General features: G+C 43.2%; 2 protein-coding genes across 2 annotated transcripts; one reads left to right on the forward strand and one right to left on the reverse strand.

Moving 5' to 3' along the window:
- Positions 1-112,861: 112,861 nt before the first annotated feature.
- On the reverse strand, positions 112,862-361,841 carry LOC115462644. The gene is made up of 17 exons (XM_030192642.1): positions 361,757-361,841; positions 361,590-361,663; positions 341,227-341,338; positions 333,436-333,510; positions 315,565-315,653; positions 314,385-314,547; positions 309,754-309,837; positions 281,306-281,370; positions 258,877-258,954; positions 228,584-228,644; positions 222,662-222,803; positions 211,537-211,619; positions 204,957-205,020; positions 180,780-180,823; positions 141,377-141,427; positions 128,909-128,947; positions 112,862-113,514 (listed from the first exon to the last, which is right to left on the reverse strand). The coding sequence occupies exons 1-17, from the start codon at positions 361,775-361,777 to the stop codon at positions 113,281-113,283; spliced, it is 1,479 nt and encodes a 492-aa protein (XP_030048502.1). The 5' UTR covers positions 361,778-361,841; the 3' UTR covers positions 112,862-113,280.
- A 90,644-nt stretch (positions 361,842-452,485) lies between these two features.
- Positions 452,486-517,814, forward strand: EXOC1L (exocyst complex component 1 like). Its single transcript, XM_030192207.1, is given in 5 exon segments — positions 452,486-452,606; positions 501,004-501,033; positions 501,036-501,132; positions 514,281-514,476; positions 517,405-517,814. Coding segments are annotated over 5 exon segments (708 nt in total). The 3' UTR covers positions 517,669-517,814.
- Positions 517,815-558,073: the final 40,259 nt, after the last annotated feature.

Here is a 558,073-nt window from a genome sequence, read left to right on the forward strand (position 1 = left end):
CAAGATCATATGTCAAGATTTATACCTGCTTCCAGGCACATCTAGGATTCATAAAAGTGCACTTTTTGGGCAGTGCTCTACAGGAGGGATTAGGGCAGGTAGCCCTCTTAATCTTCCTGTTCTTCCCCTCACAGAATCAATAGTACCACATTATTATGGGCTGTGTACTTAACTGGGAGAACACAGACATACATGTCTGAGAAATTACTTGTGTAAGTTCAGAAATGCCCAAATATACATGTAAGTGCCGACACTTAATGTGAGTTGCCTTACTGCCCCTATTGATGTTTTAGATATTGACACAGGTGCAAAATGGGTGCTGCCACTGCTTACAGCCAGCACATGCATTGCCATTCCTGCGTGTATTTTAGAAAAGGCTCTATGTCAGCAGATCCTTTACTAAAATACTACCAGAATTTGACCAATCTGGGTGTCTCTATTCCAGTTTGCATGTTCTATTTAAAATCTGCCTTCACATTTCATTAAGGCCTTGTAACTGATGAGGCTAACTACTCTAAAAGGGACTTACTCAAACCCTTGATAGCAATCTTTATAGAGTTCAAAGAAAATGTCAGATCCATATTTATTTATTTTTGCCTGAAGCAGGAACAAGCAGGAATATATTTGCTAGATCTTTGATGCATCTACATACTGTATCCAGGGTCTCACCCCCAGGCTAGAGCTCAGTTTTCCAGCAACCTGGGCTGAAAGGGGCCATTCCTCAGACTCACCCACACTCCAACACTCAGTACTCTCAGTCTCAGTTTACTCTCTGGACAAGCTTGGGAGTGGGTTTACAGTTCCAGAATTATGATCTGGGCAGTTTGGGAAGCTACAATCCTCAGTCCGACCGGGTTAGGGTCCTGGTTCTTTCAGAGCAACCACATGGTACACGAAAGTCTATGCAAAAAGAGAATTCAAACTCTATTTAGAAATCTGCAACGGCAGCAATTCAAACAGTTGGCAACTCAGAGTAAACCAATTCCAATTCTTCTGATATTCCTCCAAGGGAACTCTGGTTCTCCCCCTCAGGCTTATTTACAAGGGTCCTCATAGATTCAGGATATTTACAAGTGTACAAATCTCCTGTCCATGTCTATCCCCAGAAAAGGTATAGGACCCGAAGGCTATTTCTCCTCCTCTCCACACAAATTTAGTTCAAGTGGGATCAGACCTCTCCTCCAGCAGCGACCCCTCTTCTGGATCCACTCTGGTTTTTGGGGATGAGGTCTCCCTAGCTCTGATCCCCTTGCTCCCGGGCTGGGATTCTCCTCTATCCACCCATAGTAGAACCTCCTTCCTGGTAGCCACTTTTTGTAGCCACCTCCTTTCACAGCCAGTGGCCACATGCTCCCCTTGGGACTCCCTTTCTCTCCTCCTGGTCTCTTGGTAGGGTATACTTAGGCAACCAAAAGATCCCCCCCCCTCCCTTGGGCATAACTCACATCTTTATCTCCCTGGATAACCCCCCTTTGTCATTCATTCTCCCAGGGAACTCCTCATTTCCTTGCTATTCACATCAATCACTTCTCATAGACTGGGTCTCCTTCCACCCAGGGCCACCTTGGTCACTCCTTCCAGTGACTCTCCAGGGACGTTCCCTTCTGGTAATCCCCAACCTAATAGGGGATTACATACCATTCCTTCTTGTTAACCTGAGCATTTTGGTACTATTAAAACTTTTCTTGCTTGGGAGAAAAATTGGACATCTTCCACTATCATATCCTTATTTCAGAGTGGTGTGAAGGTAATAAAAGATTATAGACAATGAATCAAAGAATAAAGGGACTAAGTGAACGTGAATATAGTGAAGAACAAGTAAAAGGTGTGACATCTTTTTAAATTGCTTAAAGCAAGCGAGAAAATGAGTGTCAGCTGAAATGGACGGTGTTTAAGAGAGACAAATGAATAAATAACGTGAGGTGTCTTATGAACAAAATGTTAAGGTGAAAAACATCATCAAGAGTTGTAAAGGTAAAAGTATGGACAAATGAACTAGCCTTAGTGAAAATATTTGACAAATGCAAATATTTTCAATGATGTATCTTTAAAATACATAGCTGGTGACCTGCTAACGTTTTGACCGCTCAATTCCTATAAAAAACTCTTTGTAACTAATATATACTCCATTTCTTAACATCTTGTTCTCAATATGTGGACTTGAGCGAGAAATTTCAATATTTTGCCTTTGTTTATTATATTCTTGTCAAACTTTAATAGGAAATGTATTGCTTTTCAAACAAGCTTTGCTTGATTATAATTGTAAAAATGTTATAAATAAATTAAAAAAAATACATAGCTGGTCTAAAAGAATAAAAAGTGGGATGATGTGAACCTTACGTTTGAGTAGATCGTGAAACCACAGTGTAAACACAAGCCACGTTAAAAATATGCTTATTGAGGCACATGAGATGAACATGAATACATACTGAAAGCTAAAAAGGTAAATGCAGAGTACCGGTAGAAATGTGCTATGCAATAAAAAGTTATGGGATGTTTGTAATCATCTTATCATGAATTTATTAGAGAAACATAAAATCGTTGCTGGTGCTCTCTTGGTAGATTCAAAATGTTTTTTTACCATCAGAGCATTCTATTAAACTTATTGATAAGTCATATGAGCCAAGAGAGCTAAATGTGCGGCATAATTTGTGCATAAAAAACCTGCTAAATATGTGTCTTGAGCCTTTGTGAACGTAGGATGTAAGATGCTAAATATTGTTACGTGTTTATTAATACGACTTTCTTTCATTACCTTACCTGATTCTAGATGAGAGCATGCACAGTCAGTTCATTAATGCTAGGTTTCCTTCATTCACCAAAATAACATCTTTTCTTGTGTAGGGTGTAGAAATAAATAATTAACTGCAGATTCAGCAGAAACTAGGAAAGGTGGGAGGGGGTCAGCTAGAAGTGAAAAAAAGAAGGGTATATAAATAAGACTAAAGAAGGGGGGGGGAACTTTAGTAAAGCTGATCAGCGACTTGCTACAGATTTTGCTTTAGTTCCCCTCACAGGAAGGAAGAAACCTAATTGCTTGTTACAGAATATATATTTTATGTACTTGCAATGTAATTGGCTTTATCTGATTGGTGTCTAAAATAAAAGTTTAAAAAATAATAATTTTCTTTTACAAATTGATTCAGAGTATATCTCTTCCTGTGATATAGAATAGATAGGATAAAACCAGGGAGGAGCACCCTCTGAAGGTTTACCTATATAGCCTTCCACTGATTATCCTTCCCAGGGATTTGGGGAAAGGGGGGGCTAAACATAGCCCACTCTGAACCTATTTTAAGGAGAGTAGCGGGCTATGAGTACCTATCATCATCATCATCATCATCATAATGGAATAATTAGTAGGAACCTGTAGTGTATTAGTATTTACTAGCTAAGATAAATAAACTACAATATTTTTCCAGACACAGAATGTCAGTCTCTGTTGTCAGGACACTGGGGAGGGCTTTTGGGCCTGGGTTTGGGGATAGATGTGAGTACTCCTGGACATCTTGGGAGCCACACTCAGGCCTATCTTTCCCACAGGCCCATGCTACAGTCTACCACGTGGTAAAGCCTGCATTAGCTGCGTAATGCAGCTTATTACATGGGCCCCTAAGTCTTTATACTTCTAAATATATAAAAAGAGTCAATTATGGAACCACTGGCAAACATTTATGTTTCTCTGATTTTTGCATGATTACTTGAATTCAATTTGTTATTGAGTGCTTGCAATTTTTTCTTTAAAGTTGAAATTCTGTAATTAGGTATAAAAATGGCTTAAATTGTCCTTTCTTTATTGTAAATTGTCCTGAGCAATTGGTAGTAGACAGTATATTAAAATGTTGCTGTATTGTATTGTAAATGATATTATTCACAGCACTTACAGCAGTAGAACTCTGAAATCATGCTGCCATCTTGAGCCAGCTAATTGAATTCTACTGTGCCAATCCTGAAAGAACAACCCCCCCTAAAAAAAAAACAGGTTAACTAGAACTAGGGGTTCCAGTTTATAGACTGACAGTAAGATTTATTTATCTTTGAATTCACATTTATATAATTTTTTTAGGATGCCAGTCTTCATAGTGTTCAGGTCTTGGGTTTGCTATTTGAGAAGATTAAAAGGGGTCTCTAAATTTGAATGCAGTTTATTTTGAAAATTTTGGGTCCCTGTTTACTAAGCTATGCTATAGGCACGTTAGCATTTTTAGTGTGTACTAAAAATTAGTGCACGCTAACGCTAGAGACACCCATAGGAATATATGGACATCTCTAGTGTTTAGCGTGCACTAAAAATGCTAGTGCACCTTAGTAAAGAGGGCCCTTAGTTTTTAACAATATTTGTTATAAATGCTTTGATACTGTGAATAAAGACTAATACCATGAAAAGGAAACTCTGATTATAATGAGATAGGAAACCTGAGTACATCCTGCCATGCTGTGGAAATTTATAATACAGAACAGTACTAAATTACATCTGGACATCAAAACAAATGGGAACAATGACAAAGCTAATGACTTTTTAACAGTAACATCCTTGGTGTGCTGTTATATGATTCAGTGTGCTGGAAGCTCACCATAAGAATAACTCAGAAGCCAGAATAGTCACTTTTGGGCATGCTATCATGAGTCAGCCTGCACTCAATATCATAGTGGGTCCTACATGAGGAATGGGGAGGAGGGGGAAGTGGCATTCAATCAGGCCCCACCCCCACAGCAGCAGGTAAGATGGTTTTGGGGGAAATACCTCAACAAATTGGGGAACAGCCATTGGGAAGAGGGACCAACAGCTAGTGGAACAGTTACCTGACAGTATGGGCTGAGACATTCATTGAGCAGATATGTGATTTGCAGAGGTTTTATCAGCTGCCCTGGACACCTGGTATTCTTTTTGGCTTCCTTCCATGTATGTTCTCTGCATCCCCAGATGATTATGTCCAGGAATGGACAACATATTAATGCTTGTAATTGATTCACAAGGCAGCTTGGAACATAATTTTCTGACCTCAGTATTAGCTGTGAATAAAGCCTGGCTACCCTGTAACCCAAAGGTTGTCTCAGCATAAGTCTCACCACATGTCCATCTGGAAGAGAGTCAATGGTTATATAGAATATATGGTGCCTAGTCTTACCATGCCGCCTGTGGGCTATGTCCTGGCCTCCAACTCCAGCCACTGTTCTGGGGCCAACTGTGGCTAGTACCTCCCTCTCCAGGGTATTCAAGGTTGTGCTGTTGGGTCACTCTGCCTCTCTCTGGTGGTGTTTGTGGCAGACCTTGTAATATCTTAATCCTAATAGGGGATATATATATAATAGGAAGTACCTAAAACATTAACAACAAACAGTACTCCTGTTCTATATAAATTACAAAATCTTTATAAGTGAAAACAAACCAGTGCATTAAAAGAATTACCAAATAGTATCCCTGCAACTCACTCACACTGCCATCCACACCAGACTTATACCCTGATCACATATGTAAATCCCACAAAGAACATTGAACATAAACCCTAAATTGCAGTTTCTTCAGTCTCTGTGTATCATCAGAGCACAATCTCAATAAAGATCAGTCAGTGAGCCCTAAAAAAACACAAGGGCACACAAAACCCAGTTCTTAATAATTATAGCAGATATTGAACATTGCTGATCTTTGTATCCAACGAGTTCTCAAGTGAAGAAAGAAAAAGCTCCACTGCAATATAAAGCCACTGTTCTTATCCCTGTGATAAAAAAAAAACCCCACAGAGAAACACTGGGAATTGCAGAGTCACACAAATCTTCTGTGATCCTCCTGCACGCAGTCAAACCTTTAAATTAAAGGCAGCCAAAGAATGTTTCAGGTAAGTGGGAGGCTTCCAGGGATAGGTAAATTATGTTTAAATATTTTTATTGGTGCAAAAAATAAACAAACACAATGTTGTCCTTGTAAAAACACTCCATACACCACTAAAGTCATGTCATATTGGTAGAATACAACTCAGTACAAATACATTTTTGCTTTTTCCCCCCTCCCGCCTCCCTCCCCGTCCCCTTGAACAACTCAACTCCCCCCACCCCACCCCAAATCCCCTCCCCCCATGTCACACTTAGGAATTCAAAATTCTACTACGCGCTACTGCAGTCAATGAGTCCCAGAAGGGGGACCAGACTTGGCAAAGCCAGTCTCCTTGTGGCGAGGATAGGTCTTCCACGCCCCTGCGCTCCAAAGCGCAGAGGTGAATCATATTGGATCGCCAGTGTTGTAGTGTGGGCGGATCTCCGGTTATCCACTGTTGAAGAATCGATTTCTTTCCAACCAAGATTGTTTTTTTCAAGAAGGATCTAAGGCCCCGAGGAGCAAACGGGGACACCCTGAACACCTCAAATAGCTGAGATGGAGTTGGTCCCCAAACAACCCCCCAGAGGCCAGACACATGCTGACAAACCTGGCGCCAAAAACCAAGAATCCGCAGGCACCTCCAAAACATGTGTCCTAGATCAGCTGGGGATTGGACACACTTCTTACACCTATCCTCCGTCCCCATGGATGCCCTATATGCTCTATGAGGGGAAATATACATCCGCATCAAAAATTTATAATGTGTTTCTTGCAACGTCACATTCTCCGTCAGTCTTTGGGTTCCCAAGAGACAGACCTTTACCGTTTCCGTCTGGAGGTTTATCGCTAGCTCTTTATTCCAGCAATTGGTTAATTTACCATATTCCACCTCGCCCAGGTGCTCCCGCAGGGAAGCATGATAGTATTTGAGCGGGACCCTTAATTGTGCGTCTAACTCCAATATAGTGACTAATTGTTCTCACACCTGCGCTGTCATAGTGGGGGCCGGCAGGGATCTTAAATAATGGCGCAGTTGGAACATAGAAAAGAAATTTAGTCCCCTAGTCCCATATTCCAATTGCAGGTCCTCTTGAGATTTAGTGTGCCATCCTCATTATATAGCTGGTATAAATACTGTAAATGTTTTGTCCCCCACATGGCAAAATCTGCCGAGGTGGAACCAGGCATGAAGTCTCTGTTACCCTGGATTGGCAGCAACGGAGAGGATTCTGCGGATAGGCCATAAAACCTACAGACCCACCGCCATGCTTTCCTCATAGGCACAAATATTGGTGCATAAGACGGAGGTGTCCGCAGCTTCCCCGGCGCCGCATGCAACCAGGCACTAAAGTGCTCTGGGGCAAACTGCCTCGTCTCAGCCCCGGTGCATGAGAAATAGGACAATCCCCGGAACCAATCCGTGAGGTGACGCATGTTACTGGCAATTGAAAGGAGCCTGATACTCAACAGTCCCAACCCGCCCCCCCCCCCCCAGATCTTGGTAAAAAGAGCTGAGACGCTCGTATCCAAGATTTCTTACCCTGCCATATGAACCTCGCTACTAACCGTGTCACCCAATGGTCGTCTTTTTGCGACAGGCACAGCGGCACCATTTGTAGCACATAAGTCCACTTAGGCAACAATATCATGTTATAAAGTGCAATTCTTCCTGAGAGGGACAATGGAAGCGAGTGCCAACTCTGCAGTGCGTGCCATGTACTTTGTCGAAGCGGTTCAATATTCACGTCGTACAGATCAGATAAATCAGCAGGGATTAACACTCCCAGATATTTTAAGGGCCCCGTAGACCACGTAAGGGGAAACTCTCCCTCCCAAGTCTCCCTAATCGAGCTCTGCACTGGAAACGCCACTGACTTCTGTAGATTAAGGGTAAACCCCGAAAAATAGCTAAATTCTCCTATAGTATCAAGGAGGTGTGTCAACGACCGGCAGGGGTGTGTCAAGGTCAGCAGAATATCGTCTGCGAATGCCAAAGTTTTTACCAGAAGCGAAGGCATCTCAACTCCTGCAATTTCAGGGTCTCTTTGAATCGTATGCAATAGAGATTCCAGATAGAGCAAAAACAACAACGGTGAAAGTGGACACCCCTGCCTCGTCCCCCTCGCTATCGGGAACGTGGCTGAATGAATTCCATTTACTAATATAGCGGCCTGAGGGCAAAAATACAGAGCCGCAATCGCGTGCGCAAACCAGCCCTTTAAGCCCACGTAGTCGAGAACTCCAAACAAGTAATCCCAGCGTACTTTGTCAAACGCCTTTTCGGTGTCAAGGTTCACCAAAAGCAAGGGTTCCTGTGACAGTTGACTATAGGCCACAGCCATTCAAACTTTACGGACATTAATAGAGGAATGCCTGCCCCTCACAAATCCCACCTGTCCCTCTCCCACCAATGTGGTCATATGTGGACTTAGCCTTTCTGCTAACACCCTAGCTAAGATTTTGAGATCCACATTAAGGAGAGAGATCGGTCTGTATGACTCCGGACGTTCTGGGTCTTTCCCCGGTTTCGGTATCAGTGTAATCCAAGCCTCATTAGAGCTCCATGGAAACCCACCTCCCTCCACCGAGGCGTCAAAAAAGGAAACCAGGGCGCCACAAAATTGTGGCAACATACACTGATAGTATTCCATCGTGTACCCATCTGGGCCCGGGGCCGTACCTCTTTTCAGCGCTTTGACCACTTTCTGAATTTCCTTAGCTCTCAAAGGGGAGTTCAACTGATCTATTACCTCCGCTGTTAGTCGTGGGATGCCCGAGTCTTCTAAATAGTCTACTAATGCAGGTCCACTCCGCTCGCCTGGGTTGCTATAAAGGGATGCATAGAAATCATGTAGAATCTGTACTATCCCCTCAGGCCGGGCCTCGCGCGAGCCATCTGGCTTTACCAAAGATGGGACAAACCTATTACCCCCCCAATTCCTTACTACTCTTGCCAGCAATTTCCCTGATTTATTGCCAAATCTATGGAAGGTGAATGATAGGTGAAAAAGCTGTTTTTTAGTGCGCTCGTGGATGAGAGAATTCAATGCCGCGAGCGTCGACACCATCTCTTCCCTACTCCTAAGTGAGGAGGCTGCTAGATGTTTACGTTTTGCTGTCTTAAATTTATGCTCCAGCTGGACAATACCCTGTGCTAACCTCTTTGCCCGGGCACACATGTAGGAGATTACCTCCCCCCTCATAACTGCTTTTGACGTTTCCCAATAGAGAAGGGCCTCACCCTCATGCTGTATGTTGGTGTCCGCAAACAATTGCCATTTCTGTCTAAGATATTCTTGAAAATGTACATCCCCCGCTAGATGTGATGGAAATTTCCACTGGTGTTCTCTAAGTCTACCCGCTCCGAGATCCATGTCCACCCATATCATAGCGTGGTCAGAAATCTCCATTGGCCCTATCTCTGCTTTCACGATCTGTGGGAAAAGTGTACCCTCCGCTAAAATATAGTCTAACCTAGACCACGTGCCGTGCGCTCGGGAGAGATGGGTATAGTCACGCGCAGTAGGATTGACCAAGCGCCATGGGTCAACTAAGTTCAGTGCCCTGCACAGGTGTTGTATGCCCTTACCCCTATCCAGTGCCATCCCCGTTGAAGGCGCGGACCGATCTAATTGCCCATCCATCACCTGGTTGAAATCTCCCACTAAGAGCCAGGGGGCAGTTGTATGTTGGAGACCCAGACGAATTATGTGCTGACAAAATGTATGCTCATATACATTTGGCCCATAGATATTAAGCAAGAATACTTCCTGTCCCATTATATTCAAGTGCAAAAGTATATACCTCCCCTGTGCATCCCGAGTTACTACCCGGGCCTTACATTGTAGAGTTTTGTGAATCAGGATTGCCACTCCCCCCCTTTCGTCCCTGTGCTGGTGAGAAAAAACATTCCCCCATCCACCTTTGCTTGAGCTTTTGACTTTCCTCCTCAGACAATTTTGTCTCCTGTAGACATGCTATAGAGGCTTTGTGACGCTGCAAGGCTGTTAAAATTTTTGCTCTTTTTATTGGCGATCCAATCCCAGCCACATTCCACGAGATTAATCTAGGCGGATGTATCTAACCCGGGTCCCAGAACTCCATCTCAGCTTCCTTCAAATTCAATGGTGTTGTTAAGGCCCCAGGGTGCCCAGCCACCACCCCGGATCCATCCTCTCCTGACCACTCAACACAGTGCGTAGTTTCCCCTTCCGCCAAATACAAGCTTCTGTGCGACACTCTCATCCCCCATAATCCCCAAATAAAACCCGTCTTCCCAGCCCACCCACCCACCTCCTCCCCCTCCCCCTCCATTAACCCACAACTGAGAGACCCCCATGGTAACTGAGTCATAACATGCTGCGATCCCCACCCCACCCCTCACCCATCAACCGCACTTTTTAACCATACAGAATTTTTCTGAACTCAAACTTACAAAACAGTACATAATTGCCCCTGCTTTCCGCAATTATATAATTTCTTTCATGCCCGACTGACCCAACAGTCCAATGCTTTTCTTTCAAATAGGGGTCTCAGTTATTTTCAGTTCCCTATTGATAAACTGCATGGCTGCTTGATCTGATACAAAAGGGATCCATTTCCCCTCATGCTGGATTTTCAGAGTAGCTGGATACAGCAACATGAAGCGCTGATTTCTTTCCCCCAGCGAGGTGCAGACTGGGTGAAACTTCCATCTCCTCTCTTGCAAGCTGGTTGAATAGTCCTGAAAGATTCGTATTTGTACTCCAGCATATGTCAGTGACTCCCTTTTTAAGCGATATCCCCTAAGGATCTCTTCTTTATGTATGTAATTCAGCACTTTAATGATAACAACTCTGGGGCGCTGGCTGTTCTGGTGTTGTCTCCCGATCCTGTGTGTTCTCTCTAAACAGAGCGGCCCACGGCTGTCTGACAAAGCAAATTCTTTCACGAGCCACCCCTCCAAAACCGTGCTCAAATTTTTATCCGGGATAGTTTCTGGCAACCCCACTAACCGGAGATTACTCCGTCTAGCCCGGTTTTCAAGCTCGTCCAGCTTCTCTGCCTGCTGGTTCAGTTTTTCTTTAAGGCTCTTCATCTCTGGGTCACACTGCTGCCATGCGTCCTCCAATGCGGACACTCTCGTTTCCACCTCCGTTGCGTGGCTCACAAGTGTTGCCATCAGCCCATCCACCTTTCCAAGTCGGTCATTCAGCGACGTGAACCTGGGTTCCAGCGCTGTTTCCACTGCCGCTACCAGCTGTGACAGTTGGTGGGCCGAGAACTCCGCTTCGCTTCTCGGCGTTCCGGACGCTATCTTGGATTCGCCGCTAGCGCCAGCCGTTTTTTCTTTCTCTGGCTTTGCACTTTTCACGTTGTTCCCGGTGACATGGACACCAGATATTGGTCCATGCACTCTCAGCCAGCTATAGTTGACCAGGTCAGTCTATTTCGGGGCTGTTTGCAGGCAGTATCGGGCAGGAATCGGGCAGGGATCCCGAAGCAGTGCTAAAGCGTGGCTACTGCTCCCTCAGCATCACGTGACCCAACCGGGATAGGCAAATTAAACCCACATAGTTGGTATACTCCAAAGTTCCCCAATGCGAGACCGCATTTCGTAGCTGTTCCTCAGGGGGGACCACCCTTGATCACCAACAGGACTAACGTCCAGGCAGGGAATCCCAGCCCCACCTCCAAGCTTCCAGACCTTGTAATATGCCATCATTTCTTTTTTAGATCCTCTGCCTTCCGGTTCTGGTGGTAGATGGCATTAAACCTATGGCAGATGTGCTGCCAGAAAGCAAGTTGCTTATTGGCGCTGGTTCTGTTTGCTGAGTCCTCATAGAGGACATTGTAATTGGCCTTCACCTTGGCCACCAAGAGGTGCAGTTCGCCAGGCAAAAAATTGCCCTTCCTTTTAGTTGCCATTGTATCTGTGCCTAAAGGTTCTGCGTGGAGTACAGTGCTATTTATAATCTTAACGTTACGTTTTGGCACAAAATGGCATGGTGTGATAATGTCAGCGCTGATCTGTCATAAATGGTTTTCAGGTGTAGGTGAATTTGTCCTTGGGACTTAGAGCGTGTGTTTGCGTTCTCTGGTGCTTCTTGTGATATTATGCAATTTTGGTGTGTGATCTGACCCTACCCTATACCCATTCCTTAGGTTACTATCCCTGCTGCTTCTGTTCCCTACCTTCTCTCCTCTACCCCTTCCACTTATGTCTGTTTATCCCTTCCCAGTACCCTGCTGTCCTTTTTCCCCTCCCTGGTATTCCCCTCAATCCTATATCCCATCCCTGTGTGCAAGTTATTGACTTCTACTACCACAAGGAATCCTAGTCCATCCTGTTAAAATGTCCAGGGGTACAAAATACAAACCGTATTGTATGCCTTAGAGGGCAGAAATATGACCTATGAAACACTGTTATGATATTTTAATCTGTGAATGAATAAGAAGTCATCAACAATTTCAGGATTCAGTCTAGCTCTCCTGTCTTCCACAGTCCCTTGTGCAATAGGAGATGTCATAAGTACATAAGTATTGCCATACTGGGGAAAAACAAAGGTCCATCAAGTCCAGCATCCTGTTTCCAACAGTGGCCAATCCAGGTCACCAATACCTCGCAAGATCCCAAAAAAGTTCAAAACATTCTATACTGCTTATCCCAGAAACAGTGGATTTTCCCCAAATCCATTTAATAATGGTCTATGGACTTTTTCGTTAGAAAGCTGTCCAAACCTTTTTTAAACTCCGCTAAGCTAACCGCCTTTACCACATTCTCTGGCAACGAATTCCAGAGTTTAATTACACGTTGAGTGAAGAAAACATTTCTCTGATTCGTTTTAAATTTACTACATTGTAGCTTCATCGCATGCCCCCTAGTCCTAGTATTTTGGAAAACGTAAACAGATGCTTCACATCCGCCCGTTCCACTCCACTCATTTTATAGACCTCTATCATATCTCCCCTCAGCCGCCTTTTCTCCAAGCTGAAGAGCCCTACTCGCTTTAGCCTTTCCTCAAAGGAAAGTCACCCCATCCCCTTTATCATTTTCGTCGCCCTTCTCTGCACCTTTTCTAATTCCACTATATCTTTTTTGAGATACGGCACCAGAATTGAACACAATATTCGAGGTGCGGTCGCACCATGGTGCGATACAAAGGCATTATAATATCCTCATTTTTGTTTTCCATTCCTTTCCTTTCCTAATAATACCTAACATTCTATTTGCTTTCTTAGCCGCAGCAGCACACTGAGCAGAAGGTTTCAACGTATCATCAATGACGATGCCTAGATCCCTTTCTTGGTCTGTGACTCCTAACGTGGAACCTTGCATGATGTAGCTATAATTCAGGTTCCTCTTTCCCACATGCATTACTTTGCACTTGCTCACATTAAACGTAATCTGCCATTTAGATGCTCAGTCTCTTAAGGTCCTCTTGTAATTTTTCACAATCCTCCCACAATTTAATGACTGGAGTCTTTCATGAGTACTTTGTCAAATGCCTTCTGAAAATCCAGATATACAATACCAATCGGCTCACCTTTATCCACATGTTTGTTCACCCCTTCAAAGAAATGTAGTAGATTGGTGAGGCAAGATTTCCCTTCACTAAATCCATGTTGACTTTGTCTCATTAATCCATGCTTTTGAATATGCTCTGTAATTTTGTTCTTTATAATAGTCTCTACCATTTTGCCCAGCACCGACGTCAGACTCACCGGTCTATAATTTCACGGATCTACTCTGGAACCTTTTTTAAAAATCGGTGTTGCATTGGCCATCCTCCAATCTTCCGGTACCATGCTTGATTTTAAGGATAAATTACATATTACTTACAATAGCTCCGCAAGCTGATTTTTCAGATCTATCAGTACTCTGGGATGAATACCATCTGGTCCAGAAGATTTGCTACTCTTCAGTTTGTAGAACTGCTCCATTACATCCTCCAGGTTTACAGAGAATTCATTAAGGTTCTCTAACTCGTCAGCTTCGAATACCATTTCTGGCATCAGTATCCCACCCAAATCTTCCTTGGTGAAGACCAAAGCAAAGAATTCATTTAATCTCTCTGCTATGGCTTTGTCTTCCCTGATCCCCTCTTTTACTCCTCGGTCAACTAGCGGTCCAACTGATTCTTTTGCCTGCTTCCTGCTTTTAATATACCTAAAAAATTTTTACTATGTGTTTTGGCCTCCAATGCAATCTTTTTTTCAAAGTCCCTCTTAGCCTTCCTTATCAGCGCTTTGCATTTGAGTTGACATTCCTTATGCTGTTTCTTATTATTTTCGTTCAGTTCCTTCTTCCATTTTCTGAAGGATTTTCTTTTAGCTCTAATAGCTTCCTTAACCTCACTTTTTAACCACGCCAGCTGTCGTTTGGTCTTGCGTTCTCCTTTTCTAATATGCGGAATATATTTGGCCTGGGCTTCCAGGATGGTGTTTTTGTACAGCATCCATGCCTGATGTAAATTTTTGACCCTCACAGCTGCTCCTTTAAACTAGATCCTGCAGTGCCTGCTACAGTCTATCTGTTAATGCTGTGGTACAAATTTTTAAATCTAAGGGGAAAAGACTATGGAGATTAGTTAATAAAATTTGCTTTTTTTTTTTTTTTTTTCACTTACCAGAGAAATTTCCTCTTCTCTCAGAACTTCTCAGAAAGAAAGTTCAGTGGGACCTTTCCTCTTTATATAGTTTTGAATCTAAGGGACCTTTTTTAAAACAGTCTCTTTGAAGCTAACTCAGCAACCTATGCAAATATTCTACTTCCCCACACCTTAGCTAGCACCTAATTGAGGTCGCTGGACTTGCTACCTCTCCAGCAGCCAAAGAACAGAAAATAACTGCCAGAGAAATGTCCTCTTCTCTCAGAACTTCTTAGAAGATGTGCTGGTAGCAGGATGTACAGGATCCCCCATGCAAATTTTGCTATCTGTGGCCAGCCGGTTTGCTTGTTTTTCCAAAAAATGAAAATATTGTTGTCTGCATCAATCATACAGTCCAGTTCATTAACAGGCTTCAAAGTAGAAAGTGACACAAACACTGGACAAAGTTTGTCCCCATCATCATGGGCTTTGTCCCCTTCTCCACCCCGTCCCCTTGGGATCTGTCCCCGCTCCGTTCCCGTGGACTCTGTCCCTGTCCTCGTCCCCATGGTTACTGCGGGTCCCCGTCCCCATGTCATTCTCTAGTGCTGATACCACGTTACCCTAATATTCTATAACAGAATATGGGTACCCAGATGCAATTATAGAACTGGCTCTCAGCATGTGGTATCAAGGCACCTAAATGCCCACTTATAAAATTGCCTCCTAAAAGGGGTGGCAAAAATATGGGGGAGAAGTTTGTCTAGAGGAGTGTAGATAGAAGCTGAGATTCTATAACAAGATGGTGAAAAAAGCAGAGAAAGCATATATGGCTAGTGCAGGGTTGGGCAACCATGGTCCTTAAGGGCCAGAACCCAACTGGATTTTCAAGATTTCCACAATGAATATGTATGAGATTTGTTTGCATACAATGGAAGCAGTACATGCAAATCAATCTCATGCATATTCACTGTGGAAATCTTGAAAACCTGATTAGACGTGGTCCTCGAGGACCATGGTTGTCCACCCCTAAGTCAGTAGTTTGGAGAGATCAGGAAAAACAGTTATTTTGGGACTGTTCGTAGGATGGGTGGAGAGAGGGAGAGGAGTCAGATGAATTGGGTTGGCATGTTTATGAGTGAGGAGCTAGCTGAATTTTAGGGAGAGATCAAAGCTACAAGAAAGAGTTGTATGGTGTGGAGAAATGGATAAAGGACAGGTGCTAGGTCAGGAGAAGAGGTTGGAGATGCTTTGGCTTCCTTTGATAGAATGTGAGGGAGGTTTGGGAGTGTTAGCACCAAAGCTCAGCAGTTGTGATATCCATCGAATAGACACCTTTTTCCTCAGCTTGTTGAGATCTAAAACTTCCCTGAAGTTACAATGCATTTGCACACCGAGAGAATATAGGTCATGTAAACAATAAAAATTGAAACTGTGTTGAAGCCTTCTGTAGTTGCCTGTAATTTTATTTAAGTGGTGAACTGCGTTCCTGTCGTGAATATTAATATTCCACTTAAATTCCTAGTAAAAAAAATCATAGAAAATGATTTGTAGATAGTTTTTTTTTTCATAGCACATATTGTTTTCTAGCTGTTCACTTTTTTCAGGTCCTAAATTTCCCCGGGGCTTATCCTAATTAGAGGCAGATAGAATATACAGTAACATCAACCTCATTGTTTAGGTAAGTCATTTTCAGTAAAAATTCCAGGAGTTTCCATAAAGTATTCTGTATATTTTATAACACAAAAAATCAAAAAATTAAAGCAAACCCTTATATCATGACTGTACCGAAAACTTCTTTGCAGCAGCAGTAGCAGCAGCAGCAGCAGCAGCAGCAGCAGCAGCAGCAGCAGCAGCAGCAGCAGCAGCAGCACTGAAGTAGATTTTTACCATAACTTTCTAGTTTCTTGATTCTATTGTGGGTCCTTTCCATATTAATACCTCCAAGGGCTATATCTGTGAAGGGAAAGACAAGTCTCCTTACTTTCTGGCTCCTGAGTGGTGGAAGGAAGATTCACTTCAAGGTTCAATGTTTGCTGGTTATGGTACCCCTCATTCTAGAACTTGGCACCTAACTATGAGTGTTAATTGTACGCTTATGTTATAGAATACCACCACTTATGTGGGTAAGTGTACACTTGCACGCTTAAGTACTAGGTGTATGTTCACTTCTAGTCAATAAATAACATGCTTAAGTTGCTTAGAGTGGGATATTCTATATATGGCACTGAACATTAGTCTTAAATCTGCGCTGTGGAAGTATTCTAATGGATGCAAAGCCCCAAAGCTGGGTAGAAATGGCAGATCTGTGCGAAAACACACTTACATGCCCATTTATAGAATAGCATGTAAACATTTCTGTGTGGCTTTGCAAAGGGACATGGCCCTGGGAGTGGCATGGATGAGTCAGGGGCGCTCTCTTAAAATGCACACAATATTATAGAATTCAGGGGATCTGCACTCAAATTGTATTCCGGGATTTACACCTGGTTTCAGTTGGTGTAACTCCTCATACCCAAAGTTGAGCACAGATCTCAGAGATACGTGCTATTCTATATAGGGTGCCAATTCTAGAACAACCATTATAGAATACCATTCAGCACTGAATTTTGAATGCCATTTATAGAATTTTCCCCTTAGTGTGTAAATGCAAGGAAATGTCCATAGGGAAGGAGTGAACCAATAGTTAGGCAGTAAAGTAACACATTTATGCATGTGCATTTACATCTGCTATTGGCATGTGTAAGTGTGTGTACCTAAATGTAGGTGGGTAGATGCCGGCTTACGCTAATCCTATATAATAAAACGCACCTCCAACATTCTGAAGCTGACTGCATGGCTGAGGCATTCCTGCTTTCTGTATCCATCTCCTGAATTGACATCACATACTTCCGGGTTCGTCACAAGCAGAAGTGACCAACCACACGAGGTTTCTCGGCTTCAGAATGTTGGAGGTGCATTCTATTAAATACGATTGGTCAGTTCCTTGAAGCACAGCCAGAGCTCAGTGTCCTGCACAGTAACGTTCAGACACCAGAGAGAGAGAGGGGGGGGGCCTGACACCAGAGAGGGGGGGAGGTATCTCTGACACACACACACACTCTCTCTCTCACAGTCAATGTCTTTCTCTCTCTCACTCTCACAGACTGTGTGTCATAGTAACATAGTAGATGACGGCAGAAAAAGACCTGCACGGTCCATCTAGTCTGCCCACGATAAACTCATATGTGTATACCTTACCTTGATTTGTACCTGTCTTTTTCAGGGCACAGACCGTATAAGTCTGTGCAGCAGTATTTCCCGCCTCCCAACCACCAGTCCCGCCTCCCATCACCGGCTCCGGCACAGACCCCGTATAAGTCTGCCCTCCCCCATCCTAGCCTCTCAACCACCAACCCCTCTTCCCCCCGCCACCCAATTTCAGCTAAGCTTCTGTGGATCCATTCCTTCTGCACAGGATTCCTTTATGCCTGTCCCACGCATGCTTGAATTCCGTTACTGTTTTCATCTCCACCACCTCCCGCGGGAGGGCATTCCAAGCATTCACCACCCTCTCCGTGAAGAAATACTTCCTGACATCTTTCCTGAGTCTGCCCCCCTTCAATCTCATTTCATGTCCTCTCGTTCTACCGCCTTCCCATCTCTGGAAAAGATTCGTTTGCGGATTAATACCTTTCAAATATTTGAACGTCTGTATCATATCACCCCTGTTCCTCCTTTCCTTCAGAGTATACATGTTCAGGTCAGCAAGTCTCTCTTCATACGTCTTGGAACGCAACTCCCATACCATCCTCGTAGCTTTTCTTTGTACCGCTTCCATTTTTTTAACATCCTTCGCAAGGTACGGCCTCCAAAACTGAACACAATACTCCAGGTGGGGCCTCACCAACGTCTTATACAGGGGCATTAAAACCTCCTTTTTTCTGCTGGTCACACCTCTCTCTATACAGCCTAGCAACCTTCTCGCTACGGCCACCGCCTTGTCGCACTGTTTCATCGCCTTCAGGTCCTCAGATACTATCACCCCAAGATCCCTCTCCCCGTCCGTGTCTATCAGGCTCTCCCCACCTAACACATACGCCTCCCTTGGATTTCTACTCCCTAAGTGCATCACTTTGCATTTCTTCGCATTGAATTTTAATTGCCAAACGTTAGACCATTTTTCCAGCTTCTTCAGATCTTTTTTCATGTTTTCCACTCCCTCCAGGGTGTCCACTCTGTTGCAAATCTTGGTGTCATCCGTAAAAAGGCAAACTTTACCTTGTAACCCTTCGGCAATGTCACTCACAAATATATTGAACAGAATGGGCCCCAGCACCGATCCCTGAGGCACTCCACTACTCACCTTTCCCTCCTCTGAGCAAACTCCATTCACTACCACCCTCTGGCGTCTGCCCGTCAACCAGTTCCTAATCCAGTTCACCACTTCGGGTCCTATCTTCAGCCCTTCTAGTTTATTCAAGAGCCTCCTGTGGGGTACCGTGTCAAAAGCCTTGCTGAAATCTAAGTAGATGACGTCCATAGCACATCCTTGATTTAATTCTCCCGTCACCCAGTCAAAGAATTCAATGAGATTCGTTTTGGCACGACTTCCCTTTGGTGAAACCATGTTGTCTCGGATCTTGCAACTTATTGGCTTCCAGGAAATTCACTATCCTTTCCTTCAGCATGGCTTCCATTACTTTTCCAATAACCGAAGTGAGGCTTACCGGCCTGTAGTTTCCAGCTTCTTCCCTATCCCCACTTTTGTGAAGAGGGACCACCTCCGCCATTCTCCAATCCCTCGGAACCTCTCCCGTCTCCAAGGATTTATTAAACAAATCTTTTAGAGGACCTGACAGAACCTCTCTGACTTCCCTCAGTATTCTGGGATGGATCCCTTCCGGCCCCATGGCTTTGTCCACCTTTAGCTTTCCAAGTTGTTCATATACACTCTCTTCCGTGAACGGTGCTCTATCCACTTCGTTTTCAGGTGTACTTTTGCCAGTCCCTCTCGGTCCTTCCCCAGGATTTTCTTCAGTAAAAACAGAACAAAAGTATCTATTTAGCAAATTGGCTTTTTCTTCATCATTTTCTACAATGATGTGTCACACACTCTATGTCTCACACTATATCACATTCACTCTCTATGTGTCACACAGTCACTCACACACTCTCTTGGTCTCATACACTCAGTCTCACAGAGAGTCTATGTCTCACACACACTGTCTCTCTCTCGCACACACTGTCTCTCTCACACACACTGTATCTGTGTGAAACACACTCTCTCTCTCTCACACTGTGTCTCACATACGCACCTGCACACACTCTCATTCTCACACACAAACTCTCACTCTCTCGCAGACACACTCGCACCCAGACTCACTCTCTCTCTCTCTCACACACACACACACACTCGCACATTCACTCTCTCTCTCACACACAGTCACTCTCACATACACTCTCTCAAACATACACACTCCGTGGAAAACCTTGCTAGCACCCGTTTCATTTGTGTCAGAAATGGGCCTTTTTTACTAGTCTTCTATAATGGAATCTTGGCACCCAGGTATAGCACTTCCCCCCATATGTTGATTCAGTATTTTGTTCTCTCACTCTTCACTTCTTAGACAGAAAAGGAAGATTGGATATTGGCCTGTAATTATTGACAACAGAAAATATTAGATTTAGCCTAGTAGCCTAGTGGTTAGTGCAGTGGACTTTGATCCTGGGGAACTGAGTTCAATTCCCACTGCAGCACCTCGTGACTCTGGGCAAGTCACTTAACCCTCCATTGCCCCTGGTACAAAATAAGTACCTGAATATATGTAAACCGCTTTGAATGTAGTTTCAAAAACCTCAGAAAGGCGGTATATCAAGTCCCATTTCCCTTTCCCTTTAAGGAGGAGGGTAACAGTGGTCTGCTTCCAGGACATGGGAAAAGTGCCCTAGGAAAAGACTAGAGGTGACCATGGGAAGGAGGAATGGAAAAAAAGGCTGGAGAAATCTTTGAAGGAGAAACGCAGGAACAAGGTCATCAGAAGGAGAAGAAGGGCAAAGAGAAGCACTTGTATTCAGATGCCAGCCAGTACTGAATATCTAGGTATAAGCTATCTGGCACTATTTATCTAGGCATATGCATGTTCATACTTCTTACATATATATGTAGCTGCATAATTTTATAAAAGCCCTGTTCTGCATGTATAGCAGGCTTTACTTACAGAAAAAGCTTTATACAATTACCTGCAATATGCATGGAAATCTAGCCACTTAGATAGAAACAGGCTGCAGAACTTATAAATGTATAAACTCAAACGTAATTATGATGAAAGGCTGCCCTAAGTTAACCAGCTACGTTCCACTGAATATACACAAAGTTTCGGAATATCAGCCCGTATGTTTGTACTTTGTTTCTAAACATCAAATAATCACTCTGAAGGCCCATCTCTCTCTTTGAAACTGTTCCAAAGATATAAGGCTCTAGATGAAAATGTTCTTTTTTGTGAGTCTCTACTAACCAAGATACCTTTGAAGAATTGCACAATTTTATTATTTCACATTTGTTTCTCACTGAATGCTGATTGCTGCAAGTGAGCTACAACATCATGAAACCAAATTCAATCTAAAACCTATAACAATTCATATTATAAATATAGAATACAATACATTAAAGTCATGCACCAGAAAATAGATGTCAGCATGAACATTCAACATACTTAAATATAATGACATTCATAAAACTGTTTATAATATTGCAGACAGACAAATTTCGTCATATGAAGATCTCAAAACAGTGTGCAACAAAGCAGGTAGAAAACCTGTGCTGCCTTACTCTGGGCATATGTCGCAAAAAAGGAATATGGAATAATCGTTTCAATTAGGGGTCTTCACTGACATTTTTTTTAAGGAAATGAAATGGAAAAAAATGTTGAGCTTTCAGTGCCACCTCCCACCTTCCTAATTCCCAGACCCTTCCTCAAAACTCGAGTCCCTCCAGCTCCTCTTACCCTAGTGAGAAATCTTTGTATTCCGTGGTTGCACCTGTCTCTGCAAGTTTGATATTACAAGTGGCACGAACAGACTAACTCAGACACTTTTGTGAATTTTTGCCTTACAAAAGGATTCTGGCCTAGGCCAGACCCAGTCAAGTGCCATTTTCTTGTATGGAAGAAATTCACAATGGTGCCAACCTCATCCTACCAGTACCATGTGTAGTAGCAGCACTGGAGAGGCAGGAGCGACCTGGGACATCTAGACCTCTGCAAAGAATCATCAAACCTTTTGAATATCAAACTTGCTTTGGTTTTCTATTGTGATCTGCTGAGAGCAATATTTCTTAGGATAGGTAGTGCATAACTTCAATGTCTTCATTATCAACTTTTAAACTGGTGGTTGTAACTTAGTCATAATTTTTTTTATTTAAGGTGTGGGGGAGTTATCAGCATAGGCTAACAATATAGGCCTTAATTTTTGTATTTTATGGGACCCATATTGAGGAACAAGATACCCCCAACAATTAGATCAGTTCAAAAGAATATTAATGACATATCTCTTTCAGTGTACCTTTTCAGATCATTTAAATATTTAATGAGGCTGAAGAATGTGTAATTTTGCTCAAGTCAGGTTGGTGATGTGATATTTAGAACTATAATAAGAAGGGAGCGGATGTTTGTTTTATGTTGATTTTATATTGCCTTTGATGTATACAATGATTTTGTATGTTTTATTGTACATTGCCAAGAATGGTGATTGTGTGGTATAGAAATTTATAAAATAAATAAATAAATACTAACACCCCCTACACCCCTGTTTAATCTCCATGGCAGCAAATGATCCCCTGATCATTCCAATCTCCTTCACATCAACAGGCAGTTACCAGGGGTCTCTCTGCTAGTACCCAGGTTCAAAATGTTGCCTTATTTAGCAGCTTGACATCTAGTAGTAGTACCGCAAGAGGTCACTAGGATGACACAGATACTATTTTGAACCCAAATACCAACAGGACAGGAGCATTCAGAGATCCCTCCTAGCTCCCAGTAGCTACCAGAGAGATCCCCAGTAAGAGCTGAGAAGATCGGGGAGTAGAAAGGTTATCCATTGCTAGAGTGGGTGAATTGGGGTGGAATTGAGGCAGAATTTTTCCCTATTGCTCCTTTAACAGATAGCAGACCCAACTTGGTGTTGTTAACAGCCTTACTGCAGTCAGGAATAAGTGATGTTCCTGGCTGAAATGCAAAATTGTGAGATCAGGATGCTCTATTTTTTCTACATGGAGGTTTTTGAAATTGTTGTCGCCGCTGGACATCGTTCTAGCAATTTTGCAAAAGGCTCCATGTTCAGCCTTATTCCCCAAATTCTATATAGTGTGACTTGAATTGCGTGCACAATTCAGTTTATATTCTGTATTGAGCATGCAACTTATTTATCATAACAAGCCAATCAGTGCTGATAATTGCCAATTAGGCAATTATTGACACTAATTGGCTTTAATTAGAATTTACACGCACAACTTGCCAAGCGTATTCTATAACATCATGTGCGTAAATTCTGATGTTTGCTGCCAAAAAGAAGGTATGGCCATGGGCTTGGAATGGGTGGATTGTGGGCATTACTAAAAATTATGCATGTGGTTATAGAATATACCCGCTCTGTACCTAACTTAGTCGCCAGCATTTACTTGCCATAAATTCCTGCGACTAGATTTAGTTGCATAGACAGGATCTAAGCATATTCTATAAACTGCACCTAAAATTAGGTGCAGTTTATAGACGACACCTAGGCGTATTTATTTTCGGTGCCATTTTTTACAGTGCCATATATAGACTCTAGCCCTATATGGCTCAATCCCCATCTCAACTGTTTATGTAAAATGGGTCTTCATAGGAATTAGTGTAACTAATCACTGCTTACATACCTTTTGTTAATGCAGAACCATTGGGAGAGTGTCTTACACTTGATCAAAGTTAAAAAAAGAAAGTGATAGAATGGAATTGCAGCTAAGGAGTGTATAATTATAGTACAGCAAGAGGCCCTCACTGGATGCCCACCGGAAGGGTGGAAGGCCAGATTTTAGGACTCAGGCTGTAAAAATACCAGCTAGGTTTAAAAATCTATGACTGGCTGAGCAAGGACTTGCTTTTCCTGCAAGTTAATATGTGTCCCAGCTTGGGATCCATCTACTGGAATAGTGGTGGGTCAATTTACATACCTTAAACAGCTTAAACTGCTAAAAGGCACTGACTAGGCCTAAAAATCTGATGATGGCCTTGTTGCTGAGCACCTGCAGAAGCAGGGCTGCTTGATAAGCCTTATTAGAATTTAGTGTGACATTCAAAAGCAGTGCAAAAGCCAAGATCAAGGAATTGATGGCTAAAATCCTAAAAAGTTTGGTTCAGAACATGGAGTCTGTTGCAGTTAAAATGGCAGCCAGAGTCACAAGATATGGAACTGATCTCTTCATCTTAGAAGAGATGGTTGCACAAGATGAGGAACAACAGTCCATGTTAGGAGTTGACCATATTAGGAGTTTACAAGACAGGAAAAAGTTTGAGAAACAGGTGGACACCTGACCTGTGGTTAAGATAAAAAAAGTCCCTCTCCATAGACTTGTATGGGGACCAAATACTATATAAGAAATGCAAATCTGAGCTAAAATCGGACTCTTTCCCCACCAAATCTCAGAAGGCGAAGCTCTGGCCGTTTGAACCCAGAATCTGACTGATGTATGTACTAACTTGAAGTCCTGATTGGGTGAGAATAAAAGACTATTTCTTTCACTAAACTTTTCCAGTCTCAGTTTCAATCTCTTCTCTTTAAACTGTTTCACAGAAATTCTATCTCACTATTCTCTAGTCTCTGTGTTAATTTCTCTGTTTCATTTCACACCTTATATCACATAAATAGACTATCTTTTAAACTCTAGTACATCATGTGGGAAAATAGATGCCCTAGGATGTCCTTGGAAATTAGGAGCCAGAAAACAAAGGTCATATTTAAGAGACTTATTATGAGCCTTCTGAAACCCTCTCTCCACCTCCGTGGGCAAGGGTCCTGTGGGGGTCTAGAGAGGGATAATTAAAAACAGGAGGTAAGGGGCCCTTTTACTAAGCCATGTAAGCTGCAACAGATCTCAAGGCTGATACAAGGGCAGAATAGCAGAGATGACAGATGGTACAGTATTAGTTACTACTTTAAGTACTAGTAACAATAATTTATGCTGAATCTGAAATTCTATCGGCAACCAATGCAACTTCATCAGTATCGGAGAGATGTGGTCAAAATGACTCAATCCAAATAAAATTCAAGCAGCAGCATTCTGCATTATGTGTAAAGTTCATAATGTCTTTTTAAATACTCCAACTTAAAGACTATTATAATAATGAAAAGGAGCATCACAATACTTTGAATGATTAGCCTAGAATTCTCAGTTGTCAAAAAAATCCCACAAACGCCTAATTAACTTCAATTTCATGAACAAGTATTGATATTGGGGGGGGGGGGGGGGGTCTGGGGGAAGTTGGTGATCGTGTGTCACTGGGGGTGGGGGTTGGCCCTTTGAGTTGGACCCCAGGTCAGATACAAATGTATTTCCAAAATGGAAAGTGCAGGTCTATTTTGTTGCTATACCTAAACCATAGGGAGGGACACTCCTATGAAGTTTGGTGTTTTGGGATTTTTTCAAACCATACCTAAGCCACACCTCTACCATGCCCCTTTTACATTTCTGCATCTTTGGTATGTACTATACATGTCCAAATAGAGGCTTCATAGAACTGCTGCTTGCACATGTAGGTGGTCTAGAGGTGTAAATTCTGCTATTTAGACATCATGCTTGTAGAATAACCTCCTTATTCTACTACTACTACTACTATTACTTAACATTTCTAAAGCGCTACTAGGGTTACGCAGCGCTGTACAATTTAACAAAGAGAGACAGTCCCTGCTCAAAGAGCTTACAATCTAATAGTCCTTTGTTTTGATCATATTCCCTAAAATTAACATTTGAAATGTAGAGGAGAAGGTCTTCCTCTCCAAAAGTTTGTGTATTTGTTTACACTGTCCCAGAGGTTCAGATGTAGAGGGAGGGGGTTAGTGACCACTAGGGGAGTAAGGGGAGGTCATCCCCAATTCTCTCCGGTGGTCATCTGGTCAGTTTGGGCCCCTTTTCGTGGCTTGGTCGTAAGAAAAAAAGGACCAAGTAAAGTCGTCTAAGTGCTCGTCAGGGATGCCCTTTTTTTTGATTATGGGTTGAGGTCGCCCATGCGTTAGGCATGCCCAAGACCTGCCTTCATTATGCCTCCGACATGCCCCCGTGAACTTTAGTCATCCCCGCGACAGAAAGCAGTTGGGGACACCCAAAATTGGTTGACGCCCATCTTCTGATTTGTGTCGAAAGATGGGCGTCCTTCTCTTTCGAAAATAAGCCTGATTGTGTACTTGAAAGTAACTTACCTTGAGTTACTACTGAAAAAGGTGTGAGCAAAATCCAAATACATAATTATATGTGCCTAGGCACCCAATTATAAATTACCTTCCACAAGAAGAATTGTGAGAAAAAAAGATTCCTTCTCAAAACTGAACAAATTTAACTTGTTTTTCATTGTTCCCTAAACTGACAGTAAGGGTGATTGGACAGCTCAGTAGATTGGCAAAGGCTAGAGCCTTTCACATCTAGATTACTGGTGCAATTACAGCTCAGGTGAGTGATGACTGAATGTCCTTATCAGCTGAAAGTCATTTGGAAGTTTATGTGAAGACAGTTGTTGGTCTCAGTCCTTTTTCCCCAAGGAGAAATATCCACAGTACTAAATAGAATCTGCCACAATTGTTACCTTGTTAGTCTCACTCAAACATACAAGGAGTGATTCGGGCTGCACATGCTGCAGCAGGGCATTTTTATCCACCTCTACCCTCATTGAGATAATATTTAACCGTCTCTCTGACCTCATGTACAACTTTCTTTAAATCAGTCACCTTTCTTTCTCTTATCTATCTATATGTTCCATCTTTGCTTTACCCTTTACTATCAATTAAAATGTTCTATTATGTATTGTGTTGACATTGTAAGTAGTATACTATGCCATACTTTGTATTGTCATTTGAATATTTTTACTGCTGTAATTGCCTATTGCTCATGTTTGATCTATTCTTACTGTACACCGCCTTGAATGAATTCCTTCAAAAAGGTGGTAAATAAATCCTAATAAATAAATAAATAAATAAATAAATAAATTGGGCTGTAATGGGCACCACAGCTGGCAGCTTCAGAATAGACACCAGAGTGGCATGGAAACTGAATTATCTGATCACCTTTAGAGGTAGTTCCTCCAACACAGGGTTGATGAATGTTGAGAAGGCTGTGATATACCTATTCTAAATAGAGGGCTTTGATTCAGCACCTTCAATAAGCTTTAAAATCCCTAGAAAATGAAATTCAAGATGTTGGTTGTGACTTTAAACTACATAAGAAGGAACGAGGAATACCACAGTGATCCAAAACACTGCTCATATTAGACTCCTAGATCTGTTGATGTTGTCATCTCTTCTGAAGAAGTGAAAACATTTTAATCTTCAAATAAAATGTTTGTTCTATAAACATAAAAACATCAAATTATTTTTGCAGTGCTAGTGCTCTGTCACGCTCGTATCATTAAAAATATATTCTTTGGCTCTAGAAAGTCTTTTCTCTTGCTATTCAAATGTGTATATGGCCATAAAAAATAATAGCTGCTTAATGATGACTCAGAGAAAGATTTCAGAGAAAATGTTCCAGGGCAGATTTTACTAGAATTCCAGGTCATTTTCTACCAGCTACATGAAAGCAGATGTGAAAATAAATAAATAAATAAATAAATAAATAAATAAATAAATAAATAAATACATACATACATACATACAAAAATAAAGCAATCAAATCCCCTTTTTGTTTGCAAAGATGTTATTCATCTTGGGCTTACTGCACAAATGTTTGTGTCTTAGGCTCCAATAGCTTGTAGAATTTAGTAATGGCATGTATCTGACTAAACAGGGGTAATGATCATTTTCAATATGTTAAGGATTTGCATTACTTTTCAATGCAATAGTAACTCATTTACATTATGCACAGATATTAATTTAGCCTGGTGTTACATTAAAAACTCTCCATTACAAGGTGCTTTCTCCCTTTTTATGATACCTAATTTGTTGCACACAGCTGTGTATGATAAATGATCCCACTAACAGCTCAGGATGTAGAATTGTAATTTATTTTTAAATGCTATCTTTGTGGAAATTCTTTTCAGCATATTCAGCTATGATATACTTTCTTAGACACTAATAGTAGGGATTTATACTGTACCTACATATTTTGTCAAGCATATTAGGCTTTCTAGTACAAAATACAGAGGAGCTTGCATATTCTTGGTTTTTCTCCCTTACCTTTCTTTACAGATGGCTGAATAAGCAAGAAACTGCAACTTGCTACAATATGCCACTGCAAAATCATTATGTTATAACTGCATAGACCCTATTCATCCAAATTGAAAGGGAACAACAAACCAGCACCGTTTTGGTTTGATGAATACCTAATGTAAAACATGCATTGGCCTCAAAATTAGAGTGTTCATAGACCTCTTGGCTCTACCCCCGATCAACCAGTTCAGAGTCATTTGTTTGGATATGTTTATTCCATTCCTTTCAGAAGAATATACAATATTTACTCCTATCTTCAGCAGCAGTCACTCTGGTATGGCTTGCTCCTGGTGTCAATCATTTTTTACTCTTTATTTATACGAAATTTGCATATATGACTTGGATGAATCTCTTCATAAAGGCAGTTATTAATTTCTAGTACATACATAAGAAAAGCCTTCAGAAAAAAAGTGAACTGTAAGTCACATGTAAAAATACATAAGGTAAATGTCCTCATTAAAAAGGTATTTTTTAGATTAAGACAATTATAAACAATTAGGCCAGTTCTTTATGCCCAGAATTTTAAGATTGTTGTTGAAACTATTATACTTCCACAACTTGATTACTGGCGTTCCCTTTGAATTGCAAGTCATAGAATTTAGGCATACATGTTATAGAATAGGGTGCAGTACAAATCATGCGTAAATCCTAATGACTGCCAATTAATATGAATTATTGATTGTTAATTGTTCATTAACTAATTTGTTTGCACATGGATCTGGAATCCATGCCCATATTTGGGCAACCTATATAGAATCTGGAGGTTGATGGCTGCTTTGCAGTCTTTAGCCTTGTGATTAGAGGAAGAGCAACATCTATAGCAGATTCTGTACTTTTTTTAACCATTCTTTGCATTTTTTAAGGGTTTCTTCCTGAACCCTCAACATTTTCTAAGAGGATGAGGTTTCTTGTGTATAGGGCACTGTCAATTTGGATCCTCTGCTTTATCTGTAGTGGGAGGAAGATCAGAAGGTATGGATTATGTGGGTGATACCTCTGTCTTATGCACAGATGAGGGCTTCCTGGTATTGCCATACTTTCTGGCAGGCCTTTCATTCAGAAAGTGGCTTATTTGCTTCCGGTATATCAAAGAAAAAGCTAGGATCATTTCTTCTCTTTGCCAAATCTCAAATAAACTTTGTGAAGACTTTGAAAGGAGGATATTTCTCTTGATTGTTTCTTTATATTTAGTTCCATATGATGATCATTTCTTCCTTATGTCACATGATAGCTTTGCTAAGATGGACCTTGTGCCCTGAGCTGTGTCCAAATGATAGAGATCTGGGAGGCTCGGCTCAGTTTTAGCTGAATGTAGTCATGGAGGAGGACTCTAGTTCTTGCAACTTATAGCTGTCTTTATCGAATATTTCTGGAAAGTTTGTCATTGAACAGTGAATCATCAATAGAATGGACCAATAGAATAATGACATACCTGTAATATCCTGGTGATGGTTTTGCCTATAATTTGTTTGTTTACATTGCTGATTGTTTTGATGCAAAGTCTTATAGTATTTTGTTTGTGATATGGTGTTTTATTATGTATGTAATCATGTTCCTCGCTTAGAATTTTATGATAATGCAGGTTACAAATAAATTTTATTATTATTATTATTATAGGTCTGGGCTGCCATAGTACTGTTTGAGTCTCTCCCACATCTCATTCAGTCCTTTAGAGGAGTCATTCATATGTGAAAATTTTAATCTTTTCACGTATTCAGTTGATTCACTTTCCAGCCATTTCAGCATCAGATTTTTTCTTTAGCATGAGGTTCCTCTCCTTCGTCCTTCTGAAGATTGGGTACTGATTGCCAGTAGCCTAGCTGCCTATATTTCCCTATCTTTATCCCTTTTTGCTTCTATTTATTTACCTTTACTTGCTCTTTCCTGTCATTTAATTGTAGTTCCTTTCCTACTTTCCTTTCCTTCATTTTGGAATGTTACCCACTCAGATGGTATATCCCAGGGCAGTATATCAAATATAGAATAAACTTGATATATGATATGGCATCTTAAGTCAGCTTTCCATGCCTTGGAGCTCTTGAGATGATCATTGAACTGGGTAAGCTCCCAAATTATTGGCCTTTGCATGTGGCTGTAATGAGACCTATGCCCTAGCTGAATGTTTGCTTTGATTTCTTTGAAAAGATGGTGCAGGGTGTGACTGCTCAGGTGCCTTTTGTTTGAGCAAAGGATGTTTAGTTGATACCTTCTCTGAGAGCAACTGCCCAGCTTTTCCTTGTGCCCAATTCCCTTAGAGCACTAGAATCTGTGGCTGAAATTAAGTGTCTTCCCTGGTGCGCATACCTGGAGCATAAGCCAATGGTAGAGCATCTATATGAACCTCGAGGGTGTGGATCACTGTAGTGGAACTGGCGTCCATGGCATGATATATCTTAGGCTTGCATCTCTCAGGTAAAATAGTCACTGGTGAAAAAGGATTTGCTTCCTCAGAATCTGAGGACTCCTCTGTATCACATTGCTCTTTTGCTCTAGCATGTACTGAGGCATGCGCCAACACATAATCTTTGGTTCGCTGAGCAGGATCTTTGGCAGTAATGTTACTAAGTTGGCATTCCCCACCATCCTGCTTTGTAGCTGGCTATGCATACTTTCCCTTACTCTGTCCCATGAAGGGCTATGCATATTACACAATCTATTTTATTAAACATTCACAGTTCTTAGACTTATATTCACAAAAGAAATGCTTCCTTAAGGCAAATGCAATCTTTTCTGCTCCTTACAGAGATGCCCCAGCATTCATCTATCACCAGTAAATGATGCTTTGAGAGAATGTCACCTCACAACTGTGCTATAGTTCAATGCTTTTTGAAGCTCCCTGAAGGAATGTTCTCACTGTCTTACCCTTTCAAAAATGCCCAGCACAATGATTGACAAGGAGTTAAACCAGTATCTTAAATTACCATAAAGAGACTTGACTAATTCAATTATTTTTTTAATGCAAATAGTAAAAAATAAAACAACATGATTGGGATGCTCCTGAAATAGAGTTGTCACTCATACAGAAAGAGTTATCTTTCCTTCAGTCCAGCACCCTCAAACTGGAGGGGCTGGACTATCAGCTACAGAGTTTGCTGGTCACTGCTGTATAACACTGGTGAGAACACAATACACCCACATGGGTTTTGTAGAAAGCAGAAGGATTGCAGGGCTAAAGCAAGATGAAATCTGCTTCTTTTATTTCTCACTTGCACACAACGGGAGGGAGGACTGCTTACCCAGCATAAGTCAGTGGGAGCAGGGAACATGAGCCTTGAAAGGGCCAATAACAGTAGGACTACAAAATATAGGAACTGGAAGCTAGCAATACCTCGCGACCTTAGAATAGCTAAGGCACCAACTATGTTTTTAGACAATCTTTTCTTGACAAGTGGTGTGCAATTCTCAATAAATGTAGTCTTGATCTTATGATTTTAATAGCCGAAACTTCTCATTCTAAAAGTAAAATATTGCATGAGTCTTTAGAACCAAAATTAACTGCTTTAAGTAATTTAGATCCAAATTATGATATCATATTAAAAGATGTTAATATAAAGGTTGATAAATTTAAAAAGGAAACGAGAGATATTAAAAATGGCAAATTCAGGAGGGATGAGGCAGACTACAAAAGAGGATCTATCTATCCTTTCTCTAAATCAAGACCATATTTTCAACACAAAAAACAAACAAAGCAACCTATACACAACAATGCCAGACCTTTTCATATACATACCAATATCACCAATACTAATATGGAACATAGACGAAAAAGAATAAGAAGTGACTCAGGGGATGAATATACATCTCCCCTGGGCAGTCCTATCACCAGACCAAATCCTCCCAGAACCACGAGGCACTCAACGGAACGCGACACTTCACTGATGGCCAGTCAAGAATTACAGACTCATTCTTTTTTAGAAGAACTTTGGAAGAAAGACATGAGATTTCCACTGCAACGCCATCCACTTCAGACTCAAGATCGATACTCACAGAGAGGACGAGGCAGAGGACGAGGAAGAGGACAGAATACATATCAACGGCCATTTCAGAACAGAGACCACCGCCATTACCCACACCGTCAGTAGATGAGGCCATTCCTATTTTCAATCTTTCAAGTTATATACCTACAGAAACAGAGTTGCGTATTCTTCAAAAAGGCTTGTCTTTTGTTCCAACCAAGGGCTACAATGCGTTCCAAACACGTGTAGACCTACTCAAATGTAATCGCAAGCTCCCGATAATACATGCTTTTTCCAACAATCCCCAGACATTTCAAGAAGTTTCAGTAGTTAAAAAACCATCGATTTGGATTCCACCGTGTCCCGTTCATCCACTCATCACTGCGTTTAGTCAATGTGTAGAGAGAGATCTTAAAAAAGTAGAGAGGAACAAAAAACCACGATATTACAACACCACAATTTCCAAACGTAATGCCATTAAAGAACTTTCACTCAATACCTCAATTGTTATTAAACCCGCGGATAAAGGTGGTGGAATAGTTATCATGGACCGCGACAAGTACACTAGAGAAGTCCAAAGACAATTAGAAGATCGCAATTTTTACATTCCTCTACAGTATGATCCCACAGAAGACATCCAGAAAGACATAAATGAACTCATTGACATTGCATCAAAAATGGGTTTCTTGACTCAGAAAGAAAGGCAGTTTTTACAGGTGAAACATCCAGTCACTCCGACCATCTATATACTTCCTAAAATACACAAATCCATCGAGAATCCGCCCGGAAGACCGATCGTTTCAGGAAATGGTTCAGTTTTGGAGCCATTATCTATTTTTGTTGACTTTTTCTTACGTCCTTTTGTCCCCAAAATTCCATCATTTGTACAAGATACCACCAACGTGATCAACATTTTGAGTCTTTATACCTCAATAAACATCTTTATTATTATATATCCTTTCAGTCTTTCGAATCCTTGGTCGCCCTCCCACTTTTATTTCACAGCTCGCAATACAACATAACATGCACACATTTAAATGGGGGCAGAACAACATAAGCTGAAGTTATTGCAAAACACCGCAGCCAGACTTTCAGTCTTAAGTATGACAGGGCATCTCCTCTATTGCTAGAATTGCATTGGTTGGCAATTAAGGCTTGTGTTGAGTTTAAAATTGCATGCCAAGTTTTTAAGATATTGTGTGGTATGGGTTTGCTCTACCTCTCAGATAATTTCTTATCCATCAAGAAAGCGTGTGATGCATTTAGCTACTATATTAACTTTGAAGAGGATTCACTATCAACAAATTTTGGAGCTATTTTTTTTTATATCAAGGGGCTAAAGTTTGGGGAGATATTCCAATACAGATTAAATTAATTCCATTTTATGCTCTTTTCCTTAAAGCTTTAAAAACACATTTATTTTTGAAGATTTTGAAGGTGTGATTGTATAGGTTATTGAAATGTTTGCTGTATAATTTCATAATTCTCAATTAAATGAAGTTGATTTCTTATCTGTAATCTTCTTAGAATCCACATGGAACCGGATGGAATATAAATCCATGGAATAGAATAAGAAATAAGAAAACAAAGGTATACAATAACTATATACCCAGATCATCACAAGTCCTTGTCTGAAGGCATCCAAGATCAATAGATGCAAAGTATCTGTAAGGATCCTTGCAGGACCCTCATTAATCCTATACGTATATCTCTACACCTAGGATCATACCAAATCAGAGTAGAAAGAAGGTGTATATTACAGTTTGGGATGGCTGCAATTTTACTGTCTGCCCTTTTGTTAATCAAAGATCCCTAGTAAGCAGTGGTGATAGTGGACTGAGAGAACAAAGTATAAGTTTCCTTCATAGATGCTGCATGTGTTTAGGTCCTCCCTCTTGTGGGCTTGGTGTGAAGACTTCCTTGACTTTTTTTATTTGTGACAAGTGTGAAGTGAATGTGACAGGACAGAGGTTTTATCATCTCTTTGGCTAGTGTTTATTCAAGGAGTAGAGCAGGATCTTGGCCTTCAAGCACACAGGAGCAGGAAAGAAAAACTCCACTCAGGTGCTCGACTATGAGGAGGTACTGTGTACAAGATTATTTCTCTTTGGAAGAGTCTGTGTGGAAGTGGATCCCTCAAAGGAGAGATCACAGACAGGACATAAAGACTACTTCAAAGCAGTAATTGCATTGCACTTAAGATCATTTGGAACACCCTATATCTCTCTGCGTTATCTTTTGAAAGAACTTCTATGCCAGGGCCTTGAAGGAAAATCCCTTATCCCTGGAGAGTCTGTATGCTGAGCGTGAAGTGAGGTGAGGATAGGAAGAAATAGTGTTCTTGTTCTGTCCCCACTTGCCCCCAGATTCTATATAGTGTGACTTGAGTTGCGTGCACAATTCTGATTGCATTCTATATTGCGCGCACAACTTAATTATCTTAACAAGCCAATTAATGCGGATTACCACTTAAAAAGCAATTATTGATACTAATTGGCTTTAATTAGAATTTATACACACAACTTGCTAAGCGTATTCTGTAAAGTGATGAACGTAAATTCTAATGCACATTGCTGAAAAGGGGGCATAGCCATGGGTGTGGAATGGGCGGTTCATGGGTATTTGTAAAAATTATGCTTTGTTATAGAATACACCTGCTCCGCACCTGTTAGTCACCGGCATTTACACCAAGTTTTACTTGGCGTAAATTCCCATGACTAGATTTAGTTGTGTGGACATGCTAAGTAACCTACCAGTGAGAGGATGACTCATCCTCTTTTATTAGAGGTGGCATCTCTTAACCTCCGACTGTTTGGGTGCTACATACTTTACAGCATAGTTATGCTATGCATTAAGATAAAAGACCTCCTGACCATCCATCAAGAGAATTTCATTTCATCTCCCTCCAGATGACACTACTTCAAGAGGAACTCTCAGCCCTCTTTTGGCAGAATGCAATAGAGCCAGTTCCTCCGCTAAACAGGGGTCGAGGGCTCTACTCCAGATAATTTCTCATACCAAAAAAGATGGAGGGATAACATCCAATTCTCAATTTGTGAGGCTTAAACAAGTTTCTACTCAGACAAATTTTGCCTGGTATCCCTGGGATCACTACTTCTTATGATACAGCTCAATGATTAGCTTTATTCTCTAGATCTAAAAGAGGCACACATGCATATGCCTATTCTCCATGCACACAGAAAGTTCCTCTGTTTCTGCTATGGAGCTCTACACTACCAATACAAGGTCTTACGCTTCAGCTTGGCTTTGGCTCCTCGAGTCTTCACAAAGTGTCTGATAGTGGTAGCTGCAACAATTAGCAGGTGGGGCAAACATGTCTTCCCCTACTTAGACAAATGGTTAATGATAAATGGGATGGGACGACTTCCCTATGAGGAAAGGCTAAAGCGGCTAGGGTTCTTCAGCTTGGAGAAAAGGCGGCTGAGGGGAGATATGATAGAGGTCTATAAAATAATGAGTGGAGTGGAATGGGTAGATGTGAAGCGTCTGTTCACGCTTTCCAAAAATACTAGGACTAGGGGGCATACGATGAAGCTACAAGGTAGTAAATTTAAAACGAATCAGAGAAAATGTTTCTTCACTTAACGTATAATTAAACTCTGGAATTCATTGCCAGAGAATGTGGTAAAGGCGGTTAGCTTAGCGGAGTTTAAAAAAGGTTTGGACGGCTTCCTAAAGGAAAAGTCCATAGACCGTTATTAAATGGACTTGGGGAAAATCCACTGTTTCTGGGATAAGCAGTATAAAATGTTTTGTACATTTTGGGGATCTTGCCAGGTATTTGTGACCTGGATTGGCCACTGTTGGAAACAGGATGCTGGGCACGATGGACCTTTGGCTTTCCCAGTATGGCAATACTTATATACTTATGACTTGGTGGCCTGATGCTCCAGGGCAATAAAATAGCCCCAGCTTTTATCTGGGGTTATTTTACTGGCTATACTGCGGCTTGCAGTGTGCACTGGGTGCAAGCCATGATATAACATTTACGTAGTAACGAGCTGCATTACATGTTTCCACCTCATTATTATGTACCCTGCAGTGATTTAAATATCACTACATTAGGGCAAGACAATCTGTGTTAGTGCCCTTTAAATCATGTTACGTGGCAAATAATGCAGCTTGATAACTTTGCCCCCTTATTTTCCTTGGTTGAAACATGAATTTTTCAAACACTTTTATAGCAACTTTTTCAAACGACATTACCTGCCTCACTTTAGCTAGTCAATCAGTTAGTGTAGGACCCATAGCTGGCATTTACATTTGCACAGTTGTAATTCCAGCTCTTAAATATATTTGCAAGAGTTTTGCAGGTCTAGAAGCAAGAATATTCATTGTACAATTTAATTAAAATAACGTAGAATCAGGTTGCTTATTAATTTTCTTCTTACTAAAAATGTTTCAAAGAAATACGTACACATTTTATTTTGAAATATTGAAACACTGTAATTTGACATTGGTATAAATGCATGGAAAGTTCTTTTTGTAATGTCGACTTACCCTACTTGTATAAAGCATTCCATGCTATGATGATTGGCAAGTTTACTCTTCTTATAATACAATTTAAGTTAGAAAAAAATTCAAAGCAAGGTTATTAAACTTATATTGGAATTTGTCAAATCTGTAGAAACTACGTGATTGCCATAATATTATATTTTCAAAGCACTTAGATTTACAAGTTAGTTATTTATTTATTGCATTTGTATCCCACATTATCTCACCTATTTGCAGGCTCAATGTGGCTTACATAGTTTTGTTAACATTGTCATTGCAAGGTAACAACATGGTAGCCCATGGAACTTTGTAAGTCTAAGTACTTTGAAAATGAGCCCCTTAAGGGTCATACCTTGTTTGCTGACCTTCAAAATTGCAATGGATCAAGTGCAATGAATTCCCCCAGCTTTAAGAAAAATACAACCAACTCAAACCAGACTACAATCCACCTAGTTTTATTTTGACCTTGAATAGCCTACACCCCTCTAGGTATTAATTGGCATGGTGAAAATACTTCTAGATTTTAATAGACTTTTCATTGTGACAAGGTATAATCAAAGCATGATGGTATTCTGTGGGAGAATTATTACAGAATTGTTGGTGGAGTTATGTGAATTTTCTAGCATCCAACCAACAATTGCTTCAGAAATGTAAATAATTTTGAATTATTACACACTTCAGCATATACTTATGATTTATAATGGGAGTGCCCTTGTGAACCCAAAATGAGTGGTTTTATTGTGTTTGATTTTGTCAGACTGTTTGCCATGCATGCTTTCCCAGCATCAGAGAGAAAACAATTTTTTTTTTAGAAAGGGAAGATGTAAAACCATCTGATTATTTAGAAAAATGCAATATGAAAAATAGCAGCTGGTAATAAAAGCTGGCTAAAACAATCAAATATTAAGTTCCAAAAAAGTACTATTTAATATGAACTTTTCCAAGACCATGAGATTGCAAATGATGGATATTGTTTACATACTTGTTTTAAAGGTGCAGTGCACACCTGGAAAATTCTGGGATAGCTCACCTTGAGATTATCACACTTGCAAGAAATGAAGCTTTTAGTAGATAAGATGTGAGGGTTTGGTACAGTGGCACATGTCCCCTTCTTCCTTTGGCAGACTCAGTCCCCTCTGTGTCATAGACTCAATAGGGAAGTGTGTGGTGATATCAGGGGCATAGCCAGCAACCCATTTGTTTTTTGGGGGGAGGGGCTCAGAGTGGACTGGGGGGCCACCCATTTCTCTCTGCTCTCTCCTTTACCCCTGTTAAAAATTTTACCTTTACTGGCAGCGGACCCGTTCTCGAAGATAAACGCCCATGGAGATAGGCGTTTCCGTTCGATTATGCCCCTCCACATCTAGATTTTCAGAAAGCTTTTGACAAAGTCCCTAATGAGAAACACCTGAGAAAATTAAAAAGCCATGGGTTAGGAGGCAATGTTTTAAGGCTAGTCTTAGGTAGGGGTGGTCAAACAGGGCCCTGTTGCCCTTGCACATCTGCCCCCCTATCTGGGAGACCCCCTCCCCCCCCGCTTCATACCCACTGCATCCATATCAGGGTTGGTGCAACCCGGTTAGCGCAGTAAGCGCAGCAGGGGTGCTGAACTTTGGAGGGCGCCAGAGGCTGGCGGAAAGCACCAGCACCAATGACTGTTGTTCTGGCCCCCTGCCACTGCCATGGCAACATTAGATTTGAGCGGAGGTCCAGCCTCCCCTCCTGCCTGATGATGCCTTAATTTGTACTTACTACTGCCACTGACGCTGACTGCCTCTGTTCCACCTCCATAGGCCCGCCGATGGCCAATCACAGCAGCATTCAAATTATCAACACTTCAGACAGGAGTGCCTTCCAGCCCCTGTGCTCTTAGCTCCTGAAGGCAAGGACCTGCTCGTCCCACCCTCCTCTGGGCTTGTTAAATATTTATGAGTGTAAAATGGATGCACCCCTTTGCAGCAGGAGGAGCTATGTCTGTGCATTAGGGGTGTGCACAGAGCAAAAATTGCACTTAGTTTTGGGAAGTTTTCCCAATTTTCAGACTTTTGTCAGTTCCTTTCACATAAACATTTAAATAAAGCATTTTATAAGTACATCTTAAAACTTTCAAGATTCGCTAAATGACTTAACATGCATTACATCTGTTTAACGTGCACATAGGAGCCAACTTTTCAAAATTATTGGGGGTGCTAAGCCCACCCATCCCTGGACACATACAAGGAATTTTCTCAATATTGGGGGTGCTCAAGCACCAACAGCGCCCACAGAGTCGGCTCCTACTGTTGAAGCAACACTATTGAAACTGATGCTAAAGTCCACCTTAGGAGTCAGCACCCAAGAAAACGATCTAGGTGTCATTGTAGACAATATGCTGAAATCTTCTGCACACTGTGTGGCAGCAGCCAAAAACAAAACAGGATGCTAGGAATAATTAGGAAAGGGATGCAAAATAAGACCAAGAATATTATAGTGCCTCTGTATTACTCCATAGTGTGATCTCATCTTGAGTATTACGTTCAATTCTGGTTGCCGTATCTCAAAAAAGATATGGAGGGGCATAATCGAACAGAAACGCCTATCTCCATGGGCGTTTATCTCCGAGAACGGGTCCGTGAAGGGGCGGACCCAAGCGTATTTTCGAAAAAATTAGACGTCCATGTTTTATTCGCCAAGTTGTGAGCTGGGCGTTTTTGCTTTTCAGCGATAATGGACAATGAAATCGCCCAGCTCAAAAACGAATAAATCCAAGGCATTTGTTCGTGGGAGGGGCCAGGATTCGTAGTGTACTGGTCCCCCTAACATGCCAGGACACCAACCAGGCACCCTAGGGGGCACTTTTACAAAAACAGAACAAAAGGTAAAAGAGCTCTCAGGTGCATAGCACCCTTCCCTTGTGTGTAGAGCCCCCCAAATCCCCCTCAAAACCCACTGCCCACAAGTCTACACCATTACTATAGCCCTAAGGAGTGAAGGGGGGCACCTACATGTGGGTACAGTGGGTTCGGGGGGGGGGGGGTTGGACGACTAAGCATTAAGCAGCACAATTGTAACAGGTAGGGGGGGATGGGCCTGGGTCCACCTGCCTGAAGTCCACTGCACCCCCTAACAACTGCTCCAGGGACCTGCATACTGCTGCCAGGGAGGTGGGTATGACATTTGAGGGTCAAAATAAAAAGTTGTGAAACATCATTTTTTGTGGTGGGTGGGGGTTTATGACCACTGGGGGAGTCAGGGGAGGTCATCCCCGATTCCCTCCAGTGGTCATCTGGTCATTTAGGGCACTTTTTGGGGCCTTATTCGTGAAAAAACAGGGTCCAGGAAAAGTGCCCTAAATTCTAGCTAAAAACGCATACTTTTGTCCCATTATCTGTGAAATGCGCCCATCTCTGTTCGGCAGATAACCACGCCCCAGTTCCGCCTTCGCCACACCTCTGACACGCCCCCATCAACTTTGTCCGCATCCGCGACGGAGTGCAGTTGAAAACGTCCAAAATCGGCTTTCGATTATACCGCTTTATTCGTTTTTGTGAGATAAACGCCCATCTCCCGATTTAGGTCAGAACTTGGGCGTTTTTCTCGTTCGATTATAAGCTGGATAGTGGAATTAGAAAAGGTTCAAAGAAGAGCGACCAAAATGATAAAGGGGATGGAACTCCTTCCATATGAGGAATGGCTATAGCAGCGGCGTAGCTACGTGGGGCCTGAGGGGGCCTGGCCCCCCGTAGATTTGGCCCTGCCGACGATCCCCTTGAACCTCCCTTCCGCCACCAACCCTCCCCTGCCATCGCTGCCCGCCCCGCCGCCGCATCAGATACCTTGTTTGCTGGCGGGGGTCCCCGAACCCCGCCAGCCAAAGAGAGTCTTCTTAAGTGCCGGAGTAGCGCCTTCGTTCAACGAAGTTCCTGGTGTGATCAGCTGTTTCTGATGCCTTACGTCCTGCACGGGGCTACATGCATGGTGCAGGACGTAAGGCATCAGAAACAGCTGATCACACCAGAAACTTCGTTGAACGAAGGCGCTACTGCGGCGCTGAAGAAGACTCTCTTCGGCTGGTGGGGTTCGGGGACCCCCGCCAGCAAACAAGGTATCTGATGCAGCGGTGGGGCGGGCGGCGACGGTGAGGGAGGGTTGGTGGCGGGAGGGGGGTTCAAGGGGGTCGTCGGCAGGGGGGGGCCCAATGTGGTGGCGGCGGCGGCTGCAGCAGGCGGCGGGGGAGGGGGCGGCTAAACAGTGCCCCCACCTCGGGCTCTGGCCCCTCCCTCCTGCCGAGGTCTGGCTACGCCCCTGGGCTATAGAGTTTAGAGCTCTTCAGCTTGGAAAAGAGACAGCTGAGGGGGAGGTAGGATCGAGGTCTATAAAATCCTGAGTGGTGAAGACCGAGTAGAATTGATTTTTTACTTTTCCAAAAAGTACAAAGACCAGGGGATGCTCAATTAAATTACATGGAAATACTTTTAAAACAAATAGGAGGAAATATTTTTTCATCAAAGAATAGTCAAGTTCTGGAACTCGCTGCTGGAGGATGTGGTTACAGTGGTTAGTATATCTGGATTTAAAAAAGGTTTGGACAAGTTCCTGTAGAAAAAGTCCATAGTCTGTTGTTGAAATGGACATGGGTAGCCACTGCTTTCTCTGGGATTGGTAGCATGGAATGTTGCTACTAATTGGGTTTTCTGCCAGGTACTTGTGACCTGGATTGGCCACTATTGGAAGCAGGATACTGGAAAATCATAGAAATCGACTTAATCATCCCTCTTTTCTTTTACTTTATCCAATTCAATTAGAAAGGGATTAGAAAAACGTCTCAGGAAAGAAGAACTAATAAAAGGCCAGTTTGGAGCCACTTTTTGCCACTTTTCTATTGAAAATCAGCTTTGTTAGACCCTGCCCACTGCACAGATGTCTCTTTAGCCTGCATTTGCTCTACTCATTTATCTTTCCAATGTTATCTATCACAAGTATACACTATCATATGCTTCTCCACTCAGACCCATCATTCCTGGGCGGACGCATTTCGGCTAAAACTCAATGCAGAAAAAACCCAGTGCCTAATACTCACCTCCCAGCACAACAAGAAAGAATTTACCGCCATTAACACACCAACTTTAAACCTTCCTATTTCAAAAACCCTAAAAATTCTTGGAGTCACCATTGATCGACACCTAACTCTAGAGAGCCACGCGAAAAACACAACCAAGAAGATGTTCCACTCAATGTGGAAGCTAAAAAGAATAAGACCTTTCTTCCCAAGGAGTGTTTTCCGCAACCTGGTACAATCAATGGTGCTCAGTCATCTAGACTACTGCAACGCACTATTTGCCGGCTGCAAAGAACAAATAATCAAGAAACTACAGACAGCCCAGAACACTGCAGCTAGACTCATATTTTGCAAACCAAAATTTGAAAGTGCCAAACCTTTACGAGAAAAACTACACTGGCTCCCACTTAAGGAATGCATCATGTTCAAAGTATGCTCACTAGATCACAAAATCATCCATGGAGACGAACCAGCTTATATGTCTGACCTGATAGACCTACCACCTAGAAATGCCAAAAGATCATCCTGCACATTCCTTCATCTACACTTCCCCAGCTGCAAAGAAATGAAATACAAACTAATGCATGCGTCAAACTTTAGCTACCTGAGCACACAGTTATGGAATGCACTGCCGCGCAGCTTAAAATCGATCTACGAAAGAACGAACTTCCGCATATCACTGAAGACCCATCTCTTTAATAAAGCATACCACAAAGATCAACCAATGTGAATATGCACAACTCGCCTATCTATGTTTAGAACTGTTTCTCAAATATCTGCTTGTATACTATAACTTTGTTTAATTATCATCATGCTGACCAATACTCTGCAATACTAAATGTTTATTTACTAGCATTTCTCCACTACTCATGGGAGGGGCCTGGTCCAGTCCGGTCCGGGGGGACTAAAGGAAAGCAAATTAGCAGGTAAGATCTAATTTCTCCTTCCTTAGCGTCCCTCCAAACCGGACCAGGATTGGACTGATGGGAAGTACCAAAGCAGTAATGTTACGGGAGGGACCCTATGAAACCTGGTGGAACTACTGGAGTTGCCAAGAGCGGCTACCGGCGATAGTGACCATTCAATGTACAAAAGTACTCTGAGGACCCCAAAACAAATCACTGAAACGCCTGATCGGTGAGAGCCCACTCCCCTGGATCGAGAGTGTGACGACTGAGAAAGTCTGCCTGGACGTTGTCCACTCCTGCTACATGCGAAGCTGATAGGTTCGTGAGGTGCATCTCTGCCCAGGCGAGAAGACTTTCCACTTCTCGACACAGCAGATGGCACCTCGTTCCTCCCTGACGATTTAAGCCACTTTGAGCCTGCAAAGAGGTGGGATAAGGTGGGATACAAATGCAACAAATAAATAAATAAATAAATTCATGCACACAGACCAGTGGCCTCTGGAGACTCTGCAAATGGCATCAAATGTGAAACAAAAAAATAGGTTTTATATAATATTTTGCTCCTTCCTATGAGGGGAGAGCATACAGTAAGGACCCCTAGGTTGGATTAAGAGTTCTTCACTGAGGCTCCCTTAATCCCTGCATTTATGCCTTCCATTATCCAAGATATGCTATATATTTGCTGGAAATATGGAAAGTACAGTGCATATAAATGAGGGAACAATATTCAGTATTTATATTTAATTGGATAACTCAGTCCTGGGAGATACACTTCTATAGAGATTCCTTTAGTGGCCTCAAGCCACAAAACTTTCTGCTGTATTACTTCAATTTGTGGAGAAACAGCTTGTTTTTCAATATGACTCACCTTTTCTGACAATTGCTAGTCACAAAATCCCACACATCTGCTACAATTTGCCCTTTCTCAGATAAAAATATTTTAGATGACTAGAACCCATTCTTTACATCTCATAGACAATTCAGAGATTAGTGTATGTGATGTCATTTGTGGGGGGTCTGGCTAACATATCTGGTTTTATAGGTGACAGAGAATTGATGAAAACGTTAATGACTAGAATGGTGGGCTAAGAATCAGGAAGGCCTGCTTCAAATCCCATTAGAGCTCCTTATATTCATGGACAAATCACTTAAGGGTCCTTTTATTAAGGCACGCTAATGGATTTAGCACGTGCTAATGATTAGCATGCGCTAAATGATAAGCAGCCCATTATATTCCTCTGGGCATCTTATCATTTAGTGCAGGCTAAATCTGTTAACACACCTTAGTAAAATGTCTCTTTAATCTCCACTACTTTAGGTACAAGTTTAGATTGCAGTTTCTCCAGGGAGAGTCAAATGCCTACTGCACCTGAATGTAATTTGCCTTGTGCTGCAACAGGAAAAACCATGAACTAAATAAATCTAGCTATTTAAGAACAAGAAACAAAGAACCTGAGTTGAAAAATCTTAAATGTGGGGCAGACAATTTCAAAGCCCGTTGTACAAGTAAAAAGCATTTTTTAGCCATGGTAAACAGCAATCTAAAAATTGCCCTCCCACAATGTGCTCAAAAGTCTGTTGGCATCTCACACAGTGCATATGTTTTGCTGTATTGAAAGAAGGTACTAGAAAAGGTTTAGATTGGGTGAAGAAAGGCACATGCATAGATGGAATTTTCAAATCTTCACACATACTTTTTCAGCAAATATCTACCCAGAGAAGAAGCATGTGCAACAGTGCAGCTGTGTGCCAGTAGCAAATTTCAAGCAAAAAGTACAATATGGAGGACATTCTATTTATGGTGCCAAATGTTAGGTGCTAGTTCAGTGTTGAATTTTAGGTGCAAAAAAGCATTTTAATGGATGCAAGGTGCCGAAATGGTGAAAAAAACAGCAGATCTGCACAAAAGCACACACGCCTATTTATAGAATAATGCCTAAGGGCCATGTTTACGAAACAACAGTGTAGGCACACTAACTTTTTAGCGTGTGCTAAATTAGTGTACACTAATGATAGAGACACCCATTATATTCCTATGGGTGTGTCTAGCTTTAGTGTGTGCTAATTTTAGCACACACTACAAAGTTTGTGCTCCTACAGCGCAATTTATTAAACAGTGCCCTAAGGGTTTCCATGCAAATCTGCAAAAGAGGAGTGGCCATGGGAAAGGCATGGGCAGGCCAGAGGGTAGTGTTATAGAATTCTGGGGATCCATGCCCAACTTGTGCACCAGTTGGTGTAACTACTAAAGCTGAGCATGAATCCCGGCACTATGTGCTTGTCTTTAAAGGTCGCTGATCTCGAAATGTCCATTATAGAATACCATTGAATTTTGAGTGCCATTTATAGAATTTTCCCCCATGTGCGTACTTCCATTTTGAAAGCTGGTGCATAGCTCATGGGTATAAAGTGTGGTCTTCAGTGCTGGATTTAAGATGTTGCCACTCATAGGCAGGACCAGAGAGTGGTGGAAGGTGTGGAGGGACATAATCGAATGGGGCACCCAAGTTTTCCTGAGGACGTCCTCGCAGGACATCCCTACGAAGGGGCTGGGAAACCCATATTATCGAAACAAGATGGGCAGCCATCTTTCGTTTTGATAATACGATCGGGGACACCCAAATCTCAACATTTAGGTCGACCTTAGAGATGGTCATCCTTAGAGATGGTCGTCTCCAGTTTTTGCCGATAATGGAGACCGAGGACGTCCATCTCAGAAACGACCAAATCCAAACCATTTGGTCATGGGAGGAGCCAGCATTCCTAGTGTACTGGTCCCCCTCACATGCCAGGACACCAACCGGGCACCCTAGGGGGCACGGCAGTGGACTTCAGAAATTGTTCCCAGGTGCATAACTCCCTTACCTTGTGTGCTGAGCCCCCCAAGTGAGAGTTGAGGGCGGGCCTGTGAAATAACACAGCTGGAAAAAAGGGATATAAATGAAAACCAGTGTTTATTTAATTGAATCCTGAGGTTTATTGCATCACAGGACCAGGAACACAAGGTAAAACGCCTTTGTAGTTCAAGAGTCACAGTCTTAAGCAGTCCTCTGGCTGGCAGGCATGAAACACAATCTATGGTTGGTGGGGTGCCACGCCCCAAACACAGCCTGTAAGTCCTTGTTGGTTCTTCTCCGAGTTGTAGGGTCTGACTTCAGTCAGACTTCAAAGCAAGGCTCGTAAATCTCAAACAAGAACAAAAATGGCTTATTTCAGCCAGGTCACAACATTAAATGTCTGTTGTAGTGGCATATGCTGGGGCTTTGATTCTTTCATCCCTGGGCCTCTATAACCTCACTCTGGCCCTGTCCTTTATACTCCCTGGTTCTGACTCCACCCTTTCCCGGCTCACTTCCTCCAGGGTGGGACTAGTGTTCTTAAGGTGGCTCAGGCTATCTGAGGAACTATTCTTAAGGGTGAGGAACAGTTTTCTATAAACCTCCTCACAAAGTAGCATAGCCCATAAATGCACTGGAGTGTTTACATGGATGGAGCTGCCACTTACATGCTTAGTTTACAGAATAAAGTTACATGTGCTCTTGCCATATATGGGTGCTCACAATTGTACCAGGTCTACGCCTGACGTTAACTGCAGTCACATAAGCGTATGGCACACTGATACAGGGTTATGCTAGTATTCTATAATGGAATCAGGAAAGCACATGTGCCATTATAAAATAGGTTTTTACTGTACAGCATGGGGTAACTAAATTAGGCTCTCACTTATGGAATTACCCCCTTTGTACCTTCAGAATTTGATGTCCTAGACAGCTGCCTATGGTGCCTGTGCCTGAATCCAGGCCTAGTGGTCTTGTTCCAGTGTAGACAGTTTGAAAATTACTTCCTTCTTGTTCATCATTGTAAAACCTTGTTGCATGGATATATTATTTTAATTTCCTCCTGAATCACATTCTTTTAGATTAAGGAAGGCAATATGCTGTGGGTGAATAAGTGCCACTGGACTTTCTTGTGCTGATTAAAGTTTGAAATGCCCAGAGCAGATAAAGATAATTTCTCTTTCTTCTGATGTGGTGTAGGAGATACTGTTCTGTAAGACTAAATGTAATCTACTGGATAAAAAATGGTAGAAATAGCTTTCTTATATGCCAAGCAGTGGATCTATGAACAAAGACAAAGCAGGTTATTTGTTTCTTGACTTATCTGCAAGAGTACAAAAGCAACTTCTATCAAGGATAATCCTTGTCTGTTTGGAAGTAGAATTTCAGACTAGTTTGGCTCCCAGTCTTCAAAGTGACTTTGGTTAACCCCTGAATTTGTAATGAGCAACCTACTGCATTTTGACACTTACATTCCTACTCCCTTCTAACAAGAAAGAGCAAAGGCAACCACATCTAAGTGGGAGCCGACCACAAGTGGGCAGAGGCCTCAGAAGAACACAAGGGGAGAGGGATTGGGGAACAAAGGCAAGGGAGTGGGGAAAGGGTGGGTAAGAAAGACTTATGAGGCTTAGGTAGGAAGGGCTAGGAGAGTAGGGAAAGGGAAGGGTAGACTAGTTGCTAGGCAGATAGGAAGTGGAGGAACTAATCAAAAGCACAGAAGGTCCCACTAGAGCAGGTAGGCGTGAAGCAAGGTGGGGGAGCAGAAAAAGAGTGTGAGAAGGAGTAATGCCAGCTTGCTGCCATTGGTAAGGTAAGGGATAATGCGTAAAATAAGTAATGTGATCTATGGAATGGTCCACTAACGTGATGTTGGTGGACAGTGAATGAGAGTGGGAGAACATTGTACACTGTGTTTTTGCGTGGGTCCTCTCATACACAGTCCAGGGGTGTGTGGCTTTCAGAGGTGGGGTTTTTGTATTCCATCGGGGGCCCGGGCCAGAAAATAGATCAATATGGCATGGGGCCAGTGAGACAGCAGTTGCAGGACATAGTGCAGCTATGGCTATCAGTGCTCCTACCCCAGCTAACAGTCAACCACAACCTAGTGATATGCAACTACAGCCAACAGATGCTGCTATACTTATGGTTTGTTCCATGCTGGCTAAGTCATCTTTTGACTCATTGTCCATGACCTTCTCCTTTCAGCTAACACAGAATAGTGAAGATATGTCTTTGGCTGATATGATTAGGAATACCTTACAGACATATGAAATGAATAAGAAAATTTCTGCTACCACTGGACATAGCCCAGCTAGTGCCAACCCCCCCCCCCCCCCCAAATTAACCAATTCAACAATAACATCTCATTGGTTACCCAATACAGGGACAACATTAAAAGTCCCAATGGCCAGGAACACACTGCCGATTCCATTGATGATGTTCTATGTGGTGTCACCTCCCTCACAAGAGGGGTGCAAAAGAAAAACAAACATGAAAGAAAAGATATGGAGGAGAGAATTCATTGATATATTCTCACTGCTATTGAGAAACCAAGAGGAGAAAGGGAGAGATATAAAAGATAAGATTGTTAACCCATACAAAAAAAGATAGAAAACAAAAAATATTTAAGTCAGTTAGCAATAAGATCTCAGCATTCCATATTTTCATGAGCGTTGTAGTAGAAAAGGAACCTGAATTGAACGCTGATCTTAACTGTTGCCTGGATACAATAATTAGAGCACATAGGTGTTAAGGGGGTTGGGCCTGGCTCAACTATTTATTTATTTATTACATTTCTACAAGACAATTGATATTAATACAAGAATACAACTAAACACAGATCTAAAGAAGTGGGCTTTAAGTAAACTTCTAAACGACATATAATCGACTGAGTGTCTGATATACTTGGGTAATGAGTTCCAGAGTTTGGTACTTTGGTAAGAAAAATTAGCATTATGGATAGTTTTGCAGGTTAAGTTTTTACAACTTGGGAAATGTAATAAGAAATATTCTCTAGATGATGAGGTGGCATTTTGTGGTGATAAATTAATGAGCTCTATCATATAAGATGGTAAGATACCATAAAGAATCTAATGAATAAGAACACAGAGCTTAAATGAAATTCTTTCATTGATAGGTAACCAATGTAGATTCTTAAGAAGAAGAAATGCTTTAACGTATTGCGGTGATCTATATATAAGGCGGGCAGCTGTGTTTTGTGCAGTTTGTAGTTTTCTTAGGAGACTCCACTTAATACCTGCATAAATTGAATTGCAGTAGTCAAATTTGTTTAAGACTAATGACTGAACTAAAGTGTGAAAGACTGATCTTGAAAACAATGATTTTACTCTTTTAAGTTTCCACAGGGAATTAAAGACATAACATTAAGTTTAGAAAATGTATGGTGGATGACAGGTCCATTAAATGGAAACACAGAGTGGTGGATCTTTGGTTCGATGAAATATCATCCCACAGACCTTTTCAGACAGACAGATTTTACAACCAGTTTCAGGCAGGGGGTTACAAACAGAATGGCTCAGGAGCAGGAAAAAGGTTATGCAGACAGTTCAATAGCAGCCACTACATCTGGAACCCTTGTAGATTTTGACATTCCTATTCTATCTGCGGGGCATCACATCCAGCATCACATTGCAGAGCCACTAAGGACAGGTGACTCCAAGGATACCAAGCAACCCTTAATACAAATGGAGCTAGCACTTTTCCCCAACAACCTTGAGGTGCTGCATCCATTGTTGATGCGTTACTCAGAATGCACACAGGCGGAAGCAATCTGGACAGGTTTCTTGGAGGGTTTCCACATCCCTTACAAAGGACCACAGGATATCACTATTATACAACCCAGAAATGTATCCTGTTCATGCATATGACAGAGTGGTGCTCAAAAAAATCCACAAAGAAATGTTCTTGAGATTGATGGCAGGCGTCTTTAAAACACCTTCATTTTCAAACATGATACTATCTCCGATTGTTAAATCATTAAAAAAAAAAAAAAAAGAACAAAGCAAATTCTGCCTCATCCACAATCTCTCACATCTTCTAGGAAGTTCAGTCAATGATTTCATAGAACCACATTTATGTTCAGTTCAATATGCATCTTTCGATCAGGCTATTCAGCTCATAAAACAGCATGGTAAATAGGCTAAACTGGCAAAAGCAGACATTGAATCTGCATTCTGGCTTCTTCTTGTGCACCCTGACTCATTCTGTTTGCTAGAATTCTCATTTAACGGTGAATTTTACTATGACAAATGCATCCCAATGGGCTGTTCCATCTCATGCACCTACTTTGAACAGTTTAGCACGTTTGTACACTGGGTGATAGAACACCTAGCAATGTCTGGGACTGTTATCTACTTCCTTGATGATTTTTTTTCTTACATTTGTACCCCGCGCTTTCCCACTCATAGCAGGCTCAATGCGGCTTACATATTATATACAGGTACTTATTTGTACCTGGGGCAATGGAGGGTTAAGTGACTTACCCAGAGTCACAAGGAGCTGCCTGTGCCTGCAGTGGGAATCGAACCCAGTTCCCCAGGACCAAAGTCCACCACTCTAACCACTAGGCAGCAATGAGCAGGAATGTGAGTGTATTTTGCAAACTTTTTTCCATGTGGCAAGTATACCCTTAGCAACTGATAAGACTGTGGGGCCATATAGTGTGTTGACATTTTTGGGCATTGAGCTAGACATCCACAAGTAGTCATCTAGACTCCCTTGGGAGAAGCTGGACAGACTCCAGAATGCAGAACCTGCGATGCAGAAGGTCAAAAAACCAACACTGAAGCAATTTCAGGAAATGCTTGGCCTATTATGCTTTGCAATAAGATCAAACCAATGGGGTGGGTGTTCTCCAGGAGACTGGCCTTGGCAACCGCAGGGGTTGCCAGGGCCGATCACCATATAAGGGTCACAAAGCCCATCAAGGAGGACTTGACAGTATGGGACAAGTTCCTTTCTAACTTCAGTGGGCTAGCATTATGGCAAGTCCCTTTGGTGCAGTCCAATAAGCTTGGATTGCTCATGGACGTAGCTGTAGGGGAAGGTTTTATCATCTATTTCCAAGGAGCATGATGCACAGTATTTTACAACCAGTTTCAGGGGGTTACAGGCACCACAAAGGACATCATATTCTTGGAACTATTCCCTGTTATGGCGACATTTCATATTTGGAGTTCTCACCTTACTAACAGAGCTATTTTTAGATTTGATAATATGGCTGTAGTTGAGGCCTTAAACAAGCTTTCCTCCAATATATTACCTACTATGAACCTCTTGAGAGAAATTGTTCTGCAATGTCTTTGTTATAATGTAAGAATTAGGACAAAACACATACCATCCGTAAGACTTTCTCGTTCATAGATGTCAGCATTCTGAGTCCTTGCTCTAAGTACATAAGTATTGCCATACTGGGACAGACAAAAGGACCATCAAGCCCAGCATCCTGTTTCCAACAGTGGCCAATCCAGGTCACAAATACCTGGTAAGATCCCAAAAAAATACAAAATATTTTATGCTGCTTATCCCAGAAATAAGCTGTGGATTTTCCCCGTCCATTTTAATAATTGTCTATGGACTTTACCTTTAGGAAGCCATCCAAACCTTTTTTTAAACCCCACTAAGCTAACATCCTTTACCACATTTTCTGGCAATGAATTCCAGAGTTTAATTATATGTTGAGTGAAGAAACATTTTCTCCAATTTGTTTTAAATTTACTACTTTGTAGCTTCATTTAACGCCCCCTAGTCCTAGTATTTTTGGAAAGAGTGAACAGTTGCTTCACATCTACCCGTTCCACTCCACTCATTATTTTATAGACCCCTATCATATCTACCCTCAGCCATCTTTTCTCCAAGCTGAAAAGCCCTAGCCGCTTTAGCCTTTTCTCATAGGGAAGTCATCCCATCCCCTTTATCATTTTTGTCGCCCTTCTCTGCACCTTTTCTAATTCCACTATATCTTTTTTTACATGTGGCGACTACTACTACTACTATTTAACATTTCTAAAGCGCTACCAGGGTTACGCAGTGCTGTACAATCTAACAAAGAAGGACAGTCCCTGCTCAAAGGAGCTTTCAATCTAAAGGACAAAAAAGTGCAGTCAATCAGATTGGGGGCAGTCTAGATTTCCTGGATAGAGGTACAATGGTTAGGTGCCGAAAGCGACATTGAAGAGGTGGGCTTTGAGCAAGGATTTGAAGATGGGCAGGGAGGGGGCTTGGCGTATGGGCTCAGGGAGTTTATGCCAAGCATAGGGTGAGGCGAGGCAGAAAGGGCAGAGCCTGGAGTTGGCGGTGGTGGAGAAGGGTACTGAGAGGAGGGATTTGTTCTGTGAGCAGAGGTTACGGGTAGGAGCGTAAGGGGAGACCAGAATTGAACACAATATTTGAGGTGCGGTCGCACCATGGAGCGATACAAAGGCATTATAACATCCTCATGTTTGTTTTCCATTCCTTTCCTAATAATACCAAACATTCTATTTGCCTTCTTAACCGCCGCAGCACACTGAGCAGAAGGTTTCAACGTATCATCAATGACGACACCTAGATCCCTTTCTTGGTCGGTGACTCCTAATGTGGAACCTTGCATTACGTAGCTATAATTTGCGTTCCTCTTTCCCACATGCATCACTTTGCACTTGCTTACATTAAATGTAATCTGCCATTTAGATGCCCAGTCTCCCAGTCTAGTAAGGTCCTCTTGTAATTTTTCACAATCCTCTTGTGATTTAACAACTTTGATTAAAATTTAATTACCTCACTAGTTACTCCCATCTCTAGGCCATTTATAAATATGTCATAGAGGACACACTAGCAATACCTATTTTGGACATAAGATAGAATTTTGGCCCACCAAAGTTTGGGAATTAATGCTGCATTCCCTTGCAGAACAGACCAGGAAAATATATATTCAGTTACTTCTCTTTTTCAGGAATACCTCCTTGGTCTTTGGTTTTCAGGACATTTTCACTGTAAATGCTCTAGTCAGGTTCATACTCCATTCCAAGCGGGGGGGGGGGGGGGGGGGGGGGGATGTGAAGAAAATGAAGGTAGCAGTGACTTGCCAGGGCCCTAGGCTTGGATAACCCAATTAAAAAGTTTTGATTACTACAATGATGAAAGGTTGGGAGTGTGTAAGATCAGCAGCAGTAGATAGGAGATTGCCTATTACTCATGATTGCCTTATATATCTTTTCCAAGTACTAGGTGTAGTATGTTTCAATGATTACAGGTCAGTCTGTTCAAATTTGCCCTATTCTCTGGTCTTTAATGGAGCCCTGCACGTTGGTGAGCTGGTCCCCAGTTCTAAGCAATCTGGTACCTACCAGGGCATTGTTGTACATGATGTCATACTCAAGGGGAGCAGTTTAGATCTCCTCATACAAAAATCCAAAACAGACCAATTGGCAAAAGGTATGCGAGTGACACTAAATTGTTCTAGTAATGATTTGGCTTGTCCCATAATGAACTTTCAGGCTTACATAGCACACAGACCGTTGGGCCACTATTGGCTACTCATTTACAAAAACGAAACACCACTATCCTGTTTCCAGTTCTCCAGAGTACTCCAGCTATGCATGTAGAAATTATGCCTGCAACAAAAGAGAGTTATGGGATGCATTCATTCTGAATTGGGGCCTTTCTAGGGAGCCTTTCTAGGGAGCAGATTTTAGCTATTGGTAGATGGAAATCCAACAAATATAAACTATACATCAGACCTGAGCCTACATTGGACACTCAGGCTTATTGGATGCTTAACAATTCATTCATTTCTTATATGTCTGCATTGCAGGTAGCCACAGGGGCCAGCGGCACATTTGGATATGTGGGCACTTGTTTATACGTTGGTCCCAGAGAAGAGCACAGTCCAGACTGACCGGTGGGAATTTTGGGTTCCCCATGACAGATGTTGTGGTGATTTGGATGGGTCTTCAAGGGATGAGGTGGGACCAGTTCATGCCAACAGTGTTATGGACATTGAAGAACCAAAAACACCAAGAAAGGCCAATTCCCTATGAGAACAAGTCTACAAAAACCAGAAGACTAAATAACAAATATAGTCCAGAGGTAGGTTGCAAGGCAAATTTATTAGATAGATACCAAAGCACATATAGACTTGCTTTTCAGTGTGCATACCACAGCTTTTGTTTGGCTCATAAAAAGCTTTACCTGTGCTTTTTAAAGTCTTAAAGATTGCATATGATACAGATATCACATATCAGATATATTGACTCCTGAAGCAGGCATCTTGTTGCCAAACATGGTTCTGTGTCGAGTCTGTATGTGCTTTTGTATCTATCGAATACATTCACCTTGCAACCTACCTCTGGCCTATATTTATTATTTGGTTGGTCATCATCCCTTCCCTACTCTTCTGGTTTTTATGGACATTGAAGAGCCATTCTACCCTGTGAGCGCTAATAGCGCATCTAGGTGGAAATGATCTTACCACAACCAATAGTATATTGCTGATGAAAAAAATTCAGAAAGATTTTCTAACTTTGGCAAGCCTCACTTGGCCTGGTCTGACTTCATCCCAAGAATGGTTTGGAAGGGCTCAAGATCCCACCTGTCGATAGAAAAGACAAGAAGAAAAATAAATAAATGGATGCTTAAGTTCATGTGTAAGATAAGCCGGTTTACTACCAAAATCTCAGAGGCCCGTGAGGCATTTGGAAGCTCTCTGAAACTGAAATAGGGAAATAAATACTTTTGTGAATTGATGAGTTACATAATATTGTCAACCACAGTCTTGTGTACAAGAAATTTTGTCACTTTAGCACCCGTCTTCTGCCCCTTTGCAGTAGAAAAATGTCAGCTTGGTGTTACAAAAGCTTTCTCCCTTTAAACTGCCCTTGTAGCTTTGCTTGGACAGATGTCACATGACATCTACAGATTCAAATGAACAACCCACCAGTGGAGCACTGTCATTATGATGTACATTCAAAAGGTCAAGCTCCATTAAAGGCTTGTACAAATTCAGTGAATCTAATAACACCAAGGGATAAATTTAACCTTTTGTGCAAATAGTTGACATGGCTCTAAGAGGCAGCAGCAGCAGCAGCAGCAGCAACCCACTGTTCCTGATATTGTATGGGATTCAGATGCACATTATGAAGACCTCTTCTGTTTAGGAGATCTCAGTGAAAGGGCTCCTCCTGCCAAACAGAGCAGTTAAGCCTCATGGAAAAATACTCGAATATGGCCATTGCAGGGAAAAAGATTTTAGAACTATGAACACGTGGCAAACTCTGAATCCCATCACTCAGGTATAATTGCTTTGTTTTTGTCCCCCCCCCCCCCCCCCCACCTTGTTTGGCTTTAAACTTTCAAGGATAGTGAGGAACATAGTTAATGTTATTTATTTAGATATCAAGAAAACATTTTTACCTGAGTAGTTTTAGGAGCTTAGCTCAGATATTTTTTATTTTTTTATTTACGTCAATTTATATACCGTATCTTATTGCTACTGCAAGACAGAACGGTTTACAATTTATAAAAAGAAGCAATACAATAAGTACAAATTGGACAAACATTAGAACTCCAATCATTACAGGAAAGCACAGCAAACCCACAAACTAGCTACATAAGATGTAAACAATATAACTCATGATTAGTACACAGGAGAACACCGCAAATACAAAATTAAATACATAATATAATCTACACAAACAAATAATACAGTTTTGACTTAATATATATTACAGATGCCCATTGAGAAATAAATTGTAAAGAGCAAGAATGGGGCTGAAAGAAGAAAGCAATGTGACAGGACAGAACCAAAGATCAGCTGTAAACTGTTTATTTATAATTTATGTATAACATTTATAATTTGCCTAGTCACCACAGTTCAAGGTGGAGTACAGTAAACATATATAGTAATAATAAACATATCAAATAACATACATAAAACAAATTTCAGTTCACAAAACATTATATTAACCCAAATGTGTTATTAGATAAAAAAAAGCCTTTGAAGGTCTTTGAAACTCAGAGATGTCCACAATAGCCCTCAACTCATCCATTAAAACATTCTGTAGTTGTAGATGCTAAACTTATATGCCTTAGAATGAGTATTGGTATTTTCACACATATAACACATGTGTTATATGTGTTTTTACAAACCAGGTAAAACCCCTATGTGCTATATGTGTGGGCATGCTATTCCAGTATAGTTTAATTAAGACAAATTAGCACATTTGTTTTTAAGGCTTTTTCTTTTTAGTTTTTTTTTTTTTTGCAGGTTTTGTGCAGTAATAATGCCTGCAAGAACCTAAAAAGAAAAGCCCTTAATAACAAATGTGTTAGTTTGGCAATTAGCACGTCTTTGAAAAATAAACTATTATAGTGTGCGTTATATGCGTGGGTGTGTTATACCAGTTTATTTTTACTTAGACACATAATTTGAGTGCAATATATGTGTGTGCAGATTATGGACTAGATTCTATATATCACGCCAAAAAATTCAGTGCCGAAATGAAATTTGCCTAAGAGCATCCCATAAAGTGTGCATTAATTTAGGCATACTTTATAGAATAAGCCTAAATTTCCATGTGTTCAATAAAATACACCAAGCACCAATATGAGTGGCTAAATTTAGTCACGGGCAGTTATTCCAAGTAAAACCTGGTGTAAATGCCGACGTCTAATTTAGTGCAGAGCAGATGTATTCTATAATGTGAATAGTTTTTAGTAATGCCCATGACCCACTCATTCCATGCCCATGGCCATGCCCCCTTGTCAACTATGCAACTTAGAATTTATGCATAGCAAATTATAGAATATACAAGCTCTTTGAGCAGGGACTGTCTTTCTTCTATGTTTGTGCAGCGCTGCGTATGCCTTGTAGCGCTATAGAAATGCTAAATAGTAGTAGTAATATACGCCAATTAGTGCTGATAACTGGTTGTTACTTGACAATTATCAACATTGATTGGCTTGTTAACCGATTAGGTTATGCACATTGTTATGGAATATGCTTCAATTTCCATGCAGAGATCTCAGCACAATAATAGAATCTGGGGGTCCATGCATGGGTGCATTATGGAGGGAATTCAATCAGTAGCTCTGAAACTTAGGTGTCGAAAAACTTCAGCACTAAATGCTATTCTATAAAGGGCAAGTCACGCAATACGCACTACCACTATATTACTCATGCCGGAATGAACTTTCTATAGTTGATTATCCAACTTATTTTATAATTCAGTCTACCATGCAGGAACTTCAATGCTATACCACTCTGTATTCTACTTTACAATTTATGAGCCTTAATGCAATGCCACTTGAAATTCTCTTTCCGGAAATGGCGATCGCCATTACGGCATACTGTAAGCCACATTGAGCCTGCAAATTGGTGGGAAAATGTGGGATACAAATGCAACAAATAAATATATAAATAAATAAATAAATATAGACTAGCATTTAGCATGGATTCCATACATAACTTTTGGGTGAAACCTGATGTAAATGCCAGCACCCAAGTTAAGTGCGGTTAGCCTGTATTCTATAATTCTGCATGCAACGTTTAGCTCCAACATACATGGCTGTGCCCCCTTTTGAGATATGTGCCATGAGAGTTATGCTCCATGCCTAATAGAATAGTGTTCATCCAGATGTGTGCGCAAACTTTAACAAGTGCCAATTAACATCAATAATTTGTTGTTAGCACCTAATTATTGATGGTTCAGAGATCATTATCCAACTTATTTGCGCATGCATCCAGAAGCACATCCAAAGTTGGATGTGCAACTTCGAGCGCCATATATAGAATCCGTGGGGTATATTGTAAAAATAAGGAAATCTGAAATTTACCCATTCTTAAAGAAGGAATAACAAGTAAATTCTGAAGGTATGATCTAATTCAATGAATAGAAGTGAACCTAGTGGTTAGGGTGGTGGACTTTGGTCCTGGGGAACTGAGGAACTGAGGAACTGAGTTCGATTCCCACTTCAGGCACAGGCAGCTCCTTGTGACTCTGGGCAAGTCACTTAACCCTCCATTGCCCCATGTAAGCCGCATTGAGCCTGCCATGAGTGGGAAAGCGCGGAGTACAAATGTAACAAAAAAAACCACAGCAGCAGCGCACTCAAAGTTTAGAATACTGTTAGTTGTGTGCATTGCTTGTCACCCTTAGGCGAACCCATTTACATCTGCTATTGACCTGGCATACATGGGCGCACCTATATTTAGGCACGATGATGCAGGTTTATGCTAGTATTTTATATCAGAATCAGTCCATGTCCTGCCTATGTGCTGCAGTTTTAGAATTGCCCTTTTGAAAGGTACAGGGAAATAATCCTTGATACCATTAGCTGCAACAGCCACATCGACCACCCTGGCTCTTATAACCCTAAGGGTCTTCCAGCATCCAATAGGGCACCTTTGTCCCCTTGACCTTGGCCATTTGCTATCCAGGAGGCAAGGTGGCCAACACCAGTTCTCAGATCAGTGGCAGGTTTATGTTTATGTATATTAGAAGATCTAATATAACACCATTTATAAAGAATCATATCGATTTACAAAGGTAAAAATTAATAGTAATCACCAAAAGTACAAAAAAAAAGCATGAAAAGAGAGTAAGGGGGTTCTCTCGCGGGGTCGTCAACAGTCCAGCTGCCCACCAGCTTCACTCACCAAAAGCAGAAGTAAAGAAAAATATTTAGGTCCTGATTTAAATCTAATCAGGAACATTCTCCCCCAGATTTTATATATGAGGCTCAAAATTGGGCACTGATCCACAATGTATGCCCAACTAAACTGGTTAATGAGCCAATTAGTACCAATAACTGGGGGCTAGTTTGCACTAATTGACACCAGTTTGAATTTGTGTGCACATCTTGCTACATGCTATTCTATAACAATGTGCGCCCCAATCCCGTAGGGGGAAATTCTATATATGGCGCCTTAAAAATTGGCGCTATAAAACCACACAGTTAGTGCATTTAGGCCACCTAAAACCAGGCCTAAATACTTGTGCCTACGTTAGGCGCAGATCAGGTGCTTTCTATAATATTGCACATAATTTTTTGAAATACCCACAACCTGCTCATTCCACGCCCATGGCCTCACTCACTTTTTGAATGTGCACGTTAGTATTTATGCAATCCATGTTATAGAATATGTCTAGAAACAGAAAAAAGCAACACTAGGCTTCCAGGATTGGGATAATCAATGTCCTCCTTTATTGAGTGATGACTCGATACGGGCCGTGTTTCAGCGCACAAGCGCCTGCCTCAGGGGTCAGAAAATCCTGTTTGTGACTTTCTGTGTACTGATAGCGTTTTTTGAGCCAAGATATACCACCCATATCAGAGATATTTCATCTTTCCTATTTGGTTATATATACATCTCTGAGAAAGTCACGAACAGGATTTTCTGACCCCTGAGGCAGGTGCTTGTGCGCAGAAACACGGCCCGTGTCGGGTCATCACTCAATAAAGGAGGACATTGATTATCCCAATCCTGGAAGCCCAGTGTTGCTTTTTTCTGTTTCTGTATTATTTTCTATGCTGTTTTACCCTCTCTTTTGTGACTATAGAATATGTCTAGAAAGTTGTGCACATAAATTCTAATTAAAGCCGATTAGTGCTTCTAATTGGTTGTTAAGTACCAATTATCAGCACTGATTAGCTTGTTAATCAATTAAGTTGAGTGTGCAATTTGGTAGCGCACAAAACTTAAGGCACCAATATAGAATTTGGGGGATAGAGTGCAACCCAAAAGGGGGATTTCCTAAAACTTGCGAACAGTGTTATAGATGCTGGGGATGCGCACAGACAAATTAGGCGCCAGGAATTACACCTGAGTTCTGCAGGCGTAAGTCAAAATTGGCAGTCAATGCTAATTCTATAATGGACGCTCATCTTTGAGTGCCCATTATAGAGTGGCATTGAGCGCCAATTTTTTTTTTGGCGATGATTTTTCAGTGCCATTTACTGAATCTAGCCCTCTATGTGCAGAAGGGGGGACTAAAAAAAGCTTATCATTTTGAGAGCACAGAGCCTGAGCTAGAATATGAAAAAGTAAATTATTGAAAAGAAAGACTGGATGCCCAGTTTGCAAGACCTGTAACACTACAACCAGGATCTTAAATTTAACCCTATAAACTACTGGGAGGCTCTCTGAACCCCAATTAGTCTACAAAATATTTACAAATCAAAGTCTTAGGGCTCCCTTTACAAAGCCGAGCTAGCGATTAGCAGCATGCAAAATGCAAAAAGCCAATTCAATTCCTATGGACTTCCATCACATTTAGTGCATGGTAATCACTACTGTGGTTTTGTAAAAGGAGCCCTTAATCTGAAGTCAAGATGTAAATTAACTCTAGCAGCATGCACACATGGCTGACCTATCAAAGTTGGAAGAAGGATCCTCCTCCCAATAATAGTTCGGGTGATCAGATGATAGAAGAAGGGTCAGTGATTGTCCTTGTGGCAGCAGTGCTGGAGATTGCTATTGCAGGTTTTCAATCACGCAATCAGGGCCAGCATTAGGGGGTACAATGAGGTCAATTGCCCTGGGCTGTATGCCAGAGAGTCCCAAACATGTCCAAAGTTAAAGAAGATACAGATTGTCAGTGAGCTTTGGGGTTTTCTCCTAAATGTGTCTTTCCCTGGGCCCCAACTTTTCTAACACCAGCCCTGCATGCAATCAACATGATTATGTCATGTCACCATTTTAATACTGTCTCTAGCATTGACAGTAAGGTCACCCCATTTAGTCCTTAAAAATCTCATCTCTGTTTCTTCTGCTGAGACAGAGCTGAGAGACATTCTGTGGTGTTTTTGTGCATTGTCAGAACAGGCTTGAAAAAAAAAAACAGGCAAGATGAAGGAGCATCAGCGTGAGCACTGGTTGTTGTTTTGTATAATTTGATCCTTGAGCAGTGGCCTGCATTTTTATTGAAAGCTGTAAAAACAGATGTTCTGGGATGAATGATGGTTAATCTCCATTGTGTACACTGGCTGTATTATAGAACGTGAAAGAACTTTTTACAAGAGTGGGATAGGATTGTGGATGTAAAAAACTGTAGTTGTACACTTTTGCATGCACACTGACTTTGCCTGCCAATTGCTAATGTTCTACAGGTTACAATAACATTTGTGGGTCATTTACTGACTGCAATAAGTATGTTTTTTCACACGTGTTCTAGTGCAATACTTCCTCCCCATAATAGGCCATGCATTTCATTTCATTTATTACAATTTGTATCCCACTGACCAATGGAATCAAGTTCTCTTTTCTTGGCCTTATAAACTACTAGCAAAAAAGGCCCGTTTCTAGGAAAGAAGTCTTTCTTTAAGCGACCCTCCTCTCCCCCTGCGCCCACTGCAGCCACCCATGTCCAGTGAACCTCCTCTCTCCCCTGCCCCCCCTCCTGCCACCCATGTCCAGTGACCCTCCTCTCTCCCTTGCCACCCATGTCCAGCAACCCCCTGCCCCCCCTGCAGCCACCCATGTCCAACGACCCTCCTCTGGACATGGATCAGCTGTGAGGCATGTTCCCCCCCCCCCTCCAGGTTCTGAAGTTGACATCATAATGGCTACGGTGATGTCAGCCTAATTTACGGAGCCTAGTAGACCAACTCGGAATGAGCCAAGTCTCCCAGACAGCAAGTCAGAATGTTGGAGGTAAGAATTATTATATAGGATAACCATTCCATTCATTTAGAGATATAAGGGGGGAATTCTATTTCTGGGCATCACAATTGAGGTGCCTAGATGCCATGTGCTGAGCAGTAATTCCGTAATAGAATCTGAGCACCAAGACTCTGTTATAGAACACAAGAGTAAATCGGCATCAAAGTGCTTACATGTAGGTCCTCCCACTTATACCATGTCAATAGCATTCTGTAAGTTATGAGCGTAAATGTTGGTCCTGCTCAGGCACTGACCCCTGTGAATGCCCCCTTACATTTATGCGCTGAGTTTTGCGTGTCATTTATAGAATAGCACTGAGTGCTAAGCTAGCACTTATGCCCATATGTGTTCACTTACCTGCATAATTGCTAGTATTCTATATATTACACACATAATCGACACATACATTTAGGAGCCATATTATAATATGGGGGGGATGGAAACTGAAAATAGCCTCATCTGACCAAAAAACAAATGCACATCTCTATTCTTACTTTTCCTAGATTTTCCCAACTAGCTAATGGCTTCTGTAGGATTCCCTCCATCTTAACAAAGTTAGTATTCCTGAAATCTAAGACCCCCCCCCCCACCTTTGAAAGAGGGGCTCACATATAAAACCTCATTTAAGATAGTTGGCATGCTTGACTTTATGAGAGATAAAACCACCAGAAAAATCATTGCAAACAGAGCTGTAAGATTTTAGAGAGAAAATCTGTTCCCATTAAATTGCTTTAAAGCTGCTCATGTTTCTCTGGCGTGAATCATTCATTTTCCAAATTACCTCTGAAATGCTAATGGTAGTTTCCTTTTGTCATTAAACATTACTCGCCTGTTCATACACTGCCTTGCTTGTTATGAAAGTCTTTATCATTTGTATGTGCTAAATGAATTTTTATACACCAGGATTTCCATATTGATGAAAATCAGAAAGAAGATACTGAGTAATACAACTTAATTTTTCAATAGTGTTTGCAGCCTTCATAGAAAAATAATGGATAAAGGTTAAAATATTTGTGGAGCAGGACAGGAATCCTTCTGATTAATTTGTGATATTCTGTAAGATTTCATTTCTGGCCCCGTTTTTAAAGATGTGTTGTGTATAAAATCCTGTAGCATGATGTTTAATAGATTATAGTTGCTTTTAATGAGAAAGGGAAAATATTATTTCGTTTCTGTTTATTTATAGACTTTAGAAAAAGGTTTATTATTTTGCTGAATGTCTCAGTTGTACTAGGGTCTGCAGTACATGAAATATTTTTCTCATTGTACTGTTGAATTCCAATCTTATACATTGCTCTCTGATCATTGTGCTTCATTCTAGATAAACAGAGTTCAAAGCCATTTACATAGGTGAACTAGCTTGTTTGAAAATTACCCTAAGAGTCAATCACACTACAAGTATAGCTGGGCTTCCACAGTGTGTAAAACTTTTAGTTGAGGGGGGCATTCCCAGGGGAGAGGAGAAGGAAGGGGTGGGGAAGCAATGCATGTAGAATACATTTTAAAATCTATGCATCTTGTTTTTCTGCACAATTCTGCATAAAAAATAGCATAGGTACAAAGTCCATGCTTTTTTTGTATCTACAAACAACACAGCAAACCAGGATATAGAAAAAAATCTGGAAGAATAAGAGAAAGTGTTGATAATTAAGTGGTTACAAAGGAGAAATTCTCAGAGTAATAACTCACCCAGGCGGTGTGCCACCATAAGGTAAATGGCACTACCTAAAGGGTGGATAAGTTTCTTAATCACTGAAAATCTCCTAGTAATAAATGTGGGCAGTGTCCAGTTCTGTAATATCCACAGCCAAACCCAACACTAAATATCACAACCAAGTGACCTAATAGGAAATAGATAACCATGATAATATATAAATATATGCATCATATCCTTCCAGCTAAAGAAAACACACTATTACAAACATACACTCACTCCAAACATACAAGAATAGCTAAAGAGTTGAGATAATCTGTACCCCTAAATTGTAATCCCCATGATCAATACTATTAGTGCTCAACCTAATATCTGATATCTCTATTGTAATATACAGTTAGATGTCACATATACAATATATTCCTCTGCCTTAAATATCAGCAGTAAACATTTCAGTGTCACAGGTCTATCTTATTCGCAAAAGGGTTCAAAAAGATACAGTTATTGACTACTAAGCTCAAATGAACACAAAATACTCTGTAGTTAAACATGATATTCTGTAGCTAAACTCTGTAGAAACACACAGTATTCTATAACTACATGCAATGCAATTACAAATACTGAAGATATATTCTAAATAAAGGCGAACTTATCTTAAGGCTGTCGGGTGTGTGCACTGCACCCAGCAGCCACCTTGTTTCTCACACAGGATCTTTCAAAAGAAGACTCCCAATTCCAATCTTCCAATGCTAGTGGAATCCATGTGAAGTCCAACCCCTTTGATGCCACTTCAGGGCAACTTTGGGCTTCCTTATTAAAGGTTATCTCTGGTCCTCTGGTATGGGGAAGAGGAAGATCAAATTCATAGAAAGTCCTTCAACAGTTGCTACAGGAGTAAGAGGCACTATCGTCCAACATATTTTCCCCTTCAAATTTCTCCTCCTATGATGACTAGCCAGGAAACTCTAGAGTCTCCCCAACTATCTGGCATTCTTTGAGCTCCATTTCAAGGACGCCTCCTTTGCCTTCAACTGAGAAAGATTGGCTGGTAGTCAGTTATCCTGGGATGGAGCAGGCTCTGCAGTCCTCTTCTATTTTGCTGACTGGCTCAATACATCCATCTGTATGTACCATTTTTGAAATTAAAACATCCCAGGGACAAACCTAGAAAAACAAGCCAAAGGGAGGTCTGTCTGATAAAATTCCTAGTGAACTGGCCACAAGGACATCCTAGCAATGCAGAGGGGCAGCCTAGTGGTCAGTACACTGGACTTTACATAAGGGGACCCAGGTACAAATTTCACCTAAACTCCTTCATATTGTATGATGAGTCCTCCAGGAACAGAGAAAACCAAGGAGATTAGATTGAGAAAGGAGACGGCATGATGTCATAAAGCTGAAGCCAATTATGTTGGTCTCCCCTTCCCTCTTCTCTGTACTCCCAAAACAAAGCAAACAAACCTATCAGCTGCTGCATCCATGTTGTTGTTCTTTATTGTTGGTAACATTTTATTTGATCTCACTTGTATTTTTAAACATGCTGGCTTATGCAGCATATGGATTTACACAGAGGAAGTATTGGTTTCATGGGTTAGGGTAGTAATTAGTTCTAAATTGTAATCATTATGTCATTTGGAAGGGCTGGTTATAGGGACTCCCTGTATTTGTGCAGAGATGTTTTCACCTACTAAAGGGCCACCAAAACAGAAATGTTATAAAAATCAGGTGCTCAACGATCAGTTGCTATTGATAAGTACAAAGTTTTATGTAAACATTAATTAGGTTGAAAGCAAACATTTAACATCTTTTTTCCTGTGTGTACATCAAAAGAAAAAAATGGTATGTAGGATCTTGCTCCTTTTGTTTTATGGAATGCAGTGGTATATTATAAATATGCACTTGCATTTTTTGTTACTACTATTTCATAGAAAGGTATTCAATAATAAGGGCAGAATTTCCTTCATACAGAAGTTCTGTCCAGAGTCAGTCTAAATGTTCCAACATTGTCCAGTTCAGCACACTATTAGCCGCCAAGTTCATACAAAGTTAATTATGTTCAGTGGAAAATAAATCTGTTGGCTGCCTGCTATTTGAATATTCCATCACTATTTCATTATTGCTACCAAGTATTACATATTATGGGCACTTGCTTTAAACTTTGTTTTAATTTGTTTATCCAGACCTTACATGTATATGGTATTGTTTTTTAAACCTAAAGGTGAATCCTAAGGGTGGTAGAACAATTAGGTATAAATTGTGTTGTTTCTGACTTTACTTGTTATGGACTGCTTTGGGTCCTACTGATCTATACATCTGCTGTCTAGAATTTTGGAAGATGGAAATGAGGTTAAAAATTAAGTTTTGGATATACTCTGTAGAAGTTGTTTACTTTTGCAATGTGTGTATGGATGCCTGTGTGCATGTGATAATGTTTGAACTACTGTCTATACTTATAACTATGATTTCTGAACATTTGGCATTATTACAGGACAGACTTTTAAATGCCCAGTTGGGTATATATGCTAATCTCAACTTTGTTAAACGTTTCAGACATATCCATCTACTTGCTCCTATGATGATACTGAATTCTATTATTCTGTCTCATTATATTTTCAAATGTAAGCCACATTGAACCTGAATTTGCTTGGGATAATGTGGGATATATATATATGTCAAAAAATAAAATCCATTATCCTCCACCTTTTAAGGTACTGCCTATCCAATTAGATGGTGATAGCACAAAAAAAGTAATTTTGGTCCAGTGAAGACTATCTCAAAATAACCTGTTCCTCAGCTGGGCTGTAGTATTACCATATTGAAAATGTGACCATACCACGCCTTTGTGGTTATGTTCCACTAATAAGTTAAATGATTAACTGGATTTCTTGAAAGGATTATATAACCTTTGGATACATGACTATGAATACAAGCATACACTTATTTGTTCAGTATCACAATTCTTAATATACAGCCACAAAACAATCTTATAGGGTAGATAGTTTTCACAATGAGCTCCTTTTATTATTGACCAGATAGAAAAAATGAGTTTTCAGTTTTGGCACAGTATAAGTCATCACAAGAGCAAAATATAAGAAAACCTTATAACCCATTTAGTTATGTTAAACAAATGAGAGATCAGCATGAAACAAAATATTTATTTTTATTATTTTGACTTATAAAACCACTTGTCCCTGAAACATGCTCAAAACAGAATAATCCATTTGTGTATCTAAAACGTAAACTTGTACAAAACAGATGAGGTAAAGATGTGATTCCATGTGGCCCAGTAAAAGGAGAGCTTCCATTTAATTACAATGTATTCCATATTTATAACACCAGGCTTCCCAAGGCACATTTCAACAACAGTTAAGATGAACATATCAGGAAACAGGATATCCTCACTTAAATTTGCTGTATAGTATAGAACAGTGTAGAAAAATGAGCACAAAATACAGAGTTTATTACTGCTGTTTCTACCAGATACAATAATTTTAAACTGTTTTATTGCTATTCAATTTTATTTCATGATATATATCTAGATATGGAAAGCTTTCAAATAAATAAAAACGTCAAATAAGTTTAAAAAAATTCTTGTATTCTCCACCTTTTAAGGCACTGCCAATCCAACTGGAACACCTGTAGACATTTTACAGATAGACCACGCATAGGCAGTCCGCTATTTCTAATAAACATTTGCTGTTGTTTTCAATAGTGTTTGCTATTGATTTGGGTGAACTAAACTGGCAGAAAGCTCCACCTACTGCCGGCAAGCACCGCCTACTGGCTTCACCCCACATAATGGGTTAGATAGGCTCATGACGTCTCCTATCTCAATCTAACCTCCTTGGAGGAAACCCTCAGGCTTGCAGGTCATTTATCTATTTAGGTACAGGAGGTGTTTCTATGTTCCAGGAAGGCACACATTTTTGTATTGAAATTAAAGAGCTAAACTGGGAACTGAACATTGTCCACTATCCACTGTATTGACCACTAGATTACTCTATCCACTTACTTGCTGATTTCTTAGGTATGACCATAATATCTGGCGCTGTCATAGAGCCTGGTATCTACTGTCTCTGTCACATCTTTGGAGGGTCAGAGGGGTCAGTGACCTCTAGGGGATTAAGGGTGGTCATGCCTCTCCAGTAGTCAGTTGGTCAATTAGGAAACCTTTTTCTAACAGTCATAACTGAAACAGGTCTAGAGAAAAATGTACATCTTTACTGCTTTAGACCTTTTTTTTCTGTTCCATTATAGCAGAAAAACATCCAGATTTAAAGCCTGCAGAAGTCCCACCCAAAATATGCCTTCAACACACCCTCTTGCAATTTAGATGAACTACAGAGTAAAACCTCCCAATTCTGAGTTTTGAAAATCGCAATTTAAATGTTTTGGCGAGAAAAATGTCTATCTGCTGATTTTGAGATGTTTGTCTTTTTTGAAAATGAGCCCTGTTTTCTCCACAATGCCCAGAAGTAAACAGGCAATTTTAACGTGTGCATTACACAAGAAAATCACATCCAGGTCTACGGTAGTGTAGAAGGGTAAGTTGAGAAGATATTTATGTCAGTTTTCTTCTTATTTTTCTGAGATAAAACAGAAGTAACACCTGTGCACGGAGGTAAAAGCGGCTTCACTGTATGTGTGCCCAAAGAAAATGAAAGTACCAGCACATATCTCTGTGTGTTGCCCTGCACATAACTATTAGCCTCACAAAAATTTGTGACCCGCTGAGCAAGGGCAGATTAAGACCAACTGATGCCCTAAGCACAGCCCAATAATGGTGCCCCATCGTCCTATTGCTTAATTGACATTATTGTATGAAACAAAACATCATATATATTTATAATGATTTGAAAAGCACTGAAATTCATGTTGGATAATGGGTGTGGCAGACAGCGGTGAAAGATTTAAGAACATGATAGCTAAGGGAAAAACTCTATGGTGCCTCCCTTATCTTGGTGCGCTAAGCACGTGCTTATTTTGCTTAATGGTTAATCATGGCTGTGGTGGGCAAACAGGTACCAAAAGTGAGGTATGTGACTTATTTAGATAGAGGGATATCAACTGCATAATCCTGCCAAATTTCAGTCTCAGGGATGGACTAATTCGTTCTTTAAAAAATTAGAAATGTTTATCAACAAAAAGTAATTAACCCCAGAAATCACATACCTCATTTTAGGTATGTTTTAGACACTTTATTTAAGTTGTAGAACCTGAAAAACATTAAAGTTGTGAAAAAAATTGCATAGTCCCACTCTATGACTATATAGAGCACAAAACTTTCAAAAATGAAAGTTCCACAAATTTACCCCTTCAATTTTTATAGCCTTTATCTCTGTTATTTATAACCCCATTTTTGGTTCCTTTTCACTCAGTGGGTCACATTTTGGACTAGATTCAGTATATGGTGCCCAAATTTGGGTGCCATAAGCTAAGTACTAAGAACTATTCTATAAATGGTACCCCACAGGGGCAGACTGAGGGTGGTCTGGGTCCCTGGGCACTGGGGGTAATCTGGGCCCCCTGCCCGGCTGCTGCCCGACACCCCCCCTGCTGCCCCTGCCACCGCAGCTGATGCCCATGCTGCCCCAGTCCTACCTGAGAGGTCCTGGTAGTCTGGTGGTCTCTACGGGGAGGCATGTTCTTCCGTGCCTGCTGTGCTGCTGCTATTCCCTCACCTGCCAGCGCCGCCATGTTTTCAACATGGCGGCTGAGACTTCTCATGGTAGTCTCGTGGGTCTCAACAGTCTCACAAGACTTTCACAGGGAGTCTCGGCTGCCATTTCTAAAATATGGTGGTACCGGGCAGGGGGGAATAGCGCCAGCCCAGCAGGCTGGGCAGGAAAGAATGTGTTCCCCTTCGTTGAGGCCACTGGATCACCAGCGGTGCGCCGGACATCCGGGCAGAGCCTCTGGGCCCTTGGGCACTGCCCGGTTGCCCAAATGGTCAGTCTGCTCTGGTACTCCAAGTTGGGCATCACTTATAGAATAGTGTGTAGTGCCAGGATCTGTGCCCAACTTTGAGCGCAAGGATTTATACCAACTGAAATCTTATGTAAATCCTCGCACGTAAATTAGGCACAGCTCCCCTGAATTCTATAATAATATGCACATATTTAGTTAATGCCCCTGACCTGCCCATGCCCCTCCCTAGTTCACGCCCCATTTTAAGTTACACGCTAAAAGATTTACGAGCACATCTTTATAGAATAGTACATACAACGGAGGCAGCTCATGCCAATAGATCGCATGTATATTCATAGGGGAAATCCTGAAAATTCAACTGGGTTGCAGCCCCTGAGAACCGAGGTTGCCCACCCTTGATCTAAATGGATAACTTGATATTGACAGTGGCTGAGTATCACCGCTATCCAGATAAGCTTTGGCCCATCCCTAGACCCTTCTAATTTTAGATACATAAATATTGACCAGATATCAAGTTATCCAAGCTAAATTTATGCATTAGATGGCAAGGAATTTAAAAACAAAACTCTTACAACATCAATCAAGAGGAGCTGGCAAGGAATATTAAAACAAAAGCCCTTACATGGTTAAAAACAGTTATGCTGCTAACATCAGTAATTAAATATCAACCTGATTATTATTATTTTCAGCAAGGTGAAAACACAGTAATAGAATTCTAAAATACATTCAGCCAGGTTTAATTCTATAGTGTTCATATATGTACATGAAAAGAAGGAAGTTTGTAATAAGGAATTAAAACACAGTAGTAAATTATGATCCAATGCTCCTCAGTGTGCACATTTATTTAATTTTGTATACTATCTGCATGTTTGTCTTTTATATAGTGGGGTTAAGCTGATGATATCATATTAGGTGTATTTGCACAATATTAGAAATACAATTGCTGGAAGCAAGTTTCATGTCTCTGTGCAGGACTGTGCCAAGCTAGTCTATACAGAACAGTTTTGAGCTCCTAGGGCTTTGATACTGGTGAATGTATACCTTACTTGCTTTCTATTTCTGCGTGTGTGCTACAGACCTGACAACTTACCCATTTCTAGTAGGGAGATTTAGACCAGTCCTCGATTTCTGACAACCCTGTTCTGATACATTATGAGACTGGCAGCACTGATTTCACTTCAGGGACTAGAAATTCCACACTGTTATTCTTCTTGCAACTCCAATTCTCTTGTTAATAAAAGCAGTACCATTTTACTGCTCTTATAACAAGGAAACTCATTTTCTTGTTGTCTTCGGAGAGTATTTTCTTATCAAAACAAATCTCCCATTCTGTTCTAAATCTCTTACAACCAGGGCTTTTTTCAGGGGGTACTCACTGGTACTAAGTTTAGAGACCCTTAGGGTTCTGCCTTGTTTAGATAGCAGAGATCTCTAGCAGCGCTTCTAAAGTTTTATGATTTAACCTTCTTAAACCCCTGCAATTTCTAAAACAAAAGGAGGGCTTTCCTGACCAGTGAGGAAATGATGAGAAGAGGTCCCTTTCGTAAGGAAACTTGGGAATGGGGTAACACTACAGTCCCATTATAATCTTTGGGGCCTTTTTACTAAGCCATGTGTCTATGCGTGCCCAATGTGCGCCAAAATGGAGTTACCGCATGGCTACTGCGTGACTCTTGTGGTAATTTCATTTTTGGCACGCATCTGCTACACGCGCCCAAAAAATATTTTTTATTTTCTGGTGCGCGTCAGCTATGCGCACCAAATGGCATTTGGCGCACGTAGGTCATTATCACCCAGTTACCATGTGAGACTTTACCACCAGGTCAATGGCTGGCGGTAAGGTCTTAGACCCAAAATGGACACGCGGCAATTTTCATTTTGCACACATCCATTTTCAGCAAAAAATATTTTTTGCAGGTGCGCTGAAAAATGATTCTGTGCACACCCAAAACACACATCTACACTGCTGCAGGCCATTTTTCAGCGCACTTTAGTAAAAGGACCCCCTTATCTTTAATTCTCTGGCCATTGTACCATACTACAAGGAGAAAAACAGTCTTTGGCTGGTCAACCCATTGGACTTCGGTGCCTGGGTAATCAAGTGAACACTAAGGTAACAGGAGAGAAGGAGAAAGAAACTAGGTATCTCTGCAGTATAAATGAGTAGCAGGGAGCCACTGATTCTGATGATCACCTAACACCTTAAGAACAGTGTTGCATGTATTGTGACCTTTTTTATACAGAAAGCACTTCTTACAACAATATTAGATTATTTTATTTGTTACATAGTTGTTACACAGGAAGAATGGACTGGGCAATAGAACTTGGATGGGTAATCTGTTTATGAAGTGCCTGTGGACTTTGAACTGGGGAACTGAGTTCGATTCCCACTGCAGCTCCTTGTGCCTCTGGGCAAGTCACTTAACCCTGCATTGCTCCTGGTACAAAAATAAAAAACTGAATATATGTAAACCACTTTGAATGTAGTTGCAAAAACCTTAGAAAGGCAGTATATCAAGTCCCATTTCCCTTTCCCTTTCTTCACCCACAGTTGTTTATGCATTTGTTTTTGATATTGTAGTTCTAATATGTTCGGAAACGGATCAACATTGAATATTCGGGCTCAGTGCCGACTGTAGCATTTAGCCAGCCTGCCTCCTGTGGGCTGAATATCAGCCAGTGTGCATAATACCCTAAAAACCAGAGGTACTAGAGGGAGGCAGCTGATACACAATGAAGAGGTTCTTCCATGCTGGGTTCAAACCTACTGTCCCTTTACTGCTGACTGGGAGACTGGGCGTCTAAATGGAAGATAACGTTTAATGTGAGCAAGTGCAAAGTGATGCATGTGGGAATGAGGAACCTGAATTATAGTTACGTCATGCAAGGTTCCACGTTAGGAGTCACCAACCAAGAAAGGGATCTGGGTGTCATCGTTGATGATACGTTAAAACCTTCTGCTCAGTGTGCTGCTGCGGCTAAGAAAGCAAATAGAATGTTAAGTATTATTAGGAAAGGAATGGAAAACAAAAATGAGGATGTTATAATGTCTTTGTTTCACTCCATGGTGCGACCGCACCTCGAATATTGTGTTCAATATATAGTGAAATTAGAAAAGGTACAGAGAAGGGCGACGAAAATGATAAATGACTTCCCCATGAGGAAAGGCTAACGCGGCTAGGGCTCTTCAGCTTGGAGAAAAGGCGGCTGAGGGGAGATATGAAAGAGGTCTATAAAATAATGAGTGGACTTGAACGGGTAGATGTGAAGCGTCTGTTTACGCTTTCCAAAAATACTAGGACTGGGGGCATGCGATGAAGCTACAATGTAGTAAATTTAAAATGAATCGGAGAAAAGTTTTCTTAACTCAACGTGTAATTAAACTCTGGAATTTGTTGCCAGAGAATGTGGTAAAGGCGGTTAGCTTAGCGGAGTTTAAAAAAGGTTTGGACGTCTTCCTAAAAGAAAAGTCCATAGACCATTATTAAATGGACTTGGGGAAAATCCACTATTTCTGGGATAAGCAATGACATGGATTGGCCACTGTTGGAAACAGGATGCTGGGCTTGATGGACCTTTGGTTTTTCCCAGTATGGCAATACTTATGTACTTATGTAGGTTTTGCCCCCCCCCCCTCAACCTAAAGATTTTAACTTGCCCACCCCATTTTAGCCCCACCTACCTTAGCCTCTCCAAACATTTGTCCCCAACGTCTATGCCTCTAGCCATGTGGGTCTTCTTGCCCCCTCTACCTTGCAAGACATATTCTCCAACTTGGCTCAGAACAAGCAGCATTGCTCTGCCCCCCTCCTTCAGGAAAACAGACTCTTTTTTTTGTCAAACTCCCTTTTAGCCCAACACAAACTTTCTTTTGCTAAGCCTTTTGAGCATCACTCTTTTGAAGCCCATCTTATTTCTCCTTTTTTTTCACAGTTTCCTCAGTTTTATGTTCTATGTAGTTCCACCTCTGCAATAAATCCACTCATTCTTCCTACACTCCATATCCATCACTCTACAATATTGACAGCCTGTCTGCAACTGTGAATATCCAGTAAAAGGACTTGCCCTAGGGGCAGAAAGACTTCCAGTTTAAGCTTCTACATACAATAAGTAAACTGTTCATACTTACTTTGCAATAAATAGTTGAAATTCAGGAAAAACAAAAGTTTTCCTTGTGGACATAGGGCTACTGGTTGAACTGGCTGAATAACATTGCATGCACATGTGATGTGAGATCAGCACAGTGTCTCCGGTCTTTTCCCATTGAATCCATATCCATAAATATGACCAGACATACTTGATCCATTTTTCTGTGGAAACAGGTGCAAACTGTTAAGTTGGGCAGGAAATTCACTAAATTCAGATGAACAATGTCTGTGTACTTTCATCTTTTGAATAGGGACGTTGAGTAAATGGCAGATGGAGAATATAGGAGACAGTAATAATAAATACTCTGCCATGAATTGTGCAAAAAAAAGGTATCTTTCTCGTCTTAGTACAATATATATTTTACATTTAGATTTTGACTTATTTTCATTATGAAAGAGTTATTTTGCTTTGCTTTCTCGCCTGCTTATTGCAGGCTATCAAGAACTGCTGGCCAATGAATAATGCATCACCTGTAATCCTGTGTACAATTCAAATGTTTGGGCACACGCTGTCACATCTAGACATCTTTTTGAATGTTTCCACTTTTTGCAGATTTAGTTTTAGATACTCCTTCAGCAATATATTTTCATTTAGGCAAATCATTGTAACTAGAGCAATCAACACCATAATATGCTCAGAAGAACCCTAAGAAACCTTTTTAAATCAGAAATTAAATTGTGCTTTTCTGCATGTTAAAAAATATAGGTGCTGCTTTTCTTGAACAAAATAGTTTGCTGAAAACCCCCCAATTGAAATGATTGCTTCAAATAGTTTGCTGTAAGATGAAACAGTCTGTGGAATACGATTAGCCTCTAGTATAAAGGAAAGGAGCTGTTCCTTACGAAATATAATTTTAAACAGTCAGAACAGTTATTATATACTAGTTTTAAAGTTTCATACTAGTTACCTCGTAATGGTATTAAAGGCAGCACAGAGATATATTTATGTATAAAATCTTATATTCTGACCCCTCTGATCAAAAGACGCTCAAGGTAGTTTACATATAAAAGAGATCTCACAATATAATTCCCAATAAAAACATACAATAAAACAATAAAAACACATCCATTCAGCCCAGAGAATCTCAGACAGTTAAATGCCTCTTCCCTAGACATCAATCACCCATCTTCTGCGCAGCTAAAATTCCATGCATTGTTCAGAGATGAAGCATTCCCAAGGGCACGCTTGGGTAAGGCAAAGTATGCACATAGATGACATTTTTCAATCTATTCGCACAGGGCCAAATTCTATAAATGGCGCCTTAAATATTGGCGCAAAAAAAACATGGGACCCTTTTACCAAGCTGCGGCAAAAGGGGGCCTGCGCTGGCATTGGTGTGTGTTTTTGAAGCGCGCTGAGGTACCCTTTTACCACAGCCGGTAAAAGGGCAGTCTTTCTTTTCTGCAGGAAATGGCCGTGCGGCAAGTAAAGCACTTGCTGTGCGGCCATTTCAGGTGGGAGCACTTACCGCCACTCTGAGCCATTGAGGTGGTAAAGGTTCCCACGCTAACCCCGTGGTAACTGGGCAGCGCACAGCACTGCCCAATTACTGCCGTGTACACCCTGGTGCTACAAAAATAAATATATTTTTGTAATGGCGGATATGACAGTGTGCTGGGGGGTGGGAAGTACCACAGGGCTGTTGCGGTAGCCCCGTGGTACTTCCTGTTTAGCAAGCGGTAAGCCCGCATTGGGCTTACCACCGCTTTGTAAAAAGGGCTCCATGCGATTAGCGTGATTCCATAAACTACGCTTAAAGTTAGGTGTAGTTTATAGAATATGCGCACGCGCCATTCTTGCGACTAAAATTTAGGTGCATCTATTTAGGCCACCTAAAACCAGGCCTAAATACCTGTGCCTAAGTTCAACGCAGATCCAATGTATTCTATAATAGTGCATATAGTTTTTTGAAAATTCCCCAACCTGCCCATTCCACGCCCATGGCCACGACCCCTTTCCGACTGTGTGCATGAGAATTTACATGCACTGCATTATAGAATACATCTAGAAAGTTGTGCGTGTATATTCTAATTAAAGCCAATTAGTGCTGCTAATTGGTTGTTAAGTACCAATTATTAGCACTGATTGGCTTGCTGTACGTGCTAATTTGGTCACATGGCTTGATTGGTCATGTTTCCAATTTGTGACCAAATTAGCACGCGCAATTTAAGGCGCCATATATAGAATTTGGGGGATAGTTTACTAGCAAAATTCTACCTGCACAAAAAGGCAGATACAAGCAGATGCGTGTGTTCTCACAGGGGGCATTTTCTCTAAATTGGGGAACATGAACTATGATCTCAGTCTCTCAAATTTACTGCTAACATGCATTATGCCAAAGAGATGCTCCTTCAGGAGATAATGTGTTACATGTATAGGCAACCAGGACACTCTTTTTAATCAGGCATGTGGTACCCAGAACAATGGGGCATATTTCTGTATCCTTCTGCCACATTTCTTGGTCTCAGACTGCATTTCTGGATATTTGAAAATCTTTTCTGTCTCTACACAATTCACTGAGTAGTCTCTTGGGTCTGACACCTTTCTAATCAATGCTGTTCTAGTATTGCAGGTACTCTGTGCCTGTCACAGTGTTCTAAGTGAAAGTCCCTGCAGACTTTCCTTTAAAGCTGGTATAAAAACTTCAGGTAAAAAGTGCCTGTGGACTTTGCACCAGTGCCTGCAGTTTTAAAACAATCCTGATATTGGTTAGTTGAAGAAAGAGTCTGGGTTTTTTTTTTTTTTCAATTTAGTTACATTTCATCAGTGCAGCAGAAAATAGCAATCTATCCACGTTTTGTAATTTATAAAGGAAAAAAATAAGGTCAAGAACGGTTTGAGGATTACAATGTTCTCTCCATTTATTTGTAACTAGCCGTTAAGCCTGTTAAAACGGGCGAGATTTCCAGCTACCCTCCTCGCCGCTGCTTCCTCCCCCCTCCGTGCCAGGCCCCCTGCACTGACCTGACAGTGCCTCTCACCTCCGTGTGAAAGCGCTGCAGGCAGCAGCAGATCACTGTGCTGCTGCCTGCAGAGCTTCCACACGGAGGTGAGAGCCGCTGTCAGGTCAGTGCAGGGGGCCCGATACGGAGGAAGGCAGGAGCAGCGGCGGGGATGGTGGGGGAGGGTGGAGGTTGGTGCGCGCAATGTTCGTTTCCAGGCGGCAGCGTCTGACAATGACTCCAACTCCGTTTCCCTCTCTGTTTCGCCCTCTGATGTCATCACGTCTTGACGCGAGGGCGGGACAGAGAGGGAAGTCTGTACTGCGCATTTGCAGGTGTCGGTCACTTGCCGTTGATATGTTTGATTTGTCTAATTTCAAAGTCATTGAAATGTATTGAATACCATCATACTTATAATGTAAGATCTGACTTCTTTTGCTATGTGATCCAAAGTGAGAAACCTGCATGTCTACAATTAAAATAAAGTTAAATGTTTCAGTATAAGTTTGGACTGTACTTCCATTGGATGGTGAGGTCCTTTATTGATTCAGAGCAAGTGAAGAAATTTCTAGTGTCCATGGGACAACCGTTATGTTTTCTGGTTGGGGCTTATCTGATTAGTTCAGGATGGCATAGATCTATCAGTTTTACTCTGTAGGTCTGCCTTTAAAGATATGGAGTCAGCTCCGTCCTTGTTTGTTTGGTTGTTTTAATCATTTTTTGAGGACTTTAATCTCTGAAAGTTTAGTGAGTAAGTTTTTTCTGTTTGTGTGGGCTGTATTCATATTAATTTTTGCTGTATTAACTCTCAGATGTATTTCCTGGCAATATTTATTAATGCTGAATTTTAAGAAAACTTTAATAAAAGTAAATTGATCAGCAGAGTCTGCTTTTGGAAAACTCTGACAACTGATATTCATGCCTGTATTATATCTTTCATCAATTGCTGTAATTCCCTATGTTACAGACTGGCAACCCCCCCCCCAGAATGTAATAAAATTAAAATTGTTATAAAAGGCAGCCATCTGCCTGTTTACAGAAGAGGGTATTGTGATTATATTTGCCTTTACCTGAAAGGGTTACATTGGATGCTAGTACATTATTGCACACAGTTTAGTCTTGTGTTTGCAAGTGGTAAAGGACACATGGGGTCTAGTTATTAAGCTGTATTATGGTAATGACAGTGGTGTACTAAGGGAAGGGTTGTGGAAGTGGTCTGCCCTGGGTGCAGGCAATAAGAAGGTGTATCATAGACACCCAGTATAAGAGGCTTGGCAACCATGTCTTGTACCATCCCAACCTCCTTCCTGCTGCTTTTCAACACCAGCAAGAAGCTCAGGGACTACAGTCTCTGTGCCCCCTTCAACATCAGCTACCTATTTTGGAGAGGGCAGGACCAACAGCTATGTGTGTGTGTGGAGGCAGAGGCTCTGTGCTTTATTATTATTGTCACTGCTGCTTTGAGAAACAGCAGAAGTCTGGGTGTGTGTGTGGGGGGGGGGGGGGGGGGAGGGTAGAGAGAAGAAATACTGGCGGCAAGGGGAGAGAGAATGAATGGCTGGAAGAAGGGAAGAAACATTGGGGAAAGGTTAGATGGAAAGTGTGAACAGAGAAAAAGGGGATACATTGGATAAAAAGAGGGAAGAGAGGAGACACTGGCTGGAAGATGAAAAAAGAGAGGAAGACACTGGTTTGAAAGAGAGGGGGGAGATGTTGCATGTTTATTTTTTCTCCCTACCTATGAATGGAACAGGACTCCTACCTCATACTTATAATAAACCTTATTTCCTTTCACCTGCAACTGCTGTGTGGCGCTCTCTCTCTTTCACTCAAAGAATAGTTAAGCTCTGGAACTCATTGCCGGACAATGAGGTAATGGCGGTTAGTGTATCTGGGTTTTAAAAAGGCTTGGACAAGTTCCTGGAGGAAACGTCCATAGTCTGCTATAGAGACAGACATGGGGAAGCCACTGCTTGCCCTGGGATTGGTTGCATGGAATAGTGCTACTAATTGAGTTTCTGTCAGGTACTTGTGACCGGGATTGGCCACTGCTGGAAGCAGGATACTGGGCTAGATGGACCACTGGCCTGACTCAGTATGGCTACTCTTATGTTCTCTTGGTAAAACTGCATGTACATTATTCTGTAATTTAAGCACCTAACTGTGCACCCAATCTGTGCTCCAACTCCACCCATGTGTATGCCCACCTCCAAACTACATGCCATTGCATTTAGGCAGTATTTTAAAGAATAACGTGTAGCTAGACTATTGGCATTTACGTGCATATGTTGCTGCCTTCCTTTTAGAATTACACCCATGAAGGATAATTTTATACTCCAAGCCTCAAGTCATTTATGAAAGCTACCCCTCTGTTCCTATTTCAGCTGTTTGTGTTTTATTTTAATTGTGAGCTCTTCAGGGACAGAACAATACCTACTGTACCTGAATATACACCACTTCAATAGCCTTCAGGCTTGCAGGATTCTTATACATTCAGATACAGTAGGTATTGTTCAGTCCCTGGAGGGCTCACATTTTAAATAAACACATACACACAAAGAATTGAAGTGGGATCTGAACCAGGGTCCCTTGGGTCTCAGGCAGCTGCATTAATCAGCAGGCTACTTCTTAGACCTGAATAGAGGTTATTAAGAATGTCCATGGTTCCTGAAGCTGTCATACAGCCTGATATCCCTTGCCAGTTTCACATTTGGGAGAGGGAGGGGACAGCAACCACTGGGGGATTAGGAAAATGACTTGCCTTATTCCATCTAATAGACAGCTGCTCAATCAGAGCACCTTTCTGTAACCTACACTTGACAAGGACCAGGTCTAAATAATAACATCCATCTTTTTAGATACAGACGTCCCTTCCCTTTCTGAGACTGCAGCTGAACGTCCATATTTTGGTTCCTTCCTAGTCCTGCCCAAAACATGCCCAGACCACATCCCATTGCCATGTGGACATACTGCAAGTTTAGAAGTCCATATCTTGGCTTTATAAAATCGGGCTTTGGGGACGGAGGAAGGCAAGATGGCGTCTGAATAGGACGTGTGTGAAACAGCTCCTCACTCAACTCCCTCTTGCTGTTTTTTTTTTCCTTAAAAAATACATTTCCATGCCCAAGAGACGGGGCAAACAGAGGGCTTACCCTGCTCCCTCTGCAAGACAGGAATTGGGACCGATGGACCGTTTCACTGTTCCCAGAGTAGAATTGACTGGGCAACAACCCTTGCTGCAGGAGGGATCGATGAGAGGAGAACCGACCTACCTGCCTGAGGGAGAGACCACTCTGAGCCCAGAGGAACGGAGTCCTCCTTCGATGCCGGCAATGCTGGCAGACCAGAGCCCTGGATTGACTAGACCCGATGAGGAGATGTCTGATCTGGGAGCAGGGGCAGACTCTGCTAGCAGAACGCCGAGTGCAGCAGTGCTGGTGGTTACTGCTGAGAATACCGAAGGAGCAGGAGTTGAATCACAAGAGAGCAAGACTGGCTCTAAGAAAGGAGCTCAGGAAGAGGTAACATTGAAATTATTTCCTAAAAAACCGGAGAAAATAACCCTAGAAAAAATTTGGGATGCTTTGGAATGTTTAGAAGATTCTTTAACCCAGAAACTATCTCCAATAGTTAAAGTTACTCAATCAAATCAAGCTAAAATAGCAGACTTGGAAAAACAGTTGGAACAATCTAAAACTTTTGAACAAACAATTATACTTGAAACAAATCAAATTAAAGAGAGTCAAATAACTTTAATAAAAGAAAATGTATACTTACAGAGGAAAATAGAAACTTTAGAAAATTTACAAAGGATGAAAACATTGAGATTTATAAATTTTCCTAAAGTTCCAGCAGTGGCTCCTTTAATAACATTCAAAAGATATCTTTCTGAAGTATTAAAAATTACTGAACAATTGTTTCCACCTGTAGCAAGGATTTATTATTTGGCTCCCTATGTTAAGAAACCAAGTGAGCGCATAATACCATCTATGGAAACCCCATTTGAGGAGCTAAATTTGAATTTATCACAAACAATTGAAGATGAACTATGTGGAGTACAACCTGCTACATTAATTATAGACTTTGTTCTGTTGCAGGAATTACCACTATTGTTAGCAGAATCTGTGGTACTTCAAGAGTCAAACACCACACACCAGAATGAGAGAGAAGTCTTCTTTATTTGCCAGCAAACAAAGTAGGACATCAGCACTAGGTCTCTTCTTCTCTTTCTCAGCTCTCTGGACCCTGCGTCTCCTGTCTGTCCTTCTCTCCTTCTGTTGTCTCTCTTCTAATGTAAGCTGCTTCTGCTCCCAGTTATATAGGGTCTTACACCTCTCTAGTCCCCCTTTCTCACCAGATGGTAAAGAATAGATTGATTACCCTGCCTTGAACTAATTATTACTTACACATTACTTAAAAATATCAGTTACATAGGTTTGATATTTCCTAAACTGACCTATGACCTGGGGCCTCTCACACTAGACATTGTGGCACCTATCTCTTGCATTTTATTATGATTAAATTCCCAGCTAACTTCATAACTTAGGTTCATTGAGGGGCTAAGGGGCCAATCTTGCTCAATGGCACACATACATTTATTATTACTTTCAGAAAACCAGTCCTTCACTTAGCTATGATTAATCAAGACTTTCCCTGACCTCTTTCACCTATTAGCTTCCTACACAGAACTCGCTAGGACTGTGGATAATTCAAACCAGATGATGACCTTGAAAAGTCAGCCACTGGATTTAAAAGATATTCTACATAGAAATAGAACTTACTAATTACACAGAATAAAACATATTCTAAAATAAGCAGAAATCAGAATTCCTTATAAGACAAAATCTAAATCATCAAGAATATCTAAACTATCTTCTTCTAAACAACGTTCAATCTAATCCTTTTTAAACTGCCTGCAATATGTCTTGCTTGCTGATCCCCTCGAGATTATCCAGATGTGGTAAATAATACCTATGAACAGTCCATCACTCAAAAAGAGACAAAGAAAGTTTCATTTCTCACTGACCTTTCTAACCTCTTAGTCTAGCAAAAGTTAGACATTTGAGTAATTAAAACCAGATGGCATTCCTCCACTTTACAGGACTGAAAAGTTAAAATAGAATTAACAAATATGACTTCTTTGCCCAAGCTGCCTCAGTTCTACAGCCGGATCGGGACTGGATCTTGAAAACTTTCTTTAAACATAGACATGAAGTCTTTCTGAATTGCAAAGTCAAAGTATTTCCTGATATTGCTAGACAAACTCAGAAAAGATGTCAGTCTTTTTTGAAACTTCGTGATCGTGTATTGTCACAGGGGGGAATTTTCTGGCTTAATTTTCCTTGCAAATGTGTTGTTAAATTTCAATCAATTAAATATGTTTTCTTTGAGAGTGATCAGTTAGCAAAATTCCTGGACTCCAGACAAGAACCAGCCGTAAACTCTATTGTGCTTCCTCCATTAGTATCTACTCCGTGATAGGATAAGTGGGAACATGTTCTACTCATTTTTTCCTATGTTAACCAATTTTTGAATTGTGCTTTGCCTACAATTGTGGACTTTAGCAGTAATTATCATTTAATAGATTTTCTTTATAAAATATTTTCTTGTATGGTATGGTAATACTCCTTTTCTGTACAAGTGTATCTTGTAAAATTCATTAAAATTACAAATAAATTAAAAAAAAAAAAAAAAAAAAATCGGGCTTTGGACGTCCATACAGTATGGATACCTAAATGCTGGTTTTCAGACATTCAAAATTTATTTATTTATTTGTTGCATTTGTATCCCACATTTTCCCATCTCTTTGCAGGCTCAATGTGGCTTATATTGTTCCGTCATGGCGATCGCCATTCCAGAGTGAAAGATACAAGTGGTACTACATAAAAAGCATGAGTGACTTAGAGGGGCATAATGGAACGGTGCCGGCGAAATAGATCGCCGGCAATCTATTTTGGCAGCAGCAGCGCAACAGCTGGCCGGAACCGTATTATCGAAAAAGATGGCCGACCATCTTTTGTTTCGATAATATGGTTGGAACCGGCCAAATGCCTTGGAGTTAGCCGGGTTTGAGATGGCCGCTTTTGTTTTTCAGCGATAATGGAATCTAAAAGCGGCCATCTCAACCCCGGCTACATCCAAGGCATTTGGTCGTGGGAGAAGCCAGCATTTGTAGTGCACTGGTCCCCATGACATGCCAGGACACCAACCGGGCACCCTAGGGGGCACTTCTAAAAACAAATACACAAATAGCTCCCAGGTGCATAGCTCCCTTACCTTGGGTGCTGAGCCCCCCAAATCCCCCCAAATCCACTGCCCACAACTCTACACCATTACCATAGCACTTATGGCTGAAGGGGGGCACCTACATGTGGGTACAGTGGGTTTTGGGGGGGGGTTGGAGGGCTCAACACTTAGCACCACAAGTGTAACAGGTAGGGGGCAGGATGGACCTGGGTCTGCCTGCCTGAAGTGCACTGCACCCATTAAAAACTGCTCCAGGGACTTGCATACTGCTGTCAGGGAGCTGGGTATCACATTTGAGGCTGGCAAAAAAGTTTTTTTTGGGTGGGAGGGGGTTGGTGACCACTGGGGGAGTATGGGGCGCTGATCTCTGATTCCCTCTGGTGGTCATCTGGTCAGTTAGGGCACCTTTTTGTGACTTGGTTGTGAAAATGAAAGGACCAAGTCACGCTGGTAAAATGCTCGTTAAAGCCGCTTTTTTTTCCATTATGGGCTAAAGCCGGCCATCTGTTAACCCCGCCCATGCCCGCTCATGTCCCGCCTTCGCTTCACCGCCGACACACCCCCCTGATCTTTCGCTGGCTCCGTGACAGGAAAGCGGTGATGGTGTCACAAAAGCGGCTTTCAATTATACCGATTTGGCCGCTTTTGAGAGATCACCGGCGATCTCTTTTGAAAATAAGCGTGAAAGTAGAATTCAGCAATCAGGTATAAAGAGATCACAATCGGAATAATAGATATAGTGGTAATGCATTAAAGTTCATATGATGGATCATTGCAGTATGCCTTGTTGAAGAGGCAAGTCTTCAGTGATTTCCAAAAGTTGGTTAGGTCGCGCATTATTTTCACGTCAAGTGGTAATGCATTCCATAGCTGCGTGCTTATGTAGGAAAAGCTGGGTGCATGTGTTAATTTGTATTTTAGTCCTTTACAGCTGGGGAAATGGAGATTCAGGAATGTACGTGCTGATCTTTTAGTATTCATAGGCACATATGTTGTGCCTGTTTTATAAAGGCACTTTATGCACCTATGTGCCTTTATAAAATTCTTATTGTTAGTTCAGGGGTGGCTTTAGGAGCTACAAGCTATGGAAAGTCAGGTAAAGTAGGTTTTGCTAGTTGGCTGCTAGAAACCAGGCCTGAAATGTAATATTTATGAAAAAGCAGGTGCACACATTTACATTTGTCCCAAGTCCGGTGTAATTGTGTGCATATATATGCATGTATTAATAGGTGCATTAGTGCCAATCCTGCTCACACTCTCCCGATGCTTCTTCTCTGGGAACACTTATGCTTATATCATTCAGAACTAGGTGCTATGGGGTTAATATTCACTGGTGATATTTTACAATATATGTATATTCTATACGGCTAGCCAGATAAGCAGTGGCACTGAAAATACATATATAAAGGGGATACATTTATATAGTTATTTATGTGTGTGTGTGTGTGGCCACATATGTGTAGCAGTGATCTGTTAAAAAATTTTTGACTGGCATAAAAATACATGTGTTGACATGATAGAGCGTATTTTGCTGGTGGGCATCTACAGGGCAGAGTATGAGTGGAATTTGCAAGTATATGTGTAGATTATAAGAAAGCTAATTTATACACATACCTAAAGAATCTAGGTAAGGACCTTTACACCTGCTTGAGAGCAGTTGTAAATGTTCATTCCTGTAATATAGGTACAATGTTTGCCTCTTACACTACAATTTTATAAAAACATATAAGCTCCTATTTGTCTTTATAAAATAGTGCCTAAGTAGTCACCTACTTGCCCTCTTAAACCAGGTGCCTCCTTATAAAAATAGCTGCCGGCTAGAATGTAGCCACCTAATTTCCTTTATAGAATGCTAGCGTATCTGGAAAAATATGTGCTTGTAAGTTAGGTGCATATGCACTTACATCAGACATAGAACTCACATAAATGTGTGCACTCATGCTCTGCCCAGACTCTGCTCTCCTCATCTCTTTCTGCACATCCTACCTACTGTATGCCTTCCATGGCACTTTCTTCAGCACCCTCCCTGTCCTGCTTCCCATCACCCATGATGTCTTTCTGACCACCCTCACTGTGAGCCCTTTCTCTTCTATTTCTCCTATCCTAACCTTATGGCCCCTTCACAAGTGCTCTCTTTCCTGCCTTCCTCCTCCTGAAGGCCCCTTCCTGTTTTCTATCTTGTACTACTTTCTCCTCATGCCCTCTACCCATTATCCCTTCTATTGTCCTCCTTTCATCCAGTGCCACAGTCATACTACTTATTCATCATAGTAGAGCAACCAGAGCATATGTATTAATGTCTGGAAATGCTTTTTAGGAGTGTTAACCTGTTGGCCTCCTCTGGTCATATAGAGCAGCAGTTGATGAAGATTCTGGTGGCAGCATGGCTTACCTCCTCTTCCAGCATGGTTTCTGTCTCCTGGTGACAGTGATCAGCCATGTTCTTGCCCACTTGTTCTCCATCCAGTTCAAGCACTCGGTGGTGGCGATCATCCTTGCTTCTTCTTGTTAATGATTCAGCTCCTCATGCACAATCAGTTGTATTCTTTCTCACCTACTCTTAAAGGTATCACAGTTCCCACAGCAATAATCAGCTTCATGTTTCCCCTTCTCCTTTCTGCACAGAATTGGGTTCTTCAGGCTGTGACCCTCTACTCTTGGAATGGGCAGCATGAGATTAGGTAGCAGCAGCCTTAGAGCACAGCTCTTTTTCTCAGCAGTTGCATTTTAATTTCTTTCTTCATGGACCTTCAGGGGTCCATGAACCCCAGGCTGTGAACCATCACTCTACAGCTGTCATGAAAAAACCTTCTCTCATGAATGTTCTGCACTCACATACACTTTATACTTAAGGTTTTAGATGTCTTTTTATACCATTTGTACTTGACTTTTTGTTATAGGCAGATTATTTTATTTTCACTGTGACAGACTCCTATTTCCTACAGCAACAATAATGGTCTCTTTCTGTAGCTGGGAGAAACATGTTACTGTGTCTGGACAAGTGCTTTCTATTTGGTCATGACAAGCTTGTTTTGCTGTCTGAATAGAACATTTTGTGCCTGTCGAAAAGACAGCGTACCTTAATAAATACAATTTTATAGCAGGTTTTGGCATTTTCGAGACCAAAGCATTTTTGTTTTTTCTTCAATGTGACTAGAAATAGCTCTGTATGATAGGGAAAAGGATAGATTTTTTTGAAGGTCTTTCCCAATTATAAAAAATAGAGACCATATCATTTTTTTTCTCAGAGATTAAAGTTCATCTATCCAGACCTTAATATACAGTGAAGTTTAACATGCTGAAACATAGTAGGGAGGTACACTCTGTTTCTAATTTTGGTTCAGAAAATGTTATGTTTGTAAAGAATTTGTACTAAATTGAATTTACATGTATAAAACCTCCTCACTAATGTGCATAAATCTGATTTATGTGTGTGAAAGGGGAAGTACTACTAATAGGTGATTTTAATTGCCAGACGTTGATTGGGGTATCCTTATTGCGGGGTCTTGTACTTGTATATAATGCGTACAGCTTTGCTTACATCTAGTAGCGTGATAGAAATGATTAGTAGTTCTAGTAGTAGAAGCAGAGAGATTCTGGATTCTCTACAGGGGAATTGTTCTAGTAGTTGTAATGAAGCCCATGTGAGATGAGACCATACTGGACTTAGTGCTTACTAAAGGGGAGAGTGTTTCTGATGTTATAATAGGTGACCATCTGGTTTCCAGTGATCACCAGAAGGTGTGGTTTAATATTAAAATAGGTGTGGAGAGGGTTCATTCAAAAGTGAAGGTCCTAGGCTTTAAAAAACTAACTTTGCTCAGATGGGGGATTGGCTCAAGAAATTGTTGTCTGGATGGGAACACCTGGAAGAAGATGGAAAGCAGAGGGCAAAACTGAAAGGCGCTATTGTAAGGGCAACAAACATTTTTGTAAGGAAAGTAAAACAGTAAGAGGAAAAGGAGACTGCAGAAAAAGTAAGGAAAAAGAGGTTAGCTTTTATAAAGTACAAGAGATCACAGACAGAGGATGACAGGGAACAATATCTGGAAAAGCTGTAAGAAGCTGATAGAGTAGTCAGAAAAGTAAAGATGCAAATGGTCATATTCAAATCTAGGCTAAAAGCCCACCTTTTTGATGCTGCCTTTAATTCCTAACTCTTACTCACTTGTTCAGTGCCCGTATTTTATCATTCCCACCTTAGTAATTCCCTTATCTCTTATTTTTCCTGTTTGTCTGTCCTAATCAGATTGTAAGCTCTGCCAAGCAGGGACTGTCTCTTTATGTTCAAGTGTACAGTGCTGTGTACGTCTTATAGTGCTATAGAAATGATAAGTAGTAGTAGGAATTACAAATAGCCAATACGGTAAAATGGGGGACAATGTTAATGATAGGAGGAAGTGCAAAAGTGGCATTGTGAGACTCAAAGGTGAAGGGGAGGCATATGTAGAAGCTGATAAAGATAAGGCAGAATTACTTAACAAATATTTCTGTTCTGTATTCATAGCTGAAGGGCCAGGAACAGGACCACAGAAGACAAACACAATTAGAAATGGAAGGGTGGTAGTCCCCGAACAATTTTCAGTGGACTGTGTTTGTTAGGAGCTTGATAAACTAAAGGTGGACAAAATGGCTTTGCCTATGGTTTTTGCCTCTTCTTTTTTTTTTTGCTCCTTTTATCTAAGGTTTTTCCCTATATGTACTTTATTTTGGAATGTACACCAAATATAGGTGGTTTTACAGAAAAGTTACCCCTTGGTATGTTGAATATTTTCTAATGTTATGAATATTTTTATTCTTGGGCATCATTCCAGTGAAGCATTTTGCCTCCCCCATCTACCATAATCTTTACTTTTTCCTTTTATCATCAAAATTATCTTTGATGTACACCCTCCAGGACTACCATCCACCGCCTCATGAAGGTGGGCTACATAATATAGCCATGAAAGATAAGCAATAAAAAAGTAATAAATAAAAGCAATGTACAGTAGTTGAGGTTCTTATCCTGCATTACTAGCGTATTAAAGGCTGTACACTTTTCCATTGCTATCTATAAAATGACATGATCTGTACTCAGACTCAAGGTCCTATTATTTCCTATTTTATTTAGCTCCGTTTTATTGTAAGTTATATAAATGTTGATTGCAAGTGTAACTGAATTCTCGGACTTTGAATGTATTTACCTTTTATATTGTTATGGAGCTAGAGTAAAAGCCCATTTTGTGGTAATTGACTTCAGAGTTATTTTACCGTACAAATATTTTCCTGTCAAAAGAGAGAGTCAAATAATATGGAGTGGTGCATTAGGCAGTGCGTTTGATACGACAAATCTTCTGAATTGTTTTTTTGTAAACACAATGCATCAAATGCACTCACAGTATAATTGACTACTCCATATTATCTGACTCTCTTTTGTCTAGAAATATTTGTAAAGAAAAGCATTTTGTGGGTGTCTGAAAAATGTTTTTGCAAGTGTCTTCTAGTACTGTATATAGATAAGTAGCAGCCTGCTGTTCAGCTTTGAAAAAAGAAAGAAGGAGGGCTATGTATAGAAGACAAGAGCTTGATTCCCCATTATTCAACTTACGGAAGTCAGCATTTTTTTTTAAATGCTGGTAGCTGTGGATTTTTTATACCCAGATATTCAGCACCAGTATCTGGACACTGGCTGGCACTGGGTCTAAGTTGGCTGCCGCCACTTATCTGGGTAACAGCGATATTCAGACTAGATAACCATCTGTTCCAACTTTATCTGATTAATTAACTGCTTAGCGGATATTGCCGAGTTGGTCTGTCTGGATATTTAGTGGCATTATCCAGATAATAGTGCTGGAAATCTGAGTATGGACCTGGTCAGCAGGACTTTATCTAGATATTCCTACTCAGCTACGTCTTGCTGAATATCAACCCCAAACCCCCATATTCTATAAATGGAAACTAAAGTTCTGCACGCAAATCAGCACAAGCTTCCAATTTGTGCATGTAACTTAATTGAGTTAAAAGCCAATCAGTGCTGGTAATTGGATGTTAACAAGCAATTACTGGTACTAATTGGCACTAATTAGGATTTATACACATAGCTCCCTAAGTGTAATCTATAAAGTGATGTATGTAAATCAGATCACATGGATCTCAAAAGAGGATGTGACCATGGGCGGGATATGGGTGGGTCGTGGGTGTTTCTAAAATTTACATGCAGTGGAGTAGCCCCCATGATCTGGAATTTACTCCCAGAGGGGCTACATATAACTTGAGACTACCTCTACCTGAGGAAGCAGGTGTAAGCCTGGCTCTTCTCCCAAGCGTTTAATACATAGGGTGACTGTCTATACTCCCATTCTGCACATGGACTAGCGTGCTGCACACACTGTAACTTAGATCAGTTCCTTATCTCTTGCTTAACTATACAAAGAGCTTGCCTTGATTTTAGCTAACCATCAAATTATCCCAACTGACTCTGTGCCACGTATCTTGTTCCCATTATATTCTGCTCTTGGTCCCTCAGCTATATGGCAAGCCATATTGTAGAAATTATTTAGCATCATATCTATGTTAGTTGAATGCTCTAATGCATGCTTATTAGGTGTATCATTAGTATCATGCTAACATTGTATTATATCTCTGGTATTTGAATTCCACTGCTGTTAAATGTATATATTTTTAATATTGTTTCACAGTAGTTCTATTATTATGTTTCAATTTACTGTTTTCAAGTTTAGTTCATTTATTGTATTTATATTTATTCTTGGTTATTTTACACTTGCTATGCTGTTAACAAAATTGTAAATTTTATGTTAAACCGTACCTGCTGTACACTGCCTTGGGTGAATTTTTTCATAAAGGCGGTTAATAAATCCCAATAAATAAAATAAAATAGAATATGCCCAATCTGTGCCTAAATTAATCATGTGCTTTTACACCACATTTTATTTGGTGTAAATGGCCATGACTACATTTAGTCACAGGAACGAGTGCTACACATATTCTTTAAACCACACCTAAGTTTAGGCGAAGTTTAAAGAATAGAGCTAAGCATGGGATTTTTGGCACTGATATTTTAGGCACCATATATAGAATCTAGTCCTAAATGTATAATGGTAATTAGTTTTAGATGAAAAAGTTGTTTGTGGCAAGAGAGAAGCTGTTCTTGAAGCAGGGTAATTGAAAAGAAGAATTAGAGAAAGTGTATACAGTAGAATAGATAATAGCAAACATATGCAAAACATTTGCAGTGGCCCCAGCATTTGTCCTCCTCCAACCTGAACCAGGCACTGTCTCCTTTCTCCGACACAGTCTCTCTCTGGCTTCCCTTCTATCTCCCTCCTCTTCTCCCACCTTGCTACCATGTCTCTCTCTCATCCCTCCTCTTCTCCTGTGGCGCTATGGCTCTTCAGTTCCTGCGGTGCACCTACTTCTCGATGCTTCAGCTCCTGTGGTTCTTCAGCAGTGACTCCAGTGGCTTTCTTGGGCATGTCTGTGTCTTGCTGGCTAAATGCACTTGTGTATCTCACCAAAAATCAACAGACAGTTACTATTTGTGGCCCCAAATTTGTTGTATACATGGATGAAATACACTAGTTGAAATGATTTTACCAAAGGATTCTTGAGCATAAAACTCTCACTGTGGAAAATAATTGCCTCATTAACATTAGTTGATTAATGGGTCACATTAGCTATCTAGCTTATTTTCGAAAGGGAAGGATGCCCATCTTCCGACTCAAATTGGGAGATGGGCGTCCTTCTCCCGAGGTCGCCCAAATCGACATAATTGAAAGCTGATTTTTTGCGTCCTCAACTGCTTTCCGTCGCGGGGGCGACCAAAGTTCATGGGGGCGTGTCGGCGGTGTACTGAAGGCGGGACGGGGGCATGGTTAAGAGATGTGCATCCTCGGCTGATAATGGAAAAAAGAAGGGCATCCCTCACGAGCATTTGGTCGACTTTACTTGGTCCCTTTTTTTTTTTACGACCAAGCCTCGAAAAGGTACCCAAACTGACCAGATGAGCACCGGAGGGAATGGGAGATGACCTCCCCTTACTCCCCCAGTGGTCACCAACCCCCTCCCACCCAACAAAAAAATTAAAAAACATTTTTCCAGCCTCTATGCCAGCCTTAAATGTCATACCCAGCTCCATCACAGCAGTATGCAGGCCCCTGGAGCAGTTTTTAGTAGGTGCAGTGCACTTCAGGCAGGCGGACCCAGGCCCACCCCCCCACCTGTTACACTTGTGGTGGCAAATGTGAGCCCTCCAAAACCCACCACAAACCCACTGTACCCACATGTAGGTGCCCCCCTTCATCCCTAAGGGCTATGGTAGTGGTCTACAGTTGTGTGGAGTGGGTTTTAGGGGGGGGTTGGGGGGGCTCAGCACCCAAGGGAGCTATGCACCTGGGAGCAATTTGTGAAGTCCACTGTAGTGCCCCCTAGGGTGCCCGGTTGGTGTCCTGGCATGTGAGGAGGACCAGTGCACTACGAATGCTGGCTCCTCCCACAACCAAAGGGCTAGGATTTGGTCGTTTTTGAGATGGTCGTCCTTGGTGTCCATTATGGCCGAAAACCGGGGATGACAATCTCTAAGGACGACCTAAGGACAACCATCTCTAAGGTCAACCTAAATGTTGAGATTTGGGCATCCCCGACCATATTATCGAAACGAAAGATGGACGCCCATCTTGTTTCGATAATACGGGTTTCCCTGCTCCTTCGCCGGAACGTCCGTAGAGATGGACGCCCTTAGAGATGGTCATCCTCGTTTGATTATGTCCCGCTATGTACTCCATCTGGGTAATTTTGCTGACGTAATTGCCTCTATTTAAAGGGAGGGAGGCAGGAGTCCTGTATTTTCTTTTTCTATGAACTTCCTGAGGAGGAGAATTTTCAAAGCAATTTACAAGATAAAAAATGTTTTCTCTTTATTGGCGATATGTAGACTGTTCTCCTTGCATGTGGTTAAAATTGGATATGTTTTAGTTACTCTTTGTCTCAAAATCTTGTGAAGGTTAATGCTATGTAGTAAATATTATCCTTTTATGCTATTTTGTATTGTACTGCCTTCTAAGGATGTATTTATTTTTCTTATGTAAATATTATTATTGAAAGTTAATTTTAAAAAGTGGGTATGTTTTTTTCATAACTGTCACACTTAGCAGCTTTGAAGGAAGGAGTTCCAAAGTAAAGGGAGGAGAAATCTAAACATAGATGGCATTTCAAAAGTGTATTTATTTATTTATTTTAAAACTTATAACCCCCACTTAAAAAGACTAAGCAGCTTACAATAAGGCACACATAAAATAAAACATTATAATAATCACAGATATCATAAAAACTATCATTTTTTTTGTTGTGCCATCAAATTATTACATTTAAATTCCCAGAAAAGCCTATAAAAAGAGACGCCTTTTTAAAGCTCTTTTAAACTGAAGAAGAGGGACCAGGAAGAGCATTCCATAACATTGAACCTGCAATGGAGAAAGCACTCATAAGGGTAGGTGTTGTGTATATGTTTCAAATCTTCTTTGCCATATCCGATCTCAGTGGTCCAGTAGCCTGATAAAGCAGAACTGCATTTTTCAAATACACAGGAGAAGGACAAAACAGACTTTGATATATCTGCACTAAAATCTTATATTGTATTCTATACTTAACTGGCAACCGATGTAATTGTTTATTCTTTGCTAGCCATTGCATGCAGTATATTGTAGCACAGAATAAAAAGAACCTCAAAAGGTTTCTAACTCATTACAGAAAATTATATTATAGAATTTTGATGCTTTCTCTCTTTATGAGAACGTTTAGACATATCATCTACAAGCATATGAATGTGATTTCCAAAACATGAACCAGACCAAATGGAAAACAATCTCTACTTTCTAAATTAAGCACAACAAAGGATGATTCTCTTACTAAATTTTTATAGCTCATATTATTGTTTTCATTTTACTGTTACAATTATATTGTAATCTGCTTTAGAATTTCTATTGTAGGCAGTATAGCAAATTTGATATAAAAGAAATACATGTTGCAGTATTATTGAGATAGATGGTTGTATGCCTGATTTTAGATGTGCTGAAATGCTATCTAAGGGGTCCTTTTACTAAGGTGCGCTGAAAAATGGCGGTAGTGTAGGCGTAGGACTTGGGTGTGCGCTAATCCATTTTTCAGCACGCCTGTAAAAAAGGCACAGACTGTAGAAGTAAGCCCAGCACCAATTTTCCTACCTAATCTCCCCTAAGCTTCTTTGGATCCAATCCTTCTAAACGGGATTCCTTTGTGCTTGTCCCACACATTTTTGAATTCTGTAACCGTTTTCATCTCCACCACATCCCGCAGGAAGGTGTGACAGAACAGTGTGTTTTAAGCCTGTAAAACTGCCTTAATTAATTCTTGAAGTATATTTCTCGAGCTTGGCCAGCAGGTGGTGCATGTTATGTTTTAAACTGTTACAAAGAACTGACCTTTTCTTCCTTAGTGTAATCTTCCAAGATCCCCTTGAGAGGGGAAGACTCTTCAGCCCTCGGAGACAAACTCCTTGGCTGGTATAAGAGAGACAAATCTGACTCAGATTTAGCGCAACCAAGTAAAACCTTTATTGGTATTTCTCTAAGCCAATACAAAATGATTGTTCTCTCTGGAGCAGAGTTGGCACACAGTCAGCAAGACATTCAGGCTGAGCTACAAGGCTGCTCAGCTAGGCTTTCTCATTCTGAACTTATATACTGTTGAAAAGTTTCATTTCTTCTAAATCATGTGATTTCTTCTTATTCTAACTTATTGTTCACATAAGGATATTTCCTGTTCCTGTTTTCTTACCAACCTCTCCTGCTCCAATCACATGCACACTATGTGCTCATTGGCCATTTCCTTATACCATACACGTGATCCCCAGCAACAGCAAACAAGTTGTATGAAACACCTGGCTTCTCTTTTCCCTAAGCACATATTTGTAGAGGAACATCTCCTTCTTTGGAGGGTCCTCAGCCTCACTCACCATCATGTGTTTCTCCTTGTCATGTGATTTATCAGAAGTGCCTAACAATATTTGCTATTTACTGATAATCAAGGCTCATGGCTACAGTAAGGAGAAACAAAACTTATGCTGATGACAGAAAATCTGAGTGCTTGCAGGCCAAGCTTACAGACCAAGCAGAGGAAGGAAAATACATGAGTTAACACAGATAAAGGAAATGTCTGCAGCAATGTATCCACCTATTTTCAAACTTGTTCTGGGCTCTGATTGGCCAAGGAGCTCATATCATTTGGATTTTACTGGCTTTTCTCTCAGTCTTAGCCAGGAAGAAAAGAGAGCAGGATGTCTTTGCTGAGGCTCAGTGAACAATTATATTTCCTGATCTTCCCAGGTACTTTTTAGAAAGTAAACAAACATTTAGTTAGTGTTATAATTGATCCATATTTTAGTTTGTTCCATATTTTTAGGACAATAAACAATTTTCAGTTTGATGACTCTCAGGCTTATTTTCGAAAGTGATCACCGGTGATTTTCCGACATAAATCGGGAGATGGCGGGCGATCTCGCAAAAGTGCTAATATTGGTATAATCGAAAGCTGCTTTTTTGACACCATTGCTGCTTTCCCGTCGCTGTGCAGGCAAAAGTTCAAGGGGGTGTGTCAGTGGTGAAGCGAAGGCTGGACATGGGCGGGCATGGGCGTGGCTACCAGATGGCTGGCTTTTGCGGATAATGGAAAAAAAAGCGGCGTTAATCAGTATTTCGCTGCTTTTACTTGGTCCTTTTATTTTCACGACCAAGTCTCAAAAAGGTGCCCCAACTCAGCAGATGACCACCGGAGGGAATGGGGGATGACCTCCCTGTACTCCCCCAGTGGTCACCAACCCCCTCCCACACTAAAACAATAAAAATATAAACCTTTTTTGCCAGCGTCTATGCCAGCCTCAAATGTCATAACCAGCTCCCTGACAGCAGTATGTAGGTCCCTGGAACAGTTTATGTTGGTTGCAGTGGACTTCAGGCAGGTGGACCCAGGCCCACCCCCCTACCTGTTACACTTGTGGTGGTGTTGAGCCCTCCAAAACCCCCAAAACCCACTCTACCCACATGTAGGTGCCCCCCTTCACCCATAAGGACTATGGTACTGGTGTAGAGTTGTGGGGAGTGGGTTTTGGGGGGGATTTGGGGGGGCTCAGCATCCAAGGGAAGGGAGCTATGCACCTGGGAGGTAGTTGTATATTTTTTTAAAATTTTTAGAAGTGCCCCCTAGGGTGCCCGGTTGGTGTCCTGGCATGTGAGAGGGACCAGTGCAGTACAAATGCTGGCTCCTCCCATGACCAAATGCCTTGGATGTCGCCGGGTTGGAGATCACCGGCATTGTTTTCCATTATCGCTGAAAAACAAAACCGGCCATCTCAAACCCGGCGAACTGTGGCATTTGGCCAGGCTAAACCGTATTATCGAAAAAAAAAAGATGGCCGGCCATCTTTTTCGATAATACGGCTCCGGCCAGCTGTAGCGCCGCCGCCAAAATAGATCATCAGCGACGTTCGATTATGCCCCTCTCTGCTGTCTAGACTGAAAAAAAATCCTGGTGGTTTGTGTGTTGGGTCTGTGAATGCTTTCTAGGAACTGTGGGACCACTGGCCTCCAGTAATCTAGAAATCGCTGGGGATAACTTGAGAGCGGGAGACTTGCCCAGAGGTAGTTGGGACCCAGACGGTGAGAGGAGGGTGCTAGTGTAGAGCACAAGCAACAGGTGCAGGCAGACCTGAGCTGCGCTGGGGATAGACCTTCTAAGTGGCCATGAGGTAACCCCAGGCAGGTGGCTAGGATTTTCATGACAGAGGGCATTCCAGGTATCTATCACCCTCTCAATGAAAAAATACTACCTGACATTATTCCTGAGTCAGCCCCCTTTCAGTTTTAATTCGTGCTCTCTAGTTCTACCACCTTCCCATCTCTGGAAAAGGTTTGCTTGCAAAATAATACTTTTCAAATATTTGAACATCTGTATCATATCACCCCTGTTTCTCCTTTCCTCCAGGGTATTGTAGAATACTAGCACTTGCCTTCTGGGAAATACAGGTCAAGAGGCTCACAGCTGCCAGCTAGGCCTCAAAAATCATAAACTGTCTCTGACGTAAGATTTAACAGAATTAGTGTAACACAGAATTGCACAGGATTGTGACAGTCTGAAGGATAAGTGAAACTTGGCAAGTTTGCAAAAAGAGCTGAGCTGAGGTAAAAATGCCAGATGTACAGGGGCATAATGGGAAGCAGCGGTCAAAGATATCTTGCAAGAGATGGATGAGTAGTTAGCCAGGTGCAAGAAAACAGTACTTTGAGGGGGACTGATCGAAACTTGGAGGACAGAATAGTTATCTTGGTTGAAACTAGGACTGCCTAATCATTGCGGTTGAAACTAACATGTGTTACAGATATTGGCTAATTATTATTAATAGATGTTAATATTAAAGATAGGACTTAAAAGGGTATATAAACTTACAGCTGGAACAATCTTTGGAGAATTCAGGATAGGTGACATCTATTGATTCACTATCTGACCTCCCTGTGAGAAAACATGCTTTGAATGCTATTACCAATAATTGTATAGATACTGCCTGGTGAGTATAGACTTGCATTAATAATAAATAAACTTGAAAGCTGATTTCTCATATATAATGTTTTCTTCTGGTTAATGTCTCCTGACTTATTCAGAGTGAGTGCACAACTTTGGTAATGTGGGAGTCTAGATAAACGAAGAAAATATTCAGCAACAGCCTTGGGTTGTTTGTTCATTCCTAGTATTGGTGGCTGGACCACTATACTAGGAGGGATAAATACACCCTAAATCAATTCAGTATACATGTTTAGGTCAGCAAGTCTCTCCATGTACGTCTTGCTCCCTAAACCCCATACCATTTTTGTCGCTTTTCTCAGAACTGCTTCAAGTCTTTTTACATCCTTAGCAAGGTAAGGCCTCCAAAACTGAACACAATAGTCCAAGCGGGGCCTCATCAATGACTTGTACAGGAGCATCAACACCTCCTTTCTTCTGCCTAGCAATGTTCTGGCCATGGCTACCGCCTTGTCACACTATTTCGTCACCTTGAGATCCTCAGACACCATCACCCCAAGGTCCCTCTCCTGAGCTGAGCTTACCAATCTCTCCCCTCCTATCTGGTACATCTCTTGTATTTCTGCACCCACAGTGCATGACTCTGCACTTCTTCTCACTACATTTTAACTGCCAGACCCTTGACCAGAGGCGAAGCCAGGTTTTCATGTCAGGGGGACCAGACCTTTGTAAATTAGGCGCTGGTCGGTGTTGGACAGGCAGCAGTGCCAGTATTGTTACTCAGGTACAGTGACTATGGCCGGCAATGATTAATACAGGCTGCCTCTGCTGCATCCCACCTACAAGGAAACTGGAAGTTACATCAAGAGGCGGGAGGTAGCAGAGGTCCTGGGATCAGTCAGAGCAGGTAGCCTGTCTTAACTGCAAGTAAAATTATTCAAATTGTGACCATCACCTCAGAATACTCCTTCCACTGGTAGACACTTTGTTTAAATCAGATGGGCTTTTGTTTGTGTGGTGACTCTATAGGATGTAGAGCCCATTAGTCCTGAGCATTTTTATTTTTGGTGACAACGGCCACCAAAGGCAGCCCTTGCCCCAGAGCCTACTTTCAAATAGAGCCAAACAGTTTATGAAATAAACCCTGCAAAAAGACAGAGAACACTTGTGGGGCCAGCCAGAGGCAGTTTGCTTTACTTGTCCATGCTCCTAGCAGATATAGAAACACTGGAGGTCTGCCAAGGAGAAAGGCCAAGAGAGATATAGGACCAGGGGCGTAGCCAGACAACAGATTTTGGGTGGGCCTAGGCAAGAAGTGGGTAGGCACAAATGGTTCTCCCTCCCCCCCACCAAAAAATATCTCAGCTGGCAGAAAAATGCTTCTTTCCAACTTGGCAGTCTGCAGCATGCATGCGCTGAAAACTAAGCATGCGCAGATGCCAGTATCATGGACAGTAGCGTTTTCGTTAGCATCAGGGGGAAGTCTTCAGCTGGTGGAACTTAGGATCCCCACCAGCTACCACTAAATGTGTGCTACTGTTGGGTGGGCCTGTGCCCTAAGTGGGTGGGCCCTGGCCCACCCAGGCCCACCTGTGGCTACGCCACTGGATAGGACTATGCAGGACAGGGGAAAGAGGGAGAAATGCTGGATCAAGTACTGTGCAGCTCCCCATGTGACCCTGTAGTGATGTCTAGGCCAGTGGTTCTCAAGTGTTTTTCAGTCAGGACACACATGATGGATGATGCTTGCATCCATTACACCCTGCACACATAATCCCCATGGACCTTGGTCTAAAACAGTATATCAGCTCTTATATGTTAAATGTAAACATGCTCTACATCCACAAAAACCTTATCTCCTCCACAACAACAGATGTAGATCATAACTAGCACATTTTCTCAATGGAAGTTACCATACAAAAATGTAAAAAAAAAAAAATGACGACTCTTACATCATCTCAATAATAGTGAAATAAATCCACTACTAGGCACATTGTGAAATAACACAAAACTTGAAAAAAATCCTAACTCGGCATACATGAAGCAAATCAAACCTATAAATGGCAAGTGACCAACTCACCTGCAAATGCGCAGTAGAGACTTCCCTATCTGTCCCGCCCCCGCGTCAAGACGTGATGACGGGGGGAGGGGGGAGGGACAGAGAGGGAAACTGCGCGGAAGGGGAGGGAGGGAACCGCTGACGTCGCTACCGCTCCCCCCCCAAGGTAGCCGCTACCGCCCCCCCCCCGGAGTCGCCACCACCCCCCCTTCACCCGGCCTGGGCCCTCTCTTCATTATTCAACTTACAGCAGCGCCGAAACAGCAGCAAGCAGCTCAGCTTCAGCTCCCATCGGCCTTCCTTCCCTGCCTGTGCCCCGCCCTCGCCGACGTGACGTCACACGAGGGCGAGGCACAGGCAGTGAAGGAAGGCCAATGGGAGCTGCTGCTTGCTGCTGTTTTGGCGCTGCTGTAAGTTGAATAACGAAGAGAGGGCCCGGGGAGGGGGTGACTCCGGGTGGGGGGGGGGCGGTAGCGGCTACCTTGGGGGGGGAGGGGACATGGGCGGTCTCAGAAGGAGGGGGGGCCTTGGAGCTGGGAGGGCTGGACTGAAGGGGGCCTTCCAGCTGGCTGGGAAGAAGGCACGGGCGGGGGCAGGGGGCCTTGGAACTGGGAGGGAGGGCAGGGGGGTCCTTACAGTTGTGAGGGAATGGGGCCCCTTACAGTTGTGAGGGAGAGCAGGGGGCCTTGGAACTGGGAGGAAGGGAAGGGGGCCTTGGGAGCTGGGGGGGAGGGACTGGGGCCTTGGAACTGGGAGGGAGGGCGGGCAGGGGGCCTTGCAGCTGGGAAGGGGGAGGACTGGAGCCTTGGAGCTGGGAGGGAGGGACAGAGGGGGCCTTGGAGCTGGCAGGGAAGGAGGATGGCAGGGGGCCTTGCAGCTGCAACGGGAGGGGGGCCTTGGGAAAAAAAACATTCCAATACGCGCCCGTTTTAACGGGCTTAATGGCTAGTATGATATAGAACGGTAACACTGATTTAAACAAGAATCCTACTTAACATGCAGCACTACAAATATTTTATGGGGCCGAGTTCCAGTTCCAGCCAAGAAGCTGAGTCCAGGCCGAGTTCTAGTTCCAGCCAAGATGCTGAGTCCAGGCTGAATTCCGGTTCCAGCCGAGATGCTGAGTCCAGGCCGAGTTCCAGTTCCAGCTGAGATGCCGAGTCCAGCCCGAGTTCCAGTCCGACTTCCAGTTCAAAGTCCAGTCCTGATTCCAGTCCGGGTTCCAGTCTTGACTCCTGTTCAAGTTCTAGCCCAGCTCCTCCTGGTCATGTTTTGAAGCTCCTTCTTAGGTTTCACCATTGTTACCCATGGAGACCAGAATTCCCCATGAAGGTCGGGGGGCCTTGAGGGGGAGGTACTGTCACGTTTGTGATCATTTCCTTGTCTGTGCTCACCTCACCCTCTGGTGGCCAGAACCGGTGGCTGCTATGAACTGTCACCCATTCCAGACTTCAGCCCAGTCCGGCCCGGATTTTCTGGGCTGCCAGACTTGCTTCTCTTGTTTGTGCCTGAACAGCACCTATAGCTGCCTTGTGATTCCTGCAGCTGAACTTCAGCAGCTGATGGGCTTTATTAATCACCTGGAAACTTCTGTGTTTGCCTTTGCATCGTCTAAGGTCCCTGGTTTGTTGGTTCTTTGTTGCACTTCTGCCTAGTCTGGTTTCTTGTATAGTTCCTTTTCTGTTTGTAGTTAGTCTGTGTGTAGTTTAGCTTAGGTTTATTGCTTGTTTCCTAGTCTTGTTTCTTGTTTGTATTTCTGTGTCTAGTTCTTGGTTGTCTGTGTCTTTTGCTTAGTGGCTGCTCTGCAGCTTTCAGTCCTGTCTCTTGTCTGTCAGTATTTGTACCCTGTTTCAGTGGCTGCTTGGCAGCTTTCAGTTCCTGTCCTTTAGCTTGTCCATTTTCCTGCCTTGTGGAGTATTGGCTGTCTGTGAGTCCTAGCCCAGTTTCCTGCCTTGCTGCCCATGTATATTCCCTTCCCCTCTGACCCTCAGTCTCTGTTCAGCCTAGTTGGTATCCAGTTCCTGCCCAGTCTGTTAAGTCCTGCCGGCCGCCTGCACCCAGGGGCTCAACTCCTGGGGAAGGGCGGTCAAGCGCAAGTGAAGTCTCTGCCTGTCCCAGCTTGTTTGCCTCTGCTGCAACTCCAGTCTGGGGTTCCAGTCCTGTTCTGCCTTGTCTCTGGTGTGGGGTGGTTTTGCCTGCCACTGCCACTCCTCGGCAGTGGCCCAAGGGATCACGAACCTAGCTTCTGCCTTGAAAGCCTGACAGGTAGATAGAAAGCACTGATAAGTTCCAAATGTGATTCAGGACCTTTGTCATGTAGGTCCTTAAGTAAATGTATATCTGTTATGGAATTCTAAGCTTGTATCAGGACAGGAGTAATTATTAGTTGTACTCTTTTGCTGTTTCATTACTGTGCTAAGTTTTGCCAAATGCTTTGCCAAACTAATATACATGTATTTTTATATTACCAATAAATTCTAAAATATATATATATTTTTTAAAAAATGAGGAAATTCTTCCCTTATACTTCCAGCAAACGTTTGTAAGAATCTAATTTTGTGTTTTGGTGCCACATAAAGGTACAAATCATCCTCTAGACTATATCTAATAATTAGTGTAATTATCTAACCCAAAGGCACCTACATAACTTTGAAGGCAAGATGGCAGAATGTAAAGGAATAGGGGATGGCCAAGGATTGAGTGCTGGTAGGGTTGGGTGGTTGGGGATGAGCACCAGTGGGGATAAAGGGAAGAATGGTGGAAAATTCAACATCATATCTGAATGGAGGAGCACAATTGCAATTGCCTTTGCTGGGCAAGAACATGTCACTTCGCTGGGCAATAACATGACACTTTCATTGATAACTCCCCTTTACATGGAGAGAGCTTCATCTATCATTGCCTTCTTTGTCTGTCACTCAGCCCTGCTTCTAACCTATTTTTCCATCTGAGGGCCAACCCCTGGGCTTCTTACCATATTATAAGACTTTTCTGTGGGATAGTAGCAAAGGACATACATCCACTGCTTATCTCCAAACAAAATCTTTATCTTCATTTAGCCAAATAAATGTATTACATTTATTTGTGTAATCCAAGCACACATAACCCAAATTTACTGGATGACTCAGCGTACCTCCACGGTAAGCCATTTTTTGCTGTGGTATGCATGTGTTACTACTACTACTACTACTAATCATTTCTAAAGCGCTACTAGACGTACGCAGTGCTGTACACTTGAACATGAAGAGACAGTCCCTGCTCGACAGAGCTTACAATCTAATTAGGACAGACAAACAGGACAAACAAGAGATAAGGGAATATTGAAGTGAGGATGATAAAATAAGGGTTCTGAACAAGTGAATAAGGGTTAGGAGTTAAAAGCAGCATCAAAAAGGTGGGCTTTTAGCTTAGATTTGAAGACGGCCAGAGATGGAGCTTGACGTACCGGCTCAGGAAGTCTATTCCAGGCATATGGTGCAGCAAGATAAAAGGAACGGAGTCTGGAGTTAGCAGTGGAGGAGAAGGGTGCAGATAAGAGAGATTTACCCAGTGAACGGAGTTCCCGGGGAGGAATGTAGGGAGAGATGAGAGTGGAGAGGTACTGAGGAGCTGCAGAGTGAATGCACTTATAGATCAATAAGAGGAGTTTGAACTGTATGCGGAAACAGATAGGAAGCCAGTGAAGTGACTTGAGGAGAGGGCTAATATGAGCATAATGACACTGGCGGAATATTAGTCATGCAGCAGAATTTTGAACAGATTGAAAAGGAGAGAGATGGCTAAGTGGGAGACCTGTGAGAAGCAAGTTGCAATAGTCTAAGCGAGAGGTGATAAGAGTGTGGATGAGGGTTCTGGTAGTGTGCTCAGAAAGGAAAGGGCGAATTTTGCTGATATTATAGAGAAAGAAATGACAGGTTTTAGCAGTCTGTTGAATATGTGCAGAGAAGGAGAGGGAGGAGTTAAAGATGACCCCAAGGTTACAAGCTGATGAGACAGGAAGGATGAGAGTGTTATCCACAGAAATAGAGAATGGGGGAGGTGGAGAGGTTGGTTTAGGGGGAAAGATGAGAAGCTCAGTCTTGGTCATGTTTAGTTTCAGATGGTGCTGAGACATCCAGGCAGCAATATCAGACAGGCAGGCTGATACTGTGGCCTGGATTTCGACTGAGATTTCTGGTGTGGAGAGGTAGATCTGGGAGTCATCAGCGTAAAGATGATACTGAAAACCATGGGATGAGATCAGAGTACCAAGGGAAGAAGTATAGATGGAGAAAAGAAGAGGTCCCAGGATGGATCCCTGAGGTACACCAACTGACAGTAGGATAGATGTAGAGGAGGATGCACTAGAGTATGCACTAAAGGTACACTGGGAGAGATAAGAAGAAAACCAGGAAAGAAAAGAGCCCTAAAATCCAAGTGAGGACAGCGTATCAAGGAGTAGGCTGTGATCAACAGTGTCAAAAGCAGCAGATAGATCGAGAAGGATGAGGATAGAATAGAGACCTTTGGATCTGGCCAGGAACAGATCATTGGAGACTTTAGTCCTAGTTTAATGAAGGGGGCGAAAGCCAGATTGAAGTGGATCAAGAATAGCTTGAGATGAAAGAAAGTCAAGGCAACGGCGGTGAACAGCACGTTCAAGTATCTTGGATAGGAAAGGGAGGAGGGAGCATTATAAAAAATATATAAGTAGTAGTAGTACTAGTGGACTGTGCCCATGAGCATATAGAAATAACTAGAGATTTCAGATTTGTTTACTAATGGGAGTCACAAAGATGACAAGGGAGCTACTGTGTTTGGGGAGCAGCTACTGACCCAAAGGCACATCTCTGTGAACTCTGCCCTCTCCTAAGGAGTCAGGGAGGGAAAACAAAACAGAGGTTTTCTTTTAAATTTGTATTTCCTACTATCTTAAGGTCAAGGACAAGCAAGAGTGAGAGTTTTCAAAGAAACAAAATACAGCTCTTGCTCTAGGTATTTCACTGGAGTGGGAAAGTTCTAGCTGGGTTCTTCAGAAGGGATGTGAGATGTTTTGACAATATTGTAATATTTTGTGTGTACAGGATTAACCCTTTTTCTTCTATTCAGTAAGGGAAGATTTTCAGGGGGTTAAACATGAAGGAGAGGCTTTTGACTGCTTAAATCTCGATCAGAGGGCCATCCCTGGATATTCAGCAGCTCTTCACCACCTCTTCTGTCCAGAAAATATTACTCATGGACACCTTCGCTTCAGTTTTGCCAGATCAGGCTCCTCTGCTGCCTGAAAAGATGTCCTGGTGACCTTAGCTTAACTAGTGGTTTCCCTTCCGACAGGAGCGTGCTGTGAAAGCTCCCATAACCATGGAAGCACTACAGTAGGAGCAGATGGAGCAAGATACTTAGCCAGGCTAAGCAATGTATCACACTCCAAGGAGGCTGCCACTTAGAGCACTCCAGCTCTGGAATCATCACCTGGCTATAAAGGAAGAAAATCTATGATTTCAAAACAAAATCTTACACCTTCCCCTCATACTTTTCCATATTCTATCTCCAGTAGGGGACTGCTGCCAACATTTTCAGAGCCAGAAGCACACATGTAACCTCTCACTAACTGGTGGATAATCATACCTGTAGCACTTGGTTCAAAATACTGAATAGCCCTCATCTCACTGCTGGCTGTATCTTAATGGTGTTTAGGTAGTTTACATTACTTTGTCAACGGCCTGTAAGGGGGCAATAAATCGTATTGTGAAAGTCAGGGTTTCTCACTTGTGAATGTAAATTCCTAATTGACTCTTGTGAATTTTTTTTCTAAAATTTCATAACTGGAGTAAATGTCTATAGATCATAGAAATGTGCCTCGGGTGGGTAGGCAATGGGGAGGGAAAGTGGGAATCAAATATGTAGATCACTACGTATTAGGAAATGCTCTCTTTTAAACAATAACCTTTTGCTACATATTTACAGAGCAAACACATTGTCATCCTATAGCCCCAAACGAAATCATTGTCCTTACAGTTTAGCCTCTCCTTGCCTTGTTCTGCTCCAACACGTAACATAACATAGTAACATAGTAGATGACGGCAGAAAAAGACCTGCACGGTCCATCCAGTCTGCCCAAGAAGATAAATTCATATGTGCTACTTTTTTATTTGTACTGTCCTCTTCAGGGCACAGACCGTATAAGTCTGGCCAGCCCTATCCCCGCCTCCCAACCACCAACCCCGCCTCCCACCACCAGCTCTGGCACAGACCGTATAAGTCTGCCCAGCACTATCCCCGCCGCCCAACCACCATCCCCGGCACAGACCGTATAAGTCTGCCCAGCACTAGCCCTGCCTCCCAACCACCAGCTCTGCCACCCATTCTAGGCTAAGCTCCTGAGGATCCCTTCCTTCTGCACAGGATTCTTTTATGTTTATCCCTTGCCTTGCTATTTCCTTCTTTTTCTGTCCTATCTGGTTTGTAGTTCTTTTTCTATAGTTGTTATTGTGATTGTATTGTAAAGCGCTATGACAGGCTTGTTTCCCTTGGTGGTATATCAAATAAAATGAAACCTGAAACCTGACAATCTTCCTCCCTCTTTTAAAGCCCAATTTACAGCCTGCTCACCTACCAATACAGACAGCTTTTGCTATCAGCTTTCACCAGAAAGACGGATGTGGGAAGCTGAAGTGGTAGCTCTTAATTCCCTCCACCACCCATACTGAGGCAAGGCACCTTTGTTCTATTCTGCAATCAAGAGACAAGAAAGCAGGGCGTTCATTTCCTCCCTCTGCTATTTTTGCCCTTTGCAAAACTTCTAGTGAACAATAGCAGGTGAGGACTATTCTGGGTTTTTTTTTTTTCTTTTTCTTCTGCAAACAGTTTTGCTGGAAGTACAGTAGAGACGTACTGGACAGAGCTTTTCTTAACATTTTCCCCCTGTACAGAAAACTGGTAAGGGGCATAGGTTAAACACTTTCCACCATAACACTTCAGAAGTGTCGCACTCATCTAAGGATAGGATGTGAGATCAGGGCAGAATGTGACAAATATAACAAATCAGAACCAGTGAAGAGATACCAGTGGTAAAATCATAGCAATTAACTGAATAATTTAAAAAAATGCTTTATGTGGTGTCCATTCATAATATTGCCAATATGGCTGCTGAGCAAGCCATGAATTCTATTGGATCCGATATTCAGACTGTGGGAAGCAGCCTGCATAAATGCCATGATCAGCGCTGACCCTGGATATTCAATGTCAGACCGTGTCCAGTGACCAGCATTGAATATTTGGGGGGGGGGGGGGTGTTTGTTGGCTCAGGCTTAACTGGTTAAATGAATACTCCGAGCTGGCCAGTTAAATTTATTTAACTGTCAAAAAATCCTCTGGCACTTCTCTACTCCAAAATACAATTTGGATGATGATTTGAGGCGTCACTTGTAGGAATTAGACGGTATGGCTCCCCCTTGATGAAGCATGTATTGCGAAACAGGCAACCTGTCGGGGTTTGTGAGCATGCCGGTGCCTACAAGATAAGTGACATATAGCCTTACCATTAATATTGTGGTGTTATGCTATGAATAAATAGTTATATATATTCAAGCATTGGATGTTTGGGGGTATAGTCTGTGATTAAAACACTTTCATGGATTGAGGTTCGCCATGAGGGTGAAGAGACATCAGCCTTGGTGATTATATGAGACTTCTCCCATACCATATAACTGAACTTGTAACCTTTTCTCTACTAGTTTGTTTTTCCAGTTAAATTTATAGCAGCCAAAGATAGGACTGCTATTTAGGCGATCTGATTTGGCCGCTAGACTTAGCTGTCTAGCGCTTGAATAATTGCAGATAGCTGGCTATATCGCGTGATATAGCCAGTTAGCCACTATCCCATGGATTCTATGTAGCGTGACCAAAATTGCATCCTCAAATCTAATCATATTCTGGATTTGCACATGCAGCTAAATTAGTTAAGTCAATCAGTGCCAATAATTGCCACTTAAAAAGCAATTATTGATACTAATTGATATTAATTTGAATTTACACACACAAAATGCTAGGCGTATTCTGTGAAGTGGTGTACATAAATTCTAATGTACGCTGCCAAAAAGGGGGTGTGGCCATGGGCATAGAATGAGCGGGTTGTTGATGTTTCTAAAATCTATGCATGCTGTTATAGAATACACCCAGTCTGTGACTAATTTATTTTTCTTACAATTGTACCCTGTGCTTTCCCACTCATAGCAGGTTCAATGCAGCTTACATATTATATACAGGTACTTATTTGTACCTGGGGAAATGGAGAGTTAAGTGACTTGCCCAAAGTCACAAGGAGCTGTCTGTGCCTGGAGTGGGAATTGAACCCAGTTCCCCAAGACCAAAGTCCACCATTCTAACCACTAGGCCACTCCTTTACATCATGTTTTACTTGGCATAACTGCCTATGACTAAATTTAGTAAAATGGACGGGCGCTCGACGTATTCTATAAACTGCATGGAAATTTAGGTGTATTCTATAGTGTACACCTAAAAAAATGCCTAGGCATATTTTTTTCCGGTACAGATTTTTAAGGCATGATATATAGAATCTAGTTCTATGAGCTTACTGCGAATATTCAGCAGACATAACCAGCTGTCTCCCACTGAATATTAGCAGTTTGCTGGCTAAATGCTATTTAACTGGAGAGGAGATATTCCTGGCTGATTAAATAGTGCTGAATATTGGCCGGCTTGTGTTTATTACATATACCTAAGATTCTTAAATAACATTAATATCAATACAAAACAGACAATCTTTCATAGAGTGGACACACTGTAAGTAAACTAGCCATTATGCCATGTCTCAGTTAGGCTGATTAACATTGTGATTCAGTGTGTTTTGAGACTTAATGTTGAGAGAGCTTGGGATTGCTGTCAACTTAATGGGACAATGCAGGAAGTTGGTTTCTGTATCTGTCAGAAGCTCCATGCTGATTTTTGTATTCTGTCATTTTTCATAACAATTATGTGGACTACATTTTAGGATACACGACAAGTTACATGACATTCTAGAATTGCTCATGCTTTTTGTTATTATTTGCAGCTACCTTTGGGGTTATTTGTCAATCGTCAAAGACACAAATGAAATCACATTGAAAGTGAGAACAATTGCAGCCAGGGCACCCAGAAAAGCTGAAATCTTTCTGGTGCATCATTTTTTACTGGGTTACTCATCCTTTGAGATGGTAAACGTTTATTCTCCCACTCTACTCTGGACCTGCTTTTCGATTTGCTGTCAGGTGGCAAGTATATAATTCATGTATACATATATTTACAATCATTTTGGAGGTAAAATCTGGCTATTTAATATGTTAAGTGGTCAAAATTTTCCCATATAAGGGAACAGGTTTGAGGAGGAGAGAAGGCAGAGTGGCAGTTATCTCTATTCTGGCAATTTTCAGCTTCTCAATCAATAAGTTATTCATATTTTATTTATTTATTTGTTGCATTTGTATCCCACATTTTCCCACCATTTTGCAGGTTCAATGTGACTTACATAATACTGTGAGGTGTTCACTAACACCGGTAAAGAAACAAATACATTCAGGTGTTGTGGTCGAATAAATTACATGTTTGCAGACACATTAAGGAATCATAAAGAGGAGCAGAAGAGTTAGTTTATGATCATTAGTTGTCAGAGCGGTCACTTCTTATACCAAGGGTGCTCCTTAAATGAACCTTTTACAAAGCAGCGGTAAACCCACCATGGGGTTACCACGCGGCAATCCGAAGCTACTGCCAGCCCAACTCAGGCTGCCATCCCGTGCTATTACCGGCGCTAGGGAAAATAGGTCCCTATTTTTTACTGCAGCAGTTACCCAGTGGTTATCGCTGACCATTTACCATCGGGTTAGCGCAGGAGCCCTTACTGCCACCTCAACAGGTGGAGGTAATTGCTCCCCTCCCTCATGGCCGCGTGATAAGTGCAATCCAGGGACGTAGCAAGACTTCGGCGGGAGGGGGGGTCCAGAGTCCGAGGTGAGGGGGCACATTTTAGCCCCCCTCCGGCACTGCCGACCCCCCTGCCGCCGCCACCGCCGCCGCCGCCACCAACTTTGACCCCCCTGCCGACGACCCTGCTGAGAGTCTCGACCCCCCTCCCACCGCCAACCCTCCCCCGCCGTTGCCGTCGGCTACCTTTGCTGGCGGGGGACCCCAACCCCCACCAGCTGAGGTCCTCTTCTTCCGGCCTGCAGGACATCAGACTCACAGAAACAGAACGAAGCCTTGCGCTGGAAGAAGAGGACCTCAGCTGGTGGGGGTTGGGGTCCCCCGCCAGCAAAGGTAGCCGATGGCGGCGGCGGGGGAGGGTTGGCGGCGGGAGGGGGGTCGAGAGGGTCATCGGCAGGGGGGTCCAGGGACAAATCTACGGGGGCCCAGGCACTGCGTAACCCTGGCAGCGCTATAGAAATGCTAAGTAGTAGTAGTAGTGTCATCCAGTGACTTTCAATAGGTCCCACTGTCTTGACCTTGAGTCTTAATGTAGAATTTTCCATATTTTGAGGTTATGGCTATACAAGGCTTGTTTTCCTTTTTCATGTTTTATTTATAAGCATTTTAATATTAATATCACATTTCAATTCAAGAAAAGAATAGAAAAGAAATGAAAAAGGAAAAAATATAATCATCTACACTAACACTTCAAATTTCATCAAAAAAGGGGGGTAAGAAAATAAATAAAATATAGGAAAAAATATGGTTAAAGTTCACCAGGAGAAAGCCATACAACCAGCTCTTATGTAGCGCTAATCTTTGGGATGCCACACCAAGATCTTTGAATACTTCATGTAATCTCAAACACTCTAGATGCTGTCGGGAGTCAAAAAACCAAAAAAGTCTTACTCTCAATCATAATCAAACAATTGCAAGGAAATTTTAATAAAAGCTTTGCCCCATGACTAGGATTCTCAGCTTATAAGCCAAAAATTCATGTCTCCTTTTCTGTGTAGCTTTCGAAAACTTGGGAAAAATACAAATAGATAAGCCCTAAAACCGTTACGTGGAGGGGCATAATCGAACATCGCCGGCGAAATAGGTTGCCGGCTATCTATTTTGGCGGTGGCGCAACAGCTGGCCGGAACCGTATTTTTGAAAAAGATGGCCGGCCATCTTTTTTTCGATAATACGGTTTAGGCCAGCCAAATGCCAGAGTTTGCCGGGTTTGAGATGGCAAGGCATTTGGTAGTGGGAGGAGCCAGCATTTGTAGTGCACTGGTCCCCCTGATATGCCAGGACACCAACCGGGCACCCTATGGGCACTTCTAAAAATTAAAATGATATATACAAATAGCTCCCAGGTCCATAGCTCCCTTACCTTATGTGCTGAGCTCCCCAAATACCCCCAAAACCCACTCCCCACAACTCTACACCATTACCATAGCCCTTATGGGCGAAGGGGGGCACCTACATGTGGGTACAGTGGGTTTTGGGGGGGTTGTAGGGCTCAACAAATGTAACAGGTAGGGGGGGATGGACCTAGGTGTGCCTGCCTGAAGTGCACTGCACCCATTAAAAACTGCTCCAGGGAGCTGGGTATGACATTTGAGGCTGGCATACAGGCTGGCAAAAAAGTGTTTTATTTTTATTTGTTTAGTGTGGGAGGGGGTTGGTGACCACTGGGGAGTATGGGGAGGTCATCCCCCATTCCCTCCAGTGGTTATCTGGTCAGTTGGGGCACCTTTTTGAGGCTTGGTCGTGAAAATAAAAGGACCAAGTAAACCCGGCGAAATACTGCTTAATGCCGCTTTTTTTTTTCCATTATCCGCGAAAGCCGGCCATCTGGTAGCCACGCCCATGCCCGCCCATGTCCCGACTTCGCTTCACCACCGACATGCCCCTTGCACTTTCGCCGGTGCGGCGACGGGAAAGCGGCGATGGTGTCAAAAACGCGGCTTTCGATTATACCGATTTCGCCGCTTTTGCGAAATCGCCGGCCATCTCCCGATTTATGTCGGGAAGATGGCCAGCGATCACTTTCAAAAATAAGCCTGATAGTAACATAGTAAGTGACGGCAGATAAAAACCTGAACGATCCATCCAGTCTGCCCAACAGTCACACTCATTATTAAGTCATGATTAAATCAACAATGAATGTGATATTATATAATTTATCATGAGTCTTTCTTTGGCGTTTCTGGGACATAGACCATAGAAGTCTGCCCAACTTTATCGTTATATTACACCTACTGGAGTTGCTGTCAAGGCCCACTCCAGCCTATCCAAATCAGTCTTATAATTCGCAAGACCAAGACCAAAAGAGTTTGCCCAGCATTGTCCTCAGTTCTAGCTACTGAAGTTGCCACTGAAGCCCTTTCCAGCGTATCCTAAACTGGATTGTCATATACAGACACACAAACCTGCAAAGTCTGCCTAGCACTGGCCTTAGTTCTTTACAGACGGAGTAGCCGCCAAGCATCACTCACACATCCACCCCCTGCAGCCATTTTTTTTTTTACTTATTTTTGTTTTCTAGCATCTATTTTCTAAACAGAGTTCCTCTGTGTTCATCCCACGCCTCTTTGAATTCCATCACTGTTTTTGTCTCTACCACCTCCTTCGGGAGGTCATTCTAGGCATCAACCCACCATCTCTGTGAAAAAGAATTTCCTGACATTACTCCTAAGTCTACCATCCCACAACCTCAGCTCATGTCCTCTAGTTTTATTATTTTCCCTTCTCTGGAAGATATTTGTTTCTATATTAATACCTTTCAAGTATTTAAAAGTCTGTATCATATCTTCCCTGTCCCTTCTTTCTTCTAGGCTATAGTTATTCAGGTCTTCCAGTCTCTTTTCATACGTCTTATGGTGCAAAGCCCCATATATTTTTGTCACCTGTTCCTGCATATGTCTGAAATAAAAATGTACATCATGTTGCAATCAATCTCAGGAGCAAAGGTAACCACCAACATCATTTTCTAGGTGAATAAATCCAATGATGACGCTTAAAATTTTGTAAGCCTAAAGCTCTCTTGGCTTCTTACATAAGGATAGATTCTAACCTTGAACAATAGGTGGTAAAGAGGGGCATAATCGAACTGAGCACCCATCCTTAAGGGCGCCCATCTTTACGGACACCCCGGCGAAGTGGCGGGGCATCCCGTATTATCGAAACAAGATGGGCGGCCATCTTTCGTTTCGATAATAAGGTCGGGGATGGCCAAATCTCAACATTTAAGTCGACCGAAATGTTGAGATCAACGACCTTCGAGATGGCCGACCTCGGTTTTCGCCTATAATGGAAACCAAGGCGGCCATCTCAAAAATGACTAAATCCAAGCCATTTGGTCATGGGAGGAGCCAGCATTTCTAGTGCACTGGTCCCCTCTCACCTGCCAGGACACCAACAGGGCACCCTAGGGGGCACTGCAGTGGACTTCACAAATTGCTCCCAGGTGCATAGCTCCCTTACCTTGGGTGCTGAGCCCCCCAAAGCCCACTCCCCACAACTGTACAGTGGGGAGTGGGTTTTGGGTGGGTTTTGGAGGGCTCCCATTTACCACCACAAGTGTAACAGGTAGGGGGGGCTGGGCCTGGGTCTGCCTGCCTGAAGTGCACTGCAGTACCCACTAAAACTGCTCCAGGGACCTGCATACTGCTGTGATGGAGCTGGGTATGACATTTGAGGCTGGCATAGAGGCTGGAAAAATGTTTTTTAATTTGTTTTTTTTGGGTGGGAGGGGGTTGGTGACCACTGGGGGAGTACGGGGAGGTCATCCCCGATTCCCTCTGGTGGCCATTTGGTCAGTTTGGGCACCTTTTCAAGGCTTGGTCATGAACAAAAAGGGACCAAGTAAAGTCGACCAAATGCTCGTCCAGGACGCCCTTCTTTTTTCCATTATTGGCCGAGGATGACCATCTCTTAACCACGCCCCCGCCCTGTCTTCGGTACACTACCGACACGCCCCCTTGAACTTTGGCTGTCCCCGCGACGGAAAGCTGTTGGGGATGCCCAAAATCGGCTTTCGATTATGCCGATTTGGGTGGCCCTGAGAGAAGGACGCCCATCTCCCGATTTGTGTCGGAAGATGAGTGCCCTTCTCTTTCGAAAATGAGCTGGATAGTCTCTTCAGATATTACCAGTATCTCTTTCATATATTTCCTAACCATTTCAAGTGGAGACTTAGAAAATTCAGAAATCAGATTATTTCTTCTTAACTGATGCTCCATAATTTCTAACTTTTGATGTAGAAACTCCTTATTCTTAACCATACCAGCATATACATCTTGCAGCTTTAACGTAAGTATTTCTAACAATTAATTACCACTTTCCCCTCCAAACCACCACATCCAAACCACCCAACCCTCACCCTTCCTTTCCAAAAATCTCAAGATCTCACAGTCCTGGTGTACTCTTATCCAAGCCTGGGTCAGGTCACTGTCATTTTCAGCTTTTCTCCAATTGCTCCTACTCATTGCTGCACTGGGTTCAAAATGATTACTTGGTCTCTAGTGGTAATCTTGCAGTATTATTGCTAGGGGTCAAGCTGGAAAATAGGAAAGCCCTTTTTTGGCAACTTGACCCCTTGCGGTAAAAACCACAAGATTTCCACTAGAGGTTAAGAAGCCATTTTGAACCCAACACAGCAATGAGCAGGAGTGACTGGTGATCGCACCTGCTCCCTTTGGAGCACCAAGAACACTGGTAAGATCTGGGGCTGGAATTGGGGGGAGAGGGAAGAAAGGAGGAGGATCGACTGCCTCTTTTGTTGGGAGGGGAAGGTGGTGATGATTCTGACATGGTGATGAGGAGAGGGATTAATGCTGACACTAGGGAAGGATCGTAGGGGATTGGGTAATGATTATGGGGGGAGGGTTCAAGTTGTGATGGGTGGGGGTTGCTTGGATGGTTTGCCAGCACCATAATATGTACCAATAATGAAAATAGAAAAAAAAAATAAGGGTTAGATATTCAAAGCATTTTAAATGGCCAGGAGAGTAGTTTGTGGGCAGTCCAGGGTGGAGCAGAAGCTTAGCCAGTTAGCGGTATTTTCAGTCTGCTAACTGCATAAAGTTAAGACAGAAAAAAGGCTGCTCTAACTTTACGCATGGAATTAACTGAGCACCATTTTGAATATCGGCCATTTCCTGGTTAATTTCTGGGTCTTGCCAAATGTACTGCCAGCCCCCTCCCTTCTCCCATCCCACAGAAGCACACAGCCCCCATTCTAATTCCCCTCCCTCCATTCCACCCCTCTAATGAGACAAGCCCCCCTAACAGCCCCCCTCAGGTTTATACTTCCTTCCAACCCCTCCCCCTACGTAAAGCTCCTGGTGGTCTGATGGCGAGAAGAGTGAAACCCACTCACTCCTGCCTGTAGCAGCTGCATCTAGAAAATGACTGCCAGGAGCTCCAGCAAAGCACTGCTGCTGACCAGGCAGGTTGACCCTGCTTTATATGTTTTAGTCACTAGGCTTCAAAGACCTTTTATCACAGCTTCCATGTTGACCTCTATACAAGAATATGAGTTCAGAAATAGGCATATAAAAACAACAGTAAGGTTAACATATTTATTTATTTATTTACAGTATTTAAACACAAACTACAGAAAAGATTTTAAAAATTGGGACCTTTGAAAAAGATTCTAGTGAAAAAAAAAAGTTATGCTTTATATATAAATACTAACTTAGAGTCAGTGAATTTAAATCGTGACTGGAGGAAAAGGCCACAGTAGCTCTGCTACTAAAAGTATTCCTCTGGCTTTGAGCCTTTCAAAGCAGCACAGCTCATTACTGCTAGCTTCTTCCTGGAAGCTCAGTTTCACGTTTCGTTTGGTAGACAGCGACAGCAGTGAGAACTAGTTCTTTTCATGTGGTGGATACATCACACAGTTTTCACTTCCAACTTGCCGAAACAGGGCTCTGCAGTTTGTTTTGTTTCCAGTTAGTATCGGCAGGTTTTTTAAAAATCAATTTCCCAATTAATTCGGAAACTTCTATTCATCCTAACACTTGGACCTTTTCCACTTCTTGGTAAAAACTTACTTGGTATAAACAATTAAATGCTAACCACAACTTCTTATCTTTGGAAAAAAGAATAGCCTGAGGAAGGTCTAGCATTTCTTCCTGGCCGCTCTCCAACAAGCACAGCCTTGTAATTCTTCCATACTTGCTGTCTCTCATAGTTCTCCCCTATCATTTTCTCTGTGGGGTAGATGTTCACTAGTTCCTGTGCAATATGTTTGGATTTAGCAGGGGCTTCCTCCAAAAAGATCTTTCGTGGGATGAAAATACACTCAGCTCCTTCACTGACCTGTGGAAGAAAAGAAACACCCAGTTTAACTCTTACCATTGGTCCTGCATTGTCCATGCTGTTATTTTTGTCCTTTAGTCATATTTATAGGAGAGTTCTGGAGAAACAGGGAATCTACTTGTTTATGCTTATTAAGAGAGGATTGTCAGCATTCGTTGTCTAGGTATGGTCCCGGGTCCAGACCATAGAGACAGTGGGTTCTCAATAATGCACAATCCACACGGGTTTGGATAGAAAGTATATAATATTTGCATATATATAGGCTCACAGCACTTAGTATAGATAAATATTGCATTGCTGTATCTGGGTGTGTGTTTAGATGAGAATCAATGAGAGAAAAGTAAGTATAGGGGTGTTCAGAGGAGGAGAGAGAGAGAGAGAGAGCTTTGGGGTAGGGCTGAAGGAGAAGAGGGGCCAGCGCCAGGGGCTCTGGTGGCTGGAGATGGGGGTGTGCAGAGAAAGAGAAAGGAAGAGAAGCGAGAGCAGACCCATGCGCCCTGCTATATATATATATATATATATATATATATACAGTGGGGGAAATAAGTATTTGATCCCTTGCTGATTTTGTAAGTTTGCCCACTGACAAAGACATGAGCAGCCCATAATTGAAGGGTAGGTTATTGGTAACAGTGAGAGATAGCACATCACAAATTAAATCCGGAAAATCACATTGTGGAAAGTATATGAATTTATTTGCATTCTGCAGAGGGAAATAAGTATTTGATCCCCCACCAACCAGTAAGAGATCTGGCCCCTACAGACCAGGTAGATGCTCCAAATCAACTCGTTACCTGCATGACAGACAGCTGTCGGCAATGGTCACCTGTATGAAAGACACCTGTCCACAGACTCAGTGAATCAGTCAGACTCTAACCTCTACAAAATGGCCAAGAGCAAGGAGCTGTCTAAGGATGTCAGGGACAAGATCATACACCTGCACAAGGCTGGAATGGGCTACAAAACCATCAGTAAGACGCTGGGCGAGAAGGAGACAACTGTTGGTGCCATAGTAAGAAAATGGAAGAAGTACAAAATGACTGTCAATCGACAAAGATCTGGGGCTCCACGCAAAATCTCACCTCGTGGGGTATCCTTGATCATGAGGAAGGTTAGAAATCAGCCTACAACTACAAGGGGGGAACTTGTCAATGATCTCAAGGCAGCTGGGACCACTGTCACCACGAAAACCATTGGTAACACATTACGACATAACGGATTGCAATCCTGCAGTGCCCGCAAGGTCCCCCTGCTCCGGATGGCACATGTGACGGCCCGTCTGAAGTTTGCCAGTGAACACCTGGATGATGCCGAGAGTGATTGGGAGAAGGTGCTGTGGTCAGATGAGACAAAAATTGAGCTCTTTGGCATGAACTCAACTCGCCGTGTTTGGAGGAAGAGAAATGCTGCCTATGACCCAAGAACACCGTCCCCACTGTCAAGCATGGAGGTGGAAATGTTATGTTTTGGGGGTGTTTCTCTGCTAAGGGCACAGGACTACTTCACCGCATCAATGGGAGAATGGATGGGGCCATGTACCGTACAATTCTGAGTGACAACCTCCTTCCCTCCGCCAGGGCCTTAAAAATGGGTCGTGGCTGGGTCTTCCAGCACGACAATGACCCAAAACATACAGCCAAGGCAACAAAGGAGTGGCTCAGGAAGAAGCACATTAGGGTCATGGAGTGGCCTAGCCAGTCACCAGACCTTAATCCCATTGAAAACTTATGGAGGGAGCTGAAGCTGCAAGTTGCCAAGCGACAGCCCAGAACTCTTAATGATTTAGAGATGATATGCAAAGAGGAGTGGACCAAAATTCCTCCTGACATGTGTGCAAACCTCATCATCAACTACAGAAGACGTCTGACCGCTGTGCTTGCCAACAAGGGTTTTGCCACCAAGTATTAGGTCTTGTTTGCCAGAGGGATTAAATACTTATTTCCCTCTGCAGAATGCAAATAAATTCATATACTTTCCACAATGTGATTTTCCGGATTTAATTTGTGATGTGCTATCTCTCACTGTTACCAATAACCTACCCTTCAATTATGGGCTGCTCATGTCTTTGTCAGTGGGCAAACTTACAAAATCAGCAAGGGATCAAATACTTATTTCCCCCACTGTATATATATATATATAAATATTTATAAAACAGGAACAGAGAGGGATCAAATAACTTCTTCCCTTCCCAGCCTTTATCAGTTATTTCCTTTGCAACCTCCATTTTAATTTCCTGATGTGAGCATTTTCACAGGTTCTACTCTTTGAAGTCCCTTGTTTTGGAGCCTCTCTGCTGGCTTTCATTATTCTCAGAGAGCCCTGCTCCCAGATGCCCAGAGAGGACAAAGGTATGTTAATTAGGGGTACTTGCGAAAACAAAGGGCTAGCAAGCAGCTGGGCAACATTTGGTCCATCTGCCATCCTCAGGGCTTCCTGAGGGAGGGGGGAGTTATCAGAACCTGGATTCATATTAATCTAAGTATGTCCAGCAATCCTGACATCCAGCAATCCTGACAAGGATCATTTAACAAAAAAAATGGATATAATAAAACAAATTATTATGTTATTAAAGAGCTCTTCAGTGTCCTTGATGAGCAGCACAGCAGAAACATTAACATCATAGCCCTGGACAGATTTGTAAGAATCTGCAGATTTTGCTGCACCTCTTGTACCTGCCTACAATGTCACAATTTTGAGCCCTTCTCAGGACCAATAGTGACAACTGTCAAGAGTATCCTATTTATAATATGATCAGACACAATCCAAAAGGCAAGTACAGAGACACATCTGAATACATCTGTGCTGTATTTGTCTTAGCCCACATATAACTGCAAGTCAAATCTTTCCATATGAGAAACAGTTTCTCATTGCTGATTACCATAATTACACAGAAAAAGTCTCCTAAAAGTCTCCAGGAGTAAGCTCTTATGAACGAAAGACTCTCTGAACTCTTAGTCATAAACCAAAATATATTCCTTGGCATCATCAGGGGTATGTTAAGGGAAATAATTTATAAAGCTTTTCCCCACATGTAAAGCATCATTTACATGTAGCAAATGGCTGCTCTAAAAACTGCACAGATATATGCACACATGCATACATACAGATATGCATGCTTCCAAGAGCAATGGAGGACCCCAGTGATAGACCTCTTCGCTTCTTCTCAGAACAACAAGCTTCCCCGCTTTTGTTCAATTACTCCACTGCGGAACAGACCTTCTATATGCCTTTCCTCCACTAACTCTCATAGGGAAAACTCTTCTCAGATCATGATTCTAATTGCTCCCTACTGGCCACATCAAATCTGGTTCCCTCTTCTCTTAGAGTTATCGTCCAAAGAACCATTGAGGTTAGATCCTTTTCCAACCCTAATAATGCAGAACAAGAGGTCCCTTCTCCATCCAGACCCTCGCTCTTTAACCCTGATGGATTGGTTTCCGATGACATAGATTTATGTTCCTTAAACCTTCCGGAAGGAGGCTCTAGGATACTCCTGCCTCTAGAGAACCTTCTACATAGAAATGTTATGGTTTCAAGTGGAAAAGATTTTCCAAATAGTGTGCAGCCAGAGCACTCAACCCTGCTAGGAGCTTGCTACCTACTTCCTCCATCTTTCAGATTCTGGCCTCAAAACTATCTCAGTCAGAGTACATTTGAGTGCCGTTAGCGCTTTTCCCTCTAGGGTTGCTAATAACCAATTTTCATTCATCCTTTGATAGTTAGATTCATGAAAGGTTTATTTGATACGAAACCTCCTATCGAACCATCTCTGGTGGGTGTCATCTTCACAGCTCTCATGAAACCACCTTTTGAACCTCCTCATTTCTGTTCTCTGAAGTTCCTCACATATAAGCCCTTGTGGCAGGCCCACCTTACACCAGGTTCCACCACAACAGGGTTGTACTCCTAACCTACCCCAAATTCCTCCCTAAAATGGTATCGGAGTTCCATTTCAATCATTCTATTGTACTTCTTGTCTTCTTCCCTAAGCCACACTCTCATCCTGGAGAAGCAGCACTGCAAACCTTAGACTGCAATTGTGCTCTAGCATATTATCTGGAGCGTACCAAACCTAATAGGAAATCCTCCCAGCTTTCACATCCTTCAACCCTAACAACTTAAGGATACTCACAGGGCCAGCAGAATGTGGTAAGCTACTACTACTACTACTATTTAGCATTTCTATAGCGCTACAAGGCATACGCAGCGCTGTACGAACAAGAAGAAAGACAGTCCCTGCTCAAAGAGCTTACAATCTAATAGACAAAAAATAAATAAAGTAAGCAAATCAAATCAATTAATGTGAACGGGAAGGAAGAGAGGAGGGTAGGTGGAGGCGAGTGGTTACAAGTGGTTACGAGTCAAAAGCAATGTTAAAGAGGTGGGTTTTCAGTCTAGATTTAAAGGTGGCCAAGGATGGGGCAAGACGTAGGGGCTCAGGAAGTTTATTCCAGGCGTAGGGTGCAGCGAGATAGAAGGCGCGAAGTCTGGAGTTGGCAGTAGTGGAGAAGGGAACAGATAAGAAGGATTTATCCATGGAGCGGAGTGCACGGGAAGGGGTGTAGGGAAGGACGAGTGTGGAGAGATACTGGGGAGCAGCAGAGTGAATACATTTATAGGTTAGTAGAAGAAGTTTGAACAGGATGCGAAAACGGATAGGGAGCCAGTGAAGGGTCTTGAGGAGAGGGGTAGTATGAGTAAAGCGACCCTGGCGGAAGATGAGACGGGCAGCAGAGTTTTGAACCGACTGGAGAGGGGAGAGGTGACTAAGTGGGAGGCCAGCAAGAAGCAGATTGCAGTAGTCTAAACGAGAGGTGACAAGGGTGTGGATGAGGGTTTTGGTAGAGTGCTCGGAAAGAAAGGGGCGGATTTTACGGATGTTGTAAAGAAAGAAACGACAGGTCTTGGCGGTCTGCTGGATATGAGCAGAGAAGGAGAGAGAAGAGTCAAAGATGACCCCAAGGTTTCGAGCTGAGGAGACAGGGAGAATGAGAGAGCCATCAACAGAAATAGAAAACGGGGGGAGGGGGGAGGTGGGTTTGGGGGGGAAAATGAGAAGCTCGGTTTTGGTCATATTTAATTTCAGGTGGCGTTGAGACATCCAGGCAGCAATGTCAGACAAGCACGCTGAAACTTTGGTTTGGATGCAAGGTGAGATATCAGGGGTAGAAAGGTAGATTTGGGAGTCATCAGCATAGAGGTGGTAGGAAAAGCCATGGGATGAGATTAATGAACCAAGGGAAGAAGTGTAGATAGAAAAGAGGAGGGGACCAAGAACAGAACCCTGAGGTACACCGACAGGCAGAGGGATAGAAGTAGAAGAGGATCCACCAGAGTGAACACTAAAGGTGCGGAGGGAGAGGTAGGAAGAGAACCAGGAAAGGACAGAGCCCTGGAATCCAAGTGAGGACAGGGTATCGAGAAGTATGCTGTGATCGACAGTGTCAAAAGCAGCGGAAAGATCAAGAAGAATGAGGATGGAATATTGACCTCTGGATTTAGCCAGTAATAGGTCATTGGAGACTTTAGTAAGCGCAGTTTCAGTTGAGTGGAGAGGGCGAAAACTAGATTGTAATGGGTCAAGAATAGCATGTGAGGAGAGAAAATCAAGGCAGCGGCGGTGAACAGCACGCTCAAGTAATTTGGAGAGAAAAGGAAGGAGGGAGATGGGTCGGTAATTAGAGGGACAAGTAGGGTCAAGTGAAGGCTTCTTAAGGAGAGGTGTGACCACAGCATGTTTAAAGGAAGCAGGGACAGTCGCAGTGGAAAGTGAGAGGTTGAGAATGTGACAGATAAAAGGAATAAGAGTAGGAGAGATGGCATTAAGAAGGTGGGTGGGAATGGGATCAGAGGAACAGGTGGTACATTTTGAGGAAGAAAGGAGAAGTGTAGTTTCCTCAATAGTAACTTCAGGAAAGGAGGAAAGGGAATGAGGGGAAGGAGAGAGAGGGGTATGCATGGCAGGGGGCACCAACATTTGAGGGGCTCCAGAATAGAAACTGTCATGCTTACACTACAGCCCTCCCAAGAAGACCTACCTTGATCCTTGAAGGCCACCCTGGTGGTTTAGTGGCCTCTGCGGCTGCAGGAGCAGGAAAGAATCTTACTCCTTCCTGCCCTCTGCCGCTCCTCCATCTCTGTGTTGCTCTTCTGTACCGTGGGCACCACCGCCGTATATTCAAAATGGTTGCTGAGGTTTCTAGTGGCAGTCTCACCAGCTTCTATGTGTGAGTGGGTTCCTGAGAGGCCTCCAGCTTCTGTGCGTGAGTGGGTTCCTAAGAAGCCACCAATTTCAGTGTGTGGGCTCCTGAGAAGATGCCAGCTTCTGTGTGTGTTATGATTGGGGTCTGAACCCCTCTCAAACTTACCTCTTTCCTGGGGGTCAGCTTCTTAGCTGGCTTCTGTTTCTTTTCTCTGTCCTTTCTGAGCTGGCTCTGTCTCTCTGTGCTGGCAGCTTCCAGCAGCAGGGCTCTAATTGTTTCACTATACTGCACCTGTGTGGGTAGTCTGAGTTGTTCTAACTCTCTTTGGGTGTACTGGCTTCAAGTGTTTCACGGTTTTGCATTGGTGTGGGTTGGGCCTCTCTGGGTCAGTGTGCTTTTGCCTAGGTCTAGGGAGTGTGACATCATCAGGGAGGGCCTTGATAAGGAAGTGGTGTTGTTTCCTTCAGAGCCTTTGCAACGGTGGTCAGTGTTGCCAGGTGGGCGGTTTTACCGCCCAATTGGGCGGTTTTCCGCAACCCGCCGCGGGAAATTTTTGCCCGCGGCGGGTTGCGGTTTTTGGGCGGTTTTTTGTGCGGCTTTTTCGGCCGTGGGGGCGGGGTTAGTGACGTTTTTGGGCGGGGTTAGTAACGTAGGAGGCGGGGCCGATGACGTAGGAGGCGGGGCCGGTGACGGGGGAGGCGGGGTTGATGATGGCGGGGGCGGGGTTGATGACGCGGGGGTGGGGGTGTCAGGGGCGGGGTTTGAGTTTGGGTGGGTTTTGGGCGGTTTTTGTGCTGGATTGGGTGGGAAAAAAATTTTCCACCTGGCAACACTGACGGTGGTGTTTGCTTTAGGTAGGGTGGTGCAGTGTGCACTTCTGACTTTGTGTCTAGTTTCCCTGCTTGCTTTTGCTAAGGGCCAGGTTAGTGTTAGTGCAGTGTGCACTGGTGACTGTGTGTTTAGCTTTCCTGCTTTTCCCTTTGGTTCCCCTGCTTTTCCCTCTTGGTTTTGGAAGCATTGCTGTGTGTAGGGCTTTGGAAGCTCTGTTGCTGATAGAAGTACTTCAGGGTTTGGTGTTGTTAGGAACACTGCAGAGTTTGCTGTTAGAAGTACTTATGGTGTTTGGGCTATTGGGAGCACTGAAGTCTTTGCTGTTGGTGTTTGGTGCTTTAGAAGCACTTTTGGCGTATGTGTTAGCTTCCCTGTTTTTTCCTTGTGGCTCCCTTGTCTTCCCTTTTAGTGCTAGGAGCTCTTCTGGTTGCTTACCAGAGTAGTGCTTAGGAAGCACCTTGTTAGTTGTATCTAGCTTGCTAGAGCAGTGCTTAGGTAGCTGGTTAGTTTTGTGTTTAGCTTATTAGTGTAAAGCTCTGCTTGTAGCTTGGTGCTTAGTAGCACCTGTGTTAGCTTTGTGTTTAGTTCCCTGCTCTGTTAGTTTAGGGCTTAGGAAGTCTCTTTCTTGAGCAGGGATTAGGAGCTCCTGTTTAGTATAGGGCTTTGGAAGTCCTTTTGTCAGTTTACTGTTAGGAACACTCCTGCTGGTTTAGGGCTTGGGAGCACGTAGATCAGTTTAGGTTTAGGAGCACTTCTGTTTCCAGTCCTGGTCCCTGTGTCATCCGGTATCCAGTAAGTCCTGCCGGCTACTCGAACCCAGGAGCTCAACTTCTGGGGGGCTTAGTAGCTAAGTGCAGGTGAAGCTGTACGGACCAGTCCAGTGTGCTCCAGTCCAGTGTGTTCCGGTCCGGTGTGTTCCAGTCTGGTGCGCTCCAGTCCAGTGTGTTCTGGTCCGGTGTGTGTTCCAGTCCTGTGTCCTCCAGTCCGGGGGATTCCAGTCCATGTGTTCCGGTTTGCTGGGCAGTGCCTGCAGTCCCTGCCGGTGTGCTTGCCCAGTGTTGGTTGGTGGGTTTTGCCTGCTGCTGTCGCTCCTCGGCAGCAGCCCAAGGGCTCACGTTTGCTCCAGAGCCCGGCCCCGCGGGCTCTGAACCTGAGAACCTGACAGTGTGTGTGGGTTCTGGATACACTCTCATCCTCTTTGTACACCTAACTTCTGGCTGCCCAGTTCCTGAGCTATTGAAGCATTGCTTCATTCCTGCCTAGTCTAGTCCCAGTATTGCTACTAGATGTAGACCCTGCGTGGTTCCAGCCATGTTTTCCTGCTTGTTAGAGATCAGTCTTTCATAGTATTCCACCATGAACTAACTGAAACATTGAGTTAGCCTTCCTCCAATCTAAATTCATGTCCTCTAGTTCTACCACCTTCTCTCCTTTGGAAATGGCTTGTTTGTATATCATTACCTTTCAAATATTTGAATGTCTGTATCATATCACCCCTGTCTCTCCTTTCCTCTAGGGTGTACATCTTTAGGTCATCAACAGGGGCATTTTCGAAAGGGACGTCCAAGTTGCGATTTGGACATCCTTGCAAAACGGCAAAATCCAGGGGCGGGGAAACCCGTATTTTTGAAACAAGATAGACGACCATCTTTTGTTTCGAAAATACCATCAGAGACGTCCAAATCCTTAAATTTGGACATCCTTAGATTTGGTCATCCCTAGACATGGACATTTCTGACTTATGGCGATTTTCGAAACCAAAGACGTCCATGTCAAAAATGTCCTAATGCAAGTCATTTGGTCATGGGAGGAGCCAGAATTTGTAGTGCACTGGTCCCCCTGACATGCCAGGACAGCAATCAGGCACCCTAGGGGGCACTACAGTGGACTTCATAAATTGCTTCCAGTAACATAGCTCCCTTACCTTGTGTGCTGAGCCCCCCAAAACCCCCAAAAAATCCACTACCCACAACTGTACAGCACTACCATAGCCCTTACGGGTGAAGGGGGGCACCTATATATGGGTACAGCAGGTTTGTGCTGGGTTTTGGAGTGCCCGCTGTTCCCTCCACAAATGTAACAGGTAGGGGGGGTATAGGCCTAGGTCCGCCTGTCTGAAGTGCACTGCAGTACCCACTAAAACTGCTCCTGGGTCCTGCATGAGCTGTCATGGACCTGAGTATGACATCTGAGGCTGGCACGACATATTTTTAAAGATGTTTTTTGAGGATGGGAGTGGGTTAGTGGCCACTGGGGGAGTAACGGGAGGTCATCCCCAATTCTCTCTGGTGGTCATCTGGTCATTTCAGGCACCTTTTTGTGCCTTAGTTGTAAGAAAAACAGGTCCGGGTGAAAACGTCCAAGTGTTCATAAGTACATAAGTATTGCCATACTGGGAAAGACCAAAGGTCCATCGAGCCCAACATCCTGTTTCCAACAGCGGCCAATCCAGGTCACAAATACCCTGCAAGATCCCAAAAATGTACAAAACATTTTATACTGCTTATCCCAGAAATAGTGGATTTTCCATGTCCATTTAATAACGGTCTATGGACTTTTCCTTTAGGAAGCCATCCAAACCTTTTAAAACTCCGCTAAGCTAACCGCCTTTACCATATTCTCTGGCAACGAATTCCAGAGTTTAAATTACACATTGAGTGAAGAAAACTTTTCTCCGATTTGTTTTAAATTTACTACATTGTAGCTTCATCGCATGCCCCCAGTCCTAGTATTTTTGGAAAGCATGAACAGACGCTTCACATCTACCTGTTCAACTCCACTCATTATTTTATAGACCTCTATCATATCATCAGGGACATCCTTGTTTTTTTTCGATTATAGGTCAAGGACGTCCAAGTGTTAGGCACGCCCAAGTCCTACCTTCGCTACGCCTCCAACACGCCCCCTTCAACTTTGGCCGTCCTTGCGACGGAGTGCAGTTGGAGACGTCCTAAATAAGGGTTTCAATTATACCGATTTGGATGTCCCTAGGAGAAGGATGTCCATCTTCCAATTTATGTCAAAAGATGGACATCCTTCTCTTTCGAAAATGAGCCCCCAAGTCTCTCTCATACATCTTGTGGCACAAACCCCGTACCATTTTCGCCACTTTTCTCTGAACTGCTTCAAGTCTTTTCATGTCCTTAACAAGTTGCAGCCTCCAAAACTGAACACAATACTCCAAGTGGGACCTCACCAACAACTTGTACATGGGCATCAACACCTCCTTTCTACTGCTGGTTATACCCCTTTCTGTGCAGCCTACCATCCCTCTGGCCATGGTCACATCCTTGAGGCATTGTTTCATCATCTTGAGATCCTCAGACACCATCACCCCAAGGTCCCTCTCCTGAGCTGTGCTTATCAATCTCTCTCTTCCTATCTCATACATATCTTTGGATTTCTGCACCCCAAGTGTATCATTCTGCACTTCTTCGCATTAAATTTTAATTGCAAGACCGTTGACCGTTGACCATTCTTCTAATTTTTGGAGATCCCTTCTCATGGTTTCTATTCCCTCCGGGGTATCCACTCTGTTGGCTATCTTTGTGTCATCCTCAAAAAGGCAAACTTTTCCTTCTAACCCTTCAACAATGTCTCTCACAAATATATTAAACAGAATTGGCTCCAGTACCAACCTCTGAGGCATTCCACTACTAACCTTCTTTTCCTCCAAGTGAATTCCATTTACCATCACCCTCTGTCACCTGTCGGTCAACCAGTTTCCAATCCAGTTCACCACTTTGAGTCCTAAATTCAGCCCTCTCAGCTTATTCAAGAGTCTTTTGTGACCTTATTGAAGAGTCTTTTGTGAGGAACTGTATTAAATGCTTTGCAGAAACCCAAGTAAATTACATCTAGCGCATGTCCTTTATCCAGTTCTTTGGTCACTCAGTCAAAGAAATCAAGCAGATTCATATGGCAGGATTTTCCTTTGGTAAAGCCATGTTGCCTCAGATCCTGCAAACCATTGGATTCTAGAAAGTTAATTATCTTTTCCTTCAGCAGCGACTACATTATTTTTCCTACTACCAGCCTGTAGTTTTCCACTTCTTCTCTGTCCCCGCTTTTGTGAAGAGGAACCACATCTGCTCATTTTCAGTCCTAAGACCAATAAAAACCACAATAAAATATTACTTAGGTACTGGTTCATTATTATTTTCTTAACATTATCCCCCTTATGAAATGTTCTTAAGTTAAAAGGAAGGAAAGCCTAATCTGAACAAGTGTGTCTTCTATTTTTTTTTCTAAACATCAGAAAATGACCTGGTGTTCCATAGTACAGGGCCTGTGATTGGGAATGTACATGACTCAGTTTCAGTCAGCTGCGAATGCTGGACTGAAGAAACATTTAACATATCTCCTTCTTCTGACTTAAGTGTCTGAGTGGATTGATAACTGTTTAATATAGTAGAAATATATCCAGTAGCTTTGTCGTTTAAAGCTTTTTGAATTAGCAAAGGGACTTTGAAATTAACTGTCTACACTACTGGGAGACAATGTAAAGAATACAACAAAGGGGACGCAAGCTTAGACTAACTTGCCCCCTATGTCGTATGAGCTACAGAATTGTGCATTATTTGCATTGAACAAAAAAATTAAATTAGAGAGTCCCAAACAAGATCCTACTACAGTAATCAAGATATGACCTAGCTAATGATTGAATCACCATATGGAAATTTTCAGCATTAAAAAATAGCTTTAATGTGTGACTGCAGTGACAAAGAAGAATCAATAATAAGTTCTAAATTCTCAGAATCAGAAGTAATTGGAATAGAATAAACTATGCATCTATTTTAAAATGCATTGGCTTGTTTATAATTGGAATCCTACTTAATAGCATAATTACAGTCTTATCAATATTTAAGCATTTTTTGTTTTCTGACATCTAGGCATTTATTGATTTCATACAAACATAATATATGCTTCAGGGCTGCTGTGATGGAACCAGAATACTGAAGAGGTGAGGTCTTTAAAATTCAAAAGATGACTTTCCTATAAATTGCAGTAATAAATGAGTCTCCAGAGAACTCATTATTTATGAACAAGAAAATATTTCAAAAGGTTAAAAACATAAAGTCATTTATAGTATTTTGTTCACTGCAGCAAACTATAGCAACTTTGAACATAAGAACTGCCATATTTGGTCAGACCAAAAGGTCCATGTAGCCCAGTATTATTCTTCTAACAGTGGCCAATGCAGGTTGCAAGTACCTGTCAGACTCCCAAAGAGTAGAAAGATTCTAGGCTACCAACTGCAGGGGTAAGTAGTAGATTTCCCTGTATCTACCTTAATAACAGAACATAAGCGTTGCCATACTGGAACAGACCAAAGGTCCATCAAGCCCAGTATCCTGTTTCCAACAGTGGACAATCCAGGTCACAAGTAGGTGGCAAGATCCCAAACTAGTAAAACAGATTTTATGCTGCTTAACCTAGAACTAAGCAGTGGATTTTCGACAAGTCCATCTTTATAATGGCTTATGGACTTTTCTTTTAGGAAATTATCCAAACCATTTTAAACCCTGCTAAGCTAACTGCTTTTACCACATTCTCTGGCAATGAATTCCAGAGTGTAATTACATGTTGAGTAAGGAAATATTTTCTCCAGTTTGTTTTAAATTTACTACTTAGAAGCTTCATTGCTGGCCTCCTAGTCCTAGTATTTTTGGAAAGAGTAAACAAGCGATTCATATCTACCCATTCCACTCCACTATCATATCTCCCCCTCAGCTGTCTCTTCTCCAAGAGGAAGAGCCCTAGCTGCTTTAGCCTTTCCTCATATGGGAGTCATCCCATCCCTTTTCTCATTTTCATCAACCTTCTCTGTACCTTTTCTAATTCCTCTATATCTTTTTTTGGATGCAGTGACCAGAATTGCACACAGTATTCGAGGTGCAGTCACATCATGGAACGATACTATAACAATCTCAGGTTTGTTTTCCATTCCTTTCCTAATAATTCCTAACATTCTATTTGCTTTCTTATCTGCCACTGCACACTGAGCAGAGGGTTTCAACATATCATCAACAATGACATTTAGATCCTTTTTCTGTGTAGTGATTCCTAATGTAGAACCTTGCATCACATAGCCATAGTTTGGGTTCCTCTTTCCCACATGCATCACTTTGCACTTGCTCACATTAAACATCATCTGCCATTTGGATGCCCTTTTGCCCAGTCTCCCAGTCTCATAAGGTCCTCTTGCAATTTTTTACAATCCTCTTATGATTTAACAACTTTGAATAATACACGTGTCATCAGCAACTGTAATGACCTCATTAGTATTCCCATCTCTAGATCATTTACAAATATGTTAAAAAGCAGCAGTCCTAGCACCGATCCCTAGGGAACCCCACTATCTACCCTTCTCCATTGAGACTACTGACCATTTATCCCTACTTTCTGTTTTCTATCTTTTAACCAATTTTTAATCCACAATAAGACATTGAGGGGCATAATCGAACGCGAACGCCCATGTGTAAAAACGTCCATCTCCAGAGACGGCTCCAGGAAGAGGCGGAGCGAACCATAAAATCGAAACAAGATGGCCGTCCATCTTCGGTTTCGATTATACGGTTCGGCCCGCTGAAATCCCATCATTTGTGTCGACTCTAGAGATAGACGATACAAATGGTGAGATCGCTGGACCTAGAGATGGCCATCCGCGGTTTTCAGCTGACATCAGGCTCACTAATCAATAATTTCCTGCATCACCTCTGGAACCCTTTTAAAAAATTGGCGTTATCTTGGCGACCCTCCAGTCACTGTGCCTCTGCAAAGAGATCCTGCTCTTTTCTTCCTGGCTAGGATGGAACTCAAAACCAGTAACTGCTAGTTAGCGTCAAACTCCAGGCCAATCAGAGCCCAGCACACACCATTTAAAAAATATACTGCACCTTGCTTCCTGTTTGTGTTAAACTAAAGATAAATTACATATTACTAACAATAGCTCTGCATGTTCATTTTTCAATTCTATCAGTACTCTGGGATGTATACTATCCGGTCCAGATCGATATAAGACAAACAATAGTTTATTATTGTAAATCTAATGTACAGATCAGCCCGACACAGGCCGTGTTTCACCCAACAGGGCTGCTTCAGGGGCTAAAAAACAAATAACATAACATTTAAATTCCTAATATAAAAATCTATATAAAACAATGTTTGGTCTATAGGTAAAAGCATGAATAAAAACATAGATAAAAACATATATATTACAAAAGTATCCCATAGAAGGAAAGAATGTGTTATACTTGTGGTGGTAAATGTTGAGCCCTCCAACCCCCCCTAAAACCCACTGTACCCATATGTAGGTGCCCCCTTCACCGATAAGGGCTATGGTAGTGGTGTACAGTTGTGGGGAGTGGGTTTTGGGGGGGCTCAGCACACAAGGGAAGGGAGCTATGGACTTGGGAGCAATTTAGGAAGTACACTGCAGTGCCCCCTAGAGTGCCCGGTTGGTGTCCTGGCATGTCAGGGGGACCAGTGCACTACAAATGCTGGCTCCTCCATGACCAAATGCCTTGGATTTGATCATTTTTGAGATGGGCGTCCTTGGTTTCCATTATCGGCGAAAACCAAGGTCGCCCATCTCCAAGGTCGACCTAAATTTCATGATTTGGGCATCCCCTACTGTAGTATCGAAACGAAAGATGGACGCCCATCTTGTTTTGATAATACGGGTTGCCCTGCCCCTTTACAGGCTGTCCTTAGAGATGGGCGCCCCCGTTCGATTATGCCCCTCCATGCTGCCTGTTAAAATGTTTTATTACATATTGTGTTGACATTGTAAGTAGTATACCATGCCATACTTTTTATTGTTATTTGAGTATTTTTACTGCTGTAATTGTCTATTGCTTATGTTTGATTTATTCTTACTGTGCACTGCCTTGAGTGAATACCTTTCAAAAAGGCGGTAAATAAACCCTAATAAATAAATACATTTAGCATGTACTAAATCTGTTAGCACGCCTTAGTAAAAGGACCCCAAAGTGTGTATAAAACAAAACGCAATTTTACCCTCAAAAGAAATACAATCAAATTTACAATCCAGACATCAAACAAAAAAAGAATATATATTAAAAAAGGGGATGAATAGAACATATCTGCATTTAGTATATACTGTAAAAATAATTTCAATATCCAAATATAAACAGTGAAATGCGGAGGGGGAAAGAGAGACAAAAGAAGAAAAGAAGGAAGTGGGTGGTGGGAGAAGAGAAGGGATGGTCGCCTGCGCTGCTTCTTTTTCTTGTAATTTATCCAGGTACGTACATGGCAAACAATGCAGATTGTTCATCCTTGTACAAATGCCTCAGATTTTAAAGATTTTACTTTAAAGAAAAGTATTGTCTTACCAGACTAAATTCCATTTTATGGCTCATCTCGGCCATACCCTAGAAAAAAGATAACAGGTGTATGAAGCTTAATAAACTGAAACAATTTTTATTTGGCTGAAATTCAAGAACTGTACTTCCACTGCTTGTCTATTATCTTTTAGTATTATTTATTATGTTGGCAGTTCCAAAAGCTGTGGGACTCACTTCCAATGTGTTTATGTCACTCTCAGCTAGTGTTCTCCTTCGGGAAACAGTTAAAAGCCTTTCTTTATCAACAGACTTTTGATGGTTTTTGATTTTGCTTTGTAATGATTTTATTTGTTATGTATTGTTGATGTGTCTGTTTCAGTTATTATTTCGATATTATTGTGAATGTTATTTTCTGTACTGCCTGGAATGGTAGATGGTGTGGGTTGAACATTTTTTAAAATAAATAAATAAAAATAAATACATTTAAACAGTAGTAGCTCGCTGCTGAATATTAACATGGTATTTGTTTCATAAAATTCTGAGAAAGACCCATTTCAATTCTTTTACTATAACACCACATAACAGGTGCACATTTGATTACATTTTTAGGCTGGCAATCAACCACACTCCATCTTTGAATGCAGATATATTTTATTTTAAATAAACATTTCCAAATCTAAAAATGAATAAGCATTATTAACTATGTATGATGCTTAAATACCTCAGGAGATGTTTTACTAAGGCGCGGTAGCATTTTTAACACACGCTGATTAGCATGCGCTAAATGCTAGAGATACCCATAGGAATATATGGGCATCTCTAGCATTTGGTGCACACTTATTTTAGTGTGTGCTACAAACGCTAGCGCACCATTGTAAAAGGCCCATAGAATGACATAGAGGGACATAATCGAACGGGGCGCCCAAGTTTTCCTGAGGACGTCCCCGCAGGATGGCCCTGTGAAGGGGCGGGGAAACCACTATTATTGAAAGAAGATGGGCGTCCATCTTTTGTTTCGATAATACGGTCGGGGATGCCCAAATCTCAACATTTAGATCGACCTTAGAGATGGTCATCCTTAGAGATGGTTGTCCCCGATTTTCGGCGATAATGGAAACCGAGGACGCCCATCTCAAAAATGACCAAATCCAAGGCATTTGGTTGTGGGAGGAGCCAGCATTCGTAGTGCACTGGTTCCCCTCACATGCCAGGACACCAACCGGGCACCCTAGGGGGCACTGCAGTGGACTTCCTAAATTGCTCCCAGGTGCATAGCTCCCTTACCTTCGGTGCTGAACCCCCCAACCCCCCCCCAAACCCCACTCCCCACAACTGTACACTACTACCATAGCCCTAAGGGGTGAAGGGGGGCACCTACATGTGGGTACAGTGGGTTTTGGGTGGGTTTTGAAGGGCTCACATTTACCAGCACAAGTGTAACAGGTAGGGGGGGATGGGCCTGGGTCCACCTGCCTGAAGTGCACTGCACCCACTAAAACTACTCCAAGGATCTGCATACTGCTGTCATGGAGCTGGGTATGACATTTGAGGCTGGCATAGAGGTTGGCACATAATTTTTTTTAATTTTGTTTTTTTAGGGTGGGAGGGGGTTGGTGACCACTGGGGGAGTAAGGGGAGGTTATCCCCGATTCCCTCCGGTGGTCATCTGGTCAGTTTGGGCACCTTTTTGAGGCTTGGTTGTGAAAAAAAATGGACCAAGTAAAGTCGACCAAATGCTCGTCAGGGACGCCCGTCTTTTTTCCATTATCGGCCAAGGACGCCCATCTCTTAAGCACGCCCCAGTCCCGCCTTCGCTACGCCTCTGACATGCTCCCATGAACTTTGGTCGTCCTTATGATGGACTGCAGTTGAGGGCGCCCAAAATCGGCTTTCGATTATGTCGATTTGGGCGACCCTGAGAGAAGGACGCCCATCTCCCGATTTGTGTCGGAAGATGGGCGCCCTTCTCTTTCGAAAATGCCCCTGATAATAAACCAAATTTTATGAGGATAACATCTAGGTCAAGAAAAGGACATTCAAGTCATGATATCCAGACTAGTGGTACTATTTCACAAAAGGTGTGCTGAGCTTACAGCTTTTTGTAAAATGTGTTTACTAGAACTTGACATATAGTAAAAAAAAACACATGGTGCAACAAACACTGTTTGAGTGGTGCCGAATGTCACCACTTGCACATGCAGATGGTGGTAGCCAGAATATAGCATGAAGATGTGAAGAGCATGGCACAGCATGACCTGCACATGTAGACGGCAGACCACCACTGCTTCAACATCCAAGGGCTGCTGCTTGGGCTGCCATCTACATCTGCAAGTGCTGATATTTTGTACTTCTTAAAGATATGGCAGTCTACACATGTAACTGCCAGTTTGCTGGCACTTGCAAGTGTCTTTCTGTTACATAACACAAGAATTGCCATACTGGGACAGACCGAAGGTCCATCAAGCCCAGTATCCTGTTTCCAACAGTGGCCAATCCAGGTTACAAGTACCTGGCAAGATCCCAAAACAGTACAAACCATTTTATGCCACTTATCCTAGAAATAAGCAGTGCAGGCCAGAAGGATGTGTCTTCAGACCCTATGAGTCCATCAGCCTCTAGTGAATCTCTTAAGAGAGTACCACAATGACTAGCAGGAGGGAAATAAACTTTCCTGAGGAAGACAGCCTCTGGTATTGATTAACAAAGGCACCTCATACTGGCCAGGTGTCCAGAGCTGAATCATGCTGCAGTCAGGAAGGTCTAGGAAAGAATTCAGGAGATCCTGCTAATTTAGAGCTGGATATTCAGTGTTGGAAGTTATGCAGGTACAACCAATATTAAGTGCTGTAGCGGCACAGCTAACTAGTCAAAGATAGGCCTCCTTCTTGAACAGTTTGCTAGCCACACTGAATATCACTGGGGCAGACATAACTGTGGCTTCACCCAGACTCTGCTCCCAGATCACCCTGGCACTGCCTGAACAGTACTGCAGCAATCAAAGGAGATAGTCAGTGCTACTACCCAGTTAAGTGCCACTAAACATCTCCTCCTGACCTACTGATTGACCCTAGAGCAGATATTCAGCAGCACCGAGACTATTACAAACACTTCAAAACCTAGCCATCCGTCAGCTATGCCATGTTCACCGCCAGGGCTTTTTTTGAGGGAGTACTTGGGGGTACTGAGTACCGGCACCTTTTTCATTGTCTGCTAAAATTAATCCATGGAACCCAAGTTTTAATGAAAGAGCTCAGGTTCTACACACCAATTCTGTCTTGTCATAGATTCTGTGACTGGTTGCAGGGGGCCTGGCTATTGTGGGGTGCATCCCTTAGTGATCACCTCACCCCTGAAGGGTGGCTTAGCATTTGAGTACCGACACCTTTTTTGCTAGAAAAAACACACTGTTCACCGCAATACTATTACTTATGTGGTACCATTGGCTACCTAACAAATATAGAATCCAGTTCAAAATTCTACTCCTTACTCATAAGGCAATTCACACTGACACCCCTCTGTATTTATCTTTGCTGATTACTTTATATAAATCAACAAGATTATTCCATTCCCTGTTTGAACACAGACTTACAGTACCATCACCATCAGTGGCTTGACCTGTCAGTGCACGATCTAGCACTTCTTTCTTTGTAGACCAACTTTGTGGAATTGTCTTCCTGAGCCTCTTAGAACTGAACCTACTCACAAAAGATTTAGGGCACTCTAAAAAAACTCATCTGTATAATACACAGGCTTTTGGCGTACAAATAACCTCAGCTGGGGGAGGAAGGTGTGCCACACAATAACATGGATATAGTATTTATGCTGTGATTGAACTAAAGTGTCTTTTGGCTGAGAGTGTGAGTACTAGATTTAGTATGTTTACATGACCTGTCTGTTAATTTATAGTTTGCATGTGGGGGCATGTTCTGATATGAATGCTTAGGTACTTTTAACTGATTAAAAATGCAGTTTCATTCTCTTTTTTACAAATGTTTTATATTATGTATGAACTGTTCTGACATGTTTATTGAGAATGGTATATTAAATACCAATAAACCATAAACCACGACTTAAATGGAGAGTGCCACTGAAGATCTGCTTTAACTGATGCTACACTCGATGGTTAGTGCCAGGGTGGTCTGGGGAAGGTGGGGAGCAGGGGTGAAATCAAGACGGGGTAAGCACTGCAGGGGGACACCTGCCTTCAAGGGCACCGCTGCGGTGCTGTGCCGCCATACCACGCCACCCTTGGGGGTTTAAATCTTTTATTTACCTCAGTCCCAGCGGCCGCGTCATTTCAAAGCCCTGCCCGTCTCTAGCCTTCCCTCCCTTCGTGAGTTTGTTCCCACAGAGTCCCGCCTTCTGATGTCATTTCCTCGAGGGCGGGACTCTGCGGGAACGAACTCACGAAGGGAGGGAAGGCTAGAGATGGGCAGGGCTTTGAAATGACGCGGCCGCTGGGACTGAGGTAAATTTTTAAAAAGACTTAAACCATGCAGGGTGGCAAGAAGTAAAAGAGGGATGTTGGGGGGAGAAGAGGGCGGGCAGGTGGGCATAAATGGGAGGGGGATGGAGGCAAAGAAGAATCGCTGGACAGGGGCAGGGTGGGAGAAGAGAGGATATGGGGGGGGGGGGGGGGGGCGCCAACTGATAGTCTGCAGGGGGGCGCCAGAGACCCTAGGACCGGCCCTGGACCCAAATGTTTTCCAGGCACTATCAATATTCAGTGCCAGTGAATAGAAGTCTGCTCAGCACTGGCCTTAATTCTTCACAGCCAGAGTCATCATCTAAGCATCCTTTGACACATCAACACACATGAAGTTGTTTACATTTTTGTTGTGTTATACCATCCATTGTCTAACTAGGGATCATTTGTGTTCATCCCATGCTTAAAACATATTTGTAAAACGTTTATTAATACAGTCCCTGGCTCAGCAGCAAGGTTCCATCCCACTCTTACTGGGAAAATCCTGAGCCATTCCTACAGTCTAAGACATCAAGATTCTCCCTCCAAATCACAGTCTCACCATTCATAAAAATAATGGTGTGCGATGACATCTATAGTGGGGGATTCAATAGATGTGCTGAATATTCTATGCGAACAAGCAGACTGTCATATTCTCACAGATAGGTGACATCCTCCAAAAGAGCCTGGCGCGGAAGCTGACTAGCTACTTGTAGAACTTTCTAGCAGCACCACACTGCGCATGCGCAGGTGCCTTCCTGCCCAACACATGAGTGCCATCACTTCAGTGTTCATTTTTTCACAGAGCTGACAGGACCCTTCTTTTCTTCACAGCGCATCTGTGATTTTTTTCAAGTGCCTTCCTATGTGGTTATTTCCTGCATTTTTTTTCTTATTTTCTTTATGCTTTTCAGTTATTTCTCCATTTCCTGTTTCATTTTATTTTCTTAGTCTTTTGCAACATTTCTAAGTTTTCTTAACTTTCCATGTTTGGCTAGGCCCACAATTTGGCCAGAGCCCCGACCTCAATTTGACCACTGCCCCTGTTTTTTGGTGCCAAGATTGAAGAGTTTAATTTGGCCTCAATTCTTTTCGATGTCCTAGAAGGCACCCAGTGTGCTTCAAAAGGTGTAGTGTGATTTCCATGATGGACCTGCACTCATGGTGCATTGGGTGCCTCTGGTCTGACCATGACCCTAATACTTGCTCTCTGTGTTAAATATGCAGTTGAGAACACAGAGAGCTCAGCAGACCCAACAGGAGAGATTTTTTGGCTCCTCGAAGTCCAGTGCATCAACATCAACCTCGATGGCTGTGCAGACTTCAACAACCACTGGGAGTGCACAGGTATCAAGAAGATCTCCACATCTCTTGACATCAGGTGCTGATAGTAAGCCCTGGGACCATTCAGCATTGGGTGTGCTTGGGTTCGGATTTGTCATCAGCAACAAAGGACCACAATGCAGTGCCTCAAGCAAAGCCCAAGAAGCACAAGCATTGGTCTTCCTCGATGCATGGTGCTGGGAGTCCCAGGACATCGGATGCACCGATACCCAAGAAGCGCTGACACCAAGAGGAGCACTTCTTTGTGGAAGAGGTGTTGATGTGCCTGTCTCCATATATTCAGGTCCCAGCTTCCAGTTCGACACTGATGCCTGCTTCAACTGCCACCCTACTGGTGCTCCCAACATTGCCAACTCCTGCCTTCGATGAGTCGTTCCAGGCTATGCTCAGAGAGGAGCTGGCACAGTTACTGCAGATGCAGACTGCTCTGGCATTGAGAGCACTTGTGCCACAGGCAGACCTGTCCCAACCTCTCTTTGAGGAGCCACCGATACCTGATCAGAGATCCTCGATGCTGGCACCTTGGTAGGTGTCGACGTTGACATTGAAGCACTCAGGATTCCCCTTCACATTGGGGGAGGAAGCTTCCCTGGGGTCAGAAGGCAGGACTCAGCATCAGGGCCCTTTGAGGCATGGACAAAGCTCCACCAGGCCGAGTCAGGTACAGACCGCAGCAGCTGACTAAGACTATGCTGAGGAGTCTGAATGGGATCACTCCTGGGATTCAGAGGAGGATCCACATTATTTTTCAAAGAAGGAATCATATGGACTACCCTCTGATCCATCTCTACCCCAAGAGAGATGAACATCCCCACCTAGGCACTCTCTTTCACAGGTTTTGTGAGGGAGATGGTGGCCGCCGTCCCATTTAACTTGGAGATGAGGAAGAGCCCAGGGCGGAGATGTTGACTGTTCTGGGCTACATGTCACCTCCTATGGAAAGGGTCACTGTGCCGTTGCATCCTATCCTTCAGGTTGCACTGATAAAGAACTGGGATCTCCCCTCTCAGTGCAGGTGGCATCCAAGAAGGTGGATACGCAATATCATATCCAGAAAGCTCCCAGATTTGAAAGGGCACAGTTGCCACACCATTCTATGGTAGTCAAATCTGCTCTCAAATGGGCTAGGAGTTCCAGGTCTCATACCTTGGTGCCCCCTGATAGAGAGGCTCAGATCTTAGACTCATTTGGGAGAAAGACTTTCCAGTCCTCAATGCTCGTTGCCCGCATCCAGTCCTACCAGCTCTACATGAGCCTATACTTGGAGTCTTTGGTAAACAGTACACTAAAACTTGCAGATACTCTCCCTCAGGAGCAGGTCAAAGAGCTTCGCTAGTTAGCCAATAAGTAGATGGAGTGCAGAACATACCTGACCAGGAGCGCTTATGATACTTTTGATGTTGCATCCAGACTCTCCGCCATGGATGTGGGAATGTGCAGACTCTCATGGCTGCACGTTTCTGACCTAGAACCAGTGATTCAGGAGAGATTAGTGGATGTGCTGTGCTGAGGGGACAATCTGTTCAGGGATAAGGTGGAACAGGTTTCTGATCATATCATGAAGCATCTCAACACCATCCACATTTTATCTCGGCACCCTCCATCTGCTACATCTTCCACTAGAAGAATTTCGAGTGGGCCTAGGTGGCGGACCTATTACTCTCAAAGGTGTAGGTTTCCGTTCCTTCTCACTCAGGCCTCATGAACCCAGCGCCGAGAAGCCCTGGTAGGCTCCTCAGTCAAAGCAGGGAATGGGAAAAAGAACTGGTAGACAGACTGAGCAGGATGCTGCAACTGCATGAGTGGTCTCTCAATAAGGATGTAGCCCGCAAGATCTTCCGAGCATGGAGCACCCCCTCAGTGAATCTTTTTGCCACTCATCTCAACAGCAGGGTCCCTCAGTTCTGCTCCAGGCTCAGCTCTCACGGCAGACTAGCATCAGATGCCTTTCTTCTTCATTGGAAGGAAGGTCTTCTGTATGCGTATCCCCCAATACCCCTCATAAAGAAGACTTTGCTGAAACTCAAGCAAGATCACAGGATCATGATCCTAATTGCCCTTTATTGGCTGAGGCAGATCTAGTTTCTTCTTCATCTGAAGTTATCTTCCGAGGATTCATAGAGATTGGAATGTTTTCCAACCCTCACTGTGCAGAATGATGGTTCCCTTCTGCATCCTAATCTCCAATCCTTGGCCCTTATGGCTTGGATGTTGAGAACATAGAATTCAAATCCTTGAGTTTGTTGGAGGGTGTCTCTCACATCTTACTGGCTTCCAGAAAAGATTCCAATAAGACGGTATTATTTTTTCAAATGGAGGTTTGCCATCTGGTGTGAGGGCAACGCCCTAGATCCTTCTTGTGTCCTATATAAAATCTGCTTGAATACCTCCTGCACCTCTCTGAGTCTGGTTTGAAAACCAACTCTGTAATGGTTCATCTCAGTGCAACTGGTGCTTATCATCATGTAGAGAGTAAGTTCATCTCTGTACCACCTCTAGTTGTTTGCTTCCTGCGAGGTTGTTATTAACAATGCCCCCTGTCAAACCTCCAATTCTGTCATGGGAACTCAACGTTGTTCTTACCCAGCTGATGGAAGCTCCTTTTGAGCTGCTTGATTCCTGTCATCTGAAGTATTTGACCTGGAAATTTGTATTTTTGGTGGTAGTCACTTCAGCTTGAAGGGTCAGTGAGCTTCAGGCCCTAGTATTGGATACACCTTATACTAAGCTTCACCACAACAGAGTAGTTCTCTGCACGCACAGTAAGTTTCTTCCTAGGGTAGTGTCGGAGTTCCATCTTATGGTCAATCTTTCTTCCAACATTTTTCCCAAAGGCACGCACCCATCCTGGCAAACATGTACTGCATACCCTAGACTGCAAACAAGCTTTAGTCTTCTGTCTGGAGTGGACTAAAGCCCATAGACAGTTCACCCAGCTTTTTGTTTCTTTTGACCTCAATTGGATGGGTGTGGCCATCAGCAAACACACTATTTCCAGTTGGCAAGCAGATTGTATTTCCTTCATTTATGCCAAGGCTGAGCTGACTCTAGAGGGTCATGTCAAGGCTCATAATGCCAGAGCCATGGCAGCATCGGTCACCAACTTGAGGTCATCCCCCATGGATGAAATTTGCAAAGCTGCGACATAGTCTTCTGTCCGCACATTCACATCTTATTACTGCCTTGAGCAGGATTCCCGATGTGACAGCCAGTTTGGGCAGGCAGTTCTGAAGAATTTGTTCAGTGTCTAGAATCCAAATCCACACACCTGGGCCAGGTTTCTGTTTTGTTCCAGGTTGCATATCCACATCTAGTACTCTATGTAAATAGTTTCTGGTTAATCGACTACCAGGCCTCAACATTTTGAGTCCCTATTCTCCTTGCATTGTTGTTTTTGGTGAGCCAGGTATCTAGGGATTCCCATGTGTGAGAATGACCTGCTTGTCCTGAGAAAAAGCAGTTACTTACCTGTAGCTCTCTGAGGACAGCAGGCCAAGTATTCTCACACACCCTCCCACCTCCCGTTTGAGTTAATTAATTAATTAATTTATTTATTTATGACATTTATAGTCCACATTATCCCAAGCAACCTGAGGTTCAACGTGGCTTACAAAGCACAGTGAAAACAGCATATAAGAAAAATAATGTATATAATACATTACACCTAAAAACAAAAGTACAAAACTATTCCAAAGATAACACAAATTTGTGTAAAATGGTTGTATCCTTTAGCTTTTTCATATGACTGAGGTCATGGCACTCGCGCTTTGGGCAAGAAGGTAACCATGCATACTTGATGTGATGCTGCTAGAAAGTTCTACACATAGCTAGTCAGCTTTTACGTCAGACTCTGTTGAATGTCATCACCAATCTGTGAGAATACTTGGCCTGTTGTCCTTGGAGAACACTTGTTACAGATAAGTAACTTTGTTCTAATGCAATGCGTACCCTTAACCAAGGTGGGCTTAGCAGCTCCATCACATCATCTCTCAATGGGAGGTGATAGGTTGGAACTGGCAAGCCCCTCTTGTTTTTCTAAGGTTTGGATGCTCCCACCCCAAGAGAAACAGCAAGAAGGGCTCAGCAGCCCCAGTATATCACCTCTCAAGCCCAAAGCAACAACAAGAGGAGCTCAACAGCTCTATCATATCATAGCTCAGTGGGAGGTGATATGTTGGGGCAGCCAATTCTCCCTTGCAGTTTCTGTGAAGCTGAGAGGATCCCCCCCCCCCCCCCGAGTCACAGCAAGAAGGGCTCAATGACCCTAGCATATCAACTCCCTATCCCACCCTCAAATAGACCACAAGAGAAGCTGAAATTGACACCTACTCCACATTCTCCACTCTCTCCCTCCTGCCTTCTCTATTGTGCTTCCTGGTTCCCCAAACTTCCTTTGCTCCACACACTTACTTATTCTGTCTCCCCTCCTGCTCCCATCCTCTCCTTTTACAAATGCACATTCAAACATTTCTCTTTTTCCATCCTGTCCCTTTACTCCAAATTCTCCCTTTGTACCCCACCTCATCCTGTCCTCACCACCCCCTCTCGTTACCCCCTTACTCCCTCTCTAGCATCCCAATGACCGCAACAGTTTTAAAAAAAGATTTTTCTCCCCTCTGTACCCCACCTTTCCTGTCCTGAATTTTCCTTCTCTCTTCTTGCCCCCACCTTCTCCCTATCATCCCCCACCAAAAGTATCTTCCCCTTCTGTACTCCCTTCCTTCCTTTCCTACTATCCCATCTCTTTTGTTGCCCCCACTCACTCCATATCCCAACAACCTCAACAGTAAAAAAAAAAAAAAGTCACTTTTTTCTCTGGCTGTAACTCACCCTTCCTGTCCTCATCATTTCTTCTCTCCTTGTACCAACCCTTTCTCTCTTCCTTTCCATCATCCTAACCCCCCCCCCCCCCCCAGTTAAAATAAATACATAAATAAATAAATAAAATAAAAGTTAATCTTTTGTTAATCCCCGCTGCAGCTTTTCTACCATATCTGCTGAGACTAGAAGCTAAGGAGGCAGAGGCGCGAATACTCCTTTGCACCACCTGTTTGTGCTGTTGTGCTGACAGTGTAGTTTCTGTAGCTGCTCTAGCCAAAAAGAAGCATGGCCCTGAGGGATTCTTGAGCTCCCCTGAAGGCTCTGAAGACATGTTGGCCCCACTCATTCCCTATCCCAATGACTGTCACTCCAACAATTTTTTTCTCCCTCTGAAAGTCTCTGTACCACCACCTCTCTCTCTCTGCTCACCATCCCTTCTCTCATTGATCTCCACTCTTTCCCTCTCCATGACATACCCCAACAGTAAAAAAAACCATTATTTTTTGTCTCCTCTGTCCCGCCGCCCATCCCAGCCACCCTGTCCTTCTATGTACCATCCCTTCTCTTGCCAGTTGTCACCCTGATTCCAAAGACCCCAACAGTACAAAAATGGTATTTTTCTCCCCTCTATCATCATCCCTTCTCTTCTTGCCCTCAGCCCCACCTCCTATCATTCCAATAGCTCCTAACTGTACAAGAAAAATAGATTTTTCTCCCTCTTTCACCTCCCTTCTCTTCTTGCCCCTAGCCCTCCCCTCCACTCCTTATCAATTCCAATAACAAAACCCCAACAGAAAAAGGAAAACACATCAATATTTTTCTCATCAAATGATGCTCAGTACTGAAGTTTGAAGGTAATTCCAACAAGGAACCTCAATGCCTCCCGCCAGGGCCCTACTTGCAACTGAGTCGAGGCAGTTGGCCAAGGCTGCAACCTGCAGCCCTAAGAGTCCTGGGGCAGGTTCCCAGTTGCACAGAGCATGAAGCTGTTTGAGTGCCTGGTAGATAGGGGCAGGCCAAAGCTGCCATGGGTGGAACTGCTATTATGAGCTGAGGCAGCTCCTATCAGACTCGCAGTTACACGGTTGGTGATTTGGAGGAGGCCACAGGCATGGGAAGGTGCAGCTTTCCAGGCAATGACTCACAGTGACACTGGCAGCTATATACTCTACTGCTCATCAAAGTGTGTGACACTATCTACAGCTGCTCAGCATGAGGAGCTATAGAGGTGGATTGCTCCTTTGTACCATGTGGTGTCCTACTCTGAGTCTGCTCTACCAATCTTCTGCTATCAAGGGCCAGATCACAGCGCAAAAAGCAAACAACCAAAAAAAATTAAAAAGCATGGATGTAGGTCACGGCATAAAATGAACCACCTACATTCACACAAATAAATATTTTACAAATAGTAATAGCATCCACATCTTCCACTTGACAAAACCTTAAACAAAACCCTCTAGCAATCAAAGGCAATTTGGCCTAATCTTAGACTTCAAACACCATAACTAAAATGCACTCTTCCCTATTTGCTCAATGCCTCAGCACTACTGCCTACATCAGATAGTTTACTTGTTTATTTATTTACTTATTTAGTTTATTAACTGCCTTTATGAAAAGATTCATCCAAGTTGGTGTATAATATATATGGCTTCACATACTGTAAACATGAATTCATAGCATGACAGTAAAATGACCAAATGACAACACAAAACACAATTAAAGCAACTTGGAGATAGGCAAATTAAATCCTAGTGATAGCAATCCTATGATACAGTGTCAGAAATATGCACATTAAAACAGCACAGTAGAACATTCATATAGCAGTTACATTCATTACAATCTCAAATGCTAATATTCCGCATATTAGACTTCTAAAATACACTCACAAAGATGCCACCATGTTCTAGGACTCCTGTTGATATGAATTTAGAATTCATCTGTAGAGAAGAAAAATAACATGTGTCAAACCGTTTTCTGCATAAAGACAACCAATAGCTCAGTTTGTTTATTTGATAGACCTCTCTTCATCCATCGACATCACATTAAAAACCTCTGTGATAAGCATCTGGAAAAAAGAGCATGGCAAACAAAACAATAATCATATACAAAACGCAGAGGAGGGGGATAGCAAATAGCACAATAGTAAGCACCAGAAAAAAGAGGCATAACTGAGGAGTACAAAAGGAAAGAAGAGAAAGAAGGGAAAAGCTATCTGCTGATTAAAGTAGGCCCTGCAAGGACTGGCCAAAGAGCCATGTCTTAATGGAAGCTTTAAACTTTGCAAAGGAAGATTCCAAACAAAGATCTAATGATAGGGATTTCCAAAAGGACAGGGGCAGTACCAACAGTAGAGGCTAAACAGGTCTGCAACAAGCAGCAAAGAACAGAACACAGAGCAGACCAGGAGTCCAGAAAATTCTTTATTGATAGAGATCCAATGTGGACATGTTTCGTCAAAATGGCTGCATCAGGGGTTGAACGATACACAAATCTGGGGTAAAAAATATATGTACCCTAGCCGACAGGAAATATATGTACCCCAGCCTCCTTTCTTTTCTCTCTCCCACGATAGAAGCCTTTTTGGCAAAGTGTGGTCCCGTTGGGTCTCTATCAATAAACAGTCAAAAGGACAGGGTGACACAGCTGAAGGCTGTATTTCAGGAATAGGCTAACCTAAGTTTGGCCTTGGAAAATTGAAGAGAGTGGCACTGGTGATAAGGAATGGGAAAAGAGATTAGATAAATGGGGATTCCTGTATAATAAATACAATGTGTAATCACCAGTTAGCAGATATACATAAATTGATAACTAAGGGGTCCTTTTACTAAAACATGCTAAGAAGTTTGTGCATGGCTGCAGTTACTGTTACTGTCCTGGCCTGCTAGTGCATACTGATTCACATGCTGTTTAACCTGCTATGTGGTTGTGTTCAACAGGTATAGACAGTACATTGCAGTTAGAGCATTTATTTATTATTTTATAGGTTCTTTATATACCACCTTCTGAAGTACAATCAAAGTGGTTTACATATTGCATTCAGGCATTTTCTCTGTCCCTAGTGGGCTCACAATCTAAGTTTTGTAGCAGGAGCAATAGAAGGTTAAGTGACTTACTTGAGTAACAAGGAGTTACAGTGGGACTTGAACCCAGTTCTCCAGGTTCTTGGCCCATTACAATAACTATTATGCTTCTTCTCCACTCCATGGTACTTTACTGTATGCCATCATTGATGCAGATAGCACAGATGCATTTATCATCTCTGATAAAGAATTATAGGGGCCCTGTTATTAAAATGAGGTATAATTTGCACTTACTGCCTACTAAATTCAAAATTAACATGTAATTAGTGCACAGCCTGTGTGCTGACTATTAAGGCTGTTCCTAGCATGCTCCCATACAGTTATCACCCAGAAAAGTACTTCATGCTAGCTGAAACTTTGGTTATTGTACAGTGAAGTATTTTTCTGTGCAGTAAATGTGTGGGAGCATGCTGGGAACACCAATAGATGGTGCACAGGCTTTTCATTAATTTTTGCATACAGGGTAATTGTATAAGTTGAGCACTAATATTTACCCACTGATTACACACATAAATATTTAGAGTGACATATATGTACATATGCACAAATGCCAAAATTCCATCTAAGCGTTATTCTGTAAATTCGCATTTATGTTTATTGGCACTTGATATATCGCCTTTCAAGGCATACCGATCAAAGTGGTTTAAATTAAAAAAGAGAAAAGAAGCACCATAAGAACATACGACCACCTAAACTTCTGGAAATCACTAAAACCCAACCTGTTTAAAAAGGCATACCCTATCGATCCAACTTAAATGCCTAATCTCTGCAACACAACCAAACTAAAGCACATAATGGACATAACACAACTCTTCCATTCTCCGATTCCCTAATGTGGCTGTGCCACATGAACTTGATCTTACCACAACATCACCCTGTATTTGTTCACACCGGAGCCTGCAAAGGCCTCTCCGGTACTATGTAAGCCACATCGAGCCTACAAATAGGTGGGAAACTGTGGGATACAAATGTAACAAATAAAATAAATAAATAAATAAATAAATAAATAAATAAATAAATATTGCCATACTGGGTCAGACCAAAGGTCCATCAAGCCCAATATCCTATTTCCAACAGTGGCCAATTCAGGTCTCAAGTACCTGGCAAGATCTTAAAAGAGTAAAAACAGATTTTATATTGCTTATCCCAGGAATAAGCAGTGGATTATCCCAAATTATTGATAGAAAAAAAGACCCAAAAGAAATGAGGCCAGACAGAGGAAATAAGGCTATAGTTCAAGGAAAAAGACAAGCACTCTCTCCTACAGTGTGTCCATATCTCAGAGTGTAATGCCAAACGCCTACGTGAAAAGATAGGTTTTCAGACCAGAATGGAATTTCTCATAGGGGGATTCTGTGTGAAGAATGAGAAGTAGTGTATTCCAGAGAGTTGGAGCAGTAAAGAGAAAGGCACTTTGGTGAGTGGATTCTAAACAAGTCTAATAGACAGAGGGAATGGTCAAATGACTATCTCAGTCAGAATGCAAAGCCCTTGATGGGGTGTATATTGAAATTGGAGATGCCAAGTACAATGGTTTATTGGAGAGAACAGCTTTGTGCACTAAAGTCAAGATTTTAAATTGGACTCTGTAAGATATGAAGAGCCAGTGAGATCAAATGAGGAGTGAGTCAAAGTTCATATAATTGTACATTATATGATTGTTATTTCATTGTTTAATGTAAGTCATATTGAACCGAAACTAGTTTTTGGATAATGTGGGATATAAGAATAAATGAATAAGAATAAAATGTATTTTACACATAGGGGGAGGCTGGGCGGTACTTGGACAGGACTCACACGTATACCCCCTAATTTAATAAAAGTTGCCAAAAATTGCGTGTGAAAATTTAGGTGTGCGCCCAATTTGCGAATGTAATTTTGATTGAATAATGAGCTAATTAGCACCAATAATTGTCTTTATAACAAGCAATTATTGGCACTAATTAGATTTAATTGGCATTTACCTGCATAAATTTAGGCACGGGATCTGCACCTAAAAATTACATGCAATCTGAAAAAGGGGGCATGAAAATGAGAGGGACATGGGTGGAACGGGGGTGTTCCTAAAATGATGAATGTGTGTTGTTATAGAATCCTTAAATCACAAACAATGGCTGTGCAATTCTAGTTCTCTCAAACATTTGCTCATAAGGGGAAAAAAGGACCTCAGATATCGCTAGATGTTCAAACTGCTATTTTGTTTTGTGGCTCTTAAGCTCACAATGCTTTTTAAACATTATAGAAAGACAAAAATTTTTAAAAATGAGCGATTGACATTATTGAAAGACTGGATATACAGTTTAAGTTTTGAAGAAAGATTTTTGCTGGGGAGTTTTTGGACCAATGATTCAGTTTGCACTCTAGATGTGTTTAAGAGCCACAAAACAAGATGGCAGTTTGAATATCTACCGGTATCTGACATCATTTTTCCCTTTTTAAGCAAATGTATTAAGTGGACCTGGGTGGTTCTCTATTTATTATAGTGTTGTTATAGAATAACAGGGACATTTGCACAACGTTTCAGTTGGTACAAATGGCCATGCCTAAAGTTAGGTACAATTTGTGGGCATAAGCGCTATTCTATAAACCATGCCTAACTTTAAGCATGAATTATAGAATAGAGCTTTTTATGGCACCAATGTTTTGGTGCCATATATAGAATCTAGCCCATAGTATATGTGCAATTTATGGAATACTATAAGTTATGCTTGTATTTCTGGCTCTTAGGTGCGAGCATTTATGCCAGCCATAGAACTGGTGTAAGCGCTAATACCTAAATTATAGGCACGCATTTCACCTGTATTCTTTAAAGGAGCATAGGTGCCTACTTTCCTTTATAGAATAGGTGCCACATAGGCATTTTCTGGGTGCTTCTATATAGATGCACTGTTATAGAATTACTCCCTTAGAAGCCCACACTTTTCTAGAATGCTGTGTCCAAGCATAATACTCAAAATCAACTTCTTTTGTGTTTTCCTGATACAATTAAGTTAAAATCAATTAAACATTTCTCTTCTTCGTTACATTATCAGATGGCCAAACTGTGGAATTCCTTACCATTATCACTGAGAACTTATCGGCACTATCTAACATTTAGGAAAAAACTGAAATCTTTTTTATTCCGTGATATTGGTCTTGCACTTTCTGAATCCAATTAATAGGATTGTACTGATTGTGTTCTGTGTTAATTATCAACTATTTACATAGTAATTCCTGGATTTTTGATCTCGCTTCTTTTGATGTATTCCATCCTTGAACTACAGAAGTAAAGGTGGAATAGAAGTCCCGGCATAAAATAATATAACACGGAGAGATGCTGGATTGAGGTAAGGAAAGGAGGATATGCTAGACAGAAGAGTGTGAGAGAAAAAGGAAGAAGATACTGGTCAGAGGAATGAAAATATATAGAGAGGGTGCTGTACAGAAGGGAGGAAATAGAAAGAGAAGGTGCTGGAAGAAGAGAGAGTTAGCAAAAAACAAACAAACAACAAGAATAACAGGATGAAGAATGGGATGGTTGGGGTAAGGGAGATGAAAAGCTGTAGATAGATGTGGTTAAAAAAGGAAGATTGAATACTAAGAATGAATGAAGTCTGAGCAGATTGAAAGATGGAAAAATAAATGAAGGAAAGCTGAAAGGAAAATATCAAAGTCAGAGATGGATATAGAAGAAGTGAAGAAGACAGGAAGGGAGAGAAATAGGAGATGGACTGGAGATCTTGTAAAGAAAGCTAAGAAAAGATAGAGGAAAGCAGAAACTTGAGACTGGAACAAACATGATTGGAAAAAACAAAACAACCAGACAACCAGGTAGAAAGGAGGATTTTATTCTTTATTTAGTGAATGGAAAATGCCACTTTTATAGTAAATTTACACTGCTTTCTTGTTTGAAGAGTGCAGGGTGCTGTTTCTATTTCTCTTTCTTTAGTATTGCACTGCCTGCAGAGTGTGGCTTCTTGGGGTTTAAGCTTAATTTTTGTCTATGTATTCATATTTTAAGTTTGTGGTCACTTATTTTGTACCTGGCAAGGGTCTTTGTATTCAATGTTTCTGATGGAGCTCAGGTAGTCTGTTTGAATCCAGTTTCTGTTTAAGCCTCTGTAATAATTCAGCTTCTCAGTTTCCCAATAGGCGTATTGATGTTCTAGGCCTGACTGCAATATTTATTGTGTTGCATTATCCTAGGTAGGGTCCTTCTTGTGTTGCTTCTGTAAGGGGCCCTTTCACTAAGCCGTGAAAGTGTCTACATGCACCAACATGCGCCAAAATGGAGTTACCACCCAGCTACTGCGTGGCTCTTGCATTAATTTCATTTTTGGCACACATCCAATATGCACATCTGAAAAATATTTTTTATTTTCAGTCACGCGTATCGGACGCACGCCAAGTGGCATTTGACACGCATAGGTCATTACCGCCCAATTACCGTGTGAGACTTTACCACTAGGTCAATGGCTGGTGGTAAGGTCTCAGAACCAAAATGGACACGCGGCAATTTTCAGTTTGCCACGTGTCCATTTTCTGCAAAAATTTTAAAAAGCCATTTTTTGCAGGTGTGCTGAAAATGATTCTGCGCGCCCAAAACACGCTCCCACACTACTGCAAGCCATTTTTCAGCACACCTTAAGGACCCCTAAGTTAGTGGTGTTATGGTAAAGTAGATTAACTCCATAGGTCCTGAGTGATTTTTGTAGGCCTTGTTTTACAGATACTTCACAGTATGCTTGGGACTGGAAAGGATCTACGTTTTTATTGAGATTACAACAAAATCAGCTCTTTTTTGTATAGCAAGCTCCTAGGGAAATGCCCTTTTTCTCCTTTGCATCCATTCTTAGAGAAGGAGCTATGGAGGTTTCTGTGGATGCAAAATATATGATTAAATTAACAGTCCAGTGTGCAGTGTTAAGGGCTGGTATTTTTTATATTATATTTTAGCCTACATATTTAAACTGTTACTTCAAAAGTATTTACCTGCTTTATTAATACAGCTTATTAAGGTGTTTATATTTGTTATAAAGCAAAGTTGAAGAATATGTAGCATTGTGGTAATTATTTTGCAGGATACTGTGATGTCTGTTGAGATGCTGACCAGACTCAACTCTGCTATAATGGCAAAGTTTAAGTTATGGGATAATGCAACTTTATTTTAAAATGCCAGTGTTTCCAAAGGGCTCCTTTTGCAAAGCTATAGTAGTGATTCCCATGTGGCAAATGTGACGAAGTTTATAGGAACTGAATGGGTTTCATCGCATTTGCCACACCACTACTGTGGCTTTCAAAAAGGAGCCCAACGTTTCCATAAGAATGTGAGGGGTTTATGTTTGATGCAGGATAAACTGTTTACTTAGAATCTGTCATCAAGTGCACACTAAGGAATTATCTAGGAGTATACCAAGTACTACTCACACCTATATATCTAGTATCCCCTCATGTCAAGTCTGGCTACGCCACTGGAGCAAATTATCCAATTTATTTGCATGCGCATTTCAGAAGTATGTGTGTGTATATTCTTTTTAAATTATGGGCCCTGTTTACTAAGACACGTTAGCATTTTTAACGCACCTACAATAAGCGCACACGCTAACTGTGTAGGTGCCTATAGGGATATTGTAGGCGCATACATGGTTAATGCGCATTAAAGATGTTAACGCGGCTTAGTAAACAAGGCCCAATATTATGTATGCTATCACTGAGAGTTGTAGGATCAAGTGGAATAGAAATTTTTTAAATAAATAAATACAGAATCCTGGGACTAATGTACAAGTAATAGCAAAATGTTATCATACTTTTGAAACAGGGTCCATAACATTCTTCATTGCAAATAGCGTATTTGACTTAAATAGATATCCATCTGGATTTCTTGTTTAACTATCTGTTAAGGAACTTTTCCCTTTAAGAGCTTTCTGATTACATTTGTTCCTTTCTCACAATATACTAGAGAACGACATGAGGGCAAAGTTTGTCCCTGTCCGTGGCCTCGCCAAGCAAGCAATTGAAGGCAATGGGGCCTATTTATTAAAATGGATTAAGGAAGCGGGGAGTTTTGATTACTGTAATGGCCTGCTGGTAGACTGCACAGAGAATCTCTGAAGACTCTACAAACTGCACAGAATGCCGTGGCCTGGGGTCTTTTTGGTTACTTGCGATATTGCCACGTTACTCCTGTTTTGAAGAAGGTTCACTAGCTTCCCAAAAAAATCAGAGAATTACATTTTAAGATTTTATTTTTAGTCTTCAAAAAGGTTGAACAATTTGATTTCACCTATTTTTGGTTTAACTTTATTTATTTATCAACCTGCAAGAGCTTTGAGATCTTCTGTTATCAGTGCTATCAGGGCCCTCTTTTATAGTGGTTAGAGTAGAAGAATATTGTTCTACAATTTTTAAAGTGATTGGTCCTAAGTTATGGAATGAGCTACTATTGAGTCTGAGAACAATGAAGAATATTGACCTGTTTAAAAAAGTAATTAAAACTGTTTTATTTAGGAAGGCTTTTGATGAATAGAATACTTTGATACTCCTCCAGTGGAGGTTAACAGAAGTCTATGGTTTGTATGAGAATATTGTAAACATTTGCATTTTGCTTTGTTTGCCCTGTTTATATATTTTATTGTGATTGCTTTGTTGTAAACCTACGAGTACTTTGGAATTGTGTGGGTTATAAATATTTTTAAATAAAAACAAATAAATAAATAAAAGAGAAACCCATTTTTAGACATCAAAATGCACCTAGCATTTGTGCATATAACTTCTAATTTATGGTGCCAATCATGCATGTTAGTATAACTGTTCTATAAACATGGCATGCAAATTAGTGCACCTTATAGAATTGTCTCAGGTGTCATTATTATGTAGAGCCTAAGTAGGTGCCTGATTGCCCTCTTAAACTAGGTGCTCTCTTATAAAATTAATGACCCTGAGAACATTTATGAGAAAAGATTTGCACCATCCAGAAAGGAGTATCAGGGGTTAAAGATATGAGTAGGGAAATAGAAAAGAGTGAATTAAGCAGTTTTGCAAGTTTCATGGGTCCTTTAACTAAGCTGCAGGAAAAGGACCCTGCAGTAGTGGCAGGGGACGTTTTTCCCATGCACAAGGGTCCTTTTTACCGCAGCGGGTAACCCCCCCCAAAGGAATGACCATGCGGCAAGATAATTCTTATCGCATGGCCATGCGGTAGAGAGCACTTACCGCCACCCATTGAGGTGGTGGTAAGGGTTCCCACGGTAACCCGGTGGTAACTGGGCAGCACACAGCAATGCCCGATTACCGCCGGGTTAGCACCACACTAGAAAAAACATTTACGGTGCACCGGACAGGGCATGCACTCGAGCTGACATGTTTTGACGGATACTGCTGAAAGAATCAGAAGTGAAACTTTTAAAACTGTTATGAGCAAGCTCATCAGTGTATTATGACAAAATGAAATCATTCTGGGAATTATTTTTTCTCCTTTTCTATTTATATTGTTAAACAACTGAGCAGCAAAAGTAATTCATATTGCCCAAGGAATCAGTTGTGAGATTTCCCAATATACCAAATATTTGCCAAAAAAGAAAATGAAAATTTTTGTCTGAAATGCTCAAATCCTTACTTTGGAAGGGAATGATAATCTTGGTAAGCTTTTTTTAAGATACATTTTTATATAATTGCTAGCCAAAGTACCCTGTTTCGCATCAGGTTGCAGTAAGTCAAATCAGTTATAATAAATTATGTGTAGGTGTATAGCAATTACCACATTTTCATTGTGGGATAGAGCTCTAAATCCTTGAACTGTTGTTCAAGGGAAAATAGAATGAAAGTGAATCATTTCAAAGACCATTTGGAGCAAAAATATTTATTCCTTTATATTGGGTATTTGACAATATTTTACTCATACATCTTCTATGTAGAAAATTCTGTATATTTTCTGAGACCTTTGTCATAAGTACATAAGTATTGCCACACTGGGACAGACCAAAGGTCCATCAAGCCCAGCATCCTGTTTCCAACAGTGGCCAATCCAGGTCACAAATACCTGGCAAGATCCCAGAAAACTCAATACATTTTATGCTGCTTATCCCAAAATAAAATGGTAGAGATATCATGATCGGATCACTCAATGAGTGTATTGAGGGGAAGTCTCATACCGTTGCTTCAGATAACCAGCTGACGCTGGTTTAATGCGACAATTCTAATCATAGATGACCCCCTACCATCCACATCAATTTTTTACTTTTTTTTTAACTTAATGTGCTCAAACTTAACTCAAACAACTTGAGCAAATGAGTGACCACTATCAAATCAGTGGAAGTCTTCTTGTACTACAACAATTTAATGCAAATGGTCCTATTTTTTATAGGAACTTTCAAAACACTTATCTGTGTATGTATGTCTTGAGCGATCCCAGGAGCTCTTACTATCCCGACAGGTCCTGTTTCGCTATGGAGCTTTGTCAAGGGACAGTCGGTCTTGTCTCCTTGGGATATTTATCGCTCACTGATAGAATTGTCGCATTAAACCAGCGTCAGCTGGTTATCTGAAGTGACGGTATAAGACTTCCCCTCAATACACTCATTGAGTGATCCGATCATCATATCTCTACCATTTTGTTTTTTTTGTTGAGTTATACACACACACAAGGTAGAGTGCCATTTCGAAGTTTAACAGTATCCCAGAAATAAGCAGTGGATTTTTCCCAAGTCCATTTAATAATGGTCTATTGACGTTTCCTTTAGGAAGTTGTCCAGACCCTTTTTAAACCCTGCTAAGCTAATCGCTAACTGTCATGATCAGTTCTGGTGTAAATAATATAGATCTGACCATGAGAAAAGTATAGGGGGCCCTTATACTAAGCCGTATACCAATGCGTGACAATTCCAAGTTACCACCTGGCTACTGCGTGGCCCATGTGGTAATTTCATTTTTTATGTGCACCTACTATGCACTCTGGAAAATATTTTTATTTTCTGGCGCGTGAGAGGTTATCGGGCAGTAATTGGCATTTTATGCATGTAGACCATTACCACCCGGTTACCGTGTGAGACCTTACTGCTAGGTGAATGGCTGGCGGTATGGTCTCAGACCCAAAATGGACACGGGGCAATTTTCATTTTGCCGCACGTCCATTTTCTGCAAAATTTTAAAAAAGCACTTTTTTACAGGTGCGCTGAAAAATGATTCTGCCTTAGTAAAAGGGCCCCTAGGTTTTGGAAGCTGAGGTGAAGAACTTTATGGGACTAAAGTCATTTTTACACTTATGTGGCCATATAAGCATGTAAATGGCCTGTTATAAATTTACAATTGGTGTAGAAGAGCACATATTGCAGAACAAAAGGAGGTTGTGATCTGCAAATGCTCGAGCAGTTAAAAAAAAAAAAAGAGCAGACCAAGAACACCAGAAGATAAAAGTAGTAGGTAATTTATTAAACGGTGGAAATAAAAGACAGTGCCCAATGTGGGATTTGGGAAGGGGGGGGGGGGGCTAAACAAACTCTAGGCTTAATCTTGAAAATGTCCATGACCTGCCCATGTCCCTCCCTTGGGCACATATCTGTGGAGTTGTGCATGAGAGAGGTTAGGCGCTCAGTTGCCTTTTACGCATACAACTGCTAATTAGTGCCAACTAGTGTTTGTTAAAACTGTTTATTGATATGTATCTCTAAGTGCCAATTTAGCTCCAATTAGATAATTATCGGGTCCTTTTACTAAGGCGCGCTGAAAAATGGCTTGCGGTAGTGTAGATGCGTGTTTCGGGTGTGTGCAGAATCATTTTTCAGTGCAGCTGCAAAAAATGCCTTTTTTAAATTTTTGCCGAAAATGGACATGCGGCAAAATGAAAATTGCTGTGTGTCCATTTTGAGTCTGAGACCTTACCGCCAGCCATTGACCTAGTGGTAAAGGGAAGGTCAGAAGGTAAATTTGTCTGCCCTGATATTCTATGCGGCCCTTTACCTTTTAGATTGTGATCCAGTGGTGTGCTGGTAAATTTTTAAGAACAGGCTCTCTCCCTGGTCCACCTCTGTGCCCCCCCCCCCCCCCCCCCCCCCCGTCCACCTCTGCATCCCCCCATCCAAATTGCAGAGCTGGCTATTCCCAGGGAGAGAGTTAGCTGGTAAAAGTTTTAACAACTGGCTCTCTCTCCAGGCATAGCCTACCTGTACTAAGTGGCTATGGATTTCTGAACATATGGTATCATTAACAGACAAACTTTTAAATGCTCAGTTGGGTATATATGATAAGTTATCACAAGAACAAAATATAAGAAAACCAATATGGGCTACATTAGGGGCTTATATAGCCCATTTATGTGTAAACAAAAGAAATCTGCATGAAACAAAATATTTATTTTGACTAATAAAACCACTTCCCCCTGAAACATGTTCAAAACAGAATAATCTATTCCTTTTCACATTTTATGCCCCCCCCCCCCAGGCCCCGGCCCCCCTAGCTGCAGCTTGCTGCTCGTGTCAAACTAATACTAGCAGCAGCAGAAAATACAATGAAAAATGTTTTTAGTCAATTTAAATAAATATTAGATCGCCGCGGGGCCTACCTGGCTGGAATGAAGATCAGTCTCCAAGATCCTTCTGCCGACGAGGAGGAGGGAGGACGATATAGACAGACACAGGCTGGTGTCCGGCAGTGGCAGGGCAGGGTGTGAGGAGACGGACACGGAGTGCACTAGCAGTGCAGGAAGCAGAAGAAGGCGCCAAACACCTGCAGGACTCAGGATCCGTTACAAGCAAGAAGGCATAGGGTGCCGCAGGGGGAGGAAGACGTCGTGACGTGAGTCATGGGCGGGACTCAATACTAGAGAGGCGGGGAGACAGCGAAAGGAGCTGCAGAGGGAGGGAGCGGCATCGTGACGTCGACAGATGGATCATGGACGCGACTCGGAGACTGTGGAGAGGCGGAGAGAGAGTGAGAGGAACCGCAGGGAGGAGACAAGTGAGCTGTAGAGGTGGTAGACATGCGCCGGTGCAGCACGGACGAAGTTAGAAGGACACCCCCCCTATATTGGGTTGCGTTTTCACCCGGGGTCGGTCCCGCCCTCAGTACGCCACTGGATACTGGAACCAGCCCAATTCAACACGAGGAGGCCTCCCAGCTGCGGGGAAAAAAAAAACTTTGCTCCCATCCCTGCTGACAGAGCCAGGCAGCTGAACAACCGGCTCGCAAAATTCGTCAAGAATTAGAGCCGGTGCGAGCCAGCTCCAGCACACCACTGTTGTGATCCCACTAGGGTCAGAGAAAGTACCTGTATATATTACATAAACCACTTTGGTTGTACCACAGAAAGGTGGTATATCAAATGCTTTAATCTTACCTCCTGTCCCTGAGTGAGGCCAAGGAAAAGAATACCACACACAGACAACTTTTAGTTAAATGGCAAAAGCTCTTGGAAACAGTCAATGGTGATCACTTAACAGCAGTGAATTTGTACTTGACTGGCTCAACCCACCTTATAACTCCTGCCGTTTTAATGAGGCTTGTTACACAAATCAACAGGTCAGCAGTTCAAATATTATAAACAGTAAAGCAATAAGAGGAAACAGATACTGATGAAATATATACATTGAATTCTGATTACATATGCAATGTTCTAGTAGTTAGGAAGTAAGCAAAGCTAAAAAAATAAGTTCCATGTACTTGTTCTGTTTGCACAAGATATGTTTACAACTTTTCAGAAAATTTCCAAATTTCCAGCATCTGCACAGGATGCACTTGTCACGCACTGAGGGCCCTTTTACAAAGCATCAGTAAGCCCAATGCTAAATCAGAACTACCTCTAGCCCGACACTGCCGCCAGCAGTAGGTCCACCTTAACTCAAAAGGTCTTTTGTGTTATGCGAAACCTTGATCATTTTCGACAATATTTTGACCAGGAAAACTTCCGTCTATTGGTACTGTCTCTTGTTTAAGTCTTTTAGACTTTTGTAATATCATTTATCTGTGTTGCTCCAAACAAGTATTTAAAAAGCTTCAAACTATACAAAATACTGCTTTATGTTTAATCAAATTACAAATCAAGGTAAGATATACACAAAAACTAGCACATATGAGTTTGTCTTGTTGGGCAGACTGGATGGACCGTGCAGGTCTTTTTCTGCCGTCATCTACTATGTTACTATGTTTAATCTATTCCTTGAATAAATATGACAGCTTATCACCTTCCTATATGAAAACTCATTGGCTACCAGTATAAGCAAGAGACTTTTTAAAATTCTTATGTCTAACTTTTAAGACAATTTTCGGTGCTGCACCGTTCTATCTACTTACCCATTACTCTTTTCAAATATCTACCAAATCTACTAGGAATTTTAAGTTTTGTGCCTATCCCTCTTTCAAAAATTGTTGATAATCTTCTTTCATTTCTAGCAGCAAGACTAGATAAGGAGCTGTTAGGACTTTTGTTAACTGCAGCTGATTATATGCAATTTAAAAGCAGCCTCAAAACACACCTATTCAAGAAATACATCCTGAATGCTACAGAATGATATCCTAAAGTGGTGTTATTATACTGTTTTTAGTGAGTGATTGTACTTAGCTTTTCGTACTGTATGTTCCTGGTGACTGTCCAGCCTCTTCAAAAAGTATAATCCACGCAGAGCTGAGAGGTTAACTGCGGAATATAAGTCATGCCAAGGGCGGACAGACAATGAACGGGGCCCCTGGGCAGTAAAGGCCATTGGGCACCCCCTGCTGCTGCCACACTGCTGCTGCCCCCTGCCCCTTCCACACACGACAGCCCCCCTATCATCACAGCTGCCACCCCTCTCCTGCATACTACAGTCCCCTGAGCTTCAGTGGGATCTTCCTGGTTCAACTTTGAAGGGCCCTGGTGGTCTAGTGGCTTCTTCGGGGGCAGGAAAGAACCCCACTCTTTCCTGCCCACTACTGCTATTCTGCCCGGCACTGCTGAGACTTCCCAGGGTAGTCTCATGGGTCTTGATAGTCTTGCAAGACTGCCAAGGGAGTCTCGGCAGCCATTTTTAAAACACGGCGGTGCAGCACTGAGCAGAATAACGGCAGTGGGCAGGAAAGAGTGTTGTTCTTTCCTACCCCCACAGAGGACACTAGCCCACCAAGGCCCTTCAAGGTGGGACCGAGGAGGGCCCACTGAGGCTCAGGGGCTTTAGTGTGTGGTGGCGGCAGCAGCAGGGGAGGGGAAGCTTCTGGGCCCCATGGAACCTCCGGGCCCTCAGGCACTGCCCAGTTGCCCGAATGGTCAGTCCATCCCTGAGTCATGCTGTAATGTACCAGTAATGTACCAGTACACCCGCACTCTGCCCTCACTCAATCCTGACACTATCTGGAATGCTGGGGGGGGGGGGGGGGGATTCACAGATGGACCACTTAATAATGGCTGATGCTGTCCCCCAAATTTTATAAAAGGCACTCAAAATTGCATGCACAATTTAATTGAATAACGAGCCAATTGGTGCCAATAATTGGCTGCTAGCAATCAATTATTGGTGCTAATTGGCAACAATTTTACTACGGATCCAAAAATGGGATGTGGGCATGTGAGGGGCAAGGGTAGATCAGGGGTGTTCCTAGAAATTGCACAGATTTGCGCCTAATTTGGGCACAAGGATTTACTCTTGGTTTCAATCGGTGTAAATCCTAGTGCCCATGCTAAGCATTATTCCATAAACGGTGCCCAACTCAGAAAGCCATTTACAGAATAGCGCTTAGCGCTAATTATTTGGCACCATTTTCTGAATTTAGCCCTATATGGATAAATGCTTTTGAATATCAGGCCCTTGAGACTAAGGGGCCCTTTTACTAAGCCGTGTAGGCGCCTACACATGCCCAACATGTGTCGATTTTGAGTTACCGCATGGCTACCATGTGGCCCTTGCGGTAATTTAATTCTTGACATGCATCTGCTACGCGCACCAGAAAATATTACCGTACAGGCGGTAATCAGCATTTTACATGTGTAGACCATTACCACCTGGTTACTGCGTGAGACCTTACCGCTAGGTCAATGGCTGACAGTAAGGTCTCAGACCCAAAATGGATGTGTGGCAATTTTCATTTTGCTGCACAATTGGCAAAAATTTTTAAAAGGCATTTTTTACAGGTGTGCTGAAAAATGATTCTGCGTGCGCCCAAAACATGCATCTACACTACCACAGGCCATTTTTTATGCATGTATACCCATGGGTAGTTTAACAAGAGCCCTACCTGATCACATACAACACTGTTCTACGTACTGTAAGGAATATGATGGGGGTAGGAGGGAAGACAGGGCTAGAGAAAGGAGCAGATCCTATTCCCCTGAGAAGTGTAGAAAGGAGAAAGACTACAACTCCCACCAGTCCCCAAGAGGAGCGCAACCTAGAATGCAGGACTATGTTTCCTAGCAGTCCCGGAGGGAGGCATACCATCACAGCAGGGACTTCCATTCCCATCAGCCCCCGGAAGAGGTTGAGAGAAGGACAAGGGCAGGAAATGGGAAAACCCTGACACAGAGAACTAGGCTAGCGGAGGAAGTTAACTGAATCTGCCCAATCAAGGAAAGGAGGGGCAGCTGGGAGAGGGGTGTGGGGAAAAACCCATGGACTGGCAAGGGGCAGAAAAGGGAGAGGAAAGAGAACAGGAGGAGCCGATGGATACCTCAGCTCTAGCTAAACTAAAAGGTGAGATAAAGCAGCAGTTGGGAGCTTGGTATGGGATCTGGGTGAAAAAAGGAAGAAGGTGGTTTTCTCCAAAGGGGAGTTGAGAAGCTGTTTTTCCTGGAGGGTCCAATGGGGAGAGGTGGCTGGAAGATAGTGCTGGCCCAGTGGGTGGTGATTTTGAACCCTGGGGAAACTGCTTTACATGAACTGCTGGGATTTTGAACCCTGTGGCACAGTGGCGTACCAAGAGCGGGGCGGTGGGTGCACGCTGCTGGAGGGTGCAGAGAGCAGCCGTGTGCCTGTCGGCTCCACTGGTTCCCTGCTCCCTCTGCCCCGGAACAGGTTACTTCCTGTTCCGGAGCAGAGGGAGCAGGGAGCCAGTGGAGCTGACAGGCACGCGGCTGCTCTTTGCACCCTCCAGCAGCCAAGAATGCACCTGGGGGGGGGGGCTTGATGCACCGGGGAGGGGGGGGTCATTGCGCCGGGGGGGGGGGGGGGGGGTGCTGTGCTGCACCCTGGGGGGACGGACGTCACTGCACCTGGGGAGGGGGTGCGCAGCGGTGATCTGCCCCGGGTGGCAGCCGACCTAGGATCACCACTGCTGTGGAAACTGCTTTACTTGAACTGCTGGGTTTTTGAACCTGTGGAAATTGCTTTCTCCGAGGACAAGCAGGCTGCTTGTTCTCACTGATGGGTGACGTCCACGGCAGCCCCTCCAATCGGAAACTTCACTAGCAAAGTCCTTTGCTAGCCCTCGCGCGCCCGCGCGCACCGCGCATGCGCGGCCGTCTTCCCGCCCGAAACCGGCTCGAGCCGGCCAGTCTTCTTTTGTCCGCACTCGGTACGGTCGTGTTTTCGCCGTGTCGAGCCCCGGAAAGTCGACCTCGCGCGTCCAATTTGTTTTGAACGTGTTTTTTTCCTTCGGGAAAGCTTTGTCCTAGTCGGGAAGTGCTCCGGAAACCCCCCGCCGGGTTTCGTGTAAATCCTCCCCGTACTTCCAGCTTTTTTGCCCCGGTAAGTTTTCTTTCGTCGTCGGGGTAGGCCTCTTTTCGGCCTCGGTCGAGATTTTTTCTCCCTCTAAATTTGGTGCTTCAAATTTCGCCATTTCGGCTTTTGATTTCGCCGGCGTGATTTTTCCGCCCATGACATCGAAGCCTTCCAGCGGCTTCAAGAAGTGCACCCAGTGCGCCCGGGTTATCTCGCTCACTGATCGACACTCGTCGTGTCTTCAGTGTCTGGGGGCCGAGCACCGCCCTCAGAACTGCAGTCTGTGTTCCCTGCTTCAAAGGCGGACTCAGGTAGCGAGACTAGCCCAGTGGAACGTGTTGTTCTCGGGCTCTTCGTCGGCATCGGCACCGGGATCTTCGAGTGCATCGACGTCGTCAGCGTCCAGACCTTCTTCCTCGGCCGCCCCTGCATCGAGTGCATCGAGGCATCGGGCCTCTGCATCGGCGCCGAGACATCGGATAGCTGCATCGACGTCGGTGGTACCAGGACCTCGTCTGCTGATGTCGTCGGACGGTGGTGCATCGGGTGGAGTGCAGGTGAGGGCTGTCCATTCCCCTGCTGGTGGCGGTGAGCCCTCGGGTGGGTCTCCGCCTACCCTGAGGGCTCCTGCGGTACAGCCCCCCCGAGATCGACCTTCTTCAGTCTCGGCCCCGAGGAAGCGACGGATGGATTCGACGTCCTCCTCGTCGGTGCCGGGGAGCTCCGGTGACATGCTTCGGAAGAAATCGAAGAAGCATCGACACCGGTCTCCTCCCCGTGTCGGCACCGAGAGCTCTGGGTCGCCGAGGGATTCGGCACCCAGCAGGCATCGGCACCGAGAGGACCGCTCACCCTCTGTTCAGGAGGTGTCGATGCGCTCCGCTCTGGACAGCCCGGAACAGCCTCCACGCCCGGAACAGGTACTGACGTCGACGCCTGCATCGACCTCTCAGCCTTTCTCTGCAGCCGCTCTAAACGAGAGCCTCCGGGCCGTTCTCCCAGAGATTCTGGGAGAGCTGTTGCGCCCTACCCCTCCGGTACCGGCGGTGCTTGCGCCACCGGTACCGTCGAGCGTGGCGCCGGCTGGCCCATCGCCCAGGTTGAGGTCCCCGACGTCGGTACCGCGTGCGGTACCGACCGCGGCCACCTCCCAGGAAGGCTCCCCGACTACGTCGGCGGAGGGAGCTTCGCCGATGCGGGCGAGGGAGTCTACCTCTCGACGCCCCCATCGTGGACGGGGTTCCACGGAGTCGAGCAGGGCGAGGTTGCAGACACAGGTCCGTGAACTTGTGTCTGACACCGAGGGTGAGGCCTCGTGGGAGGAAGAGGAAGATCCCAGATATTTCTCTGACGAGGAGTCTGAGGGTCTTCCGTCTGATCCCACTCCCTCTCCTGAGAGACAGCTTTCTCCTCCCGAGAGTCTGTCTTTTGCCTCCTTTGTCCGGGAGATGTCTACGGCCATCCCCTTCCCGGTGGTTGTGGAGGACGAGCCCAGGGCTGAAATGTTTGAGCTCCTGGACTATCCTTCTCCACCTAAGGAAGCGTCCACTGTTCCCTTGCACCATGTCCTGAAGAAGACATTGCTTGCGAACTGGACCAAGCCATTAACTAATCCCCACATTCCCAAGAAGATCGAGTCCCAGTACCGGATCCATGGGGACCCAGAGCTGATGCGCACTCAGTTGCCTCATGACTCTGGAGTTGTGGATTTGGCCCTAAAGAAGGCTAAGAGTTCTAGGGAACATGCTTCGGCGCCCCCGGGCAAGGACGCTAGAACCTTAGACTCCTTTGGGAGGAAGGCCTACCATTCCTCTATGCTCGTGTCCAAGATCCAGTCTTACCAGCTCTACACGAGCATACACATGCGGAATAATGTGCGGCAGTTGGCGGGCTTGGTTGATGCTCTTCCCCCTGAGCAAGCCAAGCCTTTTCAGGAGGTGGTCAGGCAGCTGAAGGCGTGCAGAAAATTCCTGGCCAGAGGAGTTTATGACACTTTTGATGTTGCGTCCAGGGCCGCTGCTCAAGGTGTGGTGATGCGCAGGCTCTCATGGCTGCGTGCCGCCGACCTGGAGAATAGAATCCAGCAGCGGATTGCGGACTCGCCTTGCCGTGCGGATAACATTTTTGGCGAAAAAGTCGAGCAGGTGGTAGAGTCTCTCCACCAGCGGGACACCGCATTCGACAAGTTCGCCCGCCGGCAGCCTTCAGCTTCTACCTCTACAGGTAGACGATTTTTTCGGGGGAAGGAAGACTGTTCCCTATACTTCTGGCAAGCGTAGGTACAATCCTCCTTCCCGACAGCCTGCGGCCCAGGCTAAGCCCCAGCGCGCTCGCTCTCGTCAGCAGCGTGCGAATCAGCAAGGCCCCGCGGCTCCCCAGCAAAAGCAAGGGGCGAGCTTTTGACTGGCTCCAGCAGAGCATAGCCGACATCCAAGTGTCAGTGCCGGGCGACCTGCCTGTCGGAGGGAGGTTGAAAGCTTTTCACCAAAGGTGGCCTCTCATAACCTCCGATCAGTGGGTTCTCCAAATAGTCCGGCAAGGATACACCCTCAATTTGGCCTCACAACCTCCAAATTGTCCACCGGGAGCTCAGTCCTACAGCTTCCAGCACAAGCAGGTACTTGCAGAGGAACTCTCCGCCCTTCTCAGCGCCAATGCGGTCGAGCCCGTGCCATCCGGGCAAGAAGGGCTGGGGTTCTATTCCAGGTACTTCCTTGTGGAAAAGAAAACAGGGGGGATGCGTCCCATCCTAGACCTAAGGGCCCTGAACAAATATCTCGTAAAAGAAAAGTTCAGGATGCTTTCCCTGGGCACCCTTCTCCCCATGATTCAGCAAAACGATTGGCTATGCTCTCTGGACTTGAAGGATGCCTACACACACATCCCGATACTGCCAGCTCACAGACAGTATCTGCGATTTCAGCTGGGCGCACGCCACTTCCAGTACTGTGTGCTACCCTTTGGGCTCGCCTCTGCGCCCAGGGTGTTCACAAAGTGCCTAGCTGTGGTAGCAGCGGCGCTTCGCAGGCTGGGGGTGCACGTGTTCCCATATCTCGACGATTGGCTGGTGAAGAACACATCCGAGGCAGGAGCCCTGCAGTCCATGCAGATGACTATTCGCCTCCTGGAGCTACTGGGGTTTGTGATAAATTACCCAAAGTCCCATCTTCTCCCAGTGCAGAAACTCGAATTCATCGGAGCCCTGCTGGATTCTCGGACGGCTCGCGCCTATCTCCCAGAGGCGAGGGCCAACAACTTGCTGTCCCTCGTCTCGCGGGTGCGAGCGTCCCAGCAGATCACAGCTCGGCAGATGTTGAGATTGCTGGGCCACATGGCTTCCACGGTTCATGTGACTCCCATGGCCCGCCTTCACATGAGATCTGCTCAATGGACCCTAGCCTCCCAGTGGTATCAGGCCGCCGGGGGTCTAGAGGACGTGATCCACCTGTCCACGAGTTTTCTCGAATCCCTGTATTGGTGGACGATTTGCTCCAATTTGACTCTGGGACGTCCCTTCCAAATTCCTCAGCCTCAAAAAGTGCTGACCACGGATGCGTCTCTCCTGGGATGGGGAGCTCATGTCGATGGGCTTCACACCCAAGGAAGGTGGTCCCTCCAAGAAAGCGATCTACAGATCAATCTTCTGGAGTTGCGAGCGATCTGGAACGCTCTGAAGGCTTTCAGAGATCGGCTGTCCCACCAAATTATCCAAATTCAGACAGACAATCAGGTTGCCATGTACTATGTCAACAAGCAGGGGGGCACCGGATCTCGCCCCCTGTGTCAGGAAGCCGTCAGCATGTGGCTCTGGGCTCGCCGTCAAGGCATGGTGCTCCAAGCCACATATCTGGCAGGCGTAAACAACAGTCTGGCCGACAGGTTGAGCAGGATTATGCAACCTCACGAGTGGTCGCTCAATTCCCGTGTGGTGCGACAGATCTTCCAGGCGTGGGGCACCCCCCTGGTGGATCTCTTCGCATCTCAAGTGAACCACAAGGTCCCTCAGTTCTGTTCCAGGCTTCAGGCCCACGGCAGACTGGCGTCGGATGCCTTCCTCCTGGATTGGGGGGAAGGTCTGCTGTATGCTTATCCTCCCATTCCTCTGGTGGGGAAGACTTTGTTGAAACTCAAGCAAGACCGAGGCACCATGATTCTGATTGCTCCCTTTTGGCCGCGTCAGATCTGGTTCCCTCTTCTTCTGGAGTTATCCTCCGAAGAACCGTGGAGATTGGAGTGTTTTCCGACCCTCATCACGCAGGACGAAGGGGCTCTTCTGCATCCCAACCTCCAGTCCCTGGCTCTCACGGCCTGGATGTTGAGGGCGTAGACTTTGCCTCTTTGGGTCTGCCAGAGGGTGTCTCCCACATCTTGCTTGCTTCCAGGAAAGACTCCACTAAGAGAAGTTACTTCTTTCATTGGAGGAGGTTTGCCGTCTGGTGTGACAGCAAGGCCCTAGATCCTCGCTCTTGTCCTACACAGACCCTGCTTGAATACCTTCTCCACTTGTCTGAGTCTGGTCTGAAGACCAACTCCGTAAGGGTTCACCTTAGTGCAATCAGTGCATACCATTACCAAGTGGAAGGTAAGCCGATCTCAGGACAGCCTTTAGTTGTTCGCTTCATGAGAGGTTTGCTTTTGTCAAAGCCCCCTGTCAAGCCTCCTACAGTGTCATGGGATCTCAATGTCGTTCTCACCCAGCTGATGAAACCTCCTTTCGAGCCACTGAATTCCTGCCATCCGAAGTACTTGACCTGGAAGGTCATTTTCTTGGTGGCAGTTACCTCGGCTCGTAGAGTCAGTGAGCTTCAGGCCCTGGTAGCCCAGGCCCCTTACACCAAATTTCATCACAACAGAGTAGTCCTCCGCACTCACCCTAAGTTTCTGCCAAAGGTTGTGTCGGAGTTCCATCTGAACCAGTCAATTGTCTTGCCAACATTCTTTCCCCGTCCTCATTCCTGCCCTGCTGAACGTCAGCTGCACACATTGGACTGCAAGAGAGCATTGGCCTTCTATCTGGAGCGGACACAGCCCCACAGACAGTCCGCCCAATTGTTTGTTTCTTTTGATCCCAACAAGAGGGGAGTGGCTGTAGGGAAACGCACCATATCCAATTGGCTAGCAGATTGCATTTCCTTCACTTACGCCCAGGCTGGGCTGGCTCTTGAGGGTCATGTCACGGCTCATAATGTTAGAGCCATGGCAGCGTCGGTAGCCCACTTGAAGTCAGCCACCATGGAGGAAATTTGCAAAGCTGCGACGTGGTCATCTGTCCACACATTCACATCTCATTACTGCCTGCAGCAGGATACCCGACGTGACAGTCGGTTCGGGCAGTCAGTTCTTCAGAACCTGTTTGGGCTTTAGGATCCAACTCCACCCCCCGAGGGCCCTGTTTGTTCTGTTCCAGGCTACACTCTCAGTTAGTTGGTAAATTTTTTAGGTCAATCTCAGTTATGTCCTCGCCGTTGCGAGGCCCCATTGACCAATGTTGTTGTTTTGAGTGAGCCTGGGGGCTAGGGATACCCCATCAGTGAGAACAAGCAGCCTGCTTGTCCTCGGAGAAAGCGAATGCTACATACCTGTAGAAGGTATTCTCCGAGGACAGCAGGCTGATTGTTCTCACAAACCCGCCCGCCTCCCCTTTGGAGTTGTGTCTTCCCTTGAAGTGTATTGTCTTGCTACATACTGGACTGGCCGGCTCGAGCCGGTTTCGGGCGGGAAGACGGCTGCGCATGCGCGGTGCGCGCGGGCGCGCGAGGGCTAGCAAAGGACTTTGCTAGTGAAGTTTCCGATTGGAGGGGCTGCCGTGGACGTCACCCATCAGTGAGAACAATCAGCCTGCTGTCCTCGGAGAATACCTTCTACAGGTATGTAGCATTCGCTTTACATGAACTATTGGGGATTTTTGAACCCTTTGAAATGCTTTACACGAACTGGTGTGATTTTGAACCTTTGTTGAACCTTTGGGAAATTGCTTTGCATAAACTGATATAAATATATATGGCCCTGACTGAGTTGCTGAGTCATTATTTTGAGTCGGGGTTGAGAGGAGACTAGGAGAGTGGAGCAGTGCATGAGCTTCTGCGGGATTTCCTGGAAAATTTCTTGGACGTCTGTGGGGGAGGGAGGCGTTCCTGAACAAACCAGAGCGCAGGTCCTTCACAGTACTCATTATACAATTACCTCCTTATACAGCAACTATATTATTTTTTTTCAAGGATACTCGGCTATAGGATTCTGCTATAAGAACATAAGAATAGCCATACTGAGTCAGACCAATGATCTATCTAACCCAGTATCCTGCTTCCAACAGTGGCCAATCAAGCTCACAAATGCCTGGCAGGAACCCAATTAGTAGTAACATTCCATGCTACCAATCCCAGGGCAAGCAGTGGCTAAATGCATTGACTGCTGAAAAAAGAATATCAACTAGGAGTTTGCATAGGAAATGTCATCTCTTTTTATTTTTTTTCCTATTTATTAGATGTATGCTAAAATCAATTGGCACATGGTAAAACTATGTGAGATCATTTTAAAAAGCTTTCCCCTTGACCAAAGCCTGGTTTACACATGGAAAAGGGCTCTCGTAAAATTGTGTGGGGATATATGCGCATAAAAAGGTGTATGGGAAGAATAGACATTCCAGGGGATATAGTTTGGGCAGAGCAAGGGGAGCTGTGATATATGAAGATACTTTATAGAATATGCAAGTACACATATAGAAAGCACATATTTACACCATCTTTTTTTGTTGTTGTTACATTTGTACCCTGCACTTTCCCACTCATGGTAGGCTCAATGCAGCTTACATGGGACAATGGAGGGTTAAGTAATTTGCCCAGAGTCACAAGGAGCTGCCTGTGCCTGAAGTGGGAATTGAACACAGTTCCCCAGGACCAAAGTCCACCACCCTAACCACTAGGCCACTCCTATCTTTGCAGCAGGTGTAAATTTGTGCATGTGAATTCACATGTTATAGGGGCTGGTTCTAGGTGTGTCTTTTATAAAGACACGTGGAGAGGAATTTTCAATATGATACCGAAGTCCAAAAGTAAATGCCTATCTGAAAATGACCAGAAAAGCATTGATATAATGGAACATCATGAAAGATGTTTATAAAACATGTTGGAAAATACCTTGAAAAATTGTCCAAAATAAAGAAGCACTGCGGACTGATAGAGACGTCATCAGATAGTCGTGTCCGCCAATGGAAAATAACCCTCAGGATACATCTGTATGCGAAAGTGGTCCCACATTGAAAAAACGTCATTTGCCAATGTCCCCTCCACCTGTACCACGTCTATATATGGTGCTGCCTCAGCCATGTGACTGAGAAGAGAGCTATATGCTCAATCTTTAGTTTTCCATGCCATTAGAATTTGGAACCTTCTTCCACAGGATATTTGTTCTTCTCCCTCCTCTCTGTTGTTTCGGAGAAAACTGAAAATGTATCTTTTTGCAAAGTATGTTTTATGCTTTGTCTTTTTATTACCCCCTCTAGTATAGTAAAGTGTAGTAACTTCTCACCAGAGGAGTCACAGCTCCTTGTCCTCCTGTGCCTCAGACACAGGAGGGAATAACAAAGAGGAATCACCACCTGCCACCACAAAACATCACCCCGAGGGCCTAGAGACTAATTAAAAAGACCATGGCCTGGTGAGATTTCTATAGTGCTGCTCGGAACCCAGCATCAGCCATGTACATAAAAACATAAGAATAACCATACTGGATCACACCAATGGTCCACCTAGCCCAGTATCCTGTTTCCAACAGTGGCCAATCCAGGTAACCAATCCAGGTCACAAGTACCTGGTAGAATCTTGAGTAACAAGATTCCATGCTGCCAACCCCAGGGAGAGGTGGCCTTCCTCATCTTCACCTTAATAGCAGTTTATGGACTTTTCCTCCAGGAACTTATCCATCTGCTTTATCATTGCGGTTGCTCCTTTTTGAACATTTTCTAATTCTGCTATATCTTTTTTTTGAGATATGGCGACCAAAATTGAATGCAATACTTTACTACTACTAATCATTTCTATAGCGCTACTAGATGTACGCAGCGCTCTACACATTATATGCAGGTTTTTTTTCTGTCCCTAGAGGGCTCACAATCTAATTTTTGGTACCTGGGGCAATGGAGGGATAAGGCCCCCTTTTACTAAGGTGCACTCATGTTTTTAGTACGCACTAAACGTTAGAGATGCCAATGCATTCCTATGGGCGTCTCTAACGTTTAGCACGCTCACAATTTTAGTGTGTGCTAAAAACGTGAGCGTGCCTTAGTAAAAAGGGGACCTTAGTGACTTTTCCAAGTCACAGGGAGCTGCAGTGGGAATCAAACCCAGTTCCCCAGAATCGAAGTCCACTGCACTAACCACTAGGCTATTCCTAGTGAGTTTGCACCATGGAGCAATACAGAGGCACTATAATATTCTTGGATTATTTACCATCCCTTTTCTAATAATTCCTAGCATTCTGTTTGCTTTTTTGGCCGCCGCCACACACTGGGCAGAAGATTTCAACGTATTATCTATAGTGACACCTAGATCTTTTTCTTGGGGGCTGATTCCCAAGGTGGACCCTAACATCAGGTAACATTGATTTGGATTATTCTTCCCAATGTGCATTACTTTGCATTTGTCCACATTAAATTTTATCTGCCATTTGGATGCCCAGTCTTCCAGTTTCCTAGGGTCTTTCTGCAATTTTTCACAGTCCACATGTGTTTTAACAACTTTGAATAGTTTTGTGTCATCTGCAAATTTAATCACCTCACTTGTCATTCTGAATTGCAGATCATTTATAAATATGTTAAACATCACCAGTCCCAATGCTGCGGCACACCACTATTCACCCTCCTCCATTGAGAAAAATGGCCATTTAACCCTATCCGTTGTTTTCTGTGTAATAACCAATTCATAATCCACAACAGAACATTGCCTCCTATGCCATGACTCTAATTTTCTCAGGAGTCTCTCAAGAGGGACTTTGTCAAAAGCTTTCTGAAAATCTAATGTACTGCAACAACCCTCTCACCTTTATTGATATATTTATTCATGCCTTCAAAGAAATGTAGCAAATTCGTGAGGCAAGATTTCCCTTGGCTGAATCCATGCTGACTCTGACCCACTGAACCATATATATATGTTCCATAATTGTATTCTTTACTAGTAAAAAAAGGCCCATTTCTGACACAAATGAAATGGGCGCTAGCAAGGTTTTCCTCGGAGTGAGTATGTTTGAGAGAGTGTATGTGAGAGAGACTGTGTGTGAGAGAGAGAGTGAATCTGGGTGTGAGTGTGTGAGAATGACAGTGTGTGCAAGTGCGTATGTGAGACACAGTGTGAGAGTGTGTTTCACACAGATACAGTGTGTGCGAGAGAGAGAGTGTGTATGAGTCACATTCACTCTCTGTGTCACACAGTCACTCACACACTCTCTTGGTCTCATACTCAGTCTCACAGAGAGTGAATGTGATACAGTGTGAGACATAGAGTGTGTGACAGACAGTGTGTGAGAGTGAGAGAAAGAAAAACATTGACTGTGAGAGAGAGAGAGAGAGAGAGAGAGAGAGAGAGAGTGTGACAGAGATACCTCCCCCCCCCCCCAACCTCTCTGGTGTCAGGCACCTCCTCTCTCTCTCTGGTGTCTGAGCGTTACTATGCAGGACGCTGAGCTCTAGCTGTGCTTCAAGGAACTGACCAATCCTATTTATTAGAATGCACCTCCAACATTCTGAAGTCGAGAAACCTCGTGTGGTTGTTCACTTCTGCTTGTGACGAACCCAGAAGTACGTGTTGTCAATTCAGGAGATGGATACAGAGAGCAGGAATGCCTCAGCCATGCAGTCAGCTTCAGAATGTTGGAGGTGTGTTTTATTATATAGTATAATTTCATTTATTTTGCCTTACTGGTCTGTAATTTTCTGAATCACCCCTGGAACTCTTTATAAAAATCAGTGTTATATTGGCCATCCTCCAATTTTCAGGTACTACAGGTGATTTTAATAACAGGTTACAGATCACTAACAGCAGATCAGCAAATTCATATTTGAGTTCTTTCAGTACCCTAGGGTGCATGTCATCCAGTCCAGGTGATTTTCTACTCTTTAATTTGTTGATTTGGCTCAGAAGAACAGCTTCCAAGTTCATCACAATTTCTTTCAGTTCCTCTGCATTATTACCCCTGAAACCATTTCTGATACAGTTTTAGATCTCTTATATCTTCTTCCATAAAGACCGAAGCAAAGAATTCATTCAATCTCTCCGCTATGGCCTTGTCCTCCCTGAGTGCCCCTTTTGCTCCTTCATGATCTAACAGTCCCATGGATTCCCTCAAAGGCTTTCTGCTTCTGATGTACCTGAAAAGGTGAGTTTTTGCCTCTCTGGCAAGATTCTCTTCATATTCTCTTTTTGCCTTCTTTATTAATGCTTTGTATCTAACTTGTCCGTGCTTATGTTGCTTCTTATTTTCTTCATTCAGGCCCTTTTTCCATTCTTTGAAGGATGCTCTTTTGGCTCTAATAGCCCCTTTCACTTCATCTTTTAACCATGTTGGCTATCATTCGCTCTTCTTTCCACCTTTGTAAATATGTGGAATGTATCTGGTCTGGGCTTTCACGATGGTATTTTTAAATAATGTCCATGCCTGATTTAAAATCCTAACCATTGCGGCCAATCCTTTTAGCTTCCTTTTAACCATTTTCCTCATTTTATCATAGTTGCTTTTTCGAAAATTAAATGCTGCTACAATAGATTTCCTTTACAACTTCACTCCAGATATTAGCTCCAATTTGATCATATTATGATCACTGTTTCCCAGTGGAAATAACACTGTTACCTCTTGTACTATGCCCTGCATTCCACTATGGATTAGATCTAAAACAGTGCCTCCTCTTCTCGGGTCCTGGACCAGTTGCTCTAAGAAGCAGTCATTTATTATGTCTAGGAATTTTAGCTCCATAGCCCTCCATGATGTAATATTTATCCAATCAATATCGAGGTAATTGAAATCACCCATTATTATACTGTTGTCCAATTTGCCAGCTTTCCTAATTTCTGTAAACATTTCTTCATCTGTCTGTTTGTTCTGTCCTGGCGGATGGTAGTACAGCCTTATCAGTATACTCATTCCCTTCACATATGGAATTTTTATCCACAAGGATTCCACGCTGCTATCTGTTTCAAGAAGCATGTTTATTTTATTTGATTCAATTTCCTCTTTAACATATAGTTCAACCCCCCTAAAATTTGATCCATTCTATCATTGTGATATAATTTGTACTCTGTTAACACAGTTTCTCATTGATTGTCCTCTTTCCACCAGGTCTCTGAGATGCCTATGATGTCTACCTATATACTCTAACTCTCACACTTTGTCAGGATCACATGCACTGAATTGGTGAGAAGGCCATCAGGCCCCCTCCCCTGTTTACAACACCAGAACATGTCCCTCATGCCCAGAGGCCCCCCTCCCATCCAAGTTTGCAATAAGGGCCTGCACATTTCTGATACTCCCCCACCTATGCAGAGATGCCAAATCACCCAGTTCCAGGCTGTATACTTTGGGACATTCCTGGATGTATCACCACCCCATCCTGGTGCCTTATAGGACTTGCAGCACTGATTTCAATGGGCAGCATCAAGCACTACTAATCCCACTGTGCTTTAGAATGTAAGGTCGAAACCAGGACTGGTCAAAAATCTCCATCCTGGAACTGGTTAACTAACCATCTCTGCCAATGCTCTAAATTGCTGGTTCACAGCTACATACATGTTATGAATGGTGGCAGCAGCTCACCAATACAGATCCTGGAACCCTAGGTCACACCTTCCATAGCTGACTGCCCATCACCACCTTCCTGCTCAAATGAAGATTTCTCAAAAAACGTATCCCCAAACCATCCACTAGTTCCCTGCCCACCTAATGCCAGGTAGCACCTCTGGTCGTGCAGAGATTGCATGGCTCCTACCAGGCCCCCAATCTGGCTCCCCACACTCTCACAGGCTGTCTGAGGAAGCATAACAAAATATGTGCAGCTACCAAGGGCCACCACCTGAACTTGTGTTTTGTAGGTGAGTTGGAATCCACCTGGACTTGTCCAGCACCATTACCGGTGTATCCAGAGGGAGGACCCAGTGCTGATCTAGCACATGAGGGCAGAGATAAAATATGTGCCTTCTTGGACTTTCATCATAAGTGTACTGTTACAAAAATTACCTCCTTAATGAGTTGTAAAATGTAGAAGAAATGAAATAAAATTTAATAGTTTTTATGTCTTTTCAGAGTTCACTTTTCACTGTTCCCATGTTGTTTTATAATGACAGTATCAAACCACTTTTATACTGCAGTTAATGGCCTCAGATTCCTAGAACACAGACTTGTTGTCTGCTCGCTTTGATTTCTGTTCTGTCTTGAATTAGAAACTTCTTCCCTGTTTTTCCCATCTGCTAGAAGTTGTTGTGGACTTGATCAAGAATTCTTACATAGGAATCATATCTCCTTCCTAAGTGAGCATCTTATTTTGGAGAATTCCAAGTGGTCACTTCCAATTCATTTTAACTTATTCTCCAAAGGCTTCATCCTAATCTAAAAATCTAAATGTAATACTTGGAAATATTTCTGGCAGATAATATTCATAAACTTCCAGCTAATCAACAAAAAACAACAGCTCCACGAACATCATTCAGATGCCCAGACCATCTTCTGGCTGCACCTGTCTGCTGTACATCATTGTGAGGGAGTCTATAGGATTCCCCTGAAAGTTACCCCCCTCACACCCCCCACATTAAAATTCACAGTCCCACCTAGGAGGGAAATGATACAGGAAGGATGGAGATGTAAAAAATCCCCAAGGAGTCTACTGATAACCAGAATAGTGAGGTGTATAACCACTATTCAAAATAACCAAAACAGACAAGGAACACAATGGCCTTGTCCTTAGAAAGAGTCTTTATTCAGTCAAGCCACAATGAGGTACATAAGTAGATGGCACAAGGATCAGATCTGACACAGCTGTGTTTCGGCAATAATACCTGTGCCAGGAGTCTAAGGATCCATGAAGTGACACTTCTGCGTCTGTTCTGACAGCTTGCATTCAAAACCAAGCTGTTAGAACTATTGCTGAAACACAGCTGTGTTGAATCTGATTCTTGTGCCATCCATTTGTACCTCATTGAGGCTTGATTGAATAAAGGCTCTTTTCTAAGGACGAGGCCATTGTGTTCCTTGTCTATTTGGGTTCACCATCTTACTATTCTGGTTAACAGGAAGGATAGAGCCAGAAGGGCATGGTCCAGGCAGTATAAAAGCTCAGGGCACAGATAGGTTAAGGAGGTCCAGAGGGAAGCAGCAATGCCTAACTGCATATGAGTAAGAGGGAAGAATGATCAATGTCCAAAAAATGGAATTCTGACAAAAATGACTAAAGTTCTAAAGACTCTATTATATATATTAAAAGGGTATTTTTAAAGCTGCTTGACATAATTTTTGATGCGCTGCCTATTAATGACAATACCGATGACAAGTTCTGAGGATGAACATTAGAATGAAGCAACATTAACTACATTTTTGAAAAATATGGACCTTGATCATTTTTCCCTCTGAGTCTCCACCATGTATGTGTGAACTGCGATCGCAACAGACAGTTAGGCCAAGTTCAACTTGGAACCTTGTAAACTTGTATCTTTCACCTGGTCAGATGCAGGCCGGCTTATCTTAACTGCTAAAGATTGTACTGGTAACTCTGGGGAGCCAGACCAGAGCCAAGCAGAGTATACTGGCCTGCTGATGGACAGTAGCGCATGCCCTGGCCCTACAGGAGCAGGCCATGAGAGAACATTCTTACATCTAAGGACTAGTTTTGTGTTTACTCATGCGAAGAGATCAGATCATGTTACCTCATTGTTTAGAAAGAATCAATGGTTACCTGTTATGCAAAGAATCATTTATAAAATGCTTTTCTTACTTTCAAAGCATTTAAAATGGGTGTCCCAGATTATTTAGCTGCCCTTAACATTTCCTATACCCCAGCAAGGGTTCTTCAGTCTATTAATGACTATTGTCTTATCCTTCCTGGCCCAAATAGTGCGAGGTTGGAAAGTACGAGGCATTCTGCCTTTTATTTTTTGGCCCCTACTACCTGGAATAATTTGCCATTAACCCATTGAAAGAATTTAAAACTGCAATCCTGGAGGGGGCGTGACAAGATGGCGCCGAGAGCGGAGGTTTGGTAACTTGCTCCAGCTTCGACTCGATAATTCTCCTTTTTCCTTTTACTAAAAATGCCTCATTCGAAACGCAAAGGGGTCGTCCGAACAGCTCCCACACCTACCGGTACGTCCATGCCGATGAGGCTGGGTCTGGAGCGTTTCTTCCCTGTTCTCTCTCGTGAAGTCAGCGGGTTGGAGTCCATAGCGGGAGGAGCCGGTGAAGCGGCTGTCTCGCTGGAAGCGGAAACATCTCTATCTCCCCCGCCGGTCTCTATGATTCCTCCGTGCCCTGCGCACACAGCGAATCGAGAGGGGAACCCATCGCAAGCCGGAAAGGCTGAAGCTGGAGGCCCCTGTGGGGTAACCGACCCTGTGAAGTTAACAGCTGCTGCGGGGAGAGAACCGGAGGTCAGCCTAGGTCAGATATGGCTGAAATTGTTGGATATGGATAAAACCTTGCAGCAGTCCTCAATGGAGGTAAAAACTTTAAATACCACTGTACAAGAATTGAAGGATTCTATAGAAATCGTCAAACAAGATTTTTCCTTAAAGATAGAGACCTTACTGAAAGAGATGAATCAAACTATAGAATTTAAAATGGCTGTAATAAAAGATAATATGGAGCTAAGAAGAAAAGTAGAGCAAATGGAGAATTGTAATAGAAGACTAAACCTCCGTCTACTTAATTTTCCTAAATTAGTAGGGACTCCTCCATTAGAAATTTTTACAAGATTTTTGAGAGAAAATCTAAATTTTCCACATGAGGCAATCCCGCCATTGAACAAAATATATTTTATACCTAACACAATTAAAAAAGTAGAAGGCGAGAAATCAATGGACTTAAATAATATTACAGCCATTTTGGAACAAACCTTAGAAGAGGCTACGGAAAGAGCAACGCTGCTTGTTTCTTTCGTCTTCCAGCAAGATTTGAACTCAGTAATGAGAATTTACTTTAAATCTACAAATCGTATATTTGGAGGACAAAAAATCTGGATTTATCCAGATGTGACTAAGACTACTCAACAAAAAAGAAAATTGTTTCTTTCTATGAGGTCTAAAATAATAGAATTAGGAGGATCCTTCCTTCTTGTGTATCCATGTAAATGTCTTGTAAGGTTAAACCAAACAAAATATGTGTTCTTTAATCCTGATCAGTTTAAATCTTTACTAGACTCTAAACAACGATAGAGAATTTGTAGGAGCAAACGAGAATGCTGGCGGCATCAATTTCTTAATTTAGAAATATTATAGTATTAATCTTCACAAATTCCTACCCCCCCCCCCCTTCCTTACTGTGGTCTAATGAAGCTAAATACTATGTTTTCTTTGAGGAAAGTAAATTCCTGTTTTGTTTATTTCTTTTTTCTTGTTTCTAAAGCTGTATTTCACTTAGCAGTTCTTATGTCTGTTTAAGTTGCAAAATTCAATAAACAAATAATCAGTAAAACTGCAATCCTGGCTTTTTGGGTAGGCATTTGCTACTGATGAGAGAATTGGATGAGGGCTTTTGCTTCTGGGCTACAGCAATCCTGCGATTTTTAGTCTTTTGTTGATGTAATTTTTGTTCATCTTTTATTCATGCAATGGTTTTAGATGTGCTCAACTTTTTTCCATGTGTGCATGTTTTCTGTACTATCACATATTGTAGTTCTTTTTCTATCTTTTGATTTTCTATATATTATTTGTACACCGCTCAGTTCTACTAGCTAGCTTGGGCGGTATAGAAAGTTTAAATAAACCATAAACCGTACTTTCTCCCCCCAACTTTAATAAATATTATTTATGTTCACCTTAACCTACTGTGTGGCTCCATTGTATCTGTGCTCTGGGCCCACCCTTGTTCATATTACCACAATCATCTACTAGGTCCTGCTCCTGGAACAGCTAAGCTCCGTCCACATTGACATCATTGAGGGGTGTCAAGACATTAGGTGGTTTTCCCCACTGACATCATTGAGGGGACATAAGAAAGTGAACCACGCTGGACAGGAGATTCCTTTGAGATTCCCATTCTATGTACCGATATGAAGCAGCACAACCTTCCTCCCTCCCTCCTCCTGCTGCTCTACTGGCCTGCGCTAATAAATAACCCAAAGAAGAAATGCGGGACCGCAGCTCTCTGCCTGTCACTACTGTTTCCTGTGCCGGTTCCACCTCCTCTCATGTAAACTTCCGGTTACGGGGCCAGCACAGGAAACAGTAGTGACAGGCAGAGAGCCATAGTCCCACATTTCTTCTTTGGGTTATTTATTAGTGCGGGTTGGCAGAGCTTCAGGAGGAGGGAGGGAGGAAAACTGTGCTGCTTGATGTCGGTACATGGAAGGGGAGAGAGAAAAAAAACGGGTTAATACGGGATGGGTGGAGAGGGACAGAGAAATAGGCTAAGACTGAATGGGAGCAAAGAGGCAGTGGACGCATGCACGCTGGGGGGCCTGAGCCAACATTGGTAGACCTGGGCCCCTGAGGCCCCCTGTGACTATGCCCCTGCCTTAACCCACTGTGTGGCTCCAGTTTGTTCTGGCTCCAAGCCCACCCTCATTCACAATACCAAAAAAGGATACAAGTATCATCTTTGCCTTTTTAACAAAGATTTTTGAGAAAGTGGTGTTTTGTCAATTATCGGATCATATAGAGAACATGGAGGCATATTTTGAAAGCACATAGACTTACAAAATTCCACAGTAGCCTATGCAACTTTGTGAGTCTAAGTGCTTTGAAACTGAACCCCATAGTAACATAGTAATGTAGTAGATGTCGGCAGATAAAGACCTGGACGGTCTATCCAGTCTGCTCAACAAGATAGACTCATTACATATGGTATGCATACCTGTTCTTGATTTATCCTTGCCATTTTCAGGGCATAGACCATAGAAGTCTGCCCGGCACTGGCCTTATTCTAAATTTTCTGAAGTTGTTGTCAAAGCCCTCGAAAAACTCCACTCCAGCCTATCCAAATCTAATTCAGCCTCCATCAGGGCACAGACCGTAGAAGTCAGCCCAGCACTGGCTTTCCTACCTAATCTCCCCTAATCTTCTTTGGATACGATGCTTCTAAACAGGATTCTTTCTGTTTGTCCCATGCATTTTTGAATTCCGTTAGCATTTTAATTTCCACCACCTCCTGTGGGAGGGCATTCCAGGCATCTACCACCTTCTCAGTAAAAAAATTCTTTCTGACATTTATTCCTGAATCTGTACCCTTTCAACTTCAATTCATGCCCTCTAGTTCTACCACCTTCCAGGCTTTGTGAATTAATACCTTTGAACATCTGTATCATATCACCCCTGTTTCTCCTTTCCTCCAGGGTATATTTTTTTGCAAAATATCCAAAATCAGTTTTAGACATCATATTGAAAATGTCACTCTAGATGTCTGAATTTATGTATGTTTATTGTAACCCACTTACCCCCTTGTTTACCATGCTAGTGGCTGCTGCACGGCAACGCCAAAACACCCCATTCAAAGTGAATGCTCTGTGTCAGCATTAGCACATGGCAGCTGCTAGCACGGCTTAGTAGATGGGGGGGAGGGTTAGATTTTAAAGATATTGCAGGATAGAAATTTGATAAATAAATAGCTATATATTCAAATCATATGTTACAAAAACCTTAGAGGCCTTGATGGTGTGGATAACATAAGGAAGGACTTAGCAAAGCTAGAGGAATGGTCTAGAATTTGGCAGTTTAGGTTTAATGCATTAAAATGCAGGGTCATGCATTTGGGCTGCAAAAACCTGAGGGAACGATGCAGTTTAGGGGGTGAACTTTTGTGTATGAAAGAGGAGCGAGACTTGGGTGTGATTGTATGTTATTATCTTAAGGTGGTCAAACAGGTAGAAAAGGCAACGGCAAAAGCTAGAAGGATGCTTGGGTACCAAGGGAGAGGAATGGCTAGTAGGAAAAAAGGAGGTGATGATGCCCCTATTTAAGACTCTGGTGAGACCTAATTTAAAATATTGTGTACAATTCTGGAGACCGCACCTTCAAAAAGATATAAACAGGATGGAGTCAGACCAGAGGGTGGCTACTAAAATGACCAGTGGTCTTTGTCATAAAGCATATGGGGACAGACTTAAAGATCTCAATATGTATACTTTGGAAGAAAGGTGGGAGAGGGGAGATATGATAGAGACATTTAAATACTTATGCACAGGAGGTAAGTCTCTTTCAATTGAAAGGAAGGTCTGGAATGAGGTGGCATAGGTGAAGGGGAAAGGGGATAGACTCAGAAGTAACCTGAGGAAATTTCTTCATCATGGAAAGGGTGGTGAATTTGTGGAATGGCCTCCTAGTGGAAGTGGTGAAGATGAAAACAGTATCTGAATTCAAGAGAGCTTGGGACAAGTACATAGGATCTCTATGGGAGTGATAGGGAGAACAAATGGCATGGAAGGGTAGACTGGATAGGCCATATGGTCTTTACCTGCCTACAGTTTTCTCTGTTTCTATGTATATCCTGGGATGTGCAAATAAATTTTGCTTTGCAATTCATTATTAGTTTCATTACAATATGCATGATTCTTATTAGTTTGTCTTCAATATGCAAAGTCATTCTATTATGATCACCACAGGAGCCAACTTTTGATTGGGGGTACTAAACCCAACAGTAATTATGCTTCTCTGGACACACTCAAGAATTTGTCTCAATATTGGGGGTGCTCAAGCACCCACAGAGCTGCACCTCTGATCATCACCAATATCTAGAATGTGGTACAGAACAAATATGGAGAAGGAGATGTGGTAGATCTGAATATTACAATCAGCATATGATCAACAAATCCAACCAAGAATAAAAATAAGTTAAATGTAATTCAAAAATGTAAATAGTTTGAAATGTAGATACAAAATGGACCATACAGGTCTTTATCTGTCATCATTTACTATGTAAAATGTTAAAACAAGGATACCTATACACTAAGGGGGTCTTTTTACCACAGGCTAAATTGGAACTACTGCCGGCCCAATGTGGCCGGCTGGAGCACATGCCATTTTTTCTTTAGCACGACGCTAACCCGGCAGCAATTGGGCATCATCTCGTGCTGCCTGGTTACCATCGGGTTACCGCGGGAGCCCTTACCGCCACCTCAATAGCTACACAGTAAGGGTTATCTTACCGCATGGCCATTTTGGGGGGACTTTTTACCCACCACAGTAAAAAGGGCCCTGGTGTGTGGGAATAATGGCCCCTGCTGCTACAGCAGGGCCCTTTTTCCTGCAGCTTAGTAAAAGGACCTCTAAGCCTCAACATGGCTATGTTTCAGCATATGCCTGAATCAGGGATACATAATCTAAAAGTAAAAAACAGTGATCTAGTTTAGCATAATATATACTACTTTTCTCCCCTTTCATCCCTTTCCTATTATTATTTGTAGTTCCTTTCTTTTTCTATTTCTATATTTTTAAATAACTGTAAACCACTCAGATAGTGTGATCCAGGGTGGTATATCAAAACTAAATAAAGCTTGAAACTTGAAAACAATAAAAATATCAAATATACAAATTCAAAAATAATCTAAACATTAACAAAATCCTCCTTACACATTTAAAACTGTGGTACTGCAGAATCTCTCAATACATAAGGGAAATGGGGACTTGATGTACTGCTTTTCTGAGGTTTTTGCAACTACATTTAAAGTGGTTTACATATATTCAGGTACTTATTTTGTACCAGGGGCAATGGAGGGTTAAGTGGCTTGCCCAGAGTCACAGAGAGCTACAGTGGGATTTGAACTCAGTTCCCCATGATCAAAGTCCACTGCATTAACCACTAGGCTACTCCTCCACAGTAACATAGACTATTGCTAAAGTCAATATAAAATAGGTCCAAAACTTGCTAATGTTAAATAAAAATTTAGTATTACATACAAAACATCCTATCAATCATTTTAAATTAATTGATAACCATCTCAAAATACTTCATATTCCATTCTTAATAGCAATTCTTCTATATCTCTCCTCCATGATATAACATTGGTAAAGCTGATGGCACAAACATGTCCCTAAGGTTGCTTCCTGTCTTATTTGCTATAGTCATTTATCTCATAGAGAAACATCAAGACTTTGTATAATATACCCCCTCCCCTGCCCACAAATATACCACCCTACCCTAGCTTATCAAGCAACTAAGCTCCGACCTTCCTTTTATTCTCTGATGGCCATTGAGAAAATAGCATCAGATTTAGCTGAGTTCACTGTCCTTAGCTGTTGGTATGAATTGTAGGTGTAATCAATTAACTTGATTTCAGCACGTAGGAAGGAGAATCAAGAGGGCTTTTAGACTTGTGCATATCTTTTTATTTGGACAGGAGGGAGGGAAAGATTTGGTGCGTGCTAGCTGGTAATATTTAGGTCTGCTATTGCAGTATCTACATTTGGTTGGACAAAGTAGGTATCTGGAGGGTAATTTTGTAAAAGATAAACCAAACACAGTGAAGAGATGAAGCTCCGACAGCTGCCTCTCAGACTGCAACAATAATGTGGTCATTATTATTATAGTCTGCCTAAGTTTCACACAATTCTTCGCCTAATCGCTTGCCATTATTATACTTGAGAGGCAGTTATCAGAGCAGTTCTTAAGTGTAAATGCCGCCCTTTTACACCAGCACTCTATGTGATGAGACCTCTGACACAGGCATTTTCTATACTGAAACACAGCCCTGTCGGGCCATCAATTTTATGCTGCTTACGCTGGTTGGAATAAAGACTGTTTGGTTCTACAAAGGGACTCCATCTCCTCACTGAGTTTGGTTTATCTGATCTCTTCCGTGAGATGTTGGTCCTTCTCCTTTGTTTTCTTTGGAAATTTTGTAAACCATTTTTGTGCCTCCAATGCAGTTTTATATGATTAAATGTGCTGTTATAAAATTAGGCCATGCCTAAAAGTAGGCACGTGCTCAGGGTAGGAGTTACGAGGATCATGGGGGACTTACAGTTTACATGCATATTTTATATAACACATGCATGTGCAAACATTTACACATGCTCTTCATTCGCTACTTACCTTGGTGCCCTATTAGAAAATACGTCCCTTGTGCAGAAAATCAGCACTCTGCAACCAACTTATTTTCTCAGATGTGATCCTACCCTTAGCTACTTTTTTAGACACTTAAACATAGGGTCCAATTGAAAATAGGCCACTAAATTTAGGGACTTACTCTAGTCAGTTTTCAAAGAATGCTGATCTAGGGTTGACCTTACCAATTACATGGCTCTTTGATGACCAGTTTGGGAGGACCCCCCAGCAATCTAGTATGTCCCCCTGTTTCTGAACCCTCCTCTACCTTAAAACATGCACTTTCTCTGTAGAGGGCTCAGTGCTGCATTCTGCTCTTGCAGAAGCAGGAATTCATGTCAGAAGGGGGTGGGACGCAGCAGAGGGCAGGCTCTGGGGTCGGCAGCAGTAGTGATTCATGTAGGCTATCTGCTGCCCAGAGCCCTCTAAGGAAAAACATTCATTTTAAGGTGGGAGGGTTTAGAGGCAGGGGGACATACTGGACTGCTTGGGGGGGGGGGGGGGGGGGAGAGGCCCAAGCTGGTACCTTTAAAAACTGACTATAGTAAGTCTTCCCAGAGGATCCTGTTCAGCTGCCCCTGTTGCCCCTGCTTAAGGCTGGCCCTGTGCCTAAATCCCTAAGTTAAGCTCCTAAACCTTTTGAATATTGATCCTGTTATTTCTGTGGCCTCTTTCATTTCCATTAACTATATCTCTTCCAGTGTACTCTAGCATTTCAGTAGCTTTGACTACTGCCTAGTTGCATTGTTTTGAAGTCTTGAAATCATCAGATGTGATCATCCCAAGAACCCTTCCCTTCAGTTGTGCATATTTTTTCCTTGGCTTACTGCATCCAAAATGTTTGTCTCTACATTGTTTTTTGCTTTGAACCTTAGCAGCTAAGCACGTTAAATGACTCCTCAAGTTTCTTAGGTCACTCCTCATTTTGTCTTTTCTAATCAGGAATGTCGATTATTTTGCCAATCTTAGTACCATGTGTTGAAAGATAAGCTTTTCCTCTTAACTTCTCAACAATATCATTTTTGAAAATATTAAACTATATTGGAGTTTATATCTTTGAACACTACCCTCTACTATTCCTCAACCAAATACTAAGCCAGTCAATCATCTTTGGACTCCCTTATCACTGCTCAGTTTCTTCAAGAGCTTTGTATGTGGAAAATTATCAAAGCCTTTATTGAAATCCAAGTTAACTCAATCCAGTGCATGCCCCTGACAGAACTCTTTGGTCATCCAATCAGAAATTGATCAGATTTGTGTGATATGATGTCTAGCTGGTAAACCATGCATTGTGTGATCCTTAAACCTGTTGAGTCATTAGGTAACACTAAATGAAATATCATCCTTTATCTGAAAATTTTAAATATAATCATAGATTATTTCCTTGCCTTTTGCTGTCTGCCACGTCTCCTCATCTCATCTTTCTTTCCATCTAGGCATATAAAAGAGAACATAGTCAGGATAGATTACCAGCTATCTAAGGACATTTTTTTCATGCTTGTGAAGTGTGTAAACCATATGAACTAATCTATTCAGTCACATTCCGGTCAATATTGAGCCAGTAGTGTTCAGCATTTTTATAAATGCTGACCATTGCTAGCTAATTTAAATCTGGATATTCAGTGCCAAACCATATCTGGGCACCGGCTGTGAATATTTGGGTCAGTGACAGAACCTGGAAGTTATGCTGGTACAGCTAATATTCAGTGCCATACCCACATAGATAACAGGCAGATATATCTGTTATGTATGCAGTCCTACTTGCCTGATTAAGTATGCAGGCACCAGCACTGAGGGGCCCGCACCAAAAAATGGGCTGTGCTAGTGTAGGCATGTGTTTTGGGCGTGTGCAGATCCATTTTTCAGCGCCAAAAATTGACGTGTGGCAAAATAAAAATTGGCGTGCATTCATTTTGGGTCTCAGACCTTACCGCCACCCATTGACTTAGTGGTAGGGTCACACGCATTAACCGTGTGGTAATCATCTATGCACATAGAACTATTTTCTGGCACACATAGCGGACGTGCGTCGAAAATGAAATTACCGCAAGGGCCACACGGTAGCCGTGCAGTAACTCCAAATTGACGCACATTGGGCGTACGTAGGCGCCTATGCAGTTTCGTAAAAGGGTCCCTGAGTACTGCCAGTGCTCACATAACTCCTGGATCTACCCAGACTCTGGTATTAACAGGTGTATACACAAATCCTGGCTTGCTGCTTGCAGGTTTTAAATTTAGGTTTAGGCTCTCTTCAATGATTACCTAGATTACTTAAGCAGAGGTAGATGCACTAATCACAATCAAAGATTCATTCCAAGGGTCAAGTTATTTATACACCGGCCCATTTTCAAAGCGATTTAAACGAGCAAGAGCCTCTCCTGCTCGCTTAAATTGCTTCCCACTGACTAAGTGGGGATATTCAGAGGCATTTAATTGGAGACTGCTGCTGAATATCTCTAAAGACCACCCAAAAAAAAGTGGGCAGGTGAGGGGCGACACTGGGGGTAGCACTGGAGAGGAGCCCAAGGTTAAGCAGCATTATTCAGTGCCGGCACCCACATAGCTAAGTTGCTTAATTTAGACTGTTTAGCTATGCGGGTGCCAGCACTGAATAATGGCGTCACCTGCATAACTAATTTTTTTTCTAAAACCCTCCTGATTCTCCTCCTGACCTCTCTAATACCCCTCCCTCCTATCCCCTGACTGTGGTGCCCTGTCCTTCCCCTCCCCTGAACAAACCCCTCACCTCCAACCCTCAATGTCTAGGTAGGCCCCCTCCCCAGGCCTACCTGTCTCCATGGGGGTCTTTAGGGGAAGGAGTGCAGCAACCGCGCTCCTGCTTCCTCACCCCTCACAGCTCCCTGTCAAAATGGCTGCTGCGATCTCTTACGACTCAAGAAAAATAGACAAGTCCAAGCTATCAGATGATATCTGTGACAAATCCAATTGATCCCCCACTGATGCTTCATCTTTCAAGCATGGGACATAAAAAGCTGAAGAGATAGGTGCTAATGTCTCAATCTTCAATATCTCAACTAAATATTCTTCAACATCTCTTTTGAGGATCTCTTAACCATTTTAGGAAAAATAATTAAATGAAAATTCTTTTTGTTTAACTTTTTTGAATTTTCATTTTTTTCTGCAATAATGTACTGTCTTTAATCAAGAAACTTGCTTCTTGAATAAATGTATCAAACTTCAGTTCTACACTATCCAGAAAAGCCTTACACCAAACCACCTCAATAGCTTGAGTATCCAGTGAGTTAGATAGAAAGTGAACTTGGTTAAAAAGATGACACAGTTGCCTGGAGAGGACTTTACCAAGATCTTCCATTGCAGTCCAATCGCTAGCAGTCTGATAAGCTGAAACACGATCTGCTGAATAGTTCCAAACCTCATCGACTTCACTTAAGAAATGGCCAAATTGAAAACATAGAGGGGATTCAAGATGGCGGCTAAGTAGGAAGCACGGAAGAAAGCTCCGCTGTTAACCACTCTTACTCTTGATTTTTTTTGCCTTCGATTGAGTTTCCTAAACGATGCCTAAAAGGAGAGGTAAATCGCGAGGAGGTCCCGCTACTCCCCTTTTACCTGGAGTTGGAACAATGGATCGCTTCCTTTTACCGGGCACACCGACGGGGACTGGTTCGCTGCTGGAGGGATTAGGGAGAGGTCTGCCGTTTCCCCAGCTTGAACAGGAGACATCTTTTAGCCCCGAGATGAGGATTCCTCCTCCCATGCCGGCTATGGCGCTGAACTCGGACCGGAGACCCCTCGATGCGCAGGACGTGACGGGGTTTCCTGGCACGGGTGCTGAGTCGACGCCTGAGACGCCGGCGAACCCTGCTGTGGATACAGCAGAAGGGAGTGGAGGAGAGGTTGTCCCTGCGGAAGAACGTGGAGCAGTGGGAGGTCAACCAGCTTTAACTTCAACTCCTATAACGGATATACTAAGTAAGTCGTTTTTACCTGGAAAGCCTCAACAAATAACGTTGGATAACATTTGGGAAGCACTTGTAGGTTTAGAAGCCTCATTTACTCAAAAATTTATTCAGTTAAATAAGAAATTCATATCTGATAATGAAAAAATTGTGGAAATGGACATGAGATTAAAATCCTTGGGCAAAGATGTGGAAACTAACTCTTCAGTAATCAAAAATTCTCAACAAATACAAGTTAATTTAATTAAGGAAAATTTACATCTTCAAAATAGAATTGAAATATTAGAGAATTACCAACGTTCAAATGCCCTCAGACTGATAAACTTTCCTAAGCAGGTTGCTATTTCTCCATTGATAACCTTCAAGCAGTATTTAACAGAGGTTCTAAAAATCCCAGAAAAATCACATCCACCAATTTCAAAGATTTTCTATATAGAACCATCTCGGAAGAAAGACCTAGTACAAAGAGAGGAAGTAAATGCCCAATCTTTGGATTTAAATTTGACTCAAATTATTGAAGGAGACAATGTGGGCCTAACAACCGCTACACTTAAAGTGATTTTCATACTTCAACCGGACAGAGACTGGATACTTAAACAATTCTTTTTGAATAAAAGACCAGATTTCCTAGAGTGTAAAATTAGAATGTATCCTGATGTCTCAAGAATAACGCAAAAGAAAAGAAAAGAATTTCTTAAACTGAGACCAAAGGTAATGCAACTTGGAGCACTATTTTGGCTGAACTTTCCTTGCAAGTGCGTGATAAAATTAAATTCAATTAAATATGTATTTTTTGAGGCAAACCAATTGAACTCTTTTTTAGAAGCAAAGCTGAGAGACTCACAGCTTCCATTACCAGGGATACTAACAACTTCAATCCCATAAATAGTTTATATTGCCTGGAATGCTTATACTAGCCTTCATGTTTTGATTTAGAAGTTGGTTTCTAAAAATCTTATTTGATTTCCTGAAAATTGTGATAATCCCCTAGTATTGTGGACTATAGACGAGTAATGGTTTCTTTGTTAATTATACTTATTTCTATAAAGTTTATATTCTTTAAAAAAAAAAAATTTTCTTTAAGACACTAAATCGTCTTTATCTGTATTCAAGATATAATACTTGATGTAATTGAAAAATTTAAATAAATAAATAAATAAATAAAAAAAAAGAAATGGCCAAATTCAGCATCAGCTGTCCCACCTTGTTGTCATCTGAAACAGCAGTGCTTGCCCCAGGCAAACCTCAAGTCTCTGCAATCAAGTCACCCGCAGATGCATCCGCAAACCTCCTGGGGGATGCATTATTGCTCTGCGCTGGGGTTGATACTACCTCTTCCAACAGCAACACCATGGGTGCTGGAGACGGCCTTGGATCCTCATAGCTGGTCATTGTTTCAAAAGTCCAAGGAAGTCATTGAGTTGTCTTCCCCAGAAAACCTTCCAGTAGCCCTATCCTTAGTGTAGTTTACAGTACATAAGTACATAAGTAATGCCACACTGGGAAAAGACCAAGGGTCCATCGAGCCCAGCATCCTGTCCACAACAGCGGCCAATCCAGGCCAAGGGCACCTGGCAAGCTTCCCAAACGTACAAACATTCCACACATGTTATTCCTGGAATCTTGGATCTTTCCAAGTCCGTTTAGTAGCGGTTTATGGACTTGTCCTTTAGGAAACCGTCCAACCCCTTTTTAAACTCTGCTAAGCTAACCGCCTTCACCACTTTCTCCGGCAACGAATTCCAGAGTTTAATTACACGTTGGGTGAAGAAAAATTTTCTCCGATTTGTTTTAAATTTACTACACTGTAGTTTCATCGCATGCCCCCTAGTCCTAGTATTTTTGGAAAGCGTGAACAGTGGAGAGTGGCAGATGACTAAGGAATCCATAGGGCCAGTCAAAGAAAGGAAATCAGGCTTATTTCTGCCTCCATATACAGTAGCACAGGAATCATGCATTCACCATTTTGTTCCACCCCTAGCTTTGTCATAACTGCAAAATGTTAATATACTTTAGTAAAAAGGCTTTCAAATTCATTAAATGGGCAATTGTTTCACCAATCTACACAACACACACTACACTTTCAACATGAAAGACCAATTATATAAATATTCAAAATGTGGCAGAGTAGCCTAGTGGTTACAGCCCAGGCTGACAACCAGAGAAGCCCACTTGAAATCCTTCTGCTGCTCCTTTTGATTATGGGGAAGTCACATATGTCTTTTGGTACAAACCCCATACCATTTTCGTCACTTTTTCTGAACCACTTCAAGTCTTTTTAAGTCCTTAATAAGATTGTTTCCAAATCTGAACACAATACTCCAAGTGATCTTAGGCCTCACAGTGGCCTTCCTCGGCAATTTCCTTAATCCATGCCTACTGCTAATAACTTTGAAGGGATTGCTTGATGAAGGTAGTGTCTTCTATTTCTACTTTATAGTGACGGACCTGAAAATTTCTTGTAGCCTTTCCCCAATCTATATGTTTGAACAACTTTATTCCAGATTTCTTTCAACAGGTGCTTGTCCAGCATGTTTAGGACATGTGCATCAAATTGATTTCATTTAAAAGAAATGGCTTGATGAGTATTTAAATTAGCTTAACTACTGTGCCTACTTTTCCTTATACAATAATAGTGCAAGTGACAGAAAATGTGCGAACAATTATACCTGCTCTGTACTGTACCTGATGTAAATGCCCATGCCTAGATGTTAGTAGTTACTGCATAGTAAACGGCACTTATCAGGTGGTGATTGTAAATCTTTACCACAATTTAGTAAAAGAACCCTAAAATGTTTTGATTTTTCATTCTTAATTATTTTTTGGCATGTTGAAAGTGAATAGTGTACTGTTTAGATCTGTGAACCAAGCTCTGACTTTAATACATTTTGAACTGCATTTTTTTAACATGAGAATAAGAAAAATGTAAAATGATGTGAAGATTACAAGTTAGTGTATATATGTTTACACATAAGAACTTTCATAGAGATAGTGTTTTTATTAATACTCACGCAGCACCTTGCATGCTCAAAGATAAGGATATACCCACTTAGATGGCTTGCAATAAAAGTATTTGTTTTTCCATATTGCACAACAAATCAGGATTGAATCTATGACATTACAGTTAATGAAGTATTTCTGCAGAGCATGTTGATATCATTTGGAATGCTGTGTGGGAATAATGCCTTCAGAAGGACAAAGTAGATAAAATAGTTTCATAGTCTAACTATAACCTTTGCATTTCTGTTTTGTTTTGTCACTGAGCACTTTTTATTGTACCAGAAGGTCGAAGTCTAGTTTTCAATTTTATTTATTTACACATCCTGTGGTAAGTTTTAATGTCTGCTTAGTAATCATCCCCAATTTAAAAAAATGTTTTGTGCTTCATATTCTGTAAGTAATTCACTTTTAATGCTGTCATAGTAAGGACAGAGTTCCTGGCCTTTGCAAATACCATTACAGAAGTTAGTAAAATCAAAATCATAGCTTCTTCCTATCTGCCAAACAAATGCCTAAAAATCTAACACACAAAACCCACCATTCCTTTACTCATTCATAAATGGCTTTATTAATACAAGCTTTGTTCATAAAAGATTTACTTTTACTAAGCGTCAGTAAGCCCTACACGGTCTTACTGCTCACTAAACAGGAAGTACCGCCGGGCTACTGCAGCAGCCCAGTGGTACTTCCCACCCATAGTGTGCCGTCATATCTAGTGCTACAAAATATATGTTTATTTTTGTAGTGCTGGAGTGTACCCGGCGGTAACAGGCAGTGCAGTGCGCTACCCACTTACCACTGGGTTAGCGTAGGAGCCCTTACTGCCACCTCAATGGGTGACAGTAAGGACTCTGCCCTGAAAATGCCACACAGCAAGTGCTTTACTTGCCGCATGGCCATTTCCTGCAGGAAAGAGAAACTTCCCTTTTACCTACTGCAGTAAAAGGGGACCTCGGCACGCCCCAGCGCAGTCCTCTTTTTGCCACAACTTGGTGAAAAGGGCCCTTAATGATATAAACCACAAAAAGGGGCATAATCGAACGGGGAGCCCAAGTTTTCCTGAGAACGTCCTTGCAGGACGTCCCCACGAAGGGGCGAGGAAACCTGTATTATCAAAACAAGATAGGCGGCCATCTTTTGTTTTTAATAATACGGTCAGGGACGGCCAAATCTCAACATTTAGGTCGACCTTAGAGATGGTTGTCCCGATTTTCAGCGATAATGGAAACCGAGGATGCCCATCTCAGAAACGACCAAATCCAAGCCATTTGGTCATGGGAGGAGCCAGCATTCCTAGTGCACTGGTCCCCCTGACATGCCAGGACACCAACCGGGAACCCTAGGGGGCACTGCAGTGGACTTCAGAAAAAGCTCCCAAGTGCATAGCTGCATTACCTTGTGTGCTGAGCTCCCAACCCCCCCCCCCCCAAACTCCACTCCCCACAACTGTACACCATTACCATAGCCCTTAGGGATGAAGGGGGGCACCTAGATGTGGGTACAGTGGGTTTGTGGTGGGTTTTGGAGGGCTCACATTTACCACCACAACTATAACAGGTAGGGGGGGGGATGGGCCTGGGTACCCATTAAAACTGCTCCAGGAACCTGCATACTGCTGTCATGGAGCTGGGTATGATATTTGAGGCTGGCATAGAGGCTGGAAAAAATATTTAAACATTTTTTTAGGGTGGGAGGGGGTTAGTGACTACTGGGGGAGTAAAGGGAGGTCATCCCCAATTCCCTCTGGTGGTCATCTGGTCATTTAGGGCACATTTCTGTGGCTTGGTTGTAAAAAAAAAGGACCAAGTAAAGTCAGCCAAGTGTTCGTCAGGGACGCCCTTCTTTTTTCCATTATCGGCCGAAGACGCCCATGTGTTAAGCCAGTCCTGCCTTCGCTATGCTTCCGACACGCCCCCGTGAACTTTGGCCGTCCTCGCGACGGAAAGCAGTTGAAGATGACCAAAATCAGCTTTTGATTATTTATTTATTTATTATTACATTTATATCCCACGTTTTCCCACCTGTTTGCAGGCTCAATGTGGCTTACAAAGTACCATATCGGCGTTTGCCGTTTCGGTTAATAATAAATACAAGATTATGTTGTGGTCAAAAGAGGTAGAAGTGAATCAGAGGTTAGGGGTCGAGGGGAAGGAAGATAGTAAATTGTCCAGTACGATCATTGATTATGTTGTGTTGCTGGGTGTAGGGGTTTATGTTGGATCGGTGGGATATGCTTTGTTGAAGAGGTGGGTTTTTAATTATTTCCTGAAGTTTAGGTGGTCATGTATTGTTTTAACTGCATACGGGAGTCCATTCCATAGTTGTGCGCTTATGTAGGAAAAGTTAGATGCATAAGTTGTTTTATATTTTAGCCTTTTGCAGTGCTGATTATGCCGATTTGGGCGACCCTGGGAGAAGGACACCCATCTCCCGATTTGTGTCAAAAGATGGGCGCCCTTCTCTTTCGAAAATAAGCCTGAAAGTATACCAATAATAGAGAGCATTGTTTTAAGACACAATGAAAATGGGGTAGGCTCCAGTGAGTAAGCTATTATGATGCACCATTTCTTTAATTAGATGGTGCAAATATAACAAGTGAAGTCTGATTGACAAGTTACTTTTCGAGGAAAATGGCACTCCTATCATGATGTGTTCTGCTGATGAATGTGCCTAGTGACACTCAGCTGAACACACATAAAAAATTTTACGTACACTTGCGTAGGATAATCACTAGTTTACTTACACAGTTTTTAGGTTGTAGGAGAATAATTTTCAAAACTGTGTGGGCAGAGGCAAAGTCAGCAGGTGCTTAAAGTGATGGATTTTATACTATTTTGCAAAGGGAATGTTTATACTTTATATATACTCTTCTTTTGACAATTGCACATGTTAAAAAGTACTTCACAGAGATTTGCACCTGCTTTTTTCTGTGGGCACTTTTGCTATCCAGAACTCAACTTCCATGACAATGTGAATAAAAGTCTGCACATTGTGGAACAAAGTACATATTTTTACCTACACACGGAATGGGCAATTTACAGATGGCTTATGTACCAGTTTAGTGGACCTTTCAGGGAATGGTTGGGCTGAGGTGACCCTGAGGTGGGTATATAACAATTCAATGGTGTATGTAGCAAAAAAAAAAAACCTGTTCAATCTCTTCAAGCATTCACACCAATATATGGATCCCCTGAAGGCCGGCTATAAAGACTATAAAATTAAAACAAAATCTCTAGGCAGGCATACCAAAATCACTCTGAGAAAATGAATAAGGGAGGCTGGTATACTAAAAAAAACCCCATATAATTTATTTCATCCTTTCCAAGTACAAAAATATACACAGTAACAGAGATATGAAAATAATGAAGGAGACAATCCATAAAACCAAAATAAGATTGGTTGTTTATTTTTGAACCTATTGCAACTAAGTATTTTCGGTCATTGGTCTCCTTTGAGGTGTGCTATCTCCTTTTGCATTTCTTAGACTCCTTTATAAGTAGGCAGATATTGCACTTTCTCTGCTTCTGGGTAAGTGCCTTCTTCACTCTCAGGGCTTTTAGCAGCCAATGCTCCCCTTTATGTCTACTTTGGTGATAATCAGTCCTTAGGGCACGGGATATATACCCTAGCCTCCAAATTTTCTTTTCATGATACACTCCTCTCATTAATTGCTGTCATTCAGTATTCCAACTGTCTTTCTCTCTCCATTAGAATGCATGTCTCTCTGTTCCCCATGCTTCACCTTAACCTCTAAAAGGAAAAAGCCCTAAACTAAAATAGTGTGTGGTGGCCTTCCCCTCATGATTCTCTCTCCCACCCTAGCAGAAAAAATGGCTGCCCCAGCACACCCCCACCTCCCCCTTCTGTAGGCTCCCTGGGCCTACCTGGTGGTCTAAAGGAAATTGGGCAGGAGCAATGCCCACTCGCTCCTGCCCAGCACAGTCCTGCAGTTCAAAATGGTTGCCACAACATACATAATTAGCCCTAGATATTCAGTGCTGGTGCCCAGGCGTGGCCCAGCACTAAATATCCTGGGCTAATTTAGCTGGCAACAGTCAGTGTTTAAAATAGTGCTGATTGCTGCTGTCTGAATATCAGCCGGATAGTGACGTGGAGGGGCATAATCAAACTGGGCGCCCATCTTTAAGGGCGCCCATCTCAAAGAATGGCCTGGCAAAGGGGCGGGGCATCCTGTATTATCGAAACAAGATGGGTGTCCATCTTTCGTTTCGATAATACGGTCGGGGACAGACAAATCTCAACATTTAGGTCGACCTAAGAGATAGTCAACTTAAATGTTGAGATCGCCGACCTTAGAGATGGCTGGCCTCGGTTTTCGCCGATAATGGAAACCGAGGACGGCCATCTCAAAAACGGTCAAATCCAAGCCATTTGGTCATGGGAGGAGCCAGCATTTGTAGTGCACTGGTCCCCTCTCACATACCAGGACACCAACTGGGCACCCTAGGGGGCACTACAGTGGACTTCACAAATTGCTCCCAGGTGCATAGCTCCCTTACCTTGGATGCTGAGCCCCCCAAACCCCACTACCCACAACTGTACAACACTACCATAGCCCTTAAAGTGTAACAGGGGGCACCTAGATGTGGGTATAGTGGGTTTCGGGTGGGTTTTGGAGGGCTCACATTTACCACCACAAATGTAACAGGTACGGGGGGGATGGGCCTGGGTCCGCCTGCCTGAAGTGCACTGCAGTACCCACTAAAAACTGCTCCAGGGACCTGCATACTGCTGTGAAGGAGCTGGGTATGACATTTGAGGCTGGCATAGAGGCTGGAAAAAATATGAAAATTTTTTTTTTAGGGTGGGAGGGGGTTAGTGACCACTGTGGGAGTAAGGGGAGGTCATCCCCGATTCCCTCTGGTGGTCATCTGGTCAGTTTGGGCACCTTTTCGAGGCTTGGTCGTGAACAAAAAGGGACCAAGTAAAGTCGGCCAAATGCTCGTAAGGGACGCCCTTCTTTTTTCCATTATCGGCCGAGACATGCCCCCTTGTACTTTGGTCGTCCCCGCGACGGAAAGCAGTTGAGGAACGCCAAGTCGGCTTTTGATTATGCTGATTTGGCCGACCTTGAGAGAAGGACACCCATCTCCCGATTTGTGTCGAACGATTGACGCCCTTCTCTTTCGAAAATGAGCTGGATAGTAACATAGTAGATGACAGCAGATAAAGACCTGTACGGTCCATCTAGTCTGCCTAACAAGATAAACTCATAAGGTATGATTGATACTACATATGTATACTTGATCTTGATTTGTCCTTGCCATTTTCAGGGCACAGACCATAGAAATCTGCCCAGCACTGTCCTTGTTTTCCAACTTCTGAAGATGTCATCAGGGCACAGACCATAGAAGTCTGTCAGGCCCTGTCCTTGTTCTCTAGCTACTAAAGCTGAATCTGTCCAGCCATGATCAGGGTACAGTTTGTAGAAGTCTTTCCAGCACTGGCATTGCTTCCCAATTACTGGCGTTTCCATCTAATCACTGCTAAGCTTCTCTGGTTTCTTGTCTTCCATACAGGATTCCTTTCTGTTTATTCCACTTATTTTTTAATTCTGTTACCATTTTCATCTCCACCACCTCCTGCAGAAGGGCATTCCAGGCATCTACCAAACTCTCCATGGAAAAGTACTTCCTGACGTTATTCCTGAATCACCCACCTTCCAACCTCAATTCATATCCTCTAGTTCTACCACCTTCCCATCTCTGAAAAAGGTTTGTTAGTAGATTAATACCTTTCAAATAATTGAATGTCTGTATCATATCACCCCTGTCTCTCCTTTCCTCCAGGGTATACATGTTCAGGTCCTCAAGTCTCTCCTCATACGTCATGTGACGCAAACCTCATACTATTTTCATCGCTTGTCTCTGAACCACTTCAAGTCTTTTTATATCCTTAGCAAGATGCAGTCTCCAAAACTGAACATGTTCTGCCCCCATATTATTTGTATTCAATTACAATATGTGTGTAATAACACTGTGTATTAGAACTGCTTTTTCTATAGTTTGCAGTATCCTGTGATTGAATCCTTGTGATATTTCCCTATTGCTGTTAGCTCTGAGCTTGGGCCAGCCCTCTGTCTCTGCCCCTGTGGGTTGTGTGAGAGAATCAAGTCTTCCTTTCATGTTTTTGTGATCAGCAGCTGTTCTAGGGGCTGATCCATCCTTAATTTACTGTAATTCCACCAAGATTTTTCACCATCTCCCCAAGTCATTCCCCTTTATTTACCCTGAGTTTCTCCCTTTATCTCCTTTGAGTGTTACAACTTTTCCTCTCAGCTAGGCTGAGGTTCTGGCCATCTCCTTGCTTCTGGGGTGGCTAGATACAGACTCTATAAGAAGAAGGCAACAATTCTTTTCTAAGCAACTGGACTGTGTGTTGGATTTTCATTGTTTATTCTGAGCACTACAATAAAGATTTGCTTAAGAATTGAGAGTCTACTGGTAAAGCTTCTACTTTAATCTTGCTGTTTAGCTACACTATACTTTGCCTAGAACAGTACAGTGAAAAAGTTTGGACACTACAGTACAAATCTCAGGGGGAGTAAAAATCCTGGTCACTTAGTGGATTCTACTGACAACCATGCAGGATAATTCTTTCACAAAGAGCATTCCTCTATGTAAAAGAAAGAGCAGAGTTACAAGTGCATTGCTTAAAAGTGTCTGTGTGACCTCAAGTGAAAATTAAATAATTCTGCAAAAGAACTGTGCGGTGTGAAAGCCTAAGCCTCCATTCTATCTCTAGCAGAGTAAATAAAAGCAGAGTTATATAGAAGGCAGTTCTGGTACACTCAAGGAAACACTCTCTCTGAGGAAGTTTCGGAAAGCTAAAACGTTGTATGGCTTGGAATGTTGCTGTGTGAATTTGTGTGAGAAACTGGTCTGTTTGAATAAACCACATGTAACCACTCACCTCCACCTACCCTCCTCTCTTCCTTCCCGTCCACATTAATTGATTTGATTTGCTTACTTTATTTATTTTTTGTCTATTAGATTGTAAGCTGTTTGAGCAGGGACTGTCTTTCTTCTATGTTTGTGCAGTGCTGCGTATGCCTTGTAGCGCTATAGAAATGCTAAATAGTAGTAGTAGTAATTGTGGGGCTTGCATTCAAGTCTATGGGCAAAGGATTTATACAGATTTCAAAAGCCTTCCAGACAGTGTGGTGCCAGCTTTCCTGTTTGCGGATTAATACCATTCAAATATTTGAACGTCTGTATCATGGCACCCCTGTTTTTCCTTTCCTTCAAGGTATACATGTTCAGGTCGGCAAGTCTCTCCTTGTATGGTTTGCAACGCAAATCCCATACCATTTTTGTACCTTTTCTTGTTTGGTTTCATTGCTGCTGCCAAGGAGGTTTAATGACAGGAGATGGCATGATGTCAAAAAGCTGAAGCCCATTCCCCAGCAGCTGCCATCTCAGTATGTCCAAAACAAACTATCAGCTGCTGCATCCACGTTGTTCTTGTGCATTGTTTTATCTCAGTTATATTTAGAAACATGTTGGCTTGTGCAGCATAGGGATGTACACAAAGGAACTACATATGGAAAGCTTTCAAATAAATATCAAAGCTGTCAGAGAGCATGTGGAGCAGAGAAAGACTTCCAGGAGGAAGGGGGTTCTGCGTGCAAGACAATTAGTATAGTCCCGGAGACAGACTGGTCAATATTCAGTCCACACCACAAGTGATTTAACAGGGTAGGAGCCTTTCCTGCCCAGTTAAATCGCTTTGCATCAGGCGGTTGGAATCTAATCCTAGGATAGACAGAGGCACCCAGGCCAGGAAAGGCATATAGCGCAGCACTGAAATCCACAATACAGCATTGCAAATAAGAAAGGAAGCTCGCCACAATTGACTTTTAAGGAGTACAAGACTGCTATGGGATAGCAGGAGAGTCCAGGAGAATAGTCCACAGTGTTAGAAACATTTAAAAATATTTAAAAACACAAAACAAAAGGGAAATATATGTTAAAGGTCTGTATCTTAACGATTGTGGAACAGAAAAGTGAACTTTAAAGGGTTTACTAAGAGGATCCTAGAGAATCCCGAGGATCCCACAGTATACTTTGTTTATCTTTTGCTGCTCTGGAGCACTGACAAAAACATTAACCCTCCCCCTCTTCACAGTCCCCTCAAAAACTCCCCAATCCCCCAACTCCCTTTATATCCTCCTCTCCTAATTCCCTCCTAACAGAGAAAATGCAAAACCTAGGAGGTTTAATAAAACAATATAAACCTCACATGTTTGTTATTGTTTTCAATAGTGTTTGCTATTGTTTTGGATAAACCAATATGGCGGCAAGATCCACCCACTGGATTCAGCCCAGATAATGAACCACATAGGCTCATGTCGACTCCTGTCATTATACCTCCTTGGCTGCTGCTCTTCGCCACACCCCAGAAACTGCTACCATAGACAACCTCCCAGTCTGCTTATTGGTTAAACCAGCTCTGTTAGCCTGTTATTTGTCAAACATTATAATTGTCAACTTGTTTAATCCCGTTCCTGAAATGCATTCTAAAATAATGTTATTGCCATCTGCATGATCTATAATGTTAGTGCAAGTTTATAAATATTTCCTAATTACTGGTGCTTTCAGTTCGTTTTCAGCAGAGGCTACCGGAGCAAGCATATTAGGGCTATATAGTAGCTTTTCATTCCCCTTAGGGCCCGCTGGGATTTTGAGAAGCTTGGCAGCTGTATGTAGTAAGTGTGTGAGTTGTGTTATGGTGCAATTAGGAGGATGGCAAATAGTAGTTCTAAATCACTAGGGACAGGCAATGTAGTAATGTTTTATTAATTCTCCTCTGAAGGGACAAATGTCCTCAGCACTAAAAGCAGGGTTTACAGTTGCACAATTCTTTGGCTTTGAAGTACAAGAAATAAAACCCAATCAAGCCATGACTGACTAGCCTGTATCTAGTGACCTGAGTCTATATTGCTGTGTTTGATCACCTAGCTATAATAGGTTTAAGAACTCTGTTGGGATATCTGAAACAGGGTAATGTAACTATTTATTGTACAACGAATGACTGGAAGACAAATGTATGTGGCTGCCGCAACCTAAGACGAGTTTTCAGTTGACGTTGATTCTGAGAAAATGACTGGCGAATTACAGACATGCTGCTTTAGGAAGCACATATAATGTAACTGGCTCATTATAGGAGATGTTTCTTCATGAATCCTAGCTACAGTTACTTAAAAAAAAACCACATCAATTTTATTGTGAATTAAAATTAGATCTGGGGTTTGCAAATGCACAGCAGAATTTCAAAGCATCTCAGTTCCACACTTTTATAGGCAGTATTTGAATTAGCATCACTAAAAAAAATTACTGTAAATTGTAGTTTGTTTAGAATTTGTTAATATCACAATAGAAACATTGATCACTGTGAATATTCCAAAGGTGAAACATAATTTAAAATAAAGAATGAATCTAATGATTATGATTGATGGTGGTAGCATTCCTTTAACAGCCCAGAGGTGGCAAAAGCTTATTTGATAACTCTTCAAAGAAGTGTTCAAGATGAAGGTGGGCTGGATTCCACCCTCTCCCCCTTCACAGTTAGGATGTGCCTAGAAAAGGCAGGAGTAATGTTCACTCTCTCCTACCGCCAATGCTGACATCTTGTAAAAAGGTGTCGTGTCTGACTTTGCGAGGTGTATCCTGGTATGCATCAGACGAGGTCAATCTATCAAATAAGGGAATTATTAGGCAGACTGATCCCGCTCGGTACATCCCAGGTGGTGTCAGGTGCTGCCATTTTCCAAGGAAATAGTGCCAGAGGCAGGAGCAAGTGGGCATCGTACTTGCCTCTTCCAGGCACATCCTAATGAGGGTGGGAATGTCATGGGGGCCTGGGTGCACTAGACACCAGGGGATTTCTTTTAAGTAAGTCAGCAGGAAGGAAAGGTTCGGGGTAGGGATGCACTAAACACCATGGAAAATATTTTTTAAGTAAGTCGGGGGGGCAGGGGGTTTAGGTTGGGGTGGAGGGGTGCACTAGATACAAGGGACATATTTTTAAGTAATTTGGGAGGAAATGTGGGTTGGATCGGGGAGGTGAGTGCTGCTACTTTTTTTTTTATTGTTGGGGGGAGGATGCAGTACAGAAACTTATGCCAGTGGCTTGCTTTTTTAATAAATGTCACCCTATCAGTCCATGTGTAAGCCAATCATCTCTCACACACTGACAGGAAGGGGGCATTTTTCAATCAGCTGTGGATTACTGCCACAGATTTAAAGCAGCAGCTCTAATATGCGGCTTTCTGCATTGACCCTTATGTCCCTGACAGAGATGTGGTCGTTACTTTTTAAAAGTACTTAAATAAAAAGTTAAAGTACTGGTTTCAAAAGTAGTGAAGCAAAAGTAGAGACTCTTATCAAAAAAAAAATACTCAAGTAAAAGTAATAAAGTGCAGCTCAAAACTACTTTTTTTTACTACAAAGTAAAAAGTATTCTTAACAAGTTGGACCACAAAATCTAGTATGTTTACAAGCAAACTTCCAGGGGGTCATACAAGGTCCTTCCTAGAAAACAATAATACACCCCGAGCATTAAGGGCCCTGTTTACTAAGCCACTCTAGAGGCGTGTTAGTGTTTTTAGCACATGCTAACCATTAGCATGTGCTGTGTAGGCACCCACAATATTCCTATGGGCGCCTACACAGCACACGCTAATTTTGTGCACACACAAAAAACGCTAGCACACCTTAGTAAACAGGGCCCTAATACACCTATTGGAAAACAAAACAAGCTAGATTAGTACAGATTAGTCCTACACAGACACTTGATGCTAACAGAATACCTGGCCTTTTTCGAGAGAGGGAGCAAAGCACAAACAAAAAGCAGAAGAACAAAAAATGCACCAAGGGCCTTCAAAAAAAATGGGAATCAGAACCTTTAAACATATATGTTGATGAAACAATTCCAAAATGGACCCGACATGGTCCGTGTTTCGGCGCACAGCACCTGCGTCAGGGGTCACAATAGATTGTAAATGAACGTGTAGCAGTGTTGTGATACTCAATGCTGTAGTAAAGAGCAATGTAATGCAATGCCGTGTGGTTCCTTTACGTACGGTTAAACAGAGAAATTTTCTATTGAACAAACGCACTCCTTCAATCACGGATTGATTCCGTGATTGAAGGAGTGTGTTTGTTCAATAGAAAATTTCTCTGTTTAACCATACGCAAAGGAACCACACGGCATTGCATTACATTGCTCTTTACTACAGCATTATCACAACACTGCTACACGTTCATTTACAATCTATTGTGACCCCTGACGCAGGCGCTGTGCGCCGAAACACAGACCGTGTCGGGTCCATTTTGGAATTGTTTCATCAACATATATGATTAAAGGTTCTGATTCCCATTTTTTGAAAGCCCTTGGTGCTTTTTCACATATGAACAGAAGTAGCCCCTCATGAATCATAGAATAATTAACCATAAACTAAAAATAGAAATATGTAGACAAAAATTAAACTGAACCCCCAAGAAGCCATACTCTGCATACAGTGCATAACCAAAGAAACAGTGACATATCCCTTTGTACCATGCAAAATATAAAGGGGTTCTTTTACTAAGGAGCACTAAGAGATTTAGTGTACGCTAAATGATAAGATGACCATTATATTCCTATGGGCGTCTTATCATTTAGTGCAGTGTTTCCCAAGTCCGGTCCTGGATACCCCTTGCCAGTCAGGTTTTCAAGATATCCACAATGAATATACATGAACTTGATTTGCATACACTGTCTCCATTATATGCAAATCTCTTTCATACATTTTCATTGTGGATATCCTGAAAACCTGACTGGCAAAGAGTATCCAGAACCAGACTTAGGAAACACTGATTTAGCACATGCTTAATTGTTAGTACGTGCTAAATCTGTTAGCGTGCCTTAGTAAAAGGACCTCAAAGACAGCAGATGTAAATTTCAAAAACTTACATATTCAAATTGCTACATTAAAAATAACAAGTAACACAAAAACAGAAAATAAGTGATACATTTTTATTTGACTAACTTATTATTATTTATTGCATTTGTATCCCACATTCACCCACCTATTTCATTTTTTGACTAGTTTTTAGAGGTGAAAACCTCCTTCCTTAAATCAGGACAGGCATACTATTATAGCAGTATACTGTCCTGACCTGAAGAAGTAGGTTTTGGTCTCCGAAAGTTAGTCAGAAAATCTATATAGTCCAATATAATGGTGTCATCTTTTTTTTTCTTTTCTTTATATTTATTAACTTTTAAAGTGGACTAACATGGCTACTGCATTACTTCATCCTAAATTAAAAACAACATTCTTTTTTCTACCTTTGCTGTCTGGCCATTTAATTTTTTCTAATTGTGTTGGTCTCAGTCTCTGGTTACTGCTTTTCTGTCTTCTTGCAACTCTCTTTCGAAGGGTCTCCTTTCCATGTGCCATTTTTTTCTCTTCCTGTCTTCTTCACCTTTTCCACCAACTCCAACACTGATCTGTTCCAGCTCTGCAGATCCATGAGCACCCCCGATATTAAACAAACCCTTTGACTGTGTCCAGGGAGGGGGTCATTTCTATTGGGTTTAGTGTCCCCCAATCATTTTGAAAAGTTGACTCCTATGTCCCCACCTATCCAGTTTTGCCCTATTCCTCTCTCCTCTCCCCCTTTATCCAGTATAGTCCCATCTTTCTCTGTCTGTCTCTCCCCCTCCCCACCAATCCAGTCTTGCCTAATTTCCCTTTCTCTTTCTCTCTCTCTCTCCCCCTCCCATCCACTGCAGCCCTGAAGCACAGTATTGCTCCCTCCCCTCCGTGCACCTCCTCCAGAACCGCGCTAATAAACTACTATGGGAGACATGCGGGACCCGGCTCTCTGCAGCGCCACTAGTGCTTCCTGTGCCAGTCCCAGAAGTTTACATCAGAGGAGGCGGGCTTGGTACAGGAAGCACTAGTGGCACTGCAGAAGGCTGAGTCCCACATGTCTCCAATGGTAGTTTATTAGTGCGAGCCTGGCAGAGAAGTAATGGGAAGGAGGGAGCAAGACTGTGCTACAGTGATATTATGGATGGGAGGGGAGAAAGAGCAGGCCCTGCACGCATTGAAGGTGTGGTTCAGGCTGGGGAGGCAGCTGAGCCTGACAACAACAAAGTAATAGCCAATCAATAGCTGTTCTGAGCAGGGTTAGAGGGTATGGATTAGGTTTCCAAGTGATGTCAGACCCTATGGGTGTGTCTAGTGTTAGCGTGCGCTAACTTTTAGCATGTGCTAAAAACTTTAGCGCACCTACAGCGTGGCTTAGTAAACAAGGCCCTAATAGTAAATTTAAAACAAATTGGAGAAAATTTTTCTTCACCCAACGCGTAATTAAACTCTGGAATTCGTTGCCGGAGAACGTGGTGAAGGCGGTTAGCTTGGCAGAGTTTAAAAAGGGGTTAGACGGTTTCCTAAAGGACAAGTCCATAAACCGCTACTAAATGGACTTGGGAAAAATCCACATTTCCGGGACTAACATGTATAGAATGTTTGTATGTTTGGGAAGCTTGCCAGGTGCCCTTGGCCTGGATTGGCCGCTGTCGTGGACAGGATGCTGGGCTCGATGGACCCTTGGTCTTTTCCCAGTGTGGCATTACTTATGTACTTATGTAGAGGTGGGGCCAATATACTTAGTATGCGCTTTTGAAGGTAATTGGTTACACCAGAGTTTTTACAGCATTTAGGACTGCTAGAGTAGCAAAAGATGGGTGGCACATTCCTAAGATATTCCACGTTTTTTTTCTACTTCATTTTCTAAGAATTTCTGTAATATATTTTTTCACATGGCTATTGTGGAATATGGTGTATGGATACAGGAAACAAACATGCATTTAGTGCATTTTACTTCTAGGTTATAAGACAATCAAAACTGAGGGATTGATATTCAGCTGGTGCTACTCAGTATTTTGCTGACTGCTGCCAGCATTATGTCCGGAAATTCAATACCAGGCCATGTTTGGGCTTTGGCATTAAATTTATGGATTTGTTGAGCACCTAAATCATAGCCGATTATGGCGTCCTTTTACTAAGCTGCGGTAAAAGGGGGCCTGCGCTAGTGTCAGCACATGCTTTTGATGCGTGCTGAGACCCCCTTTTATTGCAGTGGGTAAAAGGCTTTTTTCTCAAAAAAAAAAAACAAAAAAACGGCAGTACGTTAAGTGAACCACATGCCATGCAGCCATTTCAAGGGGAGCACTTATTGCCATCCAGTGAGGTGGCGGTAAAGGATTCTGTGTTAACCCAGTGCTGCCCAATTACCACCAGGTAAGCACCAGCACTACAAAAATAGAAACGTTTTTGTAGTGCTGGAAATGGTGCACACTGGGGGTGGGAACTATTGCCGGGCTCTTGCAGTAGCCCAGCGGTAGTTCCAGATTGGCACACGGCAAGCCTATAGCTGTGCACTAACCCTTTAATAAAAGGGCCCCTAAGTGCAAAAAAAAAGCACTTAGGGGTCCTTTTACAAAGGTGCACTAGCGTTTTTACCGTGTGCTAAAAATAAGCGTGCACTAAATGTTAGAGATGCCCATATATTCCTGTGGGTGTCTGTAGCATATAGCGAATGCTAATCATTACTAAAAACGCTAGTGCGCCTTTGTAAAAGGATCCCTTAGGGCCTTATTCAATAATGGTTATGCTCCTAAATTTATGCTCTTAAATTTATGCTCCTAATTGTAGGACTATAATTGTTTAGCACATGCTTATTTTTAGTTTGCACCAAAAACACTAGCATTACTTTGTAAAAGGGGCCCTAAATTAGGAGCATAGATTTACACTTGTAATTTAGACCGTAAATTTAGGAGCATAAGTTTGGGGGCATAAATTTTATAGAATAAGGCCCTTAACAAACTGCCCAAAACACTGCAGTCAGACTCGTATTTGGAAAAGCGAAATACGAAAGCGCTAAACCCCTAAGAGAAAAACTACACTGGCTCCCACTGAAAGAGCAAATTGCGTTCAAAATCTGTACCCTGGTTCATAAAATCATTCATGGTGAGGCCCTGACATATATGTCTGACCTCATAGACTTACCAACCAGGAACACTAAAAGATCAGCACGTGCATTCCTGAACCTCCAGTTGCAAAGGACTAAAATAAAAATCAATATATGCATCTAGTTTCTCCTACATCAGCACACAACTGTGGAATGCACTACCAAAGGCCTTAAAAACAATGCACGACCTAACAGCCTTCCGGAAGTTACTAAAGACCAACCTGTTCAAGAAGACATACCATAATGAGCCATCATTAATGACCTAACATCAAAACTCTATCAGAACCAGATAAAATTGAATTCTTTACACCTGGTTGCTTGAATCCATTTGTCACCAATGAACATTAACGCATTACCCTCTTTCTTTTATGCCTGAAATGAACTGTTTATCCAACTTTCTTTATAATTTACTGTAACATTTATGAACTTTAATGTAATAGTACTTTGTATTTCTCATTCTGGAAATGGCGATCGCCATTACGGCATAATGTAAGCCATATTGAGCCTGCAAAAAGGTGGGAAAATGTGGGATATAAATGCAACAAATAATAATAACAACTGTGAGGCACCATATAAAGATAAGACTGACATTTATGTGGTCCTATTTATGTAATGTGGAGGGGCATAATCAAACGGCGCCGGCGAAATTGATCGCCGGTGATCTATTTTGGTGGCGCCGCAACAGCTGGCCGGAACCGTATTATCGAAAAAGATGGCCGGCCAACTTTTGTTTTGATAATACGGTTGGGGCCGGCCAAATGCCACAGATCGCCGGGTTTGAGATGGCTGACTTTGTTTTTCAGCGATAATGGAAACTGGAACCGGCCATCTCAAACCTGGTCAAATCCAAGGCATTTGGCCGTGGGAGGGGCCAGCATTCATAGTGCACTGGTACTTCTGGATGTTTAGATCTTGCTGATCAGTTATGTTATGACTTACTTGTTCTGGAGTGCTGTATTTTGTGATACTGTTTTGAGAAATGTTCAAGAAAGACTTCATACAAATGAAAAAAGTCCCTGCCTTGCATTTTCCCTTGATAGCCATCCCTGACGTGCACTTCCCTTAATAGCCGTCTTTCTCCCCAAACAGGGAAATCAAAACAGTTTTTGCACACTGCTTTTTTTGTAGTAACACTGGGATTTGAACCAGCCACCTCTGCATTACAAGACCAGTGATGTAACCACTTGGCAACAGCTCCACTTACTTGGGTATCCCTCCCTTTTGATTATATCCCTCCAGGGATCTCTCAGCCGCTCACAGACAGCTTAATGCACTGTGATTGGCTGAGAGAGACCTGAAGGTGTATAATCCAAATAGAGGGACAGGCAAGTAACTGGAGCTGTGGCCAAGTGGTTACATCATGGCTCTTGTAATGCAGAGGCGGCTGGTTCAAATCCCACTGCTACTACTAAAAAAGAACTGTGAGTAAAAATTGTTTTGATTTCCCTGTTTGGGGAGAAAGACGGCCATTAAGAGAAGTGCACTTTCGGGGCCATCAAGAGAAAGACGGCTATTAAGGGAAGTGCACGTCAGGGACGGCCATCAAGGGAAAATGAACGGCAGGGACTTTTTTAATTTGTATGAAGTCTTTCTTGAGCATTTCTCAAAACAGTATCACAAAATACAGCACTCCAGAACAAGTAAGTCATAACATAACTGATCAGCAAGATCCTTTTTTTTTTTTTACGAGCTGGCCGACTGGCTTCCCCTCATAGGAAGGAAATGTTTTAAAGTTTTTTTTTTTGGGTGGGAGGGGGTTGGTGACCACTGGAGGAGTATGGGGAGGTCATCCCCGATTCCTTCCGGTGGTCATCTGGTCAGTTTGGGCATCTTTTTGAGACTTGGTCGTGAAAATAAATAGACCAAGTAAAACCAGCCAAATGCTCGTCATCGCCGGTTTTCTTTTTTCCATTATCAGCTGAAGCCGGCCATCTCATAAGCACGCCCACATCCCGCCTTCACTACCCTGCCGACACGCCCCCTTGAAGTTTAGCTGCCTCCGCGACGGAATGCCGGCGAGTGTGTCCAAAAATTGGCTTTCGATTATACCGATTTGGCCGGTTTTAGGAGATGGCCGGCCATCTCCCGATTTGTGTCGGAAGATGGCCGGCTATCACTTTTGAAATTAAGCTGGATAGTGACATAGTAGATGACGGCAGAAAACGACCTGCACGGTCCATCCAGTCTGCCCAACAAGATAACTCATATTTGCTACTTTTTGTGTATACCCTATTTTGATTTGTACCTGTGCTCTTCAGGGCACAGACCGTATAAGTCTGCCCAGCACTATCCCCGCCTCCCAACCACCAGCCCCGCCTCCTGATCTTGACTAAGCTCCTGAGATGTGTTGACCTTTGCTGGTTAAGTGCTGAATATTGGCACTTAACTGGCCAAGTGGTGACTTTACCCCCTGAACACCCCCAAAATAGCAGGTTTTGAGTTCAGCGTTAACTGGACATTTTCAGCACCACTAACTGATTAAGTGCCATTGAAAACAACCAGTTAGTCTTGAGCAAGCAATTTAACTGGCCAGGAACCTGAAACTTAATGCAGAAAAAACCCAATGCCTAATACTCACCTCACAACACAACAAGAGCGAATTCACCACCATAAACACACCAAACCTGACACTCCCCATTTCGGACACCCTAAAAATTCTTGGTGTTACAATCGATCGACATCTAACACTGGAGAGCCATGCGAAAAATACAGCCAAAAAGATGTTCCACTCAATGTGGAAATTAAAAAGAGTAAGACCTTTCTTCCCAAGGACAATCTTCCGTAACTTAGTATAATCAATGGTACTCAGCCACCTAGACTATTGTAATGCACTATACGCTGGCTGTAAAGAACAAATTATCAAGAAACTCCAGACAGCCCAGAACACCGCAGCCAGACTCATATTCGGAAAAACAATATATGAAAGTGCGAAACCCCTACGAAAAAAAATTACACTGGCTCCCACTTAAAGAACGCATCATGTTCAACATCTGCACCTTAGTTCACAAAATCATCCACGGAGATGACCCAGCCTATATGTCAGACCTGATAGACCTATCAACCAGGAACGCCAAAAGATCAGCCCGCACATTCCTTAATCTTCATTTCCCAAGCTGCAAAGGTTTAAAATACAAACTTACGCAGGCATCAAATTTTTCCTAAGTGAGTGCCAAGTTATGGAACATACTGCCGCGGAACCTAAAAATAATCTACGATCTAACAAACTTTCGTATATCATTAAAGACTCATCTCTTTAACAAGGCATACCACACAGAGCAACAAATGTAATTGCATACATCTCCCATACCTATATTCAGAACTGTTTGTATAACATATACTTGTTTTAAACCTCTACTTTGATACTCAAAAATCTCTATGTAGCAATAAGTGATTACGCTATAATCTATATACCACCAAGAACGACACATTGTAAGCCACATTGAGCCTGCAAAAAGGTGGGAAAATGTGAGATACAAATGCAATAAATAAATAAACCACTTTGAATATTGACTCCTGTACATTTTGGGAAGGGGTCTAGACTTTCTATTGCCACTGTATATCCATACATGATGTTTGTTACCTTTCCAATCAACGTTGCTGAAATTGTTCCTGTCTCTGTGTGAGTAACGCCATGGTGCAGCTGTCTAACAAATCAATTAAATACAGATTTAGAGGAACAAGTTATTTACAACACAAATCTACTTTTTTTCAATAAAATTAGGATTTGAGCTCACACAATACATGTGGTACATAAAGCACAACTGGGGCTCCGTACATTTGCAATAAACTTGCAGAATGACCAATGTAAACTTGTCTGACTTGGTGATAATCCAAGACTAAGAATTAGAAACCTTGGAGCCCTTTTACTAAGCCACGTAAGAATCTACGCACACCCAATGCATGCCAAAATGGAGTTACTGCCCAGCTACCATGTGGCTCTTACGGTAATTTCATTTTTGGTGTACGTCTGATACGCACATCTGAAAAATAATTTTTATTTTTGGACGTACGTATTGGACACATGCCAAGTGGCATTTGATGTGCATAGGTCATTACCGCCCAGTTACCGCATGAGTCTTTACCGCTAAGTCAATGGCTGGTGGTAAGGTCTCAGACCCAAAATAGACACACGGCAATTTTGATTATGTCGTATGTCCATTTTCTGCAAAATTTTTGAAAAGGCATTTTTTAACGGTGCGCTGAAAAATGATTCTGCGCGCACCCAAAACACACATCTACACTACTGCAGGCCATTTTTCAGTGCGTCTTTGTAAAAGGGTCCCCTTGGTTTTACCTCTCCCCTCTGGTTAATGTTTCTCCTCTATTATTCCACTGTCAGTCAGTATACCTGAGGGCTCTATACTGTGCACTTTTCTTGTTTCTCTATTTACTACTACTACTACTTAACATTTCTAAAGTGCTACTAGGTTTACGCAGCGCTGTACAGTTTAACAGAGAAGGACAGTCCCTGCTCAAGGAGCTTACAATCTAAAAGACAAGTGTACAGTCAGTCAAATAGGGCAGTCAAATTGGGGTAGTCTGATCATTTCTACAGTGCTACTAACATACACAATGCTGTACACATTATAAGCAGGTAGTTTCTCTGTCCCTGGTGGGCTCACAACCTAAGGGGCCCTTTTACAACGACACAGTGATTTAACCATCCAAGAGCCATTTCTAACCAGTTAAATCACTTTGAATATCGACCCTTGTATTTATTGCAATGATGTCTGGACCTACTTTTCCGCTCCTGAAATTTCACCACAAATTCAGTTCCAGACGTCTATCTTGTACAACATTGTCACTTGAATGTCTCACTGCCTCCTTAAACTTAATGGGCCTAATATTCAACAGACAGTCAGCGATTGCTTAAGGTGCCGACTGTTGTGGGCTCATTTTGACCAAGATATTCAATGCCAGACCTAATCCAGGGACTGGTACTAAATATCTGAGTCTTGCCTGGTCACCGGAAGTTCTTCAGGTAGTAGCCAATATTCAGCACTGGAATTCGGATAACTATCCAGACAAGTTAGGACAGTCCTTTCTGTGGTTCTACATGCCCAGCTAGTTATCTGGGAAATGGCACTGACTATCAGTGGTGCCTGGATCACCCCAACTCTGCTCTTAGACCACCCTGGCACTAACCAGATAGAGCTGAAGAAGTCTCCTGGATCTTCAGTGGCACTACCCAGTTATGCTCAGCTGAAAATCCAGGATCACCTAGTTAGCTCTCTTTGAACACTGGCCATAACATAGTCAAGATGAAACTCTCTGTCTTTCCTCTCACACTTACTTCCCTTCTACCCTCTCTGTAGATCTCTGTAGATGATACTTTCATCCTAGGTATCGGCCTGCTTAACCGACATTGCTACATGGATGTCCAACTGCCACCTGAAACTGAACATGTCCAAGACTGAGCTCATCGTCTTTCCACCAAAACCCACTTCTCCTCTTCCTCCACTCTCTATCTCAGTTGATAACACCCTCATCCTCCCCGTCTCATCTGCCCGCAACCTCGGAGTCATCTTCGACTCCTCCCTCTCCTTCTCGACACACATCCAGCAGATAGCCAAGACCTGTCGCTTCTTCCTCTTCAACATCAGCAAAATTCGCCCTTTCCTCTCTGAACACACCACCCGAACTCTCGTCCACGCTCTCATTACCTCTCGCCTTGACTACTGCAACTTACTCCTCACCGGACTCCCACTTAGCCATCTATCCCCCTTCAATCTGTTCAGAACTCTGCTGCACATCTTATATTCCGCCAAAACCGATATACTCATTTCACCCCTCTTCTCAGGTCACTCCACTGGCTTCCAATCCGATACCGCATTCAGTTCAAGCTTCTCCTTCTTACCTACAAATGTACTCAATCTGCTGCCCCTCACTACCTCTCTACCCTCATCTCCCCTTATGTTCCCACCCGAAACCTCCGTTCACAGGACAAATCCCTCCTCTCCACCACTGCCAACTCCAGGCTCCGCCCATTCTGTCTCACCTCACCCTATGCCTGGAACAACCTTCCTGAGCCCTTACATCAAGCCCCCTCCCTACCCATCTTCAAGTCTCTGCTTAAAGCCCACTTCTTCAATGCTGCCTTCGGCACCTAACTCTTACCTTCAGGATATCCAGACTGCCCCTATCGAATTGACTACTCACTTGTCCTTTAGATTTGACTACTCACTTGTCCTTTAGATTGTAAGCTCTTTGAGCAGGGCCTGTCCTTTTATGTTAAATTGTACAGCGCTGCGTAACCCTAGTAGCGCTTTAGAAATGTTAAGTAGTAGTAGTTCCTTTGGCCTTAAACCTCAAAGTTATGTTTCCTCTCTCCTTCTCTAAAAGCATTCAAAACATTACTAAAGCAGTATTTCTTCCTCTTTAACATGCTAACACCCATCCTTTCTATGCATGCTACCAAAATTCTCATCTACTCTCTTATAACTTTATATTTAGACTACTGCGACCTGATCCTCAACAGTCTCTCGCTGAACCATCGTTCTCTACTGCAATCTATTCAAAATTTAGGTGCATGACTTATCTTCCTTGAATGTTCCAGTAACAAAATAAACTATCTCCTCAAGCCATTTCATTGCCTCCTCATCTATTTCCACTTGCAGCTCACACTTCTCGTATTCATTTACAAAAGCATTAACTCTGCAGCTCCCAAGGGATGAGTGCAGAGCAACAATTTTTGATTCTTTTAAGCTTTTTCTCTGAATTTTGGATTTTCATAATAAAACATAGTAACATAGTAGATGACGGCAGAAAAAGACCTGCATGGTCCATCCAGTCTGCCCAAGACAAACTCATATGTGTATACCTTACCTTGAATTTGTACCTGTCCTTTTCAGGGCACAGACCATATAAGTCTGCCCAGCAGTATTTCTCGCCTCCCAACCACCAGTCCCGCCTCCCATCACCGGCTCTGGTACAGACCGTATAAGTCTGCCCTCCCCTATCCTCGCCTCCCAACCACCACCCCCTCTTCCCCCCAACTGCTCCGCCACCCAATTTCAGCTAAGCTTCTGAGGATCCATTCCTTCTGCACAGGATTCCTCTATGCATATCCCACGCATGTTTCAACTCCGTTACCGTTTTCATCTCCACCACCTCCCGCGGGAGGGCATTCCAAGCGTCCACCACCCTCTCCGTGAAAAAATACTTCCTGATATCTTTCCTGAGTCTGCCCCCCTTCAATTTCATTTCATGTCCTCTCGTTCTACCGCCTTCCCATCTCCGGAAAAGATTCGTTTGCGGATTAATACCTTTCAAATATTTGAACGTCTGTATCATATCACCCCTGTTCCTCCTTTCCTCCAGGGTGTACATGTTCAGGTCAGCAAGCCTCTCTTCATACGTCTTGGAACGTAAATCCCATACCATCCTCGTAGCTTTTCTTTGCACCGCTTCCATTTTTTTAACATCCTTCGCAAGATACGGCCTCTTGCGAAGGATGTTAAAAAAAAATGTTAAAAAAAAATTTTCAGTTCATTTCACACATTTATTTTGATAAAAATGAATGTGCTTTGGAATTTGTTAACACATGCTAATGAACTTAATGCAAATTAATTATTAGGTTGATGTGTTAAATGTATTTAGCATACACTAAATTTAAGGTGTACTAAGAAGCTGAACACACGTGTAACGCCCCTTTGCCTGGGTAGTTTCTGGGTCCAGGGTCTGAGTGGGCTGGAGCCTCCGTAAATGGCAGACTCGGTTGGACCTTTCACTGACCCCCCTGTGGGAAGCAGAACTTGCAGTTAAGCATAGACTGGCTTGACGGGATAACCATACACCATTCAATCTGAGATGTTCACTTTTGAAAACTTTTTATTCTGAGCTCTGATTGGCCCAGGAGCTCAAATTAATCTACAATGTATTAGCTTTTACCCCAGTCTTAGCCAGGGAGAAGAGAGAGAAAGATCTCTTTGCTGAGGTCCTGTGAACAGTTATATTTGAGTTCAGGACATACAGCTGTGAGCAGCTATATGTCCTGAACTCCCCAGGTACTAATTAGATAGTAAACAAATGTTTAGATAGTTTTATAAGTACTCCTATTTCAGTTACCTGTTATTTGTTCATTGTTCTAATTTTTCATGAGAATAAACATTTTTAGTTTATTGCCTCTGCTTGTCTGGACTGACTAAGAATCCTGGTAGTTTGTATGTTGGGTCTATGAATGCTCTCTAGGAACTGTGGAACTAATGGGAGTGTGGCCCCAGCAACCTAGAAATCACTGGGGAACACCTTGAGAGTGGGAGACTCGCCCAGAGGCGGTTGGGACCCAGTCAGTGAGAGGAAGGTGATAGTGTAGAGCACAAGCGGCAGGTGCAGACGGACCTGTGCTGTGCTGGGGATAGACCCTCTAAGTGGCAGTGGGTGGCTAGGTATTTCGTGACACTTCCCTAATTGAGATTTTGAATATAGGTTGTATTGTATGATTGGATTAATTTATACTGATGTTATTGGTACAAGCTGCGTTATCTGAACAATATGTTTATTCTATTAACTTTTGTAACCCACAGAGGGGCATAATCGAACGGGGCACACAAGTTTTCCTGACCTGGCAAAGGGGCGAGGAAACCCGTATTATCAAAACAAGATGGGCGTCCATCTTTCGTTTCGATAATACGGTCGGGAATGCCCAAATCTCAACATTTAGGTCGACCTTAGAGATGGTCGTCCTTAGAGATGGTCATCCCCGATTTTCGGCAATAATGGAAACCGAGGACGCCCATCTCAGAAACGAACAAATGCAAGCCCTTTGGTCATGGGAGGAGTCAGCATTCGTAGTGCACTGGTCCCCCTCACATGCCAGTACACCAACCGGGCACACTAGGGGGCACTGCAGTGGACTTCACAAATTGCTCCCAGGTGCATAGCTCCCTTACCTTGTGTGCTGAGCCCCCCAAAACCCACTCTCCACAACTGTACACCACTACCATATCCCTAAGGGGTGAAGGGGTGCACCTAAATGTGGGTACAGTGGGTTTGTGGTGGGTTTTGGAGGGCTCCCATTTACAACCACAAGTGTAACAGGTAGGGGGGTGGGCCTGGGTCCGCCTGCCTGAAGTGCACTGCACCTACTAAAACTGCTCCAGGGACCTGCATACTGCTGTCAAGGAGTTGGGTATGATATTTGAGGCTGGCATAGAGGCTGGCACAAAATATTTTTAAAGTTTTTTTAGGGTGGGAGGGGGTTAGTGACCACTGGGGGAGTAAGGGGAGGTCATCCCTGATTTCTTCCGGTGGCCATCTGGTCAGTTCAGGCACCTTTTTGAGGCTTGGTCACAAGAAAAAATGGACCAAGTAAAGTCGGCCAAGTGCTCGTGAGGGACGCCCTTCTTTTTTCCATTATCGGCCGAGGACACCCATGTGTTAAGCACACCCCAGTCCCGCCTTCGCTATGCTTCAGACAAGCCCCTGGGAACTTTGGTCGTCCCCGCGATGGAAAGCAGTTGGGGACGCCCAAAATCGGCTTTTGATTATGCCGATTTGGGCGACCCTGGGAGAAGGATGCCCATCTCCCGATTTGTGTCGAAAGATGGGCGCCCTCCTCTTTCGAAAATAAGCCTGACAGTGAACTATATTGGTATATGCAGGCTAAAAGTCCTTTATAAAATAAAAATGTGCACCAACTAGGTGAGAGACTTGGAGGTGACTGTCTGATGATCTTAAGGTAGCACAACTGTGTGAAAAGAAAGTGGCTAAATCCAAATGGATGCAAAGGGAGAAATATAGCTAGCAAATAAAAGGAAGTGATTATGCCTCTGTACAAGTTATTAGTGAGGCTTCACATGGAGTATTGTGCTCCATTCTGGAGATTCAAGAAGGCTAAAGAGGCTGGGACATGGTTAGCAAAATGCCAGGGTGTGTCCACACATCAGTTCACCTGTGCATATTGCTTCTGGGTTCCTTTCAACTCTGAGAAGCTTAGTATGATACTGCATGGTCCAAGTTTCATGTGTGTTGCTGTGTTCAAGGAGTGGAGAGGATGTGTACTGACAAGAAAAGCTTAAAGAGTTGGATTCCTCTTTCGCCTAATAGAAGCTAGTCGGTGACAGCTGTACTGCTGCACTAGACCTATCACACTCACATGCTTGGGCTTCTATGAAATGTCACACAATAAGACCATTCTAAATGGGCAAGAGTGAACTGACCTGGGGCCTTGCTCTTCTGGGTATCGGATCGAGTGTGGATTTTTCAGCTGCTGAATGAGCCATTCTTGAAGATTCAACAGGCCCTATGAGAACAGAAAATGTTAACATCAGTGTAATATTTCCAATTTTATATACATATTTTATACCTGAAATACTCAAGAGGCTGAAATTCAAAGATTTTTTACTCCTAAGTTTGAGTTAAGCTCTTAAACTGACCACTTTGAAAATTTCCTAGGTACGAGTGCCTAAATTTGTGCTATAAATTTCTTTAAACACCTAAATTTAGGAGCCTCAAGGGCAAGGGTACGGGCAATGAGATTTGATATACCATTTTTCTGTAAGTGAATGGGAATGCGGGCACATTTAAGGGGGAAGGGAGTTAGGAGTTTAGCATTGATTTCCAACACTAAGCACCTACGTTAACCTCTTAAATGAGGCACAGGTCTGGCAAGTCCATACCTGGGCACCTATTCTATAAAGGAACATAGACATCTACTTTCCTTTACAGAATACTAGTGTAACAGTGAAAATATGTGCCTGAAAGTAAAGAATGAGCACTTATGCCAACCATACAGCTGGCATAAGTGTGTAAATATGCTTGTAACTTACAGTATTTTATAAGTTACACCTGTGTAAGTGCCCATGTTCTGCCTAGCCTGTCAATGTGTATGCCTACCAATAAAATGCTTTAACTATTAGGCTATTCTGCTTCATAAATTGCTATATGGCCATTTTATAATCTTTGTATCAAGATTATAAAATGGCCATATAGCTTGAATATCACAAAAACTTCTAAAGCGCTCCAAAAAATTTATTTAAAAACTTGCTGTTCAAAATAAACTCATAATAATGATAATTCTTATAAATGTTTTTTCAGCTTTTTTTTGTTTGGCGGGACCATCATGTAAGGGGCAGTGAGCAGGCCCGTGCCAAGGGTCTGTGCCGCCCCCCCCCCCCCCCCCCCCGCAGACGAACAGTTGGCGCCCCCCCCCCCGCAGATGAACAGTTGGCGCGCGCCCCCCCCCTGTGAAGATGATCGCGGCGCGCCCTGGGGGCCTTTGAATCTTTTACTTGCAGTCGCAGCAGCGTCTGTGAAAGCGGACGTCAGAAGAAGGCGGGACACTGAGGGAACCAACAGCGCGAAGGGAAGGGAGACGTCGTCAGTGCTCCGCTTTCACAGACGCTGCTGCGACTGCAAGTAAAAGATTTGAAGGCCTCGGCGGCGCGGGGTGAGGGTAAGCACCGCGGCGGCGCCCTCCAGAGGTGGGCGCCCTCCTGCTGTGCTTACCCCGCTTACCGCATCGCACGGCCCTGGCAGTGAGTCATACCCAATAAATGCGGCAACTTCATTTAGGTCTCCTAAACTGCGGTAAGAACTAGCATGTGCTTAAAAGAGCTTACTGCAGAATGCACTGAGACATCCAGTGGTAAGTTCTGAATTTGTATGCACAAACTGCATGAAAGAATTTTTTTCTGGGAGGAGAAATGTGTAATGGGCTTTCTGTGCTAACCAGTTAGCACATCTATGTTGCCGCATGCTGACTAGTGCAAAATTTTTATTTTTTGTACCCTGCGCTTTCCCACTCATGGCAGGCTCAATGCGGCTTAGGTACTTATTTGTACCTGGGGCAATGGAGGGTTAAGTGACTTGCCCAGAGTCACAAGGAGCTGCCTGTGCCTGCAGTGGGAATCAAACCCAGTTCCCCAGGACCAAGTCCACCACTCTAACCACTAGGCCACTCCTCCACTCCAATTAATGTGCTACTTTTTGATAACGGCTTCACACTGGATCCTCAGAAGCTTAGTGGTGATTGGATGGCAGCACCGGTGGTTGGGAGGCAGGGCAAGTACTGGGCAGACCTCTACGATCTATGCCACAAAAATGGCAAGGATAAATCAAGGTCAGGTAGACATATAAAGTAGCACATATGAGTTTATCTTGTTGGGCAGACTGGATGGACAGTACAGGTCTTTATCTGCCGTCATCTACTATTAGGCATATTTTCAAAGCACTTAGCCTTCCAAAGTTCCATAGGTATGTTACACGTTACACTAATAGCAACATTAGTATATGTAACAACAAATTATACCCTCTTTCCTTTATAACATGCCTAAAGTATATCCCATTAAACAGGCACCTCGTGAAAAAGTTAAAAAATGGAAGGAAATAGACTCAATACTGCTCCATGTGTTATAGACCCTATGGAGCTGGAATTGTCATCATCGGCAGGGCCGCTGAGAGACTGGGCCAGGCCTGGGACAAGGCCGCCCCCTGCCCCCCCCCCACCCGAGGTCGCTGGGCCCTCTCTCCACCCCCGGGCCCTCTGCACTGACCTTAAGCGCAGTACTTCGAAAGCGCAGTAACAAGCAGCAGCAGACCACTCCTTCCTTCCTTGTCCCGCCCTCGCGGAAGTTACGTCAGGCGAGGGCGGGACACAGAAGGAAGGAGTGGTCTGCCGGTGAAGCGCTTAAGTTCAACGCCAGGGAGCGACGGAGGGCGGGCGGGCCGGACTGCGGCGCCGCCGCCAGCCCCCCCCTGGAGGCCCGGGCCCGGGGAATTTTGTCCCCCTTGTCCCCCCCCTCTCGGCGGCCCTGATCATCGGCACAAAACAACGTCCATATTTTACTGTTATCGTATATCGATATAATATACGTTATTACTATAACAGTAAAATCCGGAAGGTTGTTTTGTGTCGATGATGACAACTCCAGCTCCATAGGGTCTGTAACACCTGGAGCAGTATTGAGGCTTTTTCCTTCTATTTTTCACTTTTTCACAAGGTGCCTGTTTAATGGGATATACTTTAGGTATTTATAAAGGCAAGAGGGTATAATTTGTTGTTATATTGGTTTCATCCTTTCCTATCACTCTATGAACATTAGCACATGGCCATTAATTCAGAAAATGGAAAATCAGCCATTTTCCGGCAGCAGTAAAAATGGATTTAGCGCACGAGAAAGAGCCACATAAGGACGTGCTAGGCCACTTTTACAACTTTGTAAAATGGCCCCTTAGTGCTGAACAGAGCACACTTATTTAGGGGGTCTTTTACCAAGCTGCAGTAGCATTTTAGCTCACAGTAGAAATAGCTGGCGGTAAACACTGAGACACCCATTATATTCCTATGGGCATCTCAGTGTTTACCACCAGCTGATTTCTACAGTGAGCTAAAAACGCTACCACCGGCTTAGTAAAAGACTCCCTTACTGCTTTAATTTTGTTAATTTAAGTCCCAATATTTCTATAAATGCATATTTAAAACAGTCTTTAATCATTTATCCTTCAACATTATTTTGTGCGAAAAATCTTTTCAATAAACTATATATAAATAGGACTTATCTGCCCTTTAACAAAAAAGGTACAGTGCATACAATTCCACAGAAAAGCCAATCACATTTTGAGCCAAAGCTCTGCGTCAGGACATGGCTATATACTGCTGCAAAATTTCAAATCAGCCTTTTAAAAAAAAGTTTTTAGAAAAGCATACATTCATTCTCCATGATTACTTCAGGGCAACATAAAAACATTTATAAGAATTATCATTATTATGAATTTATTTTGGATAGCATGGTGTTTTTGAAACTATTATGTGGCTAAACTTTAGAGCTTTTTTTTTTTTATATATAATATGAATATTCCTCTGCTGCCACAAAGATTCCTATGTCCCTTGTTTTGCTCCATTCATAGTTTGGTTGTTTCAGTTTGTAAAATGTGTGTTTATTCCGGACTTAGCCAGCACTTGGCCTTTGATTTCTCATGTATTTTAGAACAGGCTGTACAGTATTTGGGCAGATCCTGTTCCAAAATGTATGAGAAATGGATGTCCATATGTGACATAAAAACTTGAATGTCCATATTAAGCTACTACTGAAAGGTGTGAGACAATACAAATAGATTAAAAAAAAACCTTAACATATTCTGAGTTGACAATCAAACAAAAAGACGGTCAAAAATCCCAAAGTTTAAACTAACAATCACTCAAAAATATGTGAGAATATATGAATATATGAACACATATCCAGAACTGCCTCCATAATATCTACTTGCCAAAATATTAACATGTTTTTTCATTATCATGCTACCCAAGATCCTTTTGCTATTACTAAATGTATACTTTCTTATATAATTCTTATATATTTCTTATTATGTTTGCTTGTTAAAATACTATCATGTTCTATCATTATCATGTTACCCAAAATCCTTCTGTTATCACTAAATGTATACTTTCTCATGTATTTCCACTACTCATGATCTATTGTAAGCCACATTGAGCCTGCAAAGAGGTGGGAAAATGTGGGAGTGGCCTAGTGGTTAGGGTGGTGGACTTTGGTCCTGGGGAACTTAGGAACTGAATTCGATTCCAGGCACAGGCAGCTCCTTGTGACTCTGGGCAAGTCACTTAGCCCTCCATTGCCCCATGTAAGCCGCATTGAACCTGCCATGAGTGGGAAAGCAAGGGGTACAAATGTAACAAACAAACAAAAAAATATATATCTTATTAGTGACTCCTAGAATGGACCACCATACAATGTATGCCTCTGTGCAGAGAGAAAATGTGATCCTAGGAGAGGGGCTGGTTCCATGTGCAAGATGTCTTCAACTTGAATCCCTCATGAAAGAAGTGAAAGAACTGAGAGAGGAGGTAGCAAGGTTGAGAAGCGTCTGCGAAAATAAGAAATACATCAATGAAATGCTTCATGAAGAAACAAAAATTTCCAGCAGTGGGGAAGGAGAAGCTGTGCTGAAAGAGGACAACTGGACTCAGATCACGAGACCCAGCAGGTTGATAACATAACTCCACCTACCCTCAAACTGAAGAACCAATATGCAGACCTGGAAATGGAAGGGGAGAGAGCACCCCAGAGAGAGAAGGAATCAGAGTTTGAAATCCCCAAAGTTGATGGATCAGTGACCACTAACAGGCAAAAGGTAGTGGTGCTTGGCAATTCTCTTCTGAAGGATACAGAGGCATCCATCTGCAGATCAGACATGATGTCCCAGGAAGTGTGCTGTCTGCCAGGTGCTAAAATAGCTTGCCAAGATTCATCAAGCCTAATGACTATTATCCAATGCTGCTCATCCATGTTGGCATAAATGATACTGCTAGGTATCCCCCTGAATGTATGAAAAGTGACTTCATGGCTCTGGGAGAGAGGATGAAGTAGACAGGTTCACGGGTGATGTTCTCATAGATTCTCCCAGTTGAAGGTAAAGGCCAAGGCAGAGGAGCTTGCGTCTTGGAGATGAGTGTGTGGCTGTGCAGGTGGTGTCACCAATAGCATTTTACTAGGGTCCACCTTGGGGGTCAGCACTCAAGAAAAAGATCTAGGTGTCGTTGTAGATAATATGCTGAAATCTTCTGCTCAGTGTGCAGTGGTGGCCAAAAATGCAAACAGGATGCTAGGATTTATTAGGAAAGGGATGGAGAATAACACCGAAAATACTATAATGCCTCTGTATCATTCCATGGTGCAACCACACCTTGAGTATTGTGTTCAGTTCTGGTTGCCATATCTCAAAAAGATATAGTGGAATTAGAAAAGGTTCAAAAAAGAGCGGCCACAACAATAAAGGGGAAGGAACTCCTCTCATATGAGGAAAGGCTATGAGGTTAGGGCTGTTCAGCTTGAAAAAGAGACTGATGAGGGGATACAGTGGTGGAAATAAGTATTTGATCCCTTGCTGATTTTGTAAGTTTGCCCACTGACAAAGACATGAGCAGCCCATAATTGAAGGGTAGGTTATTGGTAACAGTGAGAGATAGCACATCACAAATTAAATCCGGAAAATCACATTGTGGAAAGTATATGAATTTATTTGCATTCTGCAGAGGGAAATAAGTATTTGATCCCCCACCAACCAGTAAGAGATCTGGCCCCTACAGACCAGGTAGATGCTCCAAATCAACTCGTTACCTGCATGACAGACAGCTGTCGGCAATGGTCACCTGTATGAAAGACACCTGTCCACAGACTCAGTGAATCAGTCAGACTCTAACCTCTACAAAATGGCCAAGAGCAAGGAGCTGTCTAAGGATGTCAGGGACAAGATCATACACCTGCACAAGGCTGGAATGGGCTACAAAACCATCAGTAAGACGCTGGGCGAGAAGGAGACAACTGTTGGTGCCATAGTAAGAAAATGGAAGAAGTACAAAATGACTGTCAATCGACAAAGATCTGGGGCTCCACGCAAAATCTCACCTCATGGGGTATCCTTGATCATGAGGAAGGTTAGAAATCAGCCTACAACTACAAGGGGGGAACTTGTCAATGATCTCAAGGCAGCTGGGACCACTGTCACCACGAAAACCATTGGTAACACATTACGACATAACGGATTGCAATCCTGCAGTGCCCGCAAGGTCCCCCTGCTCCGGAAGGCACATGTGACGGCCCGTCTGAAGTTTGCCAGTGAACACCTGGATGATGCCGAGAGTGATTGGGAGAAGGTGCTGTGGTCAGATGAGACAAAAATTGAGCTCTTTGGCATGAACTCAACTCGCCGTGTTTGGAGGAAGAGAAATGCTGCCTATGACCCAAAGAACACCGTCCCCACTGTCAAGCATGGAGGTGGAAATGTTATGTTTTGGGGGTGTTTCTCTGCTAAGGGCACAGGACTACTTCACCGCATCAATGGGAGAATGGATGGGGCCATGTACCGTACATTCTGAGTGACAACCTCCTTCCCTCCGCCAGGGCCTTAAAAATGGGTCGTGGCTGGGTCTTCCAGCACGACAATGACCCAAAACATACAGCCAAGGCAACAAAGGAGTGGCTCAGGAAGAAGCACATTAGGGTCATGGAGTGGCCTAGCCAGTCACCAGACCTTAATCCCATTGAAAACTTATGGAGGGAGCTGAAGCTGCGAGTTGCCAAGCGACAGCCCAGAACTCTTAATGATTTAGAGATGATCTGCAAAGAGGAGTGGACCAAAATTCCTCCTGACATGTGTGCAAACCTCATCATCAACTACAGAAGACGTCTGACCGCTGTGCTTGCCAACAAGGGTTTTGCCACCAAGTATTAGGTCTTGTTTGCCAGAGGGATTAAATACTTATTTCCCTCTGCAGAATGCAAATAAATTCATATACTTTCCACAATGTGATTTTCCGGATTTAATTTGTGATGTGCTATCTCTCACTGTTACCAATAACCTACCCTTCAATTATGGGCTGCTCATGTCTTTGTCAGTGGGCAAACTTACAAAATCAGCAAGGGATCAAATACTTATTTCCACCACTGTATATGATTGAGGTCTACAAAATCCTGAGTGGTGTAGAAGTAAATCAATTTTTTACTCATTCCAAAAATACAAAGACTAGGGGACACTCAAGGAAGTTACATGGAAATAGTTTTAAAACAAATAGGAGGAAATATTTTTTCAATGAACGAATAGTTAAGCTCTGGAACTCTTTGCTGGAGGATGTGGTAACGGCAGTTAGCGTATCTGAGTTTAAAAAAGATTTGGACAAATTCCTGGAGGAAAAGTCCATAGTCTGCTATTGAGACAGACAGGGGGAAGCAACTGCTTGCCCTGGGATTTGTAGCATGGAACGTTACCATGATTTGGGTTTTTGCCAGGTACTTGTGACCTGGCTTGGCCACTGTTGAAAGCAGAATACTATGTTAGATGGACCATTGGTCTGACCCAGTGTGGCTTTTCTTATGTTCTTATGTTCTTATGTTTTACTTTTACACTGATGATATACTCCTGGTTTCCACTCAGGACCCCCTTCAGCCTAACTTTTCCTTGCTCTGGCAAATTCTTGATGCAATTGCTAATTGGCTCCAGGATCACCATCTGTTAGTCTGTTGCCCTTTGGGTAACAGGAGAAGCTTCTACACTGACTGTTGCCCCTTGTCTCTGTTCTACTCCATTAGCTCAGGTCAGTACCATGAAGTATCTTGGTATTACCTTGGATAGCCAATTAACCCTGCGTCCTCATATATCTTTTGTGGTTAGATCTTGTTGTTGTTGTTGTTCCTTGCATTACATTCATTCATTGAGGCCCTACCTCAACCCCCAGGCAGGTGCTTCTCTTCTTTGTGCTGTAGTCCTGTGCAAGTTAGACTATTGTAATGTTTTCGTTGGTCTCTCACAGATTTATTTATGTAGGTTATAATTAACTGCTGCCTGCCTTCTTACGCATGCTTCCAGTTTTGACCATGCAACACCTTTCCTTGCTCAGAACCACTGGTTTCCCATTACATGTTTAAAACCTTGGTTCTAGTGCACAAAGTGCTTCATACTTCCAATCTGGCTTATCTTTCCTCTTTGATCTTTCCTTATCAACCAGTTCAAGCATCCCACTCAGCCTATGAGAATCGTCTTACTCTGCCCCCTGTTCACTGCTCTTGTCATTCTGCTTTCTTCTATACTGCTCCTTTTCTTTGGCAATCCCTCCCAGATTACTTTGCGTTCTGAGTATTCACTCCCCAAATTTGAATCAGCTTTAAAAACTTATCTATTCACTTGTGCGTTCCCTGAGCCAGGGGCGTAGCCAGACACCCAATTTTGGGTGGGCCTGGGCCCGAGATGGGTGGGCAGAAGAACCCCCCCTCATCCCACAGATGATGTGGTCTCTCCTCTCACCTGCATGCCATATGGTCTCTCAAATATCCTCCCTTTCCCGCATACCTTTTAAGTAGCAGATTTTCATCGGCAACGAGCAGCAACTAATACACACTGCTGATGTTGGCTCCATACTCTTCCCTCTGATGCAACATCCTGTTTCCACCTAGGCAAGAATACATCAGAGCGAAGGCTGTGGGGCCGGTGCGAGCAGTATGCATCAGTCACTGCTCAGTGCAGGCGAAGATCTGCTATTTACAAGGTATGCAGTTGTTGGGAGTTTTCGGCTGGTGGGGCTTGGGGATCCCTGCCAGCCACATTATAGCTATGCTGGTACTGGGTGGGCCTGGGCCTACCCAAGCCCACCCTTGGCTACGCCACTGCCCTGAGCACTCAGATTAGGAAGCCAATAATTCTAACAGAGTAGGAATTTTACACTATGATGTAGTATTTTGTGGCTGGTGTTTTTCTTATATATATAATTTGTTTTTATTATGTATATAACTTTATTTCATTTTCTTTTTATTCCACCCTTTTCTGGTTGATTTATTGTTGTTTTCCATTTTCCTTTAAATTGCACACCACTTTAATTTTGTGAAAGGTGGTTAAGCAAATGTAGTGGACACAGGAAGTGGTGTGATGTGTCCAGTGGTAGCCGCCACCTTGGAAAAAGGGGTGTGGCTGTGATGATACTTCCTGTGATATCACCAAAAGAGATGGGGTTTATGGGTGGGGTTATACAAAATAGGATGGAGTTTGGGGGCAGGGCTATGCAAAAAAGGAAGGCCAAGAGGCATGGTTATGCAAAAGGGGCTATGACATCACATATGGCAACATCATCAAAGGGGTGGGATATGGGCAGGGCATAGGCCTGGCTTGGGCATGCCCTCACTTTTGATTGGCTGAGAACCTGAAGTAGGTGTGTCAACTATCAAATTCAATTAGTTTGACAAATGCTGGTGAGATATACTACTGGCATCCAGTGATCACCAGATGGTGTGATTTGATATTAAGACAGGTGTGAAGAGGGTTCATTCAAAAGTGAAGGTTCTAGATGTCACAAAAGCTAAATGTATTCAGATGAGGGAATACCTCAAGGAATTGCTGCCTGGATGGGAAAATCTGAAAGAAGTTGGAAAGCAGTAGGAAAAACTGAAAGGAGCTATTGCAAAGGCAAGTAAATAAAAATAAGTGGAAATAGAGCCAACTTTGGTTCTGAAAAGTAGTAGCTGAAAAGGTAAAGAAAAAGAGGTTAGCCTTTATAAACAACTAGTAAAAAAGCCCCGTTTCTGATGCAAATGAAACGGAGGCTAGCAAGGTTTTCTTCTGTGTGCATGTGGGAGTGTGTGTGTCCCTGCCCTCTGCCCTCTCTCCCCTCCCCCCTCTGAGTCCTTCACTGTTACAGAGAGAGTGCACTGTTTGTGTTACAGAGAGAGCGAGGGCGGGGCAGACACTCATGGGGAAACCGGATATCTCTGTCCCTGCCCTCTGACCTGTCTCCCCTCCCCCCTCTGAGTCCTTCACTGTTACAGAGAGAGCGATTTGATTAAGTGCTTTGCTGTGTTTTCCTTCACTGTTTGTGTTACAGAGAGAGCGAGGGTGGGGCAGACACTCATGGGGAAACCGGATATCTCTCCCCCTTCACACTTCCGGCTGGAGGCTTCATAGAACGTTGGTGGTGCCTTTTATATAGAGAGATTATTCAAGAGGAACACAGAGTTGAGGCTATCAGAAGATGAATAAACCCTGAAGCAGTATGAATTGACACTTAAAACACAATCGTGTTGGTGTCATGATTGAGGAGAGATTCTTCTCTTTATTATAAAGAGAAGTCAATGTTTTTAGCTCAATTTGTGCTTTAATCAAAAACTGATTCTAATTCATATATTGATCAGTTGAGTAGTAGATTTAGAAAAATATATTTATGTTTGAAGCAGTGAGAGTGGAGGAGTGGCCTAGTGGTTAGAGTGGTGGACTTTGGTCCTGGGGAACTGGGTTCGATTTCCCCCTGCAGGCACAGGCAGCTCCTTGTGACTCTGGGCAAGTCACTTAACCCTCCATTGCCCCAGGTACAAATAAGTACCTCCATATAATATGTAAGCCGCATTGAGCCTGCCATGAGTGGGAAAGAACGGGGTACAAATGTAATAAAAATTAAAATAACTGTTCCTCTAGAGTGAACATTGATGAAATTTAAATTGTGTTCCTCTTGAATGATCATTGAGGAATACACTGTATGATGGTCCATTCTATGATATCATTATATGCCCGCATATTTTTTGATGATTACCATATTCTGAATTGAATATCCTTCTAACATGCTCTTCTACACATATGCCATTTGTTACTTTTCACATTAATCACAGCACATCACTAACTCCTGAAAATATATCGACTATGATGTAAGATACAATAAGATATTATAAGCTCTGCTTTAACAAAGCTATTCATTTCATATAGTCCTCTTGCATCACTAACGGATGAAGACAGGAACCAATTGCTTGTTAGGCTGATAGCCAGGTAATGACAAAATTACATGAGAAAATCTACTTCCACAAATATCTCCAATGAAATCCATCTTCTCTTTGATAAAAGGTAAAGCAGGAAATTTTTTTAGAAGAGAAGGGTGATTCTTCAATGCACTGGTAGCAGCAGTCTCCTCAGCTAATATTGTCACTATGAGACATCGACCCTGAAATAAAATGGGAAGGTAATTGTGACACAGATTATAATTCAAATTTGAACACTTAAAGAAGCCCAACAAGGTCCCTGGACTTTCTCTTGAGGGGTTTGAATCAATGCTTTCTTCAGAAGCAAATCAAACTAGTTGTAGGTGATACAAAAGAACATAAAAACATATGACATGGCATTCTACGTTGGTTTTCACTCCCAGTCCTCAAGGTCCAACAATGAGTTAGATTTTCAGGATATCCCTAATGAATATGCATGAGGTAGATTTACATGTTTGCTGCCTCCATTTTATACAAATCTCCTTCATGGATATTCATTATGATATCCTAAAAACCTGACCTGTTGGCAGTCCTCAAGGACTGGGAGTGAATATCAAGGCCATACAGGATCAGATCAAAGTTCTATCGAGCCCAACATCTTATCTGACAGTGGCCAATCCAAGCCAATAGGAAATACCTGGCAGATCCCAAAGAATAAATCTATTTCTTGCAGTTCTAAGTAATGACATTTCAAGATCTAATGGATAATAATTGTTTATAGACTCCTCCTCTAAGAATTCATTCAAACAAATTTTAAATATTTTTATCTAATATTTCAATAGATTGCATCTCAAGACATCTTGATTTAAGAAAAGTCATCATGTAACACAGACAAAAACAAGAAAATAAAATACTACTCATGAAGCAATTCCTATATATAGAGCTTATATAGTTAAGGCCACAACAAATGGAGACATAAACAGATTAAAAGGTAAAATAAGAACAAAGCCACATCATGAAAAAAAAACAGAACAGAAAAACCAGATGATCTCAACAACATTTACCCAACCTCACACCCTCAGTTACAGCCAAGAATTTTCAAATGTATATTATCCATGCAAAATCCTAGCATCCAAGAAAATTTTCAGTGTGTGGGGGTCAATTAAAATCCAGTGGTGGTTCAACCACACATAACACAAAAAAATTGCTCTGAAAGAAACAATGTGTCATTTTATACTCAGGAATACCTTGCACCTTTCCTGAGAAGATTTAGAAATATCTGGAGAAAACAGGAATATTAGCCATTAAAAAGCTATCATTCCTATGCTTGAAGAAAAGATTTAACATCCTGTTCTTACCATTTTTTACTAGTTCCAAAAGTACAAAGACTAGGGAACACTCAAGGAAGTTACATGGAACTAATTAAAAAAAATAGGAGGAAATATTTTTCACTCAAAGAATAGTTAAGCTCGGTAACTCTTTACCGGAGGATGTAGAAATAGCGGTTGTCATATCTGGGTTTTAAAAAGGTTTGGACAAGTTCCTAAAGGAAAAGTCCATAGTCTGCTATTGAGACAGACATGGGGAAGCTACTGCTTGCCCTGGGACTGGTAGCATGGAATGTTGCCACTGTTTAGGTTTCTGCCAGGTTTTGTGAACTAGCTTAGCTACTGTTGGAAATAGGATACTGGGCTACATGGACCATTGGTCTGACCCATTAATGCTATTCTTATGTTCTTATGTTATGGATGCACAAAGGCAGCCATAAAATATGGCTGCTATGGAAAAATTTAGTGACTCATAAACAGCGAGAAATGCACAAAGAGGATCACATGCAAATGAGCTGCACAAATCCCCCTTTGTGCATCGCTCATTGATTGCGAGTCCCAGCTGTCAAATGCATTTGACAGCTGTGATGCAGTGAGCCCACACTTTTTTTTTTACATTTTCCCTGGTGGTCCAGTGGACACTGACCCCCCCTAATTTCCTCCCTAACCCCCGCAAATCTTTTTTTTATTATTTCTCTTTTGGCCCAATGGATCCTGACAACCCTCCCACCATAAATCTTTTTTTTTAAACTTTCTGCCCACTTCTCCAGCAGCACTCCCTGAATCATTAAAAAAAACATTTCCCTGGTGGTCTACTGAATAGGATCTCTTCCCCCCCCCCCCCCCAACACGTGTATGCATGATCCCCTTCCCCTCCGCACCCCTCCCTGTACCTTTAGAAGGTGGAGGCAGGAAGGCAGGAGCAACAGCTCCTCCCTTCTGCCTTGGGCCTGCCCGGAGCAAAATGGCAGCACCCAGGCCCTGACTTTCCTCATATGGTGCTTAGCCCTGCCTAGTGCATTATGGGATGTACTGGGCAGCGCTAAGCATCATATAAGGAAAGGCAGGGCCTGTGCATGGCCATTTTGTTCTGGGCAGGCCTGAGACAGGAGGGAGGGCCTGTTGCTCCTGCCTTACTGCCTCCACCTTCTATAGGTACAGGGAAGGATGGGGGGAAGGGCTCGGGAGGGGATTCTGCATGCACAGGGGGAAGGGGTACAGTTCACTAGACCACCAGGAGAAATAATTAAAAAAAGAATTGAGGAGGGCCACAGGGGGAGGGGGTCAGGGAAGATTGGACCACCAGGGAAAGTTTTAAAAATTCAGGGGGTGGCGGCTCGCGATGGGGCTCGGAGAAGGGGTGGGAGGTGAGAGGTAGGAAGCACAAGCAGGCAGCCTTTGCAGCTGCCTGCTTGTGCTTCTCTCCTCTCCGACAGCTCCAGAAAATTTGCTGGTTAAATTACGGCTGCTCTGGAGCTGTGCATTTCCCGGAATACATATTAGAATACTAATGAAGTCATTAGAATACTAATAAGCTCACTGTAGTACATTTGCCTGGGGTTCTCGGTGGTTGCTAACAACACTCGTTACAGCCACGGGAAACCCCCTTTGTGCATTACTAGCTACATGATCGCTAGACTGGCTAGAACCAGTCTAAAGCAAATGTTAATAGCATGGTAAGTTTTGTGCATGTTTTAATGCTTGTCTTTTTACCGCCACCCCAAATTATTATTATGTACCAGCCATTCACAATTTGGAGTGATAAAAGACCAAGAAGGCCACACATGAGAAAAGCAATTTTTATTACTTACCAAATACAAATACAATTAATAGTTTCTAATGGGAGAACAGCGCTGCTACACATAGGTGTTTTCTGCCACTGTCTCTCCAACGTAATGCACTGGTTCAGTTGTTTATATGCCTTTATTTTAAACAATGCTTCACATTACTTTAACAAGTTATCTTCCTCAGAGATCATTCTGTTTTCTTTCAACACCATCTGCTTTTTCTGTTGTTAAACCACATTTTTCTGTCTCTCCATAATTGCTCCCTTCCCATGCTTGCTTGCACGCAAGACTGTCTTATCAGATCATGAGTCTCCGACTCACATGCTTATCAGCTTTTGCCCTTTGGCCCTGTTCCATGGTGCATGACCTGTGCTCATTATTTACAGGCCCTAGAAGAATTCCTTTTTCTTGTACCTTTTTCATGGGATGCTTTCAGCAATCTAGTAACATCCAAACTGTTCTGAAATCTCATTACAACCCTAAACCTTGCATAATCCATTGCTCCACTAGATCTTGCTAGGATGTAAAATCCCTTAGAAATAAGCAGAAAAGACTCAATAGGAAACTTTAATAGCAGTGTAATATCTTTTGAGGTAAAACCAGCACAGACTTGGGGAAATTAAGAAATCTCAAATTTTGATGTTTATTATAGATCTCATATGACTTGAGCTTAAAGTGAATAGTAACTCGGTCTTTAATCATAGATAGATCACATTTACATTTTTAAGATCTGAAACCGACCGTCCCATAGAACCAACTTTAGGGGTCATTTTATCAAGCTGCAGTAAAAGGACCCCTCCAGTGGTGTCAGCACTTAGGTTTGCTGCATGCTGAGGCCCCCTTTTACTGCAGTGGGTAAAAGGTCTTTTTTTTAAAAAGGAAATGGCTGTGCAGTAAGTTAACCACTTGCTGCATGGCTATTTAGGAGGTGGTAAGGGCTCTCACACTTTAATTCCCCCTCCACCTAAAAATTTCTTGCACGCTGGAAATGGCGCATAGTGGGGGCAGGCACTACCGCCAGGCTCCTGCAGTAGTGCCTGATCACCTTATGGCAGGCCTGCAGTGGTCTTGCCGCACTTTACTAAAAGGGCCCCTTATTGACAAGTTTCAGACTTTGCTGTTAAGCAGCCAGGCTCAGGACAGTCTATTCTTGGATTAATTCAATGGATGTATGATTAGCCTTCATGAGTTATTCTATTTTATTTCTACTGATTCTGTGTATTGAAAAGGAGTAACATGGCAACCATTATACTTTTTTCTAAAAGTAAACGTATACAGTAAAACATGCAATTGTTACTTGAGTGAGCAGCTTATGTTTTCCAATATGGGAACTTTTAGAATTTTAGGCTCTGTGTTGTCATAAAAACCACTGCACAAACAAAACCAATTGCTGTCTTCTAGTGCACAGTGCATAGAGGAAACAAAGTCTTTCCTTATTTAGAAATGCAATATATTTATTTATTAGGATTTTGCTCACACCTTTTTCAGTAGTAGCTCAAGGTGAGTTACATTCAGGTACAATGGGTATTTCTCTGTCCATGGAGGGCTCACAATCTAATTTTGTACCTGAGATAATGGAAGGTTAAGTGACTTACCCAAGATCACAAGGAGCAGCAGTGGGATTTGAATCAGGCACCTCTGGATACCAAGACAGTGCTCTAAAAACTAGGCCAGTCCACCACTCACTGTATATGTATTAGAGATAATATTCAGCCAGTGGCAGTCAGCATTTTTTTTTAAAACTAACTGACCCTGAACTCAATTAGCCCTGGATATTCAGTGCCAGACCATGTGTGGGCCTCAGCACTGAATATCCGGGGCTAATTTCGGTGGGGCTGACCACCAGAGCTTATGTGGGTCCCAGCTGATATTCAGCTCCCACCCCACCCCCTGTCCCTCGCCCCTAAAACCTCCCTCTCTCCTGAAAGACATGGGGAAGCTGCTGCTTGCCCTGGGATTGGTAGCATGGACTGTTGCCACTATTTGCCTCCCTTAGGGGCCCTTATACAAAGGCACGTAAGGGCCCACACTCATGCAGTGTGTATTAAATCAGTATTATTGCCTGACTAGCGCATGCGCCTGGCGGTAATTCGGAGTTTGGCGCACGCTGAAACCCCATGGTAGAAAATAATTTTCTATTTTATACCATGGGGGCGTTCCTGGTGGTAATTGGCAGTTGGCGCACGCTGGGCGGTTACTGCACGGGTAACGGGTGAGCCCTTACTGCTAAATCAATGGGTGGTGTTAAGGGCTCAGGCCGTAAATAGACACGCGCTGGTTTTAATTTTACCACACATCCATTTCCCGGCCAAAAAAACCCCACCCCTTTTTTCCAGATGTGGTGGAAAATGGTCCAGCGCGCGTCCAAAATCCACACCCACACTACTGCAGGCCACTTTGTAAATGGGCCACTTAGCTCCTAAATGGTCCCCTGGTGGCAATCAGGGCAGGAGCAAAGTGCACTCCTGTCCCTTCAGGTTGCCTGCAGAAAATGACTGCTGCGACCTCTTGTGGCAGCTCACGGTACTTGTGTAGATGGGATAAGCAGCATGGAATATAAGCAGTCCATCTTAATGGTTTGTGGACTTTTTCTCCAGTAACTTGTCTAAACCTCATAACCCAGCTACACCAACATCTCGTACCATATCCTCTGGCAATGATTTCCAGAGCGTTTATACTTTTCTTTGATTTGTTTTCAATGTACTAGGTAGTAACGCCAATGCTTTCCCCCTAGTCTTTGAAAATGTGTTTCTCATTTTAATTATTTCTCTAGGATGAAAGGCTGAGAACATTTTGTCTGGATCTGCATCTACTAAGATAGGACAGGTTGATGTTTTAAACACTAACCAGGACTGCATGTTCATATATGCTCCAATTTTATTGTTTTTCTTAATATTTAAAACTTACTGATTTGACAAACACCAGAAAGGGAGATCTGTGACTTTCCAAGACAACGACTGCTCCTGCCCTACACACAAAAAAAAAGATATTGTGATATCAATTTAATATGCTCTAGAAATCCTTTACAGACATGTACCATGCCTATCCAGCTTTTGGTCTGGGTACTCTTACAGTAAAGGCACCAATTTGGCAAAATTCCTTAGGAAGTACCAGAAATCAATATAATGTCTACTTGTAGCCTTTTTTTATAAAGGCACGTGGAGGGGCATTTTTGAAAGGATGTGCAAGTCATGATAGGGACGTCCACATCAGAACATCCATCTCACACGTGTTTGTGCTGAAGACGTCCAGCATGAAAAGCCGTTTTACAAAATGGAACATGCAAATAATGAACCGGGGGAGGGGGAAGAGACAAGGGACATGGATGTCTGTATAGCAGCATTCTTACAAAATGGCCACACAGAGGGATATTTTCGAAAGAAACGTCCAAGTTGCGATTTGGACGTCCTTGCAAAACAGCAAAATCCAGGGGCGGGGAAACCCGTATTTTCAAAAAAAGATGGACGTCCGTCTTTCGTTTTGAAAATACCATCAGAGATGTCCAAATCCTTAAATTTGGACATCCCTAGATTTGGACGTCCCCAGACATGGACGTTTCTGACTTTCGGCAATTTTTGAAACCAAAGACGTCCATGTCAAAAACGTCATAATGCAAGCCATTTGGACGTCTGAGGAGCCAGTATTTGTAGTGCATTGGTCCCCCTGACATGCCAGGAGCACCAACTAGGCACCCTAGGGGGCACTGTAGTGGATTTCATAAAATGCTCCCAGGAACATAGCTACTACTACTACTACTTATCATTTCTATAGCGCTACTAGATGTACGCAGTGCTGTACACTTGAACATGAAGAGACAGTCCCTGCTCGACAGAGCTTACAATCTAATTACTACTACTACTACTTAACATTTCTAAAGCGCTACTACGGTTACGCAGCGCTGTACAATTTAACATGGAAGGACAGTCCCTGCTCAAGGAGCTTACAATCTAAAAGACAGGTGTACAATCTAGAGACAAGTGTAATCTAAAAGACAAGTGTAGAGTCAATCTGATAGGGCATACTATATTTCTCGAAAGGTTAGGTGCCGAAAGCAGCATTGAAGAGGTGAGTTTTAAGCAGAGATTTGAAGATGGGTAGGGAGGGGGCTTGGAGTAGGGGTTAGGGAAGAGTGTTCCAGGCATAGGGTGAGGCAAGGCAGAATGAGCGGAGCCTGGAGTTGGCAGTGGTGGAGAAGGGTACTGAAAGGAGGGATTTGTCCTGAGAGCGGAGGTTACGGGCGGGAACATAGGGGGAGATGAGGGTAGAGAGGTAGTGAGGAGCCGCAGACCGCGTGCATTTGTAGGTAAGAAGGAGAAGCTTAAATTGTATGTGGTATCTGATCGGAAGCCAGTGAAGTGACTTGAGGAGAGGGGTGATATGAGTATATCGGTTCTGGCAAAATATAAGACGTGCGTCAGCGTTCTGAACGGATTGAAGGAGGGATAGATGGCTAAGTGGGAGGCCGGTGCGGAGTAAGTTGCAGTAGTCAAGGCGAGAGGTAATGAGAGCGTGGACGAGAGTTCGTGTGGTGTGCTCAGAGAGGAAAGGGCGAATTTTGCTGATGTTGAAGAGGAAGAAGCGACAGGTCTTGGCAGTCTGTTGGATATGCGCAGAGAAGGAGAGGGAGGAGTCGAAGATGACTCCGAGGTTGCGGGCAGATGGGACGGGGAGGATGAGGGTGTTATCAACTGAGATAGAGAATGGAGGAAGAGGAGAAGAGGGTTTAGGTGGAAAGACGAGGAGCTCGGTTTTGGACATGTTCAGCTTCAGGTGGCGGTTGGACATCCAGGCAGCAATGTCGGATAAGCAGGCCGATACCTTGGCCTGGGTCTCCGCGGTGATGTCTGGTGTGGAGAGATATAGCTGGGTGTCATCAGCATAAAGATGATACTGAAAACCATGAGATGAGATCAGTGAGCCTAGGGAAGAGGTGTAGATTGAGAAGAGAAGGGGTCCAAGGACAGATCCCTGGGGAACTCCAACAGATAGTGGGATGGGAGTGGAGGAAGATCTATGAGAGTGTACCCTGAAGGTGCGGTGGGAGAGAAGAGGAGAACCAGGAGAGGACAGAGCCTTGGAACCCAAAAGAGGACAGTGTGGCAAGAAGTAAATCATGATTGACAGTGTCAAACGCAGCGGATAGATCGAGGAGGATGAGGATGGAATAGTGGCCTCTGGATTTGGCGAGAAGCAGGTCATTGCAGACTTTAGAGAGTGCTGTTTCTGTCGAGTGTAGAGGGCGAAAACCGGATTGAAGTGGATTGAGGATGGCATGAGAGGAGAGAAAATCAAGGCAGCGACTGTGAACGGCGCGCTCAAGTATTTTGGAGAGGAAGGGTAGGAGAGAGATGGGGCGGTAGTTGGAGGAGCAGGTAGGGTCAAGTGATGGTTTTTTTAGGAGAGGTGTGACTACGGCGTGCTTGAAGGTGTCAGGGACAGTTGCAGTGGAGACAGAAAGGTTAAGGATGCGACAGATGGAGGGGGTGACAGTATGGGAGATGGTGTTAAGTAGGTTGGTGGGGATGGGATCGGAGGAACAGGTGGTGCATTTCGAGGAGGAAAGAAGGCGGGAGGTTTCATCCTCGGTGATCTCAGGAAAGGAGGAGAAGGAGGCCATGGTTGGTTGGTTGTTGGATGGGGCTACAGGCTGAAGAGGAGGTTGTGGCTTGGTAGTGAATTACCCTTATCTTGTGTGCTGAGCCCCCAAAAACCCACTACCCACAACTGTACACCACTACCATAGCCCTTACTGGTGAAGGGGGGCACCTATATATGGGTACAGTGGGTTTGTGGTGGGTTTTGAAGAGCTCGCTGTTTCCTCCACAAATGTAACAGGTAGGGGGATATGGGCCTGGGTACGCCTGTTTGAAGTGCACTGCAGTACCCACTAAAACTGATCCAGGGACCCTCATGCGCTGTCATGGACCTGAGTATGACATGTGAGGTTGCCATAGAGGCTGGCACGAAATATTTTTAAAGATGTTTTTTGAGGGTGGGAGGGGGTTAGTGACCACTGTGGGAGTAACGGGAGGTCATCCCCGATTCTCTCTGGTGGTCATCTGGTCATTTCAAGCACCTTTTCATGCCTTATTGGTAAGAAAAACATGCCCGGGTGAAAACATCCAAGTATTCATCAGGGACGTCCTTGCTTTTTTCGATTATAGGTCAAAGACATCCAAGTGTTAGACACACCCAAGTCCCGCCTTCACTACGCCTCTGACACGCCCCCTTGAAATTTGGACATCTTTGCGACGGACTGCAGTTGGAGACGTCCAAAATCGGGTTTCCATTATACCGATTTGGACGTCTCTGGGAGAAGGACGTCCATCTTCCGATTTATGTCGAAAGATGGATGTCCTTCTCTTTCGAAAATGAGCCCAATAGACTTCCATGCAGAACAGAGGGATGGTCTGGTGGTTAGTGCAATGGACTGTAAACCAACAGCCCCAGGATCAAATCCCACTTTTAACTTTTTTTTTTTTAATTGTGAGCCTTCCAGGAACAGAAAAATACCTACTGTACCTGAATGTACACCAATAGCCTTCAGGCTTGCATGTGTCATATATTTAGATACATTAGGTATTCATCTGTTCCTGGAGGGCACACAATTTATAAAAAATAAAAGAGCTATGGACTTGAACTTGGGTCCCTTGATGTAAGACCCACTGCACGAACCACTAGGTTAGTCCTCAGATCTCTGTTCAGAATGTCCATAATATCTGAAGCTCTCACAGAGCCTGGTATTCTTTTCCAGTTTCACTTTAAGAGACAAAGGAGGGGGACAGCAACCAGTGGGAGATTAAGGAGGTGTTGTGCTTTAATCTCTCCATTTGCCAGCTGCTCAATCAGAGCGATTTTTGGCCCTCCTTAGTCCTCCCCAAAACACACCCACAGCTCTCCCCCTTGCTATTTGGACATATGACAAACATCCAGATCCTGCCTTGGCAAAATTGGGATTTGGATGTTTCAATCACATGGGCGTCCATTCTGGGATTTCGGGAAATCCATATGCTTTGAAAATAAGCACCATAAGCAGTTATGTGCCTTTAAAAATTACCTCTGAAAATCTACATAAATTGTGGTTATAATGAAGCTTTGTAGATTTACACTATTTTGGGAGCTGGTATAAATGTACATGCATACAATGTGTGAGAATATGTATTTCTATAAATATCATGTGCAAATTGACTGCGCCCACTCTGCACCCAAAATCTGCTATCAACATACCTACTCCAGAATCGTATACAAGTATGTGCCTTCTTGTTATCCAGGAGTGTAGCCAGACACCCAATTTTGGGTGGACCTGGGCCCAAAGTGGGTGGGCATGACAACCCCACCACCTCTCTTGCCCTGCATCTCTCCCTCCCCTCCTCTGCAGGTGATCGGATCTCTCAACTCCACTCCCTCAATCCCCCTGATACCTCTTAACACCTTCAGTTCTTTACCAGCAGTGAGTAGCAACTCATATACGCTGCTTGTGGCAGCCCAAGCCTCCCTCTGACCTGGTCCCACCTATGCGGAAACAGGAAGTTGCATCAGAGGGAGGCTCGTGGGCTGGCATGTGCAGCTGGTATGAGTCACTGTTTGCTGCCGGCGAAGAACTGAAAGTGTGAAAAGATACTGTGGGGAGGGGGGGGGGGGAAGTTGAGTTGAGAGACCTGATCACCTTCAGGGGAGGGGAGGAACAGATGCTGGGAGTCTTCAGCTAGCGGGACTTGGGGATTCCTGCCATGCCGCTGCTGAGTGGGCCTGTACTCACCTGTGATCACCTGTGGCTATGCTACTATTGTTATCATGTGTACATTCACTCAAAAATGCTTTTATAAATTATCCCCATTCAGTGGAAAAAAAATTTACAACTTCACTCCATGGATCTTTATTCTGTGTATGATTGCACATCTTAGAAATCACACAGTCTAGGCAGGGTGTTTGGGGGACAATAATTGCCCCTGCACCTGTTCAGTTTTCTCTTCCCCTCTGTACCCCTTTGTGCCCCTGTCACCCTTCAACAACTTGTGTTCCGGAAAGAAATAGGCACTGTAGTGGAGCACCACAGAACAGGCCCAGCCCTACACTTGCATTGGCCTCTTGTATTCCTGTAGCACCTACCAGAAATGTATGGACTGTTGTATCCGTTACAATAGTTGGTATAATTACAGACATTAATCAGTTAGAATATCCACGGAATGTGAAATCTAACATTTTTCTTGGGAAAATTGATGGTACCTTTCTTATGAGAATCCCTGTACACTAGTTGCAGGATACTTTCTACTTACATCCTACCAATGCTTACCTCTAACAAGCACAGACTAAAATAATTAACTAACACCGACTGTTGGGGTATATCTTTGAAGAAAGCATATAATTTAACATGGACTATGGTATGTTGGTACCACACCAATTATAAAGAGAATATATCTATGTTCTGTTTTCTCCTATTAGTGTTACCAGAACACCTAGCTGTCACAAGTTTGATAAACTACCCTTATCAAACTGAAAATAGTAATAATGATCTGCCCTTCTCAATGCCTTGCACTTCAAATTACAACTCTACTGTCCAACAGACTCCATAAACTTCAAGTATGTTATGATTAGCCACTGATCTGCTGTGCCAAACATGAACTTAAATTGTATAGTTTATGAGTTATTTTGTCAATTCTGCATGAACTAAGAAAATGGTAAAGCTTTCAACAAGATACACAACACAGAAAAGTGGAATGTGCCTGAGCACTCTATTGAAAATTCACATTTATAAAGAATAGAATAGCAGCTCCTGCTGTGAACGAAAAATTAATAATGCCTGAACCATGAGGAAATGCTGTACTCAGGTACCCGGGGATTTAATCTGTTCTTTAAAATCTAAAGGGACCCTAACATTCAAGGAAAAACAATTCTAAGAATTCAAGAGGTAGTGGGAAGGGTGGATAATAACAACAGCACAATGCTTAGTGAAGCTCTTCCTGAGGACATATCTAAGTCTCAGTGCACAGCAACTGGGAATTCTTTCACACTGAAATTTAAGAATTTATTCCTTATTATACTTTTAGTTAGTCCTTTAAAAATGCCATTGATGTGGTTTGAGATTTGTTTTTCTTCAGACACTCTATAATGTCACTTTTTTATTATTCTTTCCAACCCAATGGAAGTTGGAAATAATTATACAAAAGGAGTCAAGAATGTCTGTCTGTTTGGGTGGGGACCCCTCTGGAAATTTAACTGATTGGTGAAGGGTGCATCTATATGTGGGTATAGTGGGTTTCTGGTGAGTTTTGTAGGGCTTACAGTTTCCACCATAAGTTTAAGAGGTATGGGGAGGTCTGAGCCTGGGTGTACCTGTCTAACGTGCACTGCACCGACCACTAGACTACGCCAGGGACCTGCTTGCTGCTCTATCACCAGCCTCTGTGACAGCCTCAGATGTTATAGCCAAGTCTATTATTGGCTATAATATCTGAGGCTGTCACAGAGGCTGGTAAGTATTAGCGCCCCAGTACTTAGCTGGCGGCAGTCAGCAGTCAGCTGATTGTTACTGCTAAATTATCCCCCGAAATTCAGTGCCAGGCCATGTCCAGGCACCAGCACTGAATATTGGGGGACAATTTGGGGCAGGCAGGCTTCTGCAGCTTATGTGGGCCCAGCCAATATTCAGCAGAGCCTGAATAAGAGTTATGCGGGTCGGCTGAATAAGTTTTTATTAAAAATTGAAACCCCCCACGAGCCCTCGAGGCATTGCATTCTCTCCCTCTCCCCCTCCCAACCCACAGCCACAAGCCACTCCCCCCGCAAATTCCCTCGTCCCCACGCTAACCCCTCCCTCATAAGTACCGCAAGCTGCCGCAAGAGGTTGCAGAAGCCATTTTGCAAAGGTGCCACAAGGGGCAGGAGCGAGGGTGCTATGCTCCTGCCCCCAGCAACCACCATTGGACCACCAGTGGCATTCCTGGCCTGGATGGCACCCGGGGCGGAGCGCCGATGGGCCCCCCCCCCCTGCTAAATTACACCTTCCCCCCTCTGGTGAAATGACACCCTCCCTGGGTGCACGCCGCTGGGGGGGGGGGGGGTGCCGCGGCGCGTGCCTGCTCCGAGTTCGCTAAACTTCACTTCGCTGCAGCTCCCTCTGCCCCGGAACAGGAACCTGTTCCAGGGCAGAGAGAGCTGCAGCGAAAAAGCGATGAAGTTTAGCGAACTCGGAGCAGGCGCACGCCGCGGCACCCCCCAGCAGCGTGCACCCGGGGCAGACCGCCCCCACTGCCCCCCCTTGGTACGCCACTGTGGACCACCAAAGATTAAGGTAGGCCCAGAGGGGCCTGCATGAACTACTGGGGGGGGGGGATGGGGGAATTTACAGGGGGGAAGGGGCTTGTGGCTGCAGGTTGGGAGAGGAAGAGGAAGGGGATGTGATGCATCAGGGACACGGGATGGATTTCAATTTAAAACATTTTTTTAAACTTGTGGCCCCACTTTTTTGGGGCCTGTCAGAGGTGATATTCAGAGACACTGACTGGTTTAGTGCTGATGAATTTCAGCAGTTAGGTGGGTACAGGCGGTTTAATTGGCCAGAGCCTCTCCAGCCCATTTAAATCGCTCTGAATATTGGCATCTATATTTATTGACATTTGGGGGGAGTGGGAGGGGTCATTGACCACTGTTGGAGTAAGAGAGGTCATCCCTGATTCATTCCAGTCGTCATTTGGTCTTTCCAGAATCAGTTGTAGTTTCTGCCCTACTGTTTGCTCCACCGCCGCCTTCACTTCTTCTGTGATTTCAGCGGCCCACAGTGAGCTGGGCGAGGGTGAGTCAGGGGCTCCTTTCTCCGCCATTTTGTTGTCTCCTGGGCGCGCTCGCTCCTTGGGTTCTTTCCGTCCCGTTTTTTCCGCCATCGCCGCAGGCCCTCCGTTTTCGGCCAGATTTCTGTACTGGATGTTTTTATTTCTGTAGTCGATCGTCTTGCTGTGGTTAAGGACGCTGTTTACGAGCGCAGATTAATTAGTGTCCCGGAGCAGCTTCACCTTCCGTCTCGCTACTCCATTCCCCAACCGGAAGTCCGTCATCTGGTCTTTTAGGGCACCTTTTTGTGCCTTATTTGTTCCAAAAACAGGTCTACACCAAAGCATTTAGATTTTCACCCTGGACCTTTTCCATTATGGCTGGAAAACATCCAAGTGTTAGGCACACCCTAAGCCCTCCCTAATCCCACCTTCAAAATTGGACACACTGCAGAGGAATTGCATAGATAGATGTTTGCAAAACAAGTTTCAAAAATACCAGTTTGGACACTTTGAGAAGATTTTCATCCAGATGCTGCTTTATGACACTTTTTAAATGTTTTTCTCTTTTGAAAATGAGCCCTATAGAGTCTGAAACTAGACCAAATTAGACTGGGGCTCCCAGAAAAATAAGCCCCCCCCCCCCTCAAAACAAGTTGCCCAGAGCATTTCTGTGGGAGGAGTTCCAGCTTTTGTAGCATAGAAACTTAGACTCAGTCAAACATTACAGTTAGGTAATTCCTCCTTTTATACTGCCTCTTGCTGTTCTCTACTCTTCCAACCCCAAAACTACCCTAAAAACTACCACCCTGCAACTGCTCCCCTACTCAGCAAACTCTCCTATCCCCTAAAACATTCCAACTGCCCCATCACTACATAAAAACTACCCCCAACAACTGCCCAAACTGCCCCACTCTCCCACCCTCCAGAACCCCCTACAACTGCTCCACTACCCTGCAAACTGGTTCCACTCCTTACAACTTCTCACCACCCCAAAAATTGACCCAACCTCAAAAGCCTGGCAAATTGCCCCCCCCCCCCCAAACAAAATTACCAGCCTCTGCAACTGCCCCATCTGCTCCTACTCCTAAAAAATACCCCACAACTGCAGCACCACCTAGCAAACTGCTCCTCACCCCAAATTACGCCACCACATACTACTCACCACTTCTGGTTACTCCTTCCCCCACAGACTTAACACATGCAGAACACACACAGATCATACAAAAGAGATAAATATAAATGCACATGTACTCAGAGATTGCAAATCATTTTGCAGTTGTGATATACTGCTTTAAATTATTACAATATATATTTCTTTTGCTGTTGTTAAGTGTACTGCAACTAGTTACTGTTGCCTTGGGTATGGCTAGATTAAGACATTGACAAACTAAGATCATACCTAGGGTCCAAAGTTTGGGGGCATCTGTCAGAAGCGCTTAGGAGGTTAGGAATAACAACTCTGGCTTTTTTCAGGATTGTACTATGGAGTGGAGGAGTGGCCTAATGGTTAGAGCACTGAGCTGATAACAAAGAGGAGCCCATTTCAAATTCCACCTGGCTTCTTTTGACCTTGAGAAAGTCACTCAACCTTCTGTTACCTCAGGTACAAGCAGACTGTGTTCCCATTATGGATGGGGAAATACCTACTGTATATAAATGCAGAGCACTTTTGAAAAAGCCTCACTTTAACTACTTTTATTCAAACATTTTTTTTTACATTTATGTCCAGAAGATAAAAGGATTGTTGTCATGTCTGGATATTTTTCAGAGTTTAAAAACTATCTGCATATTTAGAATTAGACCGTCTAATTGCGCTTTTATATTATATTATCTTAGTTTTATTTTGTATTATATGGTAATCATCTCCTTATATTTTTCTGAAACTCTGTACCCCCCCACCCCACTCCCTATATTTGAGGGCTACCTTAGCATTCTCAGTTAGTGACTCGTTTCCTTTTTTGTTACAATTTTCCTTATTATTGCATAACTGTGAATATTGCTTATATTTATAGCTAAAGCGAAGCATCTTTGCTTGTTATTGAAAAATCTTATAAATAAAAAATGTAAGGAAAAAAAAAAGCTATCTGCAGATCTCCAATTCTCCCTCATGTGAGTAAGCCTGCTGTACCTGCTTCCAGGGTAACTAATAACAGAGACTGTGGGTATGATCCAGACAATGGAAAGGTTGTGGAGGGCGGAGCACTAGAAGGCTGTTAGTCACAGAATGGGAGGTGGTGAGTGGGGCAAGTTCCTACACTGTAGAAATAAATAGACCAATATTCAAGAGAGCTCAATATTATCGCTTAAGTTTCGGCATGAGGTGGGAGATGGAAGGCAAATGGAACCACACCCTATATGGTAAAGCAGTTCCAAACACTGCAGCAAACACTAATTCACAATAATATAGTAATTATGGAATTGCATATGTCTAATGGTCCTACCCTCTCATTTCCTCTCCTTATCATAGATACACAAGTCGATAAAACATATATAAATGCACACATATATACTAACATGACCACTTACGCACACACATACAAGAACATAAGAACATAGACTGGGACAGACCAAAGGTCCATCAAGCCCAGTATCCTGTTTCCAACAGTGGTCAATCCAGGTCACAAGTACCTGGCAAGATCCTAAAACAGTAAAAATACATTTTATGCTGCTTATCCTAGAAATAAGCAGTGGATTTTTCCAAGTCCACTTTAATAATAACTTATGGACTTTTCTTTTAGGAAGATATCTAAACCTTTTTTAAACTCTGCTAAGCTAACTGCTTTTACCATATTTTCCAGGAACGAATTCCAGAGTTTAATTACACAAGGCGTGAACAAATATTTTCTATGATTTGTTTTAAATTTACTACTTTCTAGCTTCATTGCATGACCCCTAGACCTAGTATAATTGGAAAGAGTAAACAAGCGATTCACGTCTACCTGTTCCAATCCACTCGTTATTTTATAGACCTCTATAATATCTCCCCTCAGTCGTCCTTTCTCCAAGATGAAGTGCCCTAGACTCATCAGCCTTTCCTCATAGGGAAGTCGTCTCATCAGCTTTATCATTTTTGTTGCCCTTCTCTGTACCTTTTCCAATTCCACTAAATCTTTTTGAAATACAGTGACCAAAATTGCACACAGCATTCAAGGTGTGGTCATACCATGCAGCGAAAGAAAGGCATTATAACATTCTCATTTTTGTTTTCCATTCCTTTCCTAATAATACCTAACATTCTATTTGCTTTCTTCGCCACCACTGCATACTAAGCAGAGGGTTTCAACATATCATCAACGACACCTAGATCCTTTTCCTGGTAGGTAACTCCTAATGTGGAACCTTGCATCTTACAGCTATAGTTTGAGTTCTTCTTTCCCACATGCATCACTTTGTACTTGCTCACATTAAACATCATCTGCCATTTGTTTGCTCGTAAAGTCCTCTTGCAATTTTTCACAATCCTCTTGTGATCTGACAACTTTGAATAACTTTGTGTTGTCAGCAAATTTAATTACCTCACTAGCTATTCCCATATCTAGATCATTTATAAATATGTTAAAAAGCAGCAGTTCTAGCACAGATCCCTGCGGAACCCCACTATCAACCCTTCTCCATTGAGAATACTGACTATTTAATCCTACTCTCTGTTTTCTATTTTTTAACCAGTTTTTAATCCACAATAGAACACTTTCCAATTTCCTCTGGAGTCTTTCATGAGGTACTTTGTCAAATGCCTTTTGAAAATCCAGATACACAATATCGACTGGCTCACCTTTATCCACGTTTGCTCATCCCTTCAAAGAAATGTAGTAAATTGGTGAGGCAAGATTTCCCTTCACTAAATCATGCTGGCTTTGTCTCATTAATCCTTGCTTATGTATTTGCTCTGTAATTTTGTTCTTTATAATAGTCTCTACCATTTTGCCCAGCACCGACGTCAGGCTCTCCAGATCATCTCTGGAACCCTTTTTAAAAATTGGCGTTATATTGACCACCCTCCAATCTTCTGGTGCCATTATGGTTTTAAAGATAAATTACATATTACTAACAGTTCTGCAAGTTCATTTTTCATTTCTATCAATACTCTGGGATGTATACCATCCGGTCCTGGAGATTTGCTACTCTTCAATTTGTCAAATTGCCCAATTACATCAGATTTGTATCAGTTTCTCTAACTCATTCTGAATACCATTTCTGGCATTGGTATCTCTCCCACATCTTCCTTGGTGAAAACCGAAGCAAAGAATTAATTTAATCTCTCCGCAATGGCCTTGTCTTCCCTGAGTGCCCCTTTTACCCCTCGGACATCTAGCAGACCAAGGGCTCTTCAGCTTGGAGAAGAGACAACTGAGGGGAGATATGATAGAGGTCTATAAAATTATGAGTGACGTGGAATGGGTAGACATGAATCACTTGTTTACTCTTTCCAAAAATACTTGGATTAATGGGCACACAATAAAGCTACTAAGTACTAAATTTAAAAGAAACTGGAGAAAATATTTTTTCACTCAACATTTAATTAAACTCTGGAACTTGTTGCCAGAGAATGTGGTAAAAGCAGTAAGCTTAGCAGGGTTTTAAAAAGTTGGGAAAACTTCCTAACAGAAAGGTCTATAAGCCATTATTAAGATGGACTTGGGAAAATCCACTGCTTTTCTCGGATAAGCAGCATAAAATCTGTTTTATTGTTCTGGGATCTTGCCAGGGACTTGTGACCTGGATTGGACACTGTTGGAAACAGGATACTGGGCTTGATGGACCTTTGGTCTGTCCCAGTATGGCAACGCTTAAGTTCTCATATTCAATATAGTTTAAACAGGCAGGAGCCTCTCTAACCTAGTGGTTAGTGCAGTGGTCTTTGATCCTCAGGAACAGGGTTCAATTCCCATTGCAGCTCCTTGTGACCCTGGGCAAGTCACTCAATCCTCCATTGCCCCAGATACAAATAAGTACATGTATATAATATGTAAAACCACTTTGAATGTAGTTATAAAAACCACAGAAATGCAGTGTATCAACCACACTAATGTACACTGCCACTTGTACAAGGTGTCACCAAGCATATTTTAAAACATTTGGTATTGAAATGGAGATAGAAGACAAAACAGTGCTAGCTATCACCCTTTATAGTGTGTGAAGGAAACTGCACTATGTGCAATAACTCACAAATTGATTTATTTAAATGCCAAACATGCAGCATGAGAACTGAACATGTTCTGCTTCAATAATTGCAATAATGATAGGCTGTGGTAATAATATAAGATATGTATTAGCAAGTGAATTCAAGCACTTTAAATTAAAAATAAATGGTTTTAACCAGCCTGCTAAGTTGTCTCATTTCTATTCCTGGGGAAGTTTAGATTTGAAGTAGAATTCTAAACATCATGGTTGAAGGATTAGTCATGTATAAAGAGCAAACACAAAACTGCCAGAGCTTATTTTCCAGCACTGAAATTCCACCAGACCTAATTACTTTTGTTTCATATTCAAACATACCAGCCAAAGAACTGTGAACAGTACTGTTTTATTTTGTGAACTTTTTGTGTGTGTGTGTGTGTGTGTACTCCTGCTGAAGGCACATCAATATTTCTTAATGCTATAACAGCATAGCACTATAGTTTCATCTATGATTTACTTAGATTCAATCTCTTCCCGTGACCTGCACATGTGGAGGGCAATTTCTTAACAGCGTGCTGTGTAAAGTGTCCAAAAAGCCCTATTTTATGTTTCAACAATTTTATTGAGAAACTAGTAAAAATGAAACTGTTAGAAATGAAACGGGCGCTAGCAAGGTTTTCCTTGGAGTGTATGTTTCAGAAAGAGCGTGTGTGAGAGATGGACCGTGTGTCAGAGAGAGAATGTGAGAGAGAGAGAGAGAGAGAGAGAGAGAGACAGACAGAGTGTATGTGTTTGTGCGAGAGAGAGAGTGTGTGAGAGACAGTGTTTATGTTTCTGTGTGACACTGTGTGAGAGAGAGGGACAAAGACAGTGAGTGTGTGAGTGAGAGTGTATGTGGCAGACAGAGAATGAGTGACTGCGTGTGTGGTGTGAGGAACCCCCTCTCTCTCCCCTGCCCCCTTGCAGCCAGGCATGTGCAGCGACCCTCCTCTCCCCGTATTCCCCCTGCAGCCACCCATGTCCAGCATCCCCCTGCAGCCACCCATGCCCATCAACCCTCCTCTCCCCCTGCTGTGTCCTTCCTGTCTCCCTGCTCCCCCTGCAGCCACCCATGTGGTCTCAGGCCCCCCCCCAGCATCCCTCCTGTCCCCCTGCAGGCACGTATGTGCAGCGTCCCTCCTCTCTCCCCTGTCCCCCCTGCAGCCAGCCATGTCCAGCGACCCTTCTGTCCCCCTGCCCCCCTGCAGCTACCCATGTCCAGCGACCCTCCTCTCCTGTGCAGCCACCCATGTCTGAGGACACTCCTCTCCTTTTTCCCTGTTCCACCCCTGTGGCCAGCCATGTTCATCGACCCACCTGTCCCCCCTGATGACCACCAACCCTTCTGTCCCCCTGCCCGCCCTGCAGTGTCCGTCCTGTATCCCCTGTCCCCCTTGCAGGCACCCATGTGGTGTGTGGAGCCCCATCCCTATCTCCCTGTTCCCTGCCCCCCCTGCAGCCACCCATGTGCAGCGACCCTCCCCTCCCCCTGCTTCCTTCCAGCCACCCATGTCCAGCAAGACCCCCCTTCCCCCCCCCAGCCGGCGCAGCACCCAAAGAAAGCCCCTTGTCCCCCCCTTCGCGCATCACCCGACCCCCCCCACGTGGCACATCACCAAGCCCCTCCCCCCTCATCAACCCCCCTCGCCACCCGCAAGCGCTAATACAAACTGTGTCCAGCGGCTGCTAATTCTGCTATTCAGCAGCAGCAGCCCGTACATAAAGAAAAACAAACAAAAAAAATCCTCCTAAAACGTTGAGAAGCATCTCAACATCAGTGCCCCTGCTGGAAGACCCCGGAGAAACGCCAAGACGTCAGAGGGGAGAGGAGGAGCGCATGCTGAGACTTCAGCCAATGTGAGATGGTTCTCCACGGAGGTGCGTTTTAGGAGGTTGTTTTTTTTGTTTGTTTGTTTTCTTTGTGTACGGGCTGCTGCTGCTGAATAGAAGCAGCAGCAGCAGCCGCCGGACAGAGTTAGTATTAGCGGTCGCGGGTGGCGAGGCGGTCGATGTGGGGGGGAGGGGCTTGGTGAAGCGGCGGGGGAGGGGTTGGGTGATGCGGCGAGGAGGGAAGGGGGTAGGGGCTTTCTGATGCCCCGTTGCATGGGTTGTTGTGGCGATGCGGCGGGGGGGCACTTAGAGGTGCACCGTCGAGGCTGTTTGTGTGTGTGTGTTTGTTTGTGTGTGTGTGTATGTGTGTGTGTGTGTTTGTGTTTCTGTGTGTGTGTGTGTGTTTGTTTGTGTGTGTGTGTTTGTGTTTGTGTGTGTTTGTTTGTTTGTGTGTGTGTTTTTTGTGTGTGTGTTTGTGTGTGTGTGTGTGTTTGTTTGTGTGTGTGTTTTGTGTGTGTGTTTGTGTGTGTTTTTGTGTGTTTGTGTGTGTGTGTTTGTGTTTCTGTGTGTGTTTGTGTGTGTGTGTGTGTTTGTGTTTCTGTGTGTGTGTTTGTGTGTGTGCGTTTGCGTGTGTGTTTATGTGGGTGCGTTTGTTTGTGTGTTTGTGTGTGTGTTTATGTGTGTGTGTGTGTGTGTTTGTGTTTGTGTTTGTGTGTGTGCGTTTGTGTGTGTATGTGTTTGTGTGTGTGTGTTTGTGTGTGTGTTTATGTGTGTGTGTTTATGTGTGTGTGTGTTTGTGTGTTTATGTGTGTGTGTTTGCGTTTGTGTGTGTTTGTGTGTTTATGTGTGTGTGTTTGCGTTTGTGTGTGTGTTTGTTGTGTGTATTTATGTGTGTATGTGTGTGTGTGTTTATGTGTGTGTATGTGTTTGTTTGTGTGTGTGTTTGTGTGTGTGTGTTTGTGTGGGGGGGGGGGGGGTTTGCGGGTGGCTTTTGTGGTCGTGTGGTTGGGGAGTTTGCCAGCAGTCTGTAGCGATTCCTAGGCAGGGGGAGGAGTATGGAAACACTCCCCCTGCCTGGGTCGTTGTTTGTTGGAGGGGGTTGCCAGTTGGTAGGGGTGCCTTTATGGATCCCTTTACTCTCTGTGTTCCGCCCTCGAGGGCGGGGCAGAGAGACATGGTGAGTTGGATGGCTTCACCACCATGAACTTACGAACTGTTTAGGGATTTTGCAGTTGGCTTCAGCAGGTTGTCTTCAGAATGTTGAGGTAGCGTTTTATGTACAGACTAGTAAAAAAAGGCCCGTTTCCGAAACCAATGAAACGGGTGCTAGCATGTGGGGGTTTTTTTGTGTGTGTATGTGTCACAGAGTTATTTTGTGTGTGTGTGTGTGAGTGTGTGAGGGTACGGTGTGTGTGCAGGATGTTGATGTGTGTTTTTTTTTTTGTTTTCTTTTGTTTTTTGCTTGGGGGTTGGGGGATGTGCTGTGCTGTGCTGGCAAAGTGGGTTGGATTGGTGTGTGGCTTTGAGGGTGTGTTTCTGTTGTATTGTGTGTGTGTGGTTTTGTCTGTCAAGGAGGTTTGTGGAGGGGGGTCTTTCTGTTGGTGAAATGTAAATGTGGTTGTAGGGGGGTCAGCCTTTGTTGAGTGTTGTTTTTTTTTTTTCCATGTTTTTTTTTTGTGTTGTGCTGAGGCAGCAGTGTTGTTTTAGATGGGCGGAAGGTAGAGGAGCAGGTTCTTTGTCTGTCGGTATTTTTTGGCCGTTTCAGGGCTGCTGTAAGGGAATGCTGGAAGAGAAATGTGCTGTTGGAAGCAGCGCCATCTTTTTCCATTGGGCTGGGGTTCTGGGCATCCTGGAGGTGGGTGACAGCTTGCCAGAGGATGGGGATGGTTGTTTTAAGTTGGCGGAAGGGAGAAGAACACGGTCTCAGGCCGTCGGGGGGTGATCCGGTATGTTTGGTCCATTTCAGGCCGGCTGCAGGGGAATGCTGGAACATTTATGCGCTGCAGGAATCAGCGCCGTCTTTTTCCGGGTGCTCGGGGAATCCCCGAGGTGGGAGACAGCTTGCCTGAGGCTGGGGATGGTTGGGCACGTCCTTGGCCGCTTCGGCAAAAGGGGAAGAGGAAGGGGGTGGGGAGTTACCTGCAGCCGCCTGAGAAACCATGTATTCTTTGTTTGTTTTGTATTATTAGTTTGCATTTCTGTTGAAGAAAGAGTGGATGCCTTTCGAATGATGGAGGTGGTGCGTCAGTGTGCGGTTGTTTTGTTAGTTTGGCAGCCAGTCTGCAGCGATTCCTAGGCAGGGAAGGAGTACTCCTCCCCCTTCCTTGGTCGCTGTTTGCTGCTGGCTGTGTTGCGGGTAATCCTTCCAGCTGGGCCGCAGCTTGTCCTGTTCGCCCACGTCCCAGATGGTGACGGGCACGTTGTTTTCCGGCTCCTCTGACTCCATGTGAAGTGATCCAAAATATAGTCTGTGCTATAGGCCCTCTGGCACTCTTCAGTACTGGCATTAGGCATTTTAAAATTTCTCCTCCCCTCCCCCGGTCTATTTTTGCACATACCCACAGAAGGAATATTCTTCTCTTGTTCCAGCGGTGGTTCTGTGCTCTCCGTGCTGCACAGATAATGAGCCATTCTGCTGGGGAATGCTCCTCCCTTATTGTCACGTAGTTTCCTCTGATTGGTCTGTCTTACGTTGCCTAGTGTTGCCTGGGAACGGTGTTGTGATGGTCCTTTGTGTTTCAGAATGTTGAGGGTGTTTTTTCTGATTGGTCCGTCATGCGAGGGCGGGGCAGAGAGACATGGTCAGTGTTGTGGCTTCACCACCATGAATCCATGAACCCTTCAGTGAGTGACTTCAGAACGTTGTCTTCAGAACGTTGAGGGTGAGTTTTGTTATAGTAGATGGGGCGTGGCTGAGGGCGGGTCTATGAGTGAGGGTGACTGGTCCTAGCCTATGAAGACTACAGGATTTTTGTGCTTCTCTGCCTTGGAGTGAGCTTCTCTGCCTTGGAGCGAGCTTCAGAACGTTCAAGGTGGGATTTATTAATATAGATTAACACCGCCATGAAACTTGACTCTTAGAGTAAATAACACATCATTATCATATCAATATATCCATAACCCCTGTCATCCTTGCTTTTCTCATTTTCTCCTACCCTCCCCACCCCCTCCCTTGCATCCAATATATTGGTAGTCATATTGTTGAAAGACAGTAATATAAAATGATGAGTTCCAATACAAGCATTCCTACTATTGTAGCATCCTTTTATGTTATTCCCCTTCCCCCTCCCCCTCCCCATTCAAACAGGTCTCGTACGTCCTCTCATTATCTCCCCCTCCTTCCCTTTTCAATCTGTAGCTTACATATTTATCCACTACAATTATCTTAATTATTGTTACAGAGTATTGAGAATAAGACTTCTCCCTCTCTGGGTCATCTCATCCAAAATGCATCCCCAAATTTTGAGAAAGCGCACTTTTCTTTTGTATGTTCCTTTTGCTTCTCTCGCTTTCCAGGTCATCAGTTGGTGCACTTGGTTGCGCCAGTGCCAAAAGGTCGGTGGGTTTGCGGAAGTCCAGTGCTGCATTATACATTTCCTTGCAACCAAACATACCTTAAGACAAAACATGATCTTGTCTGTTTTTAGTCTAGTGTATGCTTCTTGTTGGTCCAAAATTAACTGTACCAGATTCATATCAATTCTACTACTCACTGTTAGACAGAAATGATACTATTTGTCTCCAAAATCTCTGTATTAGAGTACATTCCCAAAGTGCGTGATATAGAGGGGCATAATTGAACGCGAACGCCTATCTCCATGGGCGTCTATGTCCGAAAACGGGTATGTGAAGAGGCGGGACAGACCGTATTTTCGAAAAAATGGATGTTTTTCAGCTGGGCGTTTGTTTTTTTAGTGATAATGGAAACTAAAAATGCCCAGCTCAAAAACGTCCTAATCCGAGCCATTTGGTCATGGGAGGGGCCACGATTCATAGTACACTCGCCCCCCTGACATGCCAGGACACCAACTGGGCAGCCTAGAGGTCAGTGCGGTGGCCTTCAGACAATGCTCCCACATGCATAGCTCCCTTACCACAGGTGCTGAGCACCCAACCCCCCAACCCCCCTCCCCCAAAACCCACTACCCACAAATGTACAACACTACCATAGCTCTTAGGGGTGAAGGGGGCACCTACATGTGGGTATAGTGGGTTTTGCAGACCTCCCATTTACCAGCACAAGTGTTACAGGTAGGGGGGGATGGGCCTGGGTCCACCTGGCTGAAGTGCACTGCGGTACCCACTAAAAGTGCTCCAGGGACCTGCATACACGCAGGCCTCTAGGACTTGTTGCTGCTATATAACATTGGCACACCAGTTGATACCTGAAGACTAATCTCTCTGAAAACGTCCTTTATTGGAATAAGCACACTTACTCACAGTTAACTGCAGATCAGAGGTTGTGCCCCACTGGCAATGAGTCATAGTAACATAGTAACATAGTAGATGACGGCAGAAAAAGACCTGCACGGTCCATCCAGTCTGCCCATCAAGATAACTCATATTTGCTACTTTTTGTGTATACCCTACTTTGATTTGTACCTGTGCTCTTCAGGGCACAGACCGTATAAGTCTGCCCAGCACTATCCCCGCCTCCCAACCACCAGCCCCGCCTCCCAACCACCGGCTCTGGCACAGACCGTATAAGTCTGCCCAGCACTATCCTCACCTCCCAACCACCAGCCCTGCCTCCCAACCACCGTTTCTGGCACAGACCGCATCCAGTCTGCCCATCAAGATAACTCATATTTGCTACTTTTTGTGTATACCCTACTTTGATTTGTACCTGTGCTCTTCAGGGCACAGACCGTATAAGTCTGCCCAGCACTATCCCCACCTCCCAACCACCAGCCCCGCCTCCCAACCACCGGCTCTGGCACAGACCGTATAAGTCTGCCCAGCACTATCCTCACCTCCCAACCACCAGCCCTGCCTCCCAACCACCGTTTCTGGCACAGACCGCATCCAGTCTGCCCATCAAGATAACTCATATTTGCTACTTTTTGTGTATACCCTACTTTGATTTGTACCTGTGCTCTTCAGGGCACAGACCGTGTAAGTCTGCCCAGCACTATCCCCGCCTCCCAACCACCAGCCCCGCCTCCCGATCTTGACTAAGCTCCTGAGGATCCATTCATTAGGAGCTTAGTCAAGATCGGGAGGCGGGGCTGGTACTGAGATTAGCAGTAGGTCAGAATGCTGTACAATGCCCTCTTTCAGCCACATTCAATGTAAGAACTAAGTTCTGTAACGTGGCTAACACATGAAAGGGATCTAAAAGTGTCTTACAAAAATGGCCACTACCTCATGGACTACAGGAAACAAAACAGGGCACACTCTGACCCAGTAAGCAGGGGGAAAAGCACCATGGGAGTACAGTCTACCAACTACCAACATTGTGAGCATTTACCACAAGCTAGTGGAATCACAGAGCCCAGTACCCTACACCCACCACAATGCATTGCTGATGTGACTCTGCAGTGCCCTTAACAGAAAAGGTGTCACAGTCACCCGAGAGCCACATCAGAACCAGGGAAAGGCTGTCAGAGAATAGAACACATTCTGCTGTCAAGGAGGTGGGTACGGCATTTGAGGCTGGCATACAGGCTGGAAAAAAAAGTTTTTAAAGTGGGGTTTTTTTGGTGGGAGGGGGTTAGTGACCACTGGGGAAGTCCGGGGAGGTCATCCCCGATTCCCTCCAGTGGTCATCTGGTCAGTTGGGGCACTTTTTTAGGACCTGTTCATGAAAAAAAGGGTCCAAAAAAAGTGACCCAAAATCGCGGTAAAAATGCCCTTTTTTTCGATTATCAGCTAAAGACGCACATCTCTCCTCGGCCGATAACCACACCCCAGTTCCACCTTCATCACGCCTCCAACACGCCCCCATCAACTTTACCCGTTTCCACGATGGATTGCAGTTGGAAACGCCCAAAATCGGCTTTCGATTATACTGATTTGGGCGCCCACGGGAGAAAGACGCCCATCTCCCGATTTGGGTTGCAATATAGGCGTTTTTCTCTTTCGATTATAAGTTGGATAGTGTGTTATTAGACCTGTTACATTTCAAGCAGATAGCTGACTGGATTCCCCCCGACCTATGCAACTGTACCTGGGCAAAATAGGCCCTATGTATCACTCTAAACGCGCAATCTCTGAGACCTGCTCTCCCTATGACCCTGGGAATACCTTTTATTTGCTTTGCAATATCCCATGTTGTCAGATCCCTTCCCAAATCTTTTTCCCAGCGCTGTGGTATATATATATAGAAAAGACATCAGCAAAAATTATGCTTTATGCTGATGATATTCTTTTTACCATGGCTAAATCAAGATTCTCTATGCCAGTTATAATTCATGAATTAGATATATATAGTAAAGTGTCAGGATTTAGAGTAAATTACAATAAATCAGAGATTTTGAAAGTCCAAATGGATCAAGGAGAGGAGGAATCACTTAGGGAAGCCTTTCCTTTTAAATGGGCTAAACTGGCTATTAAGTATTCAGGAGTAAGAATACCACTTCATTTGAAGGATTTATATAGCTTCAGCTATGATCCTGTGTGGAGGACATTGGAGATGGACCTGACTAAATGGAATGGTCTCTATTTATTTGTCTTGATTAGGCTGGATTGCTTCGGTGAAGATGAATCTTCTCCCCAGATTATTGTATTTGTTCTTGACTCTCCCAGTTATACATAGAGGGGCATAATCGAACGAAAACGTCTATCTCCATGGGCGTTTATCTCCAAGAACGGGTCCGTGAAGGGGCGGACCAAACCGTATTTTCGCAAAAAATAGATGTCCATGTTTTATTCGACAATTTGTGAGCTGGGTGTTTTTGTTTTTCAGCGATAATGGAAAATGAAAGCGCCCAGCTCAAAAACGAATAAATCCAAGGCATTTGTTCGTGGGAGGGGCCAGGATTCGTAGTGCACTGGTCCCCCTCACATGCCAGGACACCAACCGGGCACCCTAGGGGGCACTTTTACAAAAACAAAAAAAAAGGTAAAAGAGCTCTCAGGTGCATAGCACCCTTCCCTTGTGTGTTGAGCTCCCCAAATCCCCCTCAAAACCCACTGCCCACAAGTCTACACCATTATTATAGCCCTAAGGGGTGAAGGGGGGCACCTACATGTGGGTACAGTGGGTTTGGGGGGCGGTTTGGAGGGCTCCCATTTACCAGCACAAGTGTAACAGGTGGGGGGGAGGATGGGCCTGGGTCCACCTGCCTGAAGTCCACTGCACCCCCTAATAACTGCTCCAGTGACCTGCATACTGCTGCCAGGGAGGTGGGTATGACATTTGAGGTTGAAAATAAAAAGTTGTGAAACGGCATATTTTGTGGTGGGAGGGGGTTTGTGACCACTGGGGGAGTCAGGGGAGGTCATCCCCGATTCCCTCCAGTGGTCATCTGGTCATTTAGGGGACTTTTTGGGGCCTTATTCGTGTAAAAACAGGGTCCAGGAAAAGTGCCCTAAATTCTCGCTAAAAACGCATATTTTTCTTCCATTATCGGCGAAAGGCGCCCATCTCTGATCGCCCAATAACCACGCCCCAGTTCCGCCTTCACCACGCCTTCGAGACACCCCCATCAACTTTGTCCGCATCCGCGACGGAGTGCAGTTGAAAACGTCCAAATTCGGCTTTCGATTATACCGCTTTATTCGTTTTTGTGAGATAAACGTTTATCTCCCGATTTGGGTCGCAATATAGGCGTTTTTCTTTTTCAATTATAAGCTGGATAGTAACATAGTAAAAAATGGCAGATAAAGACCTGAACAGTCCATCCAGTCTGCCCAACAGTCACATTCATTATCAAATCATGATTAAAACCAATAATGAATGTGATATAGAATACTTGATCATTGTCTCGCTGGCATTTCTGGGACACAGATCGTAGAAGTCCACCCGGCCCTGTTATGATACCTATCACTACTTTAAAGCACTTTAAAAGACAAATTTTTGATTTTATATGGTGAAAGCAGCCTCCCAGAATAGCAAGAGACCAGATGTATATGCCTAAAACGGAGGGAGGTTTAGCAGTCCTCAGTCTGTTACAGTACTTTAGAACTGCCCAATTATGTCACATTTTGGAATGGAAATTATTGTCCGAGAAGCTATGGATGAGGATCGAACAAGAAGTGGCAGGTTTCTCCTCTCTGGAGGGTTACCTCTGGATTCCAAAAGACTTAAGGATTGGTCCTCACCTGCAAAATCCATTTATGTCCTTAACATTATAATCCGGGATGGGGTGCTGGACAGTTTGTTGGGAGGGAAGCATTTCTCAGGTTTGATGCATATGAGGCAATAGAGAATTATGCCTTGGGTACTAGAGAGTATTTTATTTAAGGTTTGTGAACAGCGATGGTGGGTTAATTGTTTCCTTTGAGGTGTTAAAGCAACAGTTTACATTTAGTAAAATATCTGATTATCTATTTACAACTCCAGCATAATATCTTGGGAAGTATGGTTCTTAGAGATGCCACATGTACTCCCTTTGAACAATTCTTTCTTCAATCTAGGAGTTTGGGGGGGGTAGGGGGATTCTCTGCCTTATATGTTTTACTCTAACCAAGGTTATCAAACAAGGCAATCTACCAACTGACTTGGGAGCGGGATATAGGGAGGATCTTTACAGATAAAGAGTGGGAAGAGATTCATTCTAAAGTTTGGTCAGCCAATGTATCTGCCCAGCTTCAGGAGAATGTGCATAAGATTTTGTATAGGATACACATTACTCCCTGGCAGATTCTCCAATGGTACCAAATGGGACTGGGCCTGTGTTGGAAGAAGAGTGGACAGAGGGGAACTTGGTTTAATCTATATTGGGAGTGACCAGTCATTGAAAGGTTCAGGGTACAAATGTATGATTTGTTGTTTGATATTACTGGAATGACTTTAACACCTTCTCCAGAGTGCTGTTTGCTTTTATACACAGACTTTCCAGATGCCCGTTTCAGTGCTCCTTATATTGATCAGTATAGGCTGGTGGCGGCCCACTGTGTCATTGCTTGCAACTGGAAACTGCACCAGACGGACATTAAGACTGCCATCACCAAAATTAAAGAATTATATACTATGGACAGAATCGCTTCTATTTGACATCATACTTTTGGCAAGCATTGACTTGTTGGGCAATGTTTGAACAGTGGCTTAACAGCTGTGGAGATTCTTTTTCCTCCAAGCAGTTAATTAACATCAAGCATAAGAGGGGGGAGGTTTCCTACCATTTGCATTTTTGTTAACATTTAATATCAACTCTGTTTTCACTAGGGGGTGGGAAGAGGTTTGTTGAAGTTGGGGTCATATTGGATATGGTTGTTCTATTTGTATACATTGATACTGAAATTGCTAAACCTTTAAATAAAGAATTATAAAAAAATAATAATAATAAATGTTGACTGCACTGGCTGAATGTTGATCTGTTAGAGTCAAGAAATAAACTTTAAGATTAATTAACTTTTGTTAGCTGGAGTCAGTTGTCCCAGGTTCTACTTTGAGACTGTTACAAATAGTTAAAGCTTCCTAAAAACAGTATTCCTTAGCTAGCACTTATGTTCCTGAGTGGTGAATCAGGCAGGGAAAGCATGATGAGGAAGAAGAGCATAGCTGTCAACTGTCTAAGCCTTCAGAGAAGGGAATATTTTCTTCAAATGTCTGTAATTTGTCTGATAACTTCATAATCTGTTTCTAAAGTTATTTTGTTGGTTTAAATGGTATTAAAAAACAAAGTTTCTTTTGAAAAGCTATTTCCAGCAGAAAGGTAAAAGTAAAGAGTCTGAGATTCAGAAGCACTTCTGAATCTCAAAGTTATGCATTGTTAATTGGGATAGGATTTAGGGCAAATGGGGGTGAGGGTGGGGGAGACTAAAATGTATACAGAGAGCAGTAAAATTCAGCTGCTCTCCTTTTAACTTAAACTTTCAAGTCTGAACACAGAAATACAAGGAACGTAAGAATAGCCATACTGGGTCAGACCAATGGTCCATCTAGCAAAGTATCCTGCTTCCAATGGTAGCCAATTCAGGTCACAAGTACCTGACAGGATCCCAAATGGTAGCAAGGTTCATGCTACTGATCCCAGGGATAAGCAGTGGCTTTCCCCATGCCCATTTCAATAGCAGACGATGGACTTTTCCTCTAGGAAATCGTCCAAACCTTTTTTTAATCCAGATACACTAACCACTGATACCACATCCTCTGGCAATGAGTTCTAGAGCTTAACTATTTGTTGAGTGAAAAAATATTTCCTTCTGTTCATTTTAAAAGTAGTACCATGTAACTTCCTCGAGTGTCCCCTAGTCTTTGTATTTTTTGAGTGTAAGAAACCTATTTATGTTTACCTGTTCTTCACCATTCAGTATTTTGTAGATCTCTATCATATCCACCCCCCTCCACAACCATCTCGTTTCCAAGCTGAAGATTCCTAACCTCTCAAGCCTTTCTCATGAGAAGAGTTCCATCCTCTTAATCATTTTGGTTGCCCTTCTTTGAACCTTTTCTAATTTTGTAATTTCCTTTTTAAGACATGGCAACAGAATTGCACACAATACACAAGGTGTGGTCACACCATAGAGTGATACAAAGGCATTATAATATTATTTGACTTATTTTCTATCCATTTCTTAATAAATCCTAGCAATCTGTTTGCTTTTTTGACTGCCACTACACACTGGTCAGAAGATTTTAGCGTATTGTCCACAATGACACTTTGATCCTTTTTCTTTAGTGCTGACTCCTAGGGTGGAACCTAGCATCAAATAACTATGATTTCAATTATTCTTCCCAATGTGTATCACTTTGCACTTGTCCACATTAAATCTCACCTGCCATTTGGATGCCCAACCTTCCAACTTCCTAAGGACTTTCTGCAATTTTTCATAATCCGCATGCATTTTAACAACTTTGAATACTTTTGTGTCATCTGCAAATTTAATCACCTTACTCATCATTCCCATTTCCAGATCATTAATAAATATGTTAAATAGCACTGGTCCCAGTACAGATCCCTAGGGCACTCCACTACTCACCCTTGGCACTCCACTATTCACCTCCTTGGTAGAGGCTATTATTAAGAATAAAATTACAGAGCACATACAAAAACATAGGCTGATGAGACAAAGTCAGCAGGGATTTAGTGAAGGGAAGTCTTGCCTCACCAATGTACTGCATTTTTTTGAAGGGGTGAACAAACATGTGGACAATGGGGAACCGGTGGATATTATGTATCTGGATTTTCAGAAGGCGTTTGACAAAGTACTTCATGAAAGACTCCAGAGGAAACTGGAGAGTCATGGGATTGGAGGTAGGGTATTACTATGGATTAAGAGCTGGTTGAAAGATAGGAAGCAGAGAGTAGGATTGAATGGTCAGTATTCTCAATGGAGAAGGGTAGTTAGTGGGGTCCCTCAGGGGTCTGTGCTAGGACCGCTGCTTTTTAACATATTTATAAATGACCTAGAGATGGGAGTAACTAGTGAGGTAATTAAATTTGCAAATGACACAAAGTTATTCAGGGTCGTCAAGTCGCAAGAGGAGTGTGAAAGATTACAGGAGGACCTCACGAGACTGGGGGATTGGGCGTCCAAGTGGCAGATGGAGTTCAATGTTGACAAGTGCAAAGTGATGCATGTAGGTAAGAGGAACCCGAATTACAGCTATGTCATACAAGGTTCCGCGTAGGAGTCACAGACCTAGAAAGGGATCTGGGAGTCAATGTTGATAAGACGTTGAAAACTTCTTCTCAGTGTGCTGCGGCGGCTAAGAAAGCACACAGAATGTTGAGTATTATTAGGAAAGGGATGGAAAACAAACACGAGGATGTTATAATGCCGTTGTATCGCTCCACGGTGTGACCGCGCCTTGAATATTGTGTCCAATTCTGGTCGCCGCATCTCAAAAAAGATATAAAGGAATTGGAGAAGGTGCAGAGAAGGGCGACGAAAATGATAAAAGGGATGGAACGACTTCCCTATGAGGAAAGGCTAAGAAGGTTAGGGCTCTTCAGCTTGGAGAAAAGGCTATTTTGCCCAGCAGTGACACCAGGCTTACCGGTCTGTAATTTCATGGATCACCCATGCATCCCTTTTTAAAATCAGGCATTCCGTTTGCCACCCTCCAATCTTCAAGTACTACAGATGATTTTAATGATAGGTTACAGATCACTAACCGCACATCTGTAATTTCATATTTGAGTTCTTTCAGTACTGTTCTGTCCCCCGACAGCCTTGCACTAGTTCATAACGTGATCCTGAAATGTGTGAAATACCTTTACTGTTATTCCCAGTTCTAAGGACTATCATTGCTGCAGTTTCTCACTGCAAAGATACATGAGAAATGCACTGTGGGTAATGTAGTTCATAGGCTGTGCAACCACTCTTGCCTGGCTGTGTAAGAACTATTACTACTGGTTGCAAGGCTACACAGATCTCCTCTCTCTCTCTCTCTGCCAAGCTTGGCTCCTTTGTCTTCCTGCTATCATTGCCTGGTCATTCTCACTATCCCTGTCCTGGGAGGTCAGCCAGGTATGACCTCTCTCTCCAATCAAGAGCCGTCCTCTAGGACCACCCCTTGCTACCCGATGGCAGGCTCTGTTCCCATTGGCTTCTATCTGCTCCTCCCTGAGCCTGTGTGAAGCCCCAACACCTCTTTGTCCTTTCAGCCACGAGGCTTTCTTTCTCCATCTAGCCAGGGACATGGAGCATGCATCATCCTATGCCAGATAGCTCTGTCCTGCTGAAACCCCCCGTAACGAACCTGGATTTTTACCTTGAAAATATCTCCTCCCCAATGAGATATCGCACATTCCAGTCACCCAGCTTTGGACTATTTCTACCTGTTCAACTATCTTTCCCCCCCCTGCAATACAGCTACCTCTCCTCGGATCTCCGCCTCCCACAGCCTTCAGATTAAGAAGTCTCTGTATCCTGGAGCAGTACCTTTGAACATCTGTCTGTGAGTAAATTATTTGTGATTTATTCAATAAAAGAGACTTCATAAAAATAATAGAGACTTCAGGTGATTGATGTGCCAAGGTTATACTGCATGATATTGAGGTTTCAAGTTACCAAGCCTCAAGAGTCATGATATGTACCCTGAGGTGTACACCATCTGGTCTAGGTGATTTACTACTCTTTAATTTGTCGATTTGGCTCAGTATATCTTCCAGGTTCACTGAGATTTCTTTCAGTTTCTCTGCATTGTCACTCTTGAAAACCATCTCTGGTAGAGCTATATCTCTTACATCTTCTTCAATAAGAAGCAAAGAATTCATTTAGCCTCTCTGCTATGGCCCTGTCCTCCCTGAGTGACCCTTTTACTCCTTGATGATCTAATAGTCCCACAGATTCCCTCACAGGCTTTCTGCTTCTGATATACCTGAAAGTGTTATTACTATGAGTTTTTGCCTCTGAGACAAGTTTCTCTTCATATTCTTTTTTGGCTTTCTTTATCAATGCTTTGCATCTGACTTTCCAGTGCTTATGTTGCTTCTTGTTTTCTTGATTTGGATCTTTTTTCCATATTCTGAAAGACGCTCTTTTGGCTCTAATAGCCTCTTTCACTTTTCCCTTTAACCATGCTGGCTGTCATTTGCTCTTCTTTCCACCTTTATTAATATGTGGAATACATTTGGTCTTGGCTTCCAAAATGGCATTTTTAAACAACATTCATGCCTGATTTAGAGTCCTAACCTTTGCAGCTGAGCCACTGGGATATAGGAGGGACCAGAATTTTTAGTCAGCTGGTCCCCCAGACATTTCAGGAGAGCAATAGAACATCCTAGGGGGCACTGCTGTGGACTTCATATAAATGTTCCCAGGAAAACATTTCACCATAGCTCCCTTATCTTGTCTGCTGAGCCCTCCAAAACCTACTACCCCCAACTGCAAATCACTAAGATAAACCTTATGGGTGAAGGGAGCACTTATATGTGTGTATAGTGAGTTTTGAAGGGTTCACAGTTTCCACCCACCACAATTGTAACAGGTAGGGGGAGGTATGGGCCTGGGTCCACCTGTCTACAGTGCACTGCACCAAACACTAGAGTACTCCAGGGACCTGCATGCTACGCTAATAGACCTGGCTATAACATCTGAGGCTGTCATAGCGGCTGGTAAGTACTATTTTTATTCACATTTTGGTGTGGGGGTGGGAGGGGGTCAGTGACCACCGAGGGAGTAAGGGGGTGATACCTGATTCTCTCCAGTGGTCGTCTGTTTATTTAGGGCACCTTTTTGTAGCTTATTCATTCTAAAAACAGGTGTAGACCAAAATGTTGAAGTTTCATCCCTAGACATTTTCATTTTGTTCTATTATTTATTTATTTATTGATAGCATTTATATCCCACAATATTCCCACCCATGGGCAGGCTCAATGTGGCGCACAACAGTCTATAAAAACATACAACAATTCAGCAAACAAACAATCAATGTCGTAAGAGAGAAAGGGAAATAGCTAAGGAGGGAAAAGGGGAAAGAGTAGTGGTGAACAATATGTCGCTACGACAGTTGGAATTCAGAAGGAAGAGATGCCAGGCGGGTTTGAAGCGTATGCTCTACCAAAAAGGAAGGTCTTGAGGTGCTTCTTGAAGGTTGGGTGATCAGGAGTAAGTTTGACCAATTGAGGCAGCCCATTCCACAATTATGGCTGTAAAACGTCCAAGTGTTAGGAACTCCTTGAGCCCGCCCACAAAACACCCCCGACCCCCCCCCCCCCCCCCCTTGTGATTTGGACACACTGCAGAATAATTGCTTAGATAAGCATCTGCACCGATTTGGACATTTTGAGAAGGAATTCATCTAAATGCTGCTTTTTGACACTTCTTGTATGTTTTTCTCTTTCGAAAATGAGCCCCATTATCTATTTATTTTTCACTGTCATATTTGGCATACCACTTAAAAAATAACTGAACAATTAACATAATTAAGTGCAGACAAAACATAAACACATTATAAAATCACTTGATAATTAAAAAATACAATAACCTTCTAAATAAATGTTAAACTAATGCTATTAATAACAAAAAGGCCACTGAAATATCTATTCAACTCAGGTTAATAAATGAGGACCTTAATGTGCAAAATGCAAGTAGGATGGAATATGAAGTTGTTCATGCATACCCCCTAGTAGTGCTATAGAAATATAAACAGTAGTAACAGAGAAACGCAGCATAAATTTGGAGGCAGTGGATGAACTGGTTGATTTCTTCCATTGGTGTAGTTTGCCTACTTCATTCGTTGGGGGCAAAGGGTAAAAAAATAATTAGGCAGTGGGGGCAGGAGAATCAATTCAGTACTAGCCTTTGCAACATTTAGAGGTGGGTACTGCCCCCCAGGTTCACCCCAAATTACGTTTATGCTTTGTCTTCACTTTTTAAATTACTGACCTGTAATTTCTTTGCAGAGAGTAATGAACAAGAGATTCCAGTTTTTCTAATGGCCATGAAGAAAATATTGGCAGTTTTCTGAAGAAATAAAAAGAAAAATGTGTTAAAATTTCTTGATGATCACAGTGTTTTTGATTTGCAAGTGAGACAGAAGATGGGGAAAAAAAGTAAGATATTGTAGGAAGATAGAAACAGGAAGAGGCAGAATTCTATCAAGGTGCAACATTAAGATGCATTACTTAGAGAGGAGACGTGAAAAACTCAGTGGTGAACCAAAACTAACGATTGCCTACCTTTTCGTGTCCTGCCTTTTCTCTGACAGATTTGTTACAACAAAATGGCTGCCTGCTTTTATACTAACGCCTTCAGCTTCCTCCTCTCAATACACTATGCATTCTGTACCACCACCATAGGCGGCACTAGACGTTTTCCCCTACAGGCACTAAATGAACACCAGGGACTTGGTGAAGACCTCATGGATGCTATGTACTTGTCTTATGGTGGTAGGGTATTTTATTTATTTATTACATTGTATCCTGCACTTTCCAGCTCATCGCAGGCTCAATGCAGCTCACATAGTAACAAGAGAATACAATCTGTAGTATCTGAATCAACAAAGGAGGTATGTGGTAGGACAAATGATGGTATGAGCTCATGTGGGCTGTTTTCACTTCAGGGGCAACCTTGGGTACACTTTTTTTTTTTTTTCAATCATTTTATATTACCACATAAGTATTGCCATACTGGGACAGAACAAAGGTCCATCAAGCCCAGCATCCTGTTTCCAACAGTGGCCAATCCGGGTCACAAATACCTGGCAAGATCCCCAAAAAGTACAAAACATTTTATGCTGCTTATCCCAGAAATCAACCTATGCATCCAGCTTCTTCTATATAAGCACGCAACTTTGGAACGCACTACCAAACGCCACGAAAACAACGTCTGACCTACCAAACTTCCGGAAATCACTAAAGACTATCTTCTTCAAAAAGGCATACCCTAACAATCCAACTTAAATGCCTGAATCCTACAACACAACGATACTAATACTTGAGCTGGACATAACGCTTCCTCCTTTCTATTCCCTTATGTGTCTGTCACACATGCACCTTATTATACCATAATATCACTCTGTATTTGTCATACCGGAAGGCGATCGCCTCACGGTACTATGTAAGCCACATTGAGCCTGCAAATAGGTGGGGAAATATGGGATACAAATGCAACAAATAAATAAATAAGCAGTGGATTTTCCCCTAGTCCATTTTAATAATGGTCTGTGGACTTTTCCTTTAGGAAGCTGTCCAACCCTTTTTTAAACCCTGCTAAGCTAAATGCCTTTACCACATTCTCAGGCAATGTATTCCAGAGTTTAATTACACATTCAGTAAAGAAAAATTTTCTCCAATTCATTTACTACTTTGTAGCTTCATTGAATGCCCCCCAGTCCTAGTATTTTTGGAAAGAGTAGACAGTTGCTTCAAGTCTACATTTTCCACTCCACTCATTATTTTATAGACCTCTATCATATTTCCCCTCAGCCATCTTTTCTCCAAGCTGAAGAACCCTAGCCACTTTAGCCTTTCCTCATAGGGAAGTCGTCCCATCCCCTTTATCATTTTTGTCACCCTTCTCTGCACCTTTTCTAATTCCAATTTTGAGACATTGCTATTGATGTGCTGTACGTGTTTGAATGGCTTTAGGACACCTTGGTCGTGGAGAGGAGATATGTTGATTTTACATTAGGCTTCTACTTTTAGTCCTGTGTTTGTAAAATACGTCACAGGCTCTAGACATTTTGCCTCAAACATCTCTATGCTGACATCCATGATGTTTCTAAAATGGTGCTGTACATATATATAATATCACAAAACAAAGGGGAAAATAATTATGTTATGGGCTACAAAAATCACGGTGTGCAAATCCCATCTATTCCAGTGCTAATGAAGATGTATTCATAAAATTAATACTTTTTCAAACTGTATTTTTTATGTGCTCATAAGTTTTCTTGAAGACCAGCACAGACCGCCATAATGCTAATCATCACACATATTCAATTTTTATAGTGTACCAAAACGTGTACGTAGGGCCCTGTTTACTAATGTGTGCTAGCATTTTTAGCGTGTGCATAGGAATATTGTGGACACCTACACAGCGCACGCTAATGCTTAGAGTATGGTAAAAATGCTAATGCGCCTTTAGCGCAGCTTAGTAATGCTTTATTGCATAAAATGCCACTTAACTTAAAGAGTCCTGGCTCCCGAAATGGACCTTGTTTCGCTGGGCATTTTGTGTCAGTTACTGAATGCACTTAGTGGGACCTTTACAGCCAAAGAAACACTAAAGTTCGGCCCCTTGAAACAGCAATCCTGCTAAACATGGTCCATGTCGGGATCCAGGACTCTTTAAGCTAAGTGGCATTTTATGCAGTAAAGCATTGGCAGGGAGATGATCAGAAGCAAACGCAGACGCTAGAGGCTGTCAGCGCCATGCTAGCGCAGGCGTTTGCTAACGCCCTATGATCAGAGCCCTCGAGCGCGTGAAACAACGCACTCGAGGGCTCTGAATGCAAATGCATGCTAAACAGGGCTAAACATATTCATCCCCAATGATCAGCAGCCAGCGCGTCAAAGATTGGATCGCTGGCCGCAGCAAACCCAACGCCAGCTCCGAGCTGGCATTAGGGTTTGCAGATCATTGGGGAGGAATGGTGAGGCCTGCCCAGCATGCATTTGCATGCTGGCAGGCCCCCATTCCCCCCAACAACAAACCTGCCAGCGACAGGGGACTGGAGGTCCGGCGAACCTCCGGTCCCCCCGACGATCCCCCCCCCCCCCCAGGTTCAGGGAGGGCTGGAGATCCGGTGGGTCTCCAGTCCCCCCTAACTCCCTCAGCAAAAGGTCCCTGGTGACCAACCCCACCCCAGTGACAGGGGGGCTGGAGGTCCGCTGGACCTCTGGTCCCCCCCCCCCGATGATCCCCCCCAGGTTCAGGGAGGGCTGGAGATCCAGTGGGTCTCCAATCCCCCCTAGTCCCCCAGCAAGGGGTCCCTTGTGGTCCAGTCCCCCCTACGGGAGGGTAGCCTGCCTCCCTCATCTTCCTGCGATGCCGCAAAATGGCGGCACCCAGACCTGCCCAGTATATCCTGGTCTGCGCTGGGCGGGGCTATACACCATATATGCATGCACCTGGGGATGGTATGGTAGCTCATAGCATTGAAACTTCCCATACGTTTGAGGATTTCAAAAGCATAGTAATAGATCACATAGAGGGGCATAATGGAACGGGAACGACTATCTCTAAGGGCGCCCATCTCTGAGGACATCCCCGTGAAGGGGCGGGGCATCCCGTATTTTTGAAACAAGATGGGCGTCCATCTTTCGTTTCGATAATACAGTTGGGGACACCCAAATCTCAACAGTTAGGTTGACCTAAGAGATGGTCAACCTAAATGTTGAGATGGTTGACCTTAGAGATGGGCGACCTCGGTTTTCGCCGATAATGGAAACCGAGGACGCCCATCTCAAAAATGACTAAATCCAAGGCATTTGGTTATGGGAGGAGTCAGCATTCGTAGTGCACTGGTCCCCTCACATGCCAGGACACCAACCGGGCACCCTAGGGGGCACTGCAGTGGACTTCACAAATTGCTCCCAGGTGCATAGCTCCCTTACCTTGGGTGCTGAGCCCCCCATACGCCCCCCAAACCCACTCCCCACAACTATACACCACTACTATAGCCCTTAGGGATGAAGGGGGGGCACCTACATGTGGGTACAGTGGGTTTCGGGTGGGTTTTGAAGGGCTCACATTTACCACCACAAGTGTAACAGGTACAGGGGGGGGGGGGGGGATGGGACTGGGTCCGCCTGCCTGAAGTGCACTGCACTACCCACTAAAAACTGCTCCAGGGACCTGCATACTGCTGTGATGTAGCTGGGTTTGACATTTGAGGCTGGCATAGAGACTGGCAAAAAATGTTTTTAAATTTTCTTTTTGGGTGGGAGGGGGTTGGTGACCACTGGGGGAGTAAAGGGAGGTCATCCCTGATTCCCTCCGGTGGTCATCTGGTCAGTTCGGGCACCTTTTTGAGACTTGGTCCTGAAAAAACAGGGACGCCCTTCTTTTTTCCATTATCGTCCGAGGATGCCCATGTGTTAAGCATGCCCCGTCCCGCCTTCGGTACACTGCCGACATGCCCCCCTGAACTTTGGTCGTCCCCATGATGGACAGCAGTTGAGGATGCCCAAAATCGGCTTTCGATTATGCCGATTTGGGCGACCCTGAAAGAAGGACGCCCATCTCCCGATTTGTGTCAGAAGATTGGCGCCCTTCTCTTTCGAAAATGCCCCTGATAGTAAAATCCATCAGAGGATGGGATCGAGATTGCAAGTTGATCCAAGTAGAACAACGCTGGATCCAAAAGTTAAAATCGCTAGCCCCGTTAGGGCTCAATAATCGTATTGAGTGGAAAATCTTCATTTAAAAGTTTGTGATTAAACTTCTCACCTTTTAGGTTGCCTATCTCTTTAAAAATTCAGTTTCTCTTTGAGAGGAGGAAGCTCAAGGCGTTAGTATAAAAGCAGGCAGCCATTTTGTTGTAACAAATCTGTCAGAGAAAAGGCAGGACACGAAAAGGTAGGCAATCGTTAGTTTTGGTTCACCACTGAGTTTTTCACGTCTCCTCTCTAAGTAATGATGTTTATACTTTGTTTCAGGGCACTTGTATGGCCGAGGGTACTGCTCCTTAAGAAGCTTGTGCGAAACAGGAGCTCACTGTAGAGCGTCCCTAGTCGACCCAGTTACAGCTATTGCTCAGATAAGTGCCACCAGTCAAATGGTTTCTAAATATAGAACAGTATAATAATTCTTCTACAATATGGTAGAGGTTTACTAAATTAAGCCCTATAGATATACGAGGTTTTCTGACTCGTGAGGAGCTCGCATGATATCCACATTAAGAAGGGTTTCTTCAGGAGTGGATATTCAGCAGCCAAGCATTCATGGTCAATATACAAGCTAAAAAGCTAAGTAGTGAATGTCGAGCATCTGAAGTCTTTTTCCTCCTTAGGTATTCAATACATAATATAGTACAAGAGAGGTGTACTTGCAAAGGTAGGATTGAAACTGAGGTTTAATAGCAAGTACCATTAGCAGTTTCAGTTCCAAATAGATCTAGAGGCTGCAATGATAGAAGCCAATTTGGATTTAGTGACAGTCAAGGAGATGTGGTTCTCAGAAAGTCACGACTAGGATGTAGTTATACCTGGCTATAATCTATTCAGGAAGGACAGGGTAGGAAAAAGGGGTGGAGGAGTGGCATTATATGTTAAGAATAGTATTAAAGTGGCAGAACTGCAGGACGTATGGGGTAAGGAAGAAGCACTGTGGGTTAAACTGGTAAATATACAGGTCACCTTCACAGTCAGAAGAATGGACAGAGACTTAACTGAAGACATCTTTGGTCAGCCTTAGTTTCTTGAACTCATCCAGGACTTCCCCTCTCCTCCAAAGGTCCCGGTGGGGATGCAGGTAACCAAAGACCTTGTGCCTTCTCCAATAACATTATTTATGAACTCCTAACTCCTCCTCTACTGTACTTCAACAACCAGGCACATTTTCCTCTGCAACATACCCAGGAACCCACTCCCTTGGGCTGGATCCTTTACCACCCACAACCTCAGAACCCTGCCCTCAGAAACTGGAGAGTTCTCTCATGATCTTTAGCAATCCCCATTATAAAGGGGGATTAAATATTAGATATACCCAGGGCTTTTTTGAGGGGGTACTTGGGGGTACTGAGTACCGGCACCTTTTCTATTGTCTGCTAAAATTGACCCATGGTCCCCAAGTTTTAATGAAAGAGCTCAGGCCCTACACAGAAATTCCGCCTTGTCATAGATTCTGTGACTATTTGCAAGGTCCCTCAGTGATCACCCCACCCCTGAAGGGTGGCCTGGTATTTGAGTACCGGCGCCTTTTTCACTAGAAAAAATGCACTGGATATACCATCTTTCTGTGGTACAACTAAGGGAGGTCAGGGCTGGAACCAACATGGAGCTCATCCACTCACTCGGAACTCTCTTTTCATCCAATAAGTCAGTCCAGGCCAGATTTCAAGTTCTGAACAAAAGGGTTTACTTAAACCTAGATTCTTCAAGCAAACCATGACATATCGCTCAGCATCAACTATGTACAGGACAACGTAAGGTAGGAAAACTTAGTTCAATCCCTAATAGTCTCATATTTTCTTTGGAACACTCTGAGCTGCAGGAAGTTCCTGCTAAAAGTCCTTTTACAGCTTTACTTTTTCTGGGCCCCTTCTCCAGAGGAAAACTGCTCTGTAAATCTCTTTCCTTTTGGTAGGGCTCTCTGAGGAGCCTTTTAGTGCAAAATCCTAAGTAGGTGGTCCCTTCCCTGATGGGATCTCAGCTACTGGACTCTTTCTCCTTCCAGATCTTATCGAACCGTCCTGTGTTCCCTCTTGTTCCTTAAGGCTTGTTCTCTCAGCTCTTTCTCCCTCTCTCCTTCTAGGGCATTGTGGTCGCTGGATGTCACGGTGGTGCCCAGGTTCCATGCTCTCAGTCCCCTCGCCCCCTGGTGGTTAGACTTGGTGGCTGCTGTGAATCGATGACTTGGAGTTTCCCATGTTCCAGAAGATATGTTGGTCCGGTCCGGTCCGGTCCGGATCTTCCAGCTTTCCAGATTGTTGTGGGAGTTTTTTGGAACTAAGAAGTATCCATACCTGGTGAACTCCCTGGTAGGCTGCCTTTATTAATCACCTGGGAGGGGTTCTAGTTTGCCTTGCAACAGGGTTCTTCAGAGGTGTTCCTTTGGTGTGAGTTGTTACAGTGCCTTTGTGCTTTTACTCTTTTGTGACTTTGACTCTGCTTGCCTACTGGACTTTTCTTCTGCCTGCCACTGTCCTGTCCGGTAAGTCCTGCCGGCCACCTGCAGCCCGGAGCTTAACTCCGGGTGAAGGGTGGCTAAGTGTAGGTGAAGCCTTGCCCCGATCCACTGTGTTCCAGTTCCGGGCTGCCTTGTCTTGTGTTTGGGTGATTCTCCTGCCGCTGCTGCTCCTCGGCAGTGGCCCAAGGGCTCACAAACCTAGTTACCTGCTGTGTATACATGACACTGGATCCATGTTTCAGCATATACCATGGGCAAGTGCAGCAGCTTTATAGGCTCCGTTAAATGCTTTATGTTCCTTCTCATTGCAGGTGCAGTGGCTATGCTAGCCAGAGACCCTCTTCTTTCTTAAATGGGCCTCAGCTAGGAAAAAACAATTCCCTTTCTATCACTGTAATGGTATGATATCTGGGGAAACTCCCCCTGGGCGTGACATTTATATTACCCCAATCTCCCTTCCAAAAGAGGACTCCTCCTACCATTGTCATTCAAGGCAGAAGGACCATCATTTGTTCCAGAATAGTCAAAGGTAAGAAAAGGCCAGACTACATTATCCTGGTAGAGCCACTAGAGACCTCTGCAAATCTTTAAGGGAGCAGAACCTTGGGGGCCCTTTTACTAAGGGCGACGAAAATGATAAAGGGGATGGGACAACTTCCCTATGAGGAAAGGCTAAAGTGGCTACGGCTCTTCAGCTTGGAGAAAAGGCGGCTGAGGGGAGATATGATAGAGGTCTATAAAATAATGAGTGGAGTTGAACAGGTAGATGAGTGAAGTGGAATGGGTAGACATATGCTTAGCTTCTTTACTCTTTCCAAAAATACTAGGACTAGGGGGCATGCGATAAAGCTACAATGTAGTAAATTTAAAACGAATCAGAGAAAAGTTTCTTCACTCAACGTGTAATTAAACTCTGGAATTCGTTGCCAGAGAATTTAGTAAAGGCGGTTAGCTTAGCGGAGTTTTAAAAAAGGTTTGGACAGCTTCCTAAAGGAAAAGTCCATAGACCGTTATTAAATGAACTTGGGGAAAATCCACTATTTTGGGGATAAGCATTATAAAATGTTTTGTACATTTTTGGGATCTTGCCAGGTATTTGTGACCTGGATTGGCCACTGTTGGAAACAGGATACTGGGCTTGATGGACCTTTGGTCTTTCCCAGTATGGCAATACTTATGTACTTACATGTACTTATGAACACACACCCGACATGTGCCAAAATGGAGTTACCGTATGGCTACCATGTGGCTGTTGCGGTAATTTCATTTTTGGCGCACGCCCGATACGCGCATCTGAAAAATCATTTTTATTTTCGGACGTGCGTAACAAAGCGCGCCAAGTGGCACTTGACGCATGTAGGTCATTATTGCCAGGTTACCATGTGAGTCTTTGCCGCTAGATAAATGGCTGGCGATAAGGTCTCAGACCCAAAATGGATGCGCAGCAATTTTGATTCTGCCGCACGTCCATTTTCAACAAAAATTTTTAAAAGGACAAAACCCGTGCCTATACTACCGCAAGCCATTTTTCAGCACACCTTAGTAAAAGGACCCCTTAGTGTCTCTACATGAATTAATCAAGTTTCAGTGTACAGCACCAGCAGCGATCCAGTGTTTATAATCTCTAATATGCTATACTGTATTGTTCTCTAGTTCTCTATTTGCTGGTACTATAGATGCATTCTGAAAATCAATTCACCACTGAGTCTTCTCCCAACCACTATTCTCACTCTTTTCTTATATCTATGGTATGCCACTTTTAGCCTCTGCCCTCCCATCTTCTTTTTTTATGGAGGCAAGAAGGGGTGGGGTGGATGGAGACCACTTTCCTCCAGCTTCTGTGGGTTTCCAGCTCATTTGGAATCTGGCCTGTGACCTACCGTCATACATCTTTATTCACAACCACCCAGCATTTTTTGCCTTGTTGTTTTATTACAACCTCTCTTCCCTTCCTCCTCTCCTCCTACCCCAACACTCACCTAGCCCAGTCATCACTGTGACAGCCAATGTCCAGGGGCCATACCTTAGGGCTCTAAATTTGACCTCTAAATGTCACTATTACATGTTGACTGGGGCTCCCTCAGCATCCTCCTAACAGAATTCAAAAATGCATGGGATAAACATAAAAGAATCCTGTTTGGAAGGAATGGTTCCTCAGAAGCTTAGCGGAGATTGGGTGGCAGAGCCGGTGGGGAGAGGCAGGGCTAGTGGTTGGGAGGCGGGGCTAGTGCTGGGCAGACTTCTATGGTTTTTGCCCTGAAAATGGCAGATACAAATCAAGGTCAGGTATACACAAAAAGTAGCACATATGAGTTTATCTTGTTGGGCAGACTGGATGGACCATACAGGTCTTTCTCTGCCGTCATCTACTATGTTACTATCCTGCTTATTTTCGAAAGAGAAGGGCGCCCATCTTCCAACACAAATCAGGAGATGGGCGCCCTTCTCTCAGGTGCAGCCAAATCGGCATAATCGAAAGCCGATTTTGGCCGCCCTCAACTGCAGTCCGTCGCAGAAGCGGTCAAAGATTAAGGGAGCGTTCGAAAGGCGTAGCAAAGGCGGGATGTGGGCATGGTTAACACATGGGCGCACTAGGCCAATAATGGAAAAAAGAAGGCCGGCCCTGATGAGCATTTGGCCGACTTTACTTGGTCCATTTATTTTCAGGACCAAGCCTCAAAAAGATGCCCAAACTGACCAGATGACCACCGGAGGGAATCGGGGATGACCTCCCCATACTCCCCCAGTGGTCACCAACCCTCTAACACCCCCCCCCAAAAAAAAAAAATTAAAACATTTTTCCCAGCCTCTATGCCAGCATACCCAGCTCCATGACAGCAGTATGCAGGTCCCTGGAGCAGTTTTAGTGGGTACTGCAGTGCACTTCAGGTAGGCGGACCCAGGCCCATCCCCCCCCCCACCTGTTACACTTGTGGTGGTAAACGGGAGCCCTCCAAAACCCACCCGAAACCCACTTTACCCACATGTAGGTGCCCCCTCCACCCATAGGGGCTATGGTAGTGGTGTACAGTTGTGGGGAGTGGGTTTTGGGGGACTCAGCACCCAAGGGAAGGGAGCTATGTACCTGGGCGCAATTAATGAAGTCCACTGCAGTGCCCCCTAGGGTACCCGGTTGGTGTCCTGGCATGTCAGGGGGACCAGTGCACTAGAAATGCTGGCTCCTCCCATGACCAAATGCCTTGGATTTGGCTGGATTTGAGATGGCCGGCCTCGGTTTCCATTATCGGCAAAAACCGAGGCCAGCCATCTCTAAGTCTGGCGATCTCAACATTTAGGTCAACCATCTCTAAGGGTGACCTAAATGATGAGATTTGGCCGGCCCCAACCGCATTATTGAAACAAAAGATGGGTGCCCATCTTGTTCGATAATATGGTTGGCTCCGCCCCTTCCCAGGGCCGTCCCCGGAGATGGCCGCCCCCGTTCGATTATGCCCATCCACGTTACTATGCTATTTCTGGCTGGCCTGGGGATTATAACAATTGACCTGGAAATCCGCTCCAAATCCTCTATGTGAAGGGCCTGCAAAATTATACTTTTGCCCAAGTATAGAATATGCTCTCATGGATAAAACTCAGCTGGATTATTTGAAAGGGATGGGCCCCCAAAATTCTATCAATTGGCCTATTTTAAGAGTTCCTATAATGCAATTTTGAGTCATATGATGCTGCAAAACTCTGCATATATGAAGATTATTGCATTCATTGCAGTATTTGACCTTTGCCCCCTAATTCTATACATTTGTGTGCAGTTTTATTCTTAGTGCACCAGTTTGTGCACTCAAGTTATAGAATACTATCAATTATGCACATAACAATATAATTAACTGCTTATTAGATTAACGACCAATTAATCACTATAATTGGTGTTGACAGTAAATTGGCATTAGCAGTTACGCATGTGCGCTGAATGTCAGCTGGGACTCACATAAGCTCTGGGGCAATCTCTTGGCTGGTCATACCTGAATATTCAATGCCAGTGCCCATGATGGTCAGTGCATAAAAAAAGCTAACCACCACCACATAAATATTGACCAGATAGCAAACATAATAAACACAGTACATGACAGCAAATGAAGACCTGTATGATCCATCCAATCTATCCAAATATTTGGACACAGCATAGCTTAATCGTACAATGTTATGTGAAGTCAACATGCAGAACAATGTGCATTATATCCATTCCTATACTATGTATAATTACAGAGAGGGTTAGTCTCAAAGTCACACCATAACAATACCTGGAAGCTGCTAACTTTCAGATTGTTTTTCAGGACTGTTAAAAAATGCATAAGGACCATAGAAGTCTCTGTAGGATGCCACGTTTTGCTTATCTGAGACTGCTTTTAAAGCCCATAATCACGACACTTATCCAAGTCTTCAACTGTCCACATCCCCCTGTTATGTCCAAGTCCAGAGGCTGCCAAAAGTTTTTCTTCTCCACATTCTGCCCTAAGTCCTCATCCGTAAAAGATGTGGATGGACTATTCCAGTGAGAAATTCATACAACTTTGTTGAGTGTGGATTATTAGCCTCAAGATAAATGGCAATTTGCACTATTTGTGGTTAGAGCTGTACCTGCTGCTCCATGCAGCTTACATCCCTCTATGCTCTATTTAATATGTGAAGGTCATTTGGGGGCCCTAAAGAGTAGTAATGCATTAAAGTCTAAATGCATGTTAACTATTTTTTAGAATATTTTTTTAGAGACAGCATGTCATGGGCAGAGAATTAGTGTGGAGTCTTTAACCTACTAGCACGCTTGCATTATTATGGGCTAACTGGCTAACACTGAGTTAGCACAGGAGCACTTGGTGGTAAGTGCTCCCATGTACATTTTTTGTAAGTCCCACGTGCTAATGCAAAACTTAGCGCGAGACCTGCACAATAAAATTTAAAAGCCCTAAATACTACCACATTAAATTTGGGCTTAGGCCCAAACTCTATAAATGGTGCCTTAAAAATTGGTGTTGAAAAACCACATGGTTAACGTGATTCTATAAAGGACGTTTAAAGTTACTCATAGTTTATTGAATATGCTCACATGCCGTTCTTGTGACTAAAATTTAGGCACACCCCTTTAGACCACCTAAAATCAGGCTTAAATACCTGCACCTATGTTAGGCACGGATCAAATGTATTCTATAATTGTGCACATAGTTTTCTGAAATGCCCACAACCTGCTTATTCCATGCCCATGGCACGGGAAAGTCCTGTGTTAAGATGTGCTAAGTCCAGATTCTAACACCCTTTAGTAAAAGAGTCCCTTAATTTTGCTTTGATTCCAGGTATAAGAATCATATCCAGTAATAAATATGTTATTTCTGGGGTTCTGTTAAATTGCGTATTTCATTCCTACCATTTCTATAATAACAAGGTAAATCCGCAGTAATTTGAAGGTCATTTTTACATGTAATAAATAAGCCTGCATAGCTTTCCCTGCTGATTAGATTCTGAGCTTATTATGACTGCATATTGCCATCTGGTGGATATTCTATAACAATACGCCATCTTAAGTAGAGAATTGTGATAAACATATTCACTTGGATATGTGGAAATAAGGGTCAACAAACAGATGCCTGGAATGCCCTCCCGCAGGAGGTGGCAGAGATGAAAACACTAACAGAATTCAAAAATGTGTGGGATAAACACAAAGGAATTCTGTATGGAAGGTATGGAACCAAACAAGGTTAGCGGTGATTACAATTATTTCTGATCTGACGAAGAAGGCTACCTTCGAAAGCTAATCAAAAAATGTATTAAGTTAGTCCAATAAAAAGGGTATCATCTTATTTTCTTTTCTATATTTTATTTTATTCTATTTCTATTGATTACCTTTAAAAGTGGACTAACACGGCTACCACATCTCTCTACTCATGGTAACACCAGTAATTGAGAAGTAAAGCCAGTGCTGAGCAGAGTTCCATGGTTTGTGCCCTGATCATAGCTGGACAGATTCAGCTTCAGTAGTTGGAGAACAAGGCCAGTGCTGGACAGACTTCTATTGTCTGTATCCTAATTGTGGCTGAATAGATAGGCCAGTGCAGGGCAGACTTCTATGGTCTATGCCCCAATCATGGGTAGAGAGATTTGAATGGACTAGAGTGGGCTTTGATGACAGCTTCAGCAGTTGAAGAATAAGGCTAGTGCTTTGCAGACTTCTATGTCTGTTCCCTGAAATTGTCAAAGAGAAATCAAGATCAAGTATGCATATGTAGTAACATATCATACCTTATAATATGTGTTTATCTTGTTGGGCAGACTGAATGGACTGTTGTAAGGGGTTTGAGAGAAGACTGCTTCAAGGAGGGTGAAGGCAGAGACAGGAGGGAAGTGTGCTTGGGAGGAAGAGCAGATGTCATTCACAGGTTCCTTATAGACATGGAATTCGCCCCCTAGTGGCCTAAAGGCCGACCAGAATAATAACTAAGGATAGGGACTACCATTCCCACAATCCACCAGACCCTATGCAGGACTCACAGGAAATAGAGGAGGAGGGGCAGGATTAGGAGATGGTTTCTAATCAGGGAGATGGGGAGCAGCTGGGAGAACACTGTGGAGAGGAGGAGGATACGGAATGGGATAAAATGGAGGCAGGGGAGGAGATAGGGGAGGAGCGTATGGAGGTGTCGTCATTAGCACAGGTTCCAGATGGCAAGGTGAGAGGTTTCCTAGCTGCAGTATTACCTCAACTGTTTAAAATTGGGGAAACAAAACTGGTGCAGTTGGGGAGGAACCTGTGGAGGACAGTACCTCAGCAGATTTACTGTGCACCAAAGGGAGTGCCTTGAAAGGTTGGACTGTGACTAAAATCTCTGTAGGGGAGGAGGTTGAAGCTATGTTGATGAAATGAACTGTTTGTGAAAAGTGAAAGTAGCCAGTAAACTACCTGAGAACAGAAGGTAGTGCCAAGAGAAACTGGACTGTGGTTAAAACGTCTTGAGATAGAAACTTGAATTATATTGTTGAGGTGGAATAAATGTAAGAAACTTGAGGTGAAGAACTGTCCTGTAATGATGAAGTTGAAACTGGAATAAGTCTGTGTGACTAAACCGGTGTAAATAAAACCCTACTATGTTACTATGTAAAAACGTTGTAGGTGATACCTTTTTATTGGACTAACTTAATATTTCTTTAACAAGTTTTCAAGAGTTATCTTCTCTTCATCATCGATTATTATGACATTGTATATGCAGGTGTACCTCACTATAGGTTGAGAAGGCTTCAGACTTTAAATAATACAGCTCTGAGATTGCTGTCTGGCTCAGATACCTGATCACATGACACCTCTCCTGATTCATTTGCATTGGCTTCCAATTGCGTTTAGAGTTAGTTATGATCTTTGTTCTTGCTCACAAAGCTCTTCATGAGGGGTTACCACATTATTTATCAATACTTACCATTCCTTATATACCTCTTCATCTACTTTGCTTGCTACATGACTATTGTCTAGTTCTTCCAGGTCTCTCTTAGGCACACCTTGAATCTACTAGCAGAATGCCTATTTCTTCTTAGCCCCTGCATTATAGAAGAAATAGGAACTCTATCCTTGCATGCTGAAACATCCTACAAAAAGATTAGATGCCACAGGGCTGGCTCATTTATTCCAACGAGCCTTTAGGGTTTTAGAACCAGTTTAATGTGGGTTATGATTCAGATTATCCCTGGTGATTTACCAGATGAGTTTCTTTTTTATTGTTTTTACTATTCTTATGTTTGTATAACTGCCCTGTATGACTGAATTATTTGCTCTCCTATATGAATAATGGAGTTTCTTTCTTATCTTCCTTTTTTAGATTGCTAACCGCTTTGATCTGCACATCAGATAAAGTGGTCTGGAAAATGATAAATAATAATACCCAAATCCATTGTTTTATGTTGATCTTAGTTCTCAAAAGCTACTCAGAAAAGAATTGTGTTAGTCCAGTATGAAAGTATCACTTACACCTTATCTCCCTCATCAGGGCCGGTCTTAGCAAGTGCGAGGCCCTATGCAGACCAATTTGATGGGACCCCACCCTAGCCCCACCCCCACCCTAGCTCCAGGGCCAGCCACCCCTCCCTCTGAGCTCTAGGGCGGCCACCCCTCCCTCCGAGCTCCCTCCGAGCTCCCAGCCCATTACCCTCTGAGCTCCAAGGCCCCCTCCCCCCAGGGCCCCCTAGCTCCAGGGCTCCCCCCTCCCTCGCTCCCAGCTCCAAGGCCTCCCTCCCTCCCTGCCAGCTCCAAGGCCACCCTACTTCCCACCCAGCTTCAAGGCCCCCCTGCCTCCCACCCAGCTCCAAGGCCTGCCCCCCCCCCCGAATTTTAAAAGTTTACCTCATCGACGTCGGGTTACAGCGGCCGGCAGGTAGCAGCAGCATTGAAAAGCGTGTGAGCTGCTTGGCACTTCAGGAGCCTTCCTTTCCCTCTTTCAGCTCTCTCAGCTCTGGTCCCGCCCTCAAGGGTGGGACCAGAGCTGAGAGAGGGAAAGAAAGGCTCCCGAAGCGCCAAGCAGCTCACACGCTTTTCACTGCTGCTGCTACCTGCCGGCCACTTTAACCCAACGTCGACGAGGTAAACTTTTAAAATTCAGAGGGAGGGAGAACTGGAGCTCGGGCGGTTGGGGCGAGTTCAGGCGCGCTGCGCGGGGCCCCCTTGAGAGCGAGGCCCTATGTGGTCGCCTCACCCTAAAACCGGCCCTGTCCCTCATTCTATATAGGGCATGAACAGTTACAATTGGGTGTCCAGTTATAGAATAGCACCAGTTACGCACATAAATTAAGGGTTCTTTTACTGTGGCAAAAACTGGTCCTAACACACTCCTTCGTGGGTTTTTCATGCACATTATGGCCATTTTTACCACAGCCACAAAATGGCTGATTTTCTATTTTTTGTATTAATGTCCATGTGCTAATGTTGCCATTCGCGTGTGGCCATTTTTAAAAATTACAGTGTGAGTGCTTACTGGGCTAGATTCTATATATGGTGACTGAAAAATATGCATGGAAAATGAATATGCCTAGGCATATTCTCTAAAGTACACCTAAATTTTATAGAATGGGCTTAAATTTCCACGCAGTATATAGAATACGCTGAGTGCCTCTCTACGTGACCAAATTTGGTCGCATCCATTTAGGCCATGTTTTACTTGGCATAAATCCCAATGCCTATATTAGGCGCAGAGTGGGTGTATTCTATAATAATGTATATAGATTTTAGAAACGCCCATAACCACGCCCCCTTTTCAACTATGCAACTTGGAATTTAAGCGCACCATGTAACAGAATACTATTATTAAGTTGTGTGCATAAATCATAATTAAAGCCAATTAGTGCTGATAATTGCTTGTTAACTCCAATTGACAGTGCTGATTAGCTAGTTAACAATTGCTATGTGAATTGCTATAGAACACGCTTCAGTTTCTGCATAGAAATTAAGGCGCAACATATAGAATTTGGGGGACTGCCACCCATTATGTAGGCAGTAAGAGCTTACGCAGTATACCTACACTAATTAGCATGTGCTTAAGTTAGATGCACTAACTGCTTAGCACCCAGGAATGCCCGCTTTCTGCCCCCCGACATAGTCCCTCAAAAAAAGTTTTAATGCGCGGTTAATGTGCACAAATTTGGCAGTTACCACAGTATGCTTCCTCAAGTCCTGCAGTATGCAATTTTAAGCAGCATTAGTTAGCGTCTAATGCAGCTTAGTAAAAAGGCCCCTTAATTAGTTAATTGGTGCTAAATTGCAACTCTGTTGGTGATAATTACCAATAATTAGCTTTAATCAGCATTAATTGGCACTAATTTGCAGTTATTGTCATAACTGACTTACAACCTTATTCTATAATCTTACCCCTGAAATTCTATAAATGGCACCTTAAGTTGTACATGATAATTTGGCCACATGACCAAATTGCGTGCACAACTTAATTAACAAGCCAATCAGCACTGATAATTGGTACTTAACAACCAATTAGCAGCACTAATTGGCTTTAATTAGAATTTACATGCATAACTTTCTAAGTGTATTCTATCATGTGGTGCACATAAATTCTAATGTGTAAAACCGAAAAGGGCAGGGCCGGTCTTAGGCAGAGCCGACCGAGGTGGCCGCATAGGGCCCCGCGCCTAAGGGGGCCCCGCGCGGCATGCCTCGCCTCTGCCTCGCCAACCACGCTCGCCTGCCCTCCACCCATGTCCCGTAACGCGAGTCTCCTCGTTCCTCTGCTGCTCCCCCTCCCTCCAGCCACCTGAGACCCCTCCCGTCTGACCCCCCCCCTCCCCGACCCGCCAAACGACCCTCTTCTGCCGCCCGCACCTCACCTGACCCGACCCAGCATTTAAAAAAACCCTCCAAGCGGCGGTGCCGGTGCCTCGCGTCTCAGAGAAGAAAACTCGCTTCGTCGTTGGCCGGCCTTCCCTCAAGTCCCGCCCTCTGATGTAACTTCCGCAAGGCAGGGGAGGGCAGGGGGCACAGGAGGGTCGCTGGACATGGGTGGATGGAGGGGAGGGGGTCTCTGGACATAGGTGGATGGCAGGGGAGGGCAGGGGCACAGGAGGGTCGCTGGACATGGGTGGATGGAGGGGAGGGGGTCTCTGGACATAGGTGGATGGCAGGGGAGGGCAGGGGGCACAGGAGGGTCGCTGGACATGGGTGGATGGAGGGGAGGGGGTCTCTGGACATAGGTGGATGGCAGGGGAGGGCAGGGGCACAGGAGGGTCACTGGACATGGGTGGATGGAGGGGAGGGGGGTCTCTGGACATAGGTGGATGGCAGGGGAGGACAGAGGGGACAGGGGGGGTTGCAAATAGAATGTTGGGTATTATTAGGAAAGGTATGGAAAACAGGTGTGAGGATGTTATAATGCCGTTGTATCGCTCCATGGTGCGACCGCACCTTGAGTATTGTGTTCAATTCTGGTCGCCGCATCTCAAGAAAGATATAGTAGAATTGGAAAAGGTGCAGCGAAGGGCGACTAAAATGATAGCGGGGATGGGACGACTTCCCTATGAAGAAAGACTAAGGAGGCTAGGGCTATACAGCTTGGAGAAGAGACGGCTGAGGGGAGACATGATAGAGGTATATAAAATAATGAGTGGAGTGGAACAGGTGGATGTGAAGCGTCTGTTCACGCTTTCCAAAAATACTAGGACTAGGGGGCATGCGATGAAACTACAGTGTAGTAAATTTAAAACAAATCGGAGAAAAGTTTTCTTCACCCAACGTGTAATTAAACTCTGGAATTCGTTGCCGGAGAAAGTGGTGAAGGCGGTTAGCTTAGCAGAGTTTAAAAAGGGGTTGGACGGTTTCCTAAAGGACAAGTCCATAAACCGCTACTAAACGGACTTGGAAAAATCCAAAATTCCAGGAATAACATGTATAGAATGTTTGTACGTTTGGGAAGCTTGCCAGGTGCCCTTGGCCTGGATTGGCCGCTGTCGTGGACAGGATGCTGGGCTCGATGGACCCTTGGTCTTTTCCCAGTATGGCATTACTTATGTACTTATGCTGGACATAGATGGATGGCAGGGGGGACAGGAGGGTCGCTGGACATGGGTGGATGGAGGAGAGAGAAGAAATGCTGGACATGGATGGAGGCGAGGGAAGAGTGAGGAAGGAGATGAGGTGAGGGAAAAGGAAGAGAGGAGAAAAAGTGCACATGGATATAGAAAATAGGCAGAAGCTGGATCCACTGGACAGTCAAGTCCGCGGAGGACCCAGCTTTTACTTACGGATGTAGGGCAAGAAATGAAGAAGAAAGGCAGAAAGTAAAGAAATAAATGGAAAGGAAGCCCTGGAAATGGAGTTAAGAGGACAGATAGCAGCACAATCGGATACTGAGCCAGCATGATCAGAAAAACAAAGTCACCAGACAACAAAGGTAGAAAAAACTATTTTATTCAGGATTTATTAATTGGAATATGTTAGTTTTTGGAAATGTGCATCTGTGATATTTTTCATGTAAGTTTTAATTTTTGTAGTATTGCTACATACTGAGTCTGACTTCTTGAGGTAACTTTCCAGTTCGGTATTTTGCATTCATGTGTTTTTCAGGTGTGATCAAGGAAGGTGCAGTATTCTGCTAGCGTATAGTTTGCAGCCCTTTTTGTTTGGTTTTTTTCACTAGGTTGTGCACTGGTGTTTTAGAGCCCGGTGTAATTACAGTTGCCTTTCCACGCCACGCATAAGGTTGTAGCTCGTCCTGTCCTTGGAATTAGTGCTGTTTATGGTTTGTTAAGGTTATGAGTGTGTTTTTGCACACGTTTGTGTATAGTGTTTTGCAGTGGAGAGATTGTGTGTTGGCCTTACTAAGGTGGCACCAAACATCGGAAAGGGTGTAGAGCCTAAATCATGACACACTATCTCTAAAAGGGTGTTTTGTGGCTCTACATGAGAATTGTGATATTATGATCCCTTGCTAGCTTCATATTGTTGATAATCTGCATTTTCCATATGGCTGGTATATTGGTGTATAAGGTATTAATTGTGACTTTTTTTTTCTACTTATTTTTTTTTCTGTGTGTTGTCAGACAATTATGGATGACAGAGTCGGAGTCTTCTTGAGTCAGAGTGTTGTGGTATATATTTTAAAGCTATTTTAATACCTTGGTGGTCTATATGTTTTTATATTGTACATTATATTTTACATATCACTTTATTTTATTGTATATCTTTTCATTTCATTTTTATTTTATTGCATATATGGGTTACAGAGTAATAGGGGAATTTGAAAGTACTGAATCTTTTCTTAATATTTTTCCTTTATTCTCCTTTGTTATGAGAATTGGAACTACTAATTGTATTGGACTTGAACTGAATAATTTCTGGGGAGGGGAGGTTTCATGATAGCATTGTGCTTATTATTTCAATCAGTTTTTTGTGCAAGTTTAGCTTCATTTGTCTTTATTTGAAATTTCATAAATAAAAAATGTTCTAAAAATGGAATAATTTTATCAATGGGGTGGAGCTAGGGTGGGGCGGGGCTACGGTGGGGCGGGGCAATGGTGGGGGTGGGGCTAGGATGGGGCCCCACCAAATTGGTCTGCATAGGGCCCCGCACTTGCTAAGACCGGCCCTGGAAAAGGGGACATGTTCATGGGCATGGAATGGGTGGGTTGTGGGCATTTCAAAATACTATGCACACTATTAGATCTGTGCCTAAGTTAGGCGCAGGTATTTAGGCCTGGTTTTAGGTGCCATTTATAGAATTTGAGCCCTTAGGGCCTTATTCTATAAAGGTTATGCTCCTAAATTTATGCTTCTATAATTTATGCTCCTAATTTATGACCATAATTTACACTCCTAAATTTATGCTCCTAAATTAGGAGCTTTAGGAGCATACATTTTAGGAGCATAAATTTAGGAGCATAACCTTTATAGAATAAGGACCTTAACACCTATGTTCTATAGTGTGCAATTGCAAAAGGGGTGTTCATATGGGAGAGACATGGGCATGTTACACATTTATGCGCAAAAATGATAGAATACTGCAAGTTGCATGTGTATGTGCCAACATTAAGGCAAGTGCATTTACACTAGCTATATAAATGGTGTACGTGGTCATGCCTAAATTTAGGTGCATTGCTACACTTACACTAGATTTTTTCTTAGAAAACTAGTGAGTATCGTGAGACTGCCACTAGGGGTCACAGCAGCCATTTTGTGGCCAGACCCTCAACAGGCAGGAGTGACTGGGCATCACTCCTACCTCTAGGACCCAACCCTCTGGAACATCATGCGCCGTGCTGGCTGTCGTTTGGCCTTCCTACCACTTTTTCCTGTATCATATATTGGTACCACATGTACCAAGACAGTAGGCTTCTCCCCAGCATTATCTAAAATCTTATTTAGGTGACATATCAGGTCCTTCACCTTTGTAGTAAGCAGGCAAGTGACCAACAGGCTCATTTTCAAAAGAGAAGGACGTCCATCTTTCGACACAAATTGGAAGATGGGCGTCCTTCTCACAGGGTCGTCCAAATCGGTATAATCAAAAGCCGATTTTGGACGTCCCCAACTGCTTTCTGTCGCAGGGATGGCCAACGTTCAAGGGGGTGTATCGGAGGCGTAGCAAAGGCGGGACTGGGGCATGCCTAATACATGGGCGTCCTCGATCCATAATGGGAAAAAAAGGGCATCCCTGACGAGCACTTGGACGACTTTACCTGGTCCTATTTTTCTTATGACCAAGACACAAAAAGGTGGCCGAAATGACCAGATGACCACTGGAGAGCATCGGGGATGATCTCCCTTTACTCCCCCAGTGGTCACTAACCCCCTCCCACCCTCAAAAAACATCTTTCAAAATATTTTGTGCCAGCCTCTATGCCAGCCTCAGATGTCATACTCAGGTCCATCACAGCAGTATGCAGGTACCTGGAGCAGTTTAGTGGGTGCAGTGCACTTCAGGCAGGCGGACCCAGGCCCATCCCCCTCCCTACCTGTTACGTTTGTGGAGGAAACAGCGAGCCCTCCAAAACCCACCACAAACCCACTGTACCCACATCTAGTTGCCCCCCTTCACCCAGAAGGGCTATGGTAGTGGTGTACAGTTGGGGGTAGTGAGTTTTAGGGGGGGTTGGGGGGCTCAGCACATAAGGTAAGGGAGCTATGTTCCTGGGAGCATTTTATGAACTCCACTGCAGTGCCCCCTAGGGTGCCCGGTCAGGGGGACCAGTGCACTAGAAATGCTGGCTCCTCCCACCTTTGGTTATTTCTGAGATGGGTGTCCTTGGTTTCCATTATCACCGAAAATCAGAAACGACCAAGTCTAGGGACGACCATCTCTAAGGATGACCAAAATTTCAAGATTTGGGCGTCCCCGACTTTATTATAGAAACGAAAGATGGACGTCCATCTTGTTTCGATAATACGGGTTTTCCTGCCCCTCCATCGGGACGTTTTGCAAGGACATCCTCAACAAAACTTGGGCGTCCCTTTTCATTATACCCCTCCACGTGATCCTCAAGTCTATTTAGCTACCTATATGCCTAATAATTAAATCTCCAACTAAAACAGCTATTCTAACCCTTCCAGTCTGGGCAGAAACCCTTGAAGTCATTGAATTATTGAATTCCCTGTATTACATGTTCTGGCTGCAGGATCATTTCCTGCCTCTACCAGGGCTGGGAAGGCTGGGAAAAGGTAGAACCAGAAAACAACAGAGAGCCCAATGGCAGCTGTGGGAGCAACAGGATGACTAAAAGCTTGGACAGGGGCTTATGAGGGCTGCATTAGCAACAGGAGAAGCTAACAAAGAAAGACGGAAAGACAGCAGCCTCAGGGACATAAATACACTCCTTCCTCATTAATCTATACCTATCAATGGCCAAAGGCTCTACTTGGAGGCAGGACTTGCCATAAATCATATTTTTCACATTCAAAATAAATATTTCTGGTTTTTGTTTTCTGATCCTATATATAATTTTAACTTTTTTTTAACCTCAGTGGCCATTCCTGACCAATTACAATACTTATCTATCAGCAGAGAGAGACAGAGAAAAAGAAGAAGAATCTTACTGTAGAAAGTCACATCGGGCACTGTATTGTTCTTGCATAAAATCTCCAAGAATACAACCAAAATCCTGAAAGACAAAAGTTGATTATAAGCAGAACGTATTTTAATAGCTTGATATAGTGAGCTACATACACAATTTGTTTTATTTTCATAGTAAAAATGTGGTCATTGTTTCTGCTATGAACCACTGAATTGAATGGATGAATAAATAATTGCTAATCAGAGTGTTTGGTTCTATCTTCATTCAGGGCCCTATTTACTAAGGTGTGCCAGCATTTTTAGCACGAGCTAAAAATTAGTGTGCGCTGATGCTAGAGACACCCATATATTCCTATGGGTGTCTCTAACGTTAGCACGTGCTTTTAGTATGTGCTGAAAATGCTACTGCGCCTATAGCACGGCTTAGTAAACATGCACAGAAAAGGCATCCGACCATGTTTCCAAAATATGTACATATGAGGGGGATTCTATATCTGACTGCAAGAGGACCTTACGATGACTTTTAATGTGAGCAAGTGCAAAGTGATGCATGTGGGAAAGAGAAACCCGAATTATAGCTACTTAATGCAAGGTTCCACATTAGGAGTCACTGACCAGGAAAGGGATCTAGGCGACATCGTTGATATGTTGAAACCATCTGCTCAGTGTGTGGCGGTGACTAAGAAAGCAAATAGAATGTTAGGTATTATTAGGAAAGGAATGGAAAACAAAAATGAGGATGTTATAATGCCTTTGTATCAATCCATGGTGCGACCACACCTCGAATATTGTGTGCAATTCTGGTCACCGCATCTCAAGAAAGATATAGAGGAATTAGAAAAGGTACAGAGAAGGGCAACAAAAATGATAAAGGGGATGGGACGACTTCCCTGTGAGGAAAGACTGAAACAGCTTGGGCTCTTCAGCTTGGAGAAAAGATGGCTGAGGGGAGATATGATAGAGTATATAAAATAACGAGTAGAATGGAATGAGTAGACATGAATCACTTGTTTAGTCTTTCCAAAAATAATAGGACTAGACCGCGGTAAATTTAAAATGAATCGGAGAAAATATTTCTTCACTCAACATATAATTAAACTCTGGAATTCATTTCCAGAGAATGTAGTAAAAACAGTTAGCTTAGCGGGGTTTGAAAAAGGTTTGGCTAGCTTCCTGAAGGAAAAGTCCATAAGACATTATTAAAATGGATTTGGGAAAATCCATTGATTATTTCTAGGCTGGCATGCTAACTATGCATATTGGGCTTAACACCCTTTAGTAAAAGTGCCCCATAGACAGTTGTTCATAGTTGATCAGGCACACAGTGCTTCATTATATATCCTATTTTTGGCTCATTTGGCGATATTCAGCCTCCCCGATAATCCCTGCTCTGAGTCTGGCACAAGAGAAGTTTTATTCATCATCCTGGCTAAATGACTGTTCTCCTCTGGTTGTTCTGAGATGGGAAAATGGGTAAAAATATAATTGTATATATTGGGTCCAAACCCATTTTGATAAATGGAGATATCCACAATCAGTCTGTATCATGAACGTCTTGAAAACCAAACTGGGTAAGAAAAATGAAGGTGAGAGTATAGAGCTGAATATCACTGCCCTTATTTCACTAGTGTTATTCTGTAAATATGTGTGCATAATTTGCATAGCACGTATATGCAAGAGGGTATACACGGGATGGAGCATGGGTGGCGCTCCCACTTGCAAGCATAACTTACAGAATACAGAACATTAAATGTGTACCTTTGACATTCAGGTGTAAATACACGAGCTCTATTTATTTATTTAGTTAGTTAGTTAGTTATTATGGCATTTCTATCCCACATTAGTCCAAGTGGAACTCAGGTTCAATGTGGCTTACAATATAAACATAAAAGAAAACAAATAAATTAGAGTTACATTTGAAGAATACATCATAAAAATATTGTATAGGAAGTGATGGGGCAAATTCAGTGGGACGTCAGGAACGTAAGAGTAGCCCTACTGGGTCAGACCAATGGTCCATCTAGCCCAGTATCCTGTTTCCAATAGTGGCCAAGCCAGGTCACAATTACCTGGCAGAAATCCAAATCGTGGCAGCATTCCAGGAGGAAGTGAAATATAACAAAGGAACTAAATACTATTCAAGTTGGCTGGCATACATGCTTGTACCTGTTACAAACATATTTATCCAATTATACTACTATTCTATAAAGAAAAGTAGGCAAGTACATTTTTTTTATAGAATAAACTGTACCAGAGATGCCCTGTTATACAGTAGAATTGCCCTGCATACAAGACTGGTCTTAGCAATTGCGGGGCCCTGTGCAGACAGTGGGGTTCTCCAGCCCCAGCTCCTTTCCTAGCCCTGCCCCTTGCCCAACCCTGTCCCACCCAACCCCGCCCCTGCCTAGCCCTGTCCCCTATGACTCACTTCCACCCTCTGTACCCACCATCCTGTTCTCACTCATCTCCCCTGATAACTCTGATGGTCTCTCCTACATGGTTCCACCATGCCAAGCATCTCCCCTCCCTCTTCCTTCCTACACTCTTCTACCACAACATTTTCTCTCTCTCATTCTCCACCCACACTTGTAGCCTATCTCCCTGTCCTGCCCACCCCTCTCTCTCCTCCACCCCTAGTCCAGCATTTCCTTGTCCCCTCTCCTTTCCCCTCCACCCCTATGGTCCAGCACTCTCTGTCCCCTCTCCCCTTTCCTTCGCCTCTAAGGTCCAGCAATTCTCTCTCCCCTCTCCCTTCCCCTCCACCCCAATGGTCCATCAACTCCCTATCCTCTCTCCCCACCTTTCTCCCTTATGATTCAGAATTTACTTGTCCCCTCTCCCTTCCCCCTCCACCCCTATGATCCCCTCATCTCCTGAGAGTCTTGCACCTCCTCTCCCCCGCCCCTGCCCTGGTCCACAGTCCACAAAACCTGATTTCTTTGCTGGTGCCAGCAGCAGCAGCAACAGGCTGTTTATGCATGAGCAGGATGTTGCAGAGCTTGTTCCCATTACTGCTGCCGGCACCAGCAAAGAAAAATCAGGTTTTCGTGGACCCGGGGGGGGGGGGGGGGGCGGGGGAGGGGGACTCACAGGGAGGGAAGGGATCGGTGCTGGATCTGCCAGGGGAAAAAAACAGACAGGTCTATTTTTATAGCATCCCAGTTTCCTGGGGGTCTACAAAACACCAGTACACCCACTGAGTCCTCTGCTTCATCAAACTTTACTCTTAAACTAAGCTCTTCCAAGCTTTCCTAAACTAAAGTATCTACAGAGAGGCATATTTTCAAAGCACTTAGCCTTCCAAAGTTCCATAGAAACCTATGGAACTTTGGAAGGCTAAGTGCTTTGAAAATATGCCTCTAAGTGTACTAATACTGAGATCCCACCCCCTTTTTTGGGGGTTCTAACAACTGAATGAATGGCATAACCAGCTGGGCATATCGTGTTTTGAATTAAGCCATCACTGTCAGAAAACCAGGTTTCTGTAATTATCAATAAGACCTAAAAATCTATCCATAATTAAATCCCGAAAGATATCAGATTTATTCAAAACAGATCTACCATTGACATAACAAACAGGAACAGGGGGTTATGTCAATGGCAGAACCTGAGGCTTCTTCAGAGAGAATAATTGTCTTAGTTTCTTATTATAATTTCTGGGTAATCTACCACTTGGTCTATTTCCCAAAATGACAGGAATAGGTTAAGATATGCATATGCACTTAAAATAAGTCAGCAAAACTGCACACAATAATAGTAGAGCTCAACATGTACATGCACTTTCTGTCAGGTAATTTCTGGCACCCATAGGTGAAGTTTGGGTGGAGTGTGAGGAGAATCGCAACCAATATGCAATAGTGTGATAATGACAGAGGCAATTGGAGACTCGGTTAAAGAACTATAGATGACAGAGGATGGTGGTAAATGGATTCTGCTCAGAGGAAAGGAAGGAGAGTAGTGGAGTGCCTCAGGGATCAGTCCTGGGGCCGATTCTATTTAATATATTTGCTGAAAGATGTGAAGGAAAAGTTTACAATGTTTGCAGATGACATAGGAAGTTGCATTGCATCAGAGAAAATGCCCAGATGCTGCACCTACAGATCATAAGAAGTCAGGACTGTGGAGGGGGGGGGGGGGGGGGGGGGGGGAGTGGAAGGGAGAGAGGAAGATGCAGGACTCGCACGGATGGAAGGGGGTATTAAAGAGAGATGGAAACTGGAAAAGGACTTGCATAAATAGGGGAGAAAGAGAGAGAGCCGGAGCCAGAGAAAAATATTTTTAAAATCTGGTGTAGTATGCTCATATATATACGCCGGAATTCTGTATAGGTTGTCCAAAGTTAGGTGCTGAAGTTTGCACACAGTTATCGGATATGTGTATAAACTAATTGGTTGAATCTGTGCTATCAATAACCGTCTTTAACAAGTGCTAATTGCCAGTTATGTGTGTATCTGACCCACACGCCTATTCTATAACCAGCACACCCAATTTCTATAGCGTTCCTTTCCAAAGGGGGTGTAGCAAAGGAGGGGCATGGACTGGTCAGGGGCATGCCCAGCATTTAGGAACAGTGTAGTAGAATACTTGCATTTCCATGCTTAACTGAAAGTAGTTAGGCACGAGCATTTACACCAGCCTTTGACTGGAATAAATGATCGCACCTACAAAAAATTAAATACCCATCTTAATCTCAAAACTTAGTAGCATTTTATTGAGTTTCTTTTGATAACATTTCCTCCAATACACATAACAATATGTGTAGGGATGTGCTCATATGTTTTTTTGGGACTGTCCAGATATATAATCATAGCACGTCTCTCATATAGTGCAGGAAATGCCTCCAAGTGCTTTATAACATACTTTGTGCAAAAACTTCTTTTTAAACTTTTAGAAAAGGCTTTCACTTAGCTTAAGAGACCCGCTTTCTGGTAAAAAAAACAACCCTTTTTCTAGCATGGCACTAACCAGGCGAGAATCAGGCATCGCTGCCAGGTTACCGCTAGGTTTTTGCAGGAGCCCTTACCGCCACCTCAATGGGTGGTGGTAAGTGCTCCCTGCCGCAGTTACATATTTTTTTGGGGGTGGGGGGGGGGGGCATTTTACCTGCTGCAGTAAAAAGGGTGCACGGAAAAAACAGTCCCTGCTGCTACTGTAGGCCCTTTTTCCGCCGCTTAGTAATAGGACCCCTTAAACTTTTATATATCTCACCCATCTAAAAATCTGAGCGGCTTACAAAATCACATGCATAATAAAAAGAACATATAATACTTAACAGAATAAAAACATAAGTTAAAATAAATGACTACAAAATCAAGACTTCAAGAATAGGCCTATTGGAATAGAAAGGCTTTCAAGATGTATTCAAAATGAGACCAACGATTCATTTAAACATAATCCAACGACTGAGTTTTCCACAGTGATGGACCTGCAACCATAAACAGTAAATTTCTGTATTCTTCTAATCAAATCTTCAAAAAACGAGAAGAACCATGTCCAGAAAACACCTCCTTGTCTGTGCATGTTGCCAGCATATGCCTATAAGTAGCAGTTTTTCTAAAATTGGCAGTTGTACATGTAGTGTGATTTATACAGGTAAATCAGCTTATTACACATGTAAATGTCATCTAACCCTTCCAAAACTCACCTCCTTCTCCTGAAAGCAGTTTACAAGACAAACTGCTCTGCAACTGCCATTATGAATCAGATTCAATATGTTAGTTGCCATCACAATTGCAAACGTGATAGAATTGGCACTCAAGGCTGGGATATCGCTCCTAAGAGGGTTCTAACTGTAAATACCAAAATACTACCATGACAGTCTATTTTATAAATTTTCAGCATGCATGAAATATTAATATTTAGGAGCAAGGGAGCAACTTTCTTCACATCTTAAGTGCTCACTTTTGGCAATAGCAAAAATACTTTGGCAGGTGGAACACATGAGTTGCATTAGCTTTGAGTTCTAATTTGTTGCTTGAAATGCTTTTTTGGGTGCTTGATCTGAGGATCATGGCCTGTAGATTCCCTACTGATGTATTTTTATAAAACAACAACATTTAAAGCATCTGCCCATGTTGTTGCTTAGTATTTTGGATACAAATTGAGAGCCTTTTTCATAACCCCACAGAACCTCCCCCCCCCCCAAAAAAAAATATATATATATATATATAAAATCTGCATTTCTTGTTTTTTTTTTTAAGTAGCTCAGTTCTACTTCCTTCCCTCTGAATAAGTCCAATAGGGGGGCTGCTTGGGTTTTTGTTTTGTTTTTTATTTTGTATGTTTGTCCTCACAAGTTCTTAGAAGCAGTTTTGACCCTGTGGAACTCCCTATCACTGTCATCAGATTAGCTTCTATCTTGCTGATCTTAAGTACTTAAAACATGGATTGTTGAAACATATCTCTCACCACCGGTCCAACATAGATTGCTGGGGGCGGTGAGGGGGTGGGGGGAATGGACAACCCTTTTAAAAAAAAGCAGGCCAGGTGCTGGCAAGTCAACAAGATGGCCGCTTGATCCTTTCTTCACTCTCCACCCAGCCTGCAAAAAGGGTTTATGTGAATTAAACATACTCAGACAGGCTGGACTTGCATAACAGAAATTGTTTAAAAGCATTGTGAGTTTGAAGAACTTTGATTTCACTGTTAAGCACTTATCGACACAGAAACCAGCACTACAGACTTGGCTGATAATGTGTGAGAAGGCCGACAACTCAGGTCTAGGGATGTGATGATCTTTGTGCTGCTGTGATTGGAAGGCCTGGTGCAACCTTTGCTGAGTCTGGAACTCTGGAGAGATCAGGTAGTGTAACGTAAACTTTTTATTTAACTGTGAATTTGGGAAAGCTCTGGTTTACTGTTATTTCAGCAGTGTAGGTGTGGAAGTGTGGGAGCTGCCTGATTATGGCTGCAGAGGTCACATAGCATTTAGAAATGTTGGAGAGCCTCCCAATTTCATAATATCACAAAGCACAGGTTGGTGTGCCTTCAGAAGACTATAGAAGAGCTCCTTCAAGGATGCATTCATGTGCATGATTTCTAGCTTTCAGGCAGCACATCCCATGAAGTATCTCGATGGGTAGCTACTTGAGATTATTTGCTTGCCGCCAGTGTATTAAGTAAGCTCCTGCACTGTCATTGTGATCCAATTTGGCAATCAGTCACCACTCAATGGAAACAGCTTTAGAGGAACAGAAAACCAGGGAAGGCAAACCAGTTTATGCCACAGTTTTACATAAGTTTTTACACATTCAGAAGCCTCAAGACCTATCTTCTGCAGAATGTGGGACAAGAGAGTAAGCGCACGGAAACTGCAGTGGTCACTAAAATGAATTTTATGGAGCTGATGGGTGGAATTTATAGAGACTTAATGTCATGAATACAGTGAAAGAGCTAAAGGCAGAACTGAAATCTCTGGATGATAGAGTCATGCAAAATGGAATAAATATTGATGAACAGATAGATGCTATGGCAATCTCTCAGGCTAGGCTGCATCACTTGCAGGCTCATTTTTGAAAGAGAAGGACACCCATCTTTCGACACAAATCAGAAGATGGGTGTCCTTCTCCCAGGGTCGTCCAAATCGATATAATCAAAAGCCAATTTTGGACATCCCCAACTGCTTTCCGTCACAGGGACGGCCAAAGTTCAAGAAGGTGTATTGGAGGCGTAGCGAAGGCGGGACTTCCTCGACCCATAATGGAAAAAAAAGGGCATCCCTGGTGAGCATTTGGACGACTTTACCTGGTCCTGTTTTTCTTACGACCAAGGCACAAAAAGGTGGCCAAAATGACCAGATGACCACCGGAGAGAATCGGGAATGACCTCCCCTTACTCTCCCAGTGGTCACTAACCCCCTCCCACCCTCAAAAAACATCTTTCAAAATATTTTGTGCCAGCCTCTATGCCAGCCTCAGATGTCGTACTCAGGTCCATCACAGCAATATGCAGGTACCTGGAGCAGTTTTAGTGGGTGCAGTGCACTTCAGGCAGGCGGACCCAGGCCCATCCCCCTGCCTACCTGTTACATTTGTGGAGGAAACAGCGAGCCCTCCAAAACCCACCAGAAACCCACTGTACCCACATCTAGGCGCCCCCCTTCACCCATAAGGGCTATGGTAAAGGTGTACAGTTGTGGGTAGTGGGTTTTGGGGGGAGTTTGGGGGGCTCAGTACACAAGGTAAGGGAGCTATGTACCTGGGAGCAATTTATGAAGTCCACTGCAATGCCCTCTAGGGTGCCCGGTTGGTGTCCTGGTATGTCAGGGGGACCAGTGCACTACAAATGCTGGCTCCTCCCATGACCAAAGGGCTTTTGCATTTGATCGTTTCTGAGATGGTCGTCTTTGGTTTCCATCATTGCCAAAAATCAGAAATAACCAAGTCTAGGGACGACCATCTCTAAGGACAACCTAAATTTCAAGATTTGGACGTCCCCAACCGTATTATCGAAGCGAAAGATGGATGTCCATCTTGTTTTGATAATACAGGTTTCCCCGCCCTTCCATCGGGACAATTTGCAAGGACGTCCTCAACAAAACTTGGGCGTCCCTTTCAATTATGCCCCTCTTGGAGTCCATGAGTAAAGATATCAAGGAAAAGCATGGAAACATGGAAAAATAGACAGATCCAACGGTAAATCTGGATTTCAGGCCTTCCCAAGATAGACAATGAGGATCATTATTAGCTGGTCTCAGACCCTTATGTGCACTGTGTTCTGGAAGCTCACGGGACAAGAGTACATTTGAAATGAGCCCATCTGCTTTCGTGGGAAGAGGGTAGTTAAAAGATATTGGAGGGAAACGGTGAAGTGCTATATGACTAGCGTATACCAAGGTAAGATGATTTTGAGAGGGAAATTTACTTACTTTACAATTACATGGGATTCTTCTAAACCAATCATGCATTCTAAATTTAAACCATCCAATTAAAAGGAAAAGAGTACTTAATAACATTTGTAAGGTACAAGCCCTGGTGTCTTTTTCACAGGAGATGTATTTAGCAACAGTTTAACATTCCAAATTGAAAATGGATGGATTAATCCATTTTTTTCTTCTTCATATACTAAAGCGAAGAGAAAGGGTGGCCATATTAATTTCTAGAAACTGTTCTTTTTCTCCTAGGTCAGTGGACTCTGACTCAGAGGGAAGGTTTCTAATTGTTTCAGGGACACTGGATGGGGAAGCAGTAAAACTGGCAAATATGTACTGTTTGCTCCAAATAATGCCTCACCATATTGTTTTCATAAATTTTTCAGAACTTTGAAATTAACTGCAAACAGTCAATCTGTTTGGGAAGGGACTTCAGTGGTTTAGTAGCACCAATGGATAGATGACAGGAAACATTTAAACTGACTGTTGCTGCTGCCAGGGCAATTATAGCTATAATAACAAGGATTTGTGATTGGTGGATATCTGGAGAGAGATGCATGAAGGAGAATGTGACTCCTCCTGCAGTTCATAAGGTGTTCATGTGAAGAGATTTTTGGTTGATTTTAAGAGAGATTTATCACAAGATCGTTTCTAGTCAGATTGGGAACATACAGTATATATTTCGGATCATGGGATTACTGCACCTTGGGAGTGGCTATTAACAGGCAGCTGCTGACAAATCATCTCGCTTGCTTGCTTGCTTGCATTGCCATACTGGGACAGACCCAGCAAGCCCAGCATCCTGTTTCCAACAGTGGCCAATCCAGGTTACAAGTACCTGGCAAGATCCCAAAACAGTACATTTTATGCTGCTTATCCTAGAAATAAGCAGTGGATTTTCCCCAAATCCATCTTAATAATGGCTTATGGACTTTTCTTTTAGGAAGTTATCCAAATCTTTTTAAAATCCCGCTAAGCTAACTGCTTTTACCAAATTCTCTGGCAATGAATTCCAGAGTTTAATTACACATTGAGTGAAGAAATATTTTCTCCGATTCATTTTAAATTTGCTATTTTGTAGCTTTATTGCGTGCCCCCTAGTCCTAGTATTTTTGGAAAGAGTAAAGAAGCGAAGCATATGTCTACCCATTCCACTTCACTCATTATTTTATAGACCTCTATCATTTCTCTGCTTGAAGCCTGAATGTGCTTCACCTGCTTCTGCTATTATCTGGGGTGACAGTGTGGCTGTATTTGAGAGGAGAACTACCCATTCCACGCTGAATTCTTTGCTGCTACATTAGTCTGCTGCCTGCCTACCTGTCGGAGCTTTGGACTCCGCCCCCTGATGTCATCGAGCGGGAATGTTTAAACTAGCGGTTCATGCAAGGCGTGAGCAAAAGGCAAGCACCCCTAATCAAGCCTCTTGGAGAGTTCCAGAGAGATGTTTGGAACCCTTAAAGAAGGGTGGTTGGTTGGGAAATGTGTTTTGTACCTATCTCGGTTGTTTTGCACCACACCAGTTGTCAACTTGAACCAAAACAACATTTTAGCTCCAATTGATGAAGCAACGACATAACTCTCACGGCCAGCTTATTTACAACAGTCTCTCTGCTTCTTCTCTACAGTACAGAAAATAAATTTAATGATATTCCTTACTGTTCCCAAAAAACAAATGTTAAAGTTCAATTGTCAGTCTCTCTCTCTCTCTCTTTGTCTCCTGGATTATACTGGGGTGCAGTGGTTCTCCATACCACCACACAGTGCCAAACATCAACTTTACCAGTTCTGGTCCCTAAAATTCTGAATCCTTGTTCAAGACAAGTGCCTGTGATGCTGCGATTTAGAATACCGGTAGAGGCATGGCAGGAAAAATAGGGGCTTTCCCTATGAGATGAATGACCAAACACAATTTTGGCAGGCAAAACAGATGCTTATTTTACTTTTGGAGGGGGGTCAAGTTCAATTTATTTGGTATACCACAAAATTTTCACAAAGAAATCTAAGTGGTTTACAATATAAAATAATCAGAGGAAGAAAAGCAGGGATGACACAAAATAACATGCAACAGAACAGGACACAAGAGGGAAATGATGAAGGGAAAGATTACAAAAAGGGAAAATGGGGGAGGGAAAGAACAAGAGGAAGGTTGGTAATGCCTATTCGAATGACTGGATCAAAAACAAAAGGGGAAGGCCCCAAAAATCAAACATCTGCAGAAGGAAAAGCCAGGGTGAAACAATAAGGGCCCTGTTTACTAAGCCACGCTGTAACAATTAGCACACGCTAACGCTAAAGACACCCATAGGAATATATGGGTGTCTCTAGCATTAGTGCACACTAAAAAGTTAGCACGCCTACAGCGCAGCTTAGTAAACAGGGCTCAAGTCTTTAAGTGGGACTGGAAATTCTGAAAGCAGTGCTGCAGCCTGAAAAAAGGTGGAAGAGCGTTCCACAGCGTTGGAGAAGCCACACTAAAAAAGGAGTTCCTGTGAACATTTAGGAATATCTGACAAAAGAATGGGATGACTAGAAGACCCTGAGTAGCAGACCAAAGTGATCTCTTAGGGGCATAAGGATCAAAAGGTCAGCTAAGAAGGAAGGGAGTCCGGAGAATTGAATCTGTTGAGACAGGATATTATTTATTTATTATTAGGATTTATTTACCACCTTTTTGAAGACGTTCAGTCAAGGCAGTGTACAGTAAGAATAAATCAAACATGAGCAATAGACAATTACAACAGTAAAAATATTCAAATAACAATACAAAGTATGGCCTAGTATACTACTTACAATGTCAACACAATGCTTAATAGAACATTTTAATTGACAGTGTAGGGTATAATCAAAGATGGAACATATAAATAGGTAAGAGAGTAAGAGGAGTTAGAAAATAAGGTGACTAATTTAAAGAAAGGTGCACATGAGGTCAGCGAGATGGTTAAATATTATCTCAGCTAGTGTAGGAGTGGATAAACATGTCCTGTTGCAGTATGTATAAGCTTGAAAGGTATCCTATACACAATAGGAAGCATATGTTCAGCGATAAAAAGCAGGGAAACATGATCATATTTACTCTTATTATGAAGGAGCTTCACCGCCATATTTTGTACCAGTTGCAGGCAGTTCAACTGATATGTGGGCAAACCTATGAGAACAGAATTACAAAGTCAAGTCTGGATTGTATGAGTTAATGAAGGAAGATTTGAAGAGATCCAGGGTCCAAGACGGAACAAATAGAGCGAAGATGCATAAGCGTAAAAGAAAGAGGACAAAACCAGTCTGGAGATATGAGAATGGAAAGGGAGGGTGCCATCCAGCGTGATGCCCAAGACCCTAGTAGAAGAAACAAATGGGAGAGAATTACCATGAATGGTAAAACAAGGGGGAGTGAGAGGAACAGATCATGGCCACAGATTTAGTCGGATTAAGTTTCAGACAATTTGCAGTCAACCAATCAGCAACCAAATCTAATTTGACAGAAATCATAGAATAATCAGATGCAGAACCAGATTGAAAAGGAAAGAGAAGCTGAATATCATTGGCATAGATGAAAAAGGTATAGGCCAAGGACTGAAGCAAAGAAGTTAGGGGAGCTAGAAAAATATTGAATAAGGTTGGCCCCAAGATGGAGCCTTGAAGAACACCAGAGAGCAAAGGACGAGGGGCTGAAGTGGAATTAGAATAATAAACAATGTAGGAACAATCAGATAAGTAAGACTGAAACAGTTGCAGGGCATGATCAGTGATATGCAGATCCCTTAAGTGAGAAAGAAGCAAGAAATGGTCTATGAGATCAAAAGCTGCAGACATATCCAGGGAAAACAGAACATCACTCCCCCTGCCTAACATCAGCCTTATGTAGCTGGTGATGCCCAGGCAGTGGCGTAGCCACAGGTGGGCCTGGGTGGGCCAAGGCCCACCCACCTAGGGCTCAGGCCCACCCAACAGTAGCACACATTTAGCGGTAGCTGGTGGGGATCCAAAGCTCCGTCAGCTGAAGACTTCCGCCTAATGGTAACAAAACGCTACTCTCAACGATACCGGAACCTGCGCATGCTCAGTTTTCAGCGCATGCCTTCTGCAGACTGCCAAGGTGGAAAGAAGTGTTTTCCTGCCAGCTTAGATATTTTTTTGGTTGTGGTGGTGTGGAGAACACTTAGAGGCTTATTTTCAAAGCACTTAGCCTCCCAAAGTTCCATAGAAACCTATGGAACTTAGCCTCCCAAAGTGCTTTGAAAATATGCCTCTTGGTGCCCACCCACTTCTTGCCTAGGCCCACCCAAAATCTGTTGTCTGGCTATGCCCCTGTGCCCAGGAGAGAATGTTCAGTAGAGTGATGGGTACAAAACCCCACATGACGTGGGTGAAGGGCAGCAATCTGAACGAGGTGATCAGAAAGTTGATAGAGAACAAGTTTTTCAACTATCTTAGACAGAAAAGGAAGGCTGGATATTGGCCTGTAATTATTGATAACAGAAAACCAGATTCAGGATCTTTAAGGGGGAGGGGGGTAACAGTGGCCTGCTTCTACGACAAGGGAAGAGTGCTCAAGGAAAGACTAGAGGTGACCATAGAAAGGAGGAATGGAAGAAAAGGCCAGTGAAATATTTGAAGGAGAAATGCAGGAACAGGGTCATCAGAAAGAGAAGGACAAAGAAGAAACTGTTTTCTGAAGGAGAGTGTTGGAAATAAATAAAGGTATTGTGTTTCCATATAAAAGTGTAAATGTATAACTCAGGCTCTAACTAGCTCTGGATAGACCGTGCAGGTCTTTTTCTGCCGTCATCTACTATGTTACTATCATGCATATTTTCGAAAGTGATCGCCGGCCATTTCCCGACATAAATCGGGAGATGGCCGGTGATCTCTCAAAAGCGGTGAAATTGGTATAATCGAAAGCGGCATTTTTGACAGCATCGCCGCTTTCCCGTCGCCTCGCCGGCTAAAGTTCAAGGGGGTGTGTCGGCGGCTTAGCGAAGGCGGGGCATGGGCAGGCATGGGCGTGGCTACCAGATGGCCGGCTTTCGCGGATAATGGAACATTAAAAGCGGCGTTAAGCAGTATTTCGCTGGGTTTACTTGGTCCTTTTATTTTCACGACCAAGCCTCAAAAAGGTGCCCCAACTGACCAGATGACCACTGGAGGGAATCGGGGATGACCTCCTTGTAGTCCCCCAGTGGTCACCAACCCCCTCCCACACTAAAAAAATAAAATAAAAACTTTTTTGCCAGCCTGTATGCCAGCCTCAAATGTCATACCCAGCTCCATGACAGCAGTATGCAAGTCCCTGGAGCAGTTTTTAATGGGTGCAGTGCACTTCAGGAAGGCAGACCCAGGCCCATCCCCCCCTTCCTGTTACACTTGTGGTGCTAAGTGTTGAGCCCTCCAACCCCCCCCCCCCCAAAACCCATTGTACCCACATGTAGGTGCCCCCCTTCACCCATAAGGGCTATGGTAATGGTGTAGAGTTGTGGGGAGTGGGTTTGGGGGGGATTTGGGGGGCTCAGCACCCAAGGGAAGGGAGCTATGCACCTGGGAGGTTTTTTTGTGTTTTTTTTTAATTTTTAGACGTGCCCCCTAGGGTTCCCGGTTGGTGTCCTGGCATGTGAGGGGGACCAGTGCACTACAAATTCTGGCTCCTCCCACGACCAAATGCCTTGGATTTCGTCGGGTTTGAGATGGCCGGCATTTTTTTTTCATTATCGCTAAAAAACAAAAACGGCGATCTCAAACCTGGCGAACTCTGGCATTTGGCCGGGCTAAACCGTATTATCGAAAGAAAAGATGGCTGGCCATCTTTTTCGATAATACGGTTCTGGCCAGCTGTAGCACCGCCGCCACAATAGATCGCTGGCGAACTATTTGGCCGCGACGTTCGATTATGCCCCTCCACGTAACAAAAAGAAGTTTTCTGTAAGACGCAGGAACAGGAGAAGGGGGAGGAAGGGGAAACTTTAGTCAGGCCTCAGAGCAGAAATAAACTGTTGCATGAGGCAAGGTCAGGAGGCGGGAACTGGACAACTGTGAGATAGCAGGGAACTATGAACAAAGAGACTACAGAGAGGAAGTTAGAGAGGGGGGAAGAGAGTGAGAAGTCCCAGCTGCTGGTAACAGAACCCTAGCAGACAGGCAGGTGACCATCAGCCAATGAGAAAAACTTAGGAGCAGACACTTAAATGCAACTATAAAATCTGTGGAATCTTATAGAAATCATGTGTGTGTATATGCAAGCTCCAAGTTTAGAGCTGCCGGAACACACATCCATTCTTGCAAGAATGACTTTTGATTTTTGAATAATAAATTGCTTAATTAAGCTTTGGTTCATCAATCTGATTTTATGAATACTATTTTTGTATAGGTTCTCAGGTTATCTGGGGGCTATTTATAACAGAGAGCTACAGTAGGAACAGTAAAAGAAGAAAGAGAAGCAGCAGATATTGAAGATAGTAGGCCATATGAGGGAGAAACATGAAGAATTTGAAGAGTCAAAAAAGATTGGCAAAGCAGGGCAATCTTATCAGGGCCGTGCCTAGGGTCTCCGGCGCCCCCCTGCAGTTGGCCCCGCGCTCGCCCCCCCCCCCCCCGAAAACGATTGCTACACTACCCGCCCTCTTCTCCCCAGATCCTTTTCTTTTTGTTTAAATTTACTTCTGTCCGGCGGCAGCGTAGCGTTAGTGAGAAGGAGGCAGCGCTCCCCCGCCCCGACGTGTCAGTCTTCCCTTCGCTCAGTTCCCGCCTTCTTCTGACGTCATTTCTGATGTCAGAAGAAGGTGGAACTGAGCGAAGGGAAGACTGACATGTCGGGGCGGGGGAGCGCCGCCTCCTTCTCACTAACGCTATGCTGCCGCCGGACAGAGGTAAATTTAAACAAAAAAAAAGGAAAAGGATCTGGGGAGAAGAGGGCGAGGTAAGCATGGTGCGGCGGGGCGCCCCGCAGAGGATGGCGCCCTCCTGCCATGCTTACCTCGCTTACCGTGTTGGCACGGCCCTGAATCTTATCATAGAACCCGGAAGTAAAATCATCAGCCGTCAGTGAGGAAGGAGCCACCAGTGCTGGAGGAGTTGTGAGATCATTAAGCAAGTGGTAGAGCTGGGAGTTAAGTAAATCCTGGGAGAAAACACTAGATAAGTAAATTATTTTTGCTGACTGCAAACCAACAGAATAACAATGTGAAACACTCTGAAATGCAGCAAGACTAACAGGAGAGGGCGACTTACACCAAATGCATTCTGTCCTACGTAATTGACATCATAGCCTGAATGAAACCAGGCAATGGGTAGAAAGAAGACACAGAGGAACAGACTTGTCCAGGGCCATATGTAGAGTATCATTCCAAAAAGAGACCTGTTTACCAATAGGCAAGGAGTGAAATCTTGTGGAAAAGCGGTGCAGTGAATTAGAAAATCATCCAAGGTTAAAGAACGGAGCTTCCTTGTTGGGGGAGGGTCAGAGGGAAGAGAAAGGGAAGGAACCACAGAAAAAAGCAAAGGTAAAAGTAATCAAAGCATGGTCAGACCAGGGAACAAGAAGAACAGAAATATGTGAAATATCAGAGGACTGATGAGCCACAATCACGTCAAGAGTATGACCAGCGTTATGAGTGTGGGAAAAAACTGAATCAGATCAGTAGTACCCTAAATGACAAAAAGTAACTGGCCAAGGGATCAGTAGAATCATCTAAATGAAGGTTAAGGTCACTGTTGCCACCAGGGTCATCCTCCAAATATCAAACCCCTCCTTCACTCACTTCACCAAGGAGTCCTTTTACTAAAGTGCACTGAAAAATGGCCTGCGGTAGTGTAGGCACAGGTTTTGGGCACGCGCAGATCCATTTTCAGCGCACCTGTAAAAAATGCCTTTTTTAATTTTGCCAAAAATGGACGTGAGGCAAAATGAAAATTGCCGCGCGCCCATGTTGGGTCTGAGACCTTACTGCCAGCCATTGATGTAGCGGTAAAGTTTCATGCGGTAAGCGGTCGGTAATGACCTATGCGCATCAAATGCCACTTGGTGCATATCCAAGACGTGCATCCGCGGATCAGATACGTGCCAAAAATGAAATTACCACAAAAGCCACGCAGTAGCCAGGTAGTAACTCCATTTTGGCACATGTTGGGTGCGCGTAAACGCTTATGTGGCTTAGTAAAAGGGCTCCCAAATCTCTGGAAGCTTCTGGTGCCAGAAGGTCTGAGTTTACAAACAGATGAAGGAAACAAAAGTTCACAAAAAGAGCAACCTAGGATTTCTAGGGCTGCTAAAAAAAACTGGAGCAAAATGTTGCCAAAATGTGCAGGCAGCCTACACTCATTGACTGGAAACCCAAAACAGAAAAAGGCTGCATAGGCACAAAAAACAAACAAACAAAAACAAATGGGAACAGCAGGGATAAATTCATACAGCTAATAGGTTGAATTTCTGTCAATGTTACAATTTTAATAAGGACACACATCTTTTTTATGATCTGGGATACAGCTAGGGCAGTCTTCAGAGGTCATTTATCTGTGATGTCTGTGAAGAAGGAAACCCTATCAGAACTTTCTACTTTGCAAGATCATTTAGTAAAGCTGGAGTTTTCTTATAAACAAACAGGTAATGAAGATAGTCTATAAAAATTGATCAAAACTAAAGGGGTATTAGCCCTCCTGGAATTATCTTGGATAGCATTTTATACGGCTTTAACTAAATGCCATTTTTATGAGAGTGCCAATAAAGCCAGTTGGGCGTTTACTGGCAGTTGAAATGTGCTAAAATTAGACAATGAATTAAGGGGGTCAAGAATAATATGGGTACTATAGCTTATGATTTACAAGAGAGTGCAGATTATTATCAATCTTTGTATACTTCTTAGCTCACTGTTTCTTGTGATTACATAACAGCCTGGCTGTCAACATTAACTGTTCCTAAATTAAATAATGTGCTTTTCACAGAAGCAGAGATGACTGCAGCTATTTTTTTCACCGAAGAATGACAAGGCAGCAGGTCCAGATCATCATGTTCTTATGTTCTTATTTGTCAGCAGAATTATATAAACACTAGTAAAAGAGGGAGCTAGCAAGGTGTTCGTCGCCAAAACCCCCCTCCCTCCCTGGCCAACCCCTTCATTGTTCTGCCATTGCTCCGCCCTCGAGGGCGGGGCCCGGAGCGATTTCCCACCCCCCACACCTCCCTGCCTCCCTCCCTGCCAACCCCTTTGTTGTTCTGCCATTGCTCTGCCCTCGAGGGCGGGGCCTGCAGCGATTTTGGTGGCTTCACCACCACGAACCTTCAAACCTTTTTGAAGGAAGTCAGGGCTTGGCTTCACTGATGTCAGTGTCCTCAGAACGTTGAGGGTGAGTTTTATTATAGTAGATATGACAGAGCAACTTTGAGTCTTTGCTGATAGAGGTTGCTAAACCTCTGCCTGACTCCTTTCATACTGCTTCTATTTCCATTATCCCTTAAGAAGGAAAGAATTTAACATCCATTTCCCTTTTAAATAGGGATTACTAGGACAAGATGATGCTGGAGTAAGGTTTAGAGGTAGTTTGCTCCCAACTCTTCTGGTGTTTCCTTTTGCTCTTACCTGCTTTTTTTTTTTTTTTTTGCTCTTGCCATATTTATTTATTTATTTAGATTTTAGATTGGGGTAAGACCATGGGATCACTTCCCCCTCATCATCTACTGTCTCCAGTCTTCAGACCACTATTACTGCTTTTGCAGTCGCTTCTACGTTGGGTGCAGCCACTGTCGGGCCAAGAAGAGCCCCGACTTGGCTAGTGATGTCTCACTAAGGGGCCCTTTCACAGAGTGGCGGTAAACCCAATATGGGCTTACTCCTCACTCTTCCAGGACTACCGCCGGCCCAACACGGGCATCAGTGGTAGTCCTGCCCCAAGTGTGCACCATTTCCGAGGGAAAAAGAAAAACCCCAGCAATGGCTTGCGCGGCAATAACCCGGCGGTAATTGGGCATCGCCATGTCCTGATCCCAGCCAAATCAGTATTATCGAAAGCCGATTTTGACCGGCCCCAACTGCTTTTTTGTCGCGGCGCCGACCAAACCTTCAAGGGGGCGTGTTGGTAGGGTAGTGAAGGTGGGGGCGTGGGTACGAGATGACCGGCTTCGCCTTATAATGGAAAAAAGTGGCCAGTTCGAACGAGCATTTCGCCGGCTGAACTTGATCCATTTATTTTTAGGACCAAGTTTCAAAAAGTGCCCCAATTGACCAGATGACCACCGGAGGGAAGCAGGGATCACCTCCCCTTACTCCCCCAGTGGTCACCAACCCCCTCCCACCCAAAAATAAAATAAAACATTGTTTTTGCCAGCCTGAAATGTCATACCCAGCTTCTTGACAGCAGTATGCAGGTCCCTGGAGCAGTATTTAGTGGGTGCAGTGCACTTCAGGCAGGTGGACCCAGCCCATCCCCCCCCCCACCTGTTACAGTTGTGGTGATAAATATTGAGCCCTCCAAAACCCCCCAAACTCACTGTACCCACATCTAGGTGCCCCCCTTCACCCCTTAGGGCTATGGTAAAGGTGTAGAGTTGTGGCGAGTGGGTTTTGGGGGGAATTGTGGGGCTCAGCACACAAGGTAATGGAGCTATATTCCTGGCACATATTTTTGTTTTGTTTTTTTAATATTTAGAAGTGCCCCCTAGGGTTCCCGGTTGGTGTCCTGGCATGTCAGGGGGACCAGTGCACTAGAAACGCTGACTCCTCCCATGACCAAATGGCTTGCATTTCACCGGGTTTGAGATAGCCGGGCCCGGTTTCCATTATGGCTAGAAAATGAAGCCAGCCATCTCATGTAAACCCGGCGATCCCGCTCTAAACCCGGCCATTGATTTAGCTGGCCCCAACCGTATTTCAAAAATACGGTTTGCTCCCCCCTTTGCGGAGCTGGCCCTGAAGATGGCCGGCCATCGATTTGGCCGGCGCCGTTCGATTATGCCCCTCCACGTCTCCTCCTCTACAAAGAATGCATTATCTTTCTCAATTTGCTAGTTCTGGGGTCGAAGCTGTCTCCTTGGATATATCAGCCATATTGTAATCATCACAAGAAGAGGTTGTTGATAGAAACACATTTTTTTGCTTCGTTTGTATTTCTACAGGATGGAGAAGCAATTCTAAGATAATGGGGTCAATATTCAATGTGATTTAACTGGTCAGAAATAGCTTCTGTCTGGATAAATTGCCTGTTCAGGGCTAACTAGTAATTTTCTGCAGCACAAATGGTTAGTGCCAAACTCAAAACTGGCTATTTTGGGGGCATTCCAGAGTGGAGTCAGCACTTGGCCAGTTAAGTGCTGATATTCAGAATTTAACCAGCCAGGTTAACTGCACAAATAGGACTGAATAAATAGGAACTTAACTGGCTATGTGTTAGCCAGCACCGCAAACCCAGAAATTCAGTGCCATTGCCCGGACATTGCTCTACCTGAATTGCCACCAGCTGAATATCAGGACCTATATTTCATGCTAGAGATATCACTTCAAGTTTTTTCTGACCTTTCAAGGTGGATACAGTCTAGGGTGAAACATTTTTGTGAATTATTGTAACCTATAGAGGCTCATTTTCAAAGCACTTAGCCTCCCAAAGTTCCATAGAAACCTATGGAACTTAGCCTCCCAAAGTGCTTTGAAAATATGCCTCACTGTCTCTTGGAGCATTGAGATTCCCTTATAAGTGTATAGTTTCATTTCAAAATACTCATTCTGACCAATATTCAAAGCGAATTAAGGGGGCAGGAGAGGCTCCTGCCCGCTTAAATCGCCTGGGGTTCTGCAACTGCTGATATTCAGCAGCACTTAACCAGGCAGTGCCACTGTTATCGGGTTTGACTGGCCCCCAAAAAGTGGGCAGATCAGGGGTCATACAGGGTTGGTGTTGGGGAGGAGCCAGAGGTTATGCAGGTGCTGGCAATATTCAATGCTGGGACCCACATAGTTAACCCTGCCAAGTAAGGACAGCTCAAAAGCTGTTCTAAACAAGCCAGTTAACTACACAGATCCTGGCACTGAATATCAGTCAGGAACTGTAAAACTTTTCAGTCTTTGGAAGCCCTTTCAGCCCCCTCAGGTCTTCCTGAAATGGCCCCCCTCCTTCCTTCCTTTCCTCTCCATCCACTCAAGACCTTAAGTACCTTCTTCCCACCCCCACCCCTGTAGCGACTCCTCCCCCAGCAATGACTGACCACCCCAGGCCTACCTTCAATCCCTGGTGGTCTAGTGGGGACAATGGGGGGCAGGAGTGAAGTGGTGGCTTCCTTGAGGTCATGATAGCCATATTGAGGAAGCTGGGTTTAAAAAAGGTTTAGACAAGATCCTGGAGGAAAAGTCCTTAGTCTGCTATTCAGATAGACATTGGGGAAGCCATTGCTTGCCCTGGGATTGATAGCATGGAATGTTGCTACTATTTGGGTTTCTGCCAGATACTTTGACCTAGACTGGCCACTGATGGAAACAGGATACTGGGCTGGATGGACCATTGGTTTGACCTAGTATGGCTATTCGTATGTTCTTACCAGCTCTACATAAGCATCTACTTGAAGTCTTTGCTACACAGTATGCTTAGGGGATCATATTCAAAGCACTTCTCTCTCAGAAGCAGGCCTTTGAGCTTCACCAGTTAGCTGGTAAGCAGCTGGAGTACAGAAAGTATCAGGCCAGGCGCACTTATGACACTTTTGATGTTGCATCTAAACTCTCCACCAGGCTGTGAGTATGCGCAGACTCTCATGACTGCATGTCGCTGACCTAGAACCAGTGGTTCAAGAGAGATCAGTGGATGTACCTTTCTCAGGAGACAATCTTTTGGGGGACAAAATGGAGGAGGTTGCTGACCTCATAAAGAAGCACACTGACACCATCCAGTCAGCAGCCTCCAGCTGCATCCTCCTCTAGTGGGTCTAGGCGACAGACCTACTACTATCAAAAGTGTAGGTTTCCGCTGCCTTCTCGCTCTGCACAGCAGCCCCAGTCCCAGCGCTTTTGCACTTGTTAGTCCCTCCCTCAGAAGCCCCAGCCAGCTCCCCAGTCAAAGCAGGAGATGGGCTTTTGAATGGCTCCAGGAGAGCATAGCTACAGTCCAAGTTATTATCCTGGATGACCTTCAAGTAGGGAAGAGCCTCAGTTTTTCCATCAAAAGTGGCCCCTTGAGGGGATGTGGGCAATGGGGAACAATGGGGCACATATGGTGGACATGTGGTAAAGCTAAAGCATACTGGAAGGCGGTACATAGCAGGCTGCAGAGCTGGGTGGGAAATACTATCCGGTGGGCCCCAGAAATCTTTTTGTTCTCTGCCCAGGTAGCTGGGTTAACACCTCAACAGCAGAGATTTGTGAGAATTGCGGCAGGAGCGGCCAGAGTAATCATAGCCGCTCAGTGGAAACAAGTGGGCGTGCCTTCCATCATGAAATGGCTCTCCAAATTGAAATATATCTGTGAAATGGAAAGGTTACTAGCAGAACATAAACAGAGGCTGAGTAGCTGGCAGTCTGTGTAGGGCACCTTTCAAGCACAATGCTCACAGTAAGCACAAAGGTCCAAAGGGGGAATTTGGAATATGTGAGTTTGCTGGACTTGACCCAGGGGGGGTGGGGTGAGGGAAGGGGGTGGGAATGGTTCTTTTTTCAGTTAAAACCCAAAAAAATCCTGAAGTTTAATAAGGTTTAGTTAAAGATGTTGTAACTAACCCTGTTTTCATAATAGAAGTTGTGAGTTATTGTAATCACTCAATGGCAATGTACTGTCGGTTTGGTTTGAAAACGTATATGTCCTGTGGTGATGGTTAATAAAGACTTCTTGAAAATCAAAAAGTGGCCCCTTGTAACCTCCGACCCATGGGGTCTTCAAATAGTCCATCTTGGTTACAAACTTCATTGGCATCAGAAGCCAACAAATTGCCCACCAAGAGCATCATTCATCAGCTCTTGACACATGCAGGTACTTGTAGAGGAACTATCCACTCTTCTATAGGTCAATGCAGTTGAGCACGTGCCACCAGGGGAAGAAGGGAAGGACTTCTTTGACTAAGTAACCAGAGAGCTGGATTGAGAGAGACAGCGCTACATGTGGTGTATTTATATTTTAGCAATGCCTTTGAGACATGGTTCTGCATAGACGACTAATAAATAAGCTGAGTGCCTTCGGTATGGGTCCTAAAGTGACTGACTGGGTTAGGAACTGGTTGAGTGGAATGTAACGGAGGGTAATGGTAAATGGAGCTCATTCTGAGGAAAAGAATGTTACCAGTGGTGTGAGGAAAAGTTTGGTTCTTGGGCTGGTTCTTTTTAACAATTTTGTAAGCAATATTGCTGAAGGGCTGTCTGGTATGGTTTGCCTCTTTCCGGATGATACCAAAATCTGCAATAGGATAGACACCCCTGATGGTGTGGATAATATAAGGAAGGACTTAGTGAAGCTAGAGGAATAGTCTGGAATTTGGCAGCTTAGATTTAATGCTAAAAAATGCAGTGCAATGCATTTGGGCTAAAAAAAACCCGAGGGAATGGTACAGTTTAGGGGGTGAACAACATTTGTGCATGAAAGAGGAGCATGACTTGGGTGTGATCATATGTAATGATCTTAAGGTGGTCAAACAGGTAGAAAAGTTGACTGTGAAAGCTAGGGAAAAGGAGGTGATGATGCCCCTGTATAAGACTCTGGTGAGACCTCATCTAGAATATTGTGTACAGTTCTGGAGACTGTACCTTCAAAAAGATATAAACAGGAATGGAGTCGGTCCAGAGGACGACTACAAAAATGTTCAATGGTCTTCATCATAAAGTGTATGGGAACAGACTTAAAGATCTCAATATGTATACTTTGGAAGAAAGGCTGGAGAGGGGAGATATGATAGAGACATTTAAATACTTATGCAGCATAAATGCACAGGAGGCGAGTTTCTTTCAATTGAAAGGAAGCTCTGAAATGAGGGGGCATAGACTGTGGGACTACCATTCCAAATTCTGCCACCTCAGAAGGTGCTGACAATGGATGTATCCAACCTGGGATGGGGAGCTCATGTCGATGGGCTTCACACCCAATGGACATGGTCTGCTCAGGAAACAGATCTCTACCTTCTCAAGCGGAGGTCCATTTAGAATGTTCTAAAGGCTTTCAGAAATCAACTGCAAAACGAAGTTATTCTCATCCACATGGACAATCAGGTTGCAATGTACTATGTGAACAAGCATGGGGGTATGGGCTCCTACCCCTTGTGTCAGGAAGTTATAGAAATGTGGCAGGTCATGCGAGCCATGTACCTAGTGGGAAAGGACAACAGCCTGTCGGACTGACTGAGCAGGGTAATGCAACCTCACTAGTGGTCTCTCAGTATCTCTCACAAGATCTTCCAAGAGTGGGACACTCTCTCGGTGGATCTTTTTGTCACTCATCTCAACATCAAATTCCCACAGTTCTGTTCCAGGTTCAGGTAACATGGCAGACTAGCCTCAGATGCCTTTCTCCTACATTGGGGGACAGGCCTTCTGTATGTATTATCCTCCAATACCTCTCATAGGGAAGACATTGCTGAAACTCAAGCAAGATTAGAGAACTAAGATCCTGGTCACCCCTTATTGGCTTAGGCAGATCTGGTTTTCTCTTCTTCTGGAGTTGTCCTCTGAAGAACTGTGCAGATTGGAGTGTTTTCAGACCCTTATCATGCAGAACAAGGGATCTCTTCTGCATCCCAACTTCCAGCCCTGGACCTCACGACCTGGATGTTGAGAGCGTAGAGTTTGTGTCTTCGAGTCTGCCTGAGGGTGTCTCCAAAATCTTGTTTGCTTCTAGGAAAGACTCAACTAAGAGATGTTACTCCTTTAAGTGGAGAAAGTTTGCCATCTGGTGTGAGAGCAAGGCCCTAGATCCTCTTACTTGTACTACACAAAAACTGCTTGAATACCTCCTGTACCTCTTTGAAAACCAACTCTGTAAGAGTACTGTAGAAAACCCTAGAGGGCACTGTAGCCCTATTTTACAGTTCCTTCTTTCTCCTTTCCTATAATAATGGAATTCTGCTTTCTCTTTTTTTTTCTTGTTTGATTTCTTCTTTTCTATGTAATTATATATGTAAACTGCTCAGATACCTTCTGATGAGCGTATATCAAATAATAAAGAAACTTGAAAAACTTCATCTCAGTGTAGGGGTAATCCCATCTCTGTACAGCCTCTAGTTGTTCAATTTATGACAGGTTAACAAAGTCCCCCTCCCCTCCGTCAAGCCTCCCACTGTGTCATGGGATCTCAACGTTGTTCTCACCCAGTTAATTAAAGATCCTTTTGAGCTGCATGACTCAGGTCATCTGAAATATCTGACTTGGAAAGTTGTGTTTTTGGTGGCAGTCACTTCAGCTCGCAGAGACAGTGAGCTTCAGGCCCTAGTAGCTGATCCACTTTACACACTTTCACCACAACAGAGTAGTTATTCGCACACAACCTATGTTCCTTCCTAAGGTGGTATCAGAGGTCCATCTTAACCACTCAGTTGTTCAGCCAACATTTTTCCAAAAACCAAATGTACTGAACCCGTTAGAGGGAATTTAGCAGTATAGAAATGTTGTATTTGATTAGAATAGATTAGATTAGTATACCTTAGACTGCAAGCAAGCCTTAGCCTTCTATCTGGAACAGACTAAAGCCCATAGAATTCACCCAGCTTTTTGTTTCTTTTGACCCAAACAGGATAGGGGTAGCCATTGGCAAATGCACAATCTCCAATTGACTAGCAGATTGTATCTCTTTCACTTATGCCCAGGCTGGGCTCACTTTTGAGGGTCATGTCATAATGTCAGAGCCATGGCTATGTCGGTAGCCCACTTGAGATCAGCCTCCAATGAGGAGATTTGCAAAGTTGCAACTTATGTGTTGTCACAGCTGGCCGTTATCATGCAAATCAAATAATGCAGCTTGCTTTTAACTTTGCAAATTGTGTTGTTCATGGAAAAATTATGCTGACTTTTAGCTGGTGCTGTTTTTCTTCCTTGGGGAGCACTGGGCCATTAACATGTGCCCCATTATTCCAAAGGACATCTTAAAGGGGCTGGTGGCTTTCTAATTATTGCGTCCACCCCGATTGCCCTACCAAAAAAAGATTCACCCTATCAGAACCCCCTCCTCAACAGACACCCCACCATACCACAGAAAGAGACCTCACACCTTCTGGAATAGCCCCTGAAAGGTACCATCTTCTCCAAAGAGACCCCTTTTCCAGTCCTATTGGTCTATCCTTTGATGTCTAGCAGTAGCAGATAGGAATGATTCCTGTTGCTCCTGCCCAGTAGACTTCCAGCATAAAAATGGTGCCATTCAAACCTGACAGTAGTACTGCATGACTATAGTTATCGCACTATTGCTTGAATCTGTGTCATAATATGGATTGTAATAAATTGCAGGAAGACCTTAGGAAACTGGAAGACTGGGCATCTAAATGGAAGATGAAATGTAATGTGGACAAATGCAAAGTGATGCACATTGGAAAGAATAATCCAAATCATAGTTAAGAGTCCACCTTAGGAGTCAGAACTCAAGAAAAAGACCTAGGTGTCATTGTAGACAATATGCTGAAATCTTCTGCCCAGTGTGCGACAGAGGCCAAAAAGCAAACAGGATGTTAGGAATAATTAGGAAAGGGATGCAAAATAAGACCAAGAATATTAGAATGGCTCTGTATCACTCCTTGATGCAACCTCATCTTGAGTATTGCGTTCAGTTCTGGTCACCTTAGCTCGAAAAAGATATAGTGGAATTAGAAAAGGTTCAAAGAAGAATGACCAAAATGATAAAGGGAATGGAGCTTCTCCTATATGAGGAAAGACTAAAGAGGTTAGGGTTCTTCAGCTTTGAAAAGAGATGGCTGAGGGGAGATATGATTGAGGTCTACAAAATCCTGAGTGGTGTAGAATGGGTAAAAGTGAATCAATTTTTCACTCTTTCAAAAACTACAAAGACCAAGGGACAGTCAATGAAATTACATGGAAATATTTTTAAAACAAATAGGAGGAAATATTTTTTCACTCAAATAGTTAAGCTGTGGAACTTGTTGCCGAGGAAGTGGTAACAGTGGTTAGCGTATCTGGGTTTTAAAAAGGTTTGGACAAGTTCTTGGAGGAAAAGTCCATAGTCTGTTACTGAGATGGACTTGAGAGAAGCAACTGCTTGCCCTGAGATTGGTAGCATGGAATGTTACTACTACAGTGGCGTTCCTAGCTTGGATTGCACCCGGGGCGGATCGCTGATGCGCCCCCCCCCCACCGGGTGCAGCGCGCTCCCCCCGTGCGAAATTACACCTCCCCCCCCCCCGGTAAAATGACACCCCCCCCGGTGCACGCCGCTGGGGGTGGGTGCCGCAGCGCGCACCTGTGGGCTCCGACTTCGCTAACTTCCCTCGTTCGCTGCAGCTCCCTCTGCCCCGGAACAGGAAGTAACCTGTTCCGGGGCAGAGGGAGCTGCAGTGAACGAGTGAAGTTAGCGAAGTCGGAGCCCACAGGTGTGCACCGTGGCACCCCCCAGCGGCGTGCACCCGGGGCGGACCGCCCCCCCTGCCCCCCCCCCCTTGGTATGCCCCTGTGTTACTAATTAGGTTTCTAATAGACATCAGAAAAAGATGGGAAGCAAGAACAAGTGGCAAAACAAAAACAGATATTTCAACCTATACATTCTATTTTAAGAACACTGAAAGACAAAGAGGCATCAGACAAATGTATAATGGGCTATCAGATCTCTTATAGCCCCAGCTATTTCAGATCCAAGCTCCTCATTAGTTCATCAGTTACTTGCCTCAAGCCTTCGGTGCCTATTTTAAATTTTACAAGTTTTATTCAAAATGTATTCATGACTAGAACAAACTAATGTGAGATGATATATAAAATACAATAAAGCAGCAGCTACTTATCTCAAAACCGCAAAGCTGAGGTAACAGCGCTGTATGGTTCTCAAGTAACTCCTGGGAAGTGGGTTCATTTTTTTCCCCTCTTCTTTTACATATTACACACTAATTGGGTTTCTGCCAGGTACTTGTGACCTGGATTGGCCACTGCTGGAAGCAGGATACTGGGCTAGATGGACCATTGGTCTGACCCAGTAAGGCTATTCTTATGTTCTTATATGGAAAATCAGTGTACTTCCACAACACAACTGGATGTAAAACATAACGCTATGTCGGAAGTTATGTTCTGTAGATGCACAATGAGCATTTGAAATGTGAACAAGTGAAGAGGAAGTCATTATGAAAAAGCTGAGTATTTATATATGTCCTTTTGAATTGATCGGAACTGAACAGAATTGTCTTTTGAATTGAATTGATCTGAATTGAACTGAATTGAATTAAACTGAACTGTATTGAACTGAATATTTTATATAAACATACTAAATACAAGAAATGGACCATGAGGATGTTGGTGTAACTTTGGATAAATATTCCATGAATGTTCACCTTCTGATGGTCCACAAAAATGTATTTGATTTATGAGTAGGATTACTTGATTTGGTTAAGTGTTTATTTATGTAATAACATTTCTTCTCTCTCTCTCTCTGTCCACCCTGTTCTATAATCAGATACACAAAAGAGAAACTTCATCTTACAATATTATATACTCATTGAAATAGCAATACCTCTTTGTGTATCACCAACAGTTCCACCTCTGAATTACACACAACTGAAGCAGGCCTTCTTTTATTCGTCAAAAGGCAGATGTCCTGCAATTCAAAATGAATGTTAGTGCTGTTTGTCTTTCATATTATCATATGCCCCTCTCGGATGGAATCTGGTGTCCTTCCTTGCATCCCTTCCTTTCTTCACCTCCTCTCCCCAGTCTACTACTACGATATGAAAAGTTGTTGCTGCTGTACAGCTGTGTTGTAGTCAATTGTGTGTTCAAACCAACAGATTCATTGCATTTTAGTTCATTTGTTACATAAATAAAGGGACTTCTAAGTTTGATATGACTCTGGATCTCAGATAAAATCTGGTCGATATTCAGTGGGAGTTAACCAGGTAGGAGCCACTCATACCTGATTCACTTCTGCTGACTGGGTCCACTGCAGATATTCAGAAGCATTATCCAATTAGTGCCGGGGAAGTTTAAGGGTGCGGCAAAGGTAGAGGCAAGAGTTATCCGGGCATCGCCGATATTCAGATAATTCTCTGCAAACTGGACTGCTTAAATAGTAGCTCTAACCTGCCTGGATAAATATTGCAACCCATTGAACTAGAAATTAACTCAGAATTCATCTCCCAAATTATAAGAAAGTAACTTATAAATTAGTCCTTTCTACCGATTTTGCTTATCAAGGTACCAAATGGTGGAATTCTCTACCGAATAAAATTAGAAGTCAATCCACTACCTGCTATTTCATAAAATCTTTCCTCTTCAAAAAATTTTTATCAATGGAAACTTCTTACCAGGTATAAACTAGCAACATGGTTATACATAAATTTTATTGTATATTTCCTTACTTGTTAATTTTTGGTATGGCTTTGTATTTCTGATACTGAACAATTACTATAGATGCTTGCCTTATATTATACTTTGTAGCCACACTGAACCCAAGATTGTTCATGATAATGTGGGATATAAATTACATAAATAAATAAATAAATATCCAGGTAGCAGTATCGAATATTGGTGGTACTGACCCATATAGGACCCAACACTGGATATATGGGTCTAAATCAACCCACAGTGACTAATGTTTAAAAAAAAACACTGACTGCCACAAGCTAAACAGTATCATATCCATATGCTGGGAATTTGAGGGATAATTTTCTTTTTATTATTATTATTTATAACAATTTTACAATTACAATCAAGCATAACTTCTTTGAAAAGCGATACATTTCCCATTTTAATTTTAAGAATACAAAACTAAAGAAGCAAAAAAGGATGAAAATTCTCACTGAAGTCCACATATACGGTACAAGATGTTAAGAAATGGAGTATATATTCATTACAACAAATTTTTAAGGTTAGGTCTGATCATTTTTACAGGTCACATTATACAGTATTATTTACCTATTATACAGGGAAGATGTCAATTTAAGCCACCCTATTCTGCCTAGATGCTAGAAATACTGTTAACTGAGCTGGGTCCAGTGGCGTTCCTAAGGGGGCTGACACCAGGGGCGGATCGCTGATGCGCCCCCCCCCCCCGGGTGCAGTGCCCCCCCCCGGGGAAAGAACCTCCGATCCCCCGGCGAAAAAGAACCCCCCCAGGTGCACGCTGCTGGGGGGGGGGGGGTGCCGCGCGCCTGCCGGCTCTTCGTGTTCATGCTCCCTCTGCCCCGGAACAGGAAGTAACCAGTTCCGGGGCAGAGGGAGCATGAAAACGAAGAGCTGACAGGCACGCGGCACCCCCCCCCCCCCAGCGGCGTGCACCCGGGGCGGACCACCCCCACCGCCCCCCCCCCCTTGGTACGCCACTGGCTGGGTCAAAGAAAACATATTTAGTCGATTGGTATTTCACCACACATTTACATGGGAATCTCAGATAAAAATTAGCTCCCAGCTGAAGGACCCCAGGTTTCATCAGTAGAAATTGTTTACAACGCTTTTGCGTATCCCTAGAGATATCCGGAAATATTTGCACTTTTTGACCAAGAAACAATTTATCTTTATTTTTAAAGTACATTGTCATTAGCCAAGACTTGTCTAGAGCCAATGCTACTGTTGCAATTAATGTTGTTAAAGTAACAGGATCAGTATTTATTTATTTATTTGTTGCATTTGTATCCCACATTTTTCCACCTATTTGCAGGCTCAATGTGGCTTACAATGCTCCGTTATGGCATTCGCCATTCCAGAATGAGAATAATACAAATTGGTATTACATTGAGAACATTAAAAAAAAAAAAGCGTAATAGAATTAAACAGTTATGCGAGCAAATCTTGGAAGAATTCAGTTTAGAATATGATGTACAGAATCGATATGTTGCGATTATAATTGTTGCTCATTGTGGTATGCCTTGTTGAAGAGGTGGGTCTTCAGGGATTTACGAAAGTTAGTTAATTCGTAAATTGTTTTTAGGTTAAGTGGCATTGCGTTCCACATCTGCGTGCCTAGGTAGGAAAAGCTGGATGCATGTGTTAGTTTGTACTTTAGTCTTTTACAGTTGGGGAAGTGAAGATTGAGGAATGTGCGGGATGATCTTTTAGCGTTCCTGGGTGGTAAGTCGATCAGGTCTGACATGTATGCCGGGGCTTCTCTGTGAATGATTTTATGAACTAGAGTGCAGACCTTGAACGCGATACATTCTTTAAGTGGAAGCCAGTGTAGTTTTTCTCTTAGGGGTTTTGCGCTTTCATACTTTGCTTTCCCAAATATGAGTCTAGCGGTGGTGTTCTGGGCTGTTTGAAGTTTTTTAATGATTTGCTCTTTACAACCAGTGTACAGTGCATTGCAGAAGTCTAAGTGACTCAGCACTATTGACTGTACCAGGTTGCGGAAGATGGTCCTTGGGAAAAAAGGTCTTACTCTCTTAAGCTTCCACATAATCACTTAAATTAATAATTTTTTAAATATTTTTTGTGCACAGTATTTCAGTGACACTGTGCCTTTTACTGGAGGTATAAACAGAAAAAACACTCATTAATTTCACATCACGGCACCACCCTCCCTTCCTACCACATATTAACGCTCTTTTTCAGTTTTGACCAAACCATCACGGTTCAATGTCCAATGCACTTAACTTAAATGATGTGGCAGCAATTCAGGTGTCTATATAGGGGGATGAAACAGTGATCCAACAAATGTTCTAATCAATAGAAAATCCACTCTTAATGTCCTCTCAGCGGGTGCCCAGTGAAGTCATTCAAACATTCAATCCTCTTTATCATAAACATTCCCGTTCCCGACACGGAACCATGTTTCGCCGGAATAGCGTCTTCAAGAGAGGCTTAAATTGGTGCTAATTGGCAGCAATTGGTAGTTACGTGTGCAGCTGACCAGAGCTGCTATTCTAAAAACTGTGAGCTCATTTTCTGTCACATACAACTTCTAGGGGGTGTAGTCATGGAAGGGGCATGGGCGAGTCATGGTCATGCCTAGGAGTTATGTGCGCATGTTACAGAAAACTAGGAGTTATAGGCAAGATTCTATATATGGCAATAGGTGCTGAAATCAGTGCTGAATAAGTATATTCTATAATCGGCACCTAGATTTAGGTTACCAATTATAGAATATGTTTAGTTGATATTTCAGCGCCTAAAATTAAACAGATCCATTTACATCAATGAAAACCCTGGCACTTAGATTTAGGTGCACTGGGCCATATTCTATAGGTAGGTGCGTAAATTTCAGAACGCCCATTTCCCCGCCCATAACCACGCCCCTTTTGCCTGCACGCGTTAGAAGTTCAGCACACATCATTACAGAATACGCTTAGTAAGTTGTACGCCTAAATTCTAATCAGTGCCAATTAGTGCTCATAATCGCTCGTTAAATGCTGTTATCAGCGCTCATTAACCTATTAAGCCAATCGAGTTATGTACATTGTTATAGAATCCATGCCGATTTCAACGTGGATCTCTAGGTGAGCTATATATAATCCAGGGGTATGCACCTAACTACCATCAGATCGGTATGAGCATTTATACCAGCCTTTGACTGCCATAGGTGCTCACACAAAACTGTGAACTTATGCTAGTATTCTATAACAAAATGTTTAAACACACATGAATACAAGTGTATTGCTTCTTCAGCTTATTGAGAGTGGAGTAGTCTCATATGTAACACACGATAAAGATTATTTGATTTTTCACCCAATGACTGGGTGTATTATCTGTGTGTATTGTCTAATCATTGACTGAACCTCCACCACCCTTTGCTAATCTTATATATAAAGATATATTTCTGTTTGTCAATATGCTAACATCTAATTTTATGTAGCACTTAGCTTGAACAAGTTGGTGCTCTTAAAACCCCGACAGGTCCCCGTTTCGTGGTTACTTTCTCAAGGGGGAGTCACCAGTTCAAGTAACAGTCTCAAGTCCATGCAGGACTGCTGTTATAGAATTCACACTCAGTATGCATCATCCCAGTGCCTACATTTTGGCGCCTTTTATAGAATTTATCCCTATTCAGGTAAGTGCTGCTGAAAATCCAGCTATGACCCAGTGAGCACCACTTCTGCCTGGAAAACTCCCACAAAATATCAGGCTCTTTATGCCTTTCTAATGACATTTACATCTCCTAAGAAAGATTGTCGAAGTTTTGGCTTTTTGCTATACTTTATTAAGTATATTTACCCCTACGAAATCACCTTCTTCAGCTTCATATAATGTTTCAGATATAAAGTTTGTGGGCTTGGAATTCAAGTCACTTAATATGATCTTCAGATTTCCAGACAGTATTAAATAACATTCACTCGGTACATGTCCTTGCTTCATAAGTAGACTTTTGGCTTCATATCTGGAAAGAGACAGAGGGAATTGAAAAAAAATCAATAAACCAGATTAACCTGGTACAATACCCCAAGGGAACTACAGTGACAACCTATACTTACCAAACCCACCAAATATTACTTTATGAATATTTATTTTGCCATCATTATTATAATGTTCCAGAATCATAACTACTGAGTATAAATTATGTTTTATCCTCCCTTGTGTATCCAATTCCAAAGCTATATTGCTGTTTCCAATACAATTGTCAAACCTAGTTACTGCTAGATCTTCAGTGTACTTCTGGGTGGGGAGACTTTCCAGTTTGGGGACCATTGGCTTTGGGGGTGGAGGGTCTTGCACAGGGGGTTTCTTGCCTTGGAAGGGCCTTACTTGGAGGGATGAGGTGCTTTGGGAGAGGTTTTGTGATTGCAGGGTCTCAAGGGCACCCTAGGTTAACTGTGGCCAGCTCCTTTAAGATACAGCCCGGGAGCATCAGGCTGTGGTTTTCTGGTCCGATGATCCTGGGACTGTAGAATAACGCTGCTTGTGAGGTGGCTCACAAGCAGCATTATTTATTTATCATGGGAGTCAGTAACCTGAAGTATTAAGCTACCACCAGTTGCTCACTCCTGTGGAAAATCAAGATGCAGTAAAAGCTCAACTTTTTCTGCATCTTTATACTTACCAAAAGCTGTGGGGGTGAATTGAGCTTTTAACTTTCAGGATTTCAACTCGTGATTTTAAGGCTGAGAGATGAAGCTCCCAAATGCTCAGCCTGTCTTCTGAGTCATACTATTACTCAGCTAATCACTAAGCAATCTATCCTTTAAACCCAGCCTACAAAACTATTAGGCATCTCCACTAGTTAATATTTTATCTGCATCAGATCCTAGGTTTCTCTTTGTTGAAATTTTTTTTAAAGCAAAGTGTGTTAAATATTTAATGAAGATGGTTTGGTTTTGTTGAAAACTTCCACCTTCTGCACACAGCTTTATTTGCTGGCTCCATCCAAACACTCTAAGCATTCTTCACTTTTACTTACTCTTGGAAGACGCAATTCTGACAGAGCTGGAGCTGAATTTTGTCAGGCAGACCCTGAAAAGCTTGGTTCTTCTTCAAGCACAACTGTATCTTTGAAAACAAAAATAAAATATAATCACCTTCTTCAAAAGCTTAATTCAAAATACAGAAACCTTGTATTATAATCATCAATTTTTTTTCCCCTCTGCTTTCTACCCTTTGAAATCAGCACTCATTCCTAAAGTGATTCTCACCATGAAATCATCAGGCACAGTTTGTACTCTGGAGACATCTTGTGGCTGAGAGTGGAAAGGAAGCTCTTGAACAAAAGATCAGGATAAGAGGCTCGAAGGGGGTAAGCCTGGTAGTAAAGCTGGGAAATATTTTTATCACATATAAAGGTGAGCTGGCTGATGTAGTGTATCTAGATTTTCAGAAAGCTTTTCACAAAGTCCCTCATGGAAAACTTGAGAGAATAAAAAAGCTATGTGATACCAGGCAATGTTTTGTTGTGGATTGGAGGAACTGGTTAAAAGATAGAAAACAGAGAATAGGGTGAATGGCCAATTCTCTAATTGGAGGAAGGTAAATAGTGGAGTGCAACAGGGATCTATTCTGGGACTGTGCTTTTTAACATATTTATAAATGATCTGAAATTCAGAATGACAAGTGATGGGATCACATTTGTAATTGACAAAAAAATATTCAAACTGTTAAATTGTATACAAACTACAAGAAATTGCAGAACTGGCCATCCAAATTGCAGATGAAATTTAATGTGAAAAAGTGCAAAGTAATGCACGTAGGGAAAAACAACTCAAACTATAGCTACACGATACTAGGTTCCACAGGAGTCATCACCAAGGAAAAGGATTTAAATGTCATCATGGATATTATATTAAATCTTCTGCTCAGTGTGCAGTGGCAGCCAAAAAGGCAAATAGAATGTTAGAAATTATAATGAAAAGAATAAAAAATAAAACAAAGAATATCATAATGCCTCTCTACTGTTCCATGATGAGACCACACCGAGTATTGTGTACTATTCAGGTCAGTACCAACCCATCCTCTAGGTGGACTAGGTGACTGCCTAGAGCAGCACAATTTAGGGGGCAGCATTGGCACTTGGTCCTCAGGTTCCCTCTCTTTCCTTCCCTCACTCCCTCCCTCCCTCCTCCCGGAGGTGTTCAGGCCTTACTTACCTCCCTTCCTCTTAGGCAGCTACACATAAGAACATAAGTGTTGTCATACTGGGACAGACCCAGTGGCGTACCAAGGGGGGGGGGGGCAGTGGGGGCGGTCCACCCTGGGTGCACGCCGCTGGGGGGGTGCCGCGCGCCTGTCGGCTCCGCTCGTTCCCTGCTCCCTCTGCCCCAGAAAAGGTTACTTCCTGTTCTGGGGCAGAGGGAGCAGGGTATGAGCGAAGTCGACAGACGCACAGCACCCCCCCCCCCCCCCCAGCAGGTAAAAATGCGCCCGGGGGGGGTCCTTTCACCGGGGGGGGGAGGTGTCTGTCCTTTCGCCGGGGTGGGGGGGTCGCACTGCACCCGGGGGGGGGGCGCATCGGCGATCCGCCCGGGTGTCAGCCACCCTAGGAGCGCCACTGGACAGACCAAAGGGCCATCAAGTCCAGGATCCTGTTTCCAACAGTGGTCAATCCAGGTCACAAGTACCTGGCAAGATCCCAAAAGAGTAAAACTGATTTTTATGCTGTCAGCAGCTAGAGAAAATACATGATAGGAGGAACTGACAGCACAGGAAGGTGTCTGGCGCTCTGTTGAAGCTCACCTGCAAAAATGACCAGCAGTGCAAATTGGAGTTAGGGCAGCATCCCCTCATATTTACTCACAAGTAGCAACAGCTAAAAAAGTTTCAGTTTGGAGCCAGTTAGTGCTTGGAAATTGGGGAGCAGAGTGTGTGGTGAGAATGACAGACCTGACAACAAGCTTGGTCCAGGAGGACAGCACAGAGATGCAGCAAGAGCATGGTGGGAAGGTAGTGCTGACTAAGATGGACATACAGATCTGGGTGGCAAAGTTGAAAGAAGATATGAGAACACTGCAAGAAGGGCTATAGTCCATGAAAGAAGAAGTGAGCAAGTAGATTCAGGAAATAGGCCAGAGACTTGAACAGATAGAGGAAAATGTGGAGAGGCATTCAGGAAAACTGGCCAGTGTTAACCCTTAGGCAGAAAGGCTGGAGGAGGAGCAGAAATATACGTATATCCCAAGGGGTAGCAAGACCTTCCCAAGAGGTACTTGGTATGTGGCTGCTGGCAAAAAAAATTTTTTTTTAAGAAGAACTGAATCACTCCCTCTTGGTCTTCCCCCCCCCCCCCCTTCCACAGTTTTTCAGGCACAGTGGATGAGCCAGAGCAGGCACAGAAGCTACAAGAGGCAAGTGCAGAGAGCTTTCTTAGTGCTCCATGCTCAGAGCTCTGTTCAACGTGCTTCTGTAGATCTGGTGAAGTGTAGCCTGAAAGCTGCACTTTTTTTCTCTGCCAAGTCAAGTTCCATGCCCCGGCCCCCACTGCAGGAAATCTTTCTCGAGCTCTGAACCAGCCTCCCCACCACCGAAAAGCTGCATCCATCTCTAGCTCTAAATCGGCCTCCCCACCACCGAAAAGCTGCATCCATCTCTGGGCTCTCCCTAACTGTGGCTGTGCAATTGGGCCTATCACTGCCCAATAAAGCTCCATGCCGTCCCCCCTCTAGAAAGTGCTCTCTCTCTCTTTCTCTCTCTCTGGGAACTCCCTAACTACGGCTGTGCGGGCCTGCCACTGCCTGAATGCAGCTCCATACCCTCCCCCCCAACATTGCAGGAAAGTCATCTTCATCTGACCTTTTCAAGATTGCAGCACTGGTCCGCACCCCCCTCCCCACGGGAAAGCCATCTTCTTCTGGCCTCTCCCAAATTTCAGCCTGCCTTTGCCTGTGCCAGCCCCCTCCCACAACTAAAAAGCAGGGGTATAACCACAGGTGGGCCTGGGCTCACCCACTTTAGGCTCAGGTCCACCGAGCAGTTCTGCACCCTTGCAAGTGCCAGCATAGGGGGAGAAAGCTCGGCTCCAGAAGCTACCGCAGTCCTGCATCTCCTCCCCTCTCTTCCTTCCTTCACAAGCATTTGTGTTAATGGGTTTGCAGGCAGTGGTAGTGATTCCCACATGCTACCCATGGCTAACCCAGAAGGGTTCCCTCTGCTGCTTACCACCCCCACTCAATGCCACTTTCTGTTTTGTTTTTTTTGCCTGGGCGAAATACAGCAGAGGGGAGGCTTCCAGGTTAGCCATGGGCAGCGTGCACCCTTTGACACAAACATTTGTGAAAATAGATTGGGGGTGGAGGAGAGATTCACAGGGGCAGAAAAATGCATGTGGTGGAGGAGAGGAAAGGAAAGAGGTGTTGAAGAGAAATGTGTGGGGGTGGAGGGGAGGAAAGGAAAGAGGTGATGTACATGGGAGAGGGAAGAGAGTGTTAATTGCTGGTTATGGAGGGAGGGAGAGATGCTGCATGGAGTGTGGAGGAAGACAGAGGGAGAATTGCTGGACACTCTCAAAGACTAGCATAGGTTAACAAATTATTTCCTGATTATGTGTTTCACAAACAAAAATGCTTTCAACTCTCTCTTAAAAAGATCATAATCACTGATATGCCTTAATTTGAGTGGAAAGGAACTCCGTAGGCTAGCTACCTGGTATGCAAAAAGATGGGTAAACAATTTCTTTGACACAATCCCTCGGGGGGCTAGGAAAGGAGAACAGAGAGAGATTTCAAACATTTTGAAATTGTCGTAATTTTAAAAAACAAACAAAAGTAATCATATATTCGGGTATCAAGCCATATATAATCTTAAATTTCATACAACCCAATTTAAACAACACCCTAGCTTCAACCGAAAGCCAATGCATCTTAATAAAAATTGGTGTAATTCAATCCGATTTTTTAAGAGAAATGGTTATTCATACAGCTGTATTTTGAATAGTTTGAATCCTTCTTAATAAATGCTTTGATAAACCCATACACATGATATTACAATAGTCAAGTTTGCTAAGGACTAGACATTGAGTCACCAGTGTAAACAGATCTTCAGAAAGATATTTCTGGATACTTCTTGGTGTCCTCATAACATAGAAGGAAATCCTCGCTAATGAATTGATTTGAGATTCCATAGATAGTTTATCATCTAGTATAATTCCCAGAATCTTAGTGGAGCAATTAAATGTATATAATTCTCCATCAAGAATAAAGTTTGAATCCACAATTTGATTTTGTTTTGCTCCCAGCCTCCCACTAAAACAAAGTTAGTTTTTTGTCTTGCCACAATTGAAAAACGAGAAATGTTATCATGTATATCTTTTAAATCACTTAAAACCGGAAGAATTATAGTGATATCTGCATATATAAAACTAATATAACCTTCCTTTTCTAAATTTTTACCCAAAGAGGATATAAGTACATTGAACAAAACTGGAGACAAGGGAGAGCCCTGAGGCACTACAAATGGTAAAGACCAGCTTTCAGATAGAACTCCCTGCATTCTAACTCGATATTTATTTATTTATTTATTGCATTTGTATCCCACATTTTCCCACCTCTTTGCAGGCTCAATGTGGCTTACAATACATCATGGATAGTGGAAACATATTAGAGAATAGACATTTAGTATTACAGAAGTATCTTGGGTAACATGATAATGATAAAGCATGAGAGTAGTATAACAATTTTATTTAAAAATACAAATACATAAAAGAATTAAAAAATGAAAAAGACGACACTTGTTTATAAAAAAATTAAAACACTTTATTAATTAAAGGATAGCAGGGAGAAAGGGACTCGACACAGCTGTGTTTCGGCCGTGCAGGCCTGCGTCAGGAGTCTTCCCACCGTGTGTTGATTTTTAATTCTATCCAATTATAAAGAAAATATGTGTGTCTCTTTTTAAAGCTGTAGCGCTAAATGATCCTTGTAACAAAGTGAGGCAAAAAGCATCAGAGTAACGTCTCGTCTCTGTGAAATCAAACAGAGCTAGTATTTCCAGTGGGATTTAAAGTCTCCCGGTTTTACTTTTCCTGTTTTATCTTAGATTTTGATTGCATATTTACATAGTCATTTTTTATTAATATTTTTTTATGTGTAATGTACATGTATATATATGTGTTTTGTAGACTCCTGATGCAGGCCTAACGGCCGAAACACAACGTTTGTGTTGAGTCTTTTTTCATCAATAAACAACTGTTTTAAGAATCCATCCCTCCAGTCTTTGGTTTTCCGTGGTCAAACATCCCACTTTCTCCCACATCTGTGTACTCTCGTGGGGCATTTGAGTTCTCCCCTTTTTGCGGATTATCTGGATCTCAGAATCAATATCACTCCCCAACCACCACCATAAGTGGCCCCCATCCTGATGCAGTTTTCCACAACCTCCCTTCTCTAACAGCATACTCAACATAACATCACTCCTCCCTGACATCATGTGATACTCCTCTAACTCATCAATCCTCCCCAGTGGTATGCTGGAACCGGCTCGCACTGGCTCGCCAGAGTCGTTTGTTAGGTTTTTAAGAATTTTGGAAGCCAGTTGTTAAAGTATTTACTTTAACAACCGGCTCCCAAAATTTGGGCTTGAGTATCATCCTGGCATTGGCATCCCCTGTGGCTTAGGCATCTCGCCCCCCTGCACTCTCTCTTGGCAGGAACAGGCTGCTTCAGCCAATCCTGGGGCCTTCCTTCAGCCTTCGGGGGTGGGACTGGCTGAAGGAAGGCCCCTGAGATTGACTGAAGCAGCTTGTTCTTGCTGAAGTGAGCCAGCACTGCTTTAAAAAGATTAATCACAGCAGAAGAAGAGGCAAGGAGGTACGGGTGAGGTGCTCTAGCCATGTTGTGGTCCTTTATTGTCGGGAGAATGGGTGTAGTTTGGGGGGGCCAAGGGCGGGCATTACTTCCTCCAAATTCTGCTGATCTGGGTGCTTCCTTCTTCTTCCCCTTCCCCACCCCCAACATAATTCCTTTTTTGTTTTGCCTGTTCTGGCATGAGGCCAAAAGTGGCAGCCTCTCCTATACTCCCTCCCCCAGGGCCTAATGTCCCTAAAAATTGACCTGGGGCCACAAGACCCCTTACCCCCCATTCCCTTACCCAATCCCCAGCTTACTGGGGTCCATGATGTCAAGTGGAGCAAGAGAGATGCCCACTTGCTCTCACCTCATAACTACTGAGTCTCCATTTTGCTGCTGAGACCTTTAGCAATGATGTTTTTAGGGAGGGATGATATTGTGTTGGGAGAGTCTAGTTATGTCAGGGAGAGGGGTTGGCTTTGCTATTGGGTGTGCTGTGGGTGGAGGAGGGTTTCGAAATCTGGCAATGGTGTGGGGATGTGATGAGGGGCTGGCATCACAGGGACCTACATGACATGAGACACACCCAGGGTTGGGATTTATAGCTACCTCTATAGCCGGTAGTATAGAGACATTTCCCAGAGCAGGTATAAATTCCAACATCCAGGTCTCCTCATACAGACATAGATTCCCTATGTGAAATAGGGAATGTATGTGTGTATTCTTGTCCGCCCAGACCACTCCCTCTCCCCACCCCCATGCCATCTAGCCATCTAGAGGTGCTCAGCTTCCCTATGTCTGAATGTCCCCTGTTCTGAAACAGCATTTAAATGGGCCTCTCCATACATGTAAATGCAACAATTTAAACATGGGGATGCATATAAAACAAAGGCCATCGTGTATAGGTTGGTATTTCAAATATCTGCATGTTATTTTCTGGAAAATTTTGCCTCCTGTATGGAAGGGAAAGCATTTGAATCAAGTCTATGGGTAAAAAGTAGCCAGGAAGTTTCAAAATTTCCCTTTAAAGGAATGGATAGCAGCACACTTTCATCAGCTCAAGAGAAAATGATTTAGGATTTTTTATCAAATGTGCTGTAAATCAGGATGTGGCAAACGTGAATTGCAAAATCAAAACAAAAGAACATCTGATGTCTTTCAGTACTTTTATTCCTGGGGGAATTCTGCACAACTCTGCAGTACAGAATTTGCACAGAATTCTGCATTTATTGTGCAGAATTCTGCTCAGTGCCGGCATCGGGTCTCTTCCCCTCCTCTCCCACAGAGATCGTGCAGCAGAAGGAGGAGGAAGAGAACTGCTTCATATCGGATCACTTCCTCCTCCTCCTCTGCCGGCTTAAACCAGACTATTTATATGAATTATGGGGGTTCCACAGTTTGTTGCAGGAATTACCACTATTGTCAGCAGAATCTGTGGTACTTCAGGAGTCAAACAGCACACACAAGAATGAGGGAGAAATCTTCTTTATTTGCCAGCAAACAAAGTAGGACATCAGCACTAACTCTCTTCTTCTCTTTCTCAGCTCTCTGGATCTTGTGGCTTCTGTCTGTCCTCTTCAGCTCTCTTCTCTTCTTCTCAGCTCCTTCTTCTGACGTAAGCTGCTTCTGCTCCCAGTTATATACAGTTCTAACCCCCTCCTAGCCCCCCTTACTTTCCAGATGGTAAAGAATAGATTGATTACCTTGTCTGAACCAATCATCTCTATACATATATTCAAAATATCAGTTACATAGGTTTGATATTTTCTAAACTGACCTGTGACCTGGGGCCTCTCACGCTAGACAATATGGCACCAGAACTCTTGCATTTTATTATTATTCACATAATCAGTTTCCCAATCAACTTCATACTAACTTAGGTTCATTGAGGGGCTAAGGGGCCAGTCTTGCTTAATGGCATACAGTCCTACATTTTGCTATAATCCATCAAGGAAGTAAGTTGACTTTTTCTGACCTCTTTCACCTATTAGCTTCATACATTGAACTAGCTAGGACTGTGGATAATTCAAACCAGATGATGACCTTTTCAACTGCAGTCTTACTTGAAAAGTCACACTGAGTTGAACAGATATTCTACATAGAAACAAAACTTATTAATTACACAGAATAAAACATATTCTAAAATAAGCAGAAATCAGAATTTCTTATAAGACATATTCTAAATACTTATAATGGTATCTATAATATCTAGAATATCTATATCTAACCTGTTTCCTTCTAACTAGCATTTTAAACTAATCCTTTTAAAACTACAATATGCCTGCAACATGCCTTGTTCATAATGGTATACATATGTGGTAAAATAATATCTATGAACTAGCCTTAACCATCCATCACTCACAAGGGGTCAAAGAAGTTTCTCTCTCTGACCTTTCTAAGCCAAACGTTAAACTTCTAAATAATCTAAACCATATGGCATTCCTCCATCACTTGCAAGACTAAAACGTTAAATACCATATTATTTCTATGCCCACGCTGTCTCATTCCCCCCTTTGAGACTAAAATCAGCTTATGCAGAGATAAGTCTCACAACTCAAACTCTGGAGATTATAATGATCCTAACTAGGAATAGGCTTGTGAATCATCATTACCCTACTTGTTAAGGTCCGACGGCATACTGCCGAAGCACATGAGGCCAGGAAACAAAACAACAATCCTGCTAAAACTAAAACTATTAGGGAAATGAACAAGGGACGTATCCATGAGGTCAATGACCACCACCAGGAGGTAAGGTCTACTCCTCCTCGGTAATCCTCCACATTAAGGCTAGCCAACTGTAGGACTTTATCCATGGCATGCCTAACTACATGCGTCCTATTTATGACAATAGTACAGCACTCTGAAGAATTTAGCACTGTGCAGAGGCCACCCTGGGCTGCAAAGAGGTAGTCAAGACCCATACGGTTATACCGAGAAACTATACTTAATTCATTAATTTGATCCTGCAATGCATTGACTACCACGTTCAGCTCATGAACTAAAACATGGAGTAGGGACTGAAGTCTCCGGGTAGCCATGCCTAGTTCAGTAATACCCGCTACCGGGCCCCCAATTGGAATCCAGGCCGTAGCAGAAAGGGCTACAAGTCTCTTTTTAGTCAGAGGATAAGTAGAGTTGATATACTGGAGGGCTAATTCAATCGCCTCATCCTCTGTGGCAACGGAAGAGGGTAAGGACAAGGCCTCTCGCTTAGAGCGGTGCGGGGATGGTGGCTTGAGGAGAGGAATAACTTTAGGAAAATAATTCAAGGTTACCAATACACAAAACTCATACGTGGGGGGAAGAATCATGTGGAGGACATTATCACAGAGCCAGTAATGACCAAGGAGAGGGTGAGGAAAGTTCCCAATAAATGTTGGCACAGGATGGACAAGGTGCTTAGGATGCCCATAATGCGAGCCCCTATCCCAGGGGAAACGAAGATGAAATGGAGACTTTGCACACCATAGGTGCCAATCCCCAATTGTGACAAGCTGCTCATTTGTTATAAACCTTTCATACCCCGGGGACTTATGAAAGTAGAAAATAAGCCGGGACACTATAGTCTTCTCAGTAGTACGGTTAGGAGCCAGATAATCACCTGGGTCATAATCTACAGGTACGGTAGTAGGGCACATAGGAGTACCTGGAGAGACTACCCACACAGATTCCCCCTTCTCTGGGAGAACATTAGTATAGTTACAGGAAATGGGAAGAACAGTTGAGATGTTTCTTGTTAAACAAAACACTCCAGAAGCTGGATAGGGAGACGTAAAGACTGGCCTTAGAGAAGATTCAGAGGGGGAGGTAGCATTATAAAAGGACCACCAAGTATAATCCTGGCTCCAAGGGCCTGAACTCGAAAAGTAGGGAGGTATAAGAGCTGTAAGCGGCACAGGGACAGGAACAGCTGGGACATCTGTAGTATAAGGAGAAAATCGGGAACACACAATACAAGGGGAAGTAATCTTTGCCTGGCTAATTAGTTCCTGGACAGAGTGTAACCAAAGGTTGGAGCGAGTTGGGGTATTAGGAAAAAGGAGGCAAGGAGTAGAAAACAACAAAAGCACCCAAACTACTAACATTTTCTTTTTCCTAATCTAAAACAAATACAGCAAACTAATTAAGCAATAATATTCCAACAGTCTGTGCTAATCACAGATTACTCTCATATAATGTTCTCAGTCTTTGAGTTCTTATACCAGTTGGGATAGACCCTCAACTGACAAGGATCAAGCTCTCAAATTCCAAGAAAGCCAGAATCAGGCAAGAAAAAGTCTCAGTATGAAGCCGAAGTTCAGCAGCTCCTGCAGTATGCAGTTGACCCTTCTTTTCAGCTAGTAGATTCTTTGGTTCGGGTCAAGCGCAACTTCAATGGCTCCGCTGGATCACTTTCTGCTCTCCACTGTTTAGGCTCTGTCTGATCCGTACTGGGCTCAGTCTGGTCAGCAGACTTGATTCGAGACCAATGGACCCATGGAGTTATCCCTGCGACCTTCACAGCTGTAGGGGTAGAAAGCAAAACAGTAAAAGGTCCTTTCCATCAGGGCCCCAAAGGCTGGAGCCTCCAGTCTTTCACTCAAACTCTATCCCCTGGCAGGAAGGAATGTACCTGAGCCTGGAAGGGGACAGGGTTTATTTCTCTCACATACGACTGAAGCTCAGAAATTATCCTGCCCAAGAGGGCTACCTGCTCCTGCACCTGGGCAGACCCTAAAGTCCCTATGTCTCCCTTAATTCCCTGCAAAATGGCTGGGGGCTTCCCATACACAATTTCAAAGGGAGAGAGGGCTGTTCCTTTAGTTGGGGTGCATCGGAGGCGGAAGAGGGCTAGTGGCAGTGCCTGTGGCCATTTCAGTTGGGTTTCCTGACAAATCTTTGCTAGGCTATTTTTCAAGGTTCTGTTTGCCCGCTCAACCTGCCCTGAACTCTGGGGACGGTAGGCACAATGCAATTTCCAGGTAATGCGCAATGCGCGGGACAGGGCCTGAAGTGTGGCTTCAACAAAGGCGGGACCATTATCTGAACCTATGGCAAGGGGCAGTCCATACCTGGGGATGACATCCCTAAGGAGGGCTCGAGCTACTTCTGTGGCTTTCTCAGTGACTGTAGGGTATGCTTCCACCCACCCAGAAAAAGTACAGACCATGACCAAGAGGTATCGGAGCCTACCGCTCCTGGGCATTTCTGTGAAGTCTATAACTAGGGACTCAAAGGGTGTTAGTCCTCTGGACTGAACTCCTGGTGGAATACGGGGTCCCTGACGAGCATTATTCTGGGCACAGAGAGTACATCGGGCAGAGGCAGTGGCAACCAGACTATCCAATCCTTCCAAGACCACTACTCGACTGAGTAGGCGGGCTAGTGCTGTTTTCCCTAAGTGTGACAGGTCATGAGCTTGAGACACTACAGGCCAAGCTAGGTGGCGTGGCACCAGAACTCTGGTATCAGGGAGATGTAACCAGCCATCAGGTCTCCTTACTGCACCTTCTTCTTGAGCCCATTTCTCTTCCATTTGGGTGTACATAGGCGTCCATTCTTGCAGTCGAATTTGGAACAGGGGAGTCACAATACTTGCTGGGGGTCCTCGAGCAGCTTCCTTGGCCACCCGATCAGCATGGCGATTCCCTCGGGCCACTGGAGTATCTATCCTTTGGTGTCCCCGGCAGTGAATGACAGCTACCTTCTTAGGGGCCCAAACAGGCTCTAGCAACTGCAGTATTTCAGGTCCATACTTAACAGGTTGGCCTGCGGCATTTATGAGTCCCTTTTCCTTATACAAAGCTCCATGAGCATGTAGGGTTGTGAAGGCATACTTGGAATCAGTATAAATGTTGGTCACCAGTCCTGCTGCTAGCTCCAGAGCTCGTATGAGGGCCACAAGTTCTGCTTTCTGGGCTGAAGTTCCTTGGGGCAGGGCCCTTGCTTCTATCACCTTGTCCTCTGTCACCACAGCATAGCCTGCCAATCGCTTGGAGTTCTCCATGTAACTGCTTCCATCTGTGAAATAAATTACATCTGGATCCCTCCAAGAAACATCTTTGAGATCTGGTCGACTGGAGTACACTTCATCCATGGTTTGGATACAGTCATGATCCGGTGGTCCCTCAGATGCTGGCAAAAGAGTGGCGGGATTGAATGTAGCCACTGTTTCCAGGTGTATCCGTGGATTCTCACATAAGCTGGCTTGGTACTTAACCATGCGGCTATTTGTAAACCAGTGGTTGCCCTTGTACTCCATGAGGGTGAGAACTGCATGGGGGACTTTAACAACCAGTTCTTGCCCCAAGGTCAACTTATCAGCTTCCTGGACCAATAAGGCTGTTGCTGCAATGGCCCTCATGCAGGCTGGCCATCCTTTAGCCACTCCATCCAGCTGTTTAGACAGGTATGCAACAGGCCTCTGCCAGGATCCCATCATCTGGGTCAACACACCCAGAGCAACCCCCTGTCGCTCGTGGACATACAGTGAGAAAGGTTTCTCCACATCAGGAAGGCCTAACGCAGGGGCTTGGAGTAGGGCTTTCTTTATGGCAATGAAGGATTGTTGAGCAGTAGGTCCACATTCAAATGGTTCCTTTTCACCCCCCTTTGTGGCCTGGTAAAGGGGTTTCGCCATCAATGCAAAATTTGGAATCCAAATTCTGCAGAATCCGGCTGCTCCCAGAAATTCCCTAACTTCCCTTCTGGACTTGGGTTGGGGAATTGCAGCAACTGCTTGCTTCCTACTGACATCCAGTCTCCGACTTCCCTGGGAGATGCAGAAGCCCAGATACTTCACTTCTGACTGACAAAGTTGGGCCTTTGAGCGTGAGACCTTATAGCCTGCATCCAAGAGTAGCTCCAGCAATTCTCTGGTAGCCTCAAAACACTCTTCCTGGGTCACTGCTGCAATCAGGAGGTCATCTACATACTGGAGTAAAACTCGCCTGGAAGGCTCAGATTTAAAAGTCTTAAGGTCTTGTCCTAGGGCAGTCCCAAAAATAGTGGGGGAATTCTTGAACCCCTGTGGCAGGCGGGTCCATGTATACTGAAGCTTCCGTCCTGTTACTGGGTTTTCCCATTGAAAGGCAAAAAGCAGTTGACTGGCGGGGGCCACCCGAATACATAAGAAGGCATCTTTTAGGTCCAGTGTCGTGAAATGGGTAGCTCCAGAAGGTATCAATCCCAACAGGACATATGGATTAGGCACTACAGGGTGTAATGAAATAGTGGATTTGTTGACCACTCGTAAGTCTTGGACTGGCCGGTAGTCCTCAGTCCCTGGCTTCTGGACTGGCAACAGTGGCGTATTCCATGGAGACTGGCAAGGTCGAATAATTCCATGGGATAACAGACGATTCAGATGTGCTTGAATCCCTTCCAGAGCCTTTCGGGGAATTGGGTATTGACGAAGATGGATTGGCCGGGCACTTGGAAGTAAGTCTACATGAACAGGAGGAATATTTCGGGCCAACCCTGGGGGATTATCTTCTGCCCATACCCCATTGACCTGAAAGCTGTCTGCCAGGGGTAGGTCAACTTGGCCATGCGACTGATGCAGCCGCCATTCTTCTTCAAGGGGGCAGCAGAAACTCAATATGCCCTTAGGGCTGGATGTCGGGGGCCGAAAGGAGACTGAAGTCTGGCCATCAGAGTCAAAGGAAATTTGGGCCCTAAGCTTGGACAGCAGGTCCCGGCCTAACAAAGGGATTGGACAGTCTGGCATATACAGAAATTCATGAGTGACTGTGTGTGAGCCTAATTGGCATCTACGGGTCGTCAGGAAGGGCCTCCAGTTCTGCACCCCCGTAGCTCCCACCACTCGGACTGTTTTTCCAGACACAGGCGCTAATCGCTCCGTCACAACAGAATGTTCAGCTCCTGTATCAATCATGAATGGAATTGAGCGGCTCCCTATAGTTAACTTGACCATGGGTTCCTGGGAGCCCAGTTTGTAGGAACCCGGTCTGTCCTATTCATCCCATTCTGCCATCTCGGCTATCCCAATGATGTCAGATTCAGGAGGCTCATACCTTCCCTCTCGAACTCGGCCTCGGCTTCCTCAATCTCCTGGTCCCCTTCTCAGTCCCTGGCGCCTCTGGGGGCATTCATCTTTCCAGTGCCCTCTTTCCTTACAGTAGGCGCACTGATCCCTCTCCAATCGTGGTCTGGGATTCTCCCCTCGTGGCCGGGATTGATTGAAGGAATCTCGGGGCCTGGCTGGCGGTCCAGGGTCCCACTTTGGCTTCCCATTTGCTAGAGGTCGACCTCGGTTAAGGGTGGAATTAGTAATGGCTGCCGCCAAAAGGTCGGCCTTCTTCTGCATCTTCCGGTCAGCCTCTCGGCGCATCTCCTGATCTCTATTAACGAAAACCTTTGTTGCGATCTCAATTAACTGAGTGGTATTCATCCCTGCGAATCCCTCCTGACGCTGCAGCTTCTTCCGGATATCTGGCATACTCTGGGCCACCAATGCACTATTCACCATTCTCTGGTTTTCTAGTGCCTCAGGGTCAAATGGGGTGTATGTTCTGTAGGCTTCAATTAGTCGCTCTAAAAAGGCCCCAGGGGATTCAGTTGCCCCTTGGAGAATTTCAGAGACCTTTGCCAAATTAATGGGCCTCTTTATGCCTTTTCTCATACCTTCCAGCAAGTCCCGGCAATAGCCAGACAACAGTTCATAGTGCTGCACGTTATTTGGATCCCAAGCTGGAGCTGCGCGAGGGAACCGAGTTCTAACCCATTCCTCTGGGTCCTGTATCCCCTCGGGAACACACGCTCGCCTGATGGCCTCAGCATTTTGTAAAATCTTCCGCCTCTCCTCAGTTGTGAAGAGGGTCAGGAGAAGTTGTTGACAATCAGTCCAGGTTGGGTTATGGGTGGCCATAATGCTAGCCACTAGGTCCACCACTGCCTGAGGCTTTTCAGTATAAGAGGGGTAATGCGTCTTCCAATTCAGGAGATCGGTGGTTGTGAAGGGTACATACTGGTAGGCCTGTGCCTGTATAACCTGACCCTGATTATTAGGATCCGGTCGAGTGGTGGTTACCTGGCGGAGGGGCAGAGCTCTCGAGGAGGTGGGAATGGAACCTGAGGTAGAGCTAGGAGCTACCCCCCTATCATGCTCAAAAGTGATTGCAGCAGGTCTAGCCCATTCAGGGGAGGTGTGTTGAACCCCTGAGGGATGGGGAGGGGTACTCATAGACTGAGAGGTGATCACAGGTGATTCAGTCCATTGAAAGGGATGCTGGGCCCCTGATGAGTGGGGAGGGGAACTAGAGGGAGAGGCTGGGCTGTCGGGAGTTGAGGAGTCAGGGAGTGCAGCCCAAAGCGGGTCTTTGGAGGTTAGCAGGGAAGGATGTGGCACAGAAGGGTAGAGGCTGGGTGAAAAGTCCAACCTAGGATGTGGCGGGGTTTGCACAGAAGGGGAGGAACTATCCGGAGAAGCCTGTGCTGGAGAGGCTTGGGCTGGACGGCGTGGATCTCTGGGGGTGGCACGGAACCCCAACAATGGGCCATAAGGTGGTGGCTCAAGATCTGAGGGGTCATCAGAGAGTATGGGTTTCTCGGACAGGGTAGGGGCGGAAGCCACCGATTGGGTGGTAGGCTTCCTGGGGCTCTTTCCCTCTTCCAGTTTAGATTTTCTAATCTTTCTTTGAGCGCGGCCCAACATGAATTTTACTGGGGATCCCATATAAGTTTTCAACCAAGAGGGAGGGTCAGTCACAAGGCTGTCCCAGGAATCTATATAAGGGAGTTGTTCAAGATATTCTGGTTCTCCTACAACTATGCTGTAGACCTTCCGGATTACTTCAATATCTAAGCTGCCACTAGGGGGCGACCCCACTCCCATAGATGGCCACTCAACTTCACACAAGGTTCTTAGAGTACTTAAGCTTAAAGTCTGTCCATAATCATTAATTAAAAATCCTTTCTTGAAATTCTTAAGCATACAATCTAAGGGAGTATCAATTTGTCTAGATGATGTCCCTCCCATAATGCTTGCAGTTACAACACACAAAAAGGGAGGGAATTTTTGGAAGTGTGGTTATGGGGTCCGCACTCCCGAGACAAAAGGTAAACAGACAACAATCGCTTCCTTCCGTCGCTGGCCAATTGAACTCGCGTTAACTGGAAACGCAGCTATAAGAAGTCCACTCTCATTTAACATTCAGGCATCACACACATTCAGTACAGAAAATCCCACCCAACAATTTCAGATTTCTCAAATACAGATAAGCGTTGACGGTTTTGCTGCTAGTCCCCACTAGACTAGAAGCTACTAAGGCCTTCACTGAGAGTTGATCAGACTCCCCTTCCCTCAATTTTTGAGGGGCTGGTTTACAGTTTCCTAACTAGGATTACAATACAGAATACAGAATACATACCCGGCTAATGTTCCTCAGGCAGTTGGGTGCCAGAAATTGCTGCAGGGTTCAGGATCCCACTTCTGACACCAAGAATTGTTGCAGGAATTACCACTATTGTCAGCAGAATCTGTGGTACTTCAGGAGTCAAACAGCACACACAAGAATGAGGGAGAAATCTTCTTTATTTGCCAGCAAACAAAGTAGGACATCAGCACTAACTCTCTTCTTCTCTTTCTCAGCTCTCTGGATCTTGTGGCTTCTGTCTGTCCTCTTCAGCTCTCTTCTCTTCTTCTCAGCTCCTTCTTCTGACGTAAGCTGCTTCTGCTCCCAGTTATATTCAGTTCTAACCCCCTCCTAGCCCCCCTTACTTTCCAGATGGTAAAGAATAGATTGATTACCTTGTCTGAACCAATCATCTCTATACATATATTCAAAATATCAGTTACATAGGTTTGATATTTTCTAAACTGACCTGTGACCTGGGGCCTCTCACGCTAGACAATATGGCACCAGAACTCTTGCATTTTATTATTATTCACATAATCAGTTTCCCAATCAACTTCATACTAACTTAGGTTCATTGAGGGGCTAAGGGGCCAGTCTTGCTTAATGGCATACAGTCCTACATTTTGCTATAATCCATCAAGGAAGTAAGTTGACTTTTTCTGACCTCTTTCACCTATTAGCTTCATACATTGAACTAGCTAGGACTGTGGATAATTCAAACCAGATGATGACCTTTTCAACTGCAGTCTTACTTGAAAAGTCACACTGAGTTGAACAGATATTCTACATAGAAACAAAACTTATTAATTACACAGAATAAAACATATTCTAAAATAAGCAGAAATCAGAATTTCTTATAAGACATATTCTAAATACTTATAATGGTATCTATAATATCTAGAATATCTATATCTAACCTGTTTCCTTCTAACTAGCATTTTAAACTAATCCTTTTAAAACTACAATATGCCTGCAACATGCCTTGTTCATAATGGTATACATATGTGGTAAAATAATATCTATGAACTAGCCTTAACCATCCATCACTCACAAGGGGTCAAAGAAAGTTTCTCTCTCTGACCTTTCTAAGCCAAACGTTAAACTTCTAAATAATCTAAACCATATGGCATTCCTCCATCACTTGCAAGACTAAAAAGTTAAATACCATATTATTTCTATGCCCACGCTGTCTCAAGTTCACATAAGCAGTTGAGTTTAAGTTGGCAGAGGAGGAGGAAGTGACCCAATGTGCAGCAGTTCACTTCCTCCTCCTGCTCCTGCCACATGATCTCTGCGGGGAGGGGGGGGGAGAGCCAGCTTCAGGCATACAAAGAAGGGGGGACAAAGAAATGTAAATGTGCCATTGGGAAGGTGGGAGGATAAGCAGACAAAAGTGAGTGTGCCACTGGAGAGGGTGGAGAAGGCTGAAGCTTGAAGAGGGAAATAGAGAATTTCAGGCCTTAAGATGGAGAAATTCTGTGCAGAAATGTTACAAATAAACAGCGCAGAATTTTCAAAATTTTGGGCAGAATTCCCTCAGGAGTATACTTTGCTTACTGAGCATAATAAATATGCTATAGCTCAATAACTCTGCATTGTTCCATGTGAAATAACTAGCTGCAGAAGTAGTTAAGCGTCAAAAAGAATTTGCAGTGATCCAGTAATATTTGGCTTTATCAGTAGGCCATAAAAGGTCTTTTCTACCTGTTTGATTGCTTCAAGGCTTCTTTGTTTGGGGCAGGTCTGAAGCAGGCTCTTGAGCTTTTCAGAGTCTTTCTTCTGAAATGAAAAGGAAATGTCAGTGGCAGTCTTTCTGCTTCTGCGGACTACTCTTATCCAGAGATGGGGTCCTTATAAAAGTACTTAAATAAAAAAAAGTATAAAGTCTCATCCCAAAAAAATAATCAAGCAAAAGTAAAAAAGTACAGCTCTTAAAACTACTTTTTGTTATTACAAAGAAAAAAGTATTCCTTAACATGTTGGCCCACAGAATCTAGTATATTTACAAAAAATACTGTATTGTGATTATGTACCTATCAACTTCTAATCTGTCTAGATCTCTGTGGGTACATTGGAACAAAAACCTAATAAATGAAATTACACATTTAAATTAATTCCTTTTTATTTGTGATAGGAGGGAAGGAGTTTTGTGTTTTACATTTTCAAATGGTTGCCACTATAGTATTTTTAATAGTTATATGCATAGCATTTTTATATGTAGATTAATTTTACATTTGTAAATGTTTTGTCTTTTAATCATCTCCGTGATAGGCTTCCGTGTGAGAAACCAGCAAGAAAGGGTGGGGCTGGGAATGGTAATGGAAAACCATATCCGAGAAAACAAGGCAACAAGCCACAGGTGCCCACAGATTCCTTTCCCTCCCTCTCCCCCCACCCCCCACCTCCTCTGCAAATCTAAAGAGATCAGACAAGCCAGGGAATGGTACCTGCAAATATCTAGTCAGCTCTCTCTTGGCTCAGTAGTGGGCTAATTGCTTAGCTTGCTGTTGCAAAACATAATACACAGTACTGCTGCAGAGTGCAGAGCAGACACATTGAGGGCTCTGAGACTGAGAGATGACTACTAGTTAGTAACAATGATTAATGCTACTGTCGCAGGCAGCAGGCGAGCAGCACTGCTACCTCCTGGTTGCATGTGGAAGTCTCTGGAAAATTCACTCAGCTGCATATGAAGGTGCCCACATGCAGGTGCCAGTACTCAGGTGACCTCTGGTGCTGCTGGTCTGTGCATATGTCAAACAGTATGAGCCTACATCAGCCCGGGAAGAGAGGGCTTAGTTCCAGGAAGGCTGGTCCTGCAGACTGATTGCAGACTTGCAGCGCAGTGCCAGCCCATCTCTGCTAAGGAGCTGCACTAGGTCTTGCAGCCCTGGCAGCTAGAGATAATTGAGCAGCACCAACGGAGGGCTAATGGGCAACTTGGTCCGGCTGCAGGAGCAGGACATCGCTGAACACCACTTCAGCGCATAAGTACCACGTCTTCCGAGTCCTCATCATTTCAATCAGTGCAGCCACACTAGTCTGTTGCTAAATTAGGAAGAGGATGCAGGAGCGGGGGCCACTTTGGAGGACTCTGGGTAGGTGAGAGGCTGAGGGTATACTTCCTCAGCCAGTCCTACTCGGGTTGGGGGGGGGGGGGGGGAATGACTAGGGTTTCCAAGTGATATCAGACACTGGCTTCCATCTGATTGTGCCCGGACTTCTGGTCCCAGCTCAGCTGTTTCTGGGACCGGATGTTTGGGCCCAATCAGCTGCAAGACGGGTCTGACATTGCCTGTAGAGGGGGAGAAGTAGAGGTATGGAAAATACTTTTAAAAATACTTTCTACACGTGTACTTTGTTACTAAGTACAAAACTACAGCTTATTTGTAACGAGTTACAAGTAAAAGGTTTGACAAAAAAAATGTAACTTGTTACAAGTAAAAGTACTGCCAATTGTACTTAAATGCTGTAACAAAGTACAAGTACTTCATTACTACCCATCTCTGCTCTTATCTGTCTCTATGGACATTTAAATTAAGTAAACACTTTGAGCACATCAAGACTTGAGTTAACAGACCTTGTGCTTCTGTAGCATTTACTTTGCCCCAAGTTGTTACCAACTACTTATGTGTACAATTAGACTCATTTAAAAGGGAAGGTAGATGAGATGGGCTTTTTTAAACTCAAGTTTCAAGTTTCTCCTTTACTTGATATACCGCCAAGAGTATGCTCCATCATAGCAGTTCACAATAGCAAAAAGAAAATCAAAAGAAAGGAACTGCAATGCATATAGGATAGGCAAAAGAAAGAAAAGAGAGCAGGGGCAGGAGGAGGCAGGAGGGGAGGGGACTAGTGAGGGAAAAAGAAACCAAATGCCAAACTTTCTATGATGATCTTAAAAGTAGTTATGTGATTGGCAATGAACACTAAATACAAAAATATGCAGAATATTGCTTATTTTATAGTGCTACAATGCTAGACATATGAATTTGTGAGTATAGAAATTCAAGAGATCAGTACTTAGGAAAGGTACAAAGTTCTGATGTGCACCACAGAGTAAAGTAATTCTGATGGTGATCATATCAAATGATATCAAAGTTGCAAAACAGTGTCACATTGTAGTGATGAGAGCCAGGGCAATGCTAAAGTGTATTGGAGAGATATAACTAGGAGAAAAAAGTTATGGTAATACTTCTGTATAAACCATTGATAAGATCCAAAGTTGCCAGCCCTCCAGAACTATCTGAACTCTCTAAGAATTAAAGGTCAACCTGTAATCCAATCTAAGTAATTCTGAAAAATAAGTGAAACACCCCCTTTCCAGCGCTTCCTTGGGTCCAGGGTCCGAGCGGGAGAGGAGCCTCCTTGATGGGCAGACTCCTTCGGACCCTTCACCTCACAATCTACGCTTGGTGCCTCCACCTGGGAAAAAAGGTGGTTAGTGGGTTCGGAGATCCTGTTCTCCTCCCAGGAACTCGCAGGGGGATGATCAGAAGCAAATGCCGGTGCTAGAGGCTGTTAGTGCCATACTAGCGCCGGCGTTTGCTACTGCCCCATGATCAGAGTCCCCGCGCGCATGAAACAACGCGCTCGAGGGATCTGAATGCAACTAGCATGCAAATGAATGCAAAACAGGGCTAAACATATTCATCCCCAATGATCAGTGACCAGTGCGCCAAAGATTGGATCGCTGGCCGCGACAAATCCTATGCCAGCTCCGAACTGGTGTTAGGTTATACAGATCATTGGGGAGGAATGGTGAGCCCTCTCCAGCATGCATTTGCATGCTAGCAGGCTCCCATTCCCCCCAACAAAGCAAACCTGGACCCCCCCCAGTGACAGGGGGCTGGAGGTCCGGTGGACCTCTGGTCCCCCTGATGATCCCCCCCCCCCCCCCAGGTTCAGGGAGGGCTGGAGATCCAGTGGGTCTCCAGCCCCCCTAACTCCCCTCAGCATTTCCCAAACAGCCCCTGGTGGCCCAGTAGGCGACCAACCCCCCCCCCCACCAAGTGACGGGGGGAGGGCTGGAGTTTCTCCCTTATATGGTGTGTAGCCCCGCCCAGCACATCCCAGGATACACTGGGCAGGCCTGGGCACCGCCATTTTGCGGCGTCGAAGGAAGAGGAGGGAGGCAGGCTACCTCCCTCCTCCAACCCACAAGGTAGGGGGTGGGGGGTAGGGAGGGAGGGGCAGATTAATCACTGGACCACCAGGGACCCTTTTCTGGGGGGGTTAGGGGGGCTGGAGACCCACTGGATTTCCAGTCCTTCCTAAACCTGGGGGAGGGATCTTCGGACCTCCAGCCCCCTGTCACTTGGGGGGGGGGGCTGGTCGCCCACTGGGCCACCAGGGACTGCATGGGAAATGTTGAGGGGAGTTAGGGGGGGCTAGAGACCCACCGGATCTCCAGCCCTCCCTGAACCTGGGGGGGAATCGTCGGGGGACTGGAGGTCCACCGGACCTCCACCCCCCATTGCTCAGGGCAGGGGTAGTTGCGGCCTGGTGGTCCCATGGACCTCCAGCCCCTGTGTTTGACTGGTTTGGGCTTTTGACAGCCCAGACCTGTCAAACAAGTGCGGGAGGATTGTGCTGAGCGCATGCTCAAACACAATTCTCCCGCACTTCTACCCCATGATCAAAGATAATTGTGTGCTTAAATTTGCATGCAATTATCTCTGGTCATAGGTCTAATAACGCCCCGTGCTGTTCCAGTGCTATTTTAGAGCGCTGTTTGGAACAGCACAGGGTTTTTGATCATCTGCTTGTCAGTCTTGGATTGAACCCCCCTGTGGGATGCAAGTTAGCAGTTAATTAGAATGGCCCCAGAGAGCCATTGGTTAAATCACTCCACAGTCCAGTAACTTATATGAGAAATAACTGGAACTTTTATTAACCTCTGCAACCAACAGTTCAGTCTGTTCAAACCAAAGAAATTAATAACAGTCCAACGCAAACATGACTTGATTTTAGAAAAATATATACAGGAATGCAGATCCAAAATATGTATACTTTATTCAGCGCCTCTCCTTGTCCATCCCTTCAAATGGCAATCAATCCCGAACTGGCTATACTCCTCTTTTATGCGGGTCCTGGACTCCAATGTCGCAACCCCTCTACAAGATGGAACTCTCCCCAGTTTCCACCTCCCGCTCCTGGAAGTGATCTACTTGACCCACTCTCCATAACTCACTGACAGTTTCTGTCCATGTGGACTATGACTTCTCTCTTCCTTCAGCCATGGGTTGACAGTTCTTAACTAGGGACTCCCTTTTCTCTCTTCACTGATGTCCTGACGGGGGAATCTTGGACCACCAAAAGATCATGTGCAAGCACATGGTAACCTTTTTTTATCTCCCTCACTAAAACGAGCACACAGGTCTGAGAGGGGAAGAGACAGCAGGGCAGGCAATGCGGCGGTGCCAGAGACCAGCGCTGAATGAAGGCTTCAGTTGTCGAGGGTTGGGGACCCCCACAAGCCAAACCAGAGACCCAGAGCAAATTTGGGGAGACCCAGGCCCCTGTGACCCCCTGTAGCTATGCCACTGATCTCTCCCCCTTCCCATCCATCAGCACCCCATTTCTCTCCCTCTCTCTTTCTCCCCATCCAGTATCTATCCCCCTCCACTCCCACCCTTCCAGCAGCACTCATCAAGTCTTTCTTTGCCCACCCAGCATTGCACCGCCTCTTTGTCTCTCTACCCAATCCAGTATCAGCCCCTTTCTCTCTCCTTCCCCCTCCCTCCTGCTCACTCTCTTGCTACCTTCCCAGATCAGTGGCAGCAGTACCAGTGGTAACACAAAATGAAGATGTGTGGGATCACTGAGCACAGATGAAAAAAGGTAAATCCAAGGGATTGAAAGAGAAGAGTTAAAGAAGTCAGAAAGCTATTGAGACGTACTAGGCCTAGGATAGAGGCTTGAGGTACTCCAGAAAGAAGGGGCTGGGGATTAGAAGTGATACCACAATGATGGACTACAAAAAGAACAGCTAGCAAACTAGGAGTGAAACCAGCACAAATGCCACTGATGCCTAGATTCGCAAGTTGCAGAGGTTTGCTGTGGCTGACTAAATCAAAGGGTGTTGAAAGGTCCAGGGAAATCAGGATATCTACTGTAGCCCATGTTAACTTCCCCCTGATTCTCCAATATGAATGTTGGATTGGATGTTAGACTGGTATAACTAACTGTTAAATATTACATTACGAAACCCAGTACAAGAATGGTGACATTAACTTCTGCGTGTGCAACAAGCTCAAAATCTAACTTTGAGTAATTCTAGTGCCAGTGTCAGAGAGTTATGCTGCTGACCATCTAACATTTTATATGGTTAATGCTAGATTGTTAAGGCCAAGGTTAAACATAGTATATGATTCCTTTGTGGAGAAGAAGCATGTCTTACATGGTTACGCAATAATGATCAGGTGATTCTGAGCCATTTGTCATTGGCAGGGTTTGCACATAAGGAAACCCCTCAAGCAGGAGCAAGAGGTTGAAGAGTATTGATACTTATAAGGAAGGATATAAAATATGCAGTTATAAAACATTATGCAGAGCAAGGTTGTGAAGCCATAAATAATTTCATTTGTAAATGGGGATTTGTTTATTGAATTGATTACCACAATCTACTGGTATTGATCCATCTTTGCTAACTGAATAGATGAAGTCCTGGCAGTTAGATCTTTTACAATAAATTATATTAAGAGATTTTAACTTTGCACTGTCCCGTTTTGAAGCTACATCTTTGTTGCATGAATTTTTGAAATTCATGAGCTTATTAGGTTAGCAACAATTAAACGACCACGGTTGGCTGTCGAAGGTATATCTGGGAATGGAGTGGACATTGCGTTGTTCATGAAAGAAAGCGTTTATAAGCAGCTTGAAAATCTGGCAGTAGACAAAGCTATGGGGCCAGATGGGATACATCTCAGGATACTGAGGGAGCTCAGAGAAGTCCTGGCTGGACCTCTTAAGGATTTATTTAATAGATCTTTAGGGACGAGAGAAGTTCTTCAGGACTGGAGATGAGCTTATGTAGCCCTCTTCACAAAAGCGGGGACAAGGAAGAAGTGGAAAACTACAGGCTGGTAAGCCTCACATTGGTGGTAGGAAAAATAATGGAGTTGCTGCTGAATAAAAGGATAGTTAACTTTCTAGAAGTCAATAGGTTACAGATTTGAGGCAACATGGCTTTACCAAAGGAAAATCCTGCCAAATGAATCTGATTGACTTCTATGACTGTGTGACCAAAGAACTGGGTAAAGGACATGCACTAGATGTAATGTACTTGCATTTCAGCAAAGCCTTTGATATGGTCTCTAACAGGAGACTCATGAATAAGCTGAGAGGTCTGAATTTAGGACACAAAATGGTGAAATGGATTGGAAACTGGTTGACTGATAGGTGACAGAGGGTGGTGGTAAATTGAATCCACTCGGAAGAAAGGAAAGTGAGCAGTGGAGTTCCTCAGGGATCTGAGCAGGGGCCAATTCTATTTAATATAATTGTGAGAGACATTACTGGAGGGTTAGCTTGTTATTCAATTAAATTGCACGCACAAATTGGACATGTGCCCAAATTTGCACCCACAGTTTTGAGTGACTTTTATAGAATTAGGGTTACAATGTGTATAATATCAGTAACACATACTGAGGGAGGTAGCTGGCAGACAGTGATGTACTTCTTCCCTGATGTTTAAAAAAATGCCCCTACTGTCCCTTCTTTTTTTTTTTTTTTAAGAGTGGTGCTTATACAAGGGGACAAATGTTCCCTTTTAAGCTGTGCTAAACATCCAGTATTTTAATAAAATTCAGGAGTAGCTATATACTACAAATAGGGAACGCATGCACAGTATGGGTTATGGAATTCTTTCCAACTTCCTGTCAACTCAGTCCTTAGAGGGTACATTGTTGGGCAAAATGGATGAGCAATTTTACTCTTTCATCTACTATGTTACTATGACTGGCTTGGCCCTTATTTATACATTTATTTACTCATGTAACCTGTCCAGAAGGACCCTCAGCCAGTCAGGATTTCAGGATATCGACATTGAATATGGATATTTGCATGCACTGCCTTCAATTCAGGCAAGTCTTTCTTATGCATATCCATTATGGATATCTTGAAAACCTGACTGGTCGGAAATCCCCCAGGACTTGATGTTGCCGTTGTCCGGGTCTTGTGGAGTCTGAATAAGATCGCCAGCTGCAGAAGCCTAAGAGAACATATTCCCCAGGATGTGTTTGGGTGCCACTATTTTAATAGATTGCTTTAGCAAAGGAAGTCTTACCTTACCAATGTTGACTCTGCCCCATTAAGTCATGTCTAGCCATGTGTCAGTAATTCTGGTTTTCAGAACAGCTTCTACCATTTTGCCTAGCATGTCTGTAGTGTCTCCCTACCTTCTTTTATTTTCTCATTTACATTAATACTATTTCCCTTTTATCTATTAAAGCTCTTGATTATGGTACAATGGTAAATACTGAAAATACTGACGTGAGTTTTTCTAGAGAAGCTGGTGATGTTGAATAGGAGGTCTGTTTTGCCATGTGTCTGTATCTTTAGGTGAAATATTGTCCATTCTACTGCTGCGCTCCTTCCAATGTACCTGGGGAAAAGAGGATGGGAAACTATTATATTCATAAGTAAGAAACACATTATAATGTTTTATACTAAAGGTATTGATCCCTGCAATTGTATCCATATACATCAGCTTGGGTTATGTTCATACACACAACCCATTCATAATGAGTTAACTCTGTGGATTGGGAAAAAGTTACCTAACCTTTCAGTTCTGTTATTTTAAATCCCAAGCTCCAAGTAACAGGGACTAAACCTTATGTGTATCCATACAGCTCTGCATATGCCTAGTAGCACTGTATAAATGATAAGTAGTAGTTTTAGATATATATGAAATTTATTCATGATTTAAGTAAAACTCTAACAACTATAGGAGAATACAAACACTATAGAAATAATTCCAACCTGATAAGAGGAGTTTGTATTGTAAATAAAGTTGGTTTGAAGGTGCCCCAATTAATTGCAAGGGAAAAACTCCCACCTTGTTTATAACATATATATCAAATGGAACCTCAAACCTCCATACAAGGGACCATTCCAACGGAATTTAACACACCTTGTATAATAAGGAGTCCATTACTATCATAGGTTCCTCCCAAGAAGGAAAAGGAGAAAAAAAACCCAGACGTAAAAACTCAGGCTACATGAGAAAAAAACGAATGGGATGAATAAACTCTCTTTCCTTCTTGTATCTACCAATTAAATGAACACCTAACCCAAACCAACCCAACCTAGGCTGGTCCCTGCCTCAAGGAACTACCTAAAGAACACTCCGGGGAGGAATACCTAAGCCCTTGTAAAATAGGAGGAAAAACTAAGGGGCAAAAATCTAACTACCCCTTAAACCTTAGATGTAATCCCCCTAAAGACCTAACTTGCCAGAAACATGCCCGCCAAATAATATGTCTAAAGAGTTTCTTAACTTAGTTCAAACTGGGCTGTTTCCTTGAGAAAATTCCCCTCAGAAGGTCTCCGGAGCCTTTCAAAAAATCTTGAACTGACAAAAAAACGCCAGCCCTCTAAATCTTCGTCCGACGATAAACACCAGCCCTCCAACAAGAGCGCCTTGTTTCGCCAACCTTGTGGCTGCCTCAGGAAGGGCGCTTACAATCCATCTTACATTGTAGAAAGCAACGCTGGATACCAAGCCTCAGTCGTATAGATGCCAAAGATGGTGCGGGAGCAGAACTTCCGGAATGAATATTACTTTTTATACTTGCAAATGTGTCATGACGTCACCTCATATCCAATCATCTTTATCCAAAATTCACAGAAGCAACGTCACTCACCCAGCTGCATCTCAATAATAAGCATTCCACTCGATATTTTTATTCAATCCATGAGGTGCAACTGTTTTCAGTAAGTAAATCCAATGTTGTTCCTTACACCACAAAATTGTTTTACAATCCCCCCCTCTCTTACCCATACAAACTTGATCAATGACCATGCATTGTAACTGATTGAACTGATGTTGAGCCTGTTGACAATGACGTGTCATGGGAGCTTCCAACTTGGCATTAGTAATACAATGCCGTTGCTCTATAACCCTGGTTTTAAACTGGTGAGTAGTATATCCTATATAGATTAAATTACACGGACATCGAAAAAGATAAATCACATTTTTTGACTCGCATGTGGTTCTATACTTCAACTTGTAAGTCCTACCTTCTGTAGATTTAAACGCCAAACTTTTTATTGTGATAGAACAAATAGAACAATGTCCATATTTCTGATGATATCCCTCTATGCGTGGACTATTAGACCACACATCTGCCACACTAAGATGATCCTAAAGATTACGATTTTGAGCAAAAGACAACATGAGGTGATGATCTTGAAATGCTTCCTGAGTAAGCATAAGGTTCCAATGCTTTCTAAGTATCGCAGAGATCTGAGGAGATCTATCTGTAAACTTCAAAACACAAGAAATAACTTTGTCCATGTTATCAGTTCTTTTAAGTTGGTTATCTTGGATAAGGAACTCCCTGTGTTGGAACAAAGCCCTCTTGTAAGATTGTTTAACAAGCTTATCCGGATATCCTCTTTCTTTAAATTTATTTCGCAGCTCCCCCGCAGATTTCTGGTATTGCTGGGGGGTATCGCAAATCCTACGGTACCTTAAGAATTGCGAATAAGGCAAACTACGTTTAAGATGATAAGGATGCATACTATCAAATTTAAGTAGAGAGTTTCTATCCGTTGGCTTCACAAAAACTTCCGTTCTTAACACCCCACATTCCTTCTTAACCAAGACATCCAAAAAACTAATGCACTCCAAATGGAAATTGCATTCAAATTTAATAGTGGCATGGCAACTGTTGAGGTTTTGAACAAACTCCCTCAACTGTTCCTCAGAACCCTGCCATACTACAAAAACATCATCGATATACCGGCCCCAGTATTACACCCAAACAAACCCCGTATTGGTGTAAACATGCTGTTCTTCAAATTGTCCCATTATTTGGCGGGCATGTTTCTGGCAAGTTAGGTCTTTAGGTCTTTAGGGGGATTACATCTAAGGTTTAAGGGGTAGTTAGATTTTTGCCCCTTAGTTTTTCCTCCTATTTTACAAGGGCTTAGGTATTCCTCCCTGGAGTGTTCTTTAGGTAGTTCCTTGAGGCAGGGACCAGCCTAGGTTGGGTTGATTTGGGTTAGGTGTTCATTTAATTGGTAGATACAAGAAGGAGTTTTTTCATCCCATTCGTTTTTTTTTTTTTCATGTAGCCTGAGTTTTTACATCTGGGGGTTTTTTCTCCTTTTCCTTCTTGGGAGGAACCTATGATAGTAATGGACTCCTTATTATACAAGCGCTTCAGGCATATTTTCAAAGCACTTAGCCTTCCAAAGTTCCATAGAAACCTATGGAACTTTGGAAGGCTAAGTGCTTTGAAAATGAGCCTACCAAGGTGTGTTAAAGTCCGTTGGAATGGTCCCTTGTATGGAGGTTTGAGGTTCCATTTGATATATATGTTATACACAAGGTGGGAGTTTTTCCCTTGCAATTAATTGGGGCACCTTCAAACCAACTTTATTTACAATACAAACTCCTCTTATCAGGTTGGATTCATGATTTAGGTCCCATTTCCAGGGAGAGTTTTCAATACTGTTAAATCCACTAACACAGTTTGACAGTGATAGGCACCCCTTATCAAATATTGCAAAAGCATGGAGATTGAATTACCCATTCAACTGCAAAGGTAGGCCCTCCACAACAGGGTCAAAATACTATGAAATCAATGTGGGGAAGCTTGACTTGCCACTGCCCAGGCTGTGAACATTATATAGATAAATAATGAACTTTTTGGTTTCCAGTGCTGTCAACCTGTTATCATTTTTAAGCACTATATCCATGATAACTGGCACTATTATATAACACACACTCAATTTTGCTCACTAGTCACCCTCCTCTCACCTTCCCACACCATCCTGTTAGAATATCAATGAAATGCTTTGATGTTCCCATGCATACCCCCACCCTCCCACTCTGTCAGACTGTCAAAGTAATGCTTTGATGTTTCTCTTATATATACTATCTGCTACCACATTTGCTTATTTCCGATCTGACGAAGGGCAACCTTCGAAAGCTAATCAAGAAATGTATTAAGTTATGTCCAATAAAAAAGTATCATCTTATTTTCTTTTCCATGTTTTATTTTGTTTGATTTTTATTGATAGCTCACTAGTCACAAAATTGTATACAAGTTTATAGAATGAGGGGGATATGGCTTAATGGTCTTTGTGAGATATATCAGACTCTTGCCTTGAAACTTCTAAGATGCAGAGAACAAATCTTACATTTTACCCTCTGCTAAAATGGAAACCAATTTAACACCATCATGCTGGGGGAAAGAGATTCAGCCCATTTTGTTTCCATTACCAAACAGGCACTGGCATTCTGTACTATTTGCAGGCCCTTTATAGTTGAAGCTGCGCAACCCAGATAAATGGTATTACAATAATCCAGTCCCTGAAGCCTACATACAGGATTGTACTATTGTCTGAAAATCTTCCACAGTCAGTATGCATTTCAGCAGCTATAAAAACAATTTCTAAAAAAAAGGCCGTAACCACTATTCCTTTCATATGGGACTTTAAAGTTTACATTTACTTTGATCTGAAGTTAACTTCCTTATTATCCAGCCAAACCTGCCCAGCATGTGGGTTATGTTTCCCTGCCATTAGATGAAGAGCAAGAACCATAAAACCTTTCACTATGCTAATGTACTATGAAAGGAGCATTACAACTGGATCTCTCCCAATATGCTCAATGTCCAGCAGATGGTGAACACATGCTGGACTGGTGTGATCAGATCTGACTGTTAACTCCCAGGGCAGCAGCCTGCAGGCTGTCTTTACCTGGTTAAGGAAGGGCAATGTGAGGTTTGAGCTTGCAACAGGAGCTGGATGTAAATCTCTATCTTCCCTCAAGCCTCCACCTTCCAAAGAGTGTCAGCAGGCCACTTACCCTGGGAGTCGGGTCCCCCTATATTCCATGCCTCTCCCCTTCTCTTTGCTGAGGGAGGATTTCAGGGATCAGGTAGGCTGTGTTTAGGCTGCATTGGGCAGGGTTAGCTGCATCCAAATTAATCTTGTTTAAAAAAAAAAAAAAAAAAGTACAGAGGCAGCTAGGGCTTTTAGCCATCAGAGAGACACTCTGAGCTAAGAAACATGGTGGCTGAGGTTGGGGCAGTTTTGGAGGCAAGGACAGGCCAAAGCATGGGGGAGCCCAGGAAGTGAAGCAGATACTATGGAAGATATGGAGGTCACCATCAGAACTCCGTGGCTGGCCCCTATTGCCGACATGCGATGGTAGCTGTCCTGGGGATTCCCTTTTCGGTGTAGATCCCAACACTTCGTACCATGATTGAGAGGACTCTATGCTCACTCAGTGCAGACTACATGAAAGAGCAGGTTGAAGTTTCCCCAGCAATCAAAGATGCATGAATGCTGGTCATTTTGGGGTAACCATGTGGAGAGACTGCATTAGCTGAGGAACTTTCTGGCAGCCAGAAAAGAAGGGGGGGGGGGGGGGAATCACTGGACCCTGAGAGGTTGCATTAAAATTAGGTTTCAGGTTTACTGTTCCCTTCAGGGTCCTTGTGCTGCTCCTTTATGGCCTCAGTGATCCAGGGGCGTAGCCACGGGTGGGCCTGGACGGGCCCAGGCCCACCCATTTTCCCTCCAGGCCCGCCCATCCTTTGTACACTGTCGCTGCCCTTTTGTCCGGTGGTGGCAGCGTTCAGCGTTTACTTCCTGTACTGTGTTCTCCCCAGGCTCCGCTGCATCGTCCCAGTGGAATCCTTTTCGGCCGTCGCGCTGCGCTGCCATACACACAGGCAGCTTCGCTCCTCCCCCACCGCGATCATCCGGCCCTAACAGGAAGTGCATCAGAGAGGGCCAGAATGGATGCGGCGGGGGAGGAGCGAAGCTGCCTACGTGTATGGCAGCGCAGCGCGACGGCCGAAAAGGAAAAGGATTCCACTTGCAGGGACGATGCAGCGGAGCCTGGGGAGAAGACAGGGCAGGAAGGAAACGCTGAACGCTGCCTCCGCGGGACAAAAGGGCAGCGACAGCGCGGGAAGGATGTGGATTCGCTGGCCTGGGGGGGGGGAAGTGGCTGAGCTGCTGGGACATAGGAGGGAGAGGAGGAACGGACTTAAGGGAAGGAAGAGAGAGCTGCTGGGACATGGGAGGAAGAGGAAGAAGGGACTGGAGGGAAGGGAGAAGCTGCTGGGACATGGGAGGGAGAGGAAGAAGGGACTGGAAGGAAGGGAGAAGCTGCTGGGACATGGGAGGGAGAGGATGAATGGACTGGAGGGAAGGGAGAGAACGTCTGGGACATGGGAGGAAGAGGAAGAAGGGACTGACGGGAAGGGAGAGCTGCTGGGACATGGGAGGGACTGGCGGGAAGGGAGAGAGCTACTGGACATGGGAGGGAGAGGAGGAAGGGACTGGAGAGCTGCTGGACAAGGGAGGAAGAAGGGACTAGAGGGAAGGGAGAGAGCTGCTGGACATGGGAGGGAGAGGAGGAAGGGACTGGAGAGCTGCTGGACAAGGGAGGAAGAAGGGACTAGAGGGAAGGGAGAGAGCTGCTGGACATGGGAGGGAGAGGAGGAACGGACTTAAGGGAAGGAAGAGAGAGCTGCTGGGACATGGGAGGGAGAGGAAGAAGGGACTGGAGGGAAGGGAGAAGCTGCTGGGACATGGGAGGGAGAGGAAGAAGGGACTGGAGGGAAGGGAGAAGCTGCTGGGACATGGGAGGGAGAGGAAGAAGGGACTGGAGGGAAGGGAGAAGCTGCTGGGACATGGGAGGGAGAGGAAGAAGGGACTGGAGAGCTGCTGGACAAGGGAGGAAGAAGGGACTAGAGGGAAGGGAGAGAGCTGCTGGACATGGGAGGGAGAGGAGGAAGGGGCTGGAGAGCTGCTGGACAAGGGAGGAAGAAGGGACTAGAGGGAAGGGAGAGAGCTGCTGGACATGGGAGGGAGAGGAGGAAGGGACTGGAGAGCTGCTGGACAAGGGAGGAAGAAGGGACTAGAGGGAAGGGAGAGAGCTGCTGGACATGGGAGGGAGAGGAGGAAGGGGCTGGAGAGCTGCTGGACAAGGAAGGAAGAGGAAGAAGGGACTAGAGGGAAGAGAGCTGCTGGACATGGGAGGATAGGGAGAGAAAGAGAGGAGATGGATGAAAGGATGCAGAGAGAAAGGGGAGAAACTAGAAGGATGTGGAGAGAGAGAGGAGACTGAACAGAAAAGGGTAGAGAGATAGGCACTGGATAGAAGGAGAGGGGAGATAGAGACACTAGATGGAAGGATCAGGAGAGAGGGTAGATGAGTGGAAGGATAAGGAGAGAAAGAGGGAAGACACTGGATGGAAGGGTAGGGAGAAAAAGGAGACGCTGGATGCAAAAGAAAGAGGGGAGAGAAAGAGGGGAGCTGCTGGATGGAAAGAGGGAGAGGACAGAGTAGGGAAAGACTGGAGAATAAGAGGAAGGGGCATGTGGCGAACAAGGGTGAGGAAAAGATGAAAAGCCATAGGTGATGAATGGACAGGAAACCCTGGCAAGAGAAAGACGAAGGAAAGCGGAATCTAGAGACTGGGAGCAACACAATGAGAAAAAGTAAATGGCCATACAACAAAGGTAAAGAAAATAATTTTATTTTTAATTTAGGATAAAGTAATATAGTACCTGTGTTAATAAAGTTTCAGAGACCAATACTTCCTTCCTTAGGTCAGGAGAGGATACCGTAACAGCATTATACTGACCTGAGGCAGGAGGTTTTGGCCTCTGAAAGCTCACTGAAAAGTGTGACTAAATTTTGCTGGGGGAGGGGGGTAGAGAGAAAATTTTGTGCCCACCCACTTTGGGTTCAGGCCCACCCAAAATTGGCAGTCTGGCTACGCCACTGCAGTGATCCCTACTCAGGGTCCACCTTGTGGGAGGTCAGATTAGTACCCACTTTGATCATAGAAAGTCCTGGGGGCCTGTATTCCTCCCAGAACTCCCTGAGGGAAGGGTTGTCTAATGGTAGCAATGGTGACAGGGAAGAGAAAACATTTTCCAGAAGACAATGAGTTGGGGTGGCGAGGCTCTTTTGGAAGGAGGAGCTAGCTATCCAGAGGTGATGTGGATCTTGGAAAAGCTAGTTGAAGAGGTCAGTGAGGGCAATTCCATCCTGGAATGGCTGCATAAATCTACCAAGGCCTTTCTACTTCAAAAGGTGCTCCAGTGCTCGATCATGACAGAGTAAAAGTTGACAGAGAAGGATCTGAAGGGAACAAGGATCTTGAGCCAGCTGAACCTGCTTTCCAAGGAAGTCAAGGATCCCTATTTAATGTTAAAGGTGGACACCTTGGTCATAGCCACAACATGGCAGACTACAATTCTAGTAGAAGGAGGCATAGCACTCCAATACTCGCAGGACAGGAAGGTGGAAACTCCTGTAGCATGCCTTCACTACTTCTATGTCATTGCAAATGGAAGTGTGTGGTGGCTATGTGGCTAAGGCCCACCTGAGGTGGGTTCGACAGTTTCTGGAAGGATTAGAGATGGATCCTCTGGAATCAGAAGCAGCTTTCCTGGTGAACGTGGTATACAGTCTCATTAGGATAATGGCCATAAGAACATAAGAGTAGCCATACTGGGTCAGACCAATGGTCCATCTAGCCCAGTATCCTGTTTTCCAAACAGTGGCCAAGCCAGATCACAAGTACCTGGCAGAAACCCAAATTGAGGCAACACTCTATACTACAAATCCCAGGGCAAGCAGTTGTTTCCCATGTCTGTCTCAATAGCAGACTATGGACTTTTCCTTCAGGAATTTGTCCAAACCTTTTTTAAACCCAGATATACTAACCGCTGTTACCACATCCTCCAGCAAAGAGTTCCAGAGCTTAACTATTCGTTGAGTGAAAAAATACTTCCTCCTATTTGTTTCAAAAGTATTTCCATGTAACTTCCTTGAGTGTCCCCTAGTCTTTGTACTTTTGAAACGAGTAAAAAAGTGATTTACTTCCATGCACTCTACACCACTCAGGATTTTGTAGACCTCAATCATATCTCCTCTCATCCATCTCTTTTCCAAGTTGAAGAGCCCTAACCTCTTTAGCCTTTCCTCATACAAGAGGAGTTCCTTTCCTTTTATCATTTTGGTCGCTCTTCTTTGAACCTTTTCTAATTCCGCTATATCTTTTTTGAGATACGGCAACCAGACTGAATGCAATACTCAAGGTGCAGACACACCATGGAGCAATACAAAAGCATTATAGTATTTTCCGCCTTATTCATCATCCCTTTCCTAATAATTTCTAGTATCCTCTTTGCTTTTTTGGCTGCCACCACACACTGAGCAGAAGATTTCAGTGCATTATCTACAACGACACCCAGATCTTTTTCTTGAGTGCTGACCCCCAAGGTGGACCCTAGCATCAGGTAACTATGATTCAGATTATTCTTGCCAATGTGCATTACCTTGGCTTTGGTGATTTTGGCACAATGGCTCTTGTGGCTGCAACATTGGTCAGCAGATCTGGCTTTAAAGTCTCATTTGAGTTAGCTGCCATTCCTCACTGCGCTGCTAGACATGGACCTGGAGATTCTGTTCAAGAATCTAGGCTAAGCCACTGCATTTCCCAGAGGACAAACCTCATGCCTCACAGATGAATGTCAGAAGACTCCAGTTTAAGGACTTCAGGAAGTAGAAGCCAGAATAGTACAGTGGCTCCCAGTCAAGCAAGTTGAAGGGGCATTCTTGGCCTTTTTGATCCTTTCAAAAAGCCAAGGACTGTACTTCCAGCAGTGCTGGTGGAGGTGGTTTCTCCCAATGAGGAGTGGAGGACTTGTTCAGTAGTAGTGCTGGTGGGAGGATGCTTGTCCTGGTTGTATCTCAAGCGAGTCCAAGTCACCTTTGTTCAGTGGATCCTCAAAATAGTCCTGCTTGGGTACACTCCGCAGATTTGGGGCCTAGTTTTAAGACACCTTTATGGAGCCCCTTAGCAGAGGAGAGGTGAAACACTAAGCAGTTCAAAAGATAGCTTGCCTCCTTCAGTTTGAAGTGATTGCTCCAGTAGCCCCAGAAGAGTGGGGAAAGGGCTAGTACTCAATCTAATTTGTATTGCCAAAAAAAGGTTTGTTCTTTCTACCCTATTCTCAATTTGAAGAGAATTAATCATGCTCTCAGTGTCCTTATTTCCAAATGGAGACACATCTCATGGTTATAGTGGCAGTCCACAAGGGATAGTTTTTATCAGCTCCTCCATTTTGTGATCTTGTCCCAATGCTTTCAGTTTAGGGCTCTTCCATTTGGGATGGCGTCAGCACGCAGGATCTTTACCAAGGTTATAGATATAGTGGTGGCCACTCTGTGCAAGGAAAGGGTGGTGGTCCACCCCTACCTAGATGATTGGCTGATCTGAGAAAATTATGAAGAATGCTGACAGGCAGTGCCTTGAATGATATAGCACCCTGAGTGTCTCAGCTGGGTGGTAAATCTGACCAAGAGCTACTTGGTTCCATCCTAGTTCATGAATTATCTGGAAACACAGTTTGAACCCTCCAGGAGATGCAGTTGCTGAGGAGAGGGCCAACAAGATTCAGCACTTTTGCCAGTTGCTCTTAGCAAAGCTATGTCCAACAGTTTGGTGCTACCTTCAGGTATTGGGGTCTTATGACCTGGGGGTCTCATGGGCAAGGGCGATGTGGAGGAAGGGAGTCCGCCTCCTGAACATTAAAGACGTCTTGAAAATCATGGTATTCCTTAGGGAGAGAAGTATCACACGAGCACAAGACCCCCGGGGAGGCAGCAATAGTCCTCGGCGATGGCACCACCGGTGTGAGACATGTAGCGAAACATTGAGAACTTCAACTGCCGATATCACTAGTAGTCCAATTGATACATGGTGCATGTTGTCGTAACCAGGGTAGGCCCAAAATAACGGGATGAATGGCCCGGGGAAGCACCAGAAATTTACTCTCCTCCTTATGTAAAATTCCAACTTGCATCTGCATGGGCTGAGCAACGTGAATGATGGAGTAGGGAAGAGTTAAACCTTGAATGGAGGTCACTTGTAGCGTAGGTTTGCAAGGAATTGAAGGAGCTCCTAGTTGGTTCAGGAGACCAGCGTCAATAAAATTTCCTCCTGCTCCTGAATCGATCAAAGCCTTGGTGCTAACACAAAAATTCTTTCCAATGCAAGGAGATTGGAACAGAAACAAGGTTATCTGGAAGAGGCAAAAACAACCCAGAGCCACCCCCTTCAGTGACCCTGGGTCTAGGCATTTCCCGGTTTATTCGCACAATGTCTTAGGAAGTGGCCAGCCTGCCCACAGTAGAGGCAAAGTTGATTGTCCCGACGGTGAGCCCTCTCCTTCTCAGAGAGGCGATGCCGTCCGATAACTATTGGCTCTTCAGGGACTCCAGAAGTAGAGCTTGCCACACCTTTGGGAGCAGAAGGGAGTAGCGTCTGAGGATATGGTCCCTGAGAGTGGCGCTGAGTAGAGCATTCCAGTGACCTTTCTTGAAACCGTACGGCAATACGGACGCAGAGGATGATCAGAGCATCCAAAGCATTCGGAAGTTCCCAGCCAACCAGTTCATCTTTGATCTGGTCGTTGAGTCCTTGCCAGAAAATGGCCGTAAAGGCCTCTTGGTTCCATCTTACCTATGAAGCTAGGGTTCGAAAGCGAACGGCATAGGCACCAACAGAACAATTGCCTTGTTGAATTCATAGAAGTTCTGCAGCTGCAGAGGAGGGCCATCCCAGCACATCAAAAACTAACCGGAAGCGGTGAAGAAATTCTCCAAGGTCAGTGAGTAAAGAGTCCCATTGCTCCCAGAGAGGAGAGGCCCAAGCCAAGGTGAGTCCGGAGAGATGATATAGGTTATTTTGAGTCTATCTGTAGAAAAGGCTGCCGGTTGCATATCAAACAGCATAAGACATTGGTTGAAGAACCCTCAGCAAGCAGAAGGGATGCCGTCAAATCGATGAGGCACGGGAAGCTGCAATCCTGGAGTAGGTATCACGGATCTGGACGATGCAGCAGGAGGCTGTCATTGGGATTGAAGGGTTGACATCTGGGAACACACATCCTGTAGAACTCCGGACAAATGGTTTAGCTGGGCCTGTTGCTGCTGAAGAACCTGGGCCAACTCAGACAGGTCAGGTTTATCCGGCGAACTCATGGCTTCGGCTTACTGTCAGACTTGTGAGTTCTTGTACCAAGTAGAGCGCTGCTGAGCCCGGTACTCGGACCAGGTTCTGCTTGACAGCCAGACAACCCCGAATTTCACCTGCGCTGACCGCTGTTCCCCAGAGATTGAGCCCCTAGGTGGAGAGAATGGGGGTTTTGATTGCTGTAAGGAAGAGGACTGCCTGTAATTGAACTTGATGTCTTGGGGTTGAAACTAAAAATAGTACTGGAATGCTTGATGCTTCGCGATGCATGGGGTGAGTGTATGGAACAGATGGGGGGGGGGGGGTGCTAAATGTATGAATGTGATTTCTTAGATGATGGGAGAGTTATGAGATTGGCATGCAAATGTGGGTGATTCAGGAATTATGGGGGGGGGGGGGGAAGCATGCCTTCTAGAGAGTGGGTTGATTCCTCTGGGGTTGACTGATCCAATAGTACATAAGTATTGCCATACTAGGACAGACCAAAGGTCCATCAAGCCCAGCATCCTGTTTCCAACAGTGGCCAATCCAGGTCACAAATACCTGGCAAGATCCCCCCAAAAAGTACAAAACATTTTATGCTGCTTATCCCAGAAATAGTGGATTTTCCCCAAGTTCAATTTAATAATGGTCTAAGGACTTTTCTTTTAGGAAGCCGTCCAAACCTTTTTAAAACTCTGCTAAGCTAAATGCCTTTACCACATTTTCCGGCAATGAATTCCAGAGTTGAATTACATGTTGAGTGAAGAAAGATTTTCTCCTATTCATTTTAAATTTACTACTTTGTAGCTTCATCGCATGCCCCCTAGTCCTAGTATTATTGGAAAGAGTAAACAAACTATTCATGTCTACCCATTCCACTCCAGGGAAGAGATCAGCAGTTTTGATGGGGAGGGTTGGGGTGGATAGGGGTGGGGATGCGGTTCAGGGTCAATGGACAGGTAAAGGTCAACAGAACGGGCTAATGGTGGGTTTTAACTCTGCGGGAAGTTCTGTTCAGAATGTGGGGGTGAAAAGGGGCAGGAGAGGGGATAAAATACTGGTTGGGACCTGGAATGTAAATGGGCTTAACAATCCTGGAAAACGTGGTTTTTAAAGAATTAGGTAGACTGCAATTGGATGTCACATTAGAACATATGACCTGAGAAGATGGCTCTTTTTTGTCTTATTCAGATTTGTGTCAGCGTTGTTCTTTGGGCATGGCAGATAGATTTACATACCTGCAACTTTCACATTATTTAAGAGACTGTCCACGGATAGTTTGGCATCTCAGTTTGGCAGCCATTTGTGATAGTTTCTGGAAAGTGATGCTGCAAGTCAAATTTCAGTTTCCTGGTTTAAGAAAGCCTTAGATGAAATGCAGCCCGCCCCTAATTATGCTTCTCTTCTGGAGGCTTGGACTCGAGATGTGGGGCGTCCACTTAATATTACCATCGATTTGCTTTTGTTTCAGTCCATCCCTGCTCTAGTACACAGTGCAAAATTAAAATAATGCCAATACAGAGTACTTCATCAGGCTTATTTTTCCCAGGAGTGGGCTTTTTATGTAGGTTGTGTAGACACCCCGTTCTGTATGAAGTGTAAAAATCAAGATAATATATTTTTCCATGGTATATGGTAGTGTCCTCAAATACAAGCGTTCTGGGTGGCTCTTCTCAACTATTGCAGTGCCTGGTGGGACATCCTATTAGACATCTGGTGGAAAGGATTATTTTTAACAAAAGCTCATCCCTGGGAGCCAGGACTGTGGGTGAATGTATATTTTGGGGTAAAGCATATGTAGTGGGTAAGAAATGTATCTTAAATCATTGGCTGATGGATGCACCTCCAACATTCTGGTATTGGCATAATAAATTTAATGCCTTGATGCTATGAGAATCCTATGGAGCAAAGACACACTGGAAGTGACAAAAGAAGTTCTTATCCATCTGGGAACCATATTTATATTCCATTTTGGTAAGAGCCCATAGTCAGGTTTTGAATATCATGCAAACTCTATCTCAGATGCCTTCGTAGTTTGTAAGGGGGTGGGGGAGGGGGGAGATTTCTTGGTGAACATTATGTTTGGGGTCATAAGAACCAAGGCCCCAAGCTCTGTTTGGTCTGTCAAGGGGAGGGAGCTCTGGTGTTTGTGTAAGAAGGGGGAATGCTGTTCATCCTCTTTTGTAAGATGTATGAGTCAGTTGTTTTGCATTTTGTATTTGTGCTTTGCTATTTAATAAACAGATTATTAAATAATATGGTAAAAAGCAGCGGTCCCAGCACAGACCCCTGGCAAACCCCACTATCTACCCTTCTCCATTTAGAATATCTTTTAACCAGTTTTTAATCCACAATAAGACATTATCTCTAATTTCCTCAGGAGTCCTTCATGAGGTACTTTGTCAAATGCCTTTTGAAAATCCAGATATATAATGTTGACTGGCTCACCTTTATCCACGTTTATTCAACTGTTCGATGAAATGTAGTAGATTGGTGAGGCAAGATTTCTCTTGACTAAATCATAAGCATGGGTTGATGAGACAAAACCAATATGGACTAAATCCATATTGGTTTTGTCTCATCAACCCGTGCTTATGTATATGTTCTGTAATTTTTTTCTTTATAATAGTCTCTACCATTTTGCCCAATACCAATGTCAGGCTCACAGGTCTATAATTTCCTGGATAAATCTCTGGAACCCTTTTTAAAAATTGGCATTACATTGGCTACCCTCCAAACTTCCACTACCATGCTTGATTTTAAAGATTAATTACATATTACTAACAATAGCTCTGCAAGTTAATTTTTCAATTCTATCAGTACTCTGAGATGTATACCATCAAGTCTAGGTGATTTGCTACTCTTCAATCTGTCAAATTGCCCCATTACATCTTCCAGGTTTACACCACTTTGTTTCAGTTTCTCTGACTCATCAGCACTGAATCCCATTTCTGGCGCTGGTATCTTTTCCACATCTTCCTCAGTGAAAACCATAGCAAAGAATTCATTTAATCTCTCTGCTTTGAGCTTGTCTTCCCTGAATGCCCCTTTTATCCCTTTGTCATCCAGTAGTCCAACTGATTCTTTTACTGGCTTCTTGCTTCTAATATACCTAAAAAAAAAAGTTTTTACTATGTGTTTTTGCCTCCAACACAATCTTCTCTTCAAAGTCTCTCTTTGCCTTTCTTATCAGTGCTTTGCATTTGACTTGACATTCCTTGTGTTGTTTCCTATTATTTTCAGTCAGATCCTTCTTCCATTTTCTGAAGAATTTTCTTTTAGCTCTAATAGTTTCGTTCACCTCACTTTTTAACCATGCCAGCTATCATTTGGCCTTCCTTAAACTTGGAGGAGGAGCAGCTGCAAAGATCAAAAATTTACATCAGGCATGGATGCTATTCAAAAATACCATCCTGGAAGCCCAGACCGGAGCACTAACACCACCATCGGTCCCTGTACACCTGTTCGGAACTTTCATCATTCCTCTTCCAAACTTTCGATACCTTGAAGTCAGACTGGACTCATCCTTATCTTTTTTTTACCACACATTTCATCCTTAGCAAAAACTAATTTTCTAAACTTTCAGAGATTAAGAACTATTCAGCATATTTTTGACCAAAACCAGTTGCATGCCCTTATATTATCCTTTTTCACATCTCATCTGGATTATTGCAATGCCATCTACACTGGCCTACCACAATCAACCATAAAGAAACTGCAAACCTTGCAAAATATTGCAGTTCACGTTGTTGTGCTGACCGATACAATCATACCACTCCCTTACTTAAGCATTACCTCCTACACCAGATTATGCGCTCCATTAAAGACTAGGTCTAGAATTGTTCCCCCTCTTATTGATTCCTGAACTATAGTTCAGGGAAGACCTTTGTCTTCCTCCCCAAGAAGGGTCCAACCAAGAGAATCCCTTCCTCCCTGGAGGTGAAAGGAGCATACTTTCCCTGCTTCTGTGAGTGAAAAGCACCCAAGAGTTTCCACATAGGTCCAATTTTTTGAAAACTGCCCCCAGTATCTGTTGGATGTTTTAAATGCTACTACATTACTAAGCTGTATATTAAAAAGTGCACTTATTAGTAGAAGCAAAATGATTACCGTATTTTTCGGACTATAAGACGCACCGGACCATAAGACGCACCTAGGTTTTAGAGGAGGGAAATAGGAAAAAAAATTTGCTTTTTCCCTCCTCTAAAACCTAGGTGCTCCGGTGCGTCTTGTCCGAAACCCTCCCTCCAAGTTTGGGATCGCCCTCAGGGTTACCTCCTCCCCCCTCCCCGGCCCTGTCACCACCTCTCCCCTTACTCACGTGATCTTCCCTGGTGGTCTAGTGACGTCGGGGCAGGAAAGAGCTCCCTCTTTCCTGCCCAGCGCGCTGCTCTCCATCCTCCTGTATGCATTGCTGCCTGACGGTCTCGGCGAGATTCAAAATGGCCGCCGAGAATTGAAGTCTCGGCGGCCATTTTGAATCTCGCCAAGACCGTCAGGCTGCATACAGGAGGATGGAGAGCAGCGCGCTGGGCAGGAAAGAGGGGGCTCTTTCCTGCCCCGACATCATTAGACCACCAGAAAAGATCGCGTGAGTAAGGGGAGAAGTGGTGACAGGGCCAGGGGGAGGGCGATCCCGAACTCGAAGGGAGGGCAGGCGGCCTGCCTGCCGGCCTGCCAGCCAGCCAAATCTCTACCTTCGGACTATAAGACGCACCCCCCATTTTTCTCCCAAATTTTGGGGGGAAAAAGTGCATCTTATAGTCCGAAAAATACGGTATGTATATTTTAAATATCTGAAATAAATAAACTGTTTCTCAACAGTTGTTGCGTATAAGCAACAGTATATGTATATAGCAGCTTTCAGCATATTCAGCATATTCAACAGAAAGGACTTAACAAGGATCTGGGGTTCCTAGCCCATTATAAACCATAAAGCTGTATTTCTCTGTTGATCACCCCACCCCTCACCTATCCACACCCATCCTGTTAGAATATCAATGCTATGCTTTGATGTCCCCATGCATACATCCTACCCACCCCCATCCTCCCACCCTGTCAGACTGTCATAGTAATGCTTGAATGTTTTAACTTATATACACTGTCAGTTAGCACATTTGCTTATTTCCGATCTGACGAAGAAGGGCAACCTTCGAAAGCTAATCAAGAAATGTATTAAGTTATGTCCGATAAAAAAGGTATCATCTTATTTTCTTTTCCATGTTTTATTTTGTTTGATTTCTATTGATAACCTTAAGAGTGGACTAACACGGCTACCACACTCCTCTACTTAAGATGGAAGATACCGCATACAGCCGCATGAAAAAGCAAATGAACAAACTTTTGGAAAAAGAAACAAAAGTGAACAGTCATCTGTACTTTCTGACAATCTGCAAGAAGAATGACATCATTCCCAAAGGACTGAGGATCAAAAATCCTTTGGCTACTACTTACAATTCTGACTATGCAGAGAAACTCTGCAAACGCACTAGTTAGAAACTAAGAAATGAACTTATATATCAACTCCAAGAAAAAAAGAATAATACAAACCCAAAGGGATGTAATCATAAGGAACATGGAGGAATTACATCCACACCTTGTGAACCAACTTAAAGAGGACCTACATAACATCCAAGGAGAAAAACAATACATTGCTATCCGCAAAAAAGAAATAAAGCTATATTCTCTCCTGCAAAATCAAAGCGAGAGAAACTGCTTATCCTTGAATAGCTACAGCTCTGCAGAACCAACATCCCCAGACACCTTGGAGACACTTGGATACACATGTGAAAATCAGAGCCCAAGCAAACCAGGGAATACTGATCACACCTTTACAGATGCAAACCAAATGGGGATAATAAACCTCTCGAACCATCAATTATCACAGCATGAGGTCTCTGTGCTCTCCAAAGGGCTCTCATTTTGCCCATCCAGTAAACTAGATGAAATCCAACTATATTCAGACCTAGAAGAATTCTTTAGAAAAATGCGCCTTAAAACACATTTCTATAAAAAAGGGACACCAAACAGACCGGAATACAGTCTTAAACAAAAGAACACTTATTTCACCCCACAGGAGGGACAAAACTACAAGCTGGATAATTACATAGAAAGTTTCAGACATAGGGTGAAATCCCAACTTTCCAACAAACAAAAGAGAATCCTGTACAATCTTATCCCACCAGAAAGAGCAGCCATAAGAACCCTACAAACTAACGAACGCATTATCATCAAACCCGCAGACAAAGGAGGCACAGTGGTAATTATGGACATACAAAAATACATTGAAGAGGGGCACAGACAGCTCTCAGACAATAAATACTACAGGAAACTAACTGAGGACCCCACACAGGATTACACAAAACAGCTGAAAGACCTTATCAAAACATTTCCTACACAAGCGCAACCTCACTGAAGAAACTCATACCAAACCAGCCTTCTGTGGGCACATTCTACATGCTACCCAAGATCCACAAACCAGGAAACCCTGGCAGACCAATCATATCAGGTATTGGCACACTCACAGAAGAAATATCTGGATTCATAGAGGGAATTCTGAAACCTCTCGTACACAAAACTAACAGCTTCATACAAGACACCACAGACTTTCTGAATAAATTGAAAAATATCAAGCAACTACCACCTAACACCCTTCTGGTCATGATGGATGTAGAATCACTATACAGCAACATTCCACATGCGGATGGCATAGCTGCATGTGGAAGACTCCTAAAAAAATCCACACTGGACCATCAATACTCACCAGAAACTATTACAAAATTAATCAAATTCATTTTAACTCACAACTACTTCCGCTTTAACAATGATATCTATCTACAAATAATGGGCACTGTGATGGGCACCAGGACAGCACCCCAATATGCCAACCTTTTTATGGCTGAGCTGGAAGAGACATTTCTGAATACACACCAGACCAAACCTCTAAAATACTACCGGTACATCGATGACATTTTTATGATTTGGACGGAGGGTGAAGAAACTCTGAAACAATTTTATTCTGCCTTCAATACATACCATCCTACAATCAGATTCAAAATTGACTACTCCCCAGAAAAAGTCAATTTTTTGGACACCACGGTCTCAATCAGTGATGGCTGTATACAAACATCTATATGCAAGAAACCCACAGACAGATGCAGCTATCTCCACAACTCCAGCTTCCATCCTTCACATACAAAAAGATCCATCATTTACAGCCAAGCCACAAGATACCATCATATCTGCTCTGACCCAGGGGACAGAGACAGACACCTTAAAAGCCTGACTGCATCCTTCAAACAGAAAGGCTACAACCCCAAAATAATCTCCAAGAATATTGCCTCCTCCCTCAAAATACCCAGGGAGAATCTGCTACAGTACAAGGAGACAACATCCACAGACAGAATCCCCCTTGTAGTGACATACAATCCAGAGCTGGAAAAACTGAGGAAAATCATAAGAGATCTACAACCTATACTCCAGGAGGATGAATTACTGAAAGAGATATTCCCATCCCCACCAGTACTGGCCTTCCGACAGCCAACCAACTTAAAACACAAGCTAATCAGAAGTAAACTTCCATCACAGACTGAAAAGGAACAGAAGGGCACACTTCCCTGTAATTTATCCAGTTGCAAACTATGCCAAAATATTTCACAGGACCCCACAGTCATCCACAAAGGAAAGATATTCAACATAAAGGAATCTTTCACATGCTCATCTTCCAATGTGGTATATATCATTCAGTGTAAAAAATGTAACAAAGGATGCTATATTGGAGAAACAGGCCAGATGCTTAAGACAAGATTCAATTTACATAGACATCACATGAACAATACTGGTGCCAGTAGGGCTCCCACCCCTGTTGGTCAGCATTTTACAGGACCAGGACACTGTACCAGTGACTTCACAGTTAGAATCCTGAAAGGTAACTTTAAAACCATACAAGAACGTAAGACCTTTGAAGTCAGAATGATTGAATATTTTAACACCCAACAGAAAGGACTTAACAAGGATCTGGGGTTCCTAGCCCATTATAAACCATAAAGCTGTTTTTCTCTGTTGATCACCCCACCCCTCACCTATCCATACCCATCCTGTTAGAATATCAATGATATGCTTTGATGTCCCCATGCATACCTCCTACCCACCCCCATCCTCCCACCCTGTCAGACTGTCATAGTAATGCTTGAATGTTTTCACTTATATACACTGTCAGCTAGCACATTTGCTTATTTCCGATCTGACGAAGAAGGGCAACCTTCGAAAGCTAATCAAGAAATGTATTAAGTTATGTCCAATAAAAAAGGTATTATCTTATTTTCTTTTCCATGTTTTATTTTGTTTGATTTCTATTGATAACCTTAAGAGTGGACTAACATGGCTACCACACTCCTCTACTTAAGCATATTCAGTGAAAGTTTCAAACAAAGCCAATCAAAATACAGTGACTATATAATTATAACTAGTACTGAACACAGTGTTATTTGCAGATCTGTGGAGCTCTCCTAGAATAAAGAATGTACCTCAAAATACAAGCTGGTTAAACTAGTGCATGCTTCTACATTTGAATGAATGGGGGGGGGGGGGTGAAACATTTTCGGTGCCTTGTGAAATAGGAAATGTTACCTTTTCATCGATAGAAGTATTCCACAGACATGTTTGATAGAGTTTGCGATTGCACAGAACCTCCGGTCCTGTCTCTAAAAGGTGAAAATAAAGAACATTGTTAAGCGTTCAGTGAATAGGTGATTCAATGATTTATAGTCAACATCTGCAAGGTAGCAAATACTTACTCTGACTTGGACCATAGTCATTTTATTCTTTTCTGTCAGTACTACACTGTTATGTTAACAACACTAAGTTGCTAGGAAATTGTTTTCTCCCTCCTGTGATAACAGGAATGGGGAGGGAAGGAGGAGTTCTATCATGCCTCACCTCACCTCCTCCTGCTGCTTTGGGGGAGGGGGGTACCTTTCAGCTCAAGTGACAGCTTTCCTTTTCTTGCAGTGTAGTGAAGACAGTCCTCATGGGAACTCTGCAGTCATTGCTAACCACATTATTGCGAAACTTGTGGACAAAAATCACTGTTATTTGATTCACCAGAATTTGTCCACAGAGAAAACCTCTCCACTCCCTCCATATAAAGATGCAAGCAATTTTGAAGCGCAATAATATAAGTCCTGTGTCACTCATTAATGGAACTTCTAAGCTGCTGCTTTTGAAATGCTACAAACAGCCCCTCTGCATTTCTCCGGAAACCCTCAGTGTAAACGTGTTTTAAAATGTGTTACAAGTTAAATAGTGGCTACTTGGTGATATGTGTGCATGATGTCATTTGTGACATCCTAATTGATATGGACCAATCAGACTAGTGTTTGAGATCACTGTTGACAATGTTCCAGATTTAATTAGCTGCCCTCAGTGGTACAGGAGAAAGATAGGAGATCAGTTTAAATAATTCCAACAGTGACAGTGTGTGATAGACTGACTTGGCAAGGAGCCCTCAGAAAACACACCAGAGGAGAATGTCAGGTAAAAAAGGAAGACTATTACCATGTACAAGGAAAGTAAACAAGCCTGTTTCCTCACAGGTTCAATTATTTAATTTGGATATACCTCCCACAGCTTTCAGAATTGGCTACTTTTTTCAATCTAAAATTCAGATGCTAAGATCCACATTTTCAAATCAGTTAATGGAGTCTAATACAAGTAAAGGGCACCCCTGGTGACACTGATTGGAAGACCTTTAATTCTTTATTTTTATTATTATTATTATTTGTAGCATTTGTATCCCACATTTTTCCACCAATTTGCAGGCTCAATGTGGCTTACATTTGCCGTAATGGCGGTTGCCATTACCGGGTAACAGAATTACAAATGGTATTGCATTAAGGTGCAAACATACAAGGTAACATACATGGAACATGGCATATATGGAACAGATCATGGTATATGTATATACAATGTGCATACATACATGGTAAAGAAAAATAAATTATGTTATTGCATGAAAGTTTCTGAGAATAAATTGGATTGTATCATACATTAGGTCATCAATTATAGAGAGTCCCTATTCAGCATAGGGTTGAAGTGGTAATACTTGATCATGAGTATCAAAGAGGTTAATCAGTCATGAGGTAAAAGATCGGTTATGTATAGATCGTGTATAGCATTGTTATTTAGTATTTAAGATGGATGTTTATGGTATGCCTTCTTGAAAAGATCTGTTTTCAGTAGCCTTCGGAAGATGGTTAGGTCCTGCATTGTTTTTATGGCCTTCGGTAGTGCGTTCCATAGCTGTGTGCAGATGTATGAGAAATTGGTCACATATGTGGATTTATATTTTAGCCCTTTACAGTTAGGATAATGGAGATTGAGGAATGTGCGTGATGATCTTTTCACATTCCTAATAGGCAAGTCTATAAGGTCTGACATATAGGTTGGGGCTTCCCCGTGAACGATTTTGTGGATATTCTAAATCGCATTGTCAGATATTTGTCCAACGTATTTGATGTCAGCTGAGGCATTATTATTACTCCCATATTGAAAAGCCTGAAGGACTCCATTCAGCAAGTTTCAAATTATAGATCAGTTGCATCCATACCAATGTTTGTCAAGATTTTGGAAGGTCTAGTTTGCATCCAGTAAACAATTATCTATGGCATCAAAGTATTTTATGAGCGGGCTTCAACACATAAACAGTTTTGGGTTAATTACTGTATAAGACAAGACCTCTGCTTCAAAATAATCATAAAGCTTTGATTTTACAGTTTGACCTCTTGAGTGCCTTTGACTTGGTGGACTATGAGTTGCTGGAATTGGAGAAAATAGGTTTAGGTGGTAGAGTGCTTAGTTGGTTTAGAGGTTTCCTTCTTTCCAGGTCTTATAGGGTTAAGCAAAAATCAAATTATTCTTGTTCTTGGAGTAACCCCTGTACCGTTGTGCAGGGGTCTCTGCTGTCACCAACTTTGTTTAATGTCTTTATGCACAGCCTAGGTTTACTTTTAGAGTCTCAGGGTCTTCTGTGTTTTATTTATGCTGAGAACATTACTATCATGATCCCTGTTTCAGGGGCGTAGCCAGACACTCAATTTTGGGTGGGCCTTGGCCCAAGATGGGTGGGCAGAAGAACTCCACCCTATCCCACAGTGATTTGGTCTCTCCTTCTCTTGCCTGCATGCCATATGGTCTCTCAAACATCTCCCCCCTCCCCCGCATACATTTTAAATAGCAGATTTTCACCGGAGCGAGCAGCAACTAATACACACTGCTCATGTTGGCCCCATAGCCTTCCCTCTGATGCAACTTCCTGTTTCTGCATAGTTGGGAATACATCAGAGGGAAGGCTGTGGGGCCAGTGCACAGTATGTATTAGTCGCTGCACGATGCAGGCAAAGATCTGCTATTTGCAAGGTATGCAGGAGGGACAGTTGTTGGGAGTTTTCAGCTGGCATGGCTTGGGGATCCCTGCCTGCCAAATCATAGGTGTGCTGCTACTGGGTGGGCCTGGGCCCACCCGAGCCCACCCTTGGCTACGCCACTGCCCTGTTTGTCAGACCATAAGTCAGGCTACTCCATTAGTTGAGAAATGCATAGACCTTATCTTATCATGGAAGTTGAATTACAAACTTAAGTTAAATTCAGAGAAAACTAACCACCCTGTTTACTAAGCTGCATTAGTGGCTGACAGTGCAATAATGCCAACGCAGTCCATTCACTTGAATGGGCTGTGTCGGCATTGCCATGTGGCTTAGTATACAGGGGGGTAAGGTCTTGCTGTCATCCAGTAACCCTGATCCTATATTGGATCACATTCAGGTCAAGCGAACAAAATACACTTTTTCCTCTGTAATTACACTTCTAGGGGTTTATGTGGACAGTACTCTCTGTCTCTCTCTTAATTCACATATCAGTGCTGTAGTCAAAGGCTCATTTTTCCTATTAAGAAAATTGAGATGAGTAAGATGCCTTTTTGAAACTGATAAATTGAGATTCCTAGTTCAATTGCTGTTATTGTCGAAGCTAGACTATTGTAATTTGATTTTCCTGGGAAGGGCAAAGTATAAACTAAGAAAGCTTGAGACAATACAACAGTGTATAGAGGCGAGGGTCTTATTTATGATTTGCTTGCTTCTTATTTACAATTTTAGATAGAGCTATCCCAGATTATATGTTAGATAATTTTCAGTTCATTTCTTTGTCTAGATCTCGAAGAACCATAAACAATTCTCCTTTTAGCTTTCCTTCTGCCAATGGTTGTAAGAGATTGAAAATTCATGAATTATTGATGGCTTCTCAAGCCCCTAAGTTCTGGCAGGCTTTCTCATTATGCTTTTCTCAATCTGACTCCTATGTTTTCACCAATTATCTTCTCTAAAAAGAAGCCTCTTTTTTAATTGAAATATCACATTTCTATTTTTTTTTTTTAATTCTTTTAGTGCTCACAAAATCCAGTGTGACCAAACCAAATTCATTGGTCACTGCTCGCTATCATTGCACCAAAGCAGAATGTCCATATATTCTTAGTTCAAATTGCAAAATCCACATTTGCTGAAAACCATAACTTATATTGAGTTGTTAATTTCTTCAGTTATGCTCATATCCACTGCTGAAGTGCTTCCAACACCACGTAGAATGATAGATGATAGATACAGTGCCAGAATAAATGTTCCGAATCAGGGCTCATGTTGAATGTTCAATTTCAAACGATTTTGCTCCATCCATTGCAATATTTTTGAAAGATAAAATCTCAATTTAACAAAAGTATCTTCAAAAGAGTGGGAGATGCTGCTCTTCTTGGTGGGGTTCAAGAGGGGGCATATTTTTGTGCGGGAGGGGGTTTCAGGAGAGGGGTCTATCTTGGGGGTGCTTATTCTCGAGGGAGCTTCAGGAGGGGTGGTCTTTCTTGGAAGTGGCTGACCTTGGATGGGGGTTTGGGAGATGTAGTTCATCTAGAGGGAGGGGGGTGTGATCTTGGGTGTTGGTGACCAGGAAGGATGATCAGAGGAGACTGAAACTAAGGGTCCGTTCCCAGGATAAATCCCTCCTCTCAGTACCCTTCTCCACCACTGCCAACTCCAGGCTCCGCTCATTCTGCCTCGCCTCACCCTATGCTTGGAACAACCTTCCTGAACCCTTACGCCAAGCCCCCTCCCTGCCCGTCTTCAAGTCTTTGCTTAAAGCCCACCTCTTCAATGCTGCGTTCGGCACCTAACCCTTACCGTTTAGTGAATCCAGACTGCCCCAATTTGACTGCCCCTATCGGACCGACCGTTCACTTGTCTGTTAGATTGTAAGCTCTTTGAGAAGGGACTGTCTCTCTTTGTTAAATTGTACAGCGCTGCGTAAGCCTAGTAGCGCTCTAGAAATGTTAAGTAGTAGTAGTAGTAGTAGATTAATCAATTGACTTCAAGAAAAGCCAGCCTACCAGAAGAGGGCTTCTTGGCTGCTGTTAGCCCAGTTTGTGTAATGTAACAGCCCTCCACATGTGATGAATTGTCATTTACTCTTGTCCATTAGATTATAAAAGGGTGTTGATGTAAGCCCAGGTTCAGTTTAGTATCACTCTAGGTGGTTGCCTATGGTGTGGTCTGAAGCATGAGAGCTGACCAGGTACATAATACTTATTTTTAGGGCATAGGAGTTTTCCCAGGAGGCCAAATAAGGCTGAGCCCATGTACACAGTGCACACCCCTTTCACATAAAAACTCAAGCCACACCATTGGATGTGCTCTGAACCATTAAAGTCCTTACTGAAGAACGTGATATTAGAAGTATTCTTGGGACATTAAGAGAGGCAATAACAATGCAGATGCTTTAGAAAATATTTACACTTCTCCTTTGTATGCTGTGTTCCACTTTACTACCTTTAAGTGAGGCTCTGTGGAGAGCCCTCTTTCATTTCAATACTCCATTTCCCTTTGTAAATTTCTATAACAGTCTGCCCAATTTAGATGTCAAATTAGAACAGACTTATAGTTCTGTAGATCCCAAAAGGTTGCCAGGCAGGCAGATGCTGAGCCTTTATAGACAAGCATGCAGTGGGATAAGCAGGAATGTTTTTACAATGGATGCATCTCCAGCGCCCCCTCCCCTGGTACCTTAAAATCATCTTTGCACTCATAGGCTACCTGTAGCCTGCGCCAGGACTTTCTCTCTGAACTGCCCTGCCCCTTCTGATGCAACTTCCTGTTTTGTAAAGGGTGGGACAGTTGCGAGAGGAAGTCCCACCGCAGGCAGCCTATCAGGCTTATTTTCGAAAAAGAAGGGCACCCATCTTTCAACACAAATCGGGAGATGGGCGTCCTTCTTGCAGGGTCGCCCAAATCAGCATAATTGAAAGCCAATTTTGGGCGCCCTCAACTGCTTTCCGTCACGGGGACAACCAAAGTTCACGGGGGCATGTTGGAAGCATAGAAAAGGTGGGACTGGGGTGTGCTTAGCACATGGGCGTCCTCGGCCGATAATGGAAAAAAGAAAGACATCCCTGACGAACACTTGGCCGACTTTACTTGGTCCTTTTTTTATTACGAGCAAGCCACAAAAAAGTGTCCTAAATGACCAGATGACCACCGGAGGGAATCGGGGATGACCTCCCCTTACTCCCCCAGTGGTCACCAACCGCCTCCCACCCTAAAAAAAAAATTTAAAATATTTTTCCAGCCTCAAATATCATGCCCAGCTCCATGACAGCAGTATGCAGGTCCCTGGAGCAGTTTTAGTGGGTACTGCAGTGCACTTCAGGCAGGCGGACCCAGGCCCATCCCCCCTACCTGTTAAACTTGTGGTGGTAAATGTGAGTCCTCCAAAACCCACCACAAGCCCACTGTACCCACATCTAGATGCCCCCCTTCATCCCTAAGGGCTATGGTAGTGGTGTACAGTTGTGGGGAGTGGGTTTTGGGGTGGTTGGGGGTCTGAGCACACAAGGTAAGGGAGCTATGCACCTGGGAGCTTTTTCTGAAGTCCACTGCAGTGCCCCCTAGGGTGCCCGGTTGGTGTCCTGGCATGTGAGGGGGACCAGTGCACTACAAATGCTGGCTCCTCCCATGACCAAATGGCTTGCATTTGGTCGTTTCTGAGATGGGTGTCCTCAGTTTCCATTATCGCCGAAAATCGGGGGCGACCATCTCTAGGGACGACCATCTCTAGGGTTGACCTAAATGTTGAGATTTGGGCATCCCCAACCATATTATCGAAACGAAAGATGGCCACCCATCTTGTTTCGATAATATGGGTTTCCCTGCCCCTTCACGGGGACATCCTGCAAGGATGCCCTCAGGAAAACTTGAGCGCCCTGTTCAATTATGCCCCTCTATGAGTCCCACTGCTGCTGCCCAGGCAAAAACTGGAGCAGAGATGATTTTATGGTATGGGTGGGGGGCTGGATCTGATAGGGGATACGTACGCAACACACACACACCTTCTAATGGACGAGTCATGATCAGGGAATTAAAAGTTGTTCTAGTCGATGATCAATATTAACTAACCTATCTACTGTCATTTGGATTTTTGTGGGATATAAATACTAATAAATGCAATGAAGTATGCCACTATATGCAGGATATGGGAGGTCTACAGCAGCAAAAGCTGTAATTGTCTCCTTTCTCCTAGTCTTCAAAAAAGCTGGAACTTGAGTACCCAAATAGTTCAAAAAATTGGTTGGCACAGCCTTCTCCTCAGGGCCAGCTCAAGAAATTATGGTGCCCTAAGCCAACTTGCTTTTACACCCCATCCCCCCCCCCCCCCCCCCCACACACACACACATACACACATTGCTTTGGTTCCTGGGGCCCCTCAGTGGTCCAACATCTCTCCTTCACTCACTCACTCCAGCTTCTCTCCCCACCAACAGTCCAATCATGGTCTTGCTGTAGGTTATGGTTTGCTCACCTCTGTTCCACAGGGGGGGAGACTGGAGTATAGAGCCCCCCTTTGAATAAACAGGGGAACAAAGGTGAGAGGGGGGGTCCAGGACTCAGAAGAGGCTATTGGGACATGACAATGTGCCTAGACAGCTCTGGATGGTTATACAGCTGAAGGAAGGAAAGTAACATACATACTCTCAGTGAAGACATTGTGACACTAGGGAAGAAACAGTGTTATCAGATCCTGGAAACCTGTAAAAGCTTAAGTCAGGTAGTTAGGGTAAAGGTGGTTATGGGGTACTCTGAAGAGGAACACTGGTGGAATGGTGAGAATCTCCCAACTGTGCTAGCCTGGTGGCTGCTGGAAAACCTCTTGATGGATTTGTCCTGGTGAGTAAGAAATATAATTTTAGCTGCTCTGAGGGGCGCAATTGTGACCACAGAGGATCTAGCCAGATAACTTCTTATTTACACAGTTAGATCCTTCTGAAAATTGCCTTCCCTTTGGGTGGAGCAAAAAATCATTAAATCTTGTGTTAAAAGATTCCTTTGTTAATCTTTTCTCCTCTGTTGGCTAATGCATAACCAAACAGAAACTTATCCAGTCAATCCCATATTGTTTACATTGTGTCAGTTCAAAATACAAATGTCTACATCTGCAAACTAAAGCAGTTCTTTAAACACATCTGAAAACCCTGCCCTCATATGCTCATGAGTGCCCGTAGATTGATGTTGAACTTTGTTTTATTTATTTATGGTTTGCTTATATCCCACATTTTCCCACACATGCAGGCACAATGTGGCTTACAAAAAGTTAAATAAAATCACAAAATATGGCATTGCAGATCAAAACACATGGTCTTCCTGATGAACTGAGGTTGGTACAGATACTATACAGGATATCTAGGCATTTACCTCCACTAATAATATTCTAACCATCCATTTCATATCATAAGGAAAAAGTCATGTGAAATACAGTCAGTCCCACAACGCAAGCCACCATCACTGCAAATACATAGTCACACCAAATACAATCAGTGCTATACCACAGATCACTGTTATTAGTCTATAGTACATTGCAAGTAAAAACATTGTACAAAAAATGCAATTAGGTGGACACTAGTGAGCTTCAGTAGTGAATGGGTACTTATGGAGCCTCACTTCATTTTGGCAGTATTACTTCAGACTATAAAATTCCTGAAAAATAACTTATCAGTGAACTCACAAAATGTTGATAAAACCAAAACAAATCCAGTCGAGTTCTGGCCACTGTTGGAGACAGGATGCTGGCCTTGATGGACCATTGGCCTGACCCAGTATGGCACAATATGTCCTTATGAACAAGAAAGACCAGGTCTGCTACAGTATGAGTAATTCCCTATGATAAATGCTAGAACATACTGAATGCAATGGAATGGTAACAAAGGAAGGCATGTCAACAGGGTTGGGTTAAGGCATAGACAAACTAGGCACATGCCTAAGCCCTAATAATTAGGGGGTTACCCTTATCAGTTGTGCTCAGGACTCAGGAGTTTAGGGTTACCAGCTAATGGCAAGGCACTGGGAATAATGGAAGCCAGCTCTAGTCATAGGAAAGGAGGGGATGAGTACATGAGCAGCAGACAGCAACCCAACACCAAAAGACTATGCATGTATGTGTGCTTCTGTGTATGTTTTTGGTGGAGCTACTGTCATCAGAACCGGCCATAGCGATTGCAGGGCCCTGTGCAGAAAAGTTTGGTGGGTCCATCTGCCCAACTTAAGATTTCAAATGAGCCACCACCACCACTATGGTCCAGTGTTTGCTCCTCTCTCTGAACACCTCTCTCCACCCCCACAACGGCAGTCCAGTATCTCCCCCTCTCTCTAACACCCCTTCCCTACATTGTACCTTAAATGATGTCTCTTCCTGAGTCTACAGCTTGCGGCAACAGCAGTCATTCACCTACACTGCCAGGGGCCAGTTCTGGAATCTTCTCAGCATCCCGCTCCTTCTGATGTAACTTCTTGTTTCTGTAGTAGAGAATGACACGGAGACGGGGACCCACAGTAACCGCGAGGATGGGGATGGGGACAGAGCTTGTGCGGACGGGGCAGAGACGGGGATCGATCCCACAGGGAGGGGATGGAGACAGAGCCCACAGGGACAGGGACATCATCTTTTACTTTGAAGCCTGCTGCCTGCTAATGAACTGGACTATTATTTATATTTGAGTGATGCAGACAACGATATTTTGATTTTTTTGAAAAACAAGCAAACATGCTGGCCACAACTAGCAAAATTTGCATGGGGGATCCTGTACATCCTGCTACCAGCACATCTTCTAAGAAGACATCTTCTATTGCAGGAAGAACTGTGGAAGACAGGAGAGCTAGACTGAATCCTGAGATTATTCATCCACAGATTCAAAAATCATAACACTGCTTTATAAGGCATATTTCTCCCCTCTAGGGCATACAGAACAGGTTGTATTTTGTACCCCTGGACATTTTAACAGGGTGGATTAGGATTCCTTGGGGTAGTAGAAATCAGCTATTGTTGGGGTTGGAAGGGAAGAGGGTGGTGGTGAGGAGGGTTATTATAGCTGCTCACTGTTGCGCATCATATTGTTCCTTTTTATACTTTAATAAAAATATTTAAATATAAAATCATAGTTGTTCGAGGCTTCTGCAGATAAGGATAGAGCCCATGGGGACAGGGACAGAACTTGCAGGGGCAGGGATGGAGACAGGGCCTGCAGGGACAGAGTGGGGATAGAGACAAAACCCACAGGGATGGGGGCGGGGATGGGGACAAACTTTGTCCCCGTGTCATTCTCTATTCTGCAGGAGTGAGACACCACTGGTTCCAGGACTAGCCCCTAGCAGTGCAGATGAATTGCTGCTGAGGCCAGTAAAATGTAGACTCAGTCAGAGATACTGTTTGAGGTACAACGTGGGGGGGGGGGGTATAAGAGAGAGAGAGGCAGATGCCATCCGTGGGTGGGAGGGGTAGAGAGGGGTAAAATGCCAACCCAGGGATGGAGGGGAGGGAAACAGAGGTGCTGACTCAGTTACGCGCAGGGCCTATAGGAGAATGAGACCCTGTGCGGCCTCCCCTGTTGCTCCTGCTTAAAACCAAGCCTGAGTGTCATATAAAGAGTTCGCTTTTGAAAATTTGGGCTGCAGAACTCCATTGGTACAAATGTACCTGTGTGCATACTAAGTGAAGAGATGTTTTCAGCCCAGGGAATTTACCTAGGTAACTATTTAATTACTTAGGAGTATTGCCTTCTCACTGTCTATACACTTTAACAGGCACCAAAGAATGCTAAATATTTTCTGTTGCTTCTTTCATTTATGAAGCCTTTTTGTTGGTTAAATTTTCTAGATTTATACCTCAGATATATCAACTATAAATCTCTGGCTTTTAATCTCACTCTTTGGGGTGGTCCACCCATGATATCTCTGATTTGTACAAGAGAAGTAGAGGCCACTAGACCACTCTATTTAAAACATGTGCTTGTGCGGTCCTGTGATGCTCACTCACAAGCTGCTACTGCCACCATACCTATAACTAGGCCTTGAAACTTTCTCCATGCCACTCCCGGAGAGGTGAAGAATGAAAGGAAGTCCATGAATGAAGATCCAGGAGGGTAGAGGGGGTGGACAGGCTCGTTGTCAAAGATGTAAAATGAGAGTCCATGGTGGGGCCCAATATAGCATTAATCTATTCTGCCTGTGAAATGAAACAATTACAAAAATCATGGATGGTACTGAGAAAACTGTATGATTAAAAGAAATGGGTTTGAATATTACCCTTCTTATGACAGATATTTAAAGATATTATTGGTGCTTTCAATACCCCAAATTGAAAATTTGGTACCATAAATCCATGTTTTGTACGGGCTCACTTCAGTAAGTTAGAAGACCACAAAACCAAAATAATGTGAGAGAGTTAGAAACATTGGAGAAACAAATACAATCACTAAATAAAAAGTCCTTGCTGGTATATTGTGGGGGGCATTTTCAATATGGCATCCAAATAGTGAAAAAAAATGTTTATTGGAAAACATGCAAAAATCCACATCCATAATGGAAGAGGTAAATAAAAGTTTTCCAATATATGAAAATATACTAAAAAACTGTTTAGAGATAAACATCTCCACCAATCGGAAATATACTACACAAAATGTGCAATGGCGTACTGGTCCCCACATCCAGAAAACAGCAGAACATTCTCTCCATGTACAAAATGCATATATAACACATATACACATACATATGCACATGGAAGAATGTAACATAGAACATAAAAACATAAGAGTAGCCATACTGGGTCAGACCAATGGTCCATCTAGCCCAGTATCCTGTTTTCCAAACAGTGGCCAAGCCAGGTCACAAGTACCTGGCAGAAACCCAAATCATGGCAACACTCCATACCACAAATCCTAGGGCAACCAGTTGCTTCCCATGTCTGCCTCAATTTCAGACTATGGACTTTTTTTCCAGGAACTTGTCCAAACCTTTTTTTAAACCCAGATATGCTAACCACTGTTACCACATCCTCTGGCAAAGAGTTCCAGAGCTTAACTATTCGTTGAGTAAAAAAATATTTCATCCTATTTGTTTTAAAAGCATTTCCATGTAACTTCCTTGAGTGTCCCCTAGTCTTTGTACTTTTGGAATGAGTATAAAAATCGATGTACTTCTACTCATTCTACACCATTCAGGATTTTTTAGACCTCAATCATATCTCCACTCATCCTTCTCTTTTCCAAGCTGAAGAGCCCTAACCTCTGAGCTGCTGTCCCTCCAGCTTCATAAAATAACATCATATCATTGCATTTCTTCTCTGTTGGAAAATGGATGCATCTCAGGTCAGCCAGCATCATTTTGATAAAGAAAAGTGGTAGCACAGGAACAAAAGGTCATAGCAGAGAGACAGAATGAATTCTTTGCTTCAGTCTTTACGGAAGAAGTTGTAAGAGATCTACCTGTACCGGAAATGGTTTTCAAGGGTGATGATGCAGAGGAACTGAAAGAAACCTCGAATATTGTATTCAATTCTGGTCGCCGCATCATAGTGGAATTAAAAAATGTGCAGAGAAGGGCGATGATAATGATAAAGGGGATGGGACGACTTCCCTATGAGGAAAGGCTAAAGCGGCTGGGGTTCCTCAGCTTGGAGAAAAGATGGCTGAGGGGAGATATGATAGAGGTTTATAAAATAATGAGTGGAGTGGAACGGGTAGACGTGAAGCATCTATTTATGCTTTCCAAAAATACTAGGACTAGGGGGCATGCAATGAAGCTACAAAGTAGTAAATTTAAAATGAATCGGAGAAAAATTTTCTTCACTCAACATGTAATTCAACTCTGGAATTCATTGCCAGAAAATGTGGTAAAGGTGGTTAGCTTAGCAGAGTTTTAAAAAGATTTGGACGGCTTCCTAAAGGAAAAGTCCATAGACCATTATTAAATTGGACTTGGGGAAAATCCACTATTTCTGGGATAAGCAGTAAAAAATGTTTTGTACTTTTGGGGATCTTGCCAGGTATTTGTGACCTGGATTGGCCACTGTTGGAAACAGGATGTTGGGCTTGATGGACCTTTGGTCTGTCCCCATAGGCGCCCAGTATAAGAGGCATGGGGAGTCTAAGCCTCCCCAGCCCAACCGCTGCCCCCACCCCGCGAGCTGCAGACTTCCCCGTCTGCCCTCAGCTGCCATTTCCTGCCTTCTTCCAGCTCCACCGATCCCCCGACCCCTGCTCCCCCCGTCGCCGTCGTCAATCATCTGACTTCAGCCCGATGGCCCTCGTTCCTGTCCTGCCCTCGCCCTACCTTAAAATAGTGTAATCCTCCTCGAGCGGGCAGCGCCGGCATTGCAAGCAGCAGCAGGCTCCAGCGTTCCCTCGCATGGCTCCACCCTTGCGGAAACACATCAGAAAAGGGCAGAGCCATGCGAGGGAATGCTGGAGCCTGCTGCTGCTTGCAATGCCGGCACCGCCCGCTTGAGGAGAATTACACTATTTTAAGGTAGGGCAAGGGCAGGACGGGAACGAGGGCCATCGGGCAGACGTCAGATGATTGACGACGGCGACGGGGGGGAGCGGGGGTCGGGGGATTGGTGGGGAGGGAGCTGGAAGAAGGCAGGAAATGGCTGGCAGAAGGGAGATGGGCTGCTGGATGGAGGGGAGGGCAGGGGGAGAGGAGGGTTGCTGGACATGGGAGGATGGAGGGGAGTGCAGGGGAGAGGAGAGTTGCTGGACATGGGTGGATGGAGGAGAGAGGAGGGTTGCTGGACATGGGTGGATGGAGGGGAGGGAAGAGTGAGGAAGGAGATGAGGCAAGGGAAAAGGAAGAGAGAAAAACTGCACATGGAAGAAGAAAATAGGCAGAAGCTGAGGACCAGAAATGAAGAAGAAAGGAGGAAAGGAAAGAAATAAATGGAAAGGAAGCCCTGGAAACGGAGTTAAGAGGACAGATAGCAGCAGAATCGGATACTGGGCCAGCATGATCAGAAAAACAAAGTCACCAGACAACAAAGGTAGAAAAGATAATTTTATTTTCATTATAGTGTTTGGAATATGTCCACTTTGAGAATCAGGTGCTCAACATTAAATGTTTATATTTATTTACTTATGTATGGCATTTTATCCCACATTAAAGATGAATTAGGATGTTTTGTGGCTCTACATGAGAATTGTGATATTATGATCCTTGTTTCATATTGTTGACAGTCTGCATTTTCCGTATGGGTGGTATATTGGTGTATTAGGTTCTGCCCAGTGTAATATGTATGGTACAGTAAGGTTCCGAGTGTGTTTTTGCACAAAGTTGTGCATAGTGTTTTGTAGTTACAATTGTGGTTAGTATATGCTTTGAGCAATCACTTTATTCTTTGACATATGATACATATCTAATATCTAAATTTAATAAAAGGTATTAATTGTGACTTTTTATTTATTTATTTTTTCTGTGTGTTATCAGACAATTATGGATTTAAGCTCCACCCCAATTTTTAAAAAGGGTTTCAGGGGTGATCTGGGAAATTACAGACCGGTAAGCCTGACATCAGTGCGGGTAAAATAGTGGAAGCTATTATAAATAATAAAATTACAGAACACATAGATAAACATAGTTTAATGGGGCAGAGTCAGCATGGTTTCAGCCAAGGGATGTCTTGCCACACCAATTTGCTTCATTTCTTGGAAGGCGTGAATAAACATCTCGATAAAGGTGAGCTGGTTGATGTAGTGAATCTAGATTTTCAGAAAGCTTTTGACAAGGTTCCTCATAAGATACTCCTGAGGAAATGAAAAAGTCATGGGATAGGAGGTAATGTTCTGTTGTGGATTAGTAATTGATTATTGGACAGAAAACATGGCCAATTGGACAGAAAAAATAGCCAATTCTCTCAATGGAGTAAGGTGAAAAGTGGAGTGCTGCTGGGATCTGTACTGGGACTGGTGCTATTTAATATATTTATAAATAATCTGGAAATTGGAACAACAAGTGAGATAATTACATTTGCAGATGACACAAAAGTATTCAAGGTTGTTAAAACACGTGCGCACTGTGAAAACTTACAGGAAGATCTTAGGAAATTGGAAGACTGAGCATCCAAATGGCAGATGAAATTCAATGTAGACAAACGCAAAGTGATGCACTTTAGGAAAACAAACCAAATCATAGATAGCTGAGGTTAAGGTCCACCTTGGGGGTCAGCACTCAAGAAAAAGATCTAGGTGTCGATGTAGATAATACTCTGAAATCTTCTGCCCAGTGTGCAGCAGTGGCCAAAAAAGCAAACAGGATGATTGGAATTATTAGGAAAGGGATGGTAAATAAGACCTAGAATAATATAATACCTCTGTATTGCTCCATGATGTGACTTCACCTAGGGTATTGCATTCAGTTCTGGTCACCGTATTTTTAAAAAGTTATAGCAGAATTAGAAATGCTTCAAAGAAGAGCAACCAGACTGATAAAAGAGATGGAACTCCTCTCGTTTGAGGAAAGGCTAAAGAGGTTTAGGCTCTTCAGCTTGGAAAAGAGACAAATGAGGGGGGATATGACTGAGGTCTACAAAATCCGGAGTGGTGTAGAAGTGAATTGATTTTTTTTACTCTTTTTAAAAAGTACAAAGACTAAAGGACACTCAAGGAAGTTACATGGAAATACTTTTAAACCAAATAGGATGAAATATTTTTTTTATTCAACGAATAGTTAAGCTCTGGAACTCATTGCCAGAAGATGTAGTAACAGCAGTTAGTGGATCTGGGTTTAAAAAAGGTTTGGGCAAGTTCTTGGAAGAAAAGTCCATAGTCTGTTATTGAGACAGACATGAGGAAGCCACTGCTTGCCCTGGGATTGGTAGCATGGAATGTTGCTACTGTTTGGGTTTCTGCCAGGTACTTTTGACCTGGATTGACCATTGTTGGAAGCAGGCTATTCTTATAAAGGGTAAAGAGAGGGGTAAATAGAGGCCCAAAAGTGGTCCTTGCAGGTTTAAAGGAATTCAAGCTTGGCACTGGTAGCAGAGATAGCAGTAAATAAAGGCTGCATCCTGTGATAGGGTTGGGAAAGAAGCCAACCCTGGGAAGCCTTTTCACTGACTTTATAAGCATCTACTGTGCAAGACAGTCTGCTTGTGCAGTAAAGAGGTTTCAGCATATTTTAAGAAATAAAGAATTCCAGCTAAATTTCCATACCTGGCCCAGCTATTCTGTGAAGGCTCAGTGGTCAGTCTTTGCTCACATTATCATAGACTACAAAAATATATATTGCAAGCTGAAAAAATGTTCTGCTATACTGGTAGAAAGTCTTTGTCCAATCTGTATGGCTTTCTTTGTCAAGTAGAGCCTATCATATTCAATAGCTTGACCGATTTATGTTTTCTACATAATAAATTAATAATTTGATGAAGAGTGAAGTTTGTTTAAAGCCATAAAGAGATCATGGTAGATGGGTCAATATTCCAGTGTAAAATGCTGCAGAGAAAAATTAATGGGCCTTCCATTATGAAACTGCACATCAAAAGTTATTTTTACAGTCATCTCTTGATTGCTCTAATACGAATAGAAGGAGTAGTACACAATCAAGGAAATGAGACACACAGTTTGAAAATCTTAAAATGTCTCCCTTTCTCCCTCTTTTCTAAATTCTGTTTCTTTCTCTGTTACCTTTACACTTTGAGGGGCATAATCGAACGGGGATGACCATCTCTAAGGGCGCCCATCTCTAAGGATGGCGCTGTGAAGGGGCGGGGCAACCCATATTATCGAAACAAGATGGGCGCCCATCTTTTGTTTTGATAATACGGTCGGGGACGCCCAAATCTCAACATTTAGGTAGACCTAAGAGATGGTTGGCCTAAATGTTGAGATCGTCGACCTTAGAGATGGGCAACCTCGGTTTTCACCAATAATGGAAACCGAGGACGCCCATTTCAAAAACGACCAAATCCAAGGCATTTGGTCATGGGAGGAGCCAGCATTCGTAGTGCACTGGTCCCCCTCACATGCCAGGACACCAACTGGGCACCCTAGGGGGCACTGCAGTGGACTTCAGAAATTGCTCCCAGGTGCATAGCTCCCTTACCTTGTGTGCTGAGCCCCCCAACTCCCTCCCAAAACCCACTGCCCATAACTGTACACCACTACCATAGCCCTTAGGGATGAAGGGGGGCACCTACATGTGGGTACAGTGGGTTTCTGGTGGGTTTTGGAGGGCTCACATTTACCACCACAAGTGTAACAGGTAGGGGAGGGATGGGCCTGGGTCAGCCTGCTTGAAGTGCACTGCACCCACTAAAATTGCTCCAGGGACCTGCATACTGCTGTGATGGAGCTGGGTATGACAATTGAGGCTGGCATAGAGGCTGGAAAAATGTTTTCAAAATTTTTGGGGAGGGTGGGAGGGGGTTGGTGACCACTGGGGGAGTAAGGGGAGGTCATCCCCAATTCCCTCTGGTGGTCATCTGGTCAGTTCGGGCACCTTTTTGAGGCTTGGTCGTGAAAAAAATGGACCAAGTAAAGTCGGCCAAATGCTCGTCAGGGACGCCCTTCTTTTTTCCATTATTGGCCATAGACGCCCATCTCTTAAGCACGCCCCCGTCCCACCTTCAGTACGCTGCCGACACACCCCCGGGAACTTTGGTCATCCCCGCAATGGAAAGCAGTTGAGGATGCCCAAAATCGACTTTCGATTATGCCAATTTGGGCGACCCTGAGAGAAGAACGCCCATCTCCCGATTTGTTTCAAAAGATGGGCGCCCTTCTCTTTCGAAAATGCCCCTGTTTGTGTGATTCATTTGCTCTACCATCACACATTCTTCACCTCAGCTGATATCCTACATATAGAGCACATGAAATACAAGTTCTTCACTGTGGACATGATTCAGCCCTTGCTCAGAACTTAGAAAAATAAAAGATACTTGCTGTATTGAGAGAATAGAAATAATTGTATTCTACCTTTGAAAAGGGAAGTATCTTGGAGAAGCCACAGTCCTTTTAGATAGGATTTTGGTCTCGCTTCCAGCCTCTAGCACTCACAAGGTAATTTTAGGTGCCAGTTTCATGCATAATTGTTTATATTCTTTATTTTTTCTTGCAAGTTGTTATACCATAATGCTGCCATATGTACACAAATGTGTGCACAAAGGTGTGTACATGTCAAAAGCTTTGTAGAAAAGTCAAATGTGTGTACATGTCAAAAATGTGTGTACATTCAAAAGCAATGGATACAAAGAAGTTTAGCAGAGATTAGGAAGCAACACTGGTAACTGGGAAGCAAAGTCAGTAATAGGCAAACTTCCACGGTCTGTGCCCTGATCGTGGCTGAATTGATTTGGATGGGTTAGAGTGGAGCTTTTCAGGGGCTTCAACGTTAATTTCAGAAATTTTAGAACAAGAACAGTGCTGGGAAGACTTCCATGGTCTATGCCCTGTAAATGGCAAGGAGAAATCAAGACCAGGTATACATATGAAGTATCACATACTATATATAATGACTTTATCTTGTTGGGCAGACTGGATGGACCATACAGGTATTTATCTGTCATCATCTACTATGTTACTAAGGAGCTCATTTTCCAAAAACGAGAAACATCAAAAAAGTGGCATAAATCTGCATTTGGATGCTTTCCTCACAAAAACGTCCAAATTGGTATTTTCAAAACCATTTTTTAGACCTTTTTCTATGAAGTTCATCAGAAGTGCATTAAAATCATAAGAAGGTGTGTCAGGGGCGTGTTAAGGGCGGGATCTGGGTGTTCCTCATACTTGGACGTTTTTCAGCCATGATGGAACAAAACAAAACCGTCCAGGACTAGAAGTAAGATGTTTTGAGCTAGACCTGTTTCTGTAATGAATAAGGCACAAAAAGGTGACCTAAATAACCAGATGACCACTGGAGAGAATCAGGGATGACCTCCCCTTACTCCCCCAGTGGTCAGGTCACTAACCCCTTCCCACCCTCCCAAAATGTGATTAAAAAACATTATTTGCCAGCCTCATATGTTTTACTCAGGTTCATTAGAACACAATGCAGGTCCCTGGAGTAGTGTAGTAGTGAGTGCAGTGCACTGCAGACAGGTGAACCCAGGCCCATACCTCCCCTACCTGTTCACTTGTGGAGGAAACTGTGAGCCCTCCAAAACTCACCATAAACCCACTTTACCCACAAATAGGTGCCCCCTTCACCCATAAGGGCTATGGTAGTGGTGTACAGTTAGAGGTACTGGGTTTTGGGGGCTCAGCAGACAAGATAAGGGAGCAATGGTGAGAAGTGTATTTGGGAGCATTTTATGAAGTCCACTGCAGTGCCCTCTAGGGTGCCCTATTGCTTTTCTGGGATGTCTGGGGGACCAGTCTACTAAAAATGCTGGCTCCTTCTACCTCCCAATGGCTTGATTTTGTGCATTTTTTTTTTTTTTCGAAAATGGACCAAAAAACAAAATGTCCAGATCACAAAACCTTGTTCAAAATGTTATTTTTGAAAAAAAAAAAATATATATAGGCGTTTTTCTTTTTTGAAAATGACTTTCTTTCCTATTCAGATTTTGGATGTTGTTTTAGCAAAACGTCTAGAGTCAGACTTAGACGTCATATTGAAAATGCCCCTCTATATATTCTCTATTCTGTAACTGCACACATATCTTTGAAAGCATTTAGTTTGCGGGTGAACATACTCATAGGACCAGATTCAGTGAATGGTACCCAGTGCTGTTCTATAAAGGGTACTACAGGTTGATCATCCTTTACAGAGAAGGGTGTAGCACCAATTCCCATGCTCAAATTTGGCTATCAGGACTTACGCCTGCTGAAATCAGGTGTAATTCCTGGCGCCCAATTTGTGCGCATATCCTCGGTATTCTATAACACTGTGTGCAAATTTCTGGAATGCCCCTTACCCACCCACAGCCCTCCCACGAACACACCTCCTTTGGATTGTGTGCCATGGGATTTGGGTATGTAGTTTTACAGAACAGCAAGTAGGAAGATTCCAATTTGGTGTCAATTAACATCATTAATTGATTGTTAGCGCCCCATTATTGATGTTAATTAGCTCATTACCCAATTTAGTTGTGCATGCATCTAAGGAGCATGCCTACATTTGGGCATGCAAATTTGAGCTCTCTTTATAGAATCCAGGGAATAATGTCTGGGCAGAGCATGAGTGAGTCCACCTGACGCTCTAATGCTTCTTCCTCTCCTCACTTTACGTATGAAGGGACTTCCAGGCACAGACTGGACATATTTTTTTCATTATAGAATAATACAACATGCAACTCTCAGAATGTCATCTATAGGTTGTAATGTCCTTGTAGACTGCTTTATGTGTGACTGACTTCTAGGGTACTGCTGAAAATGCATCTTATGGAGCCTAGACATTGTGTAAATAATAAGGAAATTATGGAACTTTTGGTAAATCGTTGCACAGCACAGATCATCAGTTTGATACTTTTCAATGTTATCAGTCATATATTGAGACAGTGTGAGGCGAGTAAAGGTAGATATTTGTTATAAAGTCAGTGATGCCTTATGGATTGACATCAGTATTGATTGGAATACTTTTAATTAATTTTAACAGCATTGTTTCTATTCATTTTGACAGCACTGTTTCTGTTATGATGGCATCTGTGCAGTGGGAAGAAGTCCAACAAAGAAAAAAAAATGCTATTTTGCCCACTTGAGTCATGAACCTCAACCTTTGGATAAAGAGATAGCTCTACAGGAGAAGCCATCCCAGAGCAATTAAGGATATCTTCAATGGTTGGAGTAGTCATTGTTCTTCTCAAGAAGATATGGCAATACTGGATGACATCAGACATTAGTTTTTTTAGTGTCAGCTTTGGTAAGGTTTCGGAGCCATTTGAAAGCAATTTTGGCTAAAGTGAGAGTTGCAGTGAATTCCCCTGAAGCACTGGGGAAATGTTCCACTGGCTTGGATAGTAAATTTGAAAGTTAAATACTTTTTTTGTGAGATCATGGATTTATTATTTTGACAAATTATAGATTATGGCTTTGTCCCTTTGTGTGGTTTAACTGGTAGCTATACAATATACCCAATATACCTCCAGCCATTATTTTATTTTTTGTGTTGAAGGAGATTATTTTGAAAAGAGTGCTTTTGATTATGATGCTTATTTTAAAATTATAAATATATTATTGTTGAGGGGTTTTCTTAGACCTGTGGTAGACAAAAGCTATAGCCTTCTATATCAAGGGTTCTTTAGCATTTTTGACCGAGGTCTTTTTTCTCCACATTTGTTATATCTACAACTTTTCACTATTGCTTTTCCTGACCACACAAAAAATATTCTTGTGAGCTGTAAACTTTGTAAATGGAGCTTCCAGGCACCAAGCCCAATCTTTTTATTTTGTCTCCTCTTCTTGAGAATTCTGAGACTCAGCTGGCTTATGTAGGTTCAGCATTCAAGCCAGATTGTTATATAAAGAAACCTTTTCAACTTGGCTGCTTCTGCACTGTACCTGGAGTGATTGTTGAACTGGGTATAACAGCCAACCCAGAGTTTCCAGGTCAGTTTACAGAAGTAACCTACTGTTTTTCTTCCTTCATCTTATGGAACAAAACACCTCTCTTTCCCAGGCCCTGCTGAGTGTGATAGACAAAGCAGACGTACTTGAGTTGCAAACCTTCTGGTTGTCAGGGTTCTGGAAAAAGATACTTTCCCTCCAAAACCATGGCTATACAGATTCTTAACACCTATCCTCCCAGTCCGTCCTAGCGTGGAGATGAAGAGTAGCCTATGTTTTATTAACTAGTAGTTAGAGCACCAGACTGACAGCCAGAGAAGTCTGGTTCAAATCCTGCTGCTGTTCCTTGTAACCTAGGGCAAGGTCATTTAACCATCCATTCCTTCAAGTGCAAACTTGAAGAATAATCCTATAAGGTGCACATATTTATAGATTGATTGGTGCCAATAATTGGCAGTTATGCACCTAAGTGCAAGGCAGTATTCTATAAAATGTGCACTTGTCCCCTAAGGGTCCTTTTACTAAGTCGGGTATAAAGTGGCCTGTGGTAGTGTAGGTCATAGGAGCCAACTTTTCAAAATGATTGGGGATGCTGAATTTTTTTTTTTTTTTACAGGCAGTGTCCCCCCCCCCCCCACCCCCCCCCCCCCCCCCCCCACCCCAATACCTTAAAATTCTGTCTACTGCAGTCTTCACCTGGGCAGTGGCAGCGCCACTCATAGGCTGCCTGCAACCTGCACCAGGACTTCTTCCCTGAACAGTCCCACCCCTCAGTCCTCCTGTACTGTGCAAATATAAAGAGATGCAAATTTCAAAAACTGACATATTTCAATCACTATACTAAAGGTTAATAAATACAAATAAAACAAAAAATGGAAAATATGATATCATTTTAGTGGACTAAATACATTTTTCAATTAGCTTTCAAAGGCCAAAACCTCTTTCCTCAGGTCAGGACAGTATACTGCTGTTGTAGTATTCTGTTCTGACACAAGAAAGGAGGGTTTGGTCTCCAAACATTAGTCAAAAATGTATTAAAATTAGTCCAGTAAACATTACTTCCATTTTCTGTATTTATTAACACAGCTACCACACTACTTTATCCTAAACTAAAAATAAAATTCATTTTTTCCTACCTTTGTGGTCTGGCCGTTTACTGTTTCTAATTGTGTTGGTCCCAGTCTCTTGTTTCTTCTTTCCTCAATCTTTAACTTTCCCCCCTTTCCATCCAGCATCTACCTCCTCTCTCCCCCTTTTCCTTCCAGCATCTGCCCCCTCTCTTCCCCCTTTCCATCCAGTATCTGCCCCCTCTCTCTCTCTCCTTTCCATCCAGCATCTGCCCCCTCTCTTCCCTCTTTCCATCCGGCGTCTATTTTCTCCATCCATGTGTAGTTTTTCTCCTCTTTTCCCTTTCCCTCATCTCTGTCAGTATGCATCTCCTTCCACTTTCTTCACTCCTCTCCATCCATATGCAACTCCTTCCTCTCTCTTCCCTCTCCTCCATCCATGTCCACCATTTTTCCTCTCTCCGCCCCTCCATCCATGTTCATCTCACTTCCTCTCTTCCCCCCCCCGCCATCCATGTCCAGCATTTTTCCTCTCTCCACTCCATCCATGTGCATCTCCTCCTGTCTTCCCTTTCCTCCATCCATGTCCATCATTTCTCCTGCCCTCCCCTGCATCCATGTACAGCAACTCTCATCTCTCCCCTGCCCAGTGGCATAGGAAGGGGGGGCGGTGGGGCGGTCCGCCCCGGGTGCAAGCCGCTGGGGGGTGTCGGCGCCTCGCTGGTTCCTTGCGCTCTCTGCCTCGGAACAGGTTACTTCCTGTTCCGGGGCAGAGAGAGCAAGGAACCAGCAAGGCGCCGACACCCCCCAGCGGCGTGCACTCGGTGGATTGGCCCTCCCGCCCGCCCCTCACCGCCTTCCAGGTATGTTCTCGCGGGGCAGGGGGGGTTGCACTACGGAGGGGGAGGGTGCGTCGTGCTGCACCCGGGGGGGGGGGTGCACAGCGGCAACCCGCCCCGGGTGTCAGCTGCCCTCACGACGCCACTGCCCCTGCCCTCCCATCCATCCATGTTCAGCAACTCTCCTCTCTCCCCTGCCCTCCCCTGCATCCATTTCCAGCTACTCTCCTCTCTCCCCTGCCCTCTCCTGCATCTATGTCCAGCAACTCCCCTGCCCTCCCCTGTATCCATGTTCAGCAAGTCTCCTCTCTCCCCTGCCCCCTGCCCTCCCCTGTATCCATGTTCAGCAAGTCTCCTCTCTCCCCTGCCCTTCCCTGTATCCATGTTCAGCAACTCTCCTCTCTCCCCTGCCCTCTCCTGTATCCATGTTCAGTAACTCTCCTCTCTCCCCTACCCTCCCCTGTATCCATGTTCAGCAACTCTCCTCTCTCCCCTGTCCCCTGCCCTCCCCTGTATCCATGTTCAGCAACTCTCCTCTCTCCCCTGCCCCCTGCCCTCCCCTGTACTCATGTTCAGCAACTCTCCTCTCTCCCCTGTCCCCTTCCCTCCCCTGTACCCATGTTCAGCAACTCTCCTCTCTCCCCTGTCCTCCCCTGTATCCATGTTCAGCAACTCTCCTCTCTCCCCTGTCCCCTGCCCCCCCTGTATCCATGTTCAGCAACTCTCCTCTCTCCCCTGCCCTCCCCTGTATCCATGTTCAGAAACTCTTCTCTCTCCCCTGCCCAGCATCAATGTTCAGCGATTTCTTCCCTGCCCTACCTCTTAAAACTAATTTTACCTGACTGAACGAAAGAAGCAGAGTACAGCCTTTCTTCTTCCCTCTCAGCTGTGGTCCCGCCCTCATTTCCTGTTTACGCAAGGGCAGGAGCACAGCTGAGAGGGAAGGAGAAAGGTGAAGACGGAGCCTGTGCTCTGCTTCTTTCACTGTCGTTCAGTCACAAAATTAGTTTTAAGCGCTGGCTGAGCGGCAGGAAAGCAAGGAGGGCAGGTTTGAAAATATTGGGGGTGCTTGAGCACCCACAGCACCCACGGAGTCGGTGCCTATGGTGTAGGTGTATGTACTGGGCACGTGCTGGGCCAGTTTTTACTGCATCTGCAAAAAAGGGCTTTTTTAATGGGACAGGAAAAGGGCATGCGGTAAAACTGAAACCGGCGCACGTCCAAAACCACTCAGCCCTTAATGCCACCCATTGATCTAGCGGTAAGGACTCAGGCGCTACACACACCAGGAAGAGAGGAAGAGGAGCTTTTCTCTACCAGAGAGGAAAGAGGAAGTTGAACAGTACCTTTACTATTCTGTATTGCTTCATACTGTTTTTCACTTCTTAAAGACTTTCAGTAATCTTTCTTGGTTCAGTACTAACCCTGGATAGGACTGTGAGTTTTTGGGAAGTGGAAGTGAGTGAGAAGTCAGTGGCCAAGTTGATGATCCCAGGGGCTAATAGCAGAGGTTCCCAAACTTGTCCTGGGGGAACCCGCAGCTAGTCTGGTTTTCAAGATATCCATAATGAATATTCATGAGAGAGATGTATATACACTTCCTACACTGCATGCAAATCTCTCATAAATATTCATAGTGAACATTCTGAAAAAAAAAAACCAGACTGGCTGGGGGTTCCCCCAGGACCAGGGCCGGTCTTAGGCAGAGGTGACAGAGGCGGCCGCATAGGGCCCCGCGCTTAGGGGGGCCCCGCACGGTGCGCCTCAACTCTGCCTCACTCCGACCGACCCCTGCTCGGACAACCGCATCATGATCCCGCTCGGCCGCTGCCGCTCCGCTCCCGCCATGTTGCGGCACGGTGCCCACGCCCCGCTGAGTCCGCTGTCAGCAGCCTCCCCGGACCCTGACAGTTGCACCAACGGCCATGACAGACAGTTGCAGCGCCAGCCCCGGCTCCCGATAGAGAGTTACAGCGACGGCTCACCCCAGCGTTTCACTTCCCGCTCAATGTCCCGCCTTCTGATGAGGTATTTCCTGTTTGGCGGGCGGGAGTCAATGAGCGGGAAAGCTGCCTGGAGCCTGGTCGGAAGTGAGCCGGTGTGCGAGTGAGTGTGACTTAAAAATAAATAAAGACAGTCAAGTGGAGCTCGAGCTGGAGCAAGTTTGTGCCACTGCCATTCAAAGGTAAGCCAGGTATGATGATAGCTTTTCTTATAAGAAAGAAGGAAGTTTCAAACCCCTTTTGTGCCATTTTAAAGGTAAATACTATTGCAGTAGTCTATTATTCTCCCATCAGTGATTAAGTCAAAATTCAGTGTTTTATGAAGGGCAGTGACAGGAAAAGATCAAGAGGTTAGCTAAAGTGGTGCGTGTATGTGAGGGGTGGGGACAGGGGCAAGTGGAGAGGGCTAGTAGTGTCAGACTTTACTGTTAATTTGCCCAAAGTTATTGAAAACCTAAAGAATCCCAAGTGGGCAGACTAAAAATTATCCATCTAAAGGTACTTATCTTACTAAGCTGGCCAGATCATGTGTATTTACGAGAATTTGAGTTTCCAAAGCAAATAGCATTGTAGCCTCAAGAAAGAGGGGCATTTCTCTAAGCATGTTCAGCTTAGGAGAGGAAAAGAGCACATATAAAATCCATTTCCAAGGAAACTTTTTAAATTAAAAAATAGGGGAATTTGAAACTACTAATTGTAGTGGACTTGAACTGAATTTCTGGGGAGGGGGAGAGTTCATGATAGCATTGTGCTTATTATTTCAATCAGGTTTTTTTTGTACAAGTTGTACAAGTTTAGCTTCATTTGTCTTTATTTGAAATTTCATAAATAAAAAATTTTCTAAAAATGGAATAATCTTATCAATGGGGTGGAGCTAGGGTGGGGGCGGGGCTAGGGTGGGGAGGGGCTAGGATGGGGCCCCACCAAATTGGTCTGCACAGGGCCCCGCACTTGCTAAGACCCGCCCTGCCCAGGACAGGTTTTGGAACCACTGGGCTAATAGTCTCCCAGACCCAGCTGGTCCTGCCCTGAAAACCTGAGATAGCAGACCTAAGCAAAACACTGCTGCCACCCATAAAATACATACCCAGCTCTCTCCACAGAATGAACTAAACCTGAGGATTACATACAAGAGTCTCATTATCCCTTGTGATAGGGGCCATCATGTCACCACAGAATGGAAATAAAGTGCTGCAGCTGGGGGGTGGGGGGGGGGAGGCCAGTAACAGTGAAAAGGCAGAGATGCTAAACAAATACTTCTGCTCACTAAAGGTGGTATTAGAAGTGATAACAGCTAAGTTTCAATACAAAGAATGTAGAGTTAGGCATTTCGGGCACAGAAATCCAAGGAAGCCATAGATGAGGGGTAACTGGTAAGATACTGATATTCACAAAGGAGGAAAGAGATCTTGGTGTGATTATATCCAGTGAGGTCAATTTTGAAAGCACTTATGTGGCCAGCAGTGGATGCTAACTGTGTAAGTGCTTTGAACTAAAATGCTGGCCCAGGGGATATATATAAATTTTTAATGGAAGTAGAATTAGGGGCGCTTCGGGGCTGGACAAATAGTTTTTTGTCTAAGTGGTGATAGTCAGTTACTAGGCAAATTGCTAATCTGTTTGCACGGCACCACACAAATAACAGGTATAAAGTTACATGGATCCTTAGATGCAGTGTTCACTGAAGAGGGCTGTGGCCTGTTGCTCTGGCACCTGCTGCTTCCACCCCCCCCCCCCCCCTTGGCATCAGTTCTCCATGTTCTTTTACAGCAGGGAGAGCATGTTTTCAGTGCTATGCTGTCCTCCCAGGTTTAAATACAAGAACAGGAAGTACCTGTACTCATATTTAAACCTGTAGCAGTGTTGGTGGCCATACAGAATAGAGTTTTCTACTGCATGCTTAAACGTTTTGGCATAATTTAGGGCACTCTGATTTAATTAAGTAGTTATTTGATAGTACAGTCTGTGCCGATTGTCTGATGTATACAAGTGCATAAATTAAACCAAAGAGCTGTTTTTTGTGACTGCTTACAATTAGTTGCAATGCTGAGGAGTTGTTTTCGAATTTATATTATACTAGTAAAAAAGGCCTCTTTCTGAAAGAAATGAAACGGGCGCTAGCCAGGTTTTCCTTGTAGTGTGTATGTTTGAGTGAGTGTGTGTGTGATAGTGAGTGTGTGAGAGAGAGAGAGTGTGACTGTGGGATTGTGTGTCAGAGAGGGATTGAGAGTGGGTGCTTCTGTATCTGTGAGTGAGTGTGTGTGTTTCAGAATGAGTGTGTGCGAGTGGGTATGTGGGACACAGCGAGTGTGAGAGAGAGTGTGTTTTCCTACCGTTCTCCCTTCCCCCACCCCTAGTCTTCCTGTTTGCCCCCCTTGTCCTGTTCCTCCCTTCCCCCCCCCCCCGTCTCCCTTCCCCCTCCCCCCACAATGGGGATCCTGGAAAGTTTCTGGCAGATGTGCAACCATGCGACCGTACCACAGCGAAGCGTCGCTCACAGAAAGGATGCCAGGGAGTCCCAACACGTGCAATCTGGAGAACTATAAGGCTTCTTTGTTAGATTTATTCACGCTGCGCTCAACTGTCTCCCCTCCCCCCGACAGAAAAAGTTGGGAGCAGCCTTACGTTGTGCGGGAGCGGGGAATAGCCGCTGCCTGCCGAAGAGGCAACTGGTGCTATCTCCCGCGGAGCAAGGACAACAGCTGTCGGCGCATCAGTTACTGAGTCGCACGCCCTTGTTTGTGTCCACGCAGGTACCGGAAACGACGCTCCCAGCAGACGGTGTCAGCTCTCACACACACCTCCCATTCAGCGCTCGTGATTGGCTGCCTTTATTTCCCTCGCCTTTCCGCATAAGCCGGTGCTTCACCTCCTTCGCAACCCTGATGGAGGAGGTCAGGAAGAAAAGGGAAAGGCTAGCAGGAGGAAGACGGGTTTACTAAGATCCATGGTTGGGGGCTTGACGCGGGAACTGAGGCGGTAGCGCTTGCGCCGCTTTCGAGTGGCTGTAGGTGGGACCTGTAGCCGGGCAGAGAGTACGGGTCGCTGAGCGGCCAGAGCGTGTGGGCAGTGAACATCGGGGAGGAGGGTGAGTGAGGGAGGGCTGAGGGCGGGGTGATGTCCAGCGGCGCCGGCGACTTTGGAGAGTGGTCCAAGGGCGGGGCTGGAAGTTGGAGGGGAGAGAGGGAGGGCGGGCCAGGGAGTGGCAGGAGGCAGTCATAGCCAATCAGAAAGGAAGCGTGAGCGCTGCGCCCTCGTCGATGGCATTTCCTGGAGTGTCATTGCTCCGCCCTCGCTCTTTGATGCCATTGCTCTGCCCTCGACGTCATCACGTTTGACGCGAGGGCGGGGCCCAGACACAGTGTTTTCGGTGGCTTCACCACCACGGACCCTTCGAATCGGAAGGAAGTGCCCGCAGGAACTGACAGTGACGTCAGTGTCCTCAGAACGTTGAGGGTGAGTTTTATTATATAGGATGTTTATTTGTCTAAATAAGGCATTAATTACTGGCAATCACTGGTTGGTTCTTTCAGATGACATCAAGTACTTTTAGAACATGGTTTTATCCTACCATTTAATCAAGTTTTTAATATTCATTGGGTGGAGCACATATGACAATACATTAGATGCTATTATTAATGCTCTGCTAATATGCTGAGCCAAGCTTTCATGTGTTAGGTCAAATTTGTTCACCTTAAAATGCTTTTTTGTTCTTTGTTTGTCTATTTATTTATTTATTTGAATGTGATCTACTGCAAAGGGTCCGCACATGACCATCTAGGAGGTTTACAAACATTAAAAGAGGTAACATCAAATAATAAGAAAAGAGGAGAGAGTTAGACAGCAGATTCAGGATTCAGGGGCCCTTTTACTAAGCCACATAGAAGGGCATTTTCGAACAGGGACGACCATCTCTAAGGGTGCCCAATTCTAAGGACGGTGCCACGAAGGGGCGGGGCAACGCGTATTATCAAAACAAGATGGACGTCCATCTTTCATTTCGATAATACAGTTGGGGACGCCCAAATCTTGACATTTAGGTCGACCTTAGAGATGGTCGTCCTCGGTTTTCAGCAATAATGGAAACCAAAGACGTCTATCTCAAAAACATCCAAATCCAAGCCCTTTGGTCGTGGGAGAAGCCAGCATTTGTAGTGCACTGGTCCCCCTCACATGCCAGGACACCAACCAGGCACCCTAGGGGGCACTACAGTGGACTTCAGAAATTGCTCCCAGGTGCATAGCTCCCTTACCTTGGGTGCTGAGCCTCCCAACCCCCCCCCCCCCAAGTCCATCTGCCTGAAGTACACTGCACCCACTACAACTGCTCCAGGGACCTGTATACTGCTGCGATGGACCTGAGTATGGTATTTGAGGCTGGCAAAAAAGTATTTTTAGATTTGTTTTTTTATGGTGAGAGGGGGTTAGTGAACACTGGGGGAGTAAGGGGAGGTCATCCCCAATTCCCTCCGGTGGTCATCTGGTCAGTTGGGGCACCTTTTTGAGGCTTGGTCGTGAAACAAAATGGACCAAGTAAAGTCGGCTAAGTGCTTGTCAGGGACACCCTTCTTTTTTCTATTATCGCTCGAGGACGACCATCTCCTAATCACACCCCAGTCCCGCCTTCGCTACCCTGCCAACACGCCCCTGTGAACTTTGGTAGTCCTCGCAACGGAAAGCAGTCGAGGCTGTCAAAAAATCGGCTTTCGATTATGCCGATTTGGACGACCTTGCAAGAAGGATGCCCATCCCCGATTTGTGTCGAAAGATGGGCGTCCTCTTTCGAAAATAAGCGTGATAGGCGACTACGTGCACCTAACACGTGTCAATTCGGAATTGCCGCCCGGCTACTGTGTGACCTGGGTGGTAATTTTGATTTTTAAGCACGTCTTCTACGCGCATTGGAAAAAGATTTTTCAGCACACTTAATAAAAGGACCCCTCAGAAAAGAGGTGGCTGTTCAGCAGTTTCTTAAAGGAAGTGATGTTACGCTGGGTTCTGATATGTAAGGGTAGGTCATTCCAAAGCTTAGGTCCCAAATATCTGAAGGCAGAGACAAGTGATGTTAAGACGGTTGGGGGGGAGGAGTAAGGTCAGAAGGTCATTGTCAGCAGAGTGGAGACAGCACAAGGGACTGTAGGGGATAAGGAGATTGTTGAGGAAGGATGATGCTGAGGGAAGGTGAGACTAGTAAACCAGAAGAAGAATTTTATATTTGACGTAGGCAATAACAGGAAGCCAGTGTTCTGACTGAAGGAGGGGGTGACAAGGATGTTGGTATATGGTCTAGCTGGGTTAAAATTGTTGGCTGATGATTCACACCAGTTACAAACAACGGCAAAGATGTACCAAATGCGGACAACTTTGCGAAATACTTCAAGGAGAAAATTATACAACTACGACTCAAAATACCTGCCAGCCCTATTGAGTACGCCACAATTTTAGACTGTCTAGACCCAGAAGAAGGAACATACCCTGCAGACAGAACTTGGACCGAATTCGAAATACTATCTGAAGACCTCATCTCTGAAACTCTTAAAAGATATGCAAAATCCCACTGCAAACTAGACACGTGCCCAAACAACCTCATGAAATCCGCTCCTCAACAATTCATAACAGACCTAACGAGCCACGTAAACTTCATGCTACAAAATGGACTTTTCCCAAAAGAAAAAGGAAAAATCTTACTCACCCCAATCCCTAAAGACACAAAGAAAAGCACAAGTGAAATAACCAACTACAGGCCAGTAGCATCCATACCTTTAATAACCAAAGTAACAGAAGGAATGGTAACCAAACAACTCACAAACTATCTAAACAAACACTCAATACTACATGACGCCCAATCAGGATTCCGATCGAATCATAGCACAGAAACAGTATTAGTCACCCTTATGACCAAATTCAAACAGACAATTGCAACTGGCAACAATATACTCCTCCTTCAATTTGACATGTCAAGTGCCTTTGACATGGTTGACCACGGAATCCTATTACACATACTCGAATACTTTGGCATTGGAGGCAATGTCCTGAATTGGTTCAAAGGGTTCCTAACCCAACGTTCATATCAAGTCACATCAAATTCAACCACATCTAAGGCATGGATACCTGAATGTGGAGTACCACAAGGATCACCTCTCTCACCAACCATTTTCAACTTAATGATGATCCCTTTGGCAAAACTCCTATCAAACCAGAACCTTAACCCATACATCTACGCTGATGATGTGACAATATACATCCCCTTCAAACAGGACATTAACGAAATCTTCAACGAAATTGATCAAAACCTACACATCATGAACACATGGGCGGATGCATTTCGACTGAAATTAAATGCAGAAAAAACTCAATGCCTGATTCTCACCTCTCAATACAACACAAAAGAATTCACAACCATAAACACTCCAAACTTAAACCTTCAAGTCTCAGAAACGCTAAAAATCCTTGGAATCACCATCGACCACCACCTAACGCTTGAAACTCATGCTAACAACACAACAAAAAAGATGTTTTACAGCATGTGGAAACTAAAAAGGATAAGACCATACTTCCCAAGATCCGTCTTTCGCAGCCTAGTGCAATCCCTTGTGCTCAGCCATTTGGATTATTGCAACTCACTATACGCAGGTTGCAAAGAACAAACACTGAGGAAACTTCAGACAGCCCAGAATAAGGCAGCCAGACTTATCTTTGGAAAGCCAAAATATGAAAGTGCAAAACCATTAAGAGAAAAACTGCACTGGCTTCCACTCAAGGAACGTGTCACTTTTAAAGTATGCACATTAGTCCACAAAATCGTTCACGGTGAAGCCCCAGCCTACATGTCTGAGTTGATAGACTTACCACCCAGAAACGCCAAAAGATCATCTTGAACCTTCCTTAACCTCCACTTCCCCAATAGCAAAGGCGTGAAATACAAAACGTTACACGCGTCAACCTTTTCTCACAAGAGCACGCAGTTTTGGAATACACTGCCGTGCAACCTAAGAACAACCAATGAGCAAGCTTCCTTCCGCAGATTATTGAAGACCCATCTTTTCGAACAAGTCTACGGAAAAAAACAAAACACATAAAGTCCATACTTACTGTTCACTAATGCATCGTACATTCACCTCGGAACTCCCATTCCCGTATTATCACATCACTCATACCTGTACTCACAGAAAATTATATACCATATGACTTCATGTCTTTTTATCACCCCTAAGCTCCCATTGTTTCCTTCCAAAGTTGCAATACCTATGTTCCATTATTACATCCCTTAACGACACCTCAATTGTTTCGCTTAACCCTGCATAATATAATCCCTAACTATCTGTAACAAATTGTATTTCCAACATTCAACTCATATTGTAAGCCACACTGAACCCGCAAAAAGGTGGGAAAATGTGGGATACAAATGCAATAAATAAATAAATAAAATAAATTGTACCTTGTTATTATTACACAGTTTGTTAGTTCTCTTTTGCTAACATCAATAAAACATTGAAACCTACGGCATGTTTCCACAAAGGGGGAACATAACTGGCGGAAAGACGAGAAACAAGGAGGGGGAGAAGGTGAGGAATCAGCTGCTGAGACAGACATTTAACCAGAAAGGCGGGTCAGAGATCCGCTGAGGAAGAGGATGAGTTGGCCTTTGAAAGAAAGAGGGGAGTAGGCAGGTTAAAAGATGACCAAAGGGAGGAGAGGCACAGGGAGTGAGGGAAAGGCAAGTCAGGGGAGGTACAATCTGAAAGTAAATTATCAGGGAGGGGTAGGGGAGAGTTAAGTGGTGTAACCAGGGGTGAGACGGTACAAAGAGAGCAGAGGTGTGAAGAAGAGTGGGAAGAGAGAGCAGGAGATTGCAAAGTGAACTGGAGAATAGCAGTTTTAGATTGCCAGTCAATAGCTAAGGTCTCAAGGGGAAGGATCTGAGGATCATAGTCAAGGGAAACAGTGAATAACAAAACAATGGAGTTGAGCACATGGAAAAGCTCCTGAGGGCAATTACGGGAGTGAGAGATCCAGTTACCAAAGTAATCATGTTTGGCACACTGGATAGAACTGCAGTATTCCCAATACCGTGCAAAAAATAAAGCACAATCTGTTTCTGAGCATGACTTAAGCCACCTTCATTCAGTGGAATGGAGAAACAAACAGAGGAGCCTAAGTGCTAGGGTGTACTAAGGGAAGGAGTGAGAGTGTCAGGAACAGGCTGGGGCATGAGGAGAGTGAGTCTATGATCTCAGAGAGGGACTGGTCAAGAAGTGAGATGCACTGATCAAAGGAGAGGGTAGGTGAAAGACGAGTTGATTGGATGTGGCATTAGATATTTTGGAAATAGAAACATTATTGAGCATACAAAAAGGCAGGGGTGCAGGCTCAGTGATGACAGGAAGAGAGGGAAAATAAATAGGGATGCTGATAAGAAAGTGATCAGAGCAGGGCACCAGAGAGGTAATTAAGAGGGAAGGAATGATGTAAACATGGAAGAGGTGTAGCAGAAAGACGGGTAGCAACAGAAACATGTTGAGTGAGACCCAAGCTGGCCATGAGTGAGAGAGATAAGAAGTGCAGAAGTCAGAAGGAGGAAGAATGAAATCTCCTAAAAGGAGGAAGGGATGAAATAGGGTGGCACATTCTGATGTGAAGGCAAACAATTCTTCAGTTGAGAGAGAGGATGGGAGGGGGAGGATGATAAAGAAGAGCCACAAAGAGGTTACAGGAGGGGAGGGAAAGGTGAAAAATAAGTACTTCAGAGAAGGAGAGAGGCTTAAAAGTGCAAGGCATTACCTGGAAGGAGGCTAAACCTCCACCATGGCATGAGAGGAGCGGGATGTGTAGGGAGAGAAAGCCAGGGCACATGAGTCCATGTTGCTAGGATGCAGCCAGGTCTCTGTGACACAGAGAACATCAAAGGAGTGATGAGTGATAAGGAGGCATATTTTCAAAGCACTTGGACTTACAAAGTTACATGGAGGGGGATAATCGAACGGGGATGCCCATCTCTAAGGGCACCCATCTGTAAGGACAGCCCGGCAAAGGGGCGGGGAAACCCGTATTATCGAAACAAGATGGGTGTCCATCTTTCATTTCGATAATACGGTCAGGGACGCCCAAATCTCAACATGTAGGTCGACCTTAGAGATGGTCGACCTAAATGTTGAGATTGCCGACCTTAGTGATGGGCGACCTCGGTTTTCACCGATAATGGAAACCGAGGATGCCTATCTCAAACATGACCAAATCCAAGCCATTTGGTCATGGGAGGAGCCAGCATTCATAGTGCACTGATCCCCCCTCACATGCCAGGACACCAACCGGGCACCCTAGGGGGCACTGCAGTGGACATTGCTCCCAGGTGCATAGCTCCCTTACCTTGGGTGCTGAGCCCCCCCAAAAAACCCCAAATCCCACTACCCACAATTGTACAACATTACCATAGCACTTAAAGTGTAAAGGGGGGCACCTACATGTGGGTACAGTGGGTTTCGGGTGGGTTTTGGAGGGCTCCCATTTACCACCACAAGTGTAATTGGTAGGGGGGATGGGCCTGGGTCCGCCTGCCTAAAGTGCATTGCAGTACCCACTAAAAAATGCTCCAGGGACCTGCATACTGCTGTCATGGAGCTGGATATGACATTTGAGGCTGGCATAGAGGCTGGAAAAATGTTTTGTAATTTGTTTTTTTTTGGGTGGGAGGGGGTTGGTGACCACTGGGGGAGTAAGGGGAGGTCATCCCCGATTCCCTCCAGTGGTCATCTGGTCAGTTTGGGCACCTTTTTGAGGCTTGGATTTGAAAAAAAATTGGACCAAGTAAACTCGGCCAAATTCTCATCATAAACGCCCTTTTTTCCATTATCGGCCAAGGACGCCCATCTGTTAACCACGCCCCCATCCTGCCTTCGGTACACTGCCAACATGCCCCCGTGAACTTTGATCGCCCCCCCAAGACGGAAAGCAGTTGAGGAATGGCCAAGTCGGCTTTCGATTATGCCAATTTGGCCGACCTTGAGTGAAGGACACCCATCTCCCGATTTGTGTCAGAAGATGGGCGTCCTTCTCTTTCGAAAATGAGCTGGATAGTAACCTATGGAACTTTGTAAGTCTAAGTGCTTTGAAAATGAGCACCAAGGTCAACAAGGAGGAGAGACTTGTGCCTAAGCAAAAAAAACATTTAAAAGAGCAAACGTCAGGTTCAGAGGCTCCACAAATGAGGCAACGGTGGGAAGGGGGGGATGGGAAAGGTGTATGGGATGATAAGAAAGCAAGACAGAGATAGAAGTCATGGGGCAGGAGGTCCAAAGGAGCCATAGGGGAGACTGTTGGAAATAGGATGCTGGGCATGATGGACCTTTGGTCTGTCCCAGTGTGGCAATACTTATGTAGGAGATAAAAGCAGTAACAAATAATAGCACTAAAATAGTAGTTAACAAGGAGCAGAGTATAGTGCCCCTAGCACCCAAGGAAGCATCCCAAGGAGCACACAAGGAGCACAGTCTGCTCCTTGGTCAAGCTCCTTCGGCGCATGCCTATGGTGCAAGCGCCTTGCTCTGGGGTTGAAGAAATAGGCTAATAATGATGATGTCACCCTGTGGTAGAAGCAGCTGAGGTCATTAAGATTCGGTGAGTGCAGTATGGGAGCAGAAACCTGAAGAAAGGAGCACAGGCAGAGTTAGCAGCAGCAAGAAGACAACATGCATTACACAAGCAGGTGCAATCAACAAGCACATTGCGCTGGGATTGAAGAAATAGGCAAATAGTGATGACATCACCTTGTGGTAGAAGTGGCTGAGTAAGGTCAGTAAGATTTAGAAAGAGTGCAGTACAGGAACAGAAACTTTGTAGAAGAAGCAGATGAGGTCAGTAAGATTCGGAGAGAGTGCAGTATGGTAGCAGAAACTTAGGAGAAGAGCAGGATGATTCCTGAGCTGAGATGGATGAGAAAACCAATCAAATGCCTTGCAAGAGGGGTGGCTGTCCTTTCCAGCATGTCCTCTCTATGTCCCTGTCTCCATCATCCTACCATGATTAGCTTCTGTCTTCTCCCGTCAACATCATCCTTTTGAAAATTTTGTTTATAAGTAGCTATCAACCCCTTAAAATGAGTGAACAATATTTTTAAAAGCAGTTTTAAGTCTCAGACCCAGAAAGTCCCTGGGACCACATGGTCTTCCTCAAACAATGTATAGAAAATTCTCAAATGTGGGGGCAAAGGGGGGGGGGGGGGTGACAAGATTATATGGGGCACTATTAAAACGCTCCACCCCTCAGGACCGCTACATCAGATGCTGGGAGGAGGTACTCCACCAAACATTCACGAGGGAAAGCTGGGTAAGGGGATATAGATACTTGTTGAGGGCCTCCATCACCCAGCCGGTGGTTGAGAATGGATATAAAATATGGTACTGGTGGTATTATACACCAGATAGGTTACAAAAGATGTATCCCAAGGTATCAGCGAACTGCTGGAGAGAATGCGGCATAAGAGGCACATTTATGCACATATGGTGGGAATGCCCCAAGATACAGAGATTTGGGGCACAGATCTGGAAAATGGTATACCAAGTAACAAAGATAGATTATCCTAACCGGGCAGAATATTGCCTACTGCATTTCCGTCCAGGAAAATGTAAGACACATCAACATAAAATGGCTATTCAGATCTTCGCAGCAGCTAAACTGACAGTAGCAAGGGCTTGGAAGCAGATAGAGATGCCATAAATGCAAGCTGTAAAAATTAAACTTGATTCCTTGTACCGGATGTCGAAACTGACAGCACTGAGAAAAGGTCACTTACACAGGTTTCAACAAATTTGGCAACCATATGAACAGATGAAAGACTCTTTTACATCATCACCTTAAGTGGGGAGGCGGGGAGGGGGGGGGGAGGAGTGGGAGAGGGGATGTTATAGCTGGTTTAGCGAACTTTGTTATGGAAGAGGAGGTTATCAAGATGTTTATATGTTCACATCTACAGTTAAGAATGGATGTATTTAATATGCCAAAATACAATAAAGAAATTTGGTTAAAAAAAAAGAAAATTCTCAAATGTGTTGTCTTAGCTTATAAAAGAAATCCACACTGAGACAGTTGAGTTAAATAACATGCCATATCCTATAGATCTGACATAAATCATGATTATACAAATGAAACTTGCTCTTCATACAAATTCTATCCCTTCTCAATGTTAATCTGAAAGTATTAGCTAAAAGTCTGGTGGACTGACTTTAACATTTGCTCTCATATGCTGTTGTTCAGAGCAGACCAGTTTTCATTGCCAGCAGATATTCTTCTGATAATATGCATGGAAACCTGAATATAATACATTCAACACAGAAGTCAAACATTCCCTAGGTGATATCAGTAGAAACTGTGTTACATATATCCTCTGGCAAACACTAAAGTAAATGAGCTTACACAAAGACAACTGATTTATTTACTTTTTGTCATGTGCTAGCTTGAACTGCTACTGCAATCACTTCTATAGTTCCTTATAGTTTTACAGCCTACTCTACATACAGTTAACATCCTGGAGTGGATTTTTAGAAAGGACGACCAACTCAGAATAAGGACATCCAAGTCTGAACGTCAGATATGGACGCTCCATTTACTACTACTACTATTTTACTACTATTTAGCATTTCTATAGCGCTACAAGGCATACGCAGCGCTGCACAAACATAGAAGAAAGACAGTCCCTGCTCAAAGAGCTTACAATCTAATAGACAAAAAATAAATAAAGTAAGCAAATCAAATCAATTAATGTGGACGGGAAGGAAGAGAGGAGGGTAGGTGGAGGCGAGTGGTTACAAGTGGTTACGAGTCAAAAGCAATGTTAAAGAGGTGGGCTTTCAGTCTAGATTTAAAGGTGGCCAAGGATGGGGCAAGACGTAGGGGCTCAGGAAGTTTATTCCAGGCGTAGGGTGCAGCGAGACAGAAGGCGCAAAGTCTGGAGTTGGCAGTAGTGGAGAAGGGAACAGATAAGAAGGATTTATCCATGGAGCGGAGTGCACGGGAAGGGGTGTAGGGAAGGACGAGTGTGGAGAGATACTGGGGAGCAGCAGAGTGAATACATTTATAGGTTAGTAGAAGAAGTTTGAACAGGATGCGAAAACGGATAGGGAGCCAGTGAAGGGTCTTGAGGAGAGGGGTAGTATGAGTAAAGCGACCCTGGCGGAAGATGAGATGGGCAGCAGAGTTTTGAACCGACTGGAGAGGGGAGAGGTGACTAAGTGGGAGGCCAGCAAGAAGCAGATTGCAGTAGTCTAAACGAGAGGTGACAAGGGTGTGGATGAGGGTTTTGGTAGAGTGCTCGGAAAGAAAGGGACGGATTTTACGGATGTTGTAAAGAAAGAAACGACAGGTCTTGGCAATCTGCTGGATATGAGCAAAGAGAGAGAAGAGTCAAAGATGACCCCAAGGTTTCGAGCTGAGGAGACAGGGAGAATGAGAGAGCCATCAACAGAAATAGAAAACGGGGGGAGCGGGGAGGTGGGTTTGGGGGGGAAAATGAGAAGCTTGGTTTTGGTCATATTTAATTTCAGGTGGCGTTGAGACATCCAGACAGTGATGTCAGACAAGCACGCTGAAACTTTGGTTTGGATGCAAGGTGAGATATCAGGGGTAGAAAGGTAGATTTGGGAGTCATCAGCATAGAGATGGTAGGAAAAGCCATGGGATGAGATTAATGAGCCAAGGGAAGAAGTGTAGATAGAAAAGAGGAGGGGACCAAGAACAGAACCCTGAGGTACGCCGAGAGGCAGAGGGATAGAAGTAGAAGAGGATCCACCAGAGTGAACACTAAAGGTGCGGAGGGAGAGGTAGGAAGAGAACCAGGAAAGGACAGAGCCCTGGAATCCAAGTGAGGACAGGGTATCGAGAAGTATGCTGTGATCGACAGTGTCAAACGCAGTAGGATCTGCTAGCATATAGCCTGTTCTAAACTACATGAGACATGGACATCCAAGTGCTGGCTACATCCAGCATGAACATCCATTTTACAAACTGAAATGTCCAATCTATAAACAGGACAAAACAAGAGACTTGGATGTCTTTGTGGCAGTAGAGAACCATCCATGTAGTCAGTAGCATAGTAGGGAAGGGGTGGGGGCTGACCGACCCAGGCACCATCTTGGTAGGGTCGTGCCAAGTGCCCCAGGCCCCACTCCAAAAGAATTGAGATGCTTGGCTGGCAGGGTCCCTAAGCCCCACCAGCGGAATCCCTCCTACCCCCGTGCTGACTGTCCACTCTGCCTCCCCCACCCCTTGTGCAATTCTGGGATTTTGAACAATTGAGCATGAGCGATAGAGACCCACTCCTCCATGCATACAATAGAGGCCCACCCCTCCGTGCATGTGGGCAGCACGCAGGCAGGAGGGCTTCCACTGGTGGGTCTTGGGGACCCTGCCAGCTCAGGTTTACAGTGCATGATGGAGGGGGGGGGGGGAGCAGAGGCAAACAGTGGCATAGTAACGGGGCGGGGCACCATCCTCCCTTACTATGCCACTGCATGTGGAGGAGTAGCCTAATGGCTAGAGCAGCCAGTCAGAACTAGAACAAAGATCCAGTAGTTGCAGATTCAAATCTCAAAGGATCAATTTGTAAATTTCTTTCTTTCTTTCTTTCTTTCTTTCATTTATTTATTTTTTTTAGATTGTGAGTCCACTAGGGACAGAAAAATACCTACTGTGACTTCACTTACTACCTCCAATAGAGAACTGCTCAATTGGAGCACCTTTCTATAAACTGGATGTGCCAAATAACAGGTCTAAATGGGACATCCATCTTTATGGACATGGAGGTCCCTTCCCCTTCTTCAGTCAGAGTTGAATGTCCATCTTTTGGCTCCTTCTCAGTCCTGCCCAAAACACACCCAGACCATAACCCATTGCCTGTACTGCAGTTTTAGTCATCCATATTCTGGCTTCATAAAAATGAGATTTAGACATCCATGCAATATAGACATCTAAATGACAGTTTTTTGACATCCAAAAAAGAAATAGAGCTTCTAAAATAACCATTCTGGTATCACAGGATATACCTTTCCATGTGCACAGTTGACATCTATGTGATCTTTATTTTCAAGAGAGAACTTTGTGGCTATTGTCCATTCATCTATAACTGCTCAACTGGATTACTGAAACCTTTTATATTTGAAAGTACCTACTGGGTAATTGATAGATTGCAGTTAATCCAAAATGCAGCATCTCAGCTACTTATTGGCTGTGGTTCAGTATCATATCTCAGCTATTTTGAGAGAGTTATATTGACTAAAATTAGAGAAGCAGATGTAAAGTATAAAGCATTGACTTTGGTTTATATATATACCCTAGGGAAATATGCAATTATATGTCCATATAATTTTTCTGCATAATTAATAAGCATGCATAATTGCATAACTCCACATAATTTAAGTGTCAGGCAGCAGAGCCCAATAGAAAAAGGTGGTCTGATATAATGTGAAGGACTGGCAGACAGTAGGAACAGGCAGATGTGACTGGCAGTCATCCAGACCTAGTCAGTCTGCCACATGCTCCCACTTGTCAGTGGAAGCATGTGGCATGGGGAGACACTGAGGAGCATGACAGGGAAGTAGTATTTGGCCTGCTTGCACTCTTACTGACTGTACTGTCAACCCAGAGGAAGGAGAATTGCATGGAAGAACTACTACACCCTCCTGGCCTTCAAAGGTGAGCCGGTCGATATTGTGTATCAGGATTTTCAAAAAGCATTTGACAAAGTACCTCATGAAAGGCTCCAGAGGAAATTGGAGAGTCATGGGATAGGAGGTAGTGTTCTATTGTGGATTAAAAACTGGTTAAAAGATAGAAAACAGACAGTAGGGTTAAATGGTCAATATTCTGAATGAAGAAGGGTAGGTGGTGGAGTTCCCCAGGGGTCTGTGCTGTGACTGCTGCTTTTTAACATATTTATAAATGATCTAGAGATGGGAGTAACTGGTGAGATAATTAAATTTGCTGACGACACAAAGTTATTCAAAGTGTTAAATCACAAGAGGATTGTGAAAAATTACAAGAAGACCTTACGAGACTGGGCATCTAAATGGCAGATGACGTTTAATGTGAGTAAGTGCAAAGTGATGCATGTGGGAAAGAGGAACCCGAATTATAGCTACGTAATGCAAGGTTCCACATTAGCAGTCAATGCCATGCGGCAGCTAAGAAAGCAAATAGAATGTTAGGTATTGTTAGGAAAGAAATGGAAAGCAAAAATGAGAATGTTATAATGCCTTTGTATTGCTCCATAGTGCAACCAAACCTCGAATACTGTGTTCAATTCTGGTCATTGCATCTCAAAAAAGATATGGTGGAATTAGAAAAGGTACAGAGAAGGGCGATGAAAATGATAAAGGGGATAGGATGACTTCCCTATGAGGAAAGGCTAAAGCGGCTAGGGCTCTTCAGCTTAGAGAAAAGACGGCTGAGGGGAGATATGATAGAGGTCTATAAAATAATGAGTGGAGTGGAACAGGTAGATGTGAATCGCTTGTTTACTCTTTCCAAAACTACTAGGGGCCACAAAGTAGTAAATTTAAAACGAATCTGAGAAAATGTTTCTTCACTCAATGTGTAATTAAGCTCTGGAATTCATTGTCAAGAGAATGTAGTAAAAGCAGTTAGCATAGCGGAGTTTAAAAGGGTTTGGATGGCTTCCTAAAGGAAAAGTCCATAGACCATTATTAAACTGGACTTGAGGAAAATCCACTGCTTATTTCTAGGATAAGCAGCATAAAATGTAATGTACTTTTTTGGGATCTTGCCAGGTACTTGTGACCTGGATTGGCCGCTGTTGGAAACAGGATGCTGGGCTTGAAGGACCTTCGGTCTGTCCCTGTACGCCAATATTTATGTACTTAGGGGTGGGGGGAAGAAACAGCCGGGCTGGCCTGCACGATGTATTTCAATGGGTAAAAAAAACACATGCGTACTGTGAAAAATTGCAGAAAGACCTTAGAAAACTGCAAGACTGGGTATCCAAATAGGGGACTTCTTAACAAGGGCAGGGAGAGAAATCTGGAAACCTCTTGAGGAGGGGTCTGTTGGAGAAGAAAAGAGTAGGGATCCTGATGGGATGGGGTTGAAAAGCCAGGGGTGCTTTATAGGAAAGCGATGGGGGGATCTGATGGGGAAGGGAAGAAAGTGGAATTAATTGGGGAAGAAGAATACCTGAAGCATGATGGAGGACAAAGGTTCTCTGATGGGAAAAGAGAGCACCTGATTGGGATGGGGGAAGAGAGTCGAGATGCTTGATAGGGAAACAGGAGCTATTGAAAACACTAGAATATAACTGCCAAAAATGCTGTCCTAAATATTATCAGTTATTCGCCATCAGCTGGCCAGCATTCTGGCACTGAATTTTTACATTATCAGTTAGGATTTTGCCACACCCCATTACACCCCTTTGGCTACCAGGATATCTTTTAGAGGTTAGTGCTAATATTCAGTTATCCTGCACTGGCTGATTATTGCCTTTAATCGATTATGCCTTACATACCCACCTAGTTAAATGCCATTTGTGCTTGCATAGTCGCCACCTAAGTTTTTGAGTATCAACACCTAACAGTAAGATTCTTTTTGAGATATATAATTGGTAGCCTCAAGCCTCTTTCACTTTGTAGGATATAGGGCTATGCTGAATTCCAAGTTACATCTAGTGAAGTATAGATGTCTTTATGCCCCCAATCTCAGCAAAATGCTGAGGCTTTAAATGCAGCACAAGTAAAACACATTTAGCTAGCACTCTGCAAATTAGTCTCTCTTTCTCTGCTGGCCTCTGCTATGTTTTTCCATAGAGGCAGAAGGAGGTGGGCTACCCAGTCTCCTCACTGTAGCAGTTTGCTGCAATTCTGGATGTGTATATCAGGTCACTGCTGGGACTTCTCTGCAGCAATCTGAGTGTATGCAAGAGTTTCTGTATGCTCACAACTTGCAACCAATGCAGCAGCCCAAGTGGCATCCAGTTTCTCCTTCCTTGGCTGGTGCTGTTGATCAGATGAATGACCAAGATGAAGCTTGTTCAATTCCTTATCTCTGTGTCCCCTCACTGAAAGCTGAAAACATCTAAAACCCTTCTGTCTCCATTCTATTTGTTTCAGCAAAAGGTGCCAGAATTCAAATGTATTTTGTGAACGTTTTTTCCGCCTGTCAGTGTTAATCCTTCAGCTTCTGGCTGACAGCCGCAAGCAACATCACTTTTGGACAGAAACCATTCAGCATTAGAACAAATATTGTCTAGTAATGAACTGTGAAACAGTGTATATATTTAATCCTATGCAACATATCACATCCTTACATACCAGCATATGATAGAAGTAGGGAAAATGGCATCTGCTATGGACTAAAATATAGCATTGACAGACCTAATGTCTCTATGTTATGATGTATTCTGAACCTCACAATGATAATATTCCAGGAAATAAAAAGATGTACTCAATCCATATCTTAATCAGAATTTATGACAAAGGAAAAATAGTTACATAAATGAGTAGATGCATTGCTCTTTAAAATGGAAAATAGCAAGTTTGGCTCCTGGGAAAGTCAGGATGATGTTATTACAATCGAAAGTTAGATGCTTTGTTGATGCTTGCTTTATAAAGTACATGCAGTAAAAGAACCTCCTGCCAAAATACTTTTTACTTCTATTCTCCCAATCACTAGTCCCATCACATAATAAACCACCCTCTCATCTTCTGTTATTGTTTCTTTTTGCTGGTTGAGCATTGATATGATTATATAATTATGCCTTTTCCCACCATTTCAACCCTGCTGCATAGGTTGCCTAGGACAGACTTCTTGAGTCAATATTTTCTGCTCGCTCTCTGGCTAAATTCAGATGTAACCACTAAATGATTACAGATTAATTTAGGCTGTGGAAATATACAATCACTAGATAATCGCTAACCTGGAAAAATTTCCACTGTATGAAAAAAAGTTTGTACTAATCAACAATTCTCCCGTTCTTTATTATAAGAAGGAAAAAAGGTCTCACAGAGCTCCTGGACAGTATTCATCCATCAGAGCTTAAACAAACCTCTAACGGGTTCTCTGTTCATCATTGGCCAAAACCTTCTAAGTTGTACATGTTGTAATATCCTCAATAAAATAACACTAGATATAAATCTTGCATCCAAGTACAACTCTTACACATTTATGTGCGGGAATATGGTGATTAGAATAAGTTTGAGAGATCACTTATCTTTCAAACTGGCACTAGGGATTTCTTCAGTAATATGCTCCCTCACCCCAAGCCAACAATGGCCAGTGTTTCATCTGACTGCTTCAGGGCATTGGCGGCGGGAAAATGTTTGGAATTGGTCATGAAATTCAGATGTAAACCTTGTTTGCCCAGTGAGCATCAAGGGGTTACTTTAAGTGTAAGAGTTTGTCAGGAGATCAGGGCCAGGATCAGAAAGAGCACTCTCTATTCATCCACTGTCATTCCAGGTCAGAAGTTGCAGTTCTAATCCAAAGAGTTTACTTAAACTTGGATGATGCAGAAAAACATTGACAATGTCTCAACATTAACTTAAGGTTGCCAACCAGATCTAGGAAAAGGCATGGTGGAGAAACAGCTGGAGAACGAACAGTGGAGCATGGAAGGAAGAAAGCTGGAGAAGGAGAGAGTATATGGGTGGGGGCAGGGCTGGAGAAGGAGAGGATATAGTGGGAGGAAGGGCCAGAGAAGCAGCACTGGAGCATGAAGGGAAAAAGGCTGGAGCAGAGAGAGAGCATATTGGAGGGAAAGGCTGGAGAAAGAGAGACAACCGGCATCAGGATTAAAAAAAACATCAAAAACAAAAATTGCTTTGCCTTCAGTCACCACCTCTCACTTTTTCCTCTTGGAGTTGCCAGCCCCAATTCTCTCTGACTATCCCCTCTTCTCATGTCCTCCCATCCCCTGCCACTAGCCAGTCCCAGAGAACCAGCATTGTTGGGGGGGGAGGGACGGGGAGGAAGGGCTGTAGAAGTTAAATATCAGAAAGAATCCTGAGGAAATTGTGCACAGAAAATTTAAAGGGCCAGTAGCCTCTGGTGGACGCCGACACCCCATCCCCCGATGATGTCTTCCTGCTGGGGTACTTAAGGTGATCTGACCCCTTCCGCCTTGCCTTCACAACTGCTTTACCTTCTCAGCGTTGCTGCTGGCCCAGCCTTGATGTTCAAATCCAAGAAGACAGGAGGAGCCTCCACGGAAAGGCAAAGCAAAACAGCAAAAGTAGAGGCTGACAAATTATCTCCCTATTGGTTTGCGCATTTGTCAGCCTCTACTTTTGCTGTTTTGCCCAGCCTTGATGTTGCCATCTCCAGCCCAGCCTTAGTTTTGTCTTCTGTGGCCTAGCCTTTGTCCTTGCTTTCAGTCCTGTCCAGCATCTTGTCTCCAGTCCTGTCTGATGTACTAGCTTCCAGTCCTGCTCAGTGTCCTGCCTCCAGGGCCACCCAGGTCCTGGTTCACCAGGCCTGCCCCCAAAGGCTCTTTTCAGGGCCACCCAGGTCCTGGTTCACCAGGCCTGCCCCCAAAGGCTCTTTTCAGGGTTACCCAGGTCCTGGTTTGCCAGGCCTGCCCCCAAAGGCTCTTTTCAGGGCCACCCAAGTCCTGATTTGCCAGGCTTGCCCCCAAGGGCTCTTTTCAGGGCCATCCAGTTCCTCCTCGCTTCTAGGGGCGACTCACCTGCTGTCAGCTGGGATTCCTTCCACTGCCAGCCCAGACCAGTGACAGGCTATGAGCTTGGGCGAGTCGCCAGCCTTGCAGTTGGCACTCCAACTCCAGCAACTTTCAGGTGTGGACTTTGCATATGGACCATCACCAGAGGTTGGCAGCCTCCCAGACAGTGGCACCTTCACCCCCAGTAACCAACCCTGGTCCACCAGCTACTTCAACAGCCTCTGGGATCTGACTTGTGCTTCTGCCCCATTACAATGGTCATCTCAAGACCTGCAGGGAATTTCTTAACCAATGCTGGATCTTGTTTGAGGTACGAACACAGAACTTCCTTTGTGATAGAGCCCAAGTGGCGTATATCATCTCACTTCTATCGGGTCCAACCCTTGCTTGGGCTTCTCCACTCTGGGAGCTGAATGATCCTGTTTTGAACAATCAATTCCAGAGGATCTTTGAGGAACCTGGAAAGGCCTCTTCTGCAGCTTCTAAATTTTTAAACCTGTGCAAGAGTCGCAAACATTGGGCAATTTTGCCATCTAAATCTAGAAGACAAGTCCATAAACCGCTACTAAATGGACTTGGGGAAAAATTCACAATTCCAGGAATAACATGTATAGAATGTTTATATGTTTGGGAAGTTTGCCAGGTGCCCTTGGCCTGGATTGGCTGCTGTCGTGGACAGGATGCTGGGCTTGATGGACCCTTGGTCTTTTCCCAGTGTGGCATTGCTTATGTACTTATGTAAGACACTGGCGTCAGAGCTGGAGTAGAATAACAAAAGTCTGGTCGCCATATTTTGGCAGGGACTGGCACCCAAGATTAAAGACTAGCTGGCTGGGTAAGACTTCTTGATGTCATTGGATAATCTTATTCGCCTTTATACTCATGTGGACATCTAGTTTTGGGAGATGGCTCAGGAGAGGCAATCTGGTTGCAAAATGGTCCGTCTGGCACCCAGTTTTCAGCATGCCCTCCACACGTCTTCTAAAGCTTCCTCCCCTGTTGATGTCAGGGAGCCCACACAAGTGAACCAATTCACCATCTCTGACCAGGAGAAACAGCAATGCCAGTCCCAGGGCCTGGCTTGTATTGTGGGGAGAAAGGCCATTATGCCCTCAGATGCCCCCAAAAATCGGGAAACTATCGGGCCTAGCCTTGGCTGTGGAAATAGAGCTAGGCCTTCATGAACAGATTCCCCACACTCCTGGTTCCTGCTTCTTTAGAACTGGACCAGGCGTCACCTGCCACTGAGGCCATCATCGATCCCGGAGCAGGAGGGAGCTTCATCAATGAGGAGCTTGTCCGACATTACAACATCCCTCCTTAAGCCTATACCGATCTCTTCGGTGTGCGGGAACATATAAGAGCATATCAAGGTTAAAACAGTGCCTCTACACTTGAGAATTGGAGTCTTTCACAGAGAAGCCATTTCCTTGTATGTCCTGTAGACGGCAGTTAACCCCATTATTTTAGGACTTCCTTGGCTTCAAAAACAATCCAAGAATGACTGGGACAAGGAGCTCTCAGCCTGGAGTGTGTCCTGACAACATCATTGCCTCGATGCAATGTTTCCAGCCTTGCTGATTGCTACCAGTGGAATGGAGTCTTCGGCAGAGTTACTCCAGGCTTACAGGGCCTATGCCGACCTTCTTCTGGTGCCCTCAATGCTATTTAGGATTGATCTTGTTACTCTTTCTCCCCTTCTGTGCAGGCAGGGTGTTTAGCTCTGCTAGATGTACCTCCCTCCCACTCTCCCAGGTGCAGTGCCCTTGGTGGTCAGAGACCCCTTCTCCTTTCAGTAGATGGTGACAGAGAAGAAGTGGGAAACTACAGGCCAGTAAAGCCTCACGTCGGTGGCTGCTGAAGGAAAGGGCAGCTAACTTCTGTAATCCAACAGATTACAAGATCCGAATTAATATGGTTTTACAAAAGGAAAATCATGTTAAACAAATCTGTTTGATTTCTTTAACTGGATGACCAGAGATTTTGATCGAGGACATGTGGGAATATAGTCTACTTGGATTTCAAGAAAGCCTTTGACATAGTTCCTCATAAATAAATTGAGTCGGCTGAAGTTAGGACCCAAAGGGTGAACTAGATTAGAAACTGTTTGACTGACAGATGACAGATGATAGTGGCAAATAGGATTTGCACAGAGAAAAGAAAGTTGAGTAGCAGACAGCTTTAAGGATCAGTACTGGGGCTGATTCTATTCAACATATGTGTGAGCGACATTGCCAAAGGGTTAGAAAGAAATGTTTGCCTTTTTGCAACAGAGGGGTTGATATTCAACGCAGTGGCGTAGCCAGACGGCCAATTTTGGGTGGGCCTGAGCCCAAAGTGGGTGGGCAGAAAATTTTCTCTCTGTCTCTGCCCCCTTCCTCCCCGCACTCGCCTCATCTCCCCTGGCACCTCCCAATTCAAAATATAATTTAGCTCATAAAGATCCCCAAGCTCTGTCAGCTGAAAACTTCCTTCGAAGACAGCCACAAATCCCTTTTACCAAGCTTGGCAAGCAGCAATAGCAACAATGCCTTGAGTCACCGATGCTGGCACCCCATGCATGCTTAGTTATCGGTAGCTCAAGGATGTTGCCGCCATCTGCCAAGCTTAGTAGAAGGGAGTTTTAGCTGCTTTTAGAGGAGGTCCTCAGCTGATGTAGGTTGGGGATCCCCACCAGCTACAGCAAGGGTCGGGACTAGTGTTAGACATGCTAGGGCCCAGACTCTCACCAAATACAGAACAAGGGATCATAAATTTTCTACTGAACACAATAAAATGATATCCGCTGTGCACATTTCTCAAGCTAACAAATTTCAGTTAATAAATTCAAAATAAAATGTCTTTCCTACCTTTGTTGTCTGGTCATTTTATTTTTCCATTATGTTGGTTCAAGTTTCTCTTTTCCACTTTCCTGTCTTTCTGTTAATTCTCCTTCAAGCAGCTGCTATTCATTTGTCTTTTCTCCACTCTCATTCCATTCCCTCACTACACTGACATATTGATGTTTGTTTCATTTTAGCTCTTTCCTATCTTTTTTCTTTCTTTCCTGCTCTCTGTCCACTCAAATTTCATCTTCTAATCCTTTTCCTTTTTACTTTTCAGATACATGATTTCCATCTCCTTCTTTCACCCACTAGCTCTCCTATTCCCCATCTCACTCCTTCTCCAGCCTTCATCTTCAATCTACTCCCCATAATCACTATCATCCTCTCGTTCATTTCCTTACCACCCCCTTGGCCTTCCACATGGTTCCACCATCCCAGTGTCTGCCTCCTTCCAACCCTTCTAGCCCAGCATCTGCTCCCTCTTTCTCCTCTCTCCACCCTCTATCCCCTCCTAGCATCTTCCTGTCCTTTCTCTCTTTCCTCTTGCCCCTTCCCCCAGGGGCCAGCATTTCTCCCCCTCTTCCCTCCCACCCACATTCCAGCATTTCTCCCTCACTGTCTTCTACCCCTGGATCCTACATCTCCCTCCTTCTTCCCCCTCCTCCGCCCTCATGTTCAACATTGTTCCCTCTTTTCCTCTTCTCTCTCACCCTTGCATCCCAAGTCGGTTGGGCCGCTGGACGAAAATGGTGTTAAAGGGGCGATCAAGGAGGACAAAGCCGTAGCGGAGAAATTAAATGAATTCTTTGCTTCGGTCTTCACCGAGGAGGATTTGGGGGGGACACCGGTGCCGGAAAGAATATTTGAAGCGGGGGAGTCGGAGAAACTAAACAAATTCTCTGTAACCTTGGAGGATGTAATGGGTCAGTTCAGCAAGCTGAAGAGTAGTAAATCACCGGGACCTGATGGTATTCATCCCAGAGTATTAATAGAACTAAAAAATGAACTTGCGGAGCTACTGTTAGAAATATGCAATCTGTCCCTAAAATCGAGTGTAGTACCGGAAGACTGGAGGGTAGCCAATGTTACTCCGATTTTTAAGAAGGGTTCCAGAGGAGATCCGGGAAATTATAGACCGGTGAGTCTGACGTCGGTGCCGGGCAAGATGGTGGAGGCTATTATTAAGAATAAAATTGCAGAGCATATACAAAAACATGGACTGATGAGACAAAGTCAGCACGGATTTAGTGAAGGGAAGTCTTGCCTCACCAATCTAATGCATTTTTTTGAGGGGGTAAGCAAACATGTGGACAATGGGGAGCCGGTTGATATTGTATATCTGGATTTTCAGAAGGCGTTTGACAAAGTGCCGCACGAAAGACTCCTGAAGAAATTGCTGAGTCATGGAATCGGAGGTAGGGTATTATTATGGATTAAGAACTGGTTGAAAGATAGGAAGCAGAGAGTAGGATTGCGTGGCCAGTATTCTCAGTGGAGGAGGGTAGTTAGTGGGGTCCCGCAGGGGTCTGTGCTGGGTCCGTTGCTTTTTAATGTATTTATAAATGACCTAGAGATGGGAATAACTAGTGAGGTAATTAAATTCGCCGATGACACAAAATTATTCAGGGTCGTCAAGTCGCAGGAGGAATGTGAACGATTACAGGAGGACCTTGCGAGACTGGAAGAATGGGCGTGCAAGTGGCAGATGAAGTTCAATGTTGACAAGTGCAAAGTGATGCATGTGGGTAAGAGGAACCCGAATTATAGCTACGTCTTGCAAGGTTCCGCGTTAGGAGTTACGGATCAAGAAAGGGATCTGGGTGTCGTCGTCGATGATACGCTGAAACCTTCTGCTCAGTGTGCTGCTGCGGCTAGGAAAGCAAATAGAATGTTGGGTGTTATTAGGAAGGGTATGGAGTCCAGGTGTGCGGATGTTATAATGCCGTTGTATCGCTCCATGGTACGACCGCACCTGGAGTATTGTGTTCAGTACTGGTCTCCGTATCTCAAAAAAGATATAGTAGAATTGGAAAAGGTACAGCGAAGGGCGACGAAAATGATAGTGGGGATGGGACGACTTTCCTATGAAGAGAGGCTGAGAAGGCTAGGGCTTTTCAGCTTGGAGAAGAGACGGCTGAGGGGAGATATGATAGAAGTGTATAAAATAATGAGTGGAATGGATCGGGTGGATGTGAAGCGACTGTTCACGCTATCCAAAAATACTAGGACTAGAGGGCATGAGTTGAAGCTACAGTGTGGTAAATTTAAAACGAATCGGAGAAAATTTTTCTTCACCCAACGTGTAATTAGACTCTGGAATTCGTTGCCGGAGAACGTGGTACGGGCGGTTAGCTTGACGGAGTTTAAAAAGGGGTTAGATAGATTCCTAAAGGACAAGTCCATAGACCGCTATTAAATGGACTTGGAAAAATTCCGCATTTTTAGGTATAACTTGTCTGGAATGTTTTTACGTTTGGGGAGCGTGCCAGGTGCCCTTGACCTGGATTGGCCACTGTCGGTGACAGGATGCTGGGCTAGATGGACCTTTGGTCTTTCCCAGTATGGCACTACTTATGTACTTATGTACTTATGTACTTATGTCTAACATCTGTTTCCCCCCTTGCAGCATCTCTTCCACCACCATGAAACATTTCTCCTTCATCCCTCTCTCCCCTGTGCAGTACATTTTCCTCCCCTCCCTGCCAGGTCCAACATTTCTCCTTCTTTTGTCATTCATCCCTCCTTCCCTCCCCACCCTACCCTACATCCAGCAATTATCCCTCTCTCTCTCCCCATATCCCAATAATGATCCCTTTCTTCTACTCTCCCATGCATGTCTCCCTCTCCTACACCCCCCTGCATCTCTCCCTCCCCTCCCTAACAATTTCCCTCACTCCTACACCCCCTTTTCTTTCCCTCCCCTCCACTCCCATGCCCAAGCAGCCCAACAATTTTATCCTCTCCAACCCCCCCTCCATGCAGCATCAGGAGCATCACAGCACCGCAGCATGTTTCAAAGGGTTGCTGGCAGCATGTAAGAGAGAATTGCTGCAGTGCTGCTGATGACCCAGAAGCCTTCCCTCTGCTGCGCGGATTTCAGGTCAGACTCAGCCAGCAGCAGTGATTCTTACACGCTGCCAGCAACCCTTTGAACCGGTGCAGCAGAAGAAGGAAGGCAGCTTCGGTCCCTGCATTTTTTTCTTCGATCGTTGCCGGCAGCGCTGCCATTCACACAGGCAGCTTCGCTCCCTTCTGCCGCGTCCATCCGGCCCACTCTGATGCACTTCCTGTGTACGTAGGGCCAGATGGACGCAGCAAAGGGGGGCGGAGCTGCCTGTGTGAATGGCAGCGCTGCTGGCGACGATTGAAGAAAAGAATGCAGCGCTGGCGGGGAGGAGAACGAATTTCTGCGAGCGACGTGGGCGGGCCTGGATGGAAAGTGGGTGGGCCTGGGCCCACCCAGGCCCACCCGTGGCTACGCCCCTGATTCAACGTGAGTTTACCAGTTAAGAGAGGCTCTTGACTAGGCCATGAGGGAATATTCAGCAGTACTTTGGGTAGCTTCTCACAGGTCTCCCACTAAGCCATCTCTCTCCCATTCAATCTGTTCAAAATTCTGCTGCACAATTTATATTCCGCCAATGTCGCTATGCTCATATTAGCCCCCTCCTCAAGTCTCTATCCATTTCCACATGCACTTCAAACTCCTCTTATTGACTTACAAGTGCATTCACTCTGCTGCTCCTCTCCACTCTTAACTTTTACTTCCTGTTCTGGCCGGGGCAGAGGGAGCGAACTCAGCTGACAGGCGCACGCCGCGGCACCCCCCCCCCCCCCCCAGCGGCGTGCACCTGGGGGGGTGTCATTTCGCCGGGGGGGCCACGCTGCACCCAGGGGGGGGCACATCGGCGATCCGCCCCAAGTGTCATGCAGGCTAGGATCGCCACTGACTGTGACCCATTTCCTTTAAGGACCTTGAAGATCAGGCACAGAATGTTACATTTTTTCTGTATTGTACTGGTAAATCCAATGAAGGTTTCGCAGAAAAGATGTGGTGTGATGTGATGGTGTGGTGTGATTAGGGTTACCATATATGCGGAGACAAAAATGAGGACACAAAAACATAAAATGCCACCCTGCCCTGCCCCAGCCGCACATTCGCCTTGATCACCCAAGAAAGCCAGATTCTATAAGCAGTGAAAATATTGGTAAAAGTAACAGAAATGCGCTTTCTTCCATAGTCTAAATACAAAATTTGAAAAGATGTACATTTCCAAAAAAGCAAACATCCATGAGCAGCGTGTCTCCCTCTCCTCTCTATCCCCTTCTATCCATGTGCTGCATTTCCCCCTTTTCTCTTCCTTTCCCTCCCATCCATGAGCAGCTGCCCCCTTCTCTCCCTCCCCTCCTGTCCCCTCCCAAGTCTACCTTGCAGCCCTAGTGGTCTAATGGCCTCTTTGGGGCAGGAAAGAACCCCACTCTTTCCAGTCTGCTGCCGCTTCTTCTTGAAAATGGCTGCCCAGATTTTTCAAGCGGTGGCCTCACAAGACTTCCCCCCTTCCGCAAAGTCTCGTGAGACCTCTGCTTGAAGTCTCGGCAGCCATTTTCAAGAAGCAATGGCAGCATGGAGGCCAGTGTCAGCCACAGTGTCTATCATCTAGATCCCAAGAGCCTGTAAGTGGAGAAGGCAAGCCCATACATCCGCCCGTCAGCCCAGAAACTCAGAAAAACGGGCTGGCTGGAAAAAAACTGTCTGGACCCCCAACAGTCCTCTGAAAAGGAGGATGTGTCTGGAGAAATCCGGATGTATGGTAACCCAGGGTGTGACTGTTGTGATCACTTTGCTTAGAACCTTCTATCAGTTGTGCTGTGGCATTCTGAATCAATTGGTGCTGGTGCACACTTTTAGTAATCAGACTGATGTAGAGTGCATTACAATAATACAGTCTTGATGTCGCAGTGAATCACACCATGATTATGTAACATCATGAGAATTTCAGCAGCAGTCTGTGCTGTTTTAAATTCTCAATGCTGTGCACAGTCCATTAAGTTAATACTTCCATTGCTTGCCTATGGCAACCCTGATAGTCAATAGGAATAAGACTGCCTGCATTCTATTCCAGCTCTCATCTGTAGGCCTCTATCCCTGATTAGCTAGACATCTTGGAGCCAATTTTTCTGTTGTGGCCTTTATGTGAATCTGTTGTTCTTTTCCTGTAACTGCACCTGCCAGGAAGTCACATGTTCACACTAGAAGTTTCCAGAGAGGTAGAGAACTAAGGAGAATAGTATAGAATCATCTGGCAGCTAAAGGAAGGGTAAGAGGATGTATGATAATTTGGGGAAGGGTCTGGTGGCAGCAATTGCCTCTCCCATATGTGTTATAAGCTCCTTGTTTGCCCGCCAAATTTGTCTTGGGTTCCATCTCCTGCCTTTTACCCATGCAAAGAGGGAAATCCCTCATGTCCAGCCTGATGCAGAATCAGCCTGTTATACTCCCACGAGCTGGCACTAAAGGCACTCACTAAAGAAGCAAGGATTCAAGAACCAAGGGACAAGTAACAGACCCAAAACCCGGTTGCTGGCTTGTTTAGTGGGGAGGTATGGGGAACCTTCCCATCCCCGTGTAATCCAGGGACAAGGAAAGAGAGGACTCATTCAGAGTAGCTGCTGCTGCATCCAGGCAAATCCAGAACAGGCAGGAGGAGAAAGGAACTGCTTAGCATCTGATAACATCCTTACTGCAGAGCCAGAGGGTCTATCATCTAGATCCCAAGAGCCTGTAAGTGTTTATCAATTAATTTAATTTATATCTGTTTAATTATACCATCAAGTGACTGTGCAAGTCATGCCAAGCCCTCACTTATTTGGTGAGTGGGCTTGTGTAACAAGGAGGAATAAAGAGAATATGCTATTTTTGTATAACAGGAGGAGAGAAGAAAACTATTGTATACAGTTAGCAATGTGTTTTGAGAATTTTGTACCCTCATCAGCTGAAGGACAGTAAAGGTTCTGGTTTTCAACAAAAGGACTGTGTGGCCTCTATCATTGTGTGAAGTCTGGTGCAGAGCTTGCTTGGCCTCCTAGGTAAATCCTAGTCTCGTCCTGGTTCCAATCAATAAATAAGTGTGTACCCCTGTTGTCCACCTTTCCCAGACAAAACCTAGGCAGCCATCTAGACCACATCCAATGCCGAAGGAATGGATCCTCAGGAGCTTAGTCAAGATCGGGAGGCGTGGCTGGTGGTTGGGAGGCGGGGATAGTGCTGGGCAGACTTATACGGTCTGTGCCAGAGCCGGTGGTGGGAAGCGGGACTGGTGGTTGGGAGGCAGGGCTGGTGGTTGGGAGGTGAGGATAGTACTGGGCAGACTTATACAGTCTGTGCCAGAGCCAGTGGTGGGAAGCGGGACTGGTGGTTGGGAGGCAGGGCTGGTGGTTGGGAGGTGAGGATAGTACTGGGCAGACTTATACAGTCTGTGCCAGAGCCAGTGGTTGGGAGGAGGGGCTGGTGGTTGGGAGGCGGGGATAGTGCTGGGCAGACTTCTACGGTCTGTGCCCTGAAGAGCACAGGTACAAATCAAAGTAGGGTATACACAAAAAGCAGCAAATATGAGTTATCTTGTTAGGCAGACTGGATGGACCGTGCAGGTCTTTTTCTGCCGTCATCTACTATGTTACTATGTTACTATGTAAGGCGTTACAATTACAAGACTTGCCTTCTTGATGTACAGAGACAGCATAGTTGTTACAAATGAAAGAGGCAGCTCCTGAAAGTTGCTTTAATTTGGGGGAGCAGCATAAGTGTTGAGTCTAGCAGTAGTCCAAGGTTCCTGACTTACTACTACTACTACTTAACATTTGTGATATAAGAGGGAGTTCATTGTTCTCCAAATGGATTTTGATGTGACCACTTCAGTTAGGGACCCACAAGAGCTCAGTATTACTTGGATGCAGACAGATTTGTTGTTTTTAGCCCATTCTTACATTGCTGTTAAACAGGTAGTCAGTCTATTCAGGACTGTAGGTAAGTCAACAGGTATGAGTAGTTGCTTGTTATCCATACAGATGTAGAACTGAGTATCCATCAACCGAATCAGCTTGGCAAGTGGCTTGAGGTAGGCATCAAGCAGAATAGGTGACAGTATTGATCCCTGAAGGTCAGTGCCCATGGTGGTGATGAGGTGTCTGATAGGATCTGAACCCAGCAAGTACTTTGCCACTGTGAAGGAGTAAGTGACATAATGACAGGCGTACTAGAAACTTTCCCTCACTGAGGTTACAGTTCAGCCACCTTATGGCAGGTGGCGCTAAACCTGCCGTGTCAAAGAGTCTGAACTGCAAAGCCAATGTAGCATAGGGATGTTAGGCTGCCTGGCCAGGATGGCAGGGCTCAACATTGAGCAGGAAGTAAAAGCCCTCTGGCAGAACAGAACAGGGAGGCCTTGGGAGGAGAAGCTGCCCTGGAGTGTAGGTCTTCACTACTTATGTATAAGCTACCTTAACCTGGCTAAGGTAGGCTAAACTTTAACTTTAATTTTACAAGAACCTAGTACGTGAGGTCTAGCTGGAGATGGACCTGTGTCGTGAAACCTTGAATGTAGCTGTATGTGCTGTGGGCTTGAGATCTGTCAGCTGCAGGCCTGTGTGAAGTTTGTCTTTGAAACTAAAGAGACCTTATTCTTTACTTTGCTATACCTGTGAGGTAACAGGATTCAGTATTTATTTAATAAAGGAATTTTGTTTCATTTTTTCTTGTCTGGCTGTACTTTATAAGGGCCTCCCGCTACAACTCCACTTACACAACCACAGCCACTGATACCTGATTTTGCTAGTCTTGCTAACATGATATTGTGATCCACTGTGCCAAAGGCCGCCGAGAAATCCAGCAGTACTAACTCTGAGGCAACTCCCCTGTCTCAATTTCTTTTAAGATCATTTAGTAAGTATACAAGTACTGTCTCCATTCTATAACCAAGTCTGAATCCAGATTGATATGAATCTAGCCAGGTGCTCTCTTCTATCCAATCACTGAACTGAACATAGACTGTTTGTCCTATAAGTTTACCTAGAAATGGGATGATGGATACTGACTGGTAACGTTCAAGCTTGTCCTGGTCAAGGTTGTTCTTTAACAGAGGACACACCACTGCCCTTATTAATGCTGTTGGTAGTTGCCCATTAGAAAGAGAGGAGTTCATGATTTTTGTGGCCCCTTCTTAGCTGCTGAACAATTTTTGATGGGCAGGAGTCAAGGCAGAAGGTAGTTGGTTGAAGGCCTCTCATGATTTTGACAAGGCCCTCCTCTATTATTAGGAAAGAAAGTCCTATATGTCTGTGTAAGGAAAGTATAAGTTTGTGTGCTTCTAGTTAACTAACAAGAAACTGAGATTGCCTGTGAATCCTTGTGGAATTTTTTATTTTGATGGCATGTTATACAGCAAAATCATTGCACTTCAGTTTTGACTGGGCAGGCTGGTTCTGTTATGCGGGTTGCAGTAGGCTGTTTACTATGCTGAATAGATGCTTGGTTGAATTGACAGCCTGTTCAATGCTTTGAGAGAAAAAAAATTATTTTGATGCTGTTAATGTTTGGTGGTGCTTTGTCATATGTTTCTTACTGTTCAGCTTGTCCTCAACTAGGCAAGACTTACACTTTCTCTTTTTCAGTTCCGTCCTTCACACTTAAAGGCCCAAAGTCCTGGAGAGAACCAGATGAGTGCTTGTGAATGGGACACAAAATCGTTTTTAGTGGTGTAATTTTCTCTGGGGTCTTAGCTAAGTGTGTATCCAAATATCAATCTGCTCTGACAGTAGTTTTCTTTTCATCCACATGTGTATACTCCAAGGCCTCTAGGAATTCTGTCAGCTTTCTTTTTGTCTCTGATTTCCTTCCAAATTCTACAACGCACTATCTACTTTAGGTGGTCACTTAGGGAAAATCTGATTAGAAAGTGATCTGTCCTGACAGAGGTGTTATTCCAACACTGGTATCCTAGTGTTCTGGGATGTCAACCTCCTTGCAGGACACCAACCTGCTTATAATCGAACGAGAAAAATGCCCAAGTTCCGACCTAAATCGGGAGATGGACGTTTATCTCACAAAAACGAATAAAGCGGTATAATCGAAAGCCAATTTTTGGACGTTTTCAACTGCACTCCGTCGCGGATGCGGCCAAAGTTGATGGGGGCGTGTCAGAGGTGTGGCGAAGGCGGAACTGGGGCGTGGTTATCTGCCGAACAGAGATGGGCGCATTTCACCGATAATGGGAAAAAAGTATACGTTTTTAGCTAGAATTTAGGACACTTTTCCTGGACCCTGTTTTTTCACGAATAAGGCCCCAAAAAGTGCCCTAAATGACCAGATGACCACTGGAGGGAATTGGGGATGACCTCCCCTGACTCCCCCAGTGGTCACTAACCCCCTCCCACCACAAAAAATGAAGTTTCACAACTTTTTATTTTCACCCTCAAATGTCATACCCAGCTCCCTGACAGCAGTATGCAGGTCACTGGAGGAGTTGTTAGGGGGTGCAGTGGACTTCAGGCAGGTGGACCCAGGCCCATCCCCCCTACCTGTTACAATTGTGCTGCTTAATGCTTATTAGTCGTCCAACCCCCCCAAACCCACTGTACCCACATGTAGGTGCCCCCCTTCACCCCTTAGGGCTATAGTAATGGTGTAGACTTGTGGGCAGTGGGTTTTGAGGGGGATTTGGGGGGCTCAACACACAAGGGAAGGGTGCTATGCACCTGGGAGCTCTTTTACCTTTTTTTTTGGTTTTGTAAAAGTGCCCCCTAGGGTGCCCGGTTGATGTCCTGGCATGTGAGGGGGACCAGTGCACTACGAATCCTGGCCCCTCCCACGAACAAATGCCTTGGATTTATTCGTTTTTGAGCTGGGCGCTTTCATTTTCCATTATCGCTGAAAAACAAAAACGCCCAGCTCACACATTGTTGAATAAAACATGGACGTCTATTTTTTCCCAAAATACGGTTCGGTCCACCCCTTCACGGACCCGTTCTTGAAGATAAACGCCCATGGAGATAGGCGTTTTCGTTCAATTATGCCCCTCCATGTCTAGTATGTGACCCTTTTCACAGATTGAAGAATTGATCAGCTGTGTGAATCCTATGCTCTCATCGTGTTCATGAAGACAGCTGTGGTGATTTGGGGGATTTTGATTTGTAGACTAAAATCTTCTATGATCATTAGCCTAGGAAAACTCGGGGTCTCCCCTGCAATCAGGTTAAGGAGTTCTTGCACAGATGATATGTAGTTACAAGGTGCTCGGTATGCCTTGAGCAGACAGATTGGTTTCTCTTCTAACTGGATTAAAAGAGATTCTTATCCAGTTAGATAGGGGGATGGACTCAGGGTTGTGCTGGTAAATTGTTAACAGGGGGCTCTCTCTCGCCAGCAAAGTAAAAGAGAATTCAGGAGGGGCCTAAGCCCACATTTTGGGATCCATTTGTTAAAGTAGCCATGGAGAACCGGCTCCCAAAATTCTTAAAAACTTAAACAAACGGCTCTCGAGAGCCTGTGAGAGCCTGCTCCAGCACACCAGTGATTCTGCGCAGTTTGACTGTGACCCAAATCAGGACAGCTACCTTTCCATCCCGTTTCCAAGATTTAGGTTGATGTTTTGCTTCAGACAGTGGCAATCCCCCCAGTTTTATCAACCAGGTCCCATCATTTCTAAGTCTCCTAATTCTATATAGTGCACCATAAGTTAGGTACCAATTAGGCACCTAAATTTAGGCACTCAAATAGAAATTAGGTGCCCAATGGGCTAAATAACAGTTAGGCACTGTTCTATAAGTTAGCACCTAAGTGCTTTAACATGTAACTGAAAAGGGGACATGCTTGTGGGAGGGGCATGGGCAGGTCACTCACTTAAGCAGCAAACATAGAATACTGTAAGTTTTGCGCCTAGGCTAACATTTAGGCTCTAACATTTATATCTATCTTTTACACGGTGCAAGTGTTGGTGTCTAAATGTTATAGTACAGCGACTGAATATTCAGGCAATTCAATAATTTTTAAACTGGATCTTCACAAGCAGTAGATCAGAACATTTTTTGAAATCCAGTAGAAGTAAATGCAGCTTCTTATCATACACATTCAAAAATATTCTAAAGGCATATATCTTTTTTATCTTTATATCTTCAGATCGTCTCATAGGAGTTTCCCCAGAGCCTCAGTGATGTTAATCGCTACCAATTTCAATCTATAGCGATATATACAACATGAAAATCTTCACTGGTTCTTTTACACATAGCCTCCTCTTATAAATATCAAAATGTTTTAAACTTATCTTATTCAATCTTGCTTTATTGTCGGACCCAGGGGGACAGTTGGGCTTCAATGTGGCTTACATTTAATGGAGCCCAATTACTTTAACAGTATACTGAATAAAGTTACAATCAACCAGAATCAATCATAAATATACAATTCTCCAATTTTACAATTCAATTTTAATTAGAGAATTTCTTAAACAGATAATTTTCCAGGTTTTTGTGAAATAGTAAGTAATTATTTATACCTTTTAGTTCCTTGGGAATTTGATTCTGCCATTTGGATCCCAAGTAACTTAGAGCTGCTGTGTAAGCTGACTTATAGGTTATGTTTTTGCAACTGGGGAGGTGGAGAAGTAGGTAGTCTCTTGTTATTGAGTCTGTATTCCTTCTAGATAGATCAATTAAATCTCATTAAATTTCATCTGCCATTTAGATGCCCAGTCTTCCAATTTCTTAAGATCTTCCTGCAATTTTTCATAGTTTACATGTGTTTTAACAACCTTGAATATTTTTGTGTCTTCTGCAGATGTGGAGGGGCATAATCGAACAGGGCCGGCCATCTATATGGGTGGCCATCTCCAAGGCCGGCCTCAGAAAGCGGCATACCCGACCGTATTATCGAAACAAGATGGCCGGCCATCTTTTGTTTCGATAATACGGTCTGGGCCGGCCAAACCTTAACATTTGGGCCGGCGTTAGAGATGGCTGGCGTTAGAGATCACCGCCATTGGTTTCCCGCCGATAATGGAAACTAATGGTGGCCATCTCAAACCCAGCCAAATCCAAGCCATTTGGTCATGGGAGGAGCCAGCATTTATAGTGCAGTGGGACCCCTCACATGCCAGGACACCAACCGGGCACCCTAGGGGGCACCGCAGTGGACTTCACAAATTGGTCCCAGGTGCATAGCTCCCTTTCCTTGTGTGCTGAGCCCCCCCCAAACCCCCCATACCCACTCCCCACAACTGTACAACACTACCATAGCCCTTATGGGTGAAGGGCGGCACCTACATGTGGGTATAGTGGGTTTCGGGTGGGTTTTGGAGGGCTCACATTTATCTCCACAAGTGTAACAGGTAGGGGGGATGGGCCTGGGTCCGTCTGCCTGAAGTCCACTGCAGTACCCACTAAAAAGTGCTCCAGAGACCTGCATAGTGCTGTGATGGAGCAGGGTTTGTCATTTAAGGCTGGCATAGAAGCTGGCACAAAAATGTTTAAATTATTTTTGGGGGGATGGGAAGGGGTTGTTGACCACTGGGGGAGTAAGGGGAGGTGATCCCCGATTCCCTCCGGTGGTCATCTGGTCAGTTGGGGTACTTTTTTGAGACTTGGTCCTAAAAATAAATGGACCAAGTGAAGCCAGCCAAGTGCTCGTCAGAGCCGGCCTTCTTTTTTCCATTATCGTCCGAAGCCGGCCATCTTGTAACCACGCCCCCGTCCCGTCTTCCGTACCCTGCGAAAATGCCCCCTTTAACTTTGGCTGGCCCTGTGACGGAAAGCAGTTGAAGCCGGCCAAAATCGGCTTTCGATTATACCGATTTGGCCGGGTTTAGGAGATGGCCGGCCATCTCCCGATTTGTGTTGGAAGATGGCCGGCCTTCTCCGAAAATAAGCAGGTTAATTACTTCACTTGTCATTTCCATTTCCAGATCATTTATAAATATGTTAAATAGCACTGATCCCAGTACAAATCCCTGTGGCACTCCACTATTCACCCTCCTCAATTGAGAGAAATGGCCATTTAACCCTACCCTCTGTTTTCTGTCCAACTAGCTGTTGAGCCCGTTAAAACGGGCTAGTATGGGGTTTTTCCAAGGCCCCCTCCCCTCGCCGCTGCAGGGCCCCCCCCCCCCCCCCCGAGGTCACTGCTACCGGTCCCCCCTTCCACCCGGCCCGGGCCCTTTCTTTGCTATTCAACTTACGTCGCTGACGTGTGACGTAACAGGCAGGGAAGGAAGGCCGACGGGAGCTCAGCTGATCTTCCTGCTGCGTGTCGGCGATGTAAGTTCAATACCGAAGAGAGTGCTCGGGCCGGGTGGAGGGGGGGCGGCGGCGGCGACTCCGGGTGGGGGGAACGGTAGCAGCGACCTCGGGGGGGGGGAGCGGTAGCAACGTCAGCGGTTCCCTCCCTCCCCTTTGTGCAGTTTCCCTCTCTGTCCCGCCCCCGTCATCACGTATTGATGCGGGGGCGGGACAGAGAGGGAAGTCTCTACTGCGCATTTGTGGGTGAGTACGGTCACTCGCCATTTATATGTTTGATAACCAATTCCTAATCCACAAGAGAGTATTGCCTTCTATCAGATGACTCTTTAATTTTCTCAGGAGTCTCTCGTGAGGAGCTTTATTAAAAGATTTCTGAAAGTCTAGATAAACTACATCAACTGGCTCACCATTATCGACATGTTTATTCACACCTTCAAAGAAATGAAGCAAATTGGTGAGACAGGACTTCCCTTGGCTGAACCCATGCTTACTCTGTCCCATTAAACCATGTTAATCTATGTGTTCTGTAATTTTATTCTTTATAATAGTTTCCACTATTTTGCCCAGCACTGAAGTCAGACTTACTGATAATTTCCCGGATCACCCCTGGAACCCTTTTTAAAAATCAGCGTTACATTGGCCAGTTTTTAAAACCACTGCTCTACATACTGAACTTTCTGCTACTCCACTGAGTACTGTTTAATGTATATACTAATGGATTATTGTTTGAACAAAGGAAGCTGTCATAAACCAGCTTCTTTGAAACTGATGAGCTGGCATTTCCCAGAACAACGTCTTAGACACCACAAAGACTAGAAGCATTCCGCAGACAATATTTATTATACTTTCTAGATGCACCATCAGCTTATAGCTGCAATATCACCTTTTTAACAATTCATTTAAAGGGACATGTTATAGAATCATAGAAATACAGACGTGGAAAGGCCCTTTTGGCTCTACCGTCTGCCTTTTCAGTGCTACTAAAGGGCGTTAAGTCCTAACCCAAAGTGGCCTAATGTAGGATGTGCTAAATCGTTATGCATTAGTTTTGTCATCGCACACTAAGAGCGCGGTATTTCTTTTTTATATATATATATTTGGGGGGGGAGGGGCGTGTTATGGGCGGAGAATAGGCATGGGTGTGCTATTCAGTTAGCATGTGGTTAGCACATCCATAATGTGGGAACCCTCGCCACCTACTAAACAGGAAGAGGTAAGAGCTCCCATGTTAATTTTTGTCAGGTAACACGTGCTAATGCAAACATTAGCACACGATCTGTACAAAAATTACTTGAAAATGCTGTCTTTCCAGGGTGTATTAGAAATGAGCTTAGCATGTGGGAAAATCCCGCATAAGGCACCTTAACACCATTTCCTAGGGCACCTTAGTAGACAAAGAGGGGCATAATCGAACAGAAACGCCTATCTCCATGGGCGTTTATCTCCGAGAACGGGTCCGTGAAGGGGCGGACCGAATCGTATTTTCGAAAAAACATGGACGTTTATCTTTTTTTGAGCTGGGCGTTTTTGTTTTTCAGCGATAATGGAAACCGAAAATGCCCAGCTCAAAAACGAATAACTCCAAGACATTTATTCGTGGGAGGGGCCAGGATTCGTACTGCACCGGTCCACCTCACATGCCAGGACACCAACCGGGCACCCTAGGGGGCACTTTTACAAAAAAAAAAAAAAAAGGTAAAACAGCTCCCAGGTGCATAGCACCCTTCCCTTGGGTGTTGAGCCCCCAAAATCCCCCTCAAAACCCACTGCCCACAAGTCTACACCATTATTATAGCCCTAAGGGGTGAAGGGGGGCACGAGCCTGGGTCCACCTGCCTGAAGTCCACTGCTCCAGTGACCTGCATACTGCTGCCAGGGAGGTGGGTATGACATTTGAGGGTGAAAATAAAAAGTTGTGAAACGGCATATTTTGTGGTGGGAGGGGGTTTGTGACCACTGGGGGAGTCAGGGGAGGTCATCCCCGATTCCCTCCAGTGGTCATCTGGTCATTTAGGGCACTTTTTGGGGCCTTATTCGTGGAAAAACAGGGTCCAGGAAAAGTGCCCTAAATTCTCGCTAAAAACGCATATTTGTTTTCCATTATCGGCGAAAGGCGCCCATCTCTGATCGGCAGATAACCACGCCCCAGTTCCGCCTTCACCACGCCTTCAACACGCCCCCATCAATGTTGTCCACATCCGCGACGGAGTGCAGTTGAAAACGTCCAAATTCGGCTTTTGATTATACCGCTTTATTCGTTTTTGGGAGATAAACGTCTATCTCCCGATTTGGGTCACAATATAGGCGTTTTTCTCTTTCGATTATAAGCAGGAAAGTATCTGGAGTGGTCTCAGAGGACTGGAGATGCGCCAGTGTGGTTCTGCTCCACAAAAGTGGAAGTAAGCATAGGTGCCAGATCTGTAGGTGTTTGAGCACCCCCAAAATTGAACAAACATTTCGACTGAAATTAGAATCCCCGATCAAGTTGGCTGAGTGGAAGGCCTCAAAGGGTAGTTATAGCATTCACCCTGAGAATAAGGGCATTACCAGTGATGTGCTGCGGAGAACGGTTCTTTGTCCACCTTGTTTCAACATTTTTGTAAGTAATATTGCAGAAGGGCTGCTAGGAAAGGTTTGCTTCTTTTTGAATAATACCAAAAACTGTAATAGAGTAGACAACCTGGAAGGTGTGGATAGCATGAGAAGGGTTTTAGCAAAGCTTGAGAAATGGTCTACAGTATGATAGCCAAGATTTAATGCTAATAAAAGTGCAGAGTTATGCATTTGGCCTTGGGTTCTATAAAGGTCGTCCAAATTTGGGAGCAATCCTACAATGTGCATGCAAATTAGGTAGTTACTACTACTACTTAACATTTCTAGAGCGCTACTAGGGTTACGCAGCGTTGTACAATTTAACAAATTAATGAGCCATTAACAATCAATAATTGTATGCTAATCAGTTTTTGATGTTGGCACTATTTAGGATTTGTACATGCATTTGCTTGTGTGCTATTCTATAACACTGGGCGCCTAAATCCCATAGGGTGCAACCCAAAAAAGGGCATGGCCAGGGGAGGAGCATGGGCAGGTCAGGGGCATTATGTTTTAAAATACCAGGGATGAATGCCCAACTTGCGTACCAGGATATTCACCTGGTTTCAGTAGGCATAAGTCCTAGCGGACAAAGTTGGGTGCAGGAATTGGCGCTACACACTATTCCATAAAGGGCGTTCTGCCCAGAGCATCCTTTATAGATTAGCGCCAAGTGCTGAGTTTTGAGTGCCATTTACTGAATCTGGCCTTTCGGCTGCAAAACCCCCCAAATGGTGTAGTAATAAGATGAAGTACTTCTGAGCATGAAAGAAGAGTGGGATCAGAGTGGGATCATACCTAATGATTTTAAGGTAGCCAAATAGGTAGAAAAGTTGATGGCAAATGCCAGAAAGATGCTTAGGTGCACAGAAAGAGAAATGGCCAGCAGAAAAAAAAAGGTGAAAGTGACTCTCTAATAAGTCTCTGGTAAAAGCTCATTTGGAGTACTGTATACAACATGGTTGACCATAACTTCAAAAGGATAAAAACATAGGGTGTCTACTAAAATGGTCAGTGATTTTTGTCATAAAACATATGGGGACAGATCTCAGAGACCCTTAAATACCTCCACGGTATAAATGCACAATCGGCAGACCCCTTTTAATTGAAAGGAAGCTCTGGAACAAAGGGTCATGCGATGAGGGTGAAGGAGAGTAGATTCAGGACTAATCTAAGCAGTCTATATTTGAATGTTTTACAGTGACATTCATAGTAAACAAAGTACAAAAATATAATAACCAACTATTAGCAATCAGGATTACAGGTGCAGGGAGCAAATAAAAAAACATACTCAGTGTAACACACAGTGCACATTCCATTTAACTATTATCCACTGATTTCCTATATAGATCAAAGGATTTCCAATTACATATGGACTTCTCATTTTACCTGTCCTTTCTGGCCACTGCAGCTTCATATCTGTAGATTAAACAAATTGTGTTCCACCAGTAGTGGTACTGTACCTGAATGTATACTGCTTTGATAGCTTTCAGGCTTATAGGCAGTATATATGAAATTAAAATACCTCATAAATAAATAATATTTAAAAAATAATAATTTACCAACGAGGAAATCTTCCAGTTCTTTAGAATGGTCTTGAGATTCAGAGTTATCAGCAAGTCAAACCATACACATATCAGATTTAAGCAACAGGTGCCCTAGTGTTAGCAATCACAACATTACTATGCGATAGGTAAGCACAACATCCAACTTAAATAATTTCTGTACTATGGCCATACCTGGTTCCAAAATAACTGCAGCAATGAACATTGAAAGTCCATATGGCAGAGGGAGCCAATGTCACTGCTGCAGGACAAGTAGAGACTGGAAGAACTCCTACACATTTTACAAAGCTTCAAGGGTCAACTGGAACTGATGAGCTGGGAATAAAAGGGTCTGCCTTAGACTTGCTGATTTGGAAACCTGAAAGAGATGGGGCCAGAAAAGCTGCCAATCAGTTTGATCTTCAACACAGTCTAAATCATGTTCCCGTAGCTTCTGAAGGCCACACATATAATTGTTACTGAACCTTTGCATGCCCCAAATGAAACAGTTGTTCAGATGTAGCCCACTTCTGACGAACTATGATTAGTACATATTCCTTGCATAACTTGCATCCAGCAAAAGACATGTGTAAAAGGGAGGCCGCATCTCTCAGAGACCCTTGAGAATGAAATGAACTGTCTTCCCTCTAATGTAGCCTCCAGGTCAACGGTGCACTTCCAATCTGATCAGTGCACTAAAGCATTATTGATCTTAAATAAATTATTATACCCGAGGGAGAGTTTTTCTGCAGAGGAGGGAGAGCTTTGCAGAGTTCTGCCAGAGAACTTCAAGTTTCTTATCCAGCTCTGCTAGGGCTGTGTGGGTATTGACTGGTTTGAAACCTATTCCCTTTGGGAAACAATTTACACCAGTACATTTTTTTGTTACTTGTCATTCCTATCTTACTTTTTTATAACATATTTCCTCAGTCATGAAGACAGGATTCTTTATTTTGCATCAGTTATCTTGCATACGTAAGTTTGTCGACGTGGAGGCATATTTTCAAAGCATTTAGACTTACCAAGTTACATGGAGGGGCATTTTCAATATGACGTCTAAGTCGGACTGTGTACATTTTGCGATAAACTTGCAAAATCCAAATAGAAAACATGACCATTTTCAAAACCACAAAATGGCTTTCTTTTTTTTTTTTTTTAGAAAATACATTTGTAACAAGGTTTTGTGCTCTGAGTGTTTAGCTTTTCAGGCCATTTTTGAAAAAAAAAAAAAAAAAGTACAAGTTAAAAACATAGAAAATCGAGCCATTGGGATGTAGGAGGGGCCAGTATTTTTAGCAGACTGGTCTCCCAGACATCCTAGGAGAGCAATGGAGCACCCTAGGAAGCACTGCTGTGGACTTCATATAAATGCTCCCAGGTACACACTTCACTGTTCCTCCCTTATCTTGTCTGCTGAGCCCTCCAAAACCCACTATCCCTAACTCTATACCACTACAATAGACCTTATGAGTGAAGGGGGCACCTATATGTGGGTACAGTGGGGATTTAGTGAGTTTTGGAGGGCTCACAGTTTCCACCACACGTGTAACAGGTAGGGGGCGATACGGGCCTGGATCCACCTGTCTACAGTGCACTGCACCCAGCACTACACTACTCTGGAGACCTGCTTGATTCTCTAATGAACTTAGCTATAACATCTAAGGCTGTCTTAGAGGCTGGTGATTACTATCTTTATTCACATTTTGGGGAGGGGGGTCAGTGACCACTGGGGGAGTGAAGGGGGTCATCCCTGATTGCTCACTGCCTTGGCCATAGCTTCCACCAGTGGTCCCTCCAGTTCTTCTTTTGGGTCTGCAGCTCACTCCCCTCCCCTTCCCTCATCTGGGATTTGGCATCTGCCCCCTCTCAATTCTTCCCCCTTCCATCTTACCTTAATAGTGGTCTTCTGTTGGTCCCCAGCAGCAGCAGCTTTGCACATACACTGCTTATGGCCTGCTCTGAAGCTTTCTCTCTGGCCCATCCTGTCTCCTACTACTACTACTTATCATTTCTATAGCGCTACAAGGCATACGCAGCACTGTACACCATACACAAAAAGACAGTCCCTGCTCAAAGAGCTTACAATCTAGATAAGACAGGTAAACAGACAGAACAATTAAGGGTATGGGTGGGATGGGTCAGAGGGAAATCTTTGGACCAGGCTGCAGGCAGCCTATGTGCAATGCTGCCGCTGCCAGGGACCAACAGAAGACTACCTTTAAAATAGAGCAGCAGGGGGAGGTGATGTTGAACCTCAGGTGTGGGGAAAGATGCTGGATCTTGCTGAGGACAGGGATTGGGAGAGGAAGAGATGTTTGGAGGAGACAGGAGGTGCTGCAACATGGTTAATTTTTAAATAGCAATTGATAATTAATAAATTAATTGCAGAGTTAACTGCAATTAACTTGCAGCCCTAACCCTTATGCATATTTTTAGCAATCTAGGTGCAAGCAGGCACACCTGAATTATACAAGTGTATTGGTACTGCTATACTATAAAGAAGACACCTCTTTTTTTATACACATAGAATAGATTCCAGATAGGTGCCTTTTTGATGCCTAAATATAGGCACTTCTTTATAGAACTGACCTCTAAAAGCCTGGGGAGGAGCATACTCTAATCTAAACAGAGGCAAGGGGTAAACAAGAGGTCTTCAATCTCTAATCAGCAAAAGAAAAGCTCCTCTGGACTATCAAACTTGCACAATATATTTGACTGATAATAGAGTTCAATCTCTGCCTTAAGTAGAGCAGTGTGGTAGCCGTGTTAGTCCACTCTTAAGGTTATCAATAGAAATCAAACAAAATAAAACATGGAAAAGAAAATAAGATGATACCTTTTTTATTGGACATAACTTAATACATTTCTTGATTAGCTTTCGAAGGTTGCCCTTCTTCCTCAGATCGGAAATAAGCAAATGTGCTAGCTGACAGTGTATATAAGTGAAAACATTCAAGCATTACTATGACAGTCTGACAGGGTGGGAAGGAAGTCTGCCTTGAAATTTTGTTCACTTAAATTTGGCTAAAGAGTCCTCCTTTTCCACAAACATTTGGCAAGGAGTTGATCAATCTGTATACAGAAATTCAAAAGGAACTAAATAGGAAGCATAGTAAACACATATACAATTTTAGGAGAGATTATAATTTTAATATCCTATAATGGGCTGTATAGTCCAATATCATATGATGGACTCACTATGAGCTTATACAAGAACTGAGTATTTACCTTACCAAGTTCTGGAGGTTTCGCTCCCTGGTTATTGTAAAGCCAGAAACAGAGGCAGTGTTGCTTGCTGTGGGACTCAAAGCACAGCCTGCAGGCAGCTAAATGCAAACCTGAAGTGGATTTTTAAACTATTCCAGTGGAATTTACAAAAAGTTGCTGAACTCATTCTGACTCTACCAGCAATGACAGATAACATCCCCATGGACTGTTTTGAACTCTGGGAGACTGCTGAAACAAAATATTTAAGCTCTGGAACTCATTGCCAGAGGATGTGGTTACAGAGGTTGGTGTTATCTGGGTTTAAAAAAGGTTTGAACAAATTCCTGGAGGAAAAGTCCTTAGTCTACTATTGAGATAGACATGGGGAAGCAACTGCTTGACCTTGGATTGGTAGCATGGAATGTTGCTACTAATTGGTTTCTGTCAGGTACTTGTGACCTGGCTTGGCCATTGTTTGGAAACAGGATACTGGACTAGATGGACCATTAGTCTGACCCAGTATGGCTTCTCTTATGTTCAAGTAAAACAGACAGAAAACAAGAACGAAATTCAACTTGCTGCCCAGCTAACATTTAAAAACAAAAGTAGTAAAAATAAAGACTAAAAGGCCAGCCAAGACTAAAGAGGCATAACAAATACATTGAAACATCAATTACATACGGTACATGTAACAAATGCTTTGAACATAAAACAGAGCACAAGATGAGATCAACTATAACTTGCTATCTGGTCAGGTTCAGTAGTTCAGGTTTCTCTATGCTAACTGGCCAAAAGTGAAAGGACTTATTAGTATGGCAATCCTCCCCACTACAACTCAGACTAAAAAAACTGGGCATTTATGGCCCTCTAAACACACCCTTACCTCTCCACCCAAAAAAGAAGGGGACTAGCCTAGTAGTGATTAGAACATTGGGGTGAGAACCAAAAAAAACACTGATGTTGCTTGTGACCTTGGGAAAATCATTTAACCTCCTACTGTCTCAGGTGAAAAACTTGGATTGTAAGCTTTCATAAGCAAATACCTTTGGTACTTGTATGTAACTTGTTTTATACTTGGATTTAGAAAGACAAGTAATCAAATCTACAATTCAGATATGATTGGGTCTCTTGTACTTGAAAACCCTCACCCAGATAAGGATCTCCACAGACTGAAAATTCCTATCTGATCCAACCCACAGCTTGATTACAACCTCCATAGTCTATGATACCTACTCTCCAATCCCCCAAGCACTTGTTCTAAGCAGGTCAGCAAGATAATGTTGATGCTGTATCTAACAGGACAAAAACCAGCTTCTCTCTTCTAGAGATGATTCTGATGACTCTGCAGATTGACTTTGATCTAGGGGTGGGAAAGTAATGGGGAAGTATCAATATGCACCAAGAAGCTGTTAAAAACAGGAAGCAGCACAAGCACTGGCAAGTTAGCTGTGAAGCATTGATAAGGAAGGCAAAAAGAAAATTTGAAAAGCAACTTGTCATAGAGGCAAAAACTCATAATAAAAACTTTTTCAGGTACGTTAGAATCAGAAAGCCTGAGAGGGAATTAGTGGTACCATAAGATCATCACAGAGTAAAAGGATCATTCAGGTTGTGCAGAGAGACTAAGAGGCACATTTTCAAAAGAGAAAATGTCTAAAAAGCGGCATAAAGCAGCATTTGGACATTTTGCTTGCCAAAAGGCTCAAATTGCTATTTTTGAAACCTATTTTGCAGATGTTTATCTAAGCATTTCGTTTGCAGTGCGTCCAATCACAAAGGAGTATGTTGGGGTGGGATTAGGGCATTCCAAACACTGGGACGTTTTTCTGCTATAATGGAACAAAACATCCTTAGAGTTACCTAATATTTTTGACTCCTACAGACCACCCGTATACTTATCAATTTTACCCCTTGCCATCTTTAGCGTCAGTTTTGCTTTGTAGTTAAAGGGATGTTAGGTAATGGGGATGTTAAAGGGATATTAGGTAACTCTAAGGACATACCGTACTATTTCTTATATTCTTATATTCATATTTTTTGTAGGGGTCAGTCCTTGAGAAAGCCCTGGACATGGGCGAAACATGCGATAACAGCAAACCCCTGACCTGACACAGCTCATAAAAGATGAGTATCTGAAGTAATATATATATATATATATATATATATATAGATAGATAGATAGATAGATAGATAGATATATAAAATAAAAAATAAGTTATTTGGAATATAAAACAATTAAAAGTGAGTCAATGAAGAAGTATGTGCTTGATCCATTGCCATATAAACCTTGCTGGCAATGAGCACAGCTGAGGTCACTATGAAGAAGATAAAACACTCTTGTAATAAGTGAAGATACTATAGTGTTTTAAGTTTTGAGTCTGGGAACCGAGTGTGGTATAGAGGGAAATTATAGAGGTTCCAGAAAAAATATATTGAGAAGAAGCCATTGAGATTGGTATTAATAATGACTAAGCCATAAAAAAGTGCCCTAAATGACCAGATAACCACTGGAGGAATAAAGGAATGACACTCCCCCTTACTCCCCCAGTGGTTTATACCCCCCTCCCACCCCACAAAAATGTGAAAGAAACAGTATATACCAGCCTCTATGACAGCCTCCAGTTATGGTCTGTCCTATTGGAATAGCAAGCAGGTTCCTGGAGTCACCTAGTGGTCGGTGCAGTGCATTGTGGAGAAGGGGACCCAGGCCCATAAGCCACTCTAACTGTTATACTTGTGGTAGAAAGTGTCTGCCCCCATCTAATATACCCACATATAGGTGACACCTGCAGCCCTAAGGGATATTGTAGTGGTGTATAGTTTTTGGTGGGTTTTGGAGGGCTCACCATACAATACAAGGGAGTAAGGGTGAGATGTGTACCTGGGAGCTTTTATGTCAAGTATACTGCAGTGTCCCCTAGGGTGCCCCACTGCTCTGCTGGGATGTCTACTAAGAATGCTGGCTTCTACATCCCAATGGCTTGATTTTGTGCATTTTTCACTTGGAGTCTTGGATGTTTGTTTGTTTATTTTTGTTTTTGTTTTTTCAAAAATGGACCAAAAAGATAAAAAAAAACAGAGAACAAAAACATCTAGCAAGTGACCATTTTTGAAAAAAAAAGAGACATTTTGCTGTTTCAAAAATTGCTATTTTCACTATTTGGATTCTATCGGACTTAGACGTCATATCAAAAATGCCCCTCCACATGAATTATTTGTTTTAGACTTAGCTGAGGATGATGTAAGGGAGCTACCCATGCCAGAACAAGTATTTAAAGGTTACAACTTAGAGGAACTGAGACAAATCTCAGCAAGAAGATGTTTCTGGCCCACTTAGCTGACTCAGTTGCCTTGCAACTATTGCATCATGGACTTGTACACAGATACAGACCTCTGGTCAAGTTACCCCAGCCAGTTTGGAGCCTGGGTTGAGAGACTACTGAATTCCAAGAACTGCATCTTCAGTGACATAAATGGGACCCCCGGGGTCTGGTGGCCCTAGAAATTGCTTAGTTTATTTTTAAAATGTATTTTTTTGGTCCAGTTGGGCTGGCGCTTAAGGAGTTAATTTTTGAGGGATTCTAATGGTAGTTTTGGGTCCCTGAGAACCTCTTTAGGTGGCCTAGTAATTTGAAACTTTTTGAAAAAAATATTTGGGGGGTTAATTGAGAAGGTTTTAGTTTGGGCCACTTCTGAGCTCTGGATTTTTTTTTTTTTGAGCAGGCATTGCTCGAGCATATGCGTGGGGCGATGCAGAATTTTATTAGAGTGAATGTCTCTGGTTTTATAGGAGTTTTGAATTAGATTTATGACAAAAATATGTGAATGCCTTTAAATGTGTGTTTAAATGTATGAAAAATGTACTGTATATGTGGTTCGGCACTAATGGTTATAGGATATTTTGATCAAATTGCATAGTAATTTTTATGGTATTTTTTTCTAAAAATGTAACTTTTTTATTATTTTCTATAGAGAAATTCTTTTCAAAATGGAGACTGTGAAAAATGCTAATTAGGGTCCATGCTGCAAACATCCTGTGTTCTGAGGCTAGCAGAGGTCAGCTGGTGACTCAGAATCACTCAGTTAAGCCACTAGGAAAACTGGTCTCCAAGGCTTAAGGTTGGGCCTGGGGTATTGCTGCTTGTGTGTTCTGCATGATCTGCTGATGTGCTAGTGTGAGAGATTGCATGCTTTTGGAGAAACCAAGTTGCTGTGGGCAGTGTGACTGCAGCGTTCAATGAAGAGTGCCTTTCTTTAGTTAGTAAAGAATAGGACAATTATTTAAGGTTACAAAATTATTATTTATTTTGTCAGCTAGTGTCAGGCTTCTCATGGAACCTCTGGATTAGTGAGCCCTTGGGCCACTGCCGAGGAGCGGCAGCGGCAGGCAAATCACCCAAACAGGAGGCAAGGCAGACCACAGACAGACAGGCGCAGGCTGGACTGGAGCAGCTGGACTGGAACAGAAGCACTAAGCAGCAGCAGGAGAATAGTCCATGAATCAAGCAGAGTCTTACCACCAGGCAGCAAAGCAGCAGGGAAACCAGGAACCACACAGAGTCCGTAGGCTGGCGGCAATCAAAGGTAAACCAGGGATCAAGCAGGGACTTGGGCAGGCAGCAAGCAGTAGAACAAACCGGGAAACACGCAGAGTCTTGGGCAGGCAGCAGACAGTAGAATAATCCAGTAACACAAGCCGGGTCAAAAACAGGCAAAGCAAGCATTCAGGGTAGGAATCGCAACAGACCAACAAGGACAAGAACAGGACTGAAGACCTCTGTTGTCAAGGCAAAGTCTGAAAGTTCCCAGGTGCTTAATAAAGGCCACATACAAGGGAGTTCACCAGGTAAGGGTGCTGCTAAGTTCCAAAAATCCCAAGCCAGTCTAGTACCATCTGTCTAGATACTGGGTCTTAAAATCCTTTTAGTTTCCTTTCCTCTCCATAGTTTAGAACTTTGGAGACGAGGTCAGTTTAATTGTCTCTGAGCTCAGAGGTGAACTGCGAGCTTGAGGTATTTAGCCACCGGTAATGGAAGAGCTCGCAGGGCCTTCTGAGACTCAGAAGCTACAAAATGTTATCTGGTGACCTCATCAGATCCAAGCTATTATCATCTGAAGTGCTTAGCTTGTAAAACAAATACAAATCAATTTACGTGTCCAGTTTTTCCTACATAAGCACACAACTATGGAACGCATTACCAAAAGCCTTGAAAACTATGAACGACCACCTAAACTTCCGGAAAACACTAAAAACTAACCTGTTTAGAAAGGCATACCCTACTGATCCAACATAAATGCCTGATCTCTGCAACACAACAAAACTAAAGAACGTAATGGACATAACACAACTCTTCCGTTGTACGATTCCCTAGTGTGGCTGTGCCACATGAACTTTATCTTACCACAACATCACTTTGTATTTGTTTACACCGGAGTCTGTAACGCCTCTCTGGTACTATGTAAGCCACATTGAGCCTACAAAGCCATTATTAAAATGGACTTGGGGAAAATCCACTTCTTATTTCTAGAATAAGCAGCATAAAATGTATTGTACTGTTTTGGGATCTTGCCAGGTACTTGTAACCTGGATTGACCACTGTTGGAAACAGGATGTTGGGCTTCATCCTTCGGTCTATCCCAGTATGGCAACAGTTATGTATTTATGTAATGCTAGGTTCACCATGAGGAGTCACTGTTTAGGTAAAGGACCCAGGTTTCATCATAGACAACATGTGAGAATCTTCTGGTCAGTGTGTGGTGGCAACAAAAACAGAATATTTATTTATTGGTATTTTATTTGTTGGGATTATCAGGAATTTTTAGGAAAGGAATAGAAAATAAAAGAATATCAAAATGCCTCTTTTTCTCCATGGTGTGTCTCTGGTCGCTGCATCTCATAAAGATATGGTGGAATTAGAAAACATAGAGAGAACAGCAACCAAAATTAGGGGTGAGCAACAATAAACATTTTAATCATGATTAATCATGTGATTAAATTTTTAATCACGATTAATCTTGATTAGCTACAACATGAATTTTGGTCCCATAATGTGTAATTCAAACCAACCCCCCCTCACACCCCCCATTTACAAAGCCATGCGTCAATGCCAACACAGCCCATTCAAAGTGAATGGGCTGTGTCGGCATTACTGCACTGACAGCTACTAGCGTGACTTTGTAAACAGGGGGGCAAATGTAATACTGACACTGAAAATAAATATTTTAATGGTATATATAACTTGAATATTTAAACTTTCAAAACTGTCATATGCCTTTCAAAATTCATGGTTCAACCAGTTATCCAAACATAACATCTCAATTGCATTTTCTGGAGTATGTCTATAATGTGACTAACCACAGAAAATATACATTCGCAGTGGAGAGGGAAGGTTTGCAATAAAATTAATGTGAAGGAATAGGGCTAACACTGAATAGAGAGATACATGCTGTAGCTCTACATAAGTACATAAGTAATGCCACACTGGGAAAAGACCAAGGGTCCATTGAGCCCAGCATCCTGTCCACGACAGCGGCCAATCCAGGCCAAGGGCACCTGGCAAGCTTCCCAAACGTACAAACATTCTATACATGTTATTCCTGGAATTGTGGATTTTTCCCAAGTCCATTTAGTAGTGGTTTATGGACTTGTCCTTTAGGAAACCATCAAACCCCTTTTTAAACTCTGCCAAGCTAACCGCCTTCACCACATGCCCCACTAATGGGCATGTCGGGTGCAGAAAGTGATCCTGATTTGTGTAAATTAAAACACACAGACAATGCCAGCTGAGATCTTCCAAGGATTGCTCTTTTAAATCTATATACTCACAACCCAGAGATATATTCTCTCAACAATTGAAACAAATAAATAGAATGGCTCTGGAGGCCTTACCTCTGGATGGATGTGGACAGAGAAGGGCTACCAAAATGGCACAGGGTCTGCAACAGTAATTCCAACAGCTGCAAAAAGGCGTACCCGGAGCCTGGTCTTGCAGCATTCACCTCACCCAGAGACTGATCTTCAGTGAAAGAGGAAGTTGCGTTGGAGGGGGCGGGATGCTTCCGGGTAAGCAGTGTACAGCGTGTGACAAATCAGTGTCACTGCCTGAGACTCTAGGAAGAGGTCTGTAAAGGTAAATGTGGTGGTGGTGGGGGGGGGGGGGTAGATCCTAGTTAAAAATTTGGGCCTGCGTTAAAAATATTAACACATTAATTGCATTATTAATATGCTACTTGCCTACCCCTAACCAAACTAATTAAGGGGTGGAATGACTCACATAAGGAAAGGATAGAAAGACTGAGACTCAAAATTCTGAGTGGACTGAAACAGTATTGTTTACTTTTTCAAATAGCACAAAGACTAGGGAACATACCATGAAGTCACTAAGTAATATATTTAAAACACATTGGGCAAAATATTTTTTTTACTCAATGCAATGTTAAGCTCTGGAACTCATTGCTGGAAGATATTGTAAAAGCAGTTAGTGTAGCTGAGTTTTAAAATGATTTGGATAAATTCCTGCGAGAAAAGTCTGTAAAGTATGATTAAGGTAGACCTGGGGAAGCCACTGCTTAGTCCTAGGAGTAAGTAGCATATAATCATGTTAGTTTTCAGAATTCTGCCAGGTACGTGCAACCTAGATTGGCCACTGTTGAAAACTGGATGCTGGGGCTAGATGGACCTTTGGCCTGACCCAGTATGGCAATTCTTATATACAGTATTATGCACTCTTTCACAAGATCTAAAGGAGGCTCAAGGTTCAATCATAATTATCCTGTAGAGTTAAGGACACTATTTAGCAAATTTTCACTTGGTGGAGCAGGAGAAATTCTTTGATTTGCAGTAGAATTTAAGGTAGCTCTGGAAATCGATCCTTACTGCCACAACAGCCTTCTGATATTCTTCCACCAGAATCTCTATATTCCAATCTTGTTCCTGGATGTCCTAGCTTTCCTGAACACCTGCACTATTCCTGGTTTTTCCTTTCATGGGCTTCTTGACACGGATGGAGCTTACACTATCATCTTCTTTCCTCCAGAATAGCTCTACCATAGACTCTGGAGATACCCATGTATGCTCTGATCAGATGTGCTTTTCCTTACTCTCGCTGCCAGTTGCCACAGCCCAACAAGAACTTGACATATTATTTACCCCCCTTCTCCAACCCAAAAAATAAATAAGGGGGTTTTTTACTAAAGCTTAGCTCGAGTTAGCTGCAGCAGGGCCCATTTTATTCCTATGGGCCCTGCTGCAGATAACTCGAGCTAAGCTTTAGTAAAAGAGCCCCTAAAAGCGTTGATATGCCCAAGAAATGTTTTTAAGCACAGAAATACACAATATGGCAGCAGATAAGAACTATAAAATCCATTTAATCTCCCAGTTTGCTTCCTTTGGCATGGTCGTAGACTATCATTGATCTTGGGCTTTCCTTTCATCTCTATGCTTATCCTATTCTTTCTTCAGCTTTGTTACTATTTTTGCCTCAAATCTACTCCTGGCAGATCATAATTGTGTGTGCTGGCAGCCATGTCCTTTTTAATTCCAGTTTCTCTTTTATCTTATTAAAACCTGTCTTCAGAGCAAGGTGTATGGAAACATTATGACTTCTACTTGTGCTGCAATTTATCTGTTCCCGAGGGCCCAGAACACATATACGAACTTCCCAGTGCATGGGTAAGTATCATTCTGCTCTTATGTGCATAGATAACTATATGCTGGCAGCTTTTGTATACACTTAGCAAGTGCAAAGCTTTTAAAAATACTATTTTTTATTGAAGAGGGCCAGTATTGATTGTACAAAATGGTTAATGCATTCATTTGTCTTTTAAAAAGGTTATAAACTGTATGAACATATCCAACAATTAATTACTGTAGAAAGAAATATGAACAGTGATGTAGTCAGCAAGCCTCCTGAAATGTGTCTCTCGTCATCTTAAATAAAATATGGCATGCCATTTTAACCCGCCAAAAATGAAATTAGGTAAAAAAAAAGGTATCTCGGCAGGGCACATGATTCCTTACACATATTTTAAATTTGCCATCTTTTGAGAATAATAAGGTCTCTTTGCCCAAGGACTTGACCTTAGTAATCCCTTAAGCCTACTGAGTTGATTTCCGAAAGATATGTTTAGATAATAAATCTTAAGAGTCAGGGTATGTCCAGGATACAGTTTTCAAATTTAGCCAATCACCACAATATTCAGAATTGACTGACTAACGCTGGGGTTTACTAAGCCAACACAGCCCATTCAGTTTGAACGGGTTATGTCAGCAATGCTGTTCGGAAGCCGCTAGCACGGCTTAGTAAACAGACCGCTCAATTTTGTGTGGACAGATCCATCCGCTTAGGTTGCATCCTTAAACCAACTGCAAACGTTTTATGTAGTTAGATTTAACTGGTTAAGGCAGCAGTTTTATCTCAACACAGATAACAGATTTAGGTAAGACTGCCATTAAGGACAGATTATTTTACTGTCAACCTGGATTATTGATAACTAGGTCTCATTATATAAAATGGGATCTGTGTTTCGTTTATTAAAAATTTGATATACTGCCCATTGGAATTACCTTCTGAGCAGTGTACAATATAATAAAAACAAATTAGAAAAGGAATGCTAAAAATCATAGAGGAAAGAGTAAAAATAAAACAAAGACAACATACAAAGCAACCAATCATGACCTAAAACATCTTATAACATCATCACACGTCTCACAACCCACAGCCCACATCCGGTACAGGCGACCCAACCCTTGTCAGGAGACTAAGAAAACAACATAGGAGAAGGGCAAGCATAGCCAACAGAGCTATGCCCCAAAAGCATCTTGAAACAAATATGATTTAAGTAATTTCTTAAATATCGGTAAAGAGCTCTCCAATCGCAAACATGAAGGCATAGCATTCCAGTACACCGGACCAACTATAGTAAACATCTTAGTACATATTGCTAGTGGTAAAATAATCCATCTTAATGGTTGCCCTGTTGCTAAATTTCCCCCTGAGATGGGTGGTAACTATCAGGCTTTAAAGAAATATGGAAATAATGCATGATAAACAGCAAAATCATGTAATATTACCCCTGAACCCATGTTTCAGTAATGAGTATAGGAGAAAGGGTAAGGATAATGGGATTTGATATACTATCTTTCTGTGGTACAATCAAAGTGGTTTATAACCTCAAACGTTTCTCTCATATGTTGGCACCAAAGTACTTTTATATATATGTATGACTATAGTTATGTGAAGTGCATTGTAGAAAATTTTAGCTGTAAAGTTCAATGAGATTCTGAGATTTAATACCACATGTTCGTTGGACCATGTGGTATATTTGATTATCTGCCCGTGCCCTAAGATCTATGTGGGCGAGACCACCCGCCCTCTACGAAAACGCCTGTCTGAACACAAAAGCTGTCTCAAGAGATCCAGACTGGAAGTGCCAATTGTGACACACTATCTTGAGATGGGACATGATTTCTCTTCCCTCCGGGTTTGCGCAATTAATCAGATTCCAGCCAATACTGGCAGACTCGAGAAGTTACTCCAGAGGGAACAACTTTGGATCATCACATTGAACACAGAAGAACCCCATGGCTTGAATCTGCGACTGGAGTAGAGGACCTTTTTTTGAACAGAACCATTCACAATATTACCCCCCTTTTTTTGAACAGAGCTATTCACAATATTACCCAATGTTTCTTTATTTTTTTTGCCTTAATTTTGTTTTATTTTCACCCGATTTTAGCAAGTGTACAATTTTCTTAGTTTAGGTACAATATCTGGTCATTATGTTACATAGAATACGGTACCTGAGGAGCAAGGTGATTCCCCCCTGGATGGGACAGGAAATGAGATTACTGATTCCCAGGATGTGACATCACTCATTCAAGAATATAAAGGAGAGAAAAGAAGCCGTGGCCATTTTGTGGCTTGGTGATCCCATTATACTAAGGCTAAATGTGCCTGATATCAATGGCAAGTATTTTCTTTGGTGTGATGGATTGACTACTTGCACATTACCTGTTCTACTTGATAATTAAGTTAAGTAAAAACTGTTTGGGGATCCACTTCAAGTCAGTTCTGTGAAGTTAGCATTATAGTTTTGGAGTTAGAAGGGTTTTTTTTTGGAGCCCGTGAAGATTAAACAGCCCGTTGATTTCTTTCCACCCATGTTGTTTTTCAACATTGTTTTCGGGTGGTTGGTTGGGCTTTCTGCTGAGGCTTTTTTCCCCTTTTCTCCAAAAGGAAACATTGAACTTTACAGGTTGCTGAATCCCACAATGAATTGAGATATAGCAAATGGTGAACTTTTACCACCCCTTGATGAATTACCCACTGAATGTCATTTTTCATATTATGTTATATAAATTATTTAAGGCTTGATTTTATAACAGGATGCCTATGTGAGAAGTCCAATAAATGCCTATTTAAAGCCCATTTTATAAAGGCAACAAAGCCATCTAAGTGCCTTTATAAAATAGGCTCTCAGATCCAGCCCTAACAGCTCACAAATTTCAAAGCACAAATTTACACCTATTTCTAAGATGTAAATATGTGTGTATACTCTGTGTTTGTATATGTATATTTTGTAAAGGACTCACATTTACTGCAGTTCCAGCTCCACACTGCCAAAGGCCTCTGCCCCTGGGAAAGCCTATGCACAGATCACATAAAAACAGCATCTGCAAATGTCGGTTATATTAGTTTTTTCCAAGCTCGCCGTGAATCATCTTGTCCATAATCTGCTGTCCTGAGCTGCAACTGTCACTATCAGAATCTTTCATCCTTAGGTTTCAGCTCTTCTCTTCTTAACCATTCATGTGTTTGGGATTGATCCACGTACAGTTCCTGGAGTAATACTTTATATTTCCCCACAATATTTGTGTATTTGCCACTTGTTTTTCCCTGTTTGCTGATCAGTGCATCTGTATAAGACTGGTGAGACCTCACTTAGAATACTGTGTACAATTCTAGAGATTTCACTTTCAAAAAGATATAAACGGGATGGAGTCTGTCCAGAGGGGACAGACTTAAAGATCTCATTATAGAGGCTGCATGTTAATCGTGATTAGCACGTTAATTATTAATCATGATTAAATAATTAATTACGTGCTGCCTACTTTTGGCCTTCCTCTTGCACCTCCCCCCACTGTGCATGGTCTGGCATCTCTCCCTCCCCCCCCCCCCCCCCCCCCCCCCACCTGCACCCACACCCGGTGTACCTTTTTAAACGCACGTTTTTGGCCCTGCAGGCCAGCAGCAGCCATACTCAAAACTACCTGCGGCCTGCACCAGGCCTTTCTCTCTGACCTGGTCTACCCCTTCTTACGCAACTTCTTGTTTTCAGAAGAGGGAGGCTGGCTCAGAAGGAAAGGCTCGGTGCAGGCCACAGGCAGCCTTTGAGCATGGCTGCCACTGGTCTGCAGGGCCAAAGACTAGCGTTTAAAGGATATGGGTTCAGTTCGGGGTGCAGGTGAGAGGAGGGAGCTAATAGAGAGCTGCAGTCAGGTCTGGGAGGAGAGGGAGAGATGCCGGACCAGGTGGGGGGTGAGAGGAAATTGAGAGAGGACTGCGGGCAGGGCCAAAATGGGAGAGAGAGATGTTGGACTGTGCATGGGGGGGAGAAATACGGAGAGATGTCGAACCAGAGGAAGACAGAGGGACATGGGGGGAAAATGTTGGGCTAAGAGAGAGGGAGGGAGGGAGAAATATAGTGGACCTGGAGTGGAGGGAAGAAAGAAAAGGTGTTAGACTCTGGGGGGAGGGGTTGGGAGAGAGGGAAGAAAGAAAAATAATGGACCTGGGGTAGAGGGGAGGGAGGGAGGGAGAGAGAGTTGGACCTGGAGGGGGGGGAGAAAGAAAGATATTGAGCCATTAATCAGTGGCACAGCCGGGGGTGGGGGGGGCCCTTCAAAGCTGCAGTACCTGTTCAATGGCTGGTGGGGTACCTGAAGCCCCGCCAGCAGAAGTGGTCTGCTGCCTGTCACCCCCTTCCTCCTCTCACTGCCTCAGGAACTATGCTTGAACTCCCCAAGCATTCTCGGTTTGTGCATGAACTGAGCATATTTGGAGAGTACCAGCATCGATAGCTAGAGGCACCCCGCTGACTTCCTCACTCCTGAGGCAGTACAAGGAGGAAGGGGGTGGCTCTGGCACTTGATTTCTTCTACTGGTGGGGCTTAGGCATCCCCACCAGCAAAGGTATGATACCTAAAGTGAAGAGGAGGAGGAACAGGAAATGCATGGTCCCCCTTTGTGCACCCCCCCCCCAATCCCCCGTCCAATGGACTTCTGGCTATGCCCTGCTTTTAAGTACATGATTAGTCACAAAATAAAATGTTACCCACGTGATTAATTGTGATTAAAAATTTTAATCGGACTGCAGCCTTATGTATACTTTTTGAAGAAAAGCTGGAGATGAGAGCTATAATATAGACTTTTAAATACCTCTGTGGCATAAATGCACATGAGGCGAGTATCTTTCAATTGAAAGGAAGCTCAGGAACTAGGGGGCATTAGATGAAGGTGAAAGGGGATAGAAAGGCGTAACCTGAGGAAATACGTCTTCATGGAAAGGGTAGTGTTTGCATGGAATGGCCACCCAGTGGAGGTGGTGGAAATGAAAACTGTAACTGAATTCATAAATTCATGAATTTGTATATTTTGCATCTCATTACTACCTAACCCATTGTGACTTAAACGGCTGTAACACTGCTTAACCCTAAATATCACAGTGATATTTAAGTCATATTAAGGCCCAAATAATGCAACTTAAGGCCCTAACGCTGCTTGATGAATTCCTCCCTAAGTGTAAATATAAAGTAAGATATTGAAGTGGGAGCTAGGGGTGGAGTTGGCAGAGCTTGGCAGCTCTAATCAGAAAGGCTGCCCCTGAGCACTTCCATGTGTTCTTTTAGGGGGTCTTTTACTTGGACGCGCTGGCGTTTTTAGTGCACTTTAAAAATAGGCACGCGATAAATGCTAAAGACACCAATGTATTCCTATGGGCGTCTTTAGCGTTTAGCACACGCTTATTTTTAATGCACGCTAAAAACACCAGCGTACCTAAGTAAAAGACCCCCTTAGTATTTTGAGGTATAATCTATCAGGTCCCACTACTTAATGTTATCTGATTTTTGAAGTACTCTAAGGACTTCTTACCATTCCTTAGATCTTTATTATTTCTCTCTCTTTGTCTCATTATTCTCTTTTCCCTTCATTAACTCATTTTTTGTATAATTTCCTTGTTTCTATTCACTCCCTCCGCTCTCTGCTGTCACCTTATGCTTAGCAAGTCTGTTTTCTTAACTCTGTTTCACACACATTTATATATCTTCCCTCTGGCAACAGCAATATATTTCCCCTCCACCCCAGGCTTTTTCAACTAATGACTGGTCCTTCTTTTCTTAACCAAACAAAATGGAGAATCCTTACATCCCTCAATTGCTTTTTCATTCCTCCTAAACTAAAATGACAGTGCTAGTACAGTCACCAGTCAATATATATCTATTCATTCCATGCTACTATGTGTATGTAGAGTGGTGCTCAATATATGGATTAAGTTTTTTTTTTGTTACATTTGTACCCCACACTTTCCCACTCATGGCAGGCTCAATGCAGCTTACATGGAGCAATGGAGGGTTAAGTGACTTGCCCAGAGTCACAAGGAGCTGCCTGTGCTAGGAATTGAACTCAGTTCCTCAGGACCAAAGTCCACCACCCTAACCACTAGACCACTCCTCCACAATTTGGTGGTGCTGGTACCAACATTTAACCGACACCAGTGACCACACCAGCTGAAAATGTATCCCATGGAACCTTAATTCCATGCAAGTCTACACCAGAAATGCAAAAGCTAGGAATAGCAGTATAGTATTATTTTCTGCAATTTTCAATGTTTGAGTAATGTCAGTAGTGAAAGCAGACCATTCAGTAGGATCACTGGGGATGGTGATTTGGAAAGTCTACTCAGCAGATATCATCAAAGTGTGAGCCTTGCTTGTCTTTCTAGCTGTAGAGCCCCTATGCTGAAATTTTCAAATTTTATATTCATACATTATAACTTGGGAGGAAGGTAAATTAAACGGAGCTTTACATGAGGAAATGGATTATCTGAAACTGCTCACCATGTGAATGATTAAAAGTACTTGTACAGTGTAACAATGTGTCTACACTTACCAGCATTTAATGAAGTGGGAAGGTTAGGGCAAAGACTGAAACAATGCACATAGTTTTGTGTTTCTAGAAACACACACACAGAAAAAATGGAAACAACTGGGATTATTTAGCCCATAGAGGAGATAACTGAGGAATGCGTTGGCAGCAGTATTGGAAATAATTAAAAAAAACAAAACATACAGGGTACATAGCTAGTCTTCTACCACAGATAACTGGGGTGTTGTAGCTGGAAAGTACCAAAGAGCTGGGAAGTACAACAGAGCACAAATGCCTAAATGTCCTTTTTAACTTAGGCAATTTTCGAAGTGAAAATATGTGCATGCTTTCAATTTAGAAATTGTCAAAGAAAAGCAATCCAAACAATTTTGCTGAAATATAAAGGAAAATAAGGTGTTATGAGTCAACCAAGCTTAATAGCTTTCAAGAAACTCCTCTAAAAATAATCGCTTATAGTCTTCAATAATCTCATCAATGATCTTCATAAAACATCTTCACTCATTTGTGACCATCTCTGGGAAAAGGTGACAAACAGATCCAAAATGTTGAGAATGGCCTATTTTTCATGGCATGGGTCTATAAGCAGTATGAAAAAATTACATGTTTGAACTTCTGTTACTTTTTTTTTTAATTCACATAAAAGGATGGGGTTTGGACTTTTGTATTACAAATTGTTTGCTCTAACAGAATTCATTAAAAACACATTTTTTTGTTTCTGGAGACTTTAGTCACATTTTCCCAGAGATGGTCACATTTATATTTCTTCAATGTTATTGCAAAAAAAAAAAAGGTTTATAATTTTTGGCTTCACATATTCAAAGACCAGTTGTAAAAGGCTTATTGTTCTCTTAAGACAACCCAATGGAGTTCTTCATTTCGTAGCCTTAGCTTGGAGGAGTGAACTAATGGTTAGTGTGGCAAGCTTTGATCCTAGCAACCTGGGTTTGATTCCCAATGCAACTCCTTGTAACCTTGAGCAAGTAACTTAACCCTCCATTGCCCTAGGCACAAAAACTTAGATTGTGATTCCTCTAGGGACAGAGAAAGTACCTGCATATAATGTGTACAGTGTTGTGTGTGTCTAGTAGTGCTATAGAAATGATTATTAGTAGAAGTTTTTTTTGTTACATTTGTACCCCATGTTTTCCCACTCATGGCAGGCTCAATGCGGCTTACATGGGGCAATGGAGGGTTAAGTGACTTGCCCAGAGTCACAAGGAGCTGCCTGTGCCTGAAGTGGGAATAAAACTCAGTTCCTCAGGACCAAAGTCCACACCCTAACCACTAGGCCACTAGTATCTCCTCTTTCAATCAAAATGGTACCCAATCTTTATATAAACGCTGTTGGAGAATCAGACCATTGAAAACAGCCAATCAGCATACATGAATTATTAATAAAAAAATGTTCAATAAAAAAAACTTTATAATCCACACAGGTATTTAAACCATCTGGCTCTACAGTATTTAACTTGAAAATCCATTGCTCTTACTCAATGCTTTTAGTCTGTCTCCCCCTCTTGTGTATTCCAGTATTCTCTCCAAAACAGAACAGGGAAGATCCTCTGTTCTGAACAGAATACTGGAATGGACCAAAGGGGGAAATCAAGAAAAAGCATTGTTACAACATCCAACAGGATCACCTCCTTGCAAGGTCTATAGCTCTTTGTGTAGTAAGCTTTTTTGTGAGTCTAGCTCTTTATGATTCCAGCTCTTAGAACCTGTGGCTTGCAATTCAGTTTGCCCAACATAGAAGGGCCCCTTGCCTCTCAGCCAAAAATGCAAGAGATAAGCCATGCAGCATAATGTAAGGTCTTACCTTCAAATTTTCTCTATTGCTTAGACTATGGACCTGGCTGGCAAGTAGCTCTGATGTTAGACAAAAGCCTGTCCTTTCTGTTTCTGGTGAAGAGTTCACCTTTCCCACTGAACACATTTTTGCTATCTCTGTATGACATCTATACTTCTATCCTTACATTCCTGCCTTTTTGCCTTGAAAGCTTTTTATTTATGCAGATAATCATGATTTGTGAGTCTTCTCCCAACAGTGAAACCAACAATTTGCATATTCAGCCCCTGCTGTCCCCTCTAACTTGGATACAACAATTTACCTAGCTGCCCATTGATGTAGAGGCCAACTGATTTTCAGTTACAGTGCCAAAACCGGCCCAAAATCCATTTTCTGCCCTGTTTCAGTTTTGGCTGAAAGCTTATTTTAATTTTCAGCCATATTTTCAGTTTCATCTGAAAATGATCATGTGTTTTCTTTGTCCCTATTGTCTCCCTCCCTCCCCCAAACAGGAGTTCCCCCTTCCTCCTGGACTCTTCTGAATGCATCCCCCTTTACCCATAGGCCCCCTGGGTCTACCTGACAATCCCTGGTGGTGTAGGGTTATAATTGGGGCAGGAGCAGACTCCAGTTAATGCCTACCCATTCCAACTCTGCTCTCAAAATGGCTGCCATGATTGGGGCGTCACTCCTGCCTTGACTACACCAAAAGGGATTGTTAAGTTGGTCCTTGGGGGGAGGGAACTTTCGTTTTGTACTGTGATTGCAAGTAATAAAGTTATAATCTTGCACAATAGTTTATATAGTGAATAGAGTGCTCCAAATAAATGTTTTTGAAACAAAATTTTAGCTGGACTTTTAGGGGGTCATTTACAAAGGCACAGTAGCATTTTCAGCGCATGCTAATGATTAGTGCATGCTAAACACTAGAGATGCCCATAGGAATATATCTATATAGCATTTAGCATGTGCTGAAAAACACTAATGCGCCTTTGTAACAGGACCCCTAAGTTTGTAAATTTGGGATGATAAGCTCCCTTAGGAATTAGCTGATGAGTTACGATGTTAGCTGTCGCTCCAATTGTGATGCAAAGTAAGCCACTGTAAAAGTACTATGGCTTTTTGTTTTAGTTTTTATTAGCTGTGGAGGCTATTTGGCCTGTAAATACAATATGGCCTTTCATTATTTAAATTATTATATTCCAGCATGGATACACTTCCCCAGCTGTAAAGGACTAAAATACAAGCTGATGCATGCAACTACCTTCTCTTACATGAGCACACAGTTGTGGAATGCATTACCTACTACCTTGAAAACTATTGACGAAATAACCAACTTTCGTAAATCTCTGAAGACACATTTCTTCAACAAGGCCTACAAAGAGAATCCATAACCTTACTAAATCACCTCGCCAACCCACCCAGTTAGGAAAGTCTACTTTCTATACCTATCCGCCTAAATCTTTTCTTCTTTCCCTTATTTAATATTTTTACATCACTAATTGTATTTGACATCCTGGAATGACAAAGCCATAACAGGACTCTGTAAGCTACATTGAGCCTGCAAATATGTGGGAAATGTGGGATACAAATGCAATAAATAAATAAATAAATAAAGATATTGTGGGTTTAGCAGAGGGATACAGACTGCAAACTCCCCAGTGGCCCTCACTGGTTCACATTCACACAACCAAACGAGTTTTCTTTTTCGGGTTTGGCTGAAACAAGGTAATGAGTTTCGGCCAAAAGCTTTCAGACAGTTTCAATGGCAGTTTCAAATCAGCTTCTATGTTCATGTATCAGATTCCAGTTTGTTATCTTCTCTGCAGGGCTGGTTGTTTATAGAAAGAGGAAGAACAAAGAGCAGTGACAGCCAAGAGAAGGACTCCATTCAGACAGATTTCACAGCAAACAATTTATTCAGTTCCAATTAAGATTGTATCTGAGATTCTAGTTGACCCAAAGCAGCCATGTTTCAGCTAAATCATTTATTGTTTATCATTTATTATTTATATTCTGCCTTATTTCTGAAACAGCATTCAGTAAGCTTACACTGTGTGATTAATAATATGCTTTATATATAATATTGTATGCTGAGGAATTCTATTCTTAATGGCTGTATTCCAACAGTTTTTGGACCCCTGAGACAGGCATTTAGCTGAAACATGGCCACGTTGGGTCAACTAAAATATCAGAAACAGTCTTAATTGAAACTGAATGAATTGTTTGCTGTGCAATCCCTCTGGCTGACGTCCTTCTCATGGTTGCCACTGCTCCTTTGTTCTTTCTGCATACCTGCGGAGGCTTTTCCTCTCTTTTGTTCATGTTAATAGTTTATTCCAGCTTTTAGTAATAACCCTTCCTTTCATCTCCCCAAACAGTTTGAGGCAGTTTCAATTTTATAAAGGCACACAGGGGCATATGTTGGTTTTATTAAAAAATGTTCCTCAATAAACTCTTCCAACTATATCAAATATATTAAAATTTCACATAGTTTTTTTTGATTGGTTATTTTCAATTGAAAGTTTATATTCAAACTTGGGCACCATTTTTAAGCTTTTCTCCCTTACATAGTAATATAGTAGATGACGGTAGATAAAGACCTATACGGTCTATCCAGTCTACCCAACAAGGTAAACTAATAGCATAAGGTATGATGTGATACTTCATATGTATACCTGATCTTGATTTGGCCTTGCCATTTTCAGGGTATAGACCGTAGAAGTCTACCGGCACTATCCTTGTTCTAAAACTTCTGAAGTTGTCAAGAAAGCCCATCAGGATAGATTAGTTATATATGTACAGATGAGATTTGAAGGCTTTATTTGTTTAAAGTAACACTCATATTTACTGTTTTGCATGTTTTAGGCATATTAAATTGAGAGTGCAATCCCTGATGCAGAGCAGTCAGCTTGAAACCTGATCGTGTTGGTTTTCCCTTGTTTCTGTGATGGAGTGAAGTTAAATAAGTTAGGTAATGTTATAAAGAAATAAAATAGTATGCTCTTGATCTTCTTTATAAAGTAAAGGCTATAAGAATAAGGGACACCTGATTAAAAACTTTGAGGCATTTAGGGAAACCTGTCGGGGGTCCTTTTACAAAGGTGCATTAGAATTTTTAGCACAAGCTAAAAATAAGCATGCGCTAAACGCTAGAAATGCCCATACATTAGATGTCTCTAGTATTTAGCGTGCGCTAAAAATGCTAGCACACCTTTGTAAAAGACCCCCTCAATGAGCTGAGCTGGTTCCCACCTCTTTTATGAAAGTCTCTTAAGCTAGTGGATAGAAATTCATACATTACTTTCTCATGTGATATTTACTGAAGATGTCTATGTTTTAGTATGTTTGATATAGTTGGAAGAGTTTATTGAAGAATATTGTTAATTTCAACACTTCCTGTTGACACTTCAGTGGCTTTTATAAAACAGGTATGACACGTGCCCCTGTATGCCTTTCTTGCCTAGGCATCCTAGTTAAATATTACCCCATTGTTTCAATCTGTACCCTAACCCTGCTTCTTAGAATGACCCTCACTAAATGTGGGTGGAACAATCTGCATACTTTTTACCTGCATACACAAGAGTGGGCAATTTACAAATAGCCCATTCTTGCAGTGAGAGCACCGTTTTACGCACAGAACTAACTTTGAAAAATTCCCTCCCCATGCATGACCCATATGCATTCATATATTTACGTAAACTTTACAGTCAACAGTTCACAAGAAGAGTCAGAAAACAGTGGAATCAATTTTAGCAATATACAAATTGGCTAAAAATGTCCTTTTGTGTTATTTAACATACAATCTTTTCAACGGCTGTTGAAGAGATTGTATGTTAAATAACGCACAAGGACATACAAATTGCAACTAATTATTGAGTATTTACGTAGAATATAACTTTGTGTGTTATTTAAAAGATCTTTACACTACAAAACAACAGTGAAAGTTGTATTCATGGTGATAGTGAAGCAGTTCTTGGTAGCATGTAGCTGTATATTTTTGTTAGCTACATAAGGTTTGCAGTGCTAGTGTTGGCACTGGTGTGCCTGTTGGAAGTGGTTTTGAACAGGGAATTGGCTGTTCCCTTTTGGTGAGGCAGTGTCATGCGCTCAGGCTTGTGGGAGATGTTAAGTGTTCAGCACACAGAGTGGAGGCTGTTCCACTTTCACTTGCCAGTTGTAATAGCATTCTTAATGGAAGACACACCGAAATCAATACTTCAGAGCAGCTGTTAACAGATTATTGTAATGGAGCCTAAATGAGGCATTAGTCTTGATTTTTTTTTTCAGTTTGGAAAAAATGCTTTTAAATTATAGTAACCAGAGGCATTTCATTTATATATATGTATATGTATATGTGGGGGTGTAGATATATATAAATAAACATAACTTCAGGGAATGACAGAAGAGATGCACAGAGAAAGGTAACTTCTGCTGGATGCTGAGGGCTGGAGTTAATTTCTGCAGGAGACTGGCCGGGTGCTCTTGCCACTGTTTCTGCATGGTGCATGTGGGCCACAGAGAGCCAAGGAGGGCAGGAGATCAAGTGGACAAGAGCCTCCTCTGAATTCACAGGGGCCATCCAAGCAACCAGGAGAAAAGCAGGATAAAGAAGGCTGATAAATGTTTCAGGAACAGCTGCAGGAAACAGCAAGAAACAGGACCCACATAGCAAAGAGAAAGAAATGTCTTCGCTGCTGAAGGAGGATCTGGAAAAGAAGCTCTTTAAACCAGAGGGACACACTTTGTACGCGTTTATTGAAATCGAGGGCACACCCAAGGAGAGATATTTCCTGTGTACAGCAGGTAACAGAAAACCTCTGCTTTATTCTCTAACTGTAAGTGAATGTGTGCCAAACTTTACACTAACTCCCTGTTTAACTGTTAACCAACTGCATCCTGGCTTCCTTATAGCTTTATAGATGTGTCAGTTTCTTACTCCATGCATTCGAACTTCCTTGACACACATATATACACATATGCACTGCAGCAGCTGGCTAGTGCTGCCACTATAGAAAATTTATTTATTTATTAGGATTTATTTACTGCCTTTTTGAAGGAATTCGCTCAAGGGGTTTGACTAACCATATCTGCACTGTTTGATAATATACTATGTTCATTAGCAAAAATAAATATTCTGTTCTAAAAAGTATGTAGAAGTTTGTATAATTATATTCTCTGCAAGACCTTGAGTTTTCCACTGTAAAGATCTCTTTGCTATTATAGCTATACTAATTACAATTATTCAATAAGAGAATATTCAAGTAGGACCAGAGAAAAAAGATCTACTGTTAACCAATGTTCCCTCTGATTCTTTCTGAGTGTGTACACAACACATACATTTGCAAATGAGCAGACTGGGGAGAGGAAGTGTGGCCTCATCCCAGTCATGTGCTGTTTATATCATGGCATTGCCACCTATCATTTCTAGAAATCAGAGGTCTCTTTCTCTCTCTTCCATTTTCTCTTGTTCTCTCTCTCTCTCTCTCTCTGTCTCTCTCTCTCTCTCTCTCTCTCTCTCTCTCTCTGTCTCTCTCTCTCTCTCTCACACCTAACTTCTCCCTGTTTCTCTTCTCAGCTTTTCTCCTCCTTTCATTGTCAGTTTTTTTCTTATTCTGCTGTAACTTTTCCTATATTTATCTTTTGCACCTCTAGCCCTTTTTCTTTTCTTCTACCCTTCTATAACTTTTCATTGTTTCCTGAATGATCCCATCCCCTTCATCTCATACTTATAATGTCTTCTTTTTCACCCTTCCACATCGTACTCCTTACTTCCATAAACCCTCCATTTCTCTCTTCCCCTTCCTCATTCACTCTCCTGTCTCTTTCCCCCTCTTTCTCAGCATCTAGCCCAGCTTCTACCCCCTCTTCCCCAACATCTACCCCATCTGTTTTCCCACTTCCCTAGAATTCAGTCTACCATACCTGTTTCTCTAAACATGTACCTCCTGCTTCTTCCCCCTTTTCTAGCATCTACTTCCTGCCTCTTCCCCACCACCTGCGTCTGTGCCCCTCTTCCCCACACCCCCCTTGTAGTCAGTGACAGATTAAGGGGGGCAGCAGATAGGATGGTCAGGGCCCAGGCCTAGAAGGGGCCCATACATAGTTAGATGATACCGTTTGGGGCCTAATATAGCTGTAATTCATACCTATCCCCAATGTTCATCCATCAACCTCCATTCCCCTTCCCTATCTGTTGCTTTGCTTCCTCTCATCTTCCTTATCATCTTCTCTTCCCTCAAGCTAACCAAACTGACCACCAGGAACCCATATGTCCTCTGTCTGTGTCAGCACTGAATTTTTAAAATTCATAGGATGGTACTTCCTGGCTACTTCTCACAATGTACTGTACAAAATCACTAGCTAGTCTGCAAGTTTTGAAATTATTCATGATGCTGCACAAACAGTGCAGAATAGTCAGCACCTGAGAAATGGTCTCCTGCTGCAGAGCACAAGGAAGACTAGAGCCCCTTACAGCTCCAGTCCTCATAAGGGATTATTTGCTATGAGAGGCCTGCTGACAGCTCAAGCATGACAGTTGGTGGCATTGGAGCCGACTCTGTGGGTGCTGTGGGTGCTTGAGCACCCCCAATATTGAGAAAATTCCTTGTATGTGTCCAGGGAGGGGTTATTTTCACTGGGCTTAGCACCCCCAATAATTCTGAAAAGTTGGCTCCTCTGGTTGGTGGTATTCTGGGTGGCAGTACATCTTACAGGAAAATTTAACAATTCACAATACAGTACGTGAACATCATCTTCATCTATGCAGGCATCTATTCACAATTATTTTCATATCACTCACATAGCTCTCAACACATGTTTTTATATAAAGGGTGGTTGATATATGAAATACTCTGCTGGGATGGATAGTGGAAGCTATAACATTAATGGGGCCTGATATTCAAAAGAGTTATGCTCCTGATTTTGAGAGTTATATTCCTCAATTGGTCTTTCTAAAAGTTTACTAAGACTGAGTGCCTAACTTCGGGGCCCTTTTACTAAAGGGTTGCCTCGTGGCAACCCGGAACTACCGCTGGCCCAACGCGGGTGCCAGTGTTAGTTCCACCCCCAGCTTGTGCCATTTCTGGTGCTACAGAAAATCAGACCTGATTTTCTAGCATTGAGGTTACCTGGCGGTAATCAATTAGTGCTAAGCGCTGCCCGGTTAGCGTGGGAGCCTTTTCCACCATCTCAGTCGGTGGCTGTAAGTCCTCCCCCCAAAATGGCCACAAGGCAAGTGCGAACTTACCGCAGGGCCATTTCTTTTTTTAGCCTTCTTACCCACTGCAGTAAAAGGGGCCCAGGGGTGCAGCAAAATCAGCAGCTGCTGCTAGCACAAAACCCCTTTTACCACAGCTTAGTAAAAGGGCCCCTTTAAACTCAAACTGTCACTAAACTTAGGAGCATAAAAAGTGGGTGGCAACATGGGCTGATTTAAGACAGTGAAAAAGGAGCTTAGCCCTGATTTTCAGTACTAGGCTCATAAATCTAGGCACAAGAATGACAGACTTAAATTTATAATGCTTACAATGCATGTGGTATCAAAACAAAATCTCTTATAAAGGGATAAGATAAATTTAGCAAATCAGCAAACAACTGCTTATCCCATGAATATTTTAATATGAATTGGACCATTAGATAGTGGTGACAGCCAAACTTCAAAGTCACACCATTCCCCAGTTCCTCATAGGTCCATTATTTTGAGATTTTCTGCCCTTTCTTTTTTTAAAGAAATTTTGCATTTTTAATATCTTAAGATCAATTTAGTAGACTGTAGTGAAAGTCACTTATCTTAAAAGGCTGTGGCATTCAGGCTGCCCCCTGACATGGAATAAGCAAAACAGTGGACGAGACCAAAAAAGAGGCCTGACCCGACGTGAATCGTGTTTTGGCCCAAAAAGGCCCACATCAGGAGTCTAGAAGATCTGTAGTGATTATCAAATGCAAACATCAAATAGTTTATCAAGAAACATACAGAGTTTTCAAACTATCCCCGGAAAAGAAAAACGTGCTGAACTCTGCTCTATAGCCAATGTACCGATCACTGATGCATTGACAATGTGCCCGTGCTGCCCGATTATCGCCAGGAATGCCTTCTCCCCACCCCCATGCTAGAAAATAAAAATTACATTCTAGCACAGGAAATGGCACCTGGCAAACGCAGAACTACCACAGGCCAGTGGCGTAGCCAGACCTGACATTTTGGGTGGGCCCAGCGCTAATATGGTGGGCACTATATATATAAGTGAGAGTAGCATTTCTTGAGATACTCCTAAATAATGCCTTAAAGTGCACTTGATGAAGAATTTCTAATAAACAGTCTGCCCAACAGCTGTCCAGCATCAATATAAACCACATACATACTCAAAGCCTATGTAGCAAACTTTAACACCACCAATTCTGAACACACAAATACTAATAACAGTACCTTTAAAAAGGCAGCAGTGAATATACACAACAGCAATACGCGTCTCACTGGAAAAGTCAGACTACTCAGACTGATATAGATCCAAACACAAACCACATGCCAGAAGAATCACTTTGGTCACAGGCAGAACACAGACCAACCCTCATCAATTGCCCAGCATCAGCTCTGTCCTTCCCTACCCCTCCATTCCTCCCTGTAGCCCGACATCAGTCCTACCCTTCCCTACTCACCTCATCCATCCCTATAACCTGGCATTAGCCCTACCCTTCCTTTCCTACCCCCCCCCCCCCCCATCCATCCATCCCTGTAGCCTGGCATCAGCCCTTCCTTTCTCTACACTACCCCCCATCTATCCCTATAACCTGGCATCAGCCCGACCCTACCCCCACCCCTCCCTGTAGCCTAGTGTCAGCCCTGTCCTACCCCCTACTCATCCCACCATTATGATGTTAAAAAAAAGCATTTACAAATTGTATTACCTGCAGTACTGGGCTGGGCTGAGAAAGAAAAGGAGAAATCAAACTCGGGTATACAAGTAAAGTATCACATACCATGTAAAATGAGTTTATCTTGCTGGGCAGACTGGAGGGACCATACAGGTTTTTATCTGTCGTCATTAACTATGTTATAACACCAGGCTTCCCAAAGGCAGATTACAGAAACAATTAAGAGGAACAGTTAAGATCAAGAAATAGAATATTCTCACTGAAACTTGTAGATAAATGAGCACAAAATACAAAGATTATCACTGCTATTTCTACCAGCTATAATAATTTTAAGCTGTTTTACTGATGTTCAATTTTTATTTTATATTTAAATCTAGATATAGGAAGGTTTCAAATAAATTAAAAAGCTGTTAAATAAGTAAAAAAAGAAAACAAAATCCCACCTTCACCTTTTAAGGCACTGTCTAATGCCTATCCAACTGAAACTGTTTTAGGCTTTTTACACATGGACTACACATTTATTTTGAAAATTCTTTTGCTAAAGGCCGTATAATGGACTAGATAGGAACACCCCATCTTCTGTTTTCTTCAACCTCCTTGTCCTGTCCTGTGTTGGGGACGGGTCGGGTGATAGCTCCTACAAGTGCCGCGGAGGTGGAACCCAGCAACTCACAAAGTCAGCGGGCCAGAACACACACAACATGTGCTGTGGGAACGGTCCCTTACCTTACCTCTACTACAGCCATGGCGCCAGCCCAGCAGTCAAAGAAGAACAGGTCACAGGAGTCAGCTTTCCACAACCAACCAAGGTCAAGCGCTGCTGCCGCCGAACAGCTGGGCTGCAGCAGCGAGTGCAGCCTGCAACACACACCGGACCTCCCCCCCCCCCCCCCCACCCGTGCTGCCGGTGCCTGCACTGCTTGAAGCCAAGAGAAGGAGCAGAACGTCGTCGAGAGAGCTCATCCCAGCCGCAGCGGCCTTGTGTGGTAAGCTATTTTACTACTACAATGGCTGCGGCTGAGCTCTCTGGACGACGTTCTGCTCCTTCTCTTGGCTTCAAGCAGTGCAGGCACCAGCAGCACGGGGGGGGGGGGGGGGAGACAGGAGACTGGGAGTGTGCAGACAGCAGGCAGCTGAGTGGGCTGAAAGCGGCAAGCAGGCGCCACCGGCGCCGCCAACTATCCGCAGCAAAGCAAGGCACGAATCTGATCCAGCCAACTGGCACCGCGTGCGCTGCAGGAACTAACCTGGCGATGAATGCACATAGGCGCCGTTTTTTCCATCCCCCCTAGCTACGCCGCCTATGCCACTGACAGGGCAGAACTGAAAGACTGTGCAGCACTCTCACTGCAGCCTAACCGGCACCTAGAAGACAACAACAGATTGGAGGAGCAGGACAAATTGGGTGGGCCTGAGCTGTGGGTGGGCCTGGGCCCACCCAGGCCCACCCGTAGCTATGCCCCTGCCACAGGCCACCTGAGCGCACTCAGTGGTAGTGCTGTTTTGCCGCATGCTACCCATGCAGTAGTCTTACCGTACCCTTTTAAAAGGGCCCCTATGTTTGGCTGAAAATAGAGCACAGAGTGCAAAGAATCCTTGGATGATAAAAGTGAAGAGATAGGAGAAAGCATGACCTAGCGGTATGTGTTTAAGTGTTTTCAGAGGCACTGGGGGTAATTCGATAATTTGGCACCTCAATTAAGGTACCCTAATGGAGCTTCAGGGCTGTCCAAGGACATTATAGAATACTAGGGGGTGTACCGAAATGTACTTATTTATTAGGATTTATTTACTGCCTTTTTGAAGGAATTCACTCAAGGCAGTGTACAGCAAGAGTAAGCCAAACATAAATGATAGACAATTACAGCAGTAAAAATATTCAAATAACAATACAAAGTATGGCGTAATATTCTTATCAATGTCAACACAATACATAATAAAACATTTGAATAGCCAGCGTAATGAATAAGCAAAGATGGAACACACATATGTAACAGAGTAAGAGGAGTTAGAAAATAAGGAGACTAATTTAAAGAAAATTGCACATGAAGTAAAAAAGGTGCTTAAATATTATCTCACAAACTCTTTGTATGTTTGTGTGAGACTAGCAAGTTAGTTACTTCTTCCATTAAAGGCCTGATTGAAAAGCCAAGTTTTCACCTGCATCCTGAAGTAGCTATAGTCTTATGTTAAGCAAAGCTTTTCAGGGAGTGCATTCCAGAGTGTGGGGGCTACTCTGGAGAAGGCTCGCTTACAGGTATCACATCGTGTAATGTCCTTCAGAGAGGGTGTAGTTAGGGATACTCCTTGGGAAGACCTTAGTGTCCTTGGAGGTGTGTAGAGGGTGATCCTGTTCTTCAAGTACTCAGGACTGTTTCCTCTAAGGGCCTTGAAGATCAGACAAGTTTTAAATTTAACCCTGTATTGTACTGGTAGCCAGTGAAGTTTGCAAAAATGTTGTGATGTGGTCACGTTGCTTATAACCTTCTATTAGTCTTGCTGCAGCATTCTGAATCAATTGGAGCTGATGCAGACCTTTTGTAGTCAGCCCAGTACAGAGTGCATTACAGTAATCCAGTCTTGATTTTATGATGGCATGCACAACTGAGACAAGATTTGCCTTCTCAATGTAAGAAGAGAGGCAGTGTGGTTGTCGCAGATGGTAGAAGCAGCTCTTGAAGGTTGCTTGGATTTGGGGGATCAGAGTAAGTGTTGAATCTAACTGTATTCCAAGGTTCCTGCCTTGTGATTTGAGGAGGGAGTTTATACTTTCCAAAAGAGATTTTGATGTTGGGTATGTGCCCTCTTGTGTTAGGGACCCAGAGAAGCTCGGTTTTACTTGGATTCAGACAACATTTATTGTTTTTAGCTCATTCTTGAATTGATGTTAGACAGGTAGTCAGTTTATTCAGGGCTGTGGTTCAGGTTCAATGGGTATGAATAGCTGCACATCATCCACATAGATGTAGAACTGAGTGTCCATCGACCAAATCAGCTCAGCTAGTGTCTTGAGGTAGATATTGAACAGAATAGATGTCAGAATTGATCCTTGTGGTACCCCACAGGTCAGTGCCCATGGTGGAGATGAGGTGCTGCCAAACAGTAAGGACTGTTTCCTTTCTGATTGATAGGATCTGAACCAAGCAAGTACTGTTCCATTGATATCTGTTTCTGCTAGTCATGCTAGCATGATATCGTGATCCACAGTGTCAAAAGCTGCTGAGAAATCTAGCAGTACTAACTGAGGCAAATCCCCTGTCTCAGTTTCTTTCAAGATCATCTAGTAGGGATATGAAGACCATTTCTGTTCCATAACCGGGTCTGAATCCAGATTGACATGGATCTAGCCAGTTACTGAGTTGAACACAGACGGTTTGTTCTATAAGTTTTCCTAGAAATGGGATGTTGAAAGTTACCAGCCAGTATCCAAGTTTGTCCTGGGCAAGGTTGTTATTCTTTAGGAAAGGATGCACCACTGCCCTTTTTAATACTATTGGTAGTTGCCCCTTCTATGAGGCCCATACTTGTCTGTTGCAGGAGTCGAGGAAGCATGTAGCTGGTCGAAGGTCTTCTCTGCTATTGGGTTAAAAGTATCTCATATGTCTGTGTCAGGAGGGGACGAATTTGTGCGCTCCTGGTTAACTGATTGGAGACTGGGTGGGACTACCTGTAAATCCTGAAAAAGACTTTTAATTGTGTTGGCAAAATATGCAGGAAAATCACTGCAGTTCAGTTTTGACTGGGCAGGCTGGTTCTGTTGTGGGAGTTAAAGTAGGCTGTTTACTATGCTGAACAGGTGCTTGGTTGAATTGACAGCCTGTGCGATGCATTGAGGGAAATATTATTTTTTGGTTGCTGTTAGGGCTTGGCAATACTTTGTCATGTGTTTCCTACAGATTAGCCTGTCCTCATCCAGGTGAAATTTATGCCATCTGCTTTCCAGTTTCCATCCTTCGTGCTTAAGGTTCCGAAGTTCTGGAGAAAGCCAAGGTGAGCATTTGTGAGTGAGGCATAAGACCTTTTTTTAGTGGTGCCATTTTCTCTAAGGTCTTGGCTAAATGTGTATTCCAAATGTCAACCTGTTCTGACACTGTAGTTGTCTTTTCATTCATATGTAGATAGTCCAAGGCCTCTAGAAAATTCTCAGCAATCAGCTTTTTCTTGTCTCTGATCTCCTTCCAAATTCTGGGAGGTGCCATTTGTTTCAGGTGGTCACTTAGAAAAAACTTAATTAGAAAATTGTCTGACCATGATAGGAGTGTAATTTCAATACTGCTATCCCAATATTCCTGAATGTCAACCCCTTTGTAGAATACGAAGTGTAGTATGTGACTCTTTTCATGGATTGGAGAATTAATCACCTGTGTGAATCCTAGTGCTGTCATCATGTCCAGGAAGGCAGCTGTGGTGGTATCTGGGGTTTCGATGTGTAGATTGAAATCTCCCATGATCACCATCCTAGGGTAATTCAGGGTCACTTGTGTAATCAGATCCACGAGTTCTTACACAGATGTGTTGTTATGAGGTGCTCAGTAGTGCTGTCCAGTTTATGATTCAAATCGATTCTTTGATTCGTTTTGGACGAATCGATTCGTTTAGGAAAAAAATTGGGATTTCCGATTTGCGATTTGCCCACCTCCCTCCCTCTCACCCGCTGTCACCCAAGCCGCTGTTACAGCTTCCCAGGTGGCTCACCTGCAGGCAGCTCTCGGATCCCACCTACCCACCCTCAGCTCCCCAACAACCTTCCTTTTGTTCCTGCCATCCTGGGGGGTTTAAATCTTTTACCTCAAGTTGCAGCGGTGGCAGTGAAACCAGCAGGCTCGTCTGTAGCCTTCCCTTCCCTCTCAGTGTCCTGCCTTCCTCTGATGTAATTTCCTCTTTCCGCGAGGGCGGGACACTGAGAGGGAAGGGAAGGCTACAGACGAGCCTGCTGGTTTCACTGCCATGCGACTTGAGGTAAAATAAAAGATTTAAACCACGCAGGGCAGCAGGAACGAAAAGGGGGATGTTGGGGGAGAAGAGGGCAGGGGAGAGAGAAGAAATGCTGGACATGGAGGGGAGGGCAGGGCCCAGGGAGAGAGGAGAAATCGCTGGACATGGAGGGGAGGGCAGGGGAGAGAGGAGAATTGATGGTCATGGATGGATGGAGGGGGACAGGGGAGAGAGGAGAATTGCTTGATATGGATGGATGGATGGATGGAGGAGAGGGCAGGGGAGAGAGGAGAGTTGCTGGATATGAATGGAGAAGAGGGCAGGAGAAATTCTGGACATGGATGGAGGGGAGGGAAGACAGGAAGGAGATGCACATGGAGGGGAGGGGAGAGAGGAGAAATGCTGGACATGGATGGGAGGGGATGAAAGGGGGCAAATGAGAATCGCTGGACATAGATGGGAGGGAAGGGCAGGGGAGAGAGGAGAAATGCTGGACATGGATGGAGTAGAGGACAGAGAAGAGAGGAGAAATGTTGGACAGGGATGGAGGGGAGGGAAGACAGAGGAAGGAGACGCACATGGATGGAGGGGAGGGGAGAGAGGAGAAATGCTGGACATGGATGGAGGGGAGGGAAGAGAGAGGAAGTGAGATGAACATGAATGTAACAAGTGTTATGTAGGTGTTTGACCTCTTGCACTTTTGCCTTCTCTTTGATTGATGGGGATTATAGTTTAGTCGAGCCAATGTATGCCAATCACTGATGTAAATTGTCATGCTAAAGTCTGCCATGCAGTATGCACAACTGATAGTATTCTATAACTTGCTTGCCTTACTAAGCAAAATGCCCATGATCTGCACACATTATCGCCCCCTTGTAATTTACACATGATGCGACTTAGGCGCACTCTTTCTAGAATAGTGCCTAGCACTTATACATGTGAATTGCACTAATTGGGGTCAATGGTGTGTTTAAGTGCTAGTATTCTATAGTATTCACACGTTATTGGCACCTAGCTTTAGGCATCAGCTAACAGAATTGCCTTTATTGTGTTTGTCAGAGGTGTGCCATAAATTAAAGGAACTTTATTTATTTATTATTTATTTATTCATACTTGTATCCCACAATTATCCAAAAATGAGTTTTGATTCAATGTGGCTTACATTTAACAGTTGTTAGAGATTATATTGATTCAATTACATTTACGAGGTTGTATGATGCTGTCCTTTACAGTCATTGGCAACATAACTATTAGTTCATATGGAATAGTTCTTGAGAAGATATGTCTTAGTTCATTTCTTAAACGAAAAGATGCCTTACAGTTACAGGTTGTGTTTTGTATTGTTGTTCCAGAATGATTAGTACATATTTTACTCATAGAATTTCCTGAAAAGGTAGGTCTTTAGGTTTTTTTCTGAACTAGAGGTAGTTCATGATGATTCTTATGACTACGGGAATTGAGTTCCACCATTTTGAGCCCAGGTAGCTAAATCCAACCGTGTAGATAGACTTGTATAGTATGGCACTCATTTTAGCAATCTATGGGGCCCTGTTACCAAGCCGCACTAAAACGTGGCCAGCACTGTTTTTAGCACGTGGGTTTTCCACACACTGTGCCCTCTTTTTAGCACAGTGGTAAAATGGCCGCATTTCCATATTTTTCTGTAATCGTCACCCACTAATTCCCCAATTAGTGTGTGGCCATTACCATGGGAACCCTTACCCACACCTACTTTGTTGGACTAAGGGCTCCCATGCTAACCCCATGTAATTGGACAGCAAGTGGCAATGTGCACGTGCTACCCGATTAGCTCAGGACACGCCTACTCTCCGCCCATAGTCACATCTCCCACACTGAAAAATAAAAAATATTTTTCAGCATGAAATTAGCACACACTGATGGACACACTAGGCAGGATGCCTCAGCATGTCCCACACCAGTGCTTTTTGCATCCGTCTTAGTAAAAGGATCCCTATGTTGGAACAACTTTCTGAACATTTGCTTGTTATAATGTTTGTATTCTTGTTATCCTAGCACACTGTCGTTTTTTGAGAAAATTTTCATTTTGCATTTAAAAATTAAACCAAACAAATGAGTAAATGTCCCAACAAAATGTATCTGCAGAGATGCTTGGTATGGCTACCTACACTGCAATAGGCTTTTCAAGATGATAATTATTGATGCGCTTCCCATTAAAGCTGGGTATGGTGTGTTGTTTCTTGCAATGGGTGCCTGCTTCAGGAGCTCCTGTAAGACTTTCCCCTACTATGATATCTCTTCTGTGACACTACATCTTCAAAGCTGCTATTGAATTTCTGGTTATGTTCTAGGAGGAAAAACAATTTAAATACATTTTGAAAACATAATCCCTGGCTTTGAAAAAGCCAATCAGATAATGCCTAAGAAATATCATTCCTCGGTGTCTTCTGTTTTTATTTTAAAGCTGTGATTTTTGTACAGCTAGTCAGATTGAAAAAAATCTGCAAATGCAGAGGCCAATGCCAATCCAATCCTATTGAGAATCCTCAATGCTAAAATATGTATACCCTGGAGGAAAGGAGAAACAGAGGTGATATGATACAGACGTTCAAATATTTGAAAGGTATTAATCCGCAAACAAACCTTTTCCAGAGATACGAAGGCGGTAGAATGAGAGGACATGAAATGAGATTGAAGGGGGGCAGACTCAAGAAAAATGTCAGGAAGTATTTTTTCACGGAGAGAGTGGTGGATGCTTGGAATGCCCTCCCGTGGGAGGTGGTGGAGATGATAACGGTAACAGAATTCAAACATGCGTGGGATAATTATAAAGGAATCCTGTTCAGAAGAAATGGATCCTCAGGAGCTTAGCCAAGATTGGATAACAGAGCCGGTAGTGGGAGGCGGGGTTGGTAGTTGGGAGGCGGGGATAGTGCTGGGCAGACTTGTATGGTCTGTGCCCTGAAAAAGACAGGTACAAATCAAGGTAAGGTGTACACAAAAAAGTGGCACATTTCTTGGGCAGACTGGATGGACCGTGCAGGTCTTTTTCTGCCGTCATCTACTATGTTACTATTAGCAAAAATTCATTATATGATGGGGAATACTTGGTATTGTGCCTTAGAAGTTGCAAATCAGGGTGTCATGCAACGTTTTTCATATTATTTACAAGCTACTGTCCCATTTAAATTCAGAATCTTCCTAAAATCTCACCCTTTTAAACCCTGAACTCTGCTGCATTTAATAATACTTTTGTTCATCTTAGCCATGCTATCTGTAATGTATTCCTGAAGCCTTTGTCCTTTCTGTATATCTTGACTAGATTGTAAGCTACAATGAACAGGGACTGTTTCTTTTATGTTTCTGAATGGTGCTTGTCTAGAAATGTAGGTACTGGTGGTAGTAGGAATAGTGCTGTCACTCAATATTTCATAATATGTACAAGACCAGTGATGGATGAAGGTTGAAATCTGATGAGATTACTTTATGATTCATATCTTTGTTGTACTACCTAGATGAAAGCAATGGTTTAATATCAAAACATTGAAGTCAAACTAAGAAAACTCACACACACACACAAATATATCAGTGACTAATGGTCAGACTTAAGTACCTGGTAAAAGGAGTGTAAAAATGCACAAATGCCTGCTAGTCAATTGTTTGCCAAAATTTTGAAAATTGCACACCTTTTGCACAAGGATTTAGCAGTACAGAAAAAGATATTGGTGATGCTTAGATCATGTGGAGGACCATTTTGGACAGAACATCCAAGTCAGAATTGGGACATCCTACTCATAACATCTAAAACAAAGTCCATCTCATAGCCATTTTCAATCAGGAAAACCGTTTCCTGTTCAAAAATACAAGAATGTCCAAAATGAACAGCCATTTTTCAAAATAAAATGTCCAAATTATGAACGCCAAAAAACTAGGGACAAGGACGTCTGGCAGCATTTGTACAAAAATGGCCACACAGACATCCCTACAGAGCAGAGGGGCAGCCTAGTGGTCAATACAGTGGACTTCAAATCCAGGGCACTCAGGTTCATATTCCACTACAACTCTGTTATTTTCAGTGGTGAGCCCTCTACTGCAGCACCTCAATAGCCCTCAGGCTTGCAGGTGTCTTTAATATTTAGGTGCAGTAGGCATCTTTCTGTTTCTGGAGGGTTCACAATTTAAAGATTAACAAAAAAAGAGAAAACTGAAGTTGGATTTGAACCTGGGTCCCCTGGTTTATAGTTCACTGCACTGACCACTGAGCTACTCTTCAGACCTGCTTGCTGGTGTGTTCAGAATGCCCATAATACCTGATGTTGTCAGGGAGCCTGGTTTCCCTTTTCTGGTGTCACTTAGTACCACTGGGGTATTAAGGAGCGACCATGCCTTAATCCCTCCAACAGTCACCTACTCAATCAGGGCACCTGGATGTGATTGAAAAAGGTCTAACTTAGTACGCCCTTCTTTTTCAACTTGGATGTTTCTTCCCATTTGTTTATTGCTGTTGGACGTCCTAAATTTGGCCCTCCCTTTTCTGCATGAGGAGAAGGTGCTTTTTCTTGCCATCTCCTCATTCGCTCGGTCTTAGAGACCTATTTTTTGTGCTTTCTGGCTATTTTTTCGATTTCTTTATAGTGTACCTGCTGTTGGAACTTTATTTTCCTTCCCTTTAATTTCTTTAGAGATTTTTTGCCCGGTTTTAAGTTTTATTTCTTTTTCTGACAGCATTAGGCTGTTTTTAGAACCTGACTTCGACTGGGGGTTTTCCCTTTCCTTTTCTGTGCCTTTGCCCCTAGGCACCATCGCATCATTTAATTTAGCTGACAAAGTTTTTCTGTCCATGTCCATGAAGATTCCCAGTGGCTTCAAGTGCTGTACCAGTGCAATCGGACAATCTCTGGGATGGACACCCATTCTTGGTGTCTGCAGTGTCTTGGGCCCAACCCAGCTTTCCAGAGAGGCTCAACAAGAGAGGATTTTTTGAGCCAAGTCTGGTTCCTCGATGTCGGTATTGAGGTCAGAGGCATCAGCATCGACGAGCATCGCACCGGCATCCAGAGTGTCGGTAAGCATGGCTGGTACTAGACCTTTAGACACTGGGAGCAGTGAAGCATCGAGTGGGTCTCCACCTGCCTCGAGGCCTCCTGCTGTGCAGGTCCCCTGGGACCGTCCATCTTCGGACCCGACCCCAAGGTGACTTGAGGGTTCGACATCATCCTCGTTGGCACTGAGGAGCCTTTATGACACACTTCAGGCAAAGGCTAAGAAGCATCGTCATCGGTCACCCTCGACACATGGTGCCAGGAGCTCCAGGGTGTCGATGGATTCGGCACCCAAGAAGTATTGGCACCTGAAGGATCACTCCCCCTCCATACAGGAGGTACCGATGCATCTGTCTCTCAGCAGCCAAGATCCAGCTCCCACAGTGACCCCAGCGGTTCTGCAACCTGTGCCTCAGCCGGCACCCCAGCTTTTCCTGATGTTGACCCTCGATGAGCACATCTGGGCCTTGCTCCCTGAACTGCTGGATGGCCTTATGCAATAGTGTGCATTGGCATCAGGGATGCTTGCACCTACACTGCCTCCTGTTGCGGCCCCACCTGGCCCTCATCCTGCGGTGCGGCCTCAGACGCCAGCACCACTGGTGGCACCGTTATCGACAGCCACCCAAGCCGGCATTCCTTCAACATCTCCTCTTAAGGAGGCTGTGACTGCCCCTCTCCACAAGGTACTCAGGGAAGTCCTTGTTAGGAACTGGGAGTCCCCTCTGTCAGTCCCTGTCATGCCCAAGAAGATTGACACCCAGTACTGGCTCCAAGTGCCTGCCTGTCTGACATTGCTGCCTGGATGTCTCACCGCCATCTGAAATGAAACATGACGAAGACTGAGCTTCTTGTCTTTCCCCCTAAAACCACCTCTCCTGTTCCCCCATTCTCTATCTCTGTGGATAACACTCTCATCCTCCCTGTCTCATCAGCTCGTAACCCTGGAGTTATCTTTGACTCGTCTCTCTCTTTCTCTGCACATATCCAACAGACTGCTAAAACCTGTCATTTCATTCTCTATAATATTTTATTTATTTATTATTACATTTGTACCCCACGCTTTCCCACTCAAAGCAGGTTCAATTTCGGCTTACATAATATCACCAAAATTCATCCTTTCCTTTATGAGCACACTACCAAAACCCTTATCCACACTCTTATCACCTCTCGCTTAGACTATTGCAACTTGCTTCTCACAGGACTCCCACTAAGCCATCTTTCTCCCCTTCAATCTGTTCAAAACTTTGCTACATGACTTGTATTCCACCAGTGTCACTATACTTATATTAGCCCTCTCCTCAAGTCACTTCATTGGCACCCTATCCATTTCTGCATACAGTTCAAACTCCTCTTATTGATTTACAAATACATTCACTCTGCAGCTCCTCACTACCTCTCCACTCTCATCTCTCCCTACTCTCTTCTCTGGGAACTCTGTTCATTGGGTAAATCTGTCTTATCTGTGCCCTTCCACTGGAAGTCTGGAGTTGGCATTGGAAGAGAAGGGCACAGATAAGAGAGTTTTACCCAATGAACAGAGTTCCCAGGGAAGAGAGTAGGGAGAGAAAACCTTTCATTGGACCCAACCTGTGCTCCTAATTATTGCCCCATCTCCCTCCTCCCTTTCCTGTCCAAGATACTGGAACATGCTATTCACTGTCGTTGCTGCACCATATGCCTAGAATAGACTTCCTGAGCCAGTACCTCACACTCCATCTCTGGCCATCTTCAAATCTAAGTTAAAAACCCAACTTTTTGATGTTGCTTGTATAATACCCTTGTATGTTTTATCTTGCCCACCTTATTAATTCTCTTATCCTGGTTTGGTGGCACTTGCAGCATATAGCAGGCATGAAGGCACTGTTCCAAGTTCTAATCCCATAACAAAGCAATGGCAAAACAGATGTCTGTCGGGTTTCAGAGAGCCACAGATAAGTGCTATCTCTGTTTTAGTTTTGAATTTACCGCCAGTCATTCAGCATAATGGGTATCAAATGATTAATTAAGCATTATTTTTTTGAATGTCACATGTTATTTGGATGGAGGGGGGGGGGTTTGTCAATGATTACACTGAGCACCAAAGGGTTTCTAAATACAGGCTCCTGAAAGTGAGCAGTTCAGCGTGGACCCGGTGATTTATGAGACTTTTCCCCCCATTTTTTCCTTCCATATGGACATTGATTTATTTATGTGCACTGTGAACCACTAGTCCATTATTAGTTGATATTATGCTCAAAGCTGTTACAGAGGACTGACTTCTCTTTCTTTTAGTTGGCACACAGATAATAGGAAGTGCCTGTACTGATGTAACCAGTTTTTATTTGAAACTTGACTGTTCTGGGCTCTGATTGGCCTGGAGTTTGAACTTACCCAGCAAATGCTGGCTGTTGCTTCAGTTTCAACCTGAGAGAGAGCTCTTTGCTGAAGCCCTGTAAAAGACAGTTATATTTGATAACTGGTGAAGAGCTGTATATGTCCTGATCTCTCCAGGTACTTTCTAAGAAGTATGCAAATGTTTAGTTAGCTTTCTAATTGATCCATTTTTTTCAGTTACATGTTACTGTTTGCTATTTGCACATTTTTTTGTCCAATGGATTGTCTCTTCATGTTCAAGTGTACAGCACTGTGTACATGTAGTAGCGCTATAAAAATGATAAGTAGTAGTAGTAGTACTGTTCCAAATTCTGAGAATAAACACATTTGTTTGTTTGTTCTGCCTGTCTGGACTGATAAAGAATCCTGGTGGTTTGTGTGTTGGGTCTGTGAATGCTTTCTGGGAACTGTAGGACTACTTGGAGTGTGGCTTCAGTAACCTAAAAATCACTGAGGATAATTTGAGAGCAGGAGACTCGCCCAGAGGTGGTTATGACCCAGTCGGTGGGAGGCGGATGCTAGTGTAGAGCACAAGTGGTAGGTGCAGGCAGACCTGAGCTGTGCTGGGGATAGATCCTCTAAGTGGCCGCTGGGTAACCCCAGGCGGATGGCTAGACGTTTTGTGACAGAGGGGTTAATGTTTACTTAGTGAGGGTCTGTGAAAAAAAGCCAGGTATTATGTTAGCACTGAATGTATGAATAGGATGGATCTATACTAATTAGGCTTGTTCAGTTTTCCCACTAGGCGTATTGATGTTCTATTGCAATGTGTATAATGCTGGCTTTGTAAGCCCTTGTTGTGTGACTTCTGGAATTTGTGCAATTATGATACAATAGATTTGCTTTATAGGTCCTGAGTGACTTTTTTAAGGTTTTGTATTACTTCATAATATGCCTAATACTAGATTTTAGATTTGGATTTGGAATTAGATCACAGCATTCGCAGTAGTAGCTCAAGGTGAGTTACATTCAGGTGTACTAAATATTTTCCTGTCCTTGGAGGGCTTACAGTCAAAATTTGTACCTGAGGCAATGAAGGTGTAAGTGACTTGTCTGTGATCTCAAGGCGCAGCAGTTGGATTTGAACCCTGGTTTTCCTGGTTCTCAGTCTGCTGCACTAACCATTAGGTGCAGCTAATATAGATAATACATAATCCAAACATGTTTAGTAACTCAACAATAAACTAAAGGGTAGTGAACCTGAAACCTGATGGCCATTTGGCAACCTACTGGGACACTGGGGGGCAAATGATTTTATCACTGCCACTAACCATTGGATTTCTGTCCAGTGCTGTTGAACATCACTGTTCACGTGGCCAAGAGGAAGATGCTGGATTGCGGAGCTAGGGCTGACTGGGAGTGTTAATGTACCAGCATATATTTCCTGAATGCTGCAAATATTATTCTGTTTAAGATGTTCTATTTTGGTGCTTTATTTTTTTACTTTTTTGGCTTATAATTACATAAGTACATAAGTAATGCCACACTGGGAAAAGACCAAGGGTCCATCGAGCCCAGCATCCTGTCCACGAAAGCGGCCAATCCAGACCAAGGGCACCTGGCGAGCTTCCCAAACGTACAAACATTCTATACGTTATTCCTGGAATTGTGGATTTTTCCCAAGTCCATTTAATAGTGGTTTATGGACTTGTTCTTTAGGAAACCGTCTTACCCCTTTTTAAACTCTGCTAAGCTAACTGCCTTCACCACATTCTCTGGCAACAAATTCCAGAGTTTAATTACACGTTGGGTGAAGAAACTTTTTCTCCGATTTGTTTTAAATTTACCAATAGAAATCAAACAAAATAAAACATGGAAAAGAAAATAAGATGATACCTTTTTTATTGGACATAACTTAATACATTTCTTGATTAGCTTTCGAAGGTTGCCCTTCTTCGTCAGATCGGAAATAAGCAAATGTGGTAGCAGATAGTATATATAAGTGAGACATCCAAGCATTACTTTGACAGTCTGACAGAGTGGGAGGGTGGGGGTGGGTAGGAGGTATGCATGGGGACATCAAAGCATTTCATTGATATTCTAACAGGATGGGTGTGGGTAGGTGAGAGGAGGGTGATAAACAGAGAAATACAATTTTATGGTTTATAATGGGCTAGAAATTTCTATTGATAACCTTAAGAGTGGACTAACACGGCTACCGCACCTCTCTACTTTTAAATTTACTACACTAGTTTCATCGCATGCCCCCTAGTCCTAGTATTTTTGGAAAGCGTGAACAGACGCTTCACATCCACCCGTTCCACTCCACTCATTATTTTATATGCCTCTATCATGTCTCCCCTCAGCCGTCTCTTCTCCAAACTGAAAAGCCCTAGCCTCCTTAGTCTTTCTTCATAAGGAAGTTGTCCCATCCCCGCTATCATTTTAGTCGCCCTTCGCTGCACCTTTTCCAATTCTACTATATCTTTCTTGGAGTGTGTTTAGTGTACATACTACCATTAGTAACAGAGGTACTGGAAGGTGGAGGGAGGCAGCTGGTGCAGCTGCATCATCAGAGTGACACAGCACACAGCAAAGGGGTTCTTCTCTGCTGTATCCAAAAGTGCTCCCACAGGCACATGTGTCATTACCCCAAAGATTTAAATTTGTCCTGCCATGCCCCATTCCACTCTGCATTAGCTCTGCCCCAGCCTAACCCCAGTTTAGCCTCCCCAAACATCTATGTTACTAACCGCCTATGTCAAAAAGTGATGAAAAATAGCAAGGCATATCAAGTCAATGCCCTAGCCCCAGTAGGGCAGGCCCTTAGTTGGTAGAGCAGTCCCACAGGTGCTCTGGCAAGGATGTCCATAGTGAGTCTCTTTCAATGCAGACAGTCCTGAACAGCTGCAGTAAAATCATCCATGTAGAGGTGGAGCCAGCCTCAATTTGCCTATGCTAGGTCTTTCTTTTTACTACCTTCCAGTCATCTTGGTAATCATGATGTCTCCATTATAATGAACAAACCAGCGGAGACGTGGTCTTACCTTGTCTTCCACTTTAGGTTGTTTGTTGCAAAATTTTTTAATGGTTTCATTGTATCAGTGATTGAATAAAGAGATGCTAAGATTCATGGGCAAGCATTTCATCTGGAACACTTCCAGCTAGTGCAAGTCCTCAGGTAGTAATGTTCATGTTTCTGATGCATAGAGAAGGACTGGCTTGACTGCAGCATTAAAAACTCTCATTATGGTCTTCAGTGTAAACACTGTGCTTCTTCCACAGGCACCATTTTAGAATAGTGAAAGCCGCTTGGGCGCTACCAATTCTGACTGCAGTATTTTATTTATCCGCATTTCTATTCTGCACAATCCTACATTATCTTAGATATTTAAATTGTCACCTGGTCTGTTGACTCAACACAATCTAGCAGGTCTGCTTTCAAGTTGTCTGATGACATACACTTGGTTTCTTTGCATGAATATGTAAGTCTAGTTTTCCTGCTCTTTATATGATTATATCCAGCATCTCTCGGACATTGGATTGATTCTTCCATAAAACAATATCATTCAGCATATTCTGCATTGGTAAGTGTCAGGCCATCAGCACCACATTCCACACCCACACACCCAGCCAAACTTTGCTTCATGACCCAATCAATGACCACATTGAATAGCAATGATGACAATACATATCTTTGTTTTACACCTGTTTGGACAATGAAGCGGTTGGATTTTTCGCTATTCATTTATATTCTGCATGATGTATGGTCATAGAAGACAGAAATAATTCATACTAATTTCTGTAAGATTCCAGTAACCCAAAGTGCTTTCCACATAGATTTCCTATGGATGCTGTCAAAGGTGCTTTTGAAGTCAATTTTGTGATGGCTATTTTTCTGTATCTTATCCTCTCTTCAAATATTTGCCTAACAGAAAAGGTTTTATCTATGCAGCTCCAGTCTGGTCTGAAGCCTCTTGAGTGTTGGCTTCCCGCATTGACCACAGGCAGGCTCTGATTATTTCAGCAAGCACTTTTCCAATAACTAATAGGAAGTTGATTTTCCTGTAGTTCTTACATTTGGTCTTATTGCCTTTTTAAGATTAGGTACTATGTCTTTTTTTTATTATTATTATTATTTATTTATTGAATTTCAAATTTTACAAGTACACAAACTTGATGAGAAAATTGGCAAAATGAGGTTACAATGTCAGGAAAAAACATACTATTTTATAAGAGTCTCCTCAAACCAATATAAGTCCACATTGAGGAGTTCAAAATACAATTATTGTTGAAGATATAACAGGCAAAAAAAGAAATCAGTTACAAAGAGTAGGCGGATGTAAGTTAGACACTACTTTTAATTCCAAACATTATTACTAGTTGGAGAAGTTAATCCAACTGTCCTTCTAGATGTAATAAATGTCTCTAGTTGGGAGGAATCATAAAACACAAATTTTTCAGACCGGTAGGTAACTAAACATTTGCACGGAAATTTTAAAAAGAAAGTTGCTCCCATTTGAATCGTTTCCTGCTTCTTCTGAAGAAATCTTTTTCGACGCATCTGTGTTTCCCTCGATACATCGGGGTATACATTGATTTTTAATCCCTTGAAAGTCTTTTCACGATATTTATAAAATAATTTTAATATCCAAAGTTTGTCCGGAGACAAAGCAACCGTAGCCACTAATGTAGCCGGTGTTACTTGATCTGTATCTGAGGATTCTAACAGAGCTGATACAACAAGAGGTTGATTTTCTAATATTTGTTGGTTCCTAGGTGGGAGATAGAAAACTTGTGCTAATGGAGGTATATTCTCCTCATTTATCTGAAGAATTTCTTTGAAGTATAGTTTTAACATCTCCCTTGGAGCCATCGTAGTCAAATAAGGAAAGTTTATAAATCGTAAATTATTACTCCTAGAAAGAGTCTTTTTTTTTTTTTGTTACATTTGTACCCCGCGCTTTCCCACTCATGGCAGGCTCAATGCGGCTTACATGGGGCAATGGAGGGTTAAGTGACTTGAGTCACAAGGAGCTGCCTGTGCCTGAAGCGGGAATTCAACTCAGTTCCTCAGAACCAGAGTCCACCACCCTAACCACTAGGCCACTCCTCCACTAGTCAACTAGTTTCCAATCAGTAGCAACACATTGTTTAGTCCATATAATAGAGAATAATCCATATAGGTTGTCAATGACAACACTTGTTTTCCAGGCTTCCACACAGACCTGATCTAGTCCAGCTGCCTTGCCATTCCTGAGTTGTTTGATGTCTTGAGCAATCTCAGTTTTAGTTAGTCCCTCATCATTCACATTACCAGGAGTTACTTCCTCATTTTCTAGATCATGGTCAAGTGTAGTTGGTGGGTCATAATTTAACAGTGATTCAAAGTGCCTCAGCAGTGGTTTTGGTAATTCTTCATTATGCATCGCAGACATTCATAGATGGCTGGCTACACTTGCCTGTGAGTGCTTTGAACGTCAAAAAAAGTGATCACCCATCCAGCAGCAACTTTCATGTCCACGGCAACTTTGTTCCAAAAAATTATTCCTGTCACTTTTCAACTTCTTTCAAATTTCTTTGGTAAATTCTCTTGCTTTTGTTGGATTCAAAAATTTAGCAGCATTCCTCTGTTCTACAAGTTCAATGATTTTGTCTAAAATTTGTTTCTGTTGCCTGTTGTCTTGGCCTATTCATGCCACTCTAGCTGTTGCTGCCTGGCGTAATCAACTGCCCTGTCAGACTCTTATTTCCACTGAGTGTATTTTCACAAAAAAAAAGAGTAAAAATAAAACTATTTTTCTCCTTTAGCATTAGCTCCTTAGTCTGTTCATGCCACTGTTTTGTTTTTTTGCTGTGCCTCATTTTTGGTTCCTTGGCCTATTCATGTCACTCTAGCTGTTGCTGCCCAGAGTGATTAGCTATGCTGTCATGCTCTTGTTTCCATATTTAAATTCTTGGTTGAGGGCTAAGGCTTGGAAATTAATTATAAGAGCCACAAAGCTGAAAGTTTATATAGCAAAGATAAGCTAAACAAGAATCTCTTATATCATTGGTAACACCAAACTAGTGCGCCATATAACCAGGAAGTTATACTGCTACTAACCAAACTATTCTCATATCTGAGTGTAGAGAAGAGTGCCTTCAGAGATTTTCACACCCACTTAGTGGTCCATATTAACTGCTCACGGGTGACATAGCACTTCTTTCATCGGCCTACTCTCTTTTTGTTAGATAGTGCAAAATGTGCTATTCATGTCTTGTGATGTGCTCAAACCAAATTAAAGTCTTAACTCCAACTAACAATGGCTAGCTGTACTAAAGAGATACAGGTTACAAAAAATTATAACATCTTAAAAGCCCCACGTCCTGAGCTTCCGGACGCCCAGGACTTCATAAAATGATTTCACAGAAGTAAAACATCACAGAGATATCGCGTTCCAGATTAACGGCATTGCTATTGGAGCCTTTATAAGAGCTACAACAATGAAACACCAATAAGGCTGGCATTAACCATGAGAGAAAGGCAGCTTTAACCCGAGTCCCTGAAGAAAGCTGATTGAAACCCGTGGCGTTGGCTGATTCCAGGGGAGAGCAGTCCTTTTTATTACTTCTGTGAAAATATTTTATGAAGCCCTGGGCGACCGGAAGCTCAGGACGCAGGGCTTTTAAGATGTTATCATTTTTTTGTAACTTGTATCTCTTTAGTACCGCTAACAATCAAGGAAAGGCTGTCAGAGGACAGAACAATGTTGCCTGTCAGCAGTTAATGTGGACCGCTAAGTGAGTGTAAAAATCTCTAAGGGCATTCTTTTCTACACTCATATATGAAAATAGTTTCGTTAGTAGCAGTATAACTTCCTGGTTCTACGGAGCAAACGTTTATATAGGGCAATCAATACATTTGCACCAGTCCTATTTAAATGGCAAAAATTCTGGATTACTGTAACAATGTTATGTACCTATGTTAGTACAATGGCTGGTTTGATTTAGCTAATTATTGTCACAATAAGCGGTAGTGCACAGCTTTAGAGGACCTACATCCAATGCAGATGCAGATCGAATTCTTTGTTTATCTATGCAACTTATCAAATAGTGTAGAGACCCCTAATGGCTCTACCAGTTTTAAGAGGTGACATTTTATGCCACTCAGAATTTTCTAGTATTGGGAAGATTCTCCTTACCAACGAGGCAATGGTAAGCAGAAGTCCTCAGACTGGAGAGAAAATGGACTGGTGTAAATATCACAGCTCAAGGGCAGTTTTGTGTCTTTGGCTGGCTTAGTTGATGTACTACCACAGTATTTTGTGCTTTGGCTAGCTAAGCCAATACACTACTGGCAAGTACAGTAAATATATGAAGGAGCCAGGAACAAAAGGATGCCTCTGAGCAAAGAAGAGATATGGGTTTCCATGTTCATGAATGACAAGAAGATTCACAGTATAATCCTAGGAGTTGGATCCAGAAGGGCAAGAGTTCTACAGGAAGAGGTGCCTACTTTCCAAGTCTGCATCCAGCCTCAGCAACTCAAACATAGTTGATCGGTGGTCGACAAGAATATAGGGATTCCCTTTCCCTAGTGCAGTGTTCTTCAATGCAAGGCCCATGGGACCTCTGGGGCAGCCCCATTGTCTTTCTGGGGGGGGGGGGGGTCTGCTATTCTGCCTCTCTACCCAGGCTCAGGATAGAAAGGGGAAAGTGAATGAGGGGAAGAGCTGCATGCTTGAAGATATTTGGCGACTCTCCTTCAGTTCATTAGAATCCAAAATGCCCCAGCTTAAAAATTAATGAAGTCCACTAACTTTGAGCGCCATTTATCGAATAGCGCTTAGCACTTTTTTCAATGCTATTTATAGAATTTAATCCTATACTACAAGCAGTGGCATAACTACGGGTGGGCACAGGCCTACCCATTCTTGGCTCAGGTCTACCCAGCGGTGGCACCTCACATCAATATCTCTCCTCCTCCACGGCATCCCAGCATCTGGCCACCGGTCGCTGAACCCCGCCCCTCCACGATGTACCTTACAGGCGTCCCCGGTGCCTGCATTGATTCATAATTGCTGCCTGCACCGGCCCCACAGGCTTCCATCAGCCAGGTCCTGCCCTCGCTTTCATCATTTCCTGTCTGGTGGGAAGCCTGTGGAGTTGGCACAGACAGCAATAATTTAATCACTGCAGGCACCGGGGACACCTGTAAGGTACACCAGGGAGGGGCGGGGTTAAGTGACGGGCGGTTAGACGCCAGGACACCGCGGAGAAGAGATGTTGATGTGGGGTAAGTGAAAAATAAAATCTATAATTTCTTTTCTATATCTCTGGGGGGGGGGGGGGGGCTGTTGAGGGCCATGTCATGCCATGGAAGGGCCCATCTAAGTTAGCTCTAGACCCATCCAAAATACTGGGTCTGGCTACGCCACTGACTACAAGAGGGAAGGTAGATCAAGTACAGTTTTGGAATACTATTGCATCTGTTACACCTAACCACCTGAATGAACAAATAGCTTGGTTAAACAACTGGAATACTGTCTGTGATCAGGCCTTTGCTAATCTACAAAGTTAAAAGATAAGAAGCAAAACAATAAATGGTTTAACTTTGAGTTAACTACTTTAAAAAAGAAATGTAGAAAACTGAAACTGAGTTGGCACAAAAAATCAAATGATCTCAACAAACAGAATTGGAGGAAAGCTGTAAAAATATATAAAAATGCAATAGCAGAATCAAAAAAGGCTTATTTCTCTTACACAATCAATAGAGATCTTCCTAATGTGAGAACATTTTTTCAAACAATAAATGATTTTACCAATACAAGCCTTATTTGTAGTAAATCAGGTGAGTTACCACCTACAGCCTCTCAATTGGCAATGTATTTTAATTCAAAATAGAGAAACTTTACTCAAGTTTACAAACTAGAGTGAATTTAAGAAAAGTTATTCAGCTATTTGTATAACAGCTGACTATTATCCTGTTGCCATAATATAGCACTCCTTTCCCCTGACATTAATAGATGTTGACAAATTAATTAAAAAGTTTTCAAAATCACACTGCATACTAGATAATTGTCCCATATATTTAATGAAATCTGCACCAATAAGTTTCAGGTGTGTACTTTTATTATGGCTTGAATCCCATTTTACATCTGGGGAGGAATTTCTGAAATATTTTGGTAAAATTATCCTAACTCCAATTAGGAAAAACCCAACTATTTAAAATCATGGAAGGATTGGTAATTAAATACCTGGAAAGTTATTTGGATCAATTTAATCTTTTCCATGCCTCTCAGTTGGGTTTCCAAGCACTGCATAGCACAGAGACTTTATTATGCATATTGATTGCTCAAGTTAAACAAATTATAAGTAATGGCAATCAAGTGTTCAGTTTTGGAGGCCATATCTTGCTAAAGATGTAAGAAGACTTGAAGTGGTCCAGAGGAAGGCAACAAGAATGATATGGGGCTTGCGCCAAATGACATATGAGAAGAGACTGGAAGACGTGAATATGTATACTCTAGAGGAGAGGAGGGGCAGGGAAGATATGATGCAGATGTTTAAATATGTGAAAGGTATAAATATAGAAACAAATATTTTCCAGAGAAGGGAAGGTGGTAAAACTAGAGGACATGAATTGAGTTTGCGGGGTGATAGACTTAGGAGTAATGTCAGAAAATTATTTTTCATGGAGAGGGTGGTGGAAAAAAAACTGTGGCAGAATTCAAAAAGGCATGGGATGAACACAGAGGATCTCTAATTAGAAAATGAATGAAATAAAAAACAAAATTTAAAGGGTTGCATTTGCATGTCAAGTAGTGCTTAGATGGCAACTGTGGCTGCATCAACCAAGGCTGTTGCTGGGCTTCCTTATACGGTCTGAGTCCCGCATATGGCGAACAGGTTTACGATGGGCTTGAGAGAGCTTCGACGGAAATTCCAGTGGTTTGGAACGTGAGGACAGTGCCAGGCAGACTTTTACGGTTGTTGTCCCGCAAATGATAAGACGGATTTGGATAGGCTGGAGTGGGCTTTGATGGCAACTCCAGTAGTTGTAACATAAGGACAGAGCTGGGCAGACTTCTTTGGTCTATGGCTCAGAAACACCAAAGAAAGACCATGATCAAGTACATAATATCATATTCATTGTTGATTTAAATCTTGAAATGATGGTGGGTGTGACTGTTGGGCAGATTGGATGGACCATTCAGGTCTTTATATGTTGTCATTTACTATGTTACTAAGTAAGTAATAATGCAGTTGGATCTCTCAAGTGCCTTTGACTTTGTTCGCCATGATATACTTTTAATGAAATTAGACAGTACTGAAATATCTGTCAGAGTGATGAAATGGTTTAAGGGTTTACTCTCAGGTTGGTATTATATGGTTAAGATGAAGGGGGTAACAAAAGAAAGGGTAAAACAGTACACAAGGACAAGCAATAAAAGAGAAAAAGCACAGCTGGGCCTTCAAGATTGAGATAAACGGAATCCGTTATTTCGAAGAAGACCCAACACGGGCCGTGTTTCAGCATAAAAACGCCTGCCTCAGGGGTCCAAAGTCAAAATATTCAAAAAGGTAAAGTAGGAAAAAAGATTCCTAACAGCAATGGTATTTCTCCCAATGAGAATTAAAATGCAATTATCCACACTGCTATCAAAAACGCTGTCAATTAAATTGTGCACACAATTTTTGGCAACTTTTGTAGAATTAGGGGAAAAGTGCAGAAGGTGTAGTGTCTGTCTGCATTCTGTTGTGATGTCTATACATTTATAGATCCACCAGCACAGAGACAATTTAAATTACACCACACGTCGGATTGCAATACAACTAGTGTTGTTATATCATCCAGGGTCCGTGTTCTCTCAGCTATATAGGTAAAACCAAGAGGATGATTAAAACACGCATCATAGAGCATCGCAGTTGCATCAGCCACAGCATAACAGCTCCTTTGGTTACTCATTGGAATGATGTAAGTCATTCTGTTAGTGACCTAAAATTTCTGGTGTTTGAAGTTATCAGGTCCAATGGGAGAGGAGACAGGAGGTGATCTCAACTTAATTCTTTCACATGAGGAACAGTGATTGATTTTTCAATTCAATTCAGTAAACACCTAATGGTCTAAATCTCAAAATGGACTTGAGAGTTTTTCTTTATTGTTTTTTTTTTACAGTTTGTGTGCTTTCTGTGACTTACAGATCTTGGACTTTGTATTATTATTTTTTAAACTAACTTGATTGAATTTAACATATTTCCTTTGACTCTTTTTCTAATTCTCTCTTTTTTCATTTTTTTTTGTTCTTCTTGTCCCCTTTCCTCCTTTCTCCCTCTTTCCCCCATCTTTTTCCTTCATCTTTCACATCCTTCCCTGTTTTCCTCTGTTCCCCATCCCCTTTTTCCCTGATACCTTCCTTCCTTCCTTTTCCCTCTTGTTTCCCTCCTCTTCTTTCTTTTTCCTCTCACTCCCTTTTCTTATTCCCTTCTCTCTCTCCCTTTCCTTATGCTTGTTTTTTCCCTTCATTCTCCCATTTTCCTCCCCTTTCCCCCTCTTTTTTCTTTCTCCTCCTTTTTTATTTTCCTCCCCCTTTTTTCTCTTCATTTCCATGGTTGCTTTCTCTTTCTTCTTTCCCCCTTCCCATTTTTCCTCCTTGTCTTCTCCTTCTTTTTCTTCTTCCCCTCTTTTCTCCTCTCTCCCCTTTCCTTTTTTTTCCCCTTCCATTTCTACCCATTTTTTTCTCTTCCTTTTTTGCCTTCTTCCCCTCCCCTTCTGCATTCCCCCTCTTTTTCTTCCTTCTCTTTCCCTCCCTTTCTATCTCTCCCCCTTCTCCCCTACCTCTTGTTCCCTTCCCCCCTTTTCCAACCCCTCTTTCCCTGCCCTATTTTCCCCTCTTTTTTCTCCTTTGTTTCCCTTATCCTCCTTTCCTTCTCTTTCCCCTAATTTTGTTTTTCTTTTTTTCTTTTCCCATTCTCTTCCTGCTCTTTTCTTTTTTTTTAGTACTTCCATTTCCAGCTGAAAAAAAACTGTCCATATGATTATATTGTATCTCTGTTTTTAGTTTAAATTGGTTTTCTTCAATACTTGCTCAACTGGGAGGCATCAATTATCTACTATTGATTATTCATTTTTAGAAATGGGTAAGATAGATAGATAGATAGATAGATAGATAGATAGATAGATAGAGAGAGAGAGAGAGAGATTCATTCTCTGGCACTTTCTTGGTATCTGTCTGCTGTAGTAGTTTTCGATAGACGGCTCTTTGCTTGCTGGTATTTTTACCAGCAGTAATCTTTGGTAGATGGTGCTCCACTTGCTGTCAATCCAATCCCAAATGACAATGTAAATCCTATAATTGCACTCATAGTGTAGATGCTCAATTTTTCCCGCACTGATTTTTTCAGATGCCATCACAATTGTTGAGCAATACATCTAAAGGTATGGTTCTCTTATCTCCCATTGTCAGCCCTATTTACCCTCAGTCCTACTAATAGTTTTTTCAGTAATTGGTTTTCATCTGCATTGATGCTATGCTGGTTGTCTTATTCTAACATAGATAGTATTTCTGTAAACCATTGTTTAGAATTTTTAGCTTAATAGCTTTGCACTACATTAATCGGAGTTTTTCAAAGTCCTACATAGCTTTTGAAAAGTCAGTTGCTTATTGATAAGTTTCATAGCTCACTACATGCCATCTGTCCCTCTTAATGTATATTTTGTTTTTTTTTTCTCCTCCCTTACCCCCCTTTTTTTGTATATATTTAAAGGCATGCGTATTATCTCCTCTGGAGTTGTAGCCAGACGCAGATGTGTCATGTTTTATTTTCACACCGATATTGTGGCACTGGCATCTTATGCAATTAATCCTTGATGTTATTAAGGTTCCAAAATGTTTTATGAAATAAAATCTCTGTTATTGAGTTTTAAATCAGGTTTTATATTGCTGGATGTCATTATATGTTGAAGGATGCTACACCTGCTCAAATCCTTGTGGATTCAACTACACGCTATCCTCTAGATTCTATATAGCGCACCCAAATTTGAGCACCTAAATCAAGGCATATTCTGTTTAATGCACCTTACTTGGGGCTTCTTTTACAAAGCCGCACTACCAATTCTCGGTGCAGCAAATGAGAGGAAGCCAATTCAATTCCTATGGGCTTCCTCTCATTTGCCACGTGGGAATCGCTAGCGCAGCTCTGTAAAAGACGCCCTTAATTGGTTAACCAGCCAATCAGCACCAATAATTGGATGTTAACAAGCAATAATCTGCACTAATTGGGTCTAATTAGAATTTACGCGCACTAATCGCTAAGTGTATTGTTTAAGCTAGTCCACATAAATTCTACCATGCAGATCTGAAATGGGAGCGTGCCAGAAGGCATGACATGGGCATTTCTAAGTTTTATACATGTGGTTACAGCATTTGGTGCTCCATGTGGAAATGTAGACTCTGACATTTACACCAAGTTCTCCTTGACGCAAATGGCCACATTCAATGGAACGATGTGGATCCTGGCTTAGGTGCTGTTCTGTTTATGGCACCTTGGACTTAGACTTTCTCTTGAACAGACTACTCTTCCTATATACTAAGCTAGTCCTGTAATTTGTGGTTTTGATATATTAACTTTTTAACCCACCACGCTTTTTACTTTCTCTGAACAATCTGACAGGTTGATAGGACGAGCTGGGTGTTGCTATTTATTTGGGAGGCTTCCAGGTCAAAGCTGGCCAGACATTCCCTACTGTGCTGAAAGGTGTCTCATCAATAACAAGCCCAAAAGCTATCTATCTAGTGTGGTCTAATGGCTAGCACAGCCACCTTTGATACTACAGAGGGGGGGGGGGGGTCAAATCCCAGTGTAGCAGCTGGTTAGCATATGCATCTTCACTAATTCAGCTGGATAGAGTAATAGAGAGAGATTCTATTTTGGAGAACAGACCCATACGGGGGGGGGGGGGGGCTGACAGTGAGCTGGTTCCCTGGGCACAAAGGGACATGGGCTCCTCACCACCTACCAAAAAGAAAGAAACTAGATGGAAGCCAGGGGAAAGCGGGACCAGCCCTATTTTCTCAATGGTAAGTCTTCCCATGGAGGATGTGTGTTTGGGAGGGAAATCCCAGAATGTTTACTGTGTCTCCTGGTAGTGGGACCTGTCCTGTCAGAGGTCTCCAAGAGAACCGTATGTGGCCAGATGTGCCATAATGAAGTCTTGTGTTTGTATGGATAGGAGGTGTTAGGGTGAATGGGAAAGGGTGATGGTGTCGTTGGCATGTGACAGATGTCTTACAATATGTTTTTCACAGGACATTAGATACTGCAATCTCACCCTCTGACCTGAACATACTGATCTCCAAACGTATCTTCAGATGACAGATACAGTAGGTTACATAGCACATGAAGTAGTGTAGAACAGTTGGCTTGTCATGCTTGAAAACAAAACAGTGATGCCCTAGGCAGGGCCACTGTTCTGTGTACTCTGTATCATGTAGTTACTATAACTGTACTCCTGGGAGGCTCTGGGCCCATAGCTACACACCCTCTCCCCATATCTGCCAGAGTAACCCATTCCTGGAGACTACCTCAGCCTGGTGCTTTATGGGACATGAAGCACTGATTGCAATGGATAGAATCATAGACTACAAATACTACACTGCTTTGGGATGTAACTGTTACACCAGAACCGGCCAAAACATCTCCCTCCTGGAATGGGTAACTTGCCAGCTTTGTCTCCCCACCTCCCCATTATGTTTCTAAACTAGGAAAATATCTGTGCCCCAAAAGATGAGGGCATGTTGTCAAGAAAACAAAGTCCAGTATTCACCACTGCGGCAGCTGAGACTGAGTCAGCAGAAAGCCAATGAAAGAAGACAACGATAGGAAGGGGCACATTGGGTGCTCTTTGGGGGGTGGCACCAGTGACTGGCGGTGAGGCATGGGGTCTTTGCTCATGGTGGCATGCTCTGGCAGGGGGCGTTGCGGCGCGACTTCCTCTTCTGCCAGCTCCGCAGCTTCCTCGGGGCTTCAGCAACAGCTTTTGGCTACTTCTGTGAGTGCGCTTTAATTTTTGTCTGACTGCTTTGACTTTGCTCCCTGCCTTGACCCTAGCTGACTTCTCACCACGCTGTCTGCTGCCTGCCTTGACCTGAGCTGACTTCTGACCATGCTGCCTGCTGCCTGTCTTGACCTAAGCTGACTACTGATCACTACCTGCTGCCAGCCTTATTTCTTCATGAGCTATGCCTGCTTTCTGACACTGACATTTCCTGGTTGTGGACTAGTCCCATTGGCTGCAGGAACCTGAGGGCTCAACCTCCAGGAACGGCAGTTGGTCGAGGTGAACAACCCAGGGGTTTGTCGGCCATCTCTTCCTCCAGCTCCAGGGCTGATCAGTACAACCCTATAGCTTTGAGGAAGCTCCCCAAATTCTAGAAATTTCCACCTGCTGGTCTGACAAGATATTGCTTCCCAATATAGAACAAGCTTACAAGCACAGGTGTCCTGTTCAACAGGAAAAGAGATCAAGAGAAAATAGCACCAAGATCATTACTTTGCCCACAAAAATCAGATTCAGTGCTGAAAAAAAATCAAGTAACAAATACACCACCCTAGTAGCTGAGGTAATGTAGAGGTTAGAACAGTTAGCTTGTTATTTAGGGGTTGCAATATCAAATCCCATCAGAGGTACCTTCTCCTGGTTCAACATTAACATTGGGTTTTTGTTTTGTTTACTCAGTGCTGATCACGGGTTCCATGTGGTGAACATAATAACACTTAATTACTATGCTGATCTCCACAGCTGCTATAATTAGTGCCTAGGTGGACACCATTTTGTCTTTAGGACTCTAGAGAGTACTGTTCTATGATTTTGATGATAAGTGGTGATATTTGACAATTTTGCTGTGTGCTGTGACCTAACCTTATACCCATTTCATCTCCAGTTTCCTCCTTTCTCACCTATTCCTGCTCCACTTATATCCATTTCTCCCATCTCACTACCTGCTCTCACTATGCCCCTCCCCCACTCCCACCCTGTTACTATCCCTGTATACAACTTGGTGTGTTTATCTCTGTGTGAGTGTATCAGTATTGGAGTGTATATTAGTATTTGGCTTAGTGTTTATATCAGTGTGTGTGGTGTGCTGCATCCACTTGTCTTTGTTATGACTCTATCATTGTTGCTGTCCCATTGTTTCTGTGTATGTGACTGGTGGAGGCGATCTTGGGGTGGTTGATGGTATGGGTGGGACAGGCCCAGCAGGGGAGGGGGAGAGTGAGAAGGAGATGGTGAGAGCAGGTGGAGGTTTCTGGACCTAACAGAAGCAGTGTGTGACTTAGTTTAGATTTAATAATGAGACCATAGCAGACTTGTGTGAGGAGCTGTGGGAAAACCTGGAGCCTAGTGCCTGGAGGGGGCATGTGTGAGTGACCACAGCCCTAGCCTTTCTGGCTACTGGAAGTTTCCAGATTCCACTAGGAACTGCAGCAGGGATCAGCTAGCCAGCGGTCTCCCTTATCATTAGCCAGTTTCTGGAGGGCTTCTTGACAAGGGACACCATATATATCCGTTTCCTGATGCATGAAGCCGAACAGAAGGAAATAATGACAGTTTTCTATGACATTGCTCATTTCCCCTTCATGCTTGGGGCTTTTGATAGGAGTCATGTGGCCCTCAGGCCATCTGGTAACAGTGAGACTGAGTATTGCAATAGAAAGGCATACCGCTCCATCAATATGCAGGTTATCTGCAATGCAGCACTTGAGATTTACAGATGTCTGTGCCAACTGTCCAGGATCGTGCCATAATTCCTATGTGCTATCATGCTTGGGCATCCAAGAGGCCTTCCAGAGTGGAGAAATCAGAGGCGGATGGCTAGTAGGTGAGGAGCATCCTACAACCCCCTATACCCTTCTCATAGTTGATCACATTTCTCTGTTTGTTCCACAGGTTTGTGGCCAGTATGAGCCCAGTGGTCTGGAGGAGGACACTTGCAAGAACTGGCACCAGACAACAAAATGGGTGTGTACCTTACCAATCCTCATCTCCTCCCTCGTAGGATATGGCTCATGACCCTGATCGTTAAACCTCAGAGGCCAGAGGAGGTTTGGTACAATAGGGCACAAAGTGCTACCAGGGCAGTCATAGAGTGAACATCTGGCCTTCTGAAAACAAGATTACGCTGTCTCAACCGCTCTGGCGGTGAGCTATTATACAGTTCCACCAAGGTATGTGGCATTGTTACAATCTGCTGCATGCTGCACAATCTGGCAAGTAGAAGGCAGATGCCAGAGCCACAACCACATGAACAGGCCATGCAAGAAGAGAATGAAAGTGTAGAGGAGGAACTGCCAGAGAGCCCAGCAAGAGAGAGCCTCCTCCAGACACACTTTTTGTGAAAAGGTGAGAATATTTGATATACAGGTTTCATTTCAGTTTGTTTTCATTTATTTGTTTTTTGTATCCTGCATTATCCAAAATGTGCTTGGTTCAATGCAGTTTACATCATAGCATTAAACATTATAACAATAAACATTATACAATATAACATTATAACAATAAGCAGTGAAACCGTAGAACAGGGTGGAGCTTAACACTTAGACTTGGGTTAGCATTGTAGCATCAGTTGACATTGGAGAAGATATGGGCAATTTTGTGTCAAGAATGGCTAGTGGGACATGTTAAAATAGAAATTTTAGGACTGTGGGTGACAAAACGTTGACTAAATGTGACCCCATTCTCCCCCCCCCCCCCCCCCCCACACACACACAAACACACACACACAGTGCTGTACATAGTGTAAAATACTTTCTGTGCCCACAGCCTTCCCCCTTCCCCCAGTGCTATACATGGTGGAAATACAAAATATGACCCCAGCCTGGATCTTCTTCTTGTCTCTTCCTTGTCAAGGTGAGAAGCAAAGTAATTTCACAGTAAAACCGAAGAATTTGGCAATTTCCTGCTTCCCCCATGGTATTTTTTGAAAGCCCGCAGGTTGCAGCTTTTTGGGCACTTTTTAATCCCTGTGGCTTGGGCAATTTTTCACCGCTGCCATGCGTCAGGAGCACCCTCCTATTGATCCTAATTGTACCAATAAGAGGCTGAGGGAGGCAGGATCTGGTCCCCATTTTAAATTGCTGGGTGCACCGCTACCTGCTGGCATCTGGATCAAGGAGGCAAAGGAGACGGTCGTGATGGCTCTGGTGGCAGGTCCCCACCTGTTGATCTGCTCTCTGAGTCAGAAAGCAGATCATCAGGAGGGGGACCCGTGGCCTGCCACCAGAGAGGAGGAGGCAGAAGACAGTGTGAGGTAGCACACTGGCAGCACAGCAGCGCCAGTCTGAGATTGAGTGAGTCAGGGTCCATGAGTGGGAGGCAGCCGGAGCCAGAGCCGGAGGGAAAGGGGCCCGATGAGGACAACGCATCATCGTGGGGATAGGGAAGGATCCCGTGGTACTAGCGTTGATCTCACTCGGCGGTGAGTGAGCGAGTCATCGAATAACCTAATGCCTCCCCTCCCTGAACATACCTCAGTACTTCCTGGTGGTCTAGAGGGCACCCACCCAGGACTGGAGCAAGGAGGTTGTATGACAACAGGAGACAAGATGAGGTCAAAATGTTGAAGCCAGTTTGGTTTGTCTGTTTCCCCTCCCCTGCTCAGCCGTCATTTTGCATACACTCAAAAGAAAGCAAACAAAGCTATGAGCTGCTGCATCCACGTTGTCGTTCTTTATTGTTGATAGTATTTTTATTTAATCTTACTTATATTTTCAAACCTGCCAGCTTGTGCAGCATATGGATGTACACAGAGGAAGTATAATAACGGAATAACTTTTCATAGGTAGAGTAGTAATTTGTTATAAATGGTAATCAGTGTGTCATTTGGAGGGGCTGCTTGTAGGGACATCCTAGCACATGTTATATTCATGCAGAGATTTTTTTTTTCTCCTGGTCAAGGGCCACTAAAACGGACATCATGTTATGAGAATCAGGTGCTCAACATTCATAGTTTCTAACTATCTATTTATTATTTATGGCATGCTGATTATGCTGATTGCGATTATGATACTGATTATGATTATGCTGGTGATTATAATAATGATATTCATATTGACCTTATTGATATTCAACCTTATTAATATTGGGCTACTTTTGGGCTACACTTGGTTTGGAAAATTTTCACTATCTGGCAACACTGGTGAGAAGGATGAGGAATCCCACCTGGGGGATCTACTGCCTCATCGGGCCTGCCAGAGAGGCCAGCAAGTTAAAGAGAACCTCATCCAGACACATTTTTGGTGAAAAAGGTGAGAATATTTATGAAATACAGGTGACAAATGTTGACTAAATGTGACTTCAGCCTCCCCTCCCCCTTTAACCTCTTCCTCCCTTCCCCACAGTGCTGTATATGGTGTAAAAGACCTTCTGTGACCCCAGCCTTCTCCCCCACCCCCCTCCAGTGCTGTACATGTCTGAAAATACCAAATGTGACCCCCCCCCCCCCTCAGCCTGGAACTTTTTCTTGTGTTTGCTTCTACTCAGGGTGTCCAGGAACTTCCTGCTGATGTACAGCAGCATCGTGTACTTCATGTTCCAGCTCCTGCTCTTCTTCCTCCTCCTCAGCACTGAACATCTATGCAGTAAGCTTTTAGTATTGGAAAGCTGTCTATTAGAGTAGACAATTGGCTGTGAGAATATTAATTACAGGTGGAAGTTTCTAGAATTAATCAATCCCCCTTCCTATTGCTGTCTCCTTTCAGTGGCAGCAGGGAGTGAATACTGGACTTAGCTGTCTCTACCACATGTCCTCATCTTTTACGGCAAAGAGGTTTCTAGTTTGGAAACAGACTTACAATTGTGGGGGAGAGGGTATATTGGTATGAGACCAGAGAGGCTCTGTTACAGTAACCAAGTGAGTACACAGATCAGCACCCTGTTTGCATTATGGTATAGTTCTGTTTTCAAGCAGGCTTCTGTGTTACTTTCCCAGTTGGCCTCTATTGTTATCTGCCTCATACCATTTGCTGAGCTGCACTGTCTCTGTTGTCTTTTAACAATGCCTGTTCTGTTTCATGTGATTGTGGAAGGCCAATAAAGGCCTCAGAACCTCTTTCTCATTCTATCACTCTGTGGTACTGTGCTAGAGGAGGGTCTGGGCACATACAGTGCTCAGGAAACCAGTCTCTTAGCACCTTAATATCAGATAGGGCAGCCATATGAACATAGAAACATAAGACACCATAGAAACTCCAAACACCATTCCCCCCCTCCCCTCCCCTCCCCTCTCCTGTCCCAACCCCATTGTGCAGTACAGTCAAATAAGTGATACAAAATAACATACTGACCCCATGTTCCCCCTTCCCCTCCTCCCTTACTGCTACTATCTCCTGTCACGCTCCAACCTGATCTTGACAGATGCCCCTAAACTTCTCCCGCATGCTAGTGACCTCTTCCCTGAGCAAGACCTGCTTTTTAATTAACTGTCTTCTCAATGCTCTAACATTCTCTCCCTCTTCTCCTCCTAGTTACTTCTCAGGATGGGCTATATCTTCATCTGGATGTGTGGGGGAATTATCTTCAGGCACTTCCTCCTCCCCTGCTCCTGCTCCAGATCATCCTCCTGCTCCCATGCCTCCATGCCTGTGTCTCCAATAGTGTCCTCACCTGCCTCCAGCAGCAGAATGATGGCATCCTCTGTCATTGCTGCGCTGTACCATGGAGCTGGGGTGCATGCTGTGAAAAGTTTGGTGGTGGAAAAATAAACTCCACAATGGTAACAATGTGACATATTGTGATGCTTAGGAAGTGGCCTCGTGGCCTAGTGGTTAGGGCTGTGGCCTAGGACCCAGAGATAGTGGTTTCAATTCCCACCTTTTCATTTGTTCACCTACTTACTGAACCCTGTACAACTTGAGTGTTAGCTAGTCAAGGATAATGTATACCAGGGACAGAGTTTTATGTCACATTATAAAGTAAAAAATAATAAATAAGAATAATATGTAAGAAATGGGGAATTAACTAATATATATTTGTTGAATTACATTAACCTGCACTGTAAGGTTTAAGGACATGTGCTCAGAACATAAAGACTATATATTTAACTTTAAAAGGTTTATTTACAATACAAGTAATATCTGCTTGTTATACTACTATCCTGTTATATCATTATCATGTTACCATGATTCTTCTGTAAACTAAATGTCTATTTTTCTATTATATCTTCACCATTTATGATGTATTGTAAGCCACATTGAGCCTGCAAAAAGGTGGGAAAATGTGGGATACAAATGCAATAAATAAATAAATAAAAATAATATTAAAGAGAGAGGCAGTTTTTAGGAATCTTACACAAAGGAAATGCACTACAAGATTAGAAAGTCTAATAAATTAAGCTGGATTAATGGTAACACACTTTGGTGGAGGCTGCTGGTTGGAGTAATGAAGGGAGGTCCTTGCTGGAAAAGAAGTATTTTTGTTGCAGAGGTGTTGCTGGAGCCTGGAGAAAGTCTTATCTTGGAAGTGTGTGAAGTCCAGCAAGGCTCAGTGAAGGTCCACAGGAAGCGGCAGAGAGGCAAGAGAGCAGGGCCAGTGAGAGCGATCTGAGAATTTTCCAGGCTTTTTATAATTTCTTTTAGGACCATAGGCTGAAGTCAGGTGGGGTGTACTCAATCCGATGAAAACTCAGGGATAGCTGAAAACTGGTTCCATCTAGTTTTGAGATACAGCATGGTAACTGGTCACATGTTTTAATGACATCATAAGAGTTTCTGTCTGGACATCTGCAGTGATATACATCCAGAAGGCATTGACAGGATTAAAACAGTCTTTGTCTGAGAGTAGATAGGCTTTTTTTTGTCAGATTAGGTGGAGTTTCGCTGTCTTTTGTACTTATGTACTTATTGCTGTCAATATTCAGATTTTTCTTCTTTGTGTTACAAGAAATGATTTATTTTGGGGAAAATAGCTCGAGAGCAACTCGCTACTGTTTATAATTTAAGAGCAGGCGCTGTATTTATAAGTTTTAGGATATTAATTTCTCCACCAATCACCAAAGGTGATAATTGCAATAAATTAAATAAATTAAATATATATAGCTTCAATATACTCAGAACACAAAGAGACCGTATTTTTAGCTTCAAAAAGGTTGATTTAATATACAATTGCACACGAGAGGTAGGTTTTAAGAAATCTTTACAGGTAATCTGTGCTTAAAATAGAACAAAGTAGCAGGTAGGTTAACTTACAAGTCCTTGTTACAAGTATGCTGTGGTCCAGCTGATTGATGAGCACATGTTTCAGGAGCAAGGCATCAGCAGACCCCAAAGAGAGCAGCAGGTCCCAAGAGGAGGCAGGTTCCAAGAGCAGAGGCAGGTTTCAAGAGCAGGCAGGTTTCAAGAGGGCGAGCTGGGCTGTTTCCAGGCCTTTTATAATGTTAGCAGAGAAGCATGGTGTGTGCATGTCCTGGATATTTTGCAAGGCATTATGGTTAATGTAGTCTGTTCACATGACCACATTATAAGTCCTTCCTTTCTGCACATGTCTGAAAGCTGATGGGAGGGGCAGGTATACCTTTGACAAGCAAATGTCCTGTTTATGGTCTCCCCTCTGAAGTCTTTGTCTTCAGTGGGTTCTCCAGACTCTCTGTCTCTTGGGTCTTTGGTTTTCAGAGATGTCCTGATGAGCGTCCAGGTACCCACCTTTTGTTCAGTCTTTTTAGGTGGGAGGGCAGAGGAAGCTCTTTTGTTTAAGGAATGAGAAAAGGCAAGGTGAGGTCCCTGCCACTGCAGCAGTACCTTTGTCTTGTAAATATTCTCCAAAGGGAGAGGGAAGAGGGCTTTTGGAATGAAAGCCAGTTCTGCTGCATTGTATTTTTAAGAGCTGCACAAATATATTGGTGTATATATAATCCAGCAAAATATAATAAACTGATACCATTACACTTGGAGATGTGTTGATTGTCTAAGTATCCACCCGGCTAGCTTTTGTTATCAGTAGTCTCCAGGTGGAAGGGGAAGGTGAAAGCCAGACCAGTTTATCTGATTCTGTTCCAATAAGTCTTTGCAGCTGTATATTTTATATATATACATTTGTGATTCCAGCAAAATCAATAACTCTGACAATTAAACTCATATCATGCTACAACATCTTAGTATCCTGTACCATAGAACATTCCCGTTGAGAGTGTTTTTTTCCAGTTACACCAGACAATAGGATCCCTCTTCTGGCTGGGGCTCATCGGGTAAAGCTCTGTGGGGTTTCTGATATGGCCTAATGAATGCCTGAGGCGGAGCTAAGATGCTGCCCCCCCAGGCCAAGATGCTGCTCCTTCCTGGGCTGAGATGCTGACCCCTTCCTTCCTTTCTTCTTCCACCTCATTTACAGCCCTTACCTTGCTGTTTCATCACATTCCAAAAGCCGGCAGCGGTAGCGATTCCCATACTATACCCTGCAGCTGGCACCTGCCTCTTCCCTTTACTGCTGCTGCCTCTGACGAAACAGGAAGTTACATCAGAGAGGCAGTCACAGTAAGAAAAGGAAAGAGGTGGGTGCTGGCGGCAGGGCAGCATATGGGAATTGTTGCCGCCGCTGGCAGAATGTGACGAAACAAGTAAATGCTGCGAACGGGGTGGAAGAAGGAAGGGGGAGATGCCACTCCCAAAGAGTACCGCCAGAGGCCCCCACCTCAGTAAGCCTAATGGTCAGCCTGCCCCTGATGCTGGGGTCATATTTAGTCACCTGTATATAATAAATATTCCCACCTGTTTAACCAAAAATGTCTGGATTAGGTTCTTTCTCATGTGCTGGCCTCTCTGGCGGGCTGGTGAGGTGACATGCCCCCTCTAAGAAGTCGGCTCCAAGTCCTCTTGCAATACCTCACACAAGTATGCTATGGTCTCCTGATTGAATATAAAGACAGCCACACACTGCTCATCTGTAAAGTCCTGTTAGGCTGATCCCTCCTGAAGCACCTAGTGAAGTCAGTAAAGTTCCAGTAGCCAGAAAGGCCAGGACTGTGGCCTAGGAGCCAGGAGTAGTGGTTTAGAATTCCACTGTATCCACTGCTCACCCACTTACGTAACCCTGTACAGTATGAGTGTTTGCTAGACAAGGATAGTGTGTACCAGGGACAGAGAGAGATTTGTGTCACATCTGTACCATAAACCATTCCAATTGAGAGTGTTTTTTCCTATTAAACCAGACATTTGAATCCATCTTATGGCTGGGGCTCGTGGGGTAAAGACATTTGTGAAGCATCATTGTTCTGTTTCCAAGCTAGATTGTTTGTTTTTGTACCAATGGGCCTGTATTTTTATCTGCCTCATACCATGTGCTGACATTTACAGGCCCTGTTTTATATCAATGCCTGTTCTGTATAATTTGATTGTGGAAGGCCAATAAAGGGCTCTCTCTCTCTTACTCATTCTAGCAATGTGTGGTCATATGCTTTTGGAGGGCCTGGGCCTATTGAGAATCAAGTATTGCAGCTCAGAGATGAAATGAGTTCACACCATCCCTGGGAGTAGCAGGTATTACACACAACAACTCAACTGATTGACTTGCAAGTGACACTTGCATCTAACAGGACATTGTGACAGTACTCCTTATCACTCTCTCCCTTCTGCTCTTCACAGAGCTCAGGACACCTGTGGAATCACCTCAGAATCTTGATCTCAGATAGGGCAGCCATAGGCATTGAGATGAAAACAACTACACATCTAAAACTTTTATAATATAGTAAAATAAAATGTTGGCCAAATATTTACAATATACTAAAATAAAATATTGCACAAAAAAATCTATTTATAAAACAGCATAAATCAAAAAATAAAGGAGGGAGGGAAAAAATGAATGACTAACTCAAAGAAGGCTGAATATATCATAGAAATAAAAAAAGATGAGGGAAGGAGAAAGGTTCACTGAGGGCAGAGGGAGGGACGGAGGTCCCCTCAAGGAGCTGCTGGAGCAGCCTTGGGGGGGGGGGGGGTGACAAGGGTCAGGGGAGGGGTATGTGCTTAGCAGCTAAGCACAAGCCAGGCTGGCCACAGCCCTTTTTATGACCCTTAGTCGCCAGTCAATTGTTGCGAGCCTCACCTCACTCCTCTCCAATACAGGTATAGTCTCAGGGACACATGCAACTGCCTCCTGCCCCTGGAACTGGTTGAGCCACTGCTCTCTGTATTGGAGAGGACACTGTATCCGGTGAGTAGCCACCCGGACAGTTCCCACCCACCAATTCCCTACAGGATAATTCCCACCCTGTGCAATTCCTAGACTTCCCATCTAAAGAAGACAATTCTCACCCAGGACTCCCCACCCCCCCCCCCCCAGTCATTTTCCATCCTCCCTATCCTTTTTTCTTTTTGCCTTTGTTTCATTCTTGCATCACATCTTGTTTTTGTTTTGTTTTTTTGACACTGATGGAAGATCGGGTGCGCCATTGACAAGGAACAAGGAGGTTAGATTGAGATCAGGAGATGGCATGGCATTTCAGACGCTGACAAGATGATTAGTTGTGTTGCTGACAGGGAACAAGGAGGTTAGATTGAGAACAAGAGACGGCAAGCCGCTCAGCTGTCATCCCCATTTTGTTTGTGCAGCATACGGATGTACACAGAGGAAGTCTAATAACGGAATAACTTTTCATAGGTAGAGTAGTAATTGATTATCATTTTGAGGGGCTGATTATAGGGATACATTGCACGTGTTGTGCTCAGCATTCAGAGTTTCTATCTATTTATTTACTTATTTATGACATTTATCTCCCACATTAAACATGAATTAGGTTGAAACCTGGGAGCATTTAAAAAAGATTTTCCTGTACTTAGTGGGCTTAGGCTAGCAAGGGTGTAGTCTGGCGGGGTGTAGGGGGGCATTGCACAACTGCATGTCTGGAAGGAGAAAGGGATATGTAAAAGGTAACGTTTGGGGGGAGGCATAGCTCCCCAAACAATCTGGAAGGGGAAGGGAAAGAGAATAATTGCCCTAGTGTGGGGTTTGGGGGGGGTTGAGTTATGGGTGGGAATTGTCCTCCCTGGTATGGTGAGAATTGGTTCATTGGTAATTGTCCTAGGTGAGAATTATCCAGATGGGAATTGGTGGGTGGGAACTGACCTAGAACCCTGGACACACATATTTGGTCAGTACTTGGGATGTGTTTTCAGGTAAACTCTGAAAAAAGGACCGTCCCCATTGTTTAATTTAAGCAGGGGTACACACATATCTAGGAATTGGTTCCTCATTATAGCAGCCAACTTTGCAAGATTACTGGGGGTACTAAACTCACCAGACACCTCTCCCTGGACACAGTCCAAGACTTATTTAAATATTGGAGGTGCTCAAACACCCACAGAGCTGGATTTTATGTTCCCCATAGTCAGATGTGGCTTTACTCCACATTTCCTAAGACATGTCACTTGCTTCCTTTTGCTGGTAGAGGCCAGAGATGAGTCTAATGCTGGACATGAGAGTGGGTACGTGTGGGGGTCAAGAAATGACATGTTTGGAGAGCAATACAAAACAGCTGTCACCAAATAGCAAGGAACCTGGTTGAAAATAGCGACAAAGGATGGAGACCCAGTGCAAGAGTGGCATAAGGGTGTGGGCCACTGTTTATTTATTTATTTGCTGCACTTGTATCCCACATTTTCCCACCTATTTGCAGGCTCAATGTGGCTTACAAAATGTTATAGCAACATGTACACATTATAGGATAAGAATTTCAGATTATAGATACAGATGGGTACATAGAATATCATAGCAATCATATTAACGGAATAATAATTTTGCAATTATTACAAATAAGAGTGCATAAGGAAATCATATTGGGTTGGAAGTGGATTGAAAGATCAACATAACATAACATAATGATATCAGGACAAGATATAATATTCAGTCGTGAGGATGTTATTAGGATGAACAGAAAGGAGGGTTCCTTAATAGTTGTGATTGGAATAATTAGGTGGAATAATGTATGGAAAATTAAGTGCCCAGACTCAAGCTGAGCAAATTGTAGGACTTTATTTTCCACCAGTACCATATGACATAGCCTAGCTCTACCTAGAAGGTGGCAGCCTTTGCATCTGAGATGTCCATGTTCAAGCCTTGCTGGCCCACAAATGGAAAACAGAGTGATGTCAAATATTTGATTATTTTATCTTTTCACACAGACCAATAAAGGGTTGCCAATAGAAATGTTGTGGAGACACGAGACAAGATGGCTGTGGCCCTTACTGGTAGTTACTGGCAGAAGAATAGCCCTGGTGTTGACAGACTACTGTACAGCATATGCAACCTGGGATGTTGCAGGGCTGTGAGTGTCACATTGCTGCCGGGTCCCTCTTGCCTTCACCTCAGGTCCTTTGTCTATATACTGCAGATACCTCCACTTTGTCTTGAGGTCCTCCATATCCCGATTGATGTGATAAAGGGGCACTTAGGGGAGAAGGGAGGGAATGAGGAAACCCCAAGAGCAGCAGGAGCTGCCTCAGGAGGCGGGGCCAACTAAGGGTCCTGGGAGGTGGAGGTCTAGTGATGGCAGCATGCCTTAGAGCAGAGAGAATTTTAATGTAGGTGGCTGCGATCAGCTCTAGGGCATCCTCCAACCTGGCCTGTGCTGGTCAGTGACATCCCACATGTACCCCATCACCTCCAAGACAGCTTCTGATGCAGGTGTAGGCAGAGGTGGGGCTCCACCTGCATCATCACCTGCCCCTGGATCCACATGAGCCTCAGCTCGCTCTCTTGGGGAAGATGGGGAGACATGTAGGACACCATTATCCTCTCCTGAGGAGATGTTCCCCTCCTGACGGAGGACATGCTGTTCCTGGGATGGTGAATGAGGGGGTATGTTGGTCTGTGGGGGTAGTTGCTTCCTGAGGCTCTTCATTTTCTTCCTTATCTTCATCATCATCATCTTCATCCTCTTTTTCCTCCTCCTCCTCGTCACTCTCCTTCAGGGCTGGTGAGACCGGCCCTGTGGCAGCACCGGGTCCAGGGGGTGGGGCAGCTGATGGCTGAGCTACAAAGGTGGGAAGCAGAGACATTGGTTACAATCATGCTGTCCATCACCTGCACAGTTGATGTGGGCATTGAAGTTTGGGAGTTGAGCATAGGGGTTAGGGACCAACCTTTTGATTTCTATTGGTGGCAACTGGTTAGACACTAGCACCTAGAGGCTGGCATAGAAATGAGCAAGAAGTAAAGAGGGTCATTGTTTACTAAAGTGTTACCTGCCTCAGCACATAGCTTGGCACGCACCCCCTGGAAGAACTTCTGGTCATGCTACCACAGGTAGTGGCCCCTCTTGCGGAGGTCCTCCATCTGTATGGAGACACAAGGGGTGGGAAGGGAGAGGGAAGTTGAATGGCAGGTACCTGAGAGATTTTGCATACAGCTGTTTCACATGACATGACTGCTCCTGCCTCCACCTACATCTCACATTATAGCATGCCAGCCTCTCAATCCATGTGTCATTACTTGGATAGAGAGGCTGGTGTGATTGTCCATCTGCATTGAATCTCACTGTCTTTGTGGAGGATATAACACTAATTTGTGTTTCTGTGGGGTGGAGTGCAGGAGCAAGCCTTGTTAGAACACTTGCCTTATCCTTCTGGGGTGGGAGTTCAAATCCTGTCACTGAGAGTAGTGGATGCTTGGAATGCCCTCCCGCGGGAGGTGGTGGAAATGAAAACGGTAACGGAATTCAAACATGCGTGGGATAAACATAAAGGAATCCTGTTCAGAAGGAATGGATCCTCAGGAGCTTAGCCGAGATTGGGTGGCAGAGCCGGTGGTGGGAGGCGGGGCTGGTGGTTGAAGGCGGGGATAGTGCTGGGCAGACTTATACGGTCTGTGCCAGAGCCGGAGGTGGGACTGGTGGTTGGGAGGCAGGGATAGTGCTGGGCAGACTTATACAGTCTGTGCCAGAGCCGGTGGGGGGAGGTGGGGCTGGTGGTTGGGAGGCGGGGATAGTGCTGGGCACTTATACGGTCTGTGCCCTGAAGAGGACAGGTACAAATCAAAGTAGGGTATACACAAAAAGTAGCACATATGAGTTTATCTTTTTGGGCAGACTGGATGGACCGTGCAGGTCTTTTTCTGCCGTCATCTACTATGTTACTTAGCCATTATAAGAGAGCTTGCTACTCAAAGAAGGAGTAGTTAGAACACACTAGCCTTATCACTCTGGGGTGAGGAGTTCAAATGCTGTAACAATGCCAAACAAACATCCACAAAACTGTTCAGTAATTAAATTGGTGCTGCTTAAATACTTAAAAAGACCAATAGGAGGAAAAGCCTGAGCTCAGTGTGGGACACAGGCATCCTCACAAACCTTTATATAACCTTGCAGTATTGAGCTGCTCTGCCATGTGAAAACCAACACATACATATAAAAAGTAAACAACCTGCCTCCATGAATATGGGGGCAGAACAATCTCCATCACCCTGAAGCAGCATTTTCTTTGTGAAATGCTGGCTACCATTGGTGGGGCCATGCATTACTTTATTCAACAGAAGAATTTTTCACATAAGTTAACTTTTTAGCCATTTCTGTAGATTTGTTGGATAATTATGTTTTTCTAATAAGTTCATTATTAAATGATTTGATTGAAATACAAAAATAACTTACAATATGTATTTAGGAGGTCTGTAGGCCTATGAGGTAGCTCATAAAGGTTTGTGCAGATGCGTGTGTCCCAAACTGAGCTCTGAGGCATTGCCTCCTATGTGTTATTTTTTTTTAATATTTAAGCAGCATCAATTTAATTATAACAGTTTTGTGGATAGCTTTTTTTTTTTTTTGCATTGTTATAGGAGTACCCATTGCTTCTTTGGGTTTTAGTTCCAATCCTGTTACATAGGGAAAAAGGCAGAGAATTCCACAGTTTAGGGGCAATTACACTGAAGGATCTGGACCGAATAGAATCAAAACGTAATTGATGTATTGAGGGAATATGCAGCAAGTTTGAGAAGGAAGAGCGTAGAGACCTGGAAGGAGTGTAAGGGACCAGATGTCATGCAGGACTGATATCTTCAGGTGCTCCGAGCTTTCTATACTGGCCCATTAGCAGCCCTGTTGATTAAAGGTGTATGAATGTTGTCCTTTCCGATATTTAGGGGCATGCGCCAGGGCTGTCCTCTCTCCCCTTTACTTTTTGTATTATCCCTTGAACCCTTATTGTATACATTAAGTGCTGCCTATGCTGTTTCTGGCGTATCTCTAGGTCCTTCCATCATCAAAGTGCTTGCTTTCAACTGTGAAAGCCATTTCCAGAGGAGAGACCTGGCAAGGTGACTTTCCACTTCAATGGGCCACTGGCAGCCTATGATAGTTGAGAGTAGTTATACCATCAATCTGAAGTTATTGTATGAAAGTAATGTCACTCCTTTATTGCAGTCTATTAAGCGAAAGTTAGATTTATGGAAAGTGTTCCCGTTATCACTAATGGGCCATGTTCATCTGTTTATATGATGATTGCTCCTTGTTTTTTCACATGTTTTCCAGATGTTGCCCCTGTTTTTAAAGGCCAAAGATGAGAAGTTGCTCTGTCGCCTGTTTCAGGTCATTTTTATGGAATGGGAAGCATACACATCTTTCAATGGCGTACATCCAGACTCAGAGGCTGCACAGATGCTTAGGCCTGTTTGAACCTTAGATACTTGTCCATTGCCTGTGGCATGAGACATATTAACGATTGCTACAAGGAGACAGAGCATTTCTCTGTTACTAGTCTAGAGAAAGCCCTGCTGCCTATGGTTCATTTTAGTTACTTGCTACATTCAACACGGCCGAGTTTGCCTCATAGGGCTTCAAAGTTTTGGGATTTTTTATCGCCCTTTGAGGGCAGTGTGGTGATAGCTTTGCCACTGATATCATTTCTTATCTATGGCTACACCTTTTCTGGCTATTTGGAGAAATCTGGATTTTTTTTTTCCAGGAACAGTTTTAAAACCTTTCTGGCTTGGGAGGATAGGGGCATCATATTCTTTTACAGATGCTTACTGATGATGGACACATGAAGTTCCGTTTCTGTCTTGCAAGCTGAGTATCATCTTCCTGCTACAGATCATTTTGCACATTTGCAGTTGAAAACATTATGGGGAGCCTTTGGTGGGAGAATTTAAGTGAGGATGTCCAGGGCGTTATATATTCAGCCTACACTCTAGGCTCTCAGTTCCATATACACCTCTCATTTCATCATAGATTTTTACTAGATTCCACTCTTGACATTGATTATGCTCGAATGCTCTTGCAATGGAATAAGAACCTGGAGATGAACTGGATGAGGCAAACCTACATCATAGTCTCTTAGCAGTTTCCAATGCTACATCTAATGTACAGTTATGAGAGATGAATTACAAATTTGTGATGCGTCTCTTGTTTCTTCCGCATCATGCTTATCAAGCTCGTATAATTCCAGTGGATATAGTAAGTACCCTAAGTATGGAAGAGTAGGTGCAATTTTAGGACAAATGTTCTGGTTCTGTCCCAGTGTTTTGGCTTTTTGGCATTCACTGACCGTGTTTGTGACTCAGCTTTAGGGGAGATGGATGAACTGTGTTCCTGAACTCTTGTTTGCCAATATGCATATGCAAAACCCACTCCTATGGGCCTTTGGGGTTGTTGTTGAGGGCTTTATAAATGGCTAAGAGACTATTCTTCTATGGTTATCATCATACCCACCTACCTTGCAAATATGGAGACAACAGATGCTTTCTCTAGTGCACATGGAAAGACTTTATATTCATGATATGGACTCCACCGGGGCAAGCGATTTCAGTTCTTTTGGGAGCGTTTTTGGCACAGGCTGACACCTCAAGCGTGTAGCCATGTTTTGAATTTACCTTAAAAAATGTTTCATTGGTTCAATTGTAGCACCTATCCGCTAGGGGTTGGGGTGGGATGGAGTTCTTGAAGGGGGGGGGGGATTAGCAATGTTTGGAGGATTTATTTGGAGAAAATATGAAGTTGTATGCTTCATTGTCAAGTCTGAAATATTACGTGTCCGATACTTTGTGTTTTTCTGTATGCCGTTGTTGAATAAAAATGATCTACACATATTTTGTCTTGCAGTGACTAAATATGAAGAAGTTCAGATATGCATGTGAAACACTGCAGATTAAATCTAGAAGAAACATATGAGGTAGCTGAAATTTGGCTTTTGAAAGATCTGGAGCTGATTGATGGAAAGATGCAGATGCTGTAAGTTTCCTAAACTGCAAGATGGTTTTCAGTCATAATAGCAAAATATAGAGTTCAACAAGAAGCGTCAGGGGAAAATAAACTCTTTTATGCCTGGAAAACCACATTGAGGGGCATTTTCGAAAGAAACGTCTAAGTCAGAATTTGGACGTTTTACAAAGACATCCAAATTTTGAAGCGGGGAGAAGGTCATTTTCGAAAAAGATGGACGTCCATCTTTTGTGTGCGAAAATACCATGGACGTCCTTGGATTTGGATATTTTGCAATTTGGACGTCTTTGATTTTGGCCATTTATGAAAAAAAAACCATCCAAGTCTAAAAACGTCCAAAGTCAAGCCATTTGGACTTGAGAAGAGCCCGCATTTTTAGTAGAATGGTCCCCCTGACATGCCAGGGCAGCAATTGGGCACCCTAGGGGGCACTGCAGTGGACTTCATAAAATGCTCCCAGGTACACAGCTCCCATACCTTGTGTGTTGAGCCCCCTAAACCCACTACCCCCAACTGTACACCACTACCATAGCCCTTACTGGTGAAGGGGGCACCTATATGTGGGTCCAGTGGGTTTCTGGTGGGGTTTTGGAGGGCTCACAGTTTCCTACACAAGTGTAACAGGTAGTGGGTGTATAGGCCTGGGTCCACTGTCTGAAGTGCACTAACTACTCTAGGGACCTGCATGCTGCTGTCATGGACCTGAGTATAACATCTTAGGCTGGCAAAGTAATGTTCTTCAACACACTTTTTGGGGATGGGAGGAGGTTAGTAACCACTAGGGGAGTAAGGGGAAGTCATCCCTGATTCCCTCCAGTGGTCATTTGGGGCACCTTTTTGTGCCCTATTCATAACAAAAACAGGTATAGCTCAAAATGTCCATGTTTAGTGCTGGACGTTTTTGCTTTGTTCCATTATGGCTCAAAGACATCCACATCTTAGGAACGCCCAGTCCTGCTTGAACATGCCTCTGATATGCCCCCTTGAGATTTGGACATCCTTCCGACAGACTTCTGAAAAAGACGTCCAAAATGCAATTTCGATTATACCGATTTGGACGTTTCTGTGAGATGGACATCCAAATGCTGATTATGTCACTTTTTGAACATCCATCTCTTCAAAAATGAGCCTTTGTAAAATATCTGATGCTGGCAAATAAATACATGTGTATTTGCTGGCATATACTACTACTAATACTACTATTACTTATCATTTCTATAGTACTGTACACAAATATGTAAAATACAGAGCTTACAGTCTATTCAAGACAGAAAAATAGGATAACAGTGATTTTATAAACACTGACATGCAGTAAAAAAGCATGGTCCCATTGGACTTTATATGTATAAGTGCCAGCAACTACGTATGCAGATGCTGATTTTGCAATCTTCACTGTAGTTGCCAGAACTTATATCACCCAGCCACCCCCCATCTGAACTCTCCCTGATAGCACTCCTTAAAGCCCCACCCCTCCTGAACCACTCCCAAAATCATGACAATTTTCTTCCCCCCCACCCTCCGAGCAGGTTTTAAACTAAAATGGGGGGAGGGGGAGGCCGACAGTCACCCTGAAGTGTATGGTTCAGTGTGGAGGATACTATTGAAACAGGATCTTTAGGGAATCCCAATAGAGAGGTTTCAATAATTGTGAAAGAGAGCCAGGAGTGTTTAATGGGAGAACAGAGTAATAAATGCAAAACATGCTAGAAGCCTAAAAATAAGATGGGAGAGTTGAGCAATAGTACTACATGAAGACATAAATATAATAGGCATCTTAGAGACCTGGTGGAAAAAGGACAATCAATGGACACTGTGTTATCAGGGTACAAATTATATCGCAAGGATAGAGAGGATCAAATTGGAGAGGGGGGAATTGTGCTGTATGTTAGAGGGAATTTAGTCAAACAAAACAAATATTCTACATCAAACACATAGCACTGTGGAATCCTTCATAACATAAATATTGCCATATTGGGACAGACCGAAGGTCCACCAAGCCCAGCATCCTGTTTCCAACAGTGGTCAATCCAGGTTACAAGTACCTGGCAAGATCCCAAAACAGTACAATACATTTTATGCTGCTTATCCTAGAAATAAGCAGTGGATTTCCCCCAATTCCATTTAATAATGGCTTATGGACTTTTCTTTTAGGAAGCTATCCAAACCCACTATGCTAACTGCTTTTACTACATTCTCTGTCAATGAATTCCAGAGTTTAATTACACGTTGAATAAAGAAATATTTTCTCTGATTTATTTTACTACTTTGTAGCTTCATTGCGTGCCCCCTATTACTATTATTTTTGGAAAGAGTAAGCAAGCGATTCACATCTACCCATTCCACTCCACTCATCATTTTATAGACCTCTATCATATCTCCCCTCAGCCATCTTTTCTCCAAGCTATAGATCCCTAGCCACTTCAGCCTTTTCTCACAAGGAAGTCGTTCCATCCCCTTTATCATTTTTGTCGCCCTTCTCTATCTTTTCTATTTCCACTACATCTTTTTTTGAGATTATGGTGACCAGAATTGCACACAATATTCAAGGTGCTGTCGCACCATGGAGCGATACAAGGCATTATAACATCCTCATTTTTGTTTTCCATTCCTTTCCTAATAATACCTAACATTCTATTTACTTTCTTAGTGGCCGCCACACACTGAGCAGAGGGTTTCAACATATCATCAGCGACGACACCTAGATCCTTTCCTGGTCAGTGACTTCTGAACCTTGCATCACGTAGCTATAGTTCGGGTTCCTCTTTATTTATTTATTAGGATTTATTTACTTTTCCAACATGCATCACTTTGCACTTGCTCACATTAAACGTGGATAGAAATTCCGTGTGTAAAGGGAAAGAGAATACAGGTAGGGCTGTACTACCATCTGTCAGGATAGAACAAACAGACAGATGAAGAAATGTTTACATAAATTAGGAAAGCTGGCAAATTGGATGATAATGGATGATAATGGATGATTTCAATTACCCCAATATTGACTGGATAAATGCTACATCAGGGAGCGCTAGGGAGGTAAAATTCTTGAAGCAACTAGTCCAAGAACTGACAAGAGGGGGAGGTATTTTAGATCTATTCCTGAGTGGAATGCAGGGTACGGTACAAGAGGTAACTGTGTTGGAATCTGCTGGAAAACATGATCACAATGTGATCAAATCTGAGTTGATATCTAGAGTGAAGTCACTAAACAAATATACTGTAGCAGCATTTAATTTTCGAAAGGGTGATTATGACAAAATAAGAAAAATGGTTAAAAAGAAGCTAAAAGAGTCGGCCGTAAAGGTTAGGACTTTAAATTAAGCATGGATGTTGTTTACAAATACCATTGTGGAAGCCCAGACCAGATGTATTCCACATATTAACAAAAATGGAAAGAAGAGCAAACGACAGCCAATATGGTTAAAAGGTAAAGTGAAATAGGCTATTAGAGCCAAAATAGCATCCTTCAAAGAATGGGAAAAGGGTCTGAATGCAAAAAACTAAGAAGCAACATAAGCACTGTTAAGCTAGATGCAAAGCATTGATGAAGAAAACTTGCCACGGAGACAAAAACTCATAGTAACATCTTTTTCAGATACATCAGAAGCATAAAGCCTGTAAGGGAATCTGTGGGACTGTTAGATCATGAAGGAAAAGAAAGGGGCACTCAGGAGGTCAAAGCCATAGTGGAGAGATTGAATTAATTATTTGCTTTGGTCTTAATGGAAGAAGATGTAAGAGATCTACCTGTACCAGAAATAGTTTTCAGGGGTGATGATGTGGAGGAACTGAAGGAAATCTCTGTGAACCTGTAAGATGCGCTGAGCTAAATAGACAAGTTAAAGAGTGATAAATCATCTTGACCAGAAGGTATACACCCCAGGGTACTAAACAACTCAAACATGAAATTGCTGATCTGTTGTTAGTGATCTGTAACCTGTCATTAAATTGTCTGTAGTACCTGAAGATTGGAGGGTGGCCAATGTAACGCTGATTTTTTAAAAGGGATTCAGGGGTGATCTTGGAAATTACAGACCAGTAAGCCTGACTTCAGTGCTGAGGAAAATAGTATAAATGATTATAAAGAATAAATTACAGAATATGTAGACAGACATGGCTTAATGAGACAGAGTCAGCATGGGTTCAGCCAAGGAAAGCTTCATTCTTTGAAGGCATAAATAAACATGCATAAAGGTGAGCCGGTTGATGTAATGTATCTAGATTTTCAGAAAGCTTTTGACAAAGTTCCTCATGAGCGACTCCTGAGAAAATGAAAAAATCATGGGATAGGAGTCCTTCTATGGATTAGGAATTGGTTATTGGACAGAAAACAGAGGATAGGGTTAAATGGCCATTTTTCTCAATGAAGGAGGATGAGTGCTGCAAGGATCTGTACTGGGACCAGTGCAATTTAAGATATTTATGAATGATCTGGAAACGGAACCATGAGTGAGGTGATTAAATTCACAGATGACCCAAAACTATTCAAAGCTGTAAAAACGTATACAGAATGTGAAAAATTGTAGGAAAACCATAGGAAACTGAAAGACTTGGGCATCCAAAGGCAGATGATATTTAATGCGGACAAATGCAAAGTGATTCACATTAGGAAGAATAATCCAAATCATAGTTACCTGATGCTGGGGTCCACCTTAGGAGTCCAGCACTCAAGAAAAGATCTAGGTGTCATTGTAGACAATATGCTGAAATTTTCTGCATCAGTGGCCAGAAAAGCCAACAGGATCCTAGGAATTATTAGGAAAGGGAATGCAAAATAAGACTAGTGCCTCTGTATCACTCCATGGTGTGACCTCACCTTGAGTATTGAGTTCAATTCTGGTCACCGTATCTCACAAAAGATATAGCGAATTAGAAAAGGTTCAAAGAAGAGTGACCAAAATGATAAAGGGGATGGAACTCCTCCTGTATGAGGAAAGGCTAAAGAGCTTAGGGCTCTTTAGCTTGGAAAAGAGATGGCTGAGGGGGGGACATGATTGAAGTCTATAAAATCCTGAGTGGTGTAGAACTGGTAAAAATGAATCAATTTTCCACTCTTTCAAAAAGCACAAAGACTAGGGGACACTCAATGAAATTACATGGAAATACTTTTAAAACAATAGGAGGAAATATTTCATGCAAAGAATAATTAAGCTCTTTAACTTGCTGCTAGAAGATGTAGTAATGGCAGTTAACATCTGGGTTTAAAAAACATTTGTTCAAGTTCCTGGAGGAAAAGTCCATAGTCCGCTATTGAGATAGACATGGGGGAAGCCACTGCTTGCCCTGAGTTTTGTAGCATGGAATGTTGCTGCTATTTGGGTTTCTGCCAGGTACTTGTGACCTGGAGGAAGCAGAATATTGGGCTAGATGGACTATTGAACTGACCCATTATGGCTATTCCTATGTTCTTATGTTATGTTCTAACTACCCCCCCCCCCTCCAGATCCCCCTGGCTCTTACTGGGGGCTCTCCCTGGTGGTCCACTGCAGATCAGAAGCCATCACCCGTTGCTCCTGCTCCATCAGGTACCTGGGTTCAAAATGATGCCTCTAACCCTAACAATATTCTTGTGGTACTATTGCTAGGGGCAAAGCTGCCAAATAAAGAGTAGTTGTAGTATCTCTAGGATAGTGCTTCTCAACCCAGTCCTTAGGGCACACCCAGCTTGTCGGGTTTTTATGATATTCACAATGAATGTGCATGAGATAGATTTGGTTGTACTGCCTACTTGGTATGCAAACGTATCTCGTGCATGCTCATTGTGGATATCATGAAAACTCAACTGGCTGGGTTTGCCTCGAGGATTGGGTTGAGAAGACCTGCTCTTGGATACCAATGCAGGTGTTCCCAGCATCTGCCTTTGCAGTTATTGCATATTACTAGCACATAACGGCACATTAACAGCAATGATAGCAAGGCACAGTCCACATTCCATTCACCACCTATAACCCACCTGAGTGCATGTTACGCAGGTAGCATGTGAATTTACACACACTTTCATGCCAGAACATTAACTGTCATCATGGCTGTGCACTAAAGGGTAATAATTCATGTGATAACTGTTTTTTGGGCTTACAATCTAAGTCTGTAGTGTACCTGATGCAATGGAAGTTAAAGAGACTTGCTCAAGGTCACAAGGAAAAACAGATTTGATATCTTATTGCCAAGTAAAAAAACTCTAATAATGCATTACTTTGAGCCAGTTGATTACAGGATCATAGTCAACATGGTTTCCCAAGGGTACAAAGCACTATTCTATAACTACATGCATATCACTGATTACATGTAGTTTGTGCAGGTTAGCTTATACATAGACAGGCTCTGAGTGGAGCATGAGTGGGGTGCACACTTACGCATATACCCCCTGATTCCATAAAAGTTGCCAAAAATTATGTGCTAAATGTAGGCGCGCTCCCGATTTATACGCACAATTTATAGAATAATGAGCCAATTAGTGCCAATAATTGGCTTAAGCAATGATTGCCACTAATTAAATTAATTGGGTCTTATGCATATAAATTTAGGCACAGCCTGAAAAAGGGGGCGCAAAAATGGCAGGGTCATGGGTATTTCAGGGCAGATCGGGAGTGTGGCTTTGAGTTACACATGTAATTATAGAATAATGGTGTTCTAAACATAAATTTAGACATGGGGCATTTGCACCACATTTTCATTGGTGGCAACACCTAAATTTACGTGTGACCTCTCCATGTAAGCGTTATTCTATAAAACCGTGCCAAACTTTAGGAATACCAGTTTAAATGGGTATTTTTTGGCACTGATTTTTTAGGTGCCAATATTAGAATCTAGCCCATAACTTATAGCATGAGTTATTAACCTTTTGGGTTCCCACACCCTTTTAACTGATCAATGAAACCTTCCACACCCCCTTCCTAAACCATGGTGTCACTAGTGACTACCAACAGCTACATGTGTCACTAAAATTACAATGCTACCGCTAACTTGTCTCTTAAAATTACAGTAGCACACAGTTATGCTGCCAATAAGTGTCCTAATATCTGCCTCCATTCTGTCTAGAAAGTTTCAGTAAATTGTCTCAGATTTCAAGACTCTTATCTACATTGTATGACCTCTTCCTGTACTCTTTGGGGAGCAAACAACATTAGTTAAGAACCCTAGATCTATGTAATGCTATAAGTGATACACACACAAATGGAACAGACCAGTAGGAGTATGACAGTTTATTAAGTACAAACATTCGACGTGTCCATGTTTTGCCTTAAAGAAGCTGTGTCAGGGGAAACACTAACACTGTCAATTCAGACATATAAAGCAAATTAAAAGAAAGAACAATATATATAAGTAATCAAATCATGATAAAATCATAGAGCAATAAAAAAATTTTACATGCACAAAGTCATCAAGCTTATAGTTAAATAAAACAGAAATCAAGAAATTGTATATAAATGCAGCTATTTTGTGGTGTGATCTATTTAGACATTGTCTGACTGAGCTAGTCTTTACTCTTATTTAAAGTGTAGTAGAAACACACACAAGTGTAGGAACAACATGCACATATGTGTGGTTTCTCATTTGGCAAGAAAGGGTGAAAAAGTTGACTTGAAAGGACACATACCCTCAGGAGTTTTAAAAACCAGTGTTGTTCAAAGCACTTGGTCAAAGTACTTAAGTATTAAAATATACATTTATTTTTACTTAAGTAAAAGTAAAAGTGAAGAACATGTTAAAGATTACTTAAGTGAAGTAAAAACTTATTGCTTAATATAATACTTTTTGAGTACGAGTGCACTTGTGAGCCATTAATCCAGCACAGCTAAAAATGTGTTCACCAACTGTACTAGCAGAAAGTGGATTGTTCAGTTCTGATAAAAGTTCCTTCAAATCAGGCCATGTTGTAATATTACTGATGTCTTCTGACTGGGTCTGCAGGTTTTGATCAAGGAATCTCCATATAGCAAAGAATAATTAATTATCTTATTATCATTATCATCTCCATTAGAAGTATAGTGCCATCTAATTCATCACTTGCATCTTCAAGTAGCCTAACGGTTAGTACAGCAGGCTTTGATCCTGATGACCTGGGTTTGATTCCCACTGCAGCTCCTTGTGACTTTGGGCAAGTCACTTAACTCTCCATTGCCCCAGGTACAAAACTTAGATTGTGAGCCCTCTAGGGACAGAGAAAGTACCTATATGTATTATGCACAGCACTGTGTATGTCTAGTAGCCCTATAGAAATGATTAGTACTAAGGCTGCAAGTTAATTGCAGTAACTATGTGATTAATTCATTAATCATGATTAAAGAATTAATCACATTGCAGCATCTCCTGTCTCCTCCAAACATCTCTTTCTGCTCTTTTGCACTCCAGACCCCTGTCCTCAGCATGGTCCAGAATCTTTCCCTCCAACCAGGATTCAACATTACCCCCACATATCAGCTAACTTAAAATTGATCTTCTGTTGGTCCCCAGCAGCGGTAGTGGTGCACATATGCTGCCTGCTGTCTGCTCCAAAGCTTTAGCTGTGGCCCGTTCTGCTCCTCTGATATCATTTCTGTTTTTGCATGGGTGGGATGGGTCAGAGGAAAAGCTTCAGACCTGGCTGCGGGCAGCCACTACCAGGGACCAGGAGAAGACCACCTGAAGGAAGACTAGGGGGGAAAGGAGAACTGAGAGGGGGCAGATGTCAAACCCTGAGTGGATGGAGTGGAGTGAGCTGCAGACCTGCAAGCAGAACTGGAGGAGGTCACCAGTGGAAGCTATTGCCAAAGCAGTAAGCTCCAGCAGTCACAAAAGATCTTTGTGTTGCTCACCACCAAGTTTGTGTTGCTACTTATGAAGGTGGAGGGAAGGAAGGGTAATGTGCTGAACAGAGGGGGGGGAGCGAGAAAGAGATAATTGACCTGGAGGAGGAAGGAAGGAAGAGAAAGGAGATAAGTTGGATCTGGGGGGCTGGAGGGAGGGAGGGAGATTATCAGTCCTTACAGAAGGGAAGGGGGATGGGATTTGATATACCATCTTTCTGCGGTTTACATATTATATCAGGTACTATTTGTACCTGGGGCAATGGAGATTTAAGTGGTTTGCCCAGAGTCACAGTTGCCTGCAGCAGGAAATAAATAAATAGATAAATAAGCAACTTTAACCGTCGCGATTAATCATGATTAACATTTTTTATCAAATGCAAGCCTAATTAGACTATTGCAACTTGCTTCTGACAGGTCTCCCACTTAGCCAACTCTCTCCTCTTCAATCTGTTCAAAATTCTGCTGCACGACTAATATTCCGCCAGTGTCGTTATGCTCATATTAGCCCTCTCCTCAAGTCACTTCACTGGCTTCCTATCCGTTTCCGCATACAGTTCAAACTCCTCTTATTGACCTATAAGTGCATTCACTCTGCAGCTCCTCAGTACCTCTCCACTCTCATCTCTCCCTACATTCCTCTCCAGGAACTCCATTCACTGGGTAAATGTCTCTTATCTGCACCCTTCTCCTCCACTGCTAACTCCAGACTCCATTCCTTTTATCTTGCTGCACCATATGCCTGGAATAGATTTTCTGAGCCGGTACGTCAAGCTCCATCTTGGCCGTCTTCAAATCTAAGCTAAAAGCCCACCTTTTTGATGCTGCTTTTAACTCCTAACCCTTATTCACTTGTTCAGAACCCTTATTTTATCATCCTAACTTTAATATTCCTTTATCTGTTTGTCCTGTTTGTCTGTGCTAATTAGATTGTAAGCTCTGTCGAGCAGGGACTGGTCTCTTCATGTTCAAGTGTACAGCGCTGCGTACGTCTGTCTAGTAGCGCTTTAGAAATGATAAGTAGTAGAAGTAGTAATTAGTAATAGTAGTTATTATCATCATGCTGTCCAATTACAAAGAAGGCTTTCACAAAGTTGGAATCATTGTCTGTTGTTCTAACAGTTTTTCGCATGATTGCAAACCCTGTTTGAATATCTTCAAGAACTGATTCAAAACGTCAAATGTGTGAGAACTCTTCAGACTTAAGGCCAGACAAGCAGACTTTCTCCCCAAAGACTATCAATCCAGTGGACATCCATGGGATGATCAGCAGTCTGTTGTGATAGAGACATATGTCTGTTCACCAAGAATTGCTACCAGCTTCAACTTCATGTCCGCTTTAAAGTGACAAACACACCGCTGTTCTGTTTGGCTGGAGACCAGTAACTGTTTTAATAAACACAGGCAGTTCTACTGTTCTTGTAAACATTAAGATGAGATGATCCACTCTTTGCATGATGAGGTTTGCAATAACAAAATCCTGTCCCTAGTTTGGTTACTGAGGAATCATCGTTTACATCTCGCTTCTACTCTTACTTTTTACTTTTAACTGCAAGTATCAAATGTAATTGAGTAAAAATAGTAAAACTCAACAAAATTATTATTTCAGTAAAAGTAACAAATGTATTTCTGTACTTCTTTACAAGTAAAACTGACAAAACCTTTACTTAAGTACAATAGTTACGCTTACTTAGTTATTATACAACGCTGTTTAAAATACACCTTCCCCTTGTACTATAAATCTATCCGCAAGCCTAAAAATAATTAAAAATTGTTTTTCAAAATAGGCTCACTTTTATAAAAGAAAATGCCAATGCAAAAAACTTTAAAGCATAGTTAAAAAGTAAAAGTACTCACAGTTAACATTCTCTGTATCCAGAGCAGCACTTTGCCTTCACTAGCCAGTTCAGAAATCAACCATGCTGTTCAGTCAAGCTTATGTTCATTGCACAAAATGGTCATAGATCACTGCTTAAAACTGAAGCTTTAAAACTCATAAAACAAGTCAAACCCAGAATTTAATAATGAAAAACCCTTCTAAAAGGGATAAAATGTTGAATAAAAATACATGCTTCATTTAACACATAAACAAATAATTTAATATGCAAATAAATAAATTAAAATGTTACATGAAGATAAAATACATGCTTAATTACACACATCAATAAATAAATAATTCAGCACATAAATAATCAAATCATAAGGGATGAGTGGCCTAGTGATTAGTACAGTGAGCTTTGACCCTGCTGCGTTCAATTCCTGCTGCAGCTCCTTATGACCTTGGGCAAGTCACTTAACCCTCCATTGCCACAGGTACAAATGCTTAGATTGTGAGCCCTCTAGGGACAGAGAAAGTACCTGTGTATAATGTATGATTGTTTCTCCGCCTTGAACTTGATGGTTAGGCAGATTATAAATGCCTAAATTAAAATTAATTAGAATGAGACTAAAAAATCATCAATTCATCTAATGTTTCCACTCAAACAGGATGTATGCATGGCCATCTTTCATTTCTACAGTAGCCTTATTATAATGAGGATTACTAAAGATCATGAGAGAACTTTCCAGAGTTTCTGAATGGACAGTTCTGAGGTTGTTGGTGATAAAGGATCCAGCCCAAGGGGGTGGGTTCCTTGGTAAGTTGCAGAGGGAAATATTTCTGGTTGTTGAATGACAGTAGGGGAGGAGTTAGGAGTTAATAAATAATGCTGATGGGGAGTACATGAGGTCTTTGATTGCCTGTACCCCTGCTGAGACCCTTGTGAAGAGGGGAGTGTCCTGGATGGGTTCAAGAAACTAAGGCTGACCAGTAAAGCATTAACCGTGAGAAGGATGGAGAGTTCCAGGTGGGAAGTAGGGGATCCCAGCCTGGGAGCAGGAACAGAGCCAAAGGGAGTAGCCTGCAGAGGTACTCCTTGGTAGAGGAGTGTGGGACAGACAGAGAGGTCTAACCCCAGTGTTGCAGGCAGAGCCTTAGATTATTTCACCCAGAAGGGATGGGTACAGACAGGAGGAGCTGTAAATATGTACATATTGTAGGATTATAAATAGCATTTGAAGAAGATACCCATATCCCTAAGTTTGCTCTGGATTTATAGCTTGCATCTGTTATCAAGTTGAATTATAAAATAACTGTTTGTTTCAAAGAAGATTTGAACTGCCTGTTGCAAAATATTCAGTAAAGTGGTTATTTTTGCATAACTCTCTGGACTGGAGTCTTTTCTTTGCATGAGAGTGAGAACTTATTTACTTCCAGACTTGTGAAGGAGAGATCAGAGAGTAAAGAGAAATAAAGTCCAGCTCATAACCCTACAGCCTTCCAGATTTTATCCAGCCCTGGCCTGCGCCTAGCTCAGTGAGTCAGAAGTGACTAAGAATGTTCTTAGTTTTGTGGCCCTGGTCTTGGGTGCTTGACCCGCGACAAACTAGTTGGCACCCAACTGTGTTGTGTGGTGAAACCAGGGTTACACCTGCAAATGTGGCATTGTCTGAATAATATGCCAATGTTGCTGAGTATCTTTGTAATGTTATGCGATAGATGGTCATATCACAGGGTGCAGACCACTTTATTCTGTTTTTTCCTTAGGTTGAGTAGCCAGAGGGACTTCCTATCCTGTTTGTTTGCTCTCTCAGATCCTTTCCTGATGTATCTCTCAGGATATTCCCTGTCTTAAATCTGTTAGACATTTATTTCTGCTTGACATCTGAGGTCTTTCTGAGTAGAGCACACCCTTGATTCTTAAAAACTGGCTGTATGGTAAATTGCATTTCAATGAAATGCCGGAACAACTGTTGTAATGCAGCATTTTATTAATGTCAGTGGGTTTATGATACAAGCTAGTGATAAAGGCACCATTCATGTATCTTATATTGATGTCCGAAAAAGAGACCTCACTTCTACTAAATCTCATTTCAGATTGCAAATTCCTATCTTTTATGTTTAGCCAGTCATGAAATGCTATCAGCTCATCAACAGCACCATCCCAAATCAACAAGACATCATCAATATATCTTCACCATAGCACAATTTTGTTTATATATAGATTGTCTGTCAGAAACTGCTCTTCAAAGTTAGCAACATATAGATTAGCTATAGAGGGGGCCATGGTGGCCCCAATAGCTGTACCTTTTATCTGTTTATAATTGTATTTCTTTATTTATTGGGATTTATTAACCGCCTTTATGAAGAGATTCACAGTTCTTCCCCAATGCCAGTGTTGCTAACTGCACTATGAATTCTGTAGGTATTCTTAAATGTATGGTTCTGCACATTAGTGCTTTCTCACAGTATCCAATACCTCAGGTTGGGAATGTTCATATATAGCAGTGGTTCCCAAACCTGGTCTTTGAATTTCTCTCAATTAAAAAACTTAGCTCCTCTCAAGAACTATTTCATAAGTTTCTGAAGAAGTTTCATTATCCAGACTCAGGTTTACCACCCCTTCAAAAAGTAAATTTTCTGCCAACTACATCTAGACTAACTACTTCAGGAGTGCTAGGCTCTCCTGTGACAGATTCTTCACCAGCTGACTTAGATATGGAATTGACTACTATTTTGAAAACTTCTCAAGTAGAACTATCTTATAGAGCCACTCTCTTAGGGGTCCTTTTACAAAGATTTGCTGAAAAATGGCTTTGCAGTAGCGTAGGCGCAGGTTTTAGGCGTGGGCAGAATCATTTTTCAGCATACCTGTAAAAAAGCCTTTTTTCCCCGAAGATGGACGTGCGGCAAAATCAAAATTGCTATGCATCCATTTTGGGTCTGAGACCTTACCGCCAACCATAGACCTAACGGTAAAGAATTTGGGCGGTAATGACCTGCGCGCGTCCACTACGTGCACCAGAAAATGAAAAATATTTTTCAGATGCACATATTGGACACGCACCAAATGAAATTACTGCAAGAGCCACACAGTAGTCGGGCGGTACGCCATTTTGGCACATGTTGGGCGCTTAGGCACCTACACAGCTTAGTAAAAGGGGCCCTTAGATTCTTTGACTTTTTAACAAGATAAGGACGATTTATTGAGGCTGTATTATAGACTGCCTAGTATTCAATTTCTGGGAGAAAGAATTCAATATTTCCTGATGGACTCTGTCATGCTCCAATCAAGTGGGACGATCTCTAGTGCCCTCAACTTGGAGAGGAGAGAAAGGGCAATGAACCCCGGGATCTTCACCTCACCAGCCACTGTTCCCCGGGGGTTAAGCCCCAGGTGTGAGTAGCCGGAAGGACTTATTCCTCAGGGGAGGGGCGCTAGATGTAGTCGGATCCGGGCAGGGGTCAGGTCAGGCAGCAATCCAAGGTGTAGTCAGGTTCAAGTTAGGGTCAGGTCAGGCAGCAATCTGAGGGACAGGGACAGCGCTCGCTGGGATGGGGCCAGAGTTCATGGCTCTAAGCAAAGAGTAATAATGTAATAATATTAGAAGTAATAATGCAGAGCTGGCGCTAGAAAGATTTCAGGGGGAGTGTCCTTGAGACAGCTCGCTTTCAAGCGAAACATGCATGTCTAGAACCCCTGGGTCAGACTGAAAAAGGACTTAATAAAATAAGTGAATTTATCCAATACTAGTAAAAAAGGCCCGTTTCCAAAACAAATGAAACGGGCGCTAGCATGTATTTTTTTTTAGTGTTTTTTTTGTTTGATATTAAGAGATATAAGTGTACAGCAGCAAGTAATGTAGCCAAGAAAACTGAAGTGGGTAATACGTTTTTCAATCTTATCAATTCTAATTCCGTCTTACCTTTGTTGAAACAAACATAAGTAAAGCAATGTTGTCTTTCCTGCGTTATTGGGTCTCGTGCTACCCAGAGAATGAGTGACCCCTTTCGCGTGTAATGCTCCTCCTTTCTTGTGTACCAGTTGCCTGTGATAGGTCCATCATGCGTCCTTCCTGCCATTGCCTCGCAACGATGGAGGCGCAAGGAATGAGTGACCCCTTCGCATTTAACGCACCTCCCTTCTTCTTTTTGAGTTTGTTGATAGGTCCCATGAGGCGTGATGCATCCGTTGCCTGGCAACAGTTCAGGTCGTAGAAATGAGTCCTCCCGAGTGACCCCTTGGCCTCTGTCGCTCCTCCCTTCTTCTATTTGAGTTCCCTATCGGTGTGACGCTTCTTCCTTTGATAGGTCAGTGTGGTGCAGCTGTGACTCTCCTCCAGGTCAGGGCGGGGCAGAGATGTACTAGGGCTTAAAAGTGGTTACAGAGCTTCGAACAAACGAACTTTTGAAGCCTCAGAGTGTGGTTTCCGAATGTTGAGGGTGTTTTTTATGTCCAGATGGGGCGTGGCCTAGGGCGCAGATGGGGTGTGGCTGAGTGCGGGAGGGGGGTGAGTAGTCCGAATAGCCTACCCTACCAGGAGGTCTACAGCAGTTCAGGGCTTCACTGCCACAGATGGAGTGAGCTTCAGAACGTTCAAGGTGGAATTTATTTATAGAGAAGTGTTTTCTATGAAAGTTGAGTAGCACTTTAGAGTGAAACTATGAAGATGTTGATGTTGTGTGGTTGGCGGTGAACATCACTGAGGTCACTAAAAAACACTATGAATAATATATATAAAGTTAATGAAAAGATAACAAAATAGATTCTGATTTTATTCAGATGAACTATCTTACGGAGTTATAGAATAAGGCAGATCTGCACCTAATTTAGGTTTCAGTGTGGGTAAATCCTCGTGCCTAAAATTGGGTACGGACCCCGGTGCTAAACGCTATTCCATAAACAGCACCCAACTTGAGTGCCATTTGTAGAATAGCATTTAGCACTCTTTATTTTAATGTAGTCCTTTGTTACTATCAGTATAGCGTAGGGGTGGTTAAGGCAAAGCAAAGATGGCAACCCAAAATTATTATGCTTAGCGGTGATATCAGATGCTAATTTGAACAGTGGCAGATGTGCTCAGCAGCGAATACTTATATTTAGTGCTGCCAACTATTACACTAACAACACAGAATATACATATTTATTTAAATGCCACAGGTGACATTTAAATAAATACCTTGACCACCGCTGCTGAATAGCGACCCAGCAATTTACGGCTGAAACTTTTAAAAGGATTAATAGACTTACTAGGTAGTAATATATGACAGCTTACCAGTAGGAATGCTTATATAATTTTGATATGTTATTAAACTATTTTTGCACTACTGCCAAAGAAGATGGATATTCTAAGGTGTCATGTCATTGCTATTCTAAGTAATCTTTACTTGTCAAAGGTTATGATATGTCAAAAGCATTCCAGAAATCCAAGTTCAACTCAGTAAAGCCCCTATTTTCTAAGGTATACTATGGTTTTGCACCACATTAATAATCAAAAATAATACACAGTAACTGCAAAAGCTCTGAATTAACTGTTGGGGGCGATACTACCAATTACCAACATTCTTAGAATAATGTGGAATTCCTGCATTATATAGCTATTATAGTTTATTAATATGGGCCTAATGTTTGTAATCATTGGAAAAACATATTTCTTGTTTTTTTTTCTTTCCTTTTAGGATAATCCCTATTTTGATTTGCAGTTTGGAAAACTCTACAGCTGGGAAGCTTACAGCTGTGCATCAAAGTATGCTTTTGCTCGAAGTTTAGTGAAACTAAATGAAATGTATATACAAAAGGACATACAGATTGTGAATTTTGATATGGCATATATAGAAGACAGTGCAATCTGGTCATCAAACAATGGAGACTGTCTGGTATTGATGAGAATATGCTTCTACGCGTCCAATCTTTTGTGCTTGTCTCTATGCCCTTTGCCTTAAATAATTTATCTTCCCCACTTCTAGAAGATTCTTTGGTGTTTACTGACCATCCCCCATCAAAAAGATAAAGCAGAAGGAGCAGGAAATGATGAAGCAGTGTTTTTCTTTTCACTTTATCAATTAAAAGATAAGACCATTGCTATATAATGGAGAAACAATTTAAATAGTCTTTAACATATTTGTTATATAAAATGAGTGCTAATTTGTTCTCCTATAATGAGAAGACCAACAGCAATGTTGCAATGCATTTTCTACATGAAATGAATAGCTTATAATTTCTATTCTGACTTATTCACAAATAAAAATTGGAATTATAATGTTTAGTAAAGTAGATGAAAATCTTCTAAAACATTAATATATAAATATCTTAAAATACAGAACCAGGCTAGACAGGACAGCCTGTAACTAAATACATGACGTGACATACAAAAATAAAAGTTAAGAAAAGCAAGGGTTGATTTTTCATACCAGTTACCAACCTCTGGAATCTATCCACGGAGATTCTTCAGCATGCTTCTAGTTATCTGTTTCTAGTTATCTCCTGAAAGCAGATAAAAATTAAACACTAATGCAGGTTCATCCTATATGATGTAAAATCACAAATTTTAAACTTAATTCTAAAAAAATGGAAAATGAAAAGGTAGTCTCAGGAGTGATGAAGAAAAATGGCGAAACATTGTAACAAGAGAATAAAGTGCTTCAAAGTACTCAGTTTTATTTCACACGTCTATCATTTATTTTGTCTGGAGAAAGGAAAAATTTATCTTCTCTTCATATTACAAACAACTCTCCTTATGTCCTGTGATCTGAGATGGATCTATACTTACATCTAACCCTCCTTCTGGACAACAAAAGAAAAAAAACCTACAGCAACCTGCCTCAACTGGACTATCCAAGGATATCAGAACCAGAAACTACAAAGTACATAACTACAATTAATGAATTGAAATTTTATTTTAACTACATAACTATTTTTAAGATTCTGATTCTGTTAAAAATAAAGTTCACCATCAACCCCTTCTGTGTCAAGTCTCCAAAGAAATTCACATAGAAGTGCAAAGTACAGTCATTTGTTTCTCTATTACTAGAAGCCTTTGATCTCCCAGGCCAGGTCTGAATTTACAACTTTAGAAGGTCTGTTTTCTCAAACCTGTTGATTTAAAGTGCCAACTAGTAAGATTGCTGATCCACAGAGTCTTTTAGGACTGCAGTGCCATCCAGTGAAATTTGCCTAAGGATCTAGTGACAAAATGTGCCTTGACCCAGCAGATAGAGAGACCTTGGGGATCTCGGTGGTGTATGGGAGAGGAAATTATAATCCCCACCAACCAAAGAGAGGACAAAGGTGCAAGAGGTCAAACACCTACATAACAGTACTTAAAAGATTGCCGCAGCTGCCATATCAAAGCTACCCCAGACCACCTTTTGGAACTAAAGGACTGGTGAATGCCAGGTCAGCTGCTAAGAAATCCTCCATGATGTCATCCATGAACAGCATCTTGACATTTTAGAAATAAGTAAAACCTGGCTAGATGACAATGGGAGTTTACCAGTGGCTGAACTATGCCCAATAGGTTTTCAACATCCAACATCAACCAAGGCCATGAAGATGGGGTGGAGGGGTAGCAGTCCTGATTCAGGATACAATTAAACTGCATAGAATCATCATTCCCCAGCGAAATGAATCAAAATCTTTAATCCAGCTCAAAGAGAAGAAACCAATCTGTCTGCTCATGGTATACTGAGCACCTCATAACAACACATCATCTGTGCAAGAACTCCTAGATATGATTACACAAGTGATCCTGAATTACCCTAGGGTGGTGATCATGGGAGATTCTACACATTGAAACCCCAGATACCACCATAGTTGTCTCCCTGGACACGATGACAGCACTAAGATTCACACAGGAGATCAATTCTCCAACCCATGAAAAGGTCACATACTAGACTTGATATTCTACAAAGGGGTTGACATCCAGAATATCAGGATAGCAGTACTGAAATAACACCCCTATCATGGACAGACCATTTTCTAATTAAGTTTTATCTAAGTAACCACTTGAAACAAAAGGCACTTCCCAGAGTTTGGAAGGCAATCAGAGGCAAGAAAAAGCTGACTACTAAGAATTTCCTAGAGGTCTTAGACTATCCACATGTAGATGAAAAGACAACTAAACACTTAGCTAAGACCTTAGAGAAAATGGCACCACTATAAAAGGTTTTATGCCCCACTCACAAATGTTCACCTTGGTTTTCTCCAGAACTTTAGAACTTTAAGTGCGAAGGATAGAAACAGGAAAGGAGATGGCATAAAATGAGGCCTGGATGAGGACAGGCTAAACTGTAGGAAACACATGACAAAGTACTGCCAAACCTTAACAGCAGCCAAAAAACAATATTTCTCTCAGTGCATTGAATAGGCTGCCAATTCAAACAAGCACCTGTTCAGCATACTAAAACAGCCTACTGCAACCCCCACAACAGAACCAGCCTGTCCAGCAATGATTTTGCTGAATGCCAACAAAATTAAAAGTCTCCACCGGGATTTACAGGTGGTCCCACCCAGTCTCCAATCAGCTAACCAAGAGTGCACAAACTCTCCCCCTCCTGACATAGACATATGGGACTCTTTTAACCCAATAACAAATGAGGGCCTTGACAAAATCCTAAGAGACCTTCGACCAACTACCTGCTCCCTCAACCCCTGCCCATCAAAGATAGTGCAGCAGGCAAGCAGGGGCCTCATAGAAGGCACCACAAAAATTGTGATCTCCTCCCTTTCTAATGGCCAAGGCCAACTACCAACAGTACTAAAAAGGGCAATGGTGTGGCCTTTGCTAAAGACCAACCTTAACCAGGACAAACTTGAAAGTTACCAGCCAGTATCTAACATCCCATTTTCTAGGAAAACGTATAAAACAAACAGTGTCAGTGATTGCCTAGAAGAGAGAAACTGGCTAGATCCATGTCAATCTGGATTCAGACCCAGTTATGGAATAGAAATTGTCCTTTTATCCCTACTAGATGATTTTCACAAAAACCTAGACAGGGGATTTGCCTCGGTGTTAGTACTGCTAGATTTTTCAGCAGCTTTTGACACTGTGGATCATAATATCATGCTAGGCTAGCACAACTAGCAGAAACAGGTATCAATGGAACAGTACTTGCTTAGATCGAACTGTCACCTATTCTGTTCAATATCTACCTCAAGCCACTAGCCAAACTGATTCAGTCGATGGAACTCAGTTCTATATCTATGCGGATGACATGCAGCTACTTATACCCATTGAACCTGACTTACCCACAGCCCTAAATAAACTGAGTATCTGTCTAACATCAATTCAAGAATGGGCCAAAAACAACAAACCTTGCCTGACCCCAAGTAAAACCGAGCTTCTATGGGTCCCTAATACAAGTGGGCATATTCCTGATATCAAAATCTCTTTTGGGAGGTATGAACTCTTCCCTCAAATCACAAGTCAGGAATCAAGACTTACTCTGATCCCCCAAAACCAAGCAACCTTCAAGAGCTGCTTCTATCACTTGCAACAGCTACGCTGTCTCTCTCCTTACATTAAGAAGGCAAGTCTTGTCTCAGTTGTGCATGCCATGACAACAGAGACTGGATTACTGTAATGCATTCTATATTGGTCTGACTACCAAGGGTCTTCACCAGCTCTAATTGATTTAGAATGCTGCAGCAAAACTAATAGAAGGTTGTAAGCAATGTGACCACATCACACTATTTTTGCAAAAACTTTACTGGCTGCCAGTACAATTTAAAACTCCATGTCTGATCTTCAAGGCCCTTAAAGGAAATGTTTGAGAGTACTTGAAGAACAGGATCTCTCTCTACACATCTCCAAGGTCACTAAGGTCCTCCCAAGGAGTATTTCTAACCACACCCTCTTCAAAGGACATCACACAGATACCGGCCAGCAAGCCTTCTCCAGAGTAGCCCCCACACTCTGTAATGCACTCCCTGAAAGGCTTTGTTTAACTCAAGACTATCAGGTGAAAGCTTGGCTCTTCAACCAGGCCTTTAATGGAAGAAGTAACTAACTTGCTAGTCATACACACACACACAAGGAGTGACACTGGCTGCATATACTATAGCTGGACAAGTTTATCCACACGTCTACCCCAGCTAAGATAATATTGAAGTATCTTTCTGACTTCATGTGCAACTTTCTTTAAAATATTCCCCATATTTTCTTACTCTTGTTATTCTCTCTTATCTATCTATGCTTACACCCTGTCTATTAAAATGTTTTATTGCATATTGTGTTGACATTGTAATGTAGTATTCTCTTATACTTTATTAATTTGAATATTTTTACTGCTGTAATTGTGTATTGCTTATGTTATTCTTGCTGTACACCGCCTTGAGTGAATTCCTTCAAAAAGGCGGCAAATAAATCCTAATAAATAAAGAGAATTGTGCACTACCCATGATGTTCTGCGATGTCTAAAAGAGATTGTGGAAGAAGCTAAAAGAGAAAAGAGTGAGATTCAGGTAGAGACTCAAGAATAAATATCAGAGCATGTGATACTACCAAGAGCAGAGCATGTAACTAAGCCTCTGGGCACAATACAGATTCCTTCTGAGACTTGGTAAATAAATCCTGCCAGACAGCATATATACCAGTCTCTATACATAGCAATACTTATTTCAGACCCATTCATCAGCCCTGATAGGGAGCAGTTACCACAACTCATTTCCACAAATAACAGAATTCAGAATCCAGATGTTCAAGATTACTGTTCATAGATTTATAATAGTAGATGCCTGGATGGGAGGCACATATTCCCAGGAAACACTAACCTACTCAACACCATCACTCCTACCATCACCCCCACCATCTGTCATATACTTAACCTCTCTCTCTCCACTGCATCTGTCCCGGACACCTTCAAGCATGCTGTGGTCACTCCACTCCTCAAAAAAACATCACTTGACCCTACCTGTCCCTCCAACTACCGCCCCATTTCCCTCCTACCCTTCCTCTCCAAGATACTTGAACGCACCGTTCACAGCCGCTGTATTGATTTTCTCTCCTCTCATGCCATCCTCGATCCGCTCCAATCCGGCTTTCACCCCCTACACTCAACAGAAACGGCACTATCTAAAGTCTGCAATGACCTATTCCTCGCCAAATCCAAAGGTCACTACTCCATCCTCATCCTCCTCGACCTCTCCGCCGCTTTTGACACTGTCAATCACAACCTACTTCTTGACACACTGTCCTCCCTTGGGTTCCAGGGCTCTGTCCTCTCCTGGTTTTCCTCTTATCTCTCCTATCGTACCTTCAGAGTACACTCTCATGGTTCGTCCTCCTCCCCTATCCCGCTCTCTGTTGGAGTTCCTCAGGGATCTGTCCTTGGGCCCCTTCTTTTTTCAATCTACACCTCTTCCTTAGGCTCCCTGATTTCTTCTCATGGTTTCCACTATCATCTTTATGCCAACAACACCCAGCTTTATCTCTCTACACCAGAAATCACTGCGGATACCCAGGCCAAAGTCTCGGCCTGCTTATCCGACATTGCTGCCTGGATGTCCAACCGCCACCTGAAACTGAATATGTCTAAGACTGAACTTTTTGTCTTCCCACCCAAACCCACTTCCCCTCTCCTTTCACTCTCTATCTCAGTTGAGAACACCCTCATCGTCCCCGTCTCATCTGCCCGCAACCTCGGTGTCATCTTCGACTCTTCCCTCTCCTTTTCTGGGCACATCCAGCAGATAGCCAAGACCTGTCGCTTCTTCCTCTATAACATCAGCAAAATTCGCCCCTTCCTCTCCGAGCACACCACCCAAACTATCATCCACTCTCTCATTACCTCTCGCCTTGACTACTGCAACCTACTCCTGACCGGCCTCCCACGTAGCCATCTACTCCCCCTTCAGTCCATCCAGAACTCTGCCGCACGTCTTATCTTCCGCCTTAACCGATATACTCATATCACCCCTCTCCTCAAGTCACTTCACTGGCTCCCAATCAGATACCGCATACAGTTCAAGCTTCTCTTACTCACCTACAAATGCACTCGATCTGCGGCCCCTCCATACCTCTCTACCCTCATCTCCCCTTACGTCCCTACCCTGGAACAAACTCCCTGAGCCCATACGCCGTGCCCCCTCCCTACCCATCTTCAAATCAATGCTCAAAGCCCACCTCTTCAATGTCGCCTTCGGCTCCTAATCACTACACCTCTTCTCAGAAAACTTATCTACCCCAACTTGACATTTCGTCCTTTAGATTGTAAGCTCTTCCGAGCAGGGACCGTCCTTAATTGTTAATTTGTACAGCGCTGCATAACCCTAGTAGCGCTCTAGAAATGTTAAGTAGTAGTAGTAGTAGTAGAAATCAAATACAGGAACACACACACAAAAAAAATGTAAAACAAGCTGTGGTAAATCTCATATTCAGAATCAACACAGTAACAAAAAAAAGTACAACCTGGTAACTGGAGGGGCTTGAACTGGGGTCTGCAAAGGAGAACAAACTAGTGCCTTGATCACTAGGCTAAGACCTCAGCTTAGGGAAAGTGAAGTGAAGATGTCAAAGGGTATGAACCCGATGCCAGGGCCAAAGCCACATCTCTAAAAAAGATGATTGGGCCTTTGACCTTGAAAAGCAATTCCTGTGAACCTGGAAGTTGTTCCTGGCAAATCAAAGACTACCTGCTGTATTCTGCTTCTGTATAGAGGTGACTTATTCTGAAATCAGAATGGCATATCCATTTAACTATACTCTGATTTCAACCGAAAATGTTACTACTAAACTCATCTGATACTCCTTATTACTGCCAGACTGGCCTTGGGCTGGCTCTGAACTTCCAGATGCCTAGAGCTATCTCTAGCCCCATACCATTCTTTTCAGAAACCTGACAAAACTAGACCAGACAGACACATATTTTATTTTATTTTATTTTTTATTTTTGTTACATTTGTACCCCGCGCTTTCCCACTCATCTTAAAGTAATAAAAGATTTGGTATCACTTATAACTAATGAAAGCAAAGATAATCCTCTGCAGTCTGCTACCAAGGAGGGACATCATAAACAGCATTAAAAAAATGTTTTCAATCACCAAGGCATCAAAAGCAATGAGAACCTCTGTCACAGACTACATCTTAACACATTTAACATAGGGGGTGGGGGGGGGGGGGGACAGGCAATGTGATAACATTTGTTAAAATGTTCAGATGCACCTTTGAGGTACAATTCATTTATAACAAAGAGGGAAAGTGTCCTTCCCACCCCCAACTATGGGAATAGGCAAGAATCATAAAAAATAGAAGCATAACTTCTTTAAACACCAAATACAACAGAATTTCCATCAATACAGCAATATCCTTAAAGACGATTCCAGGAGAAGATAATCTTAGCAGAACCTTCTCAATGCAGAAACAGCATAGAACACACCTGATATCCAGCAATGTCTTACAGTGGGCATTATGAGAATAGAAGGCAGTGGACTGGATATAGAGATTAAGAGCTCAATGATATACAAATCTTATGTGGGGAAACTCTCATAAAATAGAATTAAGAACTACTATAAACTGTGTCATTAATTTACAAAGCAGTTTAGTGTTAGATGGAGCACAAGAGAGCATAGGAGAGTTCTGAAAGGAAGTGAGTGCATGGTAATTCTGAGAGACCCAGTTCTAGACAGTCCTAAACTGGCTGACAGCTCATAGTAGAGGCAGGCAGTCTGAGAGATGTGGTGAGAAAGCAACAAGGGTCTGGAATACAGGTAAAAGCAACCAAACACCAGGAACCAATTAGCAATCTCCTGGTGAATGAAACAAAAAGCCCACCAGTTGCAGAGAGAGGGAGAAGCAGCAAGACAGTTCAAAAGGAAAATAGAGGGAGGTGGAATGTTTATGCTTAGTTCTCAGACCTTTGAGGAGCTTGCTAGAGAGAATGGTGTAATAGATTTTAAGGGATTAAGGAACTGTAAGTGTTTTGGGATGCTGACAAAAGAGGTCAATATGTTTGCTGGGAAGGTTCCTGATTAGAAGCCATAGAAAAGCATTCACCTAGCAGTATAAAGACTTGGGAATATAGCCTCTGCTGAGAGAAAGATGGGCAAGCTGGTTGAGGTAACCTTATTGCCATTAGAAATACTCCTTTGTTTAAAGTTGTGCCAGAGGGCTATATGTGAGCTGGAAACGTCCCTGAAAAGAGACCCAGGAAATAACTTCCTTACAGATTATCAAGATGCTAAATTCTGTCTGTAGCTACAGACAATCTCAAAGCTGTAGTCAGAAAGTTAGAAGCTAACAAGGAAAGGAAAAGAGCAATAAAAGCCACTATGAACAGCGAGAACAATAGCGATTAGGGGAACTTACAGTACCAGTATGATACTGTTTTAGATAAAGCTATGCACAGGCCTGGTAGTGAAAGGTGTTGGCTAGAAACCCATGGTGCCACATTCACCTGAACTTGTAAATAAAGCATGTAAATAGTGCACCAATATCCTGCCTCATCTAGGGAAAAAGAAAGATAATACTGAATTCTTGACCCTGAGAGCTAACCTACAGGGATCAGCATGTGACCAGCAAAGTACAAATCATAGATGTTATTAGTGAATCTGGGATACACAAACACAATTTTCCAGAAAAAGCCCCAAATACAAAGCAAACCTAGTCTGATTATGTTTAACTTGGCCTAAAAGCAGTTGGGAGCTTTAAGTAGTTTACAAAATAACTCTTAAAAGTTCTCTGTGCAATAAAGAAACTCCTGCTCAGTTTGAACCCCCAAATAAAACTACTATTACAATTTTTGATAACATCATTTAGGGCTTCTTTTACTAAACTGCGCTAGCAATTCCCGGCACAGCAAATGCGTCACAGTCCATTCATTTTGAATGGGCTGTGTCACATTTGCTTCTCAGGAATTGCTAGCTTGGTTTAGTAAAAGAAGCCCTTAATCAATTTACCTATTTCAGAGTAAGGTCTTGAGTCCATCTTTCAGCCAAAGTGATAAAGAATGGGGCTGAAAGGCACATTCTCCAAGAGTCACTGTACTGAGGATAGTGACATAAGGAAAGAGTATATGGGAGGCATGTGCTAATGTCTGGAGCTATGGAAGGGCAGAATGTAGGGGTCAAGGACCTGTGTGATCAAAAAAATTGTAAGTAAAGACTATCAGGCTTATTTTCGAAAGAGAAGGGCGCCCATCTTTCTACACAAATTGGGAGATGGGCATCCTTCTCTCAGGGTTACCCAAATCAGCATAATCTTAAACCAATTTTGGACGTCCCCAACTGCTTTCCGTCGCGGGGACAACCAAAGTTCCCGGGGGCATGTTGGAGGCGTAGCGAAGGTGGGACTGGGTGTGCCTAACAGATGGGCGTTCTCAAGCAATAATGGAAAAAAGAAGGGCGTCCCTGACGAGCACTTAGCCGACTTTACTTGGTCCATTTTTTCTTACGACCAAGCCTCAAAAAGGTGCCCTAACTGACCAGATGACCACCAGAGGGAATCGGGGATGACCTCCCCTGACTCCCCCAGAGGTCACTAACCACCTCCCACCCCGAAAAAAAACTTTAAAAACTTTTTTTGCTAGCCTCAAATATCATACTCAGGTCCATCGCAGCAGTATGCAGGTCCCTGGGGGGGGGGGGGGGGGTATGTGTGTGTCAGTGGAGGCACAGTGAAAGCGTGGACGTCCTTTCAAATATTTTGGATGTTCTGAACTGCCCCCCCCCCCAACAGGGATGGCCAAACTTCAAGGAAGTGGAGTGGAGGAGTGGCCTAGTGGTTAGAGCACTGGTCTTGCAATCCAGAGGTGGCCAGTTCAAATTCCACTGCTGCTACTTTGATCCAAAATCCAAATAAATAAAAGGGGTGTCAGAGGCATAGCAAAGGCATAGACATCCTTCTCACAGAAACATCCATATTTTGGACTTCTTAAACTGCCGTCACAGGGACAGAGGCATAGCAAAGGACGTCCTTCACCCATACTCTTAAAAAAAAAAAAAAAAGATGTCCCTGACAAGCACTTGGACATTTTCACCTAGACTTGTATTTTTCTAAGGTTGTAGACAGCTATTATACACGCAGCTTGTCTGCATGTATGAAGCAGTCTTTGGCATGCGCAGAGCAGCTACGCATAATGCTTGGCTGCTCTGCACTGGCTTCCCCTCCTTAAGAAGGAAATCATGTGCAAATGAGCTAACAGTGAGCAGCTCATTTGCATGTGATTTCCTTCATGCATGCCCGTTCCTTTCCGAATCGGTAAGGGAAGGGCTTTTTCCGTTCAATTAGTGCCCGGTTGGTGTCCTGGCATGTCAGGGGGGACCAGTGCACTATGAATGATGGCTCCTCCCACAACCAAATGAGTTGGATTTGGTCATTTTTGAGATGGGCGTCCTCGGTTTCCATTATGGCCGAAAACCGGGGACGACCATCTCTAAGGTCGACCTAAATGTTGAGATTTGGGCGTCCCCGACTGTATTATCGAAACGAAAGATGGACGCCCATCTTGTTTCGATAATATGGGTTTCCCCACCCCTTCGCAGGGACATCCTGCGAGGGCGCCCTCAGGAAAACTTGGGCGCCCCGTTCGATTATGCCTCTCCACATGTATTAGATTTGTGTTACCCCTAAAAGAGGAGAAAGCAACTACTAGAGAATAAGAGTGAATTAGTTATCTCACTAGAGATTTGAGAATTGTAAAGACTGCTTCAGATTTTAATTTTGAAGAATCAAATTTCTACCCAGTTGTCAAAATCCCTGCTTATTTCATAAAGTGACGTTTCAATTCACAACCCAGTATGTGCTGTGGATCTGTTCTTGAACTTGGAAATGATTGGTGGCATGAAGTAGACAGAAGGCCGCAGACTGGGTTGTCATATAAGGACCTTGGATATTGAGACTCCTCCTTTCCAACACACCCAGCCCCATTATTCTGTAGCCCCATAAATATGCCTGGGCAGGTGTTCACCAGGGACCAGCTTCATAAACAAATACTCCGAGGTCAATTTTCAAAGGGATATAAATGGCTAAATATGGACTTTAGTTGCTAGATCAAAGCCTTTGAAAATTTAGAAGGCTACTTAAGTTTTCCTAGGTAGCTAACTTTAGCCAGCGAGATTCAGTGCAGGCCTGGGTTCTGGGTTACTTTTGTGGGAGAAAATTATGCAACCAGCTACCTAAGCCAGCAAAATCTAGGCACTGCAATAGCCTAATTTGGACAGCCAGTTCACCAGACTATCCTAGCAATCTCTCTCACCCTCCTGCCACCACCCTCTGTGTGGTGATAAAGAAAACTATCCCACAACCTGGTCAAAAAAACAGTCTTGCAATGTTTTTGAAAACTCAGACATGATGCCAGTAACTCACAGAGGAGGTGAGATAGCATTCCATGAAGCGGCCCAACACAAGAAAAGCCTTTCTTCTGAATCTCTGCTAATTTCATCTCCCTCACGGGTAGTATATTTAAACACTAATCCTGGGGCAAACTAGAAGTTTCGCAAGCATACATCATGTCATAAAAATAGCCAAATAATATGGGGTATTTAGCTTTACTGCTCTGAAAACCAGAATCAGGATATTAAATGGAAGCCTACACCACATAGGCAGCCAATGCAAATAGAAACATAGAAATATACATAGAAATTTAAGACAGAAAAAGACTATCCAGCCTGCCCATCCAACCATCTACTATCCCTTTCTCTCCCTTAAAAATTCCATGTACTTGTCCAAAGCTTTCTTGAATTCAGATGAAATATTCATCTCTTATCACCTCCACTGGGAAGTTATTCCATATATTCATCCTTTCTGTGAAGAAATATATCTTTGTTATTCCTGAGTCTGTCCTCTTTCACTTTCATCCTATGCCCCCTCATTCCAGAGCTTCCTTTCAATTGAAACATACCTGCCTCCTGTGTATTTATGCCACGGAGGTATTTAAATGTCTCTAACATTTCTTCTCTCTCCCACCTTTCTTCCAAAGTATACAAATTGACAGGGCTTAATTTGTGTCTGAACAGGACGGAACAGCATTGTGGCATTTCTTTAGACTCCGTCTCCCACCTGTTCCTTCTAAGCTGGGTGGTCATGCACCTCTTTTCTCCAGCTTTGAATCAGCAAATGGCCTGAAGTGATATGATGTATAACTTCCGACCTCCTATTGATTGCTTTGTGGCTGCCATGCAGCTCCCGCCCTTCCCTCTGCTTATCTTTGAGTCTGCTGCAGCTCATTGAAACCTCCTATTCCTCTCCACCCCACTCACTTCTGCAGCAGCGCACCAGCTGAAGCTCAGAATGCTGAACCCCCTCTAGGAGATCTCTCATTCTCCCCCCATTTCTGCTGCAGCACTGAACTGGGAGATTTCTCCTTGGTTTGTGCTGCAACACTGGACTGCCCAATATTTTTCCCCACTTCTGCAGAAGTTCCCAGTGCTGATGCCCAGGACTGTCCTTCTACTGCAGGCAGCCAGCTTTTCAGGTCAGTCAGGTTGAGTGGCGGGGAGCATGAAAGGCTGATGAAGCAACATAAGGGAGGAAGGGAGGGTTGGAGAAGGAAAGAACATGGAATAGGGGCGATGCTGGATGGAAGGGAAGAGAGAGACAGGGGCAATACTGGTTGAGGATAGTAGAGATGGAAATGGGCCAATACTGGATGGGAGGGGAAACAGAGAGAGAGAGAGGCAATGCTGGATTGGAGGAGGGAGAGAGAGACAAGGGCAATACTACATGAGGAGGAGACAAGGGCAATGCTGCATAGGAGGAAGAGAGATTCAAGGTTCGATTTATTTTTGATATACTACAAATCACAGAAATACTTCTAAACAGTTTATAGTTAAAATAAATGGAGGGGTGAGAGACAGAGAAAAAGAGACACTGCGCACACACACACACACACACATTGTGACAAGGCAAGCCCTAGAGACCCCCCAGTGAAGCAGTTGAGCCCAGAACTACGGGTCCCAGAAGTCCTTGCAAAAATGAGTGAGGAGAGTAGTCCTAAAAAGATGGAATGGATTCCCAGTCCCAGCAGGGGGAGCAATGGCTTGAGGCAGGGTGAGCCTATTACTCCCTTCCCCACTAGAGGGCGAGGGAAGGATGAAGCTCAGTTTCCCTGGCTTCACCATCAGTATATAATTCTCCCCAGCTGTGAGAAGGAGAGAGCAGATTTCTTGGAGGCTCTCAGTCACCAGGAGAGACGAATGGAGAGAGAGAGAGAGCGAGAGAGTCTATGGAGTATGTGGAGGAAGGAAGTAGCCTGCCACTAAAGCTCCCTAAGGGAGAGGAGCCAGCTACCATGGAGTGAGAGAATTCAAAGGTTGCCCTGCCCAGCACTTGAAGGCAGTGGAGGAGGCCACACAGGGTGTGGTGCTGAGAGGTGGGAGAAACTTCCAACCCTGCGCCTTACAGGGTTCCCTCTGTGCTGTGAAAAGGCAGGTGATTTGTGGTATTGGTTTGATGTGCAAAGACTGTTCATGAAGATTTGTTCTGAACTGTTGTGCTATATTGGAAGTGTGCTGAACCCTTACTAAACCCTTCTAAAGGAGGGGGAAGGGAAAGCTAATGCCCTAATAGAAGACCTGAGATCTTGAGGAGCTGAGTGTTTGCTGAGGGATTTTGGGACCTGGACTGTACCTCTTTTTCTTTTGAAGATTATCTTATGAGGACTGTACCTTTTTCTTTTGAAGATTATCTTACGAGGACTGTACCTTTTTTCTTTTGAGGACTATATTATGATTTTTGGTATGAAATTACCTTGATGATAATATTCTTTGGCTTTGAGTCCCAGTATCAGCAGTGTTCTATCCTGGAACCCTGGGAGCCCTGCAGGTTTGCTGGCTTCACCCAAGAGGAGGAAACGGACCCCCCCCCCCCCCCCTTTACAACACACACAAAAAAACTGACTAGAATAAAGCAGACTGCTAACAGAAGGACTGCACCAAAGGGATGGAAATTTTACTTACAATACAGTTTTTAAACATATAAGGGATAAGTGAAGTATGGCAAAAATACAGGGTAGTATGCTGCAGCTGACCAATGTGGCACTGTCTCAGTATAAGGGACCAGGAGAAGACATAGAGAGAGAGGATGGAGTAATGCTGGATGGGGAGAAAGAAACAGGGGCAATACCACATGGGGGAGTGGAAGACTTCTCCCCACTAATAAAAACATAAGAGTAACCATACTGGGTCAGACCAATGGTCCATCTAGCCCAGTATCCTGGCAGAAACCCAAATTGTGGCAACATTCCTGTCAGGCCTAGTAACCCTCAGAAAGTGAGCCCCTGTGCCGAACGGAGTTAGGCAGCCGGACAATCCTGATCTTACCTGGAGAGTGGAGCAGCAACTCCTCAGGAGGTCAGGGGTGTGTAGACACAGGTGAGACTTCCAGGGCAGATGGAAAGCAGGAGCAAAGTCCAAGACCAGACAAGTCTCAGAGCAGGTGACAAACAAAAGCACAGTCCAGGTCCAGGCAAGTTTCAGGGCAGGCGGCAAACAAAAGCAGAGTCCAGGTCCAGGCAAGTTTCAGGGCAGGCGGCAAACAAAAGCAGAGTCCAGGTCCAGGCAAGTTTCAGGGCAGGCGGCAAACAAAAGCAGAGTCCAGGTCCAGGCAAGTTTCAGGGCAGGCGGCAAACAAAAGCAGAGTCCAGGTCCAGGCAAGTTTCAGGGCAGGCGGCAAACAAAAGCAGAGTCCAGGTCCAGGCAAGTTTCAGAGCAGAAACAGTCCAAGAAAAACCCAACGCCACAGAATCCACAAAAGTAGAAGCCGAAGCAATGAGAGTTCTACCTTGCTGCTCCTAAATAGCCCTCCCCATCAGGAGGACCGGTAACAGCTGAAAGGAGGCGGAGCTACCCACAACCGTGACTCAACAGCCCCGGATTGGCCGGCCAGAAGCAGGAGGCGGAGTCAGCCGCGATCGGCCAATCTGGACGTTGTGGGGAGTGACATCATCCCTCTGAGGCTCCGCGCCTGCAAGGGATCCCTTTCTCGGGGAACGCCGGCCCTGTCCACCTGGCCGGTGTCTCCCCGCCGCCACCGAAGCGGACCGGAGGGCCGGAGCAGCCCAGACCGCAGACCGGACTCCAGCGGTGCGACGCAGGGGCCTGGCGCCCGACCGCCTCTCCTGGCCAACACTCCCTGCGGCACCCTGACAGCGCGGCACGCCCGACGGAGAAGCGGCATAGGTGAGGGACGCGACAATTCCATGGTACAGCACCAAACCATCCAATAGATATTTTCCCCATTTCTGCTTTTGTGCACCAGCACTGACTGCCTAGGACTCCCCTTCTGTTTGGCCATTTTAGAATCATCACATATGATCACACCCAATTTCCGCTCCTCTTTTGTCACTCTCTACACTGTACAGCTCTCTCGGGTTTTTGTAGTCCAAATGGATAACCCTGCATTTTTTAGCATTAAATCTTAGCTGCCAAATTCTGGATGTTCTTCAACCTTTGCTAGGACCCTCCTCATGTTGTTCACACTATCAAGAGTCTATATCCTATAGCAAGATTTTGGTATCATCCACAAAGAGGCAAACCTTACCAGACACCCTTTCACAATATAGCTTGCAAAAATGTTAAAGAAAAACTGAATGAAAAAACAGTTCTTATGGCCACCATTTGTAACATCTCTTTATCACTACCCATTGTCACCTTGCTATCAGTTCCTAAACCAGTCATTGACTTTAGGGCCCATACCAAGGGCACTCAGTTTATTTAATAAGTCATCTATGCAGAACTGTCAAAGGCTTTGCTAAAATCTAAGTATGCCGCATCTAGCGTTCTTCCTCAATCCAAATCTCTGGTCACTCAGTAAAAAAACTTAATCAGATTTATCTAACAAGACCTACCTCTAGAAAACCTATGCTGTCTCAGGTCCTACAATCCATTGGGTTCCAGAAATTTCATTATTCTCTGTTTAAAATGCATTCTATTAATCACCACAGAGGCCAGAATAACTGGTCTCTAGTTCCTAGCTTCCTCCTCACTTCCACATTTGTTGAGAGGGACCACAAACACTCTTCTCCAGTCCTCCAGGATCATTCGCAACAGAATGGAGCCCAGTCAGAGAAAGTTAAAATGCTAAAAAAGGAACAGAATGGAGAAGCCCAGGGCAGGAAGAAAGGGTCCTTCAGGAGAGTTTCATAGCCTGTGGCTGCAGTGTCTGAAGACAGGCCAAGGTAGGAAGATTATATTTTGTAAGTAGGAAATTGGACTTGCTAGAAGCTAGTTAATATAGCTGTGTATAAAATGAGTTTGGGTTTAAGTTGAGCTGTGGGAACCTGACAGAGTTCCTTTTGTTGTGGAATTGAGCTTCCATTTGATTGATGCATATGCTTGATCACCAGATGTGCGATAAGTACGGACCTTTGGTGCATTTTGTTTGACAATAAAGAATTTTGCTTTGATTTACCCTGCTTACTGACTGTGTCTGTGAAGGCTCTGTGCCCTGATGGTGCCTAAACTATCACGATCACCATTTTAGCACTCAACAGAAGGGTTTGAATCAATCTAAATACATTTATCAGGAAAGAAGTGGTACTCTGCAAACTCAATAGGTAGGTAACTGGATTCTCTGCCCCTACTTTGTTTCTTAACTTGCAGTCCCACAACATATGGTTAGATGACTGTTCTTCCCCGTGTCCATGCTAGCACACCTTCCCCTACCCAGTTTATAGAGAAGAAGGGTAGAGTATAATCTACAAGTTATTTTAAACTGTGTTGCTTACAGATGGTGGTAAAGGAGCACTTATGTGAAAACCTATGTATCTTCATCCATTCCTCCTTTCACCTAGCAAGGTCTGCAATCACTTAACCCACTCCCTTCTATGAATGTGATCCAACTCCCCAAACATGCTGTTCAGTAAACTGTATATCCTAGAGATGACCTTCTTGGGGGGCATCCTTTTTGAATAAGATCCCATACAAATATGGTTGGGGGCCTGAATAGATACTTAACAAACTCCCTGGCTTAGAAAGAAGTGGTATAATGGAAAATATTGAGAAAATGGAATTCTTTGGATTATCTGTAATTCCCTCAATATCGGGGCCAAAAAAAGATGCCCTCACCATTCACTGCTAATTTCCCCCTGATGGTATCCTCCAATCGCACTAACTCAAAAACTGAGTAATCATTTAACACACCTCTCCATGTCGGTTCAAACCACCTCTCTAGGTCTATCAGTGTGGATGTTCGCAGCTTTAGTTACTGCTGTGCGATAATATATCCTTCAATTAAGACAGTTCATCCCTCCAACTCTTTAGCCTTCTGTAGCCTACCCCTACTTATTCTAGGATTCCTTTTCCCTCTCCCATATAAACTAGGTCAACATTTTATCCAATTTCCTGAAATACTGCCCCCCACCCCAACACACGCACACACACATTTTAGGTATATCAATGGAGAGCTGCAAGAAAATAAATAAGAACTTCCACAACATCATCATTTTACAGAAACTACAGCATGCCATTTTTTGACTGCAGCTCCTTTTGAATGACATAAGCCGCCTATTACCATCAGGTACAGCAGATACTACGTTGTTTAAGAAACAGCCTAAGATTTTGTCCTTTGGGCTTTTGGGTGGTTAATGGTGTGCTAGGCAGTGCAGCCTGAAGGACTGGCTGTGTCATCTATATTAATGCTTTCATTTACATAGTAACATAACGTAGTAGATGATGGCCGATAAATTCGCCCCCCCCCCCCCCTGCAACCTCAGTTCATGTCCTCTAGTTCTAGTTTCTAGATTAACACCTTTCAAGTATTTGAATGTCTGTATCATATCATCTCTGTCTCTCCTTTCCCCCAGGGTATACATGTTTGTGATGCAAACCCCATACCATTTTTGTCGCTTCTCTCTGAACCGCTTCAAGTCTTTTTAAGTCCTTCACAAGATACAGCCTTCAAAACTAAACACAATACTTCAAGTGGGGCCTCACAAATGATTTGTACAGGGCCATCAATACCTCCTTTCTTCTTCTGGTTATACCCCTCTAGCATCCTTCTGGTCATGACCACCAACTTGTTGCATTGTAGACACCATCACCCCAAGGTCCCTCTCCTGAGCTGTACTTATCACTCTCTTCTCCTGTCTAGTACATCTCCTTTGGATTTCTGCACCCCAAGTGCATCAGTCTGCACTTCTTGGCACCACATTTTAACCACAGGGGATATATATTACCCCGGAGTACCACTAACCTTACAATGCCAATCTTCAAAGTACTCCTTACACAGATATATCTTGGAGTACTTTGAAGATTGACCAAATTTTAACTGCCAGACCTTTGACCATTCTTCAAATTTTTGGAGATCTCTTCTCATGGGTTCTGCTCCCTCTGGGGTATCCATTCTATTGGCTATCCTCATATCATACGCAAAAAGGCAAACTTTTCCTTCTAACCTTTCAGAAATGTCTCTCACAAATATATTAAACAGAATTGCCCCCAGTACCGACTCCTGAAACACTCCACTACTCACCTTCCTTTTCTCCGAGCAGATTCCATAGCCGCCAAGAGGGGGGGGGGGGGGGGGGACAGGAGGGACAAAATTCCCTGGGTTCAGGCCTCCAAGGGGGGCCCAGCACCGCAGTCCCACCCACCCTCCATCATCGACCGTCTGCCACCGGGCCGGGCCCCCTGCATTGAAATCACAGCACCTCTCACCTCCATGTGAAAGCGCTGCAGGCAGCAGATTGCCTCCCTTCGGCCCTCCTTCCCTCCTTGTGTCCCACCCATGCGGAAGTTACGTCAGACGAGGGCGGGACACAGGGAGGGAAGGAGGGCCGAAGGGAGGCAATCTGCTGCCCTGCTGCCTGCAGTGCTTTCACATGGAGGTGAGAGGTGCTGTGATTTCAATGCAGGGGGCCCGTCCCGGTGGAGGGGGAGCGACGACCTGGGGGGGTGGAGGGGGAGTGGCAGGGGGCAGCCTTGCCCCGGGCCCGGCCCGGCCCGGCCTCTCGGCAGCCCTGGCGGATTCTATTTATCACCACCGTCTATCACCTGTTGGTCAACCAGTTTCCAATCCAGTTCACCACTTTGGGTCCTAAGTTCAGCCCTCTCAGCTTATTCAAAAGATTTTGTAAGGAACCATATCAAAGACTTTGCTCAAATCCAAGTAGATTATACCTAGCGCATGTCATTTATCTAGTTCTTTGATCACCAAGTCAAAGACATCAATCAGATTGTTTAGCAGGATTTTCCTTTGGTAAATTTATACTAGGACCTCTGATACTGCTGGTATTAAACAGCAGTTATTTGGTTTTATTTTTATTTCATACTGTAATTTTTTTATTTGAGTCCTTGTTAACATCTGATTTTAAACTTGTGCATATTACATTGCAATCTAATTAGTCATAAGCAGAATAGTGGAAACTGTGAGCCCTCCAAAACTCATCAGAAACTCACTATACCCACATATACCTTCTTCCATAAGAGCTATTGTAGTGGTGTAAAGTTTGGGGTAGTGAGCTCAGTATTTATTTATTTATTCGCTGCATTTATATCCCACATTTTCCCACCTATTTGCAGGCTCAGTGTGGCTTAGGGAGCAACCTACCTGGGAACATTTACTTGAAGTTCACTGCAGTTCCCCCTAAGGCATTGCTGACCTGGGATGTCTGTGCAACCTGTCTACTAAAAATTTTGGCTCCTCCTACATCCCATTGGCTTGATTTTGTGCATTTTTCACTTGATTTTTTTTAATGGACCAAAAAGATAAATGCAGAGAGCACAAAAAAATCTAGCAAATATCAATTTTTGAAAAAAAAAAAAAAAAGATAGACTTTACTCTGTTTTGAAAATGGCTATATTCCCCACTTGAATTCTGAATGTTTTGAGCAAAATGTCCAAAGCTGGACTTAGACATCATATAAAAAATCCCCCTCCCCCCCACAGGGCTCATTTTCAAATGAGAGAAATGTTTTAAAGTGTCATAAAGCAGCATTTGGATGGATTTCTTCTCAAAACATCCAACTCGGTATTTTTGAAACCTATTTTACAGGTGTATATTGCAAAGTAGGAGTGGAGGAGTAGCCTAGTGGTTAGTGCAGTGGACTTTGATCCTAGGGAACTGAGTTCAATTCTCACTGCAGCTCCTTGTGACCCTGGGCAAATCACTTAACTCTCCATTGCCCCTGGTACAAAATAAGTACCTGAATATTTGTAAACCACTTTGAATGTAGTTGCAAAAACCTCAGAAAAGCAGTATATCATTTCCCTTTCTATGTATTTTGATTGCAATGCATCCAATTCATAAGGGGGCATATCAGGGGCATTGCAGAGGCGAGCTTTGGGTGTGCCTAACACTTTGACGTTTTACAGCTATAATAGAACAAAACAATAATGTCTAGGGTGAAAACTTCAACGTTTTGGTCTAGTCCTGTTTTTATAATAAATAAAACACAAAAAGGTGCCGTAAATGACCAAATAACCACTGGAGGGAATCAAGAATGACCCCCCCCCCCCCCCCCCCACTCCACCCCAAAGAAAATGTGGATAAAATAGTACTTACCAGCCTCTATGACAAATTCAGATATTATGGCCAGGGCTATTAGAAAAGCATGCAGGTCCCTGGAGTAGTGTAGTGGTCAGTGCAGTGAACTGTTTAAAAGAGGACACAGGTCCATATCTCCCTCTACCTGTTACATTTGCAGTGGAAAGTATCAAACCCCCAAAACCTTATTGTGTCCAGATTTATGCAACCCCTTCATCCATAAGTGCTATAGTAGTGGTATACACTTGGGGGCAGTGGGTTTGGGAGGGCTCAGACGACAAGATAGAGGAGCAATGGTGAGATGTATACCTGGGAACATTTATATGAAGTCCCACAGCAGTGCCCCCGAGGGTGTCTTATTGCTCTCCTGGGATGTCTGTATGACCAGTCAACTAAAAATGCTGGCTCTTCCTATATCCCAATGGCTTGATTTTCTACGTTTTTCACTTGTACTTTTTTTTTTCCTTCAAAAAATGGCCTAGAAAGTCAAACGCACAAAGCACAAAAAGATGTTATGGTGTATATCCGACTTGAACATATCAAAAATGCCCCTCCATGTAACTTTGTAAGTCTAAGTGCTTTGAAATTATGCCTCTGTATTTCAATTGTATTTGTATTGTTCATCTGAAATGTATATTTCTATTGTGGTATTTTAACTCTATTCAGAAATTATAATGATAATGTTTTTATTTATTAACACTTTCTATCTTATATATATATGTGAATTACTAATGATTCCTATTTTATTTATGTTCATTTAGTGATATTGTACTGTGCTATTTATATTGCTCCCTGCTTTGAGGATAAAAGTGGATGACAAACTGAGAAATACATAATTAAATTGTATGATTATATTGTACATAAGCTGTTAAATTTGCACACTCGATATTGGTATCTAATGTTAATTTCTAGCAGACATATTAGTTCTTCCAAAAACTGTGGGTTATGATACATTTTATTAGACCAACTTAAAAATAATGAATAGTGTGGTACATGAGTTTTTAGAAACAGTACCAGTAGAGTCAAGTAGTTTGGTTTTTTTTTAAGAAGCTTGTGAACTAGTTTAACAAGCTGACTTTTACAAATGCTCTTTGGACATGCCTTCAAAACAAGTCTATAGTTCACTCTGTCTCAACAGCATATACTGAACCTGCATCTATCTATACCCTCTTCTGTTCCTCTTACCTCTTTCTTCTCCCTTTTTTTCTTCCCCCTTCCCACCTCTGACCTGTCCTTCCTCTTTTCCTTTCTTCTCCTTTTCAGACTTTTTATTTTATTTTGTAAATGGTGATATATGAAGCCTTTAAAAAAATAGAGTCCTTATCTGCCAACAACTTTGTTACTGTGTTGCTGTAATCAGGCCATACATTTACAAATATCACAGTGCTGTATCTTTCTGTTCTTCATAACTGGTTTTATCAGACACATTTACAGTGCAGTGTACAAAGTGTCCACTGTTAAATACTAACAATGTCATGTAGTTTTACAGCTATTCCTAATAGCTTTTTAAGTGTTATATGGTAATGCTCAATGCTGTTAATGGATGCATTTCATTTGCTTTATTGAAGTTTGTTTCAATACTAACTTGTTTACAAGCATTACTGCCTGATCTTGTATTCAGATTTGAATAGAGGGCTGTTGGGTGGGAGGGGAAAACTTGTTGGATTATTTGTAGTAAATAATTAGCAGATTTTAGTACACACAGCTTCAGCTTTAGAAATGTTAATTTCTTTCTTCATCTCTCTCTCATTCACCCCTGAATAATTCACTGCTGAGTCACTTTAAAGTTGAAGTAACAAAACATCTGTTTACTCACAGTTTGTAGTTAGATTATAATCAGACAGGCTTATATATACATATTACTATACATTTGTCTTATCAGCTCCTTCCATGTGCTTAGATGGTAATGGATGCTCACACCACCATAGATCCTCTCAGGTTAGGAGAGATCATGAGCTCCATGTGCTCCATGTGCTGCATCTGCTGTGTCTAACCCCCACAGGAAGTTGCATAGCTGTGTGACCTCTCTAAGTAATTTACATCAGAGGTCACAGAGTAATCACAGAGAAATAATAGGTGACAGGCAATGCATGTAAAATACAATTACATTCCAACAAACCCCTTCTCATGCATAACTGTCATGCAATTATTTATTCATACAAAGTCCAAGCTTTATACGCAGATTCACAAAATGTTCTCTGGGTAACGGTTTGGTCATGATGTCAGCTGTCATCTCACTGGTGTGACAATAGTGTAGACTGATGACCCCTTCTTTTGCCAACTCTCGCACGTTGTGGTATTTCGTTGCGATGTGCTTGGTGCGTGACTGAACCTTGTCATTCTGTGACAGTCGGATGCAGCTCTGATTATCTTCCATTATCTGGATTGGTCTCTTTTCAGCTATTCCGAAATCCAGCAAAAGTTTTTCAATCCACATCAGTTCTCTGCACGCTTCCGATACGGCCACATATTCAGCTTCTGTAGAAGACAGACTCACAATACTTTGTTTATGACTGGCCCATGAAATTTGTACATTTCCATACATAAACACATATCCACTTGTGGATTTATAATCAGAATGATCCCCTGCCCAATCTGAATCACAGTAACATATTAGTTTTGGATTACTATTGGCTGAAATCTTTAATTTACAATCAATGGTACCCTTTAAATACCTTACCATCCTTTTAACTGCAGTCCAATCTGATTTGGTAGGTGAGCTGACCCTTCTGCTCAAAATTCCTACTGCATTTGCTATATCAGCCCTGTATGTGGTAGCTAGATATAAAAGCTTACCTATGGCTGATCTATATTGGATGTTATCTGGTAAAGGTTCTCTTACTGTTTCATCCTTCAGAAAATCAGTGATCATGGGAGTACTTACAACTTGGGCATCTTGCATACCTAAACTTTCAATAAGCTCATTTATTTTCTGCTTCTGGCTTAGAAGATAAGAACCATCATTTTGTTTCTCAATTTCTATACCAAGATAGTATGACACATTACCAAGTTCTTTTATCTCAACATTGAGGTTTAAACACTTTACAATGTCCTTGTACTCTTGCTCACTTTTGCTTGCAATGAGCAGATCATCAACAAAAGCTAAAATGTATGCATATTGTCCATTTGTGCACCTAGTGTACAAGCATTTATCTGCTTCACCTTGCTTAAATCCTAAATTTGTCAATATTTCATGCAATTTGTCATTCCAACATTTTGCACTTTGCTTTAATCCATAAAGACCTTTGTTTAATTTACACACTAGCTGTCTTTGTTTTGTATTTATGAAACCTGTTGGCTGTTCCATGTACAAGTCTTCAGTTATATCTCCGTGAAGAAACGCTGTTTTCACATCAATGTGTTTGACTTGCATGCCTTTTGAGACTGCAATGCTCAGAAGTGTTCTGATTGTCGTGTGTTTCACTACAGGTGCAAACACTTCATCAAAATCTTCTCCATATTTTTGAAGATATCCCTTTGCCACTAATCTGGCTTTATACCTTTCCACTTTTCCTTGTGCATTCCTTTTTAACTTGAATACCCATTTGCATCCTATAGCTTTCTTGCCAGGAGGTAATTTTGTAAGAATCCAAGTATTATTTTTATCCAATGCATCAATTTCTTCTTGTGCAGCTTTACGCCATTCAGCAGCTTCTTCTGCTGGCATTTTCTCAATCTCATCCCATGTTAAGGGCTCTTGAGCTTCTGCTGACTTTGTTAGGTAAGACAGTCTTGGGGGTGGAACACCTTTGTTTACCCTGGATGAGCGTCTGACAACAGGTTGGTCTGACCTTTCCGCATCCTCTAAATCTGAGAGTCCTTCTCCAATTGATTCCCCTTCTCCAACTGTACTGTCTTCTTCAATGATCCTTTCTGTGTCTGTTTCCTCTGCCTGTTCCTCGTTAGATACAGGTGAGTTGCTTTCAGACATCTGCCTTGGTATGGCATTTATATACACTGGCATGTCTATTATGGTTCTAGTTTCATATTCTGGATGATAAGGCTCATCTGGGATAATCCAGCCTTTATCAACCCTTTTGTTTTCATCAAAATATGTAACATGTCTTATGCCAACAATGCCAGTTTTCAGATTCAAAATTCTATATCCTTTGTGTCCTGGAGCATAGCCAACTAAAATGCCCCTTTCTGTTGTGGAATCCAGCTTATGCCTTCTTTGCTTTGGTTCATGAGCATATGCTGTACTCCCAAATGTTCTTATGTGTGACAGGTTTGGCTTCCTACCATGCCATGTCTCATGTGGTGTGCGCTCAGCGCCTTTAGTTGGCATTCTGTTTTGTAGGTACACTGCTGTGAGAATGGCTTCCCCCCATAGTCTTTTAGGGAGATTGCTATCTGACAGCATACATCTGGTCATTTCCACAAGTGACCTAAATTTTCTCTCTGCAACAGAATTTTGCTCTGGTGTGTAAGCTACTGTTGTGATATGCTGAATGCCTTCTTGTTCTAGAAATGTGCGCATGCTTTGTGAAGTGAACTCACCACCATTGTCGGTCTGAAGAACCTTTGGTTTTCTTTCAAATTTATTGCTCACCATGGCTACGTATTTCTTCAGCATGTCTGTGACTTGACTTTTCTCTTTCAGCAAATAGGCCACACAATATCTAGAGAAATCATCCAAGAATATTAGCACAAATCTGTTATTTCCCAATGATGGGATATTAAACGGTCCACATAAGTCACTGTGTATTAAGTCCAGCACTTTATTACTCCTATTTCCTGTGTATGCAGGAAATGAGGGTCTCACACCTTTTTGAGTAACACAGTCTATGCATTTCTCCATTTTACCAGCATCTGCACTTATCTGAATGCCGGTGGCCAGTTGCTTACTGTAAAGATCCTGGATCACCTTAGAATCACGATGTCCCAGGCGGCGGTGCCAGATTTCCAGACTACATTTACCATCATTCTTCCTTACTTGCGCCATATGTGAGGCTTCACCTGAAATGTTCAGCTTATAAACATCATTATGCATAAAAGCTTCAGCATACACTTCATCATTTTTAGAGATTGTGCACTTACTGTTTTCAAAATGAATCACAAATCCCTTCTTATCTAATGTAGATACACTAAGCATATTACAAACTGCTTGGGGAATATACAAGACATCACTTACAGGAATTTCTTTAACTTCATTAGACACTTTGCATTTTAAGAATCCAATACCTTTTGCTTGGATCTTAGCAGTCCCTGCGTTTGCAGTTTTAAGAATACCTTCCTCTGGACACATTTCCTGAAAGAAATCCTTACAATTGGTTAAATGGCATGTGCTCCCTGAATCCAAAATCCAAGTACTTTCATTTGAATTATTATTTACCATAGTCAAAGATTTTTCTGCCATTAGAAAGCCCTTGTGTTTATCTTTGTCCTTCATATATTTCCTGGTTTGAAAATTCTTTAGTTCCATTGGCTTAGGTGAGCTAGAGGGAGTGTTTTGTGTTTCCTTACACCATTTAGATACATGTCCCTCCTTTCCACATGAGTAGCAAATCAGCTTGCCCTTGGGTGGAGTTTTCCCATAGCTCCGCCTTCCTCTGTTCTTTGCCAAGAAATTTGTTTCATTTCTCTCTGACTTGCTTTGAGAACACATCTCCTCAGAATCATTTATTATGCATTCCTGCCTTAGTTTTGATGTTGCCTGTTCAAAAGATTGCCCTTCAATGGCCTCATTTACAGACCTAAAAACATCAAACTTCTTTGATAGTGAGGTAAAAAGAAATGCTCTTTTCAATGCATCACACATGGGAATTCCAGAAAGTTCTAGCTTTTGAAATGAAGACATAAGATGCATAATGTGATCATTACATTTACTTTTATCCCTTAATTTGGTTTCATTCAACTCTGCCAGCCAAATTGGTTGCTGCTTTGCATATGTAGTTGCATACATAGTTCTCAGTTTATATAAAATGTCCTTTGGTGTATCTTTTCCCTCCACTAATATGGCTTGTTTCTCTGAGAGAGCTTCCAAAAGCATGCACTTCACATAATAGTTTGCATTGTCCCATTCAGCCATATTTTCAGCTGTTCTGTCTTGGTCTAAGCATATATGTAATCCTTTTGCTCGAAGGAGACATATGAATCTTAGTTCCCACTGCCGATAATTAAACTCAGTTAATTTAGGCACCTTGAGAGAATAGAACAATGGTGAATTTCTTCCCTCAGCCATTTTCTTAGCCTTCTGTCTGCTGTGTGGGGGGAGAGAGAGACAGACTGAATCTTTCCTTTAAAACTTAAGAGAAAAATGTGGCCTTTTTTTCTGCCTGGTAATATTTCTCTTCTTTTTCAATTCCTGGCCCCTGGGCCCATAACCCTTTTGTTGGATTATTTGTAGTAAATAATTAGCAGATTTTAGTACACACAGCTTCAGCTTTAGAAATGTTAATTTCTTTCTTCATCTCTCTCTCATTCACCCCTGAATAATTCACTGCTGAGTCACTTTAAAGTTGAAGTAACAAAACATCTGTTTACTCACAGTTTGTAGTTAGATTATAATCAGACAGGCTTATATATACATATTACTATACATTTGTCTTATCAGCTCCTTCCATGTGCTTAGATGGTAATGGATGCTCACACCACCATAGATCCTCTCAGGTTAGGAGAGATCATGAGCTCCATGTGCTCCATGTGCTGCATCTGCTGTGTCTAACCCCCACAGGAAGTTGCATAGCTGTGTGACCTCTCTAAGTAATTTACATCAGAGGTCACAGAGTAATCACAGAGAAATAATAGGTGACAGGCAATGCATGTAAAATACAATTACATTCCAACAAAACTGAGGCAGCTCTCCTCAGAGCTCAACTAATGAAAAGGGCATGGAGTTATTGCATTTGTGAGAGTTTTGGGAGCCTAAACATTCAAAAGAATGTACTTGCTGTCACTGCTTCCTTGTATCAGAGAATGGTATTGACATGCAGGAGCAGAATGACAGCATTTTGGTATTACTCAGCTTTAAAAGATGGGAGTAAATCAAAGTGCTGCCATGCTGCTCCCCACTGCTTGTTTCTGGCTCTGAGCAGCATGCCGGGACTTCTCCTGTATGGTCAGAGCATACACGAGAAGTCCCAGTCTGCTGCTTAGAGCCAGAAACAAGCAGTGGGGAGCAATGGTATCCCTGCCAGCGAAATAAAAGGGAATTCAGGAGGGGGCCCCGAGCCCACATTTGGGAGATGGCCGTTAAAGTAGCCATAGGAGGCCCACTTTAACAAACGGCTCTCGCAAGGTGGTGAGAGCCCACTCCAGCGTACCACTGGGAGTGACCATTCCACAACTGTTGCCAGCCAATCTGAAGACTTTTGTATCTTAGTGTAGGGATTAAACCCTTGCCTATATTGCTGTAATACAGAGCTTGACAACCTCCTGCAATTTATTCTTCAGACTGTGCCTTAAGAGTGAACTTTATTTGCTCCTTAGCAAGAAACTGTTTGTGGCCAACTTAGCTGATGCCACCTCTGACCACTATTGCATAAGGAACTTGCTAAGACAAGTGCTGAGGGCAAGATAAACTTTAGCCACCATAGAAGCCGGAGTCTTCTGAGTTCCTCAAATCAGTGAGGTCATAAGACAATTGGAGCCAGAGTTCCCAGAACTGCAACATGAATGATTAAAATGGATATTCTTGGAGTGTCCCAAATCAGAATGTTCGGAACAAAGTGAAGTGTTTACCTTATCTCCAGAGATAAGGTCTGTACCAGAGACAATGTTCTATAATAACAAAGTAAAAGTAACACGTTACATCTCCCAATTTGTGTCAGAAGATGGGCGCCCTTCTCATTCAAAAATTAGTGTCCTAACCTTACATAAGTAATGCCACACTGGGAAAAGACCAAGGGTCCATCGAGCCCAGTATCCTGTCCCCAACAGCAGCCAATCCAGGCCAAGGGCACCTGGCAAGCTTCCCAAACGTACAAACATTCTATACATGTTATTCCTGGAATTGTGGATTTTTCCCAAGTCCATTTAGTAGTGGCTTATGGACTTGTCCTTTAGGAAACCGTCTAACCCCTTTTTAAACTCTGCCAAGCTAACTGCCTTCACCACGTTCTCCGGCAACAAATTCCAGAGTTTAATTATGCGTTGGGTGAAGATACATTTTCTCAGATTTGTATTAAATTTACTACACTGTAGTTTCATCGCATGCCCCCTAGTCCTAGTATTTTTGGAAAGCGTGAACAGACGCTTCACATCCACCTGTTCCACTCCACTCATTATTTTATATACCTCCATCATGTCTCCCCTCAGCCGTCTCGTCTCCTTAGCAGCCGATCCTTTTAGTTTCTTTTAGCATTATTCAGCATGTTTCCTTGAATTTTCTTATTTAATATATGAAACATTAAAGATTCTGGTAGGGGGTAAGGAAGTTAATTTTAAAGAATACAGTATTCATTGTACTATGCAAACATGTCTCATTACTTTATTAATGGACATTTTAAAGTTGATTTTAGATTTCAATAACTGTAGCTAGCTGCACATCATAAGAAGAAAGAAAATCAACTTGTAAATAATTCATACATCTCACCATTGTGTTTTCCACATGCTGTAATGTGAAGGGGGATAAAATGAATCTTCTTGCATAAAAAATGCATAGTATGCTAGTCCATAAAAGGTGTCATGGCCTGCAAAGCTTACAGAATGTTAGTAACAACTGAGATATTTCTGGCAGTGACTATTACAGTTACATTGTTATGGAGTTACTATGCATCTTTTCCATTTCAATGTCAAATGGGAGCTTAATAAGCAAAATGAAAATTTCACTGAATCAGATGGATAAAGAAAAGTTCTTTAAAAAGAAATCCATGATGATGCCAGCACATTTCCTCAGGCTGCCATGAGCAAACATTTTTCATCATGTGGTTACTATTATATAGTAATTCATTAACTAATACATGAAACATGTATTTATTTAAGTTGCACATTTATTTTAACTAGGTTCCACAAGAGTGTAAAATAGAAATAGTTTCATGTACAGATGTCATGTACCACTTCAATAAACAATTTGGATATTCAAAGCTGTATCTTAAGCTCAGCTCTCAGCAGGTGTTCAGGCAGTGGGTAATCTACCATTGCAATAAGGGACTACTCTTTGAAGAGAGAGAGAGACTGTCAATTGCTGAGAAATCCAGTAAGACATATTAGTGACTTGATTGACAGTGCTGAATATATACAGAAAAAAACTGGGGACTTACAAATTACAGAGAGAAAACTGCTTTCCTTCTTCTCTGTTTTCCACAAATTATAATCACTGACCAAATGGACACTATTTCCAGACAGTAGATGTGTTTTGATCCTCCCTAAATTGTCAATGCTCAACTTCTAACTGGTTTCTCATTTTAATAGCATTGATCAAGCTGAAACCCCTTTTGCAGTCAGCACTAGAAGCTTGGAAAGTGCCACAAACATCCAGTAGAAGATATAGAGGCTCTTTTACTAAATCGTAGAAAGGACTTAGCATGTGCTTAATGCAGGAAAACAGGCTTCTGCATAACACATTAAAGCATTTTGTGGTATATTCCCTGTTTATGCGCAATTAAGTCTGCATTATTGGACTCTGAGGAAATTTTCTGTGAGGGGGGTATGACATGGGCAGAGAATGGGCATGGAAGTGTTAGCCAGCTAGTATGTTTTAATTGTTGTGTACTGACTAACAGAGTTAATGCAGGAGCCCTTAGTGCCCCCTAACTAGGAGGCAGTAAGGGCTCCTGCATTAATTCACAGTAGAAAGCACATGCTAGTGGCAACATTAATGCATGACATGCAAGAAATAATAGAGGCATACCTCCAAAATGTGTCACACTAAGGCCCTGTTTACTAAGCCGTGCTAGCGTTTTTAGCATGCGCTAAACGCTAGAGTCGCCTATATGTTCCTATGGGCAACTTAGCATTTAGTATATGTTAATCATTAGCACGCGCTAAAAATGTTAACACGCCTTTAGCACTGCCTGGTAAACAGGGCCATAAATTTGGGCTTAAAGAGTGTGGTAAAATACTCTGTTAAAGCACATTAACTCCTGATTCTATACGTTGCCAAAAATTGCATGCACAAATTTAGGCATACCCCCGATTTGCACACTCAATTAAAAAGAATTAGCCAATTAGTGCCAATAATTGACTTAAGCAATTAGCACTAATTAGATTTAATTGGGACTTGCATGCCTAAAATTTGGGCATGGAAATGGAAGGGTCATGGGTGTTTTGGGGCAGATCAGGGGTGTGGTTTTGAGTTATGCATGTAATTACAGAATAATGGTGCTCCACACGGGCATTTGCACCACATTTTCGTTGGTACAAGTGGTGGAGCCTAGATTTATGCAGGATCTCTCCTCTTAAGCGTTCTTCTATAAACCTCGCTGAACTTTGGGTGAAGCTTATAGAATACCACTTAAGCATACTTTTTTTTCACATCAAAACCATTATCATAATAAAACTGCTTAATTGCTGAAAGTGTTGCAGTACTCACAAGTTACTAACTTAATAATGCCAGTAAACACAATGGCATGTGTAGGATCACCAGCTTTCCTAAATTTTGGAGGCAATTTTATAACTGGGCATTGCAAGATAAGTGCACCGATGCCATGCGCTGAGCAAGTATTCTATAATGGTATCTCTTCACCACGATTCTGTTATAGAATACTGGTATAAGTCAGCATTGGCGCACCTAAATGTAGGCACGATCAGTTATGCTATGTCTATGGCCGACATAAATGCTTGTGTTTAAATGAAACTGAGCACATTACTTACAGTATTCTGTATGTTACATTTGTGATTCGGAGACATGCCCATGTTCCAGCCATTTATGTGCCTCCTCGCACTTATGCGCTATAGTAGTTACACATATATCAATGATGCATGCAAGTGCTAGCATACTATAATCTACGTGCATTATTGCCCTTTTTGCACTAGATTCTATAAATGGCATTGAAAAATTGGTAATGAAAAATTTAAGCGCAAGCGCTATTCTATAAAGGATCCGCACCCTTTATAGAATTAGCAGCTAAGCTGGATGGGAGTTAATGAGAGGAAGGGAGAAGAAGCTGAATGGAAATCAGTAGGAATGGGAGAGTAAAACTGGAAGCATGGGGAAGAGTGAGAAATTTGGTGAAATGGGAGTTTGCACACAGGCAGAAAAGAGAGTGGAAATATGCCAAGAGACAGATCTAGTAAGGGAGGGAATGGAAGAAGACAAGAGGAGTAAAGACAAATAGCAGCCAATGAAAAAAGAGCAGAAGACAGACAGGAAAGAGAAAGCAGCATTTGGCCATTTTTCTCACAGAACATCCAAATCAGTATTTTTAAAACCTATTTTTCAGACGTTTTTCTAAGCTGCATCCAAATCTCAAGGGGGCGGGTTAAGGATGGGATGTGGGTGTTCCTAAGATTTTCAGCCAAAATGGAAGAAAACCAAAACATCTAGGACCAAAACTTAAACGTTTTGGTGTAGACCTGTTTTCATAATGAATAAGGCACAAAAAGGTGCCCTAAATGACCAGATGACCACTGGAGGGAATCAGGGGTAACTCCCCCCAATAACTCCCCCAGTGGTCACGGACCCCCTCCAACCCCCCAAAAATGTGACTTACCAGCCTCTATGACAGCCACAGATGTTAAAGTCAGGTCTATTACAGCAGCATGCAGGTCCCTGCACTAGTGTAGTGGTCGGTGCAGTACTCTATGGAGTGGTGGACTCAGGTCCCTATCTCCCTCTACCTGTCACACTTGTGGTGGAAACTGTGACCTCTTCCAAAGTCACGAAAACCCTACTATATCCACATAGAGGTGCCCCCTTCACTCATAAGGGCTACTGTAGTGGTGTACAGTGCAGGGTAGTGGGTTTTGGAGAGTCAGAGTATCTCTCAGCATCTATTCACTATAAGGCATGAAGCCAATAATACAATAGTTGATACAAACAACCGTATAAAGCATCAAAGTACCGCCACAAATGCACAGAAGCTGGCATAAGTGCTCACGCCTATGAATATACATTAATATTCTGTAACTGCAACTCTGTGCAGAACTGCCCTCATCGAATTAACGCTTAACGCTCAATTGTTAGGCATCTAACTTTAAGTGACCTTTCCTGAATTTATGCCATAATGGCAAAAAAAAAAAAAAAACCCTCACCCACTGCTGAAACTCCCATCATTCCCACTGCCGTAAGAATAGAAGCAATTATGTTTGAAAAACCAGAAGCTGACAAAATTAAAACAATTCCACATTCCACTATCTGCATAAGAACTGATGACACAGGAAAAGATACAGTAAAGACAAATATCACAGAAAATAATCGTGCAAAAATGGTTTGCTATACAGACAGATAAAGCGACAGATATTTCAAGTTCTGCCCAGTTAACATTCATCTGGTACATTGACAATGAAAGCATGTAAGTGATTAAGAAATATTTGGTTACTAGTAAAAAAGGCCCGTTTCCGAAACCAATGAAACAGGCGCTAGCATGTGGCTTTTTTTGTGTGTATGTGTCACAGAGTTATTTTGTGTGTGTGTGTGTGTGTGTAGGTTGTTGATGTGTGTCTTTTTTTGTTTTGTTTTTTGGTTGGGGGATGTGCTGTGCTGTCTTTGGTCGCTGTTTGGCGCTGGCTGGGTCACGGGTAATCCAGCTGGGCCGCAGCTTGTCCTGTTCGCTCACGTCCCAGATGGTGACGGGCACATTGTTTTCCGGCTCCTCTGACTCCATGTCAAGCGATCCAAAATATAGTCTTTGCTACAGGCCCTCTGGCACTCTTCAGTACTGGCATTAGGCATTTAAAAATTTCTCCCCCCCCCTCCCCCCCGGTCTATTTTTGCACATACCCACAGCAGGAATATTCTTCTCGTTCCAGTGGTGGTTCTGTGCTCTCCGTGCTGCACAGATAATGAGCCATTCTGCTGGGGAATGCTCCACCCTTATTGTCACGTAGTTTCCTCTGATTGGTCCGTCTTACGTTGCCTAGTGTTGCCTGGGAACGGTGTTGTGATGGTCCTTTTGTTTCAGAATGTTGAGGGTGTTTTTTCTGATTGGTCCGTCATGCGAGGGCGGGGCAGAGAGACATGGTCAGTGTTGTGGCTTCACCACCATGAATCCATGAACCCTTCAGGGAGTGACTGAGTGACTTCAGAACGTTGTCTTCAGAACGTTGAGGGTGAGTTTTATTATAGTAGCTAAGGAACCAGACAGAACAATAACAGGTGAAAACATCTTTAATGCTTTAAATAAGAACATTTTAGAAAACGGATTGTCCTGAGAGTGGAGTGTGTCCATGTGCACAGATGGAACAGCATGAAAAGTAAGCACAAAAATGGTCACGTTCAGCCTATCGCCTTAAATCCTTCCATAATGTGGGATCACTGTAGTATTCCTCAGCCAGAACTTGCATCAAAATGACTGGACAGAAATTTCTTGATACTACTGTAAAAATTATGGCAAGAGCTTTATATTCACATCTTTACTGGGCACTGTACCATGACATGAAAGCTGATCATATTTACAGTTCTGCTTCACACTGAAGTTCACTGGTTATCCCGTGGACGGCTTCCGAATCATCGCTTTGAGTTAAGAAATAAAGGGGCCCTTTTATGAAAGGGTTGCTGCATGCAGCAACCTGGAGCTACCACTGGCCCAATGTGCCGGCGGTAGTTCCAGCTTGAGTGCACAAATATTTCTGGAATTTTTACCACAGCACTAACCCGGCGGTAATTGGGCTATTGTGGGAACCATGACCACCACCTCAATGAGTGGTAGTAAGTGGTCCTGCCAAATGGCCACGCTTTAAGAGTAATCTTACTGCATGGCGGGGGGAAGAGGGGTTGGTGGTTGAGAGGCTAGGATAGGGGAGGGCAGACTTATACGGGGTCTGTGCCAGAGCCGGTGATGGGAGGCGGGACTGGTGGTTGGGAGGCGGGAAATACGGCTGGACAGACTTATACGGTCTGTGCCCTGAAAAAGACAGGTACAAATCAAGGTAAGGTATACACATATGAGTTTATCGTGGGCAGACTAGATGGACCGTGCAGGTCTTTTTCTGCCGTCATCTACTATGTTACTATTTTTTGGGGTGGGGGGCTTTTTACCCGCTGTGGTAAAAAGGGCCCTGGCGCATGGGAAAAACCGCCCCTGCCGCAGGGCCCTTTTTACCGCAGCTTGGTAAAAGCACCCCAAAGTGAGGGTGTTCCTGAGAGTTGTAAAAACTGAACTCTTAAGTCATTTTAAAGATGAATGTGGATTTGCAAACTTGCTTACCTTAGTGACATTTTTGACAAAATCAAAGAACTGAACCTGCAATTGCAGGTTTTTACACAAACATTTTCATATTGCAAGATAAGGTGAAAGCCTTCAAGAAAAAGCTGAAGTCTTGGAAAACCAGAGCTTTATCTTGAAATTTTGTTTCTTTCCCACTGCTCACAGAATTTTGTGAAGAAAACAACCTCTCTTTGGCTGAGGATGTTAAAGACAGCATCAGGGAGCATTTGGCAAATCTGGAGCCAAAATATGAACATCATTTCCAAGTGTTAATGAAAAAGAAGACACCCAAAAACTTTGGATTCTGAATCCTTTTGATGACCATACTGTTGAGAAAGCAAGGATTCCTGATTTGTACAAAAGAGACTGTTCAAACTCTCTTCTTACAGTACTCTGAAAACACAGCAAAGTGAAGGTCTGGGAAATATTACAGCAATTTGGCAGATGCAGAAAAGGCATATCCACAACTAAGAAAAATGGCTCTTACAAATCTCCCTTTTGCTTCAATATACTTATGTGAAACCAGCTTCTCAAATCTAAAATGTGAAGTGACCTGTTTGTAGGAATCAGTACGCTGAAACCCATATTCAGAATGCTTATTTCATCCAAAAAACCCAGATCTTGTATTAAAACTGTAAATGCAAACACGTACCTATATTTCATCACATGTTGTTAAGACAGTACACCCTTTGAGTTTTAAGAGGAGGTGGTTGCAATCCTTCTACATTCTGAAGGCAGATTCTACTTTTATGTCTTTACTATGTGCTACTTATTTTTAGTTTTCATTTTGTATATGCATAGAAAGATGCCTTGGTGGACGGGGGCCTGTTTACAAAAAGCAACGAAAGCTCTTCACAAAAGTGGAGATCTTGCTCATAGTGACCAATCCAAAGGAAACTAGGAATCTATTTGGTGACTGACAGCAGGTTCTCCACTTTTGTGAAGAAGTGTCTTTTCTCTTGTTTTGATAAATAGACCCCAACTGTAAGTCTCATTGTTCATTTTTACTTACTCCCCCCCCCCCACCTTTTTACAAATCTGCGCTAGCGGCTGTCGCATGGCAATGCTGACAGCATTACCGCACCTTTAGCTGCTAGCACAGCTTTGTAAAAAAAAAAAAAAAAAAAAGAGGGGGGTTAGTTTGTAAGAACTACACACCACTTGTCTTGTTCTGTGCTAGTTGCAACAACTCACATTTATTTGTTTGTTTATTAGGATATATTTACCACCTTTTTGAAGGAATTCACTCAAGGCGGTGTACAGCAAGAACAAGTCAAACATAAGCAACAATTACAGCAGTAAAAATATTCAAATAACAGTACAAAGTATGGTGTATACTTACAATGTCAACACAATACATAATAAAACATTTTAATAGACTGTATAGCGTGTAGGCAAAGATGGAACATAAGGGGGCCGTGTAGGCGCCTATGCGTGCCCAACACACGCCAATTCGGAACTACTGCCTGGCTCCTGCGTGGCCCGAGAGGTAATTTCATTTTTTACCCATGAGCGGCACTAACAGGTGGTAATCATCATTGTAAGCGTGCTGACAGTAACTGCCTGGTTAAAGCATGGGTGGCGGTAAGGTTTCAGGCCCAAAATGGATAGACACCAATTTTCATTTTGCCGCATGTCCATTTTCGCCCCCCCCCCCCCCCCCTGAAAAAAGGCCTTTTTGCAGGTGCGCTGAGAAATGAACCTGCGGGTGTCCAATACACACGTCTACACCAGCACAGGCCACTTTTTGGCGCACCTTACTAAAAGGACCTCATAGATAGGTAAGGGAGAGAGAGTAGATGGTATGGGAAGAGTATTCCCTCACTGTTGATACAGTTCAGCCACTTTACAGTAGGTGGTGCTAGTCTGCCGAGGCTCAGGCTGAACCTGAGACAGAGGGGGTGGGGCTCAGGCCAGGAGAGTGTTAAATTCCCTGAGTCAGAACAGTTCAGGGAGGCCCCGATACAGAAGTTTCCAGGAGGGAGCTCCAGAAGATAAGAGGACTCCATTTTAAGCTAAGCTGCAGTACCACTGGAGAGGATCAGGGAAGCAGTGTGTATCAAGTTGACCTGAACAGGAGCATTAACATCTCATTTCTTCTGCTAGTTATGCTCCTGTAGCACACTCAGACCCAAATAGCCATACTGGACAGGAGTTTGAAACCCAGATCCACTATGCCAGAGCCAAGCACTGGCCCTAGTTTTATGCAGATCTGAAGGGACAACAGCCAAGTTGTCTATGGAAGGACTGAAAACTTGAGAAACCCAGGTTCAGAAAGATGCTTTAGATGACTGCCATGTTCCTCTAGGCTACAATGTGAGATAGAAACTGCAAAAGCATTTGCTTTCAGAGATGTCTGTTGTCCAGGGAAAAGTTTTAAAAATAATCCTCAAGCTATAATAAAAGCTGCTGGCACTGTAACAGAGGGTTTTGTTTTTTTTTAAACATTGAGGGCTTTTTAATAGGAGGCCAAACTGAAATCAAGAGGGTTTGTGAAAGTGTTGTTGTTGTAAAAAAAAAAAAAAAACAACAACCAATCACACACACCATTTATAGACCTTTAGAAGACTGCTGTCATTACCAGAAATTTCTCTCTCATTCATGACTTTAAGGAAAGATTAGTTCTGAACAAAAAAAGAACCAAGTCAGCCGTCTACAGCCGTAAAATACCACATCCTCTCAGGCAGGAAGGTGGTCTGTCCATGCCAGCTGGCTACACATATTCTATGTACATTATACCAACTACAAAGCTTCCTACAAGCTGATAACATTCCACAAGTAGCTCTTGCCAGAGAAATATCTAATAAATTAGATGTAATTGCTTATTGTTTAATTACTAGTGGACTGAAGCTTAATACATCCAAAACTGTTTACTTTTTTCATGGACTGATTCATCACCTTTGCAGTTCCCTTTAAACATAGAAAAATGAAAGCAGATAAAGACCATATGGCCTATCCAGTCTGCCCATCTCTCCCTTTCATTCTCTTAGAGATCCTATAAATACATCCCAAACTTTCCTAAATTCAGATACATTGAGGCTCATTTTCAAAGCACTTAGCCTCCCAAAGTTCCATAGAAACCTATGGAACTTAGCCTCCCAAAGTGCTTTGAAATATGCCTCAGTGTCTCCACCACAAGACCATTCCACAAATTCACCACCCTTTCCGTGAAGAAGTATTTCCTCAGGTTACTTCCGAGTCTGTCCCCTTTCCCCTTTATCCTATGCCCCCTCATTCCAGAGCTTCCTATCAATTGAAAGAGACTCACATCCTGGGCATTTATACCACATAGGTATTTAAATGTCCAAGGTGTGTGGTGCACTTTCGCCAAGATGGGCATGAGGTTTTGGAAAAAATGCTGGAAGAATATCTGACTGGTTAAGATGGAACTCCAGCACTACCTTAGGAAGGAACTCAGAATGCATGCAAAGAACTATTCTGTTATGATGAAACTATGTGTAAGGCGCATCCGGTACTAGAGCCTGAAGCTTACCAACTCTGAGCTGAAGTGACTGCCACCAAAAACAAGATCTTCCAGGTCAGGTATTAAAGATGACAGATGATATCACTCACTAGATTGGGACAGCTATTAATATGTCCCTGGAGTTCCACCCTAATCAAGAAAGGAGGAACATACTTTATAGATTTAGATAACTTTATTTGCCTAACACAGGGGTGGGCAACCTTTATACACAGAGGGCCACATGAATGGCAGTACTATCCCTAGAGGGCCGCATACAGAAAATTAACAAATGTGCCATATAATTCACTGCCAACAAAACTCAATGTGATAGCTAAATAAATGTTAGATTTCCAATTTTGTAATATATGTCTTTGGGTGATGGTGAGTAGAATGTCCAGTAATTTTGCTTGTGACATGTCAAAGGGTTTAGAGGCAGATTTAAACATTACAATGGAGTAAGACAGATCATCATCAATTGATAACATCTTTGTATGACGCTCCAAACCTCCTTCCAAAATTTAAGAACCATTTGGCACTCGTACATCATGCATTCTAATGTGGGTTCATGCCTATTTTATAAAATACAGGCGTTCAACGGCTCCACCCAAATGCAGACCCCTTGGAATACCTACAGGCAGGTCTCTTAAAAGAGAGAAAGGCTGGCTGTTCTGAAGCTATTGATGCAGGGCAAAAGGGAAGCCCAGGATATGGTGGTGCTGTTGAAGTAAGGGAGAAAACACGAGAAGTCAGTCTTTCCAGAACCTGAACTTTTCAAGAGAAACTGGAGCTCTGGTAGGGCATTTTGAAAACATTAACAGATGGCTTGTTCTTCTGACATGCTTGCATGGATGAACAGAACAGTTAAATAGGAACCAGGAAGGAATACATGTCATTTTCCACTAGAGAACTAATCACTTGGTCACAGCTAAACAAAAATCTAGGCTGGCCTCCAATATTTTGATAATTAGACTCAACAACCATGGTCATCCCATCACCACTCTTCCCAGAGAGTCTTGAAAATCTCATAACTGGACATCATGACGGCTCACAACAGTTTCTTTGCAATTAAGGGGTAATGCCTTTTAATTCCCTTATAGGTTTCTTTATTATATACTGGGGCTCATTTTCAAAACACGTTGACTTACAAAGTTCCATAGGTTACTATAGGGCTCATTTTTACAGCACTTAGACTTATAAAGTTCCATACTTACTGTGTAACTTTGTAAGCCTAAGTGTTTTGAAAATATGCCTCACTCATAAACAGTCCTGTACATTTGATACATGTGCATTTGGATTAAAATTTGGACTCCTGATGACGGCAGTACAGCTGAAACATGGCCTGTGTTGAGTTCTTTGATTGTTGCATATTTTTCCATGTATGTTTGTATGAATATTGTTAATAAAGGATCTATCTGAAGAGTCATTTGGCTACACACTGTTTTTGGTCATGTCCGCTGTTTTGCTACTGTAACCTGACTTGTGGAGATTGTTCCCCTTTTTTTTCTTCTCTTCGGCACCTAAACTTGCATGTGCATATACATCCATCCACAGTTTTATAAAAGTCATTTTTCCACATGTAGACCATTGTTGCCTCATCTCACACACAGAGAAGGCTTTATGAAATTATGTAGTTAAAAGGGAAAGTTCTCTTTCAAAATCACAACAGTAAAACAAAGCTATAGGACACAGAAGGGTCTGGCATGGCATGGCATTTACAGTCAGAGTCAAAGAGAGGAAGTGTGGACATACAGTGCCCGTGCAAGTCCAAGCATACATACGTGCGGAAACTTGGGTGCAACTGTCTAGGAGACGCTTCCAAGGCTCCTCATGCTCTTCACTGGACACATACAAAACCTGTCATAAACTAAACCTCAGGACGGGAGCTCTAGCTTTAAGGACTTCTATTACTTACCTTTAAATGCATCCATTCTGCTGCCCCTATTACCTCTCCACTCTCATCTCTCCCTACATTCCTCCCCGTGACCTCCGCTTGCTGGACAAATCTCTCGTCATCCCCCTTCTCCACTGCTAACTCCAGGCTTAGTTCCTTTTCTCTCGCGGCTCCTTATGGAATAAACTTCCTGAGCCTGTATGTCTAACTCCATCTCTACCTGTTTTCAAATCTATGCTGAAAACCCACCTTTTCACTGCTGCTTTTGGCTCCTAGCCACTACTCATTTGCCTCCCCACTGTTCCTTCTCACCCAGTACTTCCCTCCC

Source organism: Microcaecilia unicolor, chromosome 2 (genome assembly GCF_901765095.1).
Source record: "Microcaecilia unicolor chromosome 2, aMicUni1.1, whole genome shotgun sequence".
NCBI lineage: Eukaryota > Metazoa > Chordata > Amphibia > Gymnophiona > Siphonopidae > Microcaecilia > Microcaecilia unicolor.

What these genes read in the sequence shown, in the direction of transcription:
- LOC115462644 (XM_030192642.1), bottom strand. Translation starts at nt 361,777, where the DNA reads ATGACTATGGTCCAAGTCAGA. An exon ending in CAGCAACGTTGATTGGAAAG is followed by an intron (nt 180,824 to 204,956) that starts GTAACAAACATC and finishes TTATATGCCTAG; the next exon opens with ATGGAAAGAAAGATGAGATG. An exon ending in GACGTGGCAGACAGCAAAAG is followed by an intron (nt 141,428 to 180,779) that starts GCAAGGAAATAA and finishes TCTTCTCTACAG; the next exon opens with ATGAATTCTAAATTCATATC.